We start from the raw sequence: 576,716 nt of genomic DNA, 5'->3' as shown, positions 1-576,716 counted from the left end.
TCCTCTCTACCTGTTCTCTCTAAGACACCAGTGTTTAAGCTGTGCCTGCTCCAGGTAGCATTTATTACCTCTTCAACTAGCAGAGGCAAATCTGACTTGCATTCAGTACCTTTCAGCATGAAGCCCTAAAGAAAAAGTTCTCCAGTAGAACTCCTCCAGCAGTTTGGTCCTTAGAGCAAAACCGGAAATGTCAGATTTTGGTGTCATAATATCTACCCCCATGAATCTAAAGCCAATTAAAACAGCCAATTAAAAATTGATAAAGGACAATAAATTATGGCATACCATATTCTGGCCCTACTGAGTGTTATTAATACCAGCCATGGTCCACTATACAATATAGAAGTGAATAAATGTCACCTGATTTTCAGTACCTACAACTATCATGGCCAGACTTTCCTCCATGAAGACTGTTGATCAGTTTTATTACTATTACTCATCTCTTTAAAAAAAAAAAATCTCAAAATATAAAACTATGGAGTTTATTTCTATGCCAGTGGTGGCAAATGAGTCCATGGAGACTGTCTTCACTGAACTTGGAGGGACATGACCAAAACCTGGAGGAAAATTTGGTTAGACAAAAGAAAAAATTATCTGGAGGAGGTATGAGAAAAATAGTCTCTAAGAAAATAGCTTGGCTGTGAACTGCAGTTAAAATATGCTATTTTCTTAAGAAAGAACTAGCTTAGTCCTCAGAACTCGTTTCAAAAATTGTTATGTAGATTGTGGTATATGGCAGTGTACTCATTTATGACTCATTACTCATTTAACAATCCACAACACCACTGGGAAGGGAAGATAACCTTTTACTCTTCTGCATTCTCTTGGATATTTGTCAGAAAAATAAGAATTTATGAATGCCAATCTCTGTACAGTATTTCTGTATAGTGTTACTTGGCTTCCTGATAGATTATTTTGGTAGTTGTACTAGCAGATTTATCGCAGTTATTGGGTCTGTTTTTTCAGTGAGGCTCATGGCAGAGGTGACCTTGTTCTTAAACACCACTTTGGTCTCAGAATGGAAGTATATATACAAGATTTTGTCTGGTTTAGGTATACATTTATTGTATGCATTCTTATTATATACAAATGAGAAATACACCATCAGATTGATTATTTCACAAGTACTCGGTTAGACTTGTTAGTGACACTGATAAACACCAGTCTTGGGCAAAGGGGAGTTGAGCAGCTTGTTCTTGTTTATCTCATTTACAAATTTTGTGGATGGATGTCTGCAGGCTTGGTATGAGAGGTTGTTGAAGGAGGGAGTCTTGTGTTGGTGGGGCAGCCCTGTTTTGGCAGCAGAACAGAATCTTGAAGGCTACAGTGCCCAGAGTGAAACCTTTTGCTTTATTATTTCTAAAAAGAATATTAAATACTGATGAATATTAACTGAATATTAAATACACCCCTGAATATAATAATGAGCTTAATGAAGTACATGCTAAACATATATGACAATAATACTAAACTCTTCATCCAGTCATACTAAATGTCACCCCATGGAGGGAACAGATAAGGTTAGGATATAGAAGAGTATTAAGATGGTGTAAAAGAAGAAAGTTATTGTTAGGAAAAAAAATAAAAATAACTAAAAAAATGTTAGATTGAGGAAAAAAGACGAGTGGGGAGTGGGGAGGGCAGAGAGAAAGAAGAAACTGGAAACCTAGAAAAGGCAGTCCTCCTCCACCAAGACAGGGCCACCTTCTTGGTAAAATCTGTGCCTTCACCTTTTGGTGAGGAATGCCATGGATAGCATTTTGCTAGCAGTATTATCACAGATTAACACCATTGCAGAAAGTGTATTTATCAATGGCAATTATGAATCTATCTGTTGCCTTATTAAACTTGTTCCACTTTGTGAAACTGTCTTAGAAAAGGCCCTTAACAGGGCTCTGATATAGGCAAACATTGGACTCTGATTAGTCCCATTTAATGTGACATCCACAAAAATAAGAAACTTTAAGATCTTCAATATTTCCCTCCTTACCACAGATGGAAGCCAAGATGGAAAAAAATTTAACCCAGCACACAATTTGTCCATAGCTTCTTTTTAAAAATATTCCATGTTCATCGCATTCATTAGAATATATTTTGCAAGGAAGTGATCATTTTCCAGTCCCGAATTGACTTCTGGATTCACTATCTGTAACCAAAGTGCCTTGTAAGTGGTTAAATTGTGATTATATTTGATACAGTGCCAAACTTCTTGAAGTCGTCTGAAAGTAATTGAAATACATGATAAATGTTTGCAGCAACAGCAAGAATAGAACAAATTCCTTTACTTTGTACAGAGGAAGTCTGCAATTGTCACTTGCCCTCAAACCATTTTTGCTTGATATTTATAAGGATTTAGTCTTCTGCTCATAACTTCATAAAATCCTTTGGGGAAAAAAAAAAAAAGAAAAAAAGAAAAAAAAAACCCTTTATATTCTCTGTACTGTCAAAACAAAAATCCTTCCAATCCTTTCAAAAATTAACCTCTTGTTTAACTGTGATGTCTGTGTCTCCTGACAGAAAGACTTTTCTTTTGCTCTAAATATAAATTTTACATGCCCCAGTAATGTTCTTCTATAGCCTAGTACTACTATAGCCTCTCAGTGTTACTGATAAAGACTCCTGTTGCCTCCTTTGCATATATTATTCGAGGTACATTGGATTGGAGTGGTTACGTTTTACTAACATTCACTAGAATGCCTGTGAATAAGAGGTCCTGTCAGGAGCTGCAGGGTCTCATAGGAGCAAGACACATCTTTTGCATATTCCGCCTATAATCAGCAGCACTAAAGAAACATCTAAAGCATTGACAGGGAGATCAAATATAAACAGAAAGACAAAAAATAATATGCAAAACACACTTCACAAGTGGATAAGCTAAAGCTAACAGCAGAAAGTGATCTAGAGAGTGTGGTAGAACATTAAACTTGGAGACTTAACAGAGAGGGTGAAGGTAACAGCTATGAGTATGGAGATAGACAAGGTAATGTACGCATAGCCACTGCAGAAACCACACGATAGACAGCCAACCTGTTACACAGCAAGAGGTAAAGGAGATAATATTTTCGATGAAGTCTTTATGTTAATAGGTTACAGAAAGAGTCATGAAACTTATTTATGTTGTTGATCTTACTTAAATATAATAAAAAGGAGGCCCTGTCTAAGCTAGAAGAAATAAATGTCGTGATTATCATTAGAAGAAAAAAATGTGGGTAATATAGAGCTGTTAACACCATGTCTGATTTTTTTTTAAAAAAAAAAAAATATATTAATCAAAAACTAGCAACAGGAGAGATTAAAGGGAACATTCTGAACTACACTCCAGAGATGAATGAACTATGTGAAGCTGCATTGAGAGAAAAAGACAGAATATACCTCAAAAATGCATTTCCTCTATCAACCAAATCTCAGAAGAAAGAATGTGGTATAAACAAACACTCAAACAACTGTAAGTATGGAAAGCCTTCTACAGTACTGATGATTAGAATTATTTATTTAAGAATAATCAACTTTTCGTGATGAGATCCAGCAGGAAATAAAAAGGAACACATGCTTGATTTTAAGCTTACCATGTCATAGAGGAACAACAAGGATGCACCATAAAATTTAAAAATAAACAAGTTATCTCTGTTTGTAAGATATAATTAGACTGATGATATTCACATTTCTAGAGGATTAGAAAATCTAATTGCACAGCTGTCAAACTTCTGTCTATAAACTATATCCCCAAGATTAGAAAGAAATCCCATAAATGTTGCTTTCTATTCTCTCTTCTTGTATCAGCTACAATCTTTTTTTTTCTTTTTGAGAAAATTAAGATTCATTATTGAATTTTTCACATTGATTAATATCCTACACTCAGTAAGAGGATACCTAGAAAAGGTAGGTACACAGTAAGAGGATACCTATGCTTATAACTGACAAAAGTTATACATTTTAAAAATTGCATTTACTGCAACTCATTTCTAGTCATTCGTTGTTAATGGAAACTCAAGCTAACTATTCATGTTTTCCATCTGGTTTATAGCACAGTTTGGAGCTGCAAAAGAATCAAGAAAATCAAAAAACAAAAGTCTCAAGAATACTTTGCTTGATGATTAACTGGCAGTCTTCCAAGTGCAGAGTATTTAATTAAAAACACAGTCATCACATCAGAAAGAAAAAGAAAGTAAGTGGGATTTAATAGCTAATTAGAATGCTCAAATGAAAAATTCAAGATTTTAAAATGTTTCCTCCATACATAATCTACAGACACTGGCTATACTGTTTCACCTAAGGTAGTAATGTAACCTAACCTACAGGTATTTTTAAAATGACAGCACTTCTTGTAAATCACTTCATCAACTAGTTGTACAATACATTGAGAGTTCTAGTTCTTCAATAGCTTTAAGTATGCAAATAGAAAAAATATTTATATTAAAAGACAAATCTTGGAAATCCAGTATATGTAAATTTGTCTTCTTTAAAATGCTGTTCAAGATCTGCTGGCAAAGTTGTCAGACAACACATCCACTTATAAAATCCATATAAAGATTAAAACAACCGTTAACTCTTTTTGTACAAGTATATTATTACATTTAAACTGTAAAACTATGATATGCGAAAATTTGTTTCTCACCATCCCCTTTTCTATTTCTTTCAACACAACAGCTTGAATATCCCAGGTTTAAAATGAATAATAATAGTAATAAAAAATAGCATTGAATGTAAAAAATACAGAGGCCCAGATTTGGATAACAGTTAAAAATCCCAGTAAATCTTATGCTGTTGCAAAGATTACATATGATCTTCTGCTGACAATTTTAGGCTTTACCTCACTGGTGTCACATTCAATATTTTCCTTAAGTAAAGTCAAAGAAAGAGGAGGGAAAAAGGAGGAAGGAATAATCTCACAATGAAGGAGAAGTGGGAAAAAAAAATAAAATAAACTTTTTTTTAACACAATTCAAACTCAATAGCCTATTTTCTATCTCTTGCTAGTGACAGGAATCATAAGATTTATTATGAAATCCAACTTTAAAAAGTCAATTTATCATCAAATGGAAAATGAAATGTGTTTGACCCACACCAATGAACTTCATTTTATCTTTGGCCTCTGCTGTCACCTAATCATAAAGAAGAATGTACCTAGCAGGAAAAAAAAGATCAATTTCAGCCTGATCAAACATGTATGCAATGGATGTTATTCATTTTTAAAACACCAAGAAGATCCATATTAGTTTCTTGTACTCATTCCATGTAAAACTAAGTAAAACTTTCCAAACTGTCTGAAAACACTGCCATTGCCATTGATTTCATGTCAGGCAATTCATTGGATTAAATACATAGATTTGTTCTGTAGTCAACTATTTTTTTCCCTTTCAACAGACACATCAAAGTCCAGATATTAGGAGTTAATATAATTTTGCAGACAAGAGGGAAAGGAAAGGTATTTCCACTCAACATGCTTGGAAAATCACCAACATTTCTGACTTCCCTACTGGTATTAACAGATGCCAAAAAATGAAAGGAATGTGGAAACTTTTCCTTTAAGAAAAAAATAAGCACTGTCAGACACTGAAGTGTCAAGAGGCAATGTAACAAAATGGTAAATTAAAAGGAAAAATACCTAAGGCTAGATAAATCTTGGGGGGGGGGGGGGGGGGGGGGGGCGGGGGAGGGGAGGCAGGGAGTGTTGAGTGACGTCTTAATCCTTAAGCAGATGAAACGCTTAAAAACTATTTTCAAGGTCTCAGGAAAGTAAGCTGCTTACTCCTATTAAGTCCAGGAAAAACAAGAACAGTGAGGTAGGCATAATTCATTAATATGTGTATATTTTACTTTAATTTTGTCATCTGTGGAGGGGAGAAAAAAAAAAAAAAGATATTTTTAACAGTTACTTCCTAATATAATAGGATAAATTTTAAAGAATGTCTATTTTTATTAACATATACATGACTCATAAACTTGTTTGTATCATTCTTTGAAATGATAACTTCAACTCTGGCTACTTAAAACTGATTTTACACTAAACATGTCAGAAGCTACTAGAAACTTACATCACTCCTTCAGATCTAAGAAATTCAAAGTTAGGTGTACGGTGGTTTTAGTTATAACTCAGTTCAACAGTCAGGGACTTGTGCCATTAAAACTAAATTGAAGCAGTTGGTTGGTTGATTTTAACCTCAAAAATAATCTAGATTGTACTGTAAAATGGAAATCTCAATTGAAAACAAGTAGAAATAACATCATTTTTTCTTCTTATCTTTCATTGAGGAAGATACCTCAGCACAGTATTCCAGAACTCACAACCCAGAAACTCAAACTCAGGTACTGTTCAATTTTACTCAGTCTACTTATAGAAGCCATTCCTCCATAGTGACTTAATTGTATAGCATCCTTCCTTCTAATTAGTAATTCTCTATGAAGATGGGCAGTCCTAATAATTTCATTACATTAAAAAATATATATATTTCCAAGCAGAAATGTTAGACTTGCTATGAGAGCCATGTTATATGTAAATGCTTTTCCTTTTCTCAGATTGGATGGTTTGACCTGTACTGTCGAGGTGTGTGTCTTCTTTTTGTCAGAGTTAGTCCGTTCCCAGAGAACCTGTGCTGCAGTAGCTATTATGCAGATGTAGTTTTATAACAAAGTCTTATTTTTTTTCACCAGATTTCAGGAGAAGTGAATGAAAATTCTATAGAAACATACAAATATTTTTTTCCAGGAATACTTGCTGCTACTAAAAAAAAATAAAATATACAGAATATTCAGGTTTTGTTGTCTGAGGAATAATTTCTTTAAATATCAGAATGTTGTAGAATTTACAATTAGTCTGTTGTCTCACAGGGTCTTGCAAAGCTCTAGCCATCACTGGGATTTTCTGCACATCACTTGGCATTCATCACTTTGCACCCCAGAACACTGACAGATGTTTCATTATTTCAAGTGCCACCAGGTATAAAGCATGGCACTAAGATATTTTACCAGACAGAATCAATCTCTCTCAACAACAACTCACAATATCTGATGAGTACTCTCTTCACAGGAGAATCATCCCCTACGGAGAGTTGGTCATGGTCTTTTTAAGGACATGTCATGACAAACTTGCCAATCCAGAAAAATCCTTTCTGCATCATTATCATGGCCTTTCCCTACTGGAATTTGTGGTTATTTTTCTTTAATTGTCAGTGATCGGGCGACTTGACTGTGGTATTTAGGCGCAATCCATGATAAAAGATGATGCAGATCAGATGCTATTCCAGTGCTGCTGTACTGGACAAGCTGGAAGTCTGATCTGAACTTGAGTCAGAAGATCTATGACCCGTGGATAAGTCATAGAATCATAGAATGTTTTGGGTTGGAAGGGACCTTAAAGATCATCTAACTCCAACCCCCCTGCCACAGGCAGGGATGCCACCCACCAAATCAGGTTGTCCAAGGCCCCATCCAACCTGGCCTTGAATGCCTCCGGGGATGGGGCAGCCACAACTTTTCCTGGCAATCTGTTCCAGTGCCTCTCTACCCTTACAGTGAAGAATTTCTTCCTAATGTCTAATCTACATCTATCCTCTTTTAGTTTAGGACCAATCTCCCTTGTCCTATCATTACCTACCCGAGTAAAGAGTCCTTCTCAATCCTTTTTATAAGACCCCTTTAAGTATTGAAAGGCCTCAATGAGGTCTCCCCAGAGACTTCTCTTCTGTAGGCTGAACAGCCCCAGCTCTCTCAGCCTTTCTTCATAGGAGAGGTTCTCCAGCCCTCTGATCATCTTTGTAGCCCTCCTCTGGACTTGTTCCAACAGGTCCACATCTTTCTTGTGCTGGGGGTCTCAGACCTGGATGCAGTACTCCAGGTGGGGCCTCACAAGGGCAGAGTAGAGAGGGACAATCACCTCCCTCGACCTGCTGGTCATGCCTCTTACACAAGTCCACGTGAGAGTTTCCTGGTTTTGGCTGGAACAGAGTTAATGTTTTTATTATTATTATCATTTATGTATTTGTTTATAGAGGCTCACACAATGGTGTGTTTTGGATTTTTGATGAAAATAGTGGTGATAACACACTGATATTTTTAGTTGTTGCAGAGCAGTGTTTACCCAGAATCAAGATTTTTCTCCATTTCTTATGCTACCCTGCCAGTGAGGAGGCTGGGGGTGCACAAGTAGCTTGGAGACACAGCCAGGACAGCTAACCCAAACTGAGCAAAGGGATATTCCATATTCCATACTATATGATATCATTCTTGGCAATAAAAGCTGGGGTAAAGAAGGAGGCGGGGGTGGGAGGGGGAGGGGAGAGGAGATGTTCAGAGTGATGGTATTTCTCTTCCCAAGAAACCATTATGTATGATGCGTTGATGTTTTCCTGGAAGTCACTGAACACCTGTCTGCCAATGGGAAGTAGTGATTTAATTTCTTGTTCTGATTTGCTTGGACACACAGCTTTTGCTTTACCTAGCAAACCTTCTTTATCTCAACCCATGAGTTCTTGCATTTTTACCTTTCTGATTCTCTCCCCCATCCCACCTGGGGAGAATGAGCAAGTGGCTTTGTGGCATTTAGCTGCTTGCCAGGGCTAAGGCACAACAGAGAGCATGTACACCCCAAAGTGTCCATGGCCATGGAGAAGTCTGTGCTGCAGCAGACACACTTTGCAGTGACAGTGGATAAGGCCCTGCCAGAATACCTTGAAGCATTTGTGGCCATGGATAAGACCATAACACAGCAGCTGCTCGAAGTTCCTCTGAAGGGACTGTGACCAATGGAAAAGGCCTTGCATGAGCAGGTACTCCTCTGAAGAGACCGTGGCCCATGAATAAGCTCACACCAGAGCAGGTACACCTTGAAGCTTCTGGTGCCATGGATAAATGCATTACACAGTAGACAGACCACTGAAGGAACTGTAGTTCATGGATAAAGCCATGCCAGTGTACATCCTGCGGTCATTGGACAAGCCCATGCTGGAGCAAGGGCAAGGGGAGGAGTTCATTGCAGTGCTAAAAATTATGGCCTGGGTTTAAAAGGATATGGGTAGAGATTGTAATGGATATGCCTTTAAACTGTTGTAACCCATGATTTGAGCTGCATGATATAGGAAGCACTATAGCAGAAACCCCTTTCCTCTTGCCTTGCCTTTCTAACTTTCCATCCCTCTCTTTCTTTCATTGTATGTTACAGGCTGTTCAGCCCTTTGTAAAACAATGGGGCTTAAATAGCTCCCATTAACCCCTTTTGGAATAACAAGTTAAATAGCTCCTGTGGTAAACAACAAGATTTAATCAGTTTCTGCCAGAATAGCTTCTGCTGTCAATAAACTTTTCAACCCAGCGTTCGGTGTTACGTCACCTGCATTTAGCCCAAGGGTACTTTGAATATCAGAGGCCTCTGAGTGGGTCGTCCAGGATGGCTCTCTCTGGGCCCCCACAGAGATGTCTGAAGAGACTGTGTCCCATGAATAAGTCCACTCTAGAGAAGTTACACCTCAAACCCTCTGTGGCCATGGATAAATCCATGACACAGTAGGTAGACCTCTCAAAGGACTGTGGCCCATGAATAAAGCCATACTGGAGTAGGTACGCCTTAAAGGGATTGCGGCCAATGGAGAAGCCCAGGTAGGAGCGGGGGCGAGGACAGAACTTCATTGCAATGCTAAACCCAATGGTCTGGTCATAGAAAGACAACAGTTGGAGATTGTAATGGATATACCTTTAAATTGTTGTAACCCATAATTTGAGTTGCATGTTATAGGGAGCACTATAACAGGAACCCCTTGCCATTATCCGGTCCAAGGGTAAGGGGAGGTGTTCATGGCAGTGTTAAATCCTATAGCCTGCTTCAATGGGGGTAGGGGTGGAGACTGTGGTGAATATACCTTTAAATTGTTGTAACGTGATCTCAGTTGCATGTGTTAGGAAGGCCTATAGCAAGAACCAGTCAAACCAATGGAGGATGAGCCTCATAACAAGAAGTGCAAGTGCAGCAGTGACCCTACCTGAGCTGGCTTTGACATATAACTCCATGTAATACACTGCTTCTCCTGTCCTGAATGACCATCATAATAGAACATAAGTCATGGACTAAATGAACTCATTGGGCATTTTATGGACATTTCTCAGGGGTGGTCCATAGCCTACAGGGATGATAACTATGTATTAATAAATGGTTGGTGGTTAATGAGGATATATTGGATAGTGTGGGACCTGGGTATTACATACATGGTATGGAATAAGGGGTGGATACTGTCCTGGTTTTCACTGGGATATGTTTTATTGTTTGTCTGTTTGTTTGTTTTGTTTTGTTTTGTTTTTCATTTTAGCTAGTATGGTGCTGTCTTTTGGATTTATGATGAAAACGGTGTTGATGGGACGTTATTGATGAGGCTCAGGTTGATGGTTGGACTTCATGATCTTTAAAGTTTTTTCCTAACAGATGATTCTATGATTCTGTGATTGATTTTGTCATTTTCAGATGTTGCTCCATTAAGTAGTTCTGTCTAATAGATAAGAGAAACAGCTGGTGTGATATTAAACCATTCAGTGGATTCACTGTTATATTTGTAGAGCTTCAAGCTGTAGGCTAGCCTCCCAGGAACATCATTCAATTGTTTTCTCAGAGATGTCCAGCCTGGGTGTCTCTAGTGCAATGCCAATAACCTGCTTGTACGTGTGGTCATCCAAGCATCGCTGGAACATTTTGTTCACTATCCCTTCTAGCCTTTCATCAACAGGTTTCTTCTCCTCTTCCAGCAGCTCCGCGTTCTCTACACACTGCTTTGTATAGTGGTAGATACATTTTGCAATGATATCTCCACATATTCCGAGATGTCATTGACATTGAAGAGGTCACCTGCTCCCAGGGCATAGTTCAGTGGTTCTTCAAAAGCTCACAGATGGTAAAACTATTTGGAAGCAACTAAAGTTGCGCCAGGGGAGGTTTAGGTTGGATATTAGGAAAAACTTCTTTACTGAAAGGGTTGTTAGGCATTGGAATGTGCTGCCCAGGGAAGTGGTTGAGTCACCATCCCTGGAGGTCTTTAAAAGACATTTAGATGTAGAGCTTAGTGATATGGTTTAGTGGAGGACTTGTTAGTGTTAGGCCAGACGTTGGACTAGGTGATCTTGGAGGTCTCTTCCAACCTAGATGATTCTGTGATTCTGTGATTCTAAAGCAGCACACTGCCAGCTCTGGAAGCCCTCATCTTCATAGAGACCTCAATTTTATCCACTGACTCGGAGATTTCTGCCCAGAAGTCAAGCCCAGACAACAACATTCAGCTTGTGAAGAGCAAACTCCTTCTTCATCCAGAAGAGAGAGAATTCCAGTGGCCAAGGTGCTCATGGTGCCGGCCCGCAGCCGGAGCTGGCACCTGCCCCGCTCCGCTCTGTCCTGCGCTGCTCTAGGACTACAGCGATGACGACGACGCCACCTCCACCACCACCACCATCGTTCCCCCGCCACCTGCCCAGAAGTGCCGCCGAGGCCCCCTTCTTTCAGGGTGTCCGAGGCTGTCCTGGAGTACTGTGTCCAAGTTCTGGGCTCCCCGGTACAAAAAAGACAGGGATCTTCTGGAAAGGGTCTAGTGGAGGGCAACAAAGATGATACGGGGCCTGGAGCATCTTCCCTATGAGGAAAGGCTAAGAGACCTGGGTCTGTTCAGCCTTGAGAAAAGAAGACTGAGAGGGGATCTTATTAATGTTTACAAATATCTTCAGTGTCGGAGACAGTGGGATTTGGCCAACCTCTTTTCAGTGGTTTGTGGGGATAGGACAAGGGGCAATGGCCACAAAATGCAGCACAGGAAGTTCTGCACCAACATGCAAAAGAACTTCTTCACGGTGAGGGTGACGGAGCACTGGAACAGGCTGCCCAGGGAGGTTTTGGAGTCTCCTTCTCTGAAGATATGCAAGGCCCATCTGGATGCCTACCTGGGCAACCTGCTCTAGGGAACCTGCTTTGGCAGGGGGTTTAGACCCGATGATCTCTTGAGGTCCCTTCCAACCCCTACAATTCTGTGATTCTGTGATTTGTAACTGATTTAAAAGTATGTAAGTGTGTCACGGCATTTCCAACAAAGAACTCAGTCCATCTGTGCAGATACTCCCCATGAAAATCCAAAGACCATTTTGTATAATACTAAGTCTTTTCCTCTGAGTAAGCAAAATTTATCAAACACATAAGGAGTCAAGATAATCCATGAAATAAGATACAATTGTTAACAATGATGGAGATTAAACACTAAATGGTTAATCAAGAGAGATGATCAAATTCAACCTTCACTGCTCATACATTAGGTTGCATAGTATAAGACTAAATTCACACAGTTACTGGAAACCTTTGTGTGGTTTATTGAATAGATCGACAAAAATAGTGTTCAAGTAAATTTAACCTAGTAGTAATGTTATTTCCCCTGAATCTCTCATAGTGAATACAACAGTTGAAGTTCAGCATAGAAGAAAGCATTTTATATCAGGACCTTAAAAACAGCATAGCCAGACAGTCGAAAGAGGTGATTCTCCCACTACATTTAGTATTAGTACTGCCTCACCTTAAATATTATATACAGTTATTGGCTCCACAGTATAAAAAGGATACTTGAAAGCGTCCAGAGGAGGGCAGCAGAGCTGGTAAAAGGGCTGGAAGGCATAAGGAGAGGCTGGGCACAATTGGTCTGTCTAGTTTGGAGAAAAGAAAGCTAAGATACGACCTCTTGGCTCTCTATAACTTCCTGAGGAAGGGAAATGGAGAGGGAGGTGCCAACCTCTTCTCTCTGGTAATGATAGAACCTGTGGGAACAGCACAAAGCTGCACCAGGGGATGTTCAAACTAGATATTAAGAAAAAAAATTTATCACGTGGTCAAACACTGGAACAGGTGAGGTGAGATCAACCACCAGGTGAGGTGGTTGATCCCACTTGCTTGTCAGCGTTCAAGAGGCATTTGGATAATACCCTTAATAATATCTTTTAACTTTTGCTTAGCCCTGAGGTGGCCAGACAGCTGGACTTGATGATCATTCTAGGTCCCTTCCAACTGAACTCAACTCTTCTCTTCTCTTCTCTTCTCTTCTCTTCTCTTCTCTTCTCTTCTCTTCTCTTCTCTTCTCTTCTCTTCTCTTCTCTTCTCTTCTCTTCTCATTATATTATATTATATTATATTATATTATATTATATATTCTTAAAAATGACAGCCCTAATCTCAGAAAGAAAGAACAAGGACTAGAAATCAATCTAAGGAAAGACAAAGCAACTGATGAAAAATCGGACATGTAAGGTAGACTGAAGTCAGTACTGGAAGACTAATTGAATTTCATTACTATAGCAAATAGGTTATATCGTTTATTATTCCTAAAACTGGAAGGCCACATGAAGAAAGGTTTGGGGTCATTTTCAGAAGGGGGCTGCGGAAATGTTTAAGAAACTGATTTGAATGTTGTCCGAAGGTATAAAAGCTAAGAATAAAAATGGAACAAGAAGTCAACACTGTTTTGCTACATAACTCTCATGTGTTCCATCTCATGATGCCAGTTAGTTATTTATGTTTTTAACAGGTCAGGAGTGCAAATCCAGTCTGGGTAGATTTCTTTTAACAGTAGGATTATTCAATGCAATTTCCAGAAGGACTCATCTGCACAAGCCCAGAGGAGTAGAGGGACGCACAACGTTAGGCAGAAACACAAGTGAAGAACTCCTGAAGAAGGAAGACCTTATCTGGGTCCTTCCCAGGGCTGCCCCAGCAGACCCCTGCCCCAATGTTCATGGATTATACCCATCATGATGAGTCATCCAGAGCAACTCTCTAGATCACCTTTTGGACTAAAGGGGTTGATGCATTGGGGTGGGACATACTATAGGGTGCAGAAGTAAAGCAGTTCAAGAAAACAGGACTTATTCTGGGGTGTTTAGGGGAGGAACAAAAGGTGGGAAAGGGGAGGGGTTTAGATGATTTAGGAGAAGCACAAGAGTGGGAAAATAGAAGGGTAAGAAAATTAAAAGGGCTGTTCATATGTAAATAGTGGTCTGGTCAGTACACTTGTCTGGCCATGTCCTGTGTCTGATCAGCGCAACCTGTCCTGTCTTCTTGTTAAATTTCTTTCTAAATCCTTCCTGAGTGAGGGGCTCTCTATTTTGTGTGCACATGTATGTGTGGTGGTGTGAGTGCAGCAACCGGAGTTACACCACACGTTGGAGGACCCTTGAGTCCTTGAGTGCTAGCAACTCAAGCAAGTGCAGGAGTGAGTGGGTGGTCAATAGCAATGATCAAGCCTGATTAGCCAGAAATTAGGTAGCTTCAGAGCAAGAGGGTGAGTGTATCTGTAAGGGCCACCAACGGTTGTGAGAGTGTCTGTGTATCTCTTAGGGCTAAAAAGTATAGTGGAGTTGGCTAAGGGACCAGGGGGAGTCTCAGTCAACTCTGGGTGTGAGAATGCTAGTGTCCCTAAAGGGATAGGGTGTCAGCTGCTGGGAACAGGAAAGTCCTGGCCCATCCTGTGTGTGTGTGATGGTCAGTACAAGTAATCAGAGTGGGCCCATGGTCTCAGAAGTTTGTATGTCCTTGTGCCAGCAACTGTGGAGACTGGGATCCAGGGCCAGCTACTGGGCAGATTGAGTAAGCCCAGCTCCTGGAGTGATGCACTTTGCACGTATGTACAAATGCACGTGTCATGCTGGTGGACTTCCATCCTACTCAGCCAGAGAGTGTAGCTGGATGAGGCCATTCATTCTGTGTTCAAGTGAGTTCTCTGAGTGTCTGTCTGCCATTTATGAGGCCAGCCATATATGTATATAAGTAGCATATACGTGTGCTCTGTGAGCATGCATCTTCTGAAAATACATCTTCTGCCTTGCTAATGGACCCGGGGATGTGGAGTAGCAACAGCCCCTCACCTCTTGTGCTGTTTCATCCTGCATAATATATATTTTCCTCTAACAAAGATAGCTCATAAGTAAAGTTAAGGCTGGGAACATTGTGTTGGTTCTCCCAAAAGTAAACAAATAAATTCAAAATCTCAAAAAAAAAAAAATAGTTATTGGAATCATAAAGCAAAAAAATGCTTTATGTCCAAGGACTGCAAGAACATGGCCAAAGAACACATATATATGATATATATATATATATACCATTGCTATATATATAAAATAAAATTTTCTTTGAAAATAGCTCACTTCCTTTTAAAACATTCAAAATAAGGTTGTATAATTTCAGGTCCAATTTTAAGAAATAATAAATTCCCTTGTAACAGAAACAAACATTTGTCTGGCTTCCCTTTGCTGGCTTGTTTAAATCACCTAAGATCATCATGCCTATCAAAACATTGAGCAGCTTGTAGCAAGTAACTCACACATATACAAAAAGTATTAAATAGTCTGAAAAATATACAAAAGCATAATGATGGGCTTTCAGACATACTGTTTAAGGATACAGAGCCACAAATGTGTTTCTGTAGCTGGGTGATTTGTTGTGTTTTTAAAATTCAATTGCATTTAACAACATATAGTAAAAGTTTTGTGAGGAAGAAGAGAATTGAAGATTAAATGTATAAAATTGAATACAATGTAAGATCTTGGTACTGCTTAAAACTTCTGAAAAAAAAAAAAAAACCTTTTCATATCAATATTCACATATGGAAAGTAGATTTCTTTGAAAAAAAAAAAGCTTTTAAGAAAGGCAAAAATGATCTTGCTTTTGAGACAACAATACTTTGTTAAGAAATCTCTAAATGATGAAGTAGACACACACACACACAAAAAAAAAAAAAAAAGACACAGGAAATAAACAAAATGAAAGAATAAAGATACAATTTTATTTTCCTGAAGAATTGGTTGTTGCTTTAAAAAGTGGTAGTTGAAGATCTACCAAAAAACTCAGTTAAAAGGAAAACATCACCTCATAAAAGGCAGTCTTATTTCAGTTAGCAACTATACATTTATTTTATTTTTTTACTATTTCAATATTTAAGTTATCAAAAACATATTTAGAAGTAGAGAGAGTTCAAAGGACATACATAAAACTAATCCACAGATTGGAAACGCACTACAGATCTCAGCTTACTCAAAGCAGAAGACAGAAGGGAGATTTCATTGTTTCCTATACATATTTAAAGACAAAGCACTTCAAAGGGGGGATTCTTTAGCTCTGCTGAATGTTAGATTTAAAAAAAAAAAAAAAAAACTGCTTGGCAGTTAGCATAGTGGAAGTACAAGAATTTTCAGCTTTTAGTAAAGGAGTGATTCTTGGCAAGGAGGTCAATGAAATGTTGGAAAAAGTAAGTAAGAATAGTAATGAATCTATCATCTAACAGGGATCGTTTCAAAGAAAAAAATAGTTTTCTAAACTACATCATGTGACTAGGCTGCTAGGAAGAACTCTATTCTGAAACCACTGTCTGTGGTGTTCAATCCAGGTGAATGAATCAGTAGATTAAGATCACTTACTTCATTTCAGCAGTCTTTGCATATTAACAACTTTTGCCACATAATTAAAAAATAAATAAATAAATAAATAAATAAAAATAAAAAAAAAAACAGTTTGTTTTTAATATATAATCTTGGGAATATTACAGAATCACAGAATCACAGAATCATCTAGGTTGGAAGAGACCTCCAAGATCACCTAGTCCAACGTCTGGCCTAACACTAACAAGTCCTCCACTAAACCATATCACTAAGTGCTACATCTAAACATCTTTTAAAGACCTCCAGGGATGGTGACTCAACCACTTCCCTGGGCAGCACATTCCAATGCCTAACAACCCTTTCAGTAAAGAAGTTTTTCCTAATATCCAACCTAAACCTCCCCTGGCGCAACTTTAGCCCATTCCCCCTCATCCTGTCATCAGGCACGTGGGAGAATAGACCATCTTCCTGAAGAATTCTCTGACTTCTCTTTTGTATTTTTCGTTTTGCCTTCTCCTGAGCATATCAGCAGGATACCAATGGGACTGACAGTCATTGTCTAAAACAGAAAATCCTATTGTGCTTCAAACCATTGTTTCTTACTTATGAAGTCAGAAGGAACTGACATCAGAAAGGCAGTCCCCTACTGCATAGAATAACAATAACTTGTAGAAAGTCAAAATGTATGACATGGTCATTCTTGCTTTATTTTTCATTTTAGCTGAGCTTTGTAGCTATTTCTCTTAAGCAGTTGCATGGCAGAGCAAATTCTCAGCATCTGGATTTCTAGAAACCGGCTACATTATGATAGTTGGGAACAGCCCCAGTCTTTTACTGTTGCACTAGCTTAAACAATGATGCACAAGTGAAATAATAAATAAATAAATAAATAAATAAATAATAGAGCAGAAAATATGTCAGTTATTGAGTTTCCTTACAACAGAGTTCCACAAGAAAGCTGCTACATTAGCATTTACACAGGTTTTTATACACTTATTCTGCACATATTCTGGGAATACCAAGAACTGCAATGACATAGTCTTTGCCCCTACTGTGCTGAACAGAGGCATGCCTCAGTATATACGAAAAAGGAAACTTTGGTGTTGTGGTTTAGCCCGGCTGGCAGCCAAACACCACACAGCCGTTCGCTCACCCTCCCCCCTCCCTCTCCGGGATGGGGCAGAGAAACGGGAAAGTGAAGCCTGTGAGTTGAGATAACGACAGTTTATTAAGACAGGAAAAATAATAACAATAATAATAATAATAATAATAATAATAATAATAGTAATAATGTGTACAAAATAAGTGATGCACAATGCAATTGCTCACCACCCGTTGACCGATGCCCAGCCTATCCCCGAGCAGCCCGCCCCCCCACCCCGGCTAGCCACCCCTATATATTGTTTAGGATGATGTCAGATGGTATGGAATACCCCTTTGGCCAGTTTGGGTCAGCTGTCCTGGGTCTGTCCCCTCCCAGCTCCTGCTGCACCCCCAGCCTGCTCGCTAGCAGGACAGAGCAAGAAGCTGAAAAGTCCTTGGCTTGGTGTAAGCATTGCTCTACAACAATTAAAACATCAGCATGTTATCAGCGCTCTTCTCATCCTAATCCAAAACATAACACCCTGCCAGCTACTAGGAGTAAAATTAACTCTGTCCTACCTGAAACCAGGACACTACAGTATACTACACCATGAACATTAAAAGTCAGAGCTGCCTGTTTTAACATTTTCTAGACATTAATTTGATGAACATTAAATAAAAAGTTTTTTTCATTATGTAAAATTAATCAAAAGCAATATAGATGTATACATATATGTCATGTAATTATTTGTGTAACCATAACCTTACTTTTACAAAATCATCAGTAAGGTATAACCATAAGAACAAATGGCAGAGAAAGTCTTTCACCTTCAGCTAAATTTGTTTTTCACAAGTAGGAAAATAATTTTATAAAGTCACAGTGTAATTGCTAATTATTTTCGACATTATTTTCTACAATGTAGGCCAGTTCCTGCCTACTGTAATTTAATAAAAACAGTCTGTTTAAGCCTCTAGCAATTTCTCCTTCAATGTTAACCATAATGATGTTCTTGAAATTTTGTTTATATTTTAAATTACAGAAATCAGCTCTCTCCCACTCATTCTTCTTCTGTCTCTAATCAAACAAAAAGACTCATTTCCTTTCTCCAATAGTGTTCTTCTTTTATAACCTCCATAATTATCCTAATATCTTATGCAAATAAAAATTCCAATTATCTTGGGGCAGAAGATTCACAGTCCTACATTTCTATGTAGGACTGTTTTGTTTTATTTTGTTTTTCTTTTCAAAATGAATTTTTCACTCTCAGTTTTTCACTGTCCTTTTATGTATACTATGGAGAAGTATTTCTAACTGCTGTCAAGTTAAAATAGCACAAAGGTTTGTGCTGAATGTATGTAGTGATGTGAATAAAAAAAAAAAACATACTTGTTGGATGGAAAATCTTTAATCCACCAAAAAAAAAAAAAAAGTTCTTTAATAATCTTTCAGAATATACTTAAGTTACCATAAACAGTTAGCATCTTGAGCACCACAGATGATGCCTAGCTAGCCATTAGAAAACAAACAAACAAATAAAAACAACTTGTCCTTACCTTAATTCTACTTTCTGCGTCCCTCTTCTTCAATCTGCTTTCACAGCAACTGTCTTTTAACCAAAATATTTTGCAAAAGACAGACTCCTTAATGACAGCCATTCTTCAAACTCAACTGGTCTGCCATAGAGCAACAGGACCCAGTTGTATTCACTAGCTACATACTGCTTCTTCAGTCTTTCTGCATTTCTCATTGACTTGTGGTCAATGACAAACCTATTTTGAGAAAATATCCTCTGACTGGTCCTCCTCTCATGCCAATAGGAAAACTTCAAATTATGCAGGACTGCTGGCTGCCATTGGTTTTGCCGTTTAGGACAGAAATCGGATGCCACTGAGATAACAGCTTTGTGCATATCCAGTTGAACACACCTATTGTTGTCAGTAGCTAGCAAAGGAAATTATTGCAGCAGGATTATTACTAACACAATATTGAAAACAAAAGTACAAGTAGCACCACCTAATTTAACAAATCGAATTCTAACAGAATGTTTCCCTAGCGCTGAAGTGAAAATTCCAGATAGAAACAAAACTAAACTAAAAATATTGAAGTTAGACAATCTGGAATTGTATCACAGCAAATACAACTATATATACAAATATACAACTGTATGTACAAATAAAACTATAATATTCCTGTTACACCTTATATTACTGTCATTAACTGAATTGCTTTGTGATATAGAAATAATATAGTTTGATTATTTACAGTTGACATCTGGATTTTACAGTCTGTATGCTATTTTCAAAATAATATATGAATACAATTGATTTTATGAAGAAATAATGGGTGTTTCCATAGTTATTTTTATTATTATTGTTTTTATAATAGCTTCTCATTAATACATGTCTAGAGCTCATATGTTTATAAATAACAGCAAAGGTTGTTGCTGTATTTTTTCAGGTGAACTTAGATTTCAGCCAATAAAACTGCACATTTAAAATTTCTTGCTCCCACTGATAAATTACATGGTATAGATGATAAAAATTATATGAAAAAAAATAATATATATATAAAAAATACTAAAGACATAATATTCTCAGATTTCTTATTTTGTCAATTTCAGTCTTGAAAAATGTCACCACATGGTATGAACTAAAGTTTATTTCATGCATATGATATTAAACTTCAATTGCTAACACAGAGCTGAATTTCATGTATTAATCTTTATTTTTTTTCCTCTTAAAATTATGTTTAAGTTTGATCTGGAAAATTAGAATCAAGTTCAACCTGGTATTTAAGAGGTACTTGTACCTCTTAAACTAAAGGCTTGTCCTTATGGTTCTTGGCTAGTTGGATAGATTTTTTTTCCTAAATAATAAAGCAGAAACCTTGTAAATGCGAGTATCTGTTTATTAGATTGCAATATTCTCAACTTCTGGAATGCGAACATTATTCTGAGCTATATCAAACAGAAAAAGTCAATTTAAACATAGAAGCTGATTCAGAGCCCTGAATGCCAGCACAATTAATTTGATGTTGATTTCTCTTTTGCAAAGATGTGCAACAGAGTTTAACTACGTAATTTTCCAATAATGTTCATAACTTCTGATTGAGTTGAACTATATCGTTTTAGAAACACATCAAACTTCTTTTGACCTAGTAACACAGAAAACTAATACTTAGTCAAGTTGTTTCAACTGTTAATTACTTCAGTGGGAAAAGAAGCACACTGTTTCTGATCTCAGTTGGTCAATTTCAGCTTTCAATGAAAACATAACATATTCGTTCACTACTACCAGAACTTTTTGTTTACTGTAGGTGCTTTTAGTCTGTGACAAGGGCAGCTCTTAAAATTTGATTTTTCCTTAGTGTCACATCCCAAGGTATATCTTGTTAGATCCTGAACATTTGTTGCAAATCTTCAACTAAACCTTCTCAATTTGTCATCAGTTTTCCAGATATTTTACTGGCCAATTAGAACAAATACTACTACAAGATTAATTAGTTTCATCTGTTTAGTTAAACTACATAAGATACAATGTCAGACATTAAAAGCAAATATGAAAAAAATGTTTACACAGATTAGGAAAACTGATTAATAGTCATAATTAATTTCTCAGAGTCTTCAGGATGCTTGTCATCACGCTAAAGAATGAATCAAAAAATACATTGCACCTAAACAGCTATTAAACTTTTTCTTTTAAAGTAATATACAGTACAACCAGTTGTATAGGTAGCCGTGAAAACAATGAAGAAAAATTATGCTCAAAAGAGAAGAAAGTGTCATTCAGAGTAGGCATGCCATGCTCAATTTATTTTTAGCCTCAATACAGTGCTTTCAGAGAAACAATAAAGGTAGATCTAGTAAGGCAACTGTGTGTTTCAGTTTTCTCATTGTATGATAGATGCGGACGCAGTACTGGCAACTCCAAAGAAAACAGAAGCACAAGAAATTTCATGTTAACAAGGGGAAATTTCAGTTCAACCTAGGAGGAACAGAGAGAATAATAATAATAATAATAATAATAATAGCTAAATAGTTGTTGTGGTAAAAAAGGCCATAATATTTTTTATTTTTGAATTATGAATAATGGATTTTATTTTATGTTTTTACATGATATGTCTTTATGTTCCTTATAGAAGACAAATATAGATCTGCATTCGTATAAGAAAGGTGTAAAGGGTAAAATCTATTATTTCTTTAGAGTTTAAAAAGTAACATAAACATTCATCTCCAATGAAACTGCCCAGTGATGAAGCTAATAGCCTGCATCAAAAGTATTCTGTCTCTGCAGGCATGAAATGAAACAGTGTCTAGCTGTTATAGTGTGACATCAGGAAATGCCAGGCTCCCCAAAATACCTTTAAATAGCAGAGTCTAGTCCATATGAGTGATAGCAGATGACATACTTCAAAGTTTATATGTGAGAATCTCAATGAAGTAATTTTTAAGTGGAGGTAACTGAGAACAACCTAGAGAAGGATACACATTTAAGAAGGCAAAAGTTGGGTTGCACACTAAATTTTTCATTTGGGCTAATTAACAACCTACAAATACACTTTCTAATTCTTACTGATTTAACAAATCCAGAGAAAGCCTTAGCTTACCTCTCAAAGAATCGCTGCAAAACTACATCTTAACAGACAAGACATGCATTTGTACTGCCCTAGCTCTTCCAGCACAGTCCTGTATGTTCTCTGCTGTCTGTCCCTTTTTGGCTGTTAGATGCGCCACCCACTGAAAAATATATTAGTAAATAAATAAATAATCAATCAATCAAACTTTCCTTGGTCAGGAAAAAAAAATGCATTGTTGTTTCTGAAAATACTGCCTAAAAACAGTGCCAAGTAACCTAACTAGAGTCTTGTAATCGTCACTCTAAAGATATTCCAGTCTGGAATTCAGATGTACAGAAATATTTTCCTTATCTAGCCTGTTTTAAAGAATTCAGTCTTTTGATAGCGCTGTTAATGTCTTTTTACAAAGTACAGAGAACATTACCAGTTTGTTAAGTACCAATCTGCTGTGTATCTTTTATTCATGCAGCTTGAAATATACTTTTCTACACAATATTCAGAGTTTATTGCACTTACTTTTTTTTTTTAATTCAGAGAAATTATTTAATTTTAAAGTACTTTAAAGATGGACTCAGCAATAAAAGCACTTGAGCCAGTACTGCCTGCTTAGTTGGGTTTGGGCATTTTATGATGTTTCCTTTTAGCAAGAAATCTTGGGCTAACTTCTTATCCATAAAGAAGTCTCTAAGATCCATTTTTTCTTTGATGCATGGTCCAAAACATAAATTAAAATTTCTGGGCTTCTTCAGTATTTCAGTTTTCCATTTTTAGCCTTCAGTATTTAGTTAAAATACCACATAACGACCCAAAAACATACACCAGCTTTGCTAATTTGACCTCTGTGTGTTTATGGAAGCAATTAAAAATAAAAAATGTGTTGCATATGGTCAGTCCTTGCAGTTTATGTCAAGCTAAACTTCCTGCCGTCATTTTCTGACAGGATACAACTAATTTAATGGTGTTCTACTACGTTACTACAATGAAAAACAGACGACCAAAAAGATCAATTTGAGAATGACATGAGTTTTACATGAAAATAAAGTTCACTTTACCTTTGCAGATGTCTGTATAAGCAAGGTCTACCTGAAATCCTGCAGATTGTGTGCAAAATTGGCCTCTTACCTTAGGCCATTTAGCTGAGACTTGAACATTTTAAGCCAAACCTCATCTGCACATCTACAATCAGTGAAAGCCTGTGGTGGAGTAGCTCTTTCCCCAGCTCAACTATGGTTAAGATTAATCAGTGTCACATTATCTCTCTATTGTCAATGGGCAACAGGCATAAAAGGTGAGTGTGAACAGGCACTCGCTGATCACATCTTGGACTCTGCAGCCTGCATGGTAGCCCAATGTGGGATCTACCAAAACTGTTCATTCTGAAAGGTACCAGAAATAAGGAAGATTGGTGGAAATACTAAAATTGCCTTACCTGAACTATAGCCAGAATGGAAATGTACTAACAACCAATTGTCGTGTGGTCCTATAAATAGTGTTCCTAAGCATAGAGCCCCTTGCACTCTCCAGGGGTCACAGTGGGCTGTGACCTTTCATTGCCCCCTGAGCTGGAACACTTCTTAGGGCAGACTCCTTGAGGTTCAAAGATCATCCATCCACTGTACACACAACAGAGAAGGGTGAGTAGTTCACCAGAAAAGGGGTAAGTTTGTAAGTGCATGACTGAGTTTAGAATTCCCCCAATACCCTGCAGTAAGTCTCAAGTGAGCCTTGCCATTCTTGAATGTTTCAATTGTACTAAATTCTATTGCATAATTATGTTAAATTGGTTGATGACTGAGTATTGTTAAGAATCACATAATCTAATATTGTGATTTACCATAAAAGTATAATATAAATTTTAAATTGCTGTTGAATTGAAGTTGTGTAAAAATCTATACACAACAAAGCCATAACCTGCCATCAAAATTTATGCATATTAATAACCACTTAGGCATTCTTTTGTGTATAGACTTCAAATCTTCAGGCTTCCATGGAAACACAATGCATCATGAAACTGTAAAGTACAGAAATCTGCCTTAAGAACCAAAACAATTGAAGAAAGAAACAGTTGATTAAAGAAAAACTTTAATGAAATTACTGTAGTATTTGAGATGGTCACAGTGAAGCTGTAATTTATGTTAGGGTCAGAAACTCTTTCTCTAGATGGGCAATTAAGAGTTTAAATCTTTTCTAAAGAAGATTTTATTTGGTTGTTGTTGTTTTGTTTGTTTGTTGAATAGAAAGTTTGTACAGGTTTCAAAAAGATAACTATGAAACATTTAGTAGTTTAAGACACCATATTTGTGCTTATAGTCTTATTCTAGACATCAGTTTGAGGACTGTATATATTTAGACTTTCAGTTTTTCTCCAGCCAACATATTCACTTTGAAGATGTATTTGTGTGAATAAAGGTCACAGAATTAAGCTCTGACTTCTTCAATATACTGACATTGATAATAATAAAGATATTATCCCTAATATACCACAAAAATACTATTTTTTGTTAGATCTTGCAATATTATATAAGATATTCACCAATGGGAAAGCTGCCCTTACATTCATTTTCACATTATCTGAAAAAGTTCTGAGCGATTGTTTCTAATTCACAAAGTCCAAAACTCTGACAGATAATTATTTTTTAAAAGTTTTGAAGTCGTGTGTGTAAACTATAGCATTAACTTGAAATATTTCTTATTCCTAATAGTTCATCGGTGAACTAGACATTAAATACAGTTTGCCTAAGTTACCATCCTCAAATGCATTAAAAACCTTTTCTAAAATCCTAGGTTACACAGAAATTCCGGCAGAACTCTAAAGAAAACTACATATGTGTGTCCTGGTTTTGGCAAGGATAGAGTTAGTTTTCCTCGTAGTAGCTGGTGTGGTTTTGTGTTTTGGATTTAAGATGAGAATAATGTTGATAACACACTGATGTTTTAACTGTTGCAGAGTAGTGCTTACACCAAGTCAAGGACTTTTCAGCTTCTCACTTTGATGTTTTAACTGTTGCAGAGTAGTGCTTACACCAAGTCAAGGACTTTTCAGCTTCTCACTTTGTCCTGACAGTGAGCAGGCTGGGGATGCAGCAGGAGCTGTGAGGGGACAGAACCTGGACAGCTGACCCAAACTAGCCAAAGGGATATTCCATATGGCATCATGCTGAACAATTAATATGGGGTGGCTGGCCAGGGTGGGGGGACCAGCTGCTCAGGGATAGGCTGGGCATTGGCCAGCAGGTGGTGAGCAATTGCATTGTGTATCACTTGTTTTGTACACATTATTATTATTACTATTATCATTATTATTGTTGTTATTGTTATTTCTCCTTCTTTTCTGTCCTATTAAACTATCTCTATCTCAACCCACAAGCTTTTGTTTCCCCAATTCTCTCTTCCATCCTACTGCAGGGGAAAGGTGGGGTGCAAACAGCTATGTGGTGCTTAGCTGCCTGCCAGGTTAAACCACAGCACTTTCCCACTTTTTTTCTTAATGTAACCAATCTCTTTAAGAAAAAGGAGTACTTGTAAGGCAAATCATGGGTTCCTGGACTCTTACAACTAAGATATATTTAGATTTTTCATTAGGGTATGTGGAACTAAAAGTGACATAAATTCAGAAGCAGGTAATAGAATTAGTTAGAAAATCCTTAAAAATAAAACAAACTTCCATCAAAAAAAAAAATCAACTGAACCTCTTTCAACACAAATCTATGGTTGGCAATTGGCCAGCAATAGATGACTCTTAAAAACCTGCTTGGATGTCTGGAATCCCTTGTGCTTTCTCATCACTGTCACAGAATTTTATCATCAAGGCACAGCCAGACAACATCTGCCAGTCAAGCTACAGGTAAATAAGACAGGTCTAGGCAATAACCAGAAATTCCAAATTTATTGCCCTGGAGGTGGTAGCCTGAAAAATCCTAAGAACTTGGCTATCAGCTCCTCAGAAAAAGACTGGAGTCAAGCCGTAAAAAGTATCATGGGTGTGCAAAGATCTGGGGCTATAGAGATTTTCAGTCCTAAAAGCAATGGGAATCACTGACTACAGGGCAGCAACATATGCTGAAACTCAGTGCATGCTTTAGGCACCTGAAAAAACATGTTGCTTAGTAACAATAGAATTTCCATTTCTGTAGAGCTACATGGCATGGTAGCTTAGCCAGTGTTTTCCTGATGTTTTGGAAAATGTCGTTGGAATAGCTTTTTGGTGTTTTTGTTTTGTTTTGTTTTCTGTTGTTTTTTCATGTAGTTTTAGCTACCAGTCTTCACAGGTCTCAGCTTCACAGATCATGATATCAGCACCAAAGAGAACATTATCAGGCATCTAAAGTGGTGAAAGCAACATAAGAATTTATAAGTAAAGATATGGTCCACTGTTTAACTTGGCACCTATTCTGGGCAGTCTGCACACAAGAACAGGTCTTCATCTGCTTGGAGAGTGCTTTCTATTTCTTGTGAAGAACCACCTAATCTATTCAGATTTAAATTTTTATTTTCTGGGGAACAAAAGGAGCCATAGAAGTGATCAAATTCCTGATCATGCAAGTTCTAAATATCTATTTCAGTATGGAATTCCTGCCAGTGTATGCATTTCAAAAAGTTTCTATCAACTAACGTCTATAAAAGTTTCTAGTTCACCAATCCAATGGTGTAAAAAAGTTATCCAGAAGCTTTAATGAAACATTGGTTCCACAATTAAGATAAGTTAATTAAGATAAGATAGTGGCAGTTTATTTGTAATTTATAGAAGCTTAAAAGAAATTTTATGTGACACCCATCTATTTGAAGGGTTTGAGGAAAAGCCAGGGAACTACAGGCCTGTCAGTCTGACTTTGATGCCAGGAAAGGTGATGGAACAGGTCATCTTGAGTGCAATCACACAATGTGTGCAAGACAACCAGGAGATCAGGCCCAGTGAGCATGGGTTCATGAAAGGCAGGTCCTGCCTGACCAACCTCATCTCCTTCTATGACCAGGTAACCCACCTGGTTGGATGAGGGAAAGGCTGTTGGTGTAGTCGACCTAGACTTCAGCAAGACTTTTGACACGGTCTCCCACAGTATATCTCCTGGAGAAGCTGGCAGCTCATGACTCGGACAGGTACACTCTTTGGTGTAGTGACTGGAGTGAAATCCAGTCGGTGACTGGTCATGGGTGGTGTTACCCAGAGGTCATTGTTAGGGCCCATTCTCTTTAATATTTTTAATTTGATTTGGTGATTTGGACGAGGGAATTGAGTGCACTCTCAGTAAGTTTGCAGACACCAGGTTGGGGGGAAGTGTTGATCTGCTGGACTGCAAATAGGCCTTGTAGAGGGACCTGGACAGGTTGGATCGATGGGCAGAGACCAATGGGATGAGATTCAACACGGCTAATTGCCAGGTCCTGAACTTTGGTAAAAAAAAAAAAAAAAAAAAACCTACAACGCTACAGGCTTGGGGAAGAGTGACTGGAAAGCTGTGCAGGGAAAAGGATCTGGGAGTATTAGTCAATGCTCACCTGAAAATGAGACAGCAGGGTACCCAGGTGACCCAGAAGGCCAACAGCATCCTGGCTTGTATCAGGAATAGTGTAGCTAGAAGGACAAGGGAGGTGATCGTCCTTCTGTGCTCTGCTCTGGTGTAAGCCAAGCTTCAAGTACTGTGTTCAGTTTTGGGCCCCTCCCTACAAGAAAGATATCAAGGCCCTGGAGCATGTCCAGAGAAGGGCTATGAAGCTGATGAAGGGTCTAGAACACAAGTCCTGTGAGGAGTGGCTGAGGGAACTGGGATTGTTTAGTCTGGAGAAGAGGAGGCTCGGGGGAGACCTTATTGCTCTCTACAGCTACCTGAAAGGGAGTTGTGGGGTGGTGGGGGTCAGTCTCTAGGGATAGGACAAGAGGGAATGGCCTCAAGTCATGCCAAGGGAGGTTTAGGGTGGAAATTAGGAGAAATTTCTTCTCAGAAAGAGTAGTCAGGCATCGGAACGGGTTACCCAGGGAGATGGTTGAGTCACCGTCCTTGGGGTTGATTAGGGAAATGTTGGACATGGTGGTTAGGGACATGGTTTAGTGGGTAATATTAGTGATAGGGGGACGGTTGGACCAGATGATCTTTGAGGTCTTTTCCAACCTTAATGATTCTATGATTCTATGGAACTTTTGAAGCCAGAATTGTGTGTTCAGACACACAACAGTAAACAGCAAAACAGACCTGTGAAGGTAAAAAAAAGAATTCCCCAAGACTGTAGATACTCATGTATCCTGTTATTTCTACTCAAACAAGCAACTTCGAACCTGAAACACCTGAAATGAGTGCTTAAAGGAATGCAGAGAATAGAAAGATGTGGCAGTGAGCATCCACGCAAAAAGAACAGTATGAAAACAATTTAAAATAAATAATATGCAATTCATCTTAGCTCTATTTCAGTAAGATGCTATCAAAGCAGAATCTCAAGTAGCCTAAGAACTGAAAGAAGGCTCTTTTCCAGCAAAGAGCCTTTAGTTGTATTAGATATAGAAGTGTCTTTGTCATCACATGATGTATAAGATTTAGCACACTTTCAAGACTAAATAATGTCAGCAGTGGAAAATCAATTCTCAAATTTCAGTAAGATATCTAACGATAAGGAACAAGATAATTTTGGCAAATATGCTGAAGTACTACATCACTTTAAAATTTGAAAGAAAAAAAAATGCTGGTGTTAAGATTCTTACCTTTTGTGTGGAAAACTGTCCTCTCCTCAGTCAACAGACAAACTCACTCTTAACTTCATCTTCATGCCTGGGTTAGAGTAATCAATCACTTACTTCTGTGCAAAGTAGATGAAAAATGCTCATAGTTCTAGATCTCCACCTACCTTAAGTTACTTTAGTTTCAGGAGAGGACTATTTAAGAGGAAAGAGAATGGTGATTCAGTCACATATGCATGTATGGCATATGCTGCGTATTTTTTCTTACTTTGCCACTGGCTGTCATCCCATTTATGCCCAGTACACCCTCTTCTAGGTGTGTTGGTTCTGCAGGACTTTGGAGAATGCTAGTCAACAGTTCCTGTCAACCAAGGATGCCCATAGAATACAGAACATTCACTGAGGACCACTGTTTTAACAACCCAGTGTAGTTAAGATTTGAGCTCACGATTCTGAAAGCTTAAAAACATTTTGTTTCCTTTTTCCTAAAATTCCAATTCCATTTGTATCTTTAGAAATTTTGTCAAGATGTTGAGTATAATTTGACATGAGGATGTAGAATGACTATTGTGCTTTAGACAAGTCAGTTAAAAAGCAAATTCTTGATAATATAGATTTTATGTCAGCACACAAAGTAACAAGCAAATGAGCAAAATACAGATGGATTTTTAACTACAATAACTATGTTTAATTTAGTTCAATAATATGCCCCAGTAAAATTAGAATATAATCATATAATCATGGTAGAACAGAAGCTTGTCCCTACAGATTTAACAGTAACAGAGAACTGCACTAAAATAGATTTCCATGTAGACAATAAAGTTCATCACAAAACACTCCTGGAAATATTTTCAGTACATTTATTGCACAAACTTAGCAATGTAAAATGATTTTTATTGAGTCTTATTTAAAAATTACCAAAAACTATTTGTGGCCATATAACAACTTCCACCTGACACACATATATTAATTATTCAAGGCTTAAAGAACACCCAGTGCTACCTAAAAGATAAAAAATATGTACATTATCTTGAGGCAAAGTTCTTTTTCAGAAATGACACAGTGGCAGAGACAAGGATGAACCCTGCTAAAGAAGATGCATATACTGCGGGGGGGGGGGGGGGGGGGGGGGGGGGGGGTGGCTGATTATTGACAACTCTCTTAAACTGTTTCTGTATTGGTACAGTCCTCTTTACTGTGGTAGAATTAGTCCTAAATCAGTTATCATTGCAAAATAAGAACTAGACCTACAAAAAGAAAGACACACACACACAAAAAAAAAAAGTCAAAATATCAAATCTAATTCTCCACTAATTCTCCTTCAATCATTTTGAGATTAAGAAAGAATGATTTTTGAGAGAATAATAACTACTCATAACAGCATGTGGTCTGCCTACTATTAAATCCCTTAAAAGCCAAATATCTTTCTCCATGATTTCATAATAAGAATGGACTTAGCATCTTCCACCAGAAAGAAATCCTTCTTCCACCACAATTTGCCCTGAAATCTTAGACTTGTCTTTGTGGACCTAATATGTCATCTATTCTTCAGCAATATCATCTCTAAATGACATTTGCTCCCTCCCCATAAGAAATTTCTTTATTCCCACGTAACAAGAGTAGGAAGAGATAAAAGTGTTCTTTGCCTCAATGCATTACCATTGTAATTCATCACTATACCACCTAATTCATCCAATCAATGCTTTCATCTTAACTCTTAAGACTCAAAGTTTTGGAAGATGAGGAGAAAGGAGTAGGTCATGGTGAGCTGCTAAGATTAACTGAAACCGCATTTTTGTCCCTAATTTTTCTTTTTCTTGGTCTCCCATAAATACATTATTTGAAAGAGTTCAAAAATATTAAAAAGAAAGCCTTCCTGTACTGAAAAACAGGAAAGCCATCCATAGTACAACCTTTGATTTGTTGCATCTGCTGTTACCTTGGCTCTTTTTTCCAACAACATCTCTGATTTATTTCCCAAAAGTTACAAGTAATTTTCTTGAAAAGCATTTTACACGATTGGTGAGAATAAAACTTTCTCTCCTTTCCATCTGTCCATAGGATTTGAGAGGCTTCTGTGGACATGTCTAGGAGAGGCAGTTGAAGAAATTACTTCACTCAGCTGTCCAAAGAGGAATATCCCCCAACTACTATCACTCCAGTTCACATAGAACATACCTCTCCTTGAGCTGTTTAAGCTAAAGCCATGTTTTATATATCCTTTAAGGTAGAACTGTGTACAAAAAAAAAAAAGGCGCTTCCCCTAGCACCTATCATAAACTTGATACCAGTCTGCACAATACTTCTTTTGTATCAGCTGAAGCAATTGCATGACTGCATGATGAAATGGATCTACATTAAAACTTGCCACAAGGACAGGACTACTTGCTTTTTGCACTGGTCTCATTGTTTGTTTTTGAATGTAGTTTCTCTGCTTTCCAGTCAGTCAACTACAACTACACTGGGCAGTTTGATAATGTCTTGGTTACCTTCTCAAACCATGGTTTCAGATTCCAAACATATAATGGGATTGAACTGCCTTGCACCAATATAATGGGCAAAAATATGTGTTAAGTTGTGGGGGAAAATAGAACAAACTCCTTTAAAGTTAGCTATGAACTGTGTGATATTTTATTATAACAATTTGTAAAAACAGTATTGCCTCAATATATGACATTTTTAAAGTAGGTATATTGTCCTTCCTGAACTTCTCATGTTCTTCGCACTGTGACATTAAAACATGCTATGAACATACTGTACACTAGTATTGTCCTTAAATGAGGCTGGATGACTTTCACAAATGGGAACAAATTGTTATCTGATTGCAAAGATGATCTCAACTGTGGATGTGATTCCTGCTGTTAGCTCACTTGGAATGTTCTTGGCTGAGAATCAAGGTCATTCTGATCTTGGCAAAGCTAAAAAAAAAAAATAAATGTCCATTGTCTTGCCTGCTTTTATAAAGTGAGAACACAATCTCTTTTGAATGCTGTGAGTGATGCTAACTCATAATTAAGTTTCATTGAGTGTAAAACTGCTTATGTACAGTATAATTAAAGGCAGCCTTACTAGGACACAGTACTGGCTTACATGAGACCCGAGGCTCTGCTAACACTTCTTGATGGCAGGGCTTGACTCAATATAATGTGGTTTATGAATGCTTGCATGCAGTATAATCTCGATCTCACTGGAGGCCTTTAACTGTTACTGTAACACAGTAAAGAACAACAGAAATAATGTTTTCCACCATTTTGTGGCATTTGCATTCTGTTCTGAATCAGTATTAATAAAAATAACTAGTCCACTTGTGGGAACATATTAGCTCTGACATCACTGTTATTCAAAAGAAAGGCCAAAATAGAAAACACTTATGCTATCTCATGGAGCTTTCTCTCTCTCTCATTTTTTTTTTTTTTCAAAATCTATGCAGACACAAACCAAAATCGTTAAACGTTATTTCAAAAGGGATAAGCTATAGACCCTATCCTCCTCAATACCATGCAAGTTTGACAATTATTCTGTCAATCATTCATTGTCCTCATTTTCACTGCCGAACTCAGCTTGTCCAGGAAACCTCTAGTTCCCCTGCAGTTCCAGTCTTTTTGAAGAACTACTTTTGCTGGGCAAGTTGCTGACTAACCACGGCATATTTGAAGGAAAAATGGAAGCAGCTTAAAGGCCCTACCAAGAGGACTAGTGATCATCTTGAATAGTATATCACCTTCCTTTAGGGTAATTGAGTGAATCAGCAGGTTTGGACAAAATAAGTATTCCTTTAGTCTCTGTAGATAGCCAGCAGTAGCCCATTTTCAGGTACTGAAAAGTAGAACTTTGCAAATCTTTAAGCTGCACCACCAAAAGCTAAAAAAGCCCTGGCTTTATTATTATAATAGTTCAGGTTCTATTTTGATCCCATGGCTGAGGAAATCTTGAAGGAAAATAAAGGTTATAACTTACCTATTTCTTTAAAAACACCATTTAATTTGGTAGAAAGGAATTACATTTGTTATTTTTTTTTTACACCTACCATTGAAAAATAAAATTTAGGTTGTTCAGATTACTGTTGTTACAACAAATATCTATAGGTGGTTTATGTGTTTTCTTTACATTTATATAAAGGTTGTAAATTTAGTGCACAGCTAGCTCTTAAATAACTCTCCTTCAGAAATTCTGTCCGGGTAGCTAGATTCAGTTTCAGTTCCTCAGCTTTGTTTTTTGTTTGTTTGTTTGTTTCCTAAAGGCAATAAATTACAAAGGGATAAATGAAGTCTCTATCAGATCAATTTACATCAGTTCACAATTCATCACTGGAGAATCTAAGATGTATAGTTTCAGAACTGTCTACGTGTAAAGGACTTCAAGATAACTAGAAGACAAAATGAAAGCTAAAAAACATTGTTCTTTCCTCAAGTCCATGTTACTTGTTGCTGGGATAACGGCTTGTTTTCTATTTCAACTTTCAGAATAGCAAAGGGGATTTATTTTCTTTAACAAAGATTGGCTTCTAGACACGTCCAGGTACTGATGGTTGATTTAATTTGTATTTACCTGAGCACAGTCTTGAGGAAACATCACAGATTGTCACATTTGGAGGTCTAAGTCTGGGCTGTGGTGACACCTTTTTCTTCAGTATTGCTCCATCAGACATATTCCAAAATTAGAACCATTATGACAGTTCTACACTAGAAGACAAATCCTATGTTTATTAGATTAATTTTAATTTTACTGTACCTCAAAAAAATATCATATGAAGTATGTTGTTACCTGTCTCTCACCTTGTGTTCTGTTTCGTTTTTCCAGAAAAATGGCAAAGAAGAAATACACATAAAATCTGTTAACATTGAAACAAAGAAAAAAAATTCCAAAGTCCTATGTCCTATTGATGAAAACTACAGCTCAGTTTCTTGAAGTTAGTTTTCATTATTCATATTCAATTATTAGAACTTCATTCTTCTCTTGAAGAAGACATGATTTTTTCTTATTTTTATTTTTTACAAAACACATTCCAAATATTGTGTTGCTGGCTTTCCCTCATAGCAACAAAAGGTGGAGGCAGCATAGAACAGCACTAGATTTGCCAAAAAAAAAAAAAAGAATGCAAAAAGAGCTCTTAATAACAGGTAGAAAAACAGTGCATCTCTCTGCGACTCACACTGCAATATGTTCTCTGCAGCTGTAGGGATTTCCAGGTTTAGTATGTTTCAAAATATGAAGCTTAAATCAATTTTGGAAAAAAAAAATGTTTAAGTATATTTTAATCAATATCAGTCTTGTAGGAAAAAAAAAAAAAGTGATTCAATGAAATTTAAGATGAAAAGAAAGGGGAAAAAAAGAGTACGAATATTCAAGAATGCTTCTCATACACATTTTCTCTATAAAGACAGCAAGTAAGAAAACTTCCGTTTACCATACATACAGAAATTCCACAATCTCTTTAATGATGCACGGGCTTCTAAACAACAACAAAAGGTGCCTACCTTATGATTAGATCACACTTTTTTTTTCTATTTCATGCAACCTGTATCTAAGCACTTCCAATGATTTTCCTTGAAACCAACTAAGCAGAAAATTAATTCTACAGATCAAGTTGTACAAAAATTGTATTTTGTACTCTTTTATACCAGGCAGTATGAATTACATGACATGATGTAAAATCCCTGGCTTCACCCCTATTAAAGTTTCTGGGAATTGATTTTATTAATAAATATTCATACCATAAATTGCATATTAATATTGATAGCATAACAATGATATTTGATATTGATAATGTAATTGAGTTTGGTATTATTATATTGCGGATGTTTTTCGTTTCTTTTTTTTTATACAAAACTTCAGCCTACACCACTCTTTTAAAGAAATTGTAGGTGACAGAAAAAGGTTGGAAATTAGCATAAAAAATCTGAGAGGATGTGTCAAGTACATACTGAACTGCTGAACTGTTGACATTTTTCTTTGAGGCTTGCGAGTATTGAACTTGCATAAAGTAGTCTACAGGCTGCCGTTTGTAAAAAAAAAAAAAAAAAAAAAAAAAATGGACCCTGAGATGTGGAAAACAGTTATTCTTATTTTGGGTCATCAGAGGAAGCATCAAAAAAGCATCAAAACCAAGCACACCAAGCAAAAGTAATTCATACAGCTTTCTGTGATTTCTTTAACTATATCCAGTATTAAAGCAGCAGCTACTCTTTGTCAGACCAGTGGGCCACTGAGGCAGGATTCAAAAGTGCTCCTGGAAGGTACAATCTAGGTTTCAGATCAGAAGAGGTGGAGTTTGGTGACCTCATCATGGTGCTGCTCCTGCCTCAACAGCAGTACAGAAAAGAAGGAATTAAGCTCATTTGGGAAATAGCCTGATATAAAGTAGGCTTTGAGCTTTGATACAACTATACATTAACTAGGGGGAAGCAAAGTCATTTGCCACAGGTGCATTGTAGCAAATATCCTGACCATGTTACTTTTTTAGAATACAGAGAAAGTACTTCTAAGTACCTAAGATCACTTGCTGGTCAGTGAATGGATTAGTAAAATGAAATATAATAAACTGCAAAGCATTATAAAAAAGCAAAGAATGGTGTATTTTATGAAGCAGTTTGCTGGCTTGGCAACTTAAAATAGTAGCTCTCACCACCAAAATTTAACCTTAGAGCACTCAGCAAAGCCCAGTCTTTATAAACAAAACTATTCAGACACTGAAAAGAAGCGATGACATCTTCCTTCAGCCGAACACAATTGTATTCTTAGGCTGTATTTAGCTCAAAGGACTTAGTCCTGTTTTGGGGTCCTTCCCTCTCCTTTTCTGGCTTTCCTTGTGAATTTTACTTCCTTTGCACACTTTCCCCATGTGTTTTTACTTCTTTTTCTCTGTCTTTCCATTTCCATGTTATTTCTACATATCCTTTCTTTAGATTTCTGATTATTTTCTTACTATTTGTATGGAAGAAAAGAAACTAGATTTTACAAATAACAGAGCCAGAAAAAGACAACCAGTAATTAATTTTCCCATACTAGTTCCAAATGCTAGTGAAGTATTGTGGGTCCAGAGAATTATAAGTCTGGCCTTGGTACCAGGGGAGGTTATGGAACAGAGTATCTTGCATGCCATCACACAGTGTGTATGGGACAATCAAGTGATCAGAAGAAGGGGATTATGGGATTATGAAGGGAGATCCTGCATGACTGACCTGGTCTCTTTCTATGAGAAAGAATTGCTTACCTCAATTTTAGTAAAGCATTTGACACCATTTCCCACAGTATTCTGCAGAAGAAACTGGCTGCTCATGGTTTGGACAGGCATACAATTTGCTGGGTAAAGAACTGACTGGACGGACAGCTCAAAGAGACTGGATGGAGCTCTTGAATGGAGCTCAATCCAGATGGTGGCTGGTCACCAGTGGCATTCCCCAAGGCTCAGTATTGGCCAGTTTTGTGTTTTATCAATGACTGGATGAGGGGATCAAGTGGATCCTCAGTAAGTTTGCAGAAAATACCAAGTTAGGTGTGAGTGTTGACGTGCTTGGACGTGAAAATGTTTTGCAGAAGGATCTGAATACACCGGATAATGGGCCACATCCAATCACATGACATTCAACAAGGCTAAATGTCAGGTGCTGCACTTGGGTCATAACAACCACATACAGTAGTACAGGCTTGGGTAAGAGTGGCTAGAAAGTTGGCCAGCAAAAAAGGACCTGTGGGTGATGGTCAACAGCCAGCTGAACATGAGCTGACTGTGTGCCCAGGTGGCTGAGAAGGCCAGTGCTATCCTGGCTTGTATCAGAAATAATCAAAAATAATGTGGCCAGCAAGACAACAGCAATGATTGTCCCTTGGTACTCAATACTGATGAGATCACACCTTCAGTCTTGTGTTCAGATGCTGAGTGTCTCAAGTATGTGCAGAGAGGAGCAACAGAACTGGTGAAGGAACTAGAAAACAAGACATATGAGGAGCAGATGAAGGAACTGGGTTTGTTTAGTCTGGAGAAAAAAAGGCTGAGGGCAGATGTCACTGCTCTATCTAACTGCCTGAAAGGAGGTTGCAATGAGGAGGATGTTGGTCTCTTTTCTCAGGTGACAAGTGATAAAGATAATGTAACCTCCCAACCTAACAATATTTCATTAAAATTTGACTGCAAGTACCACAATTATGCTGCCTACTCTTACAAACCTGTCAAAACTACCTCCTACCCTTAATTACAGTAACTTGCACAAGCCTGACAGAAATCCGTACAGCTGAGTTCATTACAAGTTAGCAAGGGGAGAGAGGGTTATCTCATATTCATCTACTTAACTTAGAGAATTAGAAAGAAAATCATTGCAGGCACCTTATATACTCTTTAAAGTGGGAAAGGATTGGCAGTTACACAGGTGAACTAATTACCTTATCAGTTCCCACTAATCATACAGGTTAATTGGCCTCAAAAACTTAAGGATCTTAAGGTGAATCAGTGTATATTTTCGGTTTGTTAAACTGGGAAAATTCTAAATCCCGATAAATTAGACTAAGTGAAATAAAAAAAAAAAGTTCATCTTTGCTAATCAAAAATCAACCCCAGATTTGCACACAATGACAATATTCAATTAATTTGATTTATACACATGCACGCGTACACACACACACACTTGTAGTATTGTCCTTTATCCAGATTTTTAAAAAATGGATTCTGGGGATATTCAAAGATTAGTAAATTTCTTCAAATGAGATTGAAATTTTGGATCTGCTTTGAATTCATACAACAGACTTCGGTCTGACTTCAGAAGATTTCCAATCTTCTGTCATAATTTAGTTTTGGCATTAGTGTTGCTGTTTAGTGGTATGTCAAGAGCTGTAAAAACATGCAGAAACTATCTTTTTTTAATGATTTGTATAAGATAAAAGAAATATTCAACCACCTTCAGATGAATGTCTGGTAGCTAAAACTCAGTGGGTCCTTACATTCAGATAAATTCTGATATTTTTTTTCTGGTAATCTCTAGATTTGAGTAGTTGACAATTTTTCTTAAAAGCTGTTTTTCTCCTAGGATTTCCAGTTCTTTGTGGTTTCCCTAAGCCAAAAATAGACTAAAGAATAACATTTCTGCAAATATTTCAGCATTTCCGTTTCCAGGCCTGGTTTAAACCAGGAAGGGCAGAGGCACAAGAAACTGAATGTAAGAAACAAACAAAATAAACCTACAGTGCACTTTTTCAACTGCAAAAAAGGGTTCAATTTGAGGTTTATATGAAAGTATAAGTTCATTCTCAGTCTTCAGTTCTAATTTTCTTAGGTGTACTTAAATAACATAGTGCATGTACAAGTTTCAAAAAAAAAAAAAAAAGGATGCTTAAGACACTTAAGATACTAGCTTATAGAAAGCAGAAAACATCTGCAATCTCATGCTTCACAGAGGTCCTAATTGGTTTAGACATAGCTAAATCTCAACTATTCTTAGAAAAAAAAAAAAAGAAAAAAAAAGAAAAAAAAATCATAGAATGCTTAAGTAGGACCTGTGTAGGATCAGTGCATAAGATCTGTATAGATAAGACGTTTTTCAGAAGTGTTTGAACTTGACTGCACATTAAACGATAAAGTACATTTAAAAAAAATCCCCTAGGTGTTTTTTTCTGCATTGTTTTCCATGAACAAAAACAACAAAAATAACCTTAAAAATAAACAAGTTGCTTACGTAATGTACAATATAGATATTGACTGTGTATATAGACCGAACAAATATAACAAGGAGAAAGTATTATAATGATGATATCTAAAACAGATAAAAGGAAAAATGTAGTATTAAATATGCTAATTAAAAGGAATTAACATCAATAAATTCATTCACTTATTGGACACACTAAAAGGACTGCTATTTATTTTAACATTAACCTGTTAATTGATAGCATGAAGTAATAAAGATCTCATTCTGTTCTGGGCTACAAAGAGAGACTCATTTTCTTCCTGGACTTTTAAACTGAAGGAAATCTATTTCCTGTTTGGTCTTAATGGAATATAACAAAAAGTGCTGGCAAAAACAAAGTTATGCTAGGAATTGCATGTATTTAACAGGGTTTTAAGAAATTGCAGATGCTAAAGTGTTCAGTTACCATATAGCTGGATCTTGGCGGCGATGTCAAAATTAACAGCTAAATAAAAATGTAAACTGTGTAAAATCTGTGTTCCCTTTACTATCAGCCATATAAGAAAGTTTCCCATATTTTTCTGTCATGTATTTTTTCCCAAAAATTTCACAATGTGTTGCAAAATGTTCCTTTTATTCCACACTAATTTATTTTTAAGAAGGAAGACCTGAACAGCAAAAGGTCACTGCAGACAGGGTAATATACCAGTAGTCCTTAAAAAAAATAATAAAATAAAACAAATAAAAGTGATTTTGTATTTAGAACTGTGAAGAGGTGAACTGTGAAACTGTGAACCATTTTGGGTTGGGTTGGGTTTTTTTAGCACTCATCTGGATTAATCCATTTTCAGTTACTTTTAGTACTTTATAACATATGCACACAAAGGGTCTGCTTCTCACATTTCTTTTTTTAACAAGTGGGGTTTGGACAAAACAAGTCCAATTTAAGCTCTAATACTGCAAATGTCTGGACACATGCTTAACATTAAATACATGAATTTCCAGATAATCTCATTCAAATCGCTTGGCTTATTCTCAAGATTGTGGTGAAACACATAAGTGTTTAGAGAAGCAGGGCCTTATACTCTGAACCGTTCTGTGCGCTCTTGTGACATGCTGTAAATACAATTCTAAAAGGGGTTTTGCATATTAGTTATCTGTGCAAGGACATTTTTGAACATATTACCAAAAGAATACTAGAGAAAGACAATACATGGGAAAATACTGATTTATAATTTCATACAACACAGCATAATAATAGTAATAATATCTTCATAGTTTAAGTTCTAATATCTGTCATAAGCAACTATTTCCTGTTATATAAACATAAATATATAAATATATATATATAAATATAAATATATAATAATAATAATAAATAATAAATAATAATAATAAATAATTATAATAATTAATTATAAATATATATAATATATAATAAATATAAAAATGTAATATAATATAATATATAAATATATAATATATAAATAAATATAAAATATATTTATAAATGCAAAATAAAGTTATGAATTCATCTTTGAGAGAAAACATTAATTTTGCAGCTAAAATCTGAAATTAGAGACAGAATGGGTGAGGACTTTTTTTTTTCTTAATTCAGTTCTTTGATCAGAAACAATTCATGAAAGGTGATAAAAATAGGCATTACACAATAGTCGTGGTATGAAACCTACTCATCCTGAAGCTGGTAGCCAGGATACTGTTAAGTATATTTTCTGCATGATGTTATATATATTAAAATGCAACAGTGTTACAGTATTCTGGGAAATGCTGGCCCATTAAAATTACCATGTACATAAAATAATGTATACATGCACAGAAAGTATACACCAAGAGAATAAAAAGGAGTGTGTTTTTCACCTGCATCTGTAGACATAGTTGTCTCCCATTTTAGAAAGAATTATGTACCTCCTCACACCTTTTGATCCAAACTGGTATACTTACAAGTCTGGGTTCTGTAGAGTTAACTTTAATTTGTGCTTTGAAACTCTAAAATACACTTGGTCCAAAAAACATTATAGACATATTAATTCATTATGAAAAGCAGGATCACAAAGCTAGAAGGAAAAACAGTTCTCCTGGGAACAGCTATGGGTCGTTCAGCCTGAAGAAGAGAAGGCCCAGGAGTGACCTCACTGCAGTTTTTCAATACTTAAAGAGGGCTTATAAAAAAGATGGAGAGCAACTTTTTGCTTAATCAGATAATGACAGGGGAGGGGGGGAATGGTTTTAAACTAAAAGAGGGGAGTTTTAGATTAGAGGTTAGCAGAAAAATCTTCACTCAGAGGGTAATAAGCCACTGGAACAAGTTGCCAAGGAAAGTTGTGGATGCCCCATCGCTGGAGGTGTTCAAGACCAGGATGGTCGAGGCCCTGGCCAACCAGATCAAGTGGGTGGCATCCCTGAAATGGCAGGGGAGTGGAACTACTTGACCTTTAAGGTCCCTTCCAACCCTAGCCATTCTATGAATCTATGATATGATTCTATAACTGTACCATTCAGCTTAGTGTCATTTGCAAACTTGCTGAGGGTGCACTCAGTCCCATTGTCTGTCGTTGATAAAGATATTAAACAGTACTGGTCCAAGAACAGACCCCTGAGGAACACCACTCATCACCAGCCTCCACCTGGACAACCATTGACCACCACTCTCTGTATGTGACCTTGTTGTGGTTTAGCCCGGCTGGCAGCCAAACACCACACAGCCGTTCGCTCACCCTCCCCCCTCCCTCTCCGGGATGGGGGAGAGAAACGGGAAAGTGAAGCCTGTGAGTTGAGATAACGACAGTTTATTAAGACAGGGAAAATAATAACAATAATAATAATAATAATAATAATAATAGTAATAATGTGTACAAAGTGATGCACAATGCAATTGCTCACCACCCGTTGACCGATGCCCAGCCTATCCCCGAGCAGCCCGCCCCCCCACCCCGGCTAGCCACCCCTATATATTGTTCAGCATGACGTCAGATGGTATGGAATACCCCTTTGGCCAGTTTGGGTCAGCTGTCCTGGGTCTGTCCCCTCCCAGCTCCTGCTGCACCCCCAGCCTGCTCGCTAGCAGGACAGAGCGAGAAGCTGAAAAGTCCTTGGCTTGGTGTAAGCATTGCTCTACAACAATTAAAACATCAGCATGTTATCAGCGCTCTTCTCATCCTAATCCAAAACATAGCACCCTGCCAGCTACTAGGAGGAAAATTAACTCTGTCCTACCTGAAACCAGGACAGATATCCACCCCTTATTCCATACCATTTATGTCATGCTCAGGTTACACTCTTTCCAATACCTTCTAATTAGTCACCATTTTCATCTATGATATATAGCAACCATGGTAGTGATGACATACAGTGTTATATGATAATTAACATACTACAATTCAACTCATGGGCTATTCTCACCCAGTATTAGGTCCCCTTGAGGTACACACCGAACCTCCCCATTCTTTTGCATTACCCACCAAGTGCATCCAGGTCCCTGGGCAAAAGCAATCCCACGAATGGGCTTGCCTTTTCCTGAGGCAGGAGTAGCCCAGACTGTCTTACCCAGCATGTTTCTTACGTGCACTACAGGAACTTTATCCCCTTCTACAGTGCGTAACAGGTTTGATTGGGCAGGTCCAGCTCGGTTGGCAGATCCTCTAGTATTGACTAACCAGGTGGCCTTTGCCAAATGTGTTTCCCAATTTTTGAATGTCCCAGCACCCATCGCTTTCAGTGTAGTCTTTAACAGTCCATTGTATCGTTCAACTTTCCCGGAGGCTGGTGCATGATAAGGGATGTGATACACCCACTCAATACCATGTTCTTTGGCCCGAGTGTCTATAAGGTTGTTTCGGAAATGAGTCCCATTGTCTGACTCAATTCTTTCTGGGGTGCCATGTCGCCATAGGACTTGCTTTTCAAGGCCCAGGATAGTGTTCCGGGCGGTGGCATGGGGCACAGGATATGTTTCCAGCCATCCGGTGGTTGCTTCCACCATTGTAAGTACGTGGCACTTGCCGTTGCGGGTTTGGGGGAGTGTGATGTAATCAATCTGCCAGGCCTCTCCATATTTGTATTTCAGCCATCGTCCTCCATACCAGAGAGGCTTTGACCGTTTGGCTTGTTTAATTGCAGCACATGTTTCACAATCATGAATAACCTGTGCTATAGTGTCCATGGTCAGGTCCACCCCTCGGTCACGAGCCCATCTGTATGTTGCATCTCTACCTTGATGGCCTGAGGTGTCATGGGCCCATCGGGCTATAAATAATTCACCTTTATGTTGCCAGTCCAGGTCCACCTGAGCCACTTCAATCTTAGCAGCCTGATCCACCTGCTGGTTGTTTTGATGTTCTTCAGTAGCCCGATTCTTGGGCACATGAGCATCTACATGGCGTACCTTTACAACCAGGTTCTCTACCCGGGCAGCAATATCTTGCCACAATGCAGCAGCCCAGATGGGTTTGCCCCGGCGTTCCCAGTTGTTCTGCTTCCATTGCTGTAGCCACCCCCACAGGGCATTTGCTACCATCCATGAATCAGTGTAGAGATAGAGAACTGGCCACTTTTCTCGTTCAGCAATATCTAAGGCCAGCTGAACGGCTTTCACTTCTGCAAACTGACTCGATTCACCTTCTCCCTCAGCAGCTTCTGCAACTCGTCGTGTAGGACTCCATACGGCAGCTTTCCATCTCCGATGCTTTCCCACCATACGACAGGACCCATCAGTGAACAGGGCGTATTTCTTCTCATTTTCTGGTAGCTTGTTGTACAGTGGGGCTTCTTCAGCACGGACCACCTCCTCCTCTGCTGATATCCCAAAGTACTTGCCTTCTGGCCAGTCCATAATCACTTCCAGGATTCCTGGGCGACTGGGGTTTCCTATTCGAGCCCGCTGAGTAATCAGTGCAACCCACTTGCTCCATGTAGCATCAGTTGCATGATGTGTAGAGGGGACCCTTCCTTTGAACATCCAACCCAGTACCGGCAGTCGGGGTGCCAGAAGGAGCTGCGCTTCAGTACCGATCACTTCCGAAGCAGATCGAACTCCCTCATATGCTGCCAATATCTCCTTTTCGGTTGGAGTATAGTGGGCCTCAGATCCTCTGTATCCCCGACTCCAAAACCCCAGGGGTCGACCTCGAGTTTCCCCAGGTTCTTTCTGCCAGAGGCTCCAGGTGGGACCATTCTCCCCGGCTGCGGTGTAGAGCACATTCTTTACGTCTGGTCCTGTTCGGACTGGCCCAAGGGCTACTGCATGAACTATTTCCTGCTTAATTTGTTCAAAGGCTTGTCGTTGCTCAGGGCCCCATTCAAAAGCATTCTTCTTACGAGTTACTTGGTAGAGCGGGTTTACAATCAGACTGTAATTTGGAATATGCATTCTCCAAAACCCCACGACACCTAGGAAAGTTTGTGTTTCCTTTTTGCTAGTTGGTGGAGACATAGCTGTTATTTTGTTGATCACATCCATTGGGATTTGACGACGTCCATCTTGCCATTTTATTCCTAAAAACTGGATCTCTCGTGCAGGTCCTTTGACTTTATTTTGTTTTATGGCAAAACCGGCCTTCAGAAGGATTTGGACTATTTTCTTCCCTTTCTCGAAAACTTCCTCTGCCGTGTCACCCCACACAATGATGTCATCGATGTACTGCAGGTGTTCAGGAGCCTCCCCCTGCTCCAGCGCAGACTGGATCAGTCCATGGCAAATGGTAGGGCTATGTTTCCACCCCTGGGGCAGCCGATTCCACGTATATTGGACTCCCCTCCAAGTGAAAGCAAACTGTGGCCTGCACTCTGCTGCTAGAGGGATGGAGAAAAATGCATTAGCAATATCAATTGTGGCATACCACTTGGCTGCCTTTGATTCCAGTTCGTACTGGAGTTCTAGCATGTCCGGCACTGCAGCACTCAGTGGTGGCGTGACTTCGTTCAGGCCACGATAGTCCACTGTTAGTCTCCACTCACCATTAGACTTTCGCACTGGCCATATGGGACTATTAAAAGGTGAATGGGTCTTGCTGATCACTCCTTGGCTCTCCAGTTGACGAATTAGCTCGTGGATGGGAATCAGGGAGTCTCGGTTGGTGCGATATTGCCGCCGGTGCACAGTTGTGGTAGCAATTGGCACTTGCTGTTCTTCAACCCTCAGCAGCCCCACAACAGAAGGGTCCTCTGAGAGACCGGGCAAGGTAGACAACTGTTTAATGTCCTCTGTCTCTAAGGCAGCTATGCCAAAAGCCCAGCGGAACCCTTTTGGGTCCTTGAAATATCCTCTTCTAAGATAGTCTATGCCAAGGATGCACGGAGCATCCGGGCCAGTCACAATACGGTGCTTTTGCCACTCATTTCCAGTTAGACTCACTTCAGCTTCCAATACAGTTAACTGCTGGGATCCCCCTGTCACGCCATAAATACAGATGGGCTCTGGCCCTTTACAGCTTGATGGCATTAGAGTACATTGTGCACCGGTGTCTACTAAAGCCTTATACTTCTGTGCGTCAGACGTGCCAGGCCATCGAATCCACACAGTCCAATAAACTCGGTTGTCCCTTTCCTCCCCCTGGCTGGAGGCAGGGCCCCTCTAGTCCTGGTCAGAATCTTTGTTTCTGTGTTTAAAAGACTGCCTGCTAGAAGTTGGAGCAGCAAACTTTTCAGAGAACCCCTTTCTCCCGATTGTTTTCTTTTGTAACTCACGTACCCGTGCCTCTAGGGTCTCAGTAGATTTTCCATCCCATTTTCTCATGTCCTCTCCATGGTCACGTAGGTAGAACCACAGGGTGGCGCGGGGTGTGTACCCACCATATTGTCTTCTTTGCACGGATGCGCGTTTACCCCTAATAGCCGAGACGCTGGTTCGTACAGGTGGGGAAGAAAATACACTCTCTTTAAGTTGGTGGACCTCTTCAAAAAGTTTCTCCAAAGTATTCTCTTTTAGTTGGTGGCCACTGGTTCGTTCAGGTGGGGGGGAATATAAATTCTCTTTAAGTTGGTGGACCTCTTCAAAAAGTTTCTCCAAAGTATTCTCTTTTAGTTGGTGGCCACTGGTTTGTTCAGGTGGGGGGGAAGATAAATTCTCTTTAAGTTGGTGGAACTCTTCAGAGAGTTTCTCCACAGCCGAGACGCAGGCCTGTAGGGAAGAGGAGAGATTTCCTTCGTACTGCCGGAGTTGTTTAGCCATGTCACCCACTGTGGGATCTTCACCGTCTTTCCAGGATATTATTGCCAATGTGCTGGCCCATGTTGATGGTGCATTATGTACAAACTTCCGCCATATGGGTCGAGTACACTGGACGTCATCTGGATCTGTGGATGTTTGTGCGTCGTCTAGGTCCTTATAAATTACTTCCCGTACGGCTAATTCCCTCAGGTACTGGATTCCCTTCTCCATGGTGGTCCACTTGACTGGTAGACATACAAGTTCTTCCTTGTAGGGATACCTTCCCTTCACAGCTAACAGGAGACGCCTCCAGAGGCTGTGAGATCGTGCTCCATCTCCAATTGCTTTGTCAATGCTTGCATCTCTAGCAAGGGATCCCAACCGTTTGGCTTCCCTGCCCTCTAATTCCACACCATTGGCTCCAGTGTCCCAGCACCGGAGCAGCCAGGTGACAAGCTGTTCACCTATACAGCGACCAAAATCTTTTCGCACATCTCGTAGCTCACGCTGGTATAGGGTTCGGGTAGTTACTGTTGATTTTTCACCATCCTCATCCTCATCTTCATCCTCCTGCACACTTGATGGCCCAGCCTCGTCTTCTCCACGCCCAGACTTAGCAGAAGACTTTCTGCGTTCTAAACGACCTGAGTCTCTATACCATTTTTTCACCTTTTCTACAGGGGCAACTTGCACTGCTACAGCTCGCCTCTCCGACCCAGCCACAGGGTCTGCCACAGGGGTTGGAATACCCTCTGCAGGGGCAACTTGCACTGCTACAGTTCGTTTCTCCGACCCAGCCACAGGGTCTGCCACAGGGGTTGGAGTACTCTCTGCAGGGGCAACTTGCACTGCTACAGTTCGTTTCTCTGACCCAGCCACAGGAGTGGGAACGGCTGCGGGAGCTGGAACGGCTGTGGGTGCCGGGACGGCTGCGGGAGCTGGAGCTGGAACGGCTACGGGAGCTGGAACGGCTGTGGGAGCTGGAACCGGGACGGCTGCGGGAGCTGGAGCTGGAACGGCTGCGGGAGCTGGAACGGCTGCAGGAGCCGAAACCGGGACGGCTGCGGGAGCTGGAGCTGGAACGGCTGCGGGAGCTGGAACCGGGACGGCTGCGGGAGCTGGAGCTGGAACGGCTGCGGGAGCTGTCACTAGGTTGATAGTAGCATCAATTGCAGCTCGATAGGCACAGGCCAGACCCCAGCACGCCACAGTGATTTGTGTCACTTCGGAACTGCCGGAGTCATGACACCTTTTTTTCAAGCATTCTACCAGTTTTTTAGGATTTTGCAGTTGTTCAGGGGTGAACGTCCAAAACACTGGAGGTGCCCACTGCCCTAGAAACCTGCCCATATCCTCCCACACTCCCTGCCACTCGCAAATATCCCGCCTCAAGACAGATCTCCGGATGAGATTCCTAAGTAGTTGTTTAACCTTAAACAAAACCTGAAGCGCATTCAGGAGACATAACAACAAGAACATGCTGGTCTGAGTATCCCAAGGATATTCAACATCTTGGAGAGCTACCGTAACTAGCTCGGGGGATAAGAGGGTGGTGAAGGAGGAAGGGAGAGTGAACAGGTAGGAGAAAATATCTTCCCCTGTCCCCTCCAGAGATTGACTCCCTGATGAAAAAAGGCAATAGGTGTAATTGCTAATAGTTTCTGAGATATGGTTTCCGAAGTATAGAGTCGACGACAGTGCTGAGTACAAATACCAGGTTAGAGTCATGACCAGATATCTCATCATTTCATAAGCCATCGTTACACCACACAGTACCATAACAATCTTGAACCAGGGCCCGGAAAGGATAAACAGCATGACAGGGAGCACATACAGAAAGTAACTTGCTATAAAACTCAATTTGGGAAACAGGTACAGCAGACTTGAGATGAAAGCAATCAACATTGTGACTAGCAACTATTAAGCAGGTCGAATACTTATACCAATTTTAGTTTAACACACTCGGGTCAAATCTGTCGATATCTCAACCCTTCGTGCCCCACGTTGGGCGCCAAATTGACTGTTGTGGTTTAGCCCGGCTGGCAGCCAAACACCACACAGCCGTTCGCTCACCCTCCCCCCTCCCTCTCCGGGATGGGGGAGAGAAACGGGAAAGTGAAGCCTGTGAGTTGAGATAACGACAGTTTATTAAGACAGGGAAAATAATAACAATAATAATAATAATAATAATAATAATAGTAATAATGTGTACAAAGTGATGCACAATGCAATTGCTCACCACCCGTTGACCGATGCCCAGCCTATCCCCGAGCAGCCCGCCCCCCCACCCCGGCTAGCCACCCCTATATATTGTTCAGCATGACGTCAGATGGTATGGAATACCCCTTTGGCCAGTTTGGGTCAGCTGTCCTGGGTCTGTCCCCTCCCAGCTCCTGCTGCACCCCCAGCCTGCTCGCTAGCAGGACAGAGCGAGAAGCTGAAAAGTCCTTGGCTTGGTGTAAGCATTGCTCTACAACAATTAAAACATCAGCATGTTATCAGCGCTCTTCTCATCCTAATCCAAAACATAGCACCCTGCCAGCTACTAGGAGGAAAATTAACTCTGTCCTACCTGAAACCAGGACAGACCTTCAAGCCAATTCCTTATCCACTGAATGGTCCACATTTAAATCCATCTCTCTCCAATTTAGAGACCAGGATGTCATGTAGTTTCATGTCAAAGGCTTTACAGAAGTCCAGGTAGATGACATCGATTGGTCTTCCTTTGTCAACTGATGCAGTCATGCCATCATAGAAAGCCACTAGATTGGTCAGGCATGATTTACCCTTGGTGAAGCCATGCTAGCTGCCTCAGATTACCTCTTTGTCCTGCATGCGCCCTGACTTTGCTTCCCAGAAGATCTGATCCATGAGCTTTCCAAGCACAGAGGTGAGACTCACCAGTCCGTAGTTCCCTCAGTCATCCTTTCTACCCTTTTTAAAAATGGGAGTGATGTTTCTCTTTTTCCAGTCACCAGGGACTTTGCCTGGTTGTCAGGACTTTTCAAATATGACTGAGAGAGGCTGGCAACTACACCAGCCGATTCCCTCAGAATCCTGGGATGCATGCCATCAGGTCCCATAGACTTGTAGTTGTGAAGTTGCTAACACCCTTTGCTCCTTTTTTTGTGGCACTGGTTCTGATGCAGATGGTTGAGTGGGCCAACATTGTACAGTTGCCCTTTCCTGAGTCTTTACCATTACCCACACAGTCTCCTTCTAGCCCTAGATCACTGCATCTGTTGTGTAGAGGCACTTCAGGGCAAGGGGGAGATTCCTACACCTACTCCAAGAAGAGATGAAGGTCCAGTCTCCCTTGTCTTGGGAGTCAGTCAAGTTTGTTGGTTCAGAGCTGGAGCTAGCTTACTTGCCAGGACTTAAGGCAGGGCTGTTGCTTGGCCCATGTCAGCACATAATAGTATTTATCAATCTGCCAGATTCCTGGATGCTACACTGCCTGGTGAGCTCCTCTTCTAACACAGCAACCTGCCTGAAAATTTCATCCAGCTGGGCACACTTGCATCCATGACACTCACCTCTTCCTTCTGGACCTAGGGCAACTTCAGATTCTGGAGTGCCCTGGAACTGAGGGTCTAAGCAGCTCTTTGGTCCTCAGGTCTGTTTGGGTGTAGGCATCTGCCTGGGGGAGCTGTGACCCCTCTGTCTGGGTTTCAGCCTCAGCCAGGCAGGCTAACACTATTTCTGTTTCAGTACAGGGTACCTTCCTCTGTTGCTCCCTGATGAGAGGAGCCTGCCTTCCATGCATTGTGTGTGCCCTCCCCCATGAACAGCCGCTCAAACTGCCATGCCACGCCACGCCACATCACACACTGGCACAAACTGCCACACAAACTGCTGCACCACACATAGATTGCCTGCTCTTGGTCACTCACGCACTCTAGGGGCAGCTTTTATATGTGGGGGTGGCTACTGCTGCTGCTGCTGGCCCTGCCAAAGCCTTGTCAGCCAGTTTGGTGAGGGCTGCTGGGGGCTGGCAGCTCCATCCTCTCCCTAGGGTTGCCTCAGTGCAGGAACCTGTCTGCAGACCATGATCCACTGCTCCACTGCAGAATGCACAGGCCCCAGAGCTGATCGCATTGATGATCATGTCTATCTGCATATTTCATGTGATGTTCCTTATGGGATTGTTTCCATGACCATCTGTGTTTAAGTAAAATCCCCACTCCCACCCCTCAGAAAGCTTCATAAACCAGCCCAAATTCCTGTGGAACATTTTCAATTGACCATGCTATAGAATAGAAGAGTAATCTCTTAAGACAGTCCAACATATGAAGAGGGAGGAAAGAAAGAGGTAACGTCTGTGGAAACATTACACCCCTCTCCAATTTCTGAATCCAGGCTACTTCACACATTGTAAAATTTATCTTGGTGAAAAGTAAGGCCCTTAAAAAAAAAAAAAAAACGTAGAACAAAATAATAATATTAATAATCGTTATTATTATAGATAGGAATGTCGAAGAGCAGAGAGAGACCAGTGTCCTCCACTGCAGACAGCTTCATGTAATGACAAAATGAAACAGTCTGAGGAATCTCTTGGGAAAACTAAGGGTCCAACTTCCAGCTGAAATTAAAGCAGGTAGTTCATTGTAATGAATGGTCCTTTTAACCAGCTGTGTATCTGAGCCATATCCTTGTTACGTACTTACTTTATATACTTGTCATGTGCGTAGTTTACAGCATTTTGATATTGCAGGATCATCCATCAACTCCAAAGCTGCCAATTACCATTAAATATACCCTGCCAAAACAACAACAAAACCTCAGATTCGTGCTGATATTCATCAGAGGAGAAATCACCACACAGAATGATATGCAAGTGTCAGTTTTTCTAGAGATTGAACACCTAAATGAAGAACATTTCTGAGGTTCTAGCTGAACCATATAAAAAATACCTTATCATGGAAGACAGAAGATTTGCAGCTCCCAAATGCCACCAAATAAATTCCCAGTCCCAACCTGAGCTTCTTCTGTACGATCTGTCAAAGAACCACCCAAATGTGGCTTTGATTACAATGATGCATTAAGGTGCATCAATTGGATATGATGAGGTCACAAACTGAAGTTCAATGTCTTACCTGGATATTCTCATGCTCTTAAAAGTCAGAGTTTCCACCAGTCTCCAATCCTGGCTAGAAATAGGACCACACTTTCTACAGGATTTATGGCCACTCTGGCACATCATTCATACTTCCTCTTCAATTGAGTATTCCAGTTCTGATGATCAAGCTTAGATCTAACTTCAGTCCAGGGCAGATTTCACACAATTGTTGATCCATGCCTAAAATTAGCTGCTCCATTAGCTGTTTAGTCTTAGTCCTTCCAGAGGATGATTTAAGCACATGGAAAGTCTGGATTGTGGTAAGTTTCTCAGTATATTATTTTCAAAGCAAACAATTTGTATTTTTCAGCAAACTCTACAATAAAATAATAATTTCTTCAAATAAAATGTGTTTTGAAATTTATCTTGGGAAATATTCTGAGTTTTCTGCTTACTGCTTAGTATTGTTATCATCTGTCACTATTACTGCAAACTACAACTTCACACAAAAACATGGTTCTGTACCAGGAAGTTCTGTCATATCACTTCATCATGGGACTGCTCCTATTTCAGCCTTACATTTGTAAGCCTTGAAAAACACAGTATTCATAAAAACTACATCAAGTACTGATATCAGCTTGAAACCTACTTTTCTGCAGCCATCCAAAGAGACCTGGACAAGCTTTAGAATTAAGATCACATATATTCATAAAATATTATAATGTTGGAAGGGACCCACAAAGATCATAAAACACAACTCCTAGGTCTGCACAGGACCATCCAAAAATCAGACAATGTCTGAGAGCATTATCCTAATGCTTCTTGAACTTCCACAGGCTCAGTGCTGTGACCACTTCCCTGGGGGGCCTGTTCCTGTGCCCAACAACATTCACAGTGAAGAACCTTTTCCTAATATTCTTGACCAAACAACACAACAAGTCTTGTTGAGAGCAAATTGGCACATGATAAATGACTTAGTTCCACCTCACCAATAGTAAAAATCTGGTATTCAGAAACCTCTGTTTAGATGATTAGAACTCCAGTTATCGGACAGATCGTCAGGCCTGGAACTCTCTCCTTCCCAAGCAGGGACATCTCTTTGGTAAGGCTCCTGCCTCTGTCGCTGTCAGATGTTACCCAGGAAAATATTGATAACTAAAACACTGAACTATTAACTTGAGCCCAATTATTGCATTAAGTGAATTTATCAACGGTAATTCCAAATCTATTTGTTGCCTTGATAAATTACCTATCTTTTCAGCTTTTCAAAATTGTCACAGTGAAATTGTCTCCTGCATTGGCAGGCCTCTGAGATGGCAAACATTAACTCTAATAAGTGGCTATACAAATAATCCTTTAGATATGAACTGTTGACAAAGTCTCGGACTAGGACTGGATCCAGCCTTACCTATGCTCCTCTCTAAGAAGGAGTTTAGAAATCAATGGGTTCCTTTCTGAACCTCATGACTCAATAGGAGCGCCCCCCTTGACCATATATCGCTAGCACAATACATGGGAAGGGACAACTTCCCCTAGACCACATTGCTCAAAGCCACATCCCACCTGGCCATGAACACTTCCAGGGATGAGACATCCACAATTTCTCCAGGCAACTTGTTCCAGTGCCTCACCACCCTCCGAGTAAAGAATGTATTCCTTATGTATAATCTAAGTCTACCCTCTTTTAGTTTACAACCACTACACTACCCCTTGTCCCATCACTACACTTCCAGATGAAGAATCCCTCCCCATCTTTATTGTAGGCCCCCTCTAGGTGCTGGAAGGCCACTCACTACGAGGTGTCCCCAGAGCCTTCTCTTCTCTAGGCTAAACAACCTAAACTCTCTCATCCGTTCTCCATAGGAAAGATGTTCCAGTTCTCTAGTCATGATCATGGCCCTCCTCTGGACCCACTCTAACAGGTCCATGTCTTTCTCATGATGGGGGCCCCAGAGTTGGAACACAATAGCCCAGTAGTCTCAGGAGAGGAAAATGGGAGAATCACCTCCCTTGACCTGCTAGCTACACTTCTTTTGATGCATCCCAAGATTTGATTGGCTTTTTAGGCTAAAAGCACTCATTGCTGGTTCACGTTCAATTTTTTGTCTACCAAAATCCCCAAGTCCTTCTCTGCAGGGCCGCTCTCAATATGCTCATTGACCACCCTGTATTCATGTTTGGGATTGACCTAGCCCAGGTGCAGGACCTTGCACTTGGACTTGGATTACATGAGGTTCACACAGTCCCACCCCTCGAGCCTGTCAAGGTCCCTCTGGTTAACATCTCTGCCCTCCAACGTATCAAACTGTACCACTCAGCTTGGTGTCATCTGCAAACTTGCTTAGGGTGCATTCAATCCCGCTGTCCATGTTGCCAACAAATATGTTAAGTAATACCCATCCCAATACAGACATCTGAGGGACAGCACTCATCACTAGTCTCCACTTAGATATCAAGCTATTGACTGGAACTCTGAGTGTGACCATTCAGCTAATTCTTTATCCACCAAGTGATTCATCCATCAAATATACGTCTCTCTAATTTAGAGACAAGGATGTCATGAGGGACAGTTTCAAATGCTTTGTATAAGACCGTGTCAAGCCCTTAATCAGGACGTGTTGGCTGTCACCAATCAGCTCTCTGTTTTCCACATGCCTTAGCAGAGTTTCCAGGAGGATCTGCTCCATGAACTTGCCAGGTATAGAGGTGAGATTGGCAGGCCTGTCATTTTCCAAGTCTTCCTTTTTTCCCTTTTTTAGAAATGGGGGTTCTGTTTCCCCTTTTCCAGTAACTGGGAACTTCACTGGGCTGCCACAACTTCTCAAATGTGATTGATAGAGGCTTAGCAACTTCATCCACCAGTTCCCTCAGGACCTGCATACGTGTCTGATCAGGTCCCATGGACTTGTGCACATTCCAGTTCCTTAAATGATCTCAAACATTATACATCCACTTCCGTACTTCTCAGAGTATGCATTGCATAGCACATGCTACCTGTATCAACAGTACATTACACATTATATATATAGTGCATTATATATATATAGTGCATTGACAGAAAACATGTCAGTTATTGGAAATTCAAGCAGACAGGAACATCATTTTTCCAAGCAAAATGTGCCATCCTTTCTCCTGTTATGTAGAATTACCATGGGACAACAAAAATTCTGTTAACCCATCTGCCTTTTGTATTCACTCTCACAGAATGGTAAGTTCTTTTCTATAAGTTAGCAACGTATAAGAATGGATTATACGTACAGGATCATCTCTCCACCCGTTTTCTCCCTGAGCAGGTTTAGAGTATAATCTAATTCCCTTTTTAGACCAAATAACATTCCTGTGGCTGGACAGCACAATGTCTAAGGCCAAAATTTATTTCAGAAGAGGAGGTAGACTAAGATCCCAAAACCAAATTATTTTAGTTTCAGAAGATAAAAGGAAAGGAGACCACATCAGTGAAATAGCTTCATTGAGAAGCATGTTTCCTGAAACTGTAGCTTGCACTGTTTCAACTCATCTATATTTTTAATTTTATAAGAATCCCATTCTTTCTATTACTCTCTAGTCCTCAATATTCAAATAACTTATCCTCTCAACATATGTCTGCATATAAAAGAATGAGAAAGTCCCTATGCCTGACTTTATACAAACATGCAGAAAATTCAAGAATTTAGTATATGACTATCCCAGACAAAATTTTAAGACAGATCCTTTGCTTAAAAGATTAATAAGAGCACAATATACTGCACTCTAAGCATCAGCTGTGTCAGCAGCTTGTTCCTACCATTATGTAGTTTCAATGCAAAGGCTCTGGATATCACAAAGCAGATTTCTCACCTGTGTTGAAATTATTTCCTTGCAGGTTTTTTTGAGTTACTGTAACTGAGGTGAACTGCCAATAAAGGACAGTATAACTTTTAGATGCATTAATATCTCACATGATTTATAAAATACATGTAAACATAAAATTAATCCTGGATGATGTTAATGTGTGGGCAAATTGAATACATATGGACAATTTCTTTTTTTTCCACTTTTCTGGTATTTCCACCTTGTAACTATTCTTCGCTTCAGTAACTATAGAACCATAAAGGTAACTAAAAAAGTTTTTTGTTTTGTTTTTTTTTTCCAAACAAAAGAAACTATACACAAATAAGGCAGGGCAAGATGGTTTCACATAGGCTAATTTTATCGTGTGGGTGCTAATTATGTTACATCTATGGACAGCTAAACAGCAAAGGCTCTGTCAGAGGGCAAGTCAGAGCTTATGTCTCACTTGAGACAGCTGGAAAGCTTGGTTGTTTTGCGAAGGTTCAGCCACAATGATCAGCTCATACAGTTCACTGAAAACTCTAGAGAGGTCTATTTTTTAAAATTCAGACTTGAATTTTGAAGTGGCACAACTGAGCAGATCTATTGTGAAGGTACGGTTTCATCTCAATATTTATGAGGCTTTAGGCATATTTCTTTTCTATCCTGCCTCAGGCTACTTAAGAAATAGAAAACTCTTCTGTTCTGTATTTCTTTATGCTTTCAGAATAATTCAAGAAAAGAAAATAAGATATTAAGGAATGTGTATCAGTTATTCAAATTGAGTTTTAAAGTTTCAGAGTTCAGATCATGTTTGGGTGAGAAAATGAGGATGGCAGTTCTTGTACAATGCAAACATCACTAAATCTTTCCCTTAACTTACGTTCTGTTTCACTTTATTATTTTCTTTAAAGCAGTTCTCATACAGACTTCCATGGAGAATGGCTGACATCTGTAGACCATTTCAAGTCCATCAGAGGTCTTAAAGTAGGATCAGGCTGGTAAAAGTACAATGTCTGTACCTCGTAAGCCTCCAGAATTTTGCTGCATACTATTTATTGTTTATTTTGCTTTCAGTGCTGAGAAACTGAATCAGAAAGCATAAAATACAGAGAAGAAGAAAATGCTAACCAAGCTCTTTTCCCAAACTAAATATACTATCCATTTCTAGGTTGGGTTTCTCTCTCTCCACCATTTTTTCCCAATTTCCCCGTATGCCACCATCATCCAGTACCTCTAACCTAACAGGAATTTGCATCAACTTGCAAGTGCTTTACTTCTCCCCATTTTCCACAAACAAGAGCAGGAAAGGAAAGTAAGCAAGTTCTCACTCTAGACTCTCTACAAAAGGGGTTAAGCCAATGTGTGTCATGTTTGTTTGTTTGTTTGTCTTCCCCAGGGGAGTGCTCAAATACTGAGAACATACAGCTAAAAATTTCACACATCAGTCAGTCTGCAGTGGATCAACTTCTACAAAGTTCAATTCATGCCCAGAGAGGTGCTGAGTGGTGGAAGGTTTTTATGCCAGAGAAATATTTTCCTTGGCACTTACCCACACATTCCCAATTCAATCTAGCATGTTTTCATGTGGGACAGAACAATAACACATTGCACCAAGAAGCCAGCCAGTTAGCCATGAAGGATTGGCATTTACTAGAAAAGCAAAACAGATTTATCGCATAACCCTGCTCCTAGATTCAGAGCATCAGAGGGGGAGGGAAATCTTCTAGGTGCACTTTGTGTTGTATAATATTTTCTGTGTACAGAGCTGTTGCCTCATTTGTCCTTGCAAAATGTATATGTAGGGTGGATAATCAATCTTATATCCTTCCATCAGAACATGAATTCTGCAATGCCAACTGAAGTAGCAAGATGTCAAAAGAAATATCCACTGTAGTGAGCTTGCCAAATAGTGACCGCAGATTGGAAAAGACCTAACTAATTAGTAGAGTTTCACACCTGCCATGAAGAAAGTGCACAAATTCAAAATAGTTTATTAACAGAGGTGAGAGAATTATTGGATTCACCAGGATGAAATGTGTCATCTGGCTAAGTCCATGTGAGTTGATCTTATCAGTGATTAAAATTGTGCTTTCAAAAATTATATAAAAACAGACTGTTTAAACGGTGTCAGAGCCATGATTAATCTCAGAATTTCCAGTTCACTGTCTTGTGTTTGGCGGTATGCTTTTTATGATTTTTGTGCTGGTTTTTCTATTAAAGTTAAATTGCCATGTAAATACTACATCCCTTCTGCACACGTTTTGGGGCTGGAGAAGATGGGGTTCCTGGGAACAGAACTGGAAATACATAGTGTCTTGAAGCTTCATTCTCAATGTGAAGAATTTGCCAGTAAGATTTACTGAAGTTACCCTTCAAAAACATCTGCCCACTTGAAGAAAAAGACCTCTTCTCCTGTGCTCTACAAATATGAAACCAACTCCATTATTTGTTTCAGCTGCCAAAAGTGCAAACCTCACCTACTCCCCCTGAAAGACATATTCATGACAACATTTCAGGAGTCTCGTACAAGACAGGTATCACATCAGAAATAAAAGAAATGAGTTTGTAGTTGGTGCTGTTGCCAAAGCTGACTGGTGACAACTCAGTAAGCCTGACTACTTTTATTGTAAGTCAGGGAGATTTTGCAGGAGACAAAACAGCATTTTTTAAGTTCTAATAACTGTCCTGGACAGTTTCCAAAAAGAATACCTCAGAATATGAGAATACTCTGTAGTGACACAGAACCAATTAAATTCAAAGATAATGAAATTTCTCATTAATCAGGCATGGCAACATTTTAATTCATAAAATAAATTAAAATCGAAAGGCCAAGAAACAAATGGCAATGTAACCTGCTGTCTGTAATCTCCATATAGAAATGTTCAAATTAAAAATTCGGGGTGGGGGAAATGTAAAAAGACTTTTTGTCCAGCATACAGAGGTGCTGAATAATTACATAGGTATCTTTTTTGTCTTAAATATCTATAAAACGGAAAAATATTAATTTAAACCGGTGTGCCTTTGTCTCTTAGACTGTTGTTGAGGAGGAAAAATAAGTTCAATTCTGCCTCTCACTGGGCAAGCAATATCAATTCTACATTATCCAGTGAATTATTGCAGTGACCCAAAATCTTGCTCACTTCCTCTGTTGCCTTTCATTCCCACCACAGCAGTGATATTTGCTAAAACCTTCCAAAGCCTGCATATTTCGTTATTTTTTTTCTGGAACTAGTGCCATCATAACTCCCACTTGCTACTACAAAGTGCTTCTAATTGACATGCCTTTCTTATGGAGTTAATGTACTGAATTTTTGTCTCATATATGCCAAAAATATACTACAACAGGACAAAACAATATCATCTAAGTACTGCAAAAACAATTCTCTCTCAAATGAACATAGTACAGCTACCTTGCAATTAACGTAATAGGCTGAAAATACTTTTCACTCACTGGAATCTTTTCCAACATAAACATGAATCTAAACACCAGCTTACCTCCCTTCTAAATTCAGCCCCACCTGAAAAAGAATCTGATCTAAATCAAACCAGAAAATCCCTTAGCTTTACTGAGCCTATATCAAGTTTCTGAAGCTAACTATAAAGGTACCAAAATTTTTATGAAAAATCATTAGCTGAACAAGCTAATCTTAAACCAAGGGCAGTTTTGTTGTCTAATACACAACTAGAATTGAGCTTAGTCTTCCCTGCAGCAAATGCTTATCTCCATGGTCATGCTAATACAGGATAAAAAGAAATTGGTGAACAGTCTTGCTGTATTAGGTCCACTTTGTTATGGAATACAATACAACTTTCTTGCTCTTAATTTGAAAGACCTTTTAGAAGATTATATACAGAGGAACATAGAGCTTACAAAAAGAAGGAACTAGCAATGTCTTTAAGAGTTTTGCACTGTCTTACACATACCCCACATCTTTCTTCATATGCTATTATAAACTTACCTTTTAGCTGGGTCAGTTATGAAACATACATACTGTAAAAATATAGATATAGCTCCAAATCATACACTTTACACCCACATTTTAAATTTTCCAGTTTGCATCCAAGGATTTGAGACTATCTATAACCAGAGATTATAGCGTCATAGAAAAGTTCAGAAAGGCTGAGAGAAATGGGAAGGTTAGCTGACAGAGTTTTTAAGACCACAGGGTTACATTTAGGGCTGAAAATACAACAGTATTGTTCTATTTAAAAAAAAAAAAAAAAAGTCTTGGGAAAAAACTCCATACAGAACTTTGGGTTCTACTATTTTATGGTTCAATATGTCATTCTGAGATTCTCCCACAAACTTTATTTATACTACAGCCTAAATCATGATTTCCAACAGCCTAACAAAAAGACTTCCATATGATTTCTTCCTGACTTCTTTTCCAGATGAGAAAATGGGCCCTACTATGTGCTAGACATAGTTTTCATTAAATATTTTTTAAATCCTGGAGGAGTGTCAACACCCTGAGACTAGTTCTTTCGGCCTCTTGCACTTAAGCCAACTTACTTCTCCCTCAGATTTTTCTAAACAAATATTAGGCAAGGAAAAAAAACCCTTTTTTTCTGGAAGCAACACTCCCGCAATCAGCTTTCAGTGCCATCGGATGAAGCACCAGGAGGGCACCTGATACCTTTTATATCTCTGTAGAAAAAGCTCTACTTTCTCTCCATCTATCTGCAATCCTGAACAGGAAACCAATGAATAGGCCAGGAAAAATGACAAGCAGATTGCACAAAAGCAGAAGCAGCAGGGCTGGCTCTAATATTTTGCAACACCCTTTGAAATTTTGAGTTGTGCTCTCCAATGAAACAGAAGAATATTGAAACTTCTGAATGTTTTTACAAAATAGAATTACATTGAATGATGGTTTATTTATTTCAATTTACATCAAAGAAAAGACAGATGGATCATCTGACAAAAGGAAAAGTTGTGTGAGAACTACCAAATTATTTAGGAAAATACATTACTTCATGATTTAGTAAAATTTACAAACAAATAAGGAAAATAAACTCAAGTGTTCTACTCTTTATAAAGTTATTTTGTACTAAATTAAATTGGGAAAAGATAGAAAAAAAAAAAAAAAGTTATGCCTTCCTGCTAAAAAGTAACAAAGATTTGCAAGTTATTCAACAGATTCCTGAGCAAACTGCATTTTTTTTCCCCTGAAGCTATTTAATAACTCAGATAGTAACATATGTTAGTGCACAAACTTTACAATTCTTTTGTACCTAATCATTCTCTTTATAAATCAGATTCCCACCCTTCCTATGTAGAAGAAATTTTCAGTCATCATTTTTTCTATTCATAGCCAGATAGTACAAGGTATTGTACTGCTTCTGTGGTACGACATGCATAGTCTACATATAAGCAAGTGGAAAATAAATCAGGAGTTTCTCTTCTGCTGATATTTTAAAATAAACTAAATACAGAAGAGTGATAAGTTTAATTCCTAAAGAATATTTCAAGTCTTCTGAACAGAATGAGGTTCACACAGGGGATCTGCTTCCTGGTCTCTTCAGCAGTTACTGCTGAATGTCAATCATGATGCCTTGCCCTCCCCATGCCCCATCCTGGCCGCTGCTTGTTCCTCATCTGGGGAGTCCCTACCAACTATGCCTTGGATATGGAGCTTCAGGAGAAGTGAAAAGGTATGAATGTTTTCCTGTTGTCCTCAACTTCCTCTTTTCCTGACACAGGAAACTTCATGATTTAGTTTGCATTGTACAGAAAGCCTCAGTCTCTACTACTAGCAAGTATACTCTATACACATCAGTTCCATCTGTCTACTGCTGTCTTAAACTGGGAGAAAAGAAATACAAAGCCCATCAGTTCTAAAGAATGATAATGATTATTCAGAAAAAAAAAAAGAAAAAAAAAGAGAGAGAGAAAGTACTAACAACAAAGCAAAACTATGAAAAGTGATGTGTGGTTATTTTTAGTTGAAAGAGTAGCTGTGTTTGCAGGTGAATAACATGGTTGTACTAAATCTCTAAAGCTGTATCTTGAATTTCTACAGTGTAGTTATTTCTACCACTAAACATAAGAATGCAGTGACATGATTGAAGGCACAGGGTGGAGAGCTGGATTTATAGGAAAATAAACAAAATCAGGCTCTAATCTGGTGTCACTTAAAGGATTTGTGTTTGTAAATTACATTGGGTGAGATATTTAAATTGATATTACAACATGAAAACATATTTGTTTGTGTAAGGGGAATTTCAAATATCCTTCAACAGATTAAGCATATAATTTCCACTGAAATCAAAGTGAATTAGATCCTAACCTCTTTTAGTAATTCTGAATCCCATACATGAATAGTAGGTACTTACCACTTCTGAAAATATGAGCATAGGGAATTTTTTTAATTCCCTTTTGGCTCCTTAAATCAACAGCTCTTCCATTAATTAATCCTCTACTTAGACCTTTCTTAGATGCAGTACAATAAATCCTGGTATCTTTGGTATTCTACATTTCCAGCTAGAAATTGGAAGAATGTAGCCATAAAAAGAAAAGCTTACTTAACAAATTTCTGGCACACTTGAAAAGATTATAGCACTTACTTCACATGCTTTTTTTTTTAGGATACAAGCTTTTTTACTTTTTCTTTTCTTTTTCTTTACTTTTTCTTTTTCTTTACTTTTTTCTTTTTACTTTTTTTCTTTTCCTAGAAAACTGTTCAGGCCAATAATTTTCTAACGCATGATAGACTCTCAAACAAGTCATACTACTCTCAAACAAGATATGCTTTTTATTTTCTTTACTAAATATATGGTTCTGAAAGACATGCAATTAAGGCCAAGCATTTCTTTAATATTTTTCCAGTGCCATTAAGCACACTTTTGTTACAATAATAGAAATATTTTTGCAATAAATGCTCAATTTTTTCTCCTCCTAGTTCAATCAGCATGTATGTTGGAGGGCAGGGGGATCTCATTTGCTTCTCATTTATGATGGTGTTAGCTCAGTGTAGCAACATAAATGAGAAATAAGTTAGAGTTGATTAGCTAGAAGCCATTCAGCCAAGGCAGTTTTAAATCAGTGCAGACTGAAGGAAGAGAGGGGCAGGGGAGAGGGACAGGGATGGGGATAGTTTTTCTAGCTGGTTTTGGAACTGTAGGAGTGCATAACAATGTCTGATGTTGTTTTAAACTTATTCAGAATTCCATTGTAGTTAGTATAAGCTTTATTATCCTTATTTAGAAACTATTTATTGAACAATGTGATGAAAGCATCCTATAGAAAGTAGCTTCCCTTCTGGTGATACTCAGGTTTTGTACGAAAATGCTCGATAGCTTGGTTTTCATGCCATTTAGTAAGTACTATTGACAAATTAAGCCAATTCAAAATGCCTTATAGCCAGACAGAAAAACAGCAATAGAGTCTAGAAGGTGGTAGAGTAGAATTTAAATGTTCTGTATCTGACTTTGGCATCTTATTGAGTAAAAAGGAATATTGGGGGGGGGGGAGGACTGTAGTGGTACTTAATCGAGCTTTTGATTCATTGCTTTTGTAAAGAATGCAAGCTATAATTCCTCACAAAACCCACAAAAGGACCTCATTAAAAAAAAAAAATCAGTTTTCTTAGTTTAGCAGTTTAAAGTATAGATCAACAGGACTTTCTTAAAATTAAGAATTATACTGGTTCTATAAAAACAAAGGAAGTTTAAGTTGGCTAAAAATTTATTTTCACTGTCTTTACTTTCTCCAAAATAGTAGCGACATTTCAACAAGCCTAGTATTTACATGAAAACCAGGATATTAAAAAGCTGTAACAGAGGGAAAAAATGAAGCTTTATCTACATACATAGTGCAACACTTGTCAAACGTTGAGTGGTAGCCCATTTGAGGCAATCCAGTTCAGCTGTGACCAATTCTTAGCCATTCCACTGAAACACAGATAACACAGTTGCAAGACCAGCATCTCTGTTCCAACACACTATGGATTTTTTTCTGTGAAAATTAATTAGACAGAAAACCAAATACACAGAAAATATATAGACTTTGTAACCTCTGTTTCCTGACCACTGCCCCACACACCCAATACACAAATAGTTCCATGCTGTTGAGACATTTGCCTTAACTACTCACACTTCATATAGCAATACAAGCAGTCACATGATGTAACACACTTAATGGCAAGGCCCAATGCAGCAATTAAGCTGGAAATACGTTCAATTAACTCTTTGAACATTGTGTGTGCAGTTTTTTCATTCACAGTAAGAGAGAAACACAGCACAGTAAAGCTTTGACCAAAACTTAGGGCTAACTAGAGCAGTGGGAAACTCACAACTAGCAGAGCAGTTCTGTTTAGAAAAGCAGTTATTAAACGACACTTTCTTGGCAAGAAATTGGAGCTGCTCCCTCTTTATATGAAAGCATATCTTCTTATTTCTGTAATAAAAAACAAATACTTATAAGTTATGTGCATAGAATATTTGTATTTTACTCCCACTGAATACAGGAGGAAAATTAATGGGTGAACCATGTAATGTTCTTCGGATATGAAGTACTTAGGGTAATATTCAATACCCTTATATTAAATATATTAAATATTAAATTCCCAGTTCTGTCTCAGCTGCTCACTGTGACATCCAAACAAGCCACCTAGAATACTAGAGAATAAAAGCAGAATGAAGTAAGCTATGCATTGCATGAATTGCATATGCATTTTCTGCCAATTCTGTTTGTTGTACTTCACTGAGGATATCTTCAGGCATACAGTACTGTTTGCTATCACACAGCCCTCTGTCCAACCTTTATGATGGTAGTAGACGTGCAAATATAGCCTCTAACTTTGCAAAAGCACTCCTGATCATAGTACGTGCCTGTGTGAGAGTAATCAAGATGCCCATCAAAATCAAAATTCTTGAGAACAGTCTGTGTGAAAATATCCCTTGGCTCCTAGCATTTCAGGCCAAGTATAAGTAAAATATTCCTACATAGACATGAAAATATATGTTTTTTCTCCTTGGTATTGTTGTATATGGGTTGTTATTCTGCCTTGCCAATGACTGACCAAATTACTTACTAAACTCCTGTTGTGGAATCTATGCTATTTATGACCAAGCACAAGACTGAAAGGTTGCTGCCTATATCCCAAGGTTTGTTGTACAGGAAAGATCATTAGGGAAAAAAATAAATTAATTAAAAATAAGATCCTTTCTTTTTATAGAAAAACCACAGAATTACACAGTAACATTCTTCAGGGAGTCACCTCTCAGAATTCAACTACTCTTTAAGCAGCTGTGGGAGAGCCCCCAAAAAACAACCTACCATAACAAAAATATTGGCATGAGAAATGGGAAAGAATTTTATATGGGCAAATACCTATAGGCCTGGACAGAGAGAAAAAAGTAACAAAATATTCTGAAGCAGAAGGAGAATGACTGAGCACTGCTTTTTCTAGATTAAGGCCTATAGCCTCATTTGTCCTGTATGTTTGCACATGGTGGGAAGCATACTAGAAGGATCAAATTTCCCCTGTTAAGGGTTTTTTGTTTAGTATTTATGTGTTTAATATTGATTAACAATAACATGTGTGTAAAGATACATAAATTATAACAGAAATCAAAGTGGTCTAGCGTCAAAAGTGGTTCCAATACACTAAAAAGATGGCTGCAGCCTGTCCTATTTCTGTAGAGATCAGCACTGGTTAAATTTAAGGCATTGCTGCCTGCTAGAACAGGTAGTGCCCAGAGGCATTCTGGGTTATCAAACTAAAATATCCTTAGTGTCTGTATGACATGCAATGTTAGAAATTTTATCTCTTTCTTTATCATGGCAAAGTAGATAGAATGCTAGCATAATATCTTAGTTCACTATATATTTTTTCTTGCTGATTACTTTTACAAACAAATAGAGATGCTGAAGTTCTTTAACAGAAATTACAAAGAAAATTTTTGGACGTAAGTTTAAATAAACTTCAAAAAGCACAGACTATATCTGCCTTCTTGTTGTCTTCTGACACTGGGGAGGAAAAAAGAATCAAAACAAACAAACAAAAAAAAAGTTGCATCCTGAATCTACTAAGCACTTCACAAGTCTTTGAAAAGATTTTATAGAAAATTATCACACAATTTTACCAATTTGATTGATTTGTAGTCCAACAAATTCAAAAATCTAAAGTAATTAGTTCCAGTCAAAACAATTTTGACCTGACAAACTACAAAAACCCAGACAAGGGATACAATTTTTGCATTTGAACAGTTCAAAATCTAGCCTGATTTGTTTGGAAACATATTGGGTCAAAAACTTGACAGTCTAGGTATAGTACTTGACCAGCTAGTTCTGTCTGATGAGTCTGTAATTGAAATGCTGAAGAAGGCCACGTACATTTCCAGTTTCACAATTAACACAGGATAAAATAATTCTCAGTGTCTAGAGAATTGCATACAACAAAGACAAGAATTATAAAAGGAGTAACAGGTAGGCCTTCAGTAAATGGAATTTCTTTAAAGATGAGGATTTGGTAGTAATATAAAGACATTCAACACTATTAACATCAGTGTAATCTAAATCACAGCAATGTGGAAAACAATGTGTTGCTGCATTTTTTCCCTTCCCTTCCTTTCCCCTCCCTTCCATTCCCTTCCTTTTTTCTATGAAGGGAAACTGGAGAAAATACTAGGGTTACTCAGATTACCTCTTGTGCATCATTAAAGGAAATGCTCTGAAATATGGGACCATGATAACATATTGATACCTAGGTAAGGATGGTATGTTTTGGCTTTGCTAGATTAAAGTAAATAAATAAATAAATGTTTTCACATCCAAAATAGAACATACAGCAGCTTTTATTAGTCATTAAAATTTCCTTGAGCTTGTCTATGAAGCAAGGTCTTGAATGTGATAATCGGAATATTTCTAGCATGAGAACAATGTGGCATTGATATTCAGGAATTCAGGTTTATATTTCCTAGAATTCTTCAAGTCTGGCACATAACAGCTATGCAATGACACAGCACTCTAGGAATTAACACAGAGATAATACAAAACATGGTTATACATCTGGGACACAAGTGAAAGGCTAAGAAAATGTGCATATCCAGATACTAACAAGCTAGGCAAGCAAAACAAACAACATCCACATAAAAAGAAAACTGTGACAAGGATAAAGAAGACTATGCCAGAATTTTTGGCAAAATCCTGGATAACATCCCTTCAGAATAATTCTTGGCATGAGAGGTATCTTTCTATCAATGAAACATCTAAAATAGTGAAGCATGTATATAAGTGAATTCTCAGAATTTTAACTTTGTAAAAAAGAAATTTCTGCACATTAATGTAATGTTGATGATAATTAAGCTGAAGTTATTTACCCACTTAAGTTTTAGATGTACAGAATAGAGTCCCACACTTCTATGACTCTTAAGGATATTCAAATGATAATTCAAATTTTCTCATTTTTCAATGTAAAACACAAGTAATAAAAACTGTAAACTGAGGTATAATAAAGTTAGTTAGTTTCTGTACCATACTGCTTCAACCAGATGCTTTGAAACTATTCACAAATATTAATCCTAGGGCTTAACTTTAATAGAGTATGTAGCTCTCTGCTTTGCTGTATCAGGACTTCAGTACAGTAAGGTAGAAAAGTTTAAAAATGCACACAAATCCCATTGATTTTGGCACATAAAATTTTACATTCTTCAAAGTACAGCATACAGGTAGGTTGAGTGAAAGGAAGTAAAGAAGAAGGAAGGAGGGAAGGAGGGAAGGAGTAGAAATAGCCAGCTAAATCTGAAGTGGATTATCAGGACCTTGAAAAGACCTTCAGAATGAACTGGCTAGATGGAGCACTGAAGTAAATATTGATGAATTGGTTGGCTGGGTGACTTTCCCAACACCTCCATGCTCTTGTTCTAAGGCATCCTATAGTTTAAAACATCAGATTTTCATTTATTTTGTTGGAATAAGAAATACTTTTAGAAACCTAACAAAACTGTAAGTACAGAACCAGAAAGAAAATCTAGCAGAGGCCATGTAGAAGTAGGGCAATGAAAACAAATAGGAAATACCATTCAATACAAAGAAATAAGTAGAACATGGTCACCATACTGAGAACTTATGTGGAAATTGTATAGGTACATCATGGATATCATAAATTTGTGTCCATCTACTGGCATTATGTCTTGTTACAACTTTAGAATGCACTGTATTGTACAGGATAGCTAATGATTTTAGGGTGAACTAATACATACATTACTGATTACATGACAAAGTAATTTAGTTTGACTATCATTTCTGAATTCAAGATTCTTGAATTACTGATCGGGAATGGTTAAATACACTTACAAGAAAGCAGAGAGATTCTTGAAGGTTTTTTCTTTGATTGATTATTTTTTTAGTTTTGTTTTGTTGTTTCTTTGTTGTTTTTAAGGTTAGAGGCTATTTCACACGTGCACCAATTTGGCAAATTTTAAGATACAGAAAGAAAATAAAAGATGGTGCCATGTCTTTCATGCAGCATAATTATTATTATGTAAGTGTAGCTTTTTGCTGTATGTATCTAGAATATATTCAGAACTGCTGTCTCTGCTACAGCACAAACCATTAGAAAGAACTATGGTTAATGAAGGGGATTTATCATGCAGCTAATTTTTAAAAAGAACAAAACAACTTCTATTTGCCAAACAGGATGTTGTGGTTTAACCCAGCAAGCAGCTAAGCGTCACACAGACATTCACTCTGGGAGAGAATCAGAGGGGGAAAAAAAAAAAAGAAAAAAAAAAAAGCTTGTTGGTTCAGATAAAGGTAGTTTAATAGGATGGAAAAGAAAAAGAAAATATAATAACAATGAAAATAATAATAATAATATGTACAAAGCAAGTGATGCCAATGCAATTGCTCACCACCCGCTGACCAATGCCCAGCCTATCCCTGAGCAGTGCCCCCCACTCCCACCCCAGCCAGCCACCTTATATTAATTGTTCATCATGACATCACATGGTGTGGAATATCACTTTGGCCAGTTTGGGTTAGCTGTCCTGGTTCTGTCCCCTCCAAGCTCCTCATTCACTCCCAGCCTCCTCACTGTCAGGGAAGCATGAGAAGCTGAAAAGTCCTCGACTTAGTGTACGCATTGCTCTGCAACAATTAAAATGTCAGCATGTAATCAACATTATTCTCAAAACACCAACCCAAAACACAGCACCACACCAGCTACTAGGAGGAAAATTAACTCTATCCTAGCCAAAACTAGGACACAGGAAAAAGAGGAAAAAGGTGATGAGTTGATTCTTTAGGTATGCCTGCAAATCATGGTCAAACTGAATTATTCATGCAAGTACAAACTGATATAGGATACCACTGCAAGTGAAATGGAACTTAAAAACACATACTTAAATCTTAAAGTAGCTAAACAGTAGCTAAAGTAGCTAAATATTAAATTAGCTAACGGTTTGGGTTGGAAGGAACCTTTAATCATCAAGTCCAACATTGTAGCATGGACAGGAACAACTTCCAGTAGGCCAATTTGCTCAACCTGACCTTCTACACTTCCAGGAATGTATACATCCAGGGTTGTAAAACATCAGCAACTTCTCTGGGCAACCTGTTACAGTGTCTCATCGTCCTCACAGTAAAAAATGTATGTGTTAAGTCTAAACTATTTCTACCCTTTTTCAGTTTAAAATGGTTACCTCTTGTCCTATCACTGGAGGCCCTAGTAAAAAGACTCTCTCCATTCTTCTTATAAGCCCCCCTTACTTATTGAAAGGTTGCAATAAGATTTCCCTGGAGTCTTCTTTTCCCCAGGCTAAGCAACCCCAATTCTCTAATCCTTTCTTCAAAGGAAAGGTGTTACAATCTTCTAACAATTGTGGGTCCCACCTCTGGACCCACTCTAACAGGTCCATGTCTTTCTTGTGTTAAGCACCCTAGATCTGGATGCAGTACTTTAGATGGAGTCTCACAAAAGTGGAGTAGAGGGGGAGAATCCCCTTCTTTGACCTTCCAGCCACTCTTCATTTCATGTAGCCCAGGCTTTCACAGCTGCAAGCACCAACTGATGGCTCATATCCAATTTCTTATTAGTATCCCCAAGTACTTCTCTGAAGAGTTGCTCTCAATCAATTCGTAATTCAGCCTGTATTGATATTGGTGATTGCCCCGGCCCAGACTGAACTTCATGAGTTTCACATGGGCCCACCCCCAAAGTGTGTCAAGGTCCCTATGGATGACATCCCTTCATGCTGTCTTATCAACTGCACCACTCAGCTTGGTGTCATCTGTAAACTTGCTGAGGGAGCACTCAATGCCACTGTCTATGTCATTAACAAAGATATTAAACACTACCAGTCCCAATATAGGCCCCCGAGGGACAGCACTTGTCATGGGCCTCCATTTGGACACTGAGCTGTTGACTGTAACTCTTCAGATTCAGCCATCCAGACAATTTCTTATCCATCCAATAGTCCATCCATTAAATCCATACTGCTCCAATTTAGAGATAAAGATGTTGTGTGCAACCATGTCAAAGGAATTACAGAAGTCACAGTCGCTCTATTGTAGAAGACCATCTAACTAGACAGGTGCAAATTGCCCTTGGTGAAGCCAGGTTTGCTGTATCTTATCAACTCTTTGTCTTCTGTATGCCCAACATAGCTTCCAGGAGGATCTGTTCCACAATCTTCCTGGGCACAGAGGTAAGCCAGACTCATCAGTAGTTTCCAGGGTCCTCCTTATTAACCTTTTTAAAAATGCACCCATTTTTAGGTGAGATGTTTCCCTTTTCTCCAGTCCCCGGGGACTTCTCCTGGTGGTCATGAGTTTTCAGATATGATGGACAGTGGCTTAGTGATTATATAACCCAATTTCCTCAGGACCCTGGATTGCATCTCATCATATTCCAAGGTCTTGTGTATGCTCATATGCATCAGGTGGTCTTGAACCTGATGTCCTCTTACAATGAGAGGGACTTTGTTCCGTAAGCTCCTTCCTTGAGGTTCAGAAGCTTCAGCAATGTGAGAAGACTGATTACCATTGAAAACAGAAGCAAAAAGTTGAGTACCTCAGCCTTTTCCATGTCAGTTGTAACTTGTTCTCCTGTTTTCTTTATCAGGGGTGGGGCAGTACATTTTCTTTATCTACATATCAGTTATAGTGGTGATGTATCCTAGTCACCAGAGCAGATAAGAAGATTAAAAATAAGCAGGTCCAATAAGCGGAAAAAGAAACAAACAAGGACCGCAATCAAGTGTATTTTGGTGTACCTCTTGAAGCTGAAATTATCTGTCTCATAGCTACTTAATTAGGTAAATCAAGTCAATTCAGCTATGCCTTCAATTTTGTAGGTGGACAAATAGGAGAAAAGTAGCATGTACTTCAAACCATGTGGAAGCAAAGCAGAAACAGCAAAACATCAATTGATAATGCCCTCCTGAAAGAAGGCCAAGAGCTCTTCCAACGGTGAAATTGGCTATGATGTCTGCATAAATATTGCTGAACTTCTGCATCATGTAAGTGACATTAACAAATTGCACTTTCTAACTGATACACAGTATTTAATATGTTGCGACACTATTTTTGAAGTGTAACATTTACCTCATAGAGAAATGTGTTACCACTCTTGAATTCATGGGAGTGGAATAAGCACTGGTATTTCTGCACTGTTGTCTCATGTCAGGAGTAACTTGTTTCATAAAGTGAGTGGCAAAAGCTGGATGCTACCAGTCTGAGTGCAGATGTGCAGTTACAAGAACTCACCCTTCAGGAGGAAATCAGAATACCTTCCCAGTTATCAGATGGCACACAATGAAAAACATTTTAAATGACTTATTTATGCATCATTTGCGGCACAGCCTAGCAGTCAAAACCATATTATATGAAGCATAATGAAAGGTCTCTCTATATATTTCAGGACACAAACTAAAAACAACATTTTTCCATCACCATTTTGACCAATTAAAGTATATTATTCTATGTAGCAATCCAAGTTCTCTCAGCATTTTAAAGCATGAAAACCTGAATATATCCTCAGTGTTTTTTATTCTAAGCTTTAGTTGTCAAAAGAAAAAAAAAAAAAACTAATGACTCATGAAAAGTCTTTCTCCACAAGAACACAATAAACAGAGATATTCTCTTAAAAAGCAATATTCATTTTAGAATTCACATACTTTTAGAAATATAAACATTTATCTATATGTTTAGAAACACTTATAGCACTACTTGATAGTGCAGGAAACTGCTAAGATATGAGAAAAATAATCTAGAAAATCATTTCAAATGTAGAGCAGTGACTTTTTTTTTTTTGGAACAAGTTCATTTCAGTCTGTTCCCTATACATCTAAATGTATCATTGCAACAACTTAGCAGATGTTGTGTGGTGTCTGAAAGCAAAATAACAATGCAGTATGAAAAGTCTCAGCAGATCCAGCTCAGAACATGTACATGGATCAGTTAGGGGAACTCAAGCACCAAAGCTGAGCTATCAATGTGGTGCTCTTAAACTAATAAATATCATCTTTCAGGCATGTACTGTTATAAGTACATTACATACAGTCCTGGAACTATTTACAATGTCTCTAGTTTGCATGGTCCAGGACTACACTGGTTTGCGTAAGTATAGGTGTGTTTAAAGAGTTGAAAAAATAAGGTGAAGATGCAGATTTGCTAAGTCTCACATGCCTAACTCTCATTTTGATACTTAATTCTCATGTTCACCTCTCACTGGAAGTTACAAATCCTTTGCAGAATACTAGGCCTAGATGATCATGAACTACTAACAGTGACCAGTGGTCACTGAGGTATGTTGAAAAAAACTAACAAAATTTACACCGTTTATTTTACTGTGTGGAAGTAGAGACTGATCTTCAGTCTTCAAGGCTATAAATCAGCTGTCACAATCATTGATTTCCCAAAAAAGAAAAAAAAGCACGCTAAGAAGTACCTGCCATTAAACCATATTTATTTGAATCTTTTCTTCTCAAATATTTGAAGCAGAGAAGTCCATGTGAAACTAATATACAAACATTAATAACTACCTAATAGAGAGAGTAATTGTGAATGAAAAATTCATGGATCCACTCTTTCCACCCTTTCTGTTAGTTATTCTGCAGGAGTGCACAGTCCTAATTCCTACCAGATACTGCACATTTGGATATTCTCACAATAAATGATTACCCTCAGAAATATACAGTAGACATGATTTGAGTGAGAGGTCTTCTGACAGTAATGACATTCAGTGAAATTACAACAAAGAATGGTGCTTTCCATGTATAGCCTAAGGCATCACTTTTGTGCATTACTTCTTTTGTTCATTTTATGCTATTCATGGTTCCTAATTTAATGCATGTTTGCCCATACTAAGTTCTGTAGACTACAATTTGTATTCTAAAAATATTTTGGGCTAAAGCAGCATTCTTGTTTTCTGACCAAAAATTTGTGCTCTCTTTCTAGGAAATCTCATACACTCTAAGCTTCTTCCAGCCACATGCAACTTAAACCCTACCAACTCACCTAAAACTAGTATAAATTAGATGTCTAAAGTATGCAAAGTGGAAACAGGGACTACTAAAAATATTGAATAAGTTGTCATTTACTTTAAGTGTATCTTCTATAGTTGTTAAATAAATCTGTGTACAATAACACATATCTCTTTTTACTTCCTTCCTGATTGCTGGCTGAGAACTACCACACTCTTACTGTGGGACAGCATAAAAAGACAGTCAACATTTACCCCTTTCACCCTGCAGATCACCACATAGGCTTTCAAACTTAAAGAAGTGTATTGTGTGGGGGTGACAAGCTGTTGGTAAGGGAGGGTGTAGGGGCAGCATCTGTGGAAAGAGACCAGGGACTGCCAGTTCAAGCCAGACCCACCAGAGAGGCCAAAGCTTAGCCCACCAGCACCAGTTTGTGGTGCCTCTGTGAAAACTTGTATAAGACAGAAAACGTCACAAAGAGAAAGGAGGAGAAGAGAATGAATGAATGCATGAATGAATGCAAGTGAAATATAAAGGGAACACCAAGGACAGAGAAGGAAGAGGAGAAGGAGGAGGAAAAAGTGGTGGTGCTCCATGTGCCAGAGCAGAGATTCCATACAGCCCATGGATGACCTGCACCAGTGCAGACATTCACTGCAGCTCAGAGACAACCCTACACTGGAGCAGATGGATATGCTTGAAGGAACAGCAGCCTATACTAGAGCCTGGTATACCATGCAGAGCTTATACCAGAGCAGATTTTCTTGTCAGCAACTGTAGCCCATGAAAAGGACCCAGCTGGAGCAAGGGAAAAGTGAGGATGAAGGAGCAGTAGAGAGGAGCTGTTATGGACTGAGCAGCTTCCATTCCCAGTCTTCCTGTGCACCTCAGGAGTCTGGAGTGAAGGACTGAAGTTGGTTTGGGGAAAAGCGGGAAGAAAAGGTGTTGTTTTAATCTTTGTCTTTGTTTTCCCCTTCACAAATCAGTAATTATATCTTTATTCTAATTGGCAGTCAATTAAATTCATTTTCCCCAAGTCAAGTCTGTTTTGCCTGCAGCAGTAACAGGTAGGCAATCTCCCCGTCTTTATCTCAGCCCAGAGGCTTTCTCAGTCATTTTCTTTCTCTTTTCTTCCCTCAATCCCAATGGGGTAGGGGAGAAGAGAGAGAGAGAGGAAGGTGAGGGGGGAGCATGCAACTAGGTGGAAATTTGGCTGTTACCCAAGACTAACCCAAAACATGAAGTTATAAACATATTTAGTTTCACTGATATGTTTACAAATCATAATCTTCTCTTACTAGTAAAAGAGTGCCACACTGGGCTAATCTGTACACCAAGACTTCCATCCTTAGTCAGCATTATAGTTACACCATTGAAATAAATTAAAAATACATAAATAATAAAAAACAAGAAGGTAGGTCTAGCCAGCCTGAAAATGATGCTCCTCTGAATGAACATGATACTACACAGATGTAATCTATAATCAGTAGTAATCTGAAATCTATAAACTGAGAGATTAAAAAAAAAAAAAAAAAGAACACAAAAAAAAAAGACACTTTTACCCCTCTCAGTTCTCATAAGAGAAAGGGGAAAGAAAAGAAGGATTTTATTATGGAGTAGCTTTAGTCTGGCTGCCTAGACTGAGCAAGCACTAGTGGTTAAAGTGCTTTAGGTGTACCTCTGGAGCAACTCGTCTGATTTAGCTTTAACTGGATATGGGACACATACACAGACACACACAAAAAGTAGTTTATACAGTCCAGGATATTAAATTAAATATTTCAGGATGTGAACCAAAATATTTTAAAGTGAGATAGCAATTGGGAGATAAAGTACATTCCTGATGCATTCTTAAACACTACTATGGCTGTCAGTCATTCAAGGAAAATGAAAAGGAATTACAAGAAAAAACAAAATCCTGCAGCAAAACAGGAATGCCACTTATTTTCCATTTCTTTATATGCAATTCCAGCAAAATTAGCTTCATGAAATATATAAGGTACATTGACAAAGCCTTTCTCTTTCATCCTGTACCACATATGCTACGTTATTCTTGATACTAAAGTCAAAAATTCCAGTGTATTCTGTAGTTTTCATTCCTTCTATTTCCTGACACTCCCAGCTCCCTATTAAAACAGGTAAATAACTACTTAAGTTACATGATGTGTGAAAATAACTATCTTTCTGTGATAGGAAATTAAGAAAAAAAAAGTAACAAATATTTACATAAGTATGATATATTCTTATATATATGTATTAAATTTGTCTTAGGGTTCCTTCCTAGATGGTTTATTCCTCCTATAACCTGGTATTACTAATTTCACCAAATATTTTCCAACCACAGTCATTCAGGCAAATTAAAAATAAATACCTGTATTATGCAGCAAACTTGAATAATGGACATCCTGTACTCATAGTACAGGGGACACTTAGGAGCACAGCTGTTTCTTCTTTCATAAAATTTACCACTTTGTTGCTTAAAGAACATTAGTATACCCAGTATACACAAAAATATACTATAGAATCCATGATATGCAAATGTCAACAACCATGTTACACAAAAGCCTGAAAAGATAATTAGTCTGTTCCCCAAAACATCTTATCTTGCAGTCACTGACAGGTCTGGAAACCTTAGCTCTAAACAAATGTGAACTACGTTTGTGAAGTTTAAATAACAAATCAATTTATTTTTGGCTTTTGCAACATAACCACTAAGTAAAATTTAGCATCCGTAAATGGTCTCTGTGTCCTAGTGAATGGACTCAAGTTAAGGAGGGGAGCCTTATGGTTGGCCCTTCTCCAAAGCCTGAGGCTTCAGGCTACATTCCTGGGATCTGCTCTCCATGGACTCTTTTTGGCTACGATTAGGTAGTTCTCTGTTAGAACTGATGGCACCAAATCAACGTCCTTTTCATTTTACTTGCTCTGCTTTCTTAACCTCTTAGAGCTCAAAACTCAGAGATGTCACATTTCATTCCAGCTATATATCATTCTGGTAATTTCCCATCGATTAACAAATATGCTACTAATGTTTACTAGTGGTCCTACCCTAATCCTCAAATGTATTTACCACTTCCTGCCTGGCAGAGATGGTAGTGTGATCTGCCCAGGGAGTAGAGCAGACATGTGCTCCTGGGTCAGCTAACCTGGCAACTGTAGGACATAAATATGAGTAGACAAAAATAGCATCACATTGGAAAAAAAAAAATTAAGAAAAATGTTCTAACAAACCCTCTTAAGGAATTGGTGGGAGAAGAAAGAAGGGGAGAGTGGAAGAACCCTTTCTCCAGCCCCCACCTCTCCTCTACTCCCCAGTATTTGAGCAGAATTTGAGGTATAAGGTAGTCACTAAGGCAGTGACACCACACCTACATTTGTTTAGAGGGAGACTGTGTGATTCCTTTAAAATGAAACATATGAATATGTGACTGATCCACCTGAACAAATAATAATAATAATAATAATAATAATAATAATAATAATAATAATAATAAAATGTATTGCTGTTGGCAAAGTTGATTGACACTTGGTTAGGAAACTGCAGACTTTCAAAGTGTTAGAATCTGAGCGAAGTAAGCGCATTACAAACCCGACATGCCTTAGTTGCACAGGGGAATGAGGTAGACACAATTTCTGCTAAAGAGCCTCCACTCACCCTGAAGAAGCTAGTGCTATTTCTCTGGTAATCCAATTCCAAGCAGACAAAGGTGGCAGCCATGCACACACATCTCCCTGAGCACCCATGCACTAGTATTAATCATAGGATATGAAGATTTCTGAAGAATAAGGGTTTTATCCTGCCTAAGGAATATAAAACATGAAACCACAAAGCAACTTTTAAAACATGACTAGGGAAACTTGTCTAAAAGCATGAATGAATGGCACAGCCAAAAAAGCAACATGACCTCATTGCCCTCTATAACTTTCTGAGGAGGGGAAATGGAGAGGAAGGTGCCAACCTCTTCTCCCTGGTAATCCATGACAGGATGCACGGGAGTGGCACAAAGCTGCACTTGGGGACTTCAGACCTGATATCAAAAAAAATTTCTGTGCTGTAAGGGCATTCAAACACTGGAACAGGCTTCCTAGCAAGGTGGTTCATGACCCACAATTGTCAGCGTACAAGAGAGATTTGGATAATGCCATTGGCATGCTTTAACTTTTGATTGATTAACCCTGAAGTAGTCAGCCAGTTGAACTTGATATTTGTTGGTACTTTCCAACTGAACTATTCTAACTTTAATTCTAACACAGGTCATGACTCAGAAAGGCTTCCAAAAATTATGAGGACATCTTGTCATTCTTTATTAGTCATTCTAAATCAAGACTATGGCTCAGATCATGTATGTGACAAATTATTTCACTTTAGGAGGCAATTTGAAACAACTTAATATAGAAGGGCCAATTATTAAAAAGTCCAGGTTCATGTAGCTGCTAACATAAGAACTCCAAATTTCTCCTGGCTGATAGTGAGGAAAAAAGGTCACAATTTGCATTCACATGGAAGTGATAGGACTAGCTCTTTATATAGAATAAATTACATATATTGATATAATGCGGTTATGTGTGAAAATTTAAGGGCTAGACAAATTCAAGAAAAGCTGTTTTTTTTTTCTTCTTTATACCTAGAGTCCAAATTTGGAAAGGCTCATAGTAAAGCAATTTTCATACTCTCTGTTGAGGAGACTTAGCAATTGTTTTTGCTCTTACTTGCCCAAATTTTCAAAGAGCAAGTCTTGGAAAAAGAAAATCATGGAGAATACATGAACTTCTTCCAATATTTTATGATGTGATTCAAATACATACATATATATCTCCCTGAAGCATTCAAACATATAGAATTGGAAGTGAACCAAAATATTACTTTGAATAGGGTGACCGGCTGAAGTGATCAGTCAGAGCCTTCTTACTGCTTGTAAAAGCTACATAAGGAAATAAAATTCATGCCCATCTTTCAGTCTGTCTTCTATGGAGTAGCGTGGACAGTCACACAAAGGCAAAGGAAATCACTCTCACTAGGTTAAGTAACACAAGGTGGAAGAGCAAGGACAAGAAGGCTGCAGGTAGGAGGCCTGTGCTCCCTAGAGCCTCACTAGACACTATATAATTGCAACTAATTCCTATGTTTTTCTCATCACAATGCCAGTTCCAGAGTAAGAACTGCCTTTCCTTGCTACAATGTTTTCCATTGTTTTTTGTTCAGAGTGAACTAGCACTAATGGCATCTGCTTCTTTTGAAGTTTCTTTAATTTCTCATTTCACTAATATATGATTTAATAATTTGTACATTCTCTTACATAAGGGAATAGACCTGACAGGAGAGGCAATTGTTTCAGAAGGGTTTGTAGTCACTTACTTGAGATTTGGCACTGGAAAAACCATATAAGATTCGCTATGAATGGGTGACACCTACTGGAAAAAAATAGGTTTTTAAAATATATATATCCCTTGGAATTCCACAATGTTACTACTCAAGAAAACTTAATTAAGAAAAAAAAAAAAAAGAAAGAGGAAAAGGAGGGAAGAGAGAAACAAGAGAAAAGGGAGTAATGAAGGGAGGAGGGGAGCAGAAGAGAGAGGAAGAGAGAGGAAGAGAGAAAGAGAGAGGAAGAGAGCTGAGAGAAAGAGAGAGGGGATGGGGGAGAGGGAAAGAAAGAAAGTGGGAAAATGAAAGAAAGAAAGAAAGCAGAAAAAAAGAAAGAATGAATGAAAGGGAGAAGAAAAGGGGGGAAGGGGATGGAAGAAGAGGGGAAAGGAGAAAGAGGGGAAAGGCAGGTGTAAGGAGGAAAGGGGATGGGAAGGGGGGGGGGGAGAAGGAAAGGGAAAGTGAGAAAGCAAAAGCAAAAAGCAACGGAAACTGTGAGAGTGCAAAAGCAGGCAAGAGCACAAGAGCAAGGGGGAGAGAATACCAAAGCAAGAAAAGAAGAGGAAGACAAGGAGAAGAAGGGGGGACGAGGGAAGAGAGAGAGAAAGAGACAGAGGGAGGGAAAGAGAGAACAAAGAATGAAAGAAAGAACGAAAAAGAAAGAACAAATGCTGTGTCTTTCTTCAAATTCCTCACTCAAATCAAATGAAGTTTGTACTGAAAACAGTTGAGCTGTCACTACACTAATCTCCCAGTTTTTCTGTCTTGTAAGAGTATTCTACAGAGAAGTAAGCAGAGACAGGAGTTATGTTTCATGAAGGAGTTTAAACTTTTCAAATATAGATTAATTTCATTTTAAAATTGATTTTGAATTTCTCTTGGAAAGAGAAAGTTTCTTCATTTCCAGAGTAGATTGCCTTGTGAGGTGCTATGGAAGAAAGGAACATAAACATCTCTGTAGTCTTCACTAAAGGCTTTTACCCTGAGTCTGCACATTTAAATCTGCTTTAAATCTACATATCCAACTAGAAAATATATATATTACTATTCCACAAAGCAAAAAGAGGAAGAAAGAAGAATGTAGCAGTCCAGTTCTGCAAAGAAACTGCCAGACAGGTATGGCACCTAAGTGCCAGAGGTGGTGTGAAATCAGGAAGGTCTTCCCAAACTCCCATACTCTGCCAGGTTCCATTGGAACCCCCCCCTCAAATCAGTCTAAACAGAGCTCTGGATGTAGCTTACAGAATTAAGGTGTTCCCATGGCTGTAAAACACTCAAAAGCACTACTCAAAGCAGTAAATGTGCCCTTTTCACAGCTCACATTAGTAGGCACTAGTAGTGACACCACAACTGGTAATTAACAAAGTTGTTCTCCAAAAAAATCTTAGGCAAAGTCTTAAAAAAAAAAAAAAAAAAAAAACACTATTTCCCCTTAGTTGCCAAAATAACTCAGAAGAAACAGTTGGCCTCAGATGGCTAATGCCAAGAATTACGACCATAATGTTGAACCATCCACAAGGAGCAGCTAGATTGCCAGCTATATAAAGGTGAAGTCTTTAGCTGGTATAGATTGATTAGAACACTCTGAAGAGTGCTGTGATAAAATGCAGTCTCCCAGAAAGACATGTAGCATACTGATACCATGCCTAAGGATAATTCATGGAAATGCAAATGACCTTACCTAGGATCTACCTGCTCAATATTTTTTTAGGCAAGGAATACATATACTTAAATCTTTCACTGTATGAGTCCTCCAAGAGCTCCAATGGGAATAAGCCAAAAGACTAATGGCTATTTTATACACAGACTTATACACAGACTCTTAATGTTCCTTTGAGTGCATCATGACTTTGTACCGCTTACCGCTTATACAGTTCTTCCTAAGAAAGTCACAAGTAAATCATAGGTTTCAAGTATTTTATTCCCAGAAAGACATGAAAATCTTAGTAAGCAAACTGTATTGGACTAGGAATAACAATAATAAAACAAGTTAGCCCAATCATTAAGCGTATAGAGTTGATTTTATTTTGTCTAAAGCTCTTTGAATGAAGCTCAGAAAATTCATGTATATCATATAGTTTATGATTACTGTTCATTAGGCACTGTAAAAACAAGTGCTCTTGTGTAACAAAGCAAATCTAACAATCTATTATGATGCTACTATGTGCATTCTGTTATACACATTAGATGTTATTTTATCAGCATTGTTTTTTATTAGTATAAAAATCCATTGTTTTAACCAAAACACTGCAAGAGCTAAAGTTCATTTTCCTGAATCTTTACCATACATGTAAAGCCCAGAACATTATGGGCTTTTAAAGGGAAATCAATAGTTTGTGGTAATATCAGTTCTAAAGAGATGATCTCATGACTTGAATATTGCAAGTACAAAAATGAAAGAAAGAAAGCCATCTATTAAAATAGTGCCTTGTTAACAATAATTAAGTATTTAATAAAACTTCAGTTCCAAAAAAGGAGGATCCAGGGAACTACAGACCAGTCAATCTCACCTTTTTGCCTGGCAAGATCAGGTAACAGAACCTCCTGGACACTATGCTAAGGCACATGGAAAATAAGGAGGTGATTGGTGACAGCCAACATGGCTTCACTAAGGGAAGATTGTGTGCCTGACAAATTTGGTGGCCTTCTGCAGCAGGGTTACAACATTGGTGTGTAGGGGAAATGCAACTGATGTCATCTACCTGGACTTATGCAAAGCATTTGACACTGTCCCCCATGATGTCCTTGTCTCTAGACTGGAGAGACATAGATTTGATGGATGGACCACTCAGCGGGTAAGGAAATGGCTGGATGTTCCCACTCAAAGAGTTGTGGTCAACAGCTCAATGTCCAGGTGGAGATCAGTGATGAGTAGTGTTTCTTGGCGATCAGTATTGGGACCACAAAACATCTTTGTGGTGACATGAACAGTGAAATTGAGTGCGCCCTCAGCAAGTTTGCCAAGGACACCAAGCTGTGTGTTACGGGCAACATGCTGGAGGGAAGGGATGCCATCCAGAGGGACCTTGACAGGTTTGAGAGGTGGACCTGTGTGAAACTCATGAAGTTAAACAAGGCCAAGTGCAAGGTCCTGCATGTGGGCTGGGGCAATCCCATTCAGAAATACAGGCTAGCTGGAGAATGGATTGAGAGCAGCCTTGAGGAGAAGGACCTGGGGCTGTTGGTTGACAAGACACTTGACATGAACCAGCAATGTGTGCTTGCAGCCCAGAAAGCCAACAGTATCCTGGGCTGCATCAAAAGAAGTGTGGCCAGAAGGTCAAAGGAGGTGATTTTTCCCCTCTATTCTGCTCTGAGACCTCACCTAGAGGACTGGGTTCAGCTCTGGGGCCCCTAGTCAAGAAGGACATGGGAGTATTAGAACTAGTCAAGAGGAGGGCCACAGAAATTATCAAGGGGCTGGAACACCTATCCTAGGAAGACAGACTGAGGGAGTTGGGGTTGTTCAGCCTGGAGAAGAGAAGTCTCCAGTGAGACCTTATAGAGACTTTCCAATACCTAAAGGGGGCCTACAGGAAAGCTGGGGAGGGACTCATTGTCAGACAGTGTAGTGACAGGAAAGGGACTGATGATTTTAAACTAAAAGAGGGACTATTTAGATGAGATATTAGGGAGAAATTCTTCATAATAAGGGTTGTGAAGCGCTGGAATAGGTTGCTGAGAGAAGCTGTGGATGCCCCGTTCCTGGAAGTGTTCAAGGCCAGGCTGGATGGGGCTTTGAGCAACCTGATTTAGTGGGAGGTGTCCCTGACCACGGCATGGGGGTTGGAAGAGCCTAGATGATCTGTAAGGTCCCTTCCAACTCAAACCATTCTGTGATTCTAAGAAGGATATTGAGTTGCTCAAGTGTGTGCTGAGAAGAGCAACAAAGTTGGTGAAGGGTCTCATTTAGATACAGGTAGAGCATCTGAGGGAACTGGGCTTGCTTAGTCTGGAGAAAGAGAGGCTGAGGGCAGACATCATTACTCTCCATAACAACCTGAAAGAAGGTTGCAATGAGGAGGGTGTTGTTCTGTTTTCTCATGTGACAAATGATAGGACAGGAGTAAATTGTCTCAAATTGCACCACAGGAGGATTAGACTGGATATAAGGAAGGAGTTTATTCTAGGAAGAAGTGGTTAGGCATTGGAATAGGCTGCCCAGGTAAGTTCTGAGACAAAAAAAAAGTCAAGACTAAATTACCCCAGGAGTGTCCATGGCAAAATTTAGAGCCATACAAAACAGTTGTAAATAAATAAATTAATTAATTAATTAAATAAAAATTAAAAAAAAAATCCTCACAAATTTAAAAAACAAAAAAAAAAATCTGTCTTTTTCAAGACACTGTTCTTTGCATGCTTTTATGGCAAGGATTCTTACATTTTCTTTTCTCCTATTGTTTCAGAAGCAACAGGCATAGTATTATAAGCACCATGCATTACAGTTCATACCTGCCTAGGCCTCCACTGTGCTTTACTGACCAACCATGACCTCTCAGCCACTGTTTCACAAATGAACAGCAGTACTCTGCAACGCACAATGAGAACATCTGCTCTGCTGTTGATAATTTCACAAATAGTACTAGGGAGAAAATAGTTATTGCACACCACAAGGCAGGGAAGGAGAACTGTTTGTTTGTTCTTCTAAGCAGTTCACTTTCAACATAGTAACAGTGAGATTCCTCTAGCCACTAAGGCTTACTTGTCCACCTGCAGGTTGTGTTGAATGACTGAGATTTTACCTCCAGATCAAGGAACTCAAGTTTAAAACATAACGTCCAAGAAAATATCTTCACCAACGTCTATTAAAAAAAATATATATATATATATATATATATATATATATATGAAATGGTGTTGTAGGGAGGAGGATAAAAAAAAAGAGAGGGGAAGGAGGGAAGGAATCCACAAACACTATTTTTCAGGTTTGAAACTAGAATGGTTTAACTAGGTCTCAATAGAAATTTTCCCTAGGTGATAGCTCTTATATCTCAATTTCTATAAATAAAATAAATGGCTCTACTCTTAGATTAAATACATATTTGTAGTATCATCATTGAAAAATGTTTTGGAATAACAGCTACTCACATTTGATTTTTGGTTTTGTTTTTCCTCCGTTTGTTTTTAATGTTGTTGTTTAAGAAGTAAAGCCACATCTTGTCTTAATCTTAGATAGTAACATCATGCCCAGCTCTTGGTAGCAGATATTTTATTCATATTGAATTAGTTCTTACTGGAAAAGAGAGGAAAAGGCCATATTCTTAGATAATAACTATGATGAACTCTATACAGGCACACCCAAAAAGCAAACACTGCTTTTGGGAGAGAACAGGCTGGCGAGGGTTCTATCAAATACAGCAAGGGACATGTATCTCTGCTAGTAGAGATTAGTGGAGGCAGAAGAATACACCTAACCTCCTTCTAGAGACTAAGTACATGCAAGGGTAGTAAGTAACCAGGTTTTCAGAGCGGCTGGGGAGTATGGGCTTGTTTCCTTTTCAAGCCAGGCTTGTGTCACCAGAAGTGCCAGGGAGTAGCAAGAGGGGCTGGGCACTGAGGTGGCTACCCATGCCAACAGGGGACCACCCTGCAGGCATGAGCTGGGCAAATGAAGCTACAGGCAGGTAACAGGCTCTGTCAACAGCCCCAGCATGGCAGAGGTTGACCCAGGTCCAGGCTCCTGCCAGGAGAGGCAGAAGACAGGGCCATCTGTAGGGCCAGGCAAAGCTCACATACAGCACAGCTAAGGGCACCCAGGCTTGAGCCAAAATGGGGACCCCATGCAGGCAATACACAGGGGCCCTAGACCAGGCTGGTCAGGGCCATGGAGGCTTCTTAGTACTCTCAGAGCCCTAATGTGAAGCAACTAATAATACTTCAATAATCATTCCTCCAACAGCCCAGGATAAATATATATATATATTTGAAAAAAGTTTCCAAATCACACTGTATGTGCTACAATGTCTGGACATATGTAGTCAGGTATTTTATCACTCAGAATCTAATCTTGACAGGATTACCCTCTCCCAGAATGTCCAAAGAAAAGAGATTGAGCTTGTGTGGCACACTACCCTGATATTTTGTGACTGCATTTTTATTCTTACCTGGGCACATACTGTCAGCAAACTGGGGCATAAAGGTCTGAAGAAAAAACATTTAATTATCTGCCTGTGATTACTCAACATTTTTCTGTTAAAATCCATTAAACACTTACATGTAAATAAGATAATTATATTTTTTTACTGTCTGATCTGATATATATGTCCAGTCATTTTGGCTCATGCAGTGTGATTTGAAAACTAGAATGATATCAGACATTATACAATACAGTATACAATTTGGTCAGTTTGGGTCAGCTGTGCCAGCTATGTCCCCTCCCAAACGCTTGCCCACCTTACCACCCCAGCTTACTTGTCTTTGGGGGTGGGTGTTTGGAGAGACAGCCTTGATGCCAGGCAAGCACTGCACAGCAACAGTCAAAACATTTGTGTGTTATCAACACCACTGTAGCCTCAAGTGCTAAGAATGGTACTTACATGGGTTGTTGTGAGAAAAGTTAACTCCATTCCTGCTAGACCCAGTACAATGGAACAAGCTGAAATCTGCTGTTCTGAAGTCCAGCACTGGAACTCCACTATTTGTCTTGCTCACTTCTCCCAGGATTAAGCTCCACATTCTTATAGTCATAGAATCATAGAATCGTTAAGATTGGAATAGATCTCCAAGATAATCTGGTCCAACTGTCCCTGTACCACCAATATTACCCACTAAACCATGTCCCAAAGTATCACATCCAACCTTTTCTTAAGCACCCCCAAGGACGGTGTCTTGGTTTAAGCTAGGATAGAGTTAGTTTTCCTCCTAGTAGCTGGTGTGGTGTTGTGTTTTGGATTTAAGATGAGAATAATGTTGATAACACACTGATGTTTTAACTGTTGCAGAGCAGTGTTTACATTAAGCCAAGGACTTTTCAGCTTCCCACACTGTCCTGCCAGTGAGCAGGCTGCAGGTGCACAAGGAGCTTGGAGGGGACAGAACCAGGACAGCTGACTCGAACAGGCCAAAGTAATATTCTATACCATATGGCATCATGCTGAAAAATTAATATTGGGTGGCTAGCTGTGTTGGGGTACTGCTGCTCTGGGATAGGCTGGTCATCGGTCCGTGAGTGGTGAGCAATTGCATTGTGCATCTCTTGTATTGTACACATTGTTATTAGTAGTACTATTATCATTATTATTATTATTTTCCTCTCTCTTTTTTTCCTAATAAAGTCTCTTTATCTCAACCCACAAGTTTCACTTTTTTTTTTTCTGATTCTCTCCCCCATCGCACTGAGTAGAGGGGGTGGGGAGAATGCAAGCGAATGGCTGTGTGGTGCTTAGCTGCTGGCCAGGTTAAACCACAACAGATGGTGGCTCCACCACCTCCCTGGGCAACCAGTTTCAATGCCTAAGTACTCTTTCTGAGAAGAAATTTCTCCTAATTTCCAACATGAATGCGACTGACACAACTTGACACCATTCCCTCTTGCTTGTCCTATTGCTAGCTAACTCAGATCTCTGGGATCTTCACACTGTCAGCCAGTTCTTTGTGAGAAATAAACCCAACAGATCATCTCCTCTAGTTGGTTTGTTCACCTGAATTAAGAAATTATCTGCAGCACACTCCAGAGATTTATTGGAATGTCCAATTCTATTGCTCTGCCAGCAGATGCCAGTATGGTTGAAGTCCCCTGGGGTCTGTTGTCCTGACTTTCTTCACTGAATTCTTCTCCCTGATCAAGCAGTATGTAGCAGATACTTGTGCTTTGTCCTCTGACTCATTGCCTGATCCAAGGCAAAGCTCTGAGCATTCAAGCCTTTCCTTTGCGTAACATGCAACAACTTTTCCTCCCCTTATCATCCTGGCTTTTCCAAAGGGTGGTTATCTATCCTCTACGTCAGGCCAATTGAGTAAGCTATCTCACCACTCCTCCAAAATCTCAAATAGGCCATTAATCTGCAACTGGGCCTAGTAATCTAAATCTTTCTGTTTTGTTTTTTTGTTGTTGTTGTTGTTTTGTTTGTTTTTCCATACCGCAGACTTTTTTGCACAGGCATTTGAGATGGGTCGCTTGTCATTCTAATATCAGAGAGGGAGTGCAAAAGCCTCCCCCAGTTTGCTGGCCTGAGACACTTCCTCACTTGCCCCATGCACTCACTTCTCTTTAGGTCAGGACAACCCTTTCGCAACATACCTAATTTAAGGCCTTGTTCACAAAGTTAACAAGTGCGTTTGCAGAGGCATTCTTGCCCCATATTATTATGGAAATCCTGTCCCTGTTCAGCAGTCCTCATTCCTAAAGGAAAATCCTTTAGTCCTAGATGCTACAGCTAGGCCTACAACACCAGCCAACAGTTAACCCATTTGATGCATGCATCCACACTGAGCTTTCATCCATTACCAGCAGGACTCAGAAGAACACCACCTGGGCCCCTTTGCTCCCACCCGCAGAGCCCTGTATTCACTCTTAATACACATAGGATTTTCCTCCTTGGCGCTCACATGACAACAACAAAAACAACCAACCAACCAAAAAAAAAAAAAAAAAAAGAAGAATTAGAGTGTGTGGGCTGGGCAAGTCTCAGTGGTAACTTTACGTTGTCCCAAATCTGGGCCCCAAGTAAGCGAAAATCCTCCAAAAACTTCCAATCAGGTCAGCAGATTGTTGCCTCCAATGTTTGCAGGATGGAGTCACTAATATCACCTGACCCTTTCTCTTTGTTTGCACACTTGGTTCAGTTTCATCTGGCTCTGAATCTTCCCTGATGGGCCTTGTTTCTTCTCACTTATTCCCAGGACAACATGCCTATCCATTTTGAAGATGTAGATCTAAAGCCAAGGAAGGACCCATCTTCTTGTTAACAAAGCTCACAAGCTTCAAGCCAGTCAAGTGAGTCTTCATCCACCACTCCTTTGAGCATGATCTCAAACTATCCTTCCTTCCTTGCAGTTTTGCTCCACAGGGTGTCGGCAAAGACCCTATTAGTCTTCTTTTCAACCTCTCTCTGTGCAACCTGGACACCCCTTTTCACAGCTCCTTCACCTAGCCTCTCAGCACCACCACCAGAGCCCACACCCAGAGGTGAGGCCATCACCAGCCCCAGAAAGAAGGACCAGGTATTTCCCATGATCCCAGACCCAGCTACTGCCTCCTCCCTCTGGAGCCATGGCTGCATTGAAGCCTCTGATGTGCCAGGGACAGTTGCTTTAGTTGGCTTCCAGAGACCATGGCACATCACTGTTATAGCTGCACAGTGTCAAGCAGTCCCATGCAGTCTTGGTCAGCATTTCCTGGCCCCAGCCCCTGTTCCAGGATAACTGCTGAAACAATTGTTCCATTTCTGTTAGCTGTGTGTTTGCTGCACAGAGCAGGTAATAACCCCAGTTCATTCTGCATCTCCATAGTAAAAAAAATAACTGTTCCTATAAATCCTGCTTTGCTATCCAAAGTTCTTTAATGAACATTGGGGTGGGAATTTTAATGAAAAGAAAAACACTTGTATATTCCCTCTTCAGGAAGAGCCTTTAATATTTGGTCATATGGAATGGTAATAGACATGAATAGATAGGAGAGGCCACTTTTTTTTTTTTCTATTATATCATGTCAATATTACAGCTAAAAACCATAAGCCCAGCCATAGAACTGTTGCTTATATAAGGAGACAGCAACCCCTTTCCTAGGTTCACTGGTCTACAACCCTAAGATTTTACTACTGAGTATTAGTTGCCAAAAAACTAGAGTTGAACCTCCACACCTATGGTTTAAAACAAAACAGGGAAAAAAAAAAAAAGAAAAAAAAAAAGGGAGACACACACACCACACACACAAGAACAAGAGAAACACGCAGCAATAACGACACTGCACAACTAACGTGTATACCATGTAGAAGGCAAGAGCTTGTCAGGTATAAACCAAACTGACCTCTCGAGACAAGTTCCACTTTGAGAACCTATTTGCCATACAGTGCAGAGAGAGAAAGAAAAAAAAATTCCAGTACTTTTCATCCCCCTCTAAACTAAATATGCAAGATCCAAAAGAGGAACATCTGGAAAAATAAAACCTCTAACATGTGTTATGTATTTTGCTTAATCTATCTCCCATATGTGATGCAGTCAAGAAGTCAGCTAGAACACAGTATGGAACCTGGCAGTAATCTAACTACTAGCTTTAACTCTGGTGCTGGGAATACATCTACCAAAGTATTAAACAGGACTATTAAGTGGCAAACTGGAATTTATTTTGAAGGTTGTAATTTGTATTGATTGTAACAATACTGTAAAAATTCTTGAATTAATTGGAAATAAGCCTTTAAAGAGCCTTCTCACTTCACTTTTCATTACCCTGTAGAAAGACATGCTGGAACTAAATCAGTTGCAGTCATTGAACAACTGTTCACAAGAACAAGCCACAAAAAATATTGTCTTTTTCAGAAAACATCCTTCGTGTATGAGCCAGTACACTTTTCATCTCCTCCCTTCTCTCTCCCCCACCACACATACAAAAGTCAGGCTGATATCAGCATTTTGGTGCTTCATTTTCTGGCCATCCACAATGGCATTTCCTATCCCTTCCCCATATCACGTAATGCCAGTGAAGAAACCAAAAGTCTCTTAAAAATCTAAGTCTGACATAATCTACCAGTAGCTGCCCCAAATATAAAGGTATAATAGTCAAAAACTTATTTAGAACATTTCCTTTTACACAGGATCCATTCAGTCTTACTCCCACATTGAGTCAACTGAAAAAAAACATTAGGAAATGCTGTCATGTTATAATGTTTACTGCTTCTTATTGTTGTGGAAAATAGTGGTTTAGAGTTTTAAATGATGATAACAATGCTGTAGCAAGTAAAAGGATAGTTACTAAATAACAGTTAAATCCAAACCTCAATCAAGACATAAATAAATAAATAAAAGCATTTTTCTAGTCTTTCCAAGTATACTAAAAGAAGTATTCACAGCAGGACATTGAGTTACCATGATCTCACATATCTTACATAAGCTGCTTTTTTTTTTTTTCCAAAAACAGAACAAAAACAAAAAATGGCCTGTCTACTGACCATAAAAATCAGATGATATCCCAGGTTTTAACATCTCACCAAACATTCAAACTGCTTAAATCACAGTCCAATGCTTCAAAATCTACCCCAGCTTTGCCTTTAAAACCACAAGGACACAGAACCTCTAATAATAGCCAGGTCACCTCTGTTAAGTACTGCAAGCAGAATGAAAGTTAGTCATAGTTCTGTGTTCAGGTTTCAGGAACCAGAAAAGATGAAAGGCAGAACTACTCCCACCCAGTTTAGGCTGTTCTTAGGCTTCACCAGCTGAACAGCATACCAGCTAAGAAAGTTTCCCTCCTTTGTCTTCCCAATATCAGAGCTTAGAAGAGCGGGGGAGGAAAAAAATTACACAGAAAGGTTGCTCTTTTGGCTCAACAAACAAAGACTGTGGGGTGGAAGCTCAGGTAGCACTCAGACAGCAGCTGGGTGCCCAGCATCTCCAAACTATCATTTATTGACAGGACAGGTTCTAGGGATCTGTAGGATGAATGAGTAGCCAAAAGCAGTAATTAGACACTGCAAAAGCAAGAGAGCAGTAGAAGAGAAGGAGGAAAAATAATAATAATAAAGAATAAAAATTAAATTAAACTAAATTAAGAGAGCCTATGTTTTCCTTACTGCTATAACCAATGAAATGCAAAGGCATCTCTTATCTTTTAGCCTTTGCTTTCCATGAACCATTTCAAGTAAAAACACATATAGATGAAGAAAAGGAGAACGATTCTTCACCACAAATCTGGATCAAGCTTTTTGGGCTCAAATATTCTTCTATTCTAAACAATGCCATTATAACGGATCCATCCTTTTAAATACTCATTTTTCCTGTCTATGTACTTATTAACTCCAGCTGGAATTAAAGCAAGAGTATAGTACTGGATCTTTCAAGAAAAATGCTGTTTTCATAAGATTTCCAGTATCTATATTCACTTGCAAAGTAGAAATCATATAAGAGCTATTTGAAGATTCACACAAAGCATGTCAGATCTTGCAGAGGGACCAAGGATATACAATCCCTGATCAGACATTAACAAATCAGGTATTAAAAATAAGGATTTTCTTAAATTTGCTCTCTATAAATTACAAGTAAGGTCTTCTGAATCATATGACTTAAGATACCTATTTTTAAGACTAAGTACTATTTGTTTCTCCGGTGTTTAAAGTTGGATGCCTTTTATCAGTCTTGCTAAATCCGTGCTTATTTATTTGGCTTTCAGATATTTATAAAAAGTAAACTATGCATTTCGTTGAAACAAAGCCCTTCAAAAATCAGTTCTAAGTGAAATAAACAAAATCTTTCTCTGGTGGAATGCTAAGGAAAAATATTGAATTTCTAAAGTCTACATTTATGCATACAGCTGTTTCAGAGGGAATTACCACAGAAGTTATTTCCTCTGTGCACAGGTTATTGAAGATATTGTTAATGCATGAGCTACGATATTGGGTTTATGTGGCAAGGTTTTGGTAGCGGTGGGCTGCAGGGAGGGAGCCTCTGTGAGAAGAATCCAGAACATGCCCCATGTAAAATATATATATAATATATATATATATATATATATATAATGATAATAAAATAATTTTTTAAAAGTCACATTTCATTAGAATATCAAAATATTATTTTGGCTTAAATGAAGAAGAAGAAGAAAAACTCAGCAGTTAGAATAAAAGATATACAAAAGTCTTAAACATAGTTCTCTTTCTATAGTTGCAGCAAATAAAGCACTGTACTCTCTGGCCCCCAGAGTATATTTCTCCTACCTACAAGGTCTTTACTGTTCATTCTGTTCTCTTTATATCAGACTGTCATTTTTTTCCACAGAACTAGAAAGAGGTCCCTCCTGTAAAGCCTCCTATATCCTGCAGGCTTTCCCCCAGCAGAGCTTCCCATGCCAGAAGAACAAGCTCTCTTTCCCGTAGAAACATCTGCCCAACTTCCTTCTTCTGTGCCCAAAGAGAACCAAGCAAACCAAGAGCACAGTCTACTGCAATATAAATTACTGCTCTTGGTAGTTCAAGTGACTACACAATCAAAGGGTCAGAATGTCATCATAGGTCTTCTGGGCCTTATTCCATATGAGAGAACATTTTATAATCATTTTAACAAAGAGAATACAGGTTTTCAGACTCCATGCAGTTTCTGTGTAAAATCCACATCAGAGATCCCAAACCATGTTTGTTTCACAGTCAAATGATTAATTGTGGGATCCACCTTTCTCTCAGACCACTTCTGCTGCAACGAGTTGTATGCAACAGTATTCTTATACTCAAGATAACCACTGTAATGAAATGCTGTTCTTCACACCAGTGTAACCTTTCTGATCTTAATATCAGTCACATTTACTCAGACTCATAGACAACTTGAATTTTGCTCTATTTGTCAAATTTTAACAACTATACTTGAATGGAAAAGAAACAAATTCATGGTGTACAAATATTCATACAAAAAATTGTATTTTAAGGAAGACACCCATTTAGAAACTAAACAAAAAGAAAAGGTCTTTTCATCTGTCTTGACATTTTCTGTGATGCATAGACAGTCTTACAGTCAATAAAAAAAGACAGAAAAATATAGAAATACCCTACCTGTACTGAGGAAAATGAAAAGAAGTCCAAGAAAAGATACAGAGGAAAAAAAACTGCAACTATATACACAGTATAGACAAGTAAACGTGCATCAATAGGACTATGGTTGACAATACTGCTCTATATGCAAAGGACTTTTCAACTAGATGGAAAAAAGCACAACAAAGTCAGTCAGCTGATGGCAACTGAAGTGTTAGGAGGCCAGCTGAATGCTATTTACAAAATAAAAATATTTACTTTGAAAGTCGGTATATATTACTTGTTGCTGGGAAAAAAATTGGTAGAAGTTTTAAATGTGGTAGTTGCTTAACTCCATCTCTGGCTAAGTCACTTAAAAAATCTCCCTGGGAATGAATATTAATCAATTAAGACAAAGATTGTAAGAATTTGGGGCCTGATTCTGAAGAGTGGAAACTCACCTGGATCACTGATTTTATTATTATAAAGGTTCAGTAGGATTTGATTATTCTTCAGAATGTTTGTTCACCATTTACAAGCATTTATGTAAGCTGTGCTGTGGTGTTTATTGCACAGAAAACTTGTGTGAGGTACAATTGATATAATATACATCATATACATCACATAAATATATGTTATATGTATGTGATGTATATGATCATATAAATACAACATATTCATCACATATGTGATATATATGATATATATAAATATATCAGATATATTTATGTATTTAGCAACGCTTTTTCCGTACAAAATCCTTGTTGCAGTTTAGCAGAACAGTTATGTCAAAACATAGTTTTCAAAAAGCACGAGCCCTACTTAAAATAGAATGATATGACTTGTTATTAATAAAATGAAGGTAAAGTAACTAGGTCTTCTCTCTAGTATATCCAAACAACCTGAAAAAAAGATAGCGAAAAAAAATAGTCTGTAGTATGCGAATAGATCTCTTCTCAATCATATTTATCATTTCCTGACAGAAGCATTGTGACTGTATTTTTATAGTGATATGTCACTGCTATTGTGTAGTTTTGCAGTTAGTAGCAATGTTTACTACTCTCTGTAATATGTTTGCAGTTCAATGTTCTCACATTTCAATAAGACGGTGATTTTACAATTACATGTGAAATCATTTAGCTGTGGACATGGTCATAGATGTGGACAATCCCATCCTATGTCCCTGGATTCGACCCAAACATTAGGACCTGTATGTGTCACAACAATTTGATTCTGAGACTTCTGAAACTACTTCCATTAACTAATCAGTGAGCCAGAGCAGATTTGGGGAAAACATGTTTCAATCCTGCATTCAACTGGTGTTTATTCTGTTTTGCAGATAGTAAATCTTGGAGATACGTTGCCCCTTTTGCTATAAAATAGCAAAAATATATTGTTTGAGGTATCACAAATTCTCAGCCACTTTTTCCTCTAAAAAAAAGGCCTTAATTTAACACTCTTAAATATGGTTCCACTCAATGAGATTGCTCCATCACATATGGAGACAAAGTAATGTCTTTATAATAAAAGATGATCTGCCAAATAATACCAGTTATGAGAAAGTATTTTTAAGTGAAGCAAAATATTCCAATCGCTGCTGTAGTAGCTGCAAAAAAAAATGCCTCAGATCAAAAGATATATCTGTATCACAGAATATGACACCATGCTGAGATGTCCAAGTTAATGCCAGTTAAGCCAGCCACCAAAAACAGAGCTGATGAGGCCAAAAGTAGTACCATGCTGACATATATATTTAGCTATAGACATTCAAGCAGGTATCGCTGCTTTGTACAGCACTGTGCCTTACAGACATACCAGGTTTTTCTGGCACCTTCTCTAACATCTCTATCACAGTACTGTAGATGAGGGTAAAGATGAGGATAAAGGTGATACAGGACAAAACATATAGAACAGCATATAGAGTAGTTCAGCTGGAAGGGATCTACAAAGATCATCAAGTCCTAGTGCCTGACCACTTCAGGGTTGATCAATTATCTAAATGCCTCTTGAACACTGACAGGTATCAACTGCCTCATTAGGAAGCCTGTACCAGAGTTTAAGATGGAAAAGATTTCCAGAGGCAGTGGAAGGAAAGATAAAACTACAACTGCCATGGACACAGGCAGAGCAAGGTCTTGTGAAGATATAATAAATGTCTTTATTTCATCTGTTCCCAAACCTAGGCAGCTGCTAGTGCACATATCTAAGCTAAAGTCCATAGATTTGCTCTGCCTTTAGACCTGGGATCAGGTTACTCTTGCCAGATGGCAGAAGAAGCACACGTACTGTAGAAGACAAGGCTAGAGGGAATTTGGTGAAGAGGAAAAGAGGTGTAATTCTTTTGTGTCTGGAGAAAGAGAAATGATACAGGTGTCTGGAGCTGGGCAGAGTAAAGATTCAGGAAAAAAATGCTACTTGTTTAATGGCTGACAAAAAGTTAAAGGGACTGAATAGGCAGCACTTGCAAGGGAAAATTCACTAAAGCAATAACATGCGTATTTAATTCCTAGATCTGGAATACTGTAATTCTAGCTACTCTAGTGTTTGAAAATTATGTATTTGTAGGGGGATTTGATTTGACTGCATGTCAGAAATTATTTTCATGAGTTTATGAGCATTCCCACAGCAGAACAGATGTAGCATAGAGGAAAGCAGAGATGTCTTCATTTGGAGGCACTTTTTCTTTGATTTCTTGGGAATGAAATAGAAAACTAAAAATAGAAAGGAATCCAGAGGACAGAGAAAAATAACTAACAACTGCACCTTAGTAGCAGTGGAAAGGCATATATTAAAAATAATTTTAGAACCTAAAATTCCCACATATTTTGAGAAAAGCACTGTGGAATTTTATGTCAGATTATAAACTCCTCAGTCCAGTCTACTGCTTTACTGTCATTCCCATTTGAAACTTTTCCCAAACACCTGACATTAATCCTTCCTGCTGCAGTTTAATTCTGCTAGACTTAATCCAATTTGCCATGATCTTGGATTTCCTTTTATTTTACACAAGGTCTTTGCATATGTTAAGACTATTTTTCACTCCTGTGAAGGCTTTGATAAATCTCTGGTCATCCCTGTTGCTCTTCTCAGAGCTGTTGCCAGCAGAGCTGCATCCTTCTTGAAGAATGGGAGATAAAAAACAAAAACTAAGATATAGGAAAGATGGGGGAGGGCAGGACAGAATTAATTTGTAGTAGTCCTGAGTGTTAGGGTTTGGGTTTTTTTGCAGGATTTTATCTCCAAACTTAACCAGATTGGTCTTTATTCCACCACAGTAAAATCATGGAGACTTTCATAATTTTAGCACTATAATCAGAAAAAAAGATGTGTGTTTACTGAGAGGAAAAAGCACTTTCCTGTTTTACTTTTTTGATGGTTCTGTACAAGTCCGTTACATCTAAGCATTGTTTGCTAATCCAGTGCCATCTTCAGCAATTTATAGAGCACAACTTTCCAGCTCTAGACTTCAAATCGTAACATGCAGAAAGGTAACGATCATAAATCAGCTGGTCTAGTATTAAAAATTTGTTCAAATTCTTTCAGTACAGCCTGCAAAGACAGATATATATATATATATATATATAAACACAGATTACAGGGAGGTTGGAAACTTATAAATCAATTAGTTAATGATCATGAGAAAATTGTTCCCAACACGCAGTGAATTTTGAGCTGCTTCATCTTAATTCTCAAGTTGCCAAGTAGAGATGCCAAAACAAGGGCTTTGGCACAGCTTTCTCACAGTTGTTGTTCCTAGTTTTGGCCTTACAGCCAGTAAGGATCATTTAAAGTCTCTTTTTTCAACCCTTTTTTCACTACCCCCACTCAGGAAACTTATCATATTTCCTAGAATTACTGTGCTGGAAATGAGAATTAGTAGTTCTCGTTTCTTACTAAATACTTCTTTTTATGTCTGTTCCTTACGAATTATACAAAGTATGAAATATCTTCTCATATCTGTTAAGTGTTTGTAATAATTATCAAATAAAAAAATGTAGCTCTTCATTTCTCCAACACATTTCAATTGCTCAATCATGTTGAAATTTACCTAATGTCAGAGTCTAACTGTGTATGTATTATAAACTGGCAGCTGGGAAGCATTTATCTAGCCCTGTCTTTATCCCAACTTTATCCCAGCATCATCAATGCCTCCATTCCTCTCTTTTCCTAAACAGGCTCACAGAACGTAGAACTGCAGAACCAGTTAAAATAGAAGACTTGTGAAATACTAGTTCTGAATGTTCTTATAGGACTACAAGGCCTCCAGCCAATTATGGAGATGCTTTTAGGATAGGCACTGTAGAAAATCACAGAAGATTTGGTGAGTTTATTATTCAAACAGACAAGGTCAGCAAAGATTGAGAAGACAAATGACCAACGTTATAAAAAAGATCTGCAGTTTTACCAGAAATAAAAATCACACTCAAGTCCACACTGTAACCTACACGGAGTCCTTTAAAAAACATGTGAATTGCAAAAGATTAGTCTAGTATCTCATCAGTGAAAAAAAAGTTCATATCACATTTCAAAAGGAAGGTTTGTTAAAAGGCTTTAAATAATTTTGCTAATGAAGCAATTCACACCCAAGTAACATCATCATTGGTATCATTACAATCATGACAATCAATAGGGAACACATAATATTGAACATATGTGACTAAATTGGAATTTTCACATAAGGCAGTACTGTACTTATTCAGACCAAAAATGTGTTCTCCTCAGGGGCAATATGAAGTACCAAAGTAGAATTTTTTCTTAAGACTTTTCCTGTCTTCATCTATTTTAAAAGCATCTGTTTCCTGAAGCTTACCAACTGTTATCACAAGGTAGTGCTTGAATTACATTTTCTCTTAGTAGAAATAACAAATAAATAAAAACAGCTATTTCTCCATTTTCCTATATATATATATAGGTTTATCTTTTAAAGGAATAGCAAGTCCTCTATTTCATAGCATTCTACCACCATTCTACCATCTGTCAGTAAAGGCCCATTTCTCCAAGGTCAATTGGCCCCAGAATTTATCTGTGATAAAACTCTATTCGCTAAAAAAAAATCCTCTGAAAATTTAACTGAAATTAGGTATAACCTTTTGGCAATGGTTTTAGATATTATACTCCTGAAAAACAGAGTTGTGTATAAAATCAGCAGAGTACTCTTAACAACCAGTATACTTTGGATAGAGAAGAAAATAAGATCTTATGAGGATACCCAGGATATCTTCCTGGAACATACCTTTTAAAATAAATATATTTTTTAAATGCTTGCTAGTTTGTCCAAGGTCATTCCAAAGGGAACCAGAAGAAATATTCCTAAGTATTTTATGAACCCCTAGGAATCAACTGTATCTGGCAAAGGGAGTTTAGCTCTATCCAGAGAGGAGAACTCCAGAAGACAGGGCAATCATTTTTAATCTCTCTCCTCAATTAGATAAAAGAATTTTAATGAGAGAGCTCAATAACTGTGTCCAGTTCATCTCCTCACTCTATCTTGCAGGAGAATGCTACGATCAACTGCAAGAGCAATATACACTCTTCTTTCTCAAACAACTTGCTGAAACAAGAATAAAAAGTCTCCTTTCATTCAAAAAGTTTCTGCCAAAAATATGAGACAGTCAAGAGTCCAATTGCAGAGTCCCTATACCAGTGCATGCTCCATGGGTAACAAACAGGAGAAGCTGGTAGCCACTGTCCATCTGGAAAGCTGTGATTTGTTTGCTGCCACTGACACTTGGTGGGATGAATCACATGACTGGAGCACAGCAATTGATGGCTGGAAGCTGTTCAGAAGGGACAAGAAAGGAAAGGTCAGGGATTACTCTTCATGTGTTTAAAAAAAAAAAAAAAAAAGGAAGAAAAAAAGAGATTGATTGCACAGAGCTTTCATTGAAAACAGCAATAAACAGCTCAAGATATTGTAGAAGAAAGTGAGAGAACAAGTCAAAAAAGGAAACCATGGTTGATGTTTACTACAGGCCAGATGAAGAAACCTAGAAGGGGAGGTGACAAAAAAAAAAAAAAAAAAAAAAAAAGATCAGAAGAACATGGAGCTGAATTATGTTAATAGAATTTCCTAAGTGTCTAGTCAAAGATGACTGTAAGTGAATTGGGAGAGCAAGATAAGATTGAAACAAGAGCTCAGCATAAAAGCATCTATGTATGTACTAGATATCTTCAGTGAAGGAGATGTGAAGCACCAACAATAAACAAACCGTTCATTTTGGAGAGGCCCACTGTACTTCAGGTCACAGAGCTGGAAGGCAGAGTCTCACTGTACATCTCAGCTGAAAAAAATCATTTGTTGAAAAATTGGAAAGGAAGAATAAAAACCCAACAACTGAAATGCCTTCATTTGTTCATGTTTGGGTAGGAAACGATAGACATCCCCTTGGATGAAATTTATAGCAAGACACTTTATACAGTGTTAAAAAAAAATGTAGTGTTCATTCTATACTGGCAACAGAGTAGATTGGAAGTCACATAGCAGCTTATATTAACTTTATTGTGTATTTTCACTTTTTTAGAGTGGAAATCATATTTACTCTCTTCCACTATTGGTGTTTGGTTTACTCTTTTTACCAGAGATACTATAAATTAAATATGGAAAAGACATTAGTCTATGTACAGTCTAATAAGTTTTCATCATCCTTTTCAAAGCAGCAGAAATTTTTTCACAGTTAGTTCTTTAAGTCACTCTAGATGATTTGGCCATGACTTCTCTAGAGATTGCTGACAGTTGGTGTTTTAATCACTGTAAGTGAGGTTAATATGGTCCTATCCCAGAGAACATTAGCTTTTATATATGCATCTACTGACCCTTCAAAGTGATGTTGTGTCTCAGACTCATGTATCAAAACCAAGCCACTGTTGACCTAGTCTCACCCTTATTTTTGCTATAAGAGATCACTGACTTCTGACTCATTTATCAGCTGCTGAAGATTTGTTTCTTTTTCTCTTTGCTTCCCAAACGCTTCTTGGATGTCTGCAAACTTTGCCTTCATGTTGTTTATGTTTTTCTGGAAATCTGTTTTCCTACAGAGGCTTCTGAAGCAGTCATCGTCTGTTCTTTCCCAGATCATTGTGTTTCGGGACAGAAAATACAAGTAGTGACCTGTCTACTGCCAGATGTAGGATATCACATTATGTGTAGCACAGGGAAAAAATAATGCCCAGAACCACAGATTTCTAAGAATTTCAGTCACTTATTCCAGGAATAATATTCGTGGTGTACACCACACTGAAGCTGTGACCGCTGAGTGCTCCATTTGTTGACATGTGCTCACAGCATGGAGAGCAGTTCCACAAGTTGTACATTATTAGATCCAATCAGTTTGTTCACTTACTAAGTGATTTTCTATGGTTTGTGTCTGGCATAAACACACCTTGAAAGGCCATTGTCCCACATTTGTTTCAGGCTCCAAATCAGTCAGACCTGAAGACAGCCCTGTGTCCATGACACTCCATTATGCCAACCAGATCTCACTAAAAAACTTTTAAGATATTTCTCTGAGTTTCTACAGGGGAAAAAGAATGGCAGTACAGTGATGACAACAACACAACAATAACAAAAGACACGTAGATAAACAAATCGGATTTGTTTAATGTTACAAAAACAGTAGTAGAAAAATTGTTTGTTAGTCCTTAATGAGTCAACAGTATCAGCATGCAAGACACGCTTGTGTGATGAATTAATTAAAACTGAATCTGATCCCAGAGACAGGGAAAGCTAGAATCTACTTATTCATTGTTCTCCTTTCTTCCCAACTACATATTATACTCTGGTAATATCTGTACATTATAACTTTGTTTTCAGAAACAGTAGTTTGCTGTCAGTTTTATCTCCCTTATGTTGATTCCTGAGGTTAACCATTTCAAACCTATGAAGTCTGGCTACTGTATCTGATGGGGGACTCGTCCTGATGGGGGACTTCAACCGTCTGTATGTCTGCTGGAAAAGCTACACAGTAGGCAGTAAGCAATTCCAGGAGACTCATAGAGTACATTGAAAACAACTTCTTGCTTGAAGTATTAGACAAACCAATCAGAGGAGAAGTATTACTGGACCTAGTGCTTACCAATGCAGACGAACTCATTAAAGAGGTTAAGATTGGAGGCAGTCTGGGCTGCAAGACCTGGTTGAGGTTGTGATCTCAAAGAATATGGGCTTGGCAAAGAGCAAAGTCAGGACCCTGAACTTCCAAAGTGCAAACTTGCAGCTATTTAAAGACCTAGTGGACAAAATCCCCTGGAACACTATCCTTACATACAAAGGAGCTGAACAGAGCAGGCAACTCTTTAAGGATGTTTTTCTTAGAGCACAAGAACTCTCCTTCCCTTTGTGTAAGAAAGTGAGCAGAGAGGGCAGAAAACCAGGATGGCTGTGCAAGGATCTGCTGGTCAAACTGAGGCACAAGAAGGAAATGCACAGGCAGTGGAAGCAGGGACATGCAGCCTGGGAAAAGTTCAGAGATGCTGTCTGGATATGCAGGGATGGGATCAGGAAAGCCAAGGCACGGATGGAACCGAGCTTGGTAAGGGATGCAAAAAATAACAAGGGATTCTATAGGTACATTGGCCAGAAAAGAAAGGCCAAGGAGTGCATGCCCCCTCTGATAAACAAGAAGGGAAAATTGGTAATGATAGACATGGAGAAGACTGAGGTTGAGGCAACAACTTCTTTGCATCAATTTTCACTGCCAGTCAGGCTTCCCAGTCCATGAGTCCCTGAACATGAAGGTTGGGGTAGTAAAGTCCCACCCATTGTAAACAAAGAGCAGGTTTGAGACCACCTGATGAAACTGAATCACAGAATCTTAGAGTATCCCAAGTTGGAAGGAACCCACAAGGATCTATCAAGTCCAACTCCTGGGTCCCCAAAGGACCACCCAAAAAATCAGACCATGTGTCTGAAATCATTGTCCAAACAATTCTTGAACTCTGGCAGGCTTGGTGCCTTGACCACTTCCCTGGGGAGTCTGTGCCTGACCACCCTCTCCGTGAAGAAACTTTTCCTGATACCCAGCCTGAACCACCCCTGTTGCAACTTCAGGCTGTTTCAAGCACAAGTCTTTGGGCCTTGATGACAGCCCAGGGTCCTGAGGGAACTGGACAAGCCTTTCTCCATAGTATTTGAAAAGTCCTGGCAGTCATGTGAAGTCCCTTGTGACTGGAGAAAAAGGGAAATAACACTCCCATTTTTAAAGAGGTTCAGAAGTAGGACCTGGGGAACTACAGACTGGCGAGCCTCACCTCTCTGCCTGGCAAGATCATGGAACAGTTCCTCTTGGAACTGGTGTCAAGGCACATGCAAGACAAGGAGGTGATCTGAGACAGCCAGCATGGCTTCACCAAGGGCAAACTGTGCCTGACCAATCTGGTGGCCTTCTGTAATGGAGTGACTACATCAGTTGACAAGGGTAGACCAACCTAGGTCATCTATCTGAACTTCTGTAAGGCCTTTCACACGATCCCACATGACATGCTGATCTCCAAATTGGAGAGAGATAGATTTGAAGGGTGGACCATTCAGTGGATAAGGAATTAGCTTGAAGGCTGCACCCAGAGAGTTGCAGTCAATGGCTCTACATCCAGGTGGAGGCCGGTGACAAGTGGTGTCCCTCAGGGGTCTGTCTTGGGTCCAGTGCTGTTTAATAACTTTATCAACAACATAGACAATGGGATCGAGCGTACTCTCAGCAAATTTGCAGATGACACCAAAATGAGTGGTGCAGTTGATAGGGGAAGTTGATAGTGCAGAAGGAAGGGATGTCATGCAAAGAGACCTGGACACGCCTGAGAAGTGGGCCCATGTGAACCTAATGAGGTTCAACAAGTCCAAGTACAAGGTTCTGTATCTGGGTCAGGGCAATCCTGGACATGAGTATAGACTGGGTGAAGAACTCATTGAGAACAGCCCTTAAGAGAAGGACTTGGGGGGTTCTAGTGGACAAAAAGCTTGACAAAAAGCTGGCATGAGCCAGCAATGTTCTCTTGTAACCCAGAAGATCAGCTGCATCCTGGGATGCATCAACAGAGGAGAGACCAACAAGTTGAGTGATGTGATTGTCCCCCTCTACTCTGCTCTTGTGAGGTCCACTTGGAGTGCTGCATCCAGGTTTGGGGCCTACAGCACAAGAAGGCTGTGGAGCTATTAGAACGGGTCCAGAGGAGGCCCGCGAAGTTGATCAGAGGGCTGGAAAACCTCTCCTATGAAGAAAGGCTGAGAGAGCTGGAGATGTTCACCCTGAAGAAGAGAAGGCTCCAGGGAGAACTTATTGAAGCTTTTCAATACTTAAAGAGGGCTTATAAAAAAGATGGAGAGCAATTTGTTGCTCAGGCAGACAATGACAGGACAAGGGAGATTGGTTTTAAAGTAAATGAGCGGAGATTTAGATTATATGTTATGAGGAAATTCTTCACTCAGAGGATGATGAGGCACTGGAACGGGTTGTCCAGGGAAGTTGTTGGTGCCCCATCCCTGGAAGTGTTCAAGACCAGGTTGGACATGACCCTGGGCAACCTGATCTAGTGGGTGGCATCCCTGCCCATGACAGGGGTGTTGGAGCTACATGAACTTTGGGGTCCCTTCCAACCTAAGCTGTTCTATGATTCCATGATATCCATGGCAACCAGATTAATTTGAATAATGCAATACTCTTATTTTCATAATACTCTTTCAAAATAAAGAAAATTTGATTACTTCTTATGTATGCAAGCAGGGAAAAGAAACTCAAAGAGATCACTGTTTTACACATGAAGTTTGTGACAGAACTTAAAGCTGGCTTTCTGCCAAGCCACTGTTATGAACCTGAATTTCATAGGCATCCTTTCAGCTTCCCATTTATAATCAACAGTGTAGTCTATTTACATAGTTAGCTTTTATAATGTTTGAGGTTGATCACAGCCACAGTTCTTCCCACCCCCACCCTTTGCTGCCATGACCGCACAAACAGGGACAAAATATTTCCATTAGATGAAGCCAAATTAAGGAACACACAAACAGGCATAAATGACTGTGCTTTTGACTTGCTCGAATGGACTGTCTCTGGATGGAAAGGTGAAACAATATCCACCCTAACTTGCTTTGGCATATGAACGTCTCACCTACCTTCATCTATTCTGAAGTAAAATATGACATATGCCTCTCTGATGTTCATTTGCTCTAATGCTTTGTTGTGGAATTCAAAATTTCTAGAAGAGAGGCCACGATTTTTTTTCCTGTCCTACTAATTTATGTACACAGAAATGCAGATGATTCCAACTGTAGTGCATACTTTAGCGTTTAACTTATAGTATAATTTAAATTTAATATAGTTTAATTTTTAGTATAATTTAAAGTAGCATACACCAGTTCTGTTTAGCTACCTGAATTTGAATAAGAAAAAAGATGGAATGTTTTTATTGAAGAAAACAAGGCAAAAAAGGCAAGTGTGTCAGGACTTGAATTTACACAACCAAAGGAAGGTACTGCAGTAATCACAGCATACTGTGTAGCAATCTGGGAGTATGCATTGCCATGCAGAAAATCAGGACTACCTAAGACTGACAAATTATTGAAGATTTCTACCTTTTTGCAATTTCAGATTATCCTCCTGAATGAAATCAAATGTAATCCATGTCTAAAAGAAGAGAACCTGTTTCTTCCCTCTTTGAAATCAAGAGCTTGCCCCCACATTGTCGGAGTGAATTTGAAAGTAAAGTGTAAACTATGAGAAAGCTTTGTGAAAGCAGGGAGGAAATCTCTTATTTCCAAATTGCCTTCTCTTTGTAATCAAATTTTTCAAAATTACCCAATACAGTCTCATTGTAAAGAAATTCCAATTACTTGGCTTATGCCAAATAACTTCTTTTTGGCTTGCTGTTTGAAATAGTATCTATTTTAAAGTAATATCATGCATTGGATTCATATTCATTCTGCTATTTCCAGTAATTTATTTTTGCTGACATATTAGAGGTTTATTTCCTTACTTAATTAATAGTTCTTGTGAATAATATGGTTGGCAGTTTCTGTGTTATTTGACAGTTATATTAGGACTAGCTATGCTGCAAAACTTTTCCTGTGGTTATTGATAGTTTTCTTTTATATAAAGTTTTTGGGAGAAAAAAAAATGAGTAGCTGTGGAGGAGAAGAATCTGTGTGAGTAATATGGATGTGCTTTTGCATGTGTAATTTAGGATGAAAAGATTCAGGTTTTTATAAGTATTTAGGTTTCCAACTATACCGATTGACATCTCATCAAAACACTCTAAATAGTTAAAATTTTACTAAGTGATTCTGCATATAGAGCTATTAGAAGCTAACTTTTTCATATGTAAGTTTCAGACAAGTTATTTCCTTCCTCTCCTCCCTCTCTCCACTGCCCTACCTTTGTTTAAGAACAGAAAAAAATTCACCAGGTCTCCCATATTGAATGCACTGTCTTTTCTTGAGCTAGCTCTAGGCTATTTCTGACTCTTTGCATGGCTTACTCTATGTCATGCTATACTCTCTAAAGCCACAGCCAGTGATGAAACGTGGAGTCATCGTTTCATTATATTCCAAAACAATGACCTATATAGATCAATGTTGCAGTTTTTAGAAATACCCAACTCTATGTTTTTCAGGAGACTATGTTACTCTTTCACCGAACACTTTTTTAACAATTCTTTAACTGGCTGTTGTCCAGAGATAGATCTGAAATAGATAAGTTCTTCATATGTTACATTTATTAGCCAGGCAGTTCAGGATCTCCACAAATAACCATATATCTGTTTTATGTTGTGAAATTGGTACTTAAATGGCAATATTTTGTTTGTCTGGATGGGACAACTTTGTCTATGATATTCTTCCAATTATAGAAATATTCGATATTTCATTCATCATAATAAAGTTCTTATTTTCTTTACCTGCTTAAAATTTTCATGAGAATTTCTTAACTGGGGCAGAGGGAGCCTAAAATATATGCAATAAATGCATCACCTTGTAGTCTCTCAAAACCCTGTGATATTTTTATGGTTTGCAATACTACAGGCAGACTAAATTATACTCACTTACACTTGTGACACTGAAATAATCTTATGACTCTAAATTAACTTTAACTACACAAAATCAAAATTAAAGTCCTATTTGGAGACATTGGATCAAACCGCTGGGACAAAATTTAATTGTACTGGAGTTCATGTTCATATGTGATCTACATGGCCAAGATATTATGTTCTACCCTTAAACTTCATAGCTCCTCCTGACCCAGCCATGAACATTTGGCTATATTTCTGATGACTAAATCACTGCCTTTTCAGTAATTCTCAGGAGATTTTTTTTAATTAACAATATATCCTTACTTCTGTGACAACGATGGACTTGTGGTATTGGTGGAAAGGGTTTTAATACTACTGCTTCATCTGAACAAATATGGCTGTCATCCCAAAAAATTCTAGAAAACCTTGAATATCTTTCCATTTCTTTTTATACTTTAAGCCCAGTTTATGATGCTTGTAGGATAAAAAAAGGAAAATAGTGCTTATCCTGAGCAGATCACCTCTCCTGTCATCTCCTCTACGTTACCTAAAAACACAAGTTTCATCTAATTTTTACTTTCTGTAATCCTCGCCATCATGACTATTCCATCTCTGATATACCTGAAATTGGTTCATTTCTGTTTTCTTCCTCTTTTTCTTTAGCAATATAATCATATGCAGTATAATATAGCCTCTCCTCTCCCAAAGAAACTCACATTTAATGTGACTTCCCTCAAATAAAAAATAAAAATAAATGAAATGAAATGAAATGAAATAAAATAAAATAAAATAAAAATAAAATAAAATAATAAAATAAAATAAAATAAAATAAAATAAAATAAAATAAAATAAAAAGCTCATCTTACTCATTCCTAAACTCACAGAAAGAATACATAAACGGATGCTATTTTCCAAGTTAATTTGTGTACTTTGCCTTCTATCATTTACACTCAGCTAAAACCGATCTTAGTGTCTGCTGTCTTCTTACATATTGTTTAAAACCATTTAGACAATGACTTCCCGATTCCACAATTCCTCCCTGGCCATCACTTTTTTAATCTTTCCCTGTCATGTCAAAAAGAAGCTATCTTTCACTAACCACACCATTTCTTATTCCATTACAGAGGGCCAATTCTCCCCTTGGAGAGGCCAATGAAGCCTGTGTAGCTTACTCTGCACCTTCATGTTTGGTCTGGACAAAGAAGCTGCATATACACACAAAAAGCCAATTTTAAACATCTTTTCCATAAGGCCTCCAAAGATAACCTAGAACCAACCTTCAATGTAAATTCTGAACCAACAGTCTATTATGTTGTCAGCAATCTTCTTCCGTTGTTTCACTGCTATTCCTGCCAATTCCTTTATTTTTGTTCTCTTAATCTGTTGGACAACTATTTTGCACAATACAAAGTCTGGATGCAGTGGTTTTATCCAGCTGGGCAGCTGAATTCCACCACAACCACTCTCTCACCCCCCTCCTCACAAGGGGAGGGGAAGAAGAAAAGGAAAGAAATAACTCATGGGTGGAGAAAAGGATAATTTAATTAAAGGAAAAAATAATTATTAAGGAAAAATTATTATTAATCAAATAATTTAACTAAAGTGGAAAAAGGGAAAGGGGAAAAGGAGGAAAAAAAAAAAAAAAGCAAAAGCTAGATAATGTTCCAAATTTGTTCCTGGTTTTAAGTATGTTCTTAACATTCCTTTTCTCCCTTTCCTATCCCATACTTCTATACATATTTGTCTTTTGTGTATTGCCAAATAAAGCATATATAATACCAAAAAAAGGTTACTTTTGTGGCTGTTATGCAGGATTTCTGTGTCTGTAGAGACATCTGAGTAATGGGAACAGAGGAAAGATTCATGAAAACCGTAGAAAATGTGGTCACTGCACATGCAGCACAAAAGTACCTATACATAAGGGCTTTTCATGTTGTTGCATCTAACCTTCTCCAGCTGCAACCTACCTGTGAATTTGAATCTTACTTCCTGCACAAAATTATTTCACCTCATTTCTGGTCTCACCTGATCTCCCGTGACCTTTCTACTTCTCCCTCACCTTTCTCTGTAGAAGATTAACCCTCCTTTTTTAAGAAAAAAAAAAAAATCCAGTCAACATCCCCAATCCTTCAGATATTGCTGTAATATTTCCTGCCAAGAACTGGTTCACTCTGTATACACAACCCGGTGTTACTCTTGCAGCATTACAGACTATGGCACATCTGCGTGTGACTGAATATGGGAATGCCTTTTTCTGTACTATAAGAAGAAAAGGACAAAATGCATTATCCAATTTGTTCAAGTTATTATGAGTTTATAGGCCAACTATGAGCACACATTTCTAATCAGGGACAGCACTTTGCACAGTGCAGCTCTCTTTTGCTTTTCCATGCACAGTCCTATAATAAACATAAAGTTGTTTTTCACTCTGGTGAATGCCAGAATATTTTCTACACTGAAACCTGAGCTGAGACACATATTACTGCTTTTGATGTTGCAAGCAAAACACTCCATGTATTTGCATAAGGAATACATTTACTGGGACAGGTTGGGAAAGAGTCTTGAGTGCTTCAGGTGAGGACTCTCTGCTGGCTAAGGCTCCACGTGGTGGGGCATGGGGCAGAGCAGTGCTAGGACAACTGGGCTGGAAAGGGAAGCATCAGCAGTCACCACCAGTTTCCCAGTACTGCACCTTTCTAACCCTAGACTTCTGGCAAGGACTGAACAGATAGAAAAATCTATTTACTCACCCTTCCCTGGCATAGCTAGTGGCTACCCAAGGCAGCAGCTGCCTGTGCCTGGGCCTGCAGACAGTCCTCAGGCTATGGTGAGTGTAAGCTGTTTAAATCAACAATTATTAGAAGGCACAGCCAAATGTGGAGCAATGCAGTAAGAATACGTGTCCTGCAGAGACTTGCCTTGTGAATTTACTATGAAGAAAGAGAAGATCAACTGAATGGGTTGTTAAAAGAGGAAGCTACATTTACCATAGAAAGAAGTTTCTTTAATAGGTTGTAAAAAGTTTAAACTCAGATAGTAGAAAGAAAATGTCTCTTAGTACCCTCCAAATGATATCTCCCATCTTTCACTGGAGCATCAGGTTTTAGTCAGGCATGAGGAGTACATTTAGATAGACTGTGAACATAAAAGCATTTCTTTGATCCAATATCACAAGTTTACATGTGGATTTTTACATTTCTGGATTTTACTTTGTGATAACAGAATTTATACAAAATATTGTAAGTTTGTGATATTATAAATGTCTTCTGAGATGAGATTGTGATTCATACTATGTTAATAATGCAAAGGAACATTATACCACCCTCTGGGAAAATGATTTCCAGAAATCAATTTTTTTTTTTTTTTTTTTTTTGCTGGTCCCTGCAAGGTGGTAGTGCTGGTGCATATACAGAGAGTACAACCTTCTCTTACTCCTAGGATTGTCACAGAACATGACTGAATGGTTCATGGACACCCCTTTCCCATGGTTATTTTCATTCTCAGAAAGGAAAACATTACTGCCAAAAGGTGCATTACTGACAAAAAGGATTTTTCAGTTCCTAGAAGGGCAAAATTAATCAAACTTACCACAAACTCAGTTTGCTCACATTTCAAGAAGGGATAGTTAAGGGAAATTTATTTTAGTGTTTTACTGTGGAGAAAGATCCCATGATGAAGTAGGTTTTGTTGTTTTGGTTTTGATGGGGTTCTTTTACCAGGCTGGTAGATGCACGCAGATGCACAAGATTTTGGTTATCAAACTGGGAAAAAAACAGAAGATCAGGTATCTGCTCTGCCACATTCACTCGACATGAGGAAGGGGAAGGCTAGTGGGACTGGGCTGAAGGCATGCTCAATAAGGACAGAGACAGCATTCTCCACTGCAAAAGAGAAATAATGCGGATCTGTTTATGGAGTAAGAAGCCAGAACATGAATGAGACTCTCTTGGCCTCACATCATGGAAGTTTATTTCTGCTTTCAACACACATAGCAAGAGGAAATAAAACCTTAAAGAAGCTGCAAAGGGAAGTCCATGCCATTTTTTCTGAGCTGGACAACATATCTTCTGAAACATCAGTGTGTCTTGTTTAGCATTTGTGTGTACAGATAAAAGCACAAAAAGGCCAACAAAGATGAGACGAAAAAAATCTCACTATATGGGTGTCTCCAACTACAAAGCTGTTATTTCTGTTGAAGTTGCCCCGCAGTGGTCCTAAGGATTTAATTCTGCTTCAGCAATAACTGTGCATCTGAAAATCTGTCCAACAATACTTTACAAAAGAGTGATAAATATGACAGTGAAAGCTAGACAGCTGCATAGAGGAAGAAGGCAGACATAAAGAAACTCGTGCATAAAAATGGTACATGGATAGATTCAGTAATTTGAAGCAAAAACACAGCATCATCTGAGACTAAGGCTCTTTGAAAATCTAAAGTACAGCCCTGACTACATCAATTGAGCACCTGGAAAGCTCTTGTTTAGCATTTGTGTGTAAAAGTAAAGCTGACATTCACACCCTGACTGCAGCCAACACTGAGGTCTCAGTTACCATTCTTCAATTTAAATCGTTACATTAGGAAGAGAGCTATGTCATAGCCTTGTGCCTGCAACATACCTTATCAGCTAAAGAGTTTGTATCTGAAACCAAGGTTATTTGCGTCCTGATAGTGATCTTAGAAGGAGATAGAACCCTAGTGCTACTAGGTAGTTTCTGGGGGACATGCAAAAAAAACTTTTAAAGAAATTATTATAGTAAATGTTAAAATCGTAAAATATGTTAAATAGTAAAATATAAGTCAATGTTAAATAGTAAAATACAATAATTTCTTTTAAAGAAATCATTATAGTAAATGTTTGTTATTACAGCCAACCTAATCAGTGGAAACTATTGGAGCAATAGAGGAGATTAACATTGAAAATATAACAGGAAAAGACATGATGTGGTTGTGGGGTGGTGTTTGTTCATTTGTTTGTTTGTCTGAACTTTGCTATTATTATAAGCAGTTGATCTGTTCTGGTCTATGATGAAATCCACCTACTACGCAATCCTGGAGAAAGCCACCATTTGAAGAATGTTATTCAGCATTGCTTTAGTTCCATCATGTTCTGTGCCAAATCAGAGCTTCAGTGGACCTCAGCCAGTTTGTATTCAGCCTAATACCTGAACCAATTAAAAGTTTAATTAATACCATAGTCAGTGTTCTTACCCCAATGCAAAGCACATTTGCAAAGAAGAATCATTTATGTAATAAAACAGTATTTTTTTGTGGAAAGGAGAGTTAACTGAACGAATTAATTTTAAGATGCACCACACCTTCTGTTTTCAAGTAACCAGTGAGACAAACTGTGTTACTTAACATAAATAAACATTTTAAAATAATAATATGAATTGCCATAGATAATACTGACATAGGCTTCAGTTTATACTGAAAGATGAAAGCTGATATCTCTCACATTTGTATTCTACTTGCCATTGTATAACTGTAGAATCTTCTCACTTTAACATCAACTCACATTTGTGTGAATCCACTAGGTGCTTCACTTTTCTTTGTTAGTGTTCTTTCTCTTTCATTCAAGAAGAGGTTATTCAGGAAAAAAAAAAAAGAAAAAAAAAAAGAAAAAAAAAGTGATGTTTGTGCAAGGTTTTACGAAATAAGACACACAAAATATTTTACAAACTAAATCACAGGATGGTTGTTACAAGAAGGGACCTCGAGAGGTCATCGTGTCCAGTCCACCTTCTAAAGCAGGACCACCTGATGTTCAGAGGAAGCCTTCTGTGTTTCAGGTTGTGCCCATTGCCGCTTGTCCTGTCACTGGGCACCACTAAAGAGTTTGTCTCTGTCCTCTTTGCAACCTCCCTTTAGGCATTTATATACATTGATAAGATTCCCCCCCAACCCTCCTCTTCTCTAGTCTGAACAGTCCCAGCTCTCTCCGACTTTGTTCACAGGTGAGATGCTCCTGTGCCTTCATCAGATTTGTGTCCCTACATTGGACTTTCTCCAGCATGTTCACATCTCTCTCGCACCGGTGAGCCCAGAACTGAACACAGCACTCCAGACGCAGCATAATCAACACTGAATAGCATCATCTCACTGCCTTTTTATTTGCAACTCTTCCATTTCTGCTAAATCCATTTTAAAATTAGATTTCCAACTCTGTCAAGACAGAATAACCAACTCTCCAGTCCATTAGTACTCTATAATTCTTTCATTGAACTGCTTTACAAACTGCCATTTCTGATTGCTGCCATACTTTGAATAGGTATTTCCATAGGTATTTACGACTGTGTGCACTCAGACAACATTTACAGTTTGTCCAAAACCAATTAGCTGAAACTTTCTTCTGGAGATCTTAACAACTTTATTCCTACATTGAATTTAACTTTCTGTAGTGATTTAATGTATGACTGGAGAAAAACACATAGTCTAATGGCTGGAACATGCCCTTTATTAGGCACATTTAAGTGAAAACTCAATATGAAAAGTAAATACCATTTTCTGTGATTTCCTTTTTTGGCACATTGTAGCTCATTTCACCAAGTAAATAGTATTTTTCTAAACCATTAATATTTTCCAAAAATTATATATAAATAAAGTCATTTTCATGCATTTTATACTCCCACAATGCCTGCCTTCAATTCACTTTTTAGAGAAAGGATTTAGTAAAAATGATACTTCAGTAAATGTTGATACTACTTCTAAGCTGAAATGGAAAGCTGATTTTAAGATTATTAAATCTTAACATTTAGGAAAATAAGAAGAAAATAGTACCTTATTACATATAAGGACCAGTTCGGGCTGCTTGATGTAGCTTGTAATTTATTTTTTATTTCAAGCCTTCACGCAGAAATGGGCATACTTATGTAAAACTAATTATCTAATAAGTATCTTTGAAGACATCTTCAAGAAAGGTGATTAACCTCAGCTCTCAGGAAAAAAAAATACTATTAAATTAGTTTTTTTCATCTTCAAAACAGTTTATAAATACAGACCTCTTAAAAATAAATAAATAGGTGTCACACTACTACTAGCTTATAGATGAGAAAGCTATGTATAAAAGGAAGGAAGGAAGGAAGGAAGGAAGAGAGAGAAAGAGAGAGAAAGAGAGGAAGAGAAAGAGAGGAAGAGAGAGAGAGAGAGAGAAAGAGAGGAAGAGAAAAAGGGAAGGGAAGGGAAGGGAAGGGAAGGGAAGGGAAGGGAAGGGAAGGGAAGGGAAGGGAAGGGAAGGGAAGGGAAGGGAAGGGAAGGGAAGGGAAGGGAAGGGAAGGGAAGGGAAGGGAAGGGAAGGGAAGGGAAGGGAAGGGAAGGGAAGGGAAGGGAAGGGAAGGGAAGGGAAGGGAAGGGAAGGGAAGGGAAGGGAAGGGAAGGGAAGGGAAGGGAAGGGAAGGGAAGGGAAGGGAAGGGAAGGGAAGGGAAGGGAAGGGAAGGGAAGGGAAGGGAAGGGAAGGGAAGGGAAGGGAAGGGAAGGGAAGGGAAGGGAAGGGAAGGGAAGGGAAGGAAAGGAAAGGAAAGGAAAGGAAAGGAAAGGAAAGGAAAGGAAAGGAAAGGAAAGGAAAGGAAAGGAAAGGAAAGGAAAGGAAAGGAAAGGAAAGGAAAGGAAAGGAAAGGAAAGGAAAGGAAAGGAAAGGAAAGGAAAGGAAAGGAAAGGAAAGGAAAGGAAAGGAAAGGAAAGGAAAGGAAAGGAAAGGAAAGGAAAGGAAAGGAAGGGGGGAAGGGAGAGAGGAAGGGAGGGAGGGAGGGAGGAAGGAGGGAAGGAAGGAAGGAAGGAAGGAAGGAAGGAAGGAAGGAAGGAAGGAAGGAAGGAAGGAAGGAAAGAAGGAAGGAAGGAAGGAAGGAAAGTGTAGTCAATGCACCTGAAAGGACATAACAGAGAGGATCAATAAAAAATATTAGAAATCAGGAACCTTTTACGTGGAAATTTTCCTCGCAGTGCACATCTGATGCTGTAGCCTGTTCATTATCTGTTAAGGACTGACCCACAGTCACCTGAAATGAGTGGAAATACTTCCACTGCAGTCCTACCTGGAAAGCACAGTTTGGGAAAAGCATCCTCAGCCACATGGAATGGGAAAAGCTGGTACAGCTTCAGCAGTACAATATGTGCAGCCTGCTCACCAAAGAAATATCCACTGATTTTTACCACCACCAAGCAAGTTTACTGTGGCAGAAACAATAGCAGCAATTAGATGCAGAAATATGTAAGTGAAAAGAGATAAAATCTCTAAAGTGGCAGCTTGCATTATGGATCCTAACATTTGTTTCTAGGCTTCTTCTGGAGGAAAGAGCAAGGTGTTTGGAAATGACCATATGTAGAATGTGAAGATCTTTGGTTTCACTGTCTACAGCAAGCAGTAGAATTGTGCACTTCATCCTCATAAAAAAAAAAAAATATATAGATATATATATATATAAACCACAAACATTACCAAAGTTGGCCATTGGAAGGTAAAATGCCCTTTTCTAGTCTGTAAGGCTGAACTACAAGTAGCATAAGCAAGAATGGATGGAGAAAACTAATGTCTGGTGAAGGGTCTGATTCTCCCAAAGAGCCAAAATATTTCAAGAAAAAGGTTGGATCCAGTGCCAGCAAAGTTGTATTAATCACTTGAGTTGCTGCAAGCTGATGGTCTGCACTAAGTGGTTTTAAACATTATTGACCTCCATTCTAGAACAAATCCAAGTCAGCCAAAGTTCCCTGGTGGGAAAACCAGCTGTTACATCTCATTTAAACACTCAGATTTCTGGCTAGGGATTTCAGCCATATGTGGTCTTTTTACGAAGTTTTATTGGCATAAAAACTTCTAGTAATACTGCTTTTCCCTGTCAAGTTTTTGCGAATTATTTATTAAACCATTTTAAAATTCACACAAAATACTATTTGTAACTCCTTGTAGCTGATGACATGATGTTAAGGCTCAGCTAAAGGCATAGCCAAGTGAGTAACTATAGTGGAAAGTGATTTGGCTTCAGGGAGCGTCCTGGCAGAGGAGTAGCTCATCAAGGAAGCAACAGCAGTTCTCCAACTGGGAGGTCAGTACAGTGCAAACAATACAAAGTTCAAATCCAAGAGAGGATTAGAAAAATGTCCACTAAAATCATTTCCCTGCATTTAATAGAAAAGGAGAAAAAGAGGAAGCAGCCTTGAAGTGGTTCTGAAAAAGTGTCTAATTCATTAAATAATTGAAGCTATTTTAACCTAAAACATATGTATGGCAGTGTAAATATATGAAAATGAAATCCGGCTTATGAGGCACTGTTGTACAGCTGCAACAAAGACTTGATTTTGATGTTCGCCCTGTAGCTATATTTTCATGGAGTAAATTCTTTTCCAGCATGATTTCCCTTCTGTACTACTGTTATTTGGGTGAAGAGGAACCCACAACAATCTACCATACTCCAGTCTGCAGCATATGAATACAGGCCAAATAAAAGTTCTTTAAATTATCACCTGCAAACAGAAACTTTGATAGTTTTTCTTGATAAAGGTATATCTGGACCACATCTTTTTCAGGTTTGGCCTTTTCATGTAATAAAGCTGGAAAATCTCCACTTGCGCATCTATATTTACACTCTAAATCCATCTTCTTGGGGGAGAGTAGTTACTGACAGTAATTACAATTTTGTAACTCACTGCTGAGTTACTCTCTTCCTATTTCTTTTGAGAAAAGAAACAAAAGTAAGGCAGATGTTGGATTCTTCATAAGGAAGGAAAGTGTTTACAGTAGCCACAAGTAATTTTTTTCAAATACATTTGTAAGCTCCATAGCTACTATATGGCAGCTCATGATATCAAAAGACTGACCCATGTACATAGCAACTACAAACATTAGAAATGAGGTTTCTAGCTATAAAAGCCTTAGGTTTCTGTAAATACCAGCTTTTCAAATTTCCCACAGATTTCTATAATTGGCATATTAGAATGCCAGTACCACAAACTTAGTAGAAATAGTAAGTGATTAAAAAAAAAAAAAAAAAAAAAAAGCTGTATAAAAGCATACTCAAAACTGACAGATGTTAAGTTAAAAGGTGGGTACTATCCATCTAGTACTGATTTGATGGAGTTTTCCAGAGCAATTTTTGCTTCCCAAGCATAAAGATTCTTTGGGATTCTTAGCACCATTGCCACTGTCCCAATCTGAGGTATTTTAACCAGCACGAGCAGACCTGCATAGTTGTGTGAAGTTACCAACTTGCTGATTGAACCACGCAGTGATAGTGGCTGACCTATTGTGTCTCCTATCTCTAGCAATTGCTTTCAGCTGTCAGTTTGCCAGATGGAGACTCTACTTGCCAGTTGTTTGCTGCCCATTGGCCTATCCACTCTGTGGCTCCTTTACAAACTGCATATGAATTGGTATAGATATGGCTGAGACCATGTTGTGCAGCTAGTAAGACTGATCTAAGTTCCCCGACTTGAACACCGCCTTTACCTGTTTCATCTAAACTTTGTCTTGTGGCTACTTCTAAAGCCATGGCCTTATATTTCCACTCATTTTGCCTATTAGATCATGCAGTGAGCCATACCCCCTTAAGGTCACTGCCTTCCTCCAGAGGAGACACCTACTGAATCAGAGATGGTTTGCTTGGTGGGATTTGCAATAGTAAAGTGCTATTTATATCTTTCTGCAATTTAGATACCTTAACATTGCCTTCCATAACAGGCATAATTTCATTAATACCTTCCACTTGTGGACTGTGGATTTCTGGGCATTATATGTAGGTGGTACCATACCCTTGCAAACTATATCTAGGAGATGAAAAGGACCCCAAACAACCACACTGTGCTCTCTTATCTGTTCTGCCCATTTCACTGCTCGCACTAGAAATATCAAGCCGTTTTCAAGATCAGAATACCTCATTTTGTTGTCATTGAAGGAGCGGGAGCTAAATGTTATTGGTCTCTCTGGTACTTCTGATCCCTTTTGCTACAGATTATGGTTGGAACTGTGCTTACTGAATCCCCATTCTACATGGATAAGGTCGGTCAGGTGTAAGGGACCTAACTGTTGAAATAACCTCAGTTTTTATTAATAATTCTAACTCATCCTCTTGCTGTTTAGTCCAGCCCGATGATTTCCCTTATACAATGGAAAGGAAATTGTATAAAGGACAGGCAATGATAGAAAAATCAGGGATACATTTATGACATTAGCCTAAAGTTCCCAGGACTTGCTGTAACTCCTTCACACTAGATGGATTTTGCCCCCACTCTACTTTCCCCAGGGCGTCTGGAGGAATACAAGTGGCTCCTTCAACCCACCAGGCTCCCAAGAACTTAACCTTTTCCATGGGCTCCAGATATTTGACAGAGGAATGTCTAATCCCAAAGCTACCTATTTTTCTCATACACCTTCCATGGCATGTCAGACTTCCTCAGCATTTTTCCCTCCTATCAGAATGTATTCAACGTCCGGTGGACTGGGGTTTTCTGTTAAAAACTTTCCTAAGGCACTGTGAGTAGGGGAGATTTTAAATCCCTGAGGCAGCCTATTAAAGGTATAATGTAATCCTTTCCAGGTAAAAGCAAATTGAGCCTTATCATATTCCTGGAGTAGAATCACGAAAAACATCTTTTAACAGTGAAAGTTGCTATCCATGGGTATGATGCTCCCTGAATTTGGGATACTAATTCTGCAATATTTGGCACAGTGGCAGTTAAATTTGAGCTATTGTCATTCAATCGCTTATAATCAATCATAAGTCAACATTGTCCATTTGACTTTTACTGACCAGATAGGAGTGTTGTAAGGGGAATGTGTGTGGCTGATAATACGTCTTTTTTCCAAGTCTGATAACGCTATGTCAATGCCCGAATTCATAGCTGCTAGTAGAGAGTACTGCCTTACATTATTAATTTTTGATGGGGGAAGAGGTACAGACAACTCTAATAAATTTATAGATTTAGTCTCGTCCTCTTCAAACTATGCTATTTCCCCATCACCTCATCCCACAAAACTCCAGACTGACCTATCAGGGAGTTTCCATGTTCTGCCATATAATAAATCAAACCCTAAAATACTGGTATTAGCAGCACCAACCAATATTTCAGCATGTGTCAATTTCTTTTCACCTGGGAGCCACAAGATGTTTTCTGCTGTAGGCATTCCTTTATGACTCCAGCAGTCCTTGTACACATTAGGTTACTGTGACTGGGCTTTATATTTAAGTCCACTGCTGCTTTGTTAGTAATTACTGACATCTGTGCCCCTGTGTCAATAAGGAAATCTACAAAAATCTTCTTTGGTCCTAGCAGGATGGTAATGAAAGGTTCATAGTGTTTATCAAAGAGACAACACCCGCTGAACAGGTGGTTCAATGTCAGGGGTTTCACCTGCCCAGGGATGCGAGATTTTGTCTGTGTATTTGTTAAACCAATTAGATCCTGTTGCAGGGCTGAAGGCATGTCTGATTTAATGGAGTTAGTTTTCCATTCCCAAGTTGGTCTCTGGCCCTTTACAATTATGCCATCTGCTGGGCAGAAAATTTTAGCTATCTGCAAATGCTTTGGAGGAACCTCGGCTAGATTTTGGAAAACACACTGCCTTTTACAGCATTTTTTTAATTTTGTTGGGAAAAAAAAAAGGATCACCAGTGGCACTACTGGAAATGAGGAAGAAACGGGGACAGTGCCCAAGGGAGCATGAAGCTGCCAGCCTGACCTCACTGCCAAACCTTTCTTTATGACTGCTAATCTTCAAAGGCTAAGAGAAAGCTCCTAAACAATAATTGGTGAATAAAATCATCTAAATACAACTCCAAGTGCTGCCAAGAACAACTAGTAAATTAACTACAAAAAAGCTCACAATAGAGGGTTCAGTTTACAATCCAACCATCCTCTTCCTATTGTGTACTCTCAGTTTTAATGAAGGCAAATGAACCTGAGGAAAAGAGCTGAGATGAACTTGGGCGCAGGAGTCATTTGAAAACCACTGAGACTACCACTTGCTCTGAAGTTAACATTGGTTTTGGCTCTGTCATCAGCTTGTGTAGCCAGACTCCCTAAATTTTCCAGGTTTTAATTTCCCTCAATTTCATATGTAAAACAATACAGTAAAATGCATATAGCTATATATATAAAATAGTACACGTGTCCATATGTATCTTCTCTGATGCTGGGTCCTCAGCATTTTGATTACATAAGGAAAATCAAACTTTATATACAAGTTATGCAGAAAGAATTCCACTCTCCTGACAGATCAAATTAAATGTTGTCATCTTCTTCCCTGCATTCTGAAAACATCACATCAGCCAGTGGGAAATCAGTTGAGAAGTTATGGCACCCACTGTCTTTCCATCATCAGACTGAACCACCTTGCTATTTATCTCCCCAGACTCTTCTAAACAGACCAGCCCTCAGCACTTAACTCTTAAATCTCCATTTGGCTTGCAATAAATTGCACAGCTCCAGAAAATTCCATGAGTTAGTATACTGTATCATTTCTATAACAGCAGTTCTGCTCAGACAGGCTAAATTCTAATGAAAAGAAAGAAATAACTTGTAAAGACTGATAAACTCTGAGCTCAAATCTCCCACCTTAAAGATACTTGATGTGCTATTCTTCTCTGTGAGAAGGCAGGAAAAATTAATCCTTTAAGACCATGTCTTTATTAAAAATAATAATAATAATGTTTTTTGACTATGGCACATGTCTCCAAAACAGCATATCCTCAATCTTCTCATCCCTTTTCTACCATTAAAAGAATGGTAGAATATGGTATTTTAGAAATAGTTAAGATGCTTAAAATTTTAAGCAACGAACAGATCTAAAAAATCAACCATATTTAGTCTAAATTTAATAATGGCAATATATAGCTTTTATTATCTCTGAGTCTCAGTTTTAAAGCCAGATGAACTATATGAATCCAGTCCTGTAACCATCAGTTGATTTGCCAGATCCAACTGGCCCTTTCAATCCCTTTCACTTTGAGCGGGAGGACTGATGAAAAAATTCCCTGTGCTCTTGAGTCCTTTACTGCTGCTTCCCGGGCTCTGTAATCCCTCTTTGATTCTCCTCAGGCTGCTCCTGGCTGCATCACTGGTGCCCATGTGAACCAGCAGAATAACTCATAGCTGTCACACAACAGCTGCTCTGTCAGTGTCACATTGTTAAGTACTGATTAGCATGCAGCAAAGAATAAGACATGTTTATGTATACGTGCATGTATTAAAGATAGTCAGTTCCCTTTCCATAATATGTTGAAGTCATCAGCTAAGCCAACATAATTCCTGTCCATGACTTACCACACAAAGAATCTCTCTAGGGTTGCATGCATCCCTCTTGTGGTTTAACCCAGCAGCCAGCTAAGCACAACACAGCCGTTTGCTCACACTCCCACCCTCACCCCTACCCCCAACCTGACTTTCTCCTCCATTGTTTCATCTTCCGTACAGGATCGACTGATACTGGCATAAGTTGGTTCTCTGGCCCAGCCACGGGGCCTGTCACAGAGGTTGGAGTGGCTTCTGGGCCCAATGAAGGGCTTGGAGTGGCCTCAGGGCCTGTCACAGGAGTTGTGGTGGTATTGATTGTGGCTTGGTAAGCATACAGCAAGCCCCAGCATGTTGCAGTGATTTGTGTTTCTTTGGAATTGCCAGGGGGATGATCTGGCACCTTTTACAAGCATCCTGCCAGTTTTTTAGGATTCTGCACTTGTTCAGGAGGAAGTTCCAAAGAATTGGAGTGCTCTAGGCGCCTGCCTATCTCATCCCACGCTCCCTGCCACTCATAAGTGTACTGCCTTGGAACAGATCTCTGGAAGGCATTCTCAAGTAGTTGTTTGTAATTGTTCTAGGAAAATATTTTTTGTTGTTGTCTTTAAACATTAAGATACATGACGATGTATGACTCGTTAAGTGTTATTACATCACTTCCTAGAGTCTTGAAGAAGAAGGTGAATGACATTAGCTACATGGATGACTCCATGCCCTACCTGGTGAAATATGTAGACACATACCCTCATAGTAGATACCCAGAAATTGATAGTAAATTCCCTTCATCTCATAGAGGATGCCCTGACCTTTCAGTGCCTTTCACAACTAGGTTTGGAATGAAGAAATACCAGCAGACTTTGTAATGCCTAAATTCACTCCATGTGTCCAGCATTTAGAAATTGCTATTGAAATTCAAATACTGATTGGTCTTAAAATAATTTCATTACAGAATTCCTTTAGATATATGTTTGTAAACACTTTTGCTGGGTTATGTGCTGTTCATATTGACAGGTCTTTCACTGAAAATTTGATTGCTATAATCTTTCTTTGAACAATTAAGGAAAGTAAGTTACTCAATCTTGGAGCTCAAAGAAACACACAAACAAGAAATGGTGGCCATCTCTTCATAAAATTCCAAGATGCTCAGCAGTACTGATGATTCACTGTAAAGAAACATGAGTTTTCAGCAGTATAACAGCATGTGTTAACAGCATGTGTCATTTGCCTGTGTTAATCTGAATCCAGTCCATTCAGGTACAGGTTTTCGGTGTCAAAGTACTTTACAAGATAGTATCATATAATCATAGAAAAATAGAATCATAGAATGGCCTAGGCTGGAAGGAACCTCAAAGATCATCTAGTTCCAACCCCCCTGCCATAGGCAGGGATATCACCCACTAGATCAGGTTGCTCAGGGCCTCATCTAACCTAGTCTTGAACACCTCCAGGGATTGGGCAACTTGTTCCAGTGCCTCACCACCCTCTGAGTGAAGAATTTCCTCCTAGCCTCTCATCTAAATCTCTCCTCTTTTAGTTTAAAACCATTCCCCCTTGTCCTGTCAATATCTGATTGAGCATAGAGTTGCTCTCCGTCTTTTCTGTAAGTCCCCTTCAAGTATTGAAAGGTTACAATGAGGTCTCCCCAGAGCTTTCTCTTCTGTAGGCTGAAAAGCCCCAGCTCTCTCAGCCAATCTTCATAGGAAAGGTGCTCCTGCCCCTTGATCATCTTTGTGGCCCTCCTCATGGGGATGGAGAGTTCTTGCGCTCTAGGTTCAATGTTTCTGTAGTACTTATGGATGGAAGCTGTGAAAGAGAGTTATTTTGTTTTAGTGAGTTTTACTATGAAAAATAAAACAGCTTATGGGACAGCGAACACAATAGCTGAAGCATTCAAACTACAGTTACTCCTGAGGTTTACTGTATATAGCTCAATAACCAGTTAAATGCAGTATTACAGATTTGCCAGCAGGTGGAAGTGAGGTTCATTTTTTAGATCATTGCTTGCAGTGAAATTCAAAGAGAACTGAAAGGCCTTTGCTGTTCTGGCAAATTGAAGGGAGAAAAAAGTGGTTCTTTCCATCATCATCCATGCTGTGAAAGAGAAAATTTTACATTTTCAACAGAATGTGTAAAAATATTAACCATGAGGACATCAAAACAATTCTAGCCACAATAATAGTGCTATGAGGCACAATAAGGTAGTCGTTAATCCTGGTGAGGCAAAATCTGACTATTTTCAAAGTTCTTATTTGCATATATCTTATTTGAATACTTCACGCACATACGGTAATAGTTATTAACTAAGAAATAGAAGAACGAAAAAACTGCTCCCTAGGAGCTGCCCAGGCATCCCCTTCCATGGGGCTGTTTTACTGTGAGCTGCATAGCTAGAGCTCTTTCCCTACATTTCCCCTTGTCCCCCACCAGAAGACAAGAAATAGGTCAGATCAGGAGGAGACAATAAAGCAAAAAAAAATATATCAAAACTTCTTCTATTGATTTTTTTTTCCAATTGTAAATATTTGACAGAAGAGCTTGCAAAAACAGAATGCCTGATTCACAGGACCAGAAATTCCAGGGATAATCTGAAAGTCAAAGTCATTACCCTGACACTCTTCAGGCACACCCAGGTCTACAGTGGAGTTTACAGATATGTGAAGAGGAAATACAGGCTTAGTTGCAGTGTATATTGTAGGTATCCTGTAAGCAGTTCCGTATACAATGCTGCAGACACTCACGCTGTTATCAAAGATCAAAGGTCTCAGGGCACTTTGCCTTGTATTGCCATAGAAGTCCTGGAGCTTTGAAGCTGAGCTCTCCTTTTTAAAAATAAGCATGTTTCTAACACTGAAGACCTCTTGAAGATTCAAAGACCAAAAAAAAAAAAAAAAAGGAAAGGAAAGGAAAGGAAAGGAAAGGAAAGGAAAGGAAGCAACTTCTGAGACATCCTTATGATTTCTTGAGTCTTCATTATTTTTCAGTCCTCAAGGACAGTAGTTTTTGTCAACAATGAAAGTCTCTTATATTTTCCTCAATGGCACGTTTATATCTAGATCTCCCAATGTATTTTAAAAAGTTTTTCCTTTTTTTTCCTTATATTAACTCTATTATATTGACCTAAATGAAAGGAAAATCTTAAGCCACCCACATGTTTACAAGAGTAATGTAATAAGAACTAGCAATGCTTATGGTATTAAAAGAAAGAGGTTAAAACTCCACATATACTTCCCCTTTTCACTACATTCCACCTTCCAAAAAACATTGGAAATTTTGCAGCCCCCTTCTTTTCTACACCCAAACTTAACATGCTTTTCCACACCACACCTGGCTTCTAGCTCCCCTTCTAGGCATGGTTTGCTTTCTCTCTCAGCACAGCCAGAAGCACCTTGTGGAGAGTGACTAAGTTTTTAAAAGGTTTAAGTGCACAAATCCCCATAAATCCACACACTTCTTAACACAGTCAGTTGCACCTTGGTTTAAAAGCATGGTGCTGTAATTAAGACTCAGGCAGGCAGACTAGGCAGTACTCCATCCCATGATGCCAAAGTTTCAGTGCAGGTGAAACTTAGAGCCATTGGTTGTGCCCAGGCTCTGACATTTCAGTACTCTTCGGCTAGGGTAGCTGCTCAGCCAGGGAATCAAATGCTGATGCTGAACCTGGCCTTGGGAGAAGCTTGGACCTCAAATGAAAGCACAGAAATACCTGGAGAGTGTGATAATAGCAGACATAATACAGAAGAATTAGTGGTCTGGGCTACAACCTTATTAATGTTTCATGTCCTCTAGACTGACATGAATACAACGGGAAGGCCAAGCTTCTTCTCTCTCCTTTTTATTTTATTTTTTTCAATATAAAACATCCTTTATTTTAATGTCCTCCTTCGATGGGTCAGAGAACCCATGTGTTCATGCCCAATGGCTATCACAGCACAGCCTTCCCTATCCAGCTTCACCTGCCAGTGAAACCTGCTAGTCCTCAGAAAGGGCGAAAAAAATGATAAATCTATTTTTCCAGAGCATATCCTGGAGATGTATCTGGGAATACTGGACAAGTTGGACAAAGTCCTTAATATGCAAAAAAAAGTTTTGATAAATATTTCCCCTATTCTTGGGCCAAGTAGCATACACACACACACACACACAAATACATTCAGACTATATGACTGAAATTGGAATGTGTTAAAACAATGATTGGTTAAAACCTGGTTAAAATCCATCACTCTAAACAGCTCTGGAATCTACCCAACATGTACAAACAGAGTGCAAACAACTCCAGAGACAGTCAGTCTCAGCTACTGCCATTAAACACAGGAGGAATGAGTAAAGGTAGACAAAGGTCTTGATTTTTCAGATACATACCCCTACAACTTTACTACCCCCTCAGAAATCATGGGAGCAATTCATAAATTTAACATGGTATTCATGTTTACAGACCTTGTGCTCAAGGCATTTGCCAACATCTAGCACGTTCAGTTTATTGACATGAACTTGAGACTGGATTTTTGATGCAGGAGCCTTTTTTTTTATATCTGATTAATCATCTCCCCTTAAAAAAAGAAACAAATAGACATTGCTAAACAAAATATTGTGAGGCACTTTGTGTTGTTTCTCTTCTGTGGTGATTCCAGACATTTCAAACATTTTGTCTCTCTCCATCACTTTCTAAAAATCTTAGCTATTACAGCTTAGCAACACATTGCATAAGTCTGAAAAGACATACTTGCATAACCTTACCGAGAATGCGGCTCTTACAAAAGGACTTTGTGAGACAACATACACAGGAAAATGTATACAGAGGCTGGATGTCTCTTGGTGAACTGGACTGAGGTTCCAGTATAAAGACAAACCCCAGATCTAACAAAGCTATCAGAGGAAATGGCAAGCAAATTCTAAGATCTTCAAGAAATTATTCAAACAAAATGAGTCACAGGAGGCCTATGCTACCATAAAACATAACTAAATGTTACCAGTTGCAGAGATACAAACCATGTTTGTTTTGCTGCTTCTGAGGAAGTTATGAGTGGCTCCAAGAAACAACCCAGAACAAATAAAACCAAATATCAAATCTGGATGTTTTCAAATTAACAAGACAATGCAAGATCAAAGATATATTTAACATGAACAAATTTGTATCCTCAAGTCTCAGTGCATGTATGTACCATATACTGCTGGTTTGTTGCTGCATTATCAATAACACCTTTCGGAATTGTTTAGGCAGCTCCCTTCTAAGGAAAGAGACTGACACGTGTTGAGTAAATTTCCTCAAAGAAATTCTTCACAGACTTCTAACTGCTAATTCAAATGCCTGACACTTGCTATGAAAAGAGACTAAAGAGGTCAAAAGTTATTGGAGAGCTATCACCAGATCACAAGGACAATGATTTCATCTAACAGCTACTTTTTGAGGGGAGGAGGAAGCTGGCCTTTGTCATGTGGAGCAAAGCATAGGTATATGTGAGAGCATGGCAATAGGGCTCAGCTATATGACTGCTTTTTAAGTATTTTTCTATGTTTTTAAGTATTTTTCTATGTTTCAGTGCTGGGAAACCTCCTGCTGAAGTCTGAGGGCCTGATCTTATCACCAGTATATCCTAGGTATAAACAGCTGTCGCACACTCAAACAGGAGAATCCCATTACCTTGTAAATGAAAAGGATGGAAAATAGTACTTCAGTATACAAAGCAGCACACTTCCATTTATTTTTACAGCTGGATTATTCTACTGCAGTAAACATGAGCGCATCAATCTGCTGGACCAATTCCATCCCATGTTTTGGTTTCCCATTCATACTGCATTTCATCTAAATTTGTTTTCCTGCAGTTTCTTTCAGACCTACCAACTGTGTTACAAACAAATCACCACTTGCACATAATACAGGTAGCAACAAAAGAAAGCCCAAAATTCAAATTTAATCAGGCAGGATATCAAAAGGTGTAGACTAAAAATATATATTTTGATGACAGTATGTACAGTTAAAAGTCCTTAACATGCAAAAAGATAACTTTGTTTTTCCAAAACCTCTTGAAAAAATACTTTACCAAAAATGCTAGATGATTTTTACAATGATGAAAAGGTATTTTCATGATTTTAAAGACTTAGTATTTTTAAAGGTCATGCAGGAATTTGAGGTGAATTGATTTTTAAGGCCACAGTTTACTGGGAGTGCACAAGCATTTGTCTGCTACCTGGTACAGTTTTCACTGCCAAAATTGCATAGCTGAGAAGAAATCTTTAAGGGTTAATACAGTTATTTGTATAGATGAGCACGAAGACGAGGCCTCATTTGAGTTCACACCAGGATAGACAGTCTCAGATATGGTGGTTATGTACAACAGAGCAGTGTCCTCAGCAATGTGTTGGAGCTGCTGTTCCTGCCGTTGCAGAGACTTTCACAAAGACAGAGCTTTGGATGGTGGATGCAGCTCTCCAAGTCCCAGGCTGCACAGGGTACCTGGGGCCTCACTGTGATGCTGGGAAAGATGGCCCTCTGTACTGCAGGAGGTGTATTGCCTTTATTAGCTGTGCTGTCAAGTGGAGGAGCTACAGAAGGAAGTGAGCAAGCTTCTCAAAGTTGGAAAAAATTAAAAAACAAAACAACAACAAAAAAAAGGAGATAGACAGGGTCTTCTCTAAGCCACAAGTGCTTTAAAAGACCAAGACCCCAGCTGCAAACTCCTTCCCTAGTACAACGGTAAGTGGAACCTCTAGGGAAGATGGAGAATGGCACTTCTGGCACCGAGAGCAAGGCTTCTTATTCCCCTAAAGTCTTACAACTACAAAATAGGTTCACCAACCCCAGAAGTAAAGAAGAGCCACCTGCACTTTCAAGAGAAGGGCCTGGGCCACACAACCTAAATAATGCAAGACCACCAGCAGGTAGCAGCAGGTGATTGTAGTGGGTAACTCCCTACTGGGAGAGACAGAGGTTGACAGGCAACTGCCAATCTGACTTATCAACCAGAGAGGTTTGCTGCTTGCCAGGGACACAGATACAGGTTGTTGTGAGGGGACTGACAGAGCTTGTCCAACCCTCTGTTACCTCCTGCTGCTCTTGCATATAGGCAGAATTGATACTGCCAGGGGAAACCTGGATAATATCAAAAGTGACTACAGAGCTGTGGGGGCAAGTCAGAGTGTTCTCCTTGATCCTGCCAATACAAGAGAAAGAGTATAAAGAGGAGGGCACTAATACAGCATGGCAACAATTAGATGTATAGCTTGTGCCAGTGACAAAGTTTTGGTGTTTATGATCATGGGACCCAGTCTGTAAATCAATGCCTGCATGAGGGAGATGGGATACAACTCTTTAAGCAGGGCAAAGGCATTTTTGCCAGTAGGATGACTGCCTTTATAAGGAGGGCTTTAAACTAGAAATGAGAGGATAGGGAGAGAGCTACCAGTAGCCCTGTGAGGGAGTGATGGACAGGTTGATGACAAAAGGGCCTGGAGTGATGTAATTGAAAGATACCACAAAATCAACAAAACAGAGCTGGTGTGGGGTCACCTCCAGCATGTGAGCAAGGAAGTGCCTACAAGGCACCATTAGGAGGAAACCCCAAAACTCTGGAAACTCAGCACGCTGGGGGAGTCTCTCTAGAGTGCCTGTATACTAATTCAAGCACCTTGGTGAATAAACATGATGAGTTAGAAAAATGTGTGCAGTTATAGGGCTACAGTCCTGTTGGGATCATGGAAAAAAGGTGAGGTACTTCCCATGACTGGAGTGCTGCAAGGAATACTGGCTCTTTAGGAAAGACAGGCTGGGAAGATGAGGAGGGGGAGTTACAGTCCATGTCAAAGAGCAGATGGAGTGCATGGAGCTCTGCCTGGGAATGAATGATGAGCCAATGAGTTAGGATTAAACAGATTACTGGTAAAGGTGACATTAAAGTGGGTGTCTGCTACAGGTTGCCTTACCAGCAAGAACAAGTGCACAAGGCCTTCTAAAGACAGCTAGAAGCAGCCTCACTTTTGCAGGCCCTGGTCCTCATGGGGAACTTCTTAGACTCCTATATCTATTGGAAAAACAACACAGTAGGACATAAGTAATCCAGGAGGTTCCTGGAGAGCATCAGTGAAAACTTGTGACATAAGTGACAGAGGAGCCAATGAGAAGAGGTGTTCTGCTGGACCTAATACTCCTAATACTACAATACAAGGTGGCTTGTTGAGAATGTGAAGGTCAAAGTCAGCCTTGGCTGTAGTGACTGTGAGATTGTGGAGTTCAGGATCCTGAGGGCTGGGAGGAGGATGAAAAGCAAGATCACAACCCTGGACTTCAGGAGAGCAGACTTCAGCCTCTTCAAGGATCTTCTTTGTAGTGCCTCATGATCATACACTGGAGGTAAGATGGGTCTCAAGGAAGATAGTTAATAGTCAAGAATCATCTCCTCCAAGCTCAAGAGTCCAGCCCAATGTGCAGGAAATTAGGCAAAAAATGCCAGGAGGCTTGTGTGGATGAACAAGGAGCTCCTGGCCAAACTCAAACATAAAAAGGATGCACACAGGGTGGAAACAAGGACAGGTAACCTGTGAGGAATATAGAAATATTGTCCAAACAACCAGGCAAGGAGTTTAAAAAGCTAAAGCTCAAATGGAATTGAATCCGTTTAGGGGTGTCAAGGGCAACAGAAGGGCTTCTAGAAGTATATAGGTGACAAAAGGAAGACAAGGGAAAATGTGGGCCTATTGCTTGAATGAAATGGGAAACCTGGTTACACAGGACAGTGAAAAAACGGAGGTACTGAATGCTTTCTTTGCCTTATTTTTTACTAGTACAACTGGCTTAGGAATCCTAGAGACCATGGGGAAAGGCTGGAGCAAGGAAGATGTACCCTTGGTGGAAGAGGATCCAGTCAGGGAATACTTAAGCAAACTGGACCTGGATCCTGATGAAATGCACCCAACAAGTGCTGAGGGAGCTGGCAAATGTCACTGTGAGGCCACTTGCAATCTCTGAATAACCCTGGTGACTGGGAGAGATGCCTGAAGACTGGAAGAAAGCAAATGTCACTCCTATCTTCAAAAACAGGTAAGAAGGCAGATCCAGGGAACTACAGATCAGCCATCCTCACCTGGATCCCTGGGAAGTGATGGAGCAGCTAGTCCTGAAATCCATTTCCAGGCACAAGAAGGACAAGAAAATCATCAAGAAGAGGCAGCATGGATTCAGCAAGGGGAAGTCATGCTTGACCAATGTGATAAGATTCTACAATGAAATGACTGGCCTGATGGCTGATGGGAAAGAAGTGGATATTGTCCTCCTGGACTTCAGTAAGGCCTTTGACATTGTGCCCCACCAGATCCTCACAGAGAAGCTGCTAATGCATAGGTTGGATGGGCAAGCAGTGAGATGGATTAAAAACTGACTGAATGGACTAGCCCAGAGGGTAGTGATCCCTGGTGCAAAGGCTAGCTGGAGGCCAGTAACTAGAAGTATAGCCCAGGGGTCACTACAGGGTCTAATCCCATTTAATATCCTCATTAATGACTTGGATGATGGGGCACCATGTACCCATAGTACTGGGCTTTATATCCCTTGTGGTGACATGTAATGGAAATGCCTTCTCAGTTCTCCAGCAAGATTATTAAAGCCCCTAACAGCTCCCCTTTGCCATCTTAGTAGTCTGCCAGACTAACCAGAGGCACTTAATACCCACTTGTCATCAGAGCAGTGTCCCGCGGAAGACAAGCATCTCTGCACCAGGACAGAGGCGGGCACCGTGAGCCAGCCACGCCAGGAGCAACCAGCAGAGGCCCCCAGACAAGAGACCTGCACCATCTGCCTGGGCCCGCTGGCTGACACAGCTCGGCTGGACCCCGACAGAAAAGTCTCTTGAACCTGAGGAAGAAGAAAATGCCTGCCGAGCTGAGAACTGCCAACCCAGGAGCCATACCACAGGGTGCAGTCCTTCAGGAATGGACTGGTCCAGCATGGGCTGCTCTCCACAGAGCAGCACAGGAAGCTTCTCAGATGAAAGGAGCTCCGTTTGGGGTAAAAGTCAGGCCCACTTTAGACCATTTATACCTCTCACCCATAAGAAGGCATAGAACAAGGGGGAATGGTCTTAAACTAAAAGAGGACAGACTAGGCATGAGGAGGAAATTCTTCACTGTAGAAGGGTGGTGAGGCACAGGAACAGGTTGCCAAGAGAAGTTGTGGATGCCCCATCCCTGGAGGTGTTCAAAGCCAGGCTGGATGGGGCCTTAGCTAACTTGATCTGGTGGGTGATATCCCTGCCTACGGCAGGGGGGTTGGAGTTAGATGATCTTTAAGGTCCCTTCCAGCCCAAGCTGTTCTTGGAGGCCTGTAGCTAGCGGTGTCCCCCTGGAGTCAGTACTGGCTCCATTGTTGAACTTATTCATCAACAACCTAGACGACGGAATGGAGTGCACCCTCAGCAAGTTTGCAGATGACACAAAGCTCAGAGGAGTGGCTGATACCCCAGAGGGCTGTGCTGCCATTCAGAGGGACCTTGACAGGCTGGAGGGTTGGGCCGAGAGGAACCTCATGAAGTTCAGCAAGGGCAAGTGCAGGGTCCTGCACCTAGGAAAGAATAACCCCAAGCACCAGTACAGGCTGGGGGCTGACCTGCTGGAGAGCAGCTCTGCAGAGAGGGACCTGGGAGTCCTGGTGGACAGCAGGCTGACCGCAAGTCAGCAATGCGCCTTTGTGGCCAAGAAGGCCAACAGTATCCTAGGCTGCATTCGGAAGAGTGTTGCCAGCAGGTCAAGGGAGGTGCTCCTCCCCCTCTACTCAGCCCTGGTGAGGCCACACCTGAGTATTGTGTCCAGTTCTGGGCTCCCCAGTACCAGAGGGACATAGAACTACTGGAGTGAGTTCAAAGGAGGGCTACGAAGATGATGAGAGGAATGGAGCTCCTGCCGTATGAGGACAGGCTGAGAGGACTGGGTCTGTTTAGCCTGGAAAAGAGAAGACTGAGGGGAAAACTCATTAATGTGTATAAATATCCGAGGGGAGGGTGTCGAGAGGATGAAGCCGGTCTTTTCAGTTGTGCCCAGCAACAGGACAAGAGGCAACAGGCACAAACTGAAGCACAGGAGGTTCTGGCTGAATATGAGAGGGCACTTCTTTCCTGCGAGGGTGACAGAGCACTGGAACAGGTTGCCCAGAGAGGCAGAAGACTGAGGGGAGAAATCATTAATGTGTATAAATATTTGAGGGGAGGGTGTCGAGAAGATGGAGCCAGTCACTGTATAAGGGTGGTGAGGCACTGGAACAGGTTGCCCAGACAGGCTGTGGAGTCTCCTTCTCTGGAGATATTCAAAACCCACCTGGATGCTATCCTGCGCAATCTTCTCTAGGTGATCCTGCTTGGCAGGAGGGTTGGACTAGATGATTTTCAGAGGTCCCTTCCAAACCCGCCCATTCTGTATTTCTCTGATTCTGTAAACTAGTCAGTTAGGATGAATATTAAAAGAAGATTTTTATACACTGGAGCAAAGAGACCCCAGAGCAGCCTTCAAAGTGGAGCAATACCTGTACATGTGTACACAAATATATCTGAATTCAAGAATGGAATTTCAATAGAAAACTGGACTCTGACATAGAAGATCCACTGTACTATTGTGTACTTGTCATCTGTTCCACATTATAATTCATTCTGATAAAGATTAATAATTTTGCAATTAATTCTCTAATGTTACACCTATGCATAAACCTCACAATGGTCTGTAGCAATGAATGACAGCCAAGCATACTTAATGAAAAATTTCTGCCAGCCAACACCTCACAGAAAATGTATTAGCATGATATACCAGCGTTTATCACTCTCAGAAATAATCCCAACAAAACATGTATATAATCCAACACCTTCAATGTGTGGCTGATGCACAGATTTTGTACTCAGAGAACTATTTCGGTCAGGGCTTAGATATTGCTATCCCCACTCCACCCACCCACACCTCCCAACCTCCACTTCTCTGGAAGTTTTTCCAGTGTAGTCACGGTAGAGAACAGTGGCTACATTGGAGTCATTTAAATGGATACAGACATCTCAGAAGGTGACATCATATATTCTTCCTTCTTATAATGAAATATGCAATGCAGGCAAACGGCACTTTTGTACTATTTTAAAAGCAAAAGATCTAGGAAAATCGCGTGCTCTGACGAGACTTGAGCAGCTCAGACTCCGCAGAATTTTGTGGAGTCAGATTCCTGAAAGAAATCTTTAAAAAACAAAGTTAAACCCTTACTTCTGCATGCAACCTGTTCTCACTTCACCAAGATTTCCCTCATTAACTGGTTTTGAATGCAAGAAAGCAACCTTCTTTCAGAACAGATTGTCCTGTAACATTGTATTGTGCAATTTCACTTTCATAATTTTATTATAATCTGAATATCTGAAGAAAAGAGAAAATGACTATACAAAGAATTTATAGAACATTCATTTACATACTGGAGACCTTTTGCTGCTTTACAGTTTGAAGAAAAAGACCCCAAAAATCACTATTTTAGAAGGTAAATACAAGAAGGAAACATTAAAATTTTAATGATAATGTTGGATACATGGGAACCATGTAATTAAAAACATGACGCTTAGCATTTTTGTAGTATAACACTGTAAGATAATAGTATATTTAATAAGCAGGTTAATAGGAGCCTGGCTAAATACATGTGTCAACTTGCTGGCATTAGTTATGAAACTGCATATACACATCTACCAAAAACCTTGGAAAGCAAGTGCTGTATTAACTATTTAATCTTGTATTTGCCATGAACATAAGTTTCATGAATATCCTTCTACATACACTACACAATGGTACATACTGAACTGTTTTGCTTTCTGCAATTTTTAATTAATTAAAAAGCAAAAGCATGTGACAATTCACCATCCAAAGGAATGCGTAATAGAAAAACTCCCTTAGAAACAGGGCAACTTCTTTTTCCTACTTACCAAATAGATCTGAACTCCCAGAAAACACCACCAAGAGTGGCAGCATTTATTTCCTTATGTTCCTGAATTCAGCATGCCTTAAGAACACATTAGGAATAAAAAAATAAAGCCTCAAATGGAAATGACAATATATGGGGAAAACGTATGCTATATTTTCAGCCCAAAGGCCAACACTTGGTGTCTAATAAGACACGCTGAAATTTAAATGTCACCTACAAAAGTGAAAAAATATAAAAATTTCCTTCTCATTTGAATGCTCACAGCATATCAGATTTATTGCATAACATTTTTCTACTAGGAAAACTGACAATCTAATTGAGATGCCAGCTGATTAAATTCACTGGGCTCCAGCTGGCTGACTAGATTAGGCAATTGGATTCTTGGTACACCAGAAGAATACTAAAAGGAAACTTCTCACGTTTCAAAAGAATCAAAATTCCTAGAAATAAGAACTGCATTTTTGGAAAGTACATAAACACCATTTAAATAGTGTGGATAGTATATAAACATCATTTAATACCTCTGTGTCAGAAGAACAGGATTATTTGGTAAAAATCAGTGGCACTTGCCTTTGTTGCTTCAATGGTAGCTACAATGCTTTGGATTGCTTCACCCTTCTGCAACATCCAATACCCACTGTTACTAATACTCCACTTCCTGGTCCAAATATATTGAACTTCAAATCCTTATTCTGTCTCTTCTGTCCCATCCTCCACCCCCACCCTACCTCCAATATAAAGTTATTTATACAAAACTGTTAACTAAACAATTTGGTAGTATTTTTTGCTGTGGTCACTCAATAATGTTTCCATGGTCCTAACAAATCAGGGAAATTAGGAGGAAAGCTATTAATGAAAAACAGATCGTCATTTATACAAGTGTAGTTTATATAAATGTAGGACAAACATAGTTCAGATTGGCGGAACATTCTTACCATACAGCCCAGTGTTTTCCACTTGGTTTAGCCATTATTTAGGAAAAGAGGATGACAGGATTAAATACACAAAGTGGATACAGTTACTAGTTAACCCTGTGCCTCATGCATCCAGTATGCTGAATTCAGCATGTCACTTTAAACCTTAGGTTATTAATGTAATGTTGACAACCACACATGAAAGAAACAGAGGCAATGAAACTTTCAGTACTGTTACTCTGCAGTTGCTTTATTACCCTCAGTTCTAATATGGAGGTCTAGAACTGTTCTTTTGTGAATGGGAATTATACAGTAGACCTCCTTGTGAAAGCTTACCTTCCTTGTGAAGATTTCCACTCTAACCTACTTTATCCATTTCCTGTAATTTATCATTGCTGTAAAGCTAATTAACATTTTGTTGTGCATTGAAAATACAGATTTGTTTAGAAAAGTATACAGAGATATGTTCAGGTGTGACAGCTGTACAAATCATGAAACAAATGATCTCAAGAAATGGGACAGAGTAACAAAATAAATTCCTTTGGGATCTCTTGTCTCTATAAAGCATAAAAATAATTCCTACAGATTAATAAAAATTAAAAAACATAGCCCCAAAAGTTCAATAAAAACGGGACTAAAAAAAAAAACATTTACGTAAGTATTCAAAGGGGGAACAAATGTTACTACCAAAACAGTATTGCAAAGAGACATGGAAATGGGTAGTAGCTTGTCACACAGTAAGACAAAAGTCAAAATATGAAACTCTATTGTCTACAGCAAGGCACATGCTATACACACTTATGCAAAATACTGCTAAAGGGCAAAGCACAACATTCTTGTTTAAGGATATCTACACGATATATCAAGATCTGAGATTTACTATAAATAATTTGGTACCAGCAAAAATATATAAATTATAAAATTTTATTTGTTTTTCCCTCATTTTTATCCTGCAATTATTAAAACACAGTATCTTCCCTTAGCTCTTAGTATAAAAAACACAGAAAAAAAACAATCACAGAATACATTTCCATGCAACTGATGTGTTTTTTCTGCCACCTCTTCCCTATTTAAAATGATTCAAGTTAGAACTGCCCAGCCTTGCTTACACTAAATACAGAGCAATCTCCCTGAATTTTCCACATTGCTGTTCCTTTCTAAGCAGAAATCAACTTGCAAAAGCCTTCTTTTCACATACATATTCCCCTTCCTCCATTCAGTTCCCATCACTGATTCACATAAAGATGAAGAGAATAGCAAATGGTCTCCTCAGACCATCATTCTCTCAAGAACATGTTTGCAAGGCATATAGCTACCATTGATGCAACTATGGCAAGTTTCTTTGTGGAGGTTATATGAAACGTTTGCTGCACTAAAAGGTAGCACAGTCTAGTGAGTGAATATTTCTGCTCCAATAAATGATGAGAAATTGCATGTGAACATATATTAGAAATCCTTCAGGAGAAAAGCTTTTCATTTATGCTTCATTCAGGTATGGGCTACATGGGTTTGGGTGGCAAACAGCTTCTTTTGCTCTGTCCTTTGAAATAAAAAGAAACAAAAAATGCTTTGCTAAGTAAGAGTCATCTTCAAAGAAAAGACTGAACTCTTGCAAACATAATGCAGGGAGACTGTCCTCTGCTTTCCTTCTTGGGAATAACATTGCTGCTGAACAGACTTCCTCTCACAGCACTTTCCTTCAATGAAGTCAGCGAAGAGCTCTGAGTCAGCGCTGGAAAGGTGTCACATCTTCTTCTGCGATCCGATCATGACCTTTGATACAAAGTTCACAATGGCGCTGGCAGGTTGCTCTGGATCGTGCTCTGCAAATAGGTGGCACACATTGTCTGTAGCACTGCCTTGCTTCCTGGCAACAAACCCAAATACTCTGCAAGGGCAACAATCACACTGTATCAGAGAACAGACAGATATTGTCTCATTTCATAAAGCAAAAAAGATACTGTAGAAACCAAAAGGACAAGGACAAACGCACAAATCATATTTCATCTGATGTAAAGGACAAGGTACTGTGTGACGGCTAAAAACAGTGGTCCAAATCACAGAATGGTTTGGGTTGCAAGAGAACTTAAAGATCACCTAATTCCAACCTCCCTGACATAGGCTGGGACACTTTACACTAGACCAGCTTGCTCAAAGCCCCATCCAACCTGGCCTTGAACACTTCCAGGGATGGGGCATCCACAACTTCTCTGGGCAACCTGTTCCAGTGCCTCACCATCCTCAGAGTAGCGAATTTCTTCCAAATATCTAATCTAAATCTACCCATTTTTAGTTTAAAGTCACTACTCCTTACCATATCACTACACCCCCTGACAAAGAATCCCTCTCCTGCTTTCCTCTAGGCCCCCTTTAGGTACCAGAAGGGTCCTATAAGGTCTCCCTGGAGCCTTCTCTTCTCCAGGCTGAATACCAACTCTCTCAGCCTCTCTTCATAGGAGAGGTGCTCCAGCCCTCTGATCATCCTCATGGCCCTCCCTTGGACTCATTCTAATACTTCCATGTCCTTCTTGTGCTGGGGGCCTCAGAGCTGAACACAGTCCTTCAGGTGGGGTCTCACAGGAGCAGAGTAGAGGGGGAGAAGGACCTCCCTCGACCTGCTGGCCACACTTTTGATGCAGTCCAGGATATGGTTGGCTTTCTGGGCTGCAAGCCCATATTGACAGCTCACGTTGAGCTTCTCATCCACTAACTATATCCATTCTCTGGCCAGCCTGTATTTCTGATTGGGATTGCCGCAACCCACATGCAGGACCTTGCACTTAGCTTTGTTCAACTTCATGAGGTTCACACAGGCCCTCCTCTCAAGCCTGTCAAGGTCCTGCTGGGTGGCATCCCTTCCCTCCAGCGTATAATGTCACCTGTCCCTGCCCTGCCTTTAATACTAACCCATGGACTGCACCAGCCAAATCAGAAGCTCCTCCCTCAGTGGCTCAGGATGGCCAGAATCAGGTAAGCATACTATCCGCTTTCTTTTACTCTTTCTGGTTTGCATCCTGTACTGTTTGCTGTCAGTGTCATGCTACCATCTCTGGCGATATATTTAAGCTGACTCAGTACTGCTGTTCTCTTACCTATCTTTGAGTTGGGGAGTTTGGTGTGGTGAGAGGTGTGTGTTGGTGCAGGTAGAAGGGTGTCAGGGAGGAGACAATGATGTTGGTATTCAAACAAAAACACTTTGCAGTCCACTGGTAATTATATATTTATGTCCGACACTAGTATTATTAGGATTGTTTTCATGTATGTGCTTTCAGGGAGGGGAGGGGGGGAGGGGGATTTTTTTTTTTTTAAAGCCAACAGTCTGTGTGAAACAAGTAAGCTTCAGTTAGTTTTAGTGGCTAAGTCACACTCAACTGAATAGCAAATGGCTGTTTTCATTTCCAAAACCTTATGCAAATCAGACCTGCAATGTAAACAAACCATACTATCTCTGGTTCCAGCCATCCAACCATCACTTAATTAGGCCATTACTTGCAGAATTGCGGATGAACTAAATTGAGTCTAACTGCAATGGACAGAGAGTTTTACCTTTCTGCTTTCCCTTCTCCATCTGTGACAAAGGTAACTAGAAAACTTACAAACTGATCACTGTAATGATATTCCTAAAACATTCAGTTACAAGAGACTCAGAGGGGTTCAACTTACTTTGCAGAAAGGCCATCTTTCATCCATCTTGACGTCCATAAGAAAGAAATGAGAAAAAATAAAAGAAAAAAAATGGAGAAATAAAATGACACTTCCATTAGGTTTTGTTGTTGTTTCTTTTTGTTGTTTTTTTTTTTTTTTGTAGATAATAATACAAATAACATATAACATATTAGAAATAGTACTTGTCTTGCTTACTTTCTGTCTTGTGGATCCAAGGCACAGAAAATAACAGTGTTGGCTGGATAATGTCGCCGAAAGAAGAGTCTGGATAGGAGGAAATAAAATATTTTAGAAATAGTTTAGATGCTTAAAATTTTAAGCATTAACAGATCTAAAAAATCAACCATATTTAGTCTAAATTTAATAATGGCAATATATAGCTTTTATTATCTCTGAGTCTGTTTTAAAGCCAGATGAACTATATGAATCATAGAATGGTTTCCATTGGAAGGGACTGTAAAGATCACCTAGTTCCAACCCCACTGCCATGGGAAGGGATACCTCCCACTAGATCAGGTTGACCAAAGCCCCATCCAACCTGGCCTTGAACACTTCCAGGGATGGGCATCCACAACTTCTCTCAGCAACCTGTTCCAGTGCCTCGCAACCCTCATTAGGAAGAATTTTTCCCTAATGTCTCATCTAAATCTACCCTTTTTTAGTTTAAAACTGTTACCCCTTTTTCCCTATCACTACATTCCCTGATAATGAGTCCCTCTCCATGAACTGCTCCAACCAAATAAATCCATATTTAAAAGAGTAACTTTAAGTTTTGGACCATAAGAAATCTGACCCTAAAGCAAAGAAAAAGAACTAGAAGTATGATTTTTTTTTTCTAAAGACTGACCGCTTATATACTATATCAGTGGGAAATACAACTTGGAACTTGTGAATAATTTGATTAAGTTGCTAAATATAAGGACTCCTAGGCGTTATGATTTAAGGTTTTGTCTTTGATTTACTACAAATGGTTTCAGAACCCATGGAACTAGGAAGTCTCGCATTTTTTTCTTTTTTCTTTTTTTTTTTAATTCATAATAAATTCCTGTCATCCTTCCACTATAATGGTCAGTTTTCAAATCTAAATACTTTTTAGTAGCCCTAATAGCATTCAGTACAGAGTAAATATAAATTATTTTTTTATCATAGTAGTTTACATGTACTAGGCTATCCAAAGCACTATTTCAAATACTGGCAGCACACACTGTCTGCTCATTCAGGCTCTGTTCAGTTATACTGGTGAAGGATACTGTGAAGATAAATTACTTCACTGAATAGACTGAATATCAAATTCTCCAAAAGCATTACTTCCCATTTTTCTGAAAAATAACTACAATGAAAAAAATGCCATGGCAAAGTACCCTTCCAGAGACAGAAACTGCCACGTGGAAGAAATGCCTACATCTTAAAATATTCATCCTCCAGTACTGCAGGTTGCTGGCAACCTCAAGGGATAGCAGACGTTGTTCTTTACGCAATCCTAATATCATCTGAAACAGAGACTGTAGAACATAACTAGAAAAACGACTCAACAGCAAGTGACATTTATTGGAGACAAGGACAGATACTCTCTCCCCATTCTTCTTTTGCTTACTTTCTTTGATTATCTGTCAGTGTGATTCCCTGTGCAGACACCTTGAAATGGACAACAGTTGAGATGGGAGAAGGATCTTGCATCAGCGTCAAACTCAAGGCTTTCTGTACTGCCTGGTAGCCTGTGAGGGACTCCATCTCCACTGAATTCAGATACCAAACATTACACGCTGTAATGAAAGATGGGAAAGACTCTGGGAGGTCATTACATCAAAGCAAGCAGACAGGAATCTTCTGAACAACACCAAATAAAACGAAAATTTTCCACCTTTACAAAGTGAACAGAGAAGATTGACAAAAAAAAACACCGCATCTCTTTGTACCTCACCATGTCCCACTGTTGCTTCATATTTTATGATAATTCTGAAGTTCATTTTTGGAGCCTTTTACTGCCCCATTGTTTTTAATTCAGTTACAACAGCCAATGAGAAAATACACATTTTCTTCAGTATAAATTGATACATTTCACATTTTCAAATGGTGCTTGTTACCTTCAGAGGAAACCATTCACTCGTTTAGCAAGACAGTAACAGTTTTCTCCCCTCAAAGAACTGAGGATTGCTGCAAAATTCATATCTCAGTAATTCTGTACTGCTTTGTATGTTTAGTAATTTTAGGGCAAACAAAGCAACTTCCAAATTGAATTAACTACTCAATATATTAGGTTGATTCTTTACCTCTGCATGCACTTATTTTAGGAGCCCTTTTCTTCTACAGATATTAGTATCTTCTGGTGTATCTCTATAAAAAGTAGCTCATTGGTTTCTAAAGCTACCAAACAGTTAATTTATTTTTTAATCTGGTCTCAAAACAAATCTGCAGCGACCAATAGGACCGTAAGTATTAATATTATATGGCACTATATAATAGTACTGTAATACTGTATCGCACTGTATAGTATTATACAGTAAAAATGGCATACAGTATTATGTAGTATTAATTATTAAGGTTGTATAGTATTAAAAGAAGTATTCGCATGATTAATTACTTTCAACTTGTGTAAAGTCAAAGTTACAAGCAGATTAATAACATTTTTGAAACTGAAAAGTTCTCTTAGTCTTATTCTACAGCACAAGAAACAATTAAACACATCCCTAACTGAACACTGATACCAACAGACTTTGTGTTTTGGTTAAAACATTTGTGTAAGTATACAGGAAAGAATTTACAACTCTGGCAGCAGATGTGTGCAAACTGCCATGCTAATATTTGATTTGTTATCAGTTTAGCCTCCCTTGCCAACCTTACTATGAAAGCAAAGATTAAATGAAAAAGCTCCTCTTTTCATATGGCTATTCTGTAATTTGACTAAAGCCTTTTCTTATTACTATCTACATAAAATACACAGCTAGACACTGACACTTTCAAAACAACTAAGCAGTCATCAATTTACAGACTGTATAAGTGTAAGTTTGATTCCATCATGGCTATCAGCCCAGTAACTTCAAGCTCTGGAGGTTGTCAGTGAAAGAAGGGATCTAGAGATTTGATTTATTTGATTTGTAAGTGAAAGGATTCGGAAATGTATTTGTGCATTGGCGTGCTAGTTTCAATAACTTTGTTTGAAACAATCACTATACAATTCATACAGAGAGGCCTTCTTCACTAAATTGCGTACTGCCATGTCTACCCAAAATTGTGAATAACATTCCAAACCATAAACTTTCTTATTTTCACATGATTACTGCGTATGTTTGCTACAGACCTAAAAAGCTCTTCATTAAAACTCTGAGCTTTTCCCACCAAAGGAAGCTTGCCATGTTCCCCAGCCGCATTCCTCACCCCTTTTGAGGCTCATATAAAGGGTTTCCCTTCCTTTGCAACAGCCATTTCACTGGTATCAAGAGACCTTCTACATGACCTAGCCAACCTTGCTGTCTAGATTGCCATCAGTGTGATAGCTCAAAAGCAGTTAATAAATACAGTCAGATTAAAAAGTAGAATACAGAAAAGGAAAGGTGGTGAGAAAGGCTGAAATATCTCTCACTTCAGAACATCAAGTATGTATGGTCTGATCTAGACAGTTGATGGGTTATCAAATGACAGCAATCCCACAGAAACTGTATTCAAAGCTAGAATGAAAGGAAGATGTTTGTATCTTTCCTGTAAAGTTGCTGCTCTTATCTTTCATAAGTGGCATTTGTAGTCATGTCTGTGCTACCACTGATAGCTATGCAATATGGCCAGCTTAAGTATCCCGTGCTGCTTTTATACTGGGAATGTGCTTTGTCCAGAACACTAAATTCCTTCACTCTACTAGTGGAAACAGATATGAAGAACTTGAACTTATCTGAGGCACAAAATTTGGCTGTCAAACAGGAAAGTTAATAAAACAAGGTCTGTTTTAGGGAAAAGCCACTTATCTGTATAGTTTCTAGACTTCAGTTGTCAATCTTTGGGATTTGTAGTTTAGCTTCTGCATTTAGATAATTATTGGAAATGCCTATTGGGTTTTTCAGGCAGCTATATAAATCATCATTCTAGGAAAAACATCTTTTTTTGCTTGTGCAGTAAGAAAAGGGTGGGGTGGAGAAGGGTAGGGAAATGTTTGGCAGGGAAAAACTGCATCTTATTTGACTAAACTACAGGTGCCCACACAAGCTTAGATGTTTGGAAAAGAAATAGTTAACATGTGTCAGTGAGGAACTCGACAACTGGAAAGCTATCGACTGGATAGGGATCTCTGAAACACAGAAAATCAGTGGGAAATAATGTGTCAAGGCAAAAGACTGACAGTATCTCCTAGCTATCTTATCTATTCATGTTCCAATTCCTTGTTTAAAAACAAAACCAACAAGACAGAAAAAATATATAGACTGTTTCTCAAATGATCCATGATGTGACAATCCCCATAAGGAGTTATCTGAATACTGCCCCAAATGGTGTAAGAATTATTTCTTTTTATTTGAAAAGCCTTGCCCAACCAAAGAGAAACCAACATTTCTAAAAAGATAACCTGTGCCCATTTTGCTGAGTTTTCAAGAGGAGAAGTCTTTTAATTCATTTTCCTTGGCTTTTGCTCTGTTGGCTACAACAAACACCATCAGCACTGTTATACAGAAAGGTCAACATGTGCTCATTCCTGGCACAGCGTCACTAAGGCCAGCCATTGCCTCAAATGCTTGATTAGAGCATTTGAAGTGATACTGCAAATTTTTAAGTCAAATTGCTGCATAAGCAAAGAGCAACACACACACTCTCTAGAACTGCTCAGCTTGGCAAGTGCCCCATGCAGAAGCACCCCAAAATGGGTTAAGGGCAATGAGACAGCATTCTGATAAAGGCACGCCTGGCTGCAACATTTTTGCTTGTGGCTCTAGTTGTAGGCTAAACTCAAGGAAGAGTGTCAAACATAGTGTATTAGCCTGCTCTAATGGGACTAAATCATAGAATCATAGAATCATTAAGGTTAGAAGAGACCTTCAAGATCATCTGGTCCAACCATCACCCTACTACCAATATCACCCACTAAACCACGTCCCCTAGTGCCATGTCCCCAGCACCACATCATTTGGTGGTAACTTTGTCAGGGCTTTTCTGTTATATCAATAAAATGATGGTAATACAACTTAATTTGCAGAATGGATACTGCAGTATGCATAAGAATTCATAGAACAGCATCCAGTGGAAAAGGTACTGGATATTTCCTAACAGCATGCATCACCAAGCACAAGGCAATGTTTTTTTTTGTTTGTTTGTCTGTTTGTTTTTTCAGATATATTGGTGGATAAGCATTTTTCAGTGGTATTTTTTACTTCTATGCTGAGAATTTAACCCTACCGAACACTTCCATTTGTTGCCATTTGCAGACCTCATAGTTCACGAACTTTTACAGAACACAGGTTGAAAACAGCTTCTCAAAGTTTATCATTATGAAATCAATGTCACTGCTTACAAATTGCTGTGCTTGAACGAACCCATGAGTACCTCAAATTGTCATGGGACACACAATGGGAAAGCAGATACAAGGTTGTACAACTTAGAAACTAGTTACAGAAAAGAGAAAGAACTTTGTACATATCCTCACAGTGCCCTTTACACTTCTGCATAGCACTCTAAATATAACTATTTTCTTTAATCAGCCTTCAGTCCAGTCTTAGCATCAGTTTTTCCCAGCCTGTAAAATATAACACTTAGTGACAGTCAAATGCAAGGAGAAACTTTACCAACCTGCACCCTGCTTGAGAAGTTCTGTTGCTGAGTTTGCAGCAGTCTGTGGAGAAGTTTCTGCTATCTCTTCCAATGGATCTGAGAACAGAAAACACTATCCATGTCTTGTTTGTACTTGGATAGACAAAGCAATGCACATGGTCAAGTATAAGTCTAGCTTTTGTAAATGTGATTTCGTGTACTGGATAAGTCTTGGACAGAAACATTAAACAATCTTGCATCTGCACCTATACCCACTCATGTCATGTGGCCTTGTTGTTGTTTTTTTTTGTTTTGTTTTGTTTTTGTTCTGCATGATTTTTTTACCTCCAGTACTGCAGGAGGGATGTTCAACATTTATTTCCTAATAGTCACAGAGAGAATCACATAGATATGCCGGAGGTACAGAAGTGCTACCACATTAGCTTGAAGTTTTCAAAATAGTGCAATTTTAATTATGTAATTTGTATATTTCACGCTAATTTAGGTACACGGTTTGTTTCCGAGATTAAATAAATTAATTGTCTTTTGATTTGGAAGATAACAACATAATTCTTCTTTCTTCTTTCTTATGTAGAACGCAAACATCTAAACTGTAAAAGCAGCAGTAGAATACTTGCCTCCAAATCTTCTGTTAAAATTAGTGAAAAAGCTGTACATCTGTATGTTATTTCAATTATATAAAAGTGTGTAAAATATCTCCCAGTGCTGTATTTAACATTACATATACTGACTTTGAATACATTCAAATGAGGAAGATATCCAGGACAAGGCAAAAGTTTCAGTTCTATACCTCTTCCAGTACAGCACAAGCCGAGGAGGACAAGAACAAGCTTTACAGAGGATCTCTGCACATACGTACCACTGCATGCTTTTACACTAAAAGATTTCATTAATATATTTGCATGAGTCAAATGCTGTGTTGGAGCACTAACATATGGTCTTTAACAAAAGCTTGAAGAGTTCAACAGAAAACCACAAGAATGTTTCACATTTCAAAAATACATCTGGTGTTAACTTCACGTGGGAAAATAGCAGACTGAATTATGGGGAAAGCATAGGTGTATTCTGCTGTGGTCTTAGAGTGGTTTATGAAATCATCATTACCAAAATTAGAATTACAGTCCCATGATGCAACACTGGCTCCTTGATCATTTACTTAAACAATATTTGGACCTAGGTAAACTGCTGCTTCCTTCCTGCCAGCATCATATACACATCATATACACAGCACTTTCTGTCCTTCACCCACTTGACTTCACTGAAGCCCTAGGTGGTAACCCCGAGCTGCATGAGTGATTACATCTAACCTCACAGAGGTGCAATTTCATATCTGAGAAGTACATTTGTCTTCCCACACGATAGATTACTGTGCTAAATTCTGTGACTCTCGCATGATAATGATTGGAACATCACAGTACTAGTCTGCTCACAACTTTGAAGCAAAGCCTTGGCTGGGCATATCTCTTCTGTACTATAACAATCATACCTCTGTCTGGGATGAGGAGCTTACAGGGCAATGCCAGTGGAGTAATGGAATGCTGGTATACCAGAGCAGTCAAACTCCCTGTGGTCAGAAATTAACAAGATATACAAGATTAACTTGGTGGACAAAAATAACACTTAACAGTTATGCTGGCTTTCAAATATTTTATTGACCAAGCCCCCATCCCCCTTCACACATACATACACAAATTTCCTTTAAAAATATTTTTGTGGCACCTAACCCAAGATCTTTTTTGCTCAACTTAAGTGGATTTGTGTTCCCCAGCGCTGCTCCAGTTGCACGTACTTAACTGAAGTCATTAATCACAATCATACAATCCCTTTCTTTGCTTAGACGTATTACTGAAATCCTAATCTAAATGTTTGCTTCAAATGGAAAAAGTGCAAAGATGATACAAACAATAACATATGGATGTCAGTAACTTCCTTTCAATGCTCTTAATATCTGCTACATTTTAATGTAGCAAATGTAGTAAAACCTTGTGAAGAAAGTAAGAGCACAAGGGGTCAATGCTATGCAATGAAGAAGTGAGAGTGAGGAGCTCTACTTCTTACCCACCCAGCTTCCATTCTCTAGTGCTTTGTCTACATGTGCCTCTATTGTACATTTATAAAAGCATAAAAGATGGCCTAGGCAAAAGCTCCCCCACCCAATGCAGCACTGATATACATAATATTCTCTGTTAAATTATCTTTCTTTTAATTAGTGCCGTAAACTCTGATGTTTGTTTTACCACTTTTACCATTCAGACTTGGCTTCAATTAAAATAACTGTGTTAGTCATCCTCGCCATTAGCATGTAAGACCATATACCCTGACAAAATTCAATCCGTCTTTACTTCAAATAGAATTAGTCATTTTACACTTGCACATTTTACGATAGAAAATTCCTTCACAAGTATATTGGGTGTAAACAGTAAGGTTTGGTAGCAGAGGAGGGCATGAGGAGAGGCCAGAGCTGCCCCATGCCAGTTCCAGCTGGCTCCAATGGCCCCACAACAGAGCATGGATGAGTCCCTCAGCCAAGCTGGTGGCACCTCCGCAGAAATGTACTTAAGAAAGGGCAAAAAGAGCTGCACAGAGGCAATGAGAGAACAAAAAGAGTGCAATACAGCAGAAGGAAGACCAAGGTCAGAGAAGGAAGAGAAGGAGCTGCTCCATACGCCTGATCTGAGATCCACCACACTGCCATCCGTGGATGACCCCACACCAGAGCAAGCGGATATTTCCTGAAGGAACTGCAGCCTGTGGAGAGCTCGTATTGAAGCAGATTTTTTTTTTCCTGAAGCATGGCAGCCCATGAGAAGAACCCATGATCCAGCAGGTGAAAAGTGGGAGATGGAAGAAGTAGCAGAGAGGAATTATTAGGTACTGACCAAATTCCAACCCCATCCCCTCCTGTTCCACCTTGGGTAGGATAGGAGTTGAGGAATCTGGGATGAAAAAGTGAAATTGAGCTTAGAAAGGGCAGAAGGAACGGTGTTATTTTAATGTTTGTCTTTGTTTCTCACTACGTGAATCTACTGGCAATAAACTAAATCATTTTTCCCCAAGTCACATCTGTTTTCTCATTGTAGTAACTGGTAAGCAATCTTCCTGTCTTTATCTTGACACATGAGCTTTGTAATCCTGCTTACCTCACCTGCCCAACTGAGGAGGAGGAATGAGTGAGCAGCTGGATGGGTATTCTGCTGTTTACTATAATGTGTAATGAGCTTTCATTGTATTATGGCTGAAATGCCATAATGCACTTTTTTCTATGTGAACGTCCCACTCTGTTGTCATTTTAGCTATACTGTATAAATATAGTACAGGTCAAAATAAGGCAAAGGTCCTGAATAAATAAGGCCCTCAACATTCATCTAGCTAAGTATAGTGGGTTTACGTGGCAAGGTTTTGGTAGCAGGGGGCTGTAGGCATGACTTCTGTGAAAAGAATCCAGAAGCTGCCCCATGTGAGATAAGGGCCAGCTCCAGCCAGCTCCAAAGGGACCCACTGCTGCACAGAGCTGAGCCCATAAGCAATGTTGTTTGTGCATCTGTGAGAGTATATTTAAGAAAGGGGAAAAAAAAGAAAACAAAAAGCAACAACAACAACAAAAACTGCTGCACAACAGCAGCTGGGAGAGTAAGGAGGGAGAACCAGCCCCGCAGCCCCCAAGGTCAGTGCAGCAGGAGGGCATGAGGAGCAGTAGTTCCCCTGCGGCCTGTGGAGAGGCCCCTGGTGGAGCAGGCTGTCCCCCTGCAGCCCATGGGTCCCACGGCAGAGCAGATCTCTATGCTGCAGCCCGTGGAGGAAACCACAGTGGAGCAGGTGGATCTGACCTGAAGGAGGCTGCGGCCTGTGAAGAACCCCCAGTAGAACATACACAGGGAACTAGAACAGACAACCTGCAGCCCATGGAGAGGGGACCACACAGGAGCAGGTGACCTGGCAGGAGCTGGTGCTCGTGGGGGACCCATGTTGGAGCAGTTTGATCCTGACGGATGGACCCCATGGTATAGACCCATATTTGGAGCAGTTCTTGAAGAGCTGCTGCCTGTGGGCAGCCCCCGCAGGATTGGTTCGGGGAGGACTGCATCCCGTGGGAGGGACCCCCACATTAGAGCAGGGGCAGAGAGTGACTGTGAAGGAGCAGCAGAGGCAAAGTGCTATAGACTGACTGCAATGCCCATTCCCGTTTCCCTGTGCTGCTCAGGGTGAGGAGGTGGAAGAGGGTGGATGGGGGAGAAGGTGTTTTTGGTTTCTTTACTTTGTTTCTCACTCGTCTAGCCTGTTACTAATAGACAATAAATTTGACTAATCCCCCTATGTTGAGTCTGATTTGTCTGTGACGATAATTGTTAAGTAATCTCCTTGCCCTTATCTCAACCCTTGAGCCCTTTTCATCATATTTTCTCCCCTTTCCCTTTGAGGACAGGGAGTGGAGCAGTTGTGGTTTACTCACCTGCACATCTGAGTAAAACCACCACACTAAGCTATCTGCAGCAATGTTGGTAGTGGTTGATAAGCATGACAGCTGGAAGCTTGAAGTGCCAGAGTGCCCTGCAGATATTCTTAAGGTAAATGTGTACAAGGTTGCTATTACAACAACCCTAGAATGGGTTCCTACAGAAATCTTCAAGACTTGAGCAAAGTATTCTCTCATCTCCACTCCACTGAAGTCTGTAAAACATCTCTGGCAAATGCAAACTATTTCCAATTTCTGTGCCCTGTGATGCACAGTACTTACCAAAGTATGGTTCATTTGGGCATCCTTTCAAGCGCACCCCCTTCTGAGTGCATTCAATCAGAAAATGCCTTACAAGCTCATTCGACAAATCTCCAACTGTGTTAAAAAAGAACAAGAAAGGGCATGAAGAGAAGCAAGGAACAGAGTAGTCTCACAAATTAGCAGGTCTTTATGAAGCAGTTTTCCACATTAACACCAAATGTTTTATACAAAGCATGCCAAACACTTTAGAGCTGCTCTGCTGCAAGATTACAAGATGTAGTAAAAAGGGAATTCTGAGGAAAAACAAAGAAAAAAAAAACAAGCAGATAGCTCACTTTAGATATTTAGTGGAAAATCTTTTAGTATTATAAATGACTGACATCCAAATATGCACTGGTGTCCCAGCTACAGAGAGGAACATGAATTTGAAAAACTAATGGCTAGAAATTCTGGTGTATTTGCAAATTAGAAGAACTTGTATCCAATGTGACAAGGGAGTAAAAGTATGATAAAATACTCACATTTCTAGTGACAGGACTGAAAATTGCTCACAGAACTTTCCAGATCAAAACAATACAAGATTTAGCTGTACACACATAATGATGCCAAGTCTCTCAGTGAATTTTTAAGTTTTAAAATGTTTTCAGTTTTACTTCAAGCCTTTGCTCCTAAGGCAATTACATGAATTATGGCAATTATATGAAATACTCAGGTTTTTGTAACTCATTAAATTTTTATGTCCCAAGGCTCTAAGACAAATCTTGAAATTGTAAGTGGGATATAATGAAGAGATTTAAAGAATAAGAATTCCCTTGAGATTTACCATTCTTTTAAACATATACATTAATTTGCACACATATAATTAAGAAGACAACTTCACTATTTCTTGAAGGACTAGTTTGTGGTATTTCACACCTGCCTACAAACTGGAGTTCTTTTCAAGCAATGAAAGGGTTAGTTTATAGCAATAGAGCAAAGCTGCCAAATCATTCAAACCTCAACAGAAGAGCTATGAATAAATGCCGCCTTTGAATCTGGTTGTATCAGCCGCAGTCCAGTGAACACATAACCTCAAAGGCTCACTTTCAGACTAATATAGATGAACGCATTAATCTGGACAGCAGAAACTTATATGCAAGCAAGTACTGCAAAGTTCACCATTTCAAACACCTTACCACTTGCCATTATGTTCATACAATATTAAGAATAAATGAATATAAGTGTATGTAGGAAGGGGAAGCTTGGAACAAGAAACTCTGCAGGAGATTCAAGTGACCAGGAACGCAGCAAACAGAGCAGGAAAACAGGGTGTGGGGCAGCAGTCAGGTGTGGCACAGCAGTTTGCACAGCAGTGCATGCAGGCAGGGCTGGCAGGGAGGGCAGAGTATCCCTCCCCACTGAGGAGACCAGCTCACCTATCAGCTGCCTACCTGGCAATAAATCCAGCCATGGTCTCCACTAGGCAGAAAGCTCTCGCCAGAAAAACTGTGGCAACCAGACCGACTGCCTGCCCCAAAATGCGGCTGTTCAGGTCTCCAGCTGTACGGAGTGCCTGAGCCTGTTGCTGTCATCAGAGGGTGGCAGAGATACTTCCTGCGTGAGGTGTGAGCAGGTGGAGAATCTGATCAGCCTGGTGGCAGAGCTCAAGGAGGAGGTGGAGAGATTAAGTACCATCAGGCAGTGTGAGCAGGAGTTAGACTGGAGGAGCAACTCCCTGACATACCTGAGAGAAAGGCACCGGGGTGATACACCCCAGATAGTGGTGGACCCCTGCACTGTAGCTGTCAGGCAGAGGAAGGGGACCTAAGAGATGGAGAGGAATGGAAACAGGTCCCTGCTCGGCATCACAGGCAAGCCACCTCCCTACCCACCTTGCCTCCCCAGGTGCCCTTACACAATTGGCTTGAGGCCCTGGAGCTTGAGGGACGGGTAGGTGAGGATGTGGGGTAACATCCACACAGGAGGTCATCTAGGGAAAGGAAGTCAACTCCACACCTCAAGACTTCCTCCACCAAGAAGGAAAGAAGAGTAATTGTTGTAGGCAACTCCCTTGTGAGGGGAACAGAGGGCCCCATATGTTGGCCAGACTGCTGGCCTAGCTGGGGCCTGAGTCAGGGACATTACCAGGAAACTTCCTGACCCCTCTGATTATTATCCATTACTTATAATTCAGGCTGGTAGTTATGAAATTGCTGAAAGAGTGCCGGGTCCTGCACTTTGGCCACAACAACCCCATGCAACGCTACAGGCTTGGAGCAATGTGGCTGGAAAGCTGTGCAGAGGAAAAGGATCTGGGGGTGTTAGTCCATGCTCATCTGAACATGAGCCATCAGTATGCCCAGGCGGCCAAGAAGGCCAACGGCATCCTGGCTTGCATCAGGAGTAGTGTAGCCAGAAAGACCACGGAGGTGATCATCCCCCTGTACTGTGCTCTGGTGAGGCTGTACCTCCAGTACTGTGTTCAGTTTTGGGCCCTTCACTATGAGAAGGACATCTAGGCTCTGGAACATGTCCAGAGAAGGTCTATGAAGCTGGTGAAGGGCCTGGGACACCAGTCCTGTGAGGAGCAGCTGAGGGGACTGGGGTTGTTTAGTCTGGAGAAGAGGAGGCTCGGGGGAGACCTTATTGCTCTCTACAGCTACCTGAAAGGAAGTTGGGGGGAGCTGGGGGTCGGCCTCTTCTCACAGGTAACTAGCAATAGGACTAGAGGGAATGGCCTCAAGCTGCGCCAGGGGAGGTTCAGGTTGGAAATTAGGAGAAATTTCTTCTCAGAAAGAATAGTTAAGCACTGGAATGGGAAGCCCAGGGAGGTGGTGGCGTCACCATCCCTAGGGATGTTTGAGGAAGGGTTGGATGTGGTACTCAGGGGCATGGTTTAGTGGGTAATATTGGTTGGTAGGGGGACAGTTGGACTAGTTGATCTTGGAGGTCTTTTCCAACCTATGATTCTATGAGACTGAACAAATTCGTGCCCTCCAGGATGAAGCAACTGGAATCAAAGCTAAATATCACTGAGGGTGAATTGGAAGAATGCTAGAGTCTTGATTACAATTTTCTTTTGCTACCACTTACCTGCAGTACAACTAACATAAACTGGCTCTTAAACACTAGTAGAGTTTGAACTTTCATGTCTTCCTGGATTTCATTGATCTGATGAGAAGAGATTAATAAAAACACCTACAGCTATTCCATTTGCCTCTTTGCAGTTGCTATCACCAGTGCACCCCTACTGTCTACCTCAAATTTGACATTGCAGTGGTTCTGTTGATGTTTCTTGACAACAAAAAGAAGTATTATATGACAATTTTTAATAAGAAATTATCTCAAGATAACATATGAAGTGTAGAGAATTCAAAAATGTTATTGTAATACAGGTGGATTGCTAACCTTGCCACTTCTCTCTGAGTAAGCTTTAAATCTTAGCAAAAAGAAAAAAAGAAAGAGAGAGCAAAGTACACTTCCATAACCACAACACTAACATTCACTGCTTTCCTGTGATCTATGTAGCTTTTCTCCCCAGGCAATGAAAATCACCCCATTTCCTTTCTAGTAGCACCAATGAGCCAAGAACAGTACAGATAGTGCTTACTGAGATCTCATAAATTGATTTATGCTTTCCATGCTTTTTCATTTTATCTTTCACAACTATCAGGTACAAGTTATATATGGAGGCAATGAAGCTGGGAGAGTATGCATATTTCATCACTTCTTTTAAACAACTATCAGCTTTCCTTAGGCAACCTCCTGAGATTTTTCTCTAACGTAGAACTGTCTCAAAACAAAATCCTGGGGTCAAAAATATTCAACAACCCAGCCAAGTGAAAGCTCTGCATGATGGTATGAGGATGAAACACAGACTTCTAATTGCTAGGGAGGACCCATTACAGAGATGATGGTTTTTCTATCAGGTTGATAAGGTATGATACATGTACTGCCACAATATACATACATTCACAAGCCATGGTCAAACTGAAGAACAAACAACATCTTATTCAGTCCCATTCAATATGATACTAGTGCAAAGAACTAAACAGAGCCTGTAATTCAAGTTGCACTTACTGGAAGTGGGAAGATTCCTACAGATTAACACACAGTAATACAGACTTTCTAACATGTGTGGCTTGTTAAAGGACAGATAGAAGGCATACAGTACCTTTCTTATTTAACTGCAGAACAGAAGGAGGTGGTGTAGCAACTTTCATTGCTAGCCCATAGGCTCCCCGGAAAGAATGACTGTCTCGAACAATAAATGACCCAGGCTCCTTGTCCTTGAGAACAGCAATGGCTGTAAAGAATTTTAGAAAAGAGAGAGAAAAACATTTCCAGAACAATAAACAAACTCAAAAATTACAGGTGCAAATCTATAATTAAAATGAGAGTAAAGAAAATAAGATCCTTTATATGTCTCCATTGCTGTAGGACAGACTATAATTGAACATATTTGGGGGGATCTGACTGAAAACATCTCGTGTGAATTTCATGGATACTTATTTCAAAGGAAGTCTGAAATACAGATCCCTAGTGATTTTTTTAACGGTGAAGGATGCAGGTTCTACCAGGGTTCATGCAATCAGTGCTACCAGAAGAAAATGCTGAGTAGCGGTAAACTGCTGTTACATTGACAAGTCAACAGCTTTCTACCACCCACTAGGCTACAACTGATAATTAGCTGATTTTTACATAGTAGCTTAAATCTGTGCCTCAGGTCAGTGCCTGCACACATGTAGTTGGGATCACTTGCAGCTGTGAATGATACAACAAAAATGATACAACAAAATTGAAGCTGGAATCTCTGCATAAACGCCAAAGGTCTGTGCATGATTTTTCATTTGCTACATGCTTTTCCATTTATCAAGAATACTGTGCAACCATTAGTTAACAACTACTGTTGCAGTACTGGCTTAGGTAATCAAGTCTGATACTGATGATCATAGCTGATACTGATAGTCACATATGAACTTTCTGGCAATGCAAAAGCAGCTTCAAGATGACAGTGCTGATGTAAGCTCCAAATGAAATTTTGGGTTTAAGTTCATGGCAAACAACCCTCCCTTAAAAAAGTAAAACCAAACCAAACCAAAAAATAAATGCCACACACTAAACTAAAAAAATATTTCTAATACTTATACTCGGAAAATGTACTAAAAGGTGAAGAGATTAAATATGGGTTTTGTCCCTTTCTTTTTCTTCTGATCTCAGTGACCATATCAAAGGAAATGCAGCAAAATAAGAGCAAACTGACAAAAACTACACCTCAAGTATGTGCATGTGCACACACACACACAGCCCAGGCAAAGAAAATGTGGCCCTATTCCCAATTTTCCTGGCCCCACGTTGTTTCTTATTAAGAAAAAAGGGCAAGCTGATTCCTGTTTACATATTGTCAAATTGTTAGAATCATGACAGAGAGCACAGCCCTTTAATTCCCAGGCTGAACAGACAACAGTGTATTTCTTTTCTTATGTAGCTTCAGTAGTCAGAGGCCATCAGTTCTCATCTACAAACAATGCTTCTGTCTCTGCAAAGTACTCTCACTCTATTATGTGTTTTAAAGCAAAACAGGGGATGAAAGTGGGTATTTGCTCTTCGAATGTCGAAACACTGAAATACTTTACATCTATAGTCTGTGATCTCTGCTTGAAGCATGATATGAAGTTCTCCTAGGAGAAATCATTTGCAAGAAAACTGCTCTTGTTTGGCACAAGTCTGCTACAGACTCTGAAACATAATAGCCAAAAATCTTAACCTCACTTTTAAAAATAGATTTTAATTGGTAAGGTGAAAAGAGGCATACTACAAAGTTGGGAAGATAATTGTTTTCAGTTGTTCAAGCAGCTAGGTTTATAATTCCTTTATGATCTATTCCCCTCTTTAAATCCACATGAAGACAGGAAACTTTTTCTGACCATTTGCAGAGCACTCAGTGCTCATTATGGGTGGGGAGCAGAAAATGGGAAGGAGAGTGAAGTGAAACAACCAGTGAAACACCATCCAGAGGTAAATAAATAATCCATTTTCTATGACCTTTATCCTCCTAGGCTCATAGTTACCACCATACTATAAGGGGCATCCTCACAGTCTGAGAAAATACGAACTAGACAGACACAGCAATTCATCATTTGCCAATAGCTGAAAGCTTTTTGGTTCTAGTTCCAAGTCTGATGATGTAAACTTCCTTCCCAATACAGAACTGCTTTGACATTTTCCTTTTCAACAACTTCATTTTAAGAATCCCAGTTTAAAATGCTTTCAATAGCTCACTAAATGCTATTCAGTATAGCTCAATATTACAGTACAGACACAAGGATGGTCAGTCAGACTGACTGCATTTACAAAGCATCCAAAATACTTTATTTACATATTGATGCCCGGTCAAAGTATAAGTTTGCATGTATACATTTTCACATATGTAATAAAAACTTTCCACTCCTATTCAGTAATATATCTACATATAGATGTATCTATATTGTACATCATAAAGATGTTATTCCATAGGAGTGTTATTTTGTGATCTTTAAGAAATAATGTATGTCACTTGCAGCTGAAAATGAAATTTAGGCTACAGAACAACTGGTAGATGAGGATGCTTTTATAATGAATCCTAGATAATAAATTACTCTCTGATATTTAGGATCTCTCAACCTATCTACACAGGGAAACACACATGGCTGAAATTATGCCAGAGCATCACATTTGTACTCGAATGGTTTCTGAGAGCAGCAGTTGTTTGGTATTGCATCATGCATACTTGCTATTCCGAACTCTGGAGGCCAAAATAGCTTTGCCTGGCACACTGGTGAAGACTCACCATAATATCAGATTGCATTAATAGAGCATACTCTGCTTACATTTTCTTTCAGCATACCTTAAATCAACTTCCATTGTTGTGAGACAGCAACAGACAAATTAGTTTCTCAGTAAAGCACTTTCGCAGGAGCTACCACAGGAATACTCAAATTACTTTGTGGTTATTTAAATTAGGATAATAATTTGTCTGAAGTACTTGAATGTCCTCCACTCTCAAACTCAGCCTTTGGACAAAATAAATTGAAGTTGTCTTTGGCCCTTACAGATTTTATATTTCTTTCTGTAATTATTTGAGATGTCTGGTAGTCATAAAAAAAAGGCACATTCACCAACTAGCCTTTCTGTAAGTATATACCTCAGAATATACATCAATTGTTATACCTTGTTCTCTTGAAATATCTGGTTTATACCAGAACTTGGATGTGTCCTGGACAAATTTCACAGTCACATGTTTATCCGTTGTGTTTTCTATAAAATAAAAGGGGAAAGAGAAGTTAAGAAATTTTCTAAATATAAAAGCATGTTTTGCTTTTCTTTTCAACTTCCAACCACATTAACGATTCTAAAAACTCATGATTAGGACAACAGAGAGAAACTTTGAACTGTTTCAGAACCATACACTAAGACTCCAAAAGCCCTCTTAAAGTTTAATTTTGCAAAACCTATAGAATATGAAAAACTCTTACATTTATAAAGCTATACTAAATATAAAGTTTTTCAATGGGACCCAGTGAATACATATCGACATTTTTAACTATTCTTGACATGAGTATAGCAAAGATGCGTAAAGAAACCAGCCTTTATTAAGAGAGGTTGGAATGCATACTCCTTGTTTGTGGTTTCACAGCTCAAAATGTGGGATGCCATCAGCTGACAATTAAGGAAGGGCAGAAACAGTTCTGCAGCATTGTCCTCAGAATAATACATCCAAAACCAGTAAAATGGTGCCTCTTATTGCAAGCATTCAAGTTCTCTCTGCCATTTTTATTCCACTGTTTTTTTCCCCCTCCTCATTTTAAAAATCCTCTAAATGGGAGGTAAACTCATACAACTCAGAAGTATTTTGCATTTCTCTGATACAGAACCTACCTGGCACGAGGGAAGTACTTAAAATTTTTGAGAAATCTGGGAGGATGTTTGGGAATGGGATGCTGATTGTACTTCCACTGTGGGGACTAGAGAAGCCACTTGAAGAAGGTGAGACAGAGGTGAAGGAACGGTCCTCTTCAGAGGACCTCTTTTTCTCTGGAAGAGGTGGTTGAGAATGTAGGTTCCCTCCAAGGTGCTGATGAATCGCATTGTTTTGACTATTGTGTCCAGAAGCCACTGTAAGAAAGTTTTGTGCCAAAAAGCCATTGTCCTCTGCACTTGCCACTGATGAGCTCATGGTTTTAGGAGAGATGCTAGTGTTGGCTATGAAAGTAGCTTGTTTCTCCTCTTGGGGGGAGCTACAGACCATGTTGCCCCCACTGTAGTTCCTGTAGGCCCGGGCACTGCAGCTGTTAGCAGGTTCTTGTTGCTGCTCCACTGGTGATTTCTCCAGGCTGCTCCGGGTGACAACTTGCAGTCCTGGGGTTTGGAAATGAGACAAGACAGAACCATCTTGCACAGGGTGTGAAAATTCTGAAGGCACAAGGTAACTTCCTGTTGGCCTTGTATTTCCCATTGAAAGCTGGAGCGATGGGGAAGATTTAGGGCTGCTTTCAAGCCAAGGACATTCTGTTGCAGGAGAGCTGTCAAAAAAAAAGCCAAAAATCAAACACAAAAATAATAAAACAGCCAAATCATTTTCCTAAAAAGTCACTACACAGTCCATACTGTGGTCATAACTGAAAGCAATCACTTGCTCACTGAGGTACACTTTGACAACAAGAAAGATCTGGCAATACAGCTGGAACAAGGGACTTCAGCCCCACCCTGATCATTCATTTCTTCAATGTAGTTCATTACTTTCTGCCTTATCTCACCCTCCATCCAGCCAATGTTGATGACACCATTTCTGAGCTTGTACTGTAAGTCAGGCCACCAAATTCAGCACTGTTATAAACACTCCTCCTTCCTCCTAATTGAGAGGATTACTTTTAATATGAATTGATTCAGTGAGACTGTGTACAACATTGCTTCACAGACAGAGGTCATGGAGGATCTCCGTACGGTGACTTACAGCACTGGCTGAAAAAGAGCAGTAGAAGGCTCTTAAGCCAAGGCTGTCATCAAAGGCAATGACAAAAGTTTATGGAATAAGACTGACACTACCACAATAGATCTTACATGCAGAGTCTCTTATGTTAATTTTTAAAAAGGGGAGATAAAGGGAAAGGGGAAAGAGGGAAGGCAAAAAGGGGAAAAGGGAAAGTGCAAGACAAGCGCTAAGGACAGCATTGTTCACCATCACATAATAAGTGAATAAGCATGGTAAGAACACAGTCCACAAGATCCAACTGTTAGATTAGGCCTCTTTCTAATAAAATTTATATTGCAAACAGAAGAGAAGCAAGTCCAGTGGTTAATTTTTGCATATGGGAACAATAAACATAAAACAATACAGAGTACGAGAAACACTTTTCCAAGCTTCTGTTTGATTGATGGATATTAAGTATTTATATATTTATTATTTATAAAGACAACAATAAACATTAGATTATTCTACTGGCTAAGAGTTCCGCCTGCTCAAGTGAAGGATAACAAATATCCTTCTAAACACCACAGATTATGCTTCTGACAAAACCATCTCATGAAAGTTTAAATTGGCTTCTTACTTCTGAAAGTGAGATGCCCTTCAATTTTGGCTGAAAAACATTATCAGCAATATCATATGTAAAGAGAGAACAAACCCATTTTGAGATAGAAAGTGAAAGGAACTGGCATAAAAATTATAAAAAATAAAAATTTATTAACAAAATTATAAAGAAAATTTTAATTAAAAGGGAACTGTGGAAATGGATACCAGTAGATTTGAACAGATCCAAGTAGAAGGACCATAAAGAAATAGAAGGGAAGCAAAGGGTAGAAAGGAACCATTCAAAAAAAAAAAAAAACAAGCTGTAGTTATCAGCTAGATGAAATGAAAAGCAACAGGAAAAACAAAACGTCTAAAAAGAAGGGAACAAAAATTTCTAGATAAAGGTTAAGGAAGGAATGCAAGCTTGATAATGACTGCATTGCCTGATAAGCTTGTAATTCATATCCACTTATAATTAAATGTCAAATTGGCTTCTCCTCAGAAAATACTAACATACTTTATACAGAGCAAAAGGGAAACAAGCCACTGGCATGTAAGGAACTTAGGTAGCTATTGTTTGACATCAGTAGGGCAAATCTGGTGAAGCCTTAGGCCGCAGTATGAGCTCCCATAACCTGAACCTGTTATGTAGTGGTGATTGAGCAACATTTTGTGTGGATGGGGGGTGGGGATGTGCTGACCAAGGACATGGCAGAATGAGAGTGTGCCCCAGGAGATAAGAGAAGACATCGTGCTCTGCAACAAAGAATTGCCAGTCTGAAGTAACATAATGTATATGTGTCAAGAACTTATTGGACCATAACGGACAAAGACTGTATGGGTGTAAGAACCCAAGGAAAGTCTTGAGTGGGGTCCCTCCTTGAAGGCACCCAGCTCGAGCTGATATGTGAGTACCATTAAATTCTCACTGCTTTAAATAAGAATCAACACTCTGAGTGAATTCTGGATGCCTGGTGAGACCCATTTTGCTAGGGGAAACAACAGAATCCCCTAACAAGAGTATTATGATTCACAGTCATAATTATAACAGGAAACTTCTTTCACAGTCCCAGTACTGACTGAAAATGAAATTAATTAGATAGGAAGACATATAGAAATCAACACACTGTAAGTCCTTACTGAGAGTTTGGCACACCAACCAACAGCATTCCAAATACTTACTTATTGTGAAAAAGGAGCCAATTATCCATGAAAAGGACAGTTAGCCACAAAAGAATGTTGTTGCAGAGTGATAGAGAAGGAAACATTATCAGCTCTAATGAAACATCCCATCTATTAAGTAAATACAGGTAATTGTTCATGACTGACCACTGATTGTCCCTATCCATTTTTGTATTCCTAGATTTTCTTTAAAACCACATGTGCCTCTCAGACATATAAATAACATCTGTGAATGTGTTAACTTCCAGATGGTGGGCAACAACATCATCACATGTCACAACGAAACTCAAAAGTTCTTGTACAAATGCTCTGCAACAAACAAGCAAGCATAACATCTTGGCTGGAAATCACAATAATGAGAACTAAACACTCAAGTCAGAGAATCTTTTCCTACCTTTCTCCCACTGGGATAGAACTGTTACTTGAAGCAGTACATGAAGATGCTAAACACCGCTGAAAGGAAGGATCCATCTGCATGTTGGACCTCAGCAAAGCAGAGTTAGCACCCATGGTGCTGTCAGACATTATCATAGAGTGGTTAAGGGCTTCTTTGTAACTTTGAGATTCTGCAAGAAAGGAAACAAAGTACAAGACAAATTGAAAAACAACTTACATTTTTACAGGCCTTGTACTGCCTGAAAGAAGTGTTTATAAAATGACCGATTTTTCTTTAAAAACAATTTTTTTTTTCTTGTTTAAACAGTAACATTTTATTTCACAACACTGATTGCTGAAAACATCCAGCAGGAGAACAAACGGCAAAGGCAAGTTGTTCTGCATTCCACAGCCCACAGTGTTAAGACAGATATGTCTATTCAAGTTTCCTACCTAACTATACACAGCGTGCACTTAAACAGCAAAGAGATAGAAAACTGGAGGGTTATTTCAGCCAACCTTCAGCCCACTGCTGAATGGGGCAGGGCACTCAGTGACAAATAACAGGAAAGGCCAAGATATTCAATGTTTTTTCAATAGCGCCCACTGATGAGGCAAGAGGCAATGAGCACAAATTAAAACATGAAATTCCACCTGAACACAAGAAAACATTTTTTTTTTACTGCAAGACTGTTCAAACACTTGCACAGCTTGCCCAGATGGGTTGTAGAGTCTTCATCCTTGGAGATATTCAAAACCTGACCCAACAGTAGTCCTGTACAACTTGCACTAGCTGACCCTGTTTGAGCAGGGGTGTGACTAGATGATGACTATAGGCCTCTGTGATTCTGTGTAATTCTTTGTCTTGCTATAGGTCTAGAATACTGCTCACGTGAGGAGAAAAGGACAAGTAGGGTTGAAAGGCAGTTGAGAAGAACAGAGAAAATATGGGTTTAGAACTGTGACTTTGTTCACACCACACAGAGAAAGAAATAAAATAACTAGACCATTTTTTTCTAATAGCTTGCAAATAGCATCAGACCTTTCTAAATTGATTCAAGACTGAACTAAGTTCAACTTATTTATACTGATTGTAGATAGTACAGGATAAAGTTAAAATGGATGCACTTGGATGAGGAATCATGTGAATGCTATTGCTAGAATCACATAAGGGACCTTAAAGATCATCTAGTTCCCCCTGCAAAGAGCAGAGACACTAGATCAGGTTGCTCAAAGCCCCATCCAACCTGGCCTTGAACGCTTCCGGGGTGGGGCATCCACAGCTTCTCTGAGCAACCTGTTCCAGTGCATTACCACCCTCACCATTAAGAATTGCTTCCTAATATTTAGTCTAAACCTACCCTCCTTTAGTTTAAAACCATTACACTTGTCCTATCACTACAATCCATGATAAAGAGTTCCTTTCCATCTTTCCTGTAGACCCCCTTTAAGTACTGTAATGCTGCAATATGGTCTCCCTGGTGCCTCCTCTTCTCTTGGATAAACAACCCCAACTTTCTCAGCCTTCATATGAGAGCCTTTCTCAGTCTTCATATGAGAGGTGCTCCATCCCTCTGATCACTGTTGTAGCTCTCCCGTGGCTCTGCTTCAACAGATCTATGTTGATTAGTCCTTTCTTATGGTGGGGGCCCCAGAGCTGAACGCAGCACTCCAGGTGGGATCTCACAGGAATGGAGCAGAGGGGGAGAATCACCTCCCTCAACCTGCTACCTACACTTCTTTTGATGCAGCCCAAAATATGGTTGGCTTCCTGGGCAACATTGCCAGCTCACGTTCAGTTTTTAACCCACCAATACCCCCAAGCTCTTCTCCACGGGGCTGCTCTCAATTCACTCATCTCCCAGTCTTTATTCATGTTTGGGATTGCCCCAACACAGGCACAGGACTTTGCACTAGGCCTTGTTGAATTTCAGGAGGTTTGCACAGGCCAGTCTCTCAAAACTGTCAAGGTCCCTCTGGATGGCATCTCAGAATCATGGAATCACAGAATGGGCAGGGTTGGAAGGGACCTCTGAAGACCATCTAGTCCAATGCCCCTGCCGAGTAGCATCACCTAGAGCACACTGCACAGGATGGCATCCAGGCAGGTTTTGAATATTTCCAGAGAAGTAGACTCCACAGCCTGTCTGGGCAACCTGTTCCAGTGCTCTGTCACCCTCGCAGGAAAGAAGTGCCCTCTCATATTCAGCCTCCTGTGCTCCAGTTTGTGCCTGTTGCCTCTTGTCCTGTTGCTGGGCACAACTGAAAAGACCGGCTTCATCCTCTCGACACCCTCCCCTCGGATATTTATACACATTAATGAGTTTTCCCCTCAGTAGTCTTCTCTTTTCCAGGTTAAACAGACCCAGTTCTCTCAGCCTGTCCTCATACGGCAGGAGCTCCATTCCTCTCATCATCTTCGTAGCCCTCCTTTGAACTCACTCCAGTAGTTCTATGTCCCTCTGGTACTGGGGAGCCCAGAACTGGACACAATACTCAGGTGTGGCCTCACCAGGGCTGAGTAGAGGGGGAGGAGCACCTCCCTTGACCTGCTGGCAACATTCTTCCGAATGCAGCCCAGGATACCGTTGGCCTTCTTGGCCACAAGGGCACATTGCTGACTCGTGGTCAGCCTGCTGTCCACCAGGACCCCCCGGTCCCTCTCTGCAGAGCTGTACTCTAACAGGACAGACACACCCCAGCCTATACCGGTGCTTTGGGTTATTCCTCCCTAGGTGCAGGACCCTGCACTTGCCCTTGCTGAACATCACGAGGTTCCTCTCGGCTCAACCCTCCAGCCCATCGAGGTCCCAGCCTATCTCTTCCGTCCAACATGTCAACTGCACCACTCAGGTTGGTGTCATCTGCAAAATTCCTGAGGGTGAACTCAATCCCACTATCCATGTCACTAACAAATATGTTAGATAATACTTGTCCCAATACAGACCTCTGAGGAACACCACTCATCACCAGTCTCTGCACTTGGACATTGAGCCATTGACCACACTCTTTCAGTTAGACCTTCCAGCTGATTCCTTATGCACTGAGTGGTCCATCCCTCTAATCCATGTCTCTTCATTTTATAGTCAAGGATGTTGTGGAGGACAATATGAAATGCTTTTCACAAGTCCAGGTAGATGACATCAGTTGCTCTTCCCTTTTCCACCAGCACTGTAACACCGTTGTAAAAGGCCACCAAATTTGTCAGGCTCGATCTGCCCTTAGTGAAGCCATGCTGACTGTCACCAATCTCCTCTCTGTTTTCCATGTGCTTTAGCATAGTTTCAGGAGGATCTGCCCCATGATCTTGCTTGGCACAGAGATGAGACTGACTGGCTTGTAGTTCCCCAGGTCTTCCTTTTATCCGTTTCCTAAAGACAGCGGTTATGTTTCCTCTCTTCCAGTCAGTGGGAACTTCACCAGACTGGCATGACTTTTCAAATATAGTGGCTTAGCAACTTCATCCACCACTTCCCTCAGGACTATTCCCTCAGCTCCCTACTATTGAAGAGCTTTATAAAGGAACAATTTATTCCTTTTCTTTACAGGTGCATTGTTATAACTACTCAAGTTCTATTGAGCTTGTTATTTAATTATTCTGGCATACACTAAAACAATCCAAAACCTTTTCACATATGCTCATGTTCAATTGCGCTGTTTTCTACCTCAGATAAGGCCATGCAATATGATACTGCATACACTTAAGCATCTGAATATTTTCATACACCTGAATAGTTCCAATCACCTAAACATCTGCAAGACTGGAACCAATGAGGAGACCACAGACGAAACAGTCTCTACTCTCTCTAGAGTACTGGATACACTTAAAAAGATTGATGTGGAGAAGAAAAACAACAAAAATACGAAAGCTAGAGAACAACTCCAGCCCAACAAAGACTAAAAATAATCTTAATCTTAATTTTTTCCATAAGGAAATCATACTAATGCTGTAAAAAGAAGGAAGATTCTCACTGTTTCTGTGAGCTCCACTGAAGCAAGTCCAAAGAAATCTTTTCAATACTTTTCATGGCACGGTCTGTCTCTGCTATTATTTGAATCAGGACGATGGAAGGTACTTAAAAGAAATGCCTGAGATAAGAAAACCTGCAAAACAGTGCTCTGACTGAAAACCATTTGAATTCCTCACATAGCACACATACTGTACAGAGCAACCACTTAACTGGATGAGGAAAGCATTAGAAAACTACCAAAATGTCTTTAACTAACATTAATTAGATCCATGCCAGCCATTAAAGTGAACTTTAAAGGAAATGCCTACAGAAATGGGTGTGGTGGAGAAGAGTTAAGAAAATCTGAATCTGTAATAGTTCAGATATAGTGTATTCACTCTCATACTGGTGCAAACACAGTCTTAGGCCATATTCCTACTGAAATCAGTGGCGCTCCCAAGTATTATAAAGATTGATGTTAAGCCATGAACAATTATTTTAATATGTAATAAACAAGTAATACTTTGTCTTAACTATTATCTGAGGAAAAAAATGGTTACTTGAATGTGGGTTGGTCAAACTAACATTGTATGTCTGATGAGCACTTGAGCCTCCCCAGGAATGCAACTTTCCGTACACTAAAAGCAGATGGATCTACTGAGAGCTGCATCTAAGACAGTATGTCTTAGGTGTAACTGACATCTCATTTCTGTACATGAACCTGCAGATGCCTCCCAGTTATACTACAGGTTGAGACAACTCTACTATGATACAGGAGAGGATAATGCATTCCCAGCGGGCACTGGGATTATGATCACAGGCTTAACTCCATATATTTGTTTATTTCCATCAGTGCCTCTATACTTGTCCCCTTGGTATCAGAATATGTAGGGGAGTCACTGGACTCCCGTTACAAAGAACCTGGGGGCAGAAAGGGGAGGGGAGCTTCTTGCTCCTTATGAAATAGCTTAAAATCTTCTCCCACTGTTATGCAATCTCAAGTATGTGCACAAGACTTAAACCAAAGCATTTATACATAGCAAAGTCCTCTCCTCCCACCACTTAAGCACTTGCTTAAATATATGAACTAAGACATGACTCTTCTCTGTTTCAGGTTTTGGATTGTCACTATTACCTTTACACCACTGAAAGCTGCATGACAGAAAGACCACTGACTGAATGCTGACAGACACAGCATTTCTTTTCATATCCAAATTTTCACACATGTAAAAGATTAACAGTGAAAAGCCACAGGCAGCCAGCCATGTAATCTGCAAAATGAACGCAAACTCTGCATAACTATTCCCAGGCTAGAAACAAATATATCTGAAAGGCACTTATCTTGAAAGCAGCTTTGTTTATATTTCAATTAAAAACAAGCTTGCCAAATATTTCAGCTATGTCCTCTCTATTGTCTGATACAGAGTCCACACTCACCAGTCAGCTGTTAACCCTTTACTGTGCAAGCTTATAGTTTCTACAGGATTTTTTGTATGCGTGGTACAAACTCCTCTGCCATGTTTGCTGCAATCTACTGGTGCTTCTTGCTTCAGATCCTCTCAATCTACACTGTTAGGTCTGTTAGAATACTGACAATGTAGAAGTGCAGCTCCCTACTAAAAGAAGTGACACAAAAAAACTAAGATCATGTTCATGTCTCTTCAAACACTCAGGTCAAAATAACTACACTTTCTAACACTGACCATCAGCTTTACAGACAGAACCTAAGAGATGAACGGCACTCTTTGCATTATACATTGATGAAAAGGGACACAGGTAGAAAACAAATATTGTGAACATATGCAAGTTAGAAGATACAGATCACTATTCAACCATCCCACTTACCAGCAAACGGAAAAAAATAGTAAAAGTTGCAAGCATCTTCTATTTGTAAGCAGCTCTTGGATGTGCCCAGGAGACAGCTACATGAAAGTAAGATGTTATAGATTAACTACTATTTGAATTCACTACATGTCCTATCTTAAAAGAAAAATGAAATGAAAAAAATAAGAGAGAAAGAAAAAAAAAGAAAAGAAAAGGAAAATGAGAAAGGGGAAAAGAGGAAAAAAAATAAAAATTAAAATTACAAAAGAAAATGGAAGAAAAAAAAGAAAAATGAAGAAAGTAAAAAAAAAACAGAGCGGCTTAACCCAAGCCAGGGTCAAGATAAAAGGTACTTAAAAGCATTCATTTTCCTCTTTTCTTGTAGCAGCTGAATGACAAAATCACCCCACAGCTTTTGAGAAAGTGGTCCAGTAGGGAAATTGAAGAGCTGTCATTCCATTAGCACACCTTGTATGTTAGCAGATCCTAATATAATCCCATCTCTGTATTCCTTTTTGTTCAAAGGTGATAGCTAACCTGCTCTGAATGATTTAAAAACTCCACTCAAAATCCTCAAGTTACTCTAAGTCACTGTTCTGCTCCCTAAAGTATGAGCTGGCCTCCCCCTAACTAGCTCAAGGCAGCGTAAAACTGAAAAGCATGTTGCTGTAAAGCAAGCCAAAGGAACTGAACCACTACCAGCCTTAAAGAGCAGCAGAAAAATAAGAAGCTTTGTGAAATTTACAAGCATTGCACAATCTCTTCTGTCCCTTGATCCATCCTTTGATGGCTTGCTTCAGCAATGATGTGAAATTCCAGCCTAATGAAAGATGTCTCCAAAACATTCCCTGTACCAACAGCCTGATTCAAAAGTTCCATTTCACCGTTCACATGAACAGCTGATGAAACCATTCCTTTAGACAGATTTCCTGACAGAATTGAAGATACTTACAAATGTAATGGAAGAGCTGGTGCGAGATCTCTTCTCTACCCAATGTAAGTAATTTATTTTTTGACTGATTGCATTCATGGAATCATAGAATGGCTCAGGTTGGAAGGGACCTCAAAGATCATCTAGTTCCAACCCCCCTGCATTAGGCAGGGACACCTCTCACTAGATCAGGTTGCTCAGGGCCTCATCTAATGTGATCTTGAACACCTCCAAGGATGGGGCATCCACAACCTTTCTGGGCAACCTGTTCCAGTGCCTCACCACCCTCTGAGTGAAGAATTTCCTCCTAACCTCTAACGTAAATCTCCTCTCTTTTAGTTTAAAACCATTCCCCCTTGTCCTGTCATTATCTGATTGAGCAAAGAGCAGCTCTCCAATTAAGGGTAACAGCAAAAAATTGCTCTCCAACAAAGAAGGCCACATTCTATAAACTCGGAATTTCTCATTCACTCAGGACTCACCTTGGACTTGTCCTACCAGACAAGCATTCTCAAGACCTTCCTTCCTTTGAAACACTTCTGAAAAATGTACACTGTAACCCCCTGCATTCATGAAAAACTCAATGGCACTTTGCAGCTTGACATAGAGCTAGCTTCAACTACAGTTTGGCACTACCAATGTAAACTCCACCATAGTGCTGAGTTGTTCATCTCTCCTTCCCTCATCTAGGGAACTGTAAGAGTTTCTATAACAGTCTCTGCTGATACAACTTTATTTTATTCAGGACACCAAAGGTCAAATGATCGCCACTTCCTTTTTGCAATATTCATTTTTGTTCTTCATTAAGCCAAGTTTTTCTGCCATTCACCTGAATTTCTTGCAGAAGATTTAGACTCAAGTCAGAGCTGAGGTGTTATATGTACAAGGAAAGGTAAAGCAAGAATACAAAAAAAAAAACCACCGGTATTAAGCATTAAAACAACTTATCCAGAGACACAGTGGATACCTCATGGTTTGAAGTATATCGGTAATGCAAAATGTACTGGACGAAGATCTTAAGCACATATTATGTAAAAGGTTCATTTAGATATGTTCCTTTCCAAATCTTAAAATCTACAGAAGAAAAAATGTGGAGAAAGATTTATCAAGGAAAAGCAAAAAAAGACCAGGACAGAACTGAAGAAAGATTTAGTATACCCAAGGGAAGAAATCCAATTATTTAGTTCCTCCATCTGCAGGAAGTTCTCTTAAAGATAAAAGGCCCAACATCATATGGAAGGATGTAGAAAAGAAACAATAAATAAAAGGAAAAACCATCAGTAAGCAAATGACAAAATTAATGACACTGAGTAGGCACAATTTTAGCTTTTCTATGGAAAGGTTGAGGGAAAGATTACTTGGAAAATCATAGTTTCACAGAAAAAAAATGGAGCAAGGAAAAGAATTTCAGTGGAAGAGAGGTAGGTATTGATGTGCAAACTCCAGTGACAGCTAGCTGGACTGGATGAAGTGAAAAGTAGTGCACAATTCTAATTGTACAGTTTGAGTAGGGGGTAGCAGATGCTTATGCTACTATGTAAAGCCAGAAAACCTGGAAATGGTGAATTTATGACAAAAGGATTTGGCTTCCTGGAAAAAGAGTTCCTCCAGTGGATGACAAGAGTGCTAAGATTTCGTTTTTGTGAAGCTTCTTAAAAACCTCTACAGGGCTCACTGGGAAGAGCAGAATTAAAGCTCCTACATATAGAAAAAGGAGACAGCAAGATGGTCCACCATTAAGCATGGTTCTTCTGGGGAAGCCATATGGCCTTTCATCATCTCTCCTTCTGCTTTTCCAAATGCTAAGGTGCCAAAAATTAATAGGAGACTGAGATAATGCTGAAACTCTCTTCTGCTTTCAGTCCACCTGCAAACTACCAACTTTACTGAAACTTTGTTATTTTATACTTGTCATATTCTGCTTTCAATTTCACAAAAATACACTGAATCAAATTATACCCTTGCAAAAAACAATTTTGGTCTCACAGTTTTTTCCTTTGTACAGAACGCATGAAATAGGACAAGAAACAAGCTTCAGTGAAAGGTGCTAAAGATCTTTTTTATAATTTCAGCTGCCAGGGAAGGGAATAACTTTCTTACCTCTTTTGCATAGTATGTGCTACCCTTTCCAACAAAAGTTGTTCCACCTTTCATTCAGGGCTAAATTTCCCCAATCTGTTGCTAGCCAAATTCTACCATTGCTGTTTCAAACACTGAGAACAACAGTTTCAAACTCTGAGAACAACAGCTAATTTACTGTATTGCATTTTTTTTGTTGTTGTTGTTGAGAAGAGTTAAACATAAGTACACTTAAAAAAGCCTGAAAGCAAACACCCCGAAAACCTCAGGCAGCAATGCTTTCCTGTTCATGTCTGAGAAGGTGAAGTTAACTGTTTTATGCTCTTCACAGTTTTAAAACATCAGACTTCGGGGTTTTATATTTTAGAAAATAAGTACCTGTTAAGAAACCCTCCAAATAACTTGTAGACTGAGATAACGACAGTCATCATTAGTTTATCTTTTGCTTCAGGAAATCTCTCCCAGAATCTGCAGTAACCAAATGCTGAATCAGCACTTTGTTACTTTGCTCCATTGCCGTGGAGCTCTGAGGAAGCATGCAAATGTGCAATACTTTCAACATATCTATTTTATTAATAAACTGGATTTTATACCATTAGATCAGTCAGCTATTTCACTGACTTAACAACAGAACCCCTGCTTCTTCCAGTATTTCTTCAACTCTCTAATTTAGATGATTTAGAAAAAATAAATCATCTTAAACGACTAACAGTTTTTGTCTCCTTCTCACATTTTTCTTTTTTACTTTCTTTACCTTAGACAGAAAAAAACAAACATAGCAAGTACAATATAAAGACCTTGTTCCAATCAGATGAACTTCTTGTCCCCAAATTAACATTACCAATTTACAAGAAATTTGGAAATCTACATTTTTAATTTTAAGAAAATAAAAGAATTTTAAAATATGAGTTAATGTCCATATCAATGATTCCGCTTCACTGAACCACACTGATAACTAGAAAAAGGGTAATACAGAATCATAGAATCATTAGGGTTGGAAAAGACCTCCAAGAGCATCTAGTCCAACCATCACCCTACTATCAATGTCACCCACATTAAGCTTTCTGTAAGAATGGCAATAACAAGTATGTGGAAACTGCAGGCTGGTCAGTCTCACTCATGTACTGGGGAAGACCATAAAGACATTCTCATGGAAGCCATTTGCAGACAAATGAAGAAAAAGATGATCAAGAACAGCCATGTTTAATTAGCCAATTCTCTTCTACAATGTAATAAGTGGCCAAGTGCACAAGGGGAGCACATCCGGTGCTGCCTTAGCCATAGTAAAAGCATTAACAGCATTTCCTTTGACATTTCATGTTTCCTTGTTCAAAAGCTGAGGAAACATAACCTGAAAAATTGGTTGAAAATTGGCTGCACTGCTGGGTCCACAGGGTTGTAACTAACAGCTTGATGCCCGATTCCTGAACAGTAACAAACAGCATACTGCAAAGGTTGATAAAGGGCTCTCTATAACTCGGTATCTGTATCAATAACCTGGATTATGAGATAGAATGCACTGTCAGCAAATTTGTGCAATGACACTAAATTAGGAGGGTGGTTCACACACTGAGTGGTTAAGAGGGATCTTAATGAACTTGAGAACTCAACCAACATAAATCTTATTTAAGTTCAACATGAAACAAGAAAAATTCTGAATCTGGAGCAGAACAAACCCTTGCAACAATAGAGGCTGGGATCCAACCAGCCTCCAGTAATTAGCAGCCCTGCTGAAAAGGATCTAGAGGTTGCAGTACATATCAGGTTGAAAGAGAGTCTTCAGTTTGCTTTCATCACAAACAAGGAATACTGAGCTATATTAGGAGGAACGTGGCCAGCAGATCAAAGGAAGTTATTACCCCTCTGTATTTGATGCTAGTAAAGCTAGACTTGGAATACTAAACCTAGGCCTCCTGTTCAAAAACATCAGAAACAGGAAGAGATCTAGTGGTAAACTACACAGATGGCAAGTAGTCTTGAGCACACGACTTATGAGGATGATGGAGCTGGTATAGTTTAGCCTGGAGAAGAAAATCAACTTAGAGACAACAGACCTCAATTCTTCTCAGTAGTGACAGATGATATAAAAAAAGAGAATCGTAAAATGGCTTGGGCTAAAAGAGACCTTAAAGATCATCTATTTTCAACCCCCCTGCCATAGGCAAGGATGCCACCCACCAAAACACGTTACGCCATACAACCTTGCCTTGAACACCTCCAGGGATGGGGTATTCACAACTTCTCTTGGCAACCTGTTCCAGTGCCTCACTACCTTTACAGTGAAGAATTTCCTCTTAATGTCTAGTCTAAATCTATCCTCTTTCAGTTTAAGACCATTCCCCCTTGTCCTATCATTATCTACCCAAGTAAAGAGTCCCTCTCCATTCTTTTAGTAAGACTCCTTTAAGTACTGAAAGGCCACAATGAGGAGGTCTCCCCAGTCTTCTCTTCTCCAGGCCAAACAGCTCCGACTCTCAGACCTTCTTCATAGGAGAGGTGCTCCAGCCCCTTGATCATCTTTGTGGCCCTCCTCTGGACCCGTTCTAACAGCTCTACATCCTTCTTGTGCTGAGGGCTCCAGACCTGGACACAGTACTCCAAGTGGGGGCAGAATAGATGGGGACAATCCCCTCCCTTGACCTTCTGACTACTCTTCTTTTAATGCTGCCCACGATGCAGTTGGCCTTCTGAGCTGCAAGCGTGCATTGCTGGCTCATGTTGAGCCTTTCGTCTACCAGAACCCCGAAGTATCTCTCCGCAGGGCTGCTCTCTGTCTTCTTCTCCCAGTCTGTACTCATGGCTGGGATTGCACTGACCCAGGTGCAGTACCTTGCACTTGGACTTGTTGAACCTCTTGCGGTTCACATGGGCTCATTTCTTCAGCCTGTCCAGGTCCCTTTGAATGGCATCTTTCTTCTTTGCTATCAGCCGCACCACTTAGCTTAGTGTTGTCTGCAAACTTGCTGAGGGTGCACTTTATCCTATCGTCTACGTCACTGATGAAGATATTGAAAAGCACCAGGCCCAAGACAGCCCCCTGAGACCTGCTCATCACTGACTTCCACCTGGACACAGAACCACTGACCACCACTCTGTGGCCATTGAGCCAATTCCTTATCCACCAGATGGTCCACCCTTCAAACAGTATCTTTCCAATTTAAAAATTATGATGTCATGTGGGACCGTGTCAAAAGACTTACAGAGGTCCATGTAAATGATATCAGTCTTCCCTTGCTGACTGATTCAGTCATTCCACCACATAAAGCCACCAGATTGTTCAGGCATGATTTACCCTTGGTGAAGCCATGCTAGCTGTCTCAGATCACCTTCTTGTCCTGCATGTCCTTAACATCGCCTCCAGGAGGACTTGTTCCATGATCTTGCCAGGCACAAAGAAAGGTGAGGCTCACCGGTCTGTAGTTCCCCAGGTCTTCCCTTCTTTCCCTTTTTAAAAATGGAAGTGATGTTTCCCTTTTCTGAGTCACCGGGGACTTCGCCTGACCGCCATGATTTTTCAAATACGATGGACAGTGGCTTAGCAGCTACATCAGCCCATTCCCTCAGGACCCTGGAAGGCATGTCATCAGGCCCCATAGACTTGTTAAGTTGCATCAGGAGGTCCTGAACTGCTCTTCGCTTACACTGGGAGGGACTCTGCTCACCCAGCCCCCACCTAGAGGTCTGGGGACTCATGAGATGTGGGAAGCCTGACCACCAGTGAAGACCAGAGCAAAGAAGTTGTTAAGTACCTCAGCCTTCTCCACGTTTGTTGTTAACAGTCATCCATCTTCATTTGTCAGAGGTGTTACGCTCCCCTTAGTCCTTCTTTTGCAGCCAATGTACCTGTAGAATCCCTTTGTTATTCTTTGCATCCCTTGCCAAATTTAGTTCTGTCAATGTCTTGGCTTTCCTGATCCCATCTCTGCACATCCAGACAGTGTTTCTGTGCTCTTTCCAGGGCACATGGCCCTGTTTCCACCATCTGTGCATTCCCTTCTTTTGCATGTTTGACCAGCAGGTCAAACTGAGAGATACAAAACAAAACAAACAGGTAACAGACAAAAACATCTTAGAAAATTCTCACTAGAAATCAGAAAGTGTTTTGTCACTAAGGGTAGTACAATACTGGAAGAGGTTTCCAGGATCATGGTGGAACCTACATCGAGAGGAGTTTTCCTAACTCAAAGCCAGTACAGGTGGTCGTGTTCTTAGTCACCAGCTGAATTATAGACCCCTACAGGTACTTTCCAACCATTTTTCTTTCTTTCTGTGGTAACAGTAATTTCTTCCTCATGCATAACAGTGTATCACAGTCATCTCTAAACTTTTTAAAATTGCTTACCTCTATTAATTAAAAAAAAACAAAACACACACACGTGCAATATATGTATATGTATTTAATTATGAATTGCACACATGTACCACTGAAGTTCTGCTATTTCCTTCCCATCCCCCAATTAATTTTGATTGTAGAATTGTTGTTGTTGTTCTGCTTTTTGTTTGCTTGATTGTTTTTCATATGGATGAAACGGGAGCTGTTTTTGGCTTGTTTTTATGCACATTCATAAACTCTTCTTCACTGTTGTCTATGTTCTTTCAGAGGGAGTACACTTCACAATAAAAAAAACACCATCAACAGGGTCAGATGGTAAGTATCTTTCCCCCTCTTTTCAAAAACCCACCAATAACAACCAGGATTATAACTCCTGCAACAATATAACAAAACCATACTTGTTAAGGAAAAGACAAAGTTACTACTGCTTGGAGATTCTGTTAATTTTTATTTGAGTGGATCAACTCTCTTTGCAAGTAACCAAATCAGATGGGCAGAACTGGCAGGATAAGGGAACCCATGAAGATGGTGGCTTTAGCATATACATACTAACTTTGCTGCACTAGCAAGGCCAGCTTCATTTGCTTCATTTAATAGTACTGACAAGAATCTCAGTGGTGCACATTATGTGCTTGGCTCTTAGAGAAAACACGGTGCAGGAGCTGACAACCTGGGAAATTAAACAGCATATCTGGAGAGATGGTAATGAATTTCTCAGAGACATTTCTTTGGTGGAAGAAGTAACACGTTTAAGAGCTAGAAACCAAACCACTAATAATTAAAGGTAAGCTACACTGCTCTACAGAAGGCTTCTAACTTCGTGCAAATACTTATTGTGTGCATTTAAAGAAAAAAAAAATATCTTGTCTTATGCCTAATGAGGACTGTAAATCATCCATGCTGCCCTTTGAGGAAATATCCTTGGAATAGCAGCTCTCCTCTTTAAGTACTGGGTGAGCAAGGCTCTCTCTGTGACATCTCCACAAGAGTTTCTGTCCTTCTAGCAAGATGAATGACAAGAGCGGGTACCCACTAGCTAGGACATTCCTGTGTTACAGCAACTTCTAGCTCCCATAACGGCCCCCAGAGGCTCCTGCCAGTACCAAAGAAATGCAACCCCCTGAAGCTGTGACAGGCGTGAGCTTATCTCCAGGCAACCCCAGGATCAGGGAATTAATTGCACTTGCCCTCTGCCCCTGTCCTCACAGAGATAAATATTACCAAAAGGATGATTTACCAGACCCCACATTTCTCCATGCACAGTCCCTACCCTGAAGATCTTACTCTCCAGCATTTCTGAGGAAGTTACCATTCCCCTGACAGACACTTAGACTGTTTACAAACGCTTGATATCATTGATTCACTCAAAAATACTGAAATATAAGTAAGTCATATTTGCTGAATGGAATTTGCAACACACCTTTAAAGTAGTAAGATCTGTATCATGCTTTTCTGAAGTTGTTTATACTAATTTCAGTTTTATTTCTCCAAATAGTACCAGAAAAAAAGAGCCTTCCCTAGGGACTAAAGCAATCAGTTGCGCGTCTTCTCACATATTTTAAAAGATCTTGCAGATGCTCTGTTATTGACTTTAAGCATAGTTTTGCTGTCTTAGGAATGCAATTCATCTGTTGAAGCATCTCCTCAAGTCATCTGGGTCACATGAAAAAACAGAGCTTGACATTTATAAAAACACTCTTTAGGAGGGAGCCACTAATACAGCTGTCAGACCATAATGCATAAACAGGAACACTACCATATTGCCTTTAAGTTCAGCAGATCATTCAGTGATGAACAAAACCAAACCCAACAAAACAATTAGGATATAATTATTAATATGACTTTTTTTTTTTTACAGCAAAATAATTAACTGCCATTAGTGTTAGTCAGTTCCATTCTTAGTAGTTTATCTCATAATGGATTTTCAGATATTCGCATTGCTGAATAGGACAATTGGCATCAACTTGTAGAAGTTTTAGAGGGGAAAAAAAATCCCTAGGAATCACAAGTGTACTAACTTTAAAACGAAGAGCACTCATTTTTCAGGCAGAATGTTCTGGAAGACCAAGCACCCTTCAAGAAAAAAGAGAGAGGAAAATGCTTGTCCTGTGCTTTGTACTACCAAAGTTCATTAGGAACTAAAATTGCTTGACATGTGGGAAACACAGGTCTGGGGTGTGTCAGCAGAACTGAAAAATGCAACTCCTCTACTGGCAGATCCACTGAAAACGACAATTAAAAGGGGGAGAAGTGGAGCACAGCAGAGCAAATGTCAAGTGAACAAAGGAAGGACTGAGTTCAGGATTGACTTTCTGCCATTCTTGGAAAGCAAGCACCAAGACTCATGAAATTTTCAGTTTCATGTATGATCCTATCTACTCTGCTTAAGGCAGAAAAGAGGGTCAAAGAAAGTTTCAATTCCACATTTCCCATCTCAGTCCAGTTCCTTGGTGCTAGCACCAGAGAGGTCTGAGTATGCAGCTTTTCATGTCTCAGGAGAACCTAGCAGGAGGAATGGAACCAATCAAACTAATGTTCAGACCTTAGACAAACCATCTCACTTTGCCCCCCCTTTTCTAAAATACTGCCTAAATGTGTAGTACAGCCTCTTCAACCTGTTCACTTTTCTGGAGTCACTTGCTCATAATAAATGTCTAAACAGCTCACTGCAGCCTGAATTCCAAATATGAGGGCTGCTTTTTAGTTTTGAAGCAGGATACCTAAACCATTTTTTATTTTAGAACAACAAAAATTTTTTTTTTTTTCAGAAGCTGCTTTTAATAGTCTGGAATTTAAACTGATCAGAACAAATTCTGTTCATTTAATCTTCAGTGTTGATCACTGTTGTAACAGGACTGAAAAGTGGAGCTATTAGGTGTTTTTTGCTCTGCCTCTTAAGCAACCAGCAACTCTCCTTTTTGGGATGCAAATCCTTCCATGAATATCCGCTGCTACTGGCTGAATGAAAAATCTGTCTTCATTAAGGCCATAAGAATCATTAAGACCCTTTTAAAGTATTCTGGCGCATCCTGCACATCATACCATGCAACAAGTTGGCTGCTCTAGGACTGTATTAAATTTTGATGGAAAAATCAGATCTGGACTAAGAAAACAAGAATATTTTAAATCTAACAAAGTACTGTCTGAAATAGAAGAATTACTCTGCCAATGCTTGTGGCACAATACACTGTTTACCTCATTAAGCAAGAAAGCAAAAAAGTATGTGAAATTCCTCATTCAGGAAAGACTTTTCATTCTTTTGAAAGGAAATTTAATGCCACTATAATCTTACTTGAAACTCCTTGGAGGAGGAAAAAGAATCAGTCTAGGCAAAGTTTTTTTTATGGAGTCAGCAATTACTTATGGTTCCAGGCAGTCCCCTTTTTCCCCATTTCTTCTACTAAAAAAGAAAAGAAAAAAAAAAAAAGTCCCTCCCTAACAGAAAAAACAGCTTCACAAAGCTCTCGAGTCAACCTGCTTCATGACCTGTCACTTCATTAATTATCACAGGGAAAAAGCTCATACTGACAAAACTTGGTGTCTACAAAGCTATGTAATTTCTCTGCAGACTCCAAACCTTGCTACTTAACACACAAGGCTTGATTCTTTCCCCGATTTTTTTCCTTGAAAGTTTGTTACCAACATAAAAGTACACCACATGCAAGCAAGCCCCACCCCACCCACAACTGCACAAATGAGCTCAGGAAACTCTTGCAGCTCACTGCATTATAGACAGAGCTCTATCACTGAATTGCCAAAGTGATTTTTTTTTTTTAACCCCTATCTTCCCCACACACACACTTCACACACACAGTACAGACTCCATTTCCCTCCCTACAGTGCGGACTGAGTTTCACTCCCTACCGTGCAGCGCTAAGAAGGCGGCTAGTGAAACAGAAGCCCCACAAAATCAGTTTTCAGATTCAGGAAAACAAACAAGAAAGAGGGAGAGCAGGAAACCACGAACCTACCTATGGAAGCCATCATGACAGAAATTCTCTCCAGAAGCGTGGGCTGTGCACAAACTTTTTTCAGGGCAGAAAAAAAGAAGAGCTTCCTCCTATTGAGCGGATCGTGCTGCATTCTTTCTGCAGCTCAGAAGAGCACAGCAGCCAGGCGAGCTCCTCCACCGCAGGGAGGCTCGGGAAAAGCCATTCTCCACATTAGAATACCAATCGCTCTGCTCTATGTATTACAACTCCACAGCAAAGAAGACTCCCGTGTCCGCATTGAAAGAAAACCAGACTCACTCTAAACAAAGCCATTCATTTGAAGACGGAGTTCACTCCATGCAGACAGAAAATAATTCACTGACCGTTCCGGCTAGCATTGCTGCTCGCTGTTCCTGCCAGACTGCCCATTCAGTGTACTCATGCTCTGGTAACTCCACCTCATTTGAATTATTTATTTTTTTTAAACCTCCCTCTCCCTTCCCCCAGGCTCTCACACTCACTCACAGTAGACTCTAGCATGCACAGTGCTGCTACCCAAATGCCTCCCAACTCGTTTCCTCAGTCAGCTTACAATGCTCATAGTCCTTTTCTTGACAGACTACAGGCAGACAAACCACAGGAGGTGGGTTAGTTGGTTTGTTTCTTATTAGGCTGATACCCAGTTCCTGTACCATTTAATTTGACCTCCCAGATTTGTTTCTTTCAGAGAGAAGACTTGAAATTGAGGATCTAAGTGCTTTTTAATGTGGGCAAAGCCCAGCTGCCATATAATGCCACACTAGCTCACCACTGATAAATTTAGTATCCAGAGCTCTGAAAAAGTTTGACTCACTTCCCATGCCTTCTTTGACAAAACACCATGTGCAACCTTGCTGTATTGCATTCAACATTACCCCCATCATTGTTCAGTGCAGGTTTTATTTACAGGTCAGGAAAACGAGTGGAAACACTGCAGCACCAACATGGGCAGCACGCTTCCTCCTCAGATTGTTCTTCAGTGTCCCAGGGCACCAGATTTTCTGAAAGGATGGCTACAGGAAATGACTTGATATGGACAGAAACAAATAGGAAGATGTAAAGCTTTCCTGTTATGAATTACTCAATCGCTTTCCAATTTCTAACAGCAATGTACTTGCAACGTGCACACTTAACCATGCTGATAGCCTTGAAATACACGAATTGGCTTGATTACAGAGATGAGTACTGGTAAATTAGGTAATATTCTGCTTTCTGCCATAGACCAAAATGTACACAGAATCAAACTACTCCTTTATAAGAACATTCACTCCTGTCACTTATTTTTTTCATAGCAGCTATTCCTATTAAACAATTTCTTCATGGTAGCATTCAGGAGACCCAAACAGCAAGTACTGATTGTGACAGACACCATAGTATCAGCTAAAAAATAAGGGACAATCTTTGTCACAGAGGCAGAACAAGTTATTAATGCAGCAGTCCAGTACTGCCATTAATTATTTTGATTAATTTATTCTATAACTACACTTTCTCTTTGTCTTGGATGTTTCTTGGCAGAGACAAACACATTGAACACTCTTCAAACTCCTATAAACAGTAATTACTAGAGAAAATCTTTCCGTAGAAAGCATTCCTGGCTTTGCATAAAAAGCACTGTATTCACAGGAAACATTTGGATGTCCAATTTCCTTCCCAATTTTCAAGTCTGAGAATTTACACTTGCTGAAATGAAACAGAACATGGACAGTAACATTTAAACAAGATAAGAATTGTCTGAGAAGTGAAGTGAAGGCTTAGTTCAGTAAAAAGCATTCATTTCCAAAGTAATGTGTAAGTGTAATATAAGTAAAAACTAGAATTACACTTGAGACAGTAAGGATGGCGGAAGGGCTGTGGGAAAGAAGAAGCAGAGCTTTAAATAATACAATAAGTGGTCTTCCTCCTCTAGTCATATGAGATATTCCATGAACAAATTCTGAAGTGGCAGGAAAATATATTTCACTTTTCTGAGACCACTAAACAAGAAGACCATAAATAAATATCACTTTAATTCACAAGCTTTTAATTATAGAATAGAATAGCTCAGTTGGAAGGGACCTATAAAGATCATCAAGTCCAACTGCTTGACCACTTCAGGGCTAACTGGGCTAACTAAAAATTAAAGCATGTTATTAAGGGCATTATCCAAATGCCTCTTGAACACTGATAGGGGCATAAACCATCTCTCTAGAAAACCTGTTCTACTATTTGACCACCCTCACGATAAAATAATTTTTCCTAATGTCTATCCAGTCTGAACATCCACTGTGCTGCTTTGTGCTATTCCCTCACATTCTATCATTGGTTACCAGGGAGAAGAGATTTGCACCTCCCTCTCCATTTCCTCCATTCTGGAAGTTGTAGAAAGCAATGAGGTCACCTCTTAGACCTCTTTCCTCCAAACCAGATAAACCAAATATCGTCAGCCTCTCCTCATAGGATAGGGAGGTTGGAACTAGATGATCTTTAAGGTTCTTTCCAATCCAAACCATTCTATGATGTGGATGCTCTCTGGATGCTTTCAAGTATCTTAATATCCGTTTTATATTGTGCAGCCCAGAACTGCATGCAATACTCAAACTGAGGCCACACCAACGCTAAATAAAGTGGGAGGATCACCTCTTTTGACCAGCTGGCTCTGCTGTGTTTAATGTACCCCAAAATGCAGTTTGCCCTCTTGGCTGCCAGGGAACACTGTTAGCTCATGTTGAGCCTACTGGTGACAAGCACCTCCAGATCCCTTTCTGCTGAGCTGCTCTCTAACCACTCATCTCCCAGTCTGTATCCATCTGGCATTACTCTGTCCCAGATGCAGAACCTGTCATTTTCCTTTGTTTGACTTCATGCCATTGCTGATTGCCCAATGCTCCTAAACTGATCGCTCAAATGTAGCCCCACTCACTACAACCCTCTAAGCTCCTTCTGTTGAGCCAGTGTAGGATGAACCTGTTTATCTCGCAGGTGGACAGTTTGTCTAGAAGGATACTGTGAGGGACGGTATCAAAGGCCTTACTAACATCCAGAAAGATTATGCCCACCCCCTTTTACCCACCAAGTGGATGACATCATAGCAGGAGATGAAACTACTAAGACAGGACTTCCCCTTGATGAATCCAAGTTGTCTATGCCTGATAACTGCTTTTTTCTTTGACTGACTTTCCATATCCCCCAGGACAATATTCTCCATAATTTTTTATAGGGACTGAGGTTAAACTAACACGTCTGTGGTTTCCTGGGTCTTCTCTCATGCACTTTTTACAGATGGGCATAACACTGCCTAGCTTCCAGTCAGTAGTGACCTCCCTAGACTCCCATGACCTTTGGTAAATTATTGAGAGCGGTATAGATATAACGCCCACTAACTTCCTCAGTACTATGGGGTAAATCCTGCCAGGCCCCGTGGACTTAATTAATGTTCAGCTGATACAACTGTTCCCTAACAAGTTAGGTGACCACAAATGGAAAGTCACTGCTCCCCCAGCCATGACCCTCCAACTCAAGAGGACCAAGCAACTGAAGATCTATAATTAAGATGAAAAACTGAGGTGAAAATAGGCAAATACCTCCATCTTTCCCTCATCCCTACTTGTTAGGTGACCATCTGCTCCAAGTATTTGTGCAATGTTTTCCTTGGACATCCTCTTGTTGTTGACATACTTGGAAAAGACTTTTTTGTTGTCCAACACCACAACAGCCTGTGTCAACTCAAGTTGAGCTTTAGCTTCTTTCATTCTCTCCCTGCAGATGCAAACTGCAGCTCTGTACTCTCCCTGTGAAGCCTGGTGTTGCTTCCAGAAGACAAACTTTCTTCTTCTACCTTTACTTGAGGAGGAGTTCCCCGTTCAGCTAGGCTGGACTTCTGTTCTGCTTGCTTGACTTACCACACAATGGGACTGCCTTCTCCTGAGCTTTTAAAAAGTGGTTCTTGAAAAATGACCAGCTCTCATGGAACCCTAAATCCTCTAGAACCAATTCCCAGAGGACACCACTAACTAGCTTTATGAGTAGTTTAAAGTTTGCTCTCTTAAAGTCCAGGGTGGCAACTCTGCTAACTTTTTTCTTCTTACACCAACAATTTTGAATGCAACTATTTTATAGAACCATAGAATGGTTTGGGTTGGAAAGGACCTTAAAGATCATCAATTCCAACCTCCCTGCCATGGGCAGGGACACCTTACACTAGACACGTGGCTCAAAGCCCCATCCAACCTGGCCTTAAATACTTTCAGAGATGGGGCATCCACAGCTTCTCTGGGTAACCTGTTCCAGTGCCCTACCACCATCTGAGCAAAGAATTTCTTCAGAATATCTGATCTAAATCTACTGTTTTTTAGTTTAAAACTATTACTCCTCTCCTACTTGGCTCACTAAGTACTTTTGACCGGAAGCTATCTTCAACGCCCTTTAGGAATTTCCCAGACTTGCTTGTCATGGCAGTATGATATTCCCAGTCTGCGAAGCTGAAGTCTTCCATAAGGACAGGGGTAACCAATCCCAAGATTTCCCCTAACTGGCTACAGAACAGCTCATCTGTACCATGGTCCTGGGTGGGCAGTCAGTAGTAGACACCCATGACGATATCTGCCCAGCAATGTACCTTTCTCCAGCAGACAACCCTGAAGGAGGGTTGCTATGCAATAGCCCTCAGTCACAGACTCAGCAAACCCCATGATCTGTAAAGGAATAGTATACATTTACCCAGTACTCTCACAACTGAAAGAAATCTGGGAGTCAATCACAAGTCATTGTGCATTTCAGATTTGGTGCTATGTGCCTGAATATGAATGGCTTTAAGATTTTTTTTTAAACTTTTATGAACTTAATTAACTCAGGTGTAGCAAAATACAGAATAATTTACTTTTTCCTCTTGTATGAGAGGGAAGAAACACAAAGAAAATAAAAGTAAGAGAACAGAATCTTAATAAATAAATAAACAAACAAACAATAAATAAATAAATATGGCCTTTGGGCACTAAGTGGGACTGAACGTGTATTTTGTCTACTTCCTCACATAATACTCGCAGTTCTGTAATTCCAAAATTACAAAACACCTTGGATTTGTGAGTGCAGCAGACCAGACCTTCACAGGTACCTAAATATGGGATCATTTAAAGACTTCAGTTGCTCTGAAGAGGTGTGCTCACAGCTGGACTTCAGTTTTTAGAGCTTTCTTCTCCTGTAGCCTTCCCTCAAACTACATGGATTACTCTGGCACATCACAGTCATCAAGTGCAACATCATAGTAAGAGGTCTCACTCTGGCAAATTCTAAAGTTTGCTTCATGTAACCACAGCAAGGGAAGCAGTTGTTCCTATGGATGTTTGTTAACTTAAGCTTTTCCAACCAAAAAGACTAGTAACATTTCATAACAATGTATGCTACCATGCGCATTGTTAACTAGCATCAACAAGCATATGTAATAACAATCCATATCAGCCAGACTGCTTTCTCATCCAATCTTCTATTTCTATTAAACTGATGATAAATTTCTGCCTATAGCTTATCTTTTACATCTTCAGATCAAGCATAGATCAGTGTTTTTAAGGTTCTTCTTCCTTTTTTATCTTACATATATGTAAGATATTATTCAAATATACTTTCAAGAATACGTATGTATGCAGTTATTCGATTAAAACAAAAAAAAATCAGAAAAAGTCCTTTTGTCAAGTCCTTTTGCCTTTCTTTTGTCAAGTAATCAATGATTCACTGGTTATTAGAGAACAGAAAAAACAACCCCCAAACCCACCAGTGTATTCCAAGTTTAGTTGAAGAGGTGCATCTGCTTTGAGACTCTGATCAGAAGCTACAATACTGTAGAGGCTTGTATAAACACTTTTTTTTTCTGCACAATAATTTGATTACATAAACATTTCTTTGACATTTACAACTTCAGAATTACTCTGTTTATCCTATCATCTGAATTTTAGAAGTGATCAGCCCTCACAGATACAAGTGAAAATTAAAAGAAAAACTGTTCAGAACCTTTGGAAATGCCATAATCTTTTAAGCTCATAGATGTATAATCCAAGAACAGCCAGTTATGCTGGACAGCAAATATAAAATCTTAAATAAAGAAAGAAATGCCAAATAATGCTACTGCTCTATGTCAAGAGAAAAAGTCTTTGGGCTAGACCTACGAAGATGTTGGCTAAACACTTCATGACTAAACTTTCAGACATACTGCTGCTGAATGGAATTCAAAGCACCAGACCACAAGCCTGGATTTGCCACATAATAGATGGGGAACGGTAGCTTTGAAAGAATCTTGTTCATTTGGTCACGTAAGGCTAGGTTATAAACACAGCAGACAGGGAGTTTTATGCAACTGTAGAAAGTTAGCTGACAATTACAGACTGAAGGAGTATTTTTACACAAACTTCACCGCTACAGACTTTAAGTACTTTAATAATCAGCCCTTTATCCTCTATCCTATTCATGCCAGTGGCTTTAAGAGCATGACTACAGAGCTGTCAAGACCTTAGTGATCATACATAAATCCAGCAACAAAACTATCACTGCATTCAAGTCAATATTTACTTTGCTGGTTGCGATTTTGTTGTCCACTGAGTTTACAGCCTTCAGCACTGGGCAGATTCTAAGGTGACAGAGCTGTGACCATCACAGTGATAACAGGCTGCTATTTTGGTATTCTTTTCTAACTAGCCATGGGCCTTTTCTGACCCGCTTTTATTCTCAAGATTAACTCAACCTGAAATTTCCAAAATTTCCAAGTTTTCCTAAATGGCTTCTGAAAACAGTTCTTTGACACGCAGCCATTTGCAAACCTTTTAATGAAACTGTGTGGTATGCTGCCTCTGGTGCTTAGCAATGTTCCAAATAACATTGGTTATTTTCTCCTTGACAGAGCAAATATAAACTAGAATGATATTGCCAGAATAAATATCGTATACAGAAGGACATATTTTGAACATATTTAACATTCTCTGTTTTGTTTTGTAATGTTTTCCTACACTTTGCTTTCTTTTTCAAACATTCTTCATTACAAATTCATTGCCAAAATATTTGTGGCGATTGAATACAGGCAGGCAGAGTTTTCAAATTACTAGGCTGTCCCTCAGGCATAGAAATAAATAGTTAAAAAAATATCTAGGTACAGCAGGAACTTTTTCATTAACATTATACTTTACAATTTCTTATAGTAAGAGCACAGAATGAGGTCTATGTTAGTTATGTGGTTCTCAGCTTTCATGTAGAAGGACAGTTTATGCATACCCCACTGAGTAGGCGGTTTTATTAACTCTCTGAGTGGGTCATCTCCCAGCTGGGAGTAAAATCAGTTTACAGAAACTTACAACTAACAGGCACCCTTGAAAACCACGGAATGAAAGGTATTAATAGTACACTCTCTTTTGACCAAATATAAGAGTAGCAAAATGACAACACTGAAAAAGAGAAAGCCAAAACTGATGTGTAATCTCAAACTACCTTTAAAATACTTTAAATATTACTTTGCAGAACAAAACATAATTTGCTTACCATTGGATAATCTTTTGCTGTGACCTACAATAAGTGTAGAATGTTCTACATAAATACAGAATAAAATCATCATCTTAGGCATGCTATTATAGGAAACTAGGAGCTATATCTATTCGCTGCATTCTATACAGACAGGAACCTGAATGCTCAGAAAACATTCTTCTTGGCATCATTTATACAATTTTTTTCATTAATGCAATATAAACTTTTCTGTCATTTATATGATTAATCTTTCTGAGTTTGGTGAGTAAAATACATATAAATGAAAACTCAGCTTGGCTCCAACAATTAAAAACATCTGAAAGAAAGTTTCCTTCACTTTCTTAGGGATTTCATTAACTTGTTCTTCATTTATCTTCTAAGGGGAAAAAAAAGTGTGTAAGCAAAAATGTCAATACAATAAATGACAGTAATAAGAAATCACATTTTTCAGGCTTTTTAAGTGATAAAACTGTCATGCAGGTTTATTCACATGAAATACTTTGACTGAAATTTGGCCTAGAAATAGTTGAAGTCAAAAAATAAAAAGACAAAAAATAATATAAGTATTCAATGCATGTTGGGAAAAAACAGTGGTTGGGGAAAATAAAATTGCTAAGATATTGTTCAAAAGCCATCCTCAGAGCTCGTATGCTACATGGAAGAAGCCAGGCCACGCTCATGCCAAACATGAGAATGGAGAGGAAAAAACTTAATGTACCTATGGCCCCTCAGGGATCCAAAAGTCACCTGGGGAAAAAAAAAAATCTCATATACCATGTGTTTAGAGCAGATGGTGTCGGAAAAAGCTAAGAGGTGAAAGTAAGTGAAAGCAAACTGAGAAGTCCAAATGGTATTACAATAATTGTCTGATTTTCAGATACAAGGCTTTTTGGAAATAAGCAAGTAATATGCAGGCAACAGAGAATAACCTTAAACCTAATACTTAAATCAGAAATTGTAATTGTTTATTGTAAACGTCTGTTTGTTGGACAAAATGCCTATGTAGTTAACAGATATACATAACAAAATGAAGTACCACTTCTTCTTATGAAGAAAAATGTTGATCATCCACCTGAGCACATAACTGTTTTTGCAAAATGGTAAACAAACATAGGAACACAGAGAGAGAGCATACAAGTACGTGCTCACCATGTAATTTTGGTGCAGTTTACTAACCATTACAGCAAGTGCCTTATGCAAAGTCAATGTATTTTCACTGACCATCTGTAACACATGAATTTGCCTGATGTTCAACGTAATACAGGTCACATCAGACCCCGTCCCTCACAGAAGCTTGGCTCACTGAGCTTTTAGAAAATTTTAGCATGAAATATTGCTGTTCAAGCATCAAAAGAATTTCTGATTCTGTTATCAGATACAACACAGACTGCAATCCAAAATACGTTAATGTTCCAGAACATTTTATCAAACTACAGTATCCAAAACCAATGCAAGATGGAGTATACAATGATCTTTCAATGATCAATAATCTTTGACAATGATCTTTATTGTATAAATCCAGTAACAAGAATGACATCTTTTTGTCAGCTTAGACATCTCTCAGCAGAAGAAAACACATTCATATTGTGTTATACTGCTGCTTCATCACATACGATCTTCCATGGACTTGGCCCTCCCCAACTTTTTCTGTTTGGGTAGATTGTATTCTTCATAGCAGTAAAGACAAGCTTTAAAGCAGTAGAGACAAGCCATGGCATAAGCATGTCAAGGTCAACTGCAGGACAATGAAAAACATAATACGGACCTTGTCACTCTGCCTGGTAGTAAGCATCATAAATTTCTTGTCTCTACTTCTAATTTTTATTGCTTATAAATAACATCGATATATATATATATATATATATATATATTTAAAATAAAAAAAAAGGAAGGAAAGGCAAAAACAAGAAAAAAAATGCACCTTTGTGTTCAGGAGGACAGAGTTCATGTCAAGCATCCACTGAAGTGGTTGCACTCATGTTCTAAACAAAGAAACCCATGTCTGGAAAAGTTCCATGCATATCTCAGTGTGGACTTCATTTTGTTTTGGACAGTATACCTTATATAAACAGTGAGGGGGAGGACATGGAAAGAGAGGTATGAACAAATATTGTATGAAATTTTTTCATATTGTGGAGAAAGCTTTTGCACATCAGAAACCGTGAATTTTTCCCTCTAACAAATCAGTATCACTTTTATTCCTTATGCTGTTAACCCTGCTAACATACAGGAAAAGTTTTCATTTCAAAACTTTAGCTTTTTTATCATATAATTTATGGACATGTTTCACTTCCTTTTCAACTCGATGACTGTAAGAAATGACAAGCAGGGAATAACAATATAAAATTACAATCAGCAATACATTTTTGCAGTAAAGGACATCTGTTAGGTTGAGGTTTTACCTTACAAAAATTTATAAAACACTCAATGCTCTACTGGGTGGTGTAACAGAATAAGCCTACGTTAGTCAACAGGGAAGAATTTAGAATAGAAGTGTCTCTGTCAGATAAAAATATGGTATGTGTTAGAAAAACAGTGGAAATATATCAGTGTCTGATCTTGAATACCTCCATGACATCATGAGGAGAAAACAATACCTTTTGACTACTTTTAGAAAAGATGCAGCTCAGATGTGTAGTAAAAGCTTTGAGTACAGTACCTGGGTTAAGCTCCCTGGCAGGTATGAAAAGGCCCTACACACGCTAGAAGGCTTTGAGATTCCTCAAAAAAGCAACAGTGCTTTCGTTCCACCATATGTACTGCTTGAACTATGCAAGAATACTTAGACTGTTTGGAGAATATGGAAAAACAGGATGTCAAGTCTTCTCCTTGCCAGTACATGGATAAAGAATTATAGATAATCTACCCTTGTTCTATGGAACCCTAGCTTCTGCTGCAAAACAGTGCCTTTTGTGAATTCAGACTTTCTGCAAAGCTCTGTTTATGCTTTGGCCTTGGCTGAGGAAAGGGCAGCTTCTCATGTCCAGCCTGAGGCGTGAAAGGCAGGAAGACTCTGAACTGGAAGGCGTGGTTAGACAAAGTTCAGTTCTCTGGCAGGCAACTTGCTTGTTACTTCTATATACAAAGGAACTTCAATTAGCTGTACCCTGTCTGAAACAAGGGAGCCTTTATAAGATTCAAAATGGCCTTCAAATAGTGCTTCTGTTCTTTCACTGATGTATAGTACTCTCTCCCATGAGATATACAATGGCTATTGTATTACAAGAAGAGTTGTATCTGGGTTCTATCTGGAGCCTGAATTATAAAACTAGCCAATTTATAGACTGCTCATATTTGTCTCAAGAAACAAGGTGCCTTTCAAAAGGTAATCCAGAATAAACTCCACAGGTGCCACATTACTTGCCAGTTATATAAAGAAAGAAAAAGGGTAATTGAACTATGACAGCGAGCAACACACTGTACCAGCAGCACTTACAAGAAGGAACTGCATGCCTGAACACAGAGTGAAGAAGGCTAAACTTGCTCACTTCTGAGAGAGAACAGGGCTCTGAAAAGGAATTCTGTTTCCTCTAGCTGACATAGACAGAATGTCTCAAATTCATGGAAAGAAAGAACCATTAAGACATAGGTAATGAAAAGGAGACACATGATGTAACAGCGCTGAACTGACTTTTCCTAACAAAATGGTTTCACCAGGAAAGAAAATGAAGATGTCTAGGGCTAACAGAGAACCATTTTATACCATGTTTTGTCAGGCTACAATGAAGATAGTGCCTTTCACTTCAATAAATACTTCACGAATAAGAATCAGATGCATTTATGACATATGGTACAGTTTACAGCAAAAATAACTTAAAAAAGATCCAATAAGTTTGCTATTTGATATACATAGAGACTGGATGTCACTGTAATTCTTGAATATAGCATACAAACACATTTATTATTTTCAAATGTAATACTTTTCTAAAGTAGCAAAACTACTGACTTCTAGTCAGTGAATTCTGTCATGGTATGATAAGCACTAACTACACTGAAAGGTATTCTCTACGAGGAAATGGGGAGGAAGTAAGACACTAATATACAGAAAGACAATAAGAGAGAATTGGTAACCAGATGATACAGCATCCTCATTACTAACTTGGAATGCAGACAAGCAGAAAGGTTAAAATGCAGAACAAAACAATTTCTTGTTCAAGGGTAATCTGAACTGAGGCAAAGGAACAATATCTTAATGACAGAAATTAAGATTCAAGACTCTGTGACTCCGAAGCTGTATGACTCCAAGCTCTATGAATGCCCAGCTGTATGGTAAATTTCATTTGCATAGCAAGATGGTAACATGGAGGTCACCATTTAGTAGGAGGTTTCCTACTAAAAATCAAGGAACTCAAATCTACTGACAGAGGAGTATTATGATACTATCGAATAACAGCAATGAGATCTTCGAACATTGAGACTACACAAACATACAAAGAACAAGAGCAGGAAATTCTTATACACTGAACTCCATTTTCTCTTATTGCCGTAATGCAACTGCCTGATTGCTCCGCACTGATTTTGGACACTGAACATGAACATGGGACTCCCTGTTGGCAGTTAACATCATTAAGTCTTTTTTGAATAATTCTTCATTGTTTATTTCTTGTTGATATGATCACAATACTACTGCTAAATACTACTTCTCTGACTTGCACGTCTAAATTTATCATGTGTGCCTCTTGTTTATAACAGAATAACCACTATTTTGTTAGTTGACTTCATACACAGTTCTGTTCCAAATTATTTAAGTAGTATGAGGATCTTACCAGGACTGGTTCTGTACAGCTCAGATGGGCTGCTGACCTTTAGGCTGGAGGCAATCTGTTGATGATGAAATGGGGGCGTTTTCACTAGGAGGGAAAGAAAAATACAGTTCCTCTTCAGTAACAGATAAAATGTTAATAGCACTACTTTAATAAATAAATAAATAGATGCAGACATATCCTTACCATATGGTGTCTCTGGTGACAGTGGAAAAGCTGGTGTAGATGGGACAGATTCACTTCCATTTTTGGCTGAGGAGAAGATTCCCCCATCTATGGCATCTTGGTAACATGTCACAGCCATCTAGAAAAGGCACAAAAAAGCAAAATTACAGCGTGAAACTTTCCACTTAGTCTTACAACACAGAAGTTTTCTTATAAACTCATCCACTGTTCCAGCACAGAAATCTTAGAACATAAAATCATGTAAACATATACAGAGGACAAAAAAAGGACAGCCTTAAACACTGAATTGCATTTCTAACGCAACTCTTCTTATTGCCACAATGCAACTGGCAAATTACTTTACATTGATCTGGGGCACTGAACACGGACATGGAACTCCCTCATGACCATTCACTTCATAAAGCTTTCTTGTAAAATTCTTCATTGTTTACCTCTTTGGTCTCCCCTAAAGGAATTAGTGATCCTGGATTTACAGCCTGGTCAGCAGCAGGAGACTTCATCCATCCACACCTGCTATACAATGGCTGCCCAGGGAAATCATTGTCATACTGTCCAACACTTAATTTTCTGTTCCTTCCCACTGTTGCATCATCATCTTCTGAACCTGTTGATGACAAACAAATATGTAAACCAATTAATAAGTCAATCTTTTTTTTTCAGTTAGAGTTATTAAAACAAATGCCTCCTATGGTGCCTTCAATGATTCTGTTCAAGGATGCTCATGAAATAACCGGTTTCATAACTGCTTTATAAAACAATACAGGTGGGAAAAAAAAAAAAAAGCAAACAAAAAAAAAGCCAGCTGTAGTGTTGTAGTTAGCCTTGCTGTCAGAAGCTGGAACATATCTGCAGTACACTTGGTTCCAGTGGAGTGAAGCTGCATGTTTTGCTGATGTTCATTTTTGAAAGAGGTTACTTATGCCTGATGCCACTGGTAAAGAATGTCAGCAGGGGCCGCTACAGGCAAACAAATGGGAAACCTTTATCTCCAACCCTAACACAGCAGGTTTCAGCAGTAAAATCGTAGCTGCTTTCCTGCACTGCATTTTCCCAGAAAGACCAGCTTTTTAGCTATGTCTTTATAACACAGACCTTGGACCTTATAAATCCAGCTCACTGTACACTTTTTGTGACACACACTTAATGACAGAAATTAGGTATTAGGTATACACAGGAGCTGCAACATTTTGGATTCTGAGGAGTACAAAAGATTAAGCTAAACCAGAACAATCCAAGTTATTTGGGGGCATAAAGCAGTATTCGTTTTGAGCATCACTATTAAAAGACTGTCACCAGATACAGCTTTATGATTAGCAGCACCTTTTATTTAATCAGGCCTTGAAACCATAACAATATGAGTCAAAAGCATGCCTTTCATCTAAAACAGTAGGGAAAGAGAAAAGTTTTCAGCTTCCAAATACATTCATTTTATGATCTGAAGCAGTTGACAGAAGCCAAAGCATAGAATCTGGTAGGCAGTATAAGTGCCTATATCTTTGATAACATTGCAAAATTATAGATATTTATTGCACAAATAGGTATCTGCATAGGAGAACAATTTTCATTCAAGATTAAAATATACACGGGGATTTCAGCTTAAAATCCAAAATACTTAAGTGGTTCTTCATTGACATACATATGCAACATCCTGATGAATTTGCTAGCAATTAGTAACTAATCTAAATAAATAAACAAAACTATAGGCACTTTCAAAAATCTTGCTGTGCTACATTCAAAGCCACTGTGATAGTAACTACTACTAAAGCCAATAAAAATGAATTAATGAATTAATGAATTAATTAAAACTGCTATTCTGGAATTTCCAGGGTTACACGGAAACAAATTTGTTCAGTCTCATAGAATCATAGGTTGGAAAAGACCTCCAAGATCACCTAGTCCAACTGTACCCATACTACCAATATTACCCACTAAACCCTGCCCGTAAGTACCACATCCAACCTTTCCTCAAACACTCCTAGGGATGGTGATGCCACCACCTCCCTGGGCAATCTGTTTCAAGCCTGAAATGGCTTGAATTTAAGAGATGGACAACTAAGCAAAGAAGTCAACAAAAATGACTTTAGCTTAGTTTATTGGTTTCGCAAATTTAGTCAGAGTTCTTCAGAGCTTTCTCACTTATTTCAACAGATGACTAGAATTTTTAATTTAAAAGGTGTCTTTTACAGTGAATAAAGTGTCAGGAGTCAAAACATACTAGAAGTCACATGTGTTGGGTCCGTTTGGGATGGAGTCACCTTTCCCTGCAGCAGCCCACATGGCCCCCTGCTACCAAAACCTTGCCACATAAACCCACTACATCACATCATTCATTTTTGTCCTTGTAACTTAGCTTGAAGTTTTGGCACAACTTCAAAAATATCCCGGGGCAGATATTTATTCTTTTAAAAGCATTTTGTATAGCCTCATTTTTCTCTTTCACCTTGTGAAGTACAAATATATTTGTTTTCCCTAAGGACCAAATAGTAACATTCCAACAGGTTTTCATCAGAATTACATCAGGCATTTGTTTTGTCAGATGGTTATCATTGCAATCATTACATCAGTGGTACAGCTAACAGAAGCATATATGTGTGTGTGTATATATATATATATATATATATATATATATATATATATATAGTTTAAACCATAACCAACTGCATAAATTACAACCAAACTGGAAACCCCTTACAACAGATAATAATGAAATCAGATTTAAAAGAAATGCATGTATCATCATCTTGATGTTTACTCCTCAATAAAGAGCTCTAAATCACATTATGACTTGTGTGTTCCTTTTGTCCATGAAAATTTGCAGTCTCCTTTAAAAATTTGAATATTACTTCAGGCCACTCAAACAGTTTACCCTTCTGTTCTGTGTAAGTTTTCTTGAAAGAGTTTCTTTTTTTTTCCTTTTGAAAACAAAGCATTGTCCCTTATGTCCCTCGGAAAAAGGGACAAATAATGTCCCTTTATGTCTGTTGGAAAGATGTTGAAGGGATCAACAGCACAAGTAGTGTTCTCCTCCGTCCTCCCAGTTACTGACTGAGACCCAAGAAGAAGGAGATGAACAGGTCAAGTGAATGAATGGTGAAGAGGCTGGTGCCGTGCCCAAGGTTTTGGGTTCTATGACCTTGGACACGCCTTTGAGGGACCAGGCATGCTGACATTGGATGGGGCACAGCTGTCAAGGTGGGGCAACAGTATTCTGGGCAGCAAGCTGGCTGAGCTTATCAGGAGGGCTTTAAACTAGATGGAAGTAGGGGAAGGGAATGCACCTCTGAGTGAAGAAAGCATACCTGAGAACACCATCACTGTAAGTAACAGCAGGGAAATATTTGTGAACTGTCCCAATGTAATCAGGAAGGGTTCTAGAAACACAATACGGCCGATTGCCAAGCTGAAATGCCTCAACACCAATGCACGCAGCATGGGAAACAAGCAAGAAGAATTAGAAACCTCCTTCTTCATGACTGTAGGAAGTGATGCAATAACACTTAACCAATCATACAATCATACATTGTCACGTATCTTAATGTTTAAAAACAAACAAAAAAAATCCTAGAACAATTACTGTGATTTTTTTTAAGATCACACAGTCAGTCTTTAAAAAAAAATCTGCCTTCTGAATTTTATGTAAAGTAAAATCATAGAAAAATATAATGGTTTGGGTTGGAAGGGTCCTTAAAGATCATCTAGTACCAATCCCCCTGCCATAGGCAGGGATGCCTTCCACTAGGCATGTACGGTGCTTAGCTGCCTGCCAGGTTAAACCACGGTCCTCCTTTTGGTGCCCAATGTGGGGCTCAAAGCATTGAGAAAAATGACAGATCTGACCAGAACGTGTTAAAACAAAATTGTTATAAGCCTTAGATCAGTTTAATAGTTGCTAATTACAATGTGGATTTTTGTTGATCTCAAGTCTGCTGTGCTTGTTTTCTGAATTGTGTTGTATAGCACATTACTTACTATATGTGTTCCCTGTTGTGCTGTTTATCATTTCTGGGAGCTGGTTTAAGGTTATTATTTTACTGTACTGTGTAACACTGGCTTCTGATATGATGAAGTTACTAGCCATGAGACTAATTTGGTATTTGTATTCAGCATTGCCATCACCTCCATACTTCAGAAACCATCTCTCGATTAATAATTATACCTTTCACCTTTTCTCCTCAGGGAGCCAATCTGTGGGGGGAACAAGGGGGAATACTTTTCCCACTTCTTCACTCTCCCTTTCTCCTTCACCTCCCCTTTCTCCTCCAGGCTAGTTATGATGGCTCTTCAAAATTTTGAATATCCTTGGGATATTCAAACCAGCATGTTCTTGTTGTTATGTCTCCTGAATGCACTTCAGGTTTTGTTTAAGGTTAAACAACTACTTAGGAATGCCTTCCAGAGATCTGTCCCAAGGCAGTACACTTATGAGTGGCAGGGAGCATGGGAAGAGATGGGCAGGTACCTAGAGCACTCCAATTCTTTGGAACTTCCTCCTGAACAAGTGTGGAATCTGAAAAAACTGGCAGGTGCTTGTAAAAGGTGCCAGGTCGTCCCCCTGGAAATTCCAAAGAGACACAAATCACTGCAACATGCTGGGGCTTGCTGTATGCTTACCAAGCCACAATCAATACCACCACAACTCCTGTGACAGGCCCTGAGGCCACTCCAAGCCCTTCATTGGGCCCAGAAGCCACTCCAACCTCTGTGACAGGCCCCGTGGCTGGGCCAGAGAACCAACTTATGCCAGTATCAGTCAATCCTGTACGGAAGATGAAACAATGGAGGAGAAAGTCAGGTTGGGGGTAGGGGTGAGGGTGGGAGTGTGAGCAAACGGCTGTGTTGTGCTTAGCTGGCTGCTGGGTTAAACTACAAGAGGGATGCATGCAACCCTAGAGAGATTCTTTGTGTGGTAAGTCATGGACAGGAATTATGTTGGCTTAGCTGATGACTTCAACATATTATGGAAAGGGATCTGATTATCTTTAATACATGCACATATACATAAACATGTCTTATATGTGTTTGTATGTGTATCTATCTTTTACATAAATTTCATGATGCCAAGGAGAATTAATTTTATTACAGGGGTTAATATTATTTATTCATTTTATTACAGTAGTTTTCTGCCCCATCAACAACATTCTCATCGATCATGCATATAATCTATAATTATATAATATTATTTAATTATAATACTTATATAGATTATAATCTATAACCTATATGTTTACTTGTTAAACTTATTAGGTTCTGTGTGTACTATTTATTTCTGCTGTGGAGATGGATTCCAATGTAAACTCTTATTCAAAAGTGCACTTAGACTGAAGGTCTTCCTTGCTGCAACCAGCAGCTGATTATACTGCTACTTCTTTGCTGCATGCTAATCAGTGCTTAACAATGTGACACTGACACGAGCAGCTGTTGTGTGACAACTATGAGTTATGCTGCTGGTTCACACGGGCACCAGTGATGCAGCCAGGAGCAGCCTGAGGAGAATCAAAGAGGGATTACAGAGCCCTGGGAGCAGCAGTAAAGGACTCCGGAAGTCCTTTCATCCATGCTCCTGATCAAAGGGAAGGGGATTGAAAGGGCCAGTTGGATCTGGCAAATCAACAGATGCTTACAGGACTGGTGCCACAGGCAGCAGTTTGGCTACTTAAACAATGGGACTGGCTTTGAGAAACCTGGTCTGCTGGGGTGACAGGGTCCACCTGTCAGAGCATCTCTGTAGAGCATCTGTGGTGACAGGTTGCCAAGCTGGTGAAGAAGGCTTTAAACTAAAGTCGCTGGGGAATGGGAACCTCCATCTATCCCACTCCTCCCACTTTGATGCTGGTGTCAGCGACAGATGCCCAGAGTGTGTGGATAAGGGTCATGGGTCAGCAGGAGAGCACCAGAAGAGCAGCACAAAGGAATGCCAGCCACTCCAGCTGGTAATGCCACTTCATTCAGGGGCCCAACTTAAATGCCTCTATGATAACACACAAAGCATGGGGAATAGACAACGGGAGTTAGAGATGTATGCACGCCTGCAGGACTATGACCTCATTAGCATTACAGAGATGTGGTGGGATGGCTCCCATGACTGCGGTGTTGGAATGGAAGAATACAGGCTTTTTAGGAAGGACATGCAGTGGAGATGAGGAGGGGGCATTGCTCTCTATGTCAATGAGCAGCTGGAGTGCATGGAGCTCTGCCGGGGGATGGATGAGGAGCTAACAGAGAGATTATGGGTCAAGATTAAAGGGAGGGTATGGACAGGTGATATTGCAGAGGGGGGTCTGCTACAGGCCACCAGATCAGGAAGAACAGGTGGATGAGGCCCTCTGTAGATAGACAGAAGCAGCCTCGCATTTGCAAGCCCTGGTTCTCATGAGGGAATTCAACCACCCCAATACCTGTTGGAGGGACAGCACAGCCGGGCATAGGCAATCCAGGAGGTTTCTGGAATGCATTGATGACAAATTCCTTCTCCAAGTGACAGAGGAGCCAAGGAGGAGAGGCACTAGTCTGGATCTCATTCTCACCAACAAGGAGAGGCTGGTGGGGAATGTGAACCTGAAGGGCAGCCTTAGCTACAGTGATCATGAAATGGTGCAGTTTAGGATCCTGAAGGCAGTGAGGAGGGAGCACAGCCAGCTCACTACCCTGGACTTTGGGAGAGCAGACTTTGGCCTCTTCAGGGATCTGCTTGGCAGAGTACCATGGGACAACACCCTGGAGGAAAGAGGAGCCCAAGAAAGCTGGTTAATATTCCAGGAACACCTACTTCAAGCTCAGGAGTGATCCATCCCAACAAAGAGGAGGTCAGGCAAAAACACCAGGAGGCCCACATGGATGAGGAAGGAGGTCTTGACCAAACTTAAACAGAAGAAGAAGGCCTACAGAGAGTGGAAGCAAGGACAGATAGCTTGGGAGGGATACAGGGACATTGTCTGAGCAGCCAGGGATCAGGTTAGGAATGCTAAAGCCTGTTTAGAATTAAATTTGGCCAGGGACATTACGGGCAACAAGAAAGACTTCTATAGGTACATTGGTGATAAAAGGAATGGTTTTAAACTATAAGAGGGGAGATTTAGATTAGGGTTTGGAAGGAAATTTTACACTCAGAGGATGGTGAGGCACTGGAACAGGTTGCCCAGAGAGGCTGTGGATGCCCCATCCCTGGAGGTGTTCAAGATCACATTAGATGAGGCCCTGAGCAACCTGATCTAGTGGGTGGTGTCCCTGAGTATGGCGGGGGGGATTGGAACTAGATGATCTTTGAGGTTCCTTCCAACCCAACCCTTTCTATGATTCAATGTTTCTAAGATTCTATGATTTTGTGATAATGTATTATACAAAAGATTTCAATAAGCCATAAAAATAAACTTGTTCAAACTGGCTTTCAATGCTGTGGTTTGCGGGAAAAAAAAAAAAAAAGAAAAAAGAAAGAAACAGTATGAGAGTATGATGCATTCAATCACAACAGGATAAAAATGCTCTAGAGTCTCTAGATTCCCGTGTTACTCTGGTTACCACTACAATTAAGTGAAAAACACACTTGACAGTTATTCATCCCTTGAATAATCTGCAGGCCCCATAATGTACCATGAATAACTATTTGCTCTGCTTTAGTATTAAGTAATTCTAATGAGGGACTAGAACTATTGAATCATACTATTATGGATTTTTGTAAATCAGATTAAGGACTTCATTTATAAGGACTCAATTTACGTTTACAAATACCCTCTGTGGTTTTCTGGTTAAGAAATGCATTGGAGCAGTATTTCAAAATAATATTTAAGTTTCACAATAAAAACTACCATTACATTAATATAAAATTCCAAGAGATAATTCTTAACTCATTAACTTTTATGTTTGCCATTACAACCTAAAAGGCATAGGAGCTTAGGAAGATGTAAATAGGAAAAGGTGGTTGCAGAAACCTTAGGGTAAGTGATAAAAATCTTTTTATAGCCATCTCTGTTGACTGAACGAAAGATTCACGTTAAACAAAACAAAACAAACAAAAAAGTAGGAAACTCCCTTACATTCCTATTTCATCACAAATAAAAAAACACAAATCAAATTTTTATAGTTAAGATAACTCCTTGATTTGTAGTTATCACTCAAGTAGGCAAGTATCTTTAAACTTGTAGTTTCAAGATAACAAAGATGGAGTGGGTGCCCATTTTAATTTCTATCTTTTTAATCTCCTCTTTAGCACTACTAACTCTATACTGTGCACAACCAGAATGCAGTTAAGTCACTCTTCACAACAGAAACACAACTGATGATATAAAACTATACACTTAACCTGAAACTGGCAAGAAGGAAAAACAACACGAGTGCTTCCACACAGGCCTCAGAAGGCTTTAATACAACACTGAAATACTCTTACAGAAGGAACAGAGATCTCGTAGTGCTGACACCCAGTACTTTCTCTCCTGTGCAGAGTATTTTTGGTTGAGACTGCTTTCCTTTTGTGTGTACTGCCTGATCAGATAAAGTCCCAATGATGTTAAGACCTCACAGTTCTGTCAAGTCAAACATATTTTAAAATTATGAATGTTCCAGCAGTACCTGAATATGTGTTTTTTGTAATCCACATAAATGCAGCTTACCAGGACATTAATTTAATAGATACATAATTTCAGGTCATCCCACCTTCAGAGGGCTAACACTTAGTTGCTAATTTCAGAAAGTAAAAAAAAAAAAATAAAAATAAAAAAATAAATTGAAAAGTCTATCCTGATATCCTGATAGCCCTTTTCTAGCAGGATTAAGGACACCAAGTTTCATAACATGAAATATTGATATGAAAAAAACATGTCCAGAATCTTACATTTTAGAAGCTCAGTCAATTCCTTGTTTATAAAGTGGTTATCTTATGTTCATTCAGTGAAAGATAATGATCCAAACAGTTTCCCTTTCCATGGTAAGATATACATGAGTTTGCAGCTAGTTGGAAAGGAATGCCACCAATGCTAAAAGATGCCTTACTGTTTTGGAGTATGAGCCCCACCAAAGCCAGCTGAAGGAAACAACTTCAACAAGTTTTATACCAACACTTAAAAAATGGGGTTATTTTTTCTAGGAAAATTTACAGTCTCTGAAGTGATTTAAAAACAAATAATCAACAATGTATTAAATTTCTCCAAATTGTTTAACATGATTTTTTTTTCTGTTGGTTTTCCTTGTCAACTATAAACCATAAAAAATATTCAGCACTAGAAATAAAATTCATTTGACCCGTCACATAAATTCTTTGGATGGAAATTCACTGGTATAATTCCTATCACAAAGAAAGATGAAACAGGTCACAGTCACGTAAATGGTGATTAACAGGAACTTTTGTGTAATCAGTGATATAATATCCTCTACTACACAAATGAAATAAGAAAATGAGTTTTCAGAAACACAGATTATGATTTCTGTATTCCATATGCTCTTCTTCTCCACTAAAACTCTTGACATTGTCAAAGCCTATTCAACAGAAATCAGACCATCAGGAGTTATTGCCACGTAACACACTCAGGAACTTCCATTTCTGTACACTGTGGATACCACCACCAGCACTGAAACTCTCCCAGTCTCTCTCCAGAATGCATATGAAACATGATGAATTGTTATAGCATTGAAATATAAATGTTAGATCTCATCAAACTAGTTTTAAACACTTGAATAACAATTACTGTCATCTTCTCTGGATAGAGCTTAAATAACGTTAACTATTACTTAACAGATAGTTTATCATTTAACGTTGTTTATTCCACAATAGTATTTTTGGAATATTATAGTCATTTCAACACTGTCCCTTTCACAAGACACAAAAGGTAATATCTATAGATTTAGGAAAATCTGTCAAACATTTAAACCATGTATATGCAGCTTGTGTCCAAAAACCCCATGTCGTTTGAGAAAAAAGAAAAAAAAAAAAGGAAGAAGAAAAATTTCAGAACTCAAAGAAACAAAAGGAAAGCTTACTAGTATATATATTTGATCAATCAACCAACTAATGCAACTTAAAAGATTTAAAAATTAATACCCACAACAAATAACAGACTCTGCAGACAGATGACTTGGAAATCATTCCTGTGTACAAGTATGTCTCGGACAGCAGAGCATAACGAGGAACAGACAAAGCAGAGGCACTTCAAGTGAGCTTCTCACCATAGCTTCAACCTATGGACAATTTAGGATGACATACAACAGGGTCATCCTGTTCAACCCACAGATCGATAAAACCCTGGCTTTTCTCAAGAAAGGTACTGTGAAAACTCCCACAAAGCTGTTTTTCCAGTGCCCCTTTCACAGGCCTTACCATAGTCACGAAGGCTGAAATAAGACTCTGGGAAGAATTATGTTAGCATTGCATAAATTCCAGATGTTGTTGTCTATACAGAAATTTAGAAAGACTTGCATAACTCTGTCTCCAATTACCATGAAACATGGAAATTCAATCCAATCGGAGGGTTAACAATTCAACAAGAAAAAAAATGAAGTCCTTAAGTTAACTTTTAATAGAGCAGAGTTTAATGATTGCCCCACATATTAAAAAAACCAATTACCAGAACAATATCCAAATCAATAGTGATTTCCTTCTCCGGAACCATTTATCTTCTATGAAATTCAAGATTTTCATAGAAGACTCTTAATGATCATGATTTCAAGACAGCTTTAGACTTAAACCAAACTAATCCATTTTAATAATGTAGAAACCGTTTTACAATCACTGTTACAAATTTAAATAAAACATAACCTTTTTAAAGATAGTAAGACAAAACTTGAGCTAAATGCTGTGGTGGAGAAAGGACAAGCAAATATATGTCCAGCTGAAACAAAATGACATTATTTTTGATTGTACAAAAATACAGAATACATGCAGAGAACATTGTTTCATGAAATATGTAACATAAAGTCCTTTCAGCTTATGGCTGAACATGAAAATTTGCCGCCTGCCTCCAGTCCCTTTCAAATTTCATCAAGTTTTGTAGCATATAAAGGATAAACTTCTCACTCAGCTTTGTTATTTTGCCAGATTCCCACTTTGACTCCTGTCAGAGCTCAATAATCTAGACAGCACATGGTCAGTACGTGAAGCTGGTAAACAACCAGGAGTTTGTCCTGTTTGGATAGGAAATACCAGCAGATAACATGCTGCTAGTCTCCCGTCTCCCTGCAAAAAGGTGTTGGTGAATTCACTGGCATCTCCTTCCTCAACCACCCCTTCTGCAAATTGATTCCTGCACTCTGACTGTTTAGTCAAGCAAGGAAATAACTTGTTATTAATCCAAAGAGAAAACTATACCATAATGTTCCAACTAAAAGGTACCTCCTCATCTACACACAGGAACGCAGTACTGACCAGTGAGCTGCATTATCTTCTGAAAATAAACCTATGCTACTTGTAAGATTAAAACAAATAATTGTTCCAACTTTTATGTATTAAACACCGATTATGCCCAAAGGTTCAAATCCCTAGCTCTACAGGAACACTGTTTCAAAGGGATTCAGTAGAACAAAAGCTGATTGAGTGGTGTCTGTGATAACTTTAGTGTCTTAACCTTTCTCAAATGTAGTAGGAAGCATTATTGCAGTCATAAAAATCTCTTTGTTCTCAAAAAAAAGTCCCATGTTTAACAATGATGCATAAGCAAAGTATTGTTTTTCCTTACTTAGAATGGGAAGTAGTCTAGGATTCAGACACTTGATAACCCAATAGCCTAACAAGCAAATTAAAAGATCTGAACTCTACCCCAAATCCGCATAGGCCATTAAATCTTTCTGCACAAGACAGCAGCTTCATACATCTGGACACTTTGGCTTCTTGGCCCTTCTACACTGTGCCAATTATGGGTGGTATACCTCTTGCAAAACTCGGTCATATCTGTACACCCATACAGAAATGTCATAATGATGCTACTATCAGGCACACATCCTGGATGTTACATGACTGATAAATATTTCTGGAGTGAAATGAACATGGCATAAATTGACTAAAAAATTACAGTGCTGCTAAATGCAATTACAATTCAATTTTTAACTTTAGCTTACGAATTAGTTTAACTAAATGTAGTTTAGCTAAAACATTTGAATTCAAACAATTTTAAACTAAAAAACTCATTTTTTTAAACTGTAGTTCAATTAAAAACTGTCACTTCAGGTCTTTGCTCTCCCATGGGTTTGCTCTCCCATGGAACATAACAGAGTGAATGGAAACATCTGGAATGGTTCAATGCTTTTTAAAATTATTATTTAATAAAGCAAGCAAAAAAAAAAAAAAAGGTTTATTTCCTTCTCCTCCTCTGTCTGAAGCATGTAGCTATGCTGTAGCGTGATTTATGAAACCATAATTTGAATCATTTTCAAATATTTATTTTTGATAAAGTAATAACATCTGAAGATATTGCAGATGTTTAGCCACCTTGTTATTCTTAATTTTCCATGTCATCTAGAGATGTAGGGATTTTTTTGAGGGAGGGAAGGAAGATGGCTTTGTCTACTTTAATGAAATATTTATTGAGCTGAAAAACCATCTAGTCTCCTGCAAAATGTAAGACTGTAACAACTGTATATCTGCATTGCACCCACCACATTAAAGACATGAGAATGTTTTAAGGCAATATATTCAAAGAAAATTTTAACTCATGCATGTAAAAGATGATTAGAATTAGCTAAGAGAAACAACAGAATTTCGACCTTATGGAAAAGACAGTCCCTCCCTTACTCATGCTCACTTACGTAGACATTTATCTCTTAATCATGGTGATAGAAACAGGCTACATTTTTCTGAAAAGTAAAAGTAAAAACATATTATTAATGGCATTACCCAAACGCCTCTTGAACACTGATGGAAATGGGGTATCAACCACCTCTCTAGGAAGCCTGTTCCACTGTTTGACCACCCTCACAATAAAGAAATTTTTCCAAATAACCAGTCTGAACCTCCCCTGATGCAGCTTTGTGATATTCCCTCGTGTTCTGTCATTGGTTACTAGGGAGAAGAGATCAGCACCTCCCTCTCCATCTCCCCTTCTCAGAAAGCTGTAGAGAGCAATGATGTCACCTCTTAGCCTCCTTTTTTCCAAACTAGACAAAGGAGGTGTTCTCAGCCTCTCCTCATAGGACATGCTTCCAAGATTTTCTAAAGCAACAAATCATGCCATTTTAAGAGGGGGATGGGAATGAGACATGGTTGAAAGTAGTGGTAGGTTTTACTGAAAATGGGTAAAAAGTTTTCTGTTCTCTGCTTTTACAGTTTTCTAGGTACGATCAAAACATTGTTAAAACATTGTTTTAGCTTTCCTTCCCTACATCTTAGGGACAATACTTGTGATAAAAGATGGCTGGTTAGAGGAAGCAAGTCTTACAAGTGATCTCTAACAGTAGATTAAGATCATACATTACTAGGCATGAAAGAATATGCATAGAGTGAAGTAAAGAGAGAACATAAGGTTGCAGAGAAATTCCCTCAGGCTCCATACTTTCCTGAAACTGAAAATGAAGAACTACTGCAGCACTGTGTAACTAGTACATGGTATCTTCATTTACTACCAGAAACCCCACCAAACTCATCTTAATGTAACTCAGCTCATGTAAAAGCAAAAATTAGAATTTCTTTCATATACAGAGCACTGATTCACCTCTGACTAGCTACACACACAGCACTGAGTGAAAAAGCTCAACCACTGTTCTGCATGGTTCATTAAGACACATCTTACAACATTAAATAAACAAACAAGGATCATTATCTACTTCCTCCTGTTCTCAAAAACAATGAGTACTTAAGCCAAGACTTCATTTTGGACAGAGTCCAGAACACCATTACAAGAGGAATCAGTACTTTGCACAATTTTATTTATAGTTATGTGCCACGATTTGACAGTTCATTCAAATGCCAAAAGTGCATACATCAATTACATAAAAAATAGCTGCACATGCAGGTCCATATACAATCATATACATCCAGCTGTAAAAACTGGGCCAAATGTGCCAGTGGAACCAGCAACAATTTTACCAAAAAGATTTCTAAAGAAGGGATTATGAAAAACACTTCAGGGAATGACAACTGTGTTGAAGAACTTTGCTCAGTCAAGTTTAAGGAAATAGTTCACTTTCATTTTATTTTTTTTTAAATAGTGAACATTCTGTAACACATACTGCATAAAGACAAACTTGTTAAGGACACATGCGTATAAAAGCCCCTGCGAAAAGTGTGAAAGGAGTGGTAGCTGCTTATTTGCTGTTTCTGCAAACAGTGCAGAAACATACAAGTGAACAGAGAGGTATGAATGTGTAACAGTGTACATTCTCAGACTTCACACACATTTATTTGCAGGGCATTGAAAATAGGTACATGAATTCGTAAGGCATAGATTCTCTGAACACTCACGCCAGAAGGGTATAAAGGAAGACCTGGGAAACTACAGGCCAGTCAGTCTCGCCTCTGTGCCTGGCAAGATCATGAAGCAGATTCTCCTGGAAACTATGCTAAGGCACATGGAAAATAAGTTGGTGATTGGTAAAAGCCAGCATGGTTTCACTAAGAGCAGATCATGCCTGACAAATCTGGTGGCCTTCTACGACAGAGTTATAGCATGAGAAACTGGCATCATCTACCTGGATTGTGCAAAGCATTTGACACTGTCCCCCATGATATCCTTGTCTCTAAACTGGAGAGACATGGATTTGATGGACGGACCACTCGGTGGGTACAGAATTGACTGGATGATCTCAAAGAGCTGCGGTCAATAGCTCAATGTCCAAGTAGAGATCGGTGACAAGTGGTGTTGCTCCTCATCAGTCAGTTTTGGGACAGGCACTGTTTAACATCTTTGTGGGTGAAATGAACAATGGGATTGAGTGCACCCTCAGCAAGTTCACTGATGACACCAGGCTGTGCGGTGCAGTTGACACACTGGAGGGAAGGGATGCCATCCAGCAGGACCTTGACAGGCTTGAGAGGAGGGTCTGTGTGAACCTTAAGAAGTTGTACCAGGCCAAGTGCAAGGTCCTGCATGTGGGCTGGGGCAATCCCAAGCAGAAATGTGTGTTTGCAGCCAAGGAAGCCAACTGTATCCTGGACTGCATCACAAGAAGCGCGGCAGGCAGGCCGAGGGAGGTGATTCTCCCCCTCTACTCTGTTCTTGTGAGACCCCACCTGGAGGACTGCATTCAGCTCTGGGGTCCCCAGCACAAGAAGGATATGGACATACTAGAACGAGTCCAGAGGACAGCCACAAAGATGATCAAAGGACTAGAGCACCTCTTCTATGAAGAGAGGCTGAGAGAATTGGGGTTGTTCACCTTGGAGAAGAGAAGTCTCCAGGGAGACCTTATAGTGGCCTCAAGGGGGCCTACAGGAAAGCAGGAGAGGGACTCTTTGTCAGGGGGGTGTAGTGATAGGACAAGGAGTAATGCTTTTAAACTAAAAGAGGGTAGATTTAGATTAGATATTCCAAAGAAATTCTTCACTCAGAGGGTGGTGAGGCAATGGAACAGGTTGCCCAGAGAAGTTGCAGATGCCCCATCCCTGGAAGCATTTAAGGCCAGGCTGGATGGTCCTCTGGGCAACCTGGTCTAATGGCGCCCATGGCAGGGGGGTTGGAATTAGATGATCTTTAAGGTCCTTTCCAACCTAAACCATTCTTTCATCCTATGATTCTAGAAACCAGATAATCCTACCACTCTCGTTATTTAACACTCAGTTTAGGCACACACACAATGCATCAATCCCATTCATCTCCACTACTGTTTGTTATTGACTCAACTCCAATTAGTGGATATTTCCATTCAATCTCAGGGCGGTTCAGCCCTGATCTGCCAACTCCCTCCATTACAGGTCAATCAATTCTCTTGATACATGCATTAGGTGAAGGACTGTTTGAGTCACAGGGAAGATGGCTCACCCTAAAACTTGATGGTGTAAGACTGATCATCACTGATCAGTAGTCAACCGCTGTTTTGGTTATCTTTTATTCATGGTTATTTCCTCATCTCCATGTCAACAAGCATTTCTTTGTGCTATTAATTACACCTCCTGTTGCTGAAGTAGTGGAAACAGATAGTTAATTGCCTTAGTGAGTATCCTGCTCAGGTTAATTCCGTAAGACTACTCATTTTTACACAATGGAAACTCCTCTAGACACTACCTACATTAGCTGCAAACAATGGTCTTTAATCTTCAGGGCACTCAAATGTGCTCTGCTACCTAAAGGTACTGGCTAAAGCCAAGTATCTAAATCCTTACTAACCCTGCTCTCTGCCTCTTTTACCAAAATATGTCATCCTGTGAATTAGAACTCATTGAAAATGATGGTGGTATAGCTTACATCTCCAGAAATCTTAACTAATAAACCCTTTGCACACACCATCATATTAGGAGTTGCAGCAAAAAGAAAAGCACCCATTCAGTTTCACTGTGTTCAATGAAATGAACTATGACTTCTCAACATGGACCACCACAAGGAGATTTCAGGTGAGAATATATAAGGCTTCTTGTAGCTGCCTCAATCAGATCTTATGAGTCTTGAAAGTGTTATACTAGCACCTTGTTTCAAAGAGACTACTAAGGCTCTTATGAGATGCTACTCAAAACTGACAGCAGTGGCAGCATAAGGCCTTGAAAAACTGAAGGTAAATAGAAAAGAAAGCTCTTCAAGAGTTAAACTTTTAAAGGATTTTTTTCTAAACATAAATATCCTAAGTTACTGGAAATAGGACTAGAATGAGGCCCATAAATCTCAATATGTCAAAGCTAGCACTAGAGGCCAACACAGGCCTTCAGTCTTGCATTCTATATCCTGGATTCCACACATTTCAGGCTTTCGGCAATGCTTAAACTGTAGGTAAATTTCATTCGTCTATTTCTGGCCCTAAAAATGCATGGGTAACCCTTTACTTGCCAACCTGCTCCTGAAGTCTCTAATGTCAATGAAAGGCTTTGTTATGAACTTCAACAGAATCTGATTTCAGGAGAGTTAAAGCATGAATGAAGTACTTCCTCCAAGCAAAAATTTAAGAAATGACTTAAAGATCCAAATAACAGTTTATTCTGGTTTTGCTAGACAAGGTATGCCTAATATGCTGAAATAAAAAATCACGCAGAGGTACTCAAGATAGCTATAGAACTGAGCTGGGAGTTGGATGTGGCTGCACAGTTTTGGTGTTTGAGTTCAAGAACTGCACAAATGTTGGAACAATGTCAGGCTGAGACATTTGCAGACAAACTTACCAACTAAAAATATTTTGTGGGTGTTTTTTTTTTTTTGCTAACATAGAATGCACTAAATTCCTTCCATGTTTGCAGAAAAGCTGCTTTCCAGCCTTCCATAAGATGACCAAATTAAAACATGCTGGGCCCATTCAATACTAGAATTTGCCAGTTATATTTCTAATAGCTCTCACTACTAGAAGTGCCGAATGCTGATCTGAAATATTTGGCCTAATTATCTACTACCAAAAAAAACAACAACAACAGCAACAACAACAGCAAAAGCAGTGTCACCGAGTCATTTCAACCAGCTTTTTGAAATGGCTTATCAGAATTTCAGCATCTTTTCTAACAAATTATAAAGGAAGACTTAAATAGTTATTGGCACTAAACTACACAAAACTGAGGAGAAACTCTTAGGAAACCTAATGCATTTAGTAATTAGCCTCATATACCTTGAAGCCTGAGATCCTTACAAACTTTTAACCTTCACTCCGTTTGCCTTATAAGAAGAAAAATACATGATATAATTTCTTTTAAACACAATAACATGAGCAAGAGAGATGTTAGCATTTCTAGAAATTAAACCTGGTACTTCCAACGTTGTGCATTACACGTATTTTGTTAGCCCTGGAGGCCAAGAAAGAACTTTCTTATACTCCCAGGCTGCTGTAGCTTTATGCAGCAAATACCTAGCGACCAGCCTTGTAGAATACTTCAATTCCCATGTCTCTGTACACAGTGGGATTTTACACAAGCTCTGAAAATCATGGTGGTTTTCCAGATAGAATTTAATTAATTGATTTATTTTATGAAGCTTTTATATATTGAACCCTAGCATTCATTGCCAGTGGAGCTCATCGGGGATGCTGATGAGGCTTCCACAAGCAGCTGGTCAATGAGCAATGCACAATGCATGATGCATTGTTGGCCTACCCTCACTCAAGGAACATCTCACATAGATCATAGCTGCTTGCAGGCACTGCAGACTCCATCTTAAAGGACTGGTGCAAAGACTTGTTTCAATACTCTCCCTGAAATGGAGTTTAAAATGCTTTGGAAAACTAGGCTGGGAGAGTTGTTGCTGCCATAAGCAAATGCAGCAATTTACAGAAGACATTAAACACTAAAAGAAGAGGAAAAAAACAACACTGAAGATCAGAGACAGAAATTATTTCCTACATGCATTGCTAGGGTTAAAAGATCTGCAAGTCACCTTCTGAGTACATATTCTGATTATTCGTCTCCTGTACTCTAACTTTCCCAAAGAAAGATCATTTCTAAATAGCATGCTTCAATATTTATCAAAAAAAAATGTAACTTTATAAGCAGCAAAATGCTTTGTAAAATACCTCTTTCTCCATACACAAAACCAGACATAAATCTGATATATCTGAACACTTTTCAGTGGTTGACCTGCTCAGAGTTTGGTAGAGTTCGGAACAAAATACTGGATGGAACACTTCTTGTAAATTCTTAATTAAATGGAAGTGCATTGGGGATCTTATCAATGTACATTAATACCTGAACTGAGGGAGCAAATAGGACAGAGCCTGGGTCATTTCAGTGGTGACAGGGGACAGGACAAGAGGCAGTGGGCACAAACTGAAACACTGAAACACGAAGAGATTCCAACTGAATATCAGGATTATATTTTTTTTTTTTGATTTTTTTTTTAACCGTGAAGGTGACCAAGCTTGTCCAGAGAGATTGTGGAATCTCCCATCTTGGAGATATTCAAAAGGTGTCTGGACATGGTCCTGGGCAGCCTGCTCTATGTGGCCCTGGTTATTTTTAAACACAGAATTTGGTATACTACTGTATATCAAAGAGAAGATTTCTTCTGCTGGAAAAATCTTGTTTTCGATATTTGTGTATCAGCTAAACATTTGGAAAGATTCAATACAATTACAAACTGATTAATTTAGTCCTGTAAGAGTCACAAAATACATACTGCATATTAAAAACAAACAGTGAAGCAGTTTACATATTTACTATGGATTTCTGGACTTCTTTAGTCCTCAGTTACCCTTCTAATACAAAGTTGTGATTTCACCTTCTTTACAAGAAATCACTGTTCTTGTTCCTTGTGAGGCTTGCACACTAACAGAAACCATGTGCTGCACTTAGGCATGGTCACCATCAAATAGTTTGACATATCCAGTTGGGTTTGAGCTGAAGCAGCTCATTTGTGTCCACAAGGCCACAGAGATGTTCTGGCATGTTGGCTGATATTACAATCAAATCCCAGAGAAACAAGCAAATTTTTTATTATACCAAAACTGGAGGTAGGAAGAGGGAGAAGAGGAAAGTAAGGGAAGTGGGTATGTTCTGCTAGAGGAATTGGAACACACAGAACTTCAGACCATGAAAGCAAGACCAGAAAAAGCTGGTCACAAATTTTAGCTACAGCATTATTGAAAGGTTTCGGTTGACTTATACAGAGATAGCAGATGGTAAGCAAGCACTGCAACTTCTGTATTTCTCAACAGAACAACACTTCAGAAAGAATATGTTTTAAAATACCTCACTGTCAAAGATTACTACATTCATAAAAGCATTGTGCAGAAATTTAATACAAAAGCATTATACTAAATTTGAAGAGCAAATTAACTCAGAGCTTCTTCTCCTACCTTAAGTGGAAATCATAAATAATCATCAAAAATTTATAAAACATTCCACCACAGATACCTTTTAAAAATGTCTCATGTAGTAATGTAGGAATTCTGCTCCCCTATCATCTTAACTTACAGCAGCAAAAAATGACAGCTTATGACCTACAGGTTAGAATTTTCTGAATAGTACTTTTTTCATGTAAAAACCAAGTATCCAAAGGCATTTAATAATCTTCAAAACCACATTTTTTAAATCAGCATGATTCCATAATTTCTTGGACAGTTATATATCAGGATATCAGGAAGAACTCCCTGATAATCATCCTGAGAGTTTAATTTTTGATCTGAGGTCCTACAGCACCATGTCAAGAGCAGAAGTGCTGGGAAAACCACTTCAAAAACTATTCAAAAGTCTTCAAACAGTATTGCCATACAATATTCAACAGCTTACCATGCTGGGAGGGATTCCTGTTTATGACCTCTAATTTCTCATGGAAGCCAGGGCTCCTGCCAGGCTCTTCCACACCCACATTAAGGCTGGTGAAACCATTTACTTGATCTGTGTCCCTGGTGACAGTGTTAATGCGGGTTGGGATAGGTTCAAATGTAGGGTCTAATTCCAAGATCAGCCTGTTCAGCTGTTCAATAGACTGATCAATATCCAAAGTTGGAGAAGCTGGCAAGTCCCCTGCATTCACTCTGAGATCCAGGCTATTTGCATCCCTCTGTGACACCGGCCCCAACTTAAAACTCTCATTGTTAGCATGTTCTGCAGCTCCGGCAACACCTGGTATACTTCCTAGCCCCCTCTGCACAGCATCTCTACTACTGGAGCCATGTGTTGGTGTGCCTGGAACTCGGGACTGGCTCTGGACACTGCCTGAATTCTCCACAGTGTTATGAATGCCAACCCGCATTTCATTCTCTGGGACAAAACCATATTGGTGAGCAGTGACCATCTGCTGCTGGCGAACCCAGGTCTGAGTAGAATAGTTACTTGGGCCATAGGCTTGAGGCTGGGGTGAAACTGAAGGATTCCTTTGCAATTGCTGAGTTGACTTTGGCTCAGTGCTTCCAAATGATCTCTCATAGAGGGGATCCACACCAATTCCCAGGTCTGGGGCAATAACACCATGATGGTCCTCTCCAGTGTTACTTCCAAAGCCATCTGAGAGAAGGGAGTTCTGACTGCTCTTGTGGCAACTCAAATTCCCTAGGTGGGTAGATTGCTGCCCTTCTGATGAAGACAAAGTCCCAATGCTGTCCACACTGTGAAGATCATGATTAGGCATTTCGTCATCCAAAATATCAGTCTCCCTGTCCTTCAGTTTGGTGTTTCCATTCACATGAACCTGAGCTGGCACTATGTGGCGAGTCCCATTGTACTTGCTTCCAGCATCAGTCATATCTTTGGTGTTGCTGACAGAATCCTCCAAACCAAAGCCACTAAGTAGCTGGTCCAGTTCTGCCTTCTCTTGTGGGCTCAGTCCCCGTTTGACGCCTGGCACGAGGCGCTCCTCAGTTTTGTCTGTCCTGATGGAAGCTGTTGAGTGTCCTGAATCGCTGCTGACAGACAGAGTATGATCACTGTGATCAGGACTGCTTGTCACAGGAACACCCTGAGCAACACCAGGGATGCTGCTGTCTGAAGAGCTCTTCTTTCTTACTTTTGCATATAGACTGCCATCAATAGGACCTTGGGTATGCAGCACTGTGAAGAGATAAGTAAGAAAAGAAGAGAGAGAAAAAGACAAGGCATTATATAAGAGCTTGTAAGGTACATTATGTCATACCACACTCAGAAGTACTGCTAATACTAATGGTATTGTTTCTGCAAAACTAAATTGGCTCTACAAATTCAGTAGCAACCAATAGCATTGTCTTCTTTCATTTTTTCCATTTACATTTCAGTTTATAACAAAGTTCTTGATGAAAATGTAACAAGCCATTCATCCATATTCTGGATGGTGAAATGCTTGTGATCTTACCAGGCCAAGAGGAAATGATGTTCTCTCTTACACTGTTTTATGTCTCTACAAAATCTTCAAACTAATTTGAAGAACTGCCAGAACTTTGAGAGGCAGCTACCATGCACTCCATTCAGAGCAAGAATCATGCAATCACCGGTTCATTCATTTACATTTGATAGTCTAAATACACTATGAAAAATCATTTACTCTTTTTCTTGGTGGTACAAGGAAAAAACAGGATTTCAGTCAGAGCTGCAGTCCTTAGAATATACATAAGACCTCTTCACAGAGGCATGCGTAAGCCTATATCTGTCAGACTATAAAATCTATATACATGTGGAGGTTGTGGTACGCACTTCATGTTTCCGATTTTAATTAGTGAGGCCATATTCCCTCAAGAATCAGAATGTAACGCCTTTCTCAACAATGACGGGAAGAACCTAACATTATATCTGATCTCTGAGGTACCTGCTCCTCTAAAGTTTATGAATAGCAGCTCATAACAAAAAAGGGCTAGAACTTTCTTTTCTGTTTAGAACATCTTAGGAAAATATAGCAATTTTACAGAAAAATGCATCTACTTGGTTTACTAAGATAGATGTTGAGAACAGATAAATTCCTCCTTCCAATTACATATGCACAATTAGCACAGTTCAGTGACATTGGTTATGCACAGAAGAACTGGGTGAGCCAGGCTTCACCTTCTTACAGGGCTAATGAAATCAACTGGAAGGCTTCATTGGCTTCACTGAAGTAACCACTGAAATGGCTTTTGATCCTAGGACTGACATCCATGATCCCCCCTGCTTGCTATCTACAGGAACTTGTCCCATATTCTTCAATCTTTCACGCTGCAGCCACCATTCCTCATTACAGTGTAATACATCTTAATAATTTTTCAATAAGCCACAAAAAAAATGAATGCAAAACATACAGCAAGAAAGTCAAGAGCATCACAAATTAGAGATTAAACTTTCAGTCTCTGGACAAACAGCCTAGGTACAGACAGTCTGGACTGTCTGCGTGCTTTATCATATATGTAATATTTTAGACATTATACTTTACCGCAAGCAGGATTAGCAAACATATACAATAACATATATGAAATACATACAAAATGGGTAATAAAAATTGTTGAGAAAATTTTTTTTTGTCTCCCAGAAAAAAAACAAACTTGACAAATGTTTATATACAGTAAGTTAAAAAAAAAAAAAAAAAACCATAATCCATAGTGTGAGAACAATCTCTTCCATGTTATTTCAGTACTACCAACACTGGCAATAGATAAAACCACAGAACAATGAATAGCGATTTCCCTCTGGAACATTTTAAAAGCTCAAGAGTTTATTTGAATCCACCTTTTTATCTAAACCATTTTTTCTCACCTCTGACTGTCAGGGTTTTTTAAAATGTCATCTTGACATCATAAACCAAAGAAATTAAATTAAGTCCCAGGAGGCATATTCTTACAATGTATGGAGTAATCCTTTATCAGATTTGCTTTTCCATCTTCCACACACATCACAAAGCTTAATTCAACCTCAGGTAGAGTATGGCTACTGGACTTTTCCTCTATGATGAAAATGAACACAATTCTATTTCTTACAAAAACCTTTAAGAGTAAATATTTCTAGTCAAGAAAGCAAAATGAGTGGTTCTACTTCCAAAGGTTTTTTCAATGCTCATTTACAAAAGCATTTATATCAAGCAGAAGTTTCTGAAGAACTTTTTCCTACCCATAATTTGAGAATTGTTTGATAAAAAGAAAAACAGACCATTGCAACTTAGGAACAGACAGGTTTTTGTCAAAGGTAACCAACAGCTTAGTCTACATCTGTGGCAGCTGCAGAATCAAAAGATTCACAGAGAAACCAATGCATCAACTCTAACACACATTTTCAAAATATACTTAAAATTGCACCAGAGTAATTTTGACATTTTCTATGGGCAGAGTCTTCAAACAGTTTAAACACTTATACATTGGAGGTTATAAGATAGGTTTAATAGATTTTAGCCAATAATTAAAGGACAATTTTTTTACTTTTTAAGGACTAGGTACTATGACTTGCCTATTGTTGATTTTAAAATTAGCACATCCAAAAGACCAAAAATATTCCTTTACAGAACAAGTCATCAGGGTAAGGGAAAAAGAAAGCAATTCCCCTTGCAATTGAATTTGTCTACAGGTGAAAGTAGAAGCTTGCTAAATTTATGATATATTGTGTAAATCCCACACTGAGAAGAGCCGCTATGCATGGGGCCAAATGTCTGTGAACAGGTATTTTAAAACAGTATTTATGAAAAAAAATACTGTACCTAAGGAAAAGACAGACAATTGACAATTTCTCAGCCACTTTCATGCTGTGATTTCTCATAAATTCTCACTGCTGCTAGGACAATGAAGTAATCATGGAGCTTCAGCATGAAAGGACAGAAAAACTTTCATACAGAATTATTTAATACAGTTACCACAATAAATTGCAAAAATTAAATAAGCAAACAAACCGGCAAGAGTAACTATTAGGTGGCATTTATTTTTCTATGCAGTTAGTTTTGAGTTTAAAAAAAACAGAAAACACATAACACTGCTTAGATTTGAATACTTGAATATCCTGACACAAAATAGACTTGAAGAGGTTACAGATTTGAACTAGGATATGGTAACATAAATATAGGACTAGTACTCTTCCAAGAAATCTTCTTGACTTTTCAATTATCCAAAGCTAGGCTGTAAATCCTTCACACATGCTAGCCAGCCATAAATACCTCACTCCAGATGAATCATTTGAGCACACACATTTGGTTCCCCATACAGAAATGTTACATACAAAATCTTTCAACTTCTCAAGTACAATCAGAGAACCTAGGAAAGTGATAAAAAACCCTTCTGCATGTGCCTTCATTTGCCCTTCCAGTATCATTACACAGCGCCACAGCACAGCAACAAAAGTCCAGATGAGAAGATGGCCAGACTGCCAGTGGACTGTTAATCTGAAGGTCAAACACATAACATAAATATACTATATAATGAGCTATATATTTTATATATATTCTTTATATATATTCTTTTTTCTCAGCCTCTCCTAAAAAAGAGGTTGAAAAAGTTGGGGTTATTTAGCCTAGAGAAGAGAAGACTCCAGGAAGACATTTTAACGTCTTTCCAATATTTAAAGGGGGCATATGGGAAACATGGGAAGGGACTCTTTATCAGGGAGTACAGTGACAGGACAAGGGGTAACGGTTTTCAACCAAAAAAGGGTAGGTTTAGATTTGGTATAAGAAAGAAATTATTCACAGTGAGGGTCGTGAGGCACTGGAACATGCTGCCCAGAGAAGCTGTGGATGCCCCATCCCTGGAAGAGTTCAAGGTCAGGCTGGATGGGGCTTTGGGCAACCTGGTCTGGTGGGAGGTGTCCCTGCCCATGGCAATGGGGTTGCAACTGGATAATCTTTAAGGTCTCTTCCAACCCAAAACATTCTGTGATTCTATGATATTTGTTCATAAGACCAGGACAAACTATTCAAATACTATAACCTTCAAAATACAAGGTATTTAATAACACCTTAACTTTATATCTTATCTTTTGCTCAACCGTAATTTTGGAATACCTCCGCACTAGGACTTTCCAGCTTTGCTTTACTCTGGCCTTTGTGCATGTTTTTCCCCATAAAGTGGTACCCAACTTAATTGCAAATGTGAAGCTTCATATGTAGTGAATATTTTTGGACCAAAGAAAATTAGAAATTATACTGGCAAAGCATAAATTTATTCTGTGCACCTTGATAAATAATGGCACTGCAGAGGCCTTATGTATTCAGTACCTCTTCTCAATGCACAACTCAGTCCCTACTCTCATTTTTCCCAAGGAAGTACCACTCTGTAAAACATGAGAGTAACGCAGCTGTCAAAAAAACATGGGAAGTTCACAAGGGTGGAGACCTAAGTAATGCTGGAATTTAGTTAAACAAATTGAAGGGGCCCACTTTCTTTCAGTCTGACTTCTCTTCCCAGGAGGTGCTCCAACACACTGAATTGCCCAGGCTGAAGTCTGGCAAAATTCACACACTGAATCTGAAACACACAGACACACCAGTGTCAGGAGCCCCCTTATAAATAGCCTCAAAGCAAAGGCTATGTGAGTATTTTCACTCCCATACCTTATACACAAAGAGCAACTTACATAAAAATTAGAAGCTGAAATACCAACACATACCCAATTCAGTGGCTTACATCCAAGTCCGTGTTTCCTGGCAATGCCCTTCTTGAAATCCAAATACCTGAAGGCAGACTTGTGAGTAAAAAGACATTTCAGTCTTCCAGCCCAGCTTGTCCCCCCAGCTATCCCCTGTCTATTCACCACTTGTGAACACACAGACAAATGCAAGCCACCTATGTAAACACATATACCACAAATTCAACAAGAGCCATTCTGACCCAGTCCACTTGAACATAAAGAAGGTTGTAAATATACAAACCTTTGCACACTGTTCCATTGTTCATGTTGCAGCAGGAAATATTACAGGAGATTTGGATTTGTTTTTTCAATCTCACAAATAAATGTTTCTCTCTTCAGGCAAATATGGACAAGTCCAGAGTTGCATTCCTCCCAAGTTAAATCTTTTTCTGTGCATTTGTCTTTTCCTTTCTCCCTCCCTAACAAACACAGGCCCTCATGCCTTGCAAACTCTTCCCATACAGTTCCTCTAAAATTAATACAGAAATACATGTGGTCTGTATTTCCAGCTCTTGAACTACAACAACACTTCTTACCTCTTTACTAGGCACATTCATGAACTTTCTGCAATAATCAATCAACAGCTCATTTAAATCAACTAATACTCTCTAAGCAACTGTATACTGAGGAAATACAAGAGTTAAGGAAAACACTTCAGCTTAAAAAGGCAAGAAATGTCTCTACTCCTGCTGTTTGAGCTGCAGCTCCTGTTCCTGCTCTTGGAGGTAAATAAATGGTCTTGCTAAAGAAGCATGAGACTTCTATCAGGAGAAAAAGCAAATGAAAATGTAAACACAAGGGACGAGCAGGAGGGGACAATCAGGTTCAATGAAATCTGAACTCCCGGAGGCAAAGAGGAATACAAATGCCTTGACTGAAAAGGTAATTCAGTATACAAGCTATTTCCTTACACTGGTCCTTTTCTCAGTCTGTTTGAATATCCAGTGAAGCCAAGCGGGTTTCAATTTTCAAACCATTTAGCCACACACTCATGATTGCCTTTTTTCTGGAACATGCAGCCTTTAGAAAACATTGTTCTTCTGTATTGAACAATCAGGTCAGCCACTTGCATCACTGAAGTCTTCAAAAATTGTGCGTTATTGGAGTTCTCAGATAAGAAAAACTTTCTGGAAGTCCTGTGGTGATTGTGCTTATTTTTATGTAGCAGCTGCTGCTCTCAAGCTCCCACACACTGGCAGGCATTGACTCCTTCTCTGTCTCTGGAATGAATCAGCTCAAACTAGGGGGAGCAAGCCTGTTAGTTACTCCTTTAATAACAGCTGTATCTCACCACATGGCAGCCCACAAACTTTGGCTCTAAATATTCAGAATGTGTGCATGCATCGCCAAAAGACAGCCATGCCCCTAGACAACATTCAATTTTTGTTTAAGGGACTTTCAATTCTTTAATGACTTCTCACTTGAACAAAGGATAAAAGTAGCTCTCATATTGACAAAATACATCTACCTATTCATTGATTATGAGAGAGTTAGAAGTTAAGTTCAAACCCAATTCAAAAAGCACTTGCTTTCCTGTTCATGTGTTGCTGTTCTTACAAATCTGTAAATGGCTGCACATTAAATCAGTCAGGAATCCGATAAAAGACACAAACCATACACACAAGCTATGCAGACAGTACTCTTTGAAAAACAGAGAACTGGCTCTCTGCTCCTGGATTACTAGTAGGACAATACAGAATCACTGAAAACTTCCAAAATTTGCCTCAAAAATGTGAAAAGAAACAAAAAAGACATATTCAAAACTCAATATAAATTGATTAGTCTCATATAAGATGCAACTTCTGTTTTGGTCTCACTACATTTTGGTTCACTGTGAGAAAAGAACAAACAAAAATACAATACTACTCCTTTGTCCAATTGCAGGCCCTTTCTGCTCTTTTGGAAGCCTACAGTTCGTGTGCTGGTGATTTTAAACCATCAGCAGTCAGCAGGCCTGAACACAGACTGAGGTGCAACACTGACACGTGCTAGTTAGAGTAGCAGAAGAAACCTGAATCAGGTAACATCAGCTTTTAACAGATTAACCTCTCCTAGGGAGAATTTATTTGCAAATGATTAATTCAGACAGATCTGTAATGTTGCTTTAATTTTATTGTCCTACATAGATAGCCTTAGTGGTACTCCAGACAATCACAGCAAGAATGCTTTGGGAACTCAGGCAAGCTCTGAATAGCGTCTGTAATTGGAATTGTGTGACAGTATTTTTGTAATGGAGGGGCTGCAGGGGTGATTTCTCTTACAAGAGACCAGGAGCTGCCCCAAGTCTGACTACAACCAGTTCCAGCAAACTCCAAAAGGGACATGCTAAAGGACAAAGCTGAGCCGATGAGCAACACTGATTACACCTCTGTGATAGCATATTTAAGAAAGAGTAAAACAAAAACAAAAACAAAAAACACTGCAGGTGGAAGAGAGGAAAGAAAATCAGGTGAGAAACAACTCTGCAAACACCAGGGGCAGAGAAGAAGGAATGGGAGGAGGTGCTTCAGATGCTGGAGCAGAGATTCCCCTGCAGACTGTGGAGAAGACTATGGTGACACAGGTTTTCCCCCTGCAGCACATGGAGAACCACAGTAAAGCAGATATCCACACTGCAGCCTATGGAAGACCCCATTCCAGAGTATTTGTTTATATCCTGAAGGAAGGTGCAGCCCCTACTCACACAGGAATAGGCTCCTGGCAGGAGCTGCAGCCCACGTAAGGCAGCACACACTGGAGCAGGTTTTCTGGCCGGAACTGTGGCCCATGGGCGGCCCACACTGGCAAATTCTGTTCCTGAAGAACGGCACTCCATGGAAAGTATCCATACTGGAACAGTTCTTGAAGAGCTATAGCCCATGGGAAGGACACACATTGGAACAGTTCGTGAAGGACTGTATCCCATGGGAGGGAGACCCCATGCTAAAGTAGGGGATAAGTGTGAGACAAAAGGAGTACCAGACACAAAGTGTTATGGGCTGTAATCCACATATCTCCCTATACCAGTCAGGGGAAGGAGGAAGTAGAAGAAGGGACTGAAGTTGAGCCTGGGAAGAAAATGTGTGTGAGTGGGTGGGTGTTCTAACTGTTCTTGGTTCATAAGCTTTCATCTGGAAATCATCTAATCCATTTTTAGAGAGTTTTAAAGACAATTGTATTTTGAGGATAACACAATGGACTGGAGAAAAAAGAAAAAAGTATGAAGTCATTTTCTACCACTGTTTTTTCCTTCCCCTGACTATCCAAGACATCCAAGCAAATGTTGATGTTCATATGAGGATTCAATTTTAAAGAACTATTTTTCCAAAATGAAGTAGCAGTAAGTCAGTCATCAGGAAGCTGCTTGGTTTGCTATGTTTGCCCATCTTTAACAGAAAAATAAATGAGGATGAAGAAAATCAGAAAGAGGCAAGTACCATAAAAACCGCGACACTTTGAAAGGAAAACAGCCAAGAGGGTTGCTGTTAGCAAAATGCTAACAAGCAAGACCATCAGGCTCACATGAGGTCCTTAAAGCTTGAATCTTTTGAGAAGCAAAGGAGGGGCATCCAACACATTATAGAATCCTTATCATTAGCAAATCCTAGTGTATATTTCCCAGCCACTCACACAGGTCACATTTGGACTTTAATGATTTTACAAGTACTCTGGAGTTAGAAAAAACTGCTTCACAACTCACAGTTCTAGACCAAGACACACACAGAAAGCACAATGCACAAGGGTGTTCAGTGTACATATGCCTGGCTGCAGGGAGAGAGAGGGAACTTAATTGCTTCTCTTTCTGATCTTAGGTCACAGAATAAGCAAGCACAAAATCATAATTTGTACTGAAGTATTTTCAGTTCATTTGTTTGATTCATTCTTTCAATCTCTGCTGCTGCCATACTAACCCTACTGCAGGCAACTAAGGTGTTACAAGAAAATGATATCCAATACCTAAACCATAACGAGAATTATTTTTTCTTGCCTCCTGAAGCTAACAGGTAAGACGTCTCACTGTCTTCGCAAGAGAAAAGCAGAGCTGTTCAGGAAGCAGCTGCAGGGAGGGAACACACAACTGTGGCAGAGGTTTGCCTTTCAGGACTCTTTATTCAACCTTTTAAGCAGATTGTAAAATTGGATTAAGAAGAGCTTCTTCCTGAGGTTGTATGTGCATGGTATGAGATACTGATTCTGGCATTAATGTTTAATTTAATGACGTTAATAACAATAGACTGTAGTTGACCTGACTAAGAAATAGGCAGATGTGAGAAGGTAAGTGCAAGTCTGCTCAGGAACCAAAGTAAGCTGGGCAAGAAACACTTGCATGAAAAAGCAGTGTTATGTGGCCCTGAGATAACAGCTGTTAGATGATATGTAAAGAACATAGGAAGGGGAAGAGAGAACATCACCCATAGTCACATGTGTTATCTTCCTCCTAGTTTCTGATTATCCGAATCCTTCTGTGCTGAAGAGAGGCCCTTTGCACAGTTTTATAAAAATAGAACTGCAAAAGATAGCTGAATGTATACCAGATGTATACCAGAAACACCTATTAAACCACTTAAATTTTACCCTCTGTTCTTTGTGTCTAAATGTGTAATTACTGCCTTGACAAATGGCTAGTAAATAACATTCTTGGTATAACAGCACTGCCTATTATCAAGATATGATAAAAATTAATTGGAGGACATAACAAAAACATTTTTAAAAGCAAGTAATTGGCTCTGCAGTAGCTTTGAAATTACTTGAGGTGGGCAACCTGTGCTTCAAATAAAGCCATGCAATTTTAAAAATACTGATATCAGAGTGAGGAGGATGAGAGGGTGGGTGTGTCCAAGAAACCTTCACAGAATGAAAGGCAGAAAAGTTACTGGAGTACGTACAAGTAGGATTTGAAAAAAAAATTGAGGACAAAGGAGTTCATAGGAAAGAGAAAGTATAGGCAATGAGAGGCAGGAGGCTAATGGAGAAAAACAGGGGCCTAGGGAACCTGCGGAATCCTTCTTCTAATCTGTTCTTGTTTTCAGACATTAAGACTTCCAAATTTATATATTTATTTTTTAATCTTAGCTATAACAAGCCTTCTCTGGCACTTAGAATCGTTTTGGGCTTTTTGTTTTCATTTGAGACAAATTTAACTAAAGCAGAACATACAAATTGTATCTAACAAAATCAGTGTAAGTAAAATGCACGCAACTCCTCATTTCAGACACTGACTTACTGATAAGCTTACCATTTGGGTAAAACCAAAAATATTTTTAGTGCACACAGAGCTTGACGAAACAAGTCAAGCTTGCTTGCTCAGCCTAGCACTTAAGTAAATATGCAAGACTTTCAAAAAGGTGTTCAGGATGCCTCATGAGGCACTCAAAGAAAATAAGTCACTTTGAATCAGTAAGTCCTTTGAAAGTCCAGCCCTTGACTGCATATAACTGTCATCTCCTAACTGACCTATTCAAAGTACTACAACTTTTTGTGTTGTTTTCAAAAATTACATAAAACAAACAAACAAACAATAAATAAAATATGGACATAAGAGATTATAGACTGGAACGATCTTAGTTAATAAAGCACAATCTTAAAAACACCTGCATGAACTTGCACTCATTCCCTAACATATGGAGGAAAAGAATATTTAATCCACATATTTCTGTACTGGTTTAATCAATGCTCTAATAAAGGAGGATCAAAGGGAGAATTACAGTGTATCTATTACGGCACAAGTGGAAATGAAACCTTGCAATCCTGTGTTTATATTCAACATTACTGGCATACAAAACAAACCACTTTATATTAATTTATCTCCAACTTATTGCTGGTGTTTATTCAGTTTACATAGCAAGGTTTTGGTAGCCAGGGGCTGCAGGGGTAGCCTCTGTGAAAAGAATCCAGAAGCTGTCCCATGTTAAATAAGGCCTATTTTCAGCCGGCTCCAAAGGGACCTGCCCAGAGCTGAGCCAAACAAGCGATGTTGTCTGTGCCTCTGTGAAAGCATATTTAACAAAAGGAAAAAACATACAAAAATAAAATTAAAATTAAAAACTGCTGCACAACAGCAGCTGGGAGAGTGACGAGGGAGAAACAGCTTTGCAGACACCAAGGTCAGTGAAGAAGGAGAGGGAGGAGGTGCTCCAGGCGCCAGAGCTGAAGTTCCCCTGCGGCCTGTGGAGAGGCCCCTGGTGGAGCAGGCTGCCCCCTGCAGCCCTTGGGTCCCACATGGAGCAGATCTCCACGCTGCAGCCCGTGGAGGAGCCCATAGTGGAGCACGTAGATGTGACACAAAGAACGCTGTGGCCTATGAAGAGCCCCCGCTGGAGCAGACTCTGACCAAGAGCTGCAGCCCATGAAGAGGAGCCCACACAGGAGCAGGGGATCTGGCAGGAGCTGCCACCTTTGGGGGACACATGTTGGAGCAGTCTGCTCCTGAAGGATGGACCCCGTGGTACAGGCCTATACTGGAGAAGTTTGAAGAGCCTTTGGGAAGCCCATGTAGGACTAATTCTGGAAGGACTGTATCCCATGGGAGGGACCCCCTGTGGAGCAGGAGCAGAGAGTGACTGTGAAGGAGTGGCAGAGATTAAGTGTTACAGACTGACTGCAATCCCCATTCCCTGTTCCCCTGCACTGCTTGGAGGGGGGAACATAGAAGAGGGTGGATGGGGGAAAGGTGTTTTTAGTTTGCTTTTAGTTCTCATTCCTCTCCTTTTGAGGAGGGGGAGAGAGAGAGCGGTTGTGGTGGAGTTCAGCTGCCCAGCTGTGTAGAACCACCACAGTCTCATGATTAAGAAGAATAACCAAATTTAAAATAATAAATAATAACAATCCAAAGACGAAAATACAAAACGATAAGAAATAGAAGACATAAGCTTCCTCAAAGAAAAACAAAGGCAAACACTCCAAAGCATTTCAGATTTTGTTTCAAGATGCCAGCATTTTATAGGGTAAATTTTTCTATTTTCTAGAAATGTTTTTATTTGCACTGTCAAACAGGAAAGAAGGGAAATCGTTGTAGGACACCTTGTTATCCCCACCTTCTAACACATCTCTCTTTGTCTCAAAGAATACCGCATCCAGCTGGTGACTAAAAGCTGGAATTACCTTTTATTCACTAACAATTTATTCTTCAGCTTCGCTCACCACAAATGGCATCAAACCAGCTGTTTTCTTTGGTAGGCATCTGCATTCCTTTTAAGCTACCAAAGCCAAGCAATTTTGCCTCTGCCCATGAGTTTTGCAATCCTGAAAGGCCCCTCCGGCAAAACACGTTTAACTGCATGAGAGGGCACCTCCCTATTCAATAGCTATTTACTTTGGGTGAGAAGGAGAAAAAATTGCGATAAAAGTCAAACACCTCTTCTAGTCACATGACATGGGTGCATACCAGAATGTTGTTTATTGCCTACCTGGTGACACTTCTCAGATACTTTTTTTTATGAAAAGAAAATGAGCGGGAGCAGGTCAGTGTATAAACTGCTAGAAAATTTCTTATACAACAGTCCAGAGACATAGGAATTTGAATTCATTCTACTCTACCCTATTTAGCTTGAATTAAAAACATCCTTTTGTTTCCAAAATTGTTTCTTTTCTAATTAGCAAACATTATTAGCTAGCCAAGCCAGTTTGCTAGGGAACAAGCAGCAAGGTTCATAAGAGAAAGATGGTTTCAGTCTTGTAAAGACTTGCTGAAAGTCCTGCTCTTGTCATTTTAGCAATTTGTAACATGTGCTCATGTTCTTTTCTTTCCACAGACTGTAGAGTTGGCAGACAAAGACCACAGTGGGATCTAGCAGTCATTAGCAGAAGTGAAATGTCTTAAAATGGAATACTGAACAAGAATTTGGTACACTCTTGTTGTCAATCCACTGAATTCAGTTAAACAAAATAACATTTTAGACAATTATAACCCCTTTGCTCCTATCAGTTTTATTTATTAAAACAATAAAAAGAACAAAAGCCAACACTGTATCTCAACAAACTGAATAGTAGACATAAATAGCATCCCAGTCACACACATCCCATGGTCATCACCTTAAAACAGAGTTGTTCCTTCATGGCAGATTCATTCTCTTTCTAGAATAACCTTAGTGTGCTATTAGGATACTGAGAATAAATCTGAGATAAAGCAGCTTTAGACACTGCAAAAGGAACCACAGCAGTCATCTTTCCTTCCAATTACTCATATTTCCTAGCAAAAGAAGTTTCTGCTCTTTGGCAATACATATAATTTTTATTTTAATGTATCTGATTTTATTTTCAGAACACCTCAAAGCCCAGGCTGTACTGGGATCTTCCTGTGGTTTCCACACAAACTAATGGTTCCTATCCAAAAGGGGAGTTGCATTTTCAGCAGATCTGAAGTGTTTGTTTTAACAATATCATCTCTTACCTACTATATAAATAATCCTGAAAATGTATTAATGTGAACTGAAAAAAAGTTCTCATTAATACATTTTATTAATGTATTATCGGGGGGGGGGGGGGGGGGGGGGGCGGGGAAGGGAGAGAAACAGGTGGCACAATACAGTGAGAATAGTAAGTGTAAAGCACATGAAAAGTTTTCCAGGGGGTAGGAGGTGGGAACACTTATTTCTTTCAACATTCTCTTCCCATAAAAATTACTTCATCCTTATTCACCACTACTTTCCCTCTCCCTTTGAATACCTCCAAAAATATCGCAAACAAACTCAATCCCCCAAAATCAGTTTAAATATAAAGGAGTGTATATGACCTTAGCAATCAAAATGAAGACAGACAGTGAAGTGTGGCTGAAAATATGTGAACTACAAAACTCCTGAAAAACATGATTATCAACAGGAATGAAAACACATTTAAATTTCTTGAAATAATAGAAGGTACTATTCATTTGTGACCACAGGTTGTATATCTTTGTCAATGCAGCAAATGAGAAACCTTCTGTAAATCTACAAATATCTACTTTATGGTACTTGCTGCCTTAACACTGCAAAAAAAGAGTACTCAGCACAATCAAAAATCATTTCTGTTCCTACCTGCCCACAAAATACATTTAAGACTTGATGAGTACCATGAGTTTAAAACCACAAGAAAACCAATGACAACTATCTCAGACTTCTACACAGCAGGAGGAAGATGTTTCAGTTCGTGGTTTCAAATCTTACACTCAACTGCAGGCATTTAAATCCACGTAACACAAGTCTCTGTGCAAATGTACTACTTGAGGAAGAAGTTTGATACAAACTCAGAATTAAAAACTAATAAAATCTTCAATTTATTATGGAGGACCATTAGTGCAACATATAACAGACAGTTCTCAAGTGATCTAACAGAAACAGCATTTATGAAAAGAAATTCAACTAATTTATTGCTTCCCAATCGTCAAAATTCCTGTACTGTTAAGAATAAGGGATAAGGAACTAATTCCAAAGAGCAAGCCGTCCATAGCCTGGCCATATTCAATGCAAGCATACTCAACTTTATTATCATCACAGGGTTTAAGGTCACTTAAAAGGCAATAGTTTCTGTCTGCAATACTGTATTACACTAATAAACTAAGATAGAATCATAGAATCATTAGGGTAGGAAAAGACCTCCAAGATCATCTGGTCCAACCATCAACCTACCACCAATGTCACCCACTAAACCATGTCCCTAAGCACCATGTCCAATCTTTCCTTAAACACCCCCAGGGACAGTGACTCCACTACTTCTCTGGGCAACCCGTTCCAATGCCTGACTGCTCTTTCTGACAAGAAATACTTTGAGTACATATTTCTTTTTTCATGTCCTTTCACCTCTTGTTCTTTTGCTAACAATGCCAAATAGGTGTAGGATTTCAAAAGAGATAAACTGCTTTCTTCTTCTCTATTTTTCCATTTTAACACACTGAAAACAGCTTGGAAATAGCCATTACACACATACCTACAAAGGAAACCATGTTCACTTCAAAGAGCTTGGCTGTAGCCTTTCTGGCCACCTTGATTTGGAATTTCAAAACTCTTTTTGAAATGAACAAGATGCATAACTGCAATACAGGAATACTGTCACATTCACGTTATTCCTACTGAAATTCCCATAGAAAACAGGCAGAAGTAAAATTGTGAAGTCCAGTTCCTACAAAAGGCCAGGAGTAATGGAGTAGACCTGAAACAGGCACTCCATGAGATCTGTCCACATTTTAAACATGTCACCACTGTTAGGCAGACTTCCAAATGCACCACATCCTGTATCTTAGTCTTTTCTGAGGTACAAAAGAGTTTCTCTCTATGACTTCAGGACTGTAGCTAAAAGATTCATATGCCAAAAGCTTTTTGACTTTGCTCACTGTCTGGATGTGAAATTAGTGTCTCCTGTTAGCGGTCTCTCACCTGTGGTGAAAACCAGGATTCAATACAACCTTTTAATGCAAAAGTATGATATTGAACCCCTGCCACAAACCGTAAGAGAAGTCTGTCCTGTTGTTTATAAATCCTAAGTAAAGGAAGACCTAAGCAAACTGTGTTTACCTCAAATGGCAAATTAGGTTTACCTTTGTTTTGAACACAGATCTCATCCTTAGGAGAAAACATAGCTGTTCCCTTGTGCATGTGTTTTAGCCACTCTTGATCTTTTGCCAAAGCTATGCAGAGACAGATGCTCTGCCTGCAATTCCACTGTTGAGTTCCATAGGTTCACATTTATCCTGCCTCTTAAATGTTTGCTTGAGGAAGGAGTATCTGGATACATCTCATGTTTTTATGGTGCATTCTCTAGCTTCTCTAGTGACTTCTCTACAGATCCATAATAAATTTCTCAATATCCATGCCAACATATCATATTTATATTGCATCTCAGGTGACTGAAAATATATCAAGCATGCAAATTACCAAAAAAAAAAAAAAAAAAGCCTATTAAGTAGCACATATGACTTCCAAACATCAGGAAAACAAGGTAATTGTACTTTTGAATGGTCTGTGATGAAGTCTTCTATATAAAGTCATTAAGACATGAGCAACATACTGTTCTGTATCTTCCAACAATGTGCTGCCTAAGCATTTATCTCTGCTTTCAATTTCCTGTACTGATGTAGCTACTTATAATACAATGCATGCGGATGGGAGGATGGGAAGGTCAAATCTGTCTATCCAATGAATCTTAGCAGCTAAAATATTTAACATCAATTCACTGCTTGCTGACAGTTACGTTTACACAAAGTAGGGGATAAGAAAGGAAGCACATGCCACAGAAACATCCTGAGCACTGCCTCCTAAAAGCACAGGATCGGGCAATTCCAAAATATCGGAAGTCAGGCAGGCGGGGCAGAAGGCCGGCTTGGCTGACCAGGGATCTTCTTCTGGAGCTTAGGCATAAAAAGAAAGTGTATGGCTACTGGAAGCAGGGTCAGGCAACATGAAAAGACTACAGGGTTGCTGTTCACGTTTGTAGGGAGAAAATTCATGCAGCCAAAGCCCAATTAGAATTGAAGCTGGCCAGGTCTGTGGGAGACAATAAGAAGGGCTTTTTTAAATACATAAACAGAAAACAGAGGACCAAACATAGGTCTGCTACTTGATGGGGATGGTCACCTCACAAACAAGGACACAGGCAAAGCAGAGACGTTTAATGCCTTCTTTGCCTCTTTCTTCAATGCCAATGGTGGGCTTCGGGACCCCAGGTGCCCAGAGCTGGAGGACCGTGATGGTGGGAATGATAAACTCCCAGCCAACCCTGAACATGTGCAGGATTTGCTGCTCCACCTGGATCCATACAAGTCCATGGGGCCGGATGGGATTCATCCTAGGGTACTCAGAGAGCTGGCTAACGTCATCGTGGGACCTCTCTCAATTATTTTTCCATGGTCTTGGGAATCTGGAGAGGTCCAGTACACTGGAAGCTGGCAAATGTTGTACCAGTTTTCAAGAAGGGCAAGAAAGAAGACCCTGGTAATTACAGGCCTGTCAGTCTCATGTCAGTGCCTGGTAAAATTATGGAGAAGATTATCCTTGAAGTTATTGAAGCGCACCTGGGGGACAACGTAGTCATTGGTCGTAGCCAACAGGGGTTCACAAGGTGTAGGTCCTGTTTGACAAATTTGATTTCCTTTTATAATAAGATTGCCCATCTAGTCAATCAAGGGAAGCCAACTGATGTAATCTTTTTGGATTTCAGTAAAGCTTTTGATACAGTTTCTCATAGGATCCTACTGGACAAAATGTCCAGCATACAGCTAGATAAAAACATCACGCGATAGGTGAACAATTGGCTGATGGGTAGGGCTCAAACAGTTGTGGTAAATGGGTCTGCATCAGGCTGGTGGCCAGTCACCAGTGGGGTCCCTGAGGGCTCCATTTTAGGGCTGGTTCTTTTCAATGTTTTCATAAACAATTTGGATGTAGGACTAGAAGGTGTTTTGAGCAAATTTGCTGATGATACTAAACTGGGATGGGTTGTTGACTCTGTTGAGGGTGGAAAGGCCTTGCAGAGAGACCTGGGCAGATCGGAGAGCTGGGCAATCACCAACTGCATGAAGTTTAACAAGAGTAAGTGCCAGGTCCTGCACCTGGGACAGGGCAACTCTGGCTGCACGTACAGACTAGGGGACAAGACGCTGGAAAGCAGCCCCACAGAGAGGGATCTGTGGGTTTTGGTTGATAGCAAGCTGAATATGAACCAGCAGTGTGCCCTGGCAGACAGTAGGGCTGCCACCCGTGGAGAGGAGACCACAGTGGTGCAGGAGGTCTGGTGGGAGCTGCTGCACATGGGGGGCCCATGCTGAAGCAGTCTGTTCCTTAAGGAGTGTGCCCCATTGTATGGACCCATTAATACGGGTCCATATTCAGTCCATGCAGTTGTTCTTCATTTCCCTTCCAACCCCTACAATTCTGTGATTCTGTGATTCAAGAACTGCAGTTTGTGGGAAGCCCACACAGGATCAGTTCAGGAAGGACTGCATCCTGTGGGAGGGGCCCCACACTAGAGCAGGAGAATAGGATGAGGAGGAAGGAGCAGCTGAGATAGTGTTATGGATTGAGGTAGAAGAGAGTGGATGGGGGTGAAATGGTGTTTTTAGTTTGCTTTTAGTTCTCACTGCTCTAGTCTGTTATTATTTGTCAATAAATTACATTAATCTCCCTATGCAAACTCTGTTTTGTCCATGATGGTAATTGGTGAGTGATCTGTCTGTCATTATCCCTACCCTTGATCCCTTTTTCATCATATTTTCTCCCTCTGTTCCTTTGAGGAGGGTGTGAGAGAGAGAGGTGTGGTAGAGTTTAGCTAGCCATTGGTGTGAAATCACCACAGTACTTGCATGAAGACTACATCCAATAAAATCACAATCACTCCCTCAGGCAAAGCATCAGGAAAGCATGCACTCTGAAGTCAGAATATGAAGGCTGCTATTGGAGGCTTTTATCTTCTGCATTTACCAGCATATTACAGGAAAAAAAATAATAATAAAGAAGTAAAAGGACAATTCAGAAGCTGGTATATTTATAAGGTGAAATTTGCAAATATGCACATCTTTTCCTGTTCATTTATCTATCACTTTACAGACTAGTGCACCTCCTGTAATACTCCAGATAATATAGTAAGCACTCAAGGCCACATCATTTTGTTCTTAAAATTCCATGTTAGGAGTCAAACTAGAAGCTTTAGAATAAAAACATTTTAACGCTAGTTTACAAATAAGTAACTCGTATCAACTATTTGTGTCTCAATCCAATTTAATGTATTAACAAGAATCTCTTTTAATCTAGTACAGCCTTCTTTCTACGGAAAAGAAAAGCGACAGTAAGGTTAAACAGACAGTGGTGGACAGCTACTTAATTCCTCATATCAGTGAGGTGACAGTAGGTACAAGCAAATGATATCTCCTTCCTCCCTTTCAAACACTCTTGCACAGTTGCCAAAGGTTTTGCCTTGGTCTCTTAACAGAATTACTCACCTTCCCCATCAGGGCTCATATTTTCATAGGAGTCCCAGCGTATCAGCGGGTCTGAGGTATTGTAATCAACTGTCACTCCATGGTCATTCTGAAGGTGTTCACATCCTAAAAAATTAACATCTGTTTGAGACAAAAATCATATCTGAAATGATATACAAACACATATGTATATGGCCTTCTGACAGAAGTTTGTTCCTGCAAATACAATACCATATTCTTAGATGTAAGAAGCAGCAACAGGGGAAGAAAGGTTATATAAACCAACTAAAAAAGCCTAATTTATGTTTCATTACAGAAGGAACAAGGACAGAATTTTATTTTGAGCTTCTTGTTTATAATGTAGCTCTGACAACTTGTATCAGCCCCTAAGCACAATGAACACAGATGACCAGCCAGCTTTACAGGAAGACACCACAGAACTCTGTGGCTGTGTCTGGAGAAGCATGTCCTATTGCAACTTGTTCTAAAGAAGTAGAGTGTTATACAGATGTTCTGAGGCTTTCAAAACAAGGATAGTTAAAATTAAAAGGACAAGAATGCTATAGTCCTAAACCTTAACATGCAGGCAGAAAAAAAGCCACATTTGTCACAAGCAGATTTAGCAACCTTGTTACCTAAATATTTACGTGTCTAATTCTCCTAGCAACTGCATCCTTTTTTAAAACCTGTATCACCAATGGTTATTTTCTAGGATATTGTGCTCAGTTTTGGGCTACCCAATACAAGAAAGACATAAATAAAGTGAAGCAAGTTCAAGGGAGGGCCACCAGGGTAGTTAGGACTGAAAGACTTGGCCTGTAAAGACAGGCTGAGGAACCAGGGCTTCTTCAGCCTGGGGGTGAGATGGTTTGGGGGTGACCTTACAGCAACCCCCACAAAAGGCTACAGAGTAGACTGAGCCAGGTGGATGCAAGGTGGGAAGATGAGAAGGAACAGACATAAATTGAACATACAGAAGTTTAGAGTTTCCTCATCTTTATGAGGAAAAATAGTTTCACTATGAGGGCTGTCAGACACTGTAACAGTCTGCCCAGAGAGGTTGTGATGCCTCCATCCTAAGAGGTTTTCAAGACTTGGCTGGACAAATGCTTTGGCAACCTGGACTGATCTCACAGACGACCTCGGATTCAGCAGGAGGATGGACTAGAGATAACCTGCAGTTATTCTATAATACTTTCAATGTGGAAAAGTCATTTGCAGAAATTGTAAACAAGTATTTCCAAAGTGAAATCTTCTTCCTAGACAATTAGGAAGACAGCAACTGAAAACTAATTTCCAATTACTTAAAACTTTACATTCTGACAACTTGGAGCCTGCTAAAAAACACAGACCTGATTTGCCCTCTAAGGGAGATTTGAAAAAATGTTGATAATTTTTCAGCCATGTAAGGTGACCTCTCTTCAAGCATTTACCATCCAGAACTGTTTAGATCAAGCTGTGAGAGGTTATTTATAAACGCATTTTTTTCTTATATGGCTTTCCAACATGCTAAGTAAGATCTTCATGTTCAGCTAGATAGAATCCAGCTTCTTATTGGCTGCTACTACAAGTTTTTAAGTGATCGAACTGGTGAAAAAAATGAAGAGGAAAACATGCAATTCACAGGACACCTAACAGGATTATGTATGAGACAGACAGTTCAGAATACTTAGTTTTCATTCAGTTTCAGGCTGAATCTATACTTTTGGGGACACCGCAAAATGAGTAAGAACAGATCCATTAACAGATTAAACTGCAATATAAAGCATGATCTTAAGTTCTTGTTGCAGGCAGTAATTACCTATGATCTTAGACATACTAAAATAGAATATATTCTGGCAGCATACAGGATATACTCTACAAGCCAACTTCAGAGCAGGCGCATCTCCAAGAAAACTGTAACTACATCTCCTTATGCTAAATTATAGACAGTCAAAACTTCACCGCTTCAATAAAAATAATCAGTTATGACAACATCCAGAAAAGGTTATGGAAATGACCACTGCTGTCACTTATACTAGGCCAAGCTACCTATACTGTACATGTATACTATGCATGTTTCATACAGACAAAAATGTTTTCTACTGGTTGTTAGCAACTGTTCTTGTATACCTTTAAAACAAAGTCAGATAACTCCTATGTGGTGTCTTCATTAAGTTCTTCACATTTAAACCAAAAACATAAATGTATGTTTACATACATAAATGTACGTAAAATATTACATATTTCAATGCTGAAGTTGAATTTCCTATCTTCTACAAGACAAATGGAACAAGAGAGAAAAAAAGTTCGATTTTTTTAATTTGTTGTTGTTGTTTTTAAGTATACATTTCAATGTGGCTTATTTTTAAGCCAAGCATTCTTTTTTCTCCTGTATACTCACCTTGAATTTTCTCTGGGGTTTCTGAAAACACTAATTCCACTTTGCCGTAATCAGGGAAACGGTCATCTGAAAACAAAGGCTAACATTTCAACAAACTATCTCCCAGGAAAGCAGTTTCAAGGCACTCATAAATCAGAATTGTCTATAGCTATTAATACACGTACTCCTGTCACTCTTCCATTCTCACCTGGAATCTACTGATTTGTTTCTAAAAAAGACAGACATTCTTTGCCCCACATGTTCTCCAGAAAAGACCAACAAAGTGTCAGTTGGAGTTTTGTTTACTTCTAAGAAAAGACAAAAACAGAAGAGGTGAACCACTCCCCCCAGTCTGTGGCTGTTAAAGGAAGACACACTCAGGAGCAAAGTAAATTTGTTCTGTATATTGGCTAAATTGCAATACTTGACCATAAAGATTTTGTATAGGCACATGTTGCAGGAAAATATGTTTGGTTTTAGTTTGTTAGTAACACAGGGTGTGGGAGTTATAATCCTGCATATAAACATAAAAATAAAACTGAAATAATCCTTTGGAAAATACAAAGAGTAACTTGAGACATTTTCAAATGGTTCTGAAAACTTTGCCTCCATTTTCGGATACCCATTCTGAAGCATAATAGAAGTGCTCCATATTCAAGCAGTCCAGGTCACAAAACCAGAATCAGACTTTATTACTTATCTTCAGCGAAAAAAAATGCCTCAACATATTTCCTGCAATCATGAATAACAGAGTCACCATTTTAAGAATGTCTGTTGTTAAAAATGCGAGAGGATGAGTTAAGGACTATGAAGCAGTATCTGTATTATTTTGACAACTTAACTCACACAAAGAGCTTTTATTCTCATTAGGGGCTTACCTGTGTTACAGTGCTATGAATTAAAATAACACAAAGTAATCTCCCTCTCCCTGAACAAAGGGATGGAAAAAAATCCTTTTGAAAATAGATTCTGAAGATTACCATCATGTGCACAGACATACACATGCACCCACACACATACAAATCCAACCAATCACAGAAGACAAGTACCTTTGTTGGCATTGTCCAAGTCCTCTTTACCAAACACCAAGCCATGTCCTTGAATAGCTCCAGTGTGAAACTGAAGGCGAAAAATCACATCACGAGTAGCTGACCGGTATTTTTTGTGATAACACTTTAGCTAGAAAGAAAGAAAGAAACATGTCAGTAAGCAATTTTTTGAAAATTGGAACAAATTTATGTGTATGCATTAAGTATCAAATAAACCAGACTGAGTGCAATTTAGTGCAGACACCACTGATGTTGTAACAAACAGGGTATGCTTTATTCAATCCTTTAAAATTATACAGTCCCAAGGCAAGATAGTTCAGGATGTATAAATATAAATAATTACTATTTTCATCACTATCAGTCACCAATCAGTAGATTATGATTCAGAATCACAACATTTGTCATTACAATGTTGGAATGCTGACTTATATCCATACTTCTTCATGGCACCCACCAAACTAACGTAAAACTAAATTACAGCACAGACATTTTAAAATAACTATAGTAAATACAGAGATTTTAGAAGCTTTCTCAGAAAGCCTATAAGCTGGTTACATTTATTCTAGGAGTTGTTTTTTTTTAAACCTACTCAGTGATGATAGGATCTTGTTTTATGTTACTGTTGGAAGTTGGCAGTAGTTTTGACACTTAGGCTAGAACAAGACAGAACTCTGAAAAAAATACATCTACTACGAATCTCAGTGGCTAAAGGTGAACATAATACAACTACTCTTCAACAGCACCCTCCTATGGATCAGTCCTATGGATATTTTACCCACCGATTCTGAGTCAAATGCTACACATGACCACTAAGAATTCTTACGGAAATACATCAAAATTTCAGTAACCTTAGTCACAAGACTGAAAGGGATCTCAGCATTTTATAATAAAGCAAATGTTACTGAAATGCATTTAAAAAAAAAAATCACCTTTTTCTAACCCAGACTGAAAAAAAAATGTGTTCTAGATAGAAGATACTGAATAACTGAGGAGCAAACAGTTATTCAAACTGAAGGGAAGTGAATACAAGATAGATGTAGGGGTTTAAGAGAGAGGATTTAGAAAATTTAGAGTAAAACATATTTATTAAATTCTTCACACTACAGGGTTTTAAAAGCCAACATAAGCTTTTGCTCTGTATCCTTCCTTACATTGATGCCTTAAATTCCAGAAATTCACCAGCGCTGACGTGGCACATACAACAACTGATACATTTCAGACAATGTAACAGATATATCTGTCAGCAATGATGTGGAAATCAACCATCAAAACACAACTGTAAAAACCATACTCAGGTTTGACTGTCAGGTGCCTTGGGGAAGCTACCAGGCCCCTCCCACCTCCTGACTGATCTGAATCTGAAACATCATGCTTTTCCTCACAAGAAAAATAAAGGTAACAGTCTCTAAAGACACATTTGACTCAATAGAGCATTCTTTTCATATTATTCTCATTGCAGAGCCATTCGTCTCTTCAGCAGCAGCCCAGGGGGCCATACTGCAGAAGAACTTAAATTTCACTCCTGCCTTCACCTCTCATTTAAGAGACTAGTCATTCACCTGAGAAGTAACTTCTTCAAAAGCTCTTATGCTATCCAAACTGTGAGAAAGAAACAGGAGGAGCAATGCATGAAGACCTGATAGGGTGAAACACTTTGAACTGTGAATGTCATCTTATAAACACTTTCTACCTAAATCCACATATACAAGGAGAATCTTTAAGTATCCAACCCACAAATATCAAAGACTAAAAAGATATATGCAAGGAGAGCAAAGAATAGAGACATATACTCCTGTATGTGCCTCTATCAGTTGGGTTACTCTTCTTAAACCATTTCCATTTTCAATGCAAAAAAAAATCCATTTTCAATGTAAAAAAAATAATATTTAAATTAATTTTAAAAGTTGAAGATTGTCTGGTTTGTCTTCCTGCTGCCAAAAAGAATAAAGCACATGCACAATGCCAGACACAAAACTGAAACACAGTGATAACAAGGTTCAGTTCCTCACTTAGACACAGATTTTCAGTGTAACCTCAGACAAGTGCCTTATTTTTCCTATCAATACTTTACAGAGAAATTGTGAAGAAAAATCTGTTTTGTGATTGTGTAGCAGTGAGCTTATACAAAGGCGAGTGGCACATAATACCTAGAGCTGTGCACAGAAAAGATGGAAAAAATGAAATGAGGTTCAGAAAGAATTCAGAACTTTTCCACAGTGACATTCAGGGACAGTCAGAATATCTAACATACCATCTTCACCTAACATGAAGTCAACCAGGCAATGTTTTCAGACAAAAACAAATTCCATTTTTAATTATAAACAGTGTAAATACCCAAACACACTTGGAATGATCATTACAAGTTTGCTGGCATTTATCAATACATTTACAGTATCAACTCTTCAAGTAAGTAGCATGAAGAGGTAATTCTATTTTGCTGATTTGTACTACTGCTTAGGATATCTTACAAGGCTAAAAATGTATGTTTATAGAAGACTCCAGTATGAAACACAAAGCCTGCAATTTTACAATAAAATGCTCTACAATTAGAGTTCATTCAAATTGCATTCACTTAATCTAAACAGAAACAGAAGTAACCAACAGTTCTAATCAGGCACCTTTATGATGATGAGGATAAGAAACAAACTGTATGTGGCTTTCAGTTTTGAGAAAGCCTTCCAGTCTGACCACTGCCTTTGGACGATTTGGATGTTTTTACTATTTCAAAAAGCACTTGAAGTTTGGTTGGAGTGATATATTCAGACATTTATGGTAAAACTGTGACCCTAAGAAAGGGTTTTGCTTTTACTGTTTTGCTGTTGCCTTCAAAGAGCTAAGAGATTCCACCTTCAGTTTTAATAGCTCCATTATACCACTGCCATGAATGAGACAAATAAAGATAGATTGATAAACCCTGATGTAGATAAAGGATGCAACAGTAAATAACACTGTATGGATCTCCTGTTTTTTAGTGTTCGTAAGGCAGTCTGCTTACTACCTTATTAGTAAAGAGCGCTGCTGACATTCCTTCAGGTCTCCCAATTTTGTATTCAACCAAATGCTGAATTTCAGTTCATATGCATATGAAATGAGTTACATAATATTTTTCTACTCTTTACATAACCAGAAGTCAGCTGCAATAGCTTCAGGTGTGCAAAAACATCTGGTTATCTGATCACTAGTTAAAAACATAACTGTATAAGCAACAGCTGATTGTACCTGAGATGTTTTTTCAGGTATTCTCTATGGCTGGAAGATTCTCTATGCAAATAATCATTAGTTTATCTAAACATGAGGATTTGGTGCTGTTTATTTCTTTCTATTTTAAAAGATAATCACCTTCAACATAGCGGTAACACTGGGCAAAGTATTTTAAATGTTGCTTTAAATGCACTAAAATGAGCAAAGCATACAAAACCTTGCCTATTGAAGGGATTTATTTCCTTTTTGTCCAACATAGCTAACAACACAGTTTCATTAGAACCATAGACATAAGTCAGTCCCTTAAACTGGCAAAATCTAAAGCCGAAAAAACAGCTAGAATGTTTAATTAGAGAATAAATAACCCCCCATTCTCCACTATGCCCAGCAACTCTACATAAAGGAGAATTATCATCATAAAGGATTAAAACTACAAGCTTGCAAAGTGAAAAATGTACAGAAGTGGGATTTAAGAGAGCCCCTGATGAGATATATCAGAACTAACGTGCTCCAAAATTTATAATCAGACTGAAAGTAACTGTTATAATTCTATTTAATTTTAATATATGAACAAAAAGAAGCTTGAAGAAATATCAGAACTTCTTTAAGGTTATATACATTCCTTCTCAACTTTACTTCAAAGCATTATCTTATTCTCATCATTCTTTATTTTGACTCTTTAAACAGTAACATTGTTTTTACACGTGGATCATACATGAGAGTTTCTGAAGATGCAAAAAGCTAAATATCTAAACAACACGTATCCTCTAGTTTATCAAGAGTTTTGGCTTTGCACAGTTGCAGGATTTACCCAGGATCTACTGGTTTTTGCTTAACCACATTTATAAAAATGCTGAAACTGTGTCAGTTCAGATAACTTTCTACTTTCTAATCCTGACCAACAGTCTTCAAGAATTCTAACTTAGGATATCCTAAAGAATATAGAACTTACATAGAACTTATGTAGAACTGTTCATGAAAAACTGGCCCCTATCATTAACAGTGTACATCTAAACTCAGGATACTGAAAGCATCATTTAGCACTCAGTATTCTTAAAAGTCTAACTTTGAATTCTGACTCCACTACCATCTGATGTCATATTCAAAAAATAATACAAACTAGTGTAATATGCTGGGAAATACCTATATGCATTACAGATGTCTGTGCAGCTTTCCAACAACTGTGGCTGTCAACAAATACTATTCACACTGTGTTATAGAATTCTCTAAACATAAGACAAGCAAGTGTGAATGTATGTATGCATGTATGTATGTATTTATTTCAAATCCATGAAGTTCAGGCAGTTAAATCTTCTGGAATTGGAGGTGGGACATCTTATAGATTTTTCTTTTCCTGAAACCACAAATGGTTTTGCTTAACTGTAGCTAATAAACATTTGTGATTAAATAGAAGTCTTTATTTAGAAAATAATACCATGCTGAATAAGATGCTGGCTTGTTCACAAGAATCACCTCCAGTAAAAGCATGGGATTAATGAAGTTGCCCTCTTTAAAAACCATTAGTTAAAAGCCCATTTTTCCTTTTAAAAAAGCTTTTGAGATACACTGAATTTGTCTTAGATTGATTTCTTTTGTGATATATTCAATTTGCATGGGCACCAACAGCCCTCTGATGAGTAACAAATATTCCTGAATCTGTAACTGTCCCAAACGTCCAGAATATACCAATTAATACCAGGATATTTAAAAAATTGTTTCTCTTCTCCATTTTTCAGTGAAACCAAAAAAAAAGATCAATGCACTAAATTGAATGGGGAGGGGAAGGAAAAAAAGTAGTAAAAGAAGGGAGGAGGAAAGTAAAAAGATCATTTGAAAAAAAAAGAAAAAGAAAAAAAGTACAAGTCTGATACCACTTACATAGAGGTCCAACATTTCTCAGTTTGAAAAATACACAATATAAAAAAAAAAAAAAAAAATCTGAAACCTACCAGCAATATATACACCAAGAATACTCTTTCTCACAATGTACCCCTCCCCTTCATTTCACTTGTTCCTCTATCCTCTTAGTTTAACAAATTGAAAGGCACATTTACTATCTTTCTTTACTTTCCCTATGCATAACTGCAAATGACAAGCAAGAGAGAAAGCAAAGAGCTTTAAAATAAAGTGCTGCAATTCAACCATAGTTATACTTTGTACACAGCAAATTACACACAGATTGCTTTCCAGATACTGCTTTTGCTCATAGAATCAAAAAGCTTTTATTTGGTTTTACACTTCTTTGAGTCCCCACATAATTTAAAATTAGTCAGGTATTTTCTTAACAGGATATAGTTTCATAATTATGGATCTTGCCCACAAAGTTGCAGGACAAGGACATTCTAACACTGAGTTACAAATACACCCCGAGGCAATGTTTATAAAGAAGATAGCACAATATATATTACTGCACTTGGTGATGCTACAAAACGGAAATGCTAAGAGTAATTGTTTTGGCTCCTTAAAACATTCTAGTCTGAGCTTTATAGGATCTTTCTTTCACATGAAAATCAAGGATGATAAATATATTAACTGAAACCTATTTTACAGCATGTCTACAACTATTTGCTCTTTTTATTTATTTTATTTATTACAAGAATGCAAAACAGAAGAGAGACTACAATCTAAACAGCATAATACTAGACTTTCATTTCGTACAATTAACTTACCATAATATCACCCTTCAAAAGCTGGGCTGGCTCTATAGCAATGCAGATTCGGCTTTGATTTTCTGGCCCTACGCTACTTAACAGGAGAGAAAAGAAAAAATAAATGGTTTAAAGAAACAAACAAGAAAATAAGATTATGTAATTCTGCAATTATAAGAATTAAAACATATTCAAGCATAAAGGAAAATGCAGAAGACTTACTATATTCCAGATGTATACAGTGGTTGCATAGCTTGGTATAACTTCAGAAAAGGCCGACAAGCTGAAAAAAAGTCAACAGAAAGGACTATTTCTGTAATTATTTTCCTTTTATCTCAGTCTTACAACTAGGAAATTTCATGCTGAAATTCCAGCCATTCCAGACTGCGCAAAATGACACACAAACTGACACAATGTTGATTGTCGAAACATCTTTCCAAACAAAACTGTCTTTTCCTTGAAAAACTGTATGATTATATTCTGTGAAATAGTTGATTTTATTCTGGTCTTTTTCTGGTCAGACTAGTTCTGACTAGGGGACGGGATTTTAAAGGATTCTGGTGAGAAAAGTTAGAAGGAACACTTTGTTCTTTTGAAGTGTCTTTTTTCTTTCCCACTTTTTCTGGAGGAAAGCAAAATGAATAAGGAAAGAAAGAAAATGGACAAAACAAAAACAAAACCCAAAACAAAAAGCATTTTCAAAATTAAACAAAATATTTATTCTACAGTTTTATTTCAAATCTAGTAAGTACTTCAAATTTCTTACTACAACTAACAATATTCTTTATTGAAAACAGACAAATTTTAGAAATATAAAAGACATGAAGCATCATAAATTTAAAATGGAGCATCATAAATTCATGTTGATGACATTTCATAAGACAGGTGCTATGTAACTCTTGGCTGAAGAAAATAAAGAGCTTTACCTTTACCATGCTGTTAAAGCTCTAGCACAGTATCTTGGTTTGAAATTTTAACTTTAAAGCCACTTATTATAGCAGGTCACCTCAGAAGCCCACCATGTCCAAATAACTATTTTACAGAAAACCCAATCTCTAAAGGAGATTTCCTCTCTAAAGAAGTTGTATTTATGATCATGTTTGTTTCCTAAAGAAGGAGGAAACTTGACTATGAAACGATCAGGTTCTCAGCTCTGCTGCAGGAACTGAGAGCACAACTATTCAGAAACTAGGCATCATCTTTTCATTTAATAGAAGAAAAAAATTATTTCACCTGTTTTCATTTTGTATTCTTAGAACATTTCTCTTCTCCTCATTCACTTACTAGGAATTTTTAGACTGATATCAAGGACTGACAGCAAACTCTACTTTAAGTTTTATGCAGGATTTTTAGAAAGGTCCAGACTGAAAAAAGGCTGTAATCCTACACATGGATATGAAAAGAGAGGTAATTTACCTCCTCCAGCATCAAAACTTGGGATACCATGGAGAATAACATAGTGCAGGAAAAGCGGGGTTGTATTCATTTTCACAGATCCAGACAGAAGGCCACTTAGAAATTGCACGTATCTAAAAAATACAAAATTTATCTGCATTAGATAAAATCAGAAATGCAACCATATTGGGGAAATACATTTTTTACACTAATATTTCTAGTCCGTGGGTACTGAATAGCATTGTGACATTACACATAACTCCAAAAGAACAATCTTCATAAAATAGCATGAAAGGATGCTTTAATTCGCCAAATTAATAAATACATGGCTGTTACACTGCTATTGTTGATGTCTTAATTTTAGTTATATGCATCACTGTAAGAAAAGGACTAGCAGCAATAGTGATGTCAATCACTTCAGTACACATTTTTATTTGCAACTGTAGGTCTGAACTGGCTTGCACAACAGCATGAAATGAGCACCACTTCATTTACAGTGAAGCACACTTCATTAAAACAAGGGCAACAAGTGCCCTCATCAGAAATCTTAGCATAAAAGCTAACATGGGCAAATAACTTCTTTATATTGAGAAGTGCAGCACCACAGCAACATGAAAATCATTGTACTGCTGCTATTTAATACCTTTTCTGATCATGAGTTCACAAGCATGTACATGTAAGTGAATATTACTGTAGTGTTTGTTAAACAAATTCCTCTTAGCTCTTTAAATAAGCAAAAATCTCCATAACTGAACACTTACTGCATGCTCCAGGTAACAACCACGCTCCTGTTAACAACCACAAATAAAGATATCCTGCTCAGCCATGACATCTTTACTACCCTGGAATGGGGGTTGTGATGGTTTAGAATAGGTTTCTTTTTATAGACAACTAGCAAGGCTCACTTTCTTTTGAAATATTAAGACTACTACTTTGCTTTTTGGGTTCCTCCTTACATCTTTCTGAAAATATTTGGTTACAACTGAAGCACAAATTTAAAATTGTCACACCTATGGGACAAAAGCCAGTGGTAAAACATCTTACCAGTGACATCTCAGTCTGAACATTTTCTCTCTACCACTACCTGTTTTTAATGATTCCAAAAATTCATCTGAATTCTTGAACCCCATTTCTTAAGGCAGTGCACTTGATATGCTTACAGGTATTTAACCTTTAAGAAGTGTGTTCAAAGATTTATCCTGAAGATTTATATCAAAATTTTAAATATGAAGGCTATGTATTTGCACTTCTTATTCAGACAAACCTCCAACGGCTTATCTGAAAGAAAGTACCCATTCTAAGTATTGTCAGAATGGATTCCAAATAGGATTTGTAGTCTATATCATGGTTGGTTTCCTTTCCACTGTTAGAGCCTCTGACTAGCAGCTAGGGAGAAGCTAAGTGGTATTTAGAGGAGTGACACACTTGATGGTCAGATTATTTTTGATTTCTTTGAGGACAAAATTTAGTGAAGAAAATTTTTCAAAATACAAATAATGGGTGTATTTTCAAACTTTATCATTTTGATAATCACCTAAATTATACCTGGTTATACATCAACTGGATTTTAACAAGGACATTGCTAATTTATTAGCCAATAATAATTTCAAAGGAAAGGGACATTAGAAGAGCGATTCAGGCCAGTAGCTTAACAACATAGGGTCAAAAGTCATTATAAAATTAGCCAGGAACATTGCAGAGCTAGTCATACCTTTCTCTGCAATAGCCTTACTACCACTGCCAGATCAGGCAAAGGTAGAAAACTCCAGGTTCAATAGGAGAACAGTTTTGACAAATGCTTTGGAGAAACCCCTCTGTTCTTACAGGGAGTGCCATTCCAAAGTACATGCATGCACATGTATTTCGAAGACAGTAAGGGAAGCTCAATTTCAATACTGCTGGGCAAAGATGCTAATTCCATCAGTCAGGAGGTGAACTGAGACACCCTAGAGGAATTAGGCATCTCTCCTCAAAGGGGGTATGATAGCAAGATACTACCATTTATATCTATTTCATCTCTAGCTTTATAATTTGCACATCAGTCACCTATGTCAGTAGCTACTAAAGCTTTCTGCCAACACGATTGTTAAAAACTGCCATAAGACACAAGACACAGATGCTGCTGTGAGTAGCCCTGGCTGTCACAGAAATGTGACTGCTGCAGGGGTGCTCATAATAATTTAACATAACATAACACAACATAACATAGAATTAATGCACAAGGCCTCTTGATGGGAAAAAATTAAGAACATCTATTTCCTTTTGGTCCTACAGTCCACACCTCTGTATCTCGTAAGGAACCACTCTCAAAATCCTTATTATTAAAATACAAGACATATATGCAGGCCTAAAATTGGAAAAGAATGAAGCCAGTAAATTTCTGTTTATGAAAAGTTTATTTAATGTCTAATGGTATACTGTGTTATGATTTTTCAAGGGAAAAAGGACTGTGCAGGTCACCACATGGGTTCAAGAGGCAATGCGAAAGCTTTTCTTATTTAGAGATGAACAGAACCAAGTGCCTTTTGTTTGTTATTTTTTGTCGTCTAATTACTAGCAAAACCTTATCCTTCTAAAAACAACTGTGTACGGGCTGATTAAAACCAAAAGTGAACAGTAATTATTGAATCAGTCAAGGAAGATTAACATAAGATAAAGTGCTGACAGTTCAGAAGTCACTGGAGGATCTTGTGGAAATAGCCTTTACACAGCATGTGAGAGAGTAAGGTATGGGGGCAGAAGATAACAATGACATTTCTTATTGGTATGAATTAGAAATAAATACCTTTTTTGGGATGGCTGCATTAAAGCTGAAACTTTATCATCAAAGAATTTCTTCATAGCAAATCTGTCTAGAGCTTGATCAGCACTGACAAAAGAGAGACACAGAGACACACAGTTATTCCAGTTTGGGGTTATCTTGGAAATTCATCAGGTTACTGCTTGAAATATGCCAACATAGTTGGGAGTAAAAAAGAAGGAAATGAAAGAAAAAGAAAATAAAGTACCACCTAACTAGAAACCCTAGCACTTACAGGTCAGACAAGAATGTCTTTTTTTCTTTTTTCTTTTTTTTTTTCTGCTGACACCTTCTTATTCCACACCTTAAGGCATTTTTCTTCGTGAGGCAAAGCACCCTCTCCCTTATTCAATTAGCTGAATTGCATATTTCCAGCACATTGTAATGCAATAGAATTACCAAAGCCAAGCAGCTCAGGTTGCAAAAGGGATACTTGCCACAATTTTTTCAATGTTAAACAGGTGAGTTCTCTCTGAAAAATACACATTTATTCCCTCTTTTAAAAACCTACAGCAACACTATGGAGGTGAAAACCATTATCTAGCTCTGACTATAGTTCAGTACATGAGGTGCCATGGATGCCGGGCTAGAGGATCATTTAAGCAGTCAAACAATTCATTCAGTCGTTGTTTCTTCTACCCTAAGCCACTAATGGAGCAAATGTTTTAAATAAAAGTATCAGTCTTTAGAGAAGAAATGATCTTCATCACTTAACTACAAACTCTTCAAGCATACACTTAAGGAAATACATTTTAAAAAATAAACTTTCTTCCGTTCTCCAGCCAGAATAGAAATGGTTCTTATGCATGTCTTCTGCAAGTGTGCGAAGGAAGGCAAAATGACGCACATAAACACACTGTTGGCCCTATGCTACCCCTCTGAAAGAGGTACATATTCCTCCAGACACAGGCCCAGAAAATGTCAGAACCTCTCATCTCCAAAGGATGATATTACAATGCCAATAATGATGGTAACATTGTACATGCAGCATGAAGACAAGTCTGTTACAATAGGGTATAGTGTTATGACGTTTATGTTGTATATTTAGTATTAGAAGAAAAGCGGAAAGACTAGAGATAGTGTTGATTCTAGAGCTATGATTTAAAAATAAAACCTGTGATAAATTTGAGTTCTCACAACCTCAGTATTAAACATCCCTTAATGATAGGAAATGAAAAAATAAAATATAATAATACGGAAAGAGTCATAGCTCTCACTAAATCATTAATTTAGTTGAGTCTGGAAAAGACTAGGGGGAAGGATGATCTGGGAAAGTGAACAGGGTGGTAGTTGACTATAGTGTTGACAAATGGAGTGCAGTTTGCCTCAGAACAAATGATTTTCATTAAATATATATATTTCCAAATTGTAAGTTAAATTTAATTGTAACCACTATGTAAAAGATCTGTATATTAAAGTCAAGTTTAATGAACCAGTAGACAAATATTAGGATGGATACAGAACACTTTTGAAAAAAACTATGAAAATAAGTGCCATAGAGCTGATGATTGGACTTCAATGTTTATGTCAAAATGGGTGAACCCATTTTATAACAGATGTATGTTGTAAGATATGACAAGATCATCACATGAAAAAATAGGGGCAGCTGAGGGAACTGGAGTCGTTTAGCCTGGAGAAAAGGAGGCTGAGGGGAGACCTCATCACTCCCTACAGCTACCTGAAAGGAGGTTTCAGCAAGGATGGATGTCAGCCTCTTTTCTCATACGAAGCAAGGAAACCATTTGAAGTTGCACCAGGGGAGATTTAGATTGGACTTCAGAAGCAATTTCTTGATGGTTAGGGTGTGAAGCATTTGAATGGGTTGCCCAGGGAAGTGATAAAATCCCCACCTCTTGAGGTATTTAATATATGTGTGGACCTGGCACTGAGGGACACGGTTTAGTGATGGGACTTGGTGGGTCAGGCTGATGGTTGGACTTCATGATCTTGAAGGTCATTTCCAACCTAGATGATTCTGTGATTCTAAGACACTAAATATCACAAATGAGCACATACCAATATACATACCATACATCACCAATACTATTTTAACCCTATGAAGGTAAGAAAAACGCAGAAATGTGAAGCTTTTTATCTGACAGAGTTCTGTTTGCCCAAGTTAAGTTTTACTGTACATTAGTCCTTCCTAAATGAGAACATCAGATATCTGTAACATATAATCCAAACAGTTTTGCAACATAAAGCATTTTTCAGTAAGCCTAGATTTTTTTTTTTGTATGTGCATACAAGCAATTGGAAACTTTATTTAGTGTGAGGGATCCGTGAAGTCTTCTCTCTGAGTACTGTTTCTGACACAGCAGCCAGCACACTCAACAGTAGCATCTAAAATAATTCCTGCTTCTATTCTTTTGCTGTGTTTTGCTTCAATTTTGAAGAGTCTTGATAATGCTAGGGATATACAAATCCTAGCCGGGAAATTCCCCCAGCCCTCACAACCTCACTGCTATACGGAAAAGCTAGGCTTTGAATAGGAGCTGTCAGATATAGAGAAATTTAAAGGATGGCTTCCAAACTCACTCCTCTCCTAAAACGTAACAGGAGGAGTTCTGAATTTGTTTTGTAAAAGAAGACACCTTTCACCACTAAGCTCTACAATGTCACATCCAGATGTTTTTCTGTAATGACATTAGTAAAATGTATTTATAGGCAGGTACCATCTCATACCGGAAAACAATTTGATTTAAAAATAAGATACATTTCATCCATTTGACAGCACTTACCAATTTTCATCTTTATTGACATATATTGTTAATTGTCAGTTCATAATTTGAGCACTCTCTAAGAAACAATTGAAACAGAGCAATCAGACACCTATTGTTTAAACTGACTGAAGACCTGCTCCTGCAAAATACAATTCAGATTATGTCATAAACTGCTTTCTGCACTTTGATTGATGTCTGGGAATTCCCTATTAAAATATTTGTTCTGGATTCTAATAACTATTTTCCATATGTACTTTAGGAATAGTTTCTCAGTGATTCAAGAGAAACAACTTCACGGATGTGGCAAATGGATGTGTTTAATACATTAAAGATTGTATCACTATATAAAAATGGTTTCAAACATTTCTTCATTCACCTTGAAAGACCCTTTAGATAACTTTTACACAGAATCATAGAATCCCTGATTAGAACAGACCTTAGATCTTCACTTAGTCCAACCTCCTGCTGAAAACAGAACCACAAGAAAACTGCTGCTTTAAGACATGCTCCAAGATTCCTGAGAAGCCCAGCTAGCAAACCTTAAGGAGGGAATTGAGCAGCTCTACAATTACAAGACATCTTTTTCTGATGTTTTCCTATTGTAAAAAATGCACAATATGCATTCATTTATTTCCATTATTCATAGCTTACCTTGCAGAAACATTGGTGAAGTGCATATACGATGATATGACTACGCCTATCCTTCCTTTTCCTCCCTGTATTGGGAAAAAGTGAATGATAACTTATTTAATCTATGCTGCATATCGTTGAACATTGTTCTGCTTAAGACCCATGCTAAACAAGAACTTTAAGACAGGGGATTCAGAGACTCCCTTTGCTCATGCATCTCCTGTGTCGTTTGAATGGTAGTATTCATGGACATAAGCTTATCTCTCTCTATTGCAAGGTGGTTTACAAGTGACATGAAAAATGCTAAGCATGATTTTTATACACGTCTGTCAAGTCTTACGTGATGGAGTGGAAAGCTTGCACAAATGGATGCCAACATCACACAGAGCAAAGCCTGTATCTAGCTATTCTGCAGTGATGAATTTTTCCCATCATGTTATTTGCATTAATCTTTGTCCTCTGTGCTCAGAAGCTCTTGCAGGCAGTGGAAATCAGTTTAGAAGGCTGAAGACTTACCTGTATCATATTGAAACTTTAACATGGGAACCTGAATTCCTAGCCTGTGTTTGAAAACATCACTTAGCTAATAACTTCCTAGCTCTTCGTTCATATCCAAGAGCTGGGTCCTCAGGTGAACACATTAACTCCTATATATGCCTAGCCATAATACTAAGTTTTCTTGGTATTTTTTTAATGTTAGATTCAGTAAGTTTAATAGATTTAAACTTTTAATTATTTCTTAAACATGCATTTTAAATGCTCATTATCTTTTCATACCAAAACAAGGCAATAAATTTAAAAAAAAAAAAAAAAGAACAGTAGTAAAGCGTTCTATCAATTATTTTATATTATTCTTTCCAGCGATCATTTAAGACAAGTCTAGACAATGTTGCAACTTCTGTTATGAAATGCTATAAAATACATATTTTGGAAAGCATATGATCTCTGACACGTTTTGTCATTTTTACCTCCTTGACCCCACAGCATCTCAGACTTACAACTGCTGCTTGTTTTTCTATGGAGTATTTAAAAAAATTTATGGATCTTATTAAATAGTTTACATGACTTAAATTCAGTACAATTTACCAAGTGGTAATTCTCTCTGATTTCATAACATTCTCAGACTCTCAGCTGACACTTTCAGCTGACACAGGATAGCTACACCTATTTTGTGTTTGGAAACGTTTAAGTTATTACCAGGAGGTATTAATCAACTATACACTACCAATTTGCAAATAAAATACATAATAATATTTTGCCTCCTTTTCTTTTGTCCCATGTATGGGCCATTCTTCTTGCTGCAGTCCCGCAGCTAGTAAGAATTCAGTAGTGTTTCATACAATCATGGCATTCTGCCTGCAAGAAATAGAGGACTGGAGACTATACAACTTGACCTGAAGAACACCTTCATTCTGTTTAAAGTAATATCTGCCAGCAACACAGAGACAGATTTGCCTTATATCAACCAGCACAACTGCCAACTCAGTTCTGAATTCATATTATTTATTTTTAATTAAGGCTTTTCTTTATTTCTCTTCATTGTGAGCAGGGAGAAGAAGCAGCACTGCACAATAATAGCATTACTGTATGACACTGCAATTACACAGACAGTTAGAACCTGTCTCGGTCCAGAAGGTATTTAATATCCTCATTTCCTACAACCACACTATTCTGTAAAGGGATGATGAGCTATTAGTCAGTATAATCACTGTGCTATATTCAACATTGTCGGACATGTTTTCCAATACAGACAAAAAATGTGGTCCAGAAAACGGTATTATGTTGTGCCGGTAATTGCCTGAACACCCACTTTAGCATACTGAAAGCCATCTGGACACTTAACCTCTATTGATCTGCAATGTGGACCCAACTAACAAGTCAAGCCTGTGAAATGTTGCCTAGCCTTATCCAACAACAAAATCCATAAATGTCACAGAATTTGAAACGCTTCTAAAGAGTTTGCCATTGAGCTGGAAAAACTCAAGAATCTAATTCACAGAAGTAGCACTGACTACTGAGTTTGAAAAAGCAAACTAACGTAACTGCTTGCTATACTCAGAGTAGAAGCTAGAACATTAGTTATAAAAAGGGAGATAACAAGCATGCAGGGTCAGTAGAATAAGGCCTACTTAAATCAACTGAAGATTTGGCACACCATTTGCAACACTGAAAAAAGAGCAAACTTTTTTTTAATGAGTAAGGACAACCTTTTTGAGAATGATTTCAAGCTGATAGCCAATGAGTACACACAAAGCTCACCTACCTTGCAATGGATCACCACCACATGCTGAGGATCATTGTTCAGCCATGACTCCATAGCCTTACAGATGGTGCACACTTTATCAAGAGGTGGTGCATGGAGATCAGGCCACCCCACATCCATAATCTGCAGTTAAACAAATAACATTAACAAGAGTCACCTTTACCATAATACTCCGTATTAAAATTCTAGCTTCTGATGGTTAGGAGTCTCCTCTCTTTTTCCAACCCTTGGGAATCATTTCACATTATATTCGAATGCCATGATGTAAATACATGTTTACGGGTTTCTTAAGGGGAAGTAGTGGCTACCTTTTTCTTTGAAAAAAAAACAAAAACTAGCATGTTGTAAAAAGAAAAAAAATAAAAAACCCTCTCCCCCAAACCCACCAACCACTGATACATCACAACATTTCTGAAGATCTTAAAAGAATTTTCAATTAGAAGTTCAGGTATTTTATAATAGTAAAATAATTATAATGTCAAAATTAGAACAAAGAATGTTGACTGACCTGAGCAAATATTTTGTGATTGTTTTTATTTAGTTTGCAATTTCTTTTCTTTGTGTACAACAGATTTGATTCGTTCATATTTTCTATTCAACTTTAGTCACTATATAATACTGTTTACTCAAACTATTATATACGTATTTAACAGTAACAATATTGAACACTAACAAAAGCAGTAACCATGAACAACTTAAATCCTTCATGATCAATAATGTACTCACTAGGTCAAAATTAAGAGTCTTTTTAGTATTCTTCTCTGGCAGCATATGTAAATCTACTACCATGAATGTACATCTGTGCTACTCAGACCTTATAATAGCTGCTGAAGAACAACTGCATTTCATTTTATACAATAAATACAACAGTTAGAAGGGAAAGGGTATGAGGAAAAACAAAAGGCATTTATAGGTCCTTTCCTTATGTCTCTGTTTTACAAAGCAACTATGAAAAGACAACACAAAAGGAAAGCTCATATTTGAATTGAGTTCACTAGCTTCAGCCATTACACTTTATGTTACAATATATAACCCCTAGTATCCCATGAGTGCAAAAAGAAAAGCATGCTTGGAGCAAAATTTACTTCACTCAATAGGAATTTTTTCCAGTAGCCACAACAGGCTACTGTGTGTAAAGTCTAAGAAAACAACAGAAACAGCTTTGTAAAGCACAGACGTAACAGGCACAAAACAGAACTTGGTGAAAAATAAAAATACAGAAGGGAGGCATATGGGGTTTTTATCGTCTTCTAAAAGGTATCTTACTCTGTATCAAGGCTTGTATAGCTTCAAGGCTTATGCCAATTAAGTTCTATTTAACGCTATAGAAAAAGAGGCATGTTATGGAAGTGAGCCAATACCTTTGCGTTAAGCTTGGTAAGGTCATATCTCTTTTCGGAAAGATTTAGCACCTGTTCAGAAAGAAAGAAAATATATCAACGATCAAGACTTCACCATTTATGTAGTAAGTCACTGTATTTTAAACAGATGATTATTAGTAGAAGTGGAGGTAGTAGGACTTCATGTTTGCATACTATTTTAATGAATTAAATTAACATTTAAAGTCAGGTAACATTAGCAAATGTAATTTAGGCAATCCCGATAGTAAACTCAGTTATTATATGATGAAACTAAACGCACACTTCAAAAAAGGACAGTAAAACTGTTTACATTCTATTTATTTCACATGGCTTTATTTTAGTCGGGGGTATACGGAGAGATCTGGACACTATGCAAATTTACTGTACAGCAGAAGAAGAATTCAAAAAGAAAAGTCCAGGAGGGTGGTTATGTATTACATATGTGAATTTGAGTGCTTGGCATGAGCAGTCTCAGCAAACAAGCTAAGAACTGAGTAGGCTACACTAAATCACTTTGAAGCTGGTGCCTGCTCTTCATGGACAAAGTGGAAGCACGAAGACATTATACCATCTTTAGGAAAAATTACAGTTTTTGAACAAGAATTACATCCAGAGAAAGAAAAAACCGCACAACTAACATGGTCTCTAAGAAAACTGCTTATATTTTAAGCTGCATAAGGTTATGGAGTCACACATGATATTGACCATAAAAGTCATTCATCACTTCAATTGACCTCAAACTCTTAAAAAAAAAGAAAGCTTAAAACATCCATATAAAATTAGGAACACAGTCTTTATTCCGATAATCTGTCTGAATTTTAAACAGATTACTGCTACAGAGCTAAACAGCAGTCAAAAATTCATATATGCATTGTCCATACTATTTTGGATCAGGAAGATGTATCAACATTTGAAATTAAGACTACAGTTATTCTTCCAGAAATACCAACTGTATTATATATATGTATATATACATATATACAAGTGCTGTTGTGTGAGAACTTTTCTTTATCCCTCTATCTTGTATTCATATTTAAGAAGAGTTTGCAATTCTTGTGTGTTATCATACGCATTTTTTCATGATGGATATGTCACCACAGTATCAGGTGCCAAACTCAAATCCTGGGATGTAGCCAAGTTCCTGTCAACCTACACAGCAGAGATCAAACTGAGATGCTATAGTAGTTGTCATCTCAGAATGGAGACCAGAAGACATGGAACCAACATTTCATATGAAACAAAAGAAGTGTTCACTAAAGGCTTTCAAGAGAAGCATATTCTGCAACTAGATGTAAGTGGAAGATTAATTTCATTCTTTTTAGCCCCTTTTTAGTATAATCAAGGTATAGGTACATAGATTTTGTACAGGAAAGATGAGCATTCTGTGAAACTTAAATGATTTTTCCCCACATTTTAAGACCTCATCTAATGAATAAAAAATGAAGTAATATTAAGCAACTGGGAAAAAGGAGCCTTTTCCTCTTATACACAGCAGAGAGGAAACACTCTTCACCCCTATATGATTTAATCCTGAAATGTGAAGAAACTTGTACTAGTAAGGTAATATTAATTCTCTCACTCTGCTGAATGCTTGGCAACAGAACAAAAATATGGAGGCCTTTTAGCACAAAAAAATATGGAGACTTTTACAAAGATACTGAAGGGTCATACACTTGGTCTGCTCTTTTATCAGATGACCACAAATACAAAACCTCAGAATGGAAAATAAAAAGAATCAAACAGCACGCGGCTGCAATTTTGAAACATGAAAGGTGTACTGTGGTCAAAACAACATTAAGTACTGACCAAGGAACAATTCGCTAGCCTGCAGCCCATTCCATTAAGGAGAAGAGACTGGGAGAGCAAGCAGCCAAAACTGTTCCACCAAGTGGGACTGAACTTACATGTTGAAGTCAGCAGAGGCCTCATATGGAGTATAATGCAGGGCAAAGAGGAATGTGGCCAAAACATGACATGAGCTAAAATTAACAAATAGTTCCAACTAGGAAAACAACAGCAGCACGCAAGCGTTATCTTATCATTTACATAAGCAGGACCAAGAAAATGCACAGCATTTATATTGGTCTAACCAGTAACAAATGCTAACATATGCTAAAGCTGCAGGGTAATCACTGAAATTTTTTTTTTTTACAAATCTTCACAGTGGGTTTGGGGTTTATTTTGCTTTTATAGAAGAACTGAACATGAATTTAGACAATAGTTTTTACCATCTCATTCTTAATGTCTTTGACATGAGTCACTGTTCATCAACTGCTCTGTATGCTTCTGTGTACACACATCTAACTAGAGTGAATTAATTTACAATAGTTTACTCCTCAAAGAACTCTGTTACCTTTCAGTCACTGTAGATACAAAAATACCACTGGAACACACGAATACAGCAAGAGACATAAGGTAACTTGTTCGTTTATCACTACTATAAATTAACATCAGGAAAACTGCTTTGATAATCATAATTAATAAACACTGAAATAAAAATTCTTAAGTGACAAACTGATAGACAAACTGACAACTTTTTTATGTTTTTTGTTGTTGTTGTTTTTTTGTTTTTTCTAAAAGCTAAAACTATCTGAACAATTGAGCACTACTCCTTTCCTACAAGCGCAATGCATGGCAAACTTTTTTGTTAAAATAGCATGACAAATATATTACTGGTAAAGTTGATTAAAACAGAAACATGATAAATTTATTTTTGCAAACTGAGTTTTTCAGTTGACAAAACGATTGTGCCATTTAAACTGTTTATGTTTGCACTAATTATATTTTGAAAGTACTGGTGAAAAACAGCATTCATTTGTAGCCAAGCCTTTGAATCTTGCAAGAAAACATGCCTTCCTTTGCAACCAAGAGATCATTTTATTGGGGAATAAAAGGATGCTTTATCCTATCCACTAAATCTCTTTCTATGAAATGGCTGTTTTTTCAAACAAACACAGTTCTTTGGGTGTTTCATTCCCCCTTCTCTGTTCTCATTATTGACCGTAGCAGCAACAATCTACCACATACAAAAATCCAGAAAGAGAACAGCTAGATCAGAAACAACAGATGTTGATTTATAGTATAATTTCTGCTAGCTCAGGCCCTGACCAAATGAAAGAAGAAAACTGTTCTCATCAGCTTCAGTAGAATTGCTTACTTGCAGGTGTTTTTTTGTTTTTCTTTTTCTTTAAGGTTTCTTTTTTTCAGTTTGTTTGTTTGCTTTTTGCTGCTATACATATGTCTCTCAAGCAGACTTAAGGGATCTTTGAAATATGAGAAACAACAGATAAAGTTTAAAACTGAGATCTCTGGCTCTATAACCTGGCTATGATTTGCCAGGTTATGTTGAAAATTTCCAGAAACATTCTTGAACAGAGGGAATCAAATTTTCTTTTGACCATGTCAGCAGACTTCCAAAGTACTGGGTACAGATTTTTTAAATAAATAATTAAACTCAGATCAAAACGTTGCAAGAGAAACTGACTGCAATCCCACTTAAAGAGAGGACATCTCCTCAACCTAGTCTATCTCACTTACCATACACACAGCAGATTTTTGTAATACAAGAAGTTATTTAATGAGATTTAACTCTGATGAGACTACAATATTATTTCCCACATACCAAAAATATTGCTGTCACATGGGAAAGGCCACTCACAACAAGTGAATTGGAAACCATAAAGCTTTGCATCCAGGTCACCCTCACACTGTCAGTATATTGTACCTTACAAGCTACCAGCACTATGTGGAATGGAAGGAAGGGCAATAACGTGGCATTCTGAGAACATCAGACAACATTGTAAGTAGTACAGGTACGTCTTGAGGACAACAGATAGTCCACAATACATCTACGACACCTCTGTTTGTGAGCAAACGATAGTATATTTAAATTGTTAGGTGGACTCACTCTGTAAACCAATTTATGCAGTGAGTAAAGTTTATGCTCCTGAAGCTGTAGAAATTTGATTCTAATAGTTTAAACATGCTGACTAAAATAGAAGAAAAAAACTTAAATAAAATACTGGCCCTGTTTTAAATTCACATTCACAGAACAAGCTGAGACAATACATGTCATAGGTTACAGATGTACTAGGGAGAAAACAGCACAAAAGTAACAGTTTGGATCATCATTTAAAAAATATTCTGCACATAGAGCTCATTTGAGATTTGGTCACAATCTAATTTCCTACAGAAAACTAAATAGTAGGAAAAATGCATCTAAATCAAGTTAATGAGAAAGAGTTGGACCAAACAGACAAACTGTAACCCTATTACATACACCAGAGACAGCTCAGGCATGATGGTGAGAGACCATTAGATACCCAAGCTGAGGACCCTGATTTAACAGATGGCTAGGAAAGAAAAACACATTCTACACTGCAGCATATAGATCTCTTAATAGTATTCTTTGGACAATTAAAACAGTCTGTGCAATCGTTCTGTAGCATTTGAATATCTACTATCAAAATAGAGACTGCACTGCCAACAGCAGAAAGGTATTTTTAATATCCTTATCCTTATCTAACAGCTTATAACATTACTGAAAATTTTGCTCTTGCTTATAAAGCTGTAAAGGTGGACGAAAGAGTTTTCAGATGAATGACGTTTAGTATATAATGGTACATGTAAACCTACAAGTGGTCTTCCTGCAGGACAGAAGAAGATGCAGCACATAAGACAGATATACATACCAAGTAATTATCACCATGTTTGGATTTGAGCATTCGTGTTACATCTTGTAGATTGTGGAGATAAGTTTCCTCAGAACAGCTAGCAGGGAAAGATACAGCAATGATCCGTTCCGTGATGTAAGTGAGGTCAAGTTCATAGCCCTCCTCCATAATGTGATCAAAGTCTGCACTTCTGTGAAGAAATTAGGTGTGGCAGTTCAGAACAAAGCAGCAGAGTATATTAATGAGAAGAAATCGCAACTTGGACTGATACAGTCAGCATTTCACGTTTGCAAAGTTTTCATTAAAATTACAATTTATTAAACACCTATAAAGCTCAAATTCTTCATTTTAGTATGTAAATAGAGGTTAGCCAAATATCAGAGTTCTTCACGTGAAAACTATAATGAAAAAATCTCTGCAACCAATAGTGTAGAAAAGCAGTAAGGTGAATACAATTAACTTTCACAAACACTAGTGCAAGAAATGTGGGAGTTAAAACAAAGAAAAGCAAAAACAAAAATCCCCACAACATACAGATACTTATGGCTGCACAGGTCTCTGTAGAACTCTACAAATGCTTTACAAATTAGTAGATTCACCAGTGGTCTGTAAAAAACTGCAGATAGATACCATCTTGAAATCTGCTTTGAGAAACACTGAGGTGAATCCAAAACCAGTCCCCAAACTGTAACAGACACTAATATAATACAAATAATTGCACGGGTTAGTTTACAGATACTGTTTCCTCTAACTTCTGCTACTTCTCCCAGTTGAGGGTGAAACCAGATACCTTACCTGATACCTATATCCTTCCTAATAGAACAATCAGAAGATGACAGTCACTAAGTTAAAAGTAAGCTCTTCAAATATGCTCAGCTTTTATCTCACAGAGGGATAGTAAAAATTAACTTTGCACAGCTGGACATGTCTCAGAGAAAGCTATCTCAAAAATCTAAACCACAAATAATGTGACAGCACTTGACGCTATTAAACCAAATATTAAAGAAATACCTACTGTGATCCCTTGTCACAACTGAAAGAGTTCTTCAAAACACTGCTGGAATTCTGGAACAAATAAAGCAGAGGGGTCAATCCAGTAGCTTTCTTGCTGCATTTATGTCACTGCTCCTGCTTCCCTGCCCCCATCACCCTCCTTCATTACGTCCCTACTGTGGAAAACCATTGCAACAACAGGATAAGAGAGTATCATCTTATGTTTTGATCACAATTGTAAACACCGTGGTTATGAACCAGGTTATGTCCAACTCTTCATGCAGAACATACACGGACTCACTACTACCAGAAAAGTATTGGTTGTCTAACACCGTTGAAGTCTTCGGTAACTCTGCACTAAGATTAAAGCAGACATTCAACAGACTTCTGAGAAGCTGGAGCTTGAATAGAGAATCATTTTGTCACTTCTTATCAAAGGAAGCTGCTATGTGACTGCTCATTCAGATTAAATAGAGGTTTAGTCATAACATTTATCAGAAAAGGCAGAAGTAATGGATAGATCTATGCAACCAACAAAGACCAAAGAAGTAGAGGTGAAGATGTTCCCCTAATTCCTTTCTACTTACAAAAACAAAATTAACTGAAAAAACACACTGAAAGCTTTCTCATGGATTTCAGTTTTTACCTATTGACTTACTGTAGCACTCATGGCGTCTTACCTATAGCCTTCACAATCCTAAGAAAGGATTGAGTAAAAAGAAGCTGAAAATACCATGAAGTTTCCTTATTTTCTGTTGTTCTATTTAAGTAAAGACAAGAATTCATGGAACTGGGAACAAGCACTTCAGTGAGGCACACCTTTTGCGATCAGATGTACTTATTTAAAATTTGCCAGAACAGCTCATTTCCAGAAATTCTGGAAGAAAACATGCCAGTCGTGTGTTTGTATGTGTCTTAGCTTTTGATATACAGTGCCACTGTATGGAAAGTTTTAAGGCCTAGCATAAGTTTGGGTATATATCATCCATGTAGCCAAAACAGACAGGGTTTATCAGCTTTCCAGATCTTACCCTTCCACTATATAAGCTTTTCTGTGCAATTTTCTGTGTAGTAAGCATAAATTCAGGGCAGGAAGATGGATGAGGTCTTTCTGTTATGGAGTTACCAATGCATGATATTAAAATGAACTTCTGATTTTCTGTATAAAAGATATATCTAAATGTAAAGTTTGTTGTTGATGCTTTTCTTCTTATTATTTAGTGTTAGTATAATAATAGCTGCCTTTTTTCTAAAAGCCTATTCTGGAAGGGATTCTGTTCCCTCTAGGTTTCTCCGTTTCTCTCCATTACATACAAAGGGAACTTAGATGACTACCACACAGGTATTTAATTCTGAGACAGCTAAAATTAGGTGAGAGAAATTCTATCACTAAGGTTCATCGGGGAGAAAATTGTGACACTCTGTAACGCATAGTTACTCTTACTGAACAAAGGGGAGTACACACTAAAGTCACACTAAATTCCCCTAAAGCAAAATCACTTCAGCTCATGCTTCTGCTCAGACTTGCAGGACCGTTACTGGAATAAATTGAGTATATTTTTCAATACTTTCATAAGAGAATCAATTGATAGAAATTTAGGTTTGCAGTCAGAAGGTTTAAGCATTGCATGGTCTCAATAGCTGCAATACTCTCATCTGTCATTATTGGTTCTCTTTTACATGAATACTTTGACTAAGCATAAGAAACTTCCCATGGTCTACAGATGGCACAATGAACTACTAAATTTTAGCTAACCCTTCAAAGATTGCCTTGTACGTTATATGTTGACTACAGTCAGCAAATGGACAAACAGTTGTTGGCTCTTGTTGACAAATGGACAAACAGCTAAGAACACTCCCCCCATTTTTCTGCATGTCCTCTAGATTCTAGTCACTTCCTCCACTCCTCCATGTCTTGATGCTAGTGATGTATCCTTTTTTTTTTTCATTTTTTCTTTTTACTGTTTGTTTTGTTTACTAGTTGTTAATGACTGTACCACTACCTTTTCCCCTCACAGATAAAACATTTAGCAAAATCCAACAAAGAGTCATAAGAATCATCGAGGTTGGAAAAGACCTCTGATATCATAAAGTCCAACTGTTAACCTAGTACTGACAAGTCTACCATTAAACCATGTCCCTAAGCATCATATCTACAGGTCTTTTAAATATCTCCAGCGATGGTGACTCAACTACTTCCCTGGGCAGCCTGTTCCAATGCTTCACAATCCTTTCAGCAAACAATTTTTTCCTAATATCCAGCCTAAACCGCCCCTGCTGCAATTTGAAGACAATTTATGCATGGCATGGCAGAGAGGCAAAATGGTTGCTGAAACACCTTTTTAAAGGTTTGATGAAACACACACCATATATACGTACACCTAAATGTGTTCTCAAACATGAAGAAGCTGTTAGAGCATTTCTCGCAAAAGACAATCTGTAAATGTGAGCCATATCTTCTGACTTAATTTAGGTTTAATAGCCAATTAAAACCTATCTTGAACTTATGTAACTGTCTTTCATTTTTCCATCAGCTCTGTGCTATTTCAGGTTAATTTCACTAATACGAATGGATTCCTCCTCATTTAGAGCCAAAACAACTATACATCTAACAGCACAATACCAGTTTCACCAGGCACAGAATACAGATGCATAGGGCAGACCACACATAATGGCAAAATCAACTCCACCCATGGCTAGCCCTGCAAGACAGCAAATACAGGATAGCACCTCCCAGGATCAATGATTACAAAGAAAATCTTTCAAAACTAGATCTGATTTTCATTTTGTGTTGAGGAAAGGAACAAAAAATAATTGCTCAAAATGAGGTATTTAGTTACTCATGGCTAAAAAATCAAAGTAGTAATTAGCACAGATCCAGTGGAAACAGTGCTACATTTGTTGCCAGTAGGACAAACCACCTCGATATTATTTATCCTTTGAGTTTTTCACGTTGTTCTTTTCCCCTGTTTCTCTGGGACTGCTTGGCAATGCAAACAGTATAATCAGTCATCTGAGAGGCAGAGTTCTGAATAAAGAAAACTTCATTTTACCTACTCATTCAATTTTAGTGACTTTTTAAATATATAACACAGAGATCAATCCCAAACAATTACAATAAAAAGTTATCCCTAGTAAGTGAAAAGAACCTTTTGGCGAGATAAATTTAGCTAGTCGTTCCATGAAAGCCAGAAGGGGGAAGCAATTGCTTTTCAAGTGACAACTGTCTTCTCTCCAGGCACAGAATGATGATATTGGAGAACAAATTCTTTGTATATTACTCTATGTTACTGCCCTTTTCCAGTGAAAATTCAAGCCGTCAAGCTCTTCCTTTTCACACCCTCCTTACTGCTCCTTTTATCATCTTTGGCACCTGCACCCAGTTATGGGTTCACTGCAGAGCCTGCTAGGCCAACTTTCTCAATAACGCAGTCCTCAGAAGAGACCATCCCAAAGACCACCAAAAATTTGATGCAGAAGCTAAGAAACAGGCCCATATTTGATTCTACATCATTTTTACCAGATCACAACAGTCATGAGAAGGTAAATGTCCCAGCATAGTTTTGCTCCACAGCTTCAGAAAAAAAAAAATTAATTACACAGGTACAGTACAGGGCATCTGACATAGGTATGGCTGTAATGGTAGCATTGAGGTTCCAGACACTTTCTGCACTAGTCCAGAACAGAAGGAATACAGAAATAACCTGTAATAACCTAAAATAAAAAACAGAAAGAAGAAATAACCTTCCTGACAAGCCTGCATCCCCTTCCTATGAAGAAAGACTATGAAAAAAGGCTGTCTCTCAAGAGAAAAAATGGGGATTATAAACTAAAAAAATCATGGCTATAAAAATGTTTTTAAAAAATATATCTGGATCTGTGTATGTATATATGTATCTGTAAAAATATATCATCCTCATCCTTTCAAAATATTGAATAAGACTTTGATGAATAATACTTGGATGACAATTAGTACACACTTCATAGGCTAAAACCCTCAGTACTAAAGTATCAAAGAGCAGACAGTTTATGGAAAGGATAAATGGTGAAGGGTGATCAGTTTTTCCTGGATAAATTCATTTGTATAGTGTCAGTATAGTGCTTTACTATCTTTTATGCAGCAGTCTGGAAAAATCAAAAACCTATTGTGCAAACTGCTGGTGTCCAATACCAAAGCAGAACTAGAAATGTGGGCCACACCTTGGGTCAGAAATACCAGGTGTCACAATGATTTATCCGTTTTGAGATAAGACAGTCTAAGGAATGAAAATTCAAATGACAAATCATTCAGTAGCCTTTTTCCAAGGCCCTGATTCTGGCACTGAAGAATAATAATACGTCTGCTTAAACGCAATCTCAGCAGAATACAAGAACTACTGGATTCAAGGACTGGGTTATTTTAAGCAGCTGATAGCTCTCCATGAACTACATGCAGTTCTGAGTAACAGCACTACTGAAAATTCATGCCTCCAGGACTGTATATGCATTCATTTAGTTCATCTTCTCTCTCACGCTTCTTCTTGGAGTGAGCACTAGCAAGTGTAAGAATGGGTCAATGAGAAACCACAGCTATCAGAAACGTTAAGTGAAATGCAACTTAATGAGTAATCTGTAACTTAAAGAATCAGGGCATATTTTGGAAGAATGACACAGACTTATTTGTGATATAAATATTTTATTTGCTCCTATTTTTAATGTTGATATAAACACCAGACAACTTGAATCTATATGTAAAATTAAATGCATTTTACATAGCTTTTAATTAGCTCATGAAACTTTTTGCCATGTAATTGTTTGAAATGCCACCAATTCAAAGAGCCAAAAATACAACTATTAATAGACAGATAATCAAGAGAACTGAATGCATTTTCAGAGTCATAGAATGGTATGGGTTGAAAGGGACCTTAAAGATCACCTAGTTCCAATCCCTTGCCATGGTCAGGGATACCTCCCACTAAATCACGTTGCTAAAAGCCCCATCCAACCTGGCCTTAAACACTTCCAGGGATGGGGCATCAATAGGTTCTCTGGGCAACCTGTTCCAGTGCCTCACCACTCTCATTGTGAAGAATTCCTTTCTTTTATCTAATCTAAACCTACCCTTGTTTAGTTTATAGCCATTATTCCTTGTCCTATCAGTACCTCCCCAGCTTTCCTGTAGGCCCCCCTCCCTTTAGGTATTGGAAGGCTGCTCTAAGGTCTCCCTGGAGCCTTCTCTTCTCCAGGCTGAACAAAGCCAATTCTCTCAGCCTCCCCTCATAGGAGAGGTGCTCCAGTTCCTTGATCATCTCTATGACCCTCTGGCCTCATTCTAATCCTTCCATGTCCTTGTGCTGGGGGCCCCAGAGCTAAATGCAGTCCTCCAGGTGGCGTCTCACAAGAGCAGAGTACAGACACACAATCACCTCCACAGCCCTTCTGGCCAGGCTTCTTTTGATGCACCCCAGCATACAGTTGGTTTTGTGGTCTGCAAGAGCACATTGCTGGCTTATGTTGAGCTTCTCGTCAACCAACACCCCCAGGTCCTTCTCCTCAAGGCTGCTCTCAATCCATTCTCCACGCAGCCTGTATTTCTGATTGGGATTGCCCCAGCTCACATGCAGAACTTCGCACTTGGCCTTGTTCAACTTCATGAGGTTTCGCACAGGCCTGCCTCTCAAGTCTGTCAAGGTCCCTCTGGATGGCATCCCCTCCCTCCAGTGTATCGACCACACCACACAGATTGGCGTCATCAGCAAACTTGCTGAGGGTGCACTCAATCCCATTGTTTGTGTCACCACAGAGATGTTAAATAGTGCTGGTCCCAATACTGACCCCTGAGGAACACCACTTGTCACTAATCTCCACTTGGAGAATGAGTTGTTGACCACAACACTTTGAGTGAGATCATCGAGCCAATTCCTTATGCATGGAGTTGTCCATCCATCAACGCCATGTCTCCAATGTCGAGTCAAGGATATCCCGGGGGTCAGTGTCAAATGCTCTGCAGAAGTCCAGGTAGATGATGTCAGTTGCTCTTCCCCTATACGCCAATGCTGCAACCCCATCATAGAAGGCCAGATTTGTCAGGCACAATCTTTCCTTAGTGAAGCCATGTTGGCTTTTACCAGTCACCTCCTGATTTTCCATGTGCCTTAGCACAGTTTCCAGAAGGATCTGTTTCATGATCTTGCCAGGAAAAAAGGTGAGACTGACTGGCCTGTAGTTCCACAGGTCTTCCCTTTTTCCCCCTTTTAAAAGGGGGTTATGTTTCCCCTTTTCCAGTCAGTGGGAACTTCACCAGATTGTCACAACTTCTCAAATATGATGGACACTGGCTTAGCAACTTCATCCACCAGTTCCATCAGGACCCTTGGATGCATCTCTTCAGGTCCCATGGACTTGTGCACCTTTAGGTTGCTTAGATGGTCTCAAACCTGATCTCCTCCTACACTGGGTGGTTCATCATTCTTCTAGTCCCTGCCTTTGTCTTCTGGTGCTTGGGCTATGTGGTTGGAGCTCTTGTTGGTGAAGACTGAGGCAAATAGTCATTAAGTACTTCAGCCTTCTCCATACCCCAGGTGACCACGTCTCGTGTTTCCTTCCAGAGAGGGCCCACAATTCCAGTCTTCCTTTTATCACTGACGTACCTAGAGAAGACTTTCTTATTGCCTTTGATGTCCCTGGCCAAATTTAATTCTAAATGGGCTTTAGCTTTCCTAACCTGACCCCTGGCTGCTCGGGCAATGGCTCTGTATCCCTCCCAGGCTGTGTGTCCTTCCTTCCAGTCTCTGGAGGCCTTCTTTTTCTGATTAAGCTTGGTCAGGAGCTTGTTGTTCATCCATGCAGGTCTCCTGGCATTTTTGCCCAACTTCCTCTTTGCTGGAATGCATCACTCCTCACTGCCCTCAGGATCCTGAACTCCACCATTTCATGATCACTGCAGCCAAGGCTGCCTTTGACATTCATATTCCCCACCAACCCATCCTTGCTGGTGAGAATGAGATCCAGCACAGCACCTCTCCTCATTGGTTCCTCTATCAAACCTATTTTAACAAACTTACTTATTTTAACAAAGTTTATGATACTATTTTCATTCCCCAAGCTGTGGATAGGAATCAGAAGTTCTCGAACCTGTTCTACGACATAATGTAACAGTTCTGTACACTTTGGGGTACTGAAGACAGGACAATGAAGTACACCAATCATTGGGCTGTTCCATGATTATGACTCCTACTGTAACAGTAGTTGCTTTTAGAAGCTATATGGAAACGTATCTTTAGATGTCTTGCATGAGAATTAAAATTTGCACAATATTTTGTCTTCTGGTTTTAGAATGATTCCTAATGTGAGAAATTAAAAAAATATGCATTGTGAATATAAACGGCTCTCTGTTACTATATTCCTGCAGGAAATATTAAAAATAAGTAAGACTTTGTTAGAATTGACTCTCTGAAGACAAGTTTTATAATTCCTACTGCAAATAGCTTTTTGGCTGTACACTTTTTGTTCTGTATACTGCATTCTGTAAAAATAATCTGTTCACCTGTGTGGTATAAAAGTAAGAGTCAAGACGGATACGCCCCCTGCAAGCAGCAGTGTCTGCAGAAGTTATAAATCCCAGCTTGCTGTCCCCCTGCTAAAAACTAGCCTGACTTTTAGTCAATAATGGGAGCCGTTTTGCTCCCATGATTCTTCCCCTAAACACAGCAGTCAAGACAGGCCAGGCTGCCCTAAACAAGTTAACTATAGGACTCTAATTGAGTTTTCGGGCACTTGTATTTGGAGTTCCCTCTGCAAGTTTGATGGACTAACAGAAAGTCAACCAGGGCAGGAAGACCGTTTTCCAACCCACTTAGGTTCAGAAGAATGGCTCTGCCCAAAGCCTCAAAGTTCCTCGTATAGCTGGGTCTTCAACCCATCCTTTTCACTTCTTTGAAAGTTTGAAATTCATAACAAAGAAAAGACACAGAACAAATTGTTTCTACTAAGGGAACTTCAAGTGAGAATACTGAATGTGCCCAAGTTCCATACTCAAGTAAGAATGAGGCACAACTTATGTTTTCCATTCCACAGCCAAACAGCCCAAAACTCCCTCACCAGCACAAACAGAAAGGGGGACGAGAACACAGGAGAACAGAAGTTGGCAATGACAAGTACTATCAGAAGGAAGTCTTCCCCCAAAGCCTGGGGGGTCCTTACAGAACCACTTCATCCCTCTGCTGACTGAAAAGGAAAGACCCGTTGCATGGGTGGAGCTGAGTAAGACAGCCCTGTCTGCTCCCCACATAATAACCAGTGCAACTAGAAAACTCAACGGGTGATGGTAGTAGGAGACTCTTTTGTGAAAGGTACAGAGACACCCAGGCATCCATTTGCCTATTTGATTTGCTCTTGAGAAGTCTGCTGGACCCATATCAGGGATGTCACCAAGAGACTGCCAAGCCTCGTACAGCCTAAGGACTATTATCCACTGCTGCTGTTTCACATGGGCACCAGTGATGCTGCCAGGTGATCGCAGAAGTTGTGGGTGCTCCATCCCTGGAGGTGTTTAAGACCAGATTTCCCTGCCCATGGCAGGGGGGTTGTAATTAGATGATCTTCAAGGTCCCTTCCAAACCAAACCATTCTATGATTCTATGATTTTACCTCACACCCAATTTTACAGCTATACTTATTTCTATTTGGAAAACCATAGTATTTCTGAACCCTTAGCTCTACAATGTCAAGATTAACCGTTCACATTGAACTTCGTGAAGTTAGCAACTAGCCCTAACCACTATTATATAATACACAATACTACAGAGAAACCCTGCTTAGGTGAGTTAGTCATGTCAACACTAGAATGTAGCCAGGATACGCAGCAGCCTCTTTCAAGTCATTCCAAAACCTTTAGTGATTTGCATGTGCCTTGCAACACTGCAACTTTTATTTTAATGGATAATTAATGAGCGTGCATAAAACCATCAGAAAACTTAAATAACAATTAGAATGTCTCACTATAAGCATTCCAGGAAATAGGACAACAATTTCTTATATGGGAGTAGTTTTTAAAACGGTTGGGCTGGCTGAGCATTTCTGAGTAGATGGTGGGAGTCTTTCATACAAAGAATGCTTCAGCAACTCATCTCTTACAAATGACAAATACTGCTTGGTACCGGAAATAGCAAAGGGAAAGGAATTCACAGATCCAACATGATGAGTCTACAAAACTGCTTGCAGTGTGTTCCTGTTGTTCTTGCCAAAAGCTGCAAAGTTCAGACTGGCATAGTAAATTCTCTACACCAGGTAGACACTACTCTTAATCAGTATCGAGCTATGAGACATTTTCCAAATGCCTCAAAATGTTACCATTTTTTGATAAGAACAACTGTACTGTGTTTCTTACTCCTCAGCAGAAGGTTTGGTATGTTAGCCGGAATGAAAAGGAACTGACTAACGGGAATGAACAATAAAATCAAAATTCAAGTAACTCTAACATTACAGATGTCCTTGAAGCAGCATCATACTAGCTACAATACACACATCGATTACAATTATCTGTAGGTATGATCTTTTTCCTTAGCTGTTAACATACAGTTCTCTTCTGTGGTTAACATATACTGTCTGGTAGCTATGAATGATCTTTCCATATAATTTTCCTAAGTCTCCAATGAGATTCAAAATGTTTTGGTTTCTCTTCCCAATCTTTAGCCTCTTATTTTTCTCCTTTACTCCTTATTTCAACTTCCTCTTTTTCTCATTCAGGCACACACTGTGCACTAATTCAATGCAAAGAAGGCCAGAGTTTCTCTTTTAAGAGCTAATCAAGATACAGACCTCATTTCTGACAAATGTAATTTATTTCACACTCTTCTCTGTTGCCCCGTTTCCCCCTTTTATGCAGGAAGAGTCTCACACTTCCATGTTCTGTTTTTTTATTTAAATTTTACTCTTTTTGAGTTACTTTCAGATTAGTATGCTCAGGCTGCAAATGCATGAAACTGCTGGCACACAGCAGTGCCGAGACACGACACCAGTCTGCAGGCTCCTCCAAAGGCAAATGACAATGGTCTGTTTTGTGAGCCTAAGAGATCCAGGTGAGTTTGATCTCACCAGGAAGCAATGTGCATATCTCCCTTAACACACACCATCATATCAAAGCTAGACAACGCACAGCACTATATTATGTTATTATATTAGTTAAAACACAAAAGTGATGTGAAATATAGACAGCTCATTGTATCTACTGACAACAGATGAACGTAGGTCACAATGCTGGTCATAGGTAACTCAATAATAAGGTTAATCAGAGGAAATACCTAAAATGCTAGATCAACAAGATGGAATTCACCCAGCAAGGGAATCATCCAGCAATCACTAAGAAAGAGAATTCACCAACACTTCGATACTGTCATTTACTACTTTTGGGAACCAGAGAAGCAGAAGTTTTTCAGAAGAAAACCAGCAATCACAAGGTGTTTTACTGTTCTCCCTTCCTGAGGCTGTGTGACACTGGGAATACAGAAAAAGCCATTCTTATTCCAGGCAAAATGCATTTGAGAAATTTCTTTTACAAAGACAGACCATATTGCTATTTCAATCACCTCTCCTCAGATTAATTTAAAGCTGCTGCAAAGATGACTTTTATACAACTTGTAAGGAACCCCTCACCTTGCATAAAAATGGTGGTAGAGAAAGCAGAAAAGATAGCAAAGCTAGCTTTGCAAGCCGTATGTAGCTAGATTTAATTACCCAAGGAAGTAAAAGTCCATGTAGCAAGAAGTGAGCTCTGCACACTTCCACCATCCCTCTTCCATGACATTGCCCATATGTAAACTTTCACCCAAGGCACAGTTCTAATCTTACAGCTGTTTCACATAGCTCTCTACAAGACCAGAGTTCCACTGCAAACATAAGGGAAACTTACTATGTCTGTATTTAAGTATTATCATGTTGAGTATTATGTAAGGAATTTACCTCAACTGACTGAAATACATGTGTTCCAGCTCTGGTTGTAGCACAGCTTCATAACTACTTCAGAGGTTTGAACGAGTTTCCTGAATGAATACTATCCATAGGCAACTCAATTAAGCACAGCAGACACAACAGGGTATAAAACAAGTAATGTAAATTACTACATTAATTTACACCTACTACATTAAGGATGAGGCTCTGTAAATTCCCGTACAGCATGACTCAATGACACCTAACACAAAGTTCCTGTATGTGTGCTCTATTTCCTAAATCAGTAAAAAGAACAGTGGTATCCACAGTGGAAAGAAAAGAATGTGGTGGCAGAAGAAGAGAACAGATCAGAAGCAGATCTCCTGAGTTTCTGTCTGACCTCGCTGAAGATGCAAACTGAATCAGATATTCATCCATAATTTAGCCCTTTACTAACAGAAAATTACATGTGCTGATGGACATAATTCTTGGAAAGAGGAGAAAAATCACTTCTGTCAGCCTTTAGTTGAAACAAGAAGCCTCGTTTTCTTGTTTTTAATATGTCAATATCAAAATGTAACAAAATTTTGGTTCTGATAATATCTAGAATTCAAGCCCAAACCTCTATGTTGACGTTTACACAGCTTTCCTGTAAAGCAGTAGGGGCTGACGTTAGAAATATTTTTAGTAGCCACATTGCTGGGAGAAAGCAATATAACTTTTCTTTCCTGGACCAGATATTACGAAAAAAGATGGAAAGGAGATGAAAGAAGAGAGAAACCCCAGAGCCAAAAAAGGCTCAGATGGGTTAAAGCAGTCTCTTTCAATTTCATTAATACAACAAAAAGAAGAACAAGAATATGTGATGTTTACACACTGTTGGCTAGCTAAGCTAAGCTCTTTCACAACCATTCTCTTCCTCCCCCTCCTCAAAGAAACAGGGGGAGAAAATATGATGAAAAAAACCTCATGGGTTGAGATAAGGACAGGGAGATCACTCAGCAATTAACCACTGCAGGCAAAACAGACTGCATATGGAGACTAATATAATTTACTGTCTATTACTATCAGACCAGAGCAGTGAGAACTAAAAGCAAACTAAAAACACGTTCCCCCCCATCTACCCTCTTCTACTTCCTCCCCCTGAGTGGCACAGAGGTACAGGGAACAGGGGTTGCGGTCATTCCATACCACTGTCTCAGCTGCTCCTTCCTCCTCACCCTGTTCCCCTGCTCCAGTGTGGGGTCCCTCCCACAGGATGCAGTCCTTCCTGAACTGATCCTGCATGGGCTTCCCACAAACTGCAGTTCTTGAAGAACTGCTCTAATATGGGTCCGTACCATGGGGTACAGTCCTTCAAGAACAGACTGCTCCAGCATGGGTCCCCCATGTGCAGCAGTTCCACCAGACCTCCTGCTCCACAGGCTGCAGTTCTGGTCTGGAGTCTGGTCCTGTGTGGGTTCTCCATGGGCTGCAGAATCCTCCAGGCCACATCCACCTGCTCCACCACAGGCTCCTCCACGGGCTGCAGCATGGAGATCTGCTCTGTGATGGTACACCATGGCCTGTGAGGGACAGGCTGCTCCACCACAGGCCTCTCCATGGGTTGGAGGGAAACTTCTGCTCCAGTACCTGGAGCACCTCCTCCCCCTCCTTCTTCACTGACCTCAGTATCTGCACGGTTGTTTCTCTCACATTTTGTCACTCCACTCTCCCAGCTGCTGTTGCGCAGCTATTTTTTCTTTCTTAAATATGTTCTCACAAAGGCACAAGTAGCATTACTCAACTTTGGCCAGTGGCGGGCGTGAGCTGCAGGGTGTGAGCTGCAGTCATGGATCACAGAACCAGAGCTGCAACAGCCCCATGAAGGCACTGGCTGCATCTTGTTCCACTGTCTGAAGACAGCATTTATGAATCCCACAGCCCTGCAGCTTTCCACCTCCTCTCTTTTTCAAACAAGGATAGGTGTTCCTCTCAGAGTGTTTTAGTTGGTAACTTTCCTCTATTTCCCAATGACCTGCTTACTTCCATCCATGTCGTAGGTACCAATCCGTGGGAAGTAGCTAGTAAATATTTCAGGCACTACATTAATGGGCCAAAAATAACCAATACAAAACATAATAGGCCAAAAGGCACAGCTAAAAAAAAAAAAAAAAAAAAAAACACATAGCTTGCCACTAAGACTGTCTTCAGAATGGCTAGCTGTGCATGAGCTACCACAAGTACAGAAAGAAAAAAAGGGCCTGAGAGGAGAAACAAAATCTTGGCTTGTCTAGTTAAGCTACCACTGCAAAGAGAAAGAGCTCGTATGTGTTCAGATGTAACAGAATTAAGCTAACAACTTCCTACTAAAAACAAACAAAAAAAAAATATTTTCCTCACAATATGTCTCATTTTGCTTCATGTTTGTTACATTAGAAACAGCCATCAAAACCAATTATTCACATGCATGTAACTAAGAAGTTTTTTCTATTCTGATTTTTTTTATTTTTAGTTGATTTGTCTAAAAAGCAGAATGAAGCAAATAGACAAAATTTTGTCACTAGATATTTTAGCTGTTTTCAATAAATATGGTCTAGTAACTTAAAGATAACTGCAACTTTACAAGGAAACGGTAGATAACAGTATGGAAGAGTGACACCAGAAGAAGCCTGCAGCACTGAACCACAGATGACACTGGAAAAAAGTGCAACATGCAAGACAAACACAGTGAAATAGATGCTCATTTACTGCAGTAGAGAGCTGCTCTTTAATGATCAATTGGTGAAGGCCACATATGTCTTTTAAGTCTTTACTCTTGCTCCTTTTTAAATGCCAACTTCACCTTTACAGTGGTGAATCAAATACCTGCATCACAGTTAACAGATAGTTAACTATAGTTATCTACCATGATTTATTTCAGGATCAGAGAAACTTGGCATCTCTGATAAAACATAATTACAAAGGTTCTCAAAAAGACCTTTGCTCCTTCCTTGTTTTACTTATTTCACAGAAATTGTGCTAGAAGTATACTCGTAAGTGATACCAGTATTAAAATATTGAATACTTCCCGTTCACAGAAATATCTACATCACTTAGAAGACTAGGTTCTATTGCGCTACAGTAAATATATTTACTATTACTTGTACCACTGGAACTATACCAGCAATAATAACAAAGAGTTGGTAAAGAACATCTAATTTGTTTTGTAAATAATGTGGCACATTTGAACAAATAAATGCAAAAAGATTGATTACATATTGACCACAATAGAAGAACTCTTAACTGTTCTTGCTGAAAAAAGTCTCTCTTGAATTCCTGAACCCCTCTGAAAGTCATCAGTCTACAGACATTTTAGTATTTCTCTTTAATTCTCCTCTGCTTGACTTAGATAAAGGAACTGTTATGGTTTTGGTTGGGATAGAGTTAATTTTCTTTGTAAAAGCTTGTATGATTCTGTGCTTTGGATTTTTGACGCAATAGTAGTGATAACACAACAATGGTTTTCGTTGTTGCAGAGCAGTGCTTAAACAGAGTCAAGGACTTTTCTATTTCTCATGCTGCCCTGCCAGTTGTTGGCAGGAGAGACAGCCAGGACAAACTGACCAAAGGGATATTCCATACCATATGACATCATGCTCAGCAATAAAAGCTGGGGTAAAGGAGGAGGAAGGGAGCACTTTCAGAGTGATGGCATATATCGTCTCAGGAAACCATTACACATGATGAGCCTGCTTTCCTGGAAGTGGCTGGATATCTCCTTGCTGATGGGAAGTGGCAAATGAATTCCTTGTTTTGTTTTGTTTGCATGTGCAGCTTTTGCTTTACATAGTTAACTTCTTTATCTCAGCCCATGAGTTTTCTCAGATTGATTTACCTGTCTGATTCTCTCCCCTATCCCATCTGGGGACAGTAAGAAAGCAGCTTTGTGGTACTTGGCTGCCTGCCATGCTTGAACCACAACAAGATCACAAAGTTCATTTCATTGTTCATGCACAAAATGGGGGAGGTGAGGAAGAGAGCACATAAGGAATCCCAAAGACAATTTTACTCAGTGTAGAAGCCAAAGAGCATGCCCTGAAAAGGGCTAGCAATGAACACTTTGTAAGGATGTAATAAAACGAGAAATAACAAAAAGGAAAATAGCAGGCCAAGTAAAAGAAAAATAAATAAATAAAATGTAATTACTTACAGTTCTGGTTACATGACTTTTAAAGGCCTCAAAGTTGTTTGCCTGCAAAATGAGAAAAATGAACAAAACAGACTTTATTTTTCCAGACAGTTAAAATATAAGAAATCCCCTTCTAGCATATTCACACAACAAACAAAATGAATCATTCAGAAGTACACATACATTCTACAGTATTAACAACCAAACTATCTTTCAAACAGATATGGAAACAAATTGATTTTACATCATCATCCCCTTAATTCAGATTTTGTAAACCAACGTTCAACTACTGAGGGTGCTTTACTCCAAGTTACAGAATACACAAAGAGGTATGCTGTGCATTCCCTCTTTTATTTTGTCCGATTTCTCATTCTATGCTTTTTGATAGAAAAGAACACTTGTGTGGGTTATTGATAACGTGAACTATCTTGGCTCAGTCTTTAAGTACTATGTAAAATCTCTGTTTGTGGATTTAAAACACGTTAAGTTGTATCTGTTTTAATTTAAAGCAAACCTTTTAAGAAGTTTAGCCCATCCACTACTAGGAAAATCTAACAGGGAAAAAAATCACCAAGGTACAACCATCAGTACACGCTTTTTTAATTATGACTCTCCAATTGGCATGAAATTAACATAATGTAATAGGGAAGTTTGGGTAAAAAGCTCTCAAGTCTTGCTTTAGACTTCAACAAGGGCGAGATTTGGCATTTCATAAAAGAGAATAACCTAGATTAAGGATTTCACCGTTCAGGATCATCATGTGAGAACAAAAGAACTATTTCACCTTGAAAAACACTCATCCAAATGAAATAAGTAAGTAGCACTGGAACTAAATTGGTGCTATATAAAACTGCACCAAACTTCAGTGTGTCCTGTTCCACATGTCTAGAAAGAGACTACTGTGCATAAAGCAATATATAATGTTTAACAACTTAGAAATATTACTTCAAAAGACAATTTCAAATTCTGTGGAAAAAAAAAAAAAAAAACAAGGTTTCACTCAGAAGACACTGAAGCATTCAAACTGCCAAGACAGGTTGTGGATGCCCCACAGAATGGTTTGAGTTGGAAGAGCCATTAAAGTTCATATAGTTCCAACCCCCCTTGCCATGGTGGATGACTACCGTTAGATCAGGTTGTGAACCTCCTCTGGACCCACTCAAACAGGTCCATGTCCTTCTTATGCTGTGAGCTCCAGAGCTGAACACAGTCCTCCAGGTGGGGTCTCACAAGAGCAGAGCAGAGGGGGAGAATCACCTCCCTCAACCTGCTGGCTGCACTTCTTTTGATGCGCCCCAGGATGCGGTTGGCCTTCTCGGCTGCAAGAGCACATTGCCAGCTCATGTCGAGCTTCTCACACCCCCAGGTCCTTCTCCTCAGGGCTGCTCTGAATCCATTCTCTGGCCAGCTTGTATTTCTGATTGGGATTGCCCCAGCTCACATGCAGGACCTTGCACTTGGTCTTGTTCAACTTCATGAGGTCCACACAGGTCCACCACTCTCAAGCCTGTCAAGGTCCCTCTGGATAGCATCCCTTCCCTCCAGTGTATCGACCACACCACACGCCTTGGTATCATCAGCAAACTTTAGGTTCCTTAGATGGTCTCAAACCTGATCTTCTCCTACAGTTCTTCATTCTTCCAGTCCCTGATCCTTTGTCTTCTGGGACTTGGGCTATGGGGGTAGAGCACTTGCCAGTGAAGACTGTGGCAAAAAATCTGTTCAGTATCTCAGCCTTCTCTGGGTCAGTTGTAACCAGGTCTCCTGTTTCCTTCAGGAGAGGGTCCATATTTTCCCTAATCTTCCTTTTATCACTGACATATTTATAGAAGACCTTCTTGTTGCCTTTAACATCTTTGGCCAGATTCAATTCTATCTGTGCTTCTGCTTTCCTAACTTACTCTCTGGGTGGTCAATGTCTCTGTATCCCTCCCATGTTACCCGCTCTTGCCTCCACTTGCTGTACATTTCCTTTCTGTGAGTTCAGCCAGGAGCAACTTGTTCACCCATGCAGGCCTCCTGGCATTTCTGCCTGACTTACTGTTAGGATGCATCGATCCTGAGCTTGGAGGAGGTGATCCTTGAATATTAACCAGCTTTCTTGGGCTCCTCTTTCCTCCATGGATTTGTCCTATGGTACTCTACCAAGCAAATCCCTCAAAAAGGCTGAAGCTTGCTCTCCCAGAGTCCAGGTTTGTAAGCTTGCTGTGTTCCCTTCCTCGCTGCCCTCAGGATCCTGAACTTCACCATTTCATGGTCACTGCAGTAAAGGCTGCCTTTAACGTTCATATTCCCAATCAACCCTTCCTTGTTGGTGAGAATGAGGTCATAGAATATCCGAGTTGGATGGGATCCACAAGGATCATCAAGTCCTACTCCTGAGTCCCCAAAGAAATGACCACCCAAAAAAAAAAAAAAAAAATCAGATCACGTGTCTAAGAGCATTGTTTAAATGCTTCTTGAACACCAGTAGGCTCAGTGCCATGACTGCTTCCCTGGGGGGTCCAGCATAGTATCTCCTCCTTGGCTCCTCTACCGCTTGGGGAAGGAAGTTATTATCCACACATTCCAGGAGCCTCCTGGATTGCTTATGCCCTACTGTGCTGATCCTCCAATAGATTTCATAGCGAAGTCTCCCATGAGGACCAGGGTTTGTGAATGCGATGCTACTCCTATCTGTCTATAGAGGGCCTTTTGTTAAGGCTAAAAACTGTTAGGTCTATGTGAAACAGGCATTGTTGTAAGACTAGCAAGGTGGAACTCCGACTTTGCAATGATACATACTGCTTGTTCAGTGATACAACACCGGGCCGCAAGTCATCCGGCATGAGACAATGCTGCCATCCGCACAGCACGCGCTGGCCACATGGCTGTGTGTGATCGCAGTAGCTTATCAAGGACTGCTGAGTGCTCCCCTGAGGCCAGGGCCGCCAACTGTGCGCTGCCTCAGGTTCGGGAGCATGCAGGGGCAAAACCTATATATAAACATATATATAAACAGCGCAAGTTGTTCTGCGTTGAGGAAGCAGGAACATCAAACAAGGTCAACATTGCCTCCGCAGGGACACCAGCAAGATGTTGACACCTACCACAGCGGCAGGATGCCAGCCATGACCTGGCTAATTATCTATGACATCAATGACTGGGAAAAGCATCACACTCATCGCTACCCTTGTCATCACCCTGGGGTCGGTATTTTAACAAGCACACTCATTATTAAATTCTTTGTCTTTCTTGAGCATTCTATCTACTCTTGAGCAGCATTCTATCGCTGCTCAAGTGTGTGCATGTGCGTAAGTATATTTGAGATCCCCAAATAGCTCGTTTGCTTTATATATATATATATATATAGCTCATCTGATCCTTGCTGGGCTGAACCAATCAGCTTTAGCCCCCAGAATCTAACTAGAACAGGGCCTCATCTACTCAGTCTTCCTGATCGTATGGCTTGTAGCAGACTCCCACTATAATCTCAACTAGGCATGTCCTCTCTTTAACCCTAATCCATAAATTCTCAGTTAGCTCCTCATCTATCCCCAGACAGAGCTCCAAGCACTCCAGCTGGTAATGGACATAGAGGCCAATGCCCCCTCCTTGTCTCCGCTGCCTGTCCTTCCTTAAGAGCCGTAATGTATCCTTCCTTAATGTATCCTTCATTCCAACACTCCAGTCATGGGAGCCACCCCACCACATCTTTGTGATGCCAATGAGATCATAGCCATTCAGGCATGTGCACGTCCCTAACATCTCCTGTTTATTCCCCATGCTATGCGCATTTCCATAGAGGCATTTAAGTTGGTCCCCTGATTTAATTGTTTTATTGGATGAAGTGGCTGGAATTCCTTTGTGCTGCTCTTCAAGTGCTCTCCTGCTGATCTCCGATCCATTTCATGGCTCTGGCCACACTTCTTTTTATGCAGCCCAGGATACAATTGGTTTTCTGGGCTGCAAGTGTTCATTACCAGCTCACGTCAAGTTTTTCTTCCACCAGTATCCCCAAGTCCTTCTCCGACTGTGTTTTGTTTTTATTGTCTGTTCTATTTTAAGATAGTCTGGTTGTTTACCCAGAATCAGAAAGCAGTTTCCTGACACTTCTTTTTCCCTCAGTCCTTGTTTGAATTCACTTTACAGGGAAGTAAGGTTCAATACCAACTACTTCTTTACTGTCACTTAGTCTGCACTTGGAAGCATGCCAGTGAAATCTATGAAGAAGAACATGTTTCATCGGGTATTTTTACCTCTTCTTTTCCCACCCCTTTTAGTTTATGCTTTAATTGGGCAAGATAAATATGAAGTTTCACTTACATAAAGTTTGCACTTCTTATCCTAAACTCCTTTGAAGTGTTGCAGAGTGCCATTTTAACAGCTGTTTTGTTCCAGAGGTGACTATATTTTAGTGGTGGATGAAGTGATCCCCGTTCTGTATAAAATTTGTATGTGAATTTTTCAACCTTGTGAAACTATTTCTGGACTCTAGAGGATAAAGATACAGATGGAATGTTAGTTGTAATGGTAAAGCTGTTATTACAGCTGCAGTGTAGCTGACTACAATTTGTAATAGGATCATAGAATGGTTTGGGTTGGAAGGGACCTTTAAAGATCATTTTGTCGTTTCCCCCCCACACACACACACCATCTTCCAGATGAGCAAAGTGCCAAAGCCCCACACAGCCTGACCTGAAACACTTCCTGGGATAGGAAGGAGGAAGAGACTACCCCTGAAGCCTGAGGTACCCTTGCAGAACAACTTCACTGCTCTGTGGACTGAAGAGGAAGGATCCATCATATCATGAGAGACACTGGCCCTGACTAAGCCAGCTTGATCTTTTCCCTGTATAACAACCAGTGCAATCAAGAAAAGGCAATCAAGAAAAGGTGATAGTTTTAGGTGACTCTCTTCACATTTGCCAGCCAGACCCACTCTCAAGAGAGGTATGTTGCCTACTAGTGACTTTGCCAAGAGTCTACTGAAACTTGTACAGTCCACAGACTATTCCATCCAATGCTCTTCTTTCATGTGGGCACCAACAACACTGTCAATGAGCAGTCCAAGGTATATCATGAAGGAATACAGAGCCCTTGGAGCAGCTGTAGGAGGCTCTAGAGCACAGGTGGTCTTCTCTTTGATCCTGCTGGTCAAAGGAAAAGGCTTTGAAAGGACCACTTGAATCCAGCAGATCAATGAGTGGTTGTGGAATGGGTGTCATATCCAGGGATTTGACTTTTTAGACCATGGGACTCTGAGGAACCTGGTCTACTGGGGAATGATGGGATTCATCTGTCAGAGGAGGGGAAGAGCATCTTTGGCTACAGTTTTGTCAAGCTGGTGTAGAGAGCTTTAAACTAAAGTTGCCGGGGGAGGGGAACTCAACCCACCCAACTTTTACTGGCAAGCACCAGCACTAGATGCCCAGGATTCTTCCCCTTTTAAGAGACCCCACCTAGAGTACTGTGTCAAGTTCTACAGTACCCATCACAAGAAAGACAAGGACTTGGACCAGGTCCAGAGAAGGGCCAGAAAAATTATCAGAGGACTGAAATACCTCTCCTGTGAAGAGAGGCTGAGAGAGTTGGGATTATTTAGCCTAGAGAATAGAAGGCTCTGGGGAGACCTTATTGCAGCCTTTCAATACTTAAAGAGGGCCTACAAGAAAGACAGGGAGAGACTCTTTGTCAGGGACTGTAGTAATAGGACAAGTGGTAACAGTTTTACACTAAAAGATGGTCATTTTAAATTAGTTGTATGAAATCCTTTACTACAATGGTGGTTAGATACTGGAACAAGTTGCCCACTGAAGTTGTGGATGCTCCATCCCTGGCAGTGTTCAAGGCCAGGTGGGATGGGGCTTTGAAGGTGCCCCTGCCCACAGCAGGGGGGCTAGAACTAGATGTTCTACAAAACATTCTATGATTCTTTCTGCTGAACCAACTTGCTGACCAACTTAAGGACAGTGAAGTAACTTACAGCTTGGTAAATGTTAAAAATAAAATTTAAAGCAGCACATACACACTCAGGAACACAATGTTTCCCCATATTAGGAATACCAGCATTTGCCCAAGATGGGTACCCCAGCATGTGTGTTGACAAGTACCCCAACATACTTACATGGCCACACAATTCCCCATGCAGACATCAGTAGCATTACCAACTGAAAATGACCAAGACCTGCTGCAGGAACAATGCTTTGACATAGAGATGCAGCTTTGCAATTATCAACTGTGTTGGTTTTTTTTTGGCAGATCACTGGTGTTCATTTTCTCCCTAGCAAAGATTCCACCACAGAAAGGAAAAGAAAATAAACTCCTATTGCAGGTTCAGATGCACTCTAGTTGCAAATCTCTATTCTCAATCTATCTAACATATAGACTGACTGGTGCTATTAATTCCATCCACAAACCCTAATCTGATTGAAACTTCGAAGTTGTTCTCAGCAGATCAAAAGGGATATATAAAACACATACCTATATCATTATAACCTTATCACTACTATTTCACAGTTCCCTTAGGACACTCACTGTTACTTAGAGGAAATAAACAGATCCATACAGGCAAATGCAAAACACAGAGGTTTTGGGGATCTCTTCACAATGAGATTTCATGGGTTCCACAAGCACTGTGCTTTGGAAAACACACCACCTGTTTTGCTCTTCGCCAGAAGGCTCATAACAGATGCTGAACTCAGTACATATCCTCCCAGAACAAATAAGCAGACTAGATATGTTATTTTATATAAAATAAAAACATAAGCTAGTTTTACCTCATGTCTGTCAGTTCACAGGGATGTTTTTCCTATTGCTCAATTTAGCACTGGATAGTCTGAAAGTTTTCCAGAATAACTAATGAATGGAACGTGGAATAGGAAGCTTTTTGATTTTTCATGTTTTGAAGCTGTTCTGCTGCTTGTTAAGACACTACTGAAATGCCTCGTATTCTGTCACTGATAGAAGTGACAGCTCTCTCCACCTTGCTACAGAAAGAGAACACAGAATGCCAGCAACAAAGGGCTTGACATTAACTATCTCAACTAGCAGGACCATATTGATGCCTTTTTCTTCTGACTTAAGGGGAAGAGTGAGGAAATGAGTTGTGGGGAAAAAACGCCTCAGATAAAAGTCTGTGTATAAAACATACACGTACTCAGTGCTGAGCATCTAGCTCCATTCTTTCAAACTTGGTCCATCTAAGGCCATACTTTCCAATCTCCGTATCTTCAAGCTCACTGCATGTCTTTAAAATGGTTGCCCCCAAGCCAAATACTGCTACTTGTTAAATCTAGAATTAAAAGTACAAACAAATCTTTTCAATGGCTAACTAATATGGTGCTTTGAGATGTGGAAGATCCAATTTCAAGTCTCTGATTTGCAAATGAATTGGAGCTTTGAAATAATATTCTCATGTCCAAGCAAAACATGTTAACCAAGAGTATCAGACATGTTATGATGGAAGAGCTACTTCTCAAATTTCTAAAGGTTTCAGTGAAAGTTTGACGTTTTTTCTTAAGACATTATCATTGCTTTCTACACTGGCATGGTGTGACCTTTCTAAGACGTAGCTGTGCCAATTATAAATCTCCTCGTCTTTTAGCCCTGAAAGAGAAAATGGAAAGAGATGGCAAACAAGCCATATACATAAGACTACAGGATATGCAGGTGAAAGAAAAGTAATGCAAAACACAAAAAATCTATAAACAAAATCTTATGATCTTAAAAACTCCATACCAAAATTGTGAAAGTCGTCCCCTCCTTCCCACATCCTTCTACTCCAGTTTTCTCCATATACTTCAACAGGACTTGAGTCCTATTCATTTCAGGTACACCATTTCCAGTTCCTCAGTTCTTTTCCACTCAGAAAACACAGTGCAATAGGCAAAATACCTGCACCATCACATGGAAAACATGACTGCAAGTTACAGTACCTCATTAGGTCTCATTTTGGTATTTTTTTCCCTAATACCACTCGTAAGAGGAAGAGAAATGTTACTATTATTCTCCATGGATAAACTGATACCTATATTAATGGAATGATTTTCCCAGTGTTATACCACAAATCAAAAATAACAGGACGTTAGACACCTTCCACATCTCATTAACTCCAAGTGGAGCCATTAACTTTGACTCTATATAAAGTCCTTTAACACCATCATGACAACATCTTATAGCTAATGTGCATTACTTGTGTACCTCCCAGTCATGGCACTTCAAGAATACTAAACAGGGCAAAGCATTCTTGTCCTCACCCTGCCATACAGACAGTTCAAAGGAAATTAGATGCATGTGGTTAGAAATAAAAAAATATTTGCTATGGAGTGAGCAAAAATTGCTCCAAAAATAAATAAATATTTTTTTTTTAATCCTGTCTTCCCCTCCTATCACAAAAAAAAAAAATCTCAGATTCTTGTCAACAGCTCCATAAAATTGCTTTTGTCAAGCAAAAATAAAGCCATTAAAACGAAACATAAAATGATACTGCTACTTAAAAAAAAAATCTTCCTTTTAATAAGTATAAACAGGGAACACCCATCAGCCTTATATGTATGCCACAGGAGATGCTCTACCCTCCTTGTTCATTCAAAACACAGAGTTTCTTTACCTTTGTTAATATTTAGCTAATCAATAAGGGTATCTTGCCCTGAAAACTTCTCATTTGAATTCAACTTTCAAGACACCTCAAAACCAATGGAACACTAGCTTGCCTCCCTTCCTCCCCTAAATCTACTGTGTAGCATTGTGACATTTTTACAGGAAAGCCTCAAATTTTGACCTCTCTCAACATTTAATGACGTTGCGAGAAGAATCAAAAGCAAGCTAAATTTTTGAGCCAATGTGAAAACATCAACATAAAGCAAATTAAATCAGCATGACTTCTGACATAACAGTGAACTAAAATTGAATGGCATCCTAGAGACTGAAGATTAGTTAAGCAATGAATAAACATGACCCACTGCTATATGATAAAATAATTGGACAAAGCACAGTAGTTTAACATAGGGGATCATATTCATTTGCTTCACAGTTCTGTCTGAAAATGGGGGTCCACGCATACCTGTGCTTTTTAAAATTAATCATGACTATTAGAAAATTTAATTTTGAAATTAATGCTACTGAATTTGTTGTTTCCTTTTGAAAGACAGATACCAGTGCTCCATTGCGCTGTAGTACTTAGTGGTACAGTAACAAAGAAAAAAATATATATGTATATATATATTAATGTTTGTCTGGAATGCTCTTTAGGCATGGCTAGCCCTCTTTCACTTTACACATTCCAATGTAGACAAAGCATTTTCAAAGATTAATTAAAAGCAAACTCACAAGGGACATGAGATCTGTCACTCTCAGTACAAACTACACGTGAAACTAAAATTATGAAGAAGAACAGAAGAAACCTACTCTGGAGCATGCATTTTCCTTTTACAGCATTGTCGAACACAACCTATTTGCTGTTTAGTAAAGTCAAACAAACCTGAAAAGTTTCTATGACAACTGAAAACTAATGACACTGAGGAGTTTGAAACACAGATAACACATTTAATTTCCTTGTAGCTACAATAAAACTGGAAAGGAAGAAAGAAGTGTATTATGCCTTGCAAGAACATCATGCTGCTGGATTTAGCTGACATGGTGTATAACATCACATTTCTGGAAAGCAGATGCTTCTGCTCCCTGGGAGTACCATATTCAGCAGGAAGGTTAGGAATCAGTTTGGAGAAAATAAGCAAGCAAACAAATCTGGCTCTGGAAACAACCAAACCTTTCCAACTCTTTGGAAATTCATTGTGTTAATATTAACATCACACATTTTCCTAGATCCCTGCAGACTGTCTTTGTTCAAAGAAAGGCTGATTTCCATTTCATTTTGGATATACACCAGCGCCTGAAACAAAGTGCATTAGAACAAAACTTCATATTTCAACTTTTTATTAAATCTCGTAATTTTCTGATATTCCTAGAACAACACGCACTCTCCCTCCTGGCAAATATAATGACTGGTTTTTGAATCTCATATACACTGCACAGCTCAAATCATAAGTACTACTTTTAATTATTTTTGCAATTTTTTTTTTGTATTCACAGTTTGATTCTCTGTCTCTTTTATGGCTAATTTATTTATGAACAAGTCATTGACTGCCCTTTAAATTTCTGTTTTTAACCCCTACTCTGCAGACCTGTGTGGTCCATGGTCTTAGACTAATAAGCACCTGAAACATAAGAATAAAAATAAAACCCATACAAATGCAACATACAGTTGCCCACATCAACCCCTTCTGGAGATTCGTAAATTCAAAAACATTTGAAAAATAATCATGTCAAGTGTTTCAATTCAGACAGCAGCTCACAGGTTTTGTCACAAAGGTGTCTCATCAGTCCCTGCTTCTGCTACCTATGGCACTGGGAGAATATGGCACTAACGAATCAAGAAAAATAAAAAGCTTATTGGTTAACAAATCCGAAAGGAAGAAAAATCTCAGCTCAAATTTTAATTTTATGTTCAATAAAAAAAATCACTGCACCTTTGCTTACTCATCAGTTCAGCAAAGCTGTATAACCAAAGTAGAGAAATGTTATTTCCATATAGGTTTCTCCAGAGTCCACTTATTTCTTTTCATGAGGACACAGGCATTATGGGTCTGGACAGTGACAAAGTAGGAAATGAACAGGAAAAATAAAAAACTCCACTAGATGTTCCCATCCTTTATCAACAAACTATAGAACAGCACAGTACTTTTGCATTCCTCTTTCCATGATGTACAGCCATTTTCATGAGCCAGACAGTTACAGCCTGGAACACTTGCTGGAAGAATTGTTCCTGTGAGATTGAGGAAAGAAGGCTGGAAAGATGATAGCAAAAGGAAGGTCTGCTACACTTTACATGTCCTTTATCTCCACCAGATCATGCTTGCTATGTGTGTATCATGCTTGATTTGCGTACACTTCGTTGGTCCTGTGAGCTAAAGTTTAGATGTAGTAAATGGGGAAAAGAATCCCAGTAAATATTTGTTTATTTTCCTAGTTTTCCACACCTAAGATTTCCACTCTCTTGCCTGAAAGAAGAAAGAAAAAGGAAAAAAGATAACCCAGAAATGAATTAGCCATAAGTTACTGAAATATACCACAAATCAAACCCACTTGATGCAATTTTCCAGCGAACCTTTTACTGATTTAAGCCAAAAACCAAAACTGCAGCTGGCAGAGCAAAGTAGTTGCATATGTCAATTCCCAGTTCAGCTTAGTCATTGTTACTATATTGCAGGATATTTGAAGGTTACACCTGATTAACCCAAGTTAACAATCTTATTATTTTCTAGTACTTAGATCCCACTTAAAATGAAACTGGAGAATGCAATCCTTCATCTGCATGCCCAGGCCTTCCCAACAGGGCATATGGTAATTCAGCCTCAGATTTCTCGGAAAATCTTTTGCAAGCTCACATTAACAGGAAATGGGCTGTACTCCATGGGAAGAACAGACTGCTTCACTTTTTTTTTTCTGTGAAGATGCATGTAAAAAGGAAACGAATGTGATAAGGATAAAAATACACTTTATCATGTCTACTGACCTTTCTCAGTCAAAGCATCCGGGGAGAATTGCACTCAACAGTCACCATGGTAAAAAAAGAACAGAAGGGTTTTTGCTAAAAGGAACTTATTTTCTTTCAAACTGCTACAATACTGAATTTTCCTGTTTTCTGTTCTCCTTTCTTTTCCCCATATACACTTGTTTCAGTTTTTTTCTCCTTTGTATCATAACGCATTTTCACTAAAATTCACTTTCATCTTAGAAAATGTTGCCACACTTCGCTTATACATGAAGATATCAGAGTCTCTACACTACCTCACATTTCAAGTAAAAATGAGATATGTAATTAGTATGAAGGCACCTAGCTGCCTTTGTGATACCACCACTCACTTCTTCAACAAGGAAAACAGAATTAAGCAAAACAAACAAACAAACCAAAAAAAGAAAAATAGAATCCCATCTTTCCCCCCCAACTTTTATCAACATGACTGAACTTCTACCATAGCAAGATAGCTAAACAAAATTCAGTTTTAAATGATGTCACAATGAAACATAGGTAGCTGGGAAAGTGTCCTCTTAATCTTTCCATATTGCAACAGCTGGTTATGAAATGTGATGTTTAAATGGCAGCACTACAGCTATGAAGAACTTTTTGGCAAGCAGTTAAAAAAAAAAAAAAGAAAATATGGTGTAGAGGTTAAACATGAAATTTCTCTGGTAAAGATCTCTACTTAACTCTGCCTTAAAACTGAGAAGTCATGCAGTGATAAGGACCATTCAACAGACAGAGTCAATTTAAGATAAGAATCTGTATCATGTTAAGAGGTTCAAGCCTTCGCATCATATTTCATTAATGCAAGGCATGCAGCAGGATATGTGATGGACCTCTGAGGAATTAAGATTTCATTTCCTATATTCTTTTTAAAAGTACATGCCATGCAGGATGAAAAAAATCAGTAGAGGAGACAAACTTATTACTCTCTTGATGCATCTTAAACTGTCATGGAATACTTCCCAGAATCAAAAAAGGACCTCAAAATAATATCATTCTTTGGCTTTTCTTTTATTTTTATCTTTTTTAAGTAATAAATAAAATGAAAAATGAAGTTGGAGCTTCAAGGTTAGGACCTATGCCTTCCCTTCTTTTTGTAGTATTAGAAACAAGATTTAAAAAAACATGTTAGGATTCTTTTTTATTTAAAAATATTGAAATTTTGAAAATTTGTTGATCTTATTTTCTATCCTTCAAAAATAAGATCCAACAGTTCCAGAAAGTCTGTTTAAACAGAGTTGACAACTTTGATTTTTAAGAAATTTTAGGAGAACTGTTACATAGGTTAATTCAATTTTTGGATACAAAAACAGTGCCCACGGCATTTTAATTTATTTATTTATTTAAATATTTCAGTCTTCCTACACTTCTCTGCCATGAAAGTCTATAGTCAGAAATAACCCATGAAATAAAATGAAGGGCATCAGAATAGCTCTTATTTTGCTACATATTTGACTTGAATTAGTAAAGCAGGACTAAAATCATCCCCCTTTCTCTGGTCAAAAGAATGTATGTGACAACATAAAGCAAGCAGTATTTGAACACATAGCAGCTTGTTTATTTTTTAGCACATGAAGTTCCCAGCAGCTGCATTGGGTTAATATATGAGGGTCCTGATGTCCTTACAAAGCTTCAAGATACATGACTCATGAGAAATGAAAAGAAAGGATCTCTTTGGAAACAGACATCCAAGCTGAAAACAATCAATAAAATCCACATTCTGAAGAAAAAGAGCATCTGTGAATTTCATCAGTCTTCAACAGTCTTCCAGCAGCCATGACACAGAGTTTAACTACAGTTAGCAGCCATGACACAGAGTTTAACTACAGTTCTTGCTATAACCCACATTAAGAGCAGCAATACAGGCAAGTGGCTAATTATATGTAGCAGTAATTTAGAGCGGGCATATGTATTGCTTATTTATATGAGAACTAAAAGGTTGGAATTCCTTGTCTAGAATGAATGAGTATAAATCCACATTTCAGTAGAAAGTTGCAATGCAAAAACGTTTTGGTTACTTTGACCACAGTACTGCCCTTCCCGATTATCCAAAGATCTCAACTACTCGTCCTTCATGTTCTCAATATTCTACAGTCAAAATACAGGAACTTGCTTACAGCTAATATGGTCACAGATGATCCTACTTCAGAACAACAGAACTCTTCACTAAACAGATAGCACAATACCTAATCTAAGAATGTAACTATGTCACATCAAAAGCAAAAAACCACACCAGTCAATCTCACTCTCAGTAATAAGTGTATAATGAAAATAGAATCATACAACGGCTTGGGTTGGAAGGGACCTCAGAGATCATCTAGTTCCAACCCCCCTGCCATAGGCAGGGATGCCACCCACCAAATCAGGTTACCCCATACAACCTTGCCTTGAACACCTCCAGGGATGGGGCATCCACAACTTCTCTGGGTAACCTGTTCCAGTACCTCACTACCCTTACAGGGAAGAATTTCCTCCTAACGTCTAATCTACATCTATCCTCTTTTAGTTTACGACCATTGCCCCTTGTCCTATCATTGTCTACCCGAGTAGAGTCCTTCTCCATCCCTTATATAAGACCCCTTTAAGTATTGAAAGGCCGCAATGACGTCTCCCTGGAGCTTTCTCTTCTCCAGACTGAACATCCCCAGCTCTCTCAGCCTTTCTTCATAGGAGAGGTGCTCCAGCCCTCTGATCATCTTCATGGCCCTCCTCCTCTGGACTTGTTCTAACAGGTCCACATCTTTCTTGTGCTGGGGGTCTCAGACCTGGATGCAGTACTCCAAGTGGGGCCTCTCAAGGGCAGAGCAGAAGGGGACAATCATCCCTCAACCTCCTGGTCATGCCTCTTTTGATGTGTGTTGGAAGAAGCCAGGTGAAGGCCAGGATGCAGTTGGCCTTCTGGGCTGCAAGCACGCACTGCTGACTCATGTCAAGCCTTTCGTCCACCAGAACCCCTAAATCCTTCTCCACATGGCTGCTCTCAATGAGTTCTTCTCCCAGCCTGTACTCACGTCTGGGATTGCCCCAGCCTAGGTGCAGCACCCTGCACTTGGACTTGTTGAACCTTATGCGGTTCACATGGGCACACTTCGCCAGCCTGTCCCGGTCCCTCTGAATGGCATCTCTTCCTTCTTTGCTATCAACTGCACCACTTAGCTTGGTGTCATCTGCAGGCTTGCTGAATTTACACTGGATCCCATTGTCTATGTCGTTGATAAAGATATTAAACAGTACCAGACCCAAGACAGACCCCCGAGGAACACCACTTGTCACCAGCCTCCACTTGGACATAGAACCATTGACCACAACATTGACCCACTTACAGTGGGAGGGACTCTGCTCACCCAGCCCCCACTTAGAGGTCTGGGGACTCAAGAGATGTGGGAAGCCCTGTGAAGACCAGGGCAAAGAAGTTAAGTACCTCCCTCAGCCTTCTCTGTATCTGCTGTTACCAGTTGTCCGCCTTCATTTGTCAGAGGTGGTATGCTCTCCTTAGTCTTTCTTTTGCAGCCAATGTACCTGCAGAATCCCTTCTTGTTATTCTTTGCATCCCTCACAAAGTTTAGTTCTGTCAATGCCTTGGCTTTCCTGATCCTGCACATCCAGACAGCATTTCTGTCCTCTTACCAGGGCACATGGCCCTGTTTTGACCAGCTGTGCGTTTCCTTTTTTGCCTAAGTTTGACCAGCAGGGCCTTGTTCAGCCATGCTAGTTTCCTACCTTCCCTGCTTGATTTATTACATATGGGAATAGAGAGCTCTTGCACTCTAAGGAAAATATGCTCAAACAGTTGCCAGCTCTGAAAATATATTTCACCTACAGTTTTGCCTGCAATAATATTAAATAGAATTCCAGCTTTTTTTTTCTTTTTTTTTTCCTAGAACTAGTGAATGTTTAATTCAGAGACCAAATAAATCTCTGGCTTCATCTTTGCCAGTAAACTAAAACAGGTTAGGCCACTTTCTCCATCAGTACTGCTCAATCACCAGCAGGTCACAGAGTACTTTGGGCCCACTGTGGTGGTTTTACTCAGGTGGGCAGCTGTGCTCCACCACAACTGCTCTCTCACTCCCCCACCTCAAAGGGAAAGGGGGAGAAAATACGATGAAAAGGGCTGAAGTGTTGAGATAAGCACAGGGAGATCACTCATCAATTATTGTCACAAGCAAAACAGATTCAGAGTAGGAAGATTAGTAAAATTTATTGCCTGTTACCAGAAAAGTGAGAAACAAAGGAAAGAAACTAAAAACACCTTCCCCTATCCACCCTCTTCCACCTCCTCCCCCCACGCAGCTCAGGGGAACAGAGCAATGGGGGTTGCAGTCAGTCTATAGCACTTCTCTTCCACCGCTCCTTCATGGTCACTCTCTGACCCTACTCCAATGTGGGGTCCCTCCCACGGGATGCAGTCCTTCTCAAACTGATCCTGTGGGGCTTCTCACAGGCAGCAGCTCTTCAAGAACTGCTCCAAATATGGATCCATCCATCAGGAGCACGCTGCTCCAACCTGGGCCCCCCATGGGCTGCAGCTCCTGCCAGGTCACCTGGTCCTGTGTGGTCCCCTCCCCACGGGCTAAAGGTCCGGCCCAAAATCTGCTCCGGCAGGGGTTCTCCACAGGCTGCAGCCTCCTTCAGGCCATATACATCTGCTCCACTGGGGGCTCCTCCATGGGCTGCAGCATGGAAATCTGCTCCACCATGGTACTCCATGGGCTGCAGGGGGACAGCCTGCTCCACCACAGGCCTCTCCACAGGCTGCAGGGGAACTTCTGCTCTGGCACCTGGAGCACCTCCTCCCCCTCCTTCTTCACTGACCTTGGTGTCTGCAGGGCTGTTTCTCACTCCTCGCTCTCCCAGCTGCTGTTATGCAGCAGTTTTGGTGCTTGTTTTTTTCCCCCCTTTTAAATATGCTTTCAAAACCACAAACAAGATCACTTACGGGCTTGGCGCTGGCCAGCAGCAGGGCCCTTATCTAACATGGGGCAGCTTCTGGATTCTTCTCACAGAAGCGACCCCTATGGCCCCCCTCTAACAAAACCTTGTCACATAAACCCACTAGACCCAGATTAACCAGCACTGCCCCATGTTCACTGTTCACATAAAACATCTTCAACTGGAGTTATTGATGGTAATGACTGGTAACATATTCCACAAGTTGCTGCAGATTTAAAATTGTTGCTGAATCACAATGACAAATTTTCCCTGTTATAATCAATATTTAGGTTATATATACAACACAAAACAATGAGTAACCACAGTTGACAACATACATCTAATACTGTGAGCTGCAGACATAAGAAAGGGCTGCTTCTCTACTTTCAATTTTAGCAGTAGTGCCATACAGAAACCTCAGACTGTGGTATGCATTAGTTCATAGAAGCGGCAGGTCAAAATTAGGAAGGACCTTCTATACATTAGTATTCACATTACTAATAATACTATGAATCGCTGATTTTGTTTTCCAGCCTTTATTTTAAAAGACAATAATTAAGAAAAGAATGAACCAACACTTTTATAGCACCTTTTTAGATAACATCTTTACCTGTATTTTGCCAGGAAGGAAATTGAGACAAAAAATGTGCAAAGTGACTTGCCCAATTCACATATCAAGGCAGAAATGAGATGTAGAGAGATGTAGAATTCCTAACTACCAATGGCTGCATCACATAACTACAATACAGAGTTCTCAGCCGACTCTGGGAAATCAGCTGTTGACTGCCTACTTCTAGAAATGATACTAGCAGGTGCAGCACTGGTTCAATAAATAACAGTTATATAACATCCTCCAGAAGTATTTAATAGGAGCTAAAAATAACCAAATTCAATTACTCCCACCTGAAAAGGCCTATCATTTTTTTTTAATTCCTATCCTGAGCAAGCATGGACTAAATTTCCTCTCTTCTGCCACCAAAAAACAAAACAAAACAAAAAAAAATACAGGCCCCAACCAAATGATCCTGTTTGCACTTTCAAACTGATATGAGACATCTACACGTTAAAACAATTAATGGTTTGTGGGTTTCATGATTTGTGTGTGTGTTTGGTGTGTGTTTTTTGTTGTTGTTTTGTTTGTTTGTTTCACACACAGACAAAAGGAAATAAGGTAGTAAGGACAACTATAACAAGTCACTGCATCATGGACATACCAACAAGTTCATTTTAGGAAGAATCCTGAACAGCAGAAAACACTTAATCTAGCAAATCCTTAAATGCCTTACAAAATGCTCAGTAAAATAACCCAATTGCTTTATGGGATAGGACACACACTAATAAGCTTCAGGATTAGACCTTTTATTTGCTGTGCCCTCAAAGAGGAAAGTGGATGGTACAGTACTGAAGAAATTATAGACAGCTACAGGAATAACCTAACCTATAACCTAAAAAAAACTGATGGATATCACTAGTGCCAACAATACTTACCAGTTCGTAGTTGCTCAGAAGAAAGCAAGGTGTCACCACCTAGAACAAAAAACAGTAATAAAATAAGGGAAAAAAAAAGATTCTTCCTTTGCAAATGACCTAAATCTATTTATTGAGATCCCTCAAATACTGTCAAATCTAGGCAGAGTCAAAGGGGGCACTAAGCAGACCAGGTGCAGAACAGGAGTGTCCATGGCTGATCTTGGCTACATTGCTTTCCCTCAACTCCCGGAATAGTTAATAAATATTGTGTGCTTTGCTGACATACTGTAAGCAGTGAAAAAAGGTACAAGGGTAATTCCTTCCTTCAGGTCACATATGCAGGGAAGCATGAATGGCTTTTTTCACTACCACTACCCAGCCTCTGCAGCATTCTTCCAAGATCATCTCAGTTCTAATTAGTAAATAACTATTCTGCTTTTTAATGAGTCCAGAAATCAGTAATTCCCAGCATCTTTTCTTTGTGATAAATTTTGCTATGGGATGTGGGCTGAGCAGGGCAAGTAGAACAGATATTTTGTGGACTAACATAATTTCAGAGGCTTGGCTCCAAAGACCCAGAGACATAAAATTGCAAGCAGTCACATCGGCCTTGAGGCAAGTAGATATATATTATGTTCTCTCTCACCTGAAAATACTTACATTCATACAACATATACAGCAACAAGTCAACTTCATATGAATAAATATGTAGAGTTCCCTGAAGTTCAAACACTTCTTAATATGTTCTATATACATCACAAAAAGAACTTTGAATATTCAAAAACAAAAAGAAAGCAAGGAAAAGCACGACCAACTAGGATTATGTAACAATCTAGGGAAAGCAAATATTCATTTCTTTCTACATGTATGGGGAGCCCATACAGCAGGCACCCTCAGACATCACACATATAATTGAATGACTGTGGCTCTACAATTTACTCCATTTAGATGAGCTTCAGTAATAGTAACCAAGAATGCTCACTTTAACAAGTACCTTGAGGTTAACCCCAAGGAAAGCAATTTCTTTTAATGTGTCCAATTTTACACTTATAGCTCTTCTGGACAGGCTCACCTCTCAGACAGCAGAGGGGAGCCAAAAACTCTACAACACCTGAACTACAAAGGGAATTTTCTCTAAGGAATTGACCTGTCCTATCAGCTCTCAAGGCACAGTACATGGAGTGGTTTACAGAGCAGGAGCCTGTCATGTCATTTATAATCCTTGGATTAATAAAAAAGTATCACATAATCACAAATTGTTAGGGATTGGAAGGGACCTTGAAACATCAACTAGTCCAATCCCACTGCCAGAGCAGGAACACCTAGATCAGATCACACAGGAACGCGTCCAGGCAGGTTTTGAATGTCTGCAGAGAAGGAGACTACACAACCCAGCTCCCCAGGCAGCCTGTTCCAGTATTCTGTCACCCTCACTCTGAAAAAGTTTCGTCTCATATTTAAGTGGAACCTCCTATGTTCCAGCTTGCACCCATCTGAAATGTATTTGAAGAAGCCCTTTCTGTTGTCCTTGTCCCCTCTTGCAAGGTTTAATTCTAAGGAGGCCTTAGCTTTCCTAGCTGCATCCCTACATCCTCCGACAACAGTCTTATATTCCTCCCAAGTGGCGTGCCCCTCCTTCCATGATCTGTAGACTCTCCTCTTCCACTTCAGTTTGCCCAGCAGTTCTCTGTTTAACCATGAAGATCTCCTGGCTCCCTTTCTTGACTTCCTACCTGTTGGGATGCTCTGATCCTGAGCTTGGAAGAAGCAGTGCTTGAATGCTAACCAACTATCTTGGACCCCTTTACCTTCAAGTACCCTGCCCACGGGATTTCCCCTAGCAATTGCTTGAAAAGGCCAAAGTTGGCCCTACTGAAGTCCAGGGTGCAATTCTGCTCAGTATTCTGTTCCTGCCACATGAGATCCTGAACTCCACCATCTCGTGGTTGCTGCAACCAAGGCTGCCCTCAACCTTCACCACTTCAACCAGTCCCTTTTTGTTAGTGAGGACAAGATCCAGCATCACTCCTCTTCTAGTCGGCACATCCACCATTTGCATCAGGAAGTTATCATCGATGCACTGGAGGAACCTCCTGGACTGCGGATGGCTGGTTGAGTAGGCCTTCCAGCAAATGTCAGGGTAGTTGAAATCTCCCACAATAACCAGGGCCTGTAATTGCAAGGTTGCTATCAACTGCCTGTAGAAGGCCTCATCAACTCCCTCATCCCGATCAGGTGGCCTGTAATAGACACCCACAACAGTATCCCCCATGCCAGCCTGCCCCTTAATTCTCACCCAAGACTCCCAACTCACTCCTCATCCACCCCTGGACAGTACTCAATACATTGTAGTTGCTCTCTCATGTAAAAAGCAACTCCAGCACCTCGCCTTGCTGGCCTGTCTTTCCTGAGAAGGACACACCCATCCATGACCACATTCCAGTCATGTGAGCTGTCCTACCACATGTCTGTAATTGCCACCAGATCATAATCTCCTGACTGAACATGGATTTCTAACTCCTGCTTATTCCCCATGCTACATGCATTGGTGTACAGGCACTTCAGGGAGCGAGCTGAGCACACCAATTTCACCCTAGGGGGGTGGGAGGCCTCCTGGTCTTCATCACTGCTAGAGCACTGCCCCACCAGTGCAAACCCAGCTACAACCCCATCCCCCTTCGGATCTAGTTTAAAGCTCTCCAAATTAGCCCTGCTAATTCCTGTCCCAAAACCCTTTTTCCCCTGTGAGATAAACCTTTCCCACTTATTACTATCAGGCCTGGTGTCTTATAAAACCAGCCATTATCGAAGAACCCAAAGCCCTGCCTGTAGCACCAGTCACATAGCCAAGCATTTATGGACTGGATCCTTCTATTCCATCCCATGTCATCACCAGAGAATGAAAGGAGGGAAGAGAAAATAACTCATGCCCCAGACTCTTTCACTAACCGTCCCAAGGCCTTGAAGTCTTCTTTCATTTCCCTCAGACTACGGGATGCAGCTTCCTCCCCACCTAACTGGAAGATCAGTAGCAGGTAGCAGTCTGTCGAGCGCACCAGGTTGGGGAGTGTCCTGGTGATATCCCTGATCCAGGCTCCAGGCAGACTGTGGGCTTCCCTATGATGAGAGTCAACTCTGCATATTGGGCCCTCTGTTCCTCTCAGAAGGGAATCTCCTACTACAATTATCCTTTGTTCTTTGTTACTGAAGGCAGTCTTGAGGCACGGTGTTGACTGCCTCTTCCTACATGACCTCATAGGTGGGCCTTCCACCACATCCTCGCCTACCTCTCCTTCAAGATCCAGGGCCTCAAACCTATTATGGAGGGGCACCTGGGGAAGAGAGGTAGGTAGGGAGGGGGGTTGCCCATAACCCTGAACTGGGACTCGCTTCCAGCCCTCCTCATCTTTTTGGTTTCCTCCCTCTGCCCAACAGCGACAGGGCAGGGGCTCCACCACCCTCTGGAGGGCACCCACTGGCGCCCTTCTCTCTGGCATGCAAGGGAGTTAACTCCACCAGGCAATCTCCTGCTCACACGCCCTGATGCTCCTTAGTCTCTCCACCTCCTTGAGCTCAGCCACCATGACGAGCAGCCCTTCCACCTGAGCACAGGCAGTCTCCCCACTGCCCTCCACCAGCAGTGGCAGGCTCAGGCGCTCCCTGCAGCCAGCGGCCTGAACAGCCGCGTCTCTGGGCAGGCCCTGCGTCTGGGTCACCACAGCCTTTTCAGAGTAGAGCCCTCTGCCGAGTGGACACCATAGTAGGTTTGTAATCTCACAGACTGCTGTTAGTTGGTGCAGAGCTCCTGCGCCTTGACACACCAGCAAACCGCAAGAATAAAAAGACACATCTAGTCCTGCATGCAGCACAGAAAAAAAAAAGGGGAAACCTGATTACACCAGAACAATCCACTCAGGTCTTACTCTCGGAAATAGCTTTTAAACACCAGCATGGAAGGGTTGGCATCTCCACAGACGGGTCCTTACTTGTGAAAGAGATACACTTCTAATTCTCAGCTATAGGTAAAATATTACACACTCATGTAATAATTGGAACTGCTGCAGAACAAAATTGTCATCACTGGATCACATAAATATAATCTGTTTTATCCCTTCTCTCTGCTGTTAAACTCTGGTAAAGAATCAAGTATCTACTTCCCCATGACTAACCACAATACAGCTCTCCTATAACCTCCTCAATGATTACAGCTGACTCACTGCCTAAGAAAAAGCCCCTTTATTCTGACACAAGAGCCCTAGGGACATTCGCTGACAAAAAAAAAAAAAAAAAAAAACTTTTACAGATCTTTTTTGGCAGATCTGTAGCATCTTATTCAGGCAATTCACCCAAACACAGGGCTGTGAGAAAATGGGAGCTAACATAAAAGGGTCGACACTTCTGTAATTATTTTTTCCCTGAGTTTCGCTATGCCTACAATGCCTGTACAGTAACCTGACTTTACAGATAGACTCCACTTTCTTCTGGTTGCAGGTCTTGCACCGTTGCTTTGTTTTTGAAAAGATCAACACCCATGTGAGATGGTACCACTCTGGGCCTACCAAACAGTCACGTAATACCCTTCCCAGTGTATACAGCAACCTCTTTGCCCTTGCACACTTTTATAACTATGTTGTCACTAAACTGCAGACCACTCAAATGCATTATTCACAGCCAGACTTGCGTGTGCTGCTACTCTTTTCTAGCTACTTGACTTAACGCAAGACACACTGAATCACCCCAGGTGCACAGACCTTTTGTCTGAATGCACATGCACAAATAGCGTATTTCTTCTCAGATGAAGGAAAACAGTTAAATATCCTGATTTCAGTTCTAACAAGCAGTTTCAAGAAGTTCTACTGTTAATTCAGATATAGGTTAAAAGCAAAGTGCTGACGTGTTCACAGGGAGGCTATCATGAGGTCCAGACAACCAGAGTTGAGGTTATATGAGTTGTCCTAATTCTATTTCCTGGTTTGCAAAGGCTTGAGATGTGCTAAAATTAGCATTTAGAGGAAAAGTATACAACTGAAAAGCAAAATCACAGGACTTCAATTTAATACAAATCTGGAGATCAAAGAAAATGTGTAAGCACCTCATTCACTGGTTTAAAAACTTACACATACAGTGCACCAACTGTGCAAAACAAACTTCAGATTTTCTTAATCCCTGCTGAAGCTACAGTTAATTGAAAAAAAAAAAACATTTACAATGAACAAGTTTGTCAGCTTTCAATAATAGTATCTTTATTCTTGAACAAAAGATACTGGATACATTACTATAATATTTCATAGTTCAGTAGTTCAGCACAAACAAGATACATTTAGCCTCTACACTTCTGCATGTTCACTTATTAAAAAGGAAAAAACAGAATCTGGGAATTCCCGGTGTGTTTTTTAAAAATAGGTACCTCCTCCATGCCCAGATACACACATGCATATAGACACATTAGTCTACCCACATATAACCAGGTAAATATCTGAAAGCCAAACCACCTGTCCTTGTATACATAACACATATTGAATGAAAACACCTTCCTAGTGTGATACTTCCAGAATCAAGTTTTGCTTTGAAAAAGTCCTGTACTTGTGGAAGAAGATTTAAAATAATCCCTCTGATGAAGAATTCTGACTCCAATGAATCTGTGGGTAACTTTCCTACCTACAATTGTAACACCGGTCACATGAGTTAATGAGTAACTGAACAACATGAGATAAATGTCAACTCAAACAAGAAAAAATGTCAACAAATGGCATGATACCTGGCACTAAGGAAGTAAAATATATCCCCGCTTGTTTTAATGGAGACACAACCAGTGCCCTCCACTGTTTCATAAGAGGCCATTTTCTTGGATATCCTATAGTTACATGTCAGTACATTTTTCACTCCCAGATGCACCTTTTTTTTGTATTTCCCTTATTTTTCATCTTTTTTTTCACAGAAGCAAGTGATCTTCCGGAGGAAGAGCCATCTTCAAAGAATGAGCCAAATATTATCAAACCTGCATTTCAAAGTCCAAATCTGACACTATTAGACTACTATTTCAAAGGCATACAACTTAACCATTTAACTACAAAGAATCACATTCTTCCAAGCTATAGTTTTAACATGTAAGAACCACTGGCATTTCTGCCACAACTTATGTGGAATACAAAGGGTGTGCAGAAGGAAAAATCTTCAACTAACATGTGACCTAAGTAACCTGTCCATTCTAGTTCACTACTAATACAGTTCACTCAGCTTTTCACAAAATTGAGGAAAAAGGGTGAAGAGAAAAATGAAGCCACTGAAAACCTCTAAATAATGTACAGTTACAATTATGTTAGGAGAAGTCATAGCCTTTGTACAAAAAATAAGTTCACGGAAATTTTTAACGTGCATACGTGCATGTGTGTATGCATATACAGAAACACCCCGTATGTGTATACAGAAGCACCCTTTCCCTTCCTTCATTTCTCATGACCTAACTTTCTCTTAGCTGATAAGATACTAGTTGATTTATGTTTCTTCATATTAATGGATTTTCACTGTACTAGGTTTCATTTCAAGCACTCCAGGGCTGGTGAAGGGACAGACAACTTTTAGTTCCATCTTTTCTAAAGCTCTGCTTCATGAAGTCCATGCTGTAAGTTAAAATACAAATGGATTCTTATTAAATTCAAACTACTTGTAGTCATCATTTCACCCTGTGCAACTCTCATTCTTGTTCACATCCCACAGTTAACTTATCAGACATGGTTTAGTGGGTGATATCAGTGGGATGGGGATGGTTGGACCAGATGATCTTGGAGGTCTTTTTCAGCCCTAATGACTCTATGATTCTATGTTGTATGTCAGAGTTTTGGATCTTTAATATATACACTGGTATGGATTTCCAGGGTTTCAAAACTGCTTCCAACACCTGAACAATGGCAATAAGAGCTAAAGACATTATAATTCTTGTCCTCACAAAGAGCAGCGCACACAGGAAACAGTACCAGAAGCTTGAGGAGGAGGTTGGAGCTTCCCCATGACAATCTATAGAGGCCAGGCCTCAACACACGAGTTTCACTGCTTCCACTACCTGTCTAGCATCTGGGAAAGATGTCTTTCAAAGGAAATCCCTTTTCAAAGGATTAAAGATAACATGACAGCAATATTAAAGCATAATAAATACGTTAAAATAGGGAGTTTTTTGTTTGTTTTTTTCTTTTTAATAGGTACTACAGAGAAGAGGGCAATGTGGTAAAGGAGGAGGATTCTAGAAGACAGCAATGGCAGACTTTTCTACTCTACATCACAGAAAGATAAAAACAGAAGTCAAATGTCAGCCTAGTTGGAAAAATAAAAGGAAAAACAAAACCAACCTTTAATTTGTTTTTTTTTTTTTATGTCCCTAGAATTGAAAACCAACCATTGCAGGACAATTGTTTGCACCTCACTAAGGGCAGTTTAATGCAAAAATACATACAGCCCAAGGAGAGAGAGCTCTTTGAATCAGGCAGTCCAAGGATATATGCAGCAATCTAGCAAATGCTTGATTTCAGTCTGTGACAGAAGGTCTGTAAGAGTCATCCAAAAAAAGCAGAGTAACCTCTACAGCAGGAAACTTACAGAAATCCTTTGGAAAAAAACATTGGGGCACATTGCTCAGCAAGCCAAAGTAGTCTGAAGGGTTGAGGACCAAGGAGGAACCTTTCAGTTTCCCACAAAAAAGTATATTCTCATGTTGTAAAGAACATACCCACTCTAGCAGGCTTCAGTTTCTCTGAGAGTGGAACCCTTTCTGGAGGCTGACACAAAGGCACTTGAAGTGCCTGTATTTTGTTAGGGTATTTCTGATTTTCTTGTATCACAATCCTGACTTCATATTCCTCTGGTCATTTTAACTTAGATTACAAACTTTCTCCTTTTAAAATATATGTTGCATATAAAATATGCACGTTCCAAATGTATCCAATTTTACAGCTGTTCAAAAGAGACAACAAAATGGTAATGCACTGTGCTTTAACTGTGGGAAGTATTTTCAATGTTTTCTTCAGCAAGACAGAACAATACAAGGGAAGCAGCCTTTTAGATATAATTACAAGTAAAATGCTATGAAATGTTGTGTTATCACATAGAGATAACAAAAGCAAATTCTAATGAAGCCTAGACGTTTCAGCTTGCTGATACAAAACAGGCATGACTTCCACTGGGATGGAGTTCATAACCTTCAAAACACATAGTACTCAGTCTCTATGTGTTTCCAAAAATTTGTTGTTACTCACGTTGGTGTCTGGAGTTCAGTTTCCATTCTTTCATTAAGTCAGTAAGGCAACTGCTTGCAATCTAATGCTGGCGCTGCTCCACTTTTTGAAAAGGAATATTGCAAGAGGGAATTCATCCTGTTCCAGGAATATACAGTCTTCACCACTGCCTCTAGCCACAGCAACATATTATGACACAGCAATGGTCATATTATGCCTGCTACCAAATTATTGCCACTGTTGATTTTCAGTGTACCATCCAAGATGTTGTTACTGCCTTTAGCTCTAACAGCAGAAACAAAAGCTATGGGTCCTACATAGAAGCTAAGAGCATCGTGTACAGCAGTTGTAAACAAATTTTTTAAAAATTACTCTAAGAAACAGGTGGTATATTCTGGTAAGCTAAGCAATTCCCATTTCCCAGAGACAAATACGGGATGAGCTATAGAGTGTGACATGAGAGCAATTCCCAAGCAACAGTAATGTAAAATGCATCATTCCCATTTTCGTTGATCCCATTTTAAAAGGCTGACAAATGCTTACCTCTCTTCCAAAAAAAAAGTTATAAGGCATGTTACAAGGATCAGAACTAGGCAGAAAATAAACAGACCAGTGAAGAGAACTGAAATCCTTCATAAAATCAACCAAAACAGACCAGTATTCAAGGCAAGGAAATGAAAAACAAGCAAATTCTCCTAATACATCCGAAAGTTTTCAAGTGGGAAGTTCATATCTGTCATGAAAATATAACCTATCCAAGTTTTGGTGGTAAAGGAAAGCAATAGCTTTTGTAATAAAAACTGCAAGGAAACAAATCTTGAAATTATAACAGGTACCAGCTGGGTCTTACATAACAGCCAGTTTTCTGAAAAAGTAAGACTAAATGAGACATACCTAGAAACACTAGCATATTTTAAAATACTTTTTAATTTTTGGAAAGCCCCAGGAAGTTAACTACCAAGCACACAATCCTCCAGCACAGCAGTTCTGCTACTTACACAATGAAAGGTTTATATCCATAAAAAGCAATTTCAAGTCCTCTTGCCACTCAATAGCTTACAGTTCTGGTCGAATGAGAAAGCTTATTCATTAAACAGTTCATTACAGCGATAGTATAACCTAACAGAGGGCAAAATACTGCTTCTGGGGACAATCAAGTAAAATCTAAAGACCACTTTGAGCCACAACTGTCAGTTACAGAACTCACAGATTAATCTCAGACTTCAACTGCAAACATTTTATTCTAGTCCAAGGCTAGACAGCACTAAAAGCATGCATGGTAGTATAACATGTTAATTACTTCCTATGAGGAAAAAAATCCCTGAAGTCTTAAGCTGTACTGAATGTGTTCTGATTTACCGATTCCACAAAAGTGTGTCAGCCGCAGAGGTTCACACAGTTGTCTCCTAGAAACAACATGGCACAAGTTTTCATTCAAGGCCTTGATTCCCTCTGCCCAAAATCTGAGAGGGTTAAGGAGAAATTGTACTCTACCAAATTAAAAATAGTTAAAAAAAAAAAAAAAAAGAAGAAGAACAAACAAAAAAGCCTCCCATGAACCCTTTGAGAAGCAAAGTCACCACTATTTGGTCCACTGCTGCTATGGTAGCGTTAATCTACACTTTTAACATATTAATTATGCAGTAAAGACTTGACAGCATTTTGCTGTTCTCAATAAAATAATTTTCTGCCAGGTTGCTCATTTATTTTTAAAACAGAGTTTTACTTCAAAATAACTTAAAAATTAACAAACACTGAGTATTCAGATGAAAAGTTTCCCCGGAAAAATGTTTTTCTGGGGAATTTTGACATATTAAGCTGTAGTGTTCGAAATGCAACTGAGCATAAATATGAAGCAAGATTAGAAAGTTAGATATACTAGATTAATACTTTGAACTGTCAGTACCTGCCAGTTGAGAGAGCCGAGCACAGCTGTCTCTTTAAAAATTATTACACACTGACATCTTACAAATTTGGCTTCTGCTCTAATACTTTATTGTGTTAAACATTCAAAGAGGAATTCTCTCCATCTTTTGAATAGCCATGCTGAATTCCCTGAACAGCAAACTGATGCAGCATGCAAATTAGATAGGAAAGAAAGAAATAATTATTACCCTCGAAAAGAGAAACCTTTAGCAATAGTTTGAGAACTGGTAACATTAAAGATATATAATTGCTTCCTTTTCCAAACCAACCATTACCATGACCATAACAGCCCCAACCTTCCCAACAGTTTCAGTGAGGTAACTGAAAATATATCCAAGACATAACGTTCGCAGCAACACAGTAATCCTGGAAATCTTAGCCACTTTGTCATTTGAAGAGAAAGTGCCTCATCTCCACCCTGAAGAGTCCAGCTTGTTTACTTGCTTCTGCTGTCAATCATTCCCTGGTTTCACCTTCCTAATGGACCTAGTGAACTAAAAATACAATAAAACTAACAATATAATGATTATTTTTTTTTAATAGTCCCCCTTACCTGGGACTACATGTCAAAATGCTCTTTCTTACTGCATAACTGGAAGTCTAGACAGGTGCTGCCTTACATGCTTTATGCTTTAGCAGTCAGAAAGTAACTATCTGTCCCTCTGGACGGCCAAGGGCCACTGATTCTCTTCATGGGCATGGAAAGTATCTGCCTTCATGCCCACCCTCTGCAAGGGTAGGCCCAGCCTTATAACCTTAACACAGTACTCACAAGGTTTATTCACAAAACAATTCAGGAAGTACCCATGTGACAAAAGCCATCCAATCTTTCTGAGTGCCAAAACAGTTTGGGCTCTAAATCATTAAACTGAAAATAGCTAACCAAAAGTAGTCATTCCCCCCACATACACGCTATTTTCACAAAACACATTGAACATGTATCCCAGGACCAAAATCAGCTGTCACTCCTGGATTATTTTCATTGCTGTGATTGCTGTCTTCCTCCCCATTACAGCATTGCTAGTAACATTTTTACAGTAATTCAAGCTATATATATATTTATTTTATTTCTATACTTTTTTCTGTAGTCATGTCCATCTTTCCTTGACTGTTAAAAAGTCTAAGAAAGGAAAAGATTAGGGTGTCACAATGAAGAATTAGGTGGGACGGAGGACAGTTTTACTCCAAGCATCTAAACTGTTTAAGCTATTGCTGATCAAAGAAAAAGGGAGATCAGGGTCAATGGAAGAATTACATCTTCTCAAATACAAATGCCAAGAAAATTATAATTAGTAAAACTGTCGCTTTTGAGCAATGTAACAAGACAAAGTGTCATGTCAGAGTTTTTATCTTTTACAATTAAAACAATTTTGGTGGCTTTATACGTGATAAAAAAACTAAGAACATCTATTATTTCTCTATGAAGAATAAACTACAGAATTTGAAGGTCATAAAATGTTTGGTCTAGCCTTAACAGCATTCAACTGGCACACTATAGTTCAGAAACCAAGTCTGAATATGATTTTTAGACTCAATACAAAATCTTGAAGCTTTGACTAAATATGCACTTCACTGAGATGTCTAGATAGCTAGAAAGGTGAAGAAGGAAGTGTGCTGAATCAAACCGATATATAATTAATCCTACTGGAACTGGAAAAAGCTACAGAGCCATCTGCAATAACATACTGGTTTCTTTGAAACATGAATTCAGACTGACAAAGAATCAAACTGTATTATGAAAAGAAAATAGCTTCTTGGCTTAGGCATGGTAAAAAATCTTCAAGGTTGAGTTAAGGATATATGCGATGCTCGCTTGGAAAGCTGAGCCAAGGCTCAAGAGCTGGATCATACTCCACACCATTAGACACCTGATCCAGCAAAAAAAAAGAACTGAGCAAATCACGGAATCATTAAGGTTTGCAAAGACCTCCAAGATCATCTGGTCCAACCATCCCCCTACCACCAATATCACACACTAAACCATGTCCCTAACCGCCAGGTCCAACCTTTCCTTGAACACCCCCAGGGCCGGTGACGCCACCACCTCCCTGGGCAACCCCTTCCAATGCTTGACTACTCTTTCTGACAAGAAATGTCTCCTCATTTCCAACCTGAACCTCCCCTAGTGCAACTTGAGGCCATTCCCTCTAGTCCTATCACTAGTTATCTGTGAGAAGAGGCCGACCTCCAGCTCCCCACACCTTCCTTTCAGGTAGCTGTAGAGAGCAGTAAGGTCTCCCCTGAGCCTCCTATTCCCCAGACTAAACAACCCCAGTCCCCTCAGCTGCTCCTCACAGAACTTCTGTTTCAGGCACTTTACCAGCTTCGTAGCCCTTCTCTGGACGTGTTCGAGGGCCTCAATGTCCTTCTTGAAGCGAGGGGCCCAAAGCTGAACACAGTACTCAAGGTGTGGCCTCACCAGAGCAGAGTGCAGGGGGACGATCACCTCCCTGGCCCTGCTGGCTACATTACTGATACAAGCCAGGATGCCGTTGGCTTTCTTGGCCACCTGGACACACTGCTGGCTCACGTTCAGGTGAGCATCGACCAATGTCCCCAGATCCTTTTCCCCTGCACAGCTTTCCAGCCACTCTGCCCCAAGCCTGTAGCGCTGCATGGAGTTGTTGTGACCAGCACTTAGCCATGCTGAACCTCATCCCATTGGCCTCTGCCCATTGACCCAGTACAACACCTAACTAGGAATATGTATTGCCAGAATATTAGAACATTCCCATTACACATACAACCATGTGTCTTCCTATTAAGATATGAACTTTTCGAGGCTCAGAGCAACAATGCTATCATATCCCAGCACTGACAATGCAGTGAGAAAGAGGCCCATTGAGTACTGCATACAAAAGAGACCAAGAAGCTGTACCTGAGGTCAAATGCCTCTATAAGGCCCTGTGCACACCAGTATCTCTGATGCTGCACTGGCAGAGATGCAGCAGACAGCTTCAAAAACAGCTTATGAAAGTTCAGGGACTTCTTCAGAGCAGACTGACTGATCCACTAGCCCCCTTATGGCAAAGCCCACTCACTCATAGCTCTATTTCCCCAAGAGAGGATTAGGTTGTTTCAATCCTAAGTAACCTGTCTGCTGTTCACCTAAAAACAAACTTGCCTGGGAGACCTTTTCTCATATTTATTGCTTTCTACATGAGAGTACTTCCTGACATCTACTCTGAATTTGTGGATCCTTAATTTCCATTAATTTACCCACCCAGCCATGTCCCCATACTTCCTTTCAGGGCTAAATCACAAAACAGTAACTTGACATAAATGAATAGCTCCCTTAAGATTTTATACCTACATGTCCACTGTGTTCACTTGTTTTTGGCTTCCCCCCGCTCCACCCCCCCACACACACACATACACATACAACTCTAAGACAGTGGAGTTTGGCCTTTGGCTTTTTTGTTTGCTTTTGCTTTTAATTAATCTTGCCTTTATAGCTCATCTAATTTTAGTGCTGGCATCTGCATCATCTAGTGGATTTATGCTACATAATTTCAAATGTTATAATCTTCCTGCAACTGATTTAATAGCACTGTGTGCAACAGTCTGAATTTGTGTAATCTAATATTTGCCATCTTGTTTTCACTTGTCTGTGTAGCTTCAATTTTTTTTTCTGCAGTTGTGCCCCATGTTTTGAAATATTACTACAGTTCTTGCCTGCGTTTGTTTTCACTATATTTGTCAGGGACAAGAGAAAAACCCTCACAGAACCTATTCAGGTTTTAGAATAAAACAAAGCAGCTGATGTCTCAAATGATTCCAAAACTTGATTCTTTCTTCATTTGTACATTCTGATCAAATTCAGAGTCTATTTATTTTCAGGTTTGCATAAACTTTATTTTAGTGGCTGATTTATATAGCTTTTATTTTTTTTTTGTTTTCATTTAGATGCATTAACAGAGGAATTCTTTTGACAAACTTTTAAAAACCTATATTGCAGTGCTGCCAGTGGAAGGCCTGAGCTATTGTTTTTATCTAAACACGTTTACAACATTAGCTGTTTTATTATGCAGCTTAATCGCTAGACTTGAGCATAATGCTTCTATAAACACATGACCCCAGCAGTCTTTCAAGTAATGCTTTACTTTGCTGATGCATATTTTTTTAAAAAAATGACTACAGGATGTCGGAAGTGAAGGGTCTGGAACACAAGTCTTATTGGCTGAGTGGCTGAGGCAACTGGGGTTGTTTAGTCTGGGGAATAGGAAGCTTAGGGGAGACCTTATTGCTCTCTACAGCTACCTGAAAGCAAGGTGTGGGGAGCTGGGGGTAGGACTCTTCTCACAGATAACTAGTGATAGGACTAGAGGGAATGGCCTCAAGCTGCACTAGGGGAGGTTCAGGTTGGAAGTTAGGAGACATTTATTCTCAGAAAGAAAAGTTAGGCATTGGAATGGGTTGCCTATGAAGGTGGTGAGTCACCATCCCTGGGGGTGTTTAAGGAAAGGTTCGACATGGTGCTTAGGGACATGGTTTAGTGCGTGACATTGGTAGTAGGGTGATTGTTGGACTAGATCTTGGAGGTCTTTTCCATAATTCCATGTTTCTAAGTGCAACATTCTTTGTTCTCATTCCCCTCCCCTTCCAAATGCTTTTCAGCTAACTGCTAACACATTTTGTCTTGGGGGATGTTCAACTAACATAAAAATAGTTATTTCCCATAAGCTGTAAATGGGGTAGCTTTATTGCAAATGCAGAGAGTGACATTTGTCTTGGAATTAAAACATGTTCTAGGGAAAAGTGGTACTGGAGTCCATGATTCTTTTTCCACACAATTGAATCTGAATCAGTGCATATAATAATGGGTACAAATCTACTACTCAAGGGTGCCTGTAACATTCTCAGATGGTCTTAATATATTCTCAGTCCAGCTTAAACAGCTATGAGAACCATTCCTGCCTTAATCCAATAACCAAATGAAAATACAGATGCCATGTTAGGTAATAAAAACAAAAATCAGATCTGAATCAGGATGACCACCAATGTAACAAGATTATATAACATTATTCCAGACAGCCAACTGCGGCTTCATATAAGTAGGTATAAAGAAAATATTTCCAGAAAAATGTTGGATATACTCAATCAGATCTTGTTCCCACAATATCTTATTTTTCTATAGTCTGTAATACTCACTAGTAATTTATTTTCAAATAGTTACAAAATATGTATATATACATGAGCATCTTGACAATAGTTATGCTATTATTTACTTCCAGCACTCCATCTTTTCAACACTCAAAACCCAAATGCCTGAGAGCATAAATACTAGTTGAAATACACTTTCCTGTTTACAACATAAGGTACATGCATGATTTGATTTGTCTCCAAAACAAGTTTAAAGAATTTCTTACCACAGCCTCCAGCATCATTTCTGTACCACCACTGCTGGAAACTCTAGATCTATGTAGCACATACACAAGTTAACCTGCAAGCTACCAATGCTACCAACAAACCAGGTTCTTCCCCACAGAAGCTTGTAGAATTCCAAACTGCAAGTGCTGTTTGAAAAACCAAAGCTAATGTGCAAAAAGGTATCAATTATATTATCTGGTCTAATAAAATGTAATTCTTTCTCCAAAACTGTTTCCCTTCTACTTCTAGACCTCTAATTCTATTAATATATATTAATTATAGTAATAATCATAACTATTACTAATCATTAATGTATAGTTAGATTGTAAATACCTTGCCTGCAAATTTAATTACAACCATTTGTATTTTTACCATCTTATTTCATGAAAAAAAAAATTCTACTTTTATTCAGCACACCATGTAACACATTGATTTTGAAACACATAAGTACCATTTTCACTTGAAATGGGAGACTGTCAACCAACTGACCCTTGTGTTTACCAGAACTTCCCCAAAGGGCCTGACAAATCTCAAGCCGAGCTTTCTTGAATTTATTCATATTTCCTGGAAACACCAAAATAAATCCCTACTCAAGGTCAAACATCAAGTCAACAGCACAGGAAGTAGTAATAGATCTGTGGTCTTTAGAAGCTAAGTGCTCTAACTATAAAAAATGCTGTCTTCATACAAAGCAAATGCTGGTCAGTGGTTTTAGTTAAAAGCAGAAAATGTTATCCCGAGAAGATGGCTCTAGGAAATCAAAGTAAACCCCTCCAACACTAAGATTTAGGCTGCAACAGTCTATGTAAATCAAAGATGTTCAAATCTAGGGATGGGGGATTTTTAAGTCATCTGAGACCACAGAAGTACCTTTTCAGTCTGTTTCTGTATGTTATGAATAAATCGTCTGATTTTCACCAGCTGAAGAATAGCCCTTTTGCTTTTATATAGATTTGTGCTGTCTTGACACTCTGCATCTACATCTTGATATTCAACTTCTACATTCAAGTCAGTTTTAACTAAAACTCATTCTGAGCTTTGAAAACACGAATGGGCAATGACGGTTGCCTTGAACAAAAGGCCAGCAAAGCCCAACATAAATTATACAACACTAAGAAACAATAAAAACTGAAAACAGCTTTGTTTTTTGTAGACTATTGGATAAACTAGGAGGCAGAACTGGGCATTTCCTTGTGTGAAAGGGATTCAGAAATTTTTTTAAAAATTAAAAATCTAGTAATGAAACTGAACTTGGTGGATGTAATCTGAAGTAGGCACTGAAAATAATATGTTTGTATTTTTCATAGTCCAACACCAAAAGTTTCCCTTTAAATCTCTGTTGCTGTAAAATTTAGATGTATACCTGATTCACTCACTCATTTTTTCTTCCCTGGTGTAACCATGTGGTTTGTATTTCACTCAACTAACTTGCTGTTTTCAACTTGAAACATGTCCTCCTATGAGAGGAATGAGAAGTTTAACCACTGTTGCAGTTGTTTTGACTACACAAAGACCTGTTTTGTTTTTTTTTTTATTAAAGTCAAGAAAAATACCCCAGTAAAAAGTTACTCTTTTTTGACAAAAAAGCATCTGATTTAATCATCATCATATCCTTAATTAGTTGACACAGCTTTTCTAGTCTAAACTTCAAATACATGTGGATTAACAGCAAGTACAGAGGAGAATAAATATGCTTACCTTCTCTTCACATTTCCTGTGGCAGGCATACTTGCAAACTAAAACAAAAGCAAAGAAAATATATGAGTAAGAGAATGGGTGGATTCCCCCTTCAATTTCTTTAGATCAACCTTTTACTAGAAACCCAGCCAACCTCAGGTTATAACAGCATATTTCAAAATAAAACAACTAAAACGAAAGGCACAATAAACTTCGGTTTTACTCTTTACTGTAAGGGTATCTACATCAATGTTATCAGATTTGTACATTCTATTAGTTTATGATAATGTATGTCTGGTTAAACTTCATGTGCTGATGATCTTGTCATCTACCTTTACAGCTGCCCATACACCAGAAGCGTTACCATCTTAATACCACTGAGATTAAGACCAAATTATTCCCAATGAACCCTGTGAATCTTAGTCATATCAGCAATTCCAGAGACCGAAGAAAAGCAGGGTGACTCCCAACTCACAAGTGACCATGTCTGTTCAGAGCTTAATTTCTGATTGTGAAAAAAAAGCTTGCACAGTGCTGTAAACATTACCTGCGAGAGTAACACTTGATTTCTTTTCATTTTCTGCTGATATAACAGCAGGAAAGGATGACTTCTACCAGCAAATTAGGTTCAGAAAACAACATTCAACTTAAAAAGTAACCAGATGAGTGAAGATATATGATGTAATAGCATAATGCCTAGAATCTGACAGAGACTGGTTTTGAGAGATTTTCCATTCTATGCGCTTCTTTCCTTACTCTGAAACTTGCTTCTTTTCATGCATTGTTTGTCATTTGGGTTACTGAGAGCTAAACTGTATTTTAAATTCAGTGAAAATGTAGTTGTTCAATCTCCAAGATCAGTAAGCAGCAGAATACCACATAGGTAACTAGAAGTTTAATTGGATCCAATCTTAGACCACTAAAGCTGAAAGCTGTACTCATTTCTCATTGCTTCTACCAAGAGAAAGATATTCTACAGCCTGACTCAATGGCAAAGACACAAGTACCAAGATGTCAGTTCAGCAAATACACGACCATAACCATTTCAGAATCAAGTGCATTGTCTGCTGAATTAAAACCCCTCATGTTCCAGTCACTTCTCAGGTCAAACTCTAAGGCTTATTGACCTATTTTCTTAAGTAATCTTGTACGTGCTATGTTCATTTAGTTTTCCAAAGCATAAATTAAGAAAGAGTAGTGTAGTTCTGGATAAGTTGAGTCCATACCACTTAGCAGGATCGAGATTCTTTAACATAAACATTTATTAGTGTTCATACAAATACACCTCTATTAGTGTTAATAATGATTGATAACCATATGCTACTTACAAATGCTACCAACCTTAAAGCAAATGGAGAATGGTTTTTAATCAACAAGGAAAAAAAAATCTTGCATGGCTGCACAGAGCATGCTAAATTCATTAGGCAATTTCATGCACAGACATAGCATACTTAGGAGATTCTGTAATCTAAACCTGCAGGATTTACTTTGACATTGTAAAAGGCTAACAGATGTTCTAAAAATATGCATGTGTACCATTTCTACAACCTACTTTAACACCTCATGTGAAACAGTGAAACAAACAAAAAGAGACAATTAACTCTGTGCTTTGAAAGCCTGCAATTTTTAAAAGACAATTACAAAAGGTAAAGAATAAAACAGGAAATATGTCCAGAAGCCCTGACGTTACAGATGAGCTTCTCTTGTTTTCTTTACTGATGCTTATGCCTCGATGTCTGGGAGATAAAATGAAATACCAAAAAAAAAAAAAAAACACTAAATGAAATACAAGAGATCAGAAAACAAATGGCAGCCTCCATGATTTTGCTACTGGCTTATGCAAAACCAAAACATGAATGTCACCAACAATAAACAATACACAAAGTCTTTATTAAAGATGCAGATTAAAAAAAATGCAGCCATTGAGTTTATCCAGTTTCTATGTACACCAAAAAGTCTGATAGTCTGCCTGCTCTTACATACCTAACAGTACTACCGTCTTTGGTGGAAAGAAACCACTGATGTCAGACATGAGTTAACCTTGAACAGCAACTGCAAATCTCATAAGTAACAACAACAAAGTATGGCATAGAAACTCCATGCATAAATACAGGGAGAATACAAACAAAGCACTGCTATCTTTATGAGATTCGAAGGAAACAAAGTAAAGCCTCAAGAAGTAATCAGCTAATATAGATCAGGTGGAACATGAACGGAAGCTCAATCCAGCATTTCCATGGATTAGACTAGTTAAGTCATTAAATTCTCTCCCTCGCTATCTAATAAAGCTAATGATAATAAATTGGATAAAAATAAACACTCCGAAATGAGATCACTGATTGCCCAGATGCTGGGAGCGAAGTATGCCTTTGTGCTAAGAAGCAGAAAGGAGATTCTCTCCCTTCCCTCTTGAGTGAACGTCAAAGTGTTCATTGCATACATAGCTCCTAACTGGCATACCAGCTACATCCTGAGAACAGAAACTGATCTCCAAGCATAAGCAGATCCAAACACCAATTCCCTTTTCCTGATAGATCCGGGTTTTGCTAGTAAATCCCTGCCCAGAGCAACAAAACTTAACACTGCTGAGCCCATTATGACAGACCTTTCTGGGCATTTAACAGATGCTCAAGAGTTCAAAGCATTTCACATCATCTATGATGTTCCCAGTGAGGCACAGCAAGCTTTACCTCCACTACACAGCAGGGACAACTGAATCACACCTACAAAATATTTACATGGAGTGAATGAATAGCAAATACTAGAATAGAATCTGTCTACCAGCACTTATCGCTGGACCGTATCACAAAACCATATCTTCCTAAAGAAGTTGAAAAAACACTCAAGGAAACATTGCAAGTTTTCATCTGTTGGTAAAATACTCTTTCTATACACATAAAGATCTAAATAAATACTTGTGTTTACACACATACTTATATGTCTCTGTTTATACATATGTACACAAATACATAGATGCATATACACACATATACACTCCAAAACACACAAGTCTTGTTTTTAATAAAAACACGATCACTTGCTAAAACCAACTTAAAAAATAACAACAACAAAAAAAAACTGTTAGCATAGAACACTGCTTTAGAATTAACAGCTGACAAGAAGAAAGTATTCTATTCTCTGGGTCACTAACCAGCAGCTAATTACCAATCTCTAGGTAATTCCCAACAACAACTTAATTGCTAGTGCAGTACAGTCATGAGATAAACCTAAGGAATGTTTTTAAAGAACAAACAGAATTAATTTAGAGTACTGTTAGAGTAATTTTTCCTTCTACTTTCTGGTGTCTTTCCTATTTCCACATCATCTCTTCCTAGGAAGAGAAAAAAAAAAAAAAAAAAAAAAAACAGTTTCAAATGTTAGTGAGATGACAGAAAGGGATGTATCAAGAAAACACCAAGAGCAGGGTAGAGGAAGTACGCAGGCACATAGAGAAAGAGTGAATATATCGATGGCTATGCTTTGGCAGTCACAACTGTCCAAGGATCTAAGCACAGAAAACTTAGTGGAGAAAACTACTGTTTCCATTTCAGGTACATCCTTTTACAGTGCAATTCCTATGGATTTATACACGGTAGCTGTTAACAACAGTGTATTACCTTTCCAAAACCAAGCAAATTAAAACTCACCCACAGAGAAGAATCAATTCGCTTGGTATTACTTAGAATTTATGTTGTCACAGCTAATGTTGCTATCTTGCAGAACTATCCTCTCTGGATGGTAGCACTCCCTCAGCCCAGCATTATTTTTGATTCTGCCCATGCCTTTACGGTACTTCCAAAGAGATGAATTGCCTCAGCCATAAGATTTCCAGAGAGACTGAATCACTTTTCATTATGCAAGCTGTTTTTCCAGAGAAGACTTGAACATTAGAGATGCATTTTCATAAAACTTATATGGCAAAAAAAAAGGCAGTAATACGCCACGATCATGTAAGCCCATGCCTTTTCAGTGCAAAAGATATCTAATGTAAAAGCACATGAACAACTGAGCATACTCACAGCACATCAATTGTTAAGGAAAATATATCCAACTTACAGTTAAAAGATCTCAACAAACAACTTCTACCAAATGCTGGCATTCTTCAGGCAAATCTTAGAAGGAAAATAGCACTTGGCTTTTTCCAGACTACAGCCTAAGTGTTTTTGAATTTACAAGTGTATCTGAAACCAGCTGGAAGACTCAGCAAGGGTACTTCAGCAATGCTAGTTTGGTTCTTCAACTCAACAGCTGGATGTCTGCATCCCACACATCAGCTCTCACCAAACACGCCTTTCCAAGTTTTTGTTTAAGGTTTCTGGCATTAGTTCCAAGAACAACTGTCCCTAGCCAGCTGGCAATGAAATGGCAGCCAAGCCATATTTAGGCTATTTACTACGCTCCAAAATATTTCCTAAACAATAGTGCTGAGAACCTTTTTAAACAAGAAAAAAAAAAAAAAGAATTTCCTATGTATCAAAATGAAGATGCGTTAACTCCTGAAAGTTAACAATACCATTGCCAGGATAAAGATAAAAGGATAAAAGTAGTTAATCATATTTTTCAGACTTACGATCTAAGATCTTCATGAGACTAAAGCTCTGCTTCTTACATTCATGCATTTAAGATGCTCTCTGAAAACCAGTAACAATATATTTACAAAATAATAGAATACTTCTGTACACTAACCACAGAATAATTTATGGTTTACCTAAGCTGCTACAACATTGTAGGTTACAGTGGTATCACAAGGACAAATGGCTCAAAGTTTTTCTGTGTGTGTGACAAGGGTTATATACGTTATCACATTTTAGCATTACCGAACTTATAATATTGGTAATATATATCCATACATTGTCACATTCTACATGCAATGAATATTAAACCATAAATACTTTATAAGATCAACCTGACACTTAACCTCAGCTTTTATCATGTGATTTTCCTTTTTTTTAATGAATTCTACAACAAGACAATTCAGATATCCTCTTAGAGGCAGAAACTTGCATATAAAGCAAGCACTTAAGAGACATAACTCTGTTTAATAATTAACTGAACACCAAGAAAGAACACTTGCCCTTCCCAAAAGTTCTTGATATTAACTTTACCTTCTTAGTGGCAAGTAATAAATTAGGATACTGGATCACAGGCCCTGCTGCTTGAAGAAGGCTTTCTTTCCCTCAGCATCTGCAAAGGTGACTTTGCCAATATATGCACATGCTGTTACAGCTTTTTTATTTTTTTTGACAGCAATGTAAGAGTCCTTGATGAGGAGTCCACAACAAATGGAATCTAATCTAGTCCTATAAAAAGATTTGTGTAATTAACACTTAGTTTTTATAGTTCCCAATGCCAGTCTCCTCTGCTAATGCCACAGAAAGATCGGTGTCATAGCACAGCAGGAGTGGTAAAGCCCACCCATTTTAGTAAGTAGTCTAGCAATACCACTACTGAGTACTATCTCCCCCATGCAGGAAATATTTTGCAGAAAAACCCAGGTCTGTCATTGGTTCTGAAGAAAATCTGCTAATTGAAAAAAAAAAAAAAACAAATCAAGATGTTCTGACAAATGCACAGCAAGGCTGCCAGGACAGGGTCTTCTCCAGGCAGAGCCTGGTACAGAAAAACATTTACAACTAACATGTTCCAAGTGACAGAGAAAACTATACCACCAGCTAGCTATTTATATTTTTATGAGGTTTTAATAACACTGATCAGATTATTAGAAAAAAAACTCTTGCACCATTACACATACTCTTCTGGTGTTCCTACCAGCTCTGCAGCAATTCGACTCACAATAAAGATCTAAAATGAAAGCAGTATGAAAAATAAACAAAGAAATTAACTGCATTAAAAAGATGGCACACTGAAGAGGAAAGAGCCCTATAGCTGGAAATATTGGGTTTTAGCTGCAAAATGAAAAACTTATTTTTAAGAGTCAGATGCCAAAGATGTTGCAAGACTAACCGGCCTCACTACAGCAGCAACATCTGCTGGTCCATTTCCTATGCCACAAATATCTTCCTGTTTTCTTTACTTGGTTATTTTTTGTTATAGGTTTTTTTGTGTTTAAATATTCAGCCAACCATTGTCTCTTCATCTTAATATTCCTCCCAGCACTTCATGACAGGGACTGTAGACATTGGTTTTGAACATAAAGCCTAAAAGACCATTACAGGAAATATGTGCAAAACCTCAGCATCTTTGACTTCAAGTAGCAATACAATAGAAGTGTTGTGAATGAGCGCTCCTGCAGAGGAAATATTCCATTTGTTCTTGCTGACAACAGCAGTCGAAAACCTTTATTAACAGAAAAGTAGTTTGGCACTATTACTGCAATATTATGGCTTTTTTTGTTTGTTTTTTTACCTTTACTCCCATCTTCTTCCATCTTAGAGGAAAAACTGTGATCATCATGTTTCCTGCTGATTTTGCTGGGGAATTTACATTGTTACAGTAACATGCTTACAGTTAAGACTGCCTCCTGAAAAATTCTGGCTGCTGTGGTGTAAGTTGTTCTTTGCTTTTGTTTTTTTGAGAGAGAGATGGAGAGAGAGTTTTGTTTGTTTTCATTGGTGGTGACTTTGTTTGCTTAATTTCCATAGATGCTGTTACAATGGCAGAATGTTAGCACAGTGAAGATGTTTACATATTTCTAAGAATGAAATACTCAAACAGCATCTTTTTTTTTTTTTTTTTTAACCTTTATAAGCTACAAATGGCTAATCAGGTAGGAAATGATTAAACCTTAATCCAGTCTAGAACTGAAGGTTGTTTTTAGACCTCCTCCAGACAACCCCATGTTGCAACACTTCATCCAAAAAATCCTTTCAACCAGATTATGGTTTACCGTAGCCAGCAACCGACATGAAACAAATGGGGAAAAAAAAATCTGGACTGTCTCCAGACAGTACAAGTAGTATTGCAAGGTCTGGCAAGCTTGCATGCTCATTGTGGATCTTGAAAACATATCCTATGTAAGTTATGCTAAGAGTGAGGATCAGTTTAAAATGGATGACCTTCAGAACAAGAAAGCTAATGTTCTGTAGAACTAGCTTGTTCATTATGTGAATAAGACCTAATATGCCTGCACGTTTTTATTCACAGCTGTTCTTAAACTCTTAGAGCAGAAATAAGTCACAAAAACCTTCAAGAAGAGAAAGCATTAAGGGCTATGCAAATGTTAGCGTGATACTTCAAGTCTTTATGCAGTTGTAGGTATTTATTTTCCAAGTGTTGTCTTTTTAATCTTATTAATGACAACAAATGGGAACTCTGCATAATATCAGCTAACAATTCCCCTTTTACCTATTTTCAGGGTTCAGATCCTGAATGTGTCTAAGTGGAGTTATGTCTATAGCCCAGCTTAGTTTTTTCAAGCTTTCTTCATGTACCAGAACAAAATATTCAGCACTGCTTGCAACACATTTCTTTGCCCATCTTTGCTTTATTTAAATCTTATCTATATTATTTTTGGCTATTTTTTTCCCTGTTTTGTAGCCATTTAAAAGCGCGATGTTTTAGCCAAATGCATCAAAATCTACTTTCAGGGTCCCTTCCACAAAGGGCATATTGTGTTTATCACACTGGAAATACACACTGTAGCAAAGGTAGCATTTCATTTCTGGCTGTTGGACTCCAGCAGATAATTCTAATTTCAGTACAAATTTACCCTTAGGAATTTTTGAGTTGTCTTCAAGTTGGCTAAGTTTACAAAACTGTAGCTACACTAGACCACATAGCAGTCATCAATTTTCCCAGAAAACTGTGGAGAGGAATATGTCCTTTTTTACTTTAAAAAAAAATCTTTTTCATTTATTAACTGTAATGAACAGAAGCTGTACCTTTCCCCCCCCCACTCCAAAAAAAAAAAAATCTTGGTGGTTTAAATCTTACCTTTAAAATAAATCTTATAACCACTGACCAAATTCTGGTGTGACTAACTCAGCCTTTATCACTGAGGTAAAGGAAGATGGGACTCCTGTTTTCACTACAGGCTATTTTCTCAAGTGTGATCTAATACATGTGATGCAGTTTGGCTGCTGTGAACAAGAAACATTCCACTAGATGTTTTGCCTTAAAAAATAAACTAGAAAAAAAAAATATATGAGCAGAAACTCACCTTAGTAAGTTACCTTACTTAATTTTCTGCCAAAATCTCCCACACGTGTTCACACACACACTTCCCACTGTGCTAGCAACAGGATGCCAATTTTACAGCCTCTCTCAGCTCTATGGAGGGATGTGTTTCAGTAAGGATGCTTATGTACCACTTGTGTAGGAATTAAGTTCTACAAACATTCCTTTTGGAGGTACCCCTCCAAAATATATTCTCCAAACCAGCACATTCATGGCTAGGTTACATCAACAAAAAGATATTCAGTTCATCCAAACTAACATTACTTACTTTAAATTCAAAATCTAATGTATGGAATGCTTTGCATTGCATGTAAAGCCTCACTCGCAGCATGTAAACATGTTAATCTAATCACTAACTGGGCAGGAGGGGTGATTCATCAACAATAGTGTTTAAAGCGTTTCAATTCATCATTATTTCATTTATCAATGGTCTTACAGCTAAAAAATAACTACCATGTAATTTAAAACCGTTCATATTTCCCAAACTTGTATCAAAGTTTTTAATTAGCCAGGAAAATTCTTTCTAGAGACTGAGAAGATTCAGATTATCTAAAAATCTCTCATCTTTTCTATGACTAATTGTCATTTGGTTACAATACAACAAACCTAGGATGAATTATAATACAAAGAAAGCAGAGGAAATTTAAAAAGAATTAAAAATATATACATTTTTACATCTATCAAACTTAATAAGAATACAATAAGAGAAAATAGAAATTCACAAGGAAAATACACAGAAATTATGTAGTTATGACAGCTTATTTACAATTAAAGTAAAATACTGAATATTTGCAATCTAGGGTAAGTAGTTAAAAAACATCAAGAGGCTTCTGTAACACTGCAGCCCTTTGGTCAAATATGCAAATGTGCGTAACTAGGATGTTTATCTGCTCCACCTGGATCTAAATTGAAAAGTAATGCAGGGAACGTAATGCATATCAAACCAGCTCAAAAGCCTTCAAGTTTGAGGTAGGGCTGAAAAGGCATAAGCAGTCACAGTTTACTCTATAACATGCATGTGCTGTAGACATCAACTGCTGATTTCCATGTCTTACTAATGAATAGCTGCATCAAACAGACAGCCCAGCTTACAACCATGTTTAAAACACCCTTTTTTACAGCTCACCCCCTTTTCAAATCTTCCTTTCCTTTTTGCTACTGTTTTTGTAGAACATGTTAAAAATTAAATCAGTACAATTAGGCATGCTTTCCTGAGGTGGACTAAAGTATACAACAACAGAGTGACATCATCATTCAAGCACGCATTCCAGTCAATCATTTATTTTTCATAGGAAATTTTTAGGCACTGCATTCAGAACTGGTCACTACCGAAGGACACGTTTTGCAAGACTGGGCCAAACACGTACCTGAACAATGGCTGCCAATGAATAATCACAACTTATCTAACCAGTTGTTACAACACCCAGTTATGGCTCTCTTCTTGCAAGAAGTAGATGACTCATTGCTACATAAAAAGTAAATACTACATACATAGTGACCAATATAGACCTCTCCCTTCCTTCATTTCTCATGACATAACTTTCTCTTAGCTGACAAGATACTAGAGTCTGCAAGGAACTTGCATTCAGTACAGACAACTACTATTTTCTCAGGACAAATGACTAAAAAGCAAGACTTTCTCATTAATGCACCCAGGAACTTCATTTGTTCTCAACTACAGGTTTTTCTTCTCCCTTCCTTCCTCCCAGTGGCAACTTGCTCACTTTTATACAACAGGTAGAATTTAACAAAAAAGCAGCACTAAGATTTGGCTCTGAAACAGTTGGTTTATTTTTCTTCATATTAATGGATTTTCACTGTACTAGGTTTCATTTCAAACACTCCAGGGCTGGTGAAGGAACAGACAACTTTTAGTTCCATCTTTTCCAAAGCTCTGCTTCATAAAGTCCATGCTGTAAGTTAAAATACAAATGGATTCTTAAAATTAAATTAGATTAAAATTAAATTCAAACTACTTGTAGCCATCATTTCACACTGTGCAACTCTCATGCTTGCTCACATCCCACAGTTAACTTATCAGACATGGTTTAGTGGGTGATATCAGTCAGAGGGGGATGGTTGGAGCAGATGATCTTGGAGGGCTTTTCCAACCCTAATGATTCTATGAAAAGGTACCAAAGAAGGATGGTAAATCTGCCACATGCTTGCATCAAAAAAAAAAAGGGGGGGGAGGTGAAGGAACACACAATACTATTGAGGGACTCCTTCTGACAACTGCACTCAGAAACCTGTAGAAAATTACCGCAGCCAGCGTCAGACATGGATGTGCCACAGTCATCGATGTACCCATCTGGGGAATGAATATATTTTGGAGAGGCCCCAATAAGACTTGTTTGTAAAATTAGTTCCGTTCTCCCCTTCCCCCCTTCCCCCTTCCCCTCCCCCTCTCCCCCCCCCCCCCCCCGAAAACTCTCGTCAATAGCTTGGATACATGAGAATTTTGTTTTCCTCCTGATATTTCAAGCCAATTATTGGAACAAGCCAACGAAGTGCTAAACTACCTTGGCATGTACTGTTAGCTTCTTTATTTGAACAAAGCTATTAAACACTAGGTTAATAAAAAAACTTGCTCATGCTTATCAATCTGCGATCTGTTTACAAGACAAATGGTAAACCTCTTAACTGAATCATAGGATGGTTGAGGTTGTAAGGGACCTCTGGAGGTCACCTGGTCCAACCTCCCCGCTCAAGCAGGGCCATATCCAGATGGTTTTTGAATATACCCAGGGAGGTAGGCTTCAAAGCCTCACTAAGCAACCTGTGCCAATGCTCAGTCACCTTCACAGTTAAACACAAAAAAAAAAAAAAAAAGCATTTCATGATGTTCAAAGGGAACATTCTGTGTTTCAGCTTGTGTCCATTGCCTGTTGTCCTGTCACTGGGCACCAATGAAAAGAGGCTGCCTCTTTGCACCCTCCCTTCAGGGATTTACATATATTGATGAGATCCCCTCTGAGCCTCTTCCTCTAGGCTAAACAGCCCCAACCCTCTCAGCCTCTTCTCAGAAAAGAGGCGCTGAAGCCCATCATCTCTGTGGCCCTACATGGGACTCTTCCCAGTATGGTCATGGCTCTCTTGTACTGGAGAGCTGAGCACTGCAAACAGTACTCCAGGTGTGCCCTCACCAGTGAGGAGCAGAGGGGAAGGATCACCTCTCTCAACCTGATGACAATACTTCACATAATGCAGGGATACTGTTAGCCTTCTTTGCTAACAGCAAGGGCACATTGCTGACTCATGTACAAATTGCTGTCCACCAGGACATCCAGAGTTTTTTTCTGGAAAGCTGCCTTCCAGATGGGTGACCACCAGCACATGCTGGTCCATGGGCTTGTTCCTCCCCAGGTGCAGGACTTTGCACTTCCCCTTGTTGAACCTCATGAGGTTTCTGTCAGCCCATTTCTCCAGCCTCTCAAGGTCTGTCTGGACGGCAGAATGGCCCACTAGTGAATCAGACACTCCTCACGGTTTTGTGTCATATGCAAACTGGCGGAAGGCACACTCTGCCCCATCATCCAGATTATTAATAAGATGTTAAACAGGATGTTGTGGTTTAACCCCGCCAGCAAATAAGCACCACACAGCCATTTGCTCACCCTCCCCTCCCAGTGGGATGGGGGTGAAAATTTGGGGGGGGGGGGGGGGTGGAAAGCAAAAGCTTGTGGTTCAGGATAAAGACAGTTTAATAGGACAGAAAAGGAAGAGAAATAATAATGATGATAGTAGTAGTAATAATATGTACAAAACAAGTGATGTACAATGCAATTGCTCACCACCCACTGACTGATGCCCATCCGACCCACAAGTAGTGGTCTGACACCACCCCAGCCATCCACCCCACATTAATTGTTCGGCATGACATCACATGGTATGGAATAATCCTTTAGCCAGTTTGGGTCAGCTGTCCTGGTTTTGTCCCCTCACGGATCCTTGTTCATCCACAGCCTCCTCATTGACAGGGCAGCATGACAAGCTCAAAAGTCCTTGACTTACTGTAAGTGTTGCTCTGCAACAATTTACAACATCAGCCCGTTATCAACATTATTCTCATACTAAATGAGAAACACAGCAGCATACCAGCTACTAGGAGGAAAATTAACTCTATCCTAGCCAAAACTAGGACACAGGACTGAACCTAGTACTGGCTCTGAGGGCTCTCCACTCATTACTGGACTTTGCATCACTGATCACTACTGTCTAGGCTCAGCCATTCAGTCAGGTTTTGATCCACCTCACTGTCTGGCCATCCATACCATATTTCAACAGCCCTTCTATGAGGATCCGGCAAAGAAAAGCATCAATAACCTTACTGAAGTCCAGGTAGACAATATCCACTGCTCTCTCCTCAACTGCCAGGACTGTAGAAGCTTATCGCATTGATCAAGTGTGACTTCCCCTTGCTGAACTCATGCTGACTATTCCTGATAATTTTCTTGTCCTTCATGTGCCTGGAAATGGTTTCCAGGATCAGCTGTTCTATTAACTTCCCAGGGATCAAGGTGAGGCTGACCAGCCTGTAGTTCCCTGAGTCCACCTTCCTGCCCTTACTGAAGACAGGAGTGACATTCGCTTTCCTCCAGTCCAGTCTGAATAAGTATTTCCTGAACTGATCTTCTTCCACCAAGGGAAACTTTCTTGCTCCAGCTTTTTCCCCTCATCTCTAGGACCTGAGATTCCTAAAGGCTCATCTTGCCAGTAAAGACTGAGGCAAAGAAGGCATTCCATCAGCCTTTTCCATGCCTTGTATAACCTGGTCCCTGTTTCATTCAGCAATGAACCCACATTTAGATTACTCTTCCTTTTGTCACCTATGTAATTCCAGAAGACCTCCTTCATCTTTAACATCCCTGACCAGATTCAATTTGATTTGTGTTTTAGCTTTCCTAACTGCATCCCTGGATGCCCGGACAATATTCCTGTGTTCCTCCTTGGAAAGGAGGAATGCCTGCTTCAACCCTCTGCGTGTTTCCTTTTTGTGTTTGAGTTTGGCCAGGAACAATTTCTTCATCTACATAGACATTTGTGCCTTACTTCCCCCATTTGTTGGGATGGACTGCTCTTGGGCCCCTCTTCCCTCCAGGGCCTTATCCCATGGGACTCTTCCCAGCAGATCCCTGAAGAGGCCAAAGTATACTCTCAAAGTCCAGAGTTGTGAGTTTGCTTTTCATCTTCGTCCCTGCCCTCAGGTTCCTGAACTCCACCAGTTCATTGTCACTGCAACCAAGGCTGCCTTTGACCTTCATATTCCCAATAAGGTTCTCCTTTGTTAGTAAGAATGAGGTCCAGAAGAGCAGAACAGTAGATAAGGACACTGACATGGCTTTTCTCAATTTGAGTCTTCCAGCTCTGGGCTATACGGACTCAAATCCACAGCAACCTGACAAACATTTTTTCTATTCCCACCCCAAAGGCCTTTCCCTTCAAAAGCATAGTTCTCTCCTGGTACACTGTTTCTAACAATAAACCTGATCAAGGGGGTCTTAATACAATTCCTCTACTAAGCAGGCTTCTTTCTAACAATACTAACGATTTCTGCTAAGATGAAAACAACTAAATCCTAAGAACTTTGGGACCAACCTCCAGAAGGAGGGAAGACATATTAAAGAAGTGCATACTCTGGAGCAGCAACTGCCACTCCTCTGATAAACAGTGCTGAACAAATGAGGTATTTTACATTTAATTGTTCATCTGCAAAATCTGTACCTTACTTCAGCATTGCATGTAGAAGGAAAAGCCCACATTCCTTCCACATTCAAGTCTCCCATCTCCTCCTCTATCCCTCAGAGAAATCCATTTAGAACTGGGAGGTGGTGCGAAAAGTGTAACTACACTTCAGATGAATAGACAAAAGCATCCTCTTACTAGGAGGTAAACCATGCATGCAGGAAGTAGAGAAACTGTTTAACATGTAACAACAACAGTTGAACAGACTAAATCAGTACAGGGAGTTAGGACCCCCTAACCCTCAACAGCTTACAGAAAGGACCTACTGGGCTTTCCCATTATTCACTTCTGCCTAAGGTCTTTCCCACAGGTACCCCATGGAGAAGAGGCAAGTACGTTCAATTCTACAAAAGAAGGTAGAAGAGTGAGGGAAAACAGCAGTTAGGAGTGGGCAACAACACCAGAGACAGCTGTGTCTCTAGTCTCTCCATCAGGATACAGATCTCTTCATCGTTACTCTGAGTGATTAGACTGAAGGACTAAGGATTACGCAGAGCAGAATGGAACTAGAAAAATTAAGAAAAAAACAGATGGCTGCTCTTGTGAATTTTAGCAAAGTAATGCAGAGAAAAACCTTCATGCCTCAGTGACTCTGGGTCACTTTCTCTTTCTCTGTTGGAGGCTGAATTCCAGAGGCATCTGTCACACACTGTGCACACATCAGTCACTCACATGCTCCTAAGTGCCTGCACAGGCATTGGCTTATTCTGGAACCTGCCTGCCTAACACAGTCATAAAAGCACATAATTATACACGTCCAGCTACATACTACAGCTCCCTCCTCTCAAAACAAAAAAAAAAAAAAACAAAAAACAGGGCACAGTATTGTACAAAGGAAAGAAATAAGTCAAGGTAACGATTATATTTAGTCCAGGGGGAATTCCAGAATCATGCATTCTTATAAACTTTAACATTAATATAAAACTAATTTCTTTCATACAACAAGAAACTAAACAGAGAACATCATATGTTACTCACCCCTGCACGAAATGCCTCGGCTATCAATTACTTGTTTGCAGATTCCACAAATTTTGAATTTCTTAAAGGACTTTTTTTTGAAGGTATGAGACCTTGATGCTGTTTCTTGAGGCTGAAAGCAAGGGGAATATAATGTCAGACTTCCCTCAGTTTTTCAGTAAATGAAACGTAGCAGTAGCATATCACTAGTAGTATAAAAGTAGTATCAAAGTGTGTTCTCCACTTCCTCTCTCTTACAAGCTTTCCGCTCTCAAGTGTGAGAAGCAACAATATGTGAGAAACCTATCACATACCAGTGCAAAGACACTGCAAGACATTTTATATCTTAACTCTCTATGACCATCTTCTACAAAGAAATGCAGAATAATCTCAATGAACAGCCTTCATGTAGATAAGACCTTAGGTCAGAAAAGTTGTATTGTTTCAGCTTAAACTGGTTAAAATTAAGGTAAGTGATGCACAATGCACATGGTGCAGTGGTTATCACGGTAACCAATGAAACTTACATTGGTGCAGGAGAGTTTGCACTTTTCATACAATAAATAAAACAAGAAGCATCTATGCAAGCTTGATTTCGGCACAGATTATTAACTTTAATTTTGCTTCTTTCCTACATAAGAAAAGTACACTAGCTTAAAATTACATCATTTACACAGTGTGTCAGAGTAACTGAAATATCATGTTAAAATATAATAATGAAATCTCTAACTGGAAAGAGAACAGCAAAAGTTAATGCCATATATGCTATCAGTGTTATGTGGCTTCTACTATCTAGGAAATATTTAGGTAACACATTAGAGGAGGCTACCAAAGTCTGAAACTGAGTCAGTACCTCCCCTGGAAGGGTGTAACAACCTTTAGTTTCATTGGCAGACTTCTAGAAAACAACATTAATTTTGGAACTGAAGCATTATTAACCTTCCTGGTTCTTTTCTTGCATTACGAAGTATCCTGGTAAATCAAAGGCATTAAGGCAGTACTTCATGGAATGGACATACCCACTGAGGAAAGTGTAACAGTAGTAATATAGTAACTATAGGACAAAACAAGTCCCACATTTAGAAATACCAGTGACATGTTTAAAAATAGAAATACATTTCCCCAGACTATGAAAATCCCCAAGTGATTCTTTATGTTTCTCATTTTCATTTCACATTTCATAGAATCATAGAATATATCAAATTGAAAGGGACCCAGAAGGATCATCAGGTCCAACTCCTGACTTCACAAAAGACCACCCAAAAAGAAAGAAAAACACGATGTCTGAAAGCATTCTCCAAATGTTTCTCAAATACCAGCACACTTGGTTCCATGACCACTTTCCTGGGGAGCCTATTCCAGTGCCTGACCACCCTCTTGGTGAAGAGCCTTTTCCTAATATCCAGCCTTAACGTCCACTGTTACAGCTTCATGCTGTTCCCTCAGATCTTATCACTAGTCACCAAAGAGAAGAGACCAGCACCTCCCTCTCTGCTCACTCTTGTGAGGAAGCTGTAGACAGTGATGAGGTCTCCCCTCAGTCTCCTCTTCTTTAAGCTGAAGAGCCCAAGTGACCTCAGCCACTCCTCATATGTCTTCCCCTCTAGACCCATCACCATCTTTGTAACCCTCCTTTGGACACTCTCTAATAGTTTTATATCCTTCTCATATTGTGGAGCCCAAAACTGCCCACAGTACTCAAGGTGAGGCCACAACAGTGCGGAGTCAAGTGGGACAATCATTTCCCTCGACAGGCTAGCTATGCTGTGTGCAATGCATCCTGAGATACAGCTGACCCTTTTCACTGCTGGAACACACTGCTGACTCATATTCAACTTGCCATCAACTAGCACCTCCGATTCACTTTCTGCAGTGCTACTCTCCAAACTCCCATCTCCACCTCAGTTCATATATCCAGGATTACCGAGTCCCAGGTGCAGAATCCAGCACTTGGGTTTGTTAAGTTTCATACAGTTGGTGAATATCCAGACCTTTCATTTCTTAAGATCTCTCTGCAAGGCCTCTCCATCCTCAGGGGAGAGTCAGCTCCTCCTCCTAATTTAGCATCATCTGTAAACTTAATTCCAGTCCTGCATCCAGATCATTTACAAAAAACATTGAAGAGAACTGGCCCTAAACTGAATGCTGGGGGACCCTACTAGTGACTGGCAACCAGCCTGATGTAACCTCATTTGCTATAATCCTTTGCACATTGCTATTCTTAAATTCAGTACTAAAAATGGGCTTGCATTCAACACTTCAACTGTACTAAGCTTTAGTAGCTTTAGTGTCCAGAACCAGAAAGGGATCTTCTCTGCACACAGGCAGGCCAGACCCCCACAATGCTGTTTCCATCCATACATCTAAAGGGAAAGATTTGGTATGGCGCAATGAGTTACATGGGATTTCTTTGTGGCTTTAACTAATATGGCCCTAGGCAAAAGGTTTAGCTGACTCTAAAAACCATCTACAACATAGCTGCTGGGCAGACAAAAGAACAGCCACAAAAACAATGTACCACAAGACCCAGGCACTTCTGCGTGCTGCCTCCACAGGGGCCTACCCCAAACTTCAAAAGAGCCCTAAGAAGCAGCAATAAGCCTTGAGTAGGCCTGGGTGCTCAGAAGCACACGTGCCCCAGAGCAGATTTTTGGCTCAGTCTCAAGCCACGCTCACCAGTAGGTACAAACAGTTAGTCTAATATTAACAATAGCTTCAGGAAATGTTGGTCCTAGCCACAGTGTAAAGCCAAGATAACTAACGTACTGTCATAAACACCAGGGTAGGAATTACTTAGACTGAAAGAATAAACTCAGGCTGGACTCTCAGGAAAATCTTTCTATCACTTAATTAGCAGAACTTATTGAGGGAAATAGCAGAAGAGTCCTTGTCCTCAGAGGCATTAGATGAAACATTTGAGAAATAAATTTGAATTGTAATTACAATGCATCATTAGATATTTCAATCACTAACCGCAGATGCTGGAGTCACAAATTCCCTCATATTCCCCATTTATAATCTTGCTGACATTTGCAATATGCTATGTCATACTGAATTGAAAGCTGTTGTCATAATTATAATTGATATTAAACCATAAATAAAAAGAACAGCTGAGCTCCAGCATTATGTAGGAACATACCTAATGGCAAACAAAATTTATTATTTTCAAAAAATTTGCCTTGATTTTTTTTTTCATTTGAAAATACACAGTATGTTTCTGAAAAGACTAAGATGTCTAGGAGGAAAAGTGTCATTACTGTCATGCACCCTAGAAGTTCAAGCATTATGCCCAAAGATCTAAGAGGCCCTCATCTCCACAGCTTCTTCTACACTAAGAATTATCAACACCATGATCTCCACCAATATCCAGCGTTGCTACAGCTTCTCTGCTTTATAAATATGGATACACATATAAAAGAATTCTCATTTTAGATTTTATCACCCTTCTTACTTCCAGAGTTCTACTTCTGCGTAAAGTTTACATGACAAGTCTGCAGCTCTCTCTGAAAGGGACAGTTCTGCACAGTTTGCAGTTATGAAGAAATTCATGGATAAGCTTTCCAGAAAGTTTATTCTACATCTAGACCTCCTTCTTCTTATTTCCTATCTCCCAAACACTTCTTTGCAAGCTTTGACACTTGCACTGTTCCAAAGCAAGACAAGTGTCACAAGAATACATTAAGTACCAGTTTCTGAGCAGTGAAGGTACGTCTTGACATAAATTGATCAGTTAGGCAACCTGACTGCTTCATTTATAACGTAAATAAATTAGTTTTCCTCTTTGGTGTTTTGGAAACACAGCTTTTGCATCTGAATTAGAAAATGTGGCTTCTTTGTCCCTTACTGTTTATTACGCTGTTGGATCTCCAAGGAGTTCAATTAAATAGTTCATTTATGAGATTCAGCACTCAGAGCTGTTTACACTAGAACTCTGCATAAAGTGCTACGAAACCGAGAAGAGCCGACCCCACGGTTTCTGTCATCACCTGGTACAGCTTCCACAGTTCTCCACTAAGAAAAATACCAAGGGGAAGAAATAAAAGAACCACACCAGAAAACAACCATCCAAGGGAAGTGAACAAGCAATACTCCTTTTTTCGCAAGACTCAATGCTGGAATCTGAATTGCATGTGACTGTTAGCGGCAAAAACTGGAAGAATATAGTGCAGAACCACAGGTTACAAACTTTGAATTTCTGCCTGAGAAAGAGACTGTAACTGCGGCTGGTCTCAATTGCTAGCATTATGAGATGTCTCTTTCAAAAGGAAAAACTCTTCTGCTTAACCACACAAGGAAATCAAATATTTTTGGCCATGCTCTGCTCTCTATGGCATACAGAAATCCAGTGAAGTTGAAAGTTTATCCCATACTTACATTAGCGTAACAGAGCAGACTGTGTAAAAATTTACATTGGCATCCTTAGCTATGATGACTTTCAAATGCTCAATACTGCGCATTTTCATTATGTAGCACCACACTGATCATCATCAGATTAAAAAAAAAAAGAAAAACACAGCAGGTCTCTCAGAGCTATGCACGACTCTTGAGACACTCTACATTTTAAGAAAAGAAAAGTAGTTTAAACAAAAGACCCTCTCCAGATTCTGACAAAGCCACTACTGACTAAAGTAATCTACTGTTTTGTTGGTGTTTTTTTTTTTGGTTGAATTTTGGTTTTCTCAAAACCAACACAGCAATTCCTCATTGACAGGGACTTAGCACTGGATGACAGGGACTTACTACATGGATGGATGATGTATTCACAATGTTATTCCCAAACACTGCACTACATCGTAGCAATTAATTATTCAGTGAAGAACAGAACCAACCAACATTTCTTTAACTCCAAGCATGTAGACTCCAATTGGTGATAATGGTTGATTCCTCAAGAATGTAGTCACAAGACCTAGATCTTTAGAGAATCAAACAGATATTGTAAAATTAAACCCGTTCAAGCCATCTTCAAGAAAAGGATATAGATACTTTTGCTCAATACAAAAAATAAATAAATAAAAACTACAACTTTTACAAGAATAGTTCCCTCCAAAGTTACCTAGGCAGTGACTAAACTATATTTATGAGGAAATACAATTTCACTTAAAAACTCTGATTATTTTTATTGAGAATTTTAAGTTCCAGGTGTTAGTCCACAGAGGAAAAAAAAGTCAAAATCTGTTTGTACATTACTTCTCTATCTCCAAAACTTCCAACAATCCATGCCACATATTCTAGCTAAGAGCAAATTACAAACAAAGCCCCATAAGCTTTCTCTATGTCAGACTCTACTGCTGAATTTTACATGGCCTATAAAAGCCCTCTTAGCACTGCACGCAATTATATAAAGCAAAGATTTATTTTTTTTATTCACTTCCTGCCTATGGTCAAGCTAATACAATTTCTTTTTCTGTGTCCTCTCTCTAAATAACTTACCAACCAGTACTGCAATTTCCTGGGATTCTCTTTGTGCACTCTTTTACTCTCCATGGTAGCTTTAAAACCATGGGCTAGTATAATGATTATTACTATTATTTTAAATACACAGAGGCAGGAGGAAGTTGGTAGCTGTGTATTAGAGGAATGGGTATTTCAAGTTGTTATTCCTCTGCAACTGTGACAGACACAGGTCCCTTGTTGCAGTAAACTTCCAGGCAGAGGCAACTTTAAAAAGCAACAATTAAAGCTCCAGAAGCACAGACTCCCTTTCAAGGGCTCTCCTTCCCTACCACCTTCTAGGGGCTAGGCAACCAAAAGAAACTTCAATTAAGGGATGACTGAAAGAGGTCTTTATGGAAAGGCTCAGCCCCAGTTACAAAACAAAGCCATATATATATATATATATACACACACACACACACACATTTTTCTTTAAGATAGCTCCTAAAATAAATCACATGACTACAAAAAAAAAAGAAACATAGAACAGCTGGCTGAGGGGAATGCCAGAGTACTCCTGCCTTGCAGCCCTTTCTATTAAGTTACATGTGACTACAGGGAAAAAAAAAAAAAAAAAACAGAACAGCTAGCTGAGGGGAATGCCAGAGTACTCATACCCTACAGCCTTTTTATTAAGTCACTCAGTTACTTTTGTCACCTTCCATTTCCTCCCCTCCCATGAATCCCTTACGTGAATTCTGTGCAGTTACTAAGCTTAGAGCTCCAGCTGAGAAATCAAATTTTAAAATCCCATCAATTTATCTGCAGTTCCCCTTAACTAACATTCCCTTAGTGAATACTTATGAGACAGGAAGTCACACTCCTCAGAATTTAACAGTTGGTATTACTAATACCTCAAAAGAGTTTACAGTTTTTCTTCCCCCCTTTGTGGTAAACAGCATTTTTAACTTCCTACTCCTAAAGCAATTTTCCACATTTGCTGCAGGTTTCTTTATCAGAATAACATTTAACAGTGCCTACCATGCATACAGGCCTAATAAGAACTTTTTGTTAACGATAAAATGTGACTACAGCAAGTTTTACTCAGAAAGGGCAGGATGAATAAACAATGAAGAGAAAAAAAAAACAGCAAAAACTATAACACATAAAGGAGCTACAGAGAATTTCATATAAGAGTAATTTCTTGGAGAACATACTATTGCTCCAAAAGTAGCACTGTACTTTAGCCAAATGACACTAAACGAACACAGTATCATACACATCGAAGTACATGCAAGTACCACCACTCTATCACTGGTATATAAGTTTTCCAGAGCCCATACTACATAGCAAGAATATGGGATAGTGGCCAAAAAAAAAAACACTAAAGAATTTTTACAGACTGAAATACTGCATTTCTATCTCGCCCACATTCAGAGATCACTTCTGTAGCGGTGGACATAGTATAGACACACACAGAAAATAAAATGTACACAAATAGCTAGTCATACTACTGTCACTACCATCTACTATTAGCAAGTAACTTCAGGGGACTGCAAAGAAAGTATTTGTTCAACACTGCATTTACACCCTATTTCTTCAAGGTATTTAATTAAAAAAAAAAAAGAGACAGAAGTAGCCTAAGCTAGAAAAGAGATCTGAGTTAAAATAACGCAGCCTGAGCTGGCAATATTCCTCCTAGTATCATCTGCTCGACTCCATCTGAGTCACAAGTCTTATTATGAAGACACATGGAGATGCTGACAAGGGAAAAAAATGTCTCATTGAATCAGCTGAGTTCATTGTCAGTTCATGTCAAGAGGGGAAAAATATCCTATGATTTGGTGTTACAAAATTGTCTTACTGTATGAGCATAAGTGGCAAAACTATAACAGGAAGTTACAGAAAAATATCATTGCTCCCTCCCCCCTCCCGTTACAATGCTTGGTGCTATCATTTTAGCAGCAGAAATCTTTTGTCTGAGAAATTACAAAGGCATCAGGTGTCTTTATTGTAATAAAATGAAATTCTGCCTAGATACCATGATTTAGATACACTTTTCCAAAATAAAACTAAAAAGGAAGTTTTTGTTCAAATGAGATTAGAGTACTCATGTAGATTCGAAGAAAGGTGACAGATGTGCAAAGTACCTGCACTCAATGATTACTCAACACATCAACAGCCAGCTTTAGAAAATATGGCTTTAAACATAAGGTATGCCTTACTGGGTCAGCACAACATCCATGTTACCTACCAAGCACTTCATTGCTGTGTCAAAGGGAGACAACATTCAAACACAGCAAGACAGCCCGGCCTGATTTATGTTCCCCTCACTGTACCAGAGACATTGGAAGGTTCATCCCCACCCAGTCCTCCTACATACATTAACAGATACTGGTTTCCACTAGAGCAGAAAGGGATATGGTGTTGGCCGTATGTTCAATAGGAGTCAGCAGTGTGCTCTGGCAGCCAAGAGGGCAAACCACATTCTGGGGTGCATTAAACACAGCATAGCCAGCCAGTCAAAGGAGACGATTCTCCCAATATATTCAGTGTTGGTGTGGCCTCTCTTTGAATACTGTGTGTAGTTCTGGGCTCCACAATATAAAAAAAGATATTTAGATACTTGAAAGCATCCAGAGAAAGGCAACAAAGCTGACAAACGGGCTGGAAGGCATGTCCTATGAGGAGAGGTTAAGGTTGTCTAGTTTGGAGGAAAGGAGACTAAGTGGCAACCTCACGGCTCCCCACAACTTCCTGCAGAGCAGAAATGGAGAGGAAAGTGCCCAATCTCTTCTACCTGGTAACCAATGACAGGAAGTGTGTGAATGGCAGAAAGCTGAGCCAGAGGATGTTCAGACTGGATATAAGGAAACATTTCTTTATTGTGAGGGTGGTCAAAGTGGAACAGGTTTCCTAGAGAGGTGGTTGATGCCCCATAGTTGTCAATGTTCAAGAGGCAGCTGGATAATGCCCTTACTTACACTTCTGGTTAGCCCTGAAATGGTCTGGCAGTTGGACTTGATCTTTGTAGGTCCCTTCCCACTAAACTACTCTAATTCCACTACTTCTGTCAAATCTTTGAACACGCTGGTACGTTCTGCCCCTACAACTTCAATGGCAGGAAGCTCCAGGAAGTCATACTCCTTGTTGTCTAAAGTACCTTCATTTGACTATTTTAAAGCAAACTCCCACTAGTTCTAACAAGCGACAGTTTCTGCATGGTGGGATTGTACGACTAGTTCTGCATTCAACTTACCTAACATGTTTATGTTTCCGTAAAACATTGATCATATTCCCCAAAAACTTTGCTTTTCGAATTGAAGAATCCCAGTCCTTTCCTTTCTACCTCTTCACAAAAATCAGCTGCTATATCCCCTCGAACATTTTCGTCACCCCTTTCCATACATCCTCTCCTTCTACCATAAATGTTTGTATAGGCAGGAACGAGATATATAATGTTCAGTTTAAAGTTTGCAATTAAAAAAAAGAGGATAGATTTGCTCCACATTTTGTTCAACTAATGTACCCTAGCACATGCGTCTCTAGATCTAGATTTTCATGCTTCTGTTTCTAGCTGCCAGAAAAGACACTGATCATTAGCTGAATGAGAAATTGTACTGGCTCTTGTACGCAAAACAAAGCTCTTTTACTTACAGCTCTGAACTAAAATGTTAAAACCTGAACAGACACAAAATAGCACAAGACGCCATAGAGAAGCAATAGCACAAGAAGAGTTTGTCATTGGACTCTGGAATAGGGGACTGCAGCCTTAACAGCTGTATCAAGTGAGGAGTATGGAGCTGTGACTAAAGAAAAGAACAACTTCACTGCTCTAAAAAGAGACAGGACCTATGCCACCTGCATTTAAGTACAATTCCTTCATAACACATACATTTCCATTTGTCATTTGTAGACAGTACACATTACAAAACGCACTGGCCCAAAACAGGATCATATCTGCAAGACAGCTCTTCTTCATTCCCATTACCCCTTCCTCCCTCTTCACCTGCCCACCTTGGAGGGGGCCCTTCATCTAGATCATCAATTACATGTGCTCCTTCCAAAGCTTTAAATTCTTAAGACAAAGCCATATCAGATACTTCAGCTTTCTTTGAAAGATACTTTCCACTGGAAAGCAGAAGGAACAGGAGAAAAAAACATTTGGACACGACAGATCATCAAATAATTCTCTCCCCCCACTAGCTACCTCAAAAATTCAACACAACATTGCAGTATGTTTTCATGTTTGCTGTCTTCCCAGGCAGTCTCAAGTCATTCCCCTTATGACCTGGCTGAGATTCCAGTCCAGCAGACAATAGGCCAAGGTCTGCCTAGAGGTGGGTGACAACTGTTGAAGAAAAACAGCACACAAGCAGGTTTTAATGTATTCCTGTTGGTAGCCCCAAAACTCCTTTCAGGAGGACATAGGCAGAGCAGTACACCTGCTGGAGAAAGGAAACAAAAAGTTGTCTTTCTGTCCCCAGATCTTCACTGCTCTCCTTGATCCAGCTATCCCTTAGGAATCAGCCACCTGTATAGAGCAGAAGTTCATTCCCTCTCCTGCCAGCAGGAACAAAAGGGGCCCTCGGTCACTCTTCATTGTTAGTGTAAAACAGCTGCAGATCTCACATTTTTCCATGTCATCAGCTCTTCATATTTTTTGTTTCAACACCTTCATTTCTTCAGTGCACATGAATCTCTACTAGTGGAAAACACATTAGGAGAAAGATGGAAAGTCCATTAAGATAACTGTTACTCCAGACACTGGAAAACTTGTTGTTTTCATCCTCGTCTCACTTGCAAACTGACACTTTGTTCTGTGTGGGAATATACTGTAAAAAGGAAATGCCTAAAAGCAGCAAAGGACTATGTAATGTACATAGTGAAAGTTCAGTGTTTGTCAATGGCTCTTATTCTTTTCTCGGTTAAATGAATTGGCCTTGACAACCCTGATGCTACAACAATCTTTGCATAATAAAAGCAAAAAAAAAAAAAAAAGATATTTGAAAGATATAAGAAAGATATTTGAAGACTAAATCGACTTTTTTAAATAACAGGGAAAAAGGCAATTTTTGAATATACCTGGTTCATCTTCATTTCACAAAAAAAAAAAGCATTGAAGGACATTAACAAAAAGTTCAAAAGGCGTGAGGTGTCTATCCCTGAAAAGCTGACAATTAAAATTTTGTTCTTTTAAATTATCTTCACCTCAAAGACCTAATCAAACCTCTTCCAACTGAATATGGATTCTTGCAGGCACATAAAAACATTAAGCACAGAAAGTACATGCTTCCACACATACTCCCTCCATCTCAATAGTCCTTACCAGATCTGTTTACAACAGCAGCAAATGTACAAAGGTCTGCAGCAATGCAATAAGCCAAACTCACCCATGACACAATGCACTTAGTTATAAGGCCAAATACTGAAGAGCTACCAATAGCTGTCTTATAATAAACAATTAATGGTGTGATAAAGAACCAAATACTAACAACAACAAAAAGCAAATAAGAAAGTTACCAAAACCTGCAGAAAGTGAAGAAATAGAGAACAGCAGCAACAGAACAGGTCAGAACCAGGCTAGAGCAAGGACAGACAGCAGCAGTTGCGCACCAGAGTAATGAACAGGAAGAACAACTGAGATGGATGGGAGTGCACATCAGTAAATCAACCACTGAGAAACTGAAAAAATATTATTAATAGCAATACAGTAAATTACTTGAGCAATTTCATATAGGCTAGATGTGTTACACAACTTGGTCTTTCCATTTTACCCTCAAACTCCTGCTTCAGGAAGGCATGCTACATTAATACATAATTTGGCACTCTAGTGGTACTCGTGCAGGTACTGGCTAACATTACACAGAGGTAAGCAAACTAATAGTTTGCACACCTTGTATGTGTGGGCATTTATCAGCTGCTGTACTAAGGAAGCATGCACACTGAAAGTATATGTATCATGGAAGTATCAATCATCAGTCAAAATCTGCCTTTCTAATATTTTCCTATCCAGCAAACCTGCCATTTAGTTGTCATTCCAGTCATCTACTTGAGAAGAGATGAACTAACGGTTGAGCGATACCCAGCACTACAAGAGAGTCTCTTAGAACTTGAGAACACTCAGCACAGGCAGTTTCTGGTACAATCATCAACTTCTCTCATGTGCCAAGAAATCCAACCCAGACGTTGGCAGTCTGAGCCAGATCCCAAGCTCCACCTCTTTCTTCTCTCTAGTTCTTCAGCAGCACAGAGAGGATGTCACTAAGCAGCAACAGCCCAGAGGTACAGCTCTCCAAAGAGCAGGAAAACCCACTGCAGAGCTACTGGCTGGTTCTGGGCCAACACCTCCCACACTGCAGACCAGTGTATTTTAACCAGGAGCAAGAGGCCAAGGGGAGACAGCAAAATAAACATCTCTTGCTAACACTGTTTTGTACTTCTCCTGGTGTTCCTGTGTGGTCTTGTCAGATGAATCTATGGGAACAAGCTGATGAAAAGAGCTTTACCTGAAACCTGCAGATTTTGTATACCTTCTATTTACTTTCTTTTGATATTACGAGATTAGTTGTACCCACCACCCTGAACATGCATCTCTCAAAATGTTTGAGAAGTGATAACAGTACATTAAATCAAAAAGTCTTTATCATAGTCCCCTATTACTATTAGCAAGAGGCAATACTGTACAGAGTCTATGCTCAATTAAGCCCTAACAAGTTAAAAAGAACTTTAACGGAGCAAAGGCTAGTACTAGGTAGGTTTGTATTTTCTGAAATACACTGAACAGTTCTGAAAATACTGAAAATACCTAACATCCCTCCCATTTTGGTATGGGTATCAGTATTATGGAAAACTGATTGTTGAGGCTTTAGTAGGGGAACAAGAGCAGACATGCCTAGCACAAGATGCAGCAACACTTTGCCATACAGTAAAAGAGAAAGCACCAGCCTTGTCAGATTCAAGTTTGGCCTTTATTTGAGAGAGAATCTCACGGTAAATGTGATAAAGTATATAATGTTCAGCCCACATATATGCTGTGATGTTTGGCCTGCAGATTTGAGAACAGTAAATAAATTCAACAGCAAAACATACCATGTTACACTAAAAGAATGCACCCACAGCAGACTATTCATGATAATTCTATCTACTTCTGCTGACTTGCAGATTTGCATACCTAAAATTTCTGATTGTGTTACCATTACCTCTGCCTTATCATTGTAACCATTTTCAAAATCAATCCAGTTACAGCATGGATAACACTTTTGTCTGTCACAATGGTCTCCACCTTTCCAATTGGCTTTTCCCACTCAAATATTAACCCATAGTCAGAACACAAAAATAACTTGTCTTCACACATGACACCGATTCTGCTCACTGACTAGCAGAGTGCTACTAGCTGGGATCTCTGTTTTCTCCCACCCAGCCAGGAAAAGATTTGATGCTACTGGCCCAAGTAGCGTCATCTTTGATGTCACATGAATGAACCAGGATAACGTAAAATTACTTAAGCGCAAGGATCACATCCAGCTACAAGATTCTAAAGCTCTTGTGAAAATGGAAACCAAATACAATAGACATTTACAAAGCTATTATACAGTGCCTGCTCTGTAGCTGATTAACTTGCTCACTCATCCAAGAATAAATATTTAAACCATTATGTTGAGAAAAACAGTTACATAAAACACAATTGTTACCTAACTCAGACCTGTTCCTTTCTTGTAGCCCAAAATAACTACTCACTTTCAATTTCCAAATAACTGTCCTAGTAATCTCCCTGGTGCTCTAACTGGGATCATAAAGAAAATCTCACTAAACTATATCACAGAATCACAGAACAGCCCAGGATGGAAGGGAACCGAAACACCCTGTCCAATCACATCTTGAAAACATCCAGTTATGGGGGGGGGGGGGGGGGGGGGGGCACACATAAATTGTAAAACTGTTGTAGCCCTTTCCCTCTCCTTTACAGGGAGTGTACAAGTTCCAAATTTTCCACAAGCATACAAAATTTTGTTGACCAAACAACAGTCAGAACATGTTCTCAAGAGCAAAAGCATACACAAGAGAAAGACAACATGAGAGAGAAATGCCTCTTGGTAACTTTCTTTCAGCAAAAATTTATAATCCCTTATTTTTGCCATCCAAACAACCCTGATGCCTCCAACCATAAAGAGGGGCCTACTGCCTGTATGCTTGTTTTTATTCGTTCATTTTCATTACACACCAGGCTTTAAGGCGGTACAATTGTTTACAGTCTGCAACCCTCAGCAGCAGAGAAACCACAAGGAATTCACAGATGTGATTACCTTCTTCCAAGTTAAAAGCATTACTTCAGAAACATCAGCATATAAATATAGGCAGAAGTGCTGAGGAATGAACATATCTTGGTTTGACCACCAGCCAACTCTCCAGATGAACTGTTGTCAGCCTGGCTTAAACAAAGGGTTGCTTTAATTAGTCAAATATTACTAACTGACAGGGCAAATTCCAAAAATACTTCACTACAATTAGAAATCTCCCCCTTCCCCCCCCCCATTAAAACAATTTTTAAATAGCATTTAACCTCTACATAGCTACATGGGTATGCTTTAAGTATACCCACTTCTCTTTTGTCTGTCAAACAACAGTTACGTATAACTATAAAAATATTTCCCGAAGCACCTGGAAACGCTTCGCGATATTTTATACGATAATCATGGCAACGTTTCATTTCAGCCCTGTTCTGCTTCAGGTCCCACTGGGACTGAAGTTCTTCCAGTCTGTTTCTGCATCTAGTTTAACACAAGACTGGAGGGGGGAGAGAGCAGGGCAGAGGGGGCAGGCAAAGGAAAGCAAAACACAGAGCAACTGCTCAAACCAGTTTTCAGTTCACGTTAAGTTCAACTCACACCTTACTACTATACTATATTTACTGCAGTTTTCACCTTCCTCTAGCTGCAATTATTTTTCCATCTTTTGACTTTCTACAAACTGTTCAGTTATTCTTTGACCACCTTAGACTGAAAAACAGGTCTGTTTAGCAACCTAACAGGCCATAGGTCAGCATACATCCAGGAGACTCCACCCTGTCCCCACACAGTCCCTTACTCATTATTCACATATAGTGCGCAGCCACCACCATGTTGTGTTTATGCATGATAAAACCTTGAACTGTAGAAGTCAAGATCAGCCCTGTCTAATTTACTGCTAACAGAACAGTTAACAAAACATCAGTACCGGGACCAGATCCTTTTAAACAAAGGAATGTTGTCATTCTGCAAATAAACAGAAAACAGAGTTCAGTAATTTTTTTTCTTAGAGGAAGCAATAAAATCCTTAAAAGCTAAACCAAACCAAACCCTGGAACTGAGCAACCTGAACTACCATACTGCAAATACCCAAGTATTACAAATGAATCTTTTCCATGCAAAACATACACATATACATAAGATACTAACTGTTTAAGACTTGTACAACAAACACAAATGCCCTTTTTGGTCTTACTGCTCACTTGTGTTGAACTATATGACAGAATCAAATCCTAATCTCAGTTCATGGATGTTTACATTCAGGGAACGTCTCATATAAACTAAGAACTCCCCTGTGACCATATTCAGTCACAGAGAGAGTTAAATACAGCTATGTGCTGACAAAGAGGCAGAGTAACAGAAAACTTAAATTTTATGCAAAACGTCATGACATTCCAATTAGTCTGAAGAAATCTAGATGCAAGTACAGATGGATCAGTGTCCGTTTCTTAAAGAACCATAGCTCAAATAAGAGCTTTGTATCCATGCTTGCAACCTATATTTTTCCTGCATTCTCTCCACCCAGTCTGGAACTCCAGTTCAGCAGACAGAGAGAAATGTCTTCCTGGAGGCAAGAATGAACAATCTCTCCCCAATTACAGAGCCATGTGTGGGCTATGAGCAATTTTCCAAACATAAAAGGAAAGAGAGAGTTTGCTATGTATATTAACAAGCTAAAACAAGCCAACCTGCAGATGTAAGGGATCAAAGTGTCTATTTGAGTCACCTCAGAATTAATCCCCTGCAAGAATGTCCACCACTACCCCCGGCTACACTCCCCCTTTCTTCCCTCCCAGAAGGAAGATCGAAGAATACATCCAGCTCTTTCAGATGAATACAATACTCCACAGAACACACATGCCCTTCTTTTCTCTTAAAAAGATTATGTTCTTTCCCCTCCCCACTCCAGTCCACACCACGCACATGCAGATAGCTAAGATACATAGAATCATAGAATCATAGAATATCCTGAGTTGGAAGGGACCCATAAGGATCATCAAGTCCAACTCCTGGCACCACACAGGTCTACCCAAAAGTTTAGACCATGTGAATAAGTGCACAGTCCAATCGCTTCTTAAATTCAGACAGGCTTGGTGCAGTGACTACTTCACTGGGGAGCCTGTTCCAGTGTGCAACCACCCTCTCAGTGAAGAACCTCTTCCTGATGTCCAGCCTAAACCTCCCCTGCCTCATCTTAACACCGTTCCCGCGGGTCCTATCACTGGTGATTACGGAGAATAGGTCAGCGCCTGCCTCTCCACTCCCCCTCGCGAGGACATTGTAGACTGCGATGAGGTCCCCCCTCATCAGTTTTATTCCCATTGTCTATCAAGCACAATACCATGTTTTATTTAAAAGGTTCATGAAAAAGGTTTCACTGCAGGTTCAGGTCGAGAATAGCACCTGTGTCACACAGATATGAACGTCTTTGAAAAACATTAAGGCAGCAAAAGCAATATTCATTATCTGCAATACAAATGTTTTGAAGCAAATTTCCACTAGGAAACAGGAAAAAGTGATTGTGAGAAGTTAAAAACATTAGAAGAAGCAAATACAAGCATTGTAACAGGCAGTTCGTAGTGTACTTCAAGAATATCATTCAAATTTGAGCTAAAATTTCAAATTTGAGTCGACTTTATTTTAGACAATACTTCAGTTAAGTATCAAAAGGGCATCTGTGATATCAAACTCTTCTACATCTTTCTCTTATGCAAGCTGAAAACTCAAACTATCCTGATTTGGAGGCCTGAAAAAGATCCCCATTTTATGGAAAAGAAGGCCCACATTCTTCTAAAAAAGCCTTAAGAATCTCAGTGTTAACATAAATGGTCCAGTTTTCTTCATACAGAAGCATCAGAATTCCTTTTTTTTTTTTTTTGCAAGAAGTAATAGAAACATTAAAAAGCATTTCTTTACTGTGTGAGTGACAGAGCACTGGAACAGACTGCCCAGAGAAGTTGTAGAGTTTTCCTCCTTGGAGATCTTCAAAAGCCATCTGGACGTGGCACTAGGCAACCTGCTCTAGACAGCCCTGCTTGAGCAGCAAGGTTGGATCAGTTGAGCTCCAGAGGTCCCTTCCAACCTTAACCATTCTGTCATTCCGGAAATAGGAAACCTAGTGGACAACCGGTTTGCAAAAGGCTTTAAGAGTGACATTAATACTGCCGAATCTCACATCAGAGTACTGACTAGACAAAGGAGTCAATGCTACTGGGAGCTTACAAGCAAATCTATCATATTAACCATATTCTGCACACCAGACCCACTATACTAAAGAGTGTGTGATTTGGGAAATTGCCACTTACAAAACGATGAGGCTTCACTCATAAGCAACACCAGTTGCTCCAGCAGCTCATGAAACAACATCGCAAGCTGTGCCAGGCAGTGTTAACAGAATGGAAGTAAATGGTAACAGGAGCTTTAATTTCAAATCCCACCTGTAAAATCCATCATCCATGGGCTTTGAAGTTCTCTCATTTCATTTCCACTCACAAGTTTGGCACTGACTCCTTTGCAGAGAGACTATACACAATCACATAAAAAGGAGACAAAAACCACTTCATCTCTCCATTTTAAGACTGTCATATATAGTAGCTCTAGATACCCCTTTTTCATCCAGAACACAGATAAAAGCAAAAGCATAAGGACTATAATTCTCCTTAGGCTGCTCAACAAAACAGAAGAAGAATACTTCATAGAAAGTTCAAGCTCCATTCAAGTCCATTTCAACCACTCCTCTTGGTAAACTGACCAGGCACTGAATTAAGACTGTACATTTACTTCATACAGGCCACAGAAAAGCAATCAGTGATGCCCTGACTTATATACTCTTTCAGAATCTCAATTACATACAATAACTTAAAACCAGTTATAAACATCAGAGTTAACCATACACCCCAAAATAACAAATGGACTATGGGCCATGAAACTTCTGACTGCTGCAGAGAGCGGCAGTCTGCTGCTCTTTCCACCTACTTAGACTAAGATGGCAAAAAGCTTCTCAGAGGTAGCAGGTAGGCTTTATTCAAGTAATGCACTCATAGCTATTAAAAAAAAAAAGGGGCAAAAAAAATATCAGACCTTCATGTCAATAGGAATTGCACAATGCAGAATCGTAGGACAATTCAGACTGGAACAGACTGCAGAAGTTTATCTACTCTGGCCTCCTGCTCAAGTTTTTTGGTTCAATAAACATTTTGACTTTGAATATAAAATAATTTAATTGACTTGCACACAGAAAACTTTGCCCAGCAAGGAGGTATACAGAAGTATTGAGTAAACAGAAGTAATGAACTAGTATTTTTGGATCTTGGAAACATAATGAGTTCCCTGCCTCGCCACAGACCTCTGAGTTACTGTAAACAAATAGCTTAATTTTTTCCATGCAGCTGTGCATCACCTCTAAAACGGAGATACTAAATTTTGCAAGATGGGAATGACATGAAGCTAGGTAACTTTCAGAAGTAAACTGTCCAGATACCACAGTAACGTATAATGTAACAGACAGAAAGGAAGATTAATATATCTGTGCATGAACAGGCTTGAATGGCAACAGTAATCCAGTTTCACTGCACTTATAAAACAAAGTTAGCAATAAATGAAGATGTATTCAGAGGACTTGTTTCTAAAATCATACCACATTTTTGGAAGCACTGCTGTGTATATGAATACCAGAATTAACAGATGAAAAGCTTCCCTCTCCCCACCCCCCGAGCTTATATATTTCTCTCCTTCTCCATTAGGAAGTTTTGATCATTTTGTTAGGAATGAAATTCATATACAACTATTTTTGATAAATCCATTATCTTGTTGCTACAGCGTGGGTATTCAAATACAAATAAAAAAACAGGAATACAAAAAACATACTGAAATACTTCTCCATCTGATATACACCTCATAGCCAATTAACATATTATACTTAAGAGTATCTTGCTGAAGTCAGACTTCATGTCTGTATGCATACATTTCCTCTGTCATTCACACACACACGTAGTTTATTCATTCTAAATACATCACCCTAAAAGTTAAATCTCAATACCTAGCAAGTAAGCAATAAAATGCCAAAATAATCAAAAATGTTCTCTGTATTTCTGAAGGACAAAACAGTTAGGGCTAAATATGTTATTCCTCTTGCCAACTCTTAATCTCCATCAACACAGAGGTATAATACCACATGTAGATACTGTGGTGCCAGAGTGATCTCAACTGTTGTGCTTTGCAGGAGCTCTACATTCAAAGACCCACGCAGGTTGAAAATACTACCCCAGTAGTGCTCTTTCCTTTCTTCTCTAGGTCTTTTCATACCACTTTAAGCAGGATTATTTTCATTTTGCTTTTGCTTTCCCACCAACCATCTCTCTCCTGAATACCTTCTCTCTTGCTGAATGCAGCTCATCAAAAATTGACATCTAGGAAATTGTCTGTGCCTCTAGACAACGCATCTGAAGTTGTTAAAACCTCAGGTTATGTTTTAGTGACCTCAGTTGGATAAATCCACAATTTTCCCAATCATTAGATTTCCTTCTCAAATAATTGATCCAGTTACACTAGAAGTATTTCACATAACAGCCATATCACACTGAATTTGCAATGAAGCATCATGTAAGCATATGATTACACTCCCTTTCAGAAAGCGCATGAGAATTCAAGAAATTCAGAATACAGTAATTCAACTAGACTTATATTTGAACTGGAAACTCCCAAATCTATTAGTATGTATAGAAAATTCCATCACCATGGTAAACAAACAAAACTGGTGCCAAATTCTGTGTCATTAAGAAATCAATGAAGCAAGTTCAACCATCTTTCTGGGAGCTGTCATATGCTTCATTTCCTCCACCACTTTCAAGTACAACCAAGGGAAAAATTCTGACCGCTTGAAGAGTCCTACTTTTTTGAAAAGTTTCTCGCTCCTTGGCTCTACAAGTCTTCAGAGCATTTATTCACTAGGGAACAACTTCAAACAAATGTAACAGTACCCACAAGGGTAAGCCAAAGCACATAAACCAAAAATGTTAGTACAGGCAATGTTTTCCCTACAAGCAAACTGCAAGAGAAGCATCTATTACCTTGAAAGACTCAAAGAAAGAAGTTGTTCAAGGATGTCCAGGAAATTAATGAAATTCACAGTTGTCAGAATGGAAGCTGAAAGCATAGAAACACAATTCAGAAGTACTATCAGGCTTCAGAGTTCATAAAGAGAAACCAGTTTCTCACTGGCAAGGGCCTGACTCTCTAGAGATAAGACATTCCAGTTCTTCCAGAAGTTTAAAAGGAATCTCAATTTCTGCCACTTTAAAGCTTGCTTACCCCTGTTAACAGAACTGCCCAGCCTACCCAGGCAGAACAGAGAAGCTGACAGAAGCAGCACACTTCACTGGGCCCTGCCACAGGCAAAGTCCTTCCCCTTCTTCTTTTTCTCTTGTACCAGCAAGACCTACAGCCCTGCTTTAAGCACAAGATGCGTAATTCCACATGGTCAAGTAATAATGGGTATCTCCGTGCAGATTACAGCTGAGAACCTGAAGTTGCTCTCCAAAAGGTAGGAACTATTATTGCCTCCAAAAAGACAGAAAGTGAATCCCAGAGAGACTGAGTATCGAACTCTCATTGCATATCATTTTAAATTTCAAGCTATGTTACTGACGACCGTATCTGAATGAGTCACTGACAAGGAGAATATATAACAGCAGTCTACTTTGCTTGAATTTCAGTCTGTGCTCCTAACATTACTCATCACATTCTTCTATCAAAATATATTAAACTGAAGAAAAGACATTACTCACATTTCATACCAACTCAGTTTAACCATCATCTCTGTTGAGCAGAATAATATTTTTATAAAATCTCACATCTGCAGGAAACACAAAGTTTCACTAAAAGCACAGGCATAAGGTACTAACCAGCTCAAATGGGTGATTACACAGTGCTAATTCATTGAACAAGGGATGACAAGATGTTTTCCCCTTCCCAAATAAGCAAAATCCATTAAAAAAAAACAGTTCTCAAAGATGCTTCTGATTACTTACCAGCTACTTCTGGCAGCATCTTTCTTTAACCACAATATTATGAAAGTAGTCAGGAATTGTATCTTAAACTAGGCCATGAATCAACATTTCAGTCCTTGTTTTGCTCGGAACTGCTGTTCTGTACTTGCAGATTCCAGATGTCACAGCTGAATGCAGCCACTCTTCCCCAATTAGTTCCCAAGTTTTATTTCTTGGTGAACTGGGTCTGGCTCGGATGGAGCTAACTTTCCCTGCAGCAGCCCATACAGTGCTGTGCTCTGCATGTGTAGCTAGAACAACATTGGTGTTACACCAGTGTTTTTGTCTATTCCTGAGCGATACTGACACAGGACTCCCTCCAACCTCCTCCCAAGAGCCAGCAGGCTGGGGGGTGCATAAGAGGTGGGGAGGGGACACCACCAGGGCAGCTGACCTAAACTAACCAAAGGGATACCACATGATGTCACACTCAGCAAAAAAGGAAGGTGGAAAAAGGGAAGGAGAGAGGAGGAGTGGGCTCTCACGAAAATGTCTGTCCTCCCAAACAATGGCTACGCGTATTGAGGCCTTGCTACGAGGACATGGTCAAGCATCACTCATTGGTAGAGAATAAGTTCTTTCCTCTCTCTCTGTGCTTCCACGTGGCCTTTGCCTGTTGGTTTTTTTTTCACCCCTCCCCTTTTTCCTTTAGTCAAATTATTTAATTTCCCCTTAATTATTTTTCCTTTAATTAAATTATCCTTATCTTAACCTGTGAATTGTTTTTTTTTCTTCTTCAAAGGCCAATGGGATGATGTTCAACATGGCTAAGTGCTGGGTCCTGCACTTTGGTCACAACAACCCCATGCAGCGCTACAGGCATGGGGCAGAGTGCCTGGAAAGCTGTGCAGAGAAAAAGGATCTGGGGGTGCTGGTCAATGCTCACCTGAACATGAGCCAGCAGCGTGCCCAGGTGGCCAAGAAAGCCAACGGCATCCTGGCTTGTATCAGGAGTAGCGTAGCCAGCAGGACCAGGGAGGTGATCATCCCCTTGTACTCTGCTCTGGTGAGGCCACACCTTGAGTACTGTGTTCAGTTTTGGGCCTCTCACTACAAGAAGGACATCAAGGCTCAGGAACGTGTCCAGAGAAGAGCTAAGAGGCTGGTGAAGGGTCTGGAACACAAGTCCTGTGAGGAGCAGCTGAGGGGACTGGGGTTGTTTAGTCTGGGGAATAGGAGGCTCAGGGGAGACCTCATTGCTCTCTACAGCTACCTGAAAGGAAGTTGGGGGGAGCTGGGGGTTGGCCTCTCCTCACAGATAACTAGTGATAGGACTAGAGGGAATGGCCTCAAGTTGCACTAGGGGAGGTTCAGGTTGGAAATTAGGAGACATTTCTTCTCAGAAAGAGTAGTCAAGCATTGGAAAGGGTTGCCCAGTGAGGTGGTGGCATCACCGGCCCTGGAGGTGTTTAAGGAAAAGTTAGACATAGTGCTTAGGACAGGGTTTAGTGGGTGACATAGGTAGCAGGTGAGGGTTGGACCAGATGATCTTGGAGGCCTTTTTCAACCTTAATGATTCCATGTTTCCTCTTCTGAGGAGGGGGAGTAAGAGAGCAACTGTGGTGGCATTCAGCTGCCTAACAAGGTAAAACCACCACAGTAGCACTATGTCCTGCAGGCCACAATCAGAGCTGGGGTGCCTCATGAACTACCCTCTCTCTCTACCCTTCAGGAAAGATGAGCTTGTTGACAATCTTTATTCCCCTAATGTACAAAAAGAAGGGCTATTATCTCCTCAGGACAGAATGAACATCTGCATTTCAAAGTAAAGCTGAGAGCAACAGCATGCATAACCACAGGAAACAGTCAAAGTGTTACAGTTGTATAGAAATAACAGATAAAAACAGTATTTTTAAAAAATCATTTTCTTCAAAGTACCTTTGCACAACAGAGAAAGGTATTTGCAAAAAGAACACTCAAAGCTAAAGACAAAGTTTTTGCATGCGACTCTTGCACTTCATGGGGGATGGAGTTCTAGCTGGTTTCTGGCATTCCTCCAGAGACTGATTTCTCCAAAGAGACCGTAAGTCCCATGGTGCACTTCAACTCTAAAGACAAGAGCATTGTTCTAAAGGAAAGCCACTGTTTGGAAAAACTCCTGTGCTTACTGAAAAAAAATCATCACAAAGTGTATCCCACGAGGCAGCAGAAGAGTAACAGCAAAGTTGTTTTGTTTTTTTTTTTAAACAATTTTTAAGCTTCAAGGTCTGAACTCCATGGAAGAAAATCTAGCTGGAAGCTTACATTAAAAATATTCCCCCCTTTCCATTATCAAGCATCTTGAAAAGCATATGAAATTCAATACAGACAGACAGACCTTCACATAAGATTCAAGCCTATACACATACATATGTTACACAGCTCACAGACAATGGAGCGGCAGGATGACTCCAAAATATTTTAAGTAACTACAGTACATAAGGCAAAGAAATAGCATAGTAAAGGAATACTGCTACCCATAAAAATACTACAGAACACAACACACTCTCCAAATAACGCAGAACAGCTGGATTCAAGCTGCCGCAAGGCCATTGCTGAGCATCTGCTGAAACAGAACACCTGGAAGATTTCATAAAGCACAAAACACAGAACTTTTTGAAAACGACTTCAGAATTTTATTAAGTCGGTCGCTTCTTTCCACAGTCATAACATAAATGAAGTGCATAAACTTGACAATATTTACATGTCATGTTTTACTCATGGACAGGAGATGCATTTCTAAATACAGAAGTGTATTGCTCACATTTAAAAAAAATACAATCTTCCTTTCCACAAACCATAGCCAAAGAGCAAGAGCAGCTAAGACAGAGCAGTGAATTTTTAGATACTTATAAACTTGGAGCTCAAAAATACAGTACTTGATCTAGACAGAAGAAAGCATAGATGAATTTTAACAAATTAATAACAATCTGTGTTATGGCTGAAAACTATTAATCTAAAAGCATATTAGCTAGAATATAGACCACTACTTAAAACCTACATCCTCCTCACAGAGTTTTATCTTATATGCTTAAATCTGTTTAAACTCACTGGAAATGCCAGATATCCCAGAAGCTGCAGGAAAAAAATAAAGAAAACATTAATTGTACTTGATTTTTTGACCTCCCAAATCAAATCCACATCAACTAAAAAAAAAAAAAAACTCTCAAGGTTTAAAGTTGCTGATAGCTGCAAGAGTAAGTGAATGGCTGCAAGAGAACTAACACACCTTGGGAAAGTTTTATTTTTAAATGGTGAGACACCTTGTGTTCCTAAGTATTTTCTGAGTTTTCTGGTTGTGTTCGTTTTAAAAACACAAATCGGTTAAATATCAAAATCAACAACAATTACTTTAACCATAGAACTTGCCAGGTTCCAGGCTCTCACTTCTTGACCATAGCAACAGGCTGCATGTTTATAAATTAAAATCAAATAACTCCTTCATCAAACCCAATGGGAACAGCGTTACCAAAATCCAGGCGCCTGAAGTTTCTTGATATATATTTTAGAAATAATAAAAAGCAAATTACCCATACCCTGGCAAAAATACAATGTCAACAGTCCAAAAAAATTACATTTGGATTGCAAACACTATAGGAAGGCCCAGATACACAACGTAAACAAAACCTGAAACACATGTTCAGGAAATCACATGTTCCCAGGTGTACAAGCACACAATACCCCCCAGAGATATTCTTTGCTCTTGGAGTATTTTCAGGACATTGGCTGCATCCTGTAACAAGCCACTATCATCTATTAACCATTAAAGCTAAACAAATACAAAAGCTTGTGTGCACAGAAGTTGTGTTTCCATGCATATTTCCTTTGCAATTTGGGGAAAACTCACATAAGGCTGTGAACACGATCGTGTCTTCCTCTTTACTAGCCCCAGGAAGGACAGAAAACAAGGATGCCCACAATGTGGTACAGATCAAAACACTCATAATGGGTTTCCTTTTTTTTATAACTGGGTGTTATAAAGCAATCCCACCTCCAGAAGAAACGTCTAGTGGACTAATCTTGGTATCAAACAACCAGGAATGCTTGAGCTATGCCAGACCAGAAAACCTGCCTCTGTCACTCTCTCCTGGTGCAGCTCTTCCACTTCACATTGAACTACCTAACTAGCAAAGGGAGAACCAGCACACACAGCATAGACACAAAAAACCATAGCACCTTTAAGTCAGGACACTCTCCTGACGTGGAAGACTCAGGTTCAAACTCCTACTCTCCTTTGCTTCCACGTGCCAAGATGGGTATCCCACAGTGCTATGGTATCTTTCTGGCTCAGCGTATACTCATTTACTAAAGGGCCTAGTCTCAGATCTCAAAATCAACTTTTTTCCCCTCTCCTTCCCAGTGAGATGCCTTCAGTTCCCCCCCACACTCTCCCAGATACCAAATTTTCTGCCTGATAGCAGCAAGTCATATTCACTGGCCAGTACAAATCCAGCTGCTGCCTCGTGGGGAACAGTTGGCCCACAATTTTAGGACTTAAGCTAGCCAGCACAAAGGACTGCAGCTGCCAGTGGACAATAGGAGGAGGTAGTCACATCTCCAAGGAGCAGAAGCAACAGCAACCTGACGCTACTGAGCAGCAGGCACAGAAGGTGCCACACAGCTGTCTAGGCCCTCCTCATCCCCTCCAGTAAAAAGGTGGCAAACCAGATGGAAATGTCCCTTGGGCCATTTTCAGCAGCACCCACCTGCTGAATCACCAGAACAGAAACAGAGAACTGAGGGGTTAAAAAAAATTAAAAACGTATTCAGCAGAATAAATCCAGTTACTTAGACACAAGTGTCCTAATTTGGACATGAGGAAGCCTAGCAAAAAAAAAAGTTTGAGATGCTTGCTTAGAGGAAGTCCAATGGGTTTTATTTTTTAAATTGGTGCAAAGGAACACTGCCAGAGAAAAGATTTCTGCAGAGGTCCTCATATTCACCAAGATAATATTATACAAAAAAACAGTCAGCCCTCAACAAATTACACACTAGTACAATTTTTTCTTTATCATTTTTAATTTTAATCTTAACTTCTCAAATTGATTTTACTAGTAGCATCTGCAGAAAAAGACAGACTTTCTACGGAAGAAGAAAGTCAACCCATTTTACTTCAACTAAAAAGACTGCTTTAAATACACTTCTTCTATTGATCTGTGGGAATGTATTTTACAAAATAGAAAGTCTGGAAAATGGTAGGCAAAAGTGTGCATGGTACGTTGAAAGTTTTATATGTGCTCTAAGGTTTTTTCAACAGAAGAAAACTACACATTCACTTACATTGCAGTATTCCAGTTTACCCAACTAAAATTACCTCAAGGGAAAATAAAGAACAGTATTTTAATTGAAAATAAAACCATATGGATGTAGGTTAAAGTCATCATCATACACTTTTTCACTATCCACAAGCATACAGCTTTCAGTAAACTGCGAGGAAAACCCAGATGCCCTCAATTCTACTTGTGTTTGTTTGTTTCTGTGGTTAAGGCTTAGAAAATATCATCCCCACCTTTGTCTTTCAGTAAATCAATCCAAGAATAATAGATTAAAAAAAAAAAACAACACTCAGCTCTAGAAGTACATCCAGAATACATAAACCTAACAGACCGCTCTCCAAACAACACCACTCTTTTTCACTCTATAAAAATCACAAATAAATACATCCCCAAATGGATTAAACAACCTCTTTCTGTTATACCCAAAGCTGGAGGAGCGAAGAGTGTCCACATAGCTTAAGGAACTACGAAGACAACAGCATCTTCTCTTTCCCTGGCTGCTTAATTTCCTCAAATTCCACTGGAAGCAGGCTGCATCAACACACCTGCCCATTAGATTACTGCAAATCAATCTGTCACCTTATGCCTCCAGCAATTCATTATTTTAATTCTGGTATCACACAGGCCTGTACCCTCAGGATAATTAACCTTGCATGTGCAAGGAAGGGAGGGAAGGGAAAAGGGTGAACACCCAGCAGTCCCTGTGAAGCAAGACAACGTTAATTTTGTATCAGTGTCAGATCACTACAATATATGCCTCAGGCTATGGAAAATCTGCCTTAATATATCAAGCGCATGACAACCATAACCCACCCACCCCCAAACTTACCAAGGCCTGAGTATGCAAGTCCAGTTATGTTTTTAACCAGTGCAAGAAAACAACTTTAAAAGCACAATTGCACAATAAAATACATGAATACAAGATTATCAATTCAAGTAAGAAAAAAAAGAGATGGGGGCTTACATGGATAAAGTGCATTATCATTATCACCACAGACTCTCCCACACTTCCGTAAAGACACTTTAAACTTAACTCGACTTTCTTGTTTTTTAATTTATCAAATGCAGCCATTTCTGTTTATTCTGCCATTCCTGACATTGTACCAAAAGATTAATTTTAAAAGTTGGAATTAATACAATGAAGTACACCCCTGTCAGAGTGCTATGGATGTTGCAAGGAGCAGACTGCTCTATCCCCAGGTGTGAAATACTATCTTCCAGGCTGGTTTTCTGGAACTGTTTTCACTCATGAACTTATGGCAGGCCTCACTTTGGGAACACTGGCCAGCTAAAACTTTAATAGCTGTGACATTTCCAGGATGCTTGCTTCCCCCAACCTTATCCTCTGCCCCTCAGTAAAATAATTTGCTGCCAAACACCTGTGAACATTTACACGCAAATCCCTGTCCTCATGCAGGCCTGTGGTCTAAGAAACAATTAACCAATTCCCAAGCCCAAATTGATTTTTAGGGAGGAGGTCCAGTCACCTGCTCAATTCTTGCCTTCCAGCCACAAAGGTACAGAGGCTAGGAGAAACAAACAAAAAAAGACAATCACTAGCTCCTTGTCCCCTGTCACTCCTGTTACACACATCTTCTTTCACAGTCTCCATCAAGAGAGATTTTCCAAGAGAGTTCTTCAGGAATAGCTCAGGTGTAGCTGATGTACAAAGACACTCATTTGGATTTGGTAACTTCTAGATGCATCAGCCCTGCATTTGAGCTTCCTGTATGGGAGGCCCAGAAACCACGGGCAGACTGACCTGCAAAGTTTCTTTTCTAGGCTTCCTTCCTTTGATGCCAGTCAGGCTTGGTCTATCAATCCACCTTTGTGGGAAAAAACAGGATTTGCTCCGTGGTACTATTTTACTCAAGCAACTCATTTTAATTCTTACACCATCAACATGAGGTAAATGAGTACCTTACTTAACATCTGGACAAACACTCCAGAGTGACCTTACCAACTTCACTCAATGACTCAGCATAAGAAAAAGCAATTACACTAGGCATGCAATATTTTAGGTTGCACTTGATCAGCAGAAAGTACAGCCAAAGTTGTACTTACAGGAAACATTTGCAGAATATACACAGCATTTTTCACAACACTATACAGTGACAAACAGCAATGTGCAAGCTGTTTCAGGAGCTTCCTCCCTCCCTCCCTCTCCCCCAGAAAAATAATGCTGTAAGTTTCTGAAAAGTTTTGCCAAGCTGATGCATAAGACACATTCAGCACTCATTGCTATGGGAAGAACTGTACATTCTCAGCAGGTACACAGTAGAGAATCAGGATTTGTTCAGTATGTGAATGAGTAACAGCTTGATCATTTAACTTGCAGCCTCACTAGGAATAAAACAGAATAGCAGGCCCTAAAATTAAATGCCTAACCAACCATTATACTTCCTGTAGTATGTTTAGTGACTTCTAGATTATTTTCCTTCTATTGCAAGTGTTTCACCACGTTTGTTTTTCCCCTTCGTTACACCTGCTCACTAATTTTAGCAATGCTTGCTGGTTTCCATCTCTTTTTTTTTTTTTTTTTTTAAAAAGTATGTTTAGGAGCTACGCAAGTAATTATACTAAATAGTGTTTTACTCAAATAAGCCTCACTGATACACAACACAGTACGGCTTCATTCTCTGTCAGTTTGGCCATTTCCAAAAAATAAAGGTGACACAGAAGAAAGAAAGAAACTTCTGTATTCTTCCAGTCTTCTGCAGTATTCAGAATCTCAGTGATACTACACCTTCTTCCAACCATAGAACGTGTAGTCAGAGAGACAGATCTTCTCTTAATACATCTAAGGGATATACTCATAGTCATCCTGCAAAGCAGCACAACCAGCAAAAGAACCCAAAACAGGAAAATTTTTCTGTGTCCAGATGTATTTTATGCATGACCAGGAAACAAGAGCAGGCCAGAGAAGGTAATGCCTACACCAACAATACCCCCAAAATATTACAGTTGTTCAGTAAAACAAAGCGTGACCTGCAGAGAGGTACACAGGATTAAGTCAGAAATTGCAAGGAACACCGATTAAACCATTTGTGGCCATTGCCCACTCTAAATAGTAGTTCCTTGTGGCACAAACACATATATTAAGAAATTGAATGTTTTCATTTAATCCATGGAATACTCCTGGCAATGTAACGCTAAGTTATTCGCACGTGTATTTCCAACAAATTAAATGACTGATTAAGCCTTCCAGTAAATGTTAGTTATTAGAAGTAACCAGCTTGATTACAACAAACAAACACTTTTGTCTATTTAAGATGAAAAACCCACTATTTGCAATACTTCAGAGTTTCCATTGTACAGTTTCAAAGTCATCAAGAATCTCATTAGTTTAAGAAAAGGTCCCATTTAACCCTCTATTGAATACATTTAACCAATTTACTGTGGCAGCTTCTTTTAAAAATTAGCCAGCTTAAGACATCTGTAATCACTCATGGCACTGAGCAGTATCCAGAAGTTTCCTATCAAACATCAAATAATAGACCCAAAGTCTCCTTCACATAGATACAGCCTTCTATACCTGTGACTCTCACCACCGTTTCATTTCATACCTAGTAAAAGGTAAACATTGTGATTACAAACGTAAAGACTACTACCAGACACTCCTCAATGCAGAAAAGTAATATACCACCTAGCATGTAAACAGCATTAAAAAAAAAATTACGCAAAACGTGATAATGAACAGCTAATCCTAGGTTTGGAAATGAAAAAATTTGTTGAGGCACAATTCCTTACCACTCAGAACAAGACCATGCCAATTTCATAGATTATGACTCCGGAGTATAAACCATCCGAACAAATGCCAAAGGCTGTCTATGGCATAAGTTGGCAGAAGAAACACAAGGATCCCAAACCCAGATCCTTTGAGTTTTTATGTAAAGAAAGTGCCTGCAAAAAACTAGACAATTTGACTTTTTCCTTCTGTAAGACAGCTGACAGTTCAAGACAGCGATGGCAAACCACTGCAAATGGAGAGAGGTTGGCCATCAAGAGACATCTGCGTTAGTACCAAAGACAACAAGCTACTCCATTCACCGCAGACAACAAAACGATGTGCTACGGTGGGTTTACGACTGTATCAACACGGATCGCAGCTGACTACAACCCGGGAAACACCCCGAGAAACTGAACGCTGCCGTACAGATGTTCCAGTCGTTTCCGCGGTGGTCCTCGTTAAAAACCAGGAGCAGCGCTCCCTTCCCCCTCCTCCCCCCATCCGCTTACAAACCTGTAGGTTTAAGTAACTTTTCAGGGGAGAGACACACGCCTTGGCGCTACGCTTCTGGGCACTGAGAGACCCTGGCGCGGGTTAAACAACCCCAGCAACACCTCCCCGACTTCTCGCTCGGAGCTCGCCCGGGGACAGCACGCCTCCCGGCCCGCTGCCGCCATCCCGCCCTGCCCTGCCCGCAGCAGCTCCCCGCCACCTTTGCTCCCACCGTAACGCGAACCCTTGAACCCTCTCACCCAGGGACGGGGATCCCGAGCCCTCACACCTGCCCCAGCCCAGCACCCCCCCGCCCCACACCGCGGGGGGAGGGCAGGCAGGCCCTGAGGGGCGGCAGCCGCCCCAGCCCAGCGGCGCACGGCCGGGGACAGCCCCCTCCCCACCCCAACGCGGCCCCGGGTCCGCGGCTCCCCTCGGCCGGTGACGGCCGGCCCCGCCGCCGCCTCTCCTCGGACCCCGCCGCCGAAGAGCCCCGCGCGGCAGCGGGCTCCCTCGCCCGCCCCGCCGGGAACAAAGCCCCGCGCCGCCACAGCACCGGGCGCGCTCCCGACGGCCACCCAAGTTCTTTACCTCGCTGCCCCGGCGCTGCGGGGACCCCCTCGGCCGGTGGCGGAGCGGCTCAGCTGGAGGACGGGAGAACTAGTCTTCCCCCCCCTCCCCCAGCGCCGCGCCGCGCCGCGCCGCGCCGCACACACTTGTTTTTATTTCCTACGGTCCCTCCCGCCGGAGAGGAACCTCCAGCGCCTCGATTAAGGCTGGGGAGGAGGCGGGGAAGAGACGCGTAGCACCGCTCTCGGCTTGGGGGCGGGGGGCGCGGGGCAGTGCCTATCGGGCCGGGCGCCGCTCCGCTGGGCTCTGCCGATACTGAGCTGCACTCGGCCCTGGTGTTTGGCGAGACACCCTCGGGGCCCCGGGACAGGCCGGCCCTGCAGGACTTCGCTTACCCTGCCTGTGCCTTTAAAGTTTTGAGCTCCAGTGCAAGGCCTAAGAGTTGCAGTCCTGAGTACGCGAGCGCTTATCTGTCTGCTGGCCGGTCAGCCATGGCTGCCACAGGAGAGGAGTGAACTTAGAGCCGTGGGCAGCCACGTGCAGAGCCACTACTGTGATGAGGCAAAAAGCACACAGGTTTTGAGGAGTCTTCACCATCCTCAGCAACTGGGGTTCCAGGAGGATCCCCCAAGTCCCATCTCTGCTACTGCCTAATGCCACAGATTCCCTATGTACACGCAGTACTGACACATACAATGTTTATACACCAAGAACTACCTCTTCCTTGAGGTACTTTAAGAAAGGGCAGCTCCACACCTGCAGTTTCTGCAGGATCCACAAACCAGCACTGTCTTCTACCTGCTGGATCACAGCTGCTACCATCTGCATGATCTCAGATGCCACACAAAACAGCCAAAGAGCATGGTAGGCAGGAAATACAGGTTTCTTGCATAGTACATATATATTCACTGAAGTGAATATATAAGTGGAATTAATAAGATTGAGATGTGTAACACAGATCATGCTGTCAGCTGGTAACTGGGGCCTCACCTGAGGGGTGCACGCACATCATTAGAAACAAAAGAAAGTATTTGAACATTTCTCTTATGGCTCAGACCCCGTGTAAATGAGCAGTGGCCATATTGACGTGACATTTTGGTAGCTTCTTTTCAACAGCTGAAAATCCAGAAACAAACTCATCGATATTAATCCTAAGCAGGAATAGATACCTTACGCTGACAGAGGCAAGGTTTACAGCCCATTCTAGCACTACGCATTTCCTCCTGGCTGTTTAGGCAGTAATACTGTGATAAACATTGGCAAATCCCTTGCTTTGAGGAGGAAGAAGCCCCCCTAGAAAGCCCAGAGCTAGGCTTTAAAGCTCAAATGTTAGTCTGTTGCAATGCCTTTTATTATGGGAACAGGCAAACAGGTAATCATATGGAAGGCAATGACATTCAAATAAAAGTATATTGCTATCTCTGAGAAAGTAATGTAACAAACACTGGCCAAACAAAAACAAACTAGTTCCCAGACATGCTTACAGTCCCATTTGGAAAAGACTATATGGTATTGCTAGGAAAGCTTGACTATATTAAAAAAAAAATAAAACTTTATTATACTTTTTAAACCTCTTCTATCCCTTTGTACCAAGTAGAGAAAGAGAACATATACTACAAATCTTTTAGTTGTGCATCTCACTGTTCTTAAAGACAGTTTCTCCTAAACTTTCTGCTGAAACAATGCCATCTGCATCATCCCACTCTATGTGTCATATGTAAATAATACCTAACATATCCCTGAATTAAGCCAAGAGACTCTGATAACGGGATCAATCACTTAATCAGCAGTACACACAATCAGCACCTCCAAAGCCTCACAATATTTGGTGTTTCTTCTCAAAGCCCCATCACATGGATCATGTTATTACCAGAAAATTTCACTGGTCCTTAAAAAAAAAAAAAAAAAAAAAAAAAAAAAAGGATTACAATCAGTTGCAAACTTTCATGCAAAATTTTCAAGGCCTGAACCCCAAGAATAGAAAGCAGAAATTATTATATTAAAAAAAAAAATACTATTCTGTGATTTAGCACTCTGACACATGACTTTGAAATGCTTGAACTTTGGCAATACTTCATATATATGCAGACATCTGCTTCTAGATGAATGTGTTTTTACATATAAATGGCACTAGCAAAAAAAAAATATATTTATTTTTGCATACCACCTGCAAGGCTATGTGAAGAGTCACTGTCAAACTGTCAGGAAGTTTACGTAGGGTTACTGCCACAGAACTAGCTTCACATAACTGTATGTTCTTTACATTTTGTAACACACAGCCTTGACAAATAATATCTCCTCATATGTTTAAATCCATAATTATCACTTCTATATTCTGAATTTCACCCCTTCTCCCTTTACTAGGAATAGGGAACAATACAAAAGGAGAGGAAAAATCTGTGTTTGTTTTAAAGTGCTTTAAATGTATCTGAACCTGCACAAAGGTGTAGTCTGACTAAGTTAAACACTCATCTCAGATACACACTGCTGAATCAAGGCATCTGCTGTGTGAAGGGAGTTGCTAAACTAACCTAATCCAAATAGGCTAGTGTTGTACTTTAACGACACCACAAATACTTTAAAAAGTCCAATGAATGGAGTAACAGAAAATATCTGTGTGACTCATATCTTTTACACGCTGACGGTCTTTTGCTCCCGATTTAGAATGGTGTTTTATTCTTAATGTATGTACAGAAGCAGCCAAATTTGATCAATGTTTCAGTTACCCAAATAAAGCTTTTAAATCAGAATGCAGTGAGACTGCTTATTTGATCATCACTGAGCCAAAACTAACCACAGAACACTTGTCAACAAACAAGAACCTGGAGACCATGCTATGTAGAAACCCAGGTATTCAGCACTATTTACCTGTTGCTCTTATGTTTAAATATCACATTTCCAGACCAAACCAGAATTTTTTTCATGTGCATAAAATATATACATTGATGATATATGCTACGTTTATAACTACTCATAAGGCATACAGATGCATATCTGTTTAGTGCCAAGATTACTTCACAGATACAAACCTTCCCTTCAGTAAGGCTCCTAAACTTTGGTACACTCTTTCAAAGTAGGCCACTTAATACAAGTTTGTAATCTGACTTCAGTGTCAGAGATTATAAAAGAATAGTTTATTTGGAGCTTCTGTAATAGCTTTAAGCTATGTAGCATCAATAGTAGCATAAGAATTTACAGCGCTTCATAAATGTCTCCCCAGCAGCTCTGCATTTTGGCTTGAACAACCACTAAACCCCAATCTGTACTACAGGCTCACTATTCTTCATGCAACACTTACTTTGCTACTGTACAGTTTTACCTTTCTTTTCTAAGGCCTCTTCCTGTGATAACAAATATAGTAAAGTTTTACCTATCAGCTAGAGTATTTTAGAATGGATGAGTTATAAAATAAATACAGGAAGAAAAGTACTTTATAGAAATAATAACACAAAAATCCCTCCAGATGGTAGTACAAGAGACTATTCAATTGATCAGCTCTGATTTTCTTAAATCTGACATGAAGCAAAACAATATGTTCCAACAGGAGAACAGAACATTTGTGGTTTGTGGATTGCTATGCAAATACAAAAAAAAAAAAAAAAAAAAAAAAAAAAAGGATAATCATTACCTCAGTACTGCAAAATTTGCATTATTTTCCCACATAAGCAGTTTACCAAGTTTTCTTCCAGGGGCATTTTTGTATCCATCTGCAACTCAGGCAATTTCTGGAACCTATTGCACTCTTTTGGAGAAGAGTACTAGGAAACTAACTCAGATGCTAGCTTAATCTTAACAAAAGATAATAAGAAAAAATTTCAAACTTAGCCAGGACTTCAGGTCTTAACATTTTTTCCATGAGCAATCAGTTCAAAAAAAGCACAAATTAACAGTGCTTATGTTTTCATTTGCAACAAGAAAAAGTGGAGTTCCGTGATAAATAGGCTTTATTGTTTTCTTTCATTTTCAGTAAAACATATCCATACAGCTGTGAGCACTAAGCCACAATTTCACATATTTTCAAGCCACCGCACCAACTAGCCATATTTAACCCCCTGCTATATGTTCTAGGAATCAACTCATATGATCTATTGTCCAACATCGACTTCCTTGTATGGAACACAATGTCTGTGATAGTCAAAAAGCTCATGTTAAATCTGCTGACTCATCAAACACACTAGTGGTGTGTTACAGGTGCACCAACATGAAATATCAGTATACACTGACCTTCTGAAACATTCAGATGGTATGAATGACAAAATGAGTAACAAAAGAGAAACACAAAATCTCCCTAAAACATACGAATAATTCAGTCCATACCTTCAGTGTGCTGAGGAAAATTTACCTTTAATCTAATTATCATTTGCTGCTCTGATTCTTTATGAAACATGGGTAAGAACAAGTATCTTCCACAGTATCTACAACATTTTCTCCTTCTATTCATGTATCATATTTTCATAATAAACAAATGTATATTTGCAGGTTATCTGCTTGCAAGGCAGAAGGGCATGTCTACATTGCCCACTACAGGATAGTATAGGCATGCTAGGACTACACAGTTTTTAAGGTAGGCTCATTTACATTATGGTACAATGAGTAGTATACATGCAAATACTCATGTCATCCAATACTTAACGACCTGTGATATGACAAATATTTCCTAGCACTTAACATTATCTGATAAACTTTTTGCTATTCTCCGGTTTCCTAGAACTGTTCCTCTTTTTTTTTTTTTTCAGAACAGCAAAAAAAGCATTAAGAAGAAACTACAGTGAAAAACACTACAATTGGCAAGTTTAAAAGTGAAATTGTGAAGGCTGTAAAAAAGCTTCTGATGCACTATAAAACTGGTATTTTGTATAACATTTGTTGCTACCATTACTATATGCCAGAAAAAACTCAGACTCCAAAAGATGCTTTCAACACAAGTCTGGTGGTATTGAGTGAGGTAAGCCAAGTGTTGATACAGTTGGAAGGAAAGAGAATTAAATGAAAAATAATACAGTTGCTGCATTTTACTCTTCTCAGAACTCAGTTCCTCTCATAGGACTTGGACAGAAGTTCTACCCATAGGGATCAGTTGCACAATCCTTCAAATGTTGTGATGGAAGGCAATGAAGAATCAAATACCATGTATCACATACTCAGTGCAATGTGGCTGGAAATGTAGTGCAGAGCATATAGTTGCTGCAAGTGGCTACAGAAAATTCAAGAAAACTGAGAACCAAGTACATGAGGTCGTAACAGGCCTTACCAAGCCTCAGTGCATCACTCTGTATACCCTTAGCACTGATGACTGCCTTTTCCATGGCAACTTCAAAGTGATATATTTCTCCTCCTCCACCTCCCTCCTCCACATAGCAAGACAGGACCCAGCTCAGAACAACACACAGGGGATTTTTTGGGAGGGAATCACCCACATATTCCATGGTTATCCACTCTAAACCACTTAGTCCAGCAATTACACGCCCCCCCCCCCCCCCCCCCAAAAGCATGTATGTGCTCAGCTCCCTGTGTTCAAGAGACTGAACTCCCTGAAGTTTCCCCACAGAACTTCTGGAGACTTTGCCAGTGCTTCACAGCACTTTTTATCTGGCACCAGAGTCCTACAGCCTTCTGTACTCTGCCTTCTGACTGGTACAGCCAGAGATTCTGTGCCCTGCCCATGACAAACAATTTTGCTGTTTTGTTTGTTTGGTTTTGGTTTTTGAGAAAATAGCTCTGAGACAGAATCTGCTGTGCATGTTGTGTGCCTGTGAACAACAAATATATATATATGTATGTGTGTATGTATATATAGTACAGCATAGCCTGGGCAATACCAAGCAGGACTTCAGTGTCCTGGGGGCCCAGGTGGTTTTCTCCTCTATCTTGCCAGTTAGAAGCAGAGGTGGGGGCAGAAGTTGATGCATTATGCAGACTAACACGTGACTGGTGTCAATGACAGGGCTTTGGCTTCTATGATCATGGAAGGTACTTCAACAAATACAGATTACTGGGGAGAGATGGGATCTACCTATCTACTAAAGGAAGGAAAATCTTCACTGGCAGATCGGCTCACTTAGTACATTATGCTTTAAACTAATCGACCTGGAAAAGTGGGGCCCTAAACCATGAAACTCACACACTCACGAGCAACAGGATAGAAGTGTGCACCTACTGGAATAGTGAGGAATGCCCCCCAACCCCAAAAAACATTCTGTCAAAAAGGTGAGGCAGTTGAAGGTCCACATGAAATGCCTCTATACAAATGCACACAGCATGGGTAACAAACAAAAGGAGCTGGTAGTCACTGCCCAGTTGGAAAACTATGATTTGATTGCTATCACAGAAATATGGCAGGGTGAATCACATGATTGGAGTGCTGCAATCAACAGTTATAAACTGTACAGAAGGGACAGTCAAGGAAGGAAAGGTGGGGGAGTTGCCCTCTATGCAAAAAAAAATTAAAAAAAAAATAAAATGATTGCACAGAGCTGTCTTTGAAGAACAACAATGACAGGTTGAGAACTTATGGGTAAAAATTAGAGACCAAGCCAACAAAGGAAACTTTGTGGTTCGTGCCTGTTACAGGCTACCCAATCAAGGAGAGGATTTTGATGAAAAGTTCTTTCTGCAACTCCAGGAAGCATTACAATTCCAGGCCCTGACCCTGCTAAGTAACTTCAGCCACCCTGACATCTGCTGGAAAAGCAGCACAGCAAAGTGCAAGCAGTCCAGGAAACTACAGGTGATAAATAGCACCAGAGGAGACACAATACTGGACCTGTTGCTCACCAATGCAGAAGAACTTATCAGAGAGGTCAAGACTGGAAGCAGTATGGGCTGCAGTGATCATGCCCTGGTAGAATTCTCAATCTTGACGGTTACAGGATGGGCAGAAAGAGTCAAGACCCTAAGTCTCAGAAAGGCAAATTTTTGGCTGTTTAAGGCACTAGTGTGTGAGATCCCTTGGGAAACTGTCCTCAGAGATAAAGGAGCAAATGAGATCGGGGTGATAAAGGCATTTTTCTTGGGCACAAGAGCTCTCATCCCGACATGCAAGAAGTTAGAGGAGGCAGAAAACCAGTCAAGACATCTCAGTTAGTTTAGATATTTAGGAAGAAATTCTTTACTATAAGGGTGGTGAGACACTGGAACAGATAGCCCAGAGAAGCTGTGGATGCCCCAGCCCTGGAAATGTTCAAGGTCAGGTTGTATGGGGCTTTGAGCAACCTATCTAGAAGGATTTATCTGTGCCCATGACAAGGGAGTTGGAACTAGATGATCTTTAAGGTCCCTTCTAACCAAAAACATTCTTTGATTCTATGATTCTATACACACGCTAATTTTTAGTGGAGATGGGTTGATTTCCTTGAATCAAGCAAGGAAGCAAGCTTTCTCCAAGTGTGTGCATATGCAGCTCACCTTCCAGTCATGGTCCACTAGTATCAGTTATCAAGTGTCAGTGAAGCCATAGAATTCCTTGCGGATGAGTAACCACAAGTTTATATGCCCGTTTAGACCCTTTGTGGACTGCAGGTTAGCTACCACTGATTTCAAGAATATATAGCCAGAGGACTGGCTTTTCCTTAGCTTTTCAGACATTACTTTGAAAATAAGATTCTTTAGATAAGGGTAGATAGAGCCACACTCTTTAAATACGATTAAAAGGAAATTAATTTCACCAGGCATTTCCTTGTAAGTATCCCTTCTTAAGCATAGTATGCTGTCTCTGTAATACATAAAACCAACAGCAGTGGCCTAAGGAGCCTACATCTTTGTCCAATGACCCCACTATTGTCTGGCTCCTTTTTACAAGCCTACATACTATTTCCAATTTAAGGAAGTTGCCTTAGCTTCCACTAAAATGTCAGCTGTACAAATGCATTCAGGATTTGAACAGCTCATCTACCATTCACTTAGATTGTAGGGCTAGTAGTTACTCTTCTCAGGGAAGAATCATCTTCTCTGATGTCTGCTTTCTAATTCAATGGCATGATTCAAAGAGGAGCTCCTAAAGAGTAGAACCTGACCTGTAAACGTACATTATGAAAGGGAGATCCAACACGACCAACTTTTCTGTAAAAATATCTTCCTGTGAGTTGACAGATGTCTGCCTCCAGGAGGCAGGCACCAAATCCTGTTTGAAACACCTATATCCTTTCCCCTTTACTTCACACTCCAATGTTTATAAATAATAAAAATAGCCCTTTCCTCCCCACTTTTAATCAGATGGGGAGAGGGGGAGATGCCAATTTCAATTTTGGGAAGGGCATACATTGTCCAGTGGCTTCAGGAGAGTTGCAGTTACATAAATGAAGCCACAATGAATTAAGAAAAAACTCTTCCAATAGCTATAACAGAATGAACAGAAAAACAGCATTACTATGTGTGAACAAGAGACACAAGCAAGTCTTTGTGTCTTTCCAAGACTTCCATTCAACTCTGCAAGACAAACAAAAACTCCTGGAGTAGAATGAGGATGAAAAGTTTTGGCATAGCAGCAACTAGAAAACACAAGGGATCAAAATACCTGCTTGTGCAATACCAAATCTCAGCATAGTACCTGCCAAGAAAAATTTAGGATAGAAGACAAAAAATTCTTTCATAGAAATCTTTATCATAGGGATCAAGAATGTTTTCAAAGTTTAACTACGTTTTTGGTACTCATATTGTCCTATTGTTGTACTCAGCGAGGGTCAAAACAAAACAACTTAAAATTCAGCATTCCCAGCAGAAGGTTCTGAAAAGTTGCCTTCTGTCTACCTGTAAGTTTATGACACTGTAACACAACAGAGACAGCGATACTATTCATAGTAAGTGGCAGGAAGCACTGGCATGAGCTGTTTCTAGATCCATTGATGAAGCCCTTAACTTATTGGGCAGAGCTTGTGCTACCACTCATTTGTGCTACCTAGCACTTTCAATCCACTTATGCTAACATGGCTTCCTCTCACTGATTTGGTTTACACCATCCTGAAGAGTCTCCTTTGCCAGTACAGACATCTCACCTATTTAAACATCATCCACACACAGAGAACTACTCTTATACTACATGGAACCATAGAATCATTCAGGCTGGAAAAGACCACTAAGATCATCTAGTCCAACCTTTAACCTAGTACTAAAGTCCACCAATAAACCATACTACCAAGTTCTAAATTTACATGTTTCTTGAAGACCTCCAGGGACGGTGACTCAGCTACTTCCCTGGGCAGCCTATTCCAATACTTCACAACCCTTTCAGTAAAGAAATTTCTCCTAATATCCAATATATCTTCTAGTGCAACTTGAGGCCATTGATACTCATTTTATCACTTGGTGCTTGGGAGAAGAGATTGATTCCTACCTTGCTATATAGCCTCCTTTAAGGTAATTGTAGAGTGTGATAAGGTCTCCCCTGAACCTTCTCTTCTCCAAGCTTAACAACCCCAGCTCCCTCAGCAGTTTCTCATAAGACTTGTGTTCTAGGCTCTTCACCAGCTTCATTGCCCTTCTTTGGACACACTCCAGCACCTCGATGTCCTTCTTGTAGTGATGGGCCCAAAACTGAACACACTATTCAAGCTGCAGCCTCACCAGAGCCGAGTACAGGGGGACAATCACTTCCCTAGTCCTGCTGGCCACATTATTTCTGATCCAAGCCTGGATGCTGTTGGCCTTCTTGGCCACCCGAGCACACTGCTGACATATTCAGTTATCGACCAATACCACGAGGTCCTTTTCCTCCAGGCAGCCTTCCAGCCACTCTTCCCCCAGCCTGTAGCGTTGCATGGGGTTGTTGTGCCCCAGGTGCAGGGCCTGGCACTTAGATTTGTTGAACCTCATAGAGTTGGCCTCATCAGTCCAACCTATCCAGATCCCACTGCAGAGCCCTCCTACTCTTGAGCAGATCACCACTCACTCCTAACTTGGTGTTGTTTACAAACTTACTGAGGGTGCACTTGACCTTCTCACCAAGATCACTGATAAGGATGTTGAAGAGAACTGGCCCCAGTACTGAGCCCTGGGGTCACCACTTGTGTCCGGCCTCCAGATGGATTTAACTCCATTCACCATGATTCTTTGGGCCCAGTTACCCAGCCAGTTTTTAGTCCAACAAAGCGTACACCTCTCCAAGCCTTGAGCAGCCAGCTTCTTCAGGACAAGGCTGCAGGAAATGGTGTCAAAAGCCTTTCTGAGTATAGGTAGACCACATCTACAACCTTTCCCTCATCCACTGAGCACCTCACCCTGTCTTACAAGGAGATCAACTTTCTCAAGCAGGACTTGCCTTTCATAAGCCCATGCTGACTAGGCCTGATCACCTGGTTGTTCAGTAAGTGCTGTGTGACGGTACGCAGGATAATCTGCTCCATGAGCTGCCCCCACACCAAGGTCAGACTGACAGGCCTATAGTTTCCTGGATCCTCCTTCCAGCCCTTCTTGTAGATGGGTGTCACATTTGCTAGCTGCTAGTCGACTGGGACCTCCGCTGATAGCCAGGACTGCTGATAAATGATGGAAAGCATCTTACTGAGCATTTCCACCAGCTCCCTCAGTACCCTCGGGTGGATCCTGTCTGGCTCCATAGACTTGCATACATCTAAGTGGAGTAGTAGGTCGCTAACCATTTCCTCATGGATTCTGCTCCCCGTCCCTATCTACCAGCTCAGGGGACTGCATACCCAGAGAACAACTGGTCTTGCTGCTAAAGACTGAGGCAAAGAAGGCATTAAGTACCTCAGCCTCTTCCTCATCTCTTGTCACTATGTTCTCCCCACATCCAATAAAGGATAGAGATTCTCCTTAGTCTTCCTTTTCTTGTTCATGTATTTATAAAAATATTTTTATCGTCTTTAAAACGATACGTCATTAGCCAGATTAAGCTCAAGCTGGGCTTTGGCCCTTCTAATTTTCTCCCTGCACAGCCTCCCGACATCTTTGTAGTACTCCTGAGCAGCCCACCCCTTCTTTCAAAGGTCATAAGCCCTATTTTTTTTCCTGAGCTCTAGCCACAGCTCTCTGTTCAGACAGGATGGTCTTCTTCCACACTGGTTCATCTTTTAGCATGTGGGGATGGCCTGCTCTTGTGACTTTCAGATTTCCTTCTTGAAGACTGTCCAGCCTTCCTGGACTCCTTTATCCTTCAGGACTGCCTCCCAAGGGACTCCACCAACCAGTCCCCTTAACAGGCCAACATCTGCCCTCCAGAAGTCCAGGGTGGCAGTTCTGCTAACCCCCCTCCTTACTTTTCCAAGAATCAAAAACTCTTATTAATTTGTGATCACCATGTGCGAGACGGACTCCAACCTTCACATCAAGCAGAAATCCATCTCTATTTGAGAGCAAAAGGCCCAGCGGGGCACAGTCCATAGTAGGCTCACACACCAGCTGTCAGGAGGTTATCTTTCACACACTTTAGAAACCTCCTAGACTGTTTCCTCTCTGCTGTGGTCTATTTCCAGCAGACATCTGGAAAGTTGAAGCCCCCCATGAGAACAAGGGCTAGCAACTGCGAGGCTTCTCCCACTTGTTTGTAGAATATTTCATCTGCCTCTTCATCCTGGTTAGGCAGTCTATAACAGACGCCCACCATGACATCTGCCTCGTTGGCCTTTCCCCTGGTTCTTACCCATAAACTCTCAACCCTGTCATCACCACTGTTCAGCTCTAGACAATGAAAACACTCCCTAGCATACAGGGCTACCCCACTGCCTCTCCTTCCTAGCCTATCCCTTCTGAGGAGTTTGTAGCCATTCATTGCAGTGATCTAATTGTGAAAGCAATGTTTCTGTGATGACAAGTATGTCATAGTTTTACTGCTGTACAATGGCTTTCCACCTCCTGGTTGTTGCCCACACTGCGTGCATTGGTGTAGATGCAGTTCGGTTGGGCTAGTGATCCCATCATCTTTTTGCAGTAAGATGCCCTAATTCCTGCATGACCATTCCCAGTCATTTTTGTCATTTCTAACCCGCCAATGTTCCTTGTCCCTTTGGTGCCACATGGCTCTCCATCCCCTACCTCAACAGGGGCAGCAGACCAATGGACCTTGCTAACACATCATCCCTTAACAATTGTTCTACTACCCCCCAGCTTGTCTCTGTCCAGCCTGATTTTATCCCTTTCCCCCTTCAAATCTAGGTTAAAGCCCTATTAACGAGTACTGCTAACTTCCAAGCAAAGACCCTTTTCCCCCTTAGAGACAGGTGAACCCCATCCATTGCCAGCAAGCCTGGTGTCTTGTAAAATGACCCATGATCAAAAAAAACAGTCCTGCTCATGACACGAGGCTTGGAGCCAGATATTGATTTGCTGGCTCTCCCTGTTCTTCGCCTCACCAATCTCTGCAACTGGAGGTATTGAGAAAAACACCACCTGTGCTCCTGACCCCTTAACTAGTTGTACCAAGGCCCTGAAGTCTCTTTTGATTGCTCTCGGACTTCATCTTGAAGCTTCATCATTGCCTACCTGAAAAATCAGTAACAGGTAATTGTCCAAGGGATAATCCAGGGCAGGAAGCTTTCTATTCACGTCTCAAATCTGGGCCCCATAGAGGCAGCAGTGGGAAGAATCCAGAAGCTGCCCCATGTTAGATAAAAGCTAGTATCAGCCGGCTCCAAAGGGGCCTGACGCTCCCCAGAGCTGAGCCAATAAGCGATGCTGTTTGCACCTCTGTGAGAGCATATTTAAGAAAGGGGAAAGAAAAAAAAAAAAAAAAAACTACTACACAACAGCAGCTGGGAGAGTGAGGAATGAGAAACAGCCTTGCAGACACCAAGGTCAGCGAAGAAGGAGAGGGAGGAGGTGCTCCAGGCACACAGCAGCAGTTCCCCTGCGGCCTGTGGAGAGGCCCCTGGTGGAGCAGGCTGTCCCCCTGCAGCCCATGGGTCCCAGTGGAGGAGCCCCTGGTGGAGCAGGTGGATGTGACCTGGAGGAGGCTGCGGCCCATGGAGAGCCCCCGCCGGAGCAGGCCCCGGGCCGGAGCTGCAGCCGTGGAGAGGAGCCCACGCAGGAGCAGGGGGTCTGGGGGGAGCTGCCGCCCACTCGTGGGGGACCCGTGCTGGAGCAGTTTGCTCCTGGGGTATGGATGGACCCCGTGGTACGCAGCCGTGTCGGAGCAGTTCTTGAAGAGCTGCTGCTTCTGGGCAGCCCACACAGGCTCAGTTCGGGAAGGACGGCATCCCGTGGGAGGGACCCCACGTGGAGCAGGGGCAGAGTCTGATGGTGATGGAGCGGCAGAGAAGTGCTATAGACTGCCCGCAACCCCCATTCCCCTGCACCGCTCGGGAGGAGGAGGTGCATGAGGATGGATGGGGGGAAGGTGGTTTTGCTGGCCTAAGAGTAGGGCACACTGTGCAGCCTGACAGCTGGGGGCAGCGTGTTCGCCCCGGAGCTCTGGCTGGGAGGCTGCGATGCTTGTGGAGGGTGCCGAGCTCCGAGAAGCCATGGCTGGATACCATGGCTCCCGATCAAGATGCCCAAGCTTCTGGACTCTCCCGGCCCGAACTGCTACACCGGGCCCCCTTAGCTCGTCCTGGTCTCTCCATGTTCCGAGGGGCCGCCCCTGTACGAGGGGGCGGGAGGGGGCCGCTCCCGGTTCCGCCCAGCCCCGTCAGCCGCTCTCGCGAGGGCGGCCGGAGCCTGGCGGCCGCCTCGGCCCCGGAAAGCCTGCGCGCCGCCTGGGAGAGAAAGCGGGGGGCTTTGTCTGCTCCGAGGCGTTGTCAGCAGTGTCCCAGCACTTCAGAAAGGGGGGTGTCTCTTAAAAGAACTCCCAACTTTACAAAAGCAGAATTTGTGCAGAATAGCTCGCGTACATCAAATTTAAACTGACTGATCTTCTTGCTCCCTCCTTATCCCACCACTAAAATAAACTAGGTAGTTTTTGTTTCTTCGCAATGGAGAAGAGAGCTAAGCCTAAAATAAGGGAAGTTAGCTCATACTCAAATCTCTCGTTCAGGAGGGGAATTTCTCTTTCAAGCTCTATGAAGCCTATGCTTATTTTGGAGCCTATGCTCATTCCTCTGCCTGCTGCAGTAGCAGACAGATGTACAGTGGTTGAATAACAAGACAGACTTTTGTGACCGTTCTTTCCAAGGCCTTCCCGCTTATTTTGTAACACTCATTGCTGTGGTTCTCATGTGGAGAAGTTTTAGAAAATGAAACTTGGTGAACTTCTAAGATTCAGTTTTAAATAGTCCCCATAAAACGACACAATACAAGCAAATCGAAACACACCAGACAGAGATTGTATTTTGAAATCACACTGCTGAGTTTATGACTTCAGAGACTATCTGAAGCTAAGTTATCAGGCTGACATAATGCATGCTAGGAGTAAGTTACAATATGAGCAGCAAGCATGTCAAAGATACAGTACACATAGTGTTTTAACAACCTTCAAGAGGATTTTTCATCCACATTCCAGTAACTTATGTGAGTGAACATAACCAGGAAAGTAAAGCACTTTGGCCGATTAGAGGAGGGTCTTTTACCATTGGCTCAGCAACCAGGCAACCACTGACCTTTTAACAATTCATTCATATTTCTGCCTCGGGATAAATTGTGTGTATACACACGCATACTTGTACCATTTAACCAGATAACACAAAAGTTGTTCCCCAAAGGAAACAAGATAAAAACACTTCATTGTTTGCAAATGTGGCCACAGAAACCTCAAGTGTGCACATCATACAGTCTTAACTCTTGTGCCCTGCAGAACTTTATTAAATATTGCTCTGTAATTTATAGGTATAGAAAAGGAAGGGAGATCTCATGTTCAGCACTTTGTAATGGCATACCTGAAAATAAACTTAAGAAGGAGAATGCTCTTGTTCTAAGGAAAGTTACTTTCTTTTCCTTGGATAGGATCCCAGGGTAAGGTTTAATCAGCAGTACAAATGCTAGTATCCTAGCACTATTATGCTCAGGTACTTCCAACAGCAGAGACTGATGAATAGAGGTTAATTCTACCATCACAGACCCAGCCTATTCAACCTTGTTTGGCCGTTCCGATGAAATTTCAGCATTCTGATGAAATTGCAGAAATTGCTAAATAAGCACAGTTTCAGTTGTGTTTTCAGTAATCACTGAACAACTGTCTTCTCCCTGATGGATAGACAGGACAAATGCCACCTACCTCAAAAGGCGAATCGTTCACTGTCTCTAATAATTAGCTAGAACAGTTAAAATAGAGTAAAATTACTTGAAGTTTTATGGTAAAATAGAGATTCCAACAGTACTTTTGCCTGTTGCCTGTGTGACCTTTATCAAATGTTTAACAATATGAGAGAGTTAATTATGAAAAAAAAGATACACGTGTTTAATTTATGTATATTCCTTTTTTAAAAAAAATACCTCTCATTGGCGTCTGAATTGCTAAAAACTGAGGTTTTTAAACATTTCTATGACAGAGCATCCTCATGCAAGTTTGGCAGACTTTTCTGGCTCAGCTTTGGCTGTTCATTTATTCCAGAAGCCATCTAGCTTACTATAAAACATGTGCTTGAGTAATGCTTGTGAAAAGCTGTAATTTCACAGCAAACTGTAGTGTGAGAGGTGGCACATACTGAACATTTAACTGCAAGAAAGCATGCTATGTTAGTCTTACAAAACGCATTTGTCTTTTCCTTTTATTTTTAGCTTGGTTTCCTAACTATTACTTGTGAGTACAGAAATCTACGTGCTTTAGATCTCTGTCTTTAGTTTCTTCCCTAGCTGTTTTTTTAATTTGGTAACTTCAATCCTGGCCAAAGTATAAGAAGGCCTTTTGATAGTTCCTTCAAGTTTCCTGCAAACAGGAGTTAGCTGGAAGATGAAAACTATATATGCTTCCATCAAAAGAACACAATCATGAGAGCACGTCCTTATTTATCAAAAAATCCATTCAGGAGACTGACCCCAAGACTAAAGCACAGGAAAACAGTTTTAATAAATTTTGCTGCTTATAGAATTTGCTGCTTGTTTTAAATGCACTTGCTATTTATCTTTCCTCCTTTTGTAAACCAAAGGGCATTCAATTTAAATGCCACCCAACTGCAGTAAAGAAACACAAGTTTCAGCATCTGAAGCACAAAAGAGAAAAAAATGTTTGCCAGAGCTGGCTTCAAACTTAGTATTGTCCTTAGGTGGTAAAAGGGATGCATATTAATAGCACAGTTTTGCCTTTCATAGACCTGGTGAAAATTTGGCCTATCCCCCTTCCTCCTGTCAGTTGCCCTGCAATGTACCATGGCACAACTCAGTTAATCACCCTATTCCTGCTCAACAGAGGTTTCTCCCTACCCGTTCTGCCTATCTCTCCCTCAGGGTCAGAATGGCACAGCTAGAAGTTGGGTGAAAACCTGGGAGAGTATGTTTAAGACAGCTGAATTCCTCTGATTGATCTCTGTGCTAATAAAAATTATTACAGTTTCTTTTTCTTCATGTTCTAAGCAGAAGTAAGCATTAAATAGTACACTTTGAATGAAATCTGCACTGCCTATGTTTGTGTGTTGCATTGACCAAGACTGGCAAATTACAAGCACACCTGAGGAAAGAGAAGCTTTTCTGCCTCTCATTCAGTTCCTCTGGATTATAAAGATACTATGACATTTGAGACGAGAGTCATTTTGTCAGTGCTGAACATGCCATCTCTAATGTTTTGTTGCTCCTTTTCTAGTGCCAGGGGAATTGAGGACTTGTATTTTGAATATTAAAAAATATATATAAGCAAAAAATATATATTATATGCTTATATATATTTTATGCTTATATATATGCTTATATATAAAATATATAAGCAAAATATATAACATTCAATAATATTTTCAATGTTGATGAATTGAGGACTGTGTGTCTCCAGACTCACAGAAAGCTACAGTGAACCACAGCAGAGATGTACAGAAACCAGCAGATAGAGACTCACTTGTTTACGGTTAAGTATGGCCTTGGAGCCCAAGGTAGGAAATGAGAAGGGCCCCGAGATTAACAGCAGTGTGCAACAGCTTCTTCAGACTGCAGAACACACGTTTCAAAAATGTCACACATTTACTGTACAACAGAGTCAGCTTGACTGCTGACACAATTTACTTTGTGGAGATAGTTTGCTTACAAGTTAAAAATCAGCAGTAAATCAAGCTGAAATGAGTAATAAAGCAGGAATAACGCTGAAGATCTCTATGCTTGCAAGTCATTCAGAGTCAATTCCCCTGATACAAGTCTTTCAGCAGTGCTGCAATAGAGCTTGAAATGTCTGCAAGTGTGATTGAAATTAAAGTCAGGCTCTTCAACACATGGCACTTGATCAAGGGTGACCTCCATCACCAGTGTAGCCAGCTTTGATTGCATATGAAGAAAAGAACACTTGGTAAAAACAAAAGGAGGATATATTAACAGTTACAGTTACCACAAATGTTTCTGTTCCTGGAAGCAATTTTTTTATTTTTTTTTTATTTTTTTATAAAATTGCTGTTCAGGTTGCAGTTTGGTAGATCCTAGACTTTCTCCTTTTAAGTATTCGTTTTTAGCAGAAAAACTGGCAAGTTAAATACGTTCCTCTAGTAACAAACATCCTTAATATAGCTACAGGGCACAGAGGAGCCATTTACAAGCCTAAAGAAAATATATTTGCATTTTTTGTAGTGATGTATTGGGTTTGGGTATTATGTGCCTTTGGTTTCTATTGCACAGGCATCCCTAATATTGTCATGTCCTGATTTACATAACCATTATCTTAAATAGAGGTGGTTTCTATAGGATTGTGTTATGGTTTTATTCTTTTGTTTTCATTACAATAAGTAATACAACACACAGTCATCCTGAAAAATAAGGATAAAATGAATGCAAAAGGATACACAGGGAAATAAGAGGCAGTGATGTTTAGTTAGGGAAAGTTAAATGGATTGAATAATAGTGAAAGGAGACCAAATCGTAAACATTTCATGGTAACAACTATGAAACCATGTATGCATATAAATATAGCTTTAAAAGAAATCTGGCTTAATTAGTCCTATAATAAAGAGCAGATAGCATTTTGATATATTTTTAAAATGCACGCTTCCTCTTAAAACTTCAAAATATTTCCCAGAAATGACTCGTTACTTGGGAAAATGTCTATGAACCAGAAAGGATGGTAGTGCCCTCCAGTGGCGAAAGCAACTGTTGGTCTTACACTTCACAGCCAGGGAAGGTCGGTACCATTATCGTTGAACTTTTCAGTCTCTCCTCTTTCAGTCTCCATTATAACAGTGGATGATACTAAGATGAGTACACTAAGTACACTAGCAATACAAAAAACATCTATTCACTTCTAAATGCATACATTGGTCGGGGCTTCTAATAATGATTGTCAGCTTTTTATTGTCTCCAGGATCAGGTCAGAGCATTTGCACCTAACAGATTCTTCAGGTGATGTTCCTCAGAGCAACAAAACCCACTGCCACAGCTTTAGTCAGCATGAGGGTCAGCATTTAAGTCAGCTGGCTGTACAGACAGGACACAGGGAACAGGGGTTACAAAAGCACACTTCAGAAGTGTTCACAGAAATGGTTACACAAACCTTCAATATGGAGGATCCAGCACATATGCACAAATTTCACATTTTGCAGACTTCATAATAAAAATCTCAGAACACAGGCCTGGAATCATAAAGAAAACATAGAAAAGACTTTTTTAGCTAGTATGTTTCAGAATTTCTGCTAGGATGTACTGTGCATCTGCAACTGCACATTTAATTTTTGCAGTTCAGTTTTCAGAGATAGAAGGGAATACCAAATATGTAGTCCTAAGGCCATATACTGCAGTAAGTATTCTTATTTCCTATGTAAAATTTTATTTGTGTACTTAACCCTTTAATTTTCCACTGAAATATACTATATATTTCTATTTTCTTTCGTGTTTTATTTTTTCAAATTTACATAACAACCACATTGCTGTTTTGCTTTAGCTCAGCCAAGGCAAACATCACCATATACTTTTGGCTTTCCAAGTAAGAATGTACACAGAGTCAGTTGAACCTAGATCCTGTAGTGGTCCCAAATGCCCAAGACTACTTACAGCATTTTAGCAAAATTATTTATACTAAAGCATTTTCCTTACCCACAGATCCCTACTCAGAGGCTCAAGAATTTTACAGGGAAATAAAAAGAAAAGTTCCTAATCCTCTATTTTGCAATAACAGGGACTGAGAAACACATGGAATGTTAGAATATCCCAAGTTGGAAGGGACCCACAAGGATCACTGAGTCCAACACCTGACTTCACATGGGACTACCACTAAAAATTAAACCATATATATGACAGCATTGTCCAAATGCTTCCTGAGGAGACTTGGTGCTGTGACCACTTCCCTGGGAAGCCTGCTCCAGTACCCAACCACCCACTCAAAGAAGAACCTTTTCCTACATTCTGAGCTTCCCCTGACACAGCTTCATGCCATTCGCTCAGGTCCTACCACTAGTCACCAGAAAGAAATCAGCACCTCCCCCTTTGCTCCCCATCATGAGGAAGCTGTAGAGCATGATGAGGTCAACCCTCAGCTTGCTCTTCTCTGGACAAACCAAGTGACCTCAGCTGCTCCTCGCACATCTTGCCCTCTAGATCTTCCACCATCTTTGCTGCCCTAACACCTGCACTTATGGATACTTTAGTCAGCTAAAAGTTGGCCCTCAAATTTGTTCTGTAGTCAGTAGTAGCCAATCCCAACATGGGTTGAATAAAGCCTAGATTCTAAATAGACTAGAGGAATAACATTTAGATAAATATTAATGTAATCTAATGCATGCATATTACATGAATTTGTGCAGCTTGTGGTAGGTTCTTCTTCTTGATTTTTCATCTTTTTCTTCCTCTCCCCTTTATTCAGTGTTATCTTCCGTCCCCCTAAGTTCCTCAGCTACTTATTTTATGTTTCACTTTTTCCACTTTTCTTCGCAGCCCTTGCTTTCATATCCAACTTCTGGTTGTTCCTGTTCAAGATCTCCTTTATTCTCTCCCTTCCCTTTTGAATTTCCACATGCAAATCATTCAATCCTACCTCAGTTTCCTACTGTACCCTCTCTTTATTTCTCTCTCCCAATCACTGAAGTCAAAAGAGTGATCAAGCAGCAGCTTTGTTTCACAAATGGGGTAGGAAGAAAGCAGAGGGAACAGTAGTTCAGTTTCTCCTTCTCTTGGGAGATGAAAAGAGACTCAAGGCTGAGACTACTTGCAAAGCTACCAATCAGTATTTTGACCAGTAAAATCTCTTGCTGTACAAACCTCGTAATCCTTCACCAAAGTTCATATAGTTGCAGTTAAAGAACGCAGAATGCATTAGGTTTTTTCTCTAACTCCTAATGCCAAAAGACTGTGAGTAATCATAAAAAAAAAAAAAAAATCTGCTTCCTTGGCATCTTTAAGTGTATAAACCATGTTTACATATTTCTGAAATGACAGCAAAATTGCATATTTCAGGAGTGCACCACGTCACAGGCAGATGAGGAAGTCACAATTAAGATACTCTTCCTGTAGTAACTCAGAAGCTATAGTTTTGACAGCTGAAAAGGAAGGAATAAATTATTTTTTCTCACTAAAAAAAAAAAAAATCAAATTGCTGCAGAAGGATGTCATTTTAAAGAAAAAAAAGAAACCAAGAATTTATAATAAAAAATTAATTAGAAATTGAATGGGATTTGTTTATTCCTTCTGATTTATGAACACATTGTAGTTCAGTGTCCTTTTTTTTCCCTTTTCTCTTTTCTTAACACAAATTAACCTCTTAAAACTGGAGTAGCCAACAACTGGGTAAAGGGTCCCAGTCTGAGTGAAACTTTTCTCAGGATCTACAGAAACAGTTTCAGAAGATATCTTTTAACTTCCAGTAGCAATTCATTTGTACATCACAACTAGCAATCCCATAGCAACTATGTGCGCATTGCAGCAGGTGGAGAGAAATACTGAATAGAAGGAAGGCAGCAATGTGACTTGTTTTCCTTTGTTTTTCTCTGACAAAACTGTCATGTCCAGCTGACTTTCATGTTTTTTCCATGGCTATTTCCATGGCACCTGCCACTGCCACAGGGTTTGCTTGGAGTGGATTATATCACATACCAAATCAGCGTCACAGAATCATTAAGATTGGAAAAGACCTCTAAGATCATCTGGTCCAACCATCCCCCTACTACCAATATCACCCACTAAATTGTGTCACTAAGCACCATGTCCAACTTTTCCTTAAACACCCCCAGGGATGGTGACTCCACCACCTCCCTGGGCAACCCATTCCAATGCCTGACTACTCTTTCTGAGAAGAAATGTCTCCTCATTTCCAACCTGAACTTCCCCTGGTGCAACCTGAGGCCATTCCCTCTAGTTCTATCACTAGTTATCTGTGAGGAGAGGCCGACCCCCAGCTCCCCACACCTTCCTCTCAGGTAGTTGTATAGAATCATAACGGTTGGAAAAGATCTAAACTTCAGCAACCTAAACCTTTAGCAACACCTTTCAGCACCTTGCTCATGAGCAGCCTTTGATGTGCCTTTATTTGAGCTTACAACCGCACTCATGGTGCCCATAAGGGTCATGAGTCACCCCTTTCGAGACCTCACAGAGGTTCCGGCCCGGCAGTGCCAGGCTCATTCTGTCCAGTCCTGGTGGGCTGCAGCTGGCTGATCTGCCTGACCATGGCAAGAAGACAGCAGCAGAGCGGCCAGGGGAGCACTCTCTGCACGGCTGTGCCCTGGCCACAATGCCACCCCCACCCCCACCCTGCTCACCCTTCTTGTCTATCAGCCACATGAAGAATCAGGGCACGATGCCAATGGGCCCCCCACATTAGGCCAAAATGCTTTGTGTTTTTTTTTTGAAAATTAAAAAATAAAAAATAAACATTAAAAAGTCTAAGAGGGAACTCACTCTAACACAGTCTTCAGTGGCCCTATACCAAAAGAGTAGGCTATGACCCAAGCAAGGAGGACAGATAAATATTACCTGATACTACAAGTACCAGTCTAGTCTACAGGACACACACATACAAAAAGTTCTGTTTTACCTGGTGGGGTCAGAAGATGGATAGATGTCTTCAAAATAACAATTACAACATTAACATAATAATAACAAACATCAAAAAAATAATAATCAAAACAATTTTTTAGGCAAAAAGCACTTGGATTTCAAATTCGCTAAGTCCCTAACACCAATACATAGCCTCTGAAGGAGTCAAAATAAGGTTCTCCTGTAGTTTAATTTAAAAATAAGATATAAATACAATATCCTGATGCTGCATTTTGATACTGGAGTCTCTGATTCCTAAGTCTGATATTCAGTATAGACATTATACACCATGCTATTTGGGATATATTCTAGAACACAAATAGATAAACTAAATCTAAGACACATGTGAGGAAGCATATGAGCTCATTGAAAAGGTCTTCCCTCACCATGAAGTGATAATCCCCTTTTGTCTCTACCAAAATCTGCAATCACTACTGCTACATTAGTCAGCCAACCTCTGCCTTTTTTTCATGAAAAAGGACAGAAATAACACAGAAAAATGACACAATATAAGGCTAAATCAGGCCCCTATAATAAGTCCACTACTCCTTCATTGTTCTCCGTACAGAATCCTTGAACCATCAGTTTTAATTTATTTAGGAAAGCAAAAACATGACTCAGGAAAAAAAAAAAGCCAATAACCCACATTATGCACAAAGCAATAACACTTTACTGCCCCTCCTTTCCTAAGTAATTTCATTTCTATAGACATTAAAAACTTATCTTCAATGGAAGTATGACGAGTAGTCACTAGTGTCTTGCTGAACACCATGAACATTTCTGCAGCTCCTACACTCTGTCAGGTCAATATTAAATCTGGAAGAAATAGCTTACAACAGAGCAGGCAAAAGTAATCTGGAAGTTGAAAATGGAGAGCCTTTTAAAAGTATCAGAATTATTTACACACTAAATACTTTTTCAGTAAGGATTTTTTTGGTTTGTTTGCTTAAAATGTAGCTTAAAGCAAAAATACTCCCCTTCAAATAAGAAAATGGTGTTAATATTTGGATTAAGTCAGATTTAACTATAAATTCCTCTCCATTCCAGAATCCAATTATCCTCTCAATTAAAAGCACAGTATAAGGGGTGGGGGAAAAAAGACACTTCTGTAATACGATTTCTAAATTTTTACCTTATATACTGGAGGGAGTCAGGTTTCTTAGCATCTAGGAGAATATGATCCACAGACCAATATGCAGCTTAAAAGATTTGTAAAATGTGCAAGTATTTTCAGAAGGATGCTTTCAATGTACTCTGATTTTCAGAGAGTTTAGGAGCACAATATGAAAGTAATTTGAAGTGTACATTTCCCGGTGACACCAAGAATATTTTTCAGCCTTTTATTTTTTGGATTTCTTGGCAAGACTTCCTCCCTAATCCTAGCTCTCAGTTTCTGTATAACAGCCCAGACTGCCAACAGGATTTTAAAAGAGGAATGCCTTGTGGCAAGTTTTTTCTGACTTATTACAGGAAGAACAAAATGTGCTTCTCCACTCACCATTAGTCAGAAATGGAATTTCAAAGAATTTGCAGGAATCCAGCAGCCAACAGTCCATTCATCTGTGATTTGATACTCATTCAAGTCAGGGTCACAGCTTCATACTAAAAATTCACCAGCTCTAATCTTTCTTCTCCGCAAACATCGACTGAGAACACATACTTTTGGGAAGAAGCTCCAGTTCTCATATTTGCCCCATCAATGTTTGACAGGTTAAGCTGGTTTTAGTTTAAAGTCACATCTGAGATATGAAGGTATTGAAAGCAAGAATTCAGTTAAGCAGCTCTTCAGCTCTAAAAAGTTATGGTCATTATTAATCAAAACAATGAAAATAGCATTGAAATGCAACTGTAGTGCTACTGACAAGAATTATTGCTCTTTATTTATTTCTTGCTTTTATTTTTTCTAATAAAATATAACATATACATTCCTTAATGAACATTTCTACTGCATACAAAAGCAACAGAGAGAATGAATATTATACAGAAATTATTAAATCTATTTCTTAACAACTATCACTTTAAAGTATTTTGTAGCAATAATTTTCTTATTCTGTTTTCTCACTCTCACCATTTTTCAGCAAAAAGTTACAACTATATTTTTAAATCCTGTGAACTGGTCTTTTACAGCAGACTTCATCTGAGTTGGAATTAAAAGGAGTTTAAAACAATTTAAACTAAAAATACTGTTCTCTGTTGAGTTCCATGTAATTCATTTTCTATCGAAAGCCTTCCAACATTGTTGAGAACAGTTCAGGCTTGGTTCAAGTCTACTAAGCTTTTGAATGATGTTCCAATATTGTTATTCTGATAAACTCAATACAGCTTCAGAACACAAGAAGAACCAAGCAATGGTGGAATCTCAGTCAGAGTTACTTAAAGCACAACTTCTGCCCTTCAAGAAGAGCCTCTGCCTGTCAAGTTGGGGGCCATCCACAGTAAAACCAAGTACTTAGTTCTGGTCAATAAATTCTACATTTTGTGAATATTTAGAATGAATTGCCTTTCAAGATGGATTGCAATTGAGAAATAAGATGAAATAAGCAAAACATCTTTTTGTTTTCAAAACATGATTCTTCCATCTTTCCTTTTATGGATGTTCAGTGCATTCATTGATCCCAGCTGATACTTTAAAAACTTGCTCCTTTTTCTGTGGAGAAAACTGCAAAGTGTCATGGTTCCATGACAAAAGGGCTATCCCATCACACTTTTTAATTTTTTTTTGTCAGCATTCTTTTTGTCTAGACCATCACATCTTGAAAGTCTTAATGTATGTAAATACATTCCTAAATACAAATTATTTCCAAATTAGGGCTGAGGAAAGAAAAGCCATCGCCATACTGTTCTGACATGATTCCACAACTTTTGCCTTTTGATCACTGTTTTTAAAACACCTTGACTCACAAGTTTTGTTCAGTTTGAGCCAAGAGATTCTCTTCTGCTCCAAGATGTGGACATGCTTGGTGCAACTAAAACTGACCACACATAAATAGGAAATAAGTCCTTGAAAAGCTATGGGTCAAGTGTCTCATGAACAGTTTATGAAATACATTATTTTGTGTCAGAGTAACTGCAAACCTCAATTTCCTCCTATTTAGGCAGGTTACAACCACAGGGCCTCAGGGTAACAGCCACCAGATCAGCCACCAGACTTAGATCTGCACAGCCTCAGCCCTCCTTTAATTAGCACTGTTACTGGTGTCATGGTGCTGGAAGAGCCAAGCAAAGTGCTATGTTCACTATCCTTATTTTGATGTGCCTATAGATTTTCTTACAGTGTTTATCAAAAGCACTTATGAGCAATGTATCTCTTTAGTCTGCGTAAGCACAAATGCAAGAAATAACAGTTCCAAATGCTTTCAAGAAGAGCTGAAAATACAACCCTTTTTTGAACTGCCCACTAAAATTACAGCTGTATGAAATCCAGGTCAAAATCCCCAGGTTGAACTCTGCACTCACCTTCTTCAGTATCATCTCTCTTTCTCTCTCACCTCCTTCCCAATGCCCCTCCACGTGTAGGTCCTGATGCCACTATACATATACCTTAATAAAGCCCTTGGATCAGTGCATTGAAAACCAGGACATGATCAATGAATACGTGCACTGAAATCCCATGAACTGACGTAACAATAAATCTAGAGAAAGACTTCATAAATTGTACTTGGGAGCCTTCAAGGACAAAGACCCAAATGGTTTTAATTTCCTTTTAAGTCATGGCCATAGTTAATACCAGATTCGGCAGGAAGCAGGCATTCCATGCCTGTTGGGCTTATACGGACATGAAAAAGTTTATACTTGACATTTCCTTTAAAAACATAATGAAAACCTTTTGCTCTTTCAAGTCTCAAACTTGTATTAGTTTCTGAGAGTCTATTACTTTAAAAATACATTTGTTGGCTCTGCTTGCTTGGATAACTGTCAAAAAAGAATTAAGGGTAGGCTATTCATTAGAGTTTTGCATCTAGATGACAGAGAAGAATGAAAAACAAAAGCAAGATGCTGAACTGCACATTCATTCTCTGCCCTCCTAAGGTATGTTTTTGATAAATAAGAGGTCATTTATGACACCAAGCTCTGATTCTTCACTGGCAGTACTCCATCAGTTAGGAGAAAGGAAAGAATATGTAGTATTTCCACACATCACCCCAATTCTCTTTTGTGTTTTTCCCTGTAATGTTATACACAGCTGTCTACCTGGTGCCTGAACCAAACAGTCAGACAAGTATTGGTAACAGCAGAGATCCAAAAGCAGTTTCCTCAGGTGCTACAGTCCATTTTCCATCAGCTGTGGTCTGTACCCTTACTACGTATGTAATGGAGGGCTAAAACCTCCACGGTGTATCCACAAATACATTTGGGTTAGATCAGTGCTGCAAAGGTTTTTGGATGACAGTTTTCTCCATGCAGAAGGTACAAAAAGGCCAAGACCAGGTAGTTATGAGATCAGGATGCAGCAATTTAAATAGAGCTCTTGCAAGGTCTCACAGTCAAAAAATAATCAACCTGGCTTCTCCACTATAAAATCTATATGGGAACAAAGATACGTCTTGCTCTATAGGTGTCAAAGTTCCTTAGAAATGGCATGGCTTCATACTATGTGTAAGGTAGCATATACAAAGGCGTAAATCAACTGTTAAAAACCACAACCTAAGGAAATGAACAGCTATGTGGTATACTCTGTCATGATCAACGTGATCATGATTTACTTCTTTATATTGCATTACTCAAAATTAATACACCAATGGTCTAGACACGCTGTCAAATACATTCTGAGGTTTAAAAGTAACTTGAAATATGAATAATAACCACTGTGGATATGTGTAGACATTCACTCATGTACTCACATACACAGGCAGATATGTACTGGTTATTTGTAAAAATATTTTTTAAACCTAAATTCTTGCTACAGAAACTGCTTATATTCATACCCAAGGAGTAAAAGTGCAATTAGGATTATCATTAAAACTTAACTGTCTAAGAAGTGACAGAGGCATCCAAGTTTTTGTGACTTCAAAGGGGATCTGGGACCTTAGTAACTTTTCTTAAAGCACACTGAGTCCAAAATGTTTTTAGAAAACAGTGTCACCTCAAGGACATACTGCTCTCCTTACATTATCAGCTGGCTCATGTTGGAAGCCAGAAGACATCAGGATAGAGTAGGGGTTTAGCCATCTTCAGAGAGGCAGGGACCTACCTCCATGACCATGCTGGACCCGGGCTAGTGGGAAGATCTACACACTAAGTAGAATAGGCATGACAAATCCAAGGGTTAAGAGCAGCACTTCCAGGGACCAAAGCATGCACAAAGCAGGTCATTACATAGGATCTGTGAATAAACTCTGTTTTCAAAAAGCAGTTCAGAAATACCAGACTTTAACTCCTGACCATGACTTGAAGTAGCCACCCTTGTCATGGCAAGTTGTACGGATTTGAGTCCATACAAGAAAGTGTAATGGATGGTTGATAATAGGCAGAAATCTCAAAGCTTTGAGATAAAAACACAAAAGTCCAGGAGTGAATGAGAACACCTATTAACTTCTGCTAGCTTAGGTGTCATTTGATTTTTCCTCTCCAGATCTGGAACAGCTCTGATAAACAACAATGGTAGTTGACTCTCTCAAATATTTCACATCTACTTTATTTGTGATAGTTTTAACAGCTATTCATTCTCTTAATCCAAAAGGGAAGATCCATAAGGCAGTGGCGTTTGCTTTTAATTGTAAATAACTTATAATAATAAGACAATAGACAGGAACCACTTATCCAGAATGCAATATTGACATACAGTTAAAGCACAGATAACAAAGTAAGGATTTTTTTTTTTTGGTTAAGTGCCTTTTCACCATTCCATTTATTTTATTACAGCCAAGATTTTAAAAAAAGTGCTGAAGAAGCGTGTTTTGACAGAGAGTGAATAATCTGCAAAATTGGAATGTAAATGACTTAAAAAGCTGGTGTCTGAGATCACCATATGCTTCATCTGAGAATGAAACTCTAGGACTCTAGATGCAAGTTTTATTTTGGATATTGTACGATTTGTGAAAGCAGAAGTATTCTCAGCTATTATCACAAAATCACAGAATGATCAAAGTTAGAAGGGAGCTCTGGAGGTCATCTGGTCCAACTCCCTTGCTCAAGCACAGCCACTTTGAGCAGGTTGCCCAGAACCACATCCAGATAGCAAGGAGGGAGACTTCACTAGCTCTCTGGGCAACCTGTTGCAGTGCTCAGTCACCCACACACTAAACAAACATTTCCTGAGCTTCAAAGGTAACCTCTTCTGTTTCAGTTTGTGCCGATTGTCCCTTGTCCTGGCAATGGGCACCACTAAAAAGAGCTCATCTCCATCCTCTTTGCAACCTCACTTCAGGTATTTATGGACATTGAGAAGATTCATACCTTGAGCCTCCTCTTTTCCAGGCTGAACAGTCCCAACCCTCTCAGCCTTTTTTCAGAGGAGAGGTGCTCCAGTCCTACCATATTGATGGCCCTACACTGGACTCTTTCCAGAATGTCCAGGTCTCTCTTGCACTGGGGGACAGAAATAGACACAGTACTTCAGTACTGAGTAGAGGAGAAGGATCACCTCTCTTGACCCACTGGTGATATTTTGCCAAATGCAGCCAGCAATACTGTTAACCTTCTTAGTGACAAGCACACGTTGCTGACTCATACACAATTTGCTATCCATGAGAACCCCCACACCATTTTCTGCCAAGCTGCTTTGCAGACAGGCGGTCACCAGCACATACTGGTGCATGAGGTTGCTCCTCCCTGGGCACAGACTTTGTACTTCCCCTTGTTGAACTGCATGAAACTTTTGTCAGCCCATCCCTCTAGTCTTTCAAAGTCCCTCTGGATGGTGGCATGGCACTCTGGAATATCAGCCAATCCCTCTAGTTTTGTGTTATCTGCAAATTTACTGAGTGTGCACTCTATCACATCATCCAGACTATTAATTAAGATCTTAAACATGACAGGATCCAGTATTGATCCCTGAGGTACATTGCTAGTGACTAGCCTCCAACTAGACTTTGCAGCACTGTCCACTACTTTCTTGGTCAGTCAGTTTTTGATCTACCTCAAGTATTCCCTGACCTAATTCTCTTCCAAACATACATCTTTCTTGCTCCAGCCTTTCCCCCGGTCCCTGAGATTCCTGAAGGCCAGTCTTGCCAGTAAAGACCAAGGCAAAGGAGGCATTCAGTACATCAGCCTTTTCCCTGTTTTGTGTAACCTGGTCCTCCATCTCATTCAAGCAATGTGCCCACATCATTTTCCCTTGTTTTTTTTTTCTTTTTTGTCACCTACGTACTTACAGAAGCCCTTCTTGTTGTTTTTCATTCCTAACCAAATTCAATTCCTTTTGTGCTTTAGCTTTCCTAACTTCCCCCTGTATGCTCAGATAATGTCTCTATATTCCTCCCATGCTACCTGCTCTTGCCTCTACCCTCTGTACATTTCCTTTTTTGAGTTTGGCCAGGAGCTACTTGCTCATCCACATAGGCCTCCTTGCATTTCTGCTCATTGGGATGGACCATTCTTGATCTTGGAGGAGCTGATCCTTGAGTATCAACCAGCTTTCTTGGGCCCCTCTTCCCTCCAGGGCTTTATCCCATAGGATTCTTCCAAGCAGATCTCTGAAGAGATCAAAGTCTGCTCTCCTGAAGTCCAAAGTTGTGATATTGCTTTTCACCCTCCTCCCTGCCCTCAGGATCCTTAACTCCACCATCTTATGGTCACTGCAGCTAAGGCTACCTTTGACTTTCCCATTCCCAATAGGACCGTCCTTTTTGATGAGGATGAGGTCTATAAGAGCACCTCTTCTCATTGGCTCCTCTATCACTTGGAGGAAGAAGTTATCACCAACACACTCCAGGAACCTTCTGATTGCTTATGTCCTGCTATGCTGTTGCTCCAGTAGCTATCATGGTGCAGGAAGTCCCCCAGGAAGACCAGAGAGAACATGAGTTTGTTCCTATGTGTCTGCAAGGGGCTTCATCTGCTTGCTCTACCTGGTCAGGTGGCCTGTAGTAAACTCCTGCAATAATGTCCTCCCTTTAATTCTAATATATAAATTCTCAGTCAGCTCCTCATCTATCCCCAGGCACAGCTCCGTGCCTTCCAGCTATTCCTATGTAAATCCTCTATTCACAAAGAAGTCGACAGCCCATCCTTCCTGAAGAGTCTGTATCCTTTCATTGCAACACCTCAGTCATAGGAGCCATCCGTCACATCTCTGTGATTTCAATAAGGTCATAGCCCTGCAAACATACACAAATCTCTAACATTCCCCATACTGCATGTGTTAGTGTCAGGATCTTAAGAGGTGCACCCCAGCATGTTGTGTTCCTAGAAGGGAGTAATTGGCACCTAGTTCAAGCACCTGAAGTTGAGACACAGTTTTCTGAGCCTCTGATGGCTAAAACAAAGTCCCATTTAGCTGCATCAAGCTGATTGCCGAAATCATTTGTTGCCTTGGCAAATTTAGACCAAGAAAATATTTCTGAATAAAGAAGATAAGCAAAGGCAATTGATGGAAAATTTCATTGAGAGATCCAACTACTGGAAGAAACAAAACAAAAAGAAGTCTAAGTTCCAGCGTTCACTAAAGAACCATTTTCTGATTTTTCATTTGTTAATGCAAGAAAAATCAGGGTTAAATATGTGCAAAAATCTTTACCAGGATGCATCACAGATAGTTTCACACCCAAGTATCACGGGATCAAGTAGACAAAGTAGGGGAAAAAGGAGGGCAGTTGGTGAAAAAGCTGTTTTTGTAAGGACAGCTGAGAGAATGCAACGATGCAAAAGGAAATATTTGTAGTTATATCCTGGGAGGGATATATAAGAGGTCATAATGACAGGTATTATTATGCTGGTTTGTCCCCCCACCCCCGGGGTGGGGGAATGTAGTTCTATTATGACCAGCACCAAGGGGTTAATGAGTAATGAACCCTACACATTCCTAAACTTTAATTCAGCCACATAGTTAAATAATCTTTAACATTTATTTAAAAAAAAAATCATATGAGCATTTTATTGTATAAGAACGGGTTTAGAAATTGCTTAACATTCAAGCACTTTGTTGAATAAAGAACTCTGCTGCCAGACCTAGTACACACTCAACCACGGCAGAATTATCAGAGATGGCTCCTTAACCTCTTATCTATGAAAAAAAGCAGAGAGAAGAAGGAAAGGAAATGCTGCTAATGTTTTACTTTTTCATGAGAAAGGATGGAACTGGTCAGGCACCAGTGGTACTCAAATATTTATTAAAATCAGCAGGAGTTCTCTCTACTGTTGGGACCTGCATCAGGCCTGAGGAAAGGAAGAAGGACCAGCTGGAATGAAGAAGAAAAAGGAAAACGAGTATGAATCTCATTCCACATACCATAAAAGAAATGACATGTTTTGAATAATAATTATGATACTTTAACTATTGCTTTGGGTGATTACACAATTCCATCACTGTTACGCATTGTTAACTGAACCTTTTGTGCAAAGAAGCTACTTAATGAAGTGGTGGGGTGACTGAAAGTATTTAACCTCCCTGCTTTTAACCAGCTAGATTTGAAGCAGATTGCACCTACTTATAATCTACACATTAATTTCTCCCTCACTGTTCTCTTTGAGACTTTTATTCTATCAGAATTATGGATATTCAAAGGCTGTCCAAGACCGAGGAAACCTGTTTATTGAAATACCCCACAGTACTGACAATGAGTTCTCTTTTAGAAGAATAAAATTTGTCATACATAGTCTGTGGGAAGTAACAATTCTGAAACTATAAAGCTGCAGCAATGCTCAAACTAACCCACAAGCTCTAAAATAAATAAATAGATAAATGTTTTCTATTGTAAGCTTCATGGGAAAATTGTTCATCTTATGGTACGTCAGTTGAGGGCATAACTGAGCCATTTGGGAAACTTTCTCTTTTCTACTATTCACATAATAGCCTTCTAGAAGGAAAAACTCTTTTAAATCCTTCTTTATTTATCAGTTCCTCTAAGAAACTATTTTATTAAGTTTTGAAGATGCCTTTTTTTTTTCCAAAAAAAAACTTTACTGCCCTCCTGCTGAAAATCACTATAAAACTGGATTGAAGTGACTGAAAACTATCCAGCCCATTTTCCAGATGACATTTCACAGCTGTCAAACAGAAGGCAGGATACTGAAGTGAAGATGTAATTGTTTCCAGTAACAGACATTACATTTCAGCATAACTTCACCTGTCTGAGACCACCTGGTAAACTAACTGATACAGCAATTAAAATTGCTCGATGTTTTCAAAAACCATTTTGTTTTCCACTTTCTGGGTCATAAAAAAATATGATGATAGACAACTTGCATTGAAAGAATCAGACATTGTGTTGAAAAACCTTGAAAATAACTTCAGTCCCTACTGTTACATAGTCTGCATCAGGGAAGCTCTCATCTTCCGCAAGATTCTCATGTACTTAAAAATGTTTGCAACAGGAACACCATCATATGAATTAACCTAACTAGCCTGCAACCTGCACAGAAGATCTAACATTGGCAAAAAAATATATTCTTAAGGATTCTTGTTTTGTTCTTGACTTTTCTGTTGCATAACAACATAAGAAAATGATGCTAAAGACATATGAGCTTGTGGGCACTTGGTGTCAATGCTGTTATTTGCTTAGTATTCAATCCAAAACTATTGAAAATATTTCTTCCTGGGAAGAACTAGTCTTCATCCTATTCTTCCCATCTGTACAAATAAGTCTTTAATAGCAGAAGCCAGAAAACTGCTGGGAGAAGATGGACTGTTAATCTATGTAATACTGGTGACTACGCTCTGAGTAGCGTAGTATCCTCATATTTGCATAATTTCACCCAGAGTCAGAGATATTAAGATAAAATATGGAAGCCTACTGTACAGATAGGATAATATGGAAATCCATTCAGACCATCTCTTTTCCTTACTTTGTACAAGTGTCTTGATTTTGACTGTGACACAGTTAATTTTCTTCATAAAGGCTTATATGATGTTGTATTCTGGACTTTTTTTTTTTTAATAAAATGGTACTGATAATATGCAGATGTTTTACTTGTTGCTGAGCAGTGCTTGCACAGAATCAAGGACTTTTCTGTTTCTCATGCTACCCTGCCAGCAATGAGGTTGGCACAAGAGTGCACAAGAAGCTAGGAGGGGACACAGACTGGAGGGGACAACTGACCCAAACTGACCAAAGGGATATTCTATACCATATGACATCATGCTCAGCAATAAAAGCTGGGGTAAAGAAGGAGGAGAGGGAAAACACCTTGCGTGATGGTGTTTGCCTTCCCAAGAAACCATTACGTGTTCCAATTGGAATTGGGACTGGAAATGGCTGAATATCTGCCTGCTGATGGAAAGCATCAAATGAACTCCTTGTTCTGCTTTGCTTGCATGTACAACTTTGGCTTTATCTAGTAAGCCATCTTCATCTTCACCCACAAGTTTCCATGCTTTTACCTGTCTGATTCTCTCCCCAGTCCTATCTGGGGAAAGCAAGCAAGCAGCTGTGTGATGCTTAGCTGCTTAGGAGGGTTAAACCACAATGAATGGCAACTCATTACTTAAAAAGTAATATGCTTCAGTGGAAAAGCACTAGGCTGAGAATCAGAAAACATGAAGTCTTTCATGTTGCTTGCTGAGTAACTTTGAAAAAGTCACCTTACTTCACTTTGCACTTCAGTTTTCACTGTTGTTTGCTAATACTAGATAGCAAGACTGATACACTTTAAAAAAAAAAAAAAAAGAGAGAGAGAAAAAACAGCTATGCAAAACACGTTTTGTATTGTAAAATGTTATAAGCTGTAAAAACACCAGTCCTTTATGTGAAATTATCAGAAACTATATGCAAACAAGTATCTATCTATCACACTCAACATCCCAAAAGTATGCCAAAAGTTGCTGCTCTGAAGTCTAACTTCACCAATGTCCCTTACAGGATTATACACAAGAAAAATAAATTCAAAGATGTGGTTAAAAAGCAGAGATTGGGATAATGAGTTTTCAGGTAACACTGGGATTTGCTCAGGAAGTATTGCCTAAAGAAACTGAGCTGGGGCGAATGCTGACATTCAGTCCTAACTCCAGTCCAGAAGGAATTCGGAATTCTATAGTTACTGTCACAGCAGCCCCTCAAAAGATGCTAACTAACCTCCCAATGAGGAGACCTAACCAAAAGATATCATCTCAAACCTGTGGTACTAGTGCACTAGTGCCAATTTTAGGTTAGCTTAATTTGATTTCAAGAGGAAAAAAATGCTTGTCCTGTATTATCTCACTAGGAAAATCTACTCCCCCTTCAAAAATACAAAGCAAACAAACAAACACTTTCGAAAACAAAGTCATGAAGTCAAATTTATGTTATTTTCCCCTCAAATTTGCATTAAGACTTCTTGGCATATTCTGAGGCAGAATGTCTAACATCACAATTATTTCAACTACCCATCAGTAGGAACTCAGATGGCCTGTTGTATAATTAAATATCTTTGTGTTGGAAGAGACCAAGAGAAATTCAGTAACATGGAAACATCATATTTTAAGCTGTTGTTTGTTGACTCCTTTTTCACGTTCCAGATGTAAAATAAAGCCAGTGATGTTAATACATCCTTCCCATATGTTTTCTGTTCCATAATAGGAACATAAATTGGAGCCTATGCCAGCTTTGTAGGCTACTCCATCATTTGAACTCATTTTATAATCAATCTTTTGAGAATTATTGGCTCAGCTTCCCCTACAATTCATACTAATTCTCAAATGATGAAATGTAATTGTTTTCAGAGAGGAAACACTTGATTTATGCTGATATATGAGAAAAGAATGCACACCATCCATTTAATTCAACTCAGTATTTCATTTAAATTTAATGTCTCTCTCCTTCTCCCAGCCTACCTACCAACCCCCATAACCTCCTGAAAATGGGTATCCCTACTGTCTGGTGCTAAGGAAAGTATAACATCCTAATATCTAATCTAAATCTACCCTTTTTTAGTTTGAAACCATTACCTCTTATCTTGTCACTACACTCCCTGATAAACAGTCCCTCCCCATCTTTCCTGTAGCCCCGTTTTAAGTACTGGGAGGCCACTACAAGGTCTCCCTGGAACCTTCTCTTCTCTAGGCTAAATAACCTCAACTTTCTCAGCCTGTCTTCATAGGAGAGGTGCTCTAGCCCTCCGATCATCCTCATGGCCAATCTCTGGACCTGCTCTAACAGTTCTATGTCCTTCTTATGCTACAGGCCTCCGAGGTGAGCACAGTACTTCAGGTGGGATGTCACAAGAGCAGACAATCCTGGTAGGATGTCACAAGAGCAGACAATCCTGGTCCCAGCTGAGTGACAAATTAGTAATATTCCTTCTAGCGTAGCATATTGCATGAAGATCCTAAAACTGGACTCACAGTTCTAGAGCTAAGTGTTAGTAGAAAATTGCTATTTATCAATCCCTGAAAAAAAAAAAAAAGAAAAAAAAAGTCACAGTGATTTTTCTCTACATGACAATATTATGATTTTTAGGGTTAATATTGTTGGTAAGATCACAGGGTAATGGTTCTTTAGTAAGAGATCACTAGAGATCATTGGATATGCTTTCAAATGGAATAAAGTTCCTTTTTCTAATTCTAATTGAAGGCAAAAAATACAGCCCTTCAAAAAGTCACTTGCCTAGGACTGAATTCTAGCCATCTTACACCTCAGAGGAAAGCAATTCTGGCAGGAAAACACTGATATTTCCTTAGCATCTTTTTATAATAAAATTGTTATTTGAAGATGCTTCGTTTGAAACGTCAGACAAAAGAATGATGGAGATAGTTTCACAGAGCGTACATGAAATAGTCAAAGGGGAACTGAAACCAGTAAAGATTATTTAATGCATGTATTCACACTTTACCATGTGTGTGGTATATTATTCATGAATTTCTGAAAAACTAATCCTAAAATGTTTCAACATGGTATGTTTTCAAAAGGGAATTGAAATGAGAGAAGACACTTAAGCATGTGAGAGGGACACTACTATAGTATGCAGAGCCCAGTTAGCAAAAACATTTAAACGTATGCTTAAAATTAACTCAAATCTGTTGCTGAATTGACTTTTTTAGCCGTAACTCAGAAGGAAATGCGTCAAACTTCAAAGGTCCGGAGGTTTGCTTAATAAACCAGAAATAGAGATGCCTGAATGCGCCTCTGGAATGAGTTGTGCGGTACTGAGACTGTCAGCTAGTGCTCTACAGAGATTTCTGGTACTTTCAATTTGCAGTTGTGCCTGAGAGGCTACTATTCTGGCAGCTTTTCTGGTTTTGCTGAGTTATAAAATCAAAGGTAGCCTATGACTTCAGATCAAATGGGTTTTAAACCAAAATTGTTTGAAGTTGATAGAACTTTCATACCCATGAAAAGCTGGTACACGTTCTTCAGGATTATCAACCCATCCTCAATTTTGGACTTATCTTTTCCAGAACTGCCCCAAAACGCAATTTAGGTGCACATTCCAGGACGATGGTGAATATTTGCATCAGCGTGAACGCGAACGCTTCCTCTGGTGTCACCAGCGGCCGGTATCGCGACAGAACAGCACACTGCCGAACCAAGCCCTGCACGCTCAGTACCCGCTCCCAAACCAGAAGGGCCACCAAGATGCTGCGTTACGCTCACCCAAGTTGCTGCTGCCACCCAAGTTACCGACCACCAGCGCCGGGAGGCGCGGAGCAGCCTCGGGCCGGCTCCCCGCGGCCAGCCCCGGAGCCCCGCGGCGGTGGCAGGCGCCTTCCCCCGGCCCCTCGAGCACGGCGGGGGAGGTGGGGGGGGGGGGCTGCGAAACCCGTCCCGACTCCCCCGTTCCTCGCCGCTGCTAGGAAGCAAACCCCGCGTACCTTCATCATCGTCTCGGCCTCTCCTGGCTGCGGTGGGCGGCGGGGCAGCGCGCTCCCTCGGCACGGCAGGCTCGCCCGGCCGCCCATGGGGCGTCCCCGCCGCCGCTTCTCGGCCCCCGGGCCCCTGCCCGGCGCTAACTTCGGGCTCCTCGCCGGCCGCCGGGAGCCATCGCCCCCCGGCACCTGCTCGGCCGGTAGCTGGGTGTGCTGAGCCGGGTTACCAGCCCGCTTTTTCCCCTCAGAGCGGCTCTCGGAGGTCCTTCCCTGCCTGCTTCCCCTTTTGTTGCCGGGCTCTAGGCTGACCACACCGTGCCCCCTCCGAGGCCAGGGGAACAAATCAGAGCCGGTGCTGGCTAGAGCTGCGTCTCCAGCTGGGGAAACAGACTTCCCTTGCCTGGTGGGAGGGTTTTTTGGATCACTGAGTGGTATGGATACAATAACAAAGAAACTAATAACTCACGAAACAGACTGTTTAAGAGGGTGAGCCGTCTTTGTGAAGGAGAAAAGCGAACTTTCCAGCAATCTGTCACTAAGGCAAGCTGATAGCGCCGAAGTAACTTGAGAGTGAAAAATACGTATTTGAAGTCGACACTGAGAATAACTTAGAATTTCAGAAGGGGAGAACCTACAACAACATTCCTCTTCTTTCTGTAATCTGCCTGCCAACTAATTAATTCATTATTTCCCTTTAGTTTTTAACAGAACTTATTTTTCGTGACTGCAAAAGGGTGCATACTGCTAACAGGGCAGAAAGGATAACCAATGATAACCATGGGATGGAAACATAGCACTGTAGGCTTAGAGATGAGGGCTCTTCCATCTTTGCCATAGACATTTGATATTCTGTGTAATTTAAGTTTGCAGAAGTGTGCTGCAATTTTGCACATTTCAATTCTCAGATCTCCAGCTACAGAAGAGACATGGCTGTGTTGTCAACAATGCTGAGAATCTGTAGCTCCCACCAGGACCAATGGGTGTAACTCTGGATAACTCTTGCTACTGTAATTACGGATCATGGGCAAAACTTTTAGCTGTGTTCTCTTTGGGTTTCCAAGTTTACTCCTCTGGGGAAAAAAAAAAAAAAAAAAAAAAAAAGAAAGGGGGACAAAGTATAAATCAGTGCTTCCTTGCCTCTCAGGGGTCCTGAGAAGTTCAAACCACATTTGCCTGATTCTCATGCTGTAAAAAGATGTCTGTAACAGAACGGCAGTAAGAGTTCAATATCTATTTCCAAACATTTGAATTTCAGCAGCAGAATCTTAAAATAGATTTGGAGGAACTGGGTCAATCAGTTTTGTTTTTTCTCAAGGAATAGAAGAGATAAGAAGTCATTTTAAACATTTATGTGGTGATAACATCTGGCATGTTATGATGTAAGTCAAAACTATTTTATACAGATAAAAAGGAAAATAAGTTAAATTGTTTTTAACACTATTTTTATTTGATTCTACACCTTGGATTTTCTAACCGAGTACTTGGCCCCCAATATGCAAAGCACTCTACTGATAGAGAGAGACTTAAGTCATTTTGTTTCATAAAATGTGTTGTTCTTCCGCATGAAGGAAATGAAGGAAATCAAGTATATGCTGTCTAGTCTACACGGGGTCATTTCTAGGGTGTCAGCTCATTTTCACTGTATAAATCTTCTCATGTTGTTCTGCTGTTTATCCTCCCCCCCGCCCCCAATTGCTTAAACTCTGTGTTCAAAGAGCCTGAATGCAGAAATGGGTAAGTTCTGAAGGGCAAGGAATAGATTAGGGGAGAAAAGGTCACTGCACAGGAAGAGCTATTCTTAGATAACTTGAAGGTCTGAAGTTGTCATATAAGTTTTTCATTGAGAAGTCATCATGAATGATGAGCTGTATTTGGAACATCCCAAACTGATCGGTCATTATATGGGAAAGTGTATGTGTAGGTGACTTTTACAACCTAGTCAAAAGCAACCTCACCAAACTAGCAGTTATACTGGCTTACCCACTCCAAGGGAAGTTCATCCTGTATTCATTGACTGATCCACAAATAAAAGGTAGGAAGAGGAGAGAACTTAATTCAGTATTGTTAGTTTGACAGTATAGTAATAACTACTTACAGATTTGAAATCCCTCAGCAGAAACTAAATGATATATATGTGGAAATACCAACCTCTTCTGAAAGAATTTTCACTGCTTTACCTTAATGGAATTATCACTTCCATTGCTTTAGTGCTTCAAACCTACTTTTAATTACTGACATCTTGCAAAGCTTAGCTAGTCAAGCCAGTGCTTCGCATAGCTATTCTGCTTGTTCTGATTAAAAATAAACAAATAAACAAAAAAAAAAAAGTAAATTTTTGATCAAAACCAAAGTGGAATCAAGTATCTAGTTTGTCCAAGCATTAGAAGGGGGCAAGGTCATGCTTTCTGGTAGATAACATTAAGCTTATGGCTGTCTTGACTAGTGCCACCACCTCCTTTTGCACAAAGGTTCTTCAGCTGCAGCTGTACAGCTTGTCAGCTAATCTGGCACAGAGTTTTATTACACTTTATTTAACAGGGATACCAAACATCACTGTGGAATTCAAATAACAAGCTCCCCTCTGACACCCTTATGCAAAAATATTCTGTGGTTATTTCTTCCACGATTAGCAGGGAATTTGTTCCACAAGATGGTGACCCTGACATTGACATGTGAACATTCTGAACTTCCATTAATTGGAGTTCAATGAACTCATTATCACAAACCAGAACCAGTGCAAGAAAAGAGTGTGTTTTTAAATAATATAGTAAATATGGTTTTATTTAAAGGAGTGCTAGGCAAGTATTAATGACCCATCATTATTTGACTAAATGTCAGAAGAAATGACTAAAAATGACTAAATGACTAAAAGAAAAATTTTCCTTAAATATTCAGTCCCACACCTTCTTCCATAATCGTTAGCAGTTAGAAAAGATAGGCTTCAGCCTTGTCACAAGCAAAACTAGAGAGAAGTTGGAGAGGAGTTTGGAGAAAGAAATAACAACAAGAATGCACAGACGTAGTGGATTCAAATTAACCAAGTAACTCTGGCTAAGACATAGGTCACTTCATAATGACCACAGCCTGAGGCAAAGCCAGCGTCAAGTCTGCCATCAGCTCTCTAGGAAATACACCAGTCTGGAGTCATTAATGAAATCATAGCCAGTTATTCAGCGAGAGAGGAATTAGTCAGATAAGATGAGCATTCTCCTTATAGTGACATTATTTTTACTGAGCAATGTAAAAATGGTATTAATTTCACAACCCTGCTTCTATGTTGGAACATCAACAGAGAAAAATGGATTACAAAGCAGTTATTCAAAATTCCTTGAAGAGCCCAGGGAATTTTTAGCATTGTTGCACTGGAAACATGAGCAGCTCCTGCACACATTGTCAGGGTTGTACAGTTCTCAGCCTTCTGCTCTTCAAATGTTTAGGTTCCCTCTGTACTGAATGGTTTTGTTGTTCCAGTGTATGGCTGCCAAAAGATTCCCATTAGCCTTAGCAGTATGTGTTAGGGGACTGTATCTTATCATTCAGATTATCTGGACATAAATAATATGTATGTTTTTAGAGGAAAAGTGGGAACCATTTCATTTTGCTAGGGCTGATAAAAAATAAGTATTAAGCATGAGAGATCAATCAATGACAGCTTTTGAACAGAGCTCAATCAATAGTATTTTGTGAGAGCACTAATATATTGCATGTAATGCATAGTGCCTTAAATGGCACAGTCTAAAAGCCAAGCAAAAATTCAAAGAAACGAGCTCTTCTATAACTCTTCACATTTTTCAAAATCTGCACAAACGGTACTGCTTGTCAGTAGGTAGTATCCAGTTCTAAAGACTGAAGAAGCTAAATAGTCTCTTCTCTAGAAGGCAAAATGGTACCTTAGATATGCTGAGCAGTACCTAGACCCTCTGACACCATTTGAATGACAGAGATCATAGAATCAAAGAATGGTTTGGGTTGGAAGGAATCATCTAATTCCAACCCCCTCTGCCATGGGCAGGGACACCTCACACAAGGCCAGGTTGCTCAAAACCCCATCCAGCCTGGCCTTAAACACTTCCAGGGATGGGGCATCCACAACTTCTCTGGCACTGTTCCAGTGCCTCACCACCCTCTGAGTGAAGAATTTCTTTGGAATATCTAACCTAAATCTACCATCTTTTAGTTTAAAATAATTACTCCTTTTCTCTGATAAAGAGTTCCTCTCCAGCTTTTCTGTAGGCCACATTTAAGTGCAAGAAGGCCACTTAAAAGGTCTACCTGGAGCCTTCTTTTCCCCATGCTGAACAACCCCAACTCCCTCAGCATGTCTGTCTAGGAGAGGTGTTCCAGCCCTGTGGTCATCCTCATGGTCCTCCTCTGGACTCACTCTAATAGGTCCATGTCCTTCTTATATTGAGGGCCTCAGAGCTGAACACAGTACTCCAGGTACCAGAGATTCAGTGATGTGACTCACAAGCTCCAAATCTGATAACTGTGTGAGCAGCACTCATGCTAATAATTTTCCTTTTCCTTCATTTTTTTTTTTTTCCTGAGAAGAAATGTAAGCATGCAGTTGAGGGAAAAATTAGGTTTATCAGGTTTAGTATTTCCTGAGTGAATTCCATACTTGGTGCAATAATCATTAAATACTAGATTTTCACAGAATTTCAGTGTGGCTGAGGTTGGAAGGGACCTCTGGAAGTCATCTGGTCCAACCCCTCCCCCTTGCTCAACCAGAGCCACCTATAGCCACTTGCTTAAGACCATTTGTGGTGGTTTTACTCGGGTAGGCGACCGAGCTCCACCACAACCGCTCTCTCACTCCCTCTCCTCAAAGAGGAACGGGGAGAAAATACGATGAAAAGGGCTCAAGGGTTGAGATAAGGACAGGGAGATCGCACAGTAATTATTGTGATGGGCAAAACAGACTCAGCATAGGGAGATAGTAAGATTTATTGCCTATTACTAACAAGCTAGAGAAGCAAGAAACAAAGGAAAGAAACCAAAAGCACCTTCCCCTCCATCCACCCTTTTCCACCTCCTCCCCCCGAGCAGCACAGGGGAACGGGGGAACGGGGGTTATGGTCAGTCTATAGTGCTTCTTCTCTGCCACTCCTTCACAGTCACTCTCTGCCCCTGTGCTGTGGGGTCCCTCCCACGGGATGCAGTCCTTGCTGAACTGATCCGGCGTGGGCTGCCCACAGGCAGCAGCTCTTCAAGAACTGCTCCAGATATGGGTCCGTACCACAGGGTCCATCCATCAGGAGCAAACTGCTCCAACCTGGATCCCCCACGAGCAGCAGCTCCTGCCAGGTCACCTGCTCCTGCGTGGTCTCCTCTCCACGGGCTACAGGTCCAGCCTGGAATCTGCTCCGGCAGGGGTCTTCCACAGGCTGCAGCCTCCGTCAGTGCAGGTCCATCTGCTCCACCGTGGTCTCCTCCACAGGCTGCAGCGTGGAACCCTGCTCCACCGTGGTACTCCATCGGCTGCAGGGGGACAGCCTGCTTCACCATGGTCCTCACCGCAGGCCACAGGGGACTTCTGCTCTGGCGCCTGGAGCACCTCCTCCCCCTCCTTCTTCACTGACCTTGGCACCTAAAAGGCTGTTCCTCACTCCTCTACCTCTTCTCACAGCTGCTATGTGGCGCAGCAGATTTTTTTTTCTTTGTCTTAAATATGCTCTCACAGAGGCTCAAAACAACATCGCTTATTGGCTCAGCTCTGGTCAGCAGTGGAGCCCTTACCTAACATGGGGCAACTTCTAGATTCTTCTCACAGAAGCCACCCCTATGGCCCCCCTGTTACCAAAACCTTGCCACGTAAACCCACTACACCATTTCCAGTCAGATTTTGAATAGCTCCAAGCAGGAAGACACCACAACTTCTTTGGACAACTTGTGCCAGTACTCAGTCATTTTCACAGAAAAAACAGTTTCCTGATGTTCAGAGCGTACCTCCTGTATTTCAGTTTTTGCCAATTGTCTCTTCTCCTTTTACCAGACACTACTGAAATGATCCTGGCTTTGTCTTCTTTGCACACTGATGTCAGGTATTTGTATATATTGACAAGTCCCCCCCTTAAGCCTTCTGTTCTTGAGGCTAAATAGTACCAGCTCTCTTGGTCTTTCATCTTATGTGAAATGTTCCAGTACCTTCATCATCATCATGGCCCTTTGTTGGACTCTCTCCAGTATGTCCACATCTCTCTTGTACTGCAGAGTGCAGAACTTGACACAGTACTCCAAGTGTGGCCTCACCAGGACTGTGTAGAAGGGAAAAACACCTCTGTCAACCTGATGGTGATACTTTGCCTTATGCAGCCCAGGATACCTTTAGCCTTCTTTGCTGGAAGTGTACATTGCTGGCTCATGTTCAACTTCTTGTCTACCAGGACCCCCAGATACAAGTGGCCCCCGTCATGTATTAGTGCCTGGGGTTGTTCCTCTCCGTGTACAGGATTTTGCTTCCCCTTGTTGAACTTCATGAAGTTCCTGTCATGGAACATGAGGTTCACTATTTCTCCAGCCTATCAAGGTCCCTCTGGATGGCAGCATGACCCTCTGGTGTATCAGCCACGCCTCCCAGTATTGTGTCATCTGCAAACTTGCTGCGGGTACACTTTGACCTATCATCCATGTCATTAATGAAGATGTTAAACACAACTGGACCTAGTATTGACTCCTGGGGTACGCTGCTAGATACTGGCCTCCAAATAGACTCTATGCCACTGATCACCACACTGTGAGCCCATCTATGCAGACAGCTTTCAATCCACCTGACTGTCTTCTCATCCCACCCATACTACAACAGGTCGTATATGAAGATTTTATGGGAGGCAGTGTCAAAAGCCTTACTAAAGTCCAGGTAGATAATAGTCACTACTCTCCTCTCATCTACCAGACCAGTCATTTAATTGTAGAAGCTTACTAATTCGGTCAAGCATGGCTTTCATGCTGGCTAGTCCTGATGATTTCCTTGTCATTCATGTTCCTTGGAAATGGTTTCCAGGATTAGGTGCTCCATCACCTTCCCAGGCATCAAGGTGAGGGTGCTGCCTCTAATTCCTTGGGTCCTTCTTCTTGCTTGTTTTTGAAAATAGGGGTGACACTTGCTTTCTTCAGTCAGCTCTCCCAGTCACCATGGTCGTTCAAAACTTATCAAGAATGGCCTCACAATGGCATGAGCCAGCTCCCTCAGCATTCATAGATGCATCCCATCAGGGCCTATGGATTTATCTCAACAAATGCAATTATGTGTTGACTCTAGTACCAGCAACATTTTTGTGTCATTAGCAGTACAGAGCTCTGCCATGGTGGGGCTGATACCCTGGCTATCCCACTCAGGTTCCAGCTCTGAATACATTGTGAATGTGAAGGAGATGGAAAAAAATAAGCTTGATTCTCATCTTTACAAACATACAGGTGAGCTATATATTTCAGCCAGAAATTGGAAAGTTCCTCAAGACAAGCATAACCTCTTTAAATTGTCAAAATGTCAAAATTTCTCTATTCCTCCAATAAGTAACATTAACGTTGAGATACTTTTTTTAAATCGTTCTGAGCTTTGTTCAGAAAAAACTGTGTGAAAGTAATTTCCATCAAGAACAAAGAACTGTATCTCCATGATCCTGGGCCACAACTTGAGACCAGCATACGCAAATAAACTAATGCCTGTGGTTTGTTTTGGTGAAAGAACTGAACAAACTTCATATGTCAAAAAGAAACATTCCCTAGCCATTCTCTGATTTCTATTCCCTGTCTCCACTAACCTCTCCTTTTATACCTCAAAGATAAAACCTAACCAAAAGAATTTTCCCCCAAGGGGGCTGCAAAAGATGTCAATTATGCTGCTCTGCTATTCAGCTGAAAACACACACACACACACACAAACAAACCCACCTTCTCCTGCCCTGCCACCCCTGCTCTTTCACCCCAAGCCAAAAATGTGGGAGGTCGAGAAAAGAGAGACAGATGTGGCAGACTTAACAACCTCACTATGTCTGGGAAATAAAACGTAAATACATGTGTTTTATAGTTCCAGTATACGTGCCTGGAAACATTAGTAAGAAAAGGGGGCTATGCTAAACCATTTAAACTGTCCCCCCATACAGTTATGTCCTTATTACCGTTTTTTACTCCATAACACTCCCACCCCAAAGAAAGCCTCACCCTGAAAGTAAATAAACTAAGAGCATTATCTTTTATCAAAAGCCACTTTAGGGTGAGAGACACACATCAGAAAGAGAACGACAAATGTCTGCATAAATCCTGATCTGAATGACAATTTTTTAGGTTTTGCTTTTCTAAATCAGCTTAGTTATTTGTTAAAATTAAGAACACCACTTAAAACTTTGTTATAATGATGAAAATATTAGGCTCTGGTGGTACCTTGAAATGAAAGAAAAGTTTAAAAAGCCCAAACACATTACATAACTGTGCTAGATATCCAACAAAAACACACAGCCAGCTAATGTCTGCAAAATTCCAGGTTTTTTTAATATGCTCTGTGGGGCCAATTTAATATTTTCCAGACCCTTCCTCTCCTTGGTAAAGAACAGCAGTGAAATACCAGGAAATGGTCTTCAGCTGCTGTAATGTTTTCATTTGCCCAGTGACAGAGCTTTTGAACTGTTCTCCAGTGCCTTTGCCCCAGCTTTCTGGTGTTTTTGGCATTCCAGGAGCTGGCAGGTGACTAAAACTTAATCTCTGCCAGGTCTTTATTACTCAAAGCTAAAGTTCACTCTGCAGGTTACCTTTAGAAAAAAAGATGCATGCAGAGAACTGCTCTGCAAAACTGGGGACAGTCTGTACAAGCTCCTCCCTTAAAGAATCTAATAAACTTTCTTTTTTATATACCGAAGGAAAAAGAAAAACTGTGTTTAATATCTTTATCCTGGTATTTTTAAACTGAAATATTTGGCCCTACTCTAAGGCATTTAGCTTTTATGGACTCCCATGGTTTGTTGATGAACAGGTGACGATGAATATGCAGATCCAGAGCAGCACCACTAATTGTCTTAAAAATGTGGAGGAAAAAAAAATAGGAGGAAGATGAGAAAACTGAGATTTTGAAGTAAAACAGAAGTAGCTTTTAGTGGACAAAGTATATACATTAAACTGTAGGCCCCAAACTGCAAGTGCTCATACCTGCATGTAATGTTGCTCTTGAAGTAGGAGCCAGTATAAGCTATAAGCAACCATGGTAATGGAAATTGTTTGCATATTTGTGTATCTTTTGCAAAGATGTCAGCAGGCTTCTTGATGTCAACAGCAGAAAAGCCACAAACAACGGGCTCTGATTAACTATGAAGGCTGCAACCTTAACCTTTGAAAGGTCACAATTTCTCTTTCAGTCATCACAGAGTATAGCAGCAAGTTTGTCAGTGTTACTCTTTCTTTCAACCAATTCCCTCTCAAGAGTGATAGCTAAAGAGGCCATGAGGGGCCATGCCTACTCCAAACTTTGCCATCTTTGAACAAATCCCTGTTCGATGCCAAGTCATCACCTTTGTGTGATATAGTGCTTAGGGATGTGGTTTAGTGGTGGATTTGGTAGTGTTAGATAGTGGCTGGACTTGACAATTTTAAAGGTCGTTTCCAACCTAAATGATTCTACGATTCTGTCTTTCACTTTCCCAAAAAGAGAGATGGAGCAAAGAGATCCTGATCCACACTGCACCAAACGGTGCACCCTCGTTAACTCATTCGGCTGTTTCTAGTGACCCAAACTAAGAGCCTAACACATTGACAACAGTGTACCTATGAAAACTAATTGTTTTTCTGGGACTGCATGTGGTGGCTCAAGGGATAGAACTTCTGCCCCCTCCAGTTTTAACTTTGTCTTTTCCCATTTTATAGTTTTGCATCTAAGTTCCTTTGACTCATGCAAACCACTGTGGTTGTATTGTTCCTGTATTCCATGTGCTCCTGAATTCTCCCATGTCTCTCTCTTGCTCAATGCAAGGACAAATAACTTTCATTGCAGAGAAAAAAAAGCTCAAAATCAGTTGACTTAAGGATACCAAGAGACTATAGCAGGCTAGGTTAAAAATGAACATACTAAGCTAAAAGCAGCCCATGGCTTTTAGCTGTTTCAACTTAGATAAATTTCTAGCACGGTTAATATGTTAGTGAACAAGTTTTGCAGAAAAAGGAGGAAAGCAATTGGGATATGCTTTGAAGACATACAAACAAGCTCCTCACACCCCCATAATCCTAGAACTGCTAAAATCACGACAGATCGGACTGCATAACTGCAGCCTGAGGCATTTACCAACCACTACTAGAGGACAAAAGCCAACAATACTTTAGTTACTTTATTACCAACTATGCCATCACAATTTCTAGGACATATTCAAACTTACATTGTATATAAGTAACTCATTATTTCCTCTGCTTGGTCAAACTACATTTGCCAGTTAGCAAAATGTTTAGGCTTTTTCATTTGCTGAATGTGTGTAACTAAACAAGCAGGCTGTGTGAAGAATGCTTTTTCGTTCTCATGTAAGCTAAATTCAAAATTCTAAAGGGTAATTTCTAAATTCCAAATCAAGACAAAAAATACCATGCTAAAAAAATCCATTAAAAAAAAATAAAATTATGTATGCATCCTGTGGGATGGGTCTCCCAAGCATGTTTTTTTTTTTTTTTTTTTTCTGCAGAAATAAATACTGGTTTTTGGTTTTAATTTCTTAATTCCAGATAGTATAGTCAATGCAAGTGAGAGGTCTCTTCAAAATTAAGAATTTAAAACGTTGAACTTTAGTTCAGAAAAAAAAAAAAGTGTCTGAAGTCAGAACTGGAGTTATGAAACCAAAATTCCAGAGAAAATGAACTACTTTTATTAAGCAATTAATTTAAAAAATAACTGCATCCACAAAGAGCAGGACTTTGTTAAAGTTTTATCTTCTAGCTTTGTACAGAATATTTCATTTCTTCCCTTAAAATTTTAAGGGTAAAAAGATATTAAAAATCATCAGTTGTAGGGGACCTAATTTTTTTTTGGGGGGTGGGGGGTGGATTTTCTGCAACCAGCCTGTGTCTACAGGTAAAACAAAGACATAATTCAGATTTTGAAATAATTCAAGATTCTTTTGCCCAACTGGTATAAACCATAGATATTAATTTTCTTGAGAAGTCATGCCATAATTATAGCAATTCCACTGAGATCTGAGAAGAAGCACAGCTGGTTGCAAGTGTCCATACACATTCCATAATACATGTATTCCTATAATACACTTACATACACATTTCATAACATGTACGTTATATGTGTATAAATTCATAATATGTATATACAATATTCCTGGCAGGCTTCATATTAGGGTGTCACATCTTGCATCCATTGTTCCCCCAAAAGCTCGTTGAAGTTTCATTGAAATGCAGAATGACCAGATTCTCAGAGTGTTTAGATGTCTGGCTAAGTGAAAATAGTAAGAAACATACGGAAGGGAGTTTGCATTTCTTCATTCTGTTGTTATCAAAGATAGATTGGGGTCAACCACCTAAGACTTAATCCAATAGCTAATACAGAAAGTGTTTTTCCTGCATGCCCGTATTTAAACAAAGTGAAAAAAAATAAGGTAATAAAGCCACTGTGTTTGCAGAAAATAGCCTTGTTGCATCTCTTCTTCCAGTATCTTCTGAAGATATTTTTGGAATATAAGTAGTAAAACAATCATAGAAAACAAAAAAATATATTTTTTTAAGGATAAAATATATTTACATATTCATTGTTTTCTTCTCAAAAGTTCGCCAATTCATTTTTCTTACTGGCCTTAAGTAGATACTTGTAAAACTTTACCACTTCTGAACTTCTGAAAACTGTATCACTCGTTAAGATTAAATTTTAATCATCCTGAATTTTGCATTGAACCTGTGTATTCTCATATCTGATTTCATGAAGTTGTCATACTACTGTAGTATCTTTCACACAGAAAACAGTTAAATTGAATTAATCAGTATTTCCTCAAAACTTTGAAAATTCCAAATGACTCCAAATTATATATATATATATATATATAATAATTAATTAATTATTCTTCCAAATCCTTCAAGATCCATCCTTATGGAGCTTAAAAGTAGTTTTCAAATCTGTGTAGCCCCGTGAGCTGGAGAGAGGATGAGGAAAAGGAAGTTCAAAGGTGGGGATTTTTGCTAGTTCCTTATTCCTGAAGACCTCAATCACCCAACCATTAGCGTGTGTAAACATTTGTGTATATACTCATGAACTAGTGTTTCTATGAATACATCAAAAAGAAGATGATGCTAGCTAGCATTATGTTCAGCAGTGTCAAGTGGAATCTAATTTACATGGTTTCATACATTCAGTGGTATGAAAAAATGCAGCTTTACTATTTTCTATAATGTGCCGTTTGGTAGTATACATACGTTTCCAAACTCATAAACATCTGCTTACAAAGGAGGAGGATAATCCATTTTGCATGTTCCTAGTGGATGACAAGAAGGAATAATGGATTTAGGAAGCAGCAGTATAAACTGAAGTCAGTAATTAGGATGAATTTCCTACTGAAAAGGGTGTACTGGCATAGACTAGATTGCCAGGGAAATGGAGGCTGCTGGAAGCCTTTAGAAACACATCAGCCCAACATCTGACAGAAGTAGGACCCTAGTATTCCTGCCTGGAGGCAGAATCTGACCTGCAGAGAGTAGCGTAATCTCTGCCACATTTTCTCCTACTGCAGATTGCACAACATGCTCCTTCAGGCAGTACTGGAAAGATGGGATATTAAGAATATTCCATCCCCAGAGAATTATCCTTGTCTTTGTGAGGAAAGACTAATCCAGTTCTCCCATTTCACCTATTCAGCAATGGACGTAAAAAGACAGAGTTTTGTTCCCCATAAAAATATAAGCATGAGACATGCAGTTAGCTTATTGGTGGGAGCATCCATAAAGGTGAGCAGGCTATAGCAGGAAAAATAATGACAGAAAATAGCTGCTAAAACTCTAAAAGAAGAAAATTCTTACCAGCCTGAAAACTGCTAGCCTAGGAACTAGGCCCATGAAACAGGAGCATCCTTGAAAAGGCACAGCTGCCCTCTTTGAAGGTACCTTCTGAGTACCTGAGAATGAGAGAGAGCCTGAGGATACCATAAATAGGTAAAACCAAGGAAGAGCAGCAGTTTATCATCTGAAAAGGTGAAAATTCTTGTGTGGAGGAATTGATAGTACATTTTGAATACATATATACATGAGCATGTAAGTAATCAATCATAAGTATAATATATATATGTATATTTATACACTATATACATTTTCTGCTATGTTATTGATTGCTGCCATACTGTTGATACATTTATATGCTTGCTTTCCTGATAATAATTTGGAATAGCTTGATATATATTTGCTTTAATATTCATAGAAATATTAAGGAAATAAAGCCTCTGAGTTTGTGTATATTACGCAACACTGTGAACTCACTGCCATGACCTCTATACAACCTCAGGTTGGGTAGCCATTTAGGTCATGACAATTATGAATTTTAGTTAAATCATCATAAAACAGATTGGGTATCATTCATTATGTAGAGATTGTTTATCGTTTGGTTTGACAAAGCCATCCACTTAACCTTCATCCCAAAGCTCTAAACCAAAAAGCAGCAGTTTAATGTCCTGTAGACAAAACATATTCCTGTCAGAGCATGCCAACACTTGGATTTTCCCTCACCAGAAAAGTAACCCTACTGATGATTTCTTCATGGCAGTACCTGTCCTATAAGCTGCCTTTAACATTTACTGAGCTTTTCTCTCCTGGCAGCTTTGAAATCAGAAAAGAGATTTTTGGCGCACTGGTGCTGAAAGTATGTATAGTAGAATTGAACAATACATTAGTCATTTGGGGATAAGAGTGTAAAGAATGATATCTGAGGGGAGGGTGTCAAGAGGATTGAGCCGGTCTCTTTTCAGTTGTGCCCAGCAAGAAGATGAGAGGCAATGGGCACAGACTAAAGCACAGGAGGTTATGGCTGAATATGAGAGAGCACTTCTTTCCTGCAAGGGTGACAGAGCACTGGAACAGCTTGCCCAGAGCGGCTGTGGAGTCTACTTCTCTGGAAATATTCAAAACCCACCTGGATGCCATCCTGCATAATGTGCTCTAGGTGATCCTGCTCAGCAGGGGCGTTGGACTAGATGGTCTTCAGAGGTCCCTTCCAACCTCGGCCATTCTGTGATTCTGTGATATTGCAGTCTGCAGACAAAAAGGTAAACACAGCAAAAGGGCATGGGAAGAGAGCAACCCAAAGGAAGAAAATATGACCTGTATAATTTTCTCTTTCCTACCTTCCCGCCCTTTTTTTATTCTTACATATACAGAGTGTTTACCAGAGAAGTGAAGGGTGGACATCTGGACACCTACAGAAATCTAGCACAATATCTGTGCTACAATAAAGTTGTCCTTGCAGCCCACGTGACAGCAATTTTGGCTATTGTCTGTACTGTAATAGACATAAGCCCTCTGTTGATGTGTTTTAGGTTGAGATGAAATTCATTCCAGTGTAAAAAATAAAAAACAGACAACCAGAGGCTTCAAGAACCCATCTGCCAATACTGAAGATACATCTAAACAAGACAATGACCTTCTGATTTATAAAAATGGCTATATAATGGTTCTTCTGTATAATAATTGGTTCTTCTGTTGGAACACTATTTCCAGCAGGTCACAGGGTCACAGAATCTAATTATGCAGATGCATGGTCATGCCAAATCTATGTTGCAATACTGTCATCAATATCATTTACCCACAAACATTTTGTTGTTCACGAAGAGTTAAGATGTACAGCTAGGTGCTCCAGACCACACATACAGAGTATCAACAGAAAGATTCCTCTACTTGCTCCCAGAAACAGAAAGAGCAAAAACAAATTATAAAAGATTCTTGTGAAACATGGTGATGATTTCAGAGAGGAAAAATTATATGAGATTATAACAGTTCATAAAAGAATGACGTCCGTTTGCAGGAATACCTTAGATCATGACGAAAGAATCAGTGGTGTTTTCAGGTATTTGTCAGGCAAAACTAAAGCTGCCACTTTTGCCTTTCTAATACACAAAAACACAAATATCCCAAAGGCTTGAGTCTTAACCATAGAAAGTTTTAATAACAGATGTCACACTTGTGTTCATCTATACAAAAGGTCAGCTCTCAAAGGAAGCAAGTAAAAAGTACCTACTATAAGTGAAACAGTGTATAAAAACAATGGTAATCGAAAGATGTGAAAACTCATTTTTCCCTTTTTAATATCTTCTAAGGTTTACTTTTATGAAGATTACAACATCACCTTGTGCTTATAAGCAACTCTTCTTAATTTGCAAGAAACTCTAAGCTGTTTTTGATCTCCTAAGCAAAACAAGAAGTGGCAAGCATTTAAGTACTCAGAGCCATATCTGCTCTTGCCTTTCTCCTCACATTTATATGTATACACTTCTTTTTCCTAAGTGAAACCAGCAACCTTTTCCACCCTAAGTGCAAACTCCATGGGATTCTCTTGCAGGGAGAACAAGTTCATTAAAAGCTGTGCCACATTGCCTTCTGAACATCCTTCTGGGCATGCCCTGCGGTCCAAGCTGGAATGGAAGTTAGAAGAAAATAAGGAGGGGAAGGAAGATATAATTGCTCCATGACTGTGGTCATAGGGAATTGCTGTGAGAGGTTTTGTTCATAATACAGTTAGGAGAGAAGAAACATCAAAATTTACTTATACTTGAACAAATACAGCACAAGTTGTTGCAAAATATTATTTGAAGAAGGTTTAATATGAAAGACCAAATCAAAATTTGGCACAGTTAACCCAGCCTTGTAATGTAAACACATAGTTATGTAAATCTGGAAGTTCTGTTTGGGGGCTTTTTTTTTTTTTTTTTAAAGCAGTGAGAGGAGCCTGCATTTAAAAAGAGATTTCCATATTCCCATTGAGTCCTGTTTGATGTGGAAAATACAAGGCACAAAATTTTGAAAATAACATTGACCCTTTTTGCCTTTATTTTGGTTTTCTTTTCAAACACAGAATGGGGTCAGAAGCATTACTAAACACACTGGAGTTTGTATAAAGTAACATTTATTCCTGCAACTTAAAAGTAAAGGGAAGCTGTTCATGGTAAAGTAGACCACTTCTCATCCCACTGCTGTACTTTCCCAACAAGTAGTTCTGTGTGGAAGGTAAACATTTAGAAGCTCTGAAGAAACACTGTGGCGTTTGCCCTTTTAAATCCTTAAATTAGCTCTTCGTAAGCAAAATATAGCTTGCCATACTTAAAGGCTTCCCAGAACACACTGAATCTCCTAAAGGCAGGAGAGAAAAGAGAGAGAATCATTCATTCCACTACATGATCTCTTCAGGGATCTTTCATCCATGTATCTGGAACTTTCTTCGGGATAAGCTTAAGAAAATAATGGGATCATTTGAACTATGCACAGGAATATCAAAACCACATGTACAGCTGCAAGAAGTCCATGACCACTTCCCCCCAAAGTCATTGTGGTTTCCTCAAAACAGTAGAGCTCTGAAAAACCCTACAAGCTCCAAGTTTGTATTATTAATTATAATTGATATTAATCATGTTAATATTGTAATATTTGGCTATAAAGGATTCTGAATGATTCCCTGATGCTACTGATGCCTGCTTATCAGTAGCATCAGGGAAGCATTCAGAATGCTTTATAGCCAAATATTATCATCACTTGAGGAAAGATTAGAAAGTTATCCCACAGTTCAATTAAAAGAATTAAGACAGCCTACTTTTCACAAGTCTTGTGAAAATTTGGTGCTGGTTTCTTTTGCCAGTGTACCAAGACCTCCTCCTAAAATGCTTACCAAAGCCATCATTTGATGTTTATGACTCAGGAGACCCACATTCCTTCCTTTTCTAACACCTTTACAGTGCTTCTGCTAAAAGTGTTTGGGAGGAGTTACACACTGAACTGGTCTGGTTAAAAATTACCATAAGAAGAGCTCATTTATTTATAGCCCAATTAGATCCTTGATCTGCTTCACACATACCCTCAGCTGTGTGAAAGGCAACACAGGACTGGGAACGAGAGGCCAGAGGCAAGGGCTGCTAAAGACAGTAGTGCTGTCAAACAAAACGTCTTTGGGAAATGCACTAGAGAATATCCCTTATAAGTTGAACACCATGAGAAGGGAAACATCTCTGGCATGGGGATCAGCCTCTAGACTGTGTTGGTTTTGCTACCAGAACTATTTGGTTCATCCCAAAGAGGGCCAAGGAGCACCTCCACCCTTTACTGGAGGCAGGGGGGAACATGACTACTGAGGATAAGGAAAAGGCTGAGGTTCTTAATGCCTTCAATGCATCTTTCTTTACTAGCCAAACCACTTATCCTCAAGGTACTCAGCCTCCTGACCTGGAAGTCTGGGATGAGGAGCAGAAGAAACCCCCCACAGTTCAGGTGGAAACAGTTAGAGACCTGCTGCTCCACCTGGACTGTCACATGTCCATGGGGCCTGACAGGATCCACCTGAGGGTGCTGAGGGAGTTGACAGATGTGATTGATGGGCCCCTTTCCATCATCTATCAGTGGTTGTGGTCATCTGGAGAGGTCCTGAATGACTGGAGACTTGGTAATGTCACACCCATCTATAAGAAGGGTCGTGAGGCGGACCTGGGGAGCTACAGGCCTGTCAGCCTGACCTCAGTGCCAGGAAAGGTGATGGAACAGGTCATCTTGAATGCAGTCACACACCATATGTGGGACAACCAGGGGATCAGGCCCAGCCAGCATGGGTTCATGAAAGGCAAGTCCTGCCTGACCAACCTCATCTCCTTCTATGACCGGGTGACCTGCCTGGTGGGTGAGGGAAAGGCTGTTGATGTAGTCTACCTAGACTTCAGCAAGGCCTTTGACAAGGTCTCCCATAGTATTCTCCTGGAGAAGCTAGCAGCCCATGGCTTGGATGGGTACACTCTTTGCTGGGTCAAAAACTGGCTGGCTGGATGAGTCCAGAGAGTGGTGGTGAACGGAGTGAAATCTAGCTGACAACCGATCAGCAGTGGTGTTCCCCAGGGGTTGGTGTTGGGGTCTATCCCCTTTAATATCTTTATTGATGATTTGGATGAGGGAATTGAGTGCACCCTCAGTAAATTTGCAGATGACACTAAGTTGGGGGGAAGTGTTTATCTGCCAGAGGGTAGGAAGGCCCTGCAGAGGGACCTGGACAGGATGGCTCAATGGACAGAGGCCAATGGGATGAGGTTCAACATGGCTAAGTGCCAGGTCCTGCACTTTGGTCACAACAACCCCATGCAGCGCTACAGGCATGGGGCGGCATGGCTAGAAAGCTGTGCAGAGGAAAAAGATCTGGGGGTGTTGGTCGATGTTCACCTGAACATGAGCCGGCAGTGTGCCCAGGTGGCCAAGAAGGCCAATGACATCCTGGCTTGTATCAGGAGTAGTGTAGCCAGCAGGACCAGGGAGGTGATCATCCCCTTGTACTCTGCTCTGGTGAGGCTACACCTCAAGTACTGTGTTCAGTTTTGGGCCCCTCACTACAAGAAGGACATCGAGGCCCTGGAACCTGTCCAGAGAAGGGCTACGAAGCTGGTGAAGGGTCTGGAACGCAAGTCCTATGAGGGGTGGCTGAGGGAACTGGGGTTGTTTAGTCTGGAGAAGAGGAGGCTCAGGGGAGACCTTATTGCTCTCTACAACTACCTGAAAGGAAGGTGTGGGGAGCTGAGGGTCAGGCTCTTCTCGCAGATAACTAGCAATAGAACTAGAGGGAACGGCCTCATGTTTCACTAGGGGAGGTTCAGGTTGGAAATTAGGAGACATCTCTTCTCAGAAAGAGTAGTCAGGCGTTGAAACGGGTTGCCCAGGGAAGTGGTGGTGTCACCATCCCTGGGGGTGTTTAAGTAAAGGTTGGACCTGATGCTTAGGGATATGGTTTAGTGTGTGAGATTGGTAGTAGGGCGATGGTTGGACCAGATGATCTTGGAGGTCTTTTCCAAACCTATTTATTGTATGATTCTATAAAAGGTTAGCAAGAATGAAGAACAACGTCTGTGCCCTGTGGATGATGAAGAGATGGAGACCCAGAAAACAAAGATACATTAAAATGGCATCATAGTTATGCCCCTTTCTTTTGGCACCATTGTCTATAGTCCTCTGTTGCCAGCTCTCAGACAGGTACATGGCACATTGATAGAGGAGCACTCAGGTTCGTGCTCGGGGTTTGTTCTGAGTCTGGAACAACAGAGCTCCACTCGTGGACACAGGTGGCTCAATGAGGCAAACAAATGACACTCAATGTGATAATACTGAGTGGCTTGAAATCAAATCTAAAAGGCGGAGATGTTTTTGTTACCTTCATTAGTTGTATGGATCAGCCCCCAGTTCTTGCTTTCAACAAATACATTTTAAAATCTTTTTCAGTATTATATACCAGCTTAATGACTTCTTACTGGTAGAAGTCTGCACATTTGCCTGAGCTTTTTAGCCCTCTATAGACACTGGGATTTAACACTGGGATGTATTTACGTTGCACTTGCTGTTGATTGAAGAGCAGCTCAGCTGAAATACAATACTTTGATTCAACCACCGTATTGCAATTTTATGTATCAGCCCAATGAAAGTGTCTAGATAGTGGTTTGACTTGGACAATGAGAGCTGACAGGCAATGCATCTTAGAGGTTCTTATGTGAAAAATAAACAGATTTTTCTGAAAGCTTCAAAATAATTACAGAGCATGGAAGCCAGCCAAAGGAGTCTAAGATCCAGTTTTATTTTCACCTATGACTAATAAAACTGGGCAGGAGGCTATAATAAGATGAACCAGACCAATTAAGATAGGTTTATAACAGGAACTATATACTATAAATATACTTATATACAAGTATATAACAAGGAAGGAAATGGACCTTATGTTTTGCCTTGGTGATGGGGCACATCCACCTCTCATTTTCAAATGAAATGTCTGCTTTGGGGTTTTGTAAGGGGTGCATCTTAAATTGCCCTAGACTTTTGTGTTTAGGCAGATGAACTGCTTCTAGAGTCTGCCAAAGTTCCATGTCATTCCTTACACCCCACTGTTGGGCTGAGCAGTAGATCTATTTGCCACATCTTTTTACAAAGCAGGCAGTTCCTTTTGTTAAGGGGGAAACTCTCCAAAATAAAAGCAGGAGGTTTGTACTAATCAGGGAAAAGGTGTTTCAGCAGAAGTGTATGGGAACTCTTACTCAGCTAGTGACTGGCTGAACCTAGTCTCTCTTTATCATGAGAATAACATTTCATACTAAATAAATAAATACAGCTCTTTCTGGGATTTGAACATCAAAAGAAAAAAAAATCTTAAATTCTTAACCACATACTCAGGAATTCAGCGTTCCAAAGACCAGATAAGAGTGATCAAGTGCTCCATACACACTAAATAAAAATAATTTAAGATCATAGCTACATTGAAATATCAGTAAAATGAGATGGCAGCATTTTATAGTACACTCTAATTGAAACTTCTGAAGCTCTTTCACATTCTCATTTTCTTAACAAATGCTTTGTTTAATTTAAGGACCAAATTAAAAACTACTTTAAAAAAATAAATATATTTATGTCTACATTTATTTAGAAGCTAATTAATGTTTATGAGAAAGGACCGTCATTTCCTCATTATATAATATGTTGCATAGCACAGTCTTTCACTGGAACCTTTAAGTCTTTTTAAGATCTAAGAAAAAGAGTAATTATGAGAATAGATACTCTTACAAATTTATCCAGTCTATGTAGTTGCAGTGGGGGTCTTTGGGTATAATTGGGTATATCACTGTGATTCTGCACAGGTGAGAAGCTGAACTACTTCCACTAGTTTAAGTGCATTCTGTATCCTCATTGAGGGCAGCAGAATCTCAGTCTTACATTTTCTTGTTCAAAATTCTGAACACCTAAACTATACTTAAATTAGTAACTAGATATAGACTTCTGAAAAAATATTTCCTTGCCACATTGAAAGCCTGTGCATTTTGCCATACTCTTTTTTGGACTAGGATTAATTGGCTTTTTTTACTTAAAAATATGGTAAAAATACTGACAATTTTGGCTAGAAATTACAGATAAATCTTTCATCCAGTTGCCTACAGAAAGAAACAATATCAGGGTGGATAATCACTGTCTTCTTTATAAACCAAACTAAAGGTTTTAAAGCTATGCAGGCTACACTAAATGACAATCAGACATTTAGTGAAAAGCCATAAGTAGCTAATTAATGACAGGGCTTGATGGGTTTTCTCAACACTGCTGTCTTTTAAGAAAAATTAGACCACCAATCCAGCTAGCACTCAAGCACTTGAAAGAATAGCTGTACTATTTTAAGTACCAATGAATAGGAAGAACATTAAAGCTAATTAAGAAAAGGATGATAAAAAGTATTCAAATGAAGCTGTAAGCTTCTATACTACGAAACTGAAAGGGCTAATGACCAGGAATCTTGTGCAAAGAAAGCAGTGAAAACATCACCAGTGACCACACTGAAAACAGGATCATGCTCCAAATCTTGCACAATTTTTCCCATTTGTTTATTTCTACTGATGTCAGTGGTAAAGCAGAAATCTGATCAGAACTCTTAATCTCCTGCTTCCTCTTCTTGCATGTTAATTAGAAATAAAGTCAATTTCCATTTACATATTTTATGATACTTACCTTAGTTTTATTTTTCTTGCAGTGTAAACCAGGAATTCTTTCTGAAAATTGTAAAAGCATGTCCCATAGAGGTTAAGACCCAGCCAGCCTGGATGGAGTCGGATGAACCTAAGCTTTCAATACCTGTTTCCTATGTTTACTCAGCTAACAATGGTCAACAGAAAAACTAAGAAACAAAACTGAGCTCAGGATTAGTACCATCTCTCTTGCACTAGAAGAAAATGGGCTTCTGTGACCATGTATCCTTGCCTTCCTCAAGGATTATCAGAGTCACCTAGTGCATGGCTGGGAAACTAGATCCGCAGGGACTACCAAGGAGCACTAACTTGCTCTAACACACCTGCTGCTGAAGAAGAGGCTTGAGGCATACAGATTTTCTTTAATTTCTTCATGCCACAGGACTGACTTTTAAAACATCTCAGAGACCACTCCTGAGTGGTTATGAAATTTCCCTTGAATTTTCAGTATCCTAACATATCAAGAACATATTTTACATCTGGTAGGACTACTGGTACTGGAAGGAGGGCAGGTCAGAAGTCTTCTGCCAGATGATTTCCTGATAGAAAAAGTGTATTTTAGCTTTGCTGATTTTATCCAGTGCTGAGTAGCTTAGAATGAATAACTTTGCTTTAGACTGATTTGACCTAAAGTGAAATATTTCTACTTAGCAACTGTTTTATTTCATGTTACTTTAATGTTAAGCTGGTTTTTTTTTATGTTGATGCATTGGCGCACAGGAATTGTGCTTCAGCTACCCAATGCCTCAGTCCTCTTTTGTGGGCTGGGCACTAATATCCAGAAAATATCTCCCATGAGCTGCAAGAAATTTACAGTAGGTTCACTCCCACCCAGCAAGTTTTACTGTCTGGATTTTCTAAGAAAACTGAAGGTCATAGCCAACTTGTCAGTCTTGTCCAAAATTCCGCACTGAGATTTTGTGGTTGGAAACTCATACTATAAATCTAACTGAGAAGTCAAGCTTCACAAATATTTTTCCTCCTTAACCCAGCAAACTATTAATTTTTTTCTCAAGTTAATTGTGCAGCAAAGCTTAAAAGTTTTCTTATACCAAAAATGTGTGCTCAAACTTCTCTGCTTTCATTTATTTTTCATTAATAATAGTTTCAGGACAATTTTTTCACAAGCATTTAGTACTGCTCTAACTTCGATCCAGATGAAGTCAACAGGGCTTTTACTAGTAATTTCCACAACAGCAGAGTCACGCCAAAATGGAATATATTTGATCACTCCTCTGTTACAAAAATAAGCTATTAAGCTTTAAGAATCTGTCTAAAGAGTAGAAAGAGTTGAAAGCATCACATTTTCTAAATGGGACAGTTTGCTTTGAGCTTTTCAGTTGTTTTTCTTTTCTTCTTGTAATGCCAGTTAAAACTGGTCCTCTCTCTTTCCAAGTTGCTGTTCAAACATCCTCTGGAAAATGAACACAGAGTCAGAAAAAAATCTCTGGGCAATTATCCTGGCTACAGACAGCCACAATGAGAGCATGAGGGGTGTAATAGCTGGGACAAGCTCCTTAAGAACCAATTGAGAGAGTGACTGTATAATATTTTGCCAAACCATAAAGCAGCCCCACTTCCCCAGCACTTTTCAGTGGTCCCAAGAGGCAGCATAACTTTTATGTGTCTTAAAGATTCCTATAGTCTCACAATACCTTTTTTGAATATTGCTACTGAACAATTCACTTTCCACTTTCCAAAGGTCTAGTAAATAACTCTCAGAAAAAAAGATTGAATTTTCTGTGGGCAAAGGTGACTTGGAATAATATCCTCAGCACCATTACTTTTTAGTTTCTCCAGCTGATGTTATATGTTGGTTTACTTTGCATTTAGAAAACCTCGGTGCTATCAAGAAAGGGAGAAAATCTTTTAAAACACCAAAAGCAAGACAGTGAAATAGAAGTAGTGCTAAAATCTCTAAAACAGCTTAAGCAGCTTTCAAATGTATTTTAGCCATTCAACAGACTCAGGGTACAAGGCTACACTCAGAAGAAAGCCTTTGGCTTATTATAGAGATGCACAGATTTCAGCAAATTTGCTTCAAACCAAATTACAACTGGCAACTTTTCCAAAGGTTCTTCCACTTGTTCTGATTGTTGAACAGCCTGTTCTCACCATTTGGCATCCCTGCACAGTTAATATATTGTCTGTCTAGTTCCATTATACAAGTTCCCATCAGGTCATTTTCAAAATTTATAATGAGTATTTCAGGCTTTGAGATGTCATTTATTATTATTCATCAGTCATAAATATTCATTTGGAGAGAGTGTTGTATGCCATACAAGGTGCTATTGCTAGAGTCCATGTCTGTTCACGTTAAGAAAAATGAACTGAAAGAATAATTTTTTTTACCAATGTCACAGCTGTTTATAAATTCTACTGGAGGCAGGCAGACTAAGGAGAGGGATGAATGCTCAACAGAACAGCCTAAAATATCAAAGAGCCAAATTCAGATTAAACTCTTGGCCTTTTCTGTGCATCCCATGATCAAGAAGGACAAAGGATACTGACCATTAAAAAATGTTCCATAAAGCAAAGAAAAGCACAATGCCTCATCCTATGCAGTTTAAACCATCTTATGAAATGTGTCTCTTCTGGATGTCTGGTGCTTTCCCATTGCACGTTAAAGGTTTGTATGCTATTGTACCACTTGTATACTGAGGCAAATCAATATTTTCCATGTCTTTTAAAGTTGTGAAAATCTGAAAGTTGAATCCAAATATTACTGATCTGTTATTGTTATTCTACAAAAATGATATGTAGTGAAAACTTCTTGAAGTTTAATTTTTTTAACAGAAAAAATAAAACACACTCCAATTGAAACCACTAAAATGCATGAATCTAATTAAATCTTGGATTTTATTCAAGTAAAATTTTAACTTATTTGCTTATCTTTTGCTTATGGGATGTTGAGAAGAAGGCATTGCTTTTTTGTTTTGTATTTAAATATCTCAGACATATCCCCTCACCCTTCTCAAGAACATCTGCCTCCTCTCTCTCTGTCTTCACAGGTAAGCCACTCTTTTGACATGTTAGACCTATAGTTATCTGTCCAAAAACTGTTTTTAAATACTATAGGAGAACAAAATAAGAAATATTTGAGAGAAATTTGAAGTCAAAACATTGAAGCACGAAATGTAAATGTACTTCCCAAACATCCTGCAAGTAAATGAAATAAAGTATTGAAGTGTGTTCTTGCTTCAAAACAAAATTATGAAACTATGCATTAAGCAGGGCACATACAACAATGGTGGGACCATTAATATTCATCATCATCAAGCATGGTGCTTATCGATTTTGAGACGTTATAATGGAGAGCTGGAAAATTCACATAGGATTAGGTCTCTAAGATGTGATACATCACATACTGTGCATGCATGTGTGCTGAAGTTCAAAATGATTGCACTCATCTTTAAGGGAAATTATGCCTATGAAGCAGATTTAGTTTGTTCGTCCCTCAGAAGTCACTTAATACAACATTATAAAGTGTCTGTGGTGAGCAATGAGACTGCTTGGGACAGGTGCTGGGTAGTTAATGGTGGCTTTTAGCACTGGTACTCTGCTGCTTCTGCTGATGTGGGTTCTTGTATGAGGGTAAGTGTTAGTATGGGTAGTCCTCATCAGGATAGTGCGGACATTCAGCAAAAATCCCTTTATTATGTTGATTGTAGATGCTGACTTGGTTTTAGAAAAATATAATCATGCGTCTGAAAGAGCAGTTATACTCTTTGGAAGTGGAGTGGCAAGGCCACTGGAAAGGCCTTAGTTTAAAACAGACTCATTTGAAAAGTCTGCCTAGGCCAGTAACTAAGTAAGTACTTGAAATGACCTGCTAGGCTGCCAAATACTGCCTTTCTGGCAGAGTAAAATTTATTTTAATGCCAAACACATGAGTGTTTGAGGGTAAGAGGCAAGAGACAAGTTTGCAGTCCTGAATGCAAGCTCAAAAGATGTCCCTTAGTTCTGCTTGGCAGCAAGTAGGAATGGTAGCTTTTTTTCTCACTAAACACCATCTGAAATGCTGAGAGCACAGAAAAGAACTCCCTCTTCATTTCTCCTTTGACCCTATGTAAAGCTGCCAAGCGCAATCTTCCAACCTTGCAAAGTACAGAACTACGGGTATAGTTATCATATTAAGTAAAAAGTAAAAACTCTCATTTAGAACTTATGAAATGTGTATACAATAAGCCAAAACTAACAGGAGTGAAATATAATGGGATACAACCAAATCTCTTTGTATGTCTTTAATCAAAATGTATTTGTTACAAAAAAAAAAAAAATCTTTATTAATATATGTAAATCTGTCTATAGACTGAAAGTATCATAGTTTCTCTCCAGACTACTCTCTAAATTGGAAAAGGAGTGAAGAAAATAGGATTGTGAATGTGAACTGCAGATGTGAATTTGAGTGAAGTAAATTATATGCATGGATTGGAATATAATTAGATGAGATAGAGGAAATGATGCAGGAAAGAACAATCATTTCACAGAAGATGATCTAATACAGAAAGCGGATGAGAACCTTCTCCAAGAACACACAGGAAGTCTCTGGCAGAGCCAGCATATGAACCCACAGTATATAATTCTCAGCACTTTAACCACAGGCTCATTCTTAACCATTGAAGAATCTTTTCTCAAAGCTATTACATATGCCCCAGTTAACCCATAAACTTGCATGAAAGAGCATGGCTTGTATTTGCATTTCTTTCCCAATAAACTTGAATATGTTTCATTATTATGGCAGACACCAGAATGATATAACCACCAGTGTTTAAGTTAAATCTTTTCCTCAATATCAGGCCTATGGAAGACAAAAGAATGCATTCTTCTGTAAGATAAATAAATAAATAAATAATATTTTTTTTTTTCTGACTAGCAGACCCTGTAATTAAAACAGTCACAAGAAGCAGAAGGTCTCTCTTCTTTCAGAATAGAAATTTGTACAAATTCAATCAAAAAAAAAAAGTATAAGCTATGCCAAGTAGTTTTTCTGTGGCAAGTATCAAGACTTGTAGAATAATTTTTAGTAGAGAAAATATGTTAATTACATTTTCATTGTGCTAACCCTATGGGGAAAAAAATGAATATAGGGCGAAATAAAAAAGTATGGAGTATGTGAGAAATGAAGGAGGCAAGTGGTAAACCGCATACCACTTGATATCTAGAAAATAATTTAATTTGCCTTAACACTGTTCTGTGCTTGACTTGCAAAATTCCCTAGAAGACTTTTCAAACATACTCAGAAAGAGGTTTCTGGAAACAAACAAACAGATTTTCAATTCTACTTATTCTGTGTCTGTCATGAACCTGTTAATTAAGTAAAAGCAAGCAGATCTTTCCATTTCCTTACAGATATACGTATGAAACAACTTAACCTGGCTGATACGTCAAGGCAAGGCAGAGTTAATTTTCATTTGGAAGGCAGCAGGTTTAAAAGTATGTGTGTTTAGGGAAGGGGGTTCTGCTTCAAAGTAGCTGAGAAAGATGACACTACAACAGCTCTTGGCAGTCTCAAAGAACATGTTCCATCTGATGGGAAGATGCTACTCACGTATCATATAAGAAAGTGAAAATGATGATAATCTAATTCAGCTTTGAAATTAGTTTTTAAATGTATTTTCCTTTCTCTGGTGTGTTAGGATTTAGTTTTGTCCTTTATTTATTAATAAATAAATAAATAATATAATATAAATAAATAAATAATTGTCCTTAATTTATTAATATTTATTGTCCTTTCCAGAGTTATAATTATGATAAAATATTCTAACAAAATCTGAATCTTCACTCCTGCACTGTATTCACATATTGTCTTTAGAAAGTCTGCAGGTATCTATCCCTTCCTCATAAAATAAAATGCTTAGAAAAGTCTCAAGCTCATGAGTATAGGCCTGCAAGAATTTAAAGACACTTAATTACTTCAAAGTCAACCATTTATCATGACACTATTTCTTATTGTTGCAACTTTTCTGGAGGGTGCAGTGGTTGTTTTGGCATTTTTTTCCTTCTTTTTTCTTTTTAACTTCTGTCTGTTCTGATTGCTCTCCATAAAAGGAGATCGATGAGTGCTATTTAAATAGCTTTGTAGTTCCTCATGGCTGACTAGCACTTCCAGAACTCCAGACTCTCTCAAAATATAATACTTTCCAAGTTTCATAACTGTTTTGTTTGGTTTAGCTCAGAGTTTAAAAAGTCCTGAGAAGCAAGTCATTGAGCACAATGCTTCCTCCTCCCAGCTTTTGTACATTAAGGCTGATGGAAGAAATGTTTAGGTATTTGATTTAACTTTTATATTTCTCTTCTGTGATGATAATCAGTAAAAGCCTCCAAACAACAAATTCCTGATATCAGAAATGGTGTGGAACATTGAACATTTTTTTTTTTTTTGGCGGGGGGGAGGCGGGGTGGCAATTACTTACTTTCCTGAGCTCTGCTAAAGGCATATTAGGCATCATCTACATGCTCATGTTGCAATCTCCTTCAACTCTCTTACTCAAAGCAAGTGGAAAATACCTTTTGTTCTTCTGCCTCGTGCCAGCTCTGCAGTATAACATCTAATGGAAACTGAGACAAAACTCAGTGTAAATGGGGGGCTACAAATGTAAGTCTGAGCGCACACAGCTCTCAGTAGGGAAGTTACATGAAGATAAGCTGAGGACCAGTTCTGTTATACCACTTTATTAAATAAGGTGTTTCAGGGAAGAAATTTACTTATGAGGTGTACCACTACAAAATTAATCCAATTGTGGGTTTTTTTTTTGTCCTTCCTACATGGTCTTTACAACACTGAATATCAGAGATGTTTGGGATTGCTATCCAGAATCAAACCACCTAAATAACATGGGAAATCTTGCAGTCCTACTTAGGACTAGCCAATACATTGTCATGTGTGACAATGTCATCATCAGTGTTTGAAAACTGCAGCCACATGGACTTCTTTGACAACTTCTGTGGCAAACTTCTATCTAGCATGAGATAAACAGCTGGACAACAGCAAGTCCTGAAGAACAGCAACTCCTCCTCACTATTCCCCCAATACTCATGTTCCATGAAATATTCATCAACGTTTTCCCAAACTTGAAAATTAGATTGGTATCCCTTAATTTAATAAAACTCATATCTTCCTCCGGTATTGGTACAGGCACAGGAAAAACAACTTGTTCTTTTAGTCCATTCTCCTATTACAATGTAAATATTGTCTTCTCCTCCATATATCTCTATCATTATCCATCAACTGGTCTTCACAGTCCTCTCCAAATTCCTTTCACAGTAAATGAAAGCAGAAACATTTCTCAACCCTGAAAACTGAAACTTTGCCTTAACAAAACAGTCCTTTTATTACCTGAGGCTTCTAATTTATGTCTTTGGGCCATTACATGTGACCTCTGGGGAACTGCAATGCATAGTTTATACCTCTATTAGTGGCCAGTTGAAAAGCTGACATTCTCCCAGAGTCTTTGCACATATTTATTGACCAAGTGTTGCCATATATTAAAGTGTTCTTATTCTATTGCCATCTGTTGCGACATTGTTTAGGGCCTTTGAGCAACTAAATACTACTCCACACAACGTTTGGTCATGCAAAGAAGCACGTGTTTTTCTACATGTTATGAAAGTCTCTTTCAATTGTATTTTGTTCTGTATCTTTTGCCTTGCAACCTAATGCCTGTGGAAAGGAATTTATACTTTTTGTGTAGAGCAGGAAGTTACTGGGGAAAAAAAAAAAAAGATAAAAATTGCAGAATTATTGACTGAGAGCATTCTTTTGTACTACATGTACTTAAAATTACTATATAAACTTTGGGAAATGCATTTCTTCCATGGAGGCTTTGCAGAGTGATCTAGATACATTGGAGTATGGATGATCGTCAAAGACATGAAAATCAACAACAGTAACTGCTAGGCTGTGCATGTGAAAGTATGTAATTCCAGACAGTTACAGACTGGGAGACGAGAGACTAGAGAGCAGCTCACAGAAAGGGATCTAAGGTTGCTGACTGACAGTAGGTTCAGCATGTCAGCGGTATGTCCTGGCAAGCACGAGGGCAAACCACATTTTGGGGTGCATTAAACACAGCATAGCCAGCCAGTCAAAAGAGAAGATTCTCCCACTATATTTAGCATTGCTCCAGCCTCTCTTTGGATATTGTGTGCAGTTCTGGGCTCCACAATACAAAAGTGATATTTAGATACTTCCAGAGAAAGGCAACAAAGCTGGTAAACGGGCTGGAAGGCATGTGCTATCAGGAGAGGTTGAGGACACTTGGGTTGTCTAGTTTGGAGGAAAGGAGACTAAGTGGCAACCTCATTGCTCCCTAAAACTTCCTGAGTAGGAGAAAGGGAGAGTGAGGTGCCCAATCTCTTCTCCCTGGTAATCAGTGATAAGATGTGTGGGAATGGCACAAAGCACATTTGTCTGTTGTGTTGACACTTTTCATGCCATTTTGATAACTATTATTTTCAAAGAATAACACTTGAAAGAAAGCACTTAAGAAAAGCAATCAAATCTGTCACATCCTCGCAACTCTGAGGTACCCCAGGCTGACAGCACTGAGGGAACATCTCTGCTGTGCATCATTCTTGGCCAGAGTACTGTATGAGATTAAACATAGGAAGTATAAAAAATGTACGTACATAACAAAAACAAAGTACCAGGCTTGCTGCATTCATTCTGTCTTGAGGCAAGTTGCTTTACTCAGCTTACAGCATTTATGAGTATTAATAATTATTCCAGGGCATAATAGGACTGATTCGTCATTGCCCTGGATCTCTGGTGGCCATTTACGCTGGGCAGTGCAAAGTATAAAGAATAATGAAGCACAGATGTATTTGGAAATTGATTCTCTCTTTTTTTTTTTTTTCCAAGCTCTTTATTTTGCACTACATAGGGAAACCAAATTAGTCAGAACTAATTCTTCTTTCTAGACAGGACTAGCCTTTAAACATGATCAACAGATTGTATGGATTAGTTTTTCTAGGAGTACTGTGGGAAATAGCAGATTTGAATTCAGAAATTGATTTCCCAGGAGATATCTAAACATATTGTCAGTAATTATGGCTTGACCATTTAAGAACACCAGTACTTCTAAAAGTGTGGACTAGATGATCTCTGGAGGTCCCTCCCAACCTCAACCATTCTGTGATTCTGTGAAATGCTTTCCTTTTGGCCTGCTATCACCTTGAACAGGGTTAAACTTTACCATGGAAAGGCTTCAGAACAACAGAACAAAGAAATACTCATCTGTACACAAAAATCCCCCAGAAAGACACAGATAATCAAATGCATGCGTCTAATGTCTCTGGTATGTAACTCCTATCTCTGAGCTTCATTCAGTAAATGCAATATATGGCAGGGAGCAGCACAGATGCATTGCCAGCTTCCTTCTTGTACTGAATCATATATGTCTCCTGAAGCAGCCAGAATTTTCTACACAAAACATTTCCTTTACCTCTCTGGCTTCTGGCTTTAAAGCTGAGCAGGAAGTCCAGCTAAGGGGTTCGTGAGGTGCCTCGTGCTCAGGTGCCCCGTGGGCTGTGACACGCACAGGGTCTTCAGTGCTGGGGCTGATGCCTTGAGGGGGAGAGCACTGCACCACCCTCTAGGAGATCTCCGAATTGAATTATCCACTCTCCTGCACCTCCTCCTCCCATTGTTTCTTTCTATCTGCGCTTAGAGAGGTAATTGATATCTGCATTTTGATTTAGCCCCAGCTTTTCTGAACAGAACGGTGGAAATGGTGTCAAACATTGGCTTCTAATTCCCACCTGTTGCCACATAATCATGGAAACCTTAATGAGATATCAAGACAGATTTAAATACATTCAGTAGAAATTTGCCAGACCTCTTCTTGCACAGACATAAATGTATAAACACGTACATCTGTAAAGCAAATAAAGAGTAGTTAGACTTGCCAGTATTCCAGCTCCTAACAAAAAGGTTACACAGAGAGATGTCTATGTACATAGAAGCTTACATCTCATCATACCATGCTGTATCTTTGCATGCTGTGTATGACATGAAGCTTAAAAAGGATTAAAGACACCAGATATATTTATAAGAAGAAAAAAAAATCTTAAAAAAAAAATGAAGAAAAATGTTAACTTCAACTGACAAAATATTTCTACTGTTGCTTGTTGCTGCAATAGCATCTTGAAGGTACTAGGGAACCATTGAGTTTCTTATTGTATACGCACAAACTGAAAAACAGATCTTGTTCTTTGCCGTGTACAATCTAAGGATATAAAAAACATATATATATTTTTAAATCATAGTGGTATAAACAAGCAGACTATTGAAAGGATAGGTAAGGAATAAGATGGATAACAAATATTGATTTGTGATGTGTTACAGATATTTTACACCAACCACTTTGAAATTAAATTGTGTCAGCATAAAGCTTAATCAGGCAGCCAGCATAAAAATATTTTTCTGCCTTTCTACAGAAACATTTCTCAAGACTCTATTTCATTATTTTACTTTGCTTCTGTTATAAATCCTGTGATAACTGGTTTCTCATTTACCTATAAAAAAATGAGAATTTAGTAAAATGGGATGTCTTTCTATAGCTTATTATTTAATGCATAGAATTTAATAGAAAGTTTCATCCCAGCTCTCCGATTCCATAGACTGATCCCAACAAATCCCAAACAAATTGATACCATAGACTGGTCCTAACAAAAGATCCCTACACAAAAGACACAGTATTTATCCTTAGGTTTATAAGACTCCACTGGTTCTATCGCCGTTATATTCTGTAGGCTTTGCTCATAAATTCTGGATTAAGGTTTTTCCAAACCACTTAGAATCCATTTGAAAAAGGAATATAGTTGAAACTGCCAGGTTTAATTAGTATTTTGCTGTTGTTGTGCTCGGTTCAATAACATCCTAATCACAAAGGGTGAAAGAAAGAAGGAAGGAAGGAAGGAAGGAAGGAAGGAAGGAAAGAAGGAAGGAAGGAAGGAAAGAAAAAGAGAAAGAAAGAAAGAAAGAAAGAAAGAAAGAAAGAAAGAAAGAAAAAGAAAGAAAAAGAAAGAAAGAAGAAAGAAAGAAAGAAAAGAAAGAAGAAAGAAAGAAAGAGAAAGAGAGAAAGAAAGAAAGAAAAAGAAAGAAAGAAAGAAAGAAAGAAAAAAATCACAAAAATATACAACTGATATGACTAAGATTACTGTAATTACTGTACTGTCATTGTACTATGTCTGATTAGACAAGAATTGATGGAAATTTTCAATGAATGTCAACTACATTACCATGGTTTATTAGTGTTAGACATATGGGGAAAAAAAATCTTGAAATTAAGGATGTCTTAGCCAGGGAGTGTGAACTTTGCCCTTATAGTACACAGCTGAGATTACAGAGTGACAGTAATCCTTCCCATTTCCAGCTACACACACAGAAGCCTGCAGTATAGTATAAATCTTCTGGGAAAGGGAACAGAAAAAAAAAATGAGGATGAGGCAGATAATTTTGGAAAGGGACCTGGAGGGAATTTGTTCATAATGGTAGAGGTGTGAAGAATAGAGATGGGCTGCCAGTCTTGGGGACAAAGTTCAGGAAGTAGATCCTTTTCACTTGGAAATGATGTATGCAGTCCAGGAATTTATTTCTTTTCTGTGGACTTTGCATTGCTAAAGCAGAAGACTCAGTAAATATCAGCACAGGTACAAGCCTCAAGTACCACTGTACAAACAAGTAAAGCCAGCTAATGGGGCTTGGAGGTTTCTGAGCACACAGTCACCTGAACCTGACTACGACCTGTGTTTATGGCTCCACCAACACATCTGAGACAGATGCCTGCCTGAGTCCCCACCCCTCCTTGAGATACAGAACCAAATGGGTATCAGTTCAGAGGCACACAGACACAGATTTATAAAGAAAATGCAAAACACATTTGAATGAGGCATATTGAACAGCTCCGTTGACAGCTTTATGTTGCTCACATGGAAAGTGCCCAAGTGAGAGATAATATTCTGATCATGAGATCACCACATAAGTGAAAAAAAGCCATCTAGTTACGTAGATCAGGCATGACAATATATTCATAAAAATGCTGTTAAGGCTTTGAAGTTTCATGGAATCACAGTTGCAGAACCAACAAACTAAGCTATAAAAAAAACTGTGAGGAACAAGCTGGAAGGAGAAACCTTTTCCAAGTAAAGTGGAAAGACAGAGATTGGGACTATGGGAACGAGAGAATCCTCACAGAAAGTGGTTCAAAAATAAACACTGTTAGGTTCAGTAAGTGCTGCTGGTTTTACTGGTAGCCATATACACAATTCAAGTGTTGGTCAATTTTAAAACACAATGTTAATTTTGTCTCTGCAGAAATGTTCTGTTAGCAACTGCAACCTGTGCAAGATCTGACACTAAAGCTTTTTTATTATTAAAACAAAAAAATATTCAAAACTGATTTAAAAACTAAGGCAGTCTTAATCTCATGTATTTGAAGGCATAGTACTACAGGACAGTGATTTGTAGGAGTCAAATAGATAAAAAAATTATTTTTATCATTGTTTGCTCTCATTAAGCCCTATGTTTTAGGCTTTCATACCTTAGGTCTGAACTTTTCCATTGTCGCCTATTGCTGATGTTCAACAAGAAAAGGAGAATTCAGTCCAACTGTAATTAAGTCTCAAATACTCTTAATATCTATACAAGAATAATCATTGACAAAATACTATGAGAACCAATTAGATTTGTCGTCCTTTCTCCCCTTACCTCACACTCCCAGCCTGAGCCCCATCTCTGTAACTTTCACCCTTCCTGACAACAGGAGTCTCTCTATAGCTTTGTTGTAGTTACTTTGGCTAGAGTGGGTTTGACATTCGTAATCTCCATAAAGCACTCCATAGTATGTATATACTGACTAAATAACAACAATTTTTCATGCCTTAGGCTCCTTCTACAGTAGATCCCCAATACAACCCCTCCTGTGTGATCTTTGTGAGGAACACTCATGCCCTCAGGAGACCCTGGACCCCACTAACCAGAGTCTCACAGCATCATTGTGTGTGATGAAATATGACTTTGGGGAGGAAGAACATGGAAAAAGAAAAGAGCTTTCTGTCTATATCCTAAAAAACCTAATGACATCTTTATCACTTACTAAATAGATAGCCTGATTTATTTATTTTTTTTAAGATCTTAATGTGTGGCATGGTTAACCAAAGCATGAGAAAAAACTCTTTGCCTTCATTCCCATCACATGCAAACATTTGAACAAGGGAAAGAGGAAGATGTGATCTAGAAATGATAGACTGCATCTGTAAATCATCAGAGCGAATCCATCATCTTGCAGTTCAACCACCCATCTCAACAAACTGGCCCCATACACATGGCACAGAAATACAGTACAAAAAGAGGAATGACAAGCAGACCATCATTTGTAAAAAGATATTTATCTCTTTCCCTGGATTTTATATTCAGCAAAACACATTTGGTGTAAAAGAACAACATTCTGCTTCAGTTTTCTGAAGTAACAGTATACATGCAGAACCAAAACAGTATTCCCGTAACCAAAAAAAAAAAAAAAGTTCCTTAAATGTGAGTTCAAAAAATTTCACTTAGCCATTCAGAACTCAAAATTATTAAGAAAAGAAAATATTTAAATCAATGGAGGAAAAATGTATTTATAAGGTTATTGTGATGGAAATCAAACAGACTTGTCTGAGGTGATTTCATATTTAAACCTGATTTGAGATGTAAATTTTTAGTTATGAGTTTATATCTCTTTCCTTTTCAGCAAAGCTTTCAAATATTAGAAGGCTGTGGAGACTGTGATTGTATTTTAAGCATTTGGATTTAGCCTTGGCTGTCAACCCTCCTCACAAACAACACTTTAGCAAGACATGGCACCACAGCCAAATGAGGAAAGTATAGGAGGAATAACTGTAAAAAGCAGCCACAGAAAATGGAGATCAAATCAGACCATGCCTGAAATGTGTTCATATCTAGTATTTGTAGAGTGCTTTTCTGAAATGTGACTCCAGCTCTGGAGTACATAGGGCTCATGCAACTGCAATATCAACAACATAGCGGAAATTGCAGAAATGTGCAACAGCCCTCAGAGCTTTCCTGCCAGATTAAACTTGACCCTTAGTCAAACTCTGAGATTAAACTCTTGAAATCAATTGGAATTTTGCTGGCAACAACAGGAGTCAGACTTTCACCTGGTCAAAGTCCATGGGATTAAGGGAATGAAGATCTAGGGGTTGCAACTCAGATGAAGCATGGAATTACTTGAATGTAGGCAGATTTCCTTCATTTTACTGGACAATAAGAAAACAGAAATAAAGACCAATTCCATTTCAGAATTTCTTGAGAAAATTTATAACTTTATCATCAGTGGGATGCATACCACTTCTGTGTAAAACTGGGGTCTATAGATGCAGCCAAAGCGTAATCTTCTTGTAGAGAAGGAAAAGGGACAGATCACCCAGCCTGAATACCAAGTTCTGAACAGTGAATGCTCAGCAGAGTGCTTAAAATAAAATATTGCAGAGAGAACCGTAAAATATAGCATTGCTACATCTGTAGCCAATAGAAGAGTTTGGTCTGAATCACTCCCTTAAAAAGAGAAAGGGTGCTTGCAGCTGCAAAGTCTCAATCGAGGCCCTGAGGATCTAGAGTGCATTCCTTTTTCCCTTTGTTGAAAATGGCCTCAATTTGATGTATTTCCAGGCATGCTGTAAAAGCTTTCACTCGATGGGGGTGAGAATGGTGGACATTTGGAGACAAGAATTTCTTCTGGAATGTTTCTCTTTCTTATGCCAGCTGGCTGAGGGGAACTCTTACATCCAGTGTAGTCATTGAAGGCTTCTGGCTGGCAAATTAATTTGTCTGTAGGATACTTCAGAACAAATCTCAAGGAACACAAAGGACTGGCACAGGACTCTTTACAATGTCAAAGATGAAGAAACAAATCCAGTTTGTGAAAAAAAAAAAAAAAAAAGACGTTTAATTTTAAACAGCAAAGAATTTTTAAAAGATTATAGACAATTAATAGTAATGCAAAGAGAATTTAACACTACAACAACTATAAAATCTTGCCAGTGAAACTTCCAAGCCTATTTCATTTTGTCAAAAAAGATAAAGATATGAATTGACAGTCTGGAGACATGAGATGAGAACCAAGAGAAAGTAAAAGGATAATGAGGATCTCCTCTAGTTCATTGCACTGCTTAGAAGGCCCAGGGTTTACTCACATGTTCCCTGGGATTTGGTCTTTGTGTCCTCCTAGTTTTACTCTATCTCACATGAGGAATATGGGCAGAACTCCAAACCCACGACAGAGTACAAAGAATGATTATTCACTTAGGCCAAGGGAAAAGTCAAGCCTCTGAATTAGGACAGACAGTAGCTTGGACTGAGAACAACTTAAGCATCTCTGATCCTTTTTCTAGTATTTCACTAGCAGTGTCTTTCTTTACCACTTGGGACCTCTGTGTGGAAAAGCAGCTGATCAATTATTCCACGTTTAGCTCTGTCAGATACTGCTGTATAGTGAAACACACATGAAACCCAGTGAGAATTTTTATAGCACTTTTTAATCAGTTATGCCCTGCAAAAGCCTGAGGTGTGTGACCTTGGTTTTGTACCTTTTTGGAATATAAACACCCACTACCCTACAGATAAGATAGTATAGACAGACACTAGAAGAGAAAATGCTTTATTAATGCACTGGTAAGTTGCAGGGACCTTGCAAAGAATCAAAGCCCTAATGCAGGTCTTTTGATCTCCTAAATAGTTTTTTAGATCTTCCAGTCTGGGGGCAGGACTGATTTCCTGGGGAACTGCAGGACCTTCCTGTGATAGGACTTGGGGACAAATTAATAAAAATTTTAATAAAGAATATAATTAAGAATAGAGTGAAACGTTTATATGCATGGACGGAATAAGCCTCACAGTCTGACTGGTATGCTTCTGTGCAACACACCAGATGATTTTTTTTTCATATAACATTAGCCATTTTCTATGTCAGCACATCTACACTTGAAGACTGAATGCATTATTCTATCATTTTCACAAGACAGATTAACATTCAGTAAGTTGACTGGCAGATTCAAGCCTGTCCCAGGTTCAGTAGAATAAATAACTTTGATTGTCTTGCTACTGACTGTAAATCATTAATAGCTGAATTTCTCAATCCAGGCAGCTCCAGTTTGCAAGGCAGCAATGCAAAATCCTTTGTACAAAAGGAGGACTCTGCAGTAAATCTTTGTTTTTCCTCAAACTTGGCCATCTTTTCACCTTGATTTGCTGTGTTGTTTCAACATTGATGCTCTCAAGAACGATTTCATTTGTTCATTTCCGTCACTGTCCATCTTTCTGTTTTCTGTTTGATTGGTTGGTTTTGTTTTTCCTGGTGATTCTCATTCTTTCTGTATCTTCTGTGCTAAGGAGTACAGAATATTCTGTTACTGTGCATGAACTGAGCAAAGGAGGACTGAAGTTGAGTGCCAAGACACAATAGTTCTGAGAAACTCAGAAAAAGATGTAGCATTAATCTGCTTTTGAAAACAGGGATAGCCAATAAGGGGAAATGGAAGTACCCGTCTTAAATCTTGGGAAAAGAAAAAAAAAAGAATTAAAGCACTGACTTATCATCACTTTCTTTTCTCTCTCTCCACAAAAAGGGTGTTTTCTATCTGTTTTTTTCCAAGTTACTCAAGGTTTCTCTCTCACAGCCCTACTGAATGCCTACAGAAAGAAAACACACATATATATATATTTAAGAGCAAGCAAAAGATTCTCATAAATCACACCAAGATGTTAAGAAAATCATCAGCAATCATGACAGAAATACGATGGGACCAACACAATCAAAAGGCACAGTCATGAAAAATTGAGGTATGTGAATTAAAGGAGATATGAAAGACTTTAGATAATAATGGATGCAATAATATTAAAGTATTACCGTTTTCATTTACACCTAAATATTTAAAAAAAAAAGATCAGGACTTCCATATGAAACGTTATTAACAGTATCAGCTGATTTACTAGGAAGAGAATTGTCCATTTTGAACTTCTAGCGGTTCCCAATTTATTTTTAATAATCACGTTATGTTTATTAATGGAAAAGCAGCTGTAATTAAACAGGAAAATTTTTGTTCTGTTGTAGAAGCCACTCAAATGCAGTTCATTACTCAAACTGCATTTAAGACTTAGTGTAAGGATCCTACTCTGAGCAACTTTTGCAAAGAAAGAAATTTGTCCTGGATAGGAACACAGTATTAAAATCTCCTTAATTGCAGATTGAAAACCTGCACTTTCAAAGTCTTACCCATTTGCACTTTTCTGAATGGCTTGCTTGAAATGTCATGTCTCCTGCTGATGTCTCTTTATGGCCTTAGTAAGTCATCACAGCAAGGTAAGAATTATTCCCTTTACACTGGTGTTACCATAAAAGTCGGTCAAAGAAACTCTCTAAGACTTAATTCCCCTGCCAGCTGGAGTCCTCCCTGCCACTGGCATTGTTCCCATGACAACTTTCTCACTCATCATCTGATCCCTCCACCCTTGCAGGCTCACACCCGTAATTCTGAGGTCTCTGCCTCAACTCCGGATCTACTAACATCTCTACAGCAATATTAAATGAGTAGTAAGTAAACAAAAACAAGTATGTAGTTCCAGTACCCAAATTCCAATATCCAAACCAAAATTCAGTTAGCCAAGTTGGTGACTCCAACACTGTTTTTAAAACCAAATGGAGATGAGCAGGCGCAATGGGGACTCTAACCTCCCACAACCAAACGGAGACTCAAACCCCAGCCTGAGTCTTAAACCCAACCCTGTGTAGCTTTTGGTGCATTTTATGGGCAGGTAACCAAATTTTCCAAAAGAATGCCTTTGTACTTACAAAACAGTGGTCTTCACTGAAGGGCTCTTCAGCCCAGGGATCGGGGTCCTCTCTGAGAATCCCTCGGTGCCTGCTGAGGTTCCATGATCCCAGGAACTGTTGAGGCTCAAGAGCGAAGTCCCACTTGGGGTGCCAAACTGTTACCACAAAGTCTGTCAGAGAAACTCTCTAAGACTCAATCTGGAGTTTAAGAAAGCAGGCATTCTTTAATTGGGGTGCCAGACACACAGGGATCACTCCACATAGTGTGCAGGCCAAATTGTCCAAGCTGCAGGGGTTATATACAATCAGAACATACACGGTCATTAGATTTCCGAGAAATAATCAACATATTCATACTATTACCTGTAACTCGTTAAAATATGTAAATGTCCCTGACACATGTGCAATTGTTTCTACCGGAGGTCTCCGGTGGTCATCGATAGTCTTACCTGCGATGTTCACTGCTTGAACCCAGTTCTTGCGCATGCTCAGCCCATCTCGTTCTATCTCACCTTGTTTTTCCAATTTAGGGGTGCATACTAATCTAAGTCATTTACATATCGAAAGATGTGCATAGCACAAGTTCCCCAGATATTCTTTACAAGCGCATCCTCCAGGCCTAGGTTATATTGCCCCCCTACCCCGTCCTGGGATACAATTCTGTATGGCCTTACAGATAAGGCTGACTAGTGAGTAAGGTAGAATCAGACATACAAAGTTTCTAGTTTTCCTTCTATCTAACTAAACACAGCAAAATATTACAAATTTGGTTCTCTTATTCTATCACAAAGACAACGATATATCCTTCTGACTCGGTATCACTGGTTTATAACAAGCTTGTAAAATTTCAGACAATAAATCAGCTTTAGCACAAAATCCAACAGGATGTACCATGTAGGTACCTGCAATCTGACAGCCAGATTCAATATATGCATTTATAATATATACATTTTGATTTTTAAGCCCACCTCCTTTGTCCTGAAATTAAATGGAACCTGAGACAATAAATAAATAAATAAATAAATAAATTCACTCAGGTGGTAACATTTTCCTGGTTTTGGCTAGGATAGAGTTAATTTTCCTCCTCTGGTATGGTTCTGTGTTTTGGATTTAAGATGAGAATAATCCTGACAGGGCACTGATGTTTCAGCTGTTGCAGGGCAGTGTTTACTGGTGTAAAGTCAAGGACAATTCAGCTTGTTATTATAATGCCCTGCCAGCGAGCATGCTGGGGGTGCAGCAGGAGCTGGGAGGGGACAGAGCCAGGACAGCTGACCCAAACTGGCCAAAGGGATATTCCATACCATATGGCGTCATGGTGAGCAATTAATATGGGGGGGCTGGACGGGGTGGGGGGACTGCTGCTTGGGGACAGGCTGGGCATTGGTCAGTGGGTGGTGAGCAATTGCATTGTGCATCACTTGCTTTATACATTCTATTATTATTGTTGTTACTGTTATTATTATTATTATCATAATCATTTCTCTTCCTTTTCTATCCTATTAAACAGTCTTTATCTCAACCCACAAGCCTTTTTTTTTTTTTCCCCTCCCGATTCTCTCCCCATCCCACTGGGAGAGGGCAGGGTGAGCGAATGGCTGAGTGGTGCTTAGCTGCCTGCTGGGTTAGACCACAACATCTAGACCAATGCGAAATGCCAGCTTCCTGAAATAAAAGCATGCAGAGGCCTCAGGAGGCTCCATCTGAGACAGCATGGTGCATGCTGCAATCTGAAACTCCTTCTTAGAAGTACAGCTGCACATCTGTAGTTATCAAACTGCCACTTTTGCTGCCAAAAGGAAGAAGACAGGCACAGCCCTGCACACAAAGCTGCAGCAGACACCTTCCCCTGTACCTGTTTCAGGCTGGGCTCCAGTAAAGGCAGAGAGCTCTCCAGTGGGAGCTTACTGCTCTTTGTCCTGCAGCAGCAAAAACTAATCCCTTGCATTACTTACATCTGGGGGTACCTGGTATGCAGGAGGCACAGCCTGATCTCTGGGGGCTTGAGGAAAGCCCACTCTTCCAGTACAATGCCCTAGTCCATTCTGGGTGGTGCAGGGTGGTGGGTTCAATTTCTGCTGGCTAATCAGATGTAGTCAGCCCCCTCCCAGCCTACCCAGCCTAATCATCCCTGTCCAGGGACTGGTCAGCACCCTGACTCCAGGGAATCCCCTGGGCATTTCAGATGTCTCCATGACTTTCCGACACATTGCCAAGTGTATATGCTCAGGAGACAAAACCCCAGGTTAAATAAACCACAGTAACCAAATCAAAATTTAATGAAAAAAATAATTTCAGCAGTAGTAGCGTTTTAATGAAGAAATCAGTAAACTTGCCAAATCTTTAAATATATTTCACAATCACAATGAGTCTAGATTTTGAATGCTTTTAGGATCTCCACAAGCCTCTTATTAAGTAAAATTGAGGTTGCAGATTCAATGCAGGTACACTTTCCCTTTTTTACACATGAACACTCTCAAAGGAGACAGTTGATGAGCAGATGTTCACTGTCACAAGTGCCTTTGATACTATCAGAATATGTAATAAAAATAATAACTTAATAACATAATATTTATTGTAATTAAAGTCAGCATTGATTTCAGTCTTCCCTAAAATTGGAGAGCTTCAAATCAAGATACAGGTCTGAGGATTCACAGAAGGATGGAGTCCTCAATATTCCTCAGACTGATCCAATGGATGGAGTGAAATTTAAAAGAGCTTTCTAAAAGTTGGTGAAGTTCATTGAGAACAGCTGTAATTTATAAGATCAACAGCCAATAATGTCTAAATAAGTACAATGTTCTCTACTTATCTTGTTTACTGAATAAATAAATACGAATTGTCTACAGGTGTCTACATTTTGAGAGGTGACTTTAAACACTATAATCAGGATCATGCCAAACTATGGTGTAGCTGGTATTTGAAAATCATCACAGCACAGGAAGAAATTGTCTGTTAATGTCAGTGTTTCAGATGGAAAGCATGCCTGCAGGACTGGACATGGAAGTAATTTGCTTTGAAGCTTCTTCACTCTTGGACTCTAAGCACACAGAGAACGCACAGCAAGCCCACACTGTCAACTGTAGAGTGGTGTTGTGTCCAAAGTCTACTTTAGCAGATAGAGCAAACCAGCAGGACCAGACCTGCACAGTGTCACAGTTGGTGTAAAGAACCAGACATCATCGCTATGCATATTTTAGCATGTGGCATCTGGGGACAGAGTATTCCCTACTCTCGGGACCCCTTCAGAGGGTTCCCAAAGACCAAACACTCATTTATTGCCAAAGCACATGCATTCCTACTTACTTTCATTCAGAAGGAATCCAGCTGATGTATTCTGAGGCCACTGCATATGAACTGAAGTGCTGAAATAAGAGGCTAACAGCAGGTTTGATTCAAGGGCACCCTCCTGACCTAAACAAGAAGACTCATTTTCCTGTGGAATTACAGGTGTTCAGAGCATCACAGAACTCCCTTAGCACTTTGGACAGTCAGGTGTCATAACTGTAGTAGCAATGCTTCAAGAAAGGTGTGGGTTTTTTTGAAGACAAAGATTATTTTCCAGCTACTATTAGACAAAAATTTAATAATGTTCCTTCCTAAAGATTAGTGTAGCTTTGTAGGAATTTATTTTAAAAAACAGTATGAAGGTTTTTTTCTGTAACACCAACATAAACTTGATACATAGATTTACCTTTTGTTTGTCTATCTAGTAAAACAAATGATCTGTCATTCAGCCCCAGTTGGTTGCAAAAGAACAGTACATTGCTGGCTGATGCTCTACAGCACAAGAGTGAGTTTTATGAAAATGATTTGTGTGCACATTTGCTAAATCACACTATCGGTAGTACTGGAGGCTGTGGATAAAGCACGGCAGGCTGGATACAAAGCCCCTTGTGGGGTGCTGGAAAATATGGAAGACAAAATGTCCAGTGAAATCTAGGTAAAAGGCTCCCTCATTACCTCTTAAGATCAAAATATGAGCTTTACATCTCATTTAGAAGATGACATTATTATCACCGGAGTGGGATAATGGTTCAATTCAAGATCAGCCAAAGGGCACATATTGAAACCATCAGAATCACCTCCTGTGTCACCTTAAATTTTCCTTGGAATTCTCCCAGTCAGTCCCAGTGAGAGTTTAACACTGCCTGGGATATGGGATCTTTATAGCCCAAGCTGGTGTGACAACTGACCATGATAGTGATGTTTCAGAGAAGGCAGATTTATACGATAAAATGCATAATCCAAGACAGTAATAAAGGAGCTTGCTCTTCTTCTTAATAAGAAGCACAGAATTTCCTGTACTAAACCAAATTAGTAAGGGATTTCCATCTGGGAGACGGTGCTGCATTTTATCCATGTTATTCTAACAACAGTCAAATCACATATTTACAGTCAGAATGTTGCCTTAAGACTATCTACAATGAAAATTATGCTTCCTTTTTGCAACAAGACATGGTGCTCTTCAGGGCATAGTATGTTGCAATAGTACTTCTGCTTATTTGAACATTTTAGTTACCGTCATGTATGGACCATTGCTATTTTTCTTGTAAGACAGAATAGAAACAGGTGCTGCTGCTGAAAATACTTTTTCCTAATGTGTCTTGAACCTGTTCTACTTGCTTCCGTTTCACTGAATCATTATCTGACACCGATAGCCCCCAAAACATTTATGCTTCTCTGGATAGAATTCCTACCCTGCCTATCCAATTTCTAAGTCTTAGGTCTTCTTAGCCTATAAATAGCTAATCTATTTTGAAGGAGCATGGCTAATCTATTTTGAATTTATTTTCTAATATTTGGATATATTACTATTCACATTAGGAATAGAGTGCAGAAAACTGTTATCATTCCTAATTTTAGTAAACATTATATGGATGGTCCCTGTGGAAAGAGCAGAGGCACATGCCCTTTACTAATTAGTCCATCTGGCTGGACAGTAAGATAAAAGAGAGCTTAAAAGATAGCTGGGAAACTTTGCCTTTACTATCAATTGTTCTGCAGAAGGAAATACTGGTTGCCTTCTCTTGTTATTTCTATGAAGAAGCAGACTTTCAGACTCCAAAACTAGCACTGTCAACCTCCTATCGCAAGGACTAAATCAAATACCAAGGAGTACTGTACAAATAATTTTGACTCTTGTGACCAAAGTGGTACCACAGATGTAGCTGGTATAAATGAGCACTGGCATACAGCTTCAAGGACTCCACAAACAAAACCTGTAATACAAATGGCAAAGCCTTTGGTAATTGCAGTGTGTCTCAAAGTAAGGGGGGTATCACATAGCTCATGTCTTATGCACTGATCTTTACTACATCTGTAAGTAGGGGATATTACTACGTTGTTAGAAAAGAGATCAGGTATTTCTGAAAGACTCCTTCATAAAAGGAAAAAAAAAACTCTTTGTATTCAACTGATGAAAATAAATCTTGTACTAACTCATTTTCAGACTGAAAATTGGGTGAAAGAGGGATGGGATTTCTCCTTCATAAATGTATTAAAAGAATTATTATATTTTTTATGATATCCATTTGATGGTCCATGTACCGTAGCTTTCTCTGAATACAGCACCATATCTAACCGAATTCATGCATTTGTGGAGTCTATTGCCCAGCATGGAGATTTTACTCCCTCATTCACCTTTCAGGGGTTGTTAGATTGCTTGACAGGCTCTTGCAGGAACAGCTAGTAATCTTTTAAACTCTTGAATACTTCAGCCCCAAACATCAGCTCCAGTGCATGCCTAACTTTGGAACTTGGCAGTCAACGTTGGCACCTAGAGTGTTTATTCTGGTGGCAAGAGCCGGGATGTGGCAACAACTTTGTCTGCTGGGTCACTGCCGCAGGTACCCAGGACAACAAAGCCATGGGGTACCTTCAGCAGCATCATTTGGAGTTCAGGAAAAAAAAAAAAAGAAAAAGAAAAGGAAAAAAAAAAGAAAAAAAGAAAAAAAAACAGTAGGTAAGGATTGTAATGGTGAAAAGTTACATAAGCTGCTCCCATAGTTAGTTTCTTATTTAGGACCATATAAAAAACCACAGTTTTCTTTCTTTCTGGGAATCCATTAACATTTTTTTTAACATAGTTACAATGTTGCAAGTGAAAAGGCAGGAAAAATATAAATAACTTCACATTATCTGAATCTATTAGCAAATCTCTAAAAGGGCCAAGGATCTGTTACATTCCAGTAAAGTCAGAGAGACATCCACCAGTTGCAGCAGGCTTTTATCAGACACTTAATGCACACCAAATATTTAAAATGGGACATTCCATTTCTCTAGAGTGTATCCCTCATACGTCAAATATATAAATAAGTGCTTCACAACAATTTAACAACACCATTCCCATACTTATGTGGAAATAACATATGCCTTTTGTTACTTTAATCCTGAGATGCTGAAAGCAAAGGCAGTCTGTCTTAAAAAGAAAAAAAAACTTTTTCTCTGCAGATGGTCTGAGCAAATGGCACACATCAACTTCTCGGTAACAGAAACCAGATGCAGAATGGCCATCCAGTCCTATAAGCTTACCACCAATTTATGCTGAAGAAATTACATTAAAAGGAATTTCTGGAAATGTTTAGAAATTATGTAATTGCCATCTAAACACAAATTTTAACTCTTTATTCGTGAATCATTCTTGAGTGGATGAGTGGGTACATCAGACATAATAAAACATAGTAGAAATAGCTATTTGTCTGAAATACTTCAACAGCTGGTATAAACTTACTGCCTTTTTGAACCAAAGGATTAGGTCATGGAAAAATGAAACTGACTTTCTAGGCCTTTCTAAGGCTTTAGATCTTTGAAGAGAATCTGAACCTTTTTGGCAACAACATGTAGCAAATAGCAATGCTACTTGCTTTGGATAGGAATGTTCACTAAAAATGGCTGTACACAGCAATTTACTGGGGTTATATGCACGCAAAATCTCCTATTATTCACTGTAGCTTGTTAAAAATAAATTCAAAATAATACCATCACTTCTACTTAGGTAGGTAAACAAGGAATGTGCGCAACTCTTTCCTACCAACATGAGTATGCTGAAGAGTTGGTTTATAAAGGGATCAGGCAATGAGCAAAGCATTTGGTCACAGTGATTTTGAAACAGGTGGTAGTTCTGCTGAAAAACACAATATATGTTTTAAGGAAAGGAGAACATATTTACAGGAACTTAGCTTTAGACTCAGCTATTTTCACTTGTCTGGATGTCACTGCTTCTCTGTCATACCTGAGTTTAAAAAACCCAGCCAGCCCCTCCCTGCCCCCACCACTAATTTAGCTTTTATACATTGCTTGTGTTCTGTAATGAAAGTAAATGAATGAAGATATATTGAACTTCCCAACAGAAGCAGGATCTTCTTAGAAAGGTAAACTAAAAAGTATTAACGATATAACTTCTGTAGTATAAAAGCTCCCATGCTGCTAGCCATTAATGGAATAGCAAAAAAACTCGGTCCTGCCATCCGTTCTAAAGCTCTTTAATCATTATACCATATAATATGGCCATATTCTCAGTTTCAGTTTGTGTTTGGATATTCCCTACAGGCTTCAATGGAACTAGACCTATACGAACATGAGCTAAATCTTTCCTCCCTTCTGTTTCTTTAGAGAATCTAGATATTTTCTTTTTATCGTATGATAATATTTTATAAATAGTGAATTTTAATCCATTCTAGCTTTCTTTGGTATAAACACCTAAGACTGAATCTTTCCAAGAGATTTGCATAGCTCAGGCACATACTGTAGGCTTGGATTAAGAATACCTTGATGAGTCTCTAGAGCTTGGGTTAAACTGCAGGTCTGACAGGACAACTGTAACAGTCTCACAGGGCCTTCAAAATCTGTGAATTTGTACAGCCTACAAAGAAGTCTTGTGGACTGCTTTGTTTTTGGACATTTCTGAGGCAGAAGGTACAAACTTCTTTAATTTCTGTAGTTCAACTTAATTTTACTTATTTCAGCACAATTTTTATTTTGTATGGAAGTATGTGTGTGGATTTGTTTATAGAATAAAAACATTTCATTTTTTTTGGTCTATTCTCAGAGAAATGAGTCTCCTTCAACAACAACAAAAAAAAACAACCTGCATTCTCTCTCTCTTTATGGGAAGGTTTGGTGGATTCACTTCCTCCAGGTCTAGTGGCTGCATCTCAGTCAAAGCTGAAGTGCAAACAATTTGCAGAGAGAAGCAGTTCATGTCACCCAAATGTCACCAACATACTGACGTGCCTTTCTGAAGCGCCTGTATACTAATGCACACACTATTGGGAATAAACATGATAAGATAGAGAGCCGTGTGTAGTTGCAGGGCTACAATCTTGTTGGAATCACAGAGACATGGTGGAATGGCTACCATGACAGGAGAGTTGCAACGGAGGAATCTAGGCTCTTTAGGAAGGACGAGAAGGGAAGATGAGAAGCAGAAGTCACCCTTTACGTGAGCAAAGAGCTGGAGTGCATGGAATTCTTCCCGGGGGTGGATGAGTAGCTGAGAGTTTATGGGTTAGGATTAAAGAGAGGGGCAGGTAAAGGTGACATAATGTCTATATATGTGGCCACATATTTGGCTAAACATACATATCTGCTACAGGCCACCTGACCAAGAATAAGCAGACAGATGAGACCCTGTGGGTTTCACACTGATGGCCAACTAAACTCCACCGCACCACTCTCTCACTCCCCCTCCTCCTCAAAGGAAGACGGGGAGGAGAAAATATGATGGGGAAAAAAAAAAGAAAAAAAAAAAAAAGGCTTGTCCTGGAAACCATTTCAAGGAATATGAATGACAAGGAAATCATCAGGATTAGTCAGTATGGATTTACCAAGGGGAAGTTATACCTTACCAACTTGATAAGCATGAAATGACTAACAGATAAGGGAAGAGCAGTGACTATACCTGCTCTGAAATATGGCCTTTGACACTGTGTCCCCTAAGATCCTCATAGATAACCTGTTGAAGTATGGGCTGGCTGGGCAGGCAGTGAGGTAGATCAAAAACTGCCTGAATGGCTGATCCCAAAGGATAATCATCAGTAGCACATTGTCTGTTTGGAAGCCAGTAATTGACAGTGTACCCCGGGGGGTCAATACTGGGTCCAGTTGTGTTTAACATTTTCATTAATGGCCTCGTTGATGGGACAGAGTGCACCACCAGCAAGTTTGCAGATGACACAAAAGCGGGAGGAATGGCTGATACACCACAGAAGGTCATCCTGCCAACCAGGAGGACTTTGACAGGCTAGAGAAATGGGCTGACAGGAACCTCAAAAAGTTCAACAAAGGGAAGTGCAAAATCCTGCACCTGGGGGAGAAACAAACCCACGTACCAATATATGCTGGGGGGCCACCCATCTGGAAAGCTGCAAGGAAGAAAAGAACATGGGGATTCTCATGGATCGCTAGTTGAACAAGAGTCAGCAATGTGCCCTTACAGCAAGGAAGATTAATGGTATCCTGGGATTTATTTGGCAAAGTATTGCCAGCAGGTAGACGGAGGTGAATTAAGCTGGTCTGACCTTAAAAGGAGACAGTGAAGATTAAAATCGGCTTCAAAGAGGGATTTAAATGAATGACCACTGATTAAAACTTCTTGGCAAAAATTAAAGATGAAAGACAACAGGAAGTTATATTGAGAGGGACCTTCAGTTACCTTCATGAGCTGTTGCTGCTGCTGAAATACATACAAATTCACATTTTGATCCCACATTTCCCTACAGTTGTCTGTTGAGCCTCCACTAAAGTACTTAAGATACCAAAGTAGATTATGATCATAATTCCTGAAACATTTACCTCCTAAAACTTTCTGACTGTTAGCTGCCTGAGAGAAAATATTCCCAAATTCCCAATAAGGAGCATGAAACAAAAACACTGGTGATTGAACCACTCTTTAAAGTCACTGTGGATCTTGGCACAGATAAGGAGCTAGGCTTCTGCTTTGACCCATCATTGACCCTAAACTCGGCTAAAAAAATCTTGCCTTTTTCCTGTAATAAATCTGACAGCTATCAGCAGGAGGAAGATGAAATTCATCTCCTCACTTTAACTCATTACATGACAGAGTTCTGTGATTTAATTTAACAATGAGAAAATTGTGAATAATCATCCCCAGCATTTCACTGACAAGACCACAATAGTAGCACAAACCAAGTACAAGAAACTTTCCAGGTATTCAGAAGCCACTTTTTTTTTTTTTTTGGGGGGGGGGGGGGGGGGCAGGGGGATGAGTCTCACAGTACAGACGTTATTACAAAGCTGGAGAAGGACATCAGCAGAACAAATTTCTTTCTGAATCCACATAATTTTCTTCTTTGGGACTACAGAATTATAGAATCATTTAGGTTGGAAAAGACCTCTCAGATCATCTAGTCTGACCTTTAACCTAGCATTGTCAAGTCTAACACTAAGCCATTTCCCTAAGCACCACATCTACATGTCTTTTCAATACCTCCAGGGATGGTGACTCAATTACTTCCCTGGGCAGCCTGCTCCAATGCCTCACAACCCTTTCAGTCAAGTCATTTTTCCTAATATCCAATATAAAACTCCCCTGGTGCAACTTAAGGCCATTTCCTATTGTCCCATTGCTTATTACTTGGGAAAAGAGACCAACCTCCACCCCGCTACAGCCTCCTCTGAGATAGCTGTAGAGAGCGATATGGTCTCCCCTGAGTCTTCTCTTCTCCAGGCTAAATAACCCCAGTTTCTTCAACCACCCCTCATAAGACTTGTTCTCTAGACCCTTCACCAGCTTTGTTGTCCTTCTTCGGACATGCTCCAGCACCTCGATTTCTTTCTTGTAGTGATGGGCCCAAAACTGAACACACTATTCCAGGTGCGGCCTTACCAGAGTCAAGTACAGAGGGACACCACTTCCCTAGTCCTGCTGGCCACGTTATTTCTCATACAAGCCAGGGTGCTCTTGGCCTTCTTGGCCACCTGAGCACACTGCTGGCTCATATTCAAACATCTGTCGACTAATACCACCAGGTCCCTTTCTTCCAGGCAGCTTTCCAGCCACTCTTCCCCCAGCCTATATTTTTGCATGGGGTTGTTGTGCCCCAGGTGCAGGACCCAGCACTTAGCCTTGTTGAACTTCATACAGTTGGCCTCGTCCCATCAGTCCAGTCTATCCAGATCCCTCTGTAGAGCCTTCCTAGCCTCAAGCAGATCAACAGTCCTGCCTAACTTGGTATCATCTGCAAAATTACTGAGGGTGCACTTGATCCCCACGTCCAGATCACTGATAAAGATGTTGAAGAGCCCTGGGGGACACCACTGGCAATTAGTCTCCAGATTGATTTAACTCCATTCACAACTCTTTGGGCCTGGCTACCCAGCCAGTTTTTTACCCAGCAAAGCATATACCTATGAGCAGTCAGTTTCTCCAGAACGATGTGGTAAAATCAGAATGATGAAGTGTCAAAAGCTTTACTAAAGTCTACGTAGCCAACATCTGCAGCCTTTCCCTCATCCACTAAGCACGTCACCTTGTCATAGAAGGAGATCAGGTCCATCAAGCAGAACCTGCCTTTCGTAAACCCATGCTGACTGGGCCTGATTACCTGGTTCTCCTGTATATGCCACCTGATGGCAATCAGTATGTTCTGCTCCATAACCTTCCCTGTCACGGAAGTCTGACTGACAGGGCTGCAGTTCCCTAGGTCCTCCTTCTGGCTTATAGTAATAATCCTCCTGCACCTTAGTAAATGAAATGAAATTCAGGTGGATTGTCCTATGTGTGATGGGATTACCATGCCACCAGTGTAGAGCAGCCAAATAGAAGTTCATTTGTCAACTAGTCGAGTCATGAGAAAGTGGTTTCATGTAAAAGAAAAATCCACATGAATAGGGTCACTGCAGCCTCCTCTCTGCAAACACATTCATTCCCTGCAATTCACAAGCTATTGTCAAATGAAGGAAGAAATTTCTGTGGTCATTCCTTAATGAAATATCGGCAACACATCACTGAAGTAACACATACCGTACTCCAGAGAGTTAATCACTCATTCTACCACGGAGGCCCCTCTAAAGGGAGCCCACTGTCTTCTGTGCTGTTGCAGTCTTTAAGGGCCCAGCTGTCCATCTGATGAAAATTATAATTCCTCTCATGGAAACATAATGATTTTTGACAGTTGAGACTTCAGCCTTAAAGAGTCAGATCATGAGCTTGCAGAATACGGGAAAATGCTCAAAACCAAGGAAAGGTAGCTCACTCAGAAGCTTTCCTGAAGGCACTCTGATATGATGTATATATTGTAAGTTCAAAACACCTTGTTTGCCTCCCAGAGACAGAGACCGTAAGGATGACAGCAAAGGGTCACTGTAATCGCTCTTGTTTTCTAAGACTCCATAAACAGCATCAGTTGCAGATACAGGACGTTCAACTGTTATCTTATCCTCTGGCTGACTCAAGCACTGAATCTGCAGCCCAATGCTACCAGCCTGCATGGATGGCTCGAGCTCAGGTCACTACATTGCATGAAGTAGGCCATTTTTGATACAACTCTGAAAATTATTTCTGGAAAGACTTGGAGTTAGCATGGCTCCATGGTAGAGTTTTAATGAGCCGTTATGGTCTTCCTTATCTCTGCTTCTTTAAAAGTAAACATTTGAATGTCCTAAATGGGGGCTGCCTCCCAAAAACAATCCAAAAAAGCTTCTTCAGAGCAGAATGAAACAAAGAATTTGTCACACGTGCTCCATGTCTCCTACTCCTACATTACTGAATGCATCCCTCCCATCTAAAATGTCCTCTTGAATCTCTGTCGTCTGAATGATCTCTGGGGAGACAAGCGTTGCATGAGACAAGCACTTCACCTACAGTCCCAGACCCTGAAAAGAAGCTCTGATTCCATGGTCTCAGAGCACTGGAAGAAAAAATATGGTAACAGGGAGTCTGCTTTACTTTGCTAGCACAGTGGCCTGGGCCCAAGGCTCCTGCAGCAGATGCAAGTGCTCTGCAACTTTTTAGCCTTTGAAAACTATCACTAAGATTAATTTTGCTCTAGTGTAACTAAGTGCCCTCCATTATGCTAGTATTTAGTCATGTGCTGAAATCACACGGGCTCACAGGCACTGCAGATTAAACAGCTACAATTAGGTGGGTAGAAGTCCAGCCCTACCCCCCACAAATAAAAACAAAACTGCATGCAGATGGCAAGTTGATGTTTGTGTCTTGATCAGAAACTATAGAAGCTACTGGAAATTCAAATGTCATGATCGGAATTTGGGATTTATTTTCAGCTTCCAGAATAAAAGTCACAAGCACAGTCTATAGAGAGGGTTCCTGTGCTGCTGGGAGACCACATCCCTCTTCTCAATGACTGAAAGCTTCACAGAGCCAGATTTTACATATGGCATAAACCAACATAACTACAGATTTCAGATGAACTAAACTAATTTATGCCAGCTGAGAACTGGCCACTATAATGAACAGGTATGTCCGAAGCACTCAGAAGTCTCAGGCCTATGTACAAATTCTTCCATACTATGTCACAAAATTAAAGATAACTTATTGAGTTGCTAGAATGCTTTTAGGTTCGAGGAAATACTGAGATTTTTGACAGTGATCAATTTTGATCACTTTGAAAGTGGTAATTTTTTTCTAGTAATTACTAACATTGACGATTATTTTGAATAAAACAGAGGCTGAAGTTGTTTCCAGATTTTGCTGAGAATGCTATGAGCAAATGCCAGCACATGACTGGACACCACTTAAAATACTTTAGATCTGAGTATGATCTAACTTTTAACATGTTTTGTATAACAAAACTTTATTTTTTTCCCTGTCCATTTTTGGAAAAGACTCCTGGCATTTGACTGATTATATTTAGTGTCCTACAGTTTCTATTTCTGGAAGTTTATCTGATTCTTGAATATTAGAATAAATTACTTGGAGATCCTGCATGGCATCCTCCACAGTTACACGACATGACAGTAAACCATACAAGCTCATAGCGTACAGTCTAAGTCTAGCAAGTGTAAGAAAATCAACTAATTAGCCAACTACTTGTTACAAAACCTGAGCAAGTCCAACATTCCTTTACAGAACTACAATAAATTGTGCCCCTGATTTTCATCTATAGTACATCACATGGTGACACAACTTTAATCAATTAATTATATGAATTGAATACATCTGTCCTCACACCTACGGAAAGAAGAGCCAAACATTTATGACACCAGCTTGTACATATTCATACAGTTTGTTTCCCTGATTATTATTATTATCATGAGACTTGCCAATGAATAAAGATGTCCCTGGGTAAATACATACAAAGCAAAGGCTAGAGTTTAGATTTAGACCTCACTCAGAGAAGTTAAATGCACCAGAAATCTTTCATGCATTTGTCATATATTGCACCCAGCTGTGTGGTACGAATTTTCTCATTTTACTGAAGAAGCACTGGAGCACAGAGAGGCTTAAGTCCAGATCCTGTAATCTATTTAGCTGCTTCATCTCAGCTGAGTTCAGCATCTCCCAGGATCTGTGGCCTACATGATTTGACTCAGAGTAATTTCACAGCCCTCTACCACCCTCTGTTGTTCACTTTTTCAACAAAAATTTTGCTCTTTCTGAATTGCTGTGGCATTAGAAAAATGAATATTTGCAAACTCTTTTTCTAAAGCAGAATAAAAACATGGATTGGTAATGTATTAGAGTGTCTTCTGAAAGCGAGAAAAACAAGAGAAAATTATAGGTAAGTTTTTGTGCCAATGCACGGACACACACAAGCAAATCTTTTCTTGAAGGCAGAGAACTTTTTGCTACCTACTTCAACAAAGTTAAGAGTTTAGCTGATGGCTGCAAAAGTGTTGTTTAAAAGACCTGAGTAATGACTGCAGAATTTAATCCTACTAATGTAAACTGGGAATCAAAATTCACAACATTGTAATAGGAAAATAACAAACAATGTGAACTTGGCTTAAATATTTCCTGGTGTTCTCAAATGCCAAACTTGCAAGACAGAAGCCTGTTTTGGATGGTTACAGAAAGTGCCAGATGTATTCAGTTTGCCAGACTTGCATGGCTAGATATTATTACTTTTTGCTTCAAACTTAGAGCTTGACAAGGATTAATAGAAGATAAAGAGAGTCAAAAATCAAATCAGGACTCATGAAGGGCCTGATCACCCAGGACATTTCATTCCACAGGAACACTATGCTTTCAAAGGTTCATTACCACTGAGAAAACAGTTAACTGTATTAAATGGGCAAGTAGAAAAGCATAAATTGAACACATGGAGAAATAAAATAACAATTTGGCATGGACAGTTATTTCAGCTAAAGCCTGTCATGTTTTGAAAAACAGTTTGAACATTTATCTCTAGAGCCTAGACAAATCTGTGGCAAACAAAGCTAGTGGAAATCTATTTCTAAGTTTCAAAGGAATACTGGTTATTTAATGTGACCACTACTCTACGAAAATACTAATCTTTTATGCTAACTAAGCTAATGGAAATGATGAAAGAAAAAGGATTTCTCCCCAAGTTTCTTCACATGTTTGATTTCACCCAATGTATACCAAATACTGGTGTTTAATCTGTACAGCCCAAGCCAATACATCCCTTCATTTACTGGAACACTGAAAGACACACGGCAAGGAACAGGCTCCAGAGACGTACATAGAATGCATTTTAAAAAATTCTGATGAAACTTTTTTTTTTTTAAAAAAAAAGATCAAATAGTCTTGACAGGAATTCAGTTTTCAAAATAGCCCAGTGTTTCCTCCTTTTGGAAATGTAGATGAAAACTCAATCATTTCATTTAAGAAAAACTGTAATTTAACAAGGTGTAGGTTGGGAAAGACACCCGGTAGACAAGGTCACCTAACACTGCATGCTAAACAAATGAAAAGCTATATAAACATTTCACAAGATAAAACTAATTGTTATGCTTTTTGCTAGAATCCTCAATAATTATGGTAAAGCTGAACCTCGGCTACCACTTCATAGTGCAAAGACTTGTCTATTTCTGTCTGGGGCTGCTTCTTCCTCCTGCAAACACCCTCCACACAGGTATTCAGATCAACAGACATTTACTACTGTACGTAACACTAACCAATAACACCTCATTACTTCCTGCCTGGTCTGCAGCTACCTGATGTCTCTTGCTTTATGTGTTGGCAGAGGATTATATCTATACACTGTATTCAGAAGAAATAAGGCAAACAGGGTCCTGGACAATGCTTGCACACAAAAATTATAAGGCGATGATTTTCAAACTTGTCATACAGAGACCTTAATTTTGTATTCTAAGGCATTTTTCTAAGTACAAGCATGGGATAACATTCTACAGAAGAACTAGCCCCAGTTGGACTCTTGCCAGTATGTCTGTCTCTCTTTAAAACCATTCCTCCTTGCCCTATCATTATCTGCCTGAGCAAAAAGTTGCTCTTCATCTTTTTTATAAGCCCCCTTGGAGTACTGAAAAGTTGCAATGAGGTCCCCACAGAGCCTTCCTTTCTTCAGGCTGAACATCCCCAGCTCTTTCAGCCCTTCTCCATAGGAGAAAGGAAGCTAGTGACCCAAATCACAGTTCACCTGCACAGGCTCAGATCTGTGCTGGACGTACAGTATTGCCTTCGGGCTGCGTTGTGCATTTGCCAGGGCTGCAGGACAAACTGCCTGCTCATTGTAACATAGGAGGCCTGCAGGCATCTCCCACTTGTCACCAGTGACTATGCTACCTAGATTTCCTTGTCTTTAAACTTGCAACAAGAAGTTCCCATGTGAACATCCTATCTGTTGGAGGGATTTATGGAGTTGTTTTCTTTTAAAAAAAATCCTGCATCCCTTCCAGGGATTGGATCTGAATAGCATGCTGCATGCTGGTCAGAGGCCTGTTTGAATCTGCACAACCCAGCGTTCCCAGCATCTGAAGAGATGTAAGATTATCTCTACTAGCCTCTCCTTCTTTATGTTAGTAGACTGGTAGACATTAATCCTTTTTCTCCCCATTCTTATCTTCAACCTCTGATCTTTTTGAAGATTAAAAAACAACGTACAGGAAACACAGCATGCATCTTCTTTAGACTTTTATAGTAGACTTTAGACTTTTATAGTATGTAACAACAAAGTAATATTTTAAAATATTTTAAATATTTTAACTTCTCTTGGCAAGACTGCTTCTAAACTTCTCTTCACAGCTGCATGCCAGATCAGTATTATTTCCCTACCCAAAAGCAACAATTCTTTATTAGTATCCCAAATCCATCACAAATACAAAAAGCTTCAATTCCAGATTATACGTGCCCACCTCCTACTGCAGTTGTATTGTAACTGAAATACATGGTCAAGACAGAAATCTCTCCCAAAGCATAATTCAGCTATAGATCATCTCAAATATCAGGATAAGTAGAAAATTTATGTCAAGTTTTCTACTTTCAAGATTTTCTGCCACTGAAGCCAGAAATCTTGTAAAATTGCTTCTCAAGTATGTCATACAGTGGACCTCAAAAATTATGGCTTAATGGTTGTCTGCTCAGTGCTGCATAACCTTAAGTTAATACACGCAGTGAATGCTTTCCTGACTGTACCACATAATAATATCAAACCTCAAGTTGTTTTCTTTTCTGAAGGAACAAGAACACAATCTGAATATCCACAGGCTAAATATCCCATCCATTCAAATATTCCTAAAAAAGAAAGAATAACCCCCTTCCTTGCCCCTTCTGGAAGCTGACTTATGTACAGGCACCAATGTTAAGGAGATGAATACTTATACCTGAAATTTCTGCAGATTCAGTGACTCAACAGCACAAGTGTCAGTTAGTTAAAACAACTGTATAAAGCATGTATTTGCCTAAATTGTTTAATTATGTCTTACATTTTACAAAATGAAAAACCAGTGATCCTTTTCCCCCACCCAACCCCATCTTATAGAGGGGGTACAGTAACATTTACAGAGCAAGCAGTCTATAATCAAAAAAAAAAAGTCAGGAATTTATATACAACTCAAACAGGTAACACTGATATTTCTTTTCCCCCTTTGTGGACAGAGCCTCAGGATGGAAAATGACTGTGATTCTGAATCATTCAGGCAAGCGCTGGAATAAAATACTGAAGGGAAACATCCTCATGGAGCAAGATAAAGTGGACAATTCTCTTACTTATGATATCTGTAAAGAGAAAAAACACAAATCCAATTTGAAGTATGGCAAACACTTTAAAATGACATCCTCTACAGAATGCCACCATAAGAATACAATATTTCTACCATATCCCATACAGGATGCAATTTTAAAGTATATTTTGAAGTAAAGAGGATGACTAGACATATCACCTGGTAGTATTAAAGTCCTTGAGGGTCCATGAAGAATTATTAAGAGTCTATGGAAGCTGATACCAAAAAGGAAATATGTAATTTTAAGGCATGTAATGCCTTGTAAGGCATGTAATATTTTAATTCCATGACTTAATCTTCTCTGGGAAACCCTTAGCATCTGCACTAAACTATAATGCAGAGATGTTCTTTGGAGGTCAGAAGTCCTTGGGAAAGGCATGTAGAGTTACCAAAATAGAATATAGAACCCTGCACAGCTTCTGCTTAGGAAGAACACACTGTTTCTATGGTTAGAAACATCTGCTGTGTAAAAAGCATTTTGGTATTAGAATTAATTTGGTGCTGGACATAAGAAAGTACATGAGGGAAACAATTTTTTAAAAAGTCAGTAAATTCATTTTTCCAGTAGAAACTAAAGCTTTAAGAATTTCCAAAAAATATTAACATTCTTAAATACAAGTTTAACTTCAAAACAAACATGATAAAAAGACACACATAATCAGTCAGTCCAGATATTCTAACTTGATACTTTTAAAAGGTCTTGACAATGCTTTTTAGTGCTTGTTTTTTTTTCTTCTATTTCCAAAGCACCTAAGGGCTGAAGCCCACTGACTAAAACCAAAAATATTAAAAGTTCTCAAGCACAGTAAAAATAGCCAAGTTTTAAAGTGACAAAAAAGAGATGTTCTCGTAAGACTACAAGGACAGCAAACATTCCCTCCTTAACTGGAGTTTGCAAACAGAGCTGTTGAACTTACTGCACAAGGCTTTTGTGGGATTGACCTGCTGTCCAGCAAGCAGCTGCTGCAACTTCTTGATGTCTATGCGTGCCTCAGCCATGCTTTCCAGATCTCTGTCTTGAGCAGAGCTTTGACATCCATCCTCTGATGCTGGAAGTGAAAGAACACATCACTTAGTCAAAACATCAGAAGGAATTTCAAAACCTATAAGGACACACCTGACAATCATTGAGCAGTTGATATTCAAAGGGACTGTTTAGCAGCAACAGCAGTGCAAGAAAGCTAAAGCCCAGTTTTCCTAGATTGTCAATGTTACTGGAAGAGATTCCCCACATAAATATGGAATAGACATTGGCCACTTTCCTTTTTAAGGTTTCATTTGATGACTTCGAAGGACTTGATGCTATTTTGTAAGTGCTAAGAGAAGGTAAGTACTATTATCAGCATCACACTTACATAATGAGACCAAACAGTAGGCTCAGGGGAGACATTATTGCTCTCTACAACTATCTCAAAGGAGTTCATAGCAGGGTGGGAGTCAGTCTTTTTTCCCAAGCAACAAGCAATAAAACAAAAGGAAATGGCCTCAAGTTGCACCAAGGGAGATTTATATTGGATATTAGGAAAAATGACTTCACTGAAAGGGTTGTGAGGCATTGGAACAGGCTGCCCAGGGAAGTAGTTGAGTCACCAGCCCTGGAGGTATTCAGAAGACATGTGGATGTGGTGCACAGGGACATGGTTTAGTGGTAGACCTGGCAGTGCTAGGTTAACACTTGGATCTTTAAGATCTTTTCCAATCTAAATGATTCTGTGATTCTGTGAAACAGACACAAGAGGCAAGAAACAAGGAAACTTACCCCAGGGAGGATTTCCCAAGTTTTTAAAATGTGTTGTTACAGATACCAAATCAGTTTCTATTTTTAAATTCATTTCTCCATTCAAGTTCGCTTCAATCACCTGCAATACAATCAATTTTAAGAAAGCCACTTCTGCACTGCAGAATTACAAAGGAATAAAGTGCTCCTCCGTTCAAGCTTCCAGAAGTGCTTCAGTGCCTTCAAAAGCTCAACTGCACTTTTTGAACATGGTTCAAACATCCAAATGCTCAGCTACAAAATACATTTCTCATCATTCCTGTGTGAATGATCCCAGACCATCTTTTCTAAAATTACGGTGAGAGAAATTCAATCACTTTCCAGTACTTTTAGAACAAGTACTGGCTTTGGAAAGTTCATGTGCTGGATAAAGCCTTTAGAAATAAGAGACTGAAATTGCCGAAGATGAACATTACTGCATTCCCTTCCAGGTTTTCAACAAACAGAAAGACACATACACAGTCCATACAATACACACAGAAAATGGGATGAACCAAGAGCTGATCTGCAGTTGCTTTCCCAGACTTAAAAACAGACAACAGCTGCACCAGAGCCATGGCTCCAAGCAGTACTACAGACTGCTAGAAATCCTGGAAAAATGCTGAAAGCCTTCAAATTCTATCCTGACAAAGCGTCCTACCAGAAGAAGACTATATATGATCTTATATGAATCCCACGCAAATCAGAGGATTCCTAATGCACATCTAAGCACTTCACTTCTGTGATCAGAAGAATTCTCAAAACTTTATAGAGGCTCACATGACAACCAGAATTACCCATGGAATGGGAGATGCCCACAGATGAATGCTCCCACACAAGGACCAATTACTATTGAAAGACCTTCTAAAAGCCATTTTTGTAGCTCTGATCTTGACCATATTTACTACCAGGATCTATGCATCTAGCATAAATATTTCTGACACTTGATGTTTTTGATCTTTAATAACAGAAAAGCATGTACAGGACACAAATACTTTGCTGTCTCCCTTAGAGCTATCAAAACTATTTCCCAGAGATTTACTTATTTTTGACTATAAACATATTTTGGAGCACGAGGTAAGGAATTTAGGAACATGGTTATGCCAGTGTTAATATGCTACCTCCTCTGAGTGTTGCTACACACCAAAGATCAATCCCATCACACAGCTGTCCCCTGTGAGAAGAGATCCTCAGCTCTGGAAACAAATCAGTTACACATTGGTTTGTTGTGTGTAAGCATGTACACTGAGGATATGGGGGGGGGAAGCACACTCAGAGAGCCCGCCCAGAAGGCTTACAAAGGAGAAGAGTTTCAAGTGCTTTACTCTTCTATTTGCATGATGATTGCCATTTGCAAAATTGCCAGAAAGCCATTGTTAGTTTTTCAACCCTTCCGAGCCTTGTAAGACTAAGACCTACCCAATATCAGCATTCTCAGTTTACAAAAATATTCCTATTTATCAAAATTGTTATAAACATCCCCAAACCAAACTATTCCAAAGCTCTATACCTACTTACTCCCTTTAATGCCAGTAAATTCTGGTGACTGAGAGCAATTAAATTAAAAAAAATCCCTTAAAAGAAAAAAAAAATCCCTTTTCACATCAACTGCAGTGGGCTTCTTCCAGCGGAAGGTCCACCAGCACTCCAGAAACCCAGGGTGGGCTGAAAGCTCACCACGTCAGAATCTAAAGCACGGGTTGACATCCGTGAGCCATGAGAAGGATTTCCTCTAAATCATACCTCAAGTGCACCAAAAGGTCATTTTAACAGACACGTAACACAAAACTCACTTAATAGGCATTTCTTTAAAGAAATCACCTGGAAAGTCTCCAGCTAGCTTCATGAAAGACTACAATTTCTTTCCAGCTGTAAAGAGTGGCTTGCAGCAACACCATATCATGTTCTTTCTGGAATTCAGTGCAAAGAGCACCATATTCTGTGAGGCCCAGGACAAGCTTTTCAGCATCAGTCCTAAAATAAATCCCATCATTCCCTTCAACCCTTGCACAATCTTCAGGTACCTTTAGTTCAACATCTGACCCATCCAAAAATAAAATATAACACAGGGGCACCAGTTTGGGCAACAGGGAAAAGTACTACGACCAAGATAAAATGACATCTGTAGGTCAAAGACTTGAAGTGTCTTAACTTACAATGCTATGGCTGAGATTCTTCATTCTCTCCACAACACTCTTCATTGTTTTCAGTGCTGGTAGGTAAATACTGACCTAAGAAGACACAAGAACTGCATTCACACCAATATTTCATGTGTGAATGGGATGCGATGCCGTCTTTTCTCCCTTCAATTATACCCTTAGACTCCTGAATTATGTGTTGAGTGCACGGAGCACAATATTTAACTAAAATCAGCAAGTGATCCAGGAACGGAACTCTTTCCCATTATACCAACAGGGCATCACTCTAGCAATTGCTTCAGACACACTATCCCAAGTCTGTGTTCAAAATAAAGCACAGACAATTTCTGCAGATCAGATTCTCACATGAACCCGCTAAAAGTTAGTATAGCCAATCAGTTTTGAAACTGTATCAGTGTAAATCTGAAATAACAGAATAAAATGCATGAAGTTTCTACTGTGCTATGTGTCTTCAAAACTGAAATAATCTTAGCGGTAGAGGTAACATACACCCATAACCTCAAATAGTAACTCATTTGCATGAAGACCTTTCCTTGCAATTCTGCTAAAAGTCACAAAGGATATAGAAAGAATATATAAAAAACAAGAGGAAACACACATACATTCAACTCTGCCAGGTAGGCCATGAATTACAAATACAACAGAATATTTGGGCTACTTGGTACCTAAGCAGTTGATCATATGAAGTAATCATATGTGTGTTTTATGCTCCTGTCTAAAGTTATGCAAGTCCTTTGCTCCTCCCCTGTCCCACCCTGAATATCACAGCAACAACTGGTAACCACCTGCTCTCTTTTCAGAGGTTCCGGGCTCTCTTGTCAAGATAGAAGCCACGTCCCCTACCTCTCCAAACATCTAGCTTCCATCCTTCCCTTTTCTGCTCCATCTCTTCTCCAAAACCCACTGGCTGTATACTCCACCGCAGTAGCCACCTCCCCACTCCACAGTGAATATAAAAACAGAGGCTTACATCAAAGTCTGGCACACTGGGCTCTCTGAAGTCATTCCATAATCTTCTGGGAATAACCCTCACAGGGATGTCATGTGTCACAATCCTACTGCTGCTTGATAAGGATGGCTTGAGGGAGAGAGGATGCTCTTGAAGTTAAAAACAGGACTTGAATTCTGAATCCAAGTTTTTCAGATCCAGTCTAGGAAATACTAGAACCAAGTGCCTCAGACACCCAGTTCCAATTTTCCACAGCTTCCACAGGTCCCCTATTACGCAGGCTTCACTTTTGAATAAGGATGAAGTTGCAAGTCATTGCTATCTATGTGCTATCCTTCAAGTTAAACAGGGAGGACATGTTAAAAACAACAAAAAATCTGAAGTGCAGTTTGAAATTGAATAGCATGACAAGCAAAAACAAAACAAAGCCAAAAAACACACTAAAACCTCCTGCACCTAGAGGCTTCAATGAGAAGACAATCATCCGCAGAAAATTTAGAGGATGAATAGAGAAAAGGTAGCAGGTGACAAAGACATTATAAAAAGGTGTCTCAATCACATGGCTTTCATTCTTCTTCCACCTCTTCCTTGTCTTTTGGAAAATACAAAGCTGGTTCTGCGCGCTGCCAACCATGATGGCAGGAAATGCCAGTAAAATGGAAAACGGAAAGATTTTTCTTTCTTTAGTTTTCTAGAGTTACACCAAAGCTACCGAAGCTTTTACTTAATAATGATGATAAAAGCATTGTTGCACTTACTAGCTCCACAGAAACTTTGAGACAAGGACAGTGTTTGTTAGTCAACTTGATCTTCACTGCCTTAGCACTCTGGGCAGTTTTTAATGCTCTCGACAGGTTCTCAGGTGTGAGCTCTAAATAGATTTCATTGTGATCCGCAGCTACTCCTTCCATCTGAAATTCATCAAAGAAATTCCCCTGCAAGTTTTAAAAGTCATGAAATAAAGCAAATTAAAAAAAAAAATTAAAGAAAAAAGAAAGGAAGGAAAAAAAAAAAATAAAGAAAAAAGGCAAATGAAGTGAGGCAAGTTTGACTTAACAGACCTTAACTTTAGAACCACATGCTTACAGCAGGTTTCCTCTGCCCAGCACCAAGTGCAGGAATCAATACAGACTGTGTAAGGATAAAGGCCCATTTCTTCAGAGCTAAACCTATTAACTTCAGACCCTGCCCTAACACACGTAGGTTGTCAAAACATGGGGTATGAGGGATGAGTTATGCTCAACTGTTTCCAGTTCTAGGCAGGATCTTGTGGGCCAACACACACTGAAGCCTTACAAAGAAGTGACAACCAAGGAAAAGTGGCGTCTAGCCAGAAACACTGGCCCTGCACAACTAAAAGGCAGTCTTGCAAAACAGAGCACCCTGAAAGACCTGAGACACCTTGGGTAAGGACTACAGTTAGAATCAACACCGTGTAAAAAGGACCCAACTACATGCTATGGTTTGCAATGACATGCGTTTATTTAACTCCCCCAGGCTTACCTGGCACAGCTCACACCACATGCTGACCCCTCCATTTGCGACTTTATCGCAGAGGATGAAATACAGCTTGCTCGCAGTGAGACGCAGCGTGCAGGTCTTCGCTAACTTGGCGATCGTGTTAATTACACCTGGGGAGGGAAGGGAAACATTACAGCAGAAACTGCTTCGTGCCGGGTACCTCGGTGGCAGGGGATAAGCCTTTACTCCCCAAAATCGCATCCGCTACCAGAAAATCCCAGAAACGCCGAGTGGAAGAGGGGGACGAAAACGACCTCACGCGGCCTCCCCCCCGCGAGTAAAGGGCCCTGGATGGAGCCACGGCCTGGGCCTCAACGCGCCCGCAACCGGGCCGGCGCGCACAGCCGTCCCTCCTCCTGCTCCTCCACCTCCACCTCCTCCTCCTCCTCCTCGGGTAAGGCGAGCCGAGACACCGCCGACCCCGGCTCGCCCACCCCGACACACTCACGGCTGAAGTTGTTGAGGCAGGCGAGATCCACGATCTTAGCCCGAAAACGCATGGCAGCGCTGCCCGCCACCGCCCGCCTCCGGCAGCGCGGCCCAAGGCGGGGCCGAGGCGGCCCCGGGCGCGGCCTGACGCGAGGGGCGGGGGAAAGGAGGGCTCGGGCAGGTCCCGGGGCGGCGGGATGTGAGGGGCTCACCGGGAAGCAATCCCCTCGACAAATCTCTAAATCTAAATATCTGGATGGTTTCTCAGCCCTGCTGTCTTTCAGGAATTTTCTTCAAATGCCAGGGGGCGCCCTGCAGCAGAAAATATGAGTAACCCCACTCTCACCCCCTGCCGTGGAAGGGCCAGGCTCAGACTCTGCCTCTAGGTGTAATAGTCTTCCTAACTTGAAGCGATCACAAGGGAGAAAAGCAACAGTCATGTAAGAAAATAGTAACCCTAAATATAATCCTAACCAGAAATGTAACTCTAAACCTAATCCTCTTAACTTAAACATGAACCCTAAGTCTAACCATAACCCAAAACCTCAACATTATCTGTAACCCTAAACCTAACTGTAAATCCTAACCCTGAAACTAACATTTAACTTAATGGCTAACCATAAACTTAAGCCTAAAACTAACCTAGGACACTAAAGCTAAAACTAAATCTAACACTAACTCAAACCCTAACCTCAACCCTAGCCACTAATCCTAACCCTAGCCCTAACCTGAACCCAAATGCTAAACCTAAGCCTAAACCTAAACATAGCCCAAAACACCAAACCTATCCATAACACTTAAGCCTAACCCTAACCCAGGACACTAACCCAAGCCATAACACTAGTGGCTAAACCTAATCCTAACCCCAGCTCAATCCTAACCGTAAACCTAAAACTAACTAAACCCTAGCTAAACCCTAACCCTAACTGTAGCCCTGAATCGTAACACTAATACTAAACCTAAACCCCAACCTCAACCCTAACTCAAAACCTAATGGTTAACCCTAACCATAACATAATCACAGAATGGTTGAGGTTGGAAGGGACCTCTGGACATCACCTAGTCCAACCTCCCTGTGCAAGCAAGGACACCTAGAGCATGTTGCACAGGATTACATCCGGGTGGGGTTTGAGTATCTCCAGAGAAGGAGACTCCACAAACTCTCTGGGCAACCTGTTCCAGTGCTCTGTCACCTCACAGTAAAGAAGTTTTTCCTCATATTCAGATGGATCTTCCTGTGTTTCAGTTTGTTGTACTCTCTCCAGGAATTCCATGTCTCTCTTATACTGGGGAGCCCAGAACTGGACACATAAACATAATACTAAGTCAGGACAATGGCTCAAGCATGTACCGAGAAGAGCAACAAAGCTGGTGAATGAAAATCAAAACATATGAAGAGAGCCTGAAGGAACTGGGGCTGTTTAGTCTGGAGAAGAGGAGGCAGAGGGGAGACCTCATCACTCTCTAACTATATCCTCTGTTTCCTCATGAAGTTCAACAAGGTCAAGTGCAAAGGCCTGCACCTGGGTCAGGGCAATCCCAAGCACAAACACAAGCTGTGTTTTGTGGAAGAGAATGCATTAAGAGCAGCCCTGTGGAGAAGGGCTCAACATCAGCCAGCAATATGCACTTGCAGTCCACAAGGCCAACCATATCCTGGGCTGCATCAAAAGAAACACAACCAGTAGGTTGAGGGAGGTGATTCTCCCCCTCTACTCTGCTCTTGTGAGACACCACCTAAGGTACTGTGTTCATCTCTGGGGCCCCCACCATAAGAAGGGCATGGCCATGTTGGAGCGAGTCCAGAGGAAGGCCACGAAAATGATCAGAGGGCTGGAACACCTCTCCTATGAAAACAGGCTGAGAGAGTTGGGGTTGTTCAGCCTGGAGAAGAGAAGGCTCCAGGGAGACCTTACAGTGGCCTTCCAGTACTTAAAGGGGGCCTACAAGAAAGCAGGAGAGAGACTTTTTGTCAGGGAGTGTAGTGATAGGGGTAATATCTTTAAACTAAAAGAAGGGAGATTTAGATTGGATATTAGGAAGAAATTATTTGCTATGAGGGTGGTGAGGCACTAGAACCAGAGAAGTCATGGATGCCCCATCCCTGGAAGTATTCAAGGCCAGGTTGGATGGGGCAATCCTGAGCAATCTGATCCTAGAGCAACCTGGTCTAGCAGAAGGTGTCCTAGGAAGGAACCTATAAGAAGGAAGTAGGTGGTCTTTCAAGTCCCTTCCAACACAAACCATTCTATGATTCTCTAACTACCTGAAAGGAGGTTGTAGCAAGGAAGGTGTTGGTCTCTTTTTCTCAGGTGACAAGTAATAGAACATGAGGCAGCGGCCTCAAGTTGAACCAGGGAAGGTTTAGATTGGAGACCTGGAAGAATTTCTTCATGGAAAGGGTGGTTAGGTGTTGGAACAGGCTGCCCAGGTAGGCAGTGGAGTCACCATCCCTGGAGGTATTTAAGAGAGGTATGGATGTCCTGCTTAGAAACATGTTTCAGCAGTGGACTTGTAGTGTTAGGTGGATGGCTGGACTTGATCTTGAAGATCTTTTCTAACCTCAATGATTCTATGACTCAACAATTCTATGACACTACACTTAACTTTAATCCTAAAACTAAACCTACCCAAACCATAAAACCTAAATTAAATAAAATAAAACCTAATCCTAAATTAGTGTTTTCCTAAAAGCATTTTTTTCCTAAAAGCAAAAATGTAACTCTACCCTTAATCCTCACCCTAAACTCAAACTCCACTCCTAGGCCTAAACCTATCCATAACCCTAGCCATAACCCTAACCCCTAAGCACTAACACTATACCTTAACCCTAACCCTAAACATAACCCAAAACGCCAGCCCTATCCATAGCCCTAAACCTAACCATAAACCCTAACCCTGATGACTAACCCTAACACTAACCCAGGACCCTAACCCTAACTTGAGAATCCCTAACTAAACCTAACCATACCCTAAATCTAAATATAATCCTACCCTAACCCTATGTCTTGTTTTTGGCTGGGATAGAGTTAATTTTCTTCATAGAGGCTCACACAATGCTGTCTTTTGGATTTTTGATAAAAAAGTGGTGATAAAACAATGATGTTTTTAGTTCTTACAGAGCAGCAGTTACACAGAGCCAAGGACTTTTCTGCTTCTTATGCTGGCCTGCCAGCAAGGAGGCTGGGGGTGCACAAACTGGGAAGGGATGGAACCAGGACAGCTGACCCAAACTGATCCAAGAGATATTCCATACCATATGATGTCATGTGCAGCAATAAAAACTGGAGTAAGGGGGGGGGGGGGAAAGAGCATTTGGAGTGATGGCATTTGTGGCATTTGTCTGTGACAACTGTAAGAGTCATGTGTGATGAGCCCTACTTTCCTTGAAATGGCTGAACACCTGCCTGCCAATGGGAAATAGAGAATGAATTTCTTGTTTTGTTTTCTTGCATGTGTGGCTTTTGCTTTATCTAATTGACTGTCTTTTTTTCAACCCATGAGTTCTTGCACTTTTACATTTCTGATTTTGTCCTCCAACCAACTTGGGTAGCGTGAGCAAGTAGTTGTGTGGTACTTAGCTGCCTGACAGAGTTAAACCACAACACCCTGAAATCTTTAAAATAAATAAATAAAAATAAAACTATGTTGTCTAGGTCCCTTTCTTAGGATGACTAATTATTTGCTTCTCCAAGTGTCCTGGTTGCTTGCAGTAACCACAGCAATCCTCTGGTGTTACTCAATCTCTATTCAGATATCTGCTTCTCTGATTTCTATTATTTCCCCGCCTCTCCTTAAAAATCTCTCCCTTGCAAGGCTGCTGCCAGAAGGTTTGCCTTTTGTTCCTGCTGCTTTCTCTTTTGTTTAGCGTTTTCCTCATCCTTTCCATTATATACAAATGCGGCTATATTCATGATTTCTCCCATTGATTTACCCTGCCGTCCTGGGGAATGCTTAGTAAAATATTTCTTGATATCTGGGCCTGCTTGATATACTAATAATGACACAATCAAGGGTCTACTTTGTTCTGCTTCAGGATCTATTCCCCCAGACATTCACTGCTGTTTCTCCAACCTGATTAGAAAAGCAGAGGGGTGTTGCTCTGGTTCTTGCTGACAGTATTTTATGTTTGTCCAAATTACCATTCTTTGTCCTGCTGCCTCTATTGCAGTTACTAAGCCATTAGTACAAGTTTTAAGTGCATACATCCTCCTGCCCTTGTCTGATAATTCCAACCTGGTTCAGCCCTGAAGCTGAAGTTTTCTCAAAACAGGATATTTACGGTTTTTATCACATAATGGGTTTGTTGCTCCTAGTACATCCCCTGAAAGTATTCAGGCCCCTGTCTACAGCTCTGGGTGGTGAGGAAGCAATTAGTGCCCAGCTTCTAGGCAGAACTGTTAACACTTTCCTTGCAGGGCAGATAAGGCAGAGCATGGCAAAGTGGTTAACCCATTCCTCACACACACAGTTCAGTGCACTTAAAGACCCAGAAGGTTTCTTCAGTCTCAGTTCAATGGATGCAGATGCTGCTGTCCCCATACGCAGGTCTAGCCCGCGGTGAGGCTGAATACGTATTCCAGAGATATAGATACACCCACCAAGTCAGCCACAGTAGACCAACACAGACAGAGCCGTGCCTTTAGAAGGAAACAAAAACAGCATTCATATAAATATGAACACAGATAGTGAAGCCATTTTTTTCCCTTTTCATCAGGATTAAAGTTTCCTGTTGAAAACGTACACAAACCTTCACTCTCCAGATTTACACATGAAACACATTCACAGACCTTTCAAATATTAACATGGGTTCTAAGTCTGTCAAATAATCATGACTTATCTGTTACCTAGTAAGCTGGGTGATTAAACTCTCTAAGACTCAATCTGGAGTTTTAGAAAGCTGGCATTTTTTAACTGCAGCACCGAACGCACAGGTGATTACTCCACCTAGTGTATGCACGAGTTGCTCAACAACAAAGGCTATATGCTATCAGAATATACATATTCATTAGCTTTCCAAGAAATAACTAACATATTCATACTATTTCTCAGAACTCATTAAAATATGTAAACGTCCCTGACACATATGCATTTGTTTCTACTGGTGGTCTTTTGGGGTCTTCTGGTGGTCATCGATAGTCTTCCTCACTGCTTTCACTAGTTAAACCCAGTTCTTGCACATGCTCTTCCTTATCTCTGTTCTTTCTTATCTTATTGTTTCAACTTAGGCATGCATACTAAGCTAAGTCATTTACACATCCAAGGATATATTCATTGCATGAGTTTCTCACCTATTCTGAAATATCCTCCAGGCCTGGGTCATTGTGCCCCCCATTTTGAAACACAAGTCTGTATGTTAAAGCGGACTAATCATCAAGTAAGGTAGCACCAGAGATACAAGGTTTCTAAACTTCCTTCTAACTTTACATAGTAAAGGCTTGGCCTATCTGTTCATGAAACATTTCAGATTTGATTCCGTTGTTCTATTAGGGAGAAAACCGTATGTTCTTTTGGCTCAGTATCAATCAAGTCATCAGCTCAGACCTTGGCTGTGTCCAAATGCAGGTCTCCTTTTACCAGTTTGAAGATCATTAGCAAATTACATGTACATACACAGGACTCAAATTAACATGAGAACAATGCTTTGTCTTTCTTTTTCTTTTTTATTAAACTGTCTTTATATCAACCCATGAGTTCTTGCACTTCAATCTTTTGTAATTCTATCTCTTATCCCACTGCGGGGGTGGTGGTGGTGGTGTGCCTGCAGAGTTGAACCACAATAATCAGAGAGAGACTTTTCTCACTACGGTGGATCTGAGTGCACCAATAGGCCTTAATTGCACTGATGAGCCTCACTGTGGATCTTCATCCACCTGCCTCTGACCTGATCTCCTCAAATCAACACTATAGTTACTTCTACTTCAATCTCCTAGATTGACCTTTTAACCTACTTTGTCACCCAGTCATGTCAGCCCCAACCGCTGCTGGACTGACCTCATCTCAGTCTCCAGTCCTGTCTCCCTAATGGACCATGGACCCACGGGCCTGTGTTGTAGCTGTTTCCAGACCTGTCTCTGGCTGCATCTCTCATTGCTTCTGCCTGGACTCCTGGATCTGGATGGCTCCTGGACCTCGTTCACTACCTTGGCTGGGTCTGTTCATGAGAAGTTCTCTTAGTATTCCCTCTGCCCAACATATTCAGATGCTTCAGGACTGTGCCCTGGTCAGTAAGAGCACTGCTTGTGGTGTGGTAACCTTGGGCTTCTGGCACATTCTCCTTTGTGGAGCAGCCTTGCTCTTAATGCTTCCTATCAGTGGCACAGAGTGAAAAGAATAAGAGGTAATGCCTGGAATTGGAAATTAGGGTAACAAAAATTAAAGCGAGGTCCTATAGAGGGGAAAGCGATAAACTTGACTACAAGAATCTCTAAATATTATCCACTCACCCCCATTCTCTCATTCATTCATTCATTCACATCCTCACACCCATGCACCCAAAAAGGATGCTGGTGACTGAGTACTCCCACCCAAGCATATAGACTCCATAGTCTGCCTCCAGTAGTAAGCAGCCAGACACCTATACATCCCCCCACATCAGAACAGAGTATGCCTTAGCCAGAGAAAGAAATTCAAAACTAGCACTGGAGATAAAACAGACTGCAGCGATGAGGTAAAGGGCATTGACAGAAAAGTGTACAAACCAGCCAATTGTTGACCCACAACTGATCATCCTTATCCCTTATCCGTCTGTTTTCCCACACTCGTACCTCCCCAGATTACCTAGGTCTATCCTCTTCCCCACCTGTGGTTTCGCCCCTAGTCATCCAGTGGGATGGGGAAGAGAATTGAACAGAAAAGCAAGAGCTCTTGGGTTGAGATAAAGACAGTTTAGCAAGAAAGAACAGAAAAAATAAAGGGAAAGAAAAGGAAAAACAAACGATCAAACAACAACAAAACAGTAACACCAAAAAGAATACACAAAGCACATGATGCACAATGCAACTGTTCACCACTAACTAACTGATCAATGCCCAGCCAGTCCTCAGGCAAAGGCAGCCTCCCTAGCCAATTCCCTCCCAGTTTTTATTGTTCAGCATGGAGTCATATTGTATGGAATACCTCTTTGGTCATTTTGGTTCAGCTGTCCTGGTTCTGCCCCTTCCCAGCTTCTAGTGCACCCCCAAACTCCTTGCTGGCAGGAGAGCATAAGAAGCAGAAAAGTCCTTGGCTCTGTGTAACTGCTGCTCTGTAAGAACTGAAAACACTGTTATTACCACTGTTTTTATCAAAAATCCAAAAGACAGCATTGTGTGAGCCTCTACAAAGAAAATTAACTCTATCCCAGCCAAAACCAAGACAAAAGGTTAGTAATAGAGTGCTATATAGAAATATGAATTAACTGTCACTCACATTTCTGATTTACCAGTATGCCAGAGGAGTTTTTACCATCATTTTCAGGGATATATTATCTGCTGAGAATACATATTATATGCTGTGTGTGTCAAGCATGTCAAATTATTTCAAATATGCAAATTCAATCTAGGAAACATTGGTCAATTTGCAATGTACTACATAGGCCTACTAAATAAGAGATTAAAAAAAACAACTGGATGTCTTTTGAAAAATGTGTTAGCCAAAATATCAGTTATGCTTTAATCAAACATACGTTTGGTATGGAAGTAGCTGACAAAAATGTAGTGTTCTGTGAAGCACAGAATATCAGACTCAGTGATCCAGTGGTCCCATTTGACTAAAAAATCTGTGAATTATAAATTTACATTTAGGTTCCTCTGTGGCATTTAACACTGTAGATTGGAAAGTGATGAAAATACTCCTTAATTTGTCCTTATTGCTCTTAGGAAAAACTTAGTTGTAGTACCAGTTTCTACATAATAAAATCATAGAATCATTTAGGTTGGAAAAGGCCTTTGAGATCATCCAAGTCCAACGCTAAACCAAGTCCCTAGGCACCACATCCACACATTTCTTGAACACCTTGAAGGATGGCAACTCCACCACTTCCCCAGGCAGCTTAGCCACCCCTTCTATGAAGAAATTCTTCCTGATATCCAGTCTAAACCTCCCCTGGTGCAGCTTAAGGCTTGTGTCTAAATTTCATGTAGATACATCAGGCACTGGTACAACAGGCAATACCAAAAACTGTGCATACTCTCTGTTGAAGACAGCAGCATCTAGTCAAGCAGAACTGCAAGAAGGGGAGGACTTTTCTTTCTTTAATGAGAAACTGAGTGTGCTGCAAGGCAGATCCTCCAAGAATCATGAGCTCTATCAACAAGAGCTGGGAGCCTGCAGCTCAAGAAAGAACTGGGAAACTGTTGAGAGGAGCAAGAAACAACCTGGTCCTCGGGTGGCAAAAAGAGTTACAAGAACCAGAAGACACTATGAAGTGCTTGCTGCAACTGACAGTTCTATTTAAACCTGTGTCCGCAAAGTAGTACTTAAGCTAGAAACAACAGTTTTCTCAGTGTGTTATTTAAAAAGACAAACAAGAACATAATGGTGTTTGCTTCTTTTATTATGAAAGATATAAAAATGCAGAGTGTAGTGAATCTATCCTTAGAAATTGAAACTTCTTCTGGACCAACATTCTATTTACATATACAAAATTCCCCAAGTGGAACAATATCAAATGTAAAAAACACATTATCAGAATATACCACATATATACAAGTTCAGAGATTTCATATCTCTGTTACTGTAAATGTAGTTGTTACACAAGAGGTCAATTCCAACATGCTTTACACAAGTATTTTAAATTAAGCAGATGAGACTACTCAAGTAAAATAAAACAAACTGGGCAAAGCTCTGCTATCTGAACAACTACTTTATAAATATAGTACAAAATAACAAAGCCAAGTTTTCAGCCACGCTCTATCTTCTGTTGTAGCAAAATGCTCATGCTCCAAGTTGATTGAAGAAAAACAATGGAAATAGCTACTGGTTGTTATTGACATCAAACTAGAAACCTCTCAAGAATCAAAAACATACTGGCTTTCAGATCTCTGATGAGTCATTAGGAAAAGCAAGCATTTTTATTCCTTTTAAAATTCTCCCCTCTAACAGAAAATACAAATAAAATAGTTAAGCCACCACTTTGTATTGTTTTTGACTGGAACCAATTACTGCTTAGTAAAATAAGGCACTTCTTCCTTTAGACCAATACATTTCCCTAGGTTTTAGTGTAGCTCCATTTTACACAGAGAAGTGATTTCAGCTAAGCCACTTGTGACAGCAAAAGGGATGCTGTTAAGAGCTGTTGCTCTCCAAGCATTGATGGCTTCAACGATACCTACGGGATTGCTTGAACCCAAGTCACACAGTGAATATACGGCTGCCAGCTGCACACCCCAGGGAACATCTGCAAAAAGTTAACACAAATCAGCTTCTAGAAATTTGAATATGCAATAATTCTGAGAAGAAACATGAAGCTAAAGAAACCATTAGTTCAAGAACTGGAATACAAACATTTATTTTGAGGATGCCTAAAACCTGAAAGTAGCAAGACGACGACCTTCACAAAAATTCTGTGGCATTTCATTTTATAATAGCATTTTCCAGTTTTCTGATTTCAGAAGATTTTCAGTATTCAAAGGGCAAAAAAGATTTGAGTATTCAGTGATTTTACTCTAGTTCTAGTACCATCTGATCAAGATGGTATGAAAATAGTCAGGTTTACACAGAGACTGGAACAGACACTTAAAGATGAGTCCCTTCCACTTACATGGAAAAGACTGAGATTGAAAGGCAGAGTAGCTATAGGAGTGGTTCAAAACAACTCCCTAGCATCAACCCATGCTTCGCTGCAAAATTTACTTAATATGCAGAATAACTTAGAAATGCAAATGCTGCTTTTCTTGCCTCACTTTGTCTCAGTTAGGAATTTAGAACACCTTACAGCCCCGTCTCCTAATATAACACTCCTGCTAGTAGCAAACCCCAGCACGAACTATTCAGGTAATAAATTAACTATTCCTGCTTATGTCACGATCACGCATTATATTCTCAGAAGCAGCTGGTACACTGTTAGGTGAAACAGCATAATTTCAAGTTGGCTGAAACTACCTCAGAGTTGTTTCCTGCCTGAAAGAGAAAGCAATAGACAGGCTTCGTTAACTTTGGAAGGGCCAAGGACTCAAACTGCAACCTGTTTGTTCTTTTCTACACTAACATAAAACTGCACAAAGCAGGCTGTTTTGGCATTCGTGTCCTAATTTGTGTGTGTTTTGTTTATACTGGCAAAAATTCACATTGCAGATTTTATACTGAAGTTCCTCTAAATAAACATTACCTTCCTCTTTTGCATGATGCACAAACAGTGCAATTACAGAACTAATATTCTTCACAGCAGAAATATAACCTTCCTTCAAACCTATTTGGCCCAATCGACCTGAAAGATTAAAAAAAAAGAAAGAAAAAAAAGGTTACTATGTATCTGAGGTTTAGACAATCAACATCTTAAATTTTACGTTCACTGTCTGTTGAAGTGCCAACATAAAATCCAAATTTGAATTACAACTGCCTAAAAATTATTTGTTCTTGTTATCATATTTGTCTTGGGACCATCAGTTGTCTTTTTCCTATTCTGACTAAAGACACAAAGGCATTTTTCATCAGACTGATAAAACCTCCTGCAGGTTTACAATTTTTAAGAGTAAAACTCAAGGAATGCAACTTCTGTTTAACAAACAATATTATGTAACTTACATACCAAAAACATCTATCCAAAACCAAAGTTTATCTGTTTATTCTGAATGCCACCTAGATACCAAAGGATTTTACCTTAAAATCGCATCAAGAGGTATTATGTTACATATAAAGCCTTATTTTATATACTTCGCTAAAAGCATATATAGCTACAGATAATTTAATATTAAATACATAAAACAATAATATTTACTATCATGAAATCATAGTAACATCTCATAACTTAAATACATGATTTTCACAGGCTGACAAATAGTATCTGCATAAGACTGTAACAGTTTTGCTTTGCTTTTTAAGGTGAAATTTTTTGAAGAAAGTTAAAAAAAAAAAAAAAAAATGCAAAAATGCTTCAATTCATTTTCCAGGCAAACTGACGCTTTTAAAGGTCATACATAAACCAGAAATTCAATCATGAATTTAGATTACTTACCAATTAGCCTGAGTGTCAACGCGATAATACTATCAGGAATAGACTGCACACTTCCATGCTCTTTTCTCTTCTTTACCCACTTATCCATAGAAGGCCAAAGCACTTTGCTGTGAATAAATGAATTAAAAAATCTGATACTGCATGAAGAGTTGGCACAGAATATTTATACAGAAACAAACACAAATGATTCTTTCATTTACTGTGTATTTCTGTAACTCCACTTGCATGTTGAATTCACCTTCAGGCGAAACTAGTAACACTACAAGCATCTACAAGCCTCAGTAATATCAAGGCTGTTTTACACCCAAACATTAAAAGCTAACTTGCTGGAGGAATCATTCCTGTTCAGAATATTATTTCTGTCCATCTTCCATTTCCTTGCAACTTTCTGCATCTCTACATAAAGTCAAGAGGTTACTGCACTAACTTACATGTATATGGAACCACACTTCTTTCAAATGTTACATGAGTCATACATTTTGTATGACTGAAAATTAACAGTTTGTATGTTATAAGTAGGATCTGGTGCTTGTTTTTAAATCTGAATGGACTTGACACAAGTCCTTAAAATTATGAGACCATCCTTAAAATTATGCTGATAGACTTAGCTATCATCACATGTATCATACATACAACTTCACACAATCAACTCTGTATGACTTCAGTTAAAGAGACATACCTTTCACTGAACCTAGTATAAATTTTGAAAGTGTTCCACTAAAAATAACTTCTGTATCAAGGATTTTAATGATTCTAATAAGTTTTTCACATTTACTTCATATTCAACAATCAGATTATGTGGTTGTTAAACCAATGCCTTATTCTGGGAGATTGTACCAATTTATATAGCATCTACATACAAAATAGGGGCTGTCAGAACAGTGTACACATCAAATTGCAGTCTTTCAAACCAAGTTAAATATGTCAGCAGGTTATGCATTGGATTATAGTGTTCAAAGAAAATGTAAGCCACTGGGTCGAAGTATTATAATGGTTCTAGAATTGAAATCAGACTGAAATCAGTATAGCATAATAGTGAAATGCAACCATACTCCTTTTCAGCACTGAAGTAGCACTGTTCGCAGATCAAAAGTTCCACCCCCATTTTTTAGTGACTGAAAAAGAAAAGCTTTTTAAAAAATTGATACTAAATTCAGAGGAAAACAACCATGTTGCTCACTTGACATACAGTACATCTCAAAATCTTTCACAATCGTTCACATATAGCTATTTGAAAAGCAACTCCTTATTAGAAAGGTTCTAACAGGACTAATTTCTTGAATTAGTACTCCAATATCCTCCATTTGCTCACTCATCTTAAAATAAGGCAGACAAACACAGCAGTCTAGGCCTCATCAGATTACAAAACCTTCTTTTCTAAGTATGTATGCAAGATTTCATTATGTTAAAAGCTAAGCTGCAACGTTTCAAATGCAAAAAAAAAAAAGCACAGAAAAATGTCTGAAGGAACTGCTTGCCACAATACCTTATGACATTGTCATGTGTCCAATCCCACTTCAGGTTACTGCAGAGTAGATCAATAGCAAATATGTACTGCCAAGCATCTTCACTCAGATCTTCTCCATATCGTTCACTCTGCTGAAATTCTACTTTGGGACATGACTGCATTTCTAAAAGCAGGTTTGAGGTCATAATACCTGCATCTAAAGATGAACTCTGGAATTACAGAAGGTGATTACTTTAATGCATGAAAAGTTACCAACCCAGAACTGCACTCTTTACAAATATTAGATTCTGACTGTCCATAGCAGCATTGGAGTTCATCTTACAACACAAATTCAACTTGGAGCTAGTGTTAACAGAAGCAAACAAATAAAAAAAGTACACAGAACTAAAATCTTCAAGTACTCAGTATTCATCTTGATGATTTTAGAAAAAATAGAGTTCGGGAAAACAAACACACAAACACAAACCCTACACCCATTCTCTTCTCTGCTTCCACAGTTTGGGGATTTTTGTTTCTCTTGATGAAACTTTAAGGTCAGAAGAGCCCTTTTACAATGCAAGAAGATTATATCAGTCCTGCTCATTTCTGAGATATTTTTTTTAACGATGCTGAAATTTGATACTGATTATTGCTCAGTAGGGGGTAATTTCCAAGCAAGTACTTTCAATAGCTGAGGTAACAAGAACTAAAAACACGTCACATAAAACAATTCTGCTAATTAAACAGCTGGGGTAAGCAAGGAAATTTAAAGACAAACATCTTTCACAAACCTGAAGCATTAAGAAAAAAGTCTAGATTTATAACACAAACAGAGTGGCTGCTCAGCTTACTTCCTCCATATGGACCATATAATTGTCAAACTCTGCAATTGTGTAAATCACTAAAATTGGTATACTTTAACCAAGAACTAAATCCCTATACTACACCAGCTTTACTTTCACACATAGTATAATCTTACAAAAAAGTCACATGCATCTTGATATAGCAGACTGTCAACCACAAGCAACCTGAAATTTGTCCCTGTACGTCCACCTAGGTAAATACCACAAAGCGCGATGTCATCAGCTCTCATCAACAGACGATCCTGAGGTTCTGTTCTTCTCCCCAGCTGCAGCAGCTCTCATGTTTTCTAAGAGCTCCAAGCCACAGCTTGAGGGTAGCAGGAGTGTACAGAACAATTACTGAGGTATACTTAAGTGCATCTCTATTGGAGTAAGATTGAAAGCGATAACCTAATAAAATGGAGAGTACAACTTCTTTGCTAAAGTATGATTGCAGTACTGCATAACTCTAAACACCAGAGCTTAATGTTACATCCCAACAAAAAAGAAACATCTACAAATCTATGCCCTCTTAGTTCACCCCACTGTAAGCCTGTACCAGATCAGGTTTATAGGTGCTGTAATTCCACTGGTACCACATTAAATTCAGGGCCAGTACAAAGCAAGATAAAACAAAAAAACCATGTTTTTCCAGTAAGTACAACACCTAAAGGCCACTGATTACAACAAGCCTAGCTGTAGTCCCCAAGACTACTGCATCAAAAGAAGCATGGTGGGCAGGCTAAGAGGTGATTCTCCCCCTCTACTCTGCTCTTGTGAGACCCCACCTGCCACCTGTAGGACTGTGTTCAGCCCTGGGGCCCTCAGCACAAGGGCATGGGCCTATTAGAGCAAGTGCTTTGTGGAGGGCCACAAAGATGATCAAAAGGCTGGAATACCTCTACTACAAAGACAGGCTGAGGGAGTTGGGGTTGTTCAGCTTGAAGAAGAGAAGGCTCCAGGGAGACCACACTGCAGCCTTCAAGTACCTCAAGGGTGCCAACAAGAAAGCAGGAGAGGGACTCTTTGTCAGCGAGTATAATGATAGGACAAGGAGTAATGGCTATAAGCTAAAAAAGGGGATATTTAGATTAGATATTCCGAAGAAATTCTTCACTCAGAGGGTGGTGAGGCACTGGAAAAGGTTGCCCAGAGCAGCTGTGGATGCCCCATCCCTAGATGAGGCTTTGGGCAACCTGGTCTGGTGGGAGGTGTCCCTGCCTATGGCAGGGGTGCTGGAATTAGATGATCTTTAAGGTCCCTTCCAATCCAAACCATTTTATGATTCTAAACCAGACATGGAGCAGTATGCTAGGATTGAGACCAGAAGAGCTAGGAATCAAGATGACTTTGTTCAGCTTGTATTTTACAGAACTATAGCTCTTCCATCAAGCAAGCCTGGCATTAATATTGGTCTCCAAAACTAGTGGGGCACTAGCTTTCAAGCAAACACGCAAGCTTCCTATACAAACTCCTTATCCAGGAACAAAGTATCTCCAGCTTTCCATCTGTATGATAAATATTTGCCCCTACTGATACAAAGGATGTTCCAATTTTTCCTCTTTGCAACATCCCTTTCAGGACAGTAATATGTGCCTGCTTAAAACTAACAGAAATTACACAACTCATCCAAGACCACACAGGAAGTCCTGGTCTCAAAGACTTAAGTCAAATTCCTAGAGTCCTTAGGTCCTAAGCATCGGTCATTCTTCTACCACCACTGCAGTTTTGTACTGTGCCAACTGCTTATGAAATCAGGTTTGCCAACATTTTTTTTTGAGATAAATGGTCATTTACACTCTACCTCATAGAAAGATCATGAATAAGATGAGACAGACTCATCCTGAAAATAACTGTGATAAATAATTACCAATTATACAAGGAATTACAAGAGACAGACAATCCCAATATGTATTTTTAAAAAATAAAATAAACAACCACAAAACATATTAAAAAACAACACAAAGCAAAACAAAACAAAAATGACCTCAAGAAACATTAAAATCACAGTTCCATAGTGATACAATTCCCTAGTCCAAGGGTACTCCAGTCAAAATTCAAAAATAATAAAAGCACTAAGTGTTTACTACAGATATTAGTATTTAATAGGGAAAACAAAAAAGTGTTGTGTTCTAATAGGGTTTAGACAACCACAGGAAGATAGCCTTAAGTATCATTAGTTGTGCAATTGTACAGGCTCCATGGGAGATCCACGGAGCATCTTCACACCCTGCATCAGAAGATTCTTGATTTGATACAGCCAGCAAGGGAACCAAAACAGACAAAAGCTGATATTGACAGTGAAAGCAGAAGTTACCTGCTCCCAGCTGAGATAAGCACTGAGACAGGTCAGGACATCGTCATTTGCACTCTGCCTGATGACTAATTGCATGGCTTTGTTAATTGCACCTTCGAAGAAAAATATGTCAGGCCATATATTTGTGATGAATAAAATCAATTTCACTGCGTCTGGAAAGCCTAAGAAAAAAAAGAGAGAACAATGTAAGTTTTTAACATACAAAAACAAACAAAAAATACACTCAGACATCAAAAGCCAGTACACTCTACAGCAAGGTAACAAGGAGAGAAGGCACAGAAGTCATGTAAAAACTGCAGCCCAGTGAGGTGGAATCATACTAGCACACCCCAGTCCTGATATTAAATAATGGAAGGGAGGAGAAAACAAACAACCAAATGAAAAAACAAACACCTTCTTTGTTCATTGTAATTCTTTTTTTTTTTTTTCTTTCCAAAAAGAGTGTTTTAGTCAGTAAGTCAGGCATGGTTACACTAGACTTGGCTGCGTAACAAAAGTGCGCGAGGTCCTTTTCCCTTTATTCTTACTGCACTTCAGTTCACTAACAAGAGTGGTCTTGGAGCACAGAAACTGGATTTCACAATGACTTTAAACTGGAAGATGCACTCTGGAATCCTACCTGATACAATCCAACTACAAATGAACACTCATATCACTGGATTAAGCCAGAGCTAGTCCAAAACTAAAAGAAAAAAAGGAAAAAAAGAGAAGGAGAACAGAAGAGGGAATAAAGGAAAAAGAATTAGAAAAGGTGGTAAAAATTATCTTAGAGTTATTTAAGGCAGAATACCTGAAAGAAGAACAGGAAAAAAAAAGACGGACAGGAAGCCAAGAAAACAGATGATGCACCGACTGTTTATAGTCAATTCGGCAATTGTGTAGCTGAAATATAGCTCACTTGTGTTACCAAATGAAGGGGAAAACTTTAAAGTGAATGCATTAGTAATCAAAATAAAATAATTGATAAAAAAAAGGGGGGGGAACCTTCAAGATGTGTTTACAACTGTTCACATTCTAAATAAAATAAAATAAAACCACAGAAAATCCACACCAGGAATTTAAACAATTCAAAGTATACAACAGAAAATCATTCAAAGTCTACATTTAACAGAGTTTTACTGAAGTTCAGATTGTTGGTTCCTTTTTTTTTCTTTTTAAAAATCAAATGTGTTTTATGAGTCAGTGCTTACTCAGTAAAAACAGTAGTAAACAAAAAGTACAAAGTTCTCTGGAATCACAATATCATTTTGGAGATGGCAGGGCAAAAATGAAAGTATAGAGGATCCCAAAGTAAGTATCTCTTTGAAAAATGAGCGGACTACTAAGAGCACAGGTGATCACCAAGCTGAGATAGAGATGTAGACAACTGTGAGACAGGAAATTTCTTCTATAACAGTCTATATTTTTCAGTATATAAAAAAGGTCCAAGGAAAATGTGCCTTTCACAGGAAGATTTTCTTTGATTAGGTTTCTAAATGCAAATGAACATTCTGGAACAATACAGCACAGACAGACAAAATGTTCAAGATACAAGACCACCGAGACACACACTATACCTTCTTTAAGTAAGCTATAGCAGAAGAGACGGGCTCTTTCCAAATCTCCCAGCTGTCGACAAGTTCCTGTATAGACTCGACAAAGAGCCTGGTTGAAATTGTAATTTGAGGCAGTTTTCTGAGCCTTGAGTTTATTGAGAATAACATGCAGCAACGACTCAGCTAAATGCTATAAGGCACAAAAAACAGTTGTTAGACTGCACTACATTTGAGAATATTTAATAGCATTGTAACAGTATGACAAGAGAACTGTTTGTAAGAACATTGTTTGCATCCATGTAAGAATACACATAATTAAATCATAGGCAACCAGCAAATGAAATAACAAACCTGAGTAGCAACTTCAGTAGCAACTTGCTTCTATCAAGTTACCACGTTTGGCAAGTCCTAACAAAGGTGACAGCAGAACTCAGTAGACAACTTCTGTGGAGAACTGACAGATCATTATTCTGATCTCAGTCTGCCTAATTACTTTCAAGAACTGCAACGGGGCAAAATGCTGCTATGCGATGCTATGAGGTTTTTTCCAATAAAATTCATTTGAGCAACCTGATGTAGAATGATAATCAAGGTAAACACTGAATGAACACGTACACCAGTATTATATATACAATGCTGTTTTGTGTTTTCTTTTTTAGTGAAATAACAAAAAAGACCAAAAAAAATATCAAACTTCACACCTTTAAACAAAGAAAACTCCTTCTACAATTGTTAATGCTATCCACTACAAAAAATGTGGTGAAAATAAAATACATCTGCTTTCCTGATAAATGCATAAAGCATCTACAATTGCAGTTTTGCATCTTGGACACCACTGACCATTAACTTCTCATACTGTCTGAAGCTCTCTATTTTGTTACGTTTATACAGGTTTAGATATCTGATAATCTTTCAAGACTACACTTTGCCACTGCAGGCTGCCTGACCCATTGACAATTCACCTAGCACATACTTAAACTCTTTTAACCTGCACAGAAGTCACTGTTAAAATGCAAAACTCAAAATAATGCTACTTACCTTGTTTTTTACACCAAATTCACTGACAACTTCTTTCTCTTCATCTCTCATTACTGGAATCTTTGTGATATTGCCCACATAAACATGACTTCGAATAACTGGTAACAAGTCAAAGCAGGATTCGGCAATTTTCTTCAATGCCAAATAAACTTTCTGGCAATCAGAATCAATAACCTTCTTTAACGGTAAAGATGCTTCTAAACTGGAACTGTGTGCTGAACCACTGATTTCACAGCTCTTGCCATGGAAATTCTCCTGTATTTCAGAGCTTGTATTTTGATCATTTCCAATAGCAGCAGTACCACTGGACTCCAGCTTTGGTGGTTCCCTGTCTAATCTCAGTCTTTTCGCACTTCTGGGCATAGATATGGGCAATAATGTCCTTTTTTCAAGATGATTTGACAAGCCTGAAACCACTTGCTGGTTTTGCACGTTTTTGTCTTGTCTACCATCAGATTTCAAATTGCTCCCAGTTTTAACAAAAGCAGTTGATGTAGACGCTATTGCTTTGAACCCACCTATTTGAGCCACAGGTCCTGGCAAACTCTGGCTGTCTGAAAGGGCACATCGGTTAAGCTGAATATTGCCTTTCAGGATGTTTAGTGTCCTTGCCCTTGCAGATAGCTCTGGATACATAGTGTCCAATATCTTCACAGAGTTCTCCTGAGGAGCAGCTGCAGCAGCACCATCAGCTGCACACAGAGGAAATCTTCCAGGGACGGGAAGTGCATGCTTTGGAATGGAAGTACAAAATTTCAAAGGTGAGGAGAGAATCCTTCTACCCACTGCCATCTCTGAAGGTGATGGAGGGGAAAACAAAAGGGCAGATTTGACAGTTGGAGTATCTCTCAATGGAGACATCAGAGGAGGAACAGGGGTTTCACGTAGTGGAGATATCAGGTCATCAAGAGGGGAAAGCAAAGAGGATCGATCAGCAGAAGACATCACTGGGGTCATGGAACACGCAGCTCTTGGAGGAGTAGCAATCAAAGGCAGTAGCAGTGGGGGTAGAGGAGGACCCATCTCTTGCCTGATTTTATTTATAGTCTCAGATGAGCATTTTGTCGGCATAGAAGTATCAGCATTTGCAAGAACTGGCTGAGTTATTTTAACTTCAAGGGCGTTCGTTTTTCTTTTACCTCGAAGCAGTTTTTTTGATAGCCTGCCATGCATTACTTGGACAGCTGCCTTGGTTGAAACACCCAAGACTTCAGATCGTTCTTGCACTTTGCAGTTCAATTTATTGGTCTTTTTGGGAGCAACATCTACACAAGACTCTGACTCCGACATACACAAATTCTCAAATACCATTTTTTGTGGCACAGAAGACTGACTAACTGTTTGAGAATTGCAGTCTACATCAGACAGGGCTGGATTTGAAAGATACTTGATAATAAAGTTTTTTCTACCACTATCCAGAAAGCCCTTCCAAGTACAAGTGGTATGACAAAAACATGAAGGCTGAAAAACACCTAACATAACATTAGCGTTGCTTTCTTCTGAGTTGCAAACAGCACAATTTTGATTATGATTATATTCTTCAAGAACTGAGATGCCCATATCAACACTGTGTGGTAGACTTTGCTCTGCATTTGATTCAAGCTTTTCACAACCATCTTCTTCTACAAAATTGCCGAGTGCTAACATTCTTGTACTTAGTTTACTGTTTTTTACAGCCATTCTGTAAGTTTCTGATAATCTGGTTAATATCTGGCATATTGGTAATCTATTTTTTGAAGCACTTGGCATCACAAGTCTTCCTTTGGATGTCCCAGTTTTTAACACATCTTCCCTATTGTCATTCATCCATCCAGCTACCCTGAATTCACTAGCACCCTCAGCATTTTCAGAGGCTACTAATGCACACCCTCTTTTCAGAGAGGCTAAGTCTTTGGGATAAACCTCCCCAACCACCTTTGACAACTCATTTGCAGTATTTGGAGAATAGTCTGTTTCACAGCATGTATCCATATCCACTATAGTATCTGCTTTTAGATGACTATCTGTCACAGTGTTTCCTGGGCGCATTGTTGAATGAAGTTCACATACTTGGTCATCAGCATCAACACTTGCATCATTTTCCAGAGCACTCATTACAATTCTTGTTGAAGTTCTCAGGTCCTTTTTGAACATGGGAACACATTCAGAATATTTCACATCTCCAACTTTTTGTAGAGGACAGTCCTTCTCTTCAGACACATTGCTCTGTTCTGGGATATCAAACGCATTTTTAGACCTTTTTATGCTGTTTTCCTCACATGTCTCAAAACTATTCAACCTTTTACTTCCCCCCCCATCTGTCAGTGAACCAGTTCTAGCAGGATCTGCATTAGCTTCCCACGTCTTGCATTCTGATCCTTGACAAACAAACTTTTGGAAGGTCAAAGTATTCTTATCATAAGAGTTTGCTTGCAAAATTTGCAACTTAACAGATGCCTGAGGTTCTTTATCTACTGGCAGCTCCTTCTCACCTGAAAATTCCACTTCATTTTTGTGTATGTATTCCCCCTCAGAGCAGCAGTCCAGTTCTTTGCACATGTTGCCTTTTTCAGTAGATGGGATCTCAACACCCTTTTTGAAGCTTTCTAGAGAACTATGAAATGCACTACCCACAACACAATTTTTATCTTCTTTGTTTTTCAATGTATGAGAAAAATCAGAATTTCCTGTGAAATCACTTTCAACAAATCCAACAACTTTCTCAAGACTGTAATTTAAATTACAAGGCACTGTGGATTCCAATCCATTCTCTTGGATAGGGGAATCTGTATCTTCAGAATTTATACAGCTTGTCTTCAAGTCCATTTGAGTAGACAAAGCCAAGCTGCTATTAAAACCCATTTCTGAAGTATGCTGGCATCTGATCTCTGAAACATTACTTTTCTCCTTCACAACATTGTCTTCCCAGTTAAATGAACTGGAACAAGCCTCAATCACTAATTCCTTGCTTTGCTTGTTTAATTCTGCTTTTATTTCATCACATTTATCATTTTCAGTTATCAAGAACTGATTCTGAGGTTTTGCAAATTGTGTCTGAGATGTAACGTTACTTTCTACTACAACCGATTGGATGGTATCTGCTTCTTCTAACGGTTTACTGCTCTCATCTACAAAATCTTGATTAACTTGGAATTCAGTCTCTTGAGATTCAAACACTCCAAAGTTCTGAGTTTTGGTCAACTCACAGTCTAATGTACTACACAGGCTTTCAGGTTGTTTCATTTCACCATTTCTTTCTGTAAAATCTAACACACATGATTCACACTTAGCTACACTGCTTTCCGCATCAGTAATGCATGTCATCTTCGGTACTGCAAGTATGCTTTCCAAGTCTGACTTCCCTTGGAAAAAAACTTCTTCCTGGTATGGTTTACCTTTTAAATATTCCCCTTCCCATACATCTAGTAATTTTTCATTTTCTGCACTACTGAATAGCTCTGATGATTTAGCTATTTCAAGAACACTTTCTTTGTTCACATTTATGGCTAGTTCAATAGACTCAGGTCTGGTTATACTCATGTCTTGTATTTTGAGCTGTCCATCATCTTTTGGAAAGCTTGATGAAGCAGCTATATTTTTGTCTATACCATCCATAGACAGTGTATGTCTGATTCCTTCAACAGCAGATACAGAGAAATAACACTGAGAGACTTCAGCAGTCTCCAGTTCGTGTTTTTTGTCCGTATCATATTCTAGTGTATGCACACATTGTTCCTCCAGTGTCTTTTCACTGTCATGCTTTATTTCAGAGCACTGACAGTGAGCAGAACTCTCCATAGTTTCACTGTATACCTCAGTCTCCAGAATTATTCCCTCACTATCACACTGTATCATTAGGTCTTTAGGACACTCTACTTCACAAAAAGATTTAGAACTACTGAAATCAGACAATACAACTTCAGAGAGTTCTCTCTCATTATTAGCCTCTGCACAGAGCCCTTGCATCTGTATTGCAGCCGTTACTTCCTCTCCATTTATCACTGGTTTTATGCTTTCCTCAACATCGCTTGTTGTATTTGCTACCTTGATTACATCTTTGGATTCATTTTCAACCACTTCATTCTCTACCAATACATCAGATTTCTCCTCACAGTCTGTACTTTGAAGTACAACAACACATTGTTCAGGTGGCAAATGAGTAACATTTGGGGGAATGGTTACTGCCCTGGGAATTTCTCTCTCTCCTGATAATCCATCTCCTTCTGCCTTCATTAATTCACCATGCTTTTCATGTATACTGTCATAACCACCAGCCTTGATTAAAATCACATTCTCCTCTGTTTGCTCTACCTCACTACATCTTTCTATCTGATTCTGAGGCTTAAAACTGTGTAGCATAAAATCAGTTGAAGAGATCCCATCTGCACTGTGCATTTCCTTGATATCTCCTTTCTTTTCCTCTATGGCTTCCAATTCATGTGCTGTTGCTTTAGTTAGTTCCATCTCCTCTGTTTCCATATTCACAGAATTCTCCTCCAAACAATCTTTGTTAGTTCCCACATTTGTAATTAATGTAGCAGCTTCAGCTTGCTTTGTTTCAGCACCTCTCACTTTCTTGCTCAACATCTCTGGATCAATATGATCAATCTTTTCATTCCTACTCCAGTTATGTGAAATTTCTGCATCAAGACTACATCCACATGTTTTGTTCCATCTGTTACACTCCTCATTCAAGCTGAATACATTACAACAATTTTGAGGCTGAACTTGGTCTTCTTGTAAAATATACTCCACTGCAGAAGCACTGCAATCAACTTCTTCACTGCTGGAACCTGTGACTTCTCCAAACAACATATCCTTTAATGAAAAATACAAAGTTAATTTTTCAAAGCCCAGCATCACTTTTAAGAGCTATATTTTTCTAAACAAATAGGCTGCTGGCCCTGACATGCAGTGGTTTTGAGAGATTAAGGCTGATAACAGAATAACATCCTTTTCCATCATTGCTCTTCACACTAAACAGAAAGCACTTTTGTGAAAATTGAGAGCTCTTTGCCTACCTACTTATATTCAAAGATTACTGAAAAAATAACATTTGAGTAGGTTTCCCTTGAATTTCAAGCTGTAGAGGTTTACTACAAAAACCACGCTTATACCCAACAAGAGTTGGGAATGGAGGTCTGTGACATCAGGAAAAAACAGCAGTTGAGACGTGGCCAACTTTGTTTTAAATATACTGCAGAAAATTATGGCTTGTGCCCTTCCACAGACAGTGCACTAGAAAGTGAAGAAGTATACATATAGACCTAAACACTCATACAGAGACCCTTTCAGTGCATCAGAGTAAGTAATACTGATACATAAAAAAGCTCAAGAATATCAAATTGTTATTCCTGCAGTAATTATACAGCCAAGTTAATGCCAAGTCAGACAAATCCTGGAAAACTCACCTGTTCAGCTACTGGTGAAAGCTGTACTGGAGAAAGTAGAGCAGGGAGAGGCCTGACCCAGTTCAGTATATCCATCACGTTTCCACCTGGGCCCTTTTGCTCCTGATCAGAGAAGTCTGAACTACTGTATGCCCCATCTGTCCGCATTGTCACATGTATAGTTTTATCCTCACAACCTTGCAGACATTCTTCAGCAGTCCCATTCTCAAGATGGTCAACTCCAAAAGGCTCAGTATTCACATGACGTTGCAGGGCTGTTACAGAGTTGTGCTTTCCAGCACTTTCTACTGAAGAATAGCAATGTAGTGTTTTGCCATCACGTTTCCTGATCTTTTGGTGGGTTTGTACAGCTTCTATGACACAAATATTGTTAAGAAATTAACACGTTTTTTCTCCCCATCTTTCCTTATAGAGCTAATACATCATAGCAATAAGGCTACATTACCATCTTTTCAAGTGATGTTCCCTCAGACAAGTAGTAAGACAAGTAGTAAGAAGCACTTCAGAACGTGCTTTCAGAAATATTTTCCATACAGAGATCAGATGTTATTATTCACAACCAACTTTTTTTTTCCCCCCATGAAAAAGATGTAGATGTATGTAGGTACAAAGCACTCCCACCCAAAAAACACTTTCCAACTTTGATCATTAAAACTATTCTCCCCAATTTTTCCTACCAGGAAGGGCCATACTGGATAAGACTGATGGTCTATCCAGCTCAGTGATTTATTTCCAGTTTTACTGATGTTCAGAAAAAGCAACACAAGCAATACACACTGGCATTCCCCAATCAGGATGTAACTCTCCGCTTAAAGCAAGCAGCAGCTTTGAGCCAGCAGCTGCACTTTCATATTTCAAGGATAACGTGCAGGCCAATGACAATTATATCCTGCCATAAACAGAGTAAGGTAGTTCTTAACTATATACCTGGTTTTATGATTTAATATGCATACATTTTTAAAGCATTAGGTTTTTAAATTTCTGTCTTCAGTCTACTCACGCAAGATTCTGTCTTTAATGACATGACCTAGTTCAAGCTGGACCTTTAAAAAAACCTTCCTAAAAGTGAGGGTTTTTTTGTGTGTGTTTGGTTTTTTTAAGGACAGGAGTTTGTACCACTCAGAGAAAAAATAATAGAGATTCACAATCACATCAGTTTTATAAAGTTATTTTAGCAGCAAGAAAGCATGTCCAAATGCTCTCTGTGATTCTCTGCACTATACTTTTGTTTTGTTCCTTTTCAAACCATGTTTTATTATTATTAGATGGTAATCCATTTTTTCTGCATGCAGACAAAACATATTGCTCCAGGAAAGTCTAAACAGTAAAGACAAAGAACTTGTAATTCTTATACAACATTTGGATATGCGATTTTTTTATAGTGCACACAAACACTATTGGACACAGCAGTGGCAGTATCAAAGCAAGAGATCAAGAGATCTGTGTATGTCGACATACCATTACATGGTATAAGGAACAACACATGAACAAAACGGTTTTGAAGAGAGGATATACTGATTTAATTGGCATAACTTGACCCCTGCTGGAAAAATAAAAAAGTATAGTGTGCTTCATTATTGCTGTGACTATTTCTCCACTGCTAGAACTTACAGTAATACTCCTCAAGCAGCACCAAAGGTAATATCAGATTTGAAAGCACTAATTTGATTCCATAAGTGAAAACACACCTCCAGCGATCTGTCTCCCAATAAACTTTAAGCACATTCTAACATGGTAGCTCCTACTGAATGTTTTAGTAGGAAAACTGAACAAAAAATGTATTTCCAAGATTGCTACAAAAGATACTAGGAGGAAAGAGGGACAGTTATGCCTTATGGGCCTTACAAGGCCAATTTCCCTAAAGATAAATGAGCTCTGACTTCTCCTTCAGTCAAAGCTACATCTTAGAAGTTTTAAGATCATAAAGTGCTTCATAAAGCTATTTATAAGCTACAATCACATAAAGCTTCCAGATGTTTCTCATCTCATCACGAAAAACATATTCCCTTTACTATTTGAGTCTCAGTAGATCATCCATGGGAAAAGGAAACCTTTCACTAGCAAGAAAAAAGAAAAGAAGAGTGAGAAGGTAGTTTTCTCTATGATGACAGAAGATTTCTCATGCTCCTTTGTGCCAACCAGTTCTGAGCTCTGAAGTTCCTCCACACTTGAGAGGGAAGAAACAGAGTTTCTTATTTTCCCCCTAGAACAACTTCAATTAGACAAATGAGTTTACTTTGAACACTGAACTACACAATAGCACTGAGTATAAGGAACTTTACATCCCGACTATTCTCTCAAGATTCATCATGTGCCTACATGAAGACCTAGAATATTGATGCATACCATCCACTGAAAAGCTCCCTCTGAGAAATAGATCAGAGACTCATTATCATTTCTGAATAACTAAGAGATTCTCCAGTCTTTGCTCCCCACCCCTTTCTTACCCAACCCCTGATGACTTTGCTTGAATCTCTTCAAGGATTAGATGGCTTTTCCCTGGTTACCTGTTTATCTGTAGGAATAGCTATCATTGCATTTTCCAAAGGTTCAGCATATAGTAAGCTTGTCTACAGGAAACAACCAACTCTTTGGTACCTTAAAGATTTCCAACTGCCTAACCTTGAGGTCCAGAAAAAGCTCTAACGTTATCAAGCCCTTTTCATCCAAAGGATTCTCTCAAAGATGATTATTTTAAAGAAAAATTTTACTTTTCCTAGGGAATCTCAGTCATTCACAGTCCCACTTATCCAAATGATTAAGTTTTGTCCTCAGACCTACAACTTGGAATCTAGTCCACGTAGCTTCAAACCCTTTGATTGCTGCCTTCTCCCACTTCTGAGAGAAGGTTAAGATTACTTTGAACTGGAAAAAATATCAAAAGCTACCACATGCTACTGTGAAATATGTCTTTGATGAATGATGGAGAAAGAATAGAAATAAGCAATCCAATGCTAACATCAAGTGTCTTGGAACAAAATAAACTGAGTTTTGCAATTCAAATATTTGTTCCCAATTGTCCACATTGCAGGACAATTGATTACATTTTCTCTCTACCCTAGATAACAAAGTAACTTTCTGAAACAAGATTTCTTTTCCCCTCAAAAAGAAGGACCAGTTTCCAGATTAAGATGCTGGATTTTTTTCTCACAGTAATCCATGCGTAGCATCATAGAATGGTTTGGATTGGAAGGGACCTTAAAGATCATCTAGTTCCAACTCCCCTGCCACGGGCAGGGACGCCTTCCACTAAACCAGGTTGCTCAAAGCCCCATCCAGCCTGGTCTTTGAACACTTCCAGGGACGGGGCATTCACAGCTTCTCTGGGCAACCTGTGCCAATGCCTCTTCACCCTCATAATGAAGAACTTCTTACTAAGATCTAATCTAAATCTCCCCTCTTTTAGATTCATAGAAGACATTACTCCTTGTCCTATAGCTACACTCTCTGACAAAGAGTCCCTCTCCACTTTTCTTGTAAGCCTCTTTTATGTACAGGAAAACCACTATAAGGTCTCCCAAGAGCATTCTCTTTTCCAGGCTGAACAACTCCAACTCCCTCAGCCTCTCTTCATAGGAGAGGTGCTCCAGCCCTTTGATCATCCTCATAGCCCTCCTCTGCACTCGTTCTAATATGTTCATGTCCTTCTTGTGCTGGGGGCCCCAGAGCTGAACGCAGCGCTCAAAGGTGGGGTCTCACAAAAGCAGAGGGAGAGAATCACCCCTCTCAACCTGCTCTTCACGCTTCTTTTGATGCAGTCCAGGATACGGTTGGCTTTCTGGGCTGCAAGCACACACTACCAACTCATATTGATTGTCTCATCAGCCAACACCTCCAAGCCATAGAATCTCTTCTGGTTTACAGCAAAAACTCATCACTATCAGCACAGTGTTTGCAAATGCCTGGCAGTAGCAACTGCTTGCTTTTCAAGGACAAAGAGCAGTATTTCTCTGACAAAAAAAAATCCCTCCACAGAAACTTTCTAACTTTGACAAGCCTCAACTTTTCAAATCTTCTCCAGTTATGTGAGTTTTAGGGTGTTTTATACACTTGCTATTCTTTAAAGTTATAAGCAGTATTCTAGTTTTCAAGACAGTAAACTTACACATACACATATATGAAACAAATAATTAGGGAGAACATTGCACACCTGAAACTAACTGCACAAGGCTACATTTCCTAAAATGACGTTATCTTGAGAGATCTTCACATGGTCTTAAAGACAGAAACAAGGTCCGCTTAATAACTCACTCACATCATACGGACTTTAATCTCAAGGTCATAAAACATACACGGGTCCTCAGGGATTCGGTCTTATCTTTGTATTTTACATGTAATGCCACTACTTTGTGTCTCCTGTTATCTGGTATTAAAGCAGACACCAAGGCACCTCCAGTATGCTCCTTTTCACCCCTGCTCTTAACATCTATATGCAGCTTCTCCAGTATCCAAACCAAAACGAAGATCAGATAAAATGGGTATAGCTCTGTAGTAGGCCAGATTTAGCTCAGAACCCTGTTGTACATACTACTTGAAGAGACTCAGCTCATCCCAGACGTGGTCTTCCCATCTTCCCTCATCTCCTCTCACCATAAGCCTGCATACAAACAGTGCATGTTGGAGAATCCAAATTAACAAAGTCTTCAGCACTGGGCTGCAAGATTCTTCAAATGCTTCTTCACATGCCTCCTCTAACTGTAGATGGCTTTATTCTCAAACTACACGGGAAACAGGTTTTCAAATTAAAAAAAAAAAACAACAGAAATGTCTTATTAACCTTAAATTATGGTCTAAGGTTATTGGTCTGATGTTCAACTGCAGGTATGGTCAACTTCATTACCGGAAGATTTATAGAAGTACTACCAAAACCAAGACAAAATGCTTTTAATCTAAATTTGTCAAAACCTCATTGCCTTCTGAGGCTTTCACAATGGTATGTTTCTTTGTAAAAACATGAATGGAAAGCCTGATAAATCTTGCAGTTTTCATACACCTACACGTTCTTCAAATAAGTTATTCCAAGTGGTATCATCTTTGATGGAACAGAGAAAACTCTAATTGTTACAGATATTTTACAAAACATTTGACTGTACAAAGAAAGCAGCCAAGCAGTTATCTTTCTAGAAGGATAGATCCAGACAGACAGAAGAACTGACATTCTTGGGAAAAAATACTTCAGCAATATCACCAGCAAGTGATTTTCTCTCTAAGACGAAACTGCCACAATATTGGACAAGAACTTAGTGCAAAATCATTAAGAACTTCCCCCCCCCCCTTTTTTTTTGCTAGAAGGTTGCATCTCTAAATGCCAGCATTGGTATTACAAATCCAAGGTAATGGCCACTGAAAGACAGAACAAGATGGCTGTCCTAGGCTTCAAGAGGGGAAAAAAGAAAACATAGTTCTCCTTTAGAAGATGTGAATAGGAAAGATGCAACAGGACATCTGGAATCTAAAGCCCCCCTTGTGGTGGATGAGAAGGGGATCTGATACCCCTCAGAGTTTATTGTACTTGTCATTTGATTGAGCATCAAGAAATCAAATTTAGAATATCAGGGGACAACTGTCTAGCTCAATCCTGGAGCTTGAAGCCACAGATTTGCTGCACTGAACTGGTCAGGATGAAACTGATAAACTGGCTTAAGATACTGTCCTTATATTTTGGTACCTCCTAAGTCAATTCCTCTGGAATACAACCTAAAACCAGATTCATCAGGGTCTACACTGGTAGCAGAGTTTCAGATTTAACAGGGTGAGGAAACAGCATAATGATTCACTTTCGAAGCACTTAATAATGCAGTGTACTTATTCCATACAGTATCCCTACAACCTGAACTACAGGAAAAAAAAAAGTGGTAGAGCAAATAAAAGAAAAATTAAAGATTGATAAGTGCACTCTTGAGAGGCAACTACAGAAATACCAATGCAATTTCAAGGCATCTATTCTTGAGGGCAGAAGGAAAACAACATCTGTTCTATGAAGTTAAAGCACTTTGAGTTTTTTTGTCAATGTATATGTGGATAACTACTCAGATTATTTTTTAGAATTATATTGAATATTTTGTTACAAAATTATACATTATATTGCTTTGTATCATGAATCTGAAAATTAATGCACCATTAAATATTATTATTCAGGCAGATATGAATGAACAAAATAGTGGTAAGAGCTTCTTAAATTTTACAATGTAATTATGTTATCATGTGTTTGTTTAGGACCAAAAAGAATGCCTGCATCCCAGAATTTGCATTATATACTGCAGAATTTATAGTGCTATAATAATTAAGGTATAAACATGAGAGGTATGTTTTGACTACTTTGACTATCAGCTGCTTTGACTATTTCTAAGAATTTGATTTCTGAATTGTAACAACAGATTAAAATTGGCTTTTGTTTAGAAGAGCATTGTAGCCTAACTGGCTGTTCAAATTAAAATTTGCACTTATTTTCAAGTATTCTCATCACACATGTACTTGACCAGACGATCACAAATAAAAGTATTTAAGTCTGTCCAAAAAGTGTTACACAAACAGTACCCAATCTGATGATAAGGCTACATCAAGGAATTTGCATACTAACACATTTACATTTACTGGAACCTACCTTCTGTAATAAACAGTCTTCTTTTTTCAGGCCGTACCTTATCCTGAGCAGAAGCTGAAGAAAGAAGGTACCAATATTTATTTATTTTTAATTAAAAAAGAGACAGCTTCAATAGAACTCCAATACTTGACATGACATCTCACCCAAGATAGGATCATTTTCCCGCTTCTCTCTTTTTCCTTTTGCACTGTCAATGCACATCCAGAGTTCTTCCAACAAGAATTTTATTTTTTCTGTTAAACAAAATGTTTTTATAAATTGAGGAAAACTTCAATGGCTCAGAGAGCCTAGATTTTTTATCTTTGTTCTTAGTCAAAACACAGACACGCCTACAACTAAATATACACAAAAATTAAGACAACTGGGCATTTTAGCTTGAGAGAAAGAAAAAGAACTAAATTAAAAAATAAATGATGAAATTGGATTCCAATTTAGGACAATCCAAAAGGCAGCAAAAACATGCGAAGACCCAGAAACAACAGCAAGGTCTGCTCTTTTCACAGAATTTTAATTTTTGCAAAAAACTTAAAATGCAAGCACTGAAAAGCAAGACACAGAAAGCAGAAATTTGTCTTTTGCCTGAAAATCATCTTCAGAATTTTCTAGACAATACAAAATCAAAGCTATTATTTTAAAAAGTGTAAACATACAAAGATATGGTTACTTAAAGCTTGGCCTCTATCTGTCCTTAGCACTTCAGAGGAAGTTTTGAATGAGTTAGCTCCATTGTGCCGTTGGGTTTGGATAATTTGTAGCAGATATTGTAGATCATTATAAATAAATAAAATAGCATAGAAAACAACTATACATCCTGGATTTCCACTTGAATTAGAGAGCCTCACACGGACTTTGTAACAGATTACACTCCTATCTTGTCTCTTTTGCTTTGCATACTTCTTTTATGATCTTGCTGAGCTCAAAGACAGTGGGATTGTTTGTTTCGTTTTTTTTCAGTGTTTGCATTCTGGTTTATAATTACAAATCAAACTGCTGCACATACACATGGGGTAGACCATAGTCACTTTAATGAATCAATTATCTTCCTTATTGCAAAAGTTAAAATATTTATCTGTTACATTCTTCCCTCAATGTCATATTTTTTCTATCAACTACATCTACTCATACAGCAATTCTGTCAGTATCCTCTGTTCTCAAAAGTAACTCCAAGAGCTCCAAATGCTTTAAAAAAATCAGGAAAGAGAATAAGCAATTTTCCAGAAGTCTTACAATTAATTCATAATGGTTTGGTCTGCATAGAGAAAGGCCTTGCAAAAATCTTACCTTTGTCTATATCTGTTGTAAGATCTAGATCTTCACTTGAACTCTGGGTCTCTGCATGTTTAACTATTGAGAAGTAAAGGAGAAAAGGAAGTGTTCAAATGGAATTATTAACACATAAATCTGAAGGTAATCAAAACTGAGTACATACCCTTTCTGCACTTCTCTTTAAGAACACCATCAAGTTTTCCCTGTTAAAAATAACTAATGTTAATTTTTCATTCAATACACAGTTTGTAGAGAATTACCCTAAATTACCATGAAATCTAAATCTACATTTCAAATGTCATGCCTGTTTCAAAATTCACCATCTCTTAAGATGAATTGCTATGTTTATTTACTCAATATCCCCAATAACTGAACTTTCACTATTTCAATGTCTGTATCACAAATAACTTGCTTTTTTTTCTTCTTTTCTTCCAGAAATACTCAAGGAAACCGCACCTACAAAACAGGAAAATCTTACCTGTGCTTTCTTTAGTTCCTTTTCAAGCTTTTTCTTTTCAGTTTTCAATAGTTTAAAATCTTGACTATGTTTTGTTGCAGCTTCTTCAAAAGAGAGAACCAAAATTCAAGTTAGAAACTAAACAAAGTAACTACTTTAACTAATACTGGTTACCAGTTTGCACATCATATTAGGAGAAAAAATAGCATGAAATACAAATGTACTGAAGTTATATTTTAGTTCATTAAGACTTCAAACTTTAAGCACAACTCATGCATGTATCTTTTCTTTATCTGCATATCTAGTGTTCTAAACTACTAAAATACATTTATTACTTTCTTCACTTACAGGCAAGAAACAAGAGTGTTTCACATTGTACTTAAGAACAGCATACACTAAGTAAAAAAGGGAGCAAAATTAGGAGTGAAGTCCAGGTTTTTTCACGTGCTTCATTCTGTTATTTAGAACAGAGGTTCTGGTTCAAAGATGAAAACACTACAGCCAACTGCATTAGAAAGATGTAGACAGCACTACTATAGATAGCATAGATAGACATAGAGTACTCTAACTCAATATCTAGCGTCAACCTTGAGAGAGTGCAAACGGGTGGGAATAAACAGGCTATGGCAGGTAAGTGAGGTTCCTGGGGAAATTCACAAGCCACGGGGATGCTTGAAAGAGCTTTGTGAAAGATCAGCTTGGTGACTTATACACAGAGAGCAAAGAGAGTTGGAACCTGTCTGCTGATCAGATCAAGTCACAGAATCAGATCAAGTCACAGAAGACAGCATATCAAAGAGAAGACCATTAAAAGGCAGCTCAGGTAGTAGGCTGACAAGAACTAATCATGGGAAAAAATCAGGACTGACAAAAGATAAACCAGTCACTAAAACTGGGAAAAATACAAACTATCTCACAGTATTTTGTTGTAGCTCTGCCAGAATTTGCATTTGGGGCTAGAGGGTATAAAAACCTTGCTGCCATGTACAGGAACTCCAAACTACCTGTACTTTACAGTAGGATTTTGGGGGTTTCTAACATTAAGACACAAGTCACTCAGTTTGTTGTGGCCAGTTAACAAAAAATAATGTTTTAAGGTATGTGGATATTTAAACTGTGGTAAGCAGAGCTGTATCAAACCAAACTAAAAAAAAACAAAAACAAAAAAACACCGTAACTGCCAGAATATTTACAAATCAGCAAACATGTCAGGATCACTACATCTTTAAATATGAATATAAATACAAGTAGAAGAATCCTGTCAAGATTATTGGTGCACTGGAGCACTTGCCCTGTGAGGACAGCTTCAAGGAACTAGACTTGATCAGCTTGAGAAGAAAAAGCTTTGAAAGGATCTAAGAACAGCTTTCCTATACCTACAAGGTATCAAGAAGACGGAACCAGTACGTTCAGTGGCGCACGGTGGGAAGATGAGACAAGAGAGGTTCTAACTGGCGATAAGGAAAAGCTTTTTCACCATGAGGGCAGTCTGGAAGTGGATCAGATTGCCTGGACAGGCTGGTCAGCCTACACCCTTTGAGGTTTCCTTCCAACTTGATTTACGCCATGAGCCTGATATACTCTATTGAAAATATTCTGCAGAATGGCAGACATATTTCAGAGGCTAAGCATCACAGAGTATACTGACTTGTCTTGCTCCGTGGGGCCTCAGAGTTAGTTTTTCTGTAACTTTTTCAATTGCTTTTTTGGATACAAACGGAATCAAGAAATGGAATAGGATGACAGCACTGGTAACACAATATAGAAAGTTACCTTCAAGTTTCTTCACTTTTGCTTCCAGTTTCTTTCTCCTGTTAAAAAAAAAAAAAAAGGCATTAACAGATTATTTTTGAATAGAATCATGTTGTATGAAAAACCACCAGAAAACCAATCTAGCCATTTCAGAGAAAGAACACTTCATAAATTCAGGGCCTGTGAGACCAACATGTCCCTGAATTTGAAAACTTAAATCAGCGGCATGCTGATGACATTCTTACAACAACAGCCATATATGTTACAGAGGCAGTCTTTTCTTAAGTGAGTCAGTCTGCTAACCCAGGCATATAACTTCAGCTACAACTTGTAGCAACAAAAACATCCTGAGAAAACTGCCTTCTGTTGTTTTTTTTGTTTGTTTGTTTGTTTTTTGCATTTCTATGATGTAATGATGCATTGGGATTACTTGGCAAGGTTTTGGTAGTGGGACAGGGTGACCTCTGTGAGAAATGACCAGACGTTGCCCCCATGTCAGACACTGCCAGTTCCAGCCAGCCCCAAAACAGACTCGCTGCAGGGCACAGCTGAGCCACATACTATCACCTCTGTGATAACACATTTAAGAGAGTGAAAAACACTGTGCAGCAACTGTGAGAGAGAGGAGTAAGAAAAATGTGACAAACAACCCTGCAGACACCAAGGCCAATGAAGGAGCAGGTCAATGCAGCAGCTTGTGGAGACCATGGAAAAGGAGGCTGTCCCCCTGCAGCCCATGGATAACTACATCAGAGCGGATATCCAGACTGTGGCCTGTGGGACTGCATCCCATGGAAAGGGCCCGCAATAGAGCAATTCTTGAAGAACTGCAGCCTGTGGGAAGGACTCATCTTGGAGTAGTTCACAAAGGACTGTACCCCATGAGAGAGACCCCACGCTGGAGCACAGGAAGCATATGAGGAGGAGGGAGTGGCAGAGAAAAAGTGTTACGAACTGACCGTAACCATTCCCCATCTCCCCTGTGCCACTTGTGGGGGAAGTAGGCAGAAAAATTAGAAGTGAAGCTGAGCCTGGGAGGAGAGGGGTGGGGAGAAGATGTTTTTAGCTTTGTTTTTATTACGCACTATCCTACGCTATTAATTGGCAATAAATTCAATTAATTTCCCATTAAGTCTATTTTGCCCATGATAGTAATTGGTGAGCGATCTTTTTGTCCTTATCTCAACCCACAAGTTTCCTTTCATTGTATTCTCTCCCCGTGTCTTGTTAGGAGGGGGGAGTGAGACGGCAGCTTGGTGGGCACATGGCAGCCAGCCAGGGTCAACCAAACACAAGTGCAGACAGGTTAGTCTTATTCCTTAAAAACAATTAAACTTTGCTTATAATCATTAGCAATGACATACTCAGGAATAGTCTTCAGGATCGCTTATGTCCCACAGATTCTTGTTGAGAATATCCTGCTGTTTGCTAAATTCAAAACGCAACCAATTATTCTACCTAAACTATTCTTAATTCAGCACTTCCAACCCCACATTATATGAAAAACAAACAGAACTGAAGAAAAAAGAAAAAAAACGTACACATACTGCCAATGCTCACAGATCACTTCGATGAAGATGAATACTGTTCATCCATTCCTCACATTACAGCTTTTATAACTGACTAAGATTTACAGCCTTAGCCCTTCAGGATGTGGAAGCTTTCATCATCACTTCAGATGTTAACTGGAGTGCATTTGAGAAACCACTCAGAGAATTAACCAACTAATTGTCACCAACCAATCACCTTTGGAACGTTTAGCAGTAAAAGTATTTGAACTTAAAAGACAGACTGATGCTCTTGGGCCTCTTCTGCCTGAACAGGTTCATAATTAATTCTCCTTATACTCAGATGACTGCTTTGACAGTCAAGCCACAGGTGAGAATTTCATAAAAATAATCATTTTAAGACATCTTTGCAGTGCAAAAGAAAAAGAAAGGGGGGGGTCTTTCAAAAATAACAGGTAATGAACTTATGCTTTTCTGTAGATTGTCTTCTGACAAACGCACAGAAGTAATGCATTTACAAACAGATAAGAACCTGAATAACCAGACAGCCAATAAATGCCAACATTTTATCATTGTAGTGATATTTGCAGTAGAATTACTTTCATAAGTGCTTTTATTATCTTTTGACTTACTATTTTTACCAATTATCATTATTAATTATTTTTATTACTTTTATAGTGGTATGCTGACTGATTTTATCAATCTATGCAATTACATTAAAAAAGAAAATATGTTATATCTAATAATTAAAAAAGCAAGGTTTCTAGATGATACATTTGGACAGAACTGCTCTTATGCTACACAACTCAAGCTCCTATCTGATCTTCAAGATGCATGCACATCTTCAGCTGACAGAAAGCTACACTAACAGAAATTGCATTCAGAAGTATACATACAGTATTATAAACTACAACAAATATAATGTGATTATATTTATAATACTCAACAGTTAAAAATAAAAAAAGGAAAAAACCTGTGTCTGTCGTATTTATTTCACCCTCAGAGAGAATATGAAATTTTAATTAAATGAGCGACCTTACTTCTGGAACAGACTTAAGTTTTGAAAACTTCTTTCAAATCTCCTCTATAGAAATGATTTCATACTGAGAATCTCCTTAACAGTGGACACGCTAGATGATTTATCTCAACTTGTCATGGTTCTTGTCACTTTAGAAAGGAATTACCATCCTTGTAAACATTCAAATCTCAACTAAACAATGGCCTAAGCAACCCGACTTTAAAGCTGGCTCTGACTGGCAGACTGGACCAAGGGACTTTGGAGATTGTTTTTAACCTAAATTATTCTGCAGTAACTGTAGATTAACATTCACTGTATGAACAATTCTCTAGATTTTCTATTTCTAATTTGACGAATTCACTAGTTCTGCTTCTAAAGAAACTCAGCTCGCAAACACGTGTGATTGACTGCTTCAAACAGCCTCAACGCCAAATGTGTATGAATTAGCTACAGAATCACAGAAGAGATCACCCAGTTTTATGTCATCTGCAAACTTGCTGGGGGTACGCTCTGCCCCATCATCCAGGTCATTAATGAAGATGTTAAACACAACTGGAGCCCGTAATGAGGTATACTGCTAGTTACTGTCCTCCAACTAGACTTTGTGACTCTGGTCACCACCCTGTGGGCCTGTCCATTCAGCCAGTTTTCAACCCACCTCACTGCCTGTCCCTCTAGCCCAAACATCAACAGCTTGTCTGTAAGGGTCTTACTGGGGACAGTGTCAAAGGCCTTACTGCAGTCCAGGTAGACAGTGGTCACTGCTCTCCTCTCATCCATCTGGCCATCAGAGAAGTTTATCAGATTGATCAAGCATGACTTCCCCTTGCTGAATCCACCCTGTCTACATTTTCTTGTCCTTCACGTGCCTGGAAATGGTTTCCAGGACTTGCTGATCCACCACCTTGCTATGGATCAATGTGAGGCTGACCAGTCTGTCTGACCAGCTCCCTGGATCCTCCTTCTTGCCTTTCTTGAAGATATGAGTGACAAATAGGGGATAGAATATATATCTATATTGGCATGCTATATTATTGCCAGGACACCCAGGTTGTCAGTTTCCTCCTGATACGAAGTCAGCAATGCTCTCTGCTGCTCTTAAAATTGGAAGATGTGTTATGAATTCCTTCAAGCTTACAGGACAGAGTACTTAAATGTGCAAAAACGTGCAGTCTGGCAGAAGCGGCAACAGGAAGTGACAACAATGACAGACTGCTTTTACAGTCTTTTGCATGATAGTGGCTTGCTGCTGAATTTGTGAGTACCATGTGCTTCACATGGCATGAAAGACACAAGAATATCTCATATGAGGTTCTCAGTGAATGCTCCAGTCCATTAATGATCTCTGTGGCCCTTCGCTGGAACCATCTCCAATACATCCATGTCTGTCTTGTACTAGGGAACCCAGGACACAGTAGTCCAGGTGTGACCCCACTAGTGCTGGAAAAAGGGGAAGAAACACTTCCCTGTTGGTAACAACAAAATAACTTAGGAACATCAAAATTAAAACTGATAGTTCCTTCAAGGAAGGAAGAACCAAAGGAAGGAGTAACCAGTGAAGTCCCATTGGGATGTGTGCTGGAACACATCAGAAATAAAAGCTGACTACAAAAAGTAGCAGAAAGTAAGCATTAGTGTTGATAAATGTGAAGCAATGCACATGGAGGAAAGTTACCAAAACTATAAACTCAAAACAACCAGCTGTACACTGGCTGGTTCCCTTTTGAGTTTATAAGGAGCTTTCCAAACAACACTGAGAAGTCACAGTTCCTTGCCACAGCTGATTTAGAGGCTAGGAGTATAACAGCATTAAAACACAATTAGACAAACTGTTTACAAAGTCCATCAAGAGCTGTAAGACATGACAGCCATGCATAAGCTCCAGCTAGGGAAGCCTTTGAGTGACTTGTTACTGGAAAAACAAATTGTAAAAAAAACAAAACAAAACAAAAAACAGAGTATTACTCACACAGCATCACTTTTTACTATTTCTTCTTTAATTTTAACATATTCCAGTTGACTCTCCTGATAAATCTTGAGAGAACTCTGTGAAAAAAGAACACACAATTAAAACATGTCCTTATGAAAGGCATGAAAGAAAATATAGCATTTTAGCTATTCTAATGAAAACAGCTGCATAGTCAAAAAGGTGTATTCAATGAGAAAAAAAAGCACATTGAAAAGTGCTTTTTAAAGGCAAAAAGGCTTGCATTTTTTAAAGGCAAAAGTTATAGCAAGAATATATATATATATGCACATCTTTTGAGTATGTGCTTCCAAGACTTATTTGGATAGTAACTCAAAGCTCAAGTCAAGAGCACAGCTACTATACACCATCATATACATAACCCTACTTTTCCTGAGCAAATGCCATCAGGACATCAGCTATTAATGCTTGCTGAGGGAAGAAAATTTAAAGATAAAAGGCAAGTCTAACACAGAAGAAAAACTACATATAGTGACACAACAGATGTTAATTCTCTACTTTATATAGGAATTAAATTATAAGAAGTGGTGGGTTTATTTTTGGCGGAAGTAATAGTTAACATCTAGCAAATATCTGTATTAAGGGGAATTGAACAGCTAATTTTTTTCTTCAGAAGACTAGATTTCAACTCAGAGGTGGGAGAAAAATTAGGAATAAATTCAAGTGGCTAATAATGTAAAAGTGTATGTTCAGAACTGTAAAAGAAGCAAAGCACTAACTATTCTGGATAGACTCTCTTTGCACCTTTTTACCGGTACATGTTATGGAGAATTAAGTAATCTAGTAGTACTGAAACAGAAAAACACAGGAATTTGACTATACCTCCTTCCTTCCTAAATAAGGAAATAAAAAACAAATAATATGATCAAAATCATAGGAACTACAAAAGCCTGAACTTTTTCCCTTATCTGAAACTTGCTAACATTTAATTTGTTTTACCTAAAACCAGAACTCCCTGTCCAACAAGCTGGAAATAACTGCGCTCATTAAAACCTGCCTCATTAAGATGAGCATTAAATATGTTTATTTCCTTCAACAGAGTAAGTGCAAGTTATTTAAACCTTACAAGCACACCTTTTTCTCTTCCAACTCTGCTTTCAAGGAACCCAACTCTTCCTGGCCCTTTTCCAGAGGCAGGATTTTCTGCAGCATCTGCTCCACTTGGCAACGTAAAGCAGAGATCTCCCTGAAACAAGAAATGTTATTTAAATTTTTAAAAACTGCCAAAAAAATATGGCCACTTTTAAAGTCTAAACTCAATGTTCTGATTCTTCAGGCAAACTTCCAAGTATTTTGCTTTCCCCTATGGAAAAAAGCTCTGACAGATACCCAAATGCTTGAAGAGCCTAAGTGTTCTCATTTTCCATCTAACATTTTACATTCAAAGAATATTCAAGATCTGATTTAAAAACATTAAATGGAGCCTAAAGTTGAAAGTGGGCAGACTGCCTGTACTACACAAGAGTACAGCCCAGCTGCATTCACTGAAGTGTCAGGAAAAAGTGTCTCCACAGAAGCAGTGCCACAAAATTAGAGCAGAGTCCAACCATGGGACTTTTCAGCAGGCAGGACAGAAAGTCTGTAAAGATGATATGCTGTCTTTTCCTCTATAAATAAGTAGAGGAAGTAAGGGTACCCAATCACAAACTCTAAGTCAAAATACTTCAGGCAAACAGGGTCTCCTCAAATAGGCTTACATTTAACCACCACCAAAAGATGAGCTCTGCATTTCCATTCGGTGATTTCAGGCTCTTATGCAATACAGTGCCAGGACAAGTATTTCACACACGTACAGTGAAAGCAGGGCAGATTTCTCCCCTCAAGGGTATCTTTGCTTAGTGTGGCCTAAGAGGCATGCCAAAAGAAAGGACCAGTTTAATAGCTCAGTGTAGACTGAGAACCATTGCTATTAAAACAGCACACTCCCGAAACTGTCCAAGACACAGAGAACACTGCAGATATAGTAAACAGTTCAGATCAAACTTACCTTTCAGCAAACTGAAGCTGTAATCTCTTGTTAAGGTCGAAATTTAAAACAGTCTACCCTACTTCCTTAAGTATATTTCAGTCCAATCGCCACTTACAAACAAATATTTAATAACGACTTCCACCCAACAAGCAAATTATGTGTTTGTGTTATGTGTTTAACGAAAACATTTCCGTATGTTTAAAGTGAATAAGCAGGGCTTCTGCTTGAAAAAAAACTGAGTCATTATCAGCAATGCACATTTGAAATAGTCCACATTAAACCATATATGAGCCACAACCAGACCTTAAGTGCCTAAGTTTAGTTGCAGAGCTCTATTTCCTTTAAGTTTCCAGTCTGTTCTTTACTAGAGATGCATCCTCTCTTAAATTAAGCCTTAAATAAAAAACCTCAAGCCCTCTTATTAGAAATGTTGAAAGATATACTAATTCTGTAAGAGAAATGAAAAATACACTAATTCTGTAAGAAAGCTAATAGAAAAATAAAGGATATCAGTGCATTTCTGTTGATATTCGGTCAGCAAACGACTGCAAGAAAAACCAAACATTAGTCATAAAAGCCAACTGTACTAGTCATTTTCTCAACTGATTTTCACAATTACATCCTAAGATACCTTTCCTTTTGTTTTATAGATAAATGCAGGAAATAAAAGATAGGTTTGCATTTTCTGATAGAAGTCAACATAACCCTCTTCTTTCATTAAGCCATTCAAACCTCAAATCAGACTTCTTTAAAATGAAAAGAAAATACAACCAAACAGCTAGCAATTAGATGAAGCTAATAACTATTTTCAGCTTTCAAAAAAAAAAGAAAAAAGAAGGAAAACATACTACTTGGGTAAAGACGGGGTGTGTGTATATATATAGGCATGTATGTGTGTTTATATATATATATATATATGTTTATCACCAAACTAAATCCTAGTTTCCAAACTTAAAAGAATGCCTTCCTAGGAAAGAATGGAAGAAAAATAGTTCAAAAGACTCTAAAATGCTTTAATATTTACACTATTCTCCTAGAAGCCATTGAGTATAACATCTATAACATCTATTCTGACCCAGGGTGTACGGTGGCCCAAGGGACAGCACCACGGACAGCTATTCTCTCATTTCTTCAAATTTTTCAGCTTTTAAGAATGGAGAGAAGAACAAGGATGAGAACAGTGGCAGTTAATTCTGTATGAGAGTGCTGCATTCCTTTTTCTTGCAACAGTTAAAGAGTCATCAAGCAAGGCGAAAAAGAAAGTGGCTGGGCTGCAACTAGGTAAAGCAGAGGTAAATCCCACAGGAAGCCAGTGCACAGGCAAGATGAAGGACACAAAGTTTCAGGGTAGGAAAAGTAATCTATGAAAGCACAAACAGTAAAGGAGCTTTGAAGAAAAGGGTCTCAGTTAAAGCGAGGGCTCTCTTAAATCCTTTCTGGAAACCAGATTAGCTAAAGCCAGATTTACATTTATCTGGAAAGGGTACTTAAGAAATAAGCCATTACAATTAAGAGACATGGCAAGGATGTCATGCCACGATATGAATGTATATGTAACATGTTTTACATTGATGGTTATTGAGAAGAAGTGGAAGCAATCCCAGAAGAGAAAGAGAACTATGAAAACATTTTAGAACCTTATTGTTCTGACCATCATACAGTCTCACTTTTACATATTCTGGTATTTAACTCCAGCAGCATTTCATACCTGATAAGACTAAGTGTTTTTGAAAAGGTTTGTATACACCTGTGCTTGACTTTTGGTTCTCATACTACATGGCTAGCAACAGATAAAATGAAATAAATCCCTTCAAAGAGCTTCTTCTGCTAAATACCTGATCATAATAATAAATAAGGTACATAGCTACATAAAATATCCTTGTTTTTACTACTACTATATCAAAACATTTTAGGGCATAAATAAAGAAGCCTTTAAATCTAAATTTACGATCTGTTACCGAAAAAAAAGTTACTTCCATTTATAGGACGATTTAGTTTTGTGCAGTAATGAATATCTACATTCCACAAAGCACACTTGGCGTATTACTTAAAGAAATTAAGAACAGTAACAACAACAACAAAAATACACTCGTGCAATTGTACTTACTCGCCATTGATCAGTTTTTGCTTCAGTGCAACTAATGCTGCTACATATTCATTTATATTCTGTAAGGAAGAGTCTCAAGTTGGTAAAGAAGTTCCACACCAAAAACAGTACCATACACTGCAAATGCCCCCTGAACTGATTGCTAATGCTCTATACAGAATAATAATCTGTTTTTGTAACTTCTCTTACAGAATAAATTATTGTTTACTAAAATATGTATTAATTTTAGGGTTTACATACAAATGCATATAAAAAATGCAGACCCCACACGGAAGTATGCATACTTAGATGAGGCTTTACTACAATAGCTCTTCAAACCTTGCCTTTACGTTAGAATATATACAAAAATCGCTAACACTTTTTCTCTCAAAAGTCAAATTAAGCTTTGGAGGAGTATTTCCAATGAACAGCATCTAGTTCATTTGAGGTTACGGATTTCCCTGACTCATAATTCATAATAACTCTAGGTGTGTTTGAAGACCACCTCTGCCCTATGAACTCTCAGCTGGGCCTTCCTCTCATTTAATGGGGAAACAGTGATTACCCAAAGAGTTACACTATATATATAAAAAAACCCCGACACTCTCGTTTAAAAGCGCTTTGAAGAGTGGCGGCGGATAGCCTTCTCCCACCGCACCGAAGCAACCTGGAAAGGATACGACGAAAAATTCACTAGAAGGTCCTTCTAGCCATGCCGCAGAGCCTGCGATGCAAAGACACGAGCCACTTTTCCGCCGCACAACACACCAAAACGCACCGCACCGCGCCGCACCCCGCCGCTCCCCTCACGCTTACGGCCCGAGCTCCCGCTGCGCCGGGAGCCCCCCGCCCCACCAACGACCCGGCCTAGTCAGCCCCTCCGTGGCGTCCTCAAGCCAAGAGCCCGCCCCGGGCCCTCCAGCGCCACGCCGGCCGCCGGTACCTGCTGCAGGATCCCGCAGTTCGCGCAGGCCGTGGCGGCGGCCGCGGCGGTGCCGGCCGGCGGCGGCGGCGGCGTCTCCCCCGGCATCATGGTGCCCCCCGGCCCCCGCGGCCCCCCGCCCAGCTCCCGCCCTGTCACACGCCGCGACGCCGCCTCAGGGAGGACCCTGCTCTCCTCCGCCTCCCCGCGAGCGGCTCCGTCGCTGCCTGACTGGAAGCCGCGACAGTTTTGGTCTTTGAAGAGGGAGCGCTTCGAAAACGCCCGAGGAACGAGGTCCTGGCACGGGCTGAGGAGCGGCTGCCCCTGCAGCTGCTGCGTGTGCCGACGGGCGGTATGTGGGTTTTGGGGCTGAGCTTCACAGCGGCCGCGCGGAGCGACGCAGGACCCAGCTCCGCCCGCCCAGCACTCGGCTTTGCTCTGCCTCCACCGCTGGCTGGCGGCGAGACAAATCGTCTGTCTGTCCCACTGGGCTGGTCGGGTCGGTACCTGGCAAAAGAAACCACGATATAGAGGAGCAGGCTAGGTCCCAGGGCTCCTGCAGGACTCGTGGTGGAGATGATGCACTGTGACTAGCAGTTGTGTTTAGTTAACAGCTCCTGGCACGAGGTGCTTTGAACCATGGAACCAGAATCGGGCTGCACCTATCGTCGATATTGATTCCGAAGAGGAAATGAAGGCGCATAACTCATCACAGCTTGTCAGCGGGACAGCACCAGCCTCTCCGGCAGCCTCAGCTTTACAACTTCACCCTCTACGGAGGGTGTGAAAGAAACTTGTCGTAATCCGGTACCACAGTTCACTTCCCACACAGTCCCCTGAGACTTTGTCATTAAATAAATAAAAGACTTAAAGGACTGGATGATAACGAGTCTTTGAAGTGTCATTGGATTTAGTGTTCAAGCATCATAAAACATCCTGCAGTTGGGACAAGCTTAAGGCTGATTTTCATCATTAGTTGATTAAATGGAGGAATTGGTGATGACTGTCAATACTTATGAATAATGCCACTTCCTTGTTCTTACATTAGTAAAGAACTCGGAGTATGAAGTTCTAGTTTAAAAAAAAAAAAAAAAAACAACATAAATGCTGAAAGAACATAGCAGAGAACTGTCACCATTTACATAAAATCAAGATGAGAGCTAAAAGAATGAAGTAGCCAGAAATAACTGTTGCCGGCCAGAAACAGCAGACAGAACATTGTATTATGGGAAAATAAATAAATAAATAAATAAATAAATCTGTGTGTCTGTATGCTGCATTTGAAGTACTCAAAGCTGCTTGACTGACAGGTGGCACCTGCTTGCAGATTAGGCCAGCAGTCTCTGAATTTCTCTTGTATTGGGTTCTTTGCAAAGAAGTGGAAAGTATTTCAATGTATTATGTCAACCGTACCTCTTTCAAGACAGTTTTAGGGTTTCATCAAAGTGAAGTTGAGGAAAGATTCCTACTTATTTCAGTGGATATTGATTCTTGCAACTTATACATCTGATTTGAAGTTTTCCCGAGAAGTAGCTCAAAAAGTGAACATTTAAGCTAACTAGAAATTTTTCAATTAACAAATTCTGGGATTAATAGAATCATAGAGCCAACTTCTAAGTAAGGCTCAAAGATCACTGAAAGAGAAGATAACAGAAGGCAGACAGCAGAGGGGTAGCGCAATTACCAATCCCCTAGCCTCTCCGCTTTTATGTTGTTGGTAGTTTTCCTGCCTTTATTTTACCAAAGCAAATTAATCTATCAGCTCTGCTGGGAGTACTGCTAGTAAAATATTCTCAATGAATAGGTACATAACTATTCAGGGATCTCTGTTAACCAGGAGTGAAATGAGTTTACCAATAGATAGACTAAACTTGATCAGGTCTGATGCCGTCAGGAGTCAGCTTACATATACTATCCAAGCAAAGCCTCAAAGTACACACTACGAAGTATCAATACTAATTGATCTCACGTGAAAGTGTACAGTATGATCCACACACATTTAAATTAGGAGAGTCGTTAAAAATCACGATAGCTAAAACGGTATTTAGCTTAAACCAGTTATACTCGTATCCTGGTCCCGAAATTCTTCAGAAAGGAATTAAAAATACCAACCTAAAAATGTTTTCCCTCCAAATAGCTGAGTTTTTATTTTTAAAGGAAAAGAGGTGCCTTATACTTCAAACCTTAAGTCGACCTCTACAAATGCTAATTATCTTAGCTACTGTCAGAAGCAGCATGCTTTAGTAGAGAACGCAGAGTCCTCTACTGTGTGCTGAGTCATTCAGAGCTTCCATTTGGCATTTCAGTTTAGAATCCAGAATAAAACCTATGCATTATATTCCAGATATTCCCAAAATAAAGACACGCACATGCAAATCATAAAATTCTACCATCATTATGTCTGAAAGGTTTGTGGATGTTGATTGCACAAACCACAAGTATTTGCTTTGGAAGAATTTTAAAGAAGTGGATGCTATGGTTATACCTTGCTGTTGGTCCTTCTTTAGTGCAAGCTGTGTATGCGGAAATATCTTCTGCACAGCTTGTAAAATATTCGCTACTGAATTTTCAAAAAGTGGCTTAAAATGGGTGATAGTGCTTGTACAGGTGAAGCCACAATCCTACTTGATGCTAGAACAACCTTCTTCAGAGCCATAAAAAAATCCTTTGATTTTATTTTAATAGAATTAACATCTAGTCACAATTTCTCCCTACTTGCATATATCTGAGGATAGCGTCGACGCAGAGAGCACAGTGCAGCTTCAGCACATAAGCACATAAAAACTGGCTGGATGGCCAGGCCCAAAGAGTTGTGGTGAATGGAGCCAAATCCAGTTGGAGGCCGGTCACTATTGGAGTCCCCCAGGGCTCAGTACTGGGGCCAGTCCTCTTCAATATCTTTATCGATGATCTGGATGAGGGCGTCCAGTGCACCCTCAGTAAGTTTGCAGATGACACCAAGTTAGGTGCGTGTGTCGATCTGCTCGAGGGCAGGAAGGCTCTGCAGGAGGATCTGGATAGGCTGGAGCGATGGGCTGAGGCCAACTGTATGAAGTTCAACAAGGCCAAGTGCCGGGTCCTGCATCTGGGGCGCAACAACCCCAAGCAGCGCTACAGGCTGGGAGATGAGTGGTTGGAAAGTTGCCTGGCAGAGAAGGACCTGGGAGTACTGGTTGATAGGCAGCTGAATATGAGCCAGCAGTGTGCTCAGGTGGCCAAGAAGGCCAACAGCATCCTGGCTTGTATAAGAAGCAGTGTGGCCAGCAGGTCTAGGGAGGTGATTGTGCCCCTGTACTCGGCTCTGGTGAGGCCGCACCTCGAGTACTGTGTTCAGTTTTGGGCCCCTCGCTACAAGAAGGACATGGAGGTGCTCGAGCGAGTCCAGAGAAGGGCAACGAAGCTGGTATGGGGTCTGGAGAACAAGTCTTACGAGGAGCGGCTGAGGGAGCTGGGCTTGTTCAGCCTGAAGAAGAGGAGGCTCAGGGGTGACCTTATCGTACTCTACAGGTACCTTAAAGGAGGCTGTAGAGAGGTGGGAGTTGGTCTGTTCTCCCATGTGCCTGGTGACAGGACGAGGGGGAATGGGCTCAAGTTGTGCCAGGGGAGGTTTAGGTTGGATATTAGGAAGAACTTCTTTACCGAAAGGGTTGTTAGGCATTGGAATGGGCTGCCCAGGGAAGTGGTTGAGTCACCATCCCTGGAGGTCTTTAAAAGACGTTTAGATGTAGCCCTTAGTGATATGGTTTAGTGGAGGTCTTGTTAGTGTTAGGACAGAGGTTGGACTAGATGATCTTGGAGGTCTCTTCCAACCTAGATGATTCTGTGATTCTGTGATAAGGATTTTATATCTGCATTACAGTATCCTAATAAAGAAAAAATCAAATGTTACATCTGTCAAGGTCCAGGTTTACAATATGCAACATTTAAAGAATTTGTAATGCCAAAACCAAACAGGTTAACAGGGAATTGAAAGTGCTACTGCTCTGCAGGGAAGTTTTGTTAGGTTGGTCGTCACCTGATATCCTGTGCTTATGAAGCTGAAGCAGACTCCTCATCAAAGCTATACTCTTGAGGAAGATGCCCCAAAATCATTCAATGTTCTCAGACAACAAGAAGAACAACAGCAAAAAGTAAATAGATGAAAGCATCTAACTCTGATTACTATGAAGGCTTGCTAGCTGCCTCATTGACTAGTTGTGCAGCAAGGCACAAGAGCTTGGGTACTGCCTGGTACAAGCTAAGATTCTTTAGATCTTAGTCACAAGCATTAATCCATTTTGTTTTCAGTCTTACCAATGCATTTCTCAGCTAGCTCATCAAGCAACATGTCCGGTGGCTTAGGGATCCAGTCACGAGTATGAATCTTGAAAATTTCTTTTCTAGCCTGCAAACAAAATCGTTGCATTTTAGCTTGTCATAAGTTTTCCTTAAAAACACCAACAAAAACAAACAAGCAAAAAAATCAAACAAAACAACAGCAACAAAAAAACAACCCTCCCTCAAAACCCCTCATATATTAACACACTTTTCTTATTTACTAAACTTTCAAGTATTTTACAGTTATTTAATATACACTCTGCATTTTCAACCAGGAAATTTAATATTTCTAAATTTGTTACACTGAACTTTTTCTAGGAAACTGCAATGAAAGAAAAGCCATTTATAGCTCCAAAAATAAGTTTCCAAAATATGAGACCTAATGACCCAGAGGAAAATACTGTAATGAAAAATTTATCTAGAAACAGATCTTTTTGCTCCAAAAAACTTCCCTAAAATTTAGCTAACTTTCGTCATGACAGTCTCATTAGTTCATCAAATTTGCTTTCCAGTCAGTAAATTCATAGAAAGCACTTCTAGTACTACGTTTCAAGCTGCTACACTTACTATAAAGAAGAAAATAATTATGACTCAAACTACTACCACAGATCTGGGGAACAATCAAATGCAAATACATCCCCTATCCATTCATAAATGAAGTATTGAGACCAAGAACACAACTTCAGGATGAAAGCACCTAAGTGGATTAAATAATTAAGCGAACAGGAACAACTTTGGGAATGAGAGATTTGATTATAGAACTAGCTACTTGGTGGTATCATCTTGACCATATATATTCAGTACCAGATTTGCCCTCCACAGTATGACACAGTGTCTCCACATATCACTATTTTATTCAAGTTGTAATTTTTTTTCTATAAAGTTGGACTTTGCCACATTAGCATTAACGTTGAATTTAAGTTCTCACCTCTTTATTTGGCAGGTTGAAGAGGAGCTCCCTGTCAAAGCATCCTGGTCTCCATAAAGCAGGATCTGTAGAATCTGGTCTGTTGATGGCTCCAATTACCACAGTCTCCCCTCTGTTGTCTATGCCATCCATAAGTGTCAGAAGTGCTGAGACAATGGAACTAATAGAAAAACATAGGGTGCTTTGCTCAGCACTCTTGACTCCAACAGATGCTGCTGATGGCAGCTGACCTACATATACATATTCAGAAAAAACAGTATTTTCCTGCTTTGAAAGTATTCTGAAGATTAACTAGGAATTGTGTGATCTTCTGAAGAAGCACACAGCTGAAACTAAGGTTTAACCACCAGCCCCTCTACACCCCACATACTAGTGGCTCTTGCCTGACTCCTTCCCAGTTGTCTCCTTTACTCTTTTTAGGACATACAACATTCCTAGATCTCATTTTTCCCCAGTGACCAAAAGGAAGCCTGACACTCATGCACCAGTCCTTTGGGAGGGTTTTAAATGCAATGACACGTTGACATACAAAGCATGTCTTTCCCTTAGAACACAGGGAGGAACGAAAACCCATTAGGACCACATTTTCCTTAGGCTAATATACCTCCATTTTTAGGAGAGCCATGCTTAGACACCTCCACTAAAATGGCCTGGGACCACACAAACACACATTTATCTCTCTAAAGTTCTTAGCACTTTCTAAGGTAAGACAACATTAAAATACTAAGACTCCCAACCTAGAAACGAGGAATCAAGCCTTAAAACCTATACAAAACGTGTGCTTAAGTCACAGGACTCTTCATAATCTGGCAGCTATTTCTGGTCCACCGTATGTGGTTTGAGAGATGCTTTGAAGATTCAGGGTGCTGAACACGTGCAACTTTTACCAGACCCATGACAAAGTTCAAGAGCTCCCTTCTGTCCTAGTGCTTGGTGGGGGGAATTTGGTGCTCATACTGCTCGCAGAACAACGCTGAGACTGCCAAACAGCGAGGGCTGGTGCTGTGCATACCTGATTACACAGCTCTGTCTGCCCACTGCTTAAACGAATCTGCCAGCCTCCAAGGCTCGCTCGAGCAGCTACTTCAAGCTGTGGGTCCCCCTGGCCGCACGTGAAATTCCTTCAACCAAGACCAGTGGGACAGGAAGGTGAGCAGAAGCCTGCAAAACGCCACTGGGGAAGGCCAAGTCATACAACGTGAACATACAACACCAAGTGACTTTCTTGAATGGTTCCAAACACAATTTGAAACCTGTTTTGTAGAAACAGAACACACTGAGCTCTTCTGGACCTGCTAGGTGCAAGCAGAGGTCAAACTTCCAAAGGGTGTTTGCATCGTCAAGTTCTCCATGATCTATCTCCAAGATCATTTAAGGACTGCAACTAGGAGCAATATTCAGAGTTCTCTCCTGTTTTTTCCTTCACATTCTCCCCCCTAACCACATCTGCTCCTCTTTTACTGCTCAGCAGTTTGCCCAGTTTCTGTGCCGGAGCCTGATACTGCCCTTCCTGTATTTTCAACAAGGCAATAAATGTTCCACTCCACGTTCCTGCTCTTGCTCCCTTTTGATCATGCTCTTTGTCACCGAATTCTATCAAACTTCAACAATCACTGTGATCTCAAAGCCCTTAAGGATAGGCAAGTGGTACACAACTTCCACAAACGACGACAGCAGACTTGACAACAGCAGACTTGTGCTCAGCTTGGGCTGACTTCCAAAGCTGGTTAGAAAGGATCCACTGGTAGCAGAGATCCTGCTTTATGCAACGTGTTTCAGCTCACTGAACTCTGAAGGGTACGAGAAAGAGGCGAGTGGACCTTGTTCAGTTCCTTCCAGCTCCCTGACAGAAAGACAAGAGAACTGGAAATGAACCATCAGTTAAAGGGATGCACGGCGCAGAGTTATGAAATGCCATCTGACTGGTACAGGATAAGGAAATGTAGCATTTTTGGTGGATCCTCAAGGGCTTCTCAGCCAAAGCAAGGCTACGAGAACCGCTAGCCTGAAGTTAAGTCAGTCATCTCAGTTATAAAAAATGGCATCTCCTTCTAACGAGCTCTGGGGAATTCAATTAATAGTGTAACAATAGTGTAACTGAAAGAGGCTGCCTTGCTGGCAATGTTTAAAGACAGTAACAAATGGGTTTTCTAAATGATGTCTGCTTGTTCAGAAAGGTTTTGATTTAGGGCCTACAGTACTTGGGCCCCATGGTTTGCATCATACAGGTTGTTCTCAACAGCTGGAATGAGTTTCTCTAAGTACCCATGAGCTTTTTGTGCATGAAATCCCTCTAAACAAACACAAACAGAAAACAAGACTGCTGCTTAACACCAGCAGCACAGCTTTCAAAATTCCTCTTTCATTTCTACCTTTAGCAGAATGTTTGTGTTCACATAATAATTTTCATAACAAAACCCACTTTTTATTTATACAATGTTTGCATGCACTTCGACATCCCCAACATGCTCTCCGTGCCCATCTCTCTTTTGCAACCAAGCATCACCTCTCCCTGCGTCTGTCCCAGCTTGCGGACCGACACGTGTCTCAGCCTTTATCATTTTGCGTGACAGACACGAAGTAAACTCCTCCATCCTCACGACAACCTGCTAGAACGCAAAAGCAGCCCCGACATGGAGCCCAAGCACCTACCAACCAGCGTTGACAACCGCAGACACGCCGCTCCCTTTCAGAGCCCCCCAGCTGCCTCCATTACGCGCCTTATCCAAGTGGTTGCCGATCTCCAGTGCTGCACCTCATCTAGGGGAGAGCCGAGCATCAAAGTGCACCCTGACACCCCAAAGCCCCCCGGCAGGGATGGGGACATGTCCCCGCTCCTCTCCCAGCGCCACACCGAGCGGGGAGCCCAGTCACGGATGGATCCGTCCCGCTTCAAGGCACAGAAAGCGAAGTTGTTCACCCTGCGCGTTTCGCCCCGCTGTGTCACACACGGATTTATTCCGGAGCCATCCCAAGCCCCGGGGCCGCTGTCAGACACTGAGGAGGAGGCAAAGAGGCGGGGCGCTGCCGCCCCACCACGCCCCGTTCCTCCCCGGCTCCGCCTTCGGGGGGCTCGGAGCCGCCCCTCTCCTCAGAGCCGGCCGAGGGAGCACCTTATCCCCTCCGCGGGGCTGGGCGGGGGTCTCCCCTCGCCTCTTGGGGTCGACCCCCAGAGCCGCCTCAGCCCCGTGCCTGGTGCCTCCCTCCGCCGCTCACGGCCGCGCCGCCATTTTGCGTCTCCCCGAGCCGTGAGATCCCGGCGGGGCGGGCGGTGAGCTGCCAACTCGCAGCGCCGCCGGCCGCTCGGGACCTCGCCTCGCCGCCCGCGGCGCCCACTCGTGTCCTCCCGGCTCCTCACAGCTCTCCGGGACGGTTGGGCGGGGAGGGCCGGGCAGCGGCGGCAGCGGTGCCTCAGCCTCCCCTCGCAGGGAGCGGGAGCTAGCTGGGGCACCACCAAAACCTTTGGAGAAAAAAAAAGCAACAGCAAACAAACGAAAAACCAACCCACAATGCCCTTTTTTTCCACCTCCAAGTTGAATAAAGAGGACCTCTTCCTTTCATAAATATCCAGATATCTTAGTCGATATTTAGTTTTAACTCCCACTACCTTCCTTAAATATCCTGTGTTTCCATGTAACGCTTCTTTTATCCCTTGTTGCAGTTTTGGCTTGGACACTAAAATGTGATATTTTCCCCAAGTCTGAAAAATCAGAATGTGGCTTCTGGGAACTGTTAGCTGTGACAGCTGTTCGTGTAGGATCGAGATTTACACATTCATAATTTTTTAAACCATTAAGGTATTCTTTTTCTACTGAGAGTATTTTTCCGTTTGCCTAGAAAGCTCCATGTTTTATATGGCATAGATGGATCTTGCAACAATTTAGAAAAGGAGCTAATATACTGGTTCATATTCATACTGGTGCCTCAGTGGTGGAAGATGCTTATTAGACTGGCCTTGAAACCTGAAGTGATGTGCTCAGGTGTGCTAGCTAGGGTCCCAAAAACTCAGCCCTGCAGAATGCAGTCACGGGAAAGATGACAATGCAGTTATAACAGATGACGGAAGAAGCTAGGAAGCACAAATGGATATTTTTATGGTGTGCACTTTTTGAGCACCTCCAGCTGTATTGTCTGTGATTCCTCAACTTCATGTTTATTATATAAAGGATTTTTTCAAAAAGTCATCTTAGAGAACAAGATCAGCAAACCACATGCACAATCCTATTAAAAATGTCCAGCATACAGCTAGATAAAAACATCACGCGATGGGTGAACAGTTGGCTGACGAGTAGGGCTCAAAGGGTTATGGTAAATGGGGCTACATCGGGCTGGTGGCCAGTCACCAGTGGGGTCCTCCAGGGCTCCATTTTAGGGCCGGTTCTTTTCAATGCTTTTATAAACGATTTGGATGCAGGTGTTTTGAGCAAATTTGCTGTCGATCCTAAACTGGGAGGGGTTGTTAACTCTGTTGAGGGTGGAAAGGCCTTGCAGAGAGATCTGGGCATATTGGAGAGCTGGGCAATCACCAACCGCATGAAGTTTAACATGAGCAAGTGCCGGATCCTGCACCTGGGACAGGTCAACCCTGGCTGCACATACAGACTGGGCGATAAGACGCTGGAGAGCAGCCCCGCAGAGAGGGATCTGGGTGGGGGTTTTGGTTGATAGCAAGCTGACTACGAGCCAGCAGTGTGCCCTGGCAGCCAGGAGGGCCAACTGTATCCTGGGGTGCATCAAGCACGGCATCGCTAGTCAGTCGAGGGAAGTGATTGTCCTGCTCTACTCTGCGCTGGTGCAGCCGCACCTCGAGTACTGTGTGCAGTTTTGGGCACCACAGTACAAAAAGGATGTAAAACTGTTGGAGAGTGTCCAGAGAAGGGCTACAAAGATGGTGAAGGGCCTAGAGAGGAAGACATATGAGGAGTGGTTGAGGTCACTTGGCCTGTTCAGCCTGGAAAAGAGGAGGCTGAGGGGAGACCTCATTGCAGTCTACAGCTTCCTCGAGAGGGGGAATGGAGGGGCAGGCACCGATCTTTTCGCTTTAGTGACCAGCCATAGGACCCAAGGGAATGGTGTCAAGCTGTGACAGGGGAGGTTCAGGCTGGATATCAGGATGAGGTTCTTCACCGAGAGGGTTGTTGCGCACTGGAACAGGCTCCCCAGGGACATAGTCATGGCACTAAGCCTGTTGGAGTTTAAGAAGTGTTTGGACTATGCTCTTAGTCATATGGTCTGAATTTTTGGGTAGACCTGTGTAGGGTCAGGAGTTGGACTCAATGATCTTTGTGGGTCCCTTCTAACTCAGGATATTCTATGATTCTAAAAATCTGTGACATTAACCAAGTTGGAAAACAATTTAGGGAAAAATGAGGTTGACTCCTTTGTTACATTTTCAATGTAATAATACATTAAAATGTAAATTTTCAATATATATTTTTCTTCCTCCTGTGTTTGCCTTTGACACATAACCAAGACAACAAGAGCGGGGTAAGCTGCTCACAAACTTTTTTTGAAGTTCATACTGTATTTCTAAGTGTAAGATTAAAAAAACAAAACAAAAAACAAAACAAAACAAAAACAACAAAAAACAAATAGTGGCTCACTTTTTATTGATACGTATCCAAACAATACAGATGAAAGAAAAAAAATCTGAATAGTACACAGATATTTGGACACATGCTAGAAAGCCACATATTAAAAAATCTGAAACATACCTAAGGAAAACAGATGCAGGAATTGCACAGTTAGGTATTCGGTATCACTAGGTGTTGTGTACGTGATGTGACATAACACAACAGCAACATATCCTGCTGCATATTTTAGCACAGCTGATACAGAATTTTGTTTTCAAAAAATTAAACCTTCCCTGCCTTATCCTTAACTTAAAAATCTGTCAAATTCATAGAGAAATTTTTCTCTGCTGGTTTGAAGAGTTATCTATCGTCAAATACAACATTGCTTTCCAATTACTGAAGTATATTTATCACCAGCAATATATTCATTTTTTATGAAATACGCAAATATAATTATCTCTAGGCCAGTAGAAAACAATTTATTTAACTATAAGGCTTTCTTGTAACTAGCTTTTCATATTAAAATGGTATTCTCTGGTATCATTAAGATTGTCATTGTTAGAAGCAAGACTAAGCTTTGCGTTAGAAAGTTTCAATAAGCAAATCTTGCTTTGCTTCAATTTTTGTTGTTTATTTTTAATAGACCAAAAATCTTATATTTGTGGGAAGTGTTTCTCCAACATACTTTCTCTAGGATGTTAATTCTATGGAAGTTTCTCTAGGGTGTTAATACTATGAAAGCCCCTTGAGTTGCTATCAGTAAATTATAAAATAAGATACCTCCTGCAGTAAGGTAAAGGAGGTTTACAGGTTTTTAAAGCACATAAAAATACCTCCTGCACTAAACTGCACTAAGAGGTTTCTGAAGGATTTGCATTTCATATACAGGTTTGTTTTAAGACCTTTATGTAATGAGGAGTGGAATAAAGAGCACCACAGATTACTTCAGAAAAATATATTCCGAATAGCTGAAAAGGGACGTTAAAAGTTTATCAAGTTTTCAGTCATTTTCTTTTAAAAAGAGGTACGGGAAGTATCTCGAAGATGTTCAAATCTACACTTTCTCTGAGCAAATTTTAAGAGATTTGTTAGGGTGCCTGAGTAATAACAGCATGCATTTAACAAACCACAGTATTTTGATGCTTAAAGCATTCCTTAATATTGATACAAGAACTCTAGTGATGTGAGGTTGTGGTTAAAGGGAAGGAAAACAAGTGAGAGGGATATCAGGCCAAGGAACTTCATTTATGTAACTCATTAATAATCATTCCAATGTTCTTTCTTATCTTTTCAATTGATCTCACAACAGGTACGTTAGAAGTTTTCATTGTATTTTTCACTACATTAAACTCTTTCAAATGCTTTACTGGTATCTAAATGTCTTATCTGATGTCAAAAAAAAATAAAATTAAATTAATAATATTACTCCATGGATATGTGCCAAGTCCACCTATCCCAGCTTTCGTGATATGCAGAGGGACTTAATATGCAGAATTTCTATGCAGTCATTCAATGGAATCTTGTTTCAGTTGCTCTTGCTGATTTCAGACACTCGTGTTTATTCCCCCGCAGATAATTCTGAGCAGTCTAATGTACAAGGTCTCTAAAGTACTTCAGATCTCCAGAACAGAAACAGAGGCAGATAGAATTCTTTTCTTCTCACTAAAGAGACAAACTTCTGGGTGGAAGTGTAATCTATTGAGTTGTTACTTCACTTTTACTTGCCTAAGGAAAATCCCTATCCCCAGTGCCCTGGGGTAAAACAATGGTAAGGAAACAGCTCATTTAGGACAGACTTGAAACAGCTTTTTAATTTAGACATTAGCAGGCAAGGATATTATTATTATTACATTATTATAAATAATATTATAGTATCATGGGGAAAAAAAAAAGCTTGCAAGAGGCTTCTGGACATTTGTAGTCCAATCTGTACAAACTGTGTTCAATTACATGCTAGATATTCAAGGCCTTGTCAAACTGTTTTTTGAAAATTTCCAAGGATGGAGAATCTATAGTCTGTCTGGTCAATTTGCTTAACTATTCTAACAGTAAATATTTTTTTTTCTTTCTCCAGAAAGAATTTTTGTTCTTTCAGCTTGAGTCTGTTGCTTGTTTAGCTGTGCATCTCTGAGAAGAGATGGCCCATTCATCCAACTTACCAAAGCCAATCTGAATGACAGGCCTGCCTCTGAGCACAATTTTGTGTCATGCAAACTTACTCAAGGTCTTTCTGTTCCATTTTCCAGGTCATGGGTGAATACATTAAATAGTGTCAGCACCAGTGTTGGCACTAAAAAAATACTGTTTATTTAGGCTGCCAGCTATACTATGAGCTGTTCACCATTAATGTTTCGTTTGACAGATAGGTGTTTTTTTTACTCCCCTTGTCCAGCTGTCCAGTTCATATCTCTTCAGTTGTCTTACAAAGATACTATTCTTCAAACACTCATGAATGTGACATACAAAGGAGTGAGAGTTCAGTCACTGGTGCAGCACCCAACATTTACCTTTGTTGAATGTCAAAGCCATTGCTGATTGTCCAATGTTCCAATGTATCCAGATCCCTCTGCAAGGCCTCTTGTCCCTCCAGGGAGTCAAAAGCATCTCCCAGTTTAGAATCATTAGCTAATACGCTGAAGGTGCATCCAACTCCTGCATCCAGATCACTGATAAAAATGCTTAACAGAACTGGCCCTAGAATTGAGCCCTGAGGAACACTGCTAGTGACTGGCTGCCAGCCAGATGTAGCCCCACTCACTACAAACTTTGAGCTCTACCATTCAGCCAGTTCATTACCCAGAGTAGCGTGAACCTGTTTTATGTCACAATTGGATTAGTTAGACAAACAGGTCTGTAGTTTCCTGGGTCTTCTCTCATGCCTTTTTTGTAAATCAGTATAACATTGGCCAAGATGAGGTTCTTCAGGGCAAGTAAGGTCTATCGATGCACCCATGGCCCTAACTTTTCTGTGTGGCACATTGCGGGTGCACACTCAGATCTTCCAGTGACCATTCTATTGCTAATATCATGTGAGTGCCCCACCAGTGTGTTTTCTTTCATCTTCTAACTTCTTTGGACTATCAAAGCAACCATACTTGTGAGGTCAAGTGCAGCTTTATCTTGACATTTTACTTTCATTCAATGCTGCTTGGCCAACAGTACTGCAAACAATCTTTTATTTGCTATCAGCTGTCAAAGGATGGTAGGGTTGGTCCTTATCTGATTCCTCCCTATACAAGTTACAGACCTCTATCATATTCCACCTCCCACTCTCCTAAACAAATTGTTTTCCAGAAGGTTTATGTAAGTCATTCTTTGTACAGAAGTCACTGCATGCTTTTGATCCCCTTTCTTATTGCCTTTTCATGAACCTTTCCCCATTTTTCTCTAAACTTTTTGAGATGGAGGAACCAGTTTTGTGCACGATATTTATCAGTTTATACACTGTCTTGGTGTTTTCTCTATTTTATTCTTTACTGCTTTCTTAGAAGTACTTAATAATTAATTTTCTTTCTTTTGCACTACTGGACAAAGAGAAGAGATTTGCATACAACTACCTGTAATAACTGTTACAACAGTTCAGGGTCCTTCCTTTTAAATATGAAGATAGGACTGTTCATCCCATATGCACTACTTTACATTTAACTTCCCGGAATTCCATCTGCCATTTTTTTGCCCATACACTCAGTATCCTAAGACTCTTCTGCTTGCAGTTCTTCTCAGTCTGCCATTGCCTACACTTTCCTAAAAAACATTGTACCATCAGCATACTCTGACACTGTTTCCAGAACCATGATAAATATGCTGCACAAATCAGATTCCAGAACACATCTGTATGGAACTTTACTGTTGACTTCCTTTTACTGTGAAATTGGAATTGATTCCTACTGCAGTTTCATGCCTTTTTAGCCAGTTATTTACCCCTGCAGGTATTTATTCCCTGGCAGTGCAACTTTTAAGAGCTTTTGATGAATGACCTTTTCAAATACCTTCCAGAAATCCATAGTCAACTTTATCTCCCTTAGCCACAAGCTTGTTGACTCCTTAGAACTTCAGTAGAATTGTAAGGCAGTTCTTCCCTTAAAAAAGCCTTTTGGTCTGTCTCATGGTGTAGTTTACATTTCATCTATCACAATTTGGGATTCTATTTTCAGTTTTAGACCCAAATTTTTCTTTTGGAAGCATGCTTTTGAAGAGCTGTCCGCAGCAACAGGTTTCTTTTTCCCCTGGTAAACATTTGCTCTGAGCCTCCAATATCATATCCTTATCAAGCCTCCATGTAGCTCCCAAACACAGTTAGTTTAGATGCCCCTCATTTTTTAAGCAGTTTCTTCATTTTTAAGTAGTTTCCTTTTTTATTGTTATTTATTTTGAATGAAAGCACATATTGGTGGGCTCTTTTTGCCTGTCTGTAAGGGCCTTATGTATTGAAAGAACAGTCAGTGGTGACACAACATCTCTATGTGCTGCAATGGACTGAGTCCATGGCACCTCAGAACTCTTCCCATGCCTTCTTGCGTACCCCTACACATTACTGCATTATGCTACTTTTTCTGGCCACAAGGATTGTAAGCTACATGGCATTTGGAAACACCTTGGAACAGGTTCTTTAAAAATCAGCAACTTCAGGAAACCCTTTGCACAAGAAGATATTGTGTTTATGCAGGAAGCTTCAACACCTAGACTTGCAGCCGAGTGGCTGGAGCCTATTTCATCTTCCTCATCAGAATTTCTGCTTCATGGTAACCTTGTTCTCTTCATGGCAAGGCATCTTCTGAGCAGTCAGTGAGCCCAACGTGTGTTGACTGGTCCTTAAAAGTCACCATACCATGGTGTCGGCTCTGGAGTGAATGTGTTTTTCTATTAACAGATTTATCTTCCTTGGTATGCTGGCTCAGATGGTTATGGTTAGGGATTACTTTCCTTCTGCCTCGTCTCGTTTCCTACCTTGTCTCCCCTCTCCCTCGATGGAAATGCTATTTACCAGCATACCCGCAGCAAATAGATCTGTGGCTGTCAGGGCCCTCAGGGCATCTTATGCTGTCCCTCCTCACCATCCTGGGGGGTTGGCTCTACGGGTTCAACACTAACTTATAGAAGTAACCGTCAGGCCTTGAGAATCCTTAAAAGCTGTCTCCATTCCTTCTCTCCTGAGCTGCTTTAAAATCCACGCTCTCACCTTTAGTGTCTGCCTGACCTATGTTGGAGGTATGCTTGTACCTACTTTGCCACTCACTGTCTTGATTTCTAGTTTGGGCTGTCCTGTCTCTACAGGTTTGCTGGACAACCTGGACTGTTGCTTGAATTGTTATTGAACCTGAAGCGTTATTGAAACTGCTCTGCTCTTCTTGTTTGAGTATTGTGGAATTTGCTGACTCTCAGCTCCCAGCTCTACATACCACATGGAGCAGTGTGTCCTATGACTGACAGTCATACTGGTCAGATGGAAAAAAGCATCCACTGAGAAAAGAAATGAGTAGTAAATGGTGCAGGGAAGGGAAGAGAAATATTCAAGGAGGATGAAGTAGAAAAAAATATATATGTTTTAAGAGAGGGAGTAAGCTTTAGTGGGGAGATCCTTGCTCCTATCCCTGCACTGAAAAGGAGAAAAGATGAGGAAAAGATAAAAAGACTATTTTGGCCAAACTACAGAAGAGAATAAAATCAAATGCCTACACAGAAATGCTGGACAATTATGTTAGGCTATAAGGAGTGGATGGAATTGGCCCGATGCAAATTTAAGAGAAGAAAGGGGAAAAAAACAACAACAACAACAACAAAGAACTGTTTAGATATAAAGGGAAAATGGACAACCATATAAATCCCCAATACCCTTCTGTATAGAAATCCTCAATACCTTGCCATAAGTCTTGTGCGAACCTTGCCATTTACGAATCTTTAACCACGTCACTATTCTGATTTTAGCAAACATGACTGAATTATTGCATTAAGTAGGCTAATGATTAACTGATGATTAAGTGCTGCAAGGAAAAAAAATCATACATTCTAGTTTGTGATTTACTGTAAAGGTATTAATAAATCTTAAATTGCTGCTAAATCAAACCTGTGTAAAAATTTCATCCACAACAACTCTGTATAGACCCAATACCTGGCATTTTTGCAGCAGCACATATAGGTGCAAATTCCTATAGTGCTTTCCATACGACAACTGCATTTTTTTGGTGATAGCAAAAAAGAGTGTGGATACTGGAGTGGTAGTGCTGTGGTATTCATGTAAAGCAATGTTAAAAATCTGTAGCAGTTCTATGTGAGTGTTACGGTCATGTCTCTACAGTAGTTACAAAGAACATGGGAACCGGAGGACTACTGCAAATATCTTATCAGCAGCAGGAAAACCACACATCACCTGTGAGAGGATGCATTAGCTCTGCTGCTACCACATACTTGTATTCCTAACTCAGATGAGAAAAAATTTTACATACAGCAATGCTCTTCATATGTATTCATAATCCATGGCAAAGCACATAGCACATTCATAAGGCTGTTGCTGTACTGGTTTGCAAACTTCCTTGGCAGCAGTGTCAGGAGTCCGGGCTGCATTTCAGCAGCTAGAGTTTCTGCAAAAGGCCCATGGTTTCTTTAAGGTGTTTCAAGCCATGAACTTGACTGACTAGAAGGGGAAGAACTATGTTGCAAATTGAACCTTGATCTGAGAACCGATGAGGGTGTGGAGGGCAGAATGCAGAGCCTGTGTGCAGTCGTGTTCCTCGGAGGTGCTGTTCTTCAGATCTACAGTTGCTATGGTACTGAGAAGTTACTCAGCAGTGTTTAAAAAGATCAGCAGCTCTGTAAGGACTCTGGAGCTACACCGCAATGGCAAAAGTATAGAACTGTTCTGTAGATGTACTGTAACCATGGCACTAAACCTCTGCAGGGAAGTGTGAATCATACAATGGTTCAACATTGGTGCTGAGAGCCGCATTATGACAAAGCATGCAGTTCTGTGGAGTATTTGTAGCTGGAGCATGACAAGATTTGTCTGCAGCACTGACTGCATTATGGGAAGCCTTGTGTGGGCTTCCCAGCAGAAGCTGAAGTTAACTAAGGCTCCGAAAGGCAACCAGTGCAGTGAGCCCACTGCACGGCAAAGACACAGATGGCAAGTTTATTGCCAAGCGAGCGGCCAACTTACTGCCAGCGCTGACACTTCTTTGTCGCTGTTACCTTCCCCTTCCCTTCCCTTCCCTTCCCTTCCCTTCCCTTCCCTTCCCTTCCCTTCCCTTCCCTTCCCTTCCCTTCCCTTCCCTTCCCTTCCCTTCCCTTCCCTCCCAGGCCCCGCGGCCCCAGCTGAGGGCTGACGCCCTCCCTCGCGCCCTCCCTCGCGCCCTCTCCCGCCCCCGGCCCCGCCCCCCCCCCCGCCCCGGCTCCCTCCCTCGCTGGGGCAGCCCCGCTGCGGCTGCGCGCGCCGAGCCGCACTCGGCGGGGAGGGGCTCGGAGGGGCCACTGCGCCTGCGCGGCGGCCGGGACGCGGGGTCCCGGGGCGGGGGCGGTGGCATGGCGGAAGCGAGGCTGGGCGCAGGTGAGTGCGGCCGCCGCGCCCGGGGGCCGGTCAGGGAGGCTGGGCGTGGGGGAGGGGGCAGCGGTTGGAGCCTCTCAGGGCGAGGGCAGGGCCGGGGCCGTTGGGGCCGTTGGGGCCGTTGGGGCCGCGGCACCACCTGTTGTACCCGCCGCCCTCGCGCGCCGCAACTTCGCGGAGCCGGCGGTGCCGCAGGGCGCGCTAGGAGGGCTTCGGGTGTGGGGAAAGGGTGCGAGTTTCAGCGACGTGACGGGAAAACGGGGACGGGAAAAGGATATAAAAAAGTCACGAAGATGTCTGGTCCCTGGAAAACTTACTGCTTCTCTGACCACCGCCATCTTCGCCTGCCCACGTCTCCCCCTTCCCCGAGTGACTTGCCCCGGTCACAGGAGCTCGTAGGGTTGTGATATTTAAGGCATTTTATGGGGTCTTGCAGGGGTTCGGGAGCGAACATCTCAGGTGCATGTTACTGAGTGCTCCCTGACCCCCCTCCAACGTCCTACGGTCCTCCCACGTGCTAAGAGCCATCCAGCCAAGAGGAGCTTAGGTACTGAGCCTGGAATGGGACTGAGCACCACAAGTGGAAGAAACAAGTTCATTTGTTATTTTTTTCCCCCCTTGATGGTTTTTAAGGTGCAGGATCAAATTAACTTCGCTGTGTGTGGTTGCTGACAAGGAGGAGGAGCAACCTTTCAAGACATATTCCAGCCTCACCTTTAATGACTTATAGCGTGTTATTGGGCACTTAGCTGTAGAATAACTCCTGCTGAGTTGTGTCTTGGGCATGTAACTAGAAATAATGTATGCCCTGAGTCATTCACGATATTTAGTGCTTTCATCGTGTCTTTTTCTCTTCTTTCAGTCTGGGTAGGCTTTTCAGGTAATTGGTATAACTTTGGGCTCACTTGATGAGCTAACTATTTTCATTGTTAATAAAGTTGTTAAATTTCTGCCAGGTAGAGTGTCCTGGACTTTCATGGCAGAGGGTAAAGAAGAAAATATGAATCTTTGCTAAAATATGAATCTGTAGTTAATTCAGACTAAGGATATCATTAGCCTGTACTGTTAATACCATCTTCCCCTCTGTTCTTAGCACCCAGGCAGTGAGTGAAGAGGGAAAAGTCATTTGAGTTCATTTTTGATGGCATGAAAATAGGTCCACAGCCTTGATGTGGGAAGTAGAATAGCCTGTGACACGTTCAGAGTAGTCTGATAGTTTCAGACTAGTAAAAAGAAGGTACTGCAGGCAGCTTGTCTGTTCATCTCTGTGCTGTCAGGTTGTGAGTCAGCTCAGGTGCTGAAACCTTTTCTGCAGTGCATATGCACTGGAATAAAGAGCCTTAAATGATTATATTGAACTAAACTGTGTTACTAAAAATGGTAAATTAGTCTGGGCTGTTCACTGCTTCTGCATTTGCTTTAAAATACATAAGCTAACCCAGGTATTGTCACATGGCATTAAGATCTGGAGTTTGTTCCTTGCCGTGGTAATACGTATTGTGTCTTTGAGACTCATCTCTTAGGTAATTCTGGATTTGTGTTTGTGCAATATTAAGATGTGAAATAGCTTTTGTCTAGGAAATTGTGGTGGTTTTACTCGGGTGGGCAGCCAAGTTCCGTCTCTGCTGCTCTCTCACTCCCCCTCCTCAAAGGGAAAGGGGAAGAAAATACGATGAAAAGGTGTCAAGGGTTGAGATAAGGACAGGGAGATGGCAATTATCGTGATGGGCAAAACAGACTCAGAGTAGGGAGATAGTATGATTTAATGCCTATAACTAACAAGCCAGAAAAGTGAGAAACAAAAGAAAGAAACCAAAAATGCCTTCCCCTCATCCACCCTCTTCCACCTCCTCCCCCCAAGCAGCGCAGGGGAATGTGGGCTGCGGTCAGTGTATAGCATTTGGTCTCTGCTGCTCCTTCACGGTCACTCTCTACCCCTGCTCCAATGCGGGGTCCCTCCCACGGGATGCCATCCTTCCCAAACTGATCTAGCATGGGCTTCCCACAGGCAGCAGCTCTTCAAGAACTGCTCCAGATATGGCTCCGTACCACAGGGTCTATCCCCCAGGAGCAAACTGCTCTAACACGGGTCCACCACGGGCAGCAGCTCCCCCCAGGCCCCCTGCTCCTGCGTGGGCTCCTTTCCACAGGCTGCAGGTCCTGCCCGGAATCTGCTATGGTGGGGGTCTCCCACAGGTCGCAGCCTCCGTCAGTGCAGGTCCACCTGCTCCACCGTGGTCTCCTCCACAGGCTGCAGGGTGGAGATCTGCTCCACCGTGGTACTCCATGGGCTGCAGGGGGACAGCCTGCTCCACCATGGTCCTTACCACAGGCCGCAGGGGACTTCTGCTCTGTCACCTGGAGCAACTCCTCCCTCTCCTTCTTCACTGACCTTGGCGCCTGCAAGGCTGTTTCTCACTCCTCGCTCTCTCCCAGCTGCTGTTCTGCAGCAGTTTTTTTTTTTTTCCCTGTCTTAAATATGCTCTCACAGAGGCTCAAACAACATCACTTATTGGCACGGCTCTGGCCAGCGCCGGGTCCATTATCTAACATGGGGCAGCTTCTGGATTGTTCTCACAGAAGCCACCGCTGTAGCCCCCCGCTACCAAAACCTTGCCGTATAAACCCACTACAGAACTTTATAGACAGCCTGATTTTGAGAGCTTAAATGTAAAAAATATTTCTGGTCTCAGGTTATACCAGGGGAAGCAGTTGAGGTCAAAGAATGGCTGGTTTAGGTCATGGTACATGTGCAACCTGAACAGGATATTTTGATAATAGTGAATGGTTATTGAGATCCAGGGGAAGAATATAATAAACAAGACAGTTGTGGAGTGATTAAGCATGTTGGTATACCTTTCCGGTTTCCAGCCGTGTGCACCTAGAAGAGACATCCCAAATGAAAGGTTATATTTGTATTTAATAGACATTACAGATTTTTTCCCCATCAGTTGCTGCAATTGCTGTTAAATGTAGTTTTGCTTTTTTGCGTTTATGATGACAAGTGGGTTCTGTTTCCTCATACAGCAAGTCATTAAAATGAAGGTATCAAGGAGCTGCTATAAAGCATACTGTAAGGGTGAACAGGAAAGTGAAAACTCATAATGCATTTAGTCCTTATGCAAAAGTCATTCTGTAGTAGATACTTCCCTTAGTATCTAAGCTACTTATGGTGAAGTTGTAGTTCTTCTCCCTACTTATATTTTTTTGCTCTGTCTTCTTCAAGTGGTCCAGCCAAAACTTAAGATTTTGTTCTAAATGTAGGTGCATTGAATTTGGACAATAACATAGAGAAGAGCGTAGTAGTATGCACTAATATGCTTTGGGGGCCAACTGGCTGGCAGGCAGCCCTGCAGAGAGGGACCTTGGGGTCCTTCATGGATTACAAGTTGACCATAAACCGGAAATGAACCCTTCTTCCAAAGAAGACCAACAGTAACCGAGACTGCATTTAGAAGAATGTTGCCAGATGGTCAAGGGAGGAGATCCTTCCTCTGTAGTCAGCACTGGTGAAGCTGCATCTGGAGTACTGTGTCCAGTTTTGGGCTCCCCAGTACAAGGAAGATTTCCGTTAGTGGTTAAAGTCCAGCAAAGGGCTATGAAGATGATTAAGGTGTGGGAGCATCCCTCATAAGGGGAGAGGCTGAGAGAGCTGGGACTGTGTGGCCTGGAGAAGAGAAGGCTCAGGGGAGAGTGAGTAAAGAATATGGATCCAGGCTCTTCTCAGTGGTATTGAGTGAAAAGTAAATGTTAAAGTACATGAAATTGTCTGAACACAAGAAGTCTTTTTATCATGAGGGTGGTCTAGAACAGGTTGCAGAGAGGTTGTGGAGTCTCTGGCCGTAGAGATGTTTCGAACCTGACTGGACACAGCTCAAGCAGGGTGTTTGGGCTATAGATGATCTGAAGAGTTCCTTTCCAAACTCAACCGTTCAGTGATTCTATGATAGTGATGCTTTTGTATGTCATTCTTTCTCTAATTTCTGGAAAGAGTTGTGGGAAGGGAACATATCTTTTATTAGATGAGCTGTCACAGTTGGAATAAACAGTAAGTTTCGGATGGGCATTTTGTTTTGCATGAAAATGGGTCCCACTGCATGGTTCTTTAAGCTTGAAACAATGTCATTCCTGTCGAGAAAGAAATCCAATCTTTTGCAAATCTGTGTTGTCTGTGAAAATTATAGCATAATGTAGTTGAATACAGTTATATAAAATGCCCAGAGAAGACAGAAAAGATTGAGCTTGTTCTGTGAGGAAGATGTTTAATGCTTCCAAAGCTATCAAAAAGGTTCAGATTTCCGTAATGTACCTTTTTTTTTTTTTCCTGGTACAGTATAATACAGGTACTATAAGATCTGCAGAGAGTGTCTTCCTTGTTGTGTGTGCTTTGTGTTCAGCTGATTGGACTATTTTGTATCTGGATATATGCGGTGTTGGCACAAATAGACTGTACACACTATACTGTCATTTATCTTCAGAAATAACCTTTCAGAATTTGAATTGCTTTGAGTCACAGAATCATAAAATGGTTTGGGTCAGAAGAGACCTGAAAGATCACCTAATTTCAACCCCCCTGCCATAGTCAGGGACACCTCCCACTAGACCAGGTTGCTCACAGCCCCATCCAGCCTGGCCTTAAACATTTCCAGGGATGGTGCATCAACAGGTTCTCTGTGCAACCTGTTCCAGTGCCTCACCACCCTCTGAGTAAAGAATTTATTTCTAAAATGTAATCAAAATCTGCCCTGTTTTAGTTCAAAGCCATTACTCTTTGTCCTGTAACTACACTCCCTGTCAAAGAGTCCCTCTCTGGCTTTCCTGTAGGCCCCCTTTAAGTACTGGAAGACTGCTGTAAGGTCTCCTCGGCGCCATCTCTTCTCCAGGCTGAACAAGCCCAACTCCTTCAGCCTGTCTTTATAGTGGAGGTGCTCCAGCCCATTGATCATCTTTGTGGCCCTCCTCTGGACTTGCTCTGATAGGTCCATGTCTTTCTTGTGTTGGGGACTCCAGAGATGAATGCAGTACCCTAGGTGGGGTCTCACAAGAACAGAGTAGAAAAGGAGAATTGCCTCCCTCGACCTGCTGGCCATGCTTCTTTTGATGCAGCCCAGGATGTGGTTGGCTTTCTGGGCTGCAAGTGCACATTGCTGGCTCGTGTTGAGCTCCTCATCGCCAACACCCTGAAATCCTTCTCAGGTCTGCTCTCAATTTATTCTCCATCCAGCTTGTATTTGCGTTTGGGGTTGCTCAAACCCAGGTGCAGGCCCTTGCACTTGACCTTGTTGAATTGCAGGAGGTTCACATGGGCTCACCTGTCAAACCTGTCTAGGTCCCTCTGGATGGCATCTGTTCTCTCCAGCATGTTAGGGGAACCTGTTGTTTCCCCTACTAGAATGGTTTTCCTCTGGCATCCAAAATTCACTCAAAGAGTGAAGTCTTATTTTATTCAGTGAAAACTTAATGATACCCATATATCAGCTCAAGCTGGGCTCCTGCGAGGAGGGACCCCACTCAAAACTTTCCCTGGCTTCTTACACCTGTACAATCTTTGTCTCCCGTACAATCCTCCGTACCTTTACAATCTTCACTATAGTCTAATCAGTTCTCAATGCATTTATGTTATGTTCCTTCAGATTGGCAGTTCGTTGTTGCAGGGCAGGATGGCTTCAGCTATCTCCCAGGGCAGGCTCTCATCAGGCACCATCCTTAGTCGGCACATCCCCCCCCTTCCCCATCAGCACCACCCAGGCCCCCACATGATGCTGCTCCCCGTTCCTCAATCACCACTGAATACCAGGTTCAGGTGATATGGAGCTCTTAGTGTGGCCTAAGGCTTCACAAAATTTACTCTACTAATGTGAAAAGATAGCTACCTGAATTTGTTGCATACCAGTGGATTGTTTCCCTGTAAAGGTCGTTGACTGCACCACAGAGCTTGGTGTCTTCGGCAAACGTAATGAGGGTACACTCAATCTCTCTGTCCATGTCACTGACAAAGATGTTAAACAGCACTGGTCCCAGTACCGACCCCTGAGGAACACCCCTTGCCACTGATCTCCACTTGGACATTGAGCTGTTGACCACGACATTTTGAGTGCAACCATCCAGCCAATTCCTTACCGATCACGTGGTCTACTTATCAAATCCATGTCTCTCCAGTCCAGACGGGGATACTGTGTGTGACAGCGTCAAATACTTTGCACAGGTCCAGCTACGTGACATCAGTTGCTCTTCCCCTGTCCACCAATGCTGTAACCCTGTCACAGGAGGCCACCAGATTTGTTGGCCGTCACCAATCACCTCCTTATTTTCCATGTGCATTAGCTTGAATATTAAGCAGCTTTCTTGGGCTCCTCTTCCCTCCAGGGTGTTGTCCCATGGTACTGTACCAAGTAGATCCATGAAGAGGCCAAAGTCTGCTCTCCTGAGGTCCAGGGTAGTGAGCTGGCTGTGCTCCCTCCTCGCTGCCCACAGGATCCTAAACTGCACCATTTTGGGTGCATCCTCAGGCAGAGCTCCATGCGTTCCGGCTGCTCATCAACATAGAGGGTGACATCCCCTCCTCACGTCCCCTGCCTGTCCTTCCTAAAGAGCCTGTATACTTCTATTCTAACACTCCAGTCATGGGAACTGTTCTACCATACCTCCGTAATTTCAGTGAGGTCATAGCCCTGCAGGCGTGCATACATCTGTAACTCCTCTTGTTTATTCCCCGTGCTACTGCGTTATCATAGAGGCATTTAAGTTGGGCCCCTGAATGAAGCTGACTTGCTGGAGTGGCTGGAATTCCTTTGTGCTGCTCTTCAGGTGCTCCCCTGCTGACCCGTGACCCTTCTCCAGGCTCTGGGTGGGCATCGGTGACACCAACGTCAAACTGGGAAGAGCAGAATGGATTGAGGTTTCCCTCCCCAGCAACTTTAGTTTAAAGCCATCTTCACCAGCTTGGCAAGCTTATGACCAAAGATGCTCTTCAAAGATGCTCTGACAGGTGGACCCCATCAGCCCCCAGCAGACCAGGTTTCTCAGAGCCAGTCCCATTGTTTAAATAGCCAAACTCCTGCTTGTGGCACCAGTCCTGTAAGCATCTGTTGATTTGCCAGATCCAACTGTCCCTTTCAGTCCCCTTGCCTTTGATCAGGAGCATGGACGAAGGGACTCCCTGTGCTCCTGAGTCCTTTACTGCTGCTCCCAGGGCTCTGTAATCCCTCTCGATTATCCTCGGACTGCTCCTGGCTGCATCACAGATGCCCATGTGAAACAGCAGCAGTGGGTAATAGTCCTTAGGCTGTACAAAGCTTGGCAGTCCCTGATACGAGCCCCTGGTGAGCAGGAGACTTCTCTCAAGAGCAGGTCAGGTCATCAGATGGATGCCTCGGTACCTCTCAGAAGAGTCACCTATTACCATCGCCTGTCACCTTTCTTAGTTGCACTGGTTGTTATTCAGGTAGCAGATTGATCAGATTGATCTTCTTTACTCAGCTCTGCTTCCTCTGCAACAGGTCTTTCCTTTTCAGTCTGTAGAGGGCTGAAGCAGGTCTGTAAGAGCACCTCAGGCTTTGGGGGAAGACTTCCTCCTGCTGGGCCTTGTTGCCAACTTCTGCTCTCCTGTGTTATTGGCCCCCCGTCCCTCTGTGAGTGTTGGTGAAGGAGTTTTGCTGTAGGCCTCAGTTTGAAACTGATGACATCTGTCTGCCCTGAAATGAACTTGGCCTTCTCCTGGGAGCTAGTATATAAACAAAGCATGTAATAACTAGTGATCACCTGATTGACTGCTAAATTTTGAGCTGGATGCCTCAAGATTATTATTAAAACTCTTTCTTTAATGGCTCTTCATTTCATGAGAATATGAAACTTCCTTGATTATTTCATAGAAATACAGGCTGGAATCTAGCTGTAGATGTTTCCTTTCTCTTGGGAGATTTATGTATTTACATGTAACTGTCAGAGGAAATCTAAGACACAGTTAGCTACTGTTTATTGTGTTTTTGTATGTATTCTGCTGTTTCTTGTCTTGGCGGACAGTAATCAATTTAGTTAGTAGAATTTACCACTTCTCTGGATGTTTTTTTTTTACAATGTAAAAGCTGGCAGTAAGAATAGGAATCCTATTCATGGATGATTTTAAAAAGAAGTCTTAATTATTAATATTATTGAGGTGTTTTTTAATATCTGGTTCATGGTTTTCCATCTGTTTCTTCAAACTTGCATATTATTTGGAAGGTGCTTTCAAAAAGCACCCACACAGTGAAGGCGTGTTTGCTGATGTTCAGAGGGAAGCTCTTGTGTCTCGGTTTTGGACCTGTTGCCTCTTGTCCTTTCACTGTGCACCACTAAAAAGAGCTTGGCTCTGTCCTTGTTATTACCCCCCTCGCCTTCAGGGATTTATATACTTGGATAAGATCCCTCCTGAACCTCCTTGTCTCTAGGCTGAACAGTCCCAACTCTCTTAGCCTTCCTTCAGAGGAGAGATGCTCCAGTCTGTTCATCATTTTCATGGCCCTTTGTTGGGCTCGCTCTGGTATGCCAGTGTGCCTCTGTTCCTGAGGAGCCCAGAACTGGATGCAGTACTCCAGGTGTGGCCTCATCAGTGCTTCTTAGAGGGGAAGGATCACCTCTGTCAACCTGCTGGCAGTACTTTCCCTAATGCAGCCCAAAATACTGTTAGCCTTCGTAGCCACAAGGGCACATTGTTGACTCACATACAAATTGGTGTCCACCAGGACCTCCCAGGTCCCTTTCTGCAAAGCTGCTTTCTAGGTGGGTGACCCCAAAATGGTCCATGGGTGGTTCTTCCCAGGTGCAGAACTTTGAACTTCCCCTTGTTGAACTTCACGAGGTTCCTGCCGGCCCATTTCTCCAGCTTGTCAAGGTCCCCTGGATGGCATCATGACCCTCTGTTTGTGTCATCTACAAACTTGCTGGGGGTACGCTCTGCCCCATCATCCAGGTCATTAATGAAGATGTTAAACACAACTGGAGCCCGTAATGAGGTATACTGCTAGTTACTGTCCTCCAACTAGACTTTGTGACTCTGGTCACCACCCTGTGGGCCTGTCCATTCAGCCAGTTTTCAACCCACCTCACTGCCTGTCCCTCTAGCCCAAACATCAACAGCTTGTCTGTAAGGGTCTTACTGGGGACAGTGTCAAAGGCCTTACTGCAGTCCAGGTAGACAGTGGTCACTGCTCTCCTCTCATCCATCTGGCCATCAGAGAAGTTTATCAGGTTGATCAAGCATGACTTCCCCTTGCTGAATTCATGGTGAGACTTCGTCATGAGTTTCTTGTCCTTCATGTGCCTGGAAATTCCATGGTCAGCTGTTCCTTCCCCAGAACTTAGGTGAGGTTTACTGGCCTATAGTTCTCTGTGTCTTCCGCCTTAGAGGTAGGAGGGACATGTGCTTTCCTCCAGTCTTCAGGCACTTCTGAGTCACCAAGGATTTTTGAGTGGCCTCACAGTGATTATCAGGTCCATCAGAGCTTGTGGGTGCATCCCATCAGGGACCATGGAAGCATGTATGTCCAGATTGCTTAAGTATGCTCTGACCTGATCTTCTTCGCCTAAGGATACATGTTCCTTGCTGCAGTCTTTCCCCCTGGTCTCCAGGAGCCTGGATTCCAGAAAGCCAGTCTTTCTAGGAAAGACCGAGACAAAGAAGGCATTCAGTACTTCAGCCTTTTCCCTGTTCTGTGTAATGACGTTCTTGTTGTTGTTCAGCAGTGGGCCCACATTTTCCCTAGTCTTCCTTTTGTGACCTCTGTGCTTACAGAAGCCCTTCTTGTTGTCTTTGACATTCCTGACCAAACTCAATTCCATTTGGACTTCAGGTTTCCTAACTTCATTCCTGGATGCTCTAATGATTTCTCTGCATTTCCCCCAAGGTTACCTGTCCTTGCTTCCATCCCCTGTACACTTCCTTTTTGTGAGTTTGGCCACTTCTGCCTGACCTCCTGCTCGTTGGGATGGACCATGCTTGACCGTGGAGGAGCTGATCCTTGAGTATTAACCATCTTTCATTTGGTCCCGCTTCACTCCAGGGCTTTTTTGTTGAGAATAAGTTTCAGAATTGAGCTAGATGGGGTTTCTGACACGCACCTCTTTCTTATCACTTCAGTCATAGAAATGACAGAAAGAGACCTCTACAGGAGAAGCATGGTTCATTTTGATTACATCATAATAGAAAAACAGGCTACCCTTGTGTAGTCCCTCTGCCACTTAATGCACCTGTGTATAGAACAGTGAAATCAGAGTTCATGCAAGCATTGACTATTGCTGCTCTTTAGATGATGGAATATTATTTATATTCAAAGTTCTGTGTAGTATTAAAATCTCAAATTGTATGCAAAGGACATCTTTTCCTTCAGGTTTGTGCATGTATGCAAATGTCTTAGGGGAAATTTAGGCCCATGTTAAACACTGATTATCACACTGTATACCATGCTTATACATGCAGTGATGCTTCAAGTGTTTTTTTTTTTTTTTTTTTTTTAAATCTTAGGCTTTTTTTCTGTTCTTGACTCTAGGCCATCGCAGTCTTTGTCTAAAGAAGTCAAGATGCTGTATGATTCAACTTGAGTTTCTAGAAACTTATTTTTAGTAGTTCTGTCTAGCTTGCAATTGATTAAACTTTTAGGCCTTCGCCTGTATGCCTTTTTTTTTTTTTTTTTTTTTAAGACGTGTTTATTTTTTGTCTTTATGCTTTTTAGGTGCACTGAATCTCAGTCCTGATGCCCCTGATTCCCTTCCAGGAGAAAGACAATCTACAGATGTAAACTGGGTAAATAAAGATAGGAAAGAATCTAACAGTAATCAGAGTAGAAATAGTTTACCATTTTCTAGTCTGTCTGAAAGAGCTACGGATTTTGAAAACTCTTCCACAAAGCATTGTGGTGTTTTTAATCCTGAAAGTCAGTATGGGAATGCTCAAGACTTTCACCAATATTTTGGTACCACTAAAAGTTCAAAAAATCGCTACTTTCAAAGCCAGAGGTGGCACAGATCAAGAAATGATAGCACATGTGCTAGAAATAAGGTAAGACAAAGTACTACTGATACTGCTGCAAGTCCAGGAACTTCAGATGCTGCAATGGTACATGGAAGAAGAGCACCTCCTAGAGGATATAATGACCTTCTCTCTTCAGAGAGTGACAGGGATGTACCTAATGCAGATAGCAGAGGGGCAAAGCCAAAGAAAACGCACTTGATGCATGCATCTGGAAGAGGTTTCAGGGAGAAGGGAAGGCAAGTACATGAGCGAGAAAAGAGAATAAACTCTAAACAGAAAGTAGAGCTGTTTGAAAATGTTCCATCTTTGGATTTGAGTCAGTCTGACTCTTCAGAATCATCTGTTGGAAAGGCATTCTGCGAGGCACCGAATGGTAGTGGGGATGAGCAGAAAGGCTACAATTATGTAAACAAAAGATATCCCCGGAAGCCTGTGTGGAATAAACCCCCAGTGGAAAAAGAGAGTCAGAGAAGACATGATTCTCATCGTAGTAAAAATACAAAAGTAGGTAAGAAGTCTTCACATGCATATACTCCAAAAGATAAAAATGAGAGGAAGAAAGAACTCTCTGTTTGCAAAAATGATGAAAACTTGACCAGTGAGAGCAAGCATGAATTGTCTGACTCTGTCAGATGTAATGGAAGAAAGTTCCTGCTAAAGGGGGATCAGGTATCTTCCCTTCATTTCAGCTGGACCCAGTACTGGAAGAAGCAAAGTGATATACCAAAAAACAAGGAAACTCATACAGGTAAGCATTCTAGACTGTTGTGTACTATGGTATGAAATATATGATCTTAAATAATTTAAACTGCCTTCACACTTGACTAGCTGAAGATGCTTATTATTTCACATCAGGCCACTATCAGTTTCCAGAGGTAGAACTAAAGGTAAACTTGTGGTTTCTGGTGGGCAGATGTCCCGTAAGTTTACTAGAGAGGACATATTTTTTTTAAAAGTTTGTTCTACTACTGAACTGCAAATGATGGCCTAATCAGGCATTGTGTTAAAACATATGTTGTGGGTGTTCTGAACATTTGGTCTTGAGAGGGATAATTCAAAAATTGATTTTTGTGGAGGAAGTTTTCTTATGTTTTATGTAAGAGGACGAAAATCCCTGGTAGAAGAATTGCATTCTGTTCCTAACTGGATTATTTTCCTATTTTTTTGCACCAGTAGTACCAAAAGGTAATTAGAAATGGAAAATGTCTTTAGATACTGGTTTTGGAAGTTGGGAGTAGAACCATGTGCAGTTGTTGGTGAAAAGCACACCCTTAAGTTTTCACTGCCTGAGCGAATTTTGTGGCAACTCATACAGTTAGGGACTTAAAATATGAAACGGAAATCTGAATTTCTTCAATGCCACAGTACTGGTTTCTGTTTCTCCAGAAATTGTTTAACCTGGATAGCAAGTTCTTATTCTTACATAAGAGATTGGTAGACTAATTCTCATTACCTTGATTGTGCTGTGGAATTGTGTGAAGTTTTTTCTCTTTCAGAGCTTAGAAAGTAGTAGTGTAATCAGGAAGCATAAGATAGCTCCAGTAAGAAGCTTTGTTCCCTTGCTAGATGCTCAGGGATCAAGAACTTCCTTGATGCTTTTTCTAGCTTTAAAATACTCAGAAGCGTGAAATTTGATGTTCTACTTGAATCATAAAATTAAAGGTAGTCAATTTTTCTCCAAATATTGTCCTTAAGTGAAGAACATCATATGCAATAACCAGAAAAAGAGGTAGTGATCTTTTACAGGGAACATAAGGATCTTTCCCCTGCCACATTGGCAATACTTCTTTTCATGCTTTAGTTGGGAGCTGTTTTGGAAACAATATCTGCCACTATTTTCAGGGGGACCTTATCTTTTTAACTGTTATGGGACAACCATCCTTTCTGAGAGCAACATAGCTTTAGTCTCCTGGAGAAGAGTAGGGAAATAAGTTTTCATCATGGTTGTTTTCTTGTCAGCAGGTAAAATTCGTAGGGTACTGAAAGCAGATATGACAGTTAATTCTAAATCTTGTGGTGCTTGATGCAGGATGGCTAGAAAAGATGCTCAGAAGCGCTTGTATCATATTAAGGAGGGTAAATATTGTGAACACTTTGTGGTGGTTTTACCCAGCTGGGCAGCTGGGCTCCACCACAACCACTCTCTCACTTCCCCCTCCTCAAAGGGAAAGGGGGAAAAATATGATGAAAAGGTCTGAAGGGTTGAGATGAAGACAGGGAGATCACTCAACAATTATTGTCACTGGCAAAACCGACTCAGCATAGGGAGATTAGAGAAATTTATTACCTATTGCTAACAAGCTAGAGCAGGGAGAAACAAACAAACAAAAAAATGAAAACACCTTCCCCCCCATCCACCCTCTTTCACCTCTTCCCACTGGGCAGCACAGGGGAACAGGGAATGGTGTCTGTGGTCAGTCTGTAGCATTTTGTCTCTACCACTCCTCCTCAGTCACTCTCTGCCCCTGCTCCACATGGGGTCCCTCCCACGGGATGCCGTCCTTCCCGAACTGAGCCTGCGGGGGCTGCCCACAGGCAGCAGCTCTTCAAGAACTGCTCCGACACGGCTGCGTACCACGGGGTCCATCCATCAGGAGCAAACTGCTCCAGCACGGGTCCCCCACGGGTGGGCGGCAGCTCCCCCCAGGCCCCCTGCTCCTGCGTGGGCTCCTCTCTGTGGGAGACAGGTCCACCCCAGAGTCTGCTCTAGTGGGGGTCCTCCACAGGTCACAGCCTCTTCCAGGTAAGCCCCACCTGCTCCACTGTGGTTTTCTCCATGGGCTGCAGTGTGGAAGCCTGCTCTGCCATGGTACACTGTGGGCTGCAGGGGGACAGCCAGATCCAACCACCATGGTCCTTACCACAGGCTGCAGGGGAACTTCTGCTGCAGCACCTGGAGCACCTCCTCCCCCTCCTTCTTCACTGACCTTGGTGTCTGCAAGGCTGTTTCTCACTCCTCTCTCTCCCAGCTGCTGTTGTGCAGCAGTTTTTCCCCTCTCTTAAATAGTGCTCTCTTTTCCCCTCTCTTAAATAGTGCTCTCTCAGAGGCATAAACAGCATTGCTTATTGGGTTGTCTCTGGGCAGCGGCAGGTCCCTTTGGAGCTGGCTGAAACTGGCCCTTATTTAACATGGGGCAGTTTCTGCATTCTTTTCACAGAGGCCATCCCTGCACCCCCTGATACCCAGACCGTGCCACATAATCCCAATACACACTTTCAACTTTCCAGACATCTATAGTCATGCTCTCAAAGTCATGTGTGGTACAGAACATTTTTTAATTAGTAGTCATTTTTCTTTTGTCATTTGTTATGGGTCCTAACTTCCCTTGTAAAAACTATGTGAAAGCTATGTAATTAAGAGATTTTAAAATTCTGTGGTCAAATAGTATTTCTGAGGTGTATTTGATATCTTTGACTTGGTGGGAGAGTTAATCTGGCAGAACTGAAGTTATGTGGCGCCTTTGTTATATTTGTGCATCTAACTCTGTTTTCAGGCTGTTTCATCTTTCATTTAGAATTCTTGCTTTATTTTCAAGATCCTTTTTTAAATTCTTTCATTCGGCTCAAAAGGCCCTATGTTTTGGCTATTGTTTCCCAGTAATTCCACTCCTAAAGCAATTTATGAGGGTCTGGTTTATATAACGCAGGTACAGCACTGTTAGTATTTGTTTTGTGGTCTTCCAGAAATAATGACGGGAATGAAATTTAATTTTGAATGAGACTCCTGCAGTTGATAAGTCTCAAGGTTTTTGTTGTAAACTTTATATGACATATATGTAAATGATGTATAGGTAAACTTTTATGATTTCATATAAAATGTTGTGTAAAACCTCAAACTTGCAGGCTAAGAGCTATTAACTCTTTTGTAAGATCACAATGATTGTTGTTTGTCAGCAGAAATTATTGTTGCCACTTCTATGCAAGTCTCATACTCCCTTTCCCTGCTCTGAAACAAGAGAAATGTGTACCGAGTGTTTTCCAGGGGCAAGCTAATAATACCTTGTTCAGAGCCACACAGGAAAAAGAAGTTCTGTTAAAATTTATGTGAAATCTTGGATTTATTTTTTCTTAGCTAGTTGATGTTTTGCATGTAAGTAATATATTTTATTTGCAGGGTCCTTGATTGAGCAGCTGACCACAGAGAAGTATGAGTGTATGGTATGTTGTGAGGTAGTCCGAATAGTAGCCCCTGTGTGGAGCTGCCAAAATTGTTACCATGTATTCCACCTGAATTGCATTAAGAAATGGGCAAGATCACCGGCTTCTCAAGCAGAAGGTAGATATTTTCTCTCGTATGTACATTTTCTCTCAAATATATGTAATAGTAAAAATTTTTGTTTTCTGTGTTGGAAAATTAGTTCTAAATGGTGTCTAATTTAAGGTAACTGGTAAGCCTAAAAATATATTAAGTCAGAAATGTGTTTTTCAGGGTTCTTTGGATACTTTATATAATCCTCTTAACTGTTTTGATTCTTTCCAGTATTGTGGCTAAAACTGATTTCAGTGTTGGATACGTAAATACAAGATCATTCAATGAAATCATTGCATCAAGATGCAAAGTTCTGTCTGCATTTTTACACACCAAGAAATCGCATGTTCTCTCATCTGTGCTTGACTTAGAAGTCCAACAGAAGCAGTACTCCAAGCATTAGTTGTCTGCTTTTAAAAAGGATTGAAAGGAATTGCGTTGTTAATGTAATGGCTAAGTACGCTGTACCAAATAATACTGTAGGGAATCCCTTGGGGGTTAATATACTGGCTTTGGGAGCAGCCACATAAGGTGCTTACAAGTTTACAGCACTCAAATAAATCTTGGTGAGGAAATGGAAGTTGGTCTTGGGCATGAACATGAGCATATATTCATACACCATTTAAATTGATTGGTTAAGAGAAACAGGGAGGGCTGATCGGCTTATATTGATATAACCAATTTGTGTCCAATAGTGCCTTCACAAATGTCATCACAGGACATGGTTTAGTGATGGTACTCGTTATGTCAGGTTGGTGGTTGGACTCTATGATCTTGAAGGTCTTTTTCAACCTAAATGATTATTTGTTCCTAGCCAGGTAGGTCCTGAATTTGGAAAACATCGTCATAATGTTGCTTTCCTTACGCTGCAGTCAACATCTTCATGAATGTTGTCTTCCTTACACTGAAGTCCTTCCATTGCTACCAACCAACACCTTCCTGAAAAAAAGAAGCAAGAAAACTATTATTTAATAAAATACCAACTTAAAGAATAGAGTCCATGTCAATAGTTAGGTGTAGTCACCATTTAAGTAAAATATATTATTCTCATTTATAGAGCACTAATTATTCAGGGCGTGAAGTGATATGTAACTGGTCTTCTGCAATACATGTAAAGTCATAACATGAGACAACGATGAAAAGAAAGTATAGGTGTTGCTTAAGTCTGTGGGTGGTTTTATTTTTCTTGCCCATTTCCCACATTTTAACACTTTTTTCTCAAATCTTCAGATATCATGAAGACTGTCAATATTCTGTGAAGTAGATTGTTGTCTTATAACAGGGAACATGATAACAGAAGTACAATTAAAAAAAAAAAAAAACAAACAAAACTGTTCTTGCTTCTATATAAAGTATGAGTCTGTCAGGTCAGATGAAGTACCACTGCTGTGTTTATATTGATACTGTAAAAGCTTCGCTTTTGTTAACCTGCTTTCTCACCACTTACTCTCATATTGTTTCCTATTGTTTTTCTGTACTTATTCTAGGCTCACCAATTAGCTCCTTTAATTACTTCAAGTCACTTTTATCTTTAATTTTTTATCTACAGATGGTAATAGTGGTTGGAGATGCCCAGCTTGTCAGAATGCTTCTACACAAGTTCCTAGAACTTACACTTGTTTCTGTGGTGAGTTTCTTGATGGCTTTCGCAAAGAAAAACAGTTCTGTCCTTTTGATTCTTTTTTTTTTTTTGAATTCTGTTTTGTTGCACCTTTGCCTACATCCTTGAAATTTAACCTTGTTTAAAACTATTGATTTTGGAAGGCTGCTGCACACAAAATCACACCCCTGTATGTTGCTTAAAACATCAAAACAAATCATAATTTATATATGCTTTTATATAGTTATATAAAAATACTTACTAGAATTGGGCTTCTATCCTAAAAGCTTTCCTTCTGTAGGAGGATTGAAATAACCTGTATCTTTTATGTCTGCTTTTGTGGCCAGGATACACCAAAATAATATATAACTCAAGCATACAACTGATGTTACTGTAAGAAAACGAGTGACTGTATGAATGTTGCAGTTTTGTTACTTACGTTTATCAGGGACACATACGGGTTAAATAGAAAAGAGTATTAGGACTATTTAGACTTTTATGTAGGTACATGTTTAATGACAAAGGTAGATGAAATTGAGTGCAATATCCACTAAGCCATAGGTATATGACAAGAAGTGAGAAATAAATGATGTTACTTAATTGCATACATGTAGATAGATTGTTTCGGATTTACCCTTTCGAAATTTGTGTTGATTTCATGTAGCTTTCCCTTCCTTCAGTAAATGTGGCACTAGAAATTTTCACCCCACTTCCTACCAAATAGCTTATTTTGGAATAGAGCCGGTCAATGAACTTATCTTAAAGAAACTAAATTTAGACTGTAATAGGTAACAATTTTACCTGAGATTCTCTTTATCTAAATGGTTGAGTGAGTCAATTAAGAACAATGCAATTTCAGGTAAGACATTTAGAGTTCTTATTACGACAGTCATTTGAAATGTGTGAAATACTGTTAGTACAGGGCTAATAACTCAGGTAGAATGACTGTCCTGATTCCAGATGAAAGTTTTACTTTTAAGACAGGTCATCCATCTGTTAAATAAGAAAGATTCTGCCTAGGCTAAGTTGATTTGTCTCTAGACTGTTACATAATTTTGAAAGATCTACAGTATGAACCTCAGGTTGTCCACAGGGTCAATATTAGTGGAACACCATGTTGGAACATAAACCTTTAATCTGTAGATAATTTTACATTGATGATAGATAGGGCATTTGGACTTAACCAGCTGCTTATGCAAGTCTATCTTGTATTTGTTGCAGAATACTAAATTTCTGTTGAGTGTGGTCAAGTCTTGTGTCTTTTTGTTGTTGGTGGTGGTTTTAATTTTTTTTCCCTCTATATTGCATGGGGGAAATTCCTGGCTTATTTTTCTTTAGAATCTTCCAATTTTCAGGATTTTCCTGGTGAATAAAGGCCATCCATATTGTGTGTTCATACTTTTCTAACTTGCTACTTACAGTATAGGTGTACTAAAAGAGTCATGTCACTAGAAAATAAATTTTCTTGGTGTTCTTAATTGTTGCAGCTCTAATTTGTAATACTAGTTCAGTTGCTCCTCTTGCAGACAGTCAAATTAGGTTTGCCTTTGTGATGAAGTGTGGTAATTAACTTTAACCAGGACAATCATCTCATGCTCTTAGAGCTATAAGATTTGCTAAGAATATGTCAGATCAATTAAAATGTAGTTTCCGTGCTTACCTGAAAGCCTCATATATTCCATGAGTATAACCTAAAGGATTTATCACTTCTTGTTCAAGACTTCCTACTGCATTCATGAAAATGTCAACAGTTAAGGTTTATGCAGAATCTGCTTCTTTTTAGGGAAGTCACTTTTATAATTTGCACAGTCATTTCATGCTGCCCCCATTCTCTATCTCTGTACTAGCTAGATCTTACGTATTGGGAATCGTATCTTATTTTTTTGTGTTGAGGCAGCAAGGGGGTTGCACCTTTTAATTTTCTTACCTACTATGCAGTCCGATCAACTAAAGGGACCTTTTCACTTTCTTGTGTTTTGTTAGTTTAGTTTGATGTCAAATAACAACTACCTAAGTGCCTGCTGAGAGCATAGAAAGAAAGACTCTTCTGGAGCTTGATATTACTGTGGAATTTACTTTTAAAGATGTTAAGTATATATCTGCAATGAGATTAAAAAAAAAACGAACATGAAGCATCCTATGTTATTTTGTTTTTCAAATAAGATTACTCAGTATTGAAAATACAAATTTTTCTTTTTGATCTAATATCTCTCCAAAATTGAATATTATACTCAAGTCAATACACATGTTTTTGACTTTGACCTTTTTTTAGGTAAGGTACACAATCCCGAATGGAATAGAAATGAAATTCCGCATAGCTGTGGGGAGCTTTGTGGAAAGAAGAGACAGAGTTTGGACTGTCCACATCTTTGTAACATGTAAGTAAATGTCATGTGACTATTGAACTTCAGAAAACTTCTGAAGACTGTATTTGAATTCTTTTTAACTGTAGGATATGCCTACAGGTGTATCTGGTATATAGCTCAACTGAGGCTTGAAAGAAATGGAGGCTATATGTGGTTGTGTAAAGTGAATTCATATCAGAGGATGTACAGGAGGTCAGATGCAACAGCTGTATCAACATTTCAATCCTATTATAGGGGCTGAACCAGCTACATAACTTGGTTTCACGAACTTTTGTTGAAGTCAAGAAAATAGTGAATAAAAGTAATTTAAATGTGTCTCCACCAGAGATTTTAGGTGTCTCTTTTCCTGTAATGGAACTTGTATATCTTAATCTAAATAGTAGTGTTTCTTGATTTGACTGAAGGTCCGCTTACTTCTATTCTTTGGGGTTTTTTTTGTTTTTTTTTTTTGGCTTGTAAACTGTTGAGGTTTAGAAGGCATTACATATAATGCCTTTATCTGTTTGTTCAAACCACCAGCCTAATGAAACAAAATTCTTATGGAGATCTCAATCAGTATATGTAACTTGGATTGTTTTTATTAACATTTATTTGTATAACTCCCTGAAGAGAGGTAAAGACCAATTTTATTTTCAGTTTTGGATGTTTTCCTTAGGTCTTTTTTAGCAGTGTGGATGTAATACTGTATCCACAAGATTAACAGCATGAGGCCAGCTTTTTCAATATACAAATGTTTGCTACTCGGAAAAAATGTGTTGTTCTTAGTGTATCTGTCTTCATCTGACATACATGAAGATAAGTCTGTAATGACAGACTTATCAACAGCCTTGAGAGCATTTGAAAAAGGTCTTACAAAGGCAGTAACTGAAACTTTCTCTCTGTTCTCTGTACTGGTTTAAGCCTAGATGTCTGGTTTTTCTTCGTAGGTCTTTGGTGCTGTAGTCTTCTTCACAACAGTTGCAGAAAGTCTTTTGGGGCTCTGTTGTCAAATCTAATACTTTTACTGTCAGGCAGATAAAAGTTTAATTTTTCTTATGTCTAGCTGCATCTATCATCACAACCTTTATGGTATGCAAGTTCTCTAGAATAGCATATAACTGCAATAGCTTGTGAAAGAAATCATCTGTGCTGAAGACAGAGAATCAAGGTTCAGTAAAAATAAGACTATGAATGCACTGAACAGAACTTAATACTGAGGTCTTTGGCATCTGTTTTTTCTTTTTTTTCTGTTTATTCTGTAACACAGTTGTTTGTGGTTTTTTTTTTTTTGGCTCTGTCCCTTAAAACACACTAAAACTCTGAGGTATCATCAGTCTCTATCATCTAAAGAAAATTTTCTGCAATTTCTCTGTGTGCCTATGTAAAAGGGTTAAATGAATTTTGAGTATGTCTTAACTCTTAAGTATTGATTAAGTAAGTTCTGTAGTCTGTAGCTTCTGCATAAACCTAATACCAGAGCTGCTTGTTAGAGAAGTAGTGTGTGAGCGCATACGTCTACAGGGATCCATAAAGAATACTTATTTTTAAAGTCAGAAGTTTGGTTTCAAATGACTGGTTTTGGCATTACTAGAATTCTGTTTGTAGTAATAAAATGACAGAGTCTCATTTAAAACTACCTCAGAAATGCACATTAGCAAAACTTGTAGACATGGAAATTAACTGTGTGGTACTTTCCTGACAGTAGGTCAGAAGGAGGCTTGCTATAAAGCTGCAGTCTCTTATAGATAAGAATAAAGACGTATTGCTGTTGATGAACTTCTGATATGACTCAGTTATATTGCTCTTGACTATGACAAGAGATGTACTGTTTTGTCCTTGCATAGTGACTGTACTTGGGGAATTTGGTAATTGTGCTGTAATTGGGTAGTCTGATGATGTTTTTTTCAGTGTTTTTGTTTGGCTTGTTTTGTTTTTTTCTCTTTTGGGGTGTTTTTTTGTGTTTTAAAATAGGACATCTGGACTGGCCAGTTCTGGTTTATAAGAACTGCTCTGCATGCAAGTTGCTGTATTTGCAAAAGAAAGGGACTGGGAGCTGGCTAGGGAAGAGCACAGACAAATTAGCTAAGTATAATTTTACAAACCTAGGCTTGTCTGTGCCTCATAGAGCTCTTAAATGTGTAGGGGGACCATCTAGTGTTTCTTGATGTAGGAGGGGAGATGTGCTATTCAAGTAGAGGACTGGCATTTGTGACACACAGGAAATTGCAGTTGCTGATCAGAAAGAAAACTGAGGCAGACTTTATGCATCTCCCATGTAGGTAATAAACCATTACCTTATGCAAGGGGAACAGCAGCTCTTATTGGCAGAGTTAGAAATGTTGAACCTAATGGCATGTGCATCTCTTACTGAGTTGAAAGGTAAAGCCACCAAGGAAAAGAAGAAACTTCGTAGAAAAGTTTTGGTCTTTAGTTGTTGATCAGTGAAGAAGGAAAACGTGTTAGTGGTTTGGGCATGTAATGTTTGAGGAATGAACGCAGTTGAATTGATGCATGCCTGTTGCTGAAGTGTAAAATGCTAAATATATAAGTAGCAACATTACTATTAATTTGACAGGAATATGAAACTTTTCCTTCAACATCATTGTATTAAAGTGTTTGAGACTTTTACAACTGTAGCCATCTCGATTATTTTTACATGAGTTAAAGTGCTTTAATGTCCTGCAGGAGTAAAGGCTTCATGTATGATGTTTTCAGAATGTACTGCTCCATAAAAAAAAAGTCTGTATTTTTGGGTCGCTGTGGTTTATTTCTGTAGGAGTGTCATGAAGTTTGAGTTAATTGTGCAATTCTGTTTGCTTTTTATGACTTATTTTTAAGCCTGTGCCATCCAGGACCTTGTCCTTCATGCCCAGCCTTTGTGACAAAGACATGTGAATGTGGACAAACAAGGTAGAAAATTTTCGTTATATAAACAAAAGCTTATGTAATAATAGTTAATTAAAAGTTTATATAATGCTTTTTCTGTATTATAGTCTATTTAAGGTTTATGTTATATAGTTTCTTCTGAGTTTCAGCTTTTATTTATGTGCTAAAATCAGTTGGAGAAGTTTGTATTAAAAGAAAAAGCTATTGTTTTTCATTTTAAGAAAAAAAAGTTGGGACATGGAGCAGAGTTGTCCAAGCAGTCTGAGTTGATGTGATTTTTTTTTTTTCAGTCACATTCTAGTATTTATTTTCTTTTGTAGGAGACCCAGTGAAAGAAGTAGGAAAAAGTTCACACCTTTTCTGTCCAAATTGAATGTAGTTTTGATTTATTCCATTCCAGAAATAATTTCAAATATAATGTGTGCAGTTCTGGGAAGCTGTACGACTAACAAGAGGGTAGTCTGTAGTATATTCCAGTCTTGAAGTCTTTCTTTTCCTTGCATGTTTGATGCATGTAGTGTCATTGTCAACAGCAAGAACGTACTGCCCATACTTTATGATCGTTCATGTTCAATTGTTCTGAGACATAGTTATAGCTCCCATAACTGATTCTGTGTAATTAAACGTTTGCCTGTGCTCATTTCAAGAATAAAAACAAAAACCTATTTCAGTGTTAGCATTCTTAGTCTAGAGGTGTTTTACAGACTTCTACAATTATTTCTGAAAGTTTGAATGTAATATTAAATCACCTTAATTATTTAAAAGAAGGTGCAGCTGTTTCTGTGGAAGTATTTGCAGCTGAAAGCACTTTGTATTCAGTGGAAAATGGATTAATTGTAGGTTACTGAAGTTAATTTATATGATAAGATTACTTCTTTTTATTCTTGCTATTCCTTGCAATTAACATTTTAACAGATGAAACAACCTTGAACATTATTTTTCCCAAGTGCCACCAGATTGCAGTTTTCTTATAATACTGCATTTAAAATTTAAAACTTGGTTCTAAATAGATTTTGTCATATGTACTGTATCAGCATCCAAGATGCACGGCACCTCAGACTTCAAGATGTTTTAAAGTTGCTATATCACATATGCATTTTGCAGTTACTGTGTAAGATAAGTTTGTTAGCATGCCAGAATGGAAAACAGTGTCCATTTATTCCCCCCCCCCATGCACATACTTTTTTCTTGGTTTTTTTTGATTTCAGCTCTGCTTAGTTTATTTTTGACGTACACATGAAGTCATTAATGCTGTCAAGACATTTGATTTATCTCTTTGGTATTACTTTAAAAAAAAATCCCTTTCTGGAGAAGCCTTACAATGTCTTTTGGTCATATGTTATTAATCCAAGAAGACTCAAATGGGTAAAGTCAGTTGTTGCAACTGTATCAAGACCAAGAAACGTTTAAGCTTTAGAGCCATAATATTTTACAATAAAATGCAGTTTATGTCGATAACCTTTGCAAGCATCCTATACAAAAAATAAATAACAGAAAAAAAAAAAGATAAAATGTATTATAGTAAGAAAAAGATCGCAGGGGGTAGTTGTACCTTTTCTCAATTAAGTGACTGCAATCGATGTGAGATGAATTCAGGCCACACTGAACTGGACAGGGGATAGTATTGTTCTTTAATTGCAAAAAGTGTTTCTATAGACTGCTGACTCACTATTAAGGCCCATACCACTATATCCGTTGTGCTCAGTGGACTTGAGAACATTTATGCTATCAGGAAGATGTCTGTAATAAAAATATCTGCTCTTTTGGCCAAATGCATAACCATACTTCAGGTTCAAGATAAAGGGTTTGCTTTTTTCCTTTTTGTTGAGAGAAAATTCTGTAGACTAGCTACTGTTATAGTGACATGCTTTATAAAAAAAAAACAAAAAAAAAAAACAAAAACAAAGAAATGGGACAAATGGGGTAATGTTTCCTAACAGTTCTTTAATAAGTTATGTGCCTTTTCAAAGGCTTTGTCATTTTACTGAAACAGTATTTTGCTTTTTAATAAACATTCTATAGTTTTAAGGTAGCTAACAGACTGTGGTATCATTCTTCTGCAGTCATTCAGTTCGTTGTGGTCAATCAACAAAAATTCATTGTTCTAATGTATGTGGAAATACTTTAAACTGTGGTAAGCACAGCTGTACCCAGGTGTGCCATGCAGGAAAATGTTCGCCTTGCCAGCTAACAGTACAGCAAGGTAAGTAACAGAATGCCTTTCGCATATCCACTCATGATATGCATACTAAGAAAACAAGAGGGGGGGGAAATACAGTACCAAGAAGCAAGTGATTTACCTAAAAAAAAGGAAAAAAAATCAACTGGTAGAATATTTAAAAATTGTAAAAGTTGTCAGAATCGCTATTTATTTAACTAAGAATATAGACATGCTTAGAAGAATTCTGAACTACAAGAATGATGGTTAGGATGCTGGAGCACCCTCTGTATGAGGATGGGTGGAACTAGACTCCATTAGATTTAGAAGTCTTAGGAGGGACTAAAGCGTTTCAAGAGTTGATAGGAGGTGATCAAAAAGACAGAGCCAGGCTGTGCATGGTAGGAGGACAAGGCAGTAGGCTAAATTGAGGTGTTGTAACTGGTTATAGAGATTTTTTTTTTCTTGAAAACTTGTTCTTTTTTGAGACCCAACTGGGTAAAACTGTGAGTAATGTGATCTTATCACTGACTCAGCTTTAAGTAAGACCTTGGACTGTCTGACCCCTGAGAGCCCGTTCAACCTGAATTATCCTATGATTCTACTTAATCTTGTGACATAATTCCAAGATTTAATAGTACATGGAAAAAGAATAGAACGAATCATAGCATAACACATTTCAACAAGCTACTTGTTTTGATCTCGAATGGCAATTAAATTGTCCAAGTATGTCTGCCAGTATACAAAAGCAAATAAAATTTTTCGAACAGTTTATGTAGAAAATTGTAAGTTAATTTTCTTGACATTTAAGGTAATACTTGGTACGTATATGTGTACTGCTTTAATAAATAAGCTTTTTGTGCGAATAGAGCTTTCCATTCAGCTTTTTTCTCCTTGTCAAAACAAATAAAAGAGGAATTTCATCCTCTGTAGGACTGAGAAATCTCTGTTGCTGAATTAAATCTAAAGAAGAGCAACTTCATTGTACTTCTAAAAACTGATAAGTTTCCCAGATTTTCCTTTTTGTATTTGTTGTATTGCTATGTTTTGTCACTGATACTTTCTTATGTTGTTTTCTGTGGAATATTGCTTTCTTTTAGTGTGTTACTGTGGAAGCAACTTTAAAGAAGTATTGTGTGGGACAAAGGAAGAATTCTCTGATGGATTTGGGAATTTCTCATGCCAGAATACATGTGGCAAGTAAGGTCACTGTAATTTAGACTTTTGAAAAGAAAAAAGGTCATTTTACTCACACTCCATGATCATGTCATTCTTAGGTAGTTCGCCTTTTTCATTTTGTTTGTTTTTGTTGTTATTTTTGTTGTTTTTCCAGAAAATTAAATTGTGGGAGGCACAACTGTACACAAATATGCCATCCTCAGCCTTGCCAGCTCTGTCCACGACTTCCACAAGTAGTGTATCGCTGTCCCTGTGGTCAGACTCCTCTCAGCAAGTTACTGGAACTAGGATGTGTTGAACGTAAAATATGCACAGATCCTATCCCGTCATGTGGAAAAACATGTGGCAAACCTCTTTCTTGTGGTAGCTATGGTAATTAGATCTTTCTCCATCAGAATATTCTGAATTCTCATTTAAAAAAAAAAAAGTAACTTCTGTTTCATTTCAGAAATATTTTATTAGTGATTTGGGTATTAACAAATTGAGTGAGAGAGACTGTTCGCAGTTATACTTTAAAATGAGTAAATGTATTTGTCTAGAAGCCATTAAACAAAATTTAAACACTAGTTATTGTTATGTGGACTTCTGTATTGGTAGAGGAAAAGAGTGGTAGGAATTTCCAGCAAGTAATATTTTCTGAGGTCTCTTAAAAGCCCAACTTAAGTCTTCGTGGTTCATGTGAAGATTAGTAGAGACGATTATTTTGATTTGTTCAGAAGCCTCTAATAAATACTCATTTACTGTGGCCACAAAGTGAAACATGGCGCTAGGCGGTTGGAAGGAAGAAGTTATGTGGAAATAGAAGCAAATTGGTACTTCAGTGAGTGCATTAGGTTACTAAAGTATATTTAACTGTGAGATTGTATGAAGTGCTCTAATTTTATAAGGCCACTTATTTAGTCACAAATTGCTACACTTGTAGAGAGTAGAGAGTCTAGTGCTGAAAAAATAAGGGCTTTTTAATGATTGATCCATTCAGTCTGTCTAAGGACCACGACTGGAAAGGGAATGGGTAATTTACATTTTACTGGAATTTCAGTTACCTTCATATTTCACTTACTAGGTTATGCATGGTAAGTCATCCCTTTGGGATGAAAAGAAAGAAAAATTTGTATATTTAAAATTCCTGGAACTTGTGTAAGGGTATTGTCACACAGGGCTTTTTCTTTATGCATTAATGAAACACAACAAATATGTATACATTTTCAATGTTAATTGTTGATCTGAAACTTTAGTCTATATATTCAGTATTATAGAGTTGAAAATAATGGCAATGTAATGCCACAATACATAAAACAATGTATTGTGAAGTCCTTAAACTTTTAATGCCTGTTTGACTGAAAATGTTATTTTTTAGAAACCCCACTGCACATAAGCATAGTATTTGTGACCTGTGATGCTCCTAATAAACTCCCAGTTCCTGACCACGTAATTTATTTCTTTAATTTTTAATCTTTGTATTTTCACTTTGATAGAATTCCTTCATACATGTGAAAGCCTTTGCCATGAAGGAGAGTGTAAACCATGTTCTCAAACATCAAATATTTATTGTAGGTGTGGCTTCAAAAAAAAGGTGAGCACATATAAAGCTTGACCATGGAAGCAGGTAGTCTTTGGTGTTTTTAGATGTTGTGGAGAAAAAGGAGCTGAAGTGGTTGAGGAAAAGGATGCTAAAAATGTGCTCTGCTCTGTAGGTGCAAGAGTCTGCATTGTGTTAGATCTGATAAACATATATTAACTAGATTATACTGTGAAGTGGTAACTTACCATGGCAACTTACCCAGGCAGTTACACAGTGGTAACTTACACAGGCAACTTACCATGAACACAGTTTTTTTGGAAGGATTTTTGTAGCCTTTACGTAGAATTTTCTTTGTTTAAGGTGGCTGTAAAGCCCCATACTGTCCCACAGTATTTATATGGCACAAAGAATGATAGTTTTGTCAAGAGTAATGTAAACTGGGAGAAAGGTAGTCTAAAATACTAAGCTAACTACAGCTGTATAGCAATAAATAGATCGTAGATTTGTTGAAGTATTTTGAGAGATTATCAGTTTTTATTGGTCTCCTTTCTCAGTACATTTATGTAAGGACCCAGCAGATTCTCAGCAACTGTGATATAATAATTAATATATTTTTAAACTGGCCTACAGTGTGTAACCGTGGCTTTGAAATCTTTGGGTACTATTTCAGGAGCCTTTTATTTTCATGTTGAAGTCTTTTTATCTACGTAAAAAGTTTTCAGTCGTGAGAGTTGACTTTTTTTGAATCAAGTCAGACTTGCATTTTGTGGGACAGTTTGTCAAAGTACAAGTTTGTGTGTTTTATTAGTACTCTCTAGAAGAGCTCTTTTCTGTCCTCCATGCAGGTTTCTGGTTTCATAGGACAATCCTGCTCCTATTACTTCACAGCGTTACCTACTGAATTAAGTGAGGAATACTAAACTACAAGTTCTTGTTGGTGTTGAATCTATAAGGAAAAAAATACAGGTCAAGATTAAAAGTGAAAATTGAAATGTGATATAATGCGTAAATTTAGGATTTTTTTTCCAGCTTTTGTTCTTTTCTCCTATACAAATGTGTTATGCTCATGAAAACTGTTTTCTGTATCACATGTGACTAGGTGCTTTCTAGATGAGTAAGTTTCAATTGTTTCATTTGCTCTAATGTAATTGCTCCCTGTTTGTTTTCTAGGAAGTCCCATGTGCTCTGCTCAGGAATAAAGGTATTATAATATGTTAAATATGTAATATGAAATTTTTTTCAAAGTTTAAAAAATGAGATGCAGTTCATATTAATTTTGGTTTTGATTCAAGAAGTTGGCAAGTATCTGATCAATACTGCTGCTTTTATCATTACTTCTATGTCAAGTTGGTCATTTCTTGGGATGCTGCTAAATGTGTTTCCCTTCTATCCATCTGTTAAACAAGGAAAGATTTTCCGCACTGTTTGATCTTGAACGTTCCAAGCAAGCTCTATTTCAATTTGAACAGTTTATTTCTATTCAACAGGTTGCCCCCTGGCATCCTGCACGTCTTTGCGTCATCTTGTACAGCTTGGATACAAAGTAATGATGCTTCTCTGTTCTTGTCCAAATTCCTGTAGAAATGAAAGCTTTCATTCTGCTTCATAGTTGTATGTTGTTGGTCTTCATATAGGAGCTCAGTAGAGTTTGTATTTGGCACTTAGGGTATTCTGGATGTAGCATCTCAAAATTCAGCTCAATGAGGGTGAATTTGAAGAGAACCACTTCATAGAAGAGTTTCTCCATGGAAGTGGTGCTGTCTGGAAAAGCACAAACCTACATCTAAGTGAGAGAGGAGGGTGTTTTTGATATATTTTGTTATTAGAAGTGTTAGTATCTTCTTGTTCACTTTAAGATAAATGTTAAGCAAATCTCAGAAACAAGCAGACTGTTAATCTTTGTTTTTCAGTTTCTGACACTGATCTTGTATCTCTGCAGTACTTTTTTATCTTGGATGTTTTTTTTCTATTACAGAATTTTAGATGGTGTAACTTCTGAGCTAATTTGAGTTTTTCTGATATTCTGTTCAGTTCCAGTTGTCCAGGATTTTCCTTAGCTGTTTGCTCTTCTCTGTCTTGATATACTGTCTCCAGTTTTTCATTCTCAAATTTTGATAGACTGTGTTTTATGTCAAATGGACTTTTTTTAAAAAAAATATATAAAAAAAGCTCCTGAAATCTGTTCTGAAAGCTCTTTGGCCTTCAACCAAAGCAGGAGTTGATCTGGGGATTTTGCCTTTGTATCAAACTAAAGAATCTGACTGTAAGATTATTTTGTCAGCATCACTGACTGGAACTCCTTGAGAATGGCCTTGCAGGTTGGATTACAGCAGCATTTCATGCAAAGGGCATTGCTAGGGCTGATAAATATAAATAGGTAAAGATGTCACAGTCTTGCTCTATGTAGAATTACTGCACTATTGCTTCATGAACACCAAATGGCCAGTCATAGGGAGCACTCTGTTATCTGCTGATCTTGCAGGTGATCAAGAGAGGTCATTTTAGAGGAGGGAAATGAAAGGAAGGATGGATGGATGTTTCCAGCCATTCCCACCACTCCAGACATCACCCCACTCGTGGAAGAAAGCTAGGAGACCTGGAACACTAGTTTAACTACACCACAGTAGTAATCCTCTGTATCTAGCTGAGCTACTGTGGAAGGAGGTCACTAAATGTTGTCTTTGTTGCATTTCCTGTCTTTTGTGATGGTTGTTGGCTATCCAGAACGGTGAGGATACTTGCTTGGAGAAGTCATAGCAGTTGGCCACACATGCAAAACCTAATCTTTATGCTATCTAACCTTTAAAGCTTTTTGAAGAATCTCAATATAGGGAAGCTGTTTACTTGATGGACCCCTGAGGTACTTATTTACAGGATAGTAATATGCATATTTCCTAATTTAAGCTTTTGGCTATGAAGGCTTTACTCTTCAGAATTCAGAAGTAATTACTCATGTTACTTGTAGATGGTGATAAAATTTCTGTAGTGCCAGTTTCATCACCATATCAGCAGTAGTTGTATTTAGCTGATATTTTTACTCTTATACCAATTTGAGCAGTCTTAAACTGTATTTGTTATACTTCAGTGTATCAGGCTATCCTATTTTGTGTGTTCTGTTTGCAGATTTTATGGTATAAAGAGTAATGTGAAATAAACTAGTCTCATTTATTCTGTGCTCTAAAATCCTTTCGAACAAGTGATTAAATTTTTGCATGCTGACTTACTCTGCATTACTGTCTTTTAGACCAGGTCTTGCAACAGCCTTAGCATAATATTGTGACTGCAGCTTTTGTTCTCAACATGAGCAAAGAGCAAATCATGACTTATGTCTTTTTTTCTGTAATAGCTGCTATTACATTCATGTGTGACAAGCGATGCAACAAAAAAAGATCATGTGGACGACACAAGTGTAATGAAGTTTGCTGTGTGGTAAGTGCATGTGTGGTTTTATAAAACTCTTCATGGTAAACTGTGTTTGGTTTTGTTGTGAAGTTGAAAGACTTCTTTGCTTTTGTATCCTTGCATTTTTGTGCATCTTCTCTATTTCCAGTACTAGTCGTGCTCCAAATGTTTGTGTGTGCACTTACTCTGCAGCATTTATTTTATGTGTATCTTTTTAATTGCAAAAACACATTCCATGCAAATGCAGTAAAGGTGCTTTTTGTTGGTCCAGTGATTCCAGGGAAAGTGGACAGGGGAGAGATCATTTAATACAAGAACTATAAGCTATGATGCAGCTAAGTCTTAGCGAAATCAACTTTAAAAATTGTGCATCCCTGCTGTAATGAATAACTGTATAGATCAGGCCTAAGCTATTTTTTGCACTACACAGTTTTGAAAATTAGAGAATCAGAATGATTGAGGATGTTGGAAGGGACCTCTGGAGGTCATCTGGTCCAACCCCACTGCTTGAGCAGGGCAACCTAGAGCTACTTAGCCAGGACCATGTCCAGAAAGCTTCTGAATAGCTTCAAGGAAGGAAACTTCACAGATGCTCTGGGCATCCTGAGCCAGTGACCCGTCAACCGCACAGTGAAGAAGCGTTTGCTAATGTTCATAGGGAACCTTCTCGGTGTCTCAGTTTGTGCCCATTGCCTCTTGTCTTGGCACTGGACACTGCTGAAAAGAGTCTAGCTCTGTGTTCTTTACACCCTATCTTTGCATCACTGTCGTTGGCAAAAATAAGTATCATAAGGCTTTGGCTCAGATGTACCTGGAAGGAGCAGTTGTCAGCAGTGTAATTTTGATGAATGTTTAAATAGCAAAATGAGAAAACTCGGTGTGCCTAGCCATTTTTTTCTCGTTTGTATATTTATTTTCCTTTCCACACTAGAGTTTCAAAGCTGAACTTACTATTTAAATATCGGTGCACCTAGAAGTAGTTCCTATAGCTTCCTTTTTGTTGTTGTTTTTAAGTGTTTACTAATGTTCAGAGGGAACCTCCTGTGTCTCAATTTGTGCTCATTGCCTCTTGTCCTGTCACTGGGCACCACTGATATTTATTCTTAATCATCAACTTCATACAGTATCTGGCTTAGTAAAACACCTTGTTTAATGGCTCTTCATTCAATTTAGCTTGCTGAAAACATGAAACTTCTTTGACTATTTGAGAAATGCAGGCTGAAATCTAGCTCTAGATGTTTCCTTTCTCTTGGGAGTTTTGTGTATGTACACGTAGCCACATAAGCCATTGTTAGCTACTGATTATTGTCCTTGTGTATGTATTCTTCTGTTTCTTGTCTTGGCAGACAGAGATCGGTTTTAGATAGTAGAATTTACCACTTCTCTGGTAAACATCACTGCAGTAAAGGCTGCCTTTGACTTTCCTATTCCCAACCACACCCTTTTTGTTGCTGGTGAGTATGAGGTCCACCAGAGCACCTCCCCTCATTGGCTTCTCTGCCACTTGAATGAGGAAATTATCAACACACTCCAGGAACCTTCTGATTGCTTATGTCCTGCTATTTTGTACCTCCAGCAGATATCAGTGTTCAGGAGGTCCTCCCTGAGGACCAAGGCCTGTGAATGTGAGGTTATTCCTGTGTGTCTGCAAAGGGTCCCATCCACTTGTTCTTCCCAGTCAGGTGTGCTGTAAGACACCCACTATAATGTCACCTTTACTTCTCTTCCCTATAAATCTAACCCACAACCTTTCAGTTGTCCTAGTGCATCCTCAAGCAGAACTCCATGTACTCTAGCTGCTCTGTCACACAAAGTACAACTCCTCGTCTCTCCAGCCTGCCCATCCTAAGAAGTCTGTATCCCTTCATTGCAATTTTCCAACCACAGGAGCCATCCATGATCCCAACAAGATTATAGCCCTGCAACTGCACGTAGGTCTCTATTTCGTCCCCTTTATTCACCAGTGCGTGTACTTCAGGGAGGTATCCCAACATAGTAAGTTCCCAGAAAGGATTTGAGGGATTTCTTGTAGGCACTTCCTGGTTTACATGGAAGTGCTGGGGTGACCCTGCTTCAGCCCCTTTTTGTTGATTGTTATACCTTCCTGTCACATCACCCTATGCCAATTTCTTGTCAACCTTGTCTGTCACTCCCTAACAGGGTTGATGCATTACTCTCTCCCTCCCCCATCATTAGTTTAGGCTCCTACTGGCAAAAATTCCTATTGGATCATGTCTCTCCCAAGTAGATACTGATTTGCAAAAAAGGTCCCATGATCACAGAACCCAAAACCCTGATACCAGCACCAGTTCTGCAGCCAGTTATTGAACTCTCCTTTTAGTGCCTTTCTCACACCCATTCTCCTTTGCCAGCAGGAACAGTACCTGAGCCCACATACGCCTCAGTACTGCCCCCAGAGCTCTGTAGTTACTTCTGATCCTGTCCAGGTTTGCCCTGACATTTATCACTTGTGATGACATGGAATAGCAGTAGGCAATAGTATTAAGAGGCACTCCCTTCACAATATCCAAGATTAAGGTCTGCAGCAGGCAGAAAACCTCTGTAGTTGATTTATCACCTCAACAGGTGTGTGCCTCTTTGCCCTGCTGCAGAAACTCACCCATTACAATGACTCGTTATTTCTTCCTCATGATTTTGCAATTGTTGTATTATGACCTCACAGAGAAACCCATGGATTTTACAGTTTAATTCTAATTTTCTTTTTTTTTTTTTTGCCTTCCTCTAGGACACGGAGCATAAGTGTTCTTTGGTTTGTGGTCGCAAACTCAACTGTGGGCTTCATAGATGCGAAGAACCTTGTCATCGGGGCAGTTGTCAAACCTGCTGGCAAACAAGTGTGTTAAGTACAACAGTGCATTATTTTTTATATATTATAGAAATGTATTTGCTTAATTGGTCAGAGGTAGACATAGCATCTGGTCAGAATTTATCAGAATCTGAAGATCTGGAGTTTATTCTCATTGTTATGTCTTTTCATAGAAAAGAAAGTTACTTTGTTGTAGATGAGTTTGGTAACTGGATTTTAATAGTTAAAAATGAACTACAATAAAATATATTCAGTTATATATCCAGCAATCACTTAAATTTTGAGGAATCATGCAAGGAAAATAAAAGTTTAGAAAGCATTTCTAAGTAAAGGGAACTCTTTTGTTCAACAATGAAATAACTTGTATAGTTCCTGGAATATGTAGCAGAAACTGTCTAGGTGCTTAGAATCAGACTTTCCCAACTTGATAGTCCAGTGATTTTTCTCTAGAAAGGACCATCTGAAGAAGTAAGAGATGTCAGTTGTGTGTCTTAGGCTTTCTGGTCATGTACCAGATGGTGAAATTACTACAGAATTGCTACAAATAGATTGACAACTATTAGATACTAATTTCTTATGACTGCTGAAGAATTTGCACGTCTGAGCTGGCGCAGTAGCTTTAAACATGTGTGTGTTCTGTTAAAAGCTGTGTTAGTTGAAGACACTAGTTTTCCACAACTGCTTTTCTCCACTTGATGTAGGAAACCATATGTTGATTATTTCACTTTTTTTTAATAGGTAGATAATACTAAGTTTTCTGATTTTTGGCCTGAGGCAGACAGAAGAATGCTCTTGTGTTTCCTTCAGCTAGCAGAATCTTTAGATGATCTGGCACATCTTTATATGTGATAACGTTTTCATTTTTTTCCCCTCAGTCTCTTTTAGTACAGGTTTCCCCTTTCTTTATATAGACGTACCGTATCACGTAAATTAAAAACTATTAAATGCAGTCTTTGAAAGTTGGGCAGGAAGAGCCCTTAGTGGATCATTCAACTTGTATCCATTTTTTCACTCAGTAATGCTCTTAAGAAATTCACAAGTTTTCTTTAAAAACATCATTAAGTCTTTCAGCTGCTAATTCTAGATATATTTTTGCACCTGTTTTAATCTAAAATAAAACCGGGGGTGCAGAGTGTTCGCAGAATGGAATATAAATACCTGGAGTTCCACTTAAGCTTTTATAAAGTGTTTGTCTTCTGTCTAGTAGTTCTGCAGTCAATGCTGGACAAAAGTGAGTCTTCTCTCAGACTTGGTGCTATTTTGGAACTGCTCACTGGAATGTGGCAAGGAGGACAGTGAGATGTTGAAAGTGAACTAGACCTCATGACAGTGGTGAATAGGAGAAAGGTGTTGTACATTGTAAGGATACTATTTTAGTTGGAAGCATTTGGCTGCTGTAGTAAATGCATCTCTCCTATGGCACGTGCACAAGGACATAATCAAAGTACTCAATTTTTATGGAGAACAACTTTTCATGGAAACATCCTGGAAAAGAGAAGGTATCTAGAGCCTCAAATAGCAGTGTAGTCTGTCTTAATAGCCTATGAATATGGCATGCATGCATACCTTTCTTTAGAAAATAAATCTTTTTGTGTCCAAACATTTCTCCTGACAAAGCAAAATAGTAATCTAACAGTCTCATGTGTCATGTCTATAACATCTGGTCTAGTTAAATCAGAAGGGTAGGGGTCGTTTTTCTTCACTGGATTTCCTGGGTTCAGTCTTCAAGGCCATCAAATTTCTTTCTTTTGCTACTCTATTTTTGAGGATTTTATTTCATTCTCAGACCCAAGATTCAGATGCCTGTTTTAGCCTGGAGAGACCTAAGAATTGCCTCCCTTATAAATTGTTCCAGTGTTGGATGTGATACAAGTGGGTGGTCAAGCTTCAAAGGTTTTTGCTGAACTTTGCAATGAGTGCAGGTAAAACGCTTTTCTGAGGTAAAGCACCCTTTTTTGAGTACAGCAAAAGCAGTGATCTATTCAAGCAACCAGCTAGCTAGTCATTATCATTTGTCTTAAATCTGTGTTCCTTAAGTCAGAGTCCTGTTCTGAGTCTGTATCTTCAAAAATTTCCCTGCTTTCCCTGGGTGTTGCTCGTTAAGATTTCATAGAATCATAGAATATCCTGAGTTGGAAGGGACCCATAAGGATCATCGAGTCCAATTTTTGGGCTGTTTCAGAGCCTTATCACTGTGCCTGTGTATTCTGACCCTGTAGCTAATGGGACCTGCATCTCAGCACTAAGGAAATGCATCATTGGCTCTGATCTACCTGTCTAGCCACCACTTTGCAGTTGGGCTGCAGCAACTATGGTATCATCTGCTATGACATTGTCAATTACGCTTGCCACTTCCCGCTTGGAATTCTTGCCCGTGCCTCCGTCTCCACTATTGGCTTTGGGAATGGTGAGGGATGGTATAAAGATGCAACACTAAAGTGTACTTCCACCTGTGTGGTTCTTTGTGCTTCTGATGTACGTCACCTTTTTAGGTCTGTTTCTGTACTAGGGCTTCTTCCATAGAGAGCCAGACTTTTTAAGACAGCAGTACATCTCTTGGGGAAAATAAATTATGTCAGCACTGGACGGTTTTTGTTGTTTTTTTTTTTTTTAAAGGTTGTTAGGTGTTCTGATTTCCCTGTTTGGAGCAGACGTCTCTGACCTCCTCCCCTTTATCCTGATTAGTAGCTAGTTAAGGAACACCCACTACTGATAAAATTCTTCACGTATCAATTCACATCAATAGCAAGCAGCCAGTGTAGTTGTCTAATGGTCAGGTCTTTTAGGGACCTTTTTATCTGATCCTTCATTTTCCTCAACCAATGAGGGTGTGAGTCTTTGCTTCCAGAAAGGTATAGGGTTTTTAAGGAACTTTAGTGAGGGACAGCAGAAGCCCTGCTCTTTCCCATGCTTGCAGAAAATCTGTGGACATTCTGAATCTTCCAACTTTTTCCTACTTCTTTCCTTCCTTCTGACCCTTAACATTTTATTCTCCCCAGCATTCTTGGCTGTTTCTGTAAGGAGATTCAAACACAGAATCTCCTTAGATCAAAACTGTGATCCTTTCTATTAACTGCTCCAATATAAGACACACAGAAAAAAGCGTGGGACCTGATTAGAGATTTTTACTGACTGAACAGCTATAAGAAACAAGTGGGCATAAGAAACTGTTGAATGTAAGGAAAAAAAAAAAAACACGAAAAGCTAACAAGAGTTTCAGACAGTACAATGAGGAATGACTGGCTTTCACAGATGTTAAGGTGAGAGATCACTGAGCTTCAGAGATAATAGGAGGAGGGGAGTACTGGGAACTCCTTTGGGAGAGTTCAAACATTAAGTTATCATGTAATGCTTGTATGACCCAGCTAATAATTCCAGAAATAGCAAACTTCGGTATAGATGTAGAAAATGGGACCAATGGGGACAAAATATTGCGGTAGATCATTTATGTAGAATAAGACAAGTAGACAAAAGGAGGAATCAAGATGAAGGGAGGGGAATGGAAGTACATGCATGGGAGAATGAAGAGAAAGGGAGATAAAAGGTAACAGTTGCATGTAAGAAGCTGCTGGTCAGTGCACTGAGTGAAACCTGTGCACCTGATGACCACTATCTAGCCTATCCTAGGAATAAGATTTAGTATCTTTCAGTGTACTCTCATCCTATTCTGTGTGAGAGATTTAAATGTCAGCAACTGGAGGCTGTGGACTATGGCAGCATGTAGTCTCTGCTAACTGGAGAGACAATGGTATATGAGAAGTCTGTATGCTAGCAGCTGGAGAAGGGGATCAAAAATTATAGGGGCCCCTCAGTCTGGGTGCCAGTACCTGAAGAGACCTGGGTGTATGTGGTGTATGTGCTTGACTCCATTGTTAAAATAGTTTGAGTCCTGTGTGTGTCTGTGCATGTACGTGTAACTTGCTAATGACCTTCAAGCCAGACTGGCTGTTAAGCAGGGGGGAGATCTGCTTCTGGAAAGACCCAGGATGTCAGCCAGTGACTTGATTGTGTCTGGGGATGTGTATTAGGCAAAGATCCATGAACATTGTGTGCATGTGAATTTAGAGTGTCTCGGTTTGTATGTTCACTAGTGAACTTTAATCCTGATGAGCTGGAGAGGAGGAAGAGGACTTGGCTATTGATTTATCTGTTTATGGAAATGTTGATGTTTAGTAGGCTGTGTTAGTCTGTGTGTCTGGTAATGTTACTGTTGTGTGTATAGTGTGTCTGTCTCTGGAACATTCAGAGTCTTGCTCAGTCTTGCTACTGGGTGGACCTGTATATGGTTTTAAACGGGTTTGGCTTTAGTGGAATCTTGGGAAGGAGTAATCCGCTGGTTCCCAGAATCCACTGGATTCAGCAGCTAGCTTAATGCGTACATCTTCTCTTCAGCTTGGAATTATTATCTTCAATTTTATTGGCGTATTATTCTGTTACATCCTTCTACCTTCTCTCTTACTGTTCTTTCTGATCCACTATCTCTTTATTCCTTTATAGATCAATTATATTCTCTTTTTGTTCTCTCATCTCTTTCTATATGACTTCTGATACTTGCATTTTCTCTTACTATCCTGTTTTTCTAAAGATTTGTAATAACTGCAGTTTGCATTACAATCGGTGTCCTCAGTTTCTTCAAACTCTGAAAAACAGCAATGAACTGGTTAAATTTTGGGAGTGTTAAGTGTTGTTGGGATGGTGTATGAAATTATTTCCTTTGTTTATTTTATGAATGAGATTTGGAATCTTGTGATAGGAGTTTAAAAATCTGTTTCCAAAATAAGGGAAGTGTAAAAAAAAAAAAAAAAAAAAAAAAAAGGAGAAAAACTGTATTTGAAAGTTGCTTTTGAAGTATTTGGACGGGTTCATAAGCTGGTTAAGAGTATCCATGTAGTGTTAAATGACATGAAGTATACAGAAGAGATGAAGAGACTTCAGCTACAGAGTAGCTGAAGTCTACAGTGCGGTGCCCTTTCGGTAATTTATCTGAAATGTTCCCAATACCATGTGCAGGTCTGGGCAAAAGGACAAAATCTGACCACAGGTGTGAGAAAATGATAAAGGAAAGAAATTTCAGAGTTAGTAGGAGTGGGAAAGAAATCACAAAATTTGAATGGTGTGCTTTCAGAAAGGGACTTCAAGAGATCTCCATGTTTTTGAGTGAAGGATAAAACCTGAACAGCTTTCAACTGGATAGGAGCATTACACCTGCTCCAGTTCAAAATGCTGCTGTCAAAGAATCAGTCTCTAAGAGCAAGCATATCCATTGTGGGTCATAGTCCAGTTTTCTTGTAGGAGACACAAAGGCTAGTAATTTCATTATAGTGGTGCTTAATATCAAAAAAGAAGCTAGAGTTGAATGTTTATATCTTTAAATAAAGATTTCTCTTACTAGAGAAGTACAAATACACATACATTGGGATATATTTCTTTTGCGATTTGCTTTTCCAGGTTTTGATGAGTTAACTTGTTATTGTGGTGAATCGGTGATTTACCCCCCTGTCCCCTGTGGCACTCAGCCACCAGAGTGTAAAAAAACATGCACCAGGCCACATGACTGTAATCATCCGGGTAAGTTAGATTGTTCAATTTTTAAAAAGAAACTAAAATTGTAGTAAAGTATACATGGATCTGTTTGAAAATATATTTGATCTTTTATTAGCTGTTTTTGTAGTAGTTGGGAATATTTCCAAAAGTTTGTACTTTGAAGCCAACCAACTAAAAATTTGCCACAAGTAACAATAATGTTACTTTTGACTGGTAAAACATTGGATTTTTCTTTCTGATTCAGACAGCAACATTTAGACGTTATTAATAGTCACAACACATTAAATGCTATATTCCAAAGATTACATGCTCTCTTGAAACAGCAGGATAATCTGGTGAACAGTTTCTGTGTTCCTTGGAATGACATTGCTGGACTGAAAAACATACAGCACAGGTTGAACAGATACACGTTCTGACATACTCTGTCTAATAGTGTAACCCTGCTCAGAAGTTGCAAATGTTTTCTGTTTTCTACCATATAACTTAGAAAACACTGAAGAATATTCACCTAAAAATCTGCTATCGTAATTCCTAAAGAATATTTTAAAGAACAGATTATCCTCGCATGAAGTGTCTTTCTTCCCATAAATTACTAAGTAATAATTTATGGGAAGAAAAGTAATTCCCATAAAGTACTGAAATACCAACTCATGTTTAAGTAGTCCTTGCTCTCTCTTTTAAGGCATTTGACTGAAGTATGGTAATAACTGTTCTTTCCTTTTTTTTTTAATTTTCCTGCACCCTGTGGCTGCAGTGTACCATTCATGTCATAGTGAGGAGAAGTGTCCACCCTGTACCTACCTGACTCAGAAATGGTGTATGGGCAAGCATGAAGTAAGTCTTAAAGTTTTTGAGTACTAAATAATGTGTAGCTTGAAAATACTTACTAAAGTTCAGGATGCTCTTTTATGTGTATATAATTTACAGAATAAGCATTTGATATTTCACTTTGTCTGACTGTTGGTTTAGCTTCTTTGAGGTAGAATATATTACTGGAGTTTGTGTTTAATGTGATTAAATTGGTGAAGTCTATCTGCTATATTGGACTATGATATAAATAACTGAGTCTTAGTTCTAATATATTTTAGTATTACAGTTCTTGCATGGGCAATGCCAAATGAAGGTGTGAACAGTAAAAGTGCTTTGAGATTTGTTTATATAATTGTTCGCTTTTAGTTGTCATCTTCCTTCTTCCCTCTTTCAGCTGCGAAGTAATATTCCATGTCATCTCACTGACATTTCCTGTGGACTTCGCTGCAATCAAATGTTAAAATGTGGAATGCACAAGTGTAAAAGAATCTGTCATAAAGGAGAATGTCTTATAGATGAAGAGTGTAAACAACCTTGTGTTATTCCAAGGCTATATTGTAATCATCCCTGTATGGCTCCATGTCATCCTTCTTCACCCTGCCCGACAACATCCTGCAGTGCAAAGGTTGGGTGTCCAGAGAAAATTCATTGCCCTTCACATCCCTCCCTGGACAGAAAAGGACCAAATTTTAAACAAACTGCTGTCTTGTGTATTTGCAACAGGTTGATCTTCACTGTGAATGTGGAAGAAGAAAGGAGAGTATGATTTGCTCAGAAGCATCTAATACGTATCAAAGGTTTGTACTATGATAATTATTTTACTTCCTTTGTTGGACTTATGCTATTTGAATTAATTTCAGGGTTGACGTAATATTTTTAATTGACAAAATTTTTCACACTTTTTTTTTTTGTCCTTAACACCTACAGTTTCTTTTTTCTCATTCTTCTGAGCTTTCATACCAGCCATGTTGTACTGGAACACATTCCTCTTTTCACTGTTAGTCTATAACTGTGGTGGTACATCAAAGCTCGAATCTCCCATCCATGGAACTCTGATTCAGACATCTGAATGTAGGTGACTGCATATAATAGTCCCTGTGTGATTTGCTGTCTTGGTTCCACTAAAATGTTTGGTGGAACCTTGTCAATACAGATGATGGAAGCTAAAGAGTGGTAAAACTGAAACAGCTAAATTTAGGCAGTTGAATAGCTTTTCAGATTCTGTTGACTGTAATGAGAGCTTTGGCATCTAAAGCTTGGTTGTTAATATGCAAACCGAGTCCTACTCAACTCCATTTTTTGCACTAAATTTTTCTCCAGATCCTGCTTAGAAGCAGTTAAGAACAATAGTAGTTAATGCTAAGTTGGACATAAGGTAGACTTACAGGAATGGTCATCTTTTTTTTTTTTTTTTTTAAAAAAAAAAAACGTTTAAAATCTGTTTCACTATCATTACAAATCAAACGACTGACTTAACTTTAAATTATCAATTTAAAATTGACATGTGCTTGTCATAATCATAAGCTGGAAAGTAGCTGGATTACAAGTCCCAAGTTTTTTAAAGCTGTTACATTTCCACTGTTTCTGAGGCTCAGGTGCTCCAAAAATACTCATACAGGCAAAATGGTGTATTTTAAATCAGTAAAGTCCTTGCATGTATAAGCCAAGTAAATAGGAAGGAAATGAAAAAATCATCAGTTTAAAGCAAGTGTTTGTATCTCTTGGTTCACATGTGTTCATATACATTTAATTATCTGACCTTACAATAACTGATATTATCAACAAACAAATTCTTGAGCCATGTCATATTACTAAAAACAGTGTTTAATGACTGCTAAGTTTATATGATAACTCTGACTGTTCAGATTACTGGAATATTAAAATACCCTGGTTTTTGTGGGGGTTAGGTTTGGCTTTTTTTCCTATCATCTTCATGCTTGAGAAAAAAGAAGAAGAAAGTACTACAAAAGTACTTCCCTCCTGTTCTACTACTGTGGAAAGGTTGGCAAACTAATGGGGTATCCAGGTTTTCTCAAAAATGTTACTGGGAGCGTTTCACCAACAAAGCTCAAAGCTATTTAATGTCATGAAAAGGATGCCCAAGGGAACAGAAAAGGGACTGTGCATCTCTTTCTGTATACACAATATAGATGCTGTTGTCCTATCATCTAATGGCCTGTTGTTTGGTCACAACCTGATAAATTTGAAGCTGATGGTGCATCTCAGATTGTCCATCCTGATGTTATAATATAATAAAGTTATAATATTAATGTTATAATGGTTATTCTCTGAATGTCATGTTAATTGTTTTGATGCAAATATATCCTTTTATCTGAAAATCAACAGGAAAGAGTTCAAATAATAGAATTTTTCATGTTCAGGATTTTGAGGAAGGTGTGGGATATCACTAAAAACTTACTGCATATTTTAATCAGAAACTTTAGCAAGAAAACGGGACTAGAAAGGCTTGCTTGATGGGAATGATGGAGAACCTTTATAAAGAAAATTGTAACAGTCTCAGTAGGCATTTTACTCTTTGTGGCTTGTATCCATATTTTCTAAGCAAACTTCAAAGGACTTTATAAATTCACTTCACAGGTTTTAGTTGCGTACAGTTAAAGACGAATTGTATGAAAGTTTAAAAAAAAAAAAAAAAAAGTAATGAAACCTATATGGTCAGATGTAGTTTGAGTATTCAGCAGGTGCCAAGGAAGTGTATTCACATTGCCTAGTTAGACTTGCTTAGAATTGGTGCTCTGAATAATTCCATGAAGGAGCAAGTCTGTTTGTTAATTGCTTGAAGATGAGAGAGAGTAACCTTTTTATTTATATAGCTAGATTAGACTCCTAAAACTAGGTGATGTAGAACTAGAGTACAATTCTGTAATCTGAAAAGGAAACTTCTCCCACCTTGATATTTAAATCTGAAGGTTTATATACAATTTCCAAGGTTTATGTCCTGCCTCAAGTGAAAGCTAATACTGTTCTTTTTCAGAATAGCTGCTATATCTATAGCCACAAAGTTAACAGATCTACAGCTTGGAGATTCAGTGGAAATCAGTAGGCTTATTACGAAAAAAGAAATGAAGCAGGCCAGGTAAGGACAGACCTGTAGAAACATGTATGAAATCCTTGTGTGTACCTGAAGAACAGGTGACTTGGAAAATGTATAATATTGTCAGCAGAATCACAGTTAAAAGAAGACTTTCAAATAATAGCCTGACTCTGCTGTAATAGTGGTAATCGGATGTCTTGCAATTCTTTAGCTCTTCCTGTTTTTGCTTTAATGTAGAATGAGTTCTCGATCATTGATTAGTTTCTTGTGACAATTACATACGGAACAATGTAATTGTGGTTTCAGAGTTTCTTTCTACTCTGCAAACTCAGTCACAGAACAGTTGAGGTTAAAATGGACCTTTTGGAGGTTAACTGGTCCAACCCTCCCTGCTCAAGCAGGACTACCTATAGCTACTTGCTCAGGACCACATCCAGACAGCTTCTGAATAGTTTCCTTCCAAGGAGGGAAACTCCACACCTGCTCTTGGGAACCTGTGCCAGTGTTCAGTCACCCATACAATTTTTTAAAGTGTTTCTCGATGTTCAGAAGGATTTTCCTGTGTTTCAGTCTGTGCCTATTGCCTCTTGTGTTGCTTCTGGGCACCACTGAAAAGAGCCTTGGTCTGTCCTCCTTTGCGTTCTCTCTTCATGGATTTATATACATTAATAGAATCCCTACTGAACGTCCTCTTCTCTAGCCCAAAGAATCCATCTCTCTCAGCCATTCCTCATAGGAGAGATGTTCTAGTCCCTTCATCTTTGTAGCCCTTTGCTGGACTCTCTCTACTATGTCTGTATCTCTCTTGTGCTGTGGAGCAAGGTGTGTGTGATCAGAACTTGGCACAGGTGTGGCTTCACCAGTGCTGAATAGAGGGAAGGATCACCTGCATTGACCTGCTGGCAATACTTTGCCTAATGCAGCCCAGAATGCCATTAGCCGTCCTTGCTGCCAGGGCACATTGCTGACTCATGTTCATCTTGGCATCTACAAGGTTTGCAAACTCCTTGGAGTTCATAAAGATTTTTTCATATTTCTCTTAGCATTCTTTTCTGGATGATTAGTAGTAGGGCATATTTTTCTCCTAGTCATCATCTTACTATTTATAATATTTTTCTATTACCCTTTTTAGGATAATAGGAAAAAGTACATTTGTGTCATTTATGCTTGACACTTGTGCTCTCATACTTTTGCACTGCACATCTGTGTTTAAGTCACAAAACCAATTTGGTCTTAAATTTGGTGATTTCTCTGTACTTCCTGATATAGTTCCTGATAGACTGACTCCTTTAGAGTCAGTCTATTAGGTGTATTAAAGTCTAATCTGTTGTTAGCTGTATTATCTGATCTAATAAAGTAAATTATTCTGATACATATTTACTTAGGCTGTGGTAATATGATAGCAACAAAACTATAGTTTAAAAGTGTGAGGAGAAACAGTGATTCTAATTGTATTTTTTTTAATAATTCAGATTGCAATGTGATGAAGAATGTTTAGCTCTTCAGAGGAACAGGTGGGCAATGAACTTTTTTTTTCTGAAAAAAGTCCAAATTAAAAAAGTTAATGCTGTTTGGAAAAAAAAATAATTTCCTGTAAATTAGCATCAAATATACAGACTCTATCTTTTGTGATCTGTTTATCTTTATTGGTAACCCATTTCTACTCTTCAATGAGAAAATGTTCTTGGGGGCTATTTTTTATTTATTTATGGTGGCTTTTTTTTTTTCTTCCCTACCATGCTTGAATTTAGGCGTCTTGCTGAGGCTCTTGAAATAGATGATAATTCTGACCCTTTCAACATCCGTTCTTCTGGACCAAAGTACAGTGACCTTTTAAAAGAAGATGCAAGGTATGTGTTCTAATGATGAGAGGTGTCATAGGTAAACAGTGTTGCGAGCAAGATAGGAAATGGAGATTGATTCTATTTACTCTTGTAAAAATGTCTGTGTTTCCTTTTCTCTCCAGAGGTGATCATGGTGATTATGGCAATAGGTGATCATTGAGGCAAAGGAATTAATGTGTTTTTCTCAAGACCAGCAAAATGAGAAATTTAAATAATAATAAGTGTCTGGCTGGTTTCTTTGTTCTATAACAGGGCCAGATTTACAATGGGAACATCAGTTTCCACCATTCCTCTCACAACAAATCAGTACATGCACTCTTCCACTGGCTTCACAAACTTCTACCCCCCTATCTCTGTGCTCTCTGTAATTTTTTCAGGACAAAGACAAGAGTGATAACCAAGTAATGAAATGTGTTCTTACAGTCTGACACTATTTCTGTGTACTAGTCCCTTTACTTGTTTTTCTTTATTTTGAAAATTGACAGCAAGGCAATAACAAAACATTTGCATGATGCATAGTTAAGAGTATGCTAATGCTGGTTGCAAAGAGAGCTACTAGACTGAAACATCTGAAAATGAGGCAATAGAAAGTCAAGTTACTATCAAAAGCATCACACTAGTAAACACTGCAACCTGGAATGACAAGGAGGGATCAGATTTGTAAAAAGATGCTTAAATGATAAAGGTCACTTAAGAAAATTTTACTTTGTGTGTATGCCTGTTGAATATATTTTACACTTGCTTCAGTGTCCTAATGATTAATAAATTTCATATTTTCAAATTTAATTTTAAATACTTGAGAAGTACTTCAGTCGAGTGGTAGATACTTATCAATGTCCTGGGAAATGGAGATACTCCATTTGGTTTTGATAGGGCAGTATGAATTGGACCTCGATTAATTTGTAAATACACAAACAAGCTCCAGCTCAGGACAATCACAAACAGAACTCTTCAAATATGATGTGAGCAAGCTGATAAAACACCAAAACAAGCAACCTAAAACTGCAAGACCAGAACCAGAGTCAAGAATAACTGAGAAATAAAGTCAGTCATTTTTAACTGTCTCCACTCAGTCAGTTCTCTGATCAGGATCCTACAGAGGAGACTACTGAATCTGTAGATTTATTTTTTTTCCATCCTTTTGTGGAATGACTTATAACAGACTTTGTTCTCCTCATCCTAATGGATTTGTTAGTCATCTTTCAAAATCTGCTAGCAGTGAAGCCTACTCACATTTCTTGTTAACTGTATGCTTCTTACCGCTCTTTAGTGAAGTGTGGGTTCATGCATTTGTGTAGCTGGAAATACAGAATATCCTTTCTTGTGAGCTGATCTGGCACTCCCCTTCACTTATGTAAAAGCAGTCTGATGAGGTTTGCTGCCAAATTTGGAAAGGCAAGACTGCACATAGTTGAAAAGAGGCTTTATTTTTCATTGTGGTTTCATCTGATGACCTCGAAGGAAAGTTTGAAATTCTAAAGGAAATCTAATTTGTGCTTTGTCAGCCTTAGTGGCAGAGGAGTAAACAGCCTGAAATACTATTCTGAATTTGAGAATAGTGCTCTAACCAGAATCTGAACAGCTAGATGCAGAGACATATCTGCTTGTTGGATTGCCTCAGCTGTTCAACGATCCTATATACAGATATCAGAACTCCAGAGGACAGTCCAAATGTCTTTTCAAGGATATCTCTTTCAAAAGAAACTTAAGGAATACTGAATTCCTTGAACGTTCTCAACCCAAATTGTGCTCCCTAAGAATCTTCCTTATCATTCCAAAACAGCAGCAATTGCTTGGTCTCTCCCAACATCTGCACTGATCTGCCCTTCAGTCTTCACTGTTCTTACTTGAATAGTCAGTAGGTTGGGGGCCCACTCACATCATCAGGTAGCTCAGTGTTGTTCTTCCATGGAGTTCTGTAAGAAAGATCTGGAGGTACAAGTGGACATAAAATGCTTGCCTCACCTTCTCTGTACTGAGGATTCGGGGATTCTGATAACTCCATGCAGTGTCTATCCACTGGATAAATGGGGACAAAGCATTGGAGGTTTTCCAGTGGTTGGCTGAATCCATTGTACCAGTGATCAAATGATTTTGGTAGAAAAGCTACTCAATGTTGCCATTTTGCATGTTTGCTTGTGACCGCTTGATCCTTTGATCATACCTTTACTTCAGCATCCAGAATGTTGTTAGGACATCCACTTCTTGAATGATGAAATTTTGATATAATTCACAAAGTGTTGTTGTCTTGGTATGAAATGGTGCATATTCTTGAAGAAACAGCTTTACTGATAACCAGATTTGAGACATGAATTCTTCAGGTAGACATTTTTCCTCATGGGGACGGTGCTCTAACAAATGTTAACCTTGCTTTTGGAGTTAGTTTACCTGCTCATTTAAGAACAGAACACAAAGCTCGCTCTGACAGATTCGATTTACTGTGATTAAGTAGGGTAAACCAATTAATTTAAAAAATCCATAATATCTCATATCAAGAATATTTTGTTTCCTTTCAAATAGCTTTATGCTTCTACTTCTGTTCTCATTAATTTGTTTCACCAGATAAGTTGTAAAATCAGTCAGTGCACTTTTTCTGTCTTTGAAAACAATTCTACTCTGTATACTCAATACCTGATTTTCCATCAAATCATGAAATCTAATTAAGTGAATTGCCTAAATGACAAAACTGAGAAACGCTGAAATGTTAACTTTTGATTACAACACGTTACATATGTTTACATGTTACAGAAGATAAAGTCATTGCATCTTTGTACATTCTATTGCCTCATTTACCTACTATGCTGTTGTTGCAGGAAGGATTTAAAATTTGTCAGTGATGTTGAGAAGGAGATGAGAATGCTTGTGGAAGCTGTGAATAAGGTCAGTATTCAGGTATTCTTTGAGTTATTAAAAGAAACGGTTTTGTTTAGTTTGGGGGGAAGCGGAATAATGTTTATGAAACTTTAGTACTAATAGTTATGGATTAACACTAGATCTGTTTTGACCTTATCAGAACGCACATTTTAATAATAGATAGAACAAAAATTTTAAAACATAACAGTACGATCACTTCTGTGACAGGCAAGCTTTTTTGCATCTTTTTTAAAGATTTGACTAGTGCCAGGTTTTAATGCATCTGTGGATTATCGTTCATTTTTGTATCTCCACTGATAAAGTATTAATCATCAAACACAGTGTTTAAAGGTTGAGACTCTGAGGGTGAAAGCCCTAGGTTCTTTCAGGCACTGTAGTGGAAGTTGCTTTCAAATCTGTGGAGTGGATACCCTTCCGCATTTTTGTGTGAGGTAGTCCTCTTCCTCCTATAAGGAGACTGGGATTCAGCCTTAATAGTTTAGTAGAATCCAGTATATCTAAAGAGGTCAATTCCACAGACAAAATCATAGGCCTATAGTAAAAGCAGAATTCAGCCTTCGGGCCTGTCTGGTTAGCGTACTACTGGCTTGCTGCTGCACAGTGCTTGACCTGTTGCATGCAGTTGAAAGTGTAAACCGCTCTACCCTCAGTTGCCCTTAGCTCAAGGAACATAACCTTCTGTAGAAAGCATAAATGTCCTTTCCCGTTCTCTCCCTTAGGACTGCTTATGTTCTATTTCAGTCACCTAGTTTTCTTTCTTTTTGTATGGTGTTTCTTAAGCAATCTCGGTGCTTGTCCACCTGTCTAATGTTCTTACCTATTTTTTCCATATTGGAATGAAAATCCAAGAGGGATTATTTGTGTCTAATTATGTTCAGGCCCCTCCAATCTCATTTGTTAATACACACGTAGAATATTTATTATTAGCTAAAAATAACTTGCCCAACATTGTTTTGCCTGTAGTTATCCTATTTTATACCTTTGTATACTGCCTTTATTTTACACACCCACACACAGAAATATATATGTACATATTTGTATATTTGATAACTGGATATACCAATATATATATTCCCATACCAACAGCCTACCAAGATATGTGATATGGTACAAAAAAGGTGACAATACATCTTGAATTAGTAATATAGAATGGATTAGTAACATAAAATATAGTGGAACAAGAGAACAGGAGAGCTCAAGAAAATCTCCAATGTTTAGTTCTCAGCAGTAACAAAGTATTTGTTAAATAACAATTCTACAAAACAGACCATTGAGTGTCTATTAAAAAGAGTCTCCATTGCAGAAGAGGATGAAAAAAAAAAACCAAACTTAGCATGACAGTTCTTCCCTTGTCTGACCTAAAGGGAGAATTGCTCAATGCTCATTTAAGCTTCTGTCATGATGAAGATGAACCAGTTAGGCCCACCTGACAATTCAGTACTTCAAGGATGAGTTCTGCACCCACCTGCACCTCAGGCTGTTGGGAATTGCTATTCCATAAGGTACAAGAAGTCCCCAGAAGTCAAATTATATTTCAAAGGGGAAGAGATTTCTTTCTGAACACCAAAGACGTTACACAAGTCTTACTGTTTGGAGTCCATATGTTATAATGCATGTACAGGTAAAAAAATTCTTTTCATGAATTCTTCAGTAGGCAAACTGAACAGTTACCTGAGGAGTCCCATCATAATCTTTGTTCTATACCTCAAAATTCTCTATTTAGTTACATATTAAGTTTCACAAGGCTGTCAAATTCCTCCTTGAAATGTTTAGATTCCTGATTACCAGTCATGTTCCCTCTTGCAACCACAGGTATTTGTATTGTGTTGGAGATGTCTCTATACCTGGTAAGTGTTATCACTGCTCTTCATTCAGGCCTGTTGCCCAGCCTGACAAGTCAACTCCCACTTCTTATGTATCCAAAGACTGGATTAATATGTTTGACATGGCATTATGCAAGGGGACTGTGCTTAGTTGTTCTTCTGCCAAGATCCCTAAATCCGTCTTATGCTTGAGTCTCTGTTCAGTTGTTTGTTTACCATGACTCCTAAATCCTTTCTGTCTTGAGATGTGACTTGTGTTCTTTGTTTCTAGATGTAAAGCTTTACTTCCTTGTATTAAAAGTATTTTGCATGCTGGTCTATGAAGCATTCAGGTAGCTCTGCCTGTATCAGTACTATGTATTTTGTACTGATTACTGTTTACTTATGCTTACACTTTTTTGTTTTGACTTGTTTATATTTTTGCACTGTTCCTTTGGATACTAATTTCAGCTTAACTGGATAAATGAGTAATAAAAAGGATTTTGACGCTTTTTGTCAATTTGTAATTTTGTCATTTTGTAAATATACACATATATTAATACAGTTAACCTTATCTGTCATTGTATGACTTTGCTTGCTTCATGAATATCTGTTCCCCTAGACTCATTAGTATGTACTAATCTAGCACAGCAGAGCTGTCACTACTGACACGTGTAAGCAGACAGGACAGAAAACATTCATGTCATCCAGCTCTGTCAGCACATAGACAGAAATTCTGATTTTTGTTTTGAGCCCAGAATCATCTCTTTAAAGATCAGCCTTCTAAAGGTACAAAATCTGTAGAGTTTTCTTTATCCAAATGTTTGTCTATATGCTGAAAGTATTGTAGTAGGTAGAAGGTTTATTGCTGTTTATTGCTAAGTAACTATCCAGACAGTATGTGATTATTCTGAAGACTTCTGGAGAAGATTGACCACCACTTTAGGTGTGGTTACTATTCGTAATTTAGCTACTTAGTTCTGAGAGGTGGCAGGTATTAACCATCCATCTACAGGGCAGGTACACTGTACCTTTAATGTTTATCTTCCTCTGTTAGATATGGTCTGCTACGGATGAATTTAGGTGACTGCAGCAGAATGAGTGTTCTCTTTCTCTCAATGGAGGGGATGAGTTTCATCCTCATTCTGCCTGTCTGTGTAAGAACTGGTGATTAAATGTCTTGCCAAGTTGAATAGTAGAGGAAAGGAGTATAACAAATAGGATTACTGTTAAGTAGCATTCCTCTTTTACAGTAATACTGATTACAGTAAAAATACTGTAAAGGACCCAAGAAGAGTTTTCAAGAACCTGTGTTGATTTCTGCAGTTGTTTAAATAATTTCCAAGAGTATTATTTTGCTTAATCTAATCAGTTAAAGATTATATCAAATTAATAGTTTCCTAGAATGTTAAAAAAGAAAGAGTACACGGTACTGCATCAAAGTTACTTCTGGCAGTACTGTGATCATGCAATAATAGACTTGAACTAATATTTGTGTGTGGTTGAAGATATATCAAAATTGTCCTTTTATTAGATTCTAAAGTGGGGTTGTCTGCATCTTAATGATTTGAAGAGACTTTTCACATGATATGTAAAGCAACTGCTTTTTAATGTAACAGTTCTCCTTGTGTAATCCAAAGGTGTACTAATAATCAGGCGTTTGTATTTGAATGTTAAACATAGCCTGTCAGAAGATGTCTTAGAATCATTCAGGTTGGAAGGAGCCTGCAGAGGTAATCTAGTGCGGCTCTTTCTTGAAGCAAGAACCAACGCTGAACTCAGCCCCTGAATGAATGGGCTTTATCCAATCAGATGCTGAAAAAGTTTCATAAATCCACTCTGGCTACTCCAAGGGACCTTCTGCTTCATGTGCCTAAAAATGGCTGATGAGAGGGCTTGCTCTGTGTTATTTTCACAGGCTTTGAAATGTAGTTTATTGTCTTGTAGTTCTTGTGTTGTCTGTCTTGCTCTTCTTGAAAACCCAACAGTTGCCGTTCTCCAGTCATTAGGCTCCTACCCCCAATGTCTATAACCTTTCAAAAATGATAGAGAACGACACATTCTCCTAGTCTCTCAGCGTTGTTAAATGTGCTGCGTCCAGTCCTAGAAACCTGTACAAGCTGGGACTTCTCTTGCAATCCCTGACTCAAACTTTATCTAATACTGGCAGTTTGTCTTCTTCTTGAACCCTGTCGATAGACCCAAAGACCTCTGAGACCTTGTTGGTGATAACCAAGGCAAAGGCTGAAGCAGAGTGTCTTGAAACCCTGAAGCAGACTGAGTATCTTACCCACATCTGCATCTGCTGTTGCTAAGGCACCCAATCCGTTAGGAGGGAGGGACACTTTTTTTTCTGTTCTTTCTTTGACTGTTTATGTAACAATTGTTGTCAAATCAAGCATTATCAGTTTTTGTTTACTGAAACTAAAACTACGGTTTTGTTGCTATTTAATGACATCAGTAGACTTTATTACATGGCAGATTTTGCAGATAAATCGCTTCTTTGGTAGAAGGAAGCGATAACTAAACCTGATGTCTTTGTAGCAACCTGCATGGTATGTGCATTGTAAAAACCAGTCTGAAAAAGAAAAATTCAGATAAATTATACTGCTTCTTTAGGATGTAAGCAGAATTGATGTATTCAGGATTTGTTTCAAACTTAAATATACACGTAAATGTATGTATCTGTGCTTTGAGGTGGGAACAAAATGGATGGTTTTTAGATGATTTTTTTGCCAATACTGATGTAATAGTATTTTGTAGTACTACGTTCTGTCACAGTGGCAAAATTTTAGAGGTAGAAGCACTTTCTCTCTCCCACACACCTTTCCTTTCCACTCGCCTTTCTTTGCTTGCTCATTTCCTCATTTTTTATATGTTTATTTATTTATTTATTTATTTATTTATTCTTTTTTAATTCAGGGCAAGCATACAAAGAAGAGTCATTGTTACCCACCAATGAACAGGGATCATCGCAGAATCATCCATGAATTAGCTCAGGTGTATGGCATTGAAAGTGTGAGCTATGACAATGAACCAAAGCGTAACGTTGTTATCACTGCAGTGAAGTACGTAATCCATTTTGTTTTCTAGTAACTGTGTATGTTTATATCACTTAATTGAATGAGTTTATTTACAGTGCAATTTGCAACATGCAGTAGCTTCCATTTAAAAGTTTTTAAAGCATTTTTAAGTTAATAATTTGATAGGCTTCTATTTCCCCCTGGTTGAATACGTCTTCAGAGAAGAAAACCCAATTAAAAATGAAAAAGCTAAGAAAACAAGATTTTGCAAGTCTGTTTTCCATTTGGCTTAGCAGTAACTTCTTGTCTTTTTGTCATCAGCTAAATTTGACAGTAGTATCAAAGATGATAAATGTAATAAAATTTTATGAATATTAATGGCTGGATAGAGAAGTCACATCTAAATTTGCACCTTCTTTGAAGAAGGCTTGTATTGGAACTTACTTGTTCTCTACCCACCTGAACCTGCCACAGAAAGTCCTATCCTCTCTTTTCTGTTAATGGACAAAGATGGAAACGGATTACTGCAAATATAAAAGATGTCTAAGCAAAATTAGAGATGCTTGGAGAGGGCACGTAGAGGGAAGTTCATAGTATAAAAGGAAATGAAGGGAATATAGCTGGGGGAAAAGCAAGGTTATTGGACTGGAGAGAGTGTGGCTTCCTTGATTCTTTTGTCACGGAGTGGCTTATTTAGTTTAACATTGTCAAATTTTAATTCAGCACTGTCAAATTGTGGTTCTTCGGCAACCTGTTTAATTGGTTTTTAACTGTAGATATTGGCTATAGTTAAAAATTAAAAATAAAAAATTGCTACCATCCCTGCTATTACAGTGCCATGAGCTGCTCCTGAGCCTGCTAGCTTAGAATCTTGATTTCTTTCAATAAAGATGGGACACTACTTTAAGATAACTCTTAATGTTTCTGTGAACCAATTTAAGATATCTCCCTTTTTCCTACAAAAGAAGGGTGAGAAGAGAGACCACATTTGAAAAAGCTTCCTTAGAAAAAGGAAGGGGCTGGAGGATTATGAGAAATTAGTAAAGAAGAAGAGAAAGTGTCAGAGAAAGAGCAGGACAGATGATATTTTAAAAACGAAGTCGTTGTATGCTGCAACTTTAGAATGGGAAGTCTTCTGTAGTGTTAGAAGTTGCACACTTGCTCCTTCCCTTGTGTTGTTTAGGGAAGATCATGCAATGCAGAACACAAATGCTGCACTTTTACTTCTGCTCTTACAGACAATGAGTGCTCTATAACAATGTTTTTCAGCTCCGTAGCAATGTTTCCTAATTGAATTCATCCAAGGATTCTTTTCATTGTCATTTTATTTGAAGTGGCAAAGACCACTTCTTCGAGACATAAAACTCATTGAAGCCTCAGACAATTAATAACTCAAGTTCTGGGATGATATTTGTAGAGTATTTTGTGGAATCATAGAATGGTTTGGGTCAGAAGGGACCTTGAAGATCACCTAATTTCAACCCCCCTGCCATGGGCAGGGACACCTCCCACTAGACCAGGTTGTTCACAGCCCCATCCAACCTGGCCTTAAACACTTACAAGGATGGGGCATCAAGAGGTTCTCTGCACAACCTGTTCCAGTGCCTCACTACCCTCTGAGTAAAGAATTTCTTCCTAATACCTAATCTAAATCTTCCCAGTTTTAGTTTAAAGCCATTACTCCTTGTCCTATCACTATACTCCATGACAAAGAGTCCCTCTCCAGCTGTCTTATAGAACCCCTTTAAGTACTGGAAGACTGCAGTACGGTCTCCCTGGAGCCTTCTCTTCTGTAGGCTGAAAAACCCCAACTCCCTCAGCCTGTCTTTGTAGTAGAGGTGCTCCAGCCCATTTGATCATCTTTGCTGCCCTCCTCTGGACTTGCTCTGATAGGTCCATGTCTTTCTTGTGTTGGGGGCCCCAGAGCTGAATGCAGTAAGCCCTAAAGCTGAGTTCAATTTCACAACAGCTTCTTCAAATCCAGGTTCTAGTCAACACAAAGCCCAAATGGTTTGATTCAGTTTGTTTCATCCTGTTTTCAGTATTCCCTGCAAATTTCTTTTAGGGGCGTTTCCAAGTATACATAATGAGAAATGACGCTAGGCAAAAAGCACTATTTTTTTCCTGTTCTTCCCCATTATGCCACTGAAATGGTAACATCACCATACAAGTTGGATCAGAGGAGTGAGAAAGTATCCTTGGTGCTAAGAGTTCCTCTGGCCAGATAATAGGCTAGGAGCAAGCAACGTGACTCTACTTTGCCATCAGCCCCTGCACCCATCATCATTCCACCACATCAGTAAGAGTTGATCATGTTAGCTGCATTAGAATTACTGATGTACAGCATCGCCAGTGTCTGAGCGTAGAAAGAATATTCCCAGTGTTGAATATCAAGGTTGATCTTAAGTGCCCTTCTCAATGCTTCCCTGCTGGTTGCCTTTGTAGTCACTATCTTTTTGAGCAGTTGCAATACCAGATTCCTTCTGACCCAGGATTCCTTCCGTGGGGCAATACCTATTTAAAAGTTTATATCCAGACTGGTATGGCAAAAAGGGGAAGGCTTTCCTCATTAAGTTGACACACGCACTTCCCTGTGCCTGTCAGTGATTTCCTCAGGTATCTTACTTGCACTAGTTTCCTCCCTTGATAGCTCAGGGTGCCAGAGCCTCGGGCACTGTCATTAAGGGGTGCTTGCCTGTTACATAGTGACCAGTGTTTATAAGTAGCTTGTATGGACTTGAGGCATCGTCGAAGGGTTCTTGAGAACAGTCATCCCTATAAGGCCCATGTTTTTGGTGTTCCTTCTAGGAACAGCATTTCGTTTAATGTTTATATATAATTTAATTATATATGTAGGTGAGTATATAAATATATCTTTCTATACAGGCTTGTATAGATTTTTAGAGAGAGATTTAATATGTGGTTAAATTTTAATGCATAACTACATAGTTAATATGTTTAAATTACTTTAGTATGTTATGGTAGTCTTATAATGAAATAATTGTAGGACTTTTTACCTCATAATTTCTATGTAAATGCAGCTTTAAGCTCAAAAATGCACAGAATGTTATTCAATAATAACAATATAGTGTAATTATTAAGAGTTTTGGTCACATTAGGTAAGTGTAAATTCATTTACTCCTACTTTGCATTCTAAGTTGGTTTGTCAGAGACATAGAAGACTGTTAGGAACAGTAAGAGGTACAGGTTGTCATCTTGGAAAATGCATGGAAAGGTACTGCAGAGTTGTCACAAAGATATCTGAAATCATAGCCTGAGTAGAGAATGCATATTCTCTTTTTCTTCTCTCAAAAGACAAGGTAATGGACACAAATTAAAATCATCAGGTTTGAAACAGTTGCAGGAAGAAGATTCATACAATATGTAACAATTGTGGAATTGGTTGCTCAGAAAGTCAGTGACTTGCTGTATATAAGAATAAACAACAATGTTAGAGCATATATATAATTTAATATATAGTTACTCGTCTGCTATTTTCTTTGTATGTATACTAGTGGTTTTAAATATAATGGTACTTGTGAGAACAGAAGAATGGGAAAGGCTAAGGTTACCTTAAATTATAAAGTCATAAATAGGCATTCGGGCAAATGTTTGTTTCCAATGTGGAATAAAATTTACTGTTAAGTTATGAATGCAGTGTAAATAGGAGGACAAGAATGAAGGACAAGAAGCAGCATTTATTCACCTGTTCGGAAATGGAGAGGCCAAGCTAATTTATTCTCCATATAAAAAGTAGCTAGCCAAAAAATGTATAATGTGCAAGTAGTATTCAGAGAAGAGTCTACATCTCAGAAGGTAGTGAAACATTCCTAAGAAGAAGAGGCATTCAGATATAAATAGGAAAGCAATGCTGTTTAGTGTACCAGAATGGTGGTAGAAGGCTTTTCAGTCTTGCAATTACATTGGAACCATGACTGGAAGTTGAAATAAAGCAAACTCACTCTTGAAAGTGACTCATAGGAAACTTTAAGACATCTCCACAGCCTGTTAAAGATAGAGTGTGTAGGATACTTATTTTGAAAAATTTTGGCTTAGATGCCTTTTTGTAATAATCTTTCAAAGCAATTTCCATGTTTTTTTATATCCTTTCCCTGCCTCCAGCCAGTGCAGCCTTTGGATATGGACTGTGCAGTACTGAAGTTGCACATCATTCACAGCCAATACAAGCCTAGGGATGTGCTAAAGCATACTGTCTTCCTGTATTGGAGAAAATACTGCCCTGCACCATGGCCACAGGGTGGCCCTTGTATTGCAGAGGGCACAAGCACAAGTGGGATGCTTCATTGTACGGTTATGGTTGCATAATAGATAGTAACTTAAGTGGAGGGCAGGAAGAGCTGTTTGATTATTTGTTTGTTTGTTTTTTTTCTTAATGCATATCATTTTTCTGGTCTCGTGCACCTGGGCTAACTGGTAAGGAAGTGGCAGTGCACTGTGAGGCACTGGCACAGGTTGCCCAGAGAAGCTGTGGGTGCCCCATCCTTGGAAGTGTTTAAGGCCAGGTTGGATGGGGCTGTGAGCAACCTGGTCTAGTGGGAGGTGTCCCTGCCCATGGCAGGGGGGTTGAAATTAGGTGATCTTTAAGGTCCCTTCTGACCCAAACCGTTCTGTGATTCTGTTACTGTTCCTTGGAGAGGACTGCTTCACAGGGGCCTAGTTTTAGTGCAGAGTGATGAGTAAGTTTAATGCGACTTATTGCCAGAGTTTAAGAACATGGTTCCACAGCATTGGATATTGTAAAGATGCAGTGATCTGTGAACATAGACCTTGTTGCAGCCTACAGCTTCCTCATGAGGGGGAGAGATGAGGAAGGTGCTGATCTTTTTTCTCTGGTGGCCAGTGGTGAGACCCAAGGGAGGAGTAGCATGAAGGTGCATCAAGGGAGGTTCACATTGGATATTAGGAAAAGGTTCTTCTCTGAGAGGGTGGTTGAGCCCTTGAGCAGGCTCCCCAGGTAAGTGATTCTGGCATCAAGCCTGTTGGAGTTCAAGAAGCATTTGGACAACAGTCTCAGAGAGATGGTTTGATTTTTAGGTAGTCCCGTGTGGAGCCAGGAGCTGGACTTGATCCTTGTGGGTTGCTTCTGATTCAGGATATTCTGTGACTCTATGAAAATTAAATAGTTATATAGATGAAATACAAATATGAACTCTGACACTGGAACCACTACTTTTAAATGTAACTTTTTTGCCCTAATTTCTTAATGAATATAAATTCCCATTGAATAAAATAACCTTTTCTTTTATTTTTCTAGAGGGAAATCCATTTGTCCAAGCAATACTTTAACTTCTGTGCTAGATAAAGAAATGCAGAACAGGCCTCCACCTCCTATTCCTCATTACAAACAAACAGATAAGTAAGAAATGTGTTTCTAAAATGGTGTTCTTCAATTTTGTGCTGATTAACTTAAGGAAGAGTGTTCATGAACTTCAATTTTATGCTCCCTGGGTCTTTGTTTTCTCAACCTACATGCTGCTTCGGAGCTTGCAGCCTGCACTAAGCTCTTCTGTCCACAGAAGTAAACCTGAAATGAAATGCTAACAGAATGTAGGATTGACTATGATATAAGAGCAGTAATAAAAACAAATATTGTGGACCTCTCTTTTTTGTAAAGATTACATAGTTGAGAAGAGATGAATGTTTTGGGGGTTTGGGGTGTTTTATATCTTTAACTTTTCTGTGTAAAAGATAAGTAGTGCCTTACTGGCATAAAATAATTTATTAGGACAGTTAGTAAATTTATTTTTATTTATGTTTATATTTTATTATTTAAAGGCATGTTTAGCATTTAGTCTTCAATACATTAGTGTTTTTGCAGTAAATATCACTTATAAATGGTGGTTTCTGGTAAAACTTGAAAACAAATTGTATCAATTCAGCCATGCACTGATATATATTAATTCGATAAAGTATATGTTTTTTTCCCCAAAAATTATAGTTAAATGTTTTCTGAAGCATGAAGATATTTCCATTAGAACATAATTTAGAACATGCCATCTATCAGTGCAGCATGCATACTCACACTGAGACGTTACAGAAATTTGTGACTTCAACTTACTTTTATCTCGTGTTTCATGCAAAGTGAGTAACATCTAATATTCTTATAATTTCAGGAGTAGTGGAAGCAGTGGTTTATCCAAACCATTAAAAGAAGAGCCAGTAATTGACTACTTTGATGTCCAAGACTGAAATGGTTGATGTAGAATTACGATACAGAAGCTTACAGGTGAAGATACTAAATTATTGTGCAAGGCACCTTTTGGTTATCTGTCAAATGATCAGTTGTTCAGCATGTTCATGGTTTAACATCTAAAATTAGATTGTGATACTTTATAGTTTACATCACTGCATAGTACTTAACAGTAGTATAATTTTTTTCAACCTGTGTTTGCTGCATTTTTTTTATCTAATATGCTGTCAGAATGATGTAAATTTCCATCAATGCCTTTAAAGTGAGAGAACTGGTAATCAAATAGATTCTTTTGAGTAGTGAGAACAACAATAAATCTTAAAGATTTACTTCAACATATCTCACACAATTTAAACTAAACCAGGAATAATCTTTGTTAAAAGCACTAAAGGGAATATTCATAAAGCATTTTCATCTTTTTATTAATTCATATCCATGTTAATGTGGTAAATCTGGGAATTTTAGCTACTCCTTTGCATGGAAGGAAATACAAAATTTAGTCAGTCTTGAAGTACAAGTATATGCTCTAAATGCCACTTAAGAGCACAGGTTCCTTTTGTGTCTGAAGAACCGGGATTTGGGGAAGGTGGGGAATTAAGGCTTGTTTTGTTTTACCTCAAATTTGACATTTAAAAAAAAAAAAAAAAAAGACAAAATTATTGATGTTATTCAAGACCTTGAACAAGATAAGCTTTTATATATTATTTTGGTGTTCTATTTGATTTAGTTTTTTAGATATGTTAGCTTGATGGTCTTGGGTTTTTTTTGCATGGTTTTTGTTAATGGTTTATTACCTTTTTCTGTACTGTGCAAGCTTAAGGGGATGTGTGAAGTTTGGTCTAAGTAGATTATGAATCTGGAACAATTTTTGTAAAATTTGTAAGAACATCTTTCTTAGCTCTTTGCCAGTGGAAGGTATTTGTTGCATGGGAAATGCCATGAACAAAATGGGATGATGGTATAAACTGTATAACAGTCTCTTAGATGGTGAATTGTTTCCAGATCAGGAGCTGAAGTGGGAGAGAGGTGATTCTGATCAGACCTACAAAGTGGCACAGTTCTTGACGTTGAGTGATACATGTTGTCTAGGGGAGATGGTTCTTTCAATTAGTAACTTCCTTAATTTGGCACTGGTTTGCTGTTTCTTGTTCCTTGTGGCTACATGTAGCACTAGAGGTGAGTACCCTGTACAGCATCAGAGGCTGTTGCTGTTCAAAGGGGCTTAGAACAATAAAGAAACAGACCTCATGGAAGCCTTGATGGTTTGGGTTTCAGCTAGCTTACTATGCTGTAGTGTGAGGTTTGTAGCCAAGAAAATGAAAGGCAGTGATCCATACTTAAATTTACATAGTTACAAAACGGTGAGTCTTAAATGTGAAGCATTCTGTGGCTACATTTCATCCTGAACATCCTGAGCTTGTGAAACAATGAACAGCAAAGTCACAGATGATATCTGCCCCCAAAATCTTTTCAGAATTAAAACGCATGTTATTGCATATTTTTGTGTTTATTATTTTACATAAAAGAAAGTCGTACGTGTTTCTAAATGTTTCAAATGCATGTCACCAGTTACCTTCTGGTAGAACAGTTACCAGAAGGACTCTCATTTCTCAAGACTGTTCAGGCTTTTAATTTGGTCATAGTGGTTTAAATTACTTTAACCTCTTTGTCTTACTTTTTGTGAACAAAAATTAAGAATAAATTGACAAAGCTTATAGTACCCGTATTTTTTAAGCAAATTGTTGTTTGATCCTACAAGGCGTACTGCTTTGTGAAGTTCAGCTAAAGCTAAAGAAATTAGTTACTTAGCATCTTTCCAGGAATCTTTTCTTCAGTCCCATCATTGTGAGGAGGGTATCTATTCCAGTGCTTGCAGACAAGTGCCAGTTCACTGTGGCTAGACAAAGGCTAATTCCTGTGTAGAAAACCCGGAGCTATCTTAAGAAAGCAGTGTTTTCAAGCTAGTAACACCAGCAGGAAGAATGTATCTAGTTACGCTACGAAGGTTGGTTCTGGACAGGAGCCTGCCACACGCGTCCAGTGAGCTGAAAGTGTAGGTAAAGTGAGCTCCAGCATATGCGTGGCTAATGAAGTTGGTATTCTGTAGGTAGACCTAACACACACACACACACACACACACGCACGCACAACCTAAGTGATTTAGTTGATATTAAACAGCATAAAGCTGAAGCCTGTTAACTTTTCACGTTTTCATATGAATACAGCTAATGTTTCACATTTGCACCTCTGATTTGAAGTATTAAAACTTAAAAGGTTTTAGTAGCATTATATTTATCTCTGTTTCATTCTTTTAAATCAAATTATGGCTTTAACATAAATATGTGAACCTGGTGAGATGCACTTCTGCAGCCTGCTGTTTTTAGTAAGAAAACCCAGGTAATCTTCAGCTTCTCAAGTTGGACTACTTAATTATACTGAATCTGTTCATACTGAGAAATCATAATATTCATTACTAAGTATCTTAACTGCACATGTATTAACTCTTTTACATAGATGTGTAAATTACGCATCTCTGTATCACGGCTGTTGGAGTCTATCTGTAGTTATGAAGCAAGTCACATGTACGAAAACGTTTGCTTTGAAATGCATTTTAATAACTTGGTTAAAAACATGATACCATGATACCATACCCAGGGAATTAATACCAAAACCAAAAAGTATTGATGTCTTTCTTCCCAGAACACAGTAACATAGCCTTAAAAAGGAACTCAGCAGTTTAACAGTGGTGCTCTTCTTTCTGTTCTCATTTGCTTTTGCTGCAATGTCTGTGATTTTTCTACTGAAGAGTACTAAAGACTGCAGTTCTGAAATCTGTGATAACTCATTTTCATACTGCACATGTGCCTCATGGAAATGTTTTTCAATTAGCTATTTTGTAAATCCCATGAGCAGGCCTTTACATCTTTTATCTGATAGAAGAATGAGAGAATAAGAGAGATCTTTGCATCAGTGAAGTCAGTAGCAAAAACCTTATTGACATGACTGTAACCAAGACTTAAGCTTGAATATGCTAGTCATTTTCCAGAGCCCTTAGAATAATACTGTTTCTTGCAGATTTATTTGATATAAGTACTCTGCAATAAGTGTCTTTTGAAATAACTTGTGCGGTGTAAGTTGGAAGTCATGTAACTTCATTAAGTGCTTTTAAAATTGTGTATAAAATAGATATTTTGGCATTTGGGCTGTGCTATTACTGATCTGTATTGTTTAATGCATTTAAAGTGCTCTGAGTATTCAGTGCTTGGATTTAACCTAAAATTGTGTAAGATGTGTAAGTAGACTTCAGTATCACTGCTACTGTGGCACTTTTGTACAATATCTGCCGCATAAGGAAATAAGCAAAATAAAACTGTTCTAAATCACTTTTCTTAAGTTATTTGTTGAAAGCTTTTTATTTTACTTGATTTTTTGAAGTTGGTGTAAAATGACTTTCATTATAAACCTGAAATAAATGCAAGTTGAAAGTTCCGTGCTTTGGAATTGTTTGCAAGTTTTATCTTGGTATTCCAAAGTTGGGAGACTGATACGGTATCACAGAGAAACAGTAAAGATTTAAATGGAAGTTTGGGGAGTCCATTTCCTCAAATTTTGAAATATCACATACAATGTCCTGAATTTGAAGTGATTTTAACTTGCTGTAAGAAAACTGAAGCAAGTAAAGAGGGACTCCACAGGAAATAGTAAAGATTACCTGCTGCCTTCTTGGGATTCAGTAGTACAGGAGAGTTGATTGTCTGAATGGAAGTTTACATTTTGGTTATCTGAAAAACCCTTTGTCTTCCCAAAGGCTACCTGACAATAAAATGTACAATTTTAACTTCATCGTTGTTTGCCCACCATTCACTTGGAACGGTGACTCTAAAGAAGAGTGGTATTTGGGAGTGTGTGAGAGGGACAGAGAGGACTCATGCCACTTAGAAGCCTCTGAGGTCATTAGATTTAACAAATACACTATGACAAATGTGCTCATACAATATGGTGAAGACAGCCAACACAATTTGGTACATGGCAGGGAGACTCAAAAAGCAAACAGTCTGAAAATAAAGTTTGAAATGTTTTGAGGTGCTTCATCCTGAAACCTTTATAATACCAAGTAATGCATCTCCAATGGCAAAAGTCACAGAAGTGAGTAACAGGCTGTGGCCTGAGCTAGTATGTCAGGTGGAGTGCAAGATGGCTCAGAGGAATTCAAGAAATGATCTGAGATTGAAGAGCTCTTGAAAGACGACTCAAAGTCTTCTGTATTATTGCCTTATCTGCCATAATTTAGACTTATATTCATGCTCCAAAATATCCTGAGAAGTGACATGTTACAGGTGTGTATATAAGCATTGCAAAACAGATCTTAATTGGAAATCTCTGCCTAAAAAAACACATGCAGTTCAGGACTGTCACTGACTAGAAGGTGACCAAACATGTCAGTATTATCAGTGTGTGCAAATGGCAGCAGAAGAGACTAATTGATTTTAGTATGTATTCAATCAATAGTAGATCTTGGCCATGTTTGAAAATTGTCAGGGAAGTTATGACATGGTCACAACAGTCTCTTACCACTAGCAGATAAATAGTAGAGAGATAAATAGTAGATAAAAATAGATAAATTCTAGATAAATACTACTATTCAAAGACTGTTGGGTTTCTGTCATTTTTAGCCTTTACAGATGTCAAGTTTCTGCTGCATTCCCAGCAGAAGCCTTCCTATTTAATTAATGCTGTTGTCATCTTTTACTAACATTCTGAATTCTGAAGACCAGATCTTTGTTGTCTTAGGATTTTTGGAGGCAGTAGTGCAGTTCCTTGAGCAGAGGGAAAGTGACCCTGTTGCAGCTGTCTTGGGTGCGGCCAGGTCCCTGGTTCTCAACTCCGTTGCCCAGGAGGGGCAAAGGAGGGAAGAGAGGGGCTTGACGAGTAGAGCTTGGTCCTGGGCTTCAAGAGAACCTCATCATTCCATTCTCTCCATTCTTTCCTGAGCCATCATCTCTTTCAGGATGGTATCCTGGCTGCATAGGTCACCAAGAGGTTCCCATCAGTAGCCAGGCTCCTAGTTCCCTTACAATCCCTCCAAGCTGTGGTTGTATCACTCCTACAGTAACTAGAGGGTCCCAGGAAAATAAAAACGAGTCCTGGCAAACATCATTGTCACAGATTCTGAGCTTACCACTGTATTGCTGCCTGAGCCTAAAAGTGGCATGTCTCCTTTCACGCTGTGGTGACAGCGGTGCTTTGCATCGTGAGCCTGGCTGCTGTTGTACTACCGCCTGCCATTGCTTTGAGCAGTGTTTGCACAGCTCCCCTTTATTCCTCAGTAAGCACTGTGCTGCTTCTGCAGAGCAGGCTAACAACCAGAAATGTCCAGTTACTTACTGGAAAACAGGATGTCTGGTGTCGTGCTGTGTGAAGTTAGTTCCCCAAAAGGAGAATGGGAAGCTTTGCAACTGGACCCTACTGCAGCTAGCAACACGTGGAGCCTTTCAGCACCCATCTGAAGCACAGGTGAGTGTCTTTAGGGGGTGAAAGCTGTTTCTGACTGTGCTTTACTACCATCTAGAGTAGAGCTGTGGTATGGGTGAGGTGCCTTTGTGGCAGCCCTGACTTATACCTGGTTCTGACGCCCCATGAGATGCTATTTACGGCACTGTATTTTTTTCCCAAGTCAGTGTGTCCACTTTCACCCTTCTATGGAAAATGCAGCTGTCTTCCACAACAGCAAATGGGTTCTGCCACTAAGAATCTTTTCAGAATACAGACCAAGACATAGCGCACTTCTGGTGTTTCAGGCAATCCTCTGTAAATTGGTTTAGGCTTCGTTCTTGTATGACCTACTGTTGCCTCCTCTAGAGCTGTTCTCAGTGAGAGGAAGGCGGGGCAATTAAAACAAGGACAGACTGTATTAACTACCAGCAGTAAAACTGCATCAAACCTACTGATCCTTGCTTCTGGGGCAGAGAACATGCCATGCACGGTAAAAGCATCCAGTAAAAGGCAGGTATATAGAAAACAAACTGTGCGTGGAGGGGAAGAGAAAGAAAACATTATCTCCGTTTCACAGGTTCAGAAGGAAGGCACAAGGAGTGTCAAAAACCATCCACAGTAACCTGTGCGCTAGACTTGAGCTGGGGTATGGCACAGAAGCATAAGCATTTTGATTTGCTCCATCACGGCACTTCAAGGAAGTAAGAGAGATGTCTCTGGGCTGCTACTGATGCAATATTTTGCAATCTTTTCTTGCAGGGATTCTGGATAGACAAAGGCTTTCCTTCTGTTGTAACTGCCTGGAGGTTCTCCTGACCTTTCTTTCCCCTCCCATTTTTGCAGGTGGATTAAATTGTTCAGTCAGAAAGCATGAATATAACAACACCAGGAAGCTAGGGATTGTAACACCATACAATGGTAATTGCTTAATACTTCAAGCCATATTAGTTTCAGCACGGACAGACCCTCAGCCAGGGATGACAGAGTGCCAACAGCTCCCAGCAGTGACTGACAGAACTGGGACATGGCAAATTGCACTCTCAAAGCCCGCGGCAGGACAAGGGCTAGGGGACAGGCTTTGCATTACGAACAGTCATGCATTACATTCTTAGAACAAAGGATAAAGTAGGACAGCCCCTGACTACTCCCCCCCCCAAACCATCTATCTTGAAATGTTTTCCATCCTCCTCTCATTCTCCTTTGCTACTCTAAAAGACTGGCACCTGTACTGCTGGTGTGATGTTACTTACATTCTTATGCTACGTTACACGTTTGTACTAAATGAAAGGGATGTTGCTGGCTGTGAAAGTCACATAAATTGAAAGAACAGCTTAGGGTGTGACATCTACTGGTAAGTGAGTAACAGGATTGCTTTTTCCTCCTCTCAAACCAACGCTGCAATTGAACCTCAGTACATTATTGCCATATTTGAGGTTTCTGTCCTGTATCTGTAAAGAGTAAGGCCCAACTGAGGCACCCAAGTGTACGAGATTTCAGTCCCCCAAAAACCTTTCTTACAGACCACCAGCTGGGTGGTTTGTAGCACTCCCAGCCCATTCACACTTGGCGCTGCCCCAGTGCAAGCACCTCA

At 39.5% G+C, this 576,716-nt stretch overlaps 5 protein-coding genes and 3 long non-coding RNA genes across 17 annotated transcripts; 2 read left to right on the top strand and 6 right to left on the bottom strand.

The window, feature by feature from the left end:
• Positions 1-59,906: 59,906 nt before the first annotated feature.
• On the top strand, positions 59,907-96,641 carry LOC126913191 (uncharacterized). Its single transcript, XR_007707858.1, has 3 exons — positions 59,907-60,003; positions 69,649-69,813; positions 96,284-96,641. It is a non-coding gene; the product is annotated as an uncharacterized LOC126913191 (long non-coding RNA).
• A 33,676-nt stretch (positions 96,642-130,317) lies between these two features.
• Positions 130,318-386,188, bottom strand: TNS3 (tensin 3). 6 transcript variants are annotated; one of them, XM_035549804.2, is made up of 32 exons: positions 385,201-386,187; positions 317,612-317,723; positions 302,774-302,811; positions 285,573-285,611; positions 267,608-267,649; positions 252,554-252,603; positions 251,557-251,728; positions 246,866-246,916; positions 245,505-245,627; positions 243,263-243,327; positions 239,874-239,957; positions 237,110-237,222; positions 235,916-235,976; positions 235,715-235,790; positions 229,845-229,974; positions 228,817-228,882; positions 226,455-226,559; positions 206,819-208,078; positions 186,990-187,162; positions 186,559-186,676; positions 186,376-186,459; positions 157,065-157,236; positions 153,856-154,499; positions 153,148-153,234; positions 150,113-150,244; positions 145,978-146,073; positions 142,729-142,806; positions 141,261-141,338; positions 137,092-137,260; positions 135,693-135,761; positions 135,495-135,521; positions 130,318-133,719 (listed from the first exon to the last, which is right to left on the bottom strand). In XM_035549804.2, exons 1-32 carry the CDS (start codon positions 385,285-385,287, stop codon positions 133,575-133,577), a joined length of 4,746 nt encoding a protein of 1,581 aa, XP_035405697.1. In that variant the 5' UTR covers positions 385,288-386,187; the 3' UTR covers positions 130,318-133,574. The 6 variants fall into 6 exon arrangements, with proteins under 6 accessions (XP_035405697.1, XP_035405698.1, XP_035405700.1 ...); XM_035549805.2 differs by having other exon boundaries at positions 235,715-235,787; XM_035549807.2 differs by lacking the exon at positions 385,201-386,187 and adding an exon at positions 331,270-331,305.
• LOC118249650 (uncharacterized) lies at positions 170,244-174,471 on the bottom strand. Of its 2 annotated transcripts, none has more exons than XR_007707905.1 (3): positions 174,134-174,471; positions 172,181-172,235; positions 170,244-170,439 (listed from the first exon to the last, which is right to left on the bottom strand). It is a non-coding gene; the product is annotated as an uncharacterized LOC118249650 (long non-coding RNA). The 2 variants fall into 2 exon arrangements; XR_007707904.1 differs by lacking the exon at positions 170,244-170,439 and adding an exon at positions 170,455-171,815.
• On the bottom strand, positions 362,560-371,706 carry LOC126913203 (uncharacterized). The gene is made up of 3 exons (XR_007707903.1): positions 371,446-371,706; positions 366,841-366,919; positions 362,560-365,645 (listed from the first exon to the last, which is right to left on the bottom strand). It is a non-coding gene; the product is annotated as an uncharacterized LOC126913203 (long non-coding RNA).
• Positions 386,189-442,506: 56,318 nt separating the features above from the next.
• HUS1 (HUS1 checkpoint clamp component) lies at positions 442,507-449,783 on the bottom strand. Of its 2 annotated transcripts, none has more exons than XM_035549863.2 (8): positions 449,668-449,783; positions 449,202-449,329; positions 448,457-448,633; positions 447,720-447,827; positions 446,747-446,821; positions 444,594-444,693; positions 443,752-443,883; positions 442,507-442,829 (listed from the first exon to the last, which is right to left on the bottom strand). In XM_035549863.2, exons 1-8 carry the CDS (start codon positions 449,717-449,719, stop codon positions 442,747-442,749), a joined length of 855 nt encoding a protein of 284 aa, XP_035405756.1. In that variant the 5' UTR covers positions 449,720-449,783; the 3' UTR covers positions 442,507-442,746. The 2 variants fall into 2 exon arrangements, with proteins under 2 accessions (XP_035405756.1, XP_035405757.1); XM_035549864.2 differs by having other exon boundaries at positions 448,457-448,609.
• Positions 449,784-458,166: 8,383 nt separating this feature from the next.
• On the bottom strand, positions 458,167-493,080 carry ICE1 (interactor of little elongation complex ELL subunit 1). 3 transcript variants are annotated; one of them, XM_035549859.1, is made up of 21 exons: positions 492,963-493,080; positions 492,700-492,743; positions 492,041-492,080; positions 490,444-490,478; positions 489,952-489,970; positions 489,039-489,150; positions 487,947-488,023; positions 483,473-483,510; positions 481,721-481,803; positions 481,406-481,445; positions 481,258-481,320; positions 480,120-480,209; positions 479,977-480,030; positions 473,373-473,725; positions 467,983-472,779; positions 466,966-467,134; positions 465,410-465,570; positions 462,290-462,480; positions 460,804-460,910; positions 459,958-460,056; positions 458,167-459,027 (listed from the first exon to the last, which is right to left on the bottom strand). In XM_035549859.1, the coding sequence occupies exons 6-21, from the start codon at positions 489,114-489,116 to the stop codon at positions 458,846-458,848; spliced, it is 6,582 nt and encodes a 2,193-aa protein (XP_035405752.1). In that variant the 5' UTR covers positions 489,117-489,150; positions 489,952-489,970; positions 490,444-490,478; positions 492,041-492,080; positions 492,700-492,743; positions 492,963-493,080; the 3' UTR covers positions 458,167-458,845. The 3 variants fall into 3 exon arrangements, with proteins under 3 accessions (XP_035405752.1, XP_050565096.1, XP_035405751.1); XM_050709139.1 differs by lacking the exon at positions 492,700-492,743 and having other exon boundaries at positions 467,983-470,192; positions 470,454-472,779; positions 492,041-492,099; positions 492,963-493,064; XM_035549858.2 differs by lacking the exon at positions 492,700-492,743 and having other exon boundaries at positions 492,041-492,099; positions 492,963-493,064.
• A 3,615-nt stretch (positions 493,081-496,695) lies between these two features.
• LOC118249679 (ATPase family AAA domain-containing protein 2-like) lies at positions 496,696-501,098 on the bottom strand. The gene is made up of 4 exons (XM_035549865.2): positions 500,839-501,098; positions 498,187-498,346; positions 497,235-497,325; positions 496,696-496,804 (listed from the first exon to the last, which is right to left on the bottom strand). The coding sequence occupies exons 2-4, from the start codon at positions 498,316-498,318 to the stop codon at positions 496,752-496,754; spliced, it is 276 nt and encodes a 91-aa protein (XP_035405758.1). The 5' UTR covers positions 498,319-498,346; positions 500,839-501,098; the 3' UTR covers positions 496,696-496,751.
• A 10,077-nt stretch (positions 501,099-511,175) lies between these two features.
• On the top strand, positions 511,176-573,121 carry NFX1 (nuclear transcription factor, X-box binding 1). The gene is made up of 24 exons (XM_035549774.1): positions 511,176-511,299; positions 522,003-523,049; positions 526,416-526,577; positions 528,100-528,177; positions 530,423-530,528; positions 533,334-533,405; positions 535,445-535,584; positions 536,640-536,739; positions 536,873-537,090; positions 538,194-538,291; positions 539,411-539,441; positions 541,587-541,669; positions 544,389-544,497; positions 549,918-550,037; positions 550,768-550,847; positions 551,218-551,448; positions 551,547-551,620; positions 553,819-553,920; positions 555,351-555,392; positions 555,630-555,728; positions 558,536-558,602; positions 563,321-563,466; positions 568,697-568,798; positions 569,556-573,121. The coding sequence occupies exons 1-24, from the start codon at positions 511,275-511,277 to the stop codon at positions 569,629-569,631; spliced, it is 3,408 nt and encodes a 1,135-aa protein (XP_035405667.1). The 5' UTR covers positions 511,176-511,274; the 3' UTR covers positions 569,632-573,121.
• Positions 573,122-576,716: the final 3,595 nt, after the last annotated feature.

Source organism: Cygnus atratus, chromosome 2 (genome assembly GCF_013377495.2).
Source record: "Cygnus atratus isolate AKBS03 ecotype Queensland, Australia chromosome 2, CAtr_DNAZoo_HiC_assembly, whole genome shotgun sequence".
Taxonomy (NCBI): Eukaryota; Metazoa; Chordata; class Aves; order Anseriformes; family Anatidae; genus Cygnus; species Cygnus atratus.
Note: the sequence above shows the minus strand (reverse complement) of the source record. Positions and strands in the feature narration are given on the sequence as shown.

What these genes read in the sequence shown, in the direction of transcription:
- LOC118249679 (XM_035549865.2), bottom strand. Translation starts at nt 498,318, where the DNA reads ATGGATGGCATAGACAACAGAGGGGAGACTGTGGTAATTGGAGCCATC. An exon ending in TCAACCTGCCAAATAAAGAG is followed by an intron (nt 497,326 to 498,186) that starts GTGAGAACTTAA and finishes TTTTGTTTGCAG; the next exon opens with GCTAGAAAAGAAATTTTCAA. An exon ending in GCTAGCTGAGAAATGCATTG is followed by an intron (nt 496,805 to 497,234) that starts GTAAGACTGAAA and finishes TTTCTTTATTAG; the next exon opens with GATACTGTAATGCAGATATA.
- TNS3 (XM_035549804.2), bottom strand. Translation starts at nt 385,287, where the DNA reads ATGGGCGGCCGGGCGAGCCTGCCGTGCCGAGGGAGCGCGCTGCCCCGC. An exon ending in ACAGGAAATGTGAAGAGAAG is followed by an intron (nt 285,612 to 302,773) that starts GTAAGCATATTT and finishes TTTTTGTTCTAG; the next exon opens with GTGGTGACACCTTGCTTTCT. An exon ending in AAAGATGGCCTTTCTGCAAA is followed by an intron (nt 133,720 to 135,494) that starts GTAAGTTGAACC and finishes TTGCCCTTGCAG; the next exon opens with AGTATTTGGGTTTGTTGCCA.
- ICE1 (XM_035549858.2), bottom strand. Translation starts at nt 493,052, where the DNA reads ATGATGCCGGGGGAGACGCCGCCGCCGCCGCCGGCCGGCACCGCCGCG. An exon ending in ACTGCGGGATCCTGCAGCAG is followed by an intron (nt 492,100 to 492,962) that starts GTACCGGCGGCC and finishes TCTTCCTTACAG; the next exon opens with AATATAAATGAATATGTAGC. An exon ending in ATAGTAAAAAGTGATGCTGT is followed by an intron (nt 483,511 to 487,946) that starts GTGAGTAATACT and finishes TTTTTTTAACAG; the next exon opens with GAGAAAGAAACTGGAAGCAA.
- NFX1 (XM_035549774.1), top strand. Translation starts at nt 511,275, where the DNA reads ATGGCGGAAGCGAGGCTGGGCGCAG. An exon ending in AACTTACACTTGTTTCTGTG is followed by an intron (nt 528,178 to 530,422) that starts GTGAGTTTCTTG and finishes ACCTTTTTTTAG; the next exon opens with GTAAGGTACACAATCCCGAA. An exon ending in TCAAACCTGCTGGCAAACAA is followed by an intron (nt 544,498 to 549,917) that starts GTGTGTTAAGTA and finishes TTGCTTTTCCAG; the next exon opens with GTTTTGATGAGTTAACTTGT.
- HUS1 (XM_035549863.2), bottom strand. Translation starts at nt 449,719, where the DNA reads ATGCGTTTTCGGGCTAAGATCGTGGATCTCGCCTGCCTCAACAACTTC. An exon ending in CTGCCTCAACAACTTCAGCC is followed by an intron (nt 449,330 to 449,667) that starts GTGAGTGTGTCG and finishes TTCCCTCCCCAG; the next exon opens with GTGTAATTAACACGATCGCC. An exon ending in TGTGGTGTGAGCTGTGCCAG is followed by an intron (nt 448,634 to 449,201) that starts GTAAGCCTGGGG and finishes TAAAACTTGCAG; the next exon opens with GGGAATTTCTTTGATGAATT.